General features: G+C 41.5%; 5 protein-coding genes and 3 non-coding genes across 11 annotated transcripts; 7 read left to right on the top strand and 1 right to left on the bottom strand.

Annotated features, from left to right (window-relative positions):
• Positions 1 to 54,419: 54,419 nt before the first annotated feature.
• Positions 54,420 to 168,247, top strand: ppp1cb (protein phosphatase 1, catalytic subunit, beta isozyme). The gene is made up of 8 exons (XM_072247203.1): positions 54,420 to 54,849; positions 92,046 to 92,177; positions 146,440 to 146,670; positions 151,166 to 151,270; positions 152,464 to 152,535; positions 158,127 to 158,278; positions 158,757 to 158,891; positions 163,021 to 168,247. Exons 1-8 carry the CDS (start codon positions 54,798 to 54,800, stop codon positions 163,123 to 163,125), a joined length of 984 nt encoding a protein of 327 aa, XP_072103304.1. The 5' UTR covers positions 54,420 to 54,797; the 3' UTR covers positions 163,126 to 168,247.
• Positions 168,248 to 197,227: 28,980 nt separating this feature from the next.
• spdya (speedy/RINGO cell cycle regulator family member A) lies at positions 197,228 to 231,964 on the top strand. Of its 3 annotated transcripts, none has more exons than XM_072247191.1 (7): positions 197,228 to 197,363; positions 208,053 to 208,293; positions 215,029 to 215,087; positions 215,473 to 215,558; positions 220,275 to 220,446; positions 224,991 to 225,276; positions 230,189 to 231,964. In XM_072247191.1, exons 2-7 carry the CDS (start codon positions 208,110 to 208,112, stop codon positions 230,275 to 230,277), a joined length of 876 nt encoding a protein of 291 aa, XP_072103292.1. In that variant the 5' UTR covers positions 197,228 to 197,363; positions 208,053 to 208,109; the 3' UTR covers positions 230,278 to 231,964. The 3 variants fall into 3 exon arrangements, with proteins under 3 accessions (XP_072103292.1, XP_072103283.1, XP_072103278.1); XM_072247182.1 differs by having other exon boundaries at positions 197,228 to 197,441; XM_072247177.1 differs by having other exon boundaries at positions 197,228 to 197,477.
• Positions 215,628 to 256,324, bottom strand: trmt61b (tRNA methyltransferase 61B). 2 transcript variants are annotated; one of them, XM_072247154.1, is made up of 10 exons: positions 255,411 to 256,324; positions 251,891 to 251,993; positions 249,428 to 249,618; positions 246,761 to 246,852; positions 243,124 to 243,335; positions 242,205 to 242,282; positions 230,905 to 231,018; positions 225,091 to 225,188; positions 217,715 to 217,833; positions 215,628 to 216,512 (listed from the first exon to the last, which is right to left on the bottom strand). In XM_072247154.1, the coding sequence occupies exons 1-7, from the start codon at positions 256,137 to 256,139 to the stop codon at positions 230,975 to 230,977; spliced, it is 1,449 nt and encodes a 482-aa protein (XP_072103255.1). In that variant the 5' UTR covers positions 256,140 to 256,324; the 3' UTR covers positions 215,628 to 216,512; positions 217,715 to 217,833; positions 225,091 to 225,188; positions 230,905 to 230,974. The 2 variants fall into 2 exon arrangements, with proteins under 2 accessions (XP_072103255.1, XP_072103264.1); XM_072247163.1 differs by having other exon boundaries at positions 255,566 to 255,844.
• A 4,771-nt stretch (positions 256,325 to 261,095) lies between these two features.
• Positions 261,096 to 318,927, top strand: wdr43 (WD repeat domain 43). The gene is made up of 18 exons (XM_072247145.1): positions 261,096 to 261,335; positions 272,126 to 272,260; positions 274,779 to 274,900; positions 286,190 to 286,310; positions 287,569 to 287,708; positions 289,254 to 289,356; positions 292,649 to 292,713; positions 294,165 to 294,330; positions 295,709 to 295,795; positions 298,472 to 298,603; positions 300,000 to 300,131; positions 306,432 to 306,518; positions 307,964 to 307,995; positions 308,958 to 309,021; positions 311,381 to 311,494; positions 313,956 to 314,025; positions 315,525 to 315,592; positions 318,227 to 318,927. Exons 1-18 carry the CDS (start codon positions 261,120 to 261,122, stop codon positions 318,359 to 318,361), a joined length of 1,989 nt encoding a protein of 662 aa, XP_072103246.1. The 5' UTR covers positions 261,096 to 261,119; the 3' UTR covers positions 318,362 to 318,927.
• On the top strand, positions 281,996 to 282,069 carry LOC140194336 (small nucleolar RNA SNORD53/SNORD92). Its single transcript, XR_011885184.1, has one exon. It is a non-coding gene; the product is annotated as a small nucleolar RNA SNORD53/SNORD92 (small nucleolar RNA).
• Positions 286,666 to 286,739, top strand: LOC140194335 (small nucleolar RNA SNORD53/SNORD92). Its single transcript, XR_011885183.1, has one exon. It is a non-coding gene; the product is annotated as a small nucleolar RNA SNORD53/SNORD92 (small nucleolar RNA).
• On the top strand, positions 314,910 to 315,040 carry LOC140194334 (small nucleolar RNA SNORA31). The gene has a single exon (XR_011885182.1). It is a non-coding gene; the product is annotated as a small nucleolar RNA SNORA31 (small nucleolar RNA).
• A 32,543-nt stretch (positions 318,928 to 351,470) lies between the features above and the next one.
• On the top strand, positions 351,471 to 441,275 carry LOC140190498 (TOG array regulator of axonemal microtubules protein 2-like). Its single transcript, XM_072247132.1, has 18 exons — positions 351,471 to 351,589; positions 371,223 to 371,498; positions 380,572 to 380,810; positions 387,918 to 388,081; positions 392,879 to 392,952; positions 397,882 to 398,048; positions 400,881 to 401,061; positions 404,608 to 404,763; positions 406,081 to 406,222; positions 408,460 to 408,565; positions 418,435 to 418,670; positions 425,056 to 425,214; positions 428,123 to 428,240; positions 430,479 to 430,579; positions 433,720 to 433,918; positions 437,391 to 437,607; positions 438,843 to 438,929; positions 440,508 to 441,275. The coding sequence occupies exons 2-18, from the start codon at positions 371,387 to 371,389 to the stop codon at positions 440,759 to 440,761; spliced, it is 2,712 nt and encodes a 903-aa protein (XP_072103233.1). The 5' UTR covers positions 351,471 to 351,589; positions 371,223 to 371,386; the 3' UTR covers positions 440,762 to 441,275.
• Positions 441,276 to 508,329: the final 67,054 nt, after the last annotated feature.

Raw genomic sequence — 508,329 nt, 5'->3', positions numbered from 1 at the left:
TATATGGTTTTGTGATCTATCCAGAAGATGCTGACTGAAGGAGCGTTGTACTCAGGCGCCATCTTGAAAAGAAGTACACATTAGTACAACAAAAACTTGAGGTCTCCAATTTCTCTCTGTTGCAGTGTACTCCAGGAATCTGCTTTTGTTTACTGTCACTATTAAAACCCTTGTGTGTATACCCACCTGAGCAATTGTTTTTTCCATCTCAATTGGCCATGTTGGGAAAATGGCCTGGGCACTTCCTTAGCAGGCCAGGCAATATTTCAGGCCAAGACCCTTCATCAGCACTGGGGAAATAAAGATGAGGTTAGAGTTACTTTCTTTGTAACTTCCACCATCTCCTCAACTGCCACAATGAAGCCACACTCAGGTAAGAGGAACAACACCTTATCTTTTGTGTGGGTAGACTCCAACCTGACGGCATGAACATCAATTTCTCAAACTTCCAGTAATTGCCCACCCCCTCCCATTCCCATTCCCCTCTCTCACCTCATCTCCTTACCTGCCCATCACCTCCCTCTGGTGCTCCTCCCCTTTCCCTTTCTCCCATGGTCGTCTACTTTCTCCTTTCATATTCCTTTTCTTCAGCCCTTTATCTCTTTCACCTATCAGCTTCTCAGCCCTTTACTTCACCCCTCCCCCTCTCCCGGATTCAGTGATCACCTACTGCCTTGTACTTCTTCCTCACCTCCCCCCAGCTTTTTGCTCTAGCTTCTCATCTTTTTTTCAAGTCCTGATAAAGGGTCTTGGCCGATTCACTCTTTACCTGGCCTGCTGAGTTCCACCAGCATTTTATGTGTGCTATCTGAATTTCCAGCATCGGCAGATTTTCTTATCTTTGGGCATTTGCTTAGCAGTTTAGTATTTGCCTGGTGTCAGACACACATCTAACAATGTCACCCAATGCACACTGACCATTCTTGTCTTTACCAACAGAGGTGGATTGTTGAAGGTGCAACTTATAACAGTAAAACAAGGAACAAACTTGCATCAAGAGACAGGCTCTTCATTAGGGGGAATCAAGACATTGCCAACAACCTCTTACAATTAATTTCTCTGTTCTCCAGCTTTGTCTGCAGTCAACACAGACAATAATCACAGTATCACCATATTATGCTGTGATCCCTGGTCCCCCTCACTAACAAAAGCAGAAATTCTGGAAAAACACAGCCAGCCAAGCATTACATGCAGAAAGGGAAAGCAGTCAATGTTTCAATTCAGGGACCCTCCATCAGAACCTAAAATCATTAAAACGGGTTCCTCTATGCACAGATGATTCCTGACTGGCTAAGTTCTTCCAGAAATCATGTTTGTGCTTCCGGTTCCAGCATCTGCAGTTGTGTTTGTCGCTCATACCTTGCAGTACCTTAGGTTGCCAGCACAGCACATGGATTGATTGGGCTCATCCACCAACTTGGGGCACCCACATAGACAGTGGAGTCCACTTCCCATGCATATTCCGTTGCCTCCACGGTGACCTTTCCTTCCGCTGAGCTGTACCTCACCTCTTCGCTCCCTGGTGGTCAATGACAAGTAATTATCACACATGCATGCATCTCATAAGAGATATATTAGTAATAGTAATATTATATATTACTGTTTAACTATTTATGGTTTTGTTACTATTTATTATTTATGGTGCAACTGTAACGAAAACCAGTTTCCCCCGGGATCAATAAAGTATGACTATGACTAAGACTATGACTAGGAATGGCATAGATAGAAGTCTGTGCATGATTCACACTGAAAACCATCCAAATTAATTTTTAACTGGATTTTTTTTGCCAAGTTCCATTTTTTTCCTATTTTGTGGGTCACCCAATTCAATGTTAGCATTACACACACAATCCATTTAGTGACGCAAACAAGACTGAACAATTTCTAGGCAATTACTTTTCTGTATTCTATTACTAAGTTTGTCCTCTTTGAATTCCTAATGTACTGTCAGAAGGTTTGGATATGGCCTAAGTGTGCAGAAAGAGACACTGATGCAGGTTGACAGCTCACCAACTTTAGTAAGAACTGTTGCAGAATTTAAAGGAAAAGAAAAACAATAAACACTATATAATGTATGGATTTATTACTTTTAGTGCAAAGACTCCCCTTAGCACTAAATATTGATGGATAATTTACGCTTGACCATTGACTTGTTGTTCTCTCTGCAAAATGACTATACACGTTAACTTCTTGGAGTGCACGCCTATATTTATTTGATATGTAGTGGTACAGGCACAACAAATTGGCGACGAGTACAGACCTGGAAGTCAGCGAATATCACCAACTGCTCTGACAGTTACGAGATGGCGAATGCACTGGAAGGGAGGGAGACAGAGAGAGGAAAGAGTGAACTGAACCAGTACTGAGAAAGCAGTCACCGATGCTAGAAAAGGGCGCGTGAGTTAACGTGCACAGTATGTGGCAAGAGAACTAGCAAAGCTAGAGTAAAAATAACGTGATGATGGCCTTAGTCGGGTAAACTGACGAATTTGACAATGCTAACGAGAAGGGGATTGGTAAACACAAAGGCATGAAGGCCAGAATGGAACTGGATGGAACAGTGCCTTACACACTACAGCGGATGCTGAACTTCAGAGCTGGGGGGCATCTGGCATTCTCTGCACGGCTGAGTGGAGCAATTGGTTATGCCCATTTTCCCGGTGATCAAGAAAAGGAAGGCAGGAGCAGTTTGCATATGTGAGGATTTCAAAGTGAGCATCAAGCCTGTGCTGTGTACTGTGCAATATCCCCTGCCACAGATACAAGACATTTTTGCTCCTTCAGCAGGTGGGAAGAGGTTTTCAGAGACTGACTTGTCACAAGTCTCTCTGTAAATGGAGATTGAGGAGTCAAGCAGGAAGTTCCTCACAATCAACACTCAAGAACTGTTCCAGAATAATGGTCTCGCCATTGGCGTCACATCAGCTGCAGCCATTTGGCAAAGAGCAACAGAACAAGTGCTCCAGGTACACAAAGTTACCGTGATGACATCATCGTGACTGGCAAGAATGATGAAGAACAACTCCAGAACCTTGGTAAAGTGATTACCAGGCTGAGTAAGTCTGTGATTCGCAGCTTTTAGGAACCTATTGTTCTTTTAAATTAAATCTTCAATTTACAATCTGATTTGAGGATTGGTGGTTGAGAAGTCATTTGCTAAATGTAAATGTGCTAAACCCAAAAATCACTCTAACAGTTCCTCCTCTTGGCCCTCCTGGACAAAAATCAATTTGTACCAGGAAAGGCCAACTTTAAGGAGAATCTATTCAAACAGGACAGCAAAACTGCACTGCCTCGGAATCTACCCCCCCGCCCCAATTATTGTACGTGCATCTACATCTACCCTATCATCCCTAATCGCTACCTAGAAAATGCTAAGCAGAGAGATTGTTTAAGAAATTTGATCAACACTCTTTAGAAATGCAGCTTTGTTCGTATGCCTGTTTGGCTCTTCTCCTGCTGGCCAATTGCAGCTTAATCACCTTTCTGGTCTTCACTCCTTTATCCTCTGGTAGCGAAAACTCGCTCTTTCCGGGGGCACCAGCAAGGTAAGTGCATTAGGCTCACAGGCCCTCTCATCCATGTACAGGAAGGGGTTGAGTGGTCTCTATTTGAATGACTGCAAGGACCTCTCCCCAGTGGCACCCCCTTCTGAACTGTCCAGTCGATCGCTGGCCCGACTGCTGAAAGTGCCCAGCTCATTTACGTGTACTCTCCATTCCAGCTGGGAGAGACTGCCTTCAGATGCCGTGTACAATCTTTCTCCGGCTGCCATGCCATTGAAGTTGTGGAACCTGTTGTCTCTGCTTTAAATTAAATCCCTCCTCATCTATTTTCTCCAATATCTTTTCTATTCTGTTCAACTAATCATCTACCTTCAGCAACCAGCCTTCGTTACAGAGTATCGTCACCATCATTCTTTAACATGCTATTCGTGGGTTTCTCTCATGCTCTCGGTGTCTCTGCCTTCGCATATCCTGTGGGTGTGTTTCCATCAACTGTGGTCAGCTCTGGTGGTTGGCTGGTGCTCATCTCTTGGGTTCTCTGTAATTACATGGTTATTTGGTGCACTTGATCGCCCGCTCTGTCTATGGGAGCAACAAGGAGAGTTGTACAGTTTCAGTGTTTCCGCTGGCTGCCTCACTGAGACTGCACACAGACTTGAGTGTCACTTGTTAAAAGTACCATCTGTGGCCCTATCCATCTGGGAGCAAACCTTGCCCCTTCAGGCAGCATCCTCACCATGACTTGGTCGCCCGGCTGTGGGAGGACTATCTCCTTTTCCTCTGGGAGGACTATCTCCTTTCCCTCCGGCTCTTTCTCTCTCTCTGATTAGCAATGTGTTGCTGTTGTTTTGCTCGGTCCTTCAACACTTTAAGTTGGTTGCAATAGTCTTTCACATACTGTGTCATTCTTTCTCTGGAAGCCCCAGGCTCACCACAACCGGTAATTACCTCATCAGGGAGTTGCATTTCTCGACCCACCAATAAATCGTAGGGGCTGAGACCCAGTGTGCGGTTTGGGGTCACTTGCAATCTCATCAGGATTCCTGGTAATACATCAACCCATCTCTTTCCATCTCAGCTAGAGCTTTGGCTAAAGCATTCTTGATTGTTCTGTTTCTTCCTTTCAACCATTCCTGAACTCTGAGGGTGGTTGGGTACGTGGAACCATTGTCGAATCCCAAACAGTTGTCACATTTCCTTCATCACTTTCCCTGCGAAGTGTGCTCCCTGATCCGAGTCCACCTCGACTGAGGGTCCTCACCTTGGGAGGCTTACCTGAACTAGAATCCATGCAGCGGTGCAGTCCCTTGTTGGGAAAGCCTCTACCCACCCAGTGAAGTGATCCATAATTACTTGACGGTAGCTCTCCCCCCTGATTTTGGGTAGCGGCCCCGAGAAGTCCATCTGGATGTTTTCCCAGGGTCCCCTCGGCCGCGGCTGGTTTGCCTGCTGTAGCTTTATGGCCTTACTGGTGTTATGCTGTGTGCAAATGATACAAAGGCAGGCAGAATTTCTCAACATCCCTGCCCATCCCCCTGACCACCACCAATCCTGCTGGAGGGTTGTGATCATGCTGTGCCTTCCCTGATACATCACCCCATGATATAACTTCAGTAGTATCTGCCTAATACATGGTGGTACCAATACAACTCCTCCTTCCCCATGGGTCCAGCTCCCACCTAGCCCCCCCTTTACTCCCTTTCTCCGCCATTCCTCCTTCTCTGCTGCCTCCACCTCTTCATATAATTTTATCAAACTGGCGTCAGTAGTTTCTTCCTGCACACTTGCAATTTCAATTGCCTCTTGTTCCTCTGCTGCCCCCTTTGCCCTGATGTCTGCCCACTCATTTCCTTTCTGCTCCCTCCTCTCCCCTTTCTGGTGAGCTTTTACTTTAGTTACTGCCACCTCTGCTGGCGGACTCATTACTTCCAGCAGTTCTTGTATGAGGTGCCCGTGGTGAATACCTGCACGTGCTGAGGTTACAAATCCTCGCCGTGCCCATGTTATCAGATAATCATGCACCAACCTGAAGGCATACCTGCTGTCTATATATATATATATTTGCTCGTCTGCCTTTACTGTAATGCAGTGCCCCTATCAGGGCCACCAGTTCCATCACCTGGGTTGATCAACCCCCAGGCAGTGCTCCTGAACCTAATTCTTCACCTGTTTTTTAGTTTATGAAGACACGTAGTCCTCTTTTATTGTCATTTAGTAATGCATGCGTTAAGAAATGATACAATATTTCCTCCAATGTGATATCACAAAACACAGGACAGACCAAGACTGAAAAAACAGACAAAACCACATAATTATAACATATAGTTACAACAGTGCAACAGTACCATAACTTGATGAAGAAGTCCATAAAGTTCAAAGTCTCTCAAATGTCCCACATCTCACGCAGACGGGAGAAGGAAGAAAACCTCTCCCTGCCATGCCAACTACAATCCGACTCTGAGTCATCCGAAAACTTCGAGCTCTGATCAGCTCTCCGACACCGAGTACTGAGCGCCATCTCTGTCCGAACGATTCGACCTCCTTCTCGGTCGCCAAAAGCAGTCAAAGCCAGGGATTTTGAGGCCTACCCTCCGAAAGATTCCCGACCACGCAGTAATGACAGCGCAGCAAACAAGCGTTTCAGAAATTTCTCCAGATGTTCCTCTGTGCTTTTACATCCATTCTCCATCAAATCAGAATTGTCCACGACCCCTATTTAACAGCTACGATATCGTTTTTCACCGGAGGGCTGCGCACGTGCAAGCGCGTCGCCATCTTCTCCTCCTGCCTCATGTGGTTTCCTTCACCACAACCCACCCAGTCCGTGGCTTCTTGTCTATGTACCTCCGAAACTCATTTATAAAAATTTCCCCTGCTTCCCCTTCCAGAGGCATTTCCATCACACTGACATCTTCTTCCCGTTCTATTTCCATTTGGCACTCGCGTGCCTCCCCCTCTGTTGGGATGGATGTTGCGGGGTTCATTCTTATGTCCCTAACTATCATTACTGACATGTCTTTGGGGATGAGAACTGCCTCCCAAGCTGTCTGTCTGCGGTCGGTGACTGCTGTCAGCCTCCTCGTATTCAGGAGCTCTACAGTGTATGGGGTGTGTATAGTATGAGTTGTCCCATCATTCCAACTGGCTGGCTTACTCGCGTTGCCCACGCGGCGCAGTCTAAAGCTGCTACACAGCGGGGAAGTCCTTCTGTTTTGTTGAATGATATGCCACTGGCCTTCCTGTGTCTTCATGGTCCTGTGCCACCACTGCATCGTAATACTCTCCTTTACTCAAAGCCTGTATCGGGGCCATTAGTGAGCTCTGGCAGTAATCGAATGGGCCCGTTACCTTCCTCACTCCTCTTACATTTACTGGGCGGGGCATGAAGCTGATTGCCGTGTGTCTGCCATCTGATATGTCCTTCCTCCCCTGTGTAGCCCAGCCTCTGCATTGTTTTCTTTCCCATCTGAGCCTTGAGTGGACTGATTTTAAACCCCTCGCCTCGCAGTATCTCTAAAACACTGGTTATCACCCCTAAAATGACCTGCTTAATCCTCCAAAGCAATTGGTAGATCATCTCACATGGTAAGATGGTCGAACGGTAGGGTGTTAGATTGAGTTTTTCCGAAGTCTGTGTCGTGACTTTATGAAATATAGCTTGGTTATTGTGGAATCCCTGATGGAGTCTGGCCCACACATACTGCTGCCCACCCAGGGTGAAAGCAAATCGGTCTTGAGACTGAGGCAATAACGGTAGCCCCCCAAAATCCATTAATGATATACAGGACAGAAAAAAAACTTTAGGTTCTGTAGACAGGCCATTCAGGGTTATTGCAGGGCTCTCCACAATGGGATGAAATCAAGCTTCTTTACTGGCCATGTAGGCAAGTTAGTACTTGACGCAGACTCTCTGAGTATCCTCTGGTGTTTTAGTTCCTTCACTTTACCCTGAATAGCTGTCAATGCAATTATACTGGCTGTGTTGTTTTCTCTGTTGGTTGTACATATTATCTCCCCCTTTCCTGAATGTATAATGGCTTCTGCTTCCCCGAGGATGTCTACTCCAAGGACAGTGCTGTCATTATTTGGACATACCCAGAAATGCACTGGGAACTGCACTCCACCGATTTCGAGTATCTGCCACTCGCTTCTTTCTGCTTTCATCATTTTTCCTCCTACACCCGTAATATAAATAGCATGTCTGGTTGTTGGCAAGGAAATGTCAGTTATCAATATCGATGCCGGTGTGTCAACTAATATAACTGCATTACTGGCCCCCAACAATGCTGTTGTGTACATCCGCGGGTCACCAGCGCTGGCAGTGGGGGCCATCGCCACATCTTTTTCTGACCTAGAAGCTGCCTTCGCCAGTTCAATTATCTGATCGGCAGTCAGATTGATCAGAAGGGGCGCTGATGGGGAGAGAGATTGAACGTTTGCTGTGACTTTCACTTGTTTTTCTTTCTTCTTTCTTGGATGCTGTCTGCAACCATGACCCGATAGGCCACAGCTGCTTTATCCTCCCACATCTATTCCAGCAGTTCCTTGCTACGTGTCCCAAATGCCGGCACACAAAACAAATCCTCTGTGACGTCACATCAGCTGCATCCACTATGTCCACTTCATGATTTATTTTGCACTTTTTTTGGTCTGTCTCACAGGCCCATGAAACTAGCACAGAGTAGATCTACCCCACCACTCCTCCTAAATCTAAACTTCCTGGTGGGCTAAGCTCAGGCCTTCCTTTATTATTTTCAGGAAGACTGTGTCGTTTCTCGCTAGATTATCAAACCCTCAATACTCCTCATACACTCTGCATAATCTATGGCAGTCTCATCAGCTCTTTGAATTATTGCCATTATCATTCCCCAATTACTCTCACCTTCCCCCAGTCACTGCCTCACTTCCCCTTTCAAGAAGCGATATATCTTTTCATTGCTGCCATTCCCAGAAGTCGCCCACGTACCATCCCATATCCCCTGGGCCGTACTGTCCCACATATTGCTCAGGCGCTTCGCTTTTACCAAAGCATGTATATCTTTAGAGTGTGTCTGGTGAGCTTGCTCCAGAACTTCATATACCCACGTATGACTTTAAGTGAGGGCAACTCTGACAAAGTGCTCTGTTTCTTCTCGGGGGTGAAGGGCTTATCAATGGTTGTAATCAGAGTCAAGGGCTGGCTCGCATCATCAGTGTTCTCAACCCGACGTTGCCTGACCTCAATCGGTGCCATTCTGACAGATATAGATGGGTAAAACCTCTCCCCGGAATATCTCCACACCAATTCCCATACTACGCAAGATATAAATAACAGGTACCAGTTAAACAGCACATCCTTAAAACCTCAGAGACTGTACTCCGCAATCTGCCACTTTTGAGCACCTGACCTCATGATGCCTGGAATATCCCCTTGAGTCTAACTGTTACAACGTGGCACATAAACTCACTCGCAGAAATGCTCATGGTAAAATACAGCCCCCAGAACGAGTCGACATTCCCTCACTGGAGTCCTGAACCTTTATTAACAACCCTTTGCAACTGGTGGCTCCGTCTCACCAAATTAACACACGGTTTTGTCTTTTACATAAACACACTACTTTTATATCTACCATTTCAGCCGTTCGTGTTCGTGTTTACCGTGTACCACCGACCCGAACAGATCCAAGCGTGAGTGCTAATTTTAAAATTGCTCACCCACTTAGGCTGCTACGTTCACTGGCCACACGGTGTAACGTACGAAGGTATCCCATGCCTGAAACCAAATGTTGCGTGAGCAACGTCACGGGACTAAAGTACTGGTGGATAAGGAGCAGCTTCTTTCTTCAACAAAACAAGGTACAGAAGGCATCATATGGAGACGCTATTGGTCAGAAGGTCTGCTGGCCCAACGTGGGGCTCCATATTTTATGTGCCAGGCGTCAAAGGACAAATCCATATTTACAACGCTTTCTTTGAAACCACGCACAAGCTTTACACCTCCTGATTCGCACCCACACCACAGACATCTAAATCAATTTTAATCATCATTGTCTGGTCTATGATTCATGGTTTTTAGGAACTCGTTGTTCTTTTAAATTAAATATATAATTTATATTCAAATTTGAAGATTTTTGGTTGACAAGTCATTTGCTACAGGTGAGTGTGCTAAACCCAAAAATCACTCTGACAATAGCTGAAATGGTAGTCTTCTTTCCCCAACAAAGATGATGGTAGGCAGAGAATGTAACGTTGATAGCTTTAGGTTAAGTCTGGACGAGCCTAGAACGAACAGACAGGGATTAAATGCCACCATAATGAGACAGTAGTTATCTGGGACGTGCATTCTCACGAGCACAACTGCAGACCTTGATACGCATATCGCCTGCGGGTGTGCATAGACCTGGCTGCAGAGTCTGTGGTTGTGACATATACAACACTTACTTTTCTCTTTAATTCTTACCTTACATCAGTTTCTCCTCTGCCATTGATTCTAAGTAGCTTTGCACCTACTGAGGCTGTGAAAGGTTCTTTGAAATTTAAACTATTTCTTAGAATGTAAATGTGACTCCTAATTAAAGTCAGTGAGCAACAATAAAATTACTTGGGTCCAACTTAGCCAAATCTTTGCCAATTTCAAATACTATCACCTTATCACTTTCACATCACCGAGGACCTCACGTGGTCTGTACACACCAGCTGTGTGGTGAAAAAGGCGCAACAGCACCTCTTTCATCTCAGACCTTGAGGAAGTTTGGTATAGGCCCCCAGATCCTAAGAACTTTCTACAGGGCCACAATTGGGAGCATCCTGACGGCTGCAACACTGTCTGGTATGGGAACTGTACCTCCCTTAATCGCAGGACTCTGCAGAGAGTGGTGCGGACAGCCCAGCGCATCTGTAGTTGTGAACTTCCCATAATTCAAGACATTTACAAGGACAGGTGTGTAAAAAGGGCCCATAGGATCACTGGGGACCCAAGTCACCCCAACCACAAACTGTTCCAGTTGCTACCATCTGGGAAGCGGTACCGCAGCGTGAAAGCCAGGATCAACAGGCTCCAGGACAGCTTCTTCCACCAGGCCACCAGACTGATGAACTCATGTTGACTTGAGTGTACTCTATATTACATTGACTGTTCTATTTATTATAAATTATTATAAATCACTATCATTGCACATTGCACATTTAGATAGAGACGCAACATAACGGTTTTTACTCCTCATGTATGTGGAGGATGTAAGAAATAAAGTTAATTCAATTCAATTCAATGCCTGCAATGGCCTAAAAAGCAGGTAATTGCTCAAACCTTGTCCTATTTTTTCATTAACCAATGGACATTAGCCATACCATTTCCAGGAACTACTAAACGTAACTAGGCCCATAGTGCTCCAAGTATTGCCCCTAAAAGGGTTTACTCAAGATTGAGGAAGATTTACTTCCCCTTTGGTTTCATGGGTCTGAGGTGACTGGTGAACCACAGACTCGCACACTGATGGGGCAGATTTCTGCTGCCTGAAATGACCCAGCAGAAAGAGAACACGCCTTGATTCCTGGTGAGTTAGTCCTGATCAAGAAACCACATGAAGAGCTATTGGATGCTTGGTGGGAAGGAAGCTACCAGGTGCTGTTGATTATTAAGGCTGAAGGAGAAAGTAAGTGGTTACACATTACAGTAGTAAACAGGGCGAAGGTGAAGAGAGAGACAGCCAGCATTGAGGTTAAATGTTCTAGTAACCTCTGACTTATATGACCATAAGAACCTAAGACATAGGAACAGAATTAGGTCATTTGGCCCATCGAGTCTGCTCCATCATTCTATCACAGCTGATTTACCATCCCTCTCAACCCCATTCTCTTGCCTTCTTCCCTGCAGTTTTTGACACCATTACTAATCACGAATCTACAAAACCTCCACTTTAAACGTACCCAGTGACTTGGCCTCACACCCATCAGTAGCAGCGAATTCCACAGATTCATCACCTCTGTCACCTCCTCATCTTTGTTTTAAAGGGTCGTACCTCTATTCTGAGGTTGTGCCCTCTGATCCCAGACTCTCCCACTATAGGAAAAATTCTCTCCACATCCACTCTATCTAGGCCTTTCAATATTCAATACATTTCAACGGGAACACCCTTCATTCTTCTAAACTCCAGTGTGTACAGACCCAGAGCCATCAAATGCTCCTCATACGTTAACCCTTTCATTCTTGGAATCATTCTTGTGAACCTCCTTTGTATCTTCTCCAATGCTAGAACATCCTTTCTTAGGTAAGGGTCACAGAACTGCTCACAATACTCCAGGTATCATCTGACTGATGCCTTATGAGCCTCAACATTATGTCTTTGCTTTTATATTCTATTCCTCTCATAATGAATGCGTACATTGCATTTGCCTTCCTTAACACCAACTCAAATTGCTAGTTAACCTTTCGAGAATCCTGCATGAGGACTCCCAGGTCCCTTTGCCCCACTGATTTCTGAATTTTATCCCCATTTAGAAAATAGTCTATACCTTTATTCCTTCTACCAAAGTGCATGACCATACACCTCCCAACACTATATTCCATCTGCCACTTCTTTACCCATTCCCCTAATCTGTCTAAGTCCTTATGCAGGCACTCTGCTTCCTCAACATTACCTGCCCCTCCACCTACCTTCATGTCATCCACAACCTGGCTAAAAAACATAAATTCCATCTTCCAACTTGCTGACACATAATGTGAAAATAAGCGGTGCCAACATCAATCCCTCTGGTACATCACTAGTCCCGAGCAGCCAATCAAAAAAGGCTCCCTTTATTCCCACTCCTTGTGTCCTGCCGGTCAGTTAATCTTCTATCCATGCTAGTGTCTTTCCTGTGATAGAATATAGTATTAATGGTAAGACTCTTGGCAATACGGAGGATTAGAGGGATCTTGAGGTCCAAGTCCATAGGACACTCAAAGCTGCTGCACAGATTGACTCTGTGGTTAAGAAAGCATATGGTGCATTGGCCTTCATCAATCGTGGGATTGAGTTTAGGAGCAGAGAGGTAATATTGCAGCTATATAGGACCCTGGTCAGACCCCACTTGGAGTCCTGTGCTCAGTTCTGGTTGCCTCACTGTAGGAAGAATGTGGAAACCATAGAAAGGGTGCAGAGGAGATTTACAAGTATGTTGCCTGGATTAGAGAGCATACCTTATGAGAATAGGTTGAGCGAACTCGGCTTTTTCTCCTTGGAGCGATAGAGGATGAGAGATGACCTGATAGAGGTGTATAAGATGATGAGAGGCATTGATTGTGTGGATAGTCAGAGGCTTTTTCCCAGGGCTGAAATGGCTAGCATGAGAGGGCACAGTTTTAAGGTGCTTGGAAGTAGGTACAGAGATGTCAGGGGTAAGTTTTTTACATAGAGATTGGTGAGTGCGTGGAATGGGCTGCCAGCAATGGTGGTGGAGGCAGATATGAATAGTGTCTTTTAAGAGACTCCTAGACAGGTACATGGAGCTCAGAAAAATAGAGGGCTATGGGTAACCCTAGGCAATTTCTAAGGTAAGGACGTGTTCGACACAGCTTTGTGGGCCAAAGGGACTGTATTGTGCTGTAGGTTTTCTATGTTTCTATTACCATGGGACCTTATTTTGTTTAGCACCCTCATTTGTGGCACCTTGTCAAAGGCCTTCTGAAAATCCAAGTAAACAACATCCACAGACTTTCCTTCGTCTATCATGGCTGTTATTTCCTCAAAGAGTTCCAACAGATTTGCCAGGTAAGGTTTCCCCTTAAAGAAAACATGCTGAGTTTGGCCTATTTTTTGCATGCTTCCAAGTACCTCAAAACCTCATCCTTAATAATGGAGTCCAACATCTTCCCAATCAGTCCAACAGGCCTATAATTTCCTTTCTTTTCCCTCCCTCCCTTCTCAAAGAGTGGAGTGATATTTGCAATTTTCCAGGCCTTTGGAACCATTCCATAATCTAGTGATTCTTGAAAGATCAGTATTAATGCCTCCACAATCTCTTCAGCCACCCCTTTCAGAATGCTGGGGTGTAGACCTTTCAGCTTCCCAAAGGCTTTCTCCTTAATTTTAGCAACTACACTGACTTCTGCCCCTGACACACTCAAAATTCTGACATACTGCTGATGTCAGTGAACAGTGAACACTGATGTAAAATACTTATTAAGTTCCTTCATCATTTCTTTGTCCCCTATTACTACGTCTCTAGTGTCATTTTCCAGCAGTCCAATATCCACTCTCGCCTTTCTTTCACTCTATATAACTGAAAATCTTTTGGTATACTCCTTTATATTACTGGCTAACTTACCTTCATATTTCGTCTTTTCTCTTCTTATGGTTTTTTTAGTTATCTTCTGTTGGTTTTTAACAGCAACCCAATCTTCTAACTTCCCACTAATTTTTGTTATATTTTATGCCCTCTCTTTTGTGCTGTCTTTGAATTCCCTAGTCAGCCACAGTTGTCTCATTGTCCCATTAGAATACGATTTCTTTGGAATGTATGTGTCTGTGCCTTTTGAATTGCTCCCAGAAACCCATGCTAGTGTTCCCTTTCAATCGACTTTGGTCAGCTCCTCCTTCGTGCCTCTAATTTTAGCTTCTCCCTCTCAAACTGCAGGATGAATTCTATCATATTATGATCACTGTATCCTCAAATTCCCTGTTCATTACACAACACCCAATGCAGAATAGCTGATCCCCTGATGGGCTCAACCACAGGCTGTTCTAAAAATCCATCTGGTAGGCATTCTACAAATTTACTCTCTTGGGATCCAGCAGCAACCTGATTTTCCCAATCAAATTGCATATTGAAATCTTGACTATCATAAAATTGCTCTTTTGACAAGCCTTTTCTATCTCCCATTGTATTTTGTACCTCACATTCTGGCTACTGTTCAGCAGACTGCTTATAACCCCCATCAAGGTCTTTTAACTCTTGCAATTTCATAAATCTGCCCACAAGAATTCTACATCTATGTTACCTCTTGCTAAGGATTTGATTTACTTTTTTCCCAACAGAGCCTCCCCACTCCTCTACCTGCCTGTGCTTTCAATAAAATGTACTCAGTGTCTACACCACTGGACTACAATAATTAAATCACTAACCTGCCAGCAGATATCTAACAAAGTTGCTGACTAATGGACAGGATGTAGCTTATTCTGACTTCGTTGTTGCATTCTTAGCAGTCTTGTCCACTGACAATGTGCCAAATGAAATGACCCATAATGTGTTCTTACAAGTATCACATGAGTTTGCAGATGCTGCCAATGCCTCTGGCTGCCTCACAGTACTCGCTAATGATAGCTTTCCTGTAGACATTGTACAAACGTGTACTGTTTTCTTTGAACAAAGTTCAACATTAAAATCCTGCCACAACAACTTTATGTCCCTGGATCATGATTTTCAAAGTTCTAAGTTCAAAGTACATTTATTATCAAAAATATATACACAGTATACAGTTTATTTTCTGGTAGACAACTCCAAAACAAAGAAACACCATAGAACAATCTTAAAGAAAGCTCCCAAGCATGACCATAAGACATGCAAAAAAGAACAAATAACACACTAAGCATTAAATATCAAACCATAGAGTCCCCAAAGAGCCACACCCATGAGCTGCCGAGGTGAGAAAAGCTAGTCCAGGAGCTGATGGCCACTTCCACAAGAAAAACATAGATAGACAATAACCATATTCCTGACTCAACATCTTGGTCTAGATCAGGGGTTCCCAACCTTGGGTCCACGGATCCGTCTATTAATCTTGGGGGTCCATGACATAAAAGTTTGGGAATGTCTGGTCTAGATCATTTGTGCTGACAAGATCATTCTAATCTATTGAGTTATATTCATTACAGTTTATGTTTTAACCTCAGATAGCTCTATAGCCAATCCTTATGTCGACAACAAAGCTATCGTGAGATATTCATTGTAAAGGCTTCCTTTTGCATGAATTCAGAAGATACCCATGCAGTCAAGTATAATGTGCTCAACTATGTGTTACACTGTCCTAAGTGTAATAATGGTTCTTGAATTTTTATTGACAATAAGAATGTCACAATCCAACAAAGTTCCTGTCATCAATTAGAAACCATCAATCAATAATAATTGATAATAATAGTCCATCATGGGTAAAGCCCTCCCCACCAATGAGCATATCTATATGGAACATAGTCGCAAGAAAGCAGCATTCATCATCAGGAACCTCCACCACCCAGGTTATGCTTCTTCTTGCTGCTGCTATTGGGAAGAAGGTACAGGAGCCTCAGGGCTCTCACCACCAGATGCAGCAACTTTTATTACCCCTCAACCATCAAGCTCTGGAACCAAAGGGTGTAACCTCATTCAACTCCACTTGCACCATCATTGAAATACTCCCATAGCCAATGGACTCACTTTCAGGGATTCTTCATCTCATGTTCTTGATACGTATTGCTTGCTTGCTTGCTTGCTTGGTTATTTATTTATTTATGTATTTATTATTTCCTCTTTTTGTATTTACATGGTTTGTTATCTTTTGTACATTGGTTGAACACCCTAGTTGGTCAGTCTTCCATAAATTTTTTTATGGTTATTATTCTATAGATTTATGAGTACGCTCACAAGACAATAAATTTCAGGTTGTATAAGGTGGCAGATATATACTTAGGAAATAAAATTTCTTTGAACTGTGAAATTTTACTTTAAGATGGTTCTCTAAAATCATATGAAATTAGATCTTCTCAGATGTTAAAGGGGGAACGTAACATACCTGATGAATCTGAAGTCAAATCAGATCTGCCTGATCATATTCCTATTTAAGCAGCCAAAATACATCAATCAGTTGGGCAGAGTTTCTCTGACTGGATCAAATCAGCCTTCAGGATCTAAGGTTTCTTGATGTTATGAGTTACAATGTTTGCACTGGTAGATAAAATTCATTACTTGTATAAGAGATGTCATCAACAAAGCTGTTCAAACTTGCTTGAATTTCCCTACCCAATAAAGACAATCCAGCTGATTATGGTACTGCTGTATAAATACCCTTTTATATTTTATAATTTGGCATTGATTAAACCTCATATTCATCGCTGATACTGCAAGTTTTTCTATCTCTAAATTTTCAGATGTAATGATTAAAAATATTGTTTTTAGAATCAAAGTGTTTAAGTTGCCATTTAAATTCTTACTTTTTCTTGTAGTTTAAGTTTGTACAATCACCTATTTGTCTGTAAACCTTTAGTGGATTTTCAAGTTTCTTTGTCTATAATTCTGAGATTTCATGGTAGAATGAATCAAGAATGTCCCTGTTTTGCACTGATTGTTCCTACCAGAAAAGACTTCCTTGCCTAACTAGTTTAAACTGGTCTGCATTATAAAGGGAGATCACAGCCTTTGTTATTAGCCTTTCTTGTTTGCTTTTACTTTGTGTTACTTGCTGTTTCAAGTTCACATTGCTTTGATGAACATCTAGCTGTAATTATAAGATCTGAGGCTCAATTTTGACTTCTGAAGAACTTTCTAGACTATTATCTCCAGATCCAATAATCCCTACATTTGATTTATCACTGAAGGAAAGTCATTGGTGAGGCAACTGAAAATTACTAATTTGTTCAGTAAAACTAAATCAACAACATGGATCTTCCTCAAGTGATCACCTACCCTCAATATTCTTGCTGTGCCCCCATCAGCAACATCTAGGGGTCTACTGTTGATGAGAAACATAAATACTGTGGCCATAAGAGCAGATCAGGGGAAGTTCAGTCAGTCCATTCAGTCTAAAACCAGAGGGCACAGCCTCAAAATACAAGGACAACCCTTTAGAACAGAGATGAAATGAGACTTCTTTAGCCAGACGGTGGTAATTTTATAAAATTCATTACCACAGGTAGCCCTGGAAGCCAAATTGTTGAGTATATTTAAAGCACAGGTTGATAGATTCTTGATTTAAGGATATCAAAGGCAATGGGGAGAAGGCAGATGACTGGGTTGAGAGCAAGTAACAAACCAAGCATGTTTGAATGGCACAGCAGACTAGATGGGCCGAATGTACTAATGCTGCTCCAGTATTATGGTCTTATGATGTTATGATTTTCCTCACCTCCTCACTCCCTAAAGGCTTTCCATCATTTACAGAACAAATGTAATGGAATGCCCTCTGTTTCAAGAAGGTTAACATCATCCAGGACAAAGCAGCCTGCTTGAATAGCACTCCTACCACTAACATAATCATTCATTCCTTCCACCAGCCACACACCATGACAGCATTCTGTGCCACCTATAAAATGCACTGCAGTTACTTACCCAGGCTATTCTGGCAGCACCTCCAAAGCCAATGCCTCAACCACCAAGAAAGGCAAGAGCAACATTCGAAGGAATACTACCATCTGCAAAGTCCCCTCGAAGTTGCACGGAGTCCTAAAACGGAAATGTATCACTGTTCCTTTATCCATGTCCCGTCACCAGTGGGTATACATTTGTTCAAGAGAGCTCAGCACCTCCTCAATAAAATGAAAAGAATAATTGAAACTGAACCTTTATTCTGTAGCAGAAGGAGTTAAATGTTTTTGGCCATCATGTTTTTTAAATGTATCTATCTCTTTTTTTTAATTGATTGATCAATTGAGATACAGCACGGATTTGGGTCTTCTGGCTCTTTGAGCCATGCCGTCCAGCAACCCCGGATATAGCCCTAGCCTAATCTAATCACAGGACAACTTACAATGACCAATTAACCTACCAACCAGTATGTCTTTGGACTGTGGGAGGAAAGCAGAGCACCAGAAGAAAACCCACATGGCAACGATGAGAATGTACGAACTCCTTACAGACTGTGGTGGGAAATGAGCTATAAATCTCTATGCTACCGAAGCATAACAGCAGGTTGTGCTGTTTGCCAAGGCAATTACCCTCAGCCTGAAGAAACTGAGACTAGTCCAACTGACTGAAAAGAGCGAATGATCGCACAATACAGAAGAGTGCAGAATGTGCTCAGTTAACAAAAACCAACAGTTTATTAACCAGAAACATCGGGCCCAGTGTTTACCTAAAAAGAAGCTTGAACCATTGGAAAGAAGTTGTAGTTAGTTACGTCTAGAATTTTAATCTTAAAATTTCAACTGAACTTAAATCTCAGAATTCCCTCCTGCTGACCCGATTGATTATTGGACAGGATACAAGGTGCTACCGTGTAATTTGTTGAGCTTGGCAGGAACATCCATGCTCCTGCTTACCCAGTGGTTGTGATTAAAAGCATTCGGCAGGTCGGGCAGCACCTGTGGAGGAAAATGAACATTAAACGATTCAGGTCAAGACCTTTCAGCTGAACTGATCCAGACTGTATCAATTTGTATACAGCTGAATAGTTTCATACTAAAACATCAATTGTCCTTTCCCTCCATAGCCACTGCCTGATCCACAGAGTTCTTCCAGTGGTTTGTGTTTGCTCCAGATTCCAGCACCTGCGGTCGCTTTCGTCCCCTTTAAATGCATTGATGGATCCTACTTTCCGTGTTTCTTTTACCAACCCACTTCCTCAGTTACAACATAGGTTCCTTATAAAGTTATACCAGCTAACGTTATTATAGCACAGAAATGGTCCAAGCAGAAGGTTATACATCAAATAAGAGCAGAAAATGTAGGAACCACTCAGCAGGTCAAGCAGCAACTGTGGGAACCGAAATGGAGCCAATGTTTCAGATTTAAGCCCTTCTGTTATAACTGGAAAGAAGAGAAACCATGTTGGTATCAGGTTGCTGAGGAGGTGGGGGATGAATGGATAGGACATGAATGCTATCTGTCAGTTGCAGGAAGAGAGAGAGAGATTGCAAGAGATTGAGAGAGAAAGAGAGACAGTCAGTTGTGAACTGCAGGGTCATCGGGGGGAGACAGAAGGTGATTACATTTTGTCTGTATAATGTGTGAGCAGTAGCAGTGCCAATATCTCCATTGCATGACCTGCAGCAGAACAGGTCAGCTCCGATGCAGGCAGAGTAATAACGTTACTGTAGTTGTAGAATTCTATATTGAGCGTAGAAGGCTACAAATTGCTCAGATATAAGATGAGGTGGTGTAGCTCACTGAAACAAGCCGGTCAGTGATAGGTTCTGGTATGCATGTTCCAGATGTGACCTCACTCTATGCCCATACCTTTCTGGTACTTGTTAAACATAGAAACTACTAGAGCTACACAGAAGGTCAGGGAGGATTTGTAAAAAGGGAGAAACAATTCTAATAGTCATAGGCATAGTCATAGTCATAGTCATACTTTATTGATCCTGGGGGAAATTGGTTTTTGTTACATTTGCACCATAAATAATAAATAGTAATAGAACCATTAAATAGTTAAATAGTAATATGTAAATTATACCAGTAAAATATGAAATAAGTCCAGGACCAGCCTATTAGCTCAGGGTGTCTGACCCTCCAAGGGAGTTGTAAAGTTTGATGGCCACAGGCAGGAATGATTTCCTATGACGCTCTGTGCTGCATCTCGGTGGAATGAGTCTCTGGCTGAATGTACGCCTGTGCCCAACCAGTACATTATGTAGTGGATGGGAAACATTGACCAAGATGGCATGCAACTTGGACAGCATCCTCTTTTCAGACACCACCGTCAGAGAGTCCAGTTCCATCCCCACAACATCACTGGCCTTACCAACGAGTTTGTTGATTCTGTTGGTATCTGCTACCCTTAGCCTGCTGCCCCAGCACACAACAGCAAACATGATAGCACTGGCCACCACAGACTCATAGAGCATCCTCAGCATCGTCTGGCAGATGTTAAAGGACCTCAGTCTCCTCAGGAAATAGAGATGGCTCTGACCCTTCTTGTAGACAGCCTCAGTGTTCTTTGACCAGTCCAGTTTATTGTCAATTCGTATCCCCAGGTATTTGTAATCCTCCACCATGTCCACACTGACCCCCTGGATGGAAACAGGGGTCACCGGTACCTTAGCTCTCCTCAGGTCTACCACCAGCTCCTTAGTCTTTTCCACATTAAGCTGCAGATAATTCTGCTCACACCATGTGACAAAGTTTCCTACCGTAGCCCTGTACTCAGTCTCATCTCCCTTGCTGATGCATCCAACTATGGCAGAGTCATCAGAAAACTTCTGAAGATGACAAGACTCTGTGCAGTAGTTGAAGTCCGAGGTGTAAATGGTGAAGAGAAAGGGAGACAAGACAGTCCCCTGTGGAGCCCCAGTGCTGCTGATCACTCTGTCGGACACACAGTGTTGCAAGCACACATACTGTGGTCTGCCAGTCAGGTAATCAAGAATCCATGACACCAGGAAAGCATCCACCTGCATCGCTGTCAGTTTCTCCCCCAGCAAAGCAGGACGGATGGTGTTGAACGCACTGGAGAAGTCAAAAAACATGACCCTCACAGTGCTCGCTGGCTTGTCCAGGTGGGCGTAGACACGGTTCAGCAGATAGATGATGGCATCCTCAACTCCTAGTCGGGGCTTGTAGGCGAACTGGAGGGGATCTAAGTGTGACCTGACCGTAGGCTGGAGCAGCTCCAGAACAAGTATCTCCAGGTCTTCATGATGTGGGAGGTCAATGCCACCGGTCTGTAGTTATTGAGGCTGCAGGGGCGCGGCGTCTTCGGCACAGGGATGAGGCACGAAATCTTCCACAGCACAGGAACCCTCCGGAGCCTCAGGGTCAGGCTGAATACATTGGCAAAGTACTCCACATAGCTGAGGGGCACAGGCTTTGAGCACCCTGGTACTGGCACCATCTGGTCCTGCAGCCTTGCTTGGGTTGAGACGTTTCAGCTGTCTTCTCACCTGTTCAGCTGTGAAGCCCACCGTGGTGGTTTCGTGTGGGGAAGGGGTATAGTCATGAGAGCAGGGTGGGGGACTGTGAGGAGGGGTAGGAGGAGAGAGTGGAATATGTGTTGGTTGGGGGCCGACAGCAGATGGCTCATGTGGGGGATGGGCAGGGGCCACAATGTCAGATCTGTTAAAGAACAGGTTAAGTTCATTGGCCCTGTCCACACTGCCCTCAGCTCCTCTGTTGCAAGTTTGCCGGAACCCAGTGATGGTCCTCATCCCCCTCCAGACCTCTCTCATGTTGTTCTGCTGGAGTTTCCACTCAAGCTTCCTCCTGTACTTGACTTTAGCCTCCCTGATCCTGGCTTTCAGGTCCCTCTGTATTGCCCTCAGCTCCTCCCTATTTCCATCTCTAAACGCCCTCTTTTTAGCATTCAGGATGTCCTTAATGTCCTTTGTCACCCATGGCTTGTTATTTGAATAACAAAGGACAGTTCTTGTCGTAACATTGCAGTCCACACAGAAGTTGATGTAATCAGTGATGCACTCTGTGAGCCCATCAATATCCTCTCCATGTGGCTCACAGAGTGCCTGCCAGTCTGTCACCTCAAAACAACCCTGGAGTGCCTCATAAGCCTCCGCCGACCATTTCCTCACAGTCCTCGAGGTTGCAGGTTTACTCTCACCAGAGGCACGTAGCAGGGTTTTAGATGCACCAGGTTGTGATCTGACCTTCCCAGTGGGGGGAGAGGAGAGGAGCTGTATGCATGAAGGATGATTGACTTGAAATATTAACCCTTTTGCTCTCTCTGTTGATACCGCACAGTTTTTCTTCCCAGCACTTTTTGTTTTTATTTTAGGTCTGCATGTTTTAGCTTTGCTCCTTCACATATTGATTGATCTGCTCTTTGATTACAAGAGCAAACGTGTTGTGGCGGTGACGATTTGAATTCAATGTTGACAGAATACAAGCTGATCGTAGGAATATAAGCCACACTATACACAGCTGATTGGTGATGTGGAACCTGGGATACTGACAGAATTTAGATGTTACCAGGATATGTTTGACATTAAATTACCGGAAGGAAAAGGCCAAAAGCTGATCCACATTGTGCTCACTCCAAAACAAATTAATATTTCCTTTCAGTTTTTTCACCATGTCATTGTTTGATGTTGCTGCTATAACATCAAGCCTCCTCCATTCACGGCGTCACAAACACCAGGAAATCTGCAGATGCTGGAGATCCAAAGCAACACACACAAAATCCTGGAGGGACTCAGCAGGTCAGGCAGCATCTAGGGAAATGAATAGATAGTCGATGGTTCAGGCCGAAATCCTTCTTCAGGATAAGAAGGAAGGGGGAGGATGTCAGTATGAAAGGGTGGGGGGACGGGAAGAGGGCTACCTGGAAGGTGTCACCAAAGATTCTTATGAATTTCCACAGATGTACAGTGGAGAGCATTCTGACTGGTTGCATCACCGCCTGAGATGGAGCCTCGGATGTACAATATCACAAGAGACCAGAGACAGTTATGGACTCAGCCAGCAACATCATAGCAAACCTTTATTGAGGACATCTTCAAGAATCTGTGCCTATCATAAGTACCCTCACCATCTGGGACATGCCATCTTTGCATTGTTACCAATGTAGGGCAAAAATAAAAATAAAGAGGTGAGGTATTGTTCATAGGCTCAATGTCCATCTGGAAATCAGATGGCAGATGGGAAGAAGCTGTTCCTGAGTCATTGAATGTGTGTCTTCAGGCTTCTCTACCCCCTTCCTGATGGTAACAATGAGAAGAGGGCATGTCCTGGGTCTTGCGAGACCATGGATCTGCGCCTGGAAAGTCTTCACTCTCCAGGGCGCAGGCCTGGGCAAGGTTGTATGGAAGATCAGCAGCTGCCCATGCTGCAAGTCTCCCCTCTCCATGACACCAATGTTGTCCAAGGGAAGGGCATTAGGACCCATACAGCTTGGCACCAGTGTCATCGCAGAGCAACGTGTGATTAAGTGCCTTGCTCAAGGACACAACATGCTGCCTCGGCTGGGGCTCGAGCTCACAACCTTCAGGTTGCTAGTCCAATGCCTTAACCACTTGGCCACATACCCACGAAGAGGGCCTGTCCTGGGTGGTGGTGTCCTTAATGGTGGAAGACTGGTATCAATAATATTTTGGACAGCGAGGTGTTTTGGGAGTTTGAGTGTCAGATGAAAAAATTCAGGATTTAATTCAATGCCGGAGCGTGCCTGAGGAACCAGGTGGTTTCCTCCTTCTGCCATTTTCCATCTTTCCAACAAATGCACCTCAGGCCACAAAGTGACAAGCACCACTCAACATTCCGCTCCCAAGGAAGAGGAAGCAAAACCTGCCAGTACTGTAGGAGTACAAATGTGCTGCATCTCCTCCACTTACAAAGTGAAATCAAGTGACATAGATAACAGCAGGGCTTTGCTTCCAAATAACCTCAATACCATCTATGCTTACTGTGACCATCAAAACATGGAGGAACCATCACCAGCTCCCAGAACCTCGATGGCTCTATGATTTCAGTTTGAGTATCCTTCAGGATGGTGAACCCATAAGAAGCATCCAGCCCAGTTGGTGTCGTTCGCCAAGTGCTGATCAACTGGCTGGAGTGTTCACTGAGATCTTTAGCCTCTTGCTTCAGCATTCTGAGGTACCTACCTACATCAACCTACCTACTGGTGCGTAAGAAGGTCATGGTAACCTGCCTCAATGCCTATTGTCTGGCAGCACTTACATTAACAGTGATGAAATATTTTGAGAGATTGTTGATGAAACATATCAACTTCTGCATGAGCAGCAACTTGGATCCACTCCATTTTGCCTACTGGCGTAACAGGTCCACAGCAGATGCCACTTCTTTAGCTCTTCACTCAACCCTGAAACATCTGGACAGCAAAGGTGCATACATCAGGATGCTTTTTGTTGACACAGCTCAACATTCAATTCTATGATCCCTTCAAAACTAATCAATAAACTTCAAGACCTTGGCCTCAATACTTCCTGGTACAACTGGACCCTCGATTTCCTCACTTGCAGACCCCAGTCAGTTTGGATTGGCAGCACACCTCCTCCACAATCTCCATCAGCACAGGTGCACCACAAGGCTGTGTGCTTAGCCCCCTGCTCTACTCGCTTTGCCCTTATGACTGCGCAGCTAAGTACAGTTTCAATGCCATATTTAAGTTTGCCAATGACACCACTGTCGTAGCCGAATCAAAGGTGGTGACAAATCAGCCTGTAGGAGGGAGACTGAAAATCTGGCTGAGCAGTGCCACAGCAACAACCTCCTACTTAATGTCAGCAAAACCAAGGAGGTGATTATTGACTTCAGGTGGAGGAAACCAGAGTCCTCATCAGGAGATCAGAGGCAGAGAAGGCCATCGACTTTAAATTCCTTAGTGCCCTCATTTCAGAGGACCTGTTCTAGGCCCAGCATGCAAGTGCAATTACACAGAAAGCACGACAGTGTCTCTACTTCCTTAGAAGTTGGTGAAGATTCGGCATGACATCTAACACTTTGACAAACACCTGTAGGTGTGTGGTGGAGACTGGGCTGCATCACAGCCTGGTATGGAAACACAAATACCCGTGAACAGAAAATCTTACACAAAGTAGTGGATATGGCCCAGAGAATCATGGGTGGAGCCCGCCCGACCATTAGGCATCAGGGACCCCCACCGCCCAGGTTATGTTCTGTTCTTGCTGCTGCCATCAGGAAGACGGTACAGGAGTCTCAGAACTCTCACCATCAGATTCAGGAACAGTTATTACTGTTATTACCCCTCAACCATCAGGCTCTTGAACCAAAGGGGATAATTTCACTCTACTTTCCCCATCACTGAATTGTTCCCACAACCTATAGACTCACTTTCAAGTTCTCAATATTTTTGCTTATTTATTTATTATTATTTACTTATTTTTATTTCTTTGGTATTTGCACAGTTTGTTGTCTTTTGCACACTAGTTGTCCCTCTGTTGGGTGGGGTCTTTCGTTGATCCTATTATGGTTATTAGATTTATTGAATATTCCTGCAAGAAAACAAATCTCAGGAATGTTTATATGACCTATATGTACTTTGATAATAAATTTATTTTGAACTTTGAACTTTGATCGTCTTCCTGGTCAGTCTCAAGCTGCTAGAGCCCTAAACTGACAGAGGGTCTGAAATTCACTCCAACCCTATTGCTCCATATCACAACACTGGAGAGGGAAAATGAGACACTGATCAGCCATAGTTTTCTTTAAGCGAAGACTAAGCTTGATAGGCTGAATAGCTTTCTCTTCTCCATCCATTCCATCTTCCTGAATGACCACACATCACAACAGGGGTTTCAAAAGTTTCAAAGGTACATTTAACGTAGGAGAAATGTATAAACTATACACCCTGAAATACTTTTTCTATGCAAACATCCATGAAAACAGAGGAGTGCCCCCAAAGAATGAACAACAGTTAAATGTTACAACCCCAAAGCCCCCCAGCTCCCCTCCCGCCCGTGCATAAGTGGCAGCACCACTCCTCTCACTGGCAAAAAATAGCATCAGCGCCCACCACCGAGCACTCAAGCGTCAGGAACAGCAAGGACGCAGACTTGCAGTTACCCCAAAGACTTCGCTTTTCACCCGATATTTGACATACCACAGGCTCTCTCCCCCCACCCCTCTCTCTCTCTCTCTCTCTCTCTCTCTCCCCCTAATAAGGGAGAAAGAGGTATCTTAGTTTCACAGCGAGAGGGGAGACATAACAAACAACTCACTGGTTTACGATGTTAGAAGTCAGTTGCGTCGCTTTTTCCGAGCTCTGTGCCCAAAGATCTCAGGTCTCTGGGCCCATAGCCAACGATCTTCCAGCTCCCACGACACACCGGTCTGTCAGGACACTGACCTTCGATCGCCTGTCTCCAGAGCCCCGAGATCCTCGGCCTCCAAAGGCCAGTCGAATTCTCAAGCCAAGCCCTTGGCATGTCGGATAATGGCCCATCGTGAAACCCCGAGAGCGGGTCCCATTTTCGCAAAGAACCAAAGTCAGCATGTAACTCCACATCAGGGTCTTCAAAAGAACCCGAAAGGGAAAAATATAGATATTAAAGATAGAAGCGGCGCTGTTTCTGAAGATGTAAGCAAAGGAGTCGCCGATGGGGTTCATCATATGGTGCATCTTCTCCACACACTCTCATCAATACCTGACCGTGAGGAGTAGCGAGGTCTAAAGGAGCAGAAATGACTAGAGGACAAGTGAATATTAATTACAGTCTCGAAAGTTAAGGGGATTTTTCTGTTAGGCACAAAGTTAACAATATGCTTTTCCTATGAATAACTGAGCAGATGAAAGTTCTATTATATCCTTTTGCTTGAAGGGCATTGCATGTTGTTCCTTTCAAGAAAGATAAATGGGAATTGCATTATGAAAAATGTTTGAGTTCATTTTTTTTAAATTGCTGCATTGTATGTCACAAATACGCATAACATGACAGGCCATTTAATTCCCCAGTTTATGTAATATCATGGCAATACATAACATGACATGACATTCCATTTTGACATTTGCTGTGTTGGATACACACAGAAAATTACATTATTGTGCTGTTTATTTTCTGTAGTATTACATATAAGATGATGATCTTACATTCTGTGTCATAGAGTCACGGAGAGATAAGCGCAGAAGCAGGTAATTGTACCCAACATAGAAACATAGAAACATAGAAAATAGGTGCAGGAGTAGGCCATTCGGCCCTTCGAGCCTGCACCACCATTTATTATGATCATGGCTGATCATCCAACTCAGAACCCCGCCCCAGCCTTCCCTCCATACCCCCTGACCCCTGTAGCCACAAGGGCCATATCTAACTCCCTCTTAAATATAGCCAATGAACTGGCCTCAACTGTTTCCTGTGGCAGAGAATTCCACAGATCCACCACTCTCTGTGTGAAGAAGTTTTTCCTAATCTCGGTCCTAAAAGGCTTCCCCTCTATCCTCAAACTGTGGCCCCTCGTTCTGGACTTCCCCAACATCGGGAACAATCTTCCTGCATCTAGCCTGTCCAATCCCTTTAGGATCTTATACGTTTCAATCAGATCCCCCCTCAATCTTCTAAATTCCAACGAGTACAAGCCCAGTTCATCCAGTCTTTCTTCATATGAAAGTCCTGCCATCCCAGGAATCAATCTGGTGAACCTTCTTTGTACTCCCTCTATGGCAAGGATGTCTTTCCTCAGATTAGGGGACCAAAACTGCACACAATACTCCAGGTGTGGTCTCACCAAGGCCTTGTACAACTGCAGTAGTACCTCCCTGCTCCTGTACTCGAATCCTCTCGCTATAAATGCCAGCATACCATTCGCCTTTTTCACCGCCTGCTGTACCTGCATGTCCACTTTCAATGACTGGTGTATAATGACACCCAAGTCTCGTTGCACCTCCCCTTTTCCTAATCGGCCACCATTCAGATAATAATCTGTTTTCCTATTTTTGCCACCAAGGTGGACAACTTCACATTTATCAACAGTAAATTGCATCTGCCATGAATTTGCCCACTCACCCAACCTATCCAAGTCACCCTGCATCCTCTTAGCATCCTCCTCACAGCTAACACTGCCACCCAGCTTCGTGTCATCCGCAAACTTGGAGATGCTGCATTTAATTCCCTCATCCAAGTCATTAATATATATTGTAAACAACTGGGGTCCCAGCACTGAGCCTTGCGGTACCCCACTAGTCACCGCCTGCCATTCTGAAAAGGTCCCGTTTATTCCCACTCTTTGCTTCCTGTCTGCTAACCAATTCTCCACCCACACCAATACCTTACCCCCAATACTGTGTGCTTTAAGTTTGCACACTAATCTCCTGTGTGGGACCTTGTCAAAAGCCTTTTGAAAATCCAAATATACCACATCCACTGGTTCTCCCCTATCCACTCTACTAGTTACATCCTCAAAAAATTCTATGAGATTCGTCAGACATGATTTTCCTTTCACAAATCCATGCTGACTTTGTCCGATCACTTCACCGCTTTCCAAATGTGCTGTTATCACATCCTTGATAATTGACTCCAGCAGTTTCCCCACCACCGACGTTAGGCTAACTGGTCTATAATTCCCCAGTTTCTCTCTCCCTCCTTTTTTAAAAAGTGGAGTTACATTAGCCACCCTCCAATCCTCAGGAACTAGTCCAGAATCTAACGAGTTTTGAAAAATTATCACTAATGCATCCACTATTTCTTGGGCTACTTCCTTAAGCACTTTAGGATGCAGACCATCTGGCCCTGGGGATTTATCTGCCTTCAATCCCTTCAATTTACCTAACACCACTTCCCTACTAACATGTATTTCGCTCAGTTCCTCCATCTCACTGGACCCTCTGTCCCCTACTATTTCTGGAAGATTATTTATGTCCTCCTTAGTGAAGACAGAACCAAAGTAATTATTCAATTGGCCTGCCATGTCCTTGCTCCCCATAATCAATTCACCTGTTTCTGTCTGCAGGGGACCTACATTTGTCTTTACCAGTCTTTTCCTTTTTACATATCTATAAAAGCTTTTACAGTCCGTTTTTATGTTCCCTGCCAGTTTTCTCTCATAATCTTTTTTCCCCTTCCTAATTAAGCCCTTTGTCCTCCTCTGCTGAACTCTGAATTTCTCCCAGTCCTCAGGTGAGCCACTTTCTCTGGCTAATTTGTATGCTTCTTCTTTGGAATTGATACTATCCCTAATTTCTCTTGTCAGCCATGGGTGCACTACCTTCCTTGATTTATTCTTTTGCCAAACTGGGATGAACAATTGTTGTAGTTCATCCATGCAACCTTTAAATGCTTGCCATTGCATATCCACCGTCAATCCTTTAAGTGTCATTTGCCAGTCTATCTTAGCTAATTCACGTCTCATACCTTCAAAGTTACCCCTCTTTAAGTTCAGAACCTTTGTTTCTGAATTAACTATGTCACTCTCCATCTTAATGAAGAATTCCACCATATTATGGTCACTCTTACCCAAGGGGCCTCTCACGACAAGATTGCTAATTAACCCTTCCTCATTGCTCAAAACCCAGTCCAGAATAGCCTGCTCTCTAGTTGGTTCCTCGACATGTTGGTTCAAAAAACCATCCCGCATACATTCCAAGAAATCCTCTTCCTCAGCACCTTTACCAATTTGGTTCACCCAATCTACATGTAGATTGAAGTCACCCATTATAACTGCTGTTCCTTTATTGCACACATTTCTAATTTCCTGTTTAATACCATCTCCGACCTCACTACTACTGTTAGGTGGCCTGTACACAACTCCCACCAGCGTCTTCTGCCCCTTAGTGTTACGCAGCTCTACCCATATCGATTCCACATCTTCCCGGCTTATGTCCTTCCTTTCTATTGCGTTAATCTCTTCTTTAACCAGCAACGCCACCCACCTCTCCTTCCTTCATGTCTATCCCTCCTGAATATTGAATATCCCTGAACGCTGAGCTCCCATCCCTGGTCACCCTGGAGCCATGTCTCTGTGATCCCAACTATATCATAATCATTAATAACAATCTGCACTTTCAATTCATCCACCTTATTACGAATGCTCCTTGCATTGACACACAAAGCCTTCAGGCGCTCTTTTACAACTCTCTTATACAATTATGCTGAAAAGTGGCCCTTTTTAATGCTTGCCCTGGATTTGTCGGCCTGCCACTTTTATTTTTCTCCTTAGTACTTCTTGCTTCTACCCTCACTTTACACCCCTCTGTGTCTCTGCACTGGTTCCCATCCCCCTGTTGTGAACTAACCTCCTCACGCCTAGCCTCTTTAATTTGATTCCCACCCCCCAACCATTCTAGTTTAAAGTCACCTCAGTAGCCCCCCGCTAATCTCCCTGCCAGGATATTGGTCCCCCTAGGATTCAAGTGTAACCCGTCCTTTTTGTACAGGTCACGCCTGCGCCAAAAGAGGTCCCAATGATCCAAAAACTTGAATCCCTGCCCCCTGCTCCAATCCCTCAGCCACGCATTTACCCTCCACCTCATCGCATTCCTACTCTCACTGTCGCGTGGCACAGGCAGTAATCCCGAGATTACTACCTTTGCAGTCCTTTTTCTCAACTCCCTTCCTAGCTCCCTATATTCTCCTTTCAGGACCTCATCCCTTTTCCTACCTATGTCATTGGTACCTATATGTACCACGACCTCTGGCTCCTCACCCTCCCACTTCAGGATATCTTGGACACGATCAGAAATATCAACATGTCTCAGTAGCACAACATGGAAACAGGCCATTTGAATCACTATGTCTCTGCAAACCCTATTACCCATCTCTGCTGATCTTATTTGCCCTCATTATGAACATCTTTCCATTCCTAATTAAGTACCTGTCTAAATGTCTCCTCAGCGTATTGACTATTTCTGATCTAGCACCTAATCGGGTGGGAAGACTCGGATATCACCCACTCTCTGTGTAATTTTTTTCCACTCAAATCCTGTTTAAAACATTTTCCACTCGCCTTAACCCTATGCTCGCTTGTCTTTGGCACTACCATGGGAAAAAGGATTCTGATTATCTACTATGTCTATGTCTCTTATGATTTTATATGCTAGTTTCAAGATAATTGTTCTATTAGTTTCAAGAGAATTACAGAGAAGGATAAATCTGGTCCTTGGGTTGAGATTTTAAATTGTAGAAAGGCCAGCTTTGATGGTATCAGAAAGAATCTGGCAAGTGTAGATTGGGACAGGTTGTTTTCCGGCAAGGTGTACTTGGTATGTGGTATGCCTTCAAAAGTGAAATTTTGAGAGTACAGAGTTTGTAAATTCCTGTCAGAATAAAAGGCAAGGCTAACAGGTTTAGGGAATCTTGGTTTTCAACAGATACTGAGGACCTGGTTAAAAAGAAGAAGAAGGGGGTGCACAGCAGATACAGGCAGCAAGGAACAAATGAGGCATTCAAACAGTATAAGAAACACAAGAGAACACAAGAAGAAAACAGGGCTAAAAGAAGGCATGAGTTTGGTCTATCAGTTCAAGAGAAGGAGAATCCCAAGGGCTTCTACTGATAAATTAAGAGGGAAAAAAAGATATCAAGGGACAAAATTGGTCCTCTTGAAGATCAGTATGGTCACCTATGCATAAGGATGGAAGAGTTGGGGAAGATCTTAAATGGATCATTTGCATCTGTATCTACTTGGGACATGGACACAGAGTCTATAGAACTGAGGTAAAATTGTAGTGAGGTCATGGACTGTATAGAATCACAGAAGATAAGGTACTTAAGGCATATTAGAGTGGATAAATCCCCAGAGCCTGACAAGGTGTATCTCAGACCTTGAGGGAGGCTAGTGCAACAATTGCAGAAATTGCATGTGCTCTACCAAAGGCATTTAAAACATCCTCAGCCATGATGAGATGCCAGAAGGTTGGAGGCTAGTTAATATTGTCTTGTTGTTTAAGAAAGGCTCTAAAAATAAATCAAAGAATTATAGGCTAGTAAGCTTGACATCAGTAGCGGGTAAATTATTGGAATGTATTCTAAGAGATCAGATATACAGTACATATTTGGATAGACAGGGACTGAATAAGGATAATCAACATGGCTTTATGTGTGGTAATTTGTACCTAACCAACATTATAGTTTGTTAAGGATGTTATTAGGAAAGTTGTTGAAGCTAAGGGAGTGGATGTCTTCTACATGGACCTTACCAAGGCCTTTGATTAGGTCCCACATGGGAGGTTGTTTGGTCAAGAAGGTTCAGTTGCCTGGTGTTCAGAATGAGGTAGTAAATTGGATTTAGCATTGGTTTTGCAGGAGAATCAAGAGAGTGATAGTAGATGGTTTCTTCTCTGGCCGGAAGCCTGTAACTAGGAGTGTGCCGCAGGGATCGATGTTGGGTCCGTTGTTGTTTGTAATCTATATCAACAATCTGGATGATAATGTGGTTAACTGGATCAGCAAAGATGTGATTAACACCAAGATTGGAGATATAATTGACAGTGAGGAAGGCTATCAAAGCTTGCAGTGGGATCTGGACCAGCTGGAAAAATTGGCTGAAAAATGGCAGATGGAATTTAATATGGACAAGTGTGAGGTGTTGCACTTCCGGAGGACAAACCAGGGTAGGTCTTACACAATGAAGAGTAGGGCACTGAGGAATGTGGCAGAACAAAGGGATCTGGGAATATAGGTCCAAAATTCATTGAAAGTGGCACCACAGGTAGATAGGATTGTAAAGAAAGCTCTTGGCACAGAGGCCTTTAAAAATCAGAGCATTAAAGCTGCATAAGATGTTGGTAAGACCTAATTTGGAGTATTATACACAGTTCTGGTCATCTACCTGCAGGAGAGTGATCAGTATGATTGAAAGAGTGCACAGAAAATTTATAAGGATGTTGTCAGGACTTGAAGACCCAAGTTATTGGGAAAAATTGAACAGATTAGCACTTTATTCCCTGGAGTGCAGGAGAATGAGGGGAAATTTGACAGAGGTATACAAAATTATGAGGGCTATAGATACCAGGGTAAATACAAGCAGGCTTTTTCCACTGAGACTAGAACTAGGGGTCACAGGTTAAGGGTAAAAGGTGAAATGTTCAAAGGGAATGTGAACAGCAACTTTTTCACTCAGAGTGATGGGAGTGTGGAACAAGCTGCCAGCGGAAGTGGTGGATGTGGTTTCATTTTCAACATATGAGAAATTTTGGAAATTACATGGATGGGAGGGGTATGAAGGGCTGTGTTTTCAAATTTCTTTATTGTGAAGCAACATCAGCTTAACCACAACCGACAATGTCCTAAAGTACAATGCCTCTTTTTTCTTTTCTTTCTTATAACAACATAATGAAAGTCAAATGAATGTATGTATAGTAAACAAGCAAAAAGCAAAGGAAACCCTACCACCCCGTCTCCTTTCCCCTTCCCAGCCCTACCCTCCCCTCACCCCTCCTATATGTGCTGTTTAGGTCCTACGGCCCCTCCCCTCCCCACTTAGTTCAGCTGTCGGTCTCTTCTAAATACAACAGTAATGGTTGCCAGATTTTTTCAAATTCCTTGAGTGGTATGAAGGGCTATGGTCCAAGTGTAAGTTGATGGGACAAGGCAGAATAATAGTTTGCATGAACTAGATTGGCCAAATGGCCTGTTTCAGGGCTGTAGTGTTCTATGACTTGATGACTGTTAGGTCACTTCTCAACCCCTTAAATGCTGAACTGCCAGGAATTTTTGTGTCATAGAGTCAAAGTCATATAAAGTACAGCATGGAAACAGGCCCTTCAGCCCATCCAGTCTGTGCTGAACAATTTAAACTGCCTATCCTATCGACCTGCACTGGGACTATAACCCAAAATACCCCTACCACTAATCTACCTATCCAAACTTCTTTCAAACATTGAAATCGAGTTCGCATGTACCACTTGTGCTGGCAGCAGAGTCCACACTCTCACCACTCTCCGAGTGAAGAGGTTTCCCCTCGTATTTCCCTTAAACTTTTTACCTTTCACCCTTCACCCATGACCTTTGGTTATAGTCTCACCCAACCTCAGTGGAAAAAGCCTGCTTGCATTTACCCTATCTATATCCCTCATTATTTTGTATACCTCTGTCAAATCTCCTTTCAATCTTCTATGTTCCAAGAAGTCCTGATTTATTCAAACTTTCCATATACAGTAATTCAGGTCCTCTAGACCTGGTAATATCCTTGTAAATTTTCTCTGCACCCTTTCAACCTTATTTATACCCTTCCTCTAGGTAGGTGACCAAAACTGCACACAATACTCCAAATTAGCCCTCACCAACTATTTCAACATAACACCTCATCTTCTGTACTCAATACTTTGATTTGTGAAGGCCAATGTGTCAAAACCTTTCTTTACAGCCCTATCAACCTGTGCCACCATTTTCAATGATATATTCACCTATATTCCCTATATATTCTCCTATATTCCCAGATCCCTTTGTTCTACCACACTTCTCAGTGCCCTACCGTTCACCTACCCTGTTGGTCCTACTGAAGTGCAAGACCTTGCACTTGTCTGCATTAATTTCAATCTGCCATTTTGCAGCACATTTTCCCAGCTAGTCCACATCCCACTGAAAGCCATGGTAGTCTTCATCTTCCTCATCCACTGCAATCCACTCTTGGTGTAATTTGCAAATTTGCTCAGCCAGTCATCCACATTATCATCCACATCATTGATATTGATGACAAACAACAATGGACCCAGCACCAATCCTTGAGGCACTCCACTAGTCACAGGCCTCCAGTCAGAGAGGCAACCATCTACTACCACTCTCTAGTATCTCCCACAAAGCCAATATCTAATCCAATTTACTATCTATAAGACCATAAGATATAGGAGCAGAACTAGGCCATTTTGGCCCATCGATTCTGCTTTGCCATTTCAGCATGGCTGTTCCAATTTTCCTCTCCTGCCTTTTCCCTGTATCCCTTCATGCTCTGCCCAATCAAGAATCTACCAACCTCTGCCTTAAATATGCATAAAGCTCCCTGTAGCAAAGAATTCCACAGATTCATCACTCTCTAGCTAATTAAATTCCTCCGCACCTCCATTCTAAAAGGATGCCCCTCTGTTCTGAGGGTGTGTCCTCTGATCCTGGATTCTCCCACCATAGGAAACAACTTCTCCACATCCACTCTATCAAGGCCTTTCCCATTCGATATGTTTCAATGAGGTCACCCCTCATTCTTCTGAATTCTAGTCAAACCTTTAATTTCACAAACAAGAGTAAAACTGCAGATACTGGAAATCCAAGCAGCACACACTCACGCAGGGTCTCAGCCTGAAATGTTAAGTACTTTTTTCTATAGATGATGTCTGGCCTACTGAGTCAGTCCTACCTCTTGTGTGTGTTGCAACCCTTTTATTTCTTCTTCCAAAGTGCATGATCATACACTTCCCAACACTGCATTCCATTTGCCATTTCTCCTAATCCGTCTAAGTCCTTCTGTACCCTCTCTACTTCCTCAAAACTACCTGCCCCGCCACCTATTTTCACATCATCTGCAAACTTTGCAACAAAGCCACCAATTCCATCATCCAAATCGTTGACATAGAGCTTAAAATGAATCGGTCCCAATGCAGACGCCTGTGGAACACCACTAGTCACTGGCAACCAACCAGGAAAGCCTCCCTTTATTCCCACTCTTTACCTCCTGCCAATCAGCTACTACTTTATCCATGCTAGAGTCTTTCCTTTAATACCACGGGCTCGTAGCCTGTTAAGCAGCCTCATTTTTGGCACCTTGTCAAAGGCTTTCTGAAAATCCAAGTACACAACATCGATCGATTCTCCTTTGTCTATTCTGCTTGTTATTTCTTCAAAGAATTCCAACAGATTTGTTGGGCAAGATTTTCCCTTGAGGAAATCATGCTTACTATGTCCCGTTTTATCATGTGCATCCAAATACCCTGAAACCTCATCCTTAATAATCGACTCCAACATCTTTCCAACCACTGAGGTCAGACTACCTTGCCTATAGTTTCCTTTCTTCTGCCTCTCTCCCTTCTTGAAGAGTGGAGTGACATTTGCAGCTTTTCAGTCTTCTGGAACCATTCCAGAATCTAGTGATTCTTGAAAGATTATTACTAATGCCCCCACAATCTCTTCAGCCATATCTTTCAGAACCCTGGGGTGTACACCATCTGGTTCAGGTGACTTATCCACCTTCAGACCTTTCAGTTTGCTCATTTTGAATGATGAGCAGCTGAACCTTAATGACCTGCCTCCCATGTGGACCCTTGTCAAGTGCCTGGCGAACGTCCATGTAGACAATATCCACTACCTTGCCTTCATCAACTTTCCTGGTAACTTCCTTGAAAACTCTATAACATTGGTTAAACATGACTTACCTCATACAAAGCCATACTGACTATCCTTAATCAGTCCATATCTATCCAAATACTCATATATCCAGTCCTTCAGAATACCTTCCAATTACTTTCCCACTATTAATGTCAGGTTTACTGGCCTATAATTTCCTGGTTTATTTTTAGAGCCTTTCTTAAACAGTGAAACAACATTGGTTATCCTCCAATCCTCTGGTTCTTCATTGGTCACTAAGGATGATTTAAATAACTACTAGGACCCAACGATTTCTGTACACCTCCCATAAGTGACCTTATCAGGCCCTCGGGATTTATCTAGCCCTAATTTGCCTCAAACACGCCCTTCTCTGTAATCGGTATTGAGTCCATGAAGTTGATGTTGTTTTGCCTCACTTCAATAGATTCTGTGCCTGTCACCTCAGTAAATAATGATGCAAAAAAAATCATTTAGATTTCCCCCAACTCTTTTGGCTCCACTCATGGATTACCATTCTGATCTTCCAGATGACCTCTGCCAGGTCATCCCCTCCAACAGTATTCAAAGTGTTATACCTGTTACCGAGGGGAATGGCCACAGGGGTACTCTACTCTGGTTGTTTATTCCCTTTCCCCTTCCTGCCTATCACCCTGATTCCTGCGTCCTATAAACAAACCAGTAAGTATAATCTTGGCCAACCTTAGACACTTGGACAACAATTGATTCTGATCTGATCTTTTGTTTAACTATCCTTTATGGGATCTTTCTCGGCCAGAATTATATTACAGCAGTGACCATCCCCTGAACGCACTATTCAGCTGTAAAGCTTTTTGTCAGTGTTAATTCAAGCTCATTATGACAATGTATATTCAATTTTTTTTTTGCCAGCCGAACTGATTCAGCTGAGAGGCAGGCTCTTGTTTATCCAATGAAGATGCTGCTGAACAACACAAGTTAGTGAAGCAATCCGCATCCACCCAAATGAGAAGGCATTAATAATACACCGCAAATGCTTTCATGTAATGTGTGACACAAGGCAACTTAATAATATCTTCCATGAAGCTGCTGGTCACAGTCCACTCCTTTTAATAAGATAGCTGAAGCCACAAGGGGTACTGACATCAATGGTAATACATTTTATATTGGGAAGCCACTCTTCTATTTGCATTCTCTGAATGATGACGGATGCCATCTGGTAATGTTAATACTGTTATCGCTTAGGAGATTATGGCATTATTTTGATTTTGCATCCATTGTGAGGATCAAATAAAATATATCTACTGTGTTGTAAAGTTGGCTCTGTTTTTAATGTTAGTGAATGAATCACTAGTTTTGACCTTCTGAGAGATGCCCCTTCAGCCATGAAGCCCAATTGCACGTCTTATTGTTCCAAGTATTTTTTAGTGGCAAAGACGTTCCAAGCCTTTGGCTGTGATCCCATTGTGATGCAGCTTCTTCTTGCATTATTCAGTAGAGCTTGTGAAAATATAAATATGTGGGTGTGTAAATATATGAACATGCCAGTGTGTGAGGGTAGCATCCAAACAAAACTGCATAACCTATCAACAAAATATGCACGAGTTACAGAAACAAAGAACAAAGTTCAGCTTAATCATCTATTAGCAAATATCAGAGGTGCACACAAGCAAATTACAGTGCTTGGCTCACTTTATCATAGCGTGACATTATTAAGATGTGGGACTTCCATTAATCATTGTACAATACAGTAGGATGGTGTCAATAGCAACCATGTCACAAACATTGTCTTCCGTGGGTGCTGAGAGAAATCAGTTAGGGTTAACAATCAGTCCAGGGTAACAAACAGTCTGCTGGAAGGACTCAGTATGTCTGGGGAATGCTTCCACCCGCAGATGCTGTTCAACCCACAGAGCTCTTCCAGCCGATTGTTTGTCACTCCAGGTTCCAGCACCTGGTGGCCCTTGTGTCCCCAGACTATCTGGAGTTTCTGTTATTTCGTGATTTTCTCCTGGAATCCCGTATGGATATCACAGTTGGTTGCCCTACCTATCCTCCCACATTCTTATCAACACCTACGCTCCAACAATTCTTTTTATTTAGTTATATATTTATTGAGATACAGAGTGGAATAAGTTTTTCCAGCCCTTCGAGCTGCTCTGCCCTCAAACCTGAACATAACCCCAGCCTAATTACAATAACCAATTAACCTACCAACCAATACACCTTTGGACTGTGGGAGAAAACTGAAGCACGCGGAGGAAACCCACTCAGTGATGAAAGGACACACAAACTCCTTACAGGCAGAAGTGGGAATTGAAACCAGGCTGTTGGTATTGTACCTGTTGCTAACTACTACACCACCCATTACCTAGACATTAGGCACAATTTTCAGTGCTCAGTTAACCTACCAACCCCATATCTTTGGGACGTGGGAAGAAATTGAGGCTTCCAGAGAAAATGAACACAATGAGAAGGACACAAAGACAGCACCAGAAGTCAGGATTAAACCAAGTTACTGCCCTGCTGTACCACTCAGTTATGGAACAGTTTACGTTGAAGCAACAGTTACGGACAGGATCTAAAATAAGACATATATGAGTCCTACATGGTGGATTGAGCTAGTGAAGTTACCAGTGTCTGGATTAAGTTCCTCAGAAAAGTTAAGTTCAGCTTGCAGTGAAGAGTTTAGTTTAAAAAAAAAGACCATGATATTAAGCAAATTTAAAGGTGGTTGAATTTGCAAGTACACTCTGGTGTAAGCAATTAACTGATTGTTCAATACCATCATGAAAAAAAGCAGCCTGCTTGTTCAGTGCTTCATTCCCTACCATAAACATTCACTCCCTCTATCATTAGTTCACAGTGACTGAAGTGTGCTCTATCTTTAGACTGTAGTTACTCACCCTGGGTACTCTGACACTCCAATGCCACTGAGAAGGACAAGGACAGGAGGTGTGTGAGAACACGACCAGCAGTAGGTTTGCTTCCAACTGACTTGGAAATATATATCACCACGACTTCATCTGTCTGGGTCTAAATCCTGTAACTCCTTACCCAGCATTAGTAAGGGAGTACTTGTAACCAGGCGGATGGCAATGGTTCAAGAAGGCTGCTGACGATCTGCTTCTGAAAAGCAATTAAGGGCGAGTAATAAATGCTGGTCTTACCAGCGATGTCCACATCCTGAAAAATGAATTGAAGAAAGGTTCACACATTCATGTTGCCTACTTGATGGAGAGAATCAGAATTAGGTTTAATATCATCAGCATATGTCATGAGATATTTTGGCTTTGCAGCAGCGGTACAATGCAATAAATAAGAATAGAAAAAACTGAATTACATAAGTAGATACAATAAATAGTTTTATTAAATAAGTAGTGCAAAAATAGAAATAAAAATGTAATGAGGTAGTGTTCATGGGTTCAATGTCCATTCAGAAATTGGATGGCAGAGGGAAAGAAGGTATTCCTGAATTGTTGAGTGTGTGCCTTCAGGCTTCTGTACCTCCTCCCTGTTGGTAGCAATGAGAAACAGGCATAAGCTGGATGATGTCAGGGTTCCTTAATGATGGATGACACCTTATTGAGGCATTGCTCCTTGAAGGTGTCCTGGATACTATGGAGCCTATTGCCCACAATGGAGCTGACTGAGTTTGCAATCTCTGCATCCTATTTCAATCCTGTGCAGTAAACACCCCCTCCCACTCCCACCCCCTGTACCAAATGGTAATGCAGCCGGTTAGAATGCTCTCCACAGTGCACCTGTAGTAATTCATGAGTGTCTTTAGTCTCCTCAAACTCCTAATGAAATATAGCTGCTGTCATGCCTTCTATCACTATTGAGCCAGCAGGGTAATGTAAAATACAGCTGCCATTACATTGTGTTGCTAGGCAATGTCATTGGATGGTAGGATAAATAATCTGTATGTAGACCTGATACTGTTTATTATGCCATCATTTCGTTTGTTTATTTAAGCTGGTGCTGCTTATAGGGTGACACAAGAGAACGCAGATTCTGAAATACTGCAGCAACTTGACAGATCAGGCAGCATTTACGAAAGGAAATGGACAGTCAACCCTTTGGGTTGAGACCCTTCATCTGGACTTTAATGAAACAGAGACAGACTATATTATCTGTGGTACAAGCTGCAGCCATGGAAGGAATTCATCAAATCAGCTTCAACTTCAAGTTCAAAGTACATTTATTACCAAAGTATATATACATTATACGATCTTGAGATTTGTCTAACAGCAGCCACAAAGTTAAAAACCCATAAAAAAAACAAAAAACACGCAATGTGATTTAGTAATATGATGATTTTTCAAAAATATACAAACATCAAAGAAAATGTATGCAAAGTATTAATGAGGGAATCAACTAAGAAGGTCTGATTGACAAAAAACAGATTAACCAAGGTCCTTTCAGTCATGCTGCTCAGTTCTAATGCATTATTCAAGAAGAAAAGAGCTCCCTGTAACCTGGCCATTGTTCCTCCCTGAGGTAAACATTCATGACTGTGAATTACACATTTGTATAATCACAGGATGGTTACAGCACAAAAGGCCATTTAGCCCATCAAAATGTGTCAGAGCTATTCCAAAGCTATCCAGTTACTTGCACTCTCCCACTGTCTGTCCATTGTCCTGAAAGTAATTAAGGTACTTAGTCAATTCCTTCTTGAAGACCATAATTGAATCCACCCCTGTTACCCTCCCAAATGGGTGTGCTTCTTACATCCTAACCACTTGCTATGTAGAAAAGTTCCCTCCATTCATTTTTGGTTCTATCAATATCATTCCAAGAAACCTGGTTATTAAACATTTTCTCTCTAACAACTTGCACCGTATGATTTTAGTAACTTGATCAGATTCCTCCTCATCCTCCTCTGTTTTAGGAATAACTAGCTACTCTCGTCTACCCACTTCCTTAAAATCATTCTTGTTAATCTTCAAATAGCCCACAATTTTATCGTAAACTGTGGAACCCTAAGTGGAAATACTACTCTATTTTAGCTGAATTGATCTTTTATAAAGGTTTGGAGCTACAAGAGATGACATTTGCTGGAATTTAGAGCAAAATCTGCTGAACAAACTCAACAGTTAGAGTAGTATCTGTGAGGGAAATGAATTGAAGTCATTTTGGGTGGAAACATCAACAATTCCTCCTCCACCTCTCCACCCCCCCCCCCCACCCGCCCACAGATGTTGCTTGACCTGCTGAGTTTCTCCAGCAGGTTTTTTCACAAAGTTTGTCATGTCTCCCTTGTTCCTATACTCCATGCCTCAATTTAAAATGCCCAACATCCTCTATCTACTTCCAATGATTTACACACAGAGAAACCCCCAGATCCTTCTGTCTCTACACACTTCTCGGAATTATTTCTTCAGTTTTATGGAGTAGGTGTATATTTTAGTGCAAAATAGCTGTAACATTGATCTACAATATCCATTGAATCTTGATGGGATGCTAATTGATGCACAGTATAAAATTATGAGGGCATTGATAGGGTGGATAGTAAGGAACTTCTCAGTAACAGTGGTGTCTAAAACTAGAAAGTGTAAATTTAGAGCAAGGGGTAGGAAATTTAGAGAGAGGCAGATTTCTTTTTGGATTCTGGAACACATTCCCTGAGTGGACAGTGGAAGCAGAGGCTCTCATCACACTTAAGAAGCTTTTGGATGAGGACTTAAGCTGCCAAGGCCTAGAAAGCTATGGACCAAGTCCTGTTAAATGGGGTTAGTAAAATGGTCAGCATGATAGGCCATAAGGTCTGCTCAGTATTGTGCGACTCTGTGATTCTTTATGAAAAGCAAGACTTTTTCATGAAATTCTCAACTAGGAGACAAAGACCATCCTTAAGTGACTTTAAATCGAGAGTCACTTCAATGCAGGACCCTATAGTTCCAGAGTCAGGATGCTGTACACTTCTACTCAGGTCTATGAGTATGGATGACATTGGCTGCAAATGTGTTCTACAATTCACTCTCATTGATGATCAATGCTGGGAACATTCACCAAACACACTTATGTGAAACCATTTTGGGGCACTGAGTATAAATCTGGCAAGTCATGTTGCAGATGTGTAAAACTTTGATTAGGCCATATTTGGAGTTGTAAGACAATGGCATGGCCTGGATAGTGGGGATGTTTGATGATAGAAGTTGCCTTCTTAAGGCAGAGCCTCCTATAGAGAATACCAATGGTGAACCTATACCCTGTGATTAAGCATTCTTTACAAATTTGGCTCCAGTTCCGCAATTTTTTTAATCTTAAAAAATATAAACTTTGTAGTTTAATTTATTGAAATTACTTTTTTAAGCCTTCTTTGAGTGATCCAATTTTTTTACTTTGGAAAAATAAAGGTATTAATTCTTTTTTGGATTTATTTAAAGAAGATAGATTGATGTCTTTTGAACAATTAGTTGATAAATATTCTCTTTCATACTCACACTTTTTACAACACCTGCAAGTTAGACATTTCTTACAAAAATATTTAAGTAATTTTCCTTACATATTGGAGGCTGACCTGTTAGATACTATTGTGAGTATGAACCCTTTGACGAAGGGTTCTATTGGAAGAATTTATATTTTTTTATTACAATGGGATAAGCGTCCTTTATTTAAGATTAAACAAGATTGGGAAAAGGAACTCAATTTGACTTTTATGACGGAGGACTGGATGCGGATTCTGAAGCTGGTTAACTGTTCTTCGATCTGTGCTAGTCATTCACTGATTCAATTTTAAATTGTACATCATTAACATTTGACGAAGGAGAGGCTCTCTAAAATATTTCCTAATATTGATAGTTATTGTGATAGATGTAAAACTGAAATAGCTACACTGGCACATATGTTTTTTTCTTGTTCTATACTGGAACAGTTTTGGAAGTCAGTTTTTTTGACAATTTCTAAAGTACTTAAAATTCATCTACAATCTAACAAATTAACCGTGCTTTTTGGAATAGTTCCTCAAAATATCCATGGTATTTCTGTGTCTGACCAACATGTTATTGCATTTATTACATTGATAGCTAGGAGGGCCATTTTGTTGAAGTGTAAGGATATATCAGCTCCCACTTTGTCACAATGGTTCTCTCAAGTGATGCTATGTCTTAGTTTGGAGAAAATTAGAAGTTGAACCTTTGAACTTCTATTTGATTTTGAGAAAAGATGGGGCTCATTTGTTCGTTATTATCACTTGAGCTAATTGATAGATTTTCTCCATGATCTAATTGTAAATTTTTTGGTTTATTTTTCTTTCTTGCTGGTGGTTTGATGATTATTTTTAGAAGCTTTTTATATGACGCAGGGCTCCGGGGTTGTACACCTAATGGGTTTTCCCCCCCGTTTTTCTGCTTAGTAGGGTCTTTTTAATTATCACAAATTTTTTCAATCTTTAAGATAATGATTTTTTTCCTTGAGACATTGTAAGTGTTGTTACTTTGATGTACTCGTGTTTTTTTTTGAATAACATAATAATAAAAAGATTTGAATACCAGTGGTAGGGAAGAATGTATCCATGATATACTGGGCAGAGTCCACTAAACTCTGTAGCTTCTTACATTCCTGGCACATTTGAATTGCCACACCAGACAGGACACTTTCAACAGTATATCTGTGGAAGTTTGTTTGAATGTTCAGTGATAAACCAAACCTCCTAAGACGCTGGCATGCTTTCCGTATGATTCCATCTATGTGCTGGGCCCAGAATAAATTATCCAGTATTTTAACACCCAGGAATTTAAAGCTGGAGAGAACAGAGATAAATGTAGAGAGAATATAAAAAATATAAGATTAGTGAAGGATTATTGGAAATGGGTGCTTGATAGTCAGCACAGATTCAATGGGCCAAAGACCATGTTTCCATGCTGTATGATTCTTTGATTTTATGAATCCCTTCATATGAAAGTATTTTCATTATAAACCTTTGAACCTTCTGCCCATCACTTTGAAACAGTGTTTCCCTCCTTCAGTGAGCCATCTGCAAATGGAATCAGCTTCTCCTATCCAGCCCCTCTGAGCTGGTTGATATCTCTTCTCAAATCACCTATCAATCTTCGTTGCTCCAATGAAACAGGGGCTTGTGAGCCCAGGGAAACGAGGGAAATACTTGCTCAGCCAATTAAAGCATGACAACACTTCATCTAGTAAGACTGCAGCTTGCGAGCAAGTCTACTTTCAGGGAATTGAAGAGTTAATTTTCAAGAGAGCAGAGCACTAATTATAAATACAATATAACGTGCCTGAAACAACATCACAGTTTTTCCATAAATATAATTAGAATTTTTGAGCAGAAATCTGAGATAGTATCACTGACAAATGGAAACTGCTTGCAGAAATGGTGTTCAATACACTACAGAGTTCTGTGAATAGGCTGCTGTGTTCGATTAATGCATTATTAAGTGAAGGTCTGGAATAGAAAGCTAATACCCAGCAATTTAAGCCATTCAGGCTTTCAGCAGATATGTAAACACGTTAGACCACTTGTAGTGGTGAAATATAAAATACCAGCATTTTACAAAATATTATTGGCTATGACACAGTTAACATCATTGTTGGTTTAAGTTTTGTTTCGGAAACCTGAGCAAAAAATCCCAGGGTCATTCTTGGTGTCATCCTGACGGTCGTTGCGCTGTTAACATGGGATGAAACCTCTCAGGTGGACCACTTGAAGCATTGGTTCAGAGTACGGGAATAATGATGGGTGTCCTGGCCAATATTTATCCCTCATGATATCACCAGTGTTATGCTCTGTAGCTGCAAAACATGAAACTAATTGAAAGGAAAGCACGGAGCCGGGAATACATGTACAATAATTTTTGCCATTTACTTTTAAGTAAGGCGCGTGCATACAATGTAGTAGCATCATGACGTATGCATTTCACATATAACCCATAATGAATGACTTAAACAAAGAAGCTTAATCAAACAATATATTTATAATATTACTCAAATATTACAGAAATATTAAATACACAACATTCCTCCCTGCTTAGCTATAAATTCCAACTCAATATAGAATGCACCTCAACTATATACACAATATACCATATAACACAGCTACTATATACAGAAATCCACAGCATAGTAAATTTTAAATTGTCCCATTCAGGCCTAATGGTTTAACTACTGTGGAGACTTTCTTTCTTTTGTGGGATAACATCTTTCCTGACAAGAGGAATGACTCTGCTTGGCTGGTGAGACTTGCGACTGTGAAGCAATCTTGGTTTCTGGGGCCTGCAAAATAATTTCAGGTCCTGGGACCTCCTCTGCCATGGTTGTAGAAGTTGACTCTGGGACTGCAGCTTTTTCCTCCTGTCTCCAGGATGCTAAATCGGGATTCCCATGATTAGTTGTCCTCTTGAAATTGATCTTGTAATTGTGTACCACAAGGAACAGAACCCATCTTTGCACTCATGCTGTAGCTGTTAGTGGAACACCCTTCTGTCGATTGAAAATGGACGCTAGTGGTTGATGATCAGTAATGAGGGTAAACTCTCTCCAATGCAAGTACTGGTTGAAACCCCAAAACAGACTCAGGGCCTCTCTGTCAATCTGTGCTTAATTTTTCTCTGCAGTGGTAAGGAGCCATAACACAAAGGCTATGGGGTTTTCCCTTCCATAACTGAAAACATATGACGTGACTGCACCTATACCATAAGATGAGACCTCACGGGCAAGCTTCACTGGATGATGTGGATCATAATGTGTGAGTACAATGTCTGACATCACCATATCATTTACCTTTCTGAAAGCCACCTCACACTGCTATCTCCATTGCCATTCCTTCCCAATCTGTAGAAATGAGTTCAAGGAATGGAGTACGGTAGCCAGGTTTGGCAAGGACCTGTTATAGTAATTGACAAATTCTAAAAAGGACCTCAACTGTGACACGTCCTTTAGCCTTGGGCATCCACCACTGTTTGAATTTTCTCAGCATACTTGTGTAATTCTTGTGTGTCAATGGTGTGACCACAGTAAGTGATGCTTGTTTTAAGGAATTCACACTTGTTGCATTGTGCTTGAAGCTCATAATCTTCTAATTTTTTTTAACACTGACTTGAGATTTTAGTGATGTTCCTTGTCATCCTTACCAGTAACAATGATGTCATCCAGGTAACACTGAGTGCCCGGCTAGCCTCGCAGCACCTGGTCCATAACTTTCTACCAGAGTGTAGCTGCAGATTTGACTCCAAAAATCAGTCTATTATAGCGGGAAAGCCTTTTGTGAGTATTTCTGGCGAGAAAAGCTTCAGACACTTCATCCATCTCCATCTGTAGGTAGGCCTCAGCTAAGTCTACTTTGCTGAAGTGTTTTCTTCCAGATTGTCTTTCTAAGATATTCTCTATCCTGGGCAGAGGGTATTGATTGATTTTCAGGCTGGATTGATGGTGATCTTAAAATCACCACAGATCCTGACAAATCCATTGTTCTTTGCTACTGGGACCACTGATGTTGTCCATAGGCTCCACACAACTTTAGAAAGAATTCCTTCAGTCTCCATGTGATCCTGCTCATTGGCTGTTTTATCATGGATGGTATGAGGACCAGGTTGGCATTGTAAAACTTGAACATGGAATTTTCATTTAATAATATTTTACCCTTGATATGTTTGAGTTTTCCAATGTCATTTTTAAACACTGTGACATAATTCATTACCTTTCTTAATTCGCTTTCAGTTGGCTTTACTGCAGGGGAAGTGGCATGCAAATGGTGGATGGATCTCCAATTGTTGTTGTTGTTTCAGCCAATCATGGCCTCACAATGCTTGCCCTCCTGTTTTTACTACATGGAAGCTCAATGTAGCATGTTGATTGTTATATTTCACTGTTAGGAATGTCATTGCCATAGCAGTTACCTATTCTCCAGTATAACTTCCTGGCTGGATATCTGCAGGCTTCAATTCAGTCTTTGCAATGCCGTTCAAATGCATTTTGTGGAATGAATGAAACAGCCAAACCAGTGTCCAATTCCATTTTAATTAATTTTCTGTTCATTTCTGGTGTAAGCCATATTGCTTGGCTATTGTTTGTTTTTACACTGTAAGTCTCAAGACTACTCAGTCCCATTCATTCTTATCATTAGCAGATTTTTCATCAACAGCATGCAGATTAGTTCTCTTTTTGAAGCTGCAACTTGACTTTTTATTTCTTTCTCTAACCTCTGCAGTCCATTTACCTTTGTCTGCCTGACATGTTCTTTGTATATGTCCTATGTTGTTATATTTTCTGTAAGGTTCACCTTTAAACCTACATTGGTCTGGTGTATGTGAGACCCTGCCATAACAGTAAAACAATTTGTTCAGCCAGGTTGGTTTCTCTTTAGACATTGCAATTTTGTTCATACTCATTTTCATTTCTTACTGCAACTCAATCGTGTCTTAGTCTACTGTTTTCATCGATACAGCTATTTCAACTGCTTTTTAACATGTAAATTGCGCTTCGGTTAGGAGGCAGTTTTGAATGTTTTCTTGTAAGATTCCACAAACTAAGTGATCTCTCAGTGCATCATTAAGCCCATCACTGAACTGACAATGCTCAGACAAATTCTTCAATTCAGCCACAGGTGCTGAAATGAACTTCACTTCCTTTTAATTGTGCTTGTGAAACATAAAGCATTCTGAAATGAACAATAGTTTTGGTTCTAAATATTCCTCTATTACTTTCATGATATTAGCAAAGCACATTTCAGATAGTTTCATTGGAGCAGTCAAACTTCTAAGCATCTTCATGCCTTTCAACCGAATGCACTCAGCAAAACTGGCACTCACTTCTCATTGGCTATTCCATTTGCTTTAAAATATTGCTCAATTTGCTCGGTATACAAAATCCAGTTATCTCTTGTGCTGTTGAGCATGTTTATCTTTCCAATGTAGCCAGCCATTTTTGCTTTATTAGAATTTATGATTATTATCACCCGGCACTCACTCACTATGAACTCACGAATTTGTCTATTTACTGCCATTTTAAAACTCGACCATGTCTTCCCTCCCAAAGAACTAGAGCTTCATTTTTTTTAAACTCAACCGTATCTCACTTTGCTTCTTTTAACTTAAATGTCTCGCTGTGCTTCAACAGGTTGGAAGTCACTTTCGGTTCACTTAAAACTTCCTCACCACCACTGTTATGTTTCGTAACTCCAAAACATGAAACCAATTGAAATGAAAACATGGAGCCAGAAAATATGTGCATTAGTTTTATTTTCACTTCTAACTAAGACATGCACATACGACATGGTAGTGTCATGACGTGTGTAATTTATTTATTTTTACATATAACCCATAATGAATTATTTAAACAAATAAATGATGCTTAATCATATTATATATTTATATTACTCAAATATTATTGGAATCTTAAATGCACAATAAGCAGGTCACTGTATCTGTTCACTATCATACTCTAGTTTGTGGAAAATGGTAGTCTCCTTAATACTAGTGGTGATTGATAAGTTTGTGGCCCAAGGTAGAAGAAGTCAATTTTAGAAAACTTAGCACATTTATTTTTCCTACATTTACACACTTAGTCCAGCGGTCGTAGAACATACGGATCCCTTCTTTGTAGAAGTTGGCATCTTGACCTCCAGAAAGTGGTCCACAGCAGAGGTGATTGATAAGGCCGTGGCCTAAGGTAGACGGAGATGAGTTATTAACTTCAAACTTCCTGCATTTTCACTCAAAGAGTTGAACTGCAGGTGCATGTAACAAGGGGTGTATCCCTCTCCTTCTATCTAAGGCCACAAACTTATCAATCACCCCTGCTGTGGACCACTTCTACAAAGAAGGGATCTGTATGCCCCACGACCGCTGGACTAAGTGTGTCCATGTAGGAGAGGACTGTGTTGAAAAACAAATGTGCTAGGTTTTCTAAAATTGACTCCTTCTACCTTAGGCCATGAACTTATCAATCACCCCTCGTATTAAGCGTGGCCACTATTTAAAAAAAAGACAAATTTTCTGAGCAACTTTGGGAACTCCTGTACCTCTAGAACGTAAAAGGTTCTAGAGATGCTGGAAATCCAGAGCAACGCACACAGAAGGCTGGAGGAACTCAGCCGCTTTGGCAGCATCTATGGAAAGGGTTAAACAGATGGCATTTTGGGTTGAGACACTTCACCAGGACTGGAAAGGAAGGGGAAAGAAGCCAGAATAAGAAGGTAGGAGGAGGGGAAGGAGTACAAGCTGGAGCATAATTGGGGAAGTCAGGTGAAAAGGAAAGTAGGTTGGTGGGGGTTGGGTGAAATGAGAAGCTGAGAGGTGATAGGTGAAAAGGTAAAAAGCTGAAGAAGAAGAAGAAGGATACTGGTAGGAGAGAAGAGTAGACCATGGGAGAAAAGGAAGGAGGAGGGGCACAAGAGGGAAGTAATACACTGGTAAGGAGAAGAGAAGGGGTAAGGGGGAGCAGATTAGGGACTGGAAAAAGAGAGAAGGGGTTCATACTGTCAGGTTGGAGGCTACTCAGACAGAAAATGAGGTGTTACTTCTCCAACTTATGAGAGGCCTAACCATGGCAGTGGAGGAGGCCATGGACCAACATGTTGGAATGAGAATGGGAAGTAGAATTAGAATGGGTGGCAACTGGGTAGCTTCGGTCACTTGTGAAAATGTTATTCACTTTTCTCAGTTCCTCCGTCCTGCCGCATCTCTTCTCAGGATTAGGCTTTTCTTTCTAGAAATTCTGAGATGTCCTTTTTTTTTCAAAGGTCAAGATATCCTTCCCACCACTATTGATGCTGTCCTCACCTGCATCTCCTCCATTTCCCATACATCTTCCTCATTCCATCCTCCTGCTGTCATACCAGTGACAGGGCTCCCCCTTGCCCTTACCTGCTGCCCCATGAGCGTCTGTGTCCAGACATCATTCTCCCTATCTTCTGCCATCTACAATGGGATTCTACCACTAAACACACTTCCCTCCACAATGCCATTCCATATTCCATAAGGATCTCTCTCTTCGTGTCTCCCTTGTTCGTTGCTCCACAATAATCTTCCTCCTGGCATTTGTCCCTGCAAGTGTGACAAGTGCTACATCTACCCCTATAAATTCTCCCCCACCACCATTCAGGGCCCCAAACAGTCCTCCCAGGTGAGATGACACTTCGCCTGCAAGTCTGGTGAGGTCATTTATTGTATCAGGTACTCCTGGTAAAACCTTCTCTACATCAGTGAAGGCAGCATTAATTGCCCCCACTGATTGGTTCCCATTCTGACATGTCAGTCCATGGCCTCCTCTACTGCCATGATGAGAATGCACTCAGGTTGGAGAAGTAACACCTCATGTTCTGTCTTGATAGCATTCAACTTGATGGTATGAACATCAATTTCCCTACTTATAGCAATTTCTTCCTCCTTCCCCCTTCTCTCTTTCTCCATTCCCTATTCTGATTACCCTTCACCCCTTTTCTTCCCCTCATCTCTCCATCACCTCTCTCTGGTGACCCTCCTCCTTCCCTTTCTTCTGTGGTCTACTGTTCTCTCCTATCAGATTCCTTCTTTTCACCTATCATCTACCAGCTTCCTATTTCATTCCCCTTCCCCACCCCACCCACCTTCCCTCACCTATCACCCGCCAGTCTGTACTCAGTCCCCTCCCCCCCCACCACCTTTATTATTCTGGTTTCTGCCCCTTTCTTTTCCAGTTCCGATGAAAGGTCTCAGCCCAAAATTTCAACTGTCCATTGATTTCCACAGATGCTGCCTGGCTGCCTGACTTGTGGAGTTCCTCCAGCATTGTGTGTGCCGTCCAAAATTATCACCTGTGGTTTTGCAAGGCAGCAGAATGTCAGAAACAGAAACAAGTTTAGGACATTCTAACACTTCCTTACTCTGCCGTTCAGCACATTATCGAGCAAAATCAGAATCAGAATTATTATCATCGATGTACGATGTGTAATTTGTTGTTTTGTGCTAGAACTTCAGTGCAACCAGATAAAAGTTTATAAATTACAAAAATTAATAAATAGTATGACAAAGAGACTAATAAGATAGTGTTCATGGGTTCAGGGACCAGAATCAGAATCAGGTTTATTAGTATTGACTTAAGTTGTGAAAGTTGTTGTTTTGTGGCGGGAGTACAGTGTAAGACATAAAAATTTAATATAAGTTACAATAAAACCGGCCACCTCGGCCTGAGTCGATGTTGTAGTAGTAGTAGTAGTACAATAAAACAAATAAATTAACAGTGAAGAAGCATTCATGGGTTTCTAGGCTGTTCAGAAATCTGATGGTAAAGGAGAAGGAGCTGCTCCTGACTCCTTGAGAGTGGGTTTTCGTACAAATCTTCTCCCTAATGGTAGTAACGAGAAGAGGGCATATCCTGGATGGTGAACTTCCTTAATGATAGCCCACATCTTGAAAATGTCCTTTGATGGTGGGAAAGCATTTTGACTGAAATGGAATTGGCTAAGTCTACAACTCTCCTGGGCACTAGAGGCTCCATACACCAGGCTGTGATACAACCAATCAGAACGCTCTCCTCTACACCTCTACAGAAAGCTTTTTGAGTCTTTGCTGATGCACCAAATCTCCTCAGATTCTTTGTGATGGCATCAACGTATTGGGACAAGGATAGATCCTTAGAGATATTGACACCAAGGAACTTCTAGCTGCTCACTCTTTCTACCAGAGACCACTCAACGAGGACTGGTGGATATCTCAGAACTTCCCCTTTCCTGAATTTCATAGTTAGTTACTTGGTCTTGTTGAGTGTGAGGTTGTTGTTGCAACACCACTCAACTAGCCAATCTATGTCTCCCTTGTAATTATAATTTTCAGTAAAACCCCCGCTGAAAACTAACACTTTTTAACTTTTCATCATTTAAAAGTTTTCTCCCTTTACATTTTATCTATCAGTTGACAATTTCATGTTTTTCCATGATATATTGCATCTAAACAATTTTGATGCTTTTCAAACAATTAAAATTTATTAACATTAAAAAGAGGCAAAGAAAAAACTCAAAGTATGGAAGATTAAAAACTTCAAAAAAAAACCAACACAGAACACTTCCCAGCATTTACCTTTCTCTACAGGGTCACCAACTCTTTCAAATGGGGTCCATATCAATACATGCAGAAAGCTGGAGGATCAGACACAGACAGCACTTGGTCCCCTCCTCAGCTTGGTAATGGTGATGCCTGCAAGAGGATGGAGCTACTAGCCTATTCCAGAGTGGCTGGCATTTTGCCCAATAGATTGTAACAATTACACTCATTTCAGAACTTTATTTACAGAGAATACCTACTGCTATGGTGGAAGTGTAAATCTTCTGAAGCCTGTGCAAATTCTTGTAAACTGAAGCTGCTATTACCTACTGTATTATTCAGGACTATGTTAGAAATCTGGTTACTTAAAACTGAATTGATTTATTTGTTTACACAACAGACCAGGGTAGATTTTGACTTGTAATAGAACCAACTTGTAGCAAAAATTTAACATCTTATCTTTGACCTTTTCCTTGGGTATGGCAGAAAGAAATTACAGAAGAGAGACAACGTGATAGAGAAAATGAAAAATGTTTGACGCATTATCAGTGGATCTCCTGACCCTGAATAATTAACAAACAATATTGAATGGAAAATCAAGAAGTAACAGAAGGTGGAAATATGAAATCGAAACATTCAGCAGGTCAGGCAGCATCCGTGGAAAGAGAAACTCTCATTGCTTTAGGTCTGGGACACTTTGTCAGACCTGGAGTTCTGGAGCTGAAATATTAATTGTTTCTCTTTACATAAATGAAATTTTATTTTTGATTTCTGGCTTTGACCTTGGGTCAAGTGATCTAATGCAATGTATTGGCTCGAGCTACTTCATTGTTCTTCACACTCTGCCACTTCCAGACTCATCCTCCTTTTTAGAATTGTGAAGGCACTGCCTCTTCCAGAATCCTTTCGTTCACTTATCCATCCAATGCACTTCCATCTCCCATTTTACTGCTGGAGACAACTGTCCCAATGAAGGGTTATGACCTGGAATGCTGAAAGTCCATTTCCCTCCATAAGTGCTGCCTAACCCACTGAGTTCCTCTAGCATTTTGTGTGTTGTTCCAGATTTCAGCTTCTCTCTCTACAGATGCTGTCTGACCTGTTGAATATCTATTTCACTCACTTTATGTTTAAGCTCAGTAGACAGAATGTTAGTGTCTCCATGGAACAAAGCTAAATAGAATTCTTCAACCTAACTCATCCATGCCAGTCAAGATGTCATCTAAGCCAGTTCCATTTCCCTGCATTTGAACTATACCTCTCTAAACCTTTCCTATCCATCTACTTTTCCAAGTGTCTTTTAATTGTTGTTATTGTACCTGCCTCAACCACTTCCATATTCAAAAGATTAAGGTTCAATCCTGGGCCCAACATGTCAATGCAGTTACAAAGAAGGCATGACAGCAGCTATATACCATCAAGAGTTTGAGGGGGTTTGGTATTTCACCAAAGGCACTTGCAAGTTTCTACAGGTATATCATGGGGAACAGCCTGAAGGCACACACTTAATGATTCAGGGGCAGCTTCTTCACTTCTGCCATCAGATTCCTGAATGGACAGTGAACCCACGAACACTACCTCACTATGTTTTTTTCCTCTTTTTGTACTCCTTACTTAATTTAGCTTTTAAAAATGTATATATTCTTACAGTAATTTATAATTTTAATATTATGTATTTCAATGTACTACTGCCACACAACAACAAATTTCACAACATATGCCAGTGATATTAGATCTCATTCTGATTCCTTGAAACTATGCTGAAGAAAAGGATGGGTGTATCCTTAATGCCTTGCCACAACCAAAAGCATGAAAGCACAAAATTGCTTTGCCCAGACATAGTCACATAGTAATTTGTGGGAGCTTACTGTGTTAAATCGGCTGTTGTTTTGACTTCATTACAAGAGCGATTATTCTTCAAAAGTACTGATTTGGCAAGAGTTGGGGGTTAGATGTCTGACCTCTTCCTCAAAATAACTAATCAGAATACCCTCTCTCCTAGACTGGCAAAGTGCTATTCCTCCCCCTCCACCCCACCCCCCCACATCCCACATTCCTTTCTCATTCTCCAGAACGCACCTGGTTACCTAAACCCCAGCATAGGCAGAGTTAACTAACTCCTCAGCACACAGAGGATAACTTTCCCTCTCCAAATCATATACAGGATTACCTCACTTCCCCTGGCACACACAGGTTTAGTCATCACTTCCTCACTGGTATACACAGGATTACCCATCTCTCCCTACATCACACACAGGATTACCGTCCCTCTCTTCCGCACAGTTACCCCGCTATTTCCCCCTCCCCCCACCACCATCACAAAGGACTATCCCCCATTCCTTCAGGCACACCGCGTTTCTCCACTCCCTGCACACTCAAGGTTATTCTTCTCTCCCTCTGGTACACACGGGGTTACTGTACCCCCAACCCCTGCACACACGCAATTATTCCACCCTCCCTCTGGCACACACAGGGTTACTTCACCTCCCTCTGGCACATACAGCGTTAACCCTCGCTCCTCCCGGCACACACGGGGTTAACCCCTGCTCTTCCCGGCACACACGGGGTTAACCCCGGCTCCTCCCGGCGCACACGAGGTTAATCCTCGCTCCTCCCGGCACACACGGGGTCAACCCCCCGCTCCTCCCGGCACACACGGGGTCAACCCGCGCTCCTCCCGGCACACACGGGGTTAACCCCAGCTCCTCCCGGCACACACGGGGTTAACCCCGGCTCCTCCCGGCACACACGGGGTTAAGTCGCTCTCACTGTCTCGGGCTGGCGGTAAGATGGCGGACGGTGAGCTGAATGTGGACAGTCTGATCGCCCGACTGTTGGAGGGTGAGTGCGGCCCGGCTTGGGGCATTTGTCCCTTGGCACCGGCATTAAAATAACGCGAGCAAAATGTCTACTTTCCATATCGGCTTCCCCTCTCCAAAGCCGGAGAGGCGGTAATGGGGCCTTACGCCGGCCTCCTGTCTTGCTGCGCCTCCCCTCCCGTTCAGCCTTTGGAGGGACCGTGTCCGGGAAGGTGTTGAGATCCTGGGTGGGGGGTCTCTACCTTCCCGCCCCATGAGGCGGCCTGACTTCTACCCGCTCCCCCCACCCCCGTCCATGTGTCCCTCAGTCACCCCCACGGTGGCGGCTCCCAGGTACTGTCTCTGGACTGAGGGCTCGATTCGCCGGTGTTTCGGGTGAGGCGAGGAGTTCATGTGGGTCCCAGTGGTGGATGGCTGAGTGGGTGGGAGGGAGGTGGCTATCTCCCCCTTTTGTGAACTGGGAAGGAGGGAGATTTAGCTAGGTGGGCAGCTTCGTTTCTGAGGACAATTTTGAGGCATAAAAATGGTGACCGAGCTCAGAGCGGAAGCGAAGTTAATGACTTTATTGTTTATTTCAGGGACAAAATTGTCCCTTTCCCGCTTTTCTAGGAGCGATTGCCTTAATATGCTGTTTAAAAATGCTGAGTGTCGTTATCCCCTCCATGCGCACCCACTGTACAAAATCTTACTAAATTTGGTATTAAGTCTGTGTTTGTGTTCAAGAGTCTGGACTCAACTCCAAATTTACCGATTATATTTTTGTCCGAGTTTTTACCTGACTCTAAGTTTTGGTGGGTGAAAGTCTTCAATGTAAACCATTGAAATGTTTTTTTTGTTGCGTGTGGAGGGAGTAGGGAATTGTCTCTTCAGTTGAGGAAACATGCAGAGCTTCACTGTCCAATCCTTAGGAGACTGTCTAGGTCTGCATGATATTAACTTTTTCGGAATGTTTAGCATGCAATGGGGTTTTTTTAATCCTGCTTCCGCCAATTTCCAACTCTTTCACCCCCCCCCCCCACCCTTTGTTATAAGTAGATTTAATTTGCAACTGTTCTGATGTAGTTTATGTTTCAAAGGAAAAAGTCTTGGAGTTGTTTAATGGTGAAATTTTAAAAAGCCTTTTTTTTTGCTAAACTATTGCAGTGGGAAAGGTTGATAAATTGGGTGTTGGGGGAAAAATGAGCTGATATCTCCAGCACAAACACGAGGGATTCTTCAGATACTGGAAATACAAGCAACACACATCAAAGTTGCTGGTGAACGCAGCAGGCCAGGCAGCATCTCTGGGAAGAGGTACAGTTGACGTTTCGGGCTGAGACCCTTCTTCATCAGGACTAACTGAAGGAAGAGCTAGTAAGAGATTTGGGAGGGGGAGATCTCTCCCCCCCCCCCACTTTCAAATTTCTCACTAGCTCTTCCTTCAGTTAGTCCTGACAAAGGGTCTCGGCCTGACACGTTGACTGTACCTCTTCCTAGAGATGCTTCCTGGCCTGCTGCGTTCACCAGCAACTTTGATGTGTGTTGCTTGATATCTCCAGCAACCCAATTATCAGTGTGAATGAAGCTATATAACTCTTGAAGGTGTGTTGGTAGATTGGTTAAGAACTTCACAATGTATTTAGTCATTGTATCTAAGGTATTTTGTTTGATAATTATAGTTTGGCTACATAGTTTTGGAAGTACTTTAGTAGAAAGTAGATTCTGTTTGGAAATTATGTGAAGAAACTATTCTTCCTTTTGTAAAAGAAAAGGGTAATTGTTAGCTAGTGGGACATAGAATCTTGCAAAGTTGCAGAACAGGAGGTCATTTAGCCATTGCGTGCATGTCAATTTAATAAAAGCTATTCATACTGATGTCACTACACAGTGCTTGGGCTTTAACCTTAAAATAATTTAATATTCTGTAGATTATATGAATATTTTTATGAATGTGTGGGTTGTGCAACGTCTTTTCAGGCATTGGATTCCAGGCCCCATCACCTAGCGGGCAAAAAAATTTCTTCATAATTCTCCTCTAATCCTCTCTCAATTAGCATGCCACTCAGTTTTTTAGTGGAATGCCAATTGGTGAATACAAAGTTGAGAGCAGACCAAGGTGGCCTTGTAACTGTGAACTCTGGATAATTGCATTTTCTGCATACCTGGGCAATTTTCTGATTTGGGGCCGAGGTCGCAATTGTTGCCCTTGGCCTCACTGGTCCTGCCCTGGGATACTGATTTTGAAAGATGTATTTTCTCAACTTAGACCTTACTATTAAAGCACACTTAGTGCCTGTGTATATGTCATTTTGTTCCACTGACATCTTCTCTCTGAAGGCTGTTGCTACATTCGGGTATGGTCCCTTGGTCGCAGGTTTCCTCCTTACGATTTCCCATCGGCTTCATGCCTGCTTGTGCACAATACATTTCCAGCAGACCTTAATGGTTGACTCAACTGTAACATTTCAAGGATACTAAAATGACTTTTTTTTCCCCTTTACCTGGTAATGTAGACATCATGATACAATGAACACAAGGTATTCCAAGTTTCTTGGAGTTTATCTTGTCTTTCTTAACCAAATTTCTTAGATACTAGTTTTAGAAATTATGACCAAAGTGTATTTGCTCTTGTGGGCATATTCTCAAGGAAGTAGTTTAATTGTCAAAATCAGAAACTATTGTAAAATACCATCTGACACTCAAAAACATTACACTACAGTGGTACTTTTGTACAAATAGTGCTGTTTTGTAATTGTGTGGATGGAAATGTAATGCCTGCAGAGCCGAAATGATTGCAGCTGCTGCTTGGGACAGATGTATCACTGTTTATTTAGCACTGTTCAAAACACAGTTCTAAACAACAGGTTCAATAGAAAGATGTTGATTGTAGCTTTCTTAGCCTAAACCTTGGCACAATTAAGGTTTTGAAACAAAAACCTACTGTGTATAGTATAGGCATGCATGGCCATTCTATCCTGTTTACGAAACAGTGTATGTTGAAAGATACTTCATCAGAGCTTTAATTAGAATATAGTTTTATTTTAAAGTAGATATAATTATATGCTCACTCAGTTCTGCCTCTGTTCATTTTTCCCGTAAGTTAAACTGCTGGTGATCTTACAGAATCAGCTATTGTACCTCATACTTGTTTAGTGTCCATGAGCAGTTTTATGCGTCTAGTCTATCCATGTATAAAATGGCAGTTCGCGTGAGAATAGGGGAGTTGGTCTGCTTATTGTTTAAATTTTGTCTTTTTTTTTCCTGTGGATAGTTGAAGGTTTTTGAGAGTTAAAACTGAAACAGATTTTTGAAGCTTTTCCAAGTTAAATAAAAAAAGTCAGGGAGAAGAACTGAATCTGGCAAAGGAGAAATCTATCCTAACTTCACTGAAATGTCAGCCAAGTTTATATGATTGTGCCCATTGTAGGGTTTAAAATAGCAGCCTTCCAGTGCAGAAGTTAGTGCCACCAATTCAGTTTAGTTAGCTGTTTAAACCTGAGACGGTTTAAGAATGAGCTTTCTTAATCATGTACGCATAAGGATGTGCTATTTTCCCCCATTTCAATGTGAATCTCTGTATTTATCAAGTTTTGATTTGCCTGTTAGCTTCATTAAGTTGGAACGATAGCAGTCTATTGGGTCTCTGCTGGTTTTTGCCTGTACGTGTCTGAAAGGCAGTGGGGAAAAAAAACACCACCACCAGGGTGTGATTGGCTGGCATGGTGGCACAAGTGTTGGGTTAACTGGCTACTTAAAATTGCCCTTTAGTGCAGGTAAGTGGCAGATAACTACATGGCATTTGAAGGGCAGGTGGAAGAGAATGGGTTGTATAAAGGGCAAAGAAGTCGAAGAGGACCGAGGGGGCTGCTCTACTGGAAGTTGGCATGGACCCAGTGGGCCTTAAGAACTATAGGATTTTTCTACATGTTAAACATACCACATACCATTTTTAGTTGAAGTAGTCCCAATGAATTACCATTGGCTGGTTTACTGGCATTCTTCATCATCATCATCATCATCATCATCATCATTATGTGACTTGTCGTACGAAGTGGTCACAGAGACAATGATTGTTCTTGGCAAATTTTTCTACAGAAGTGATTTGCCATTGCCTCCTACACAGTGTCATTACAAGATGGATGACCCCAGCTTTAGACAATCTCTGAAAAATATTGATAGTCAGGCGTCAGTGGTTGCATAATCAGAACTTGTGATATGTACCAGCTGTTCATATGACCATCCGCCACCTGCCCCCATGGCTTCACATGACCCTGATCTGGGAGCTAAGTAAGTGTACACCTTGTCCACGGGTGACCTGCATGCTAGCAGAGGGAAAGAGCACCTTGCATCTCCTTTGATAGCAACGTATTTCCACTATACCACACAATGCTGGCATTTGTGATTTTTTTTCATAGTGAACATTAATTGACAAGACGTTGTCAGCTAGTTCTGCAGAATTGTGAGAATAACCATCAACGCTGCGGTACTGGAGTGAAATGAGGAATTGCTGCATTCTGTTTCTCATGGAGACGCAGCTTGTTCCAGATGCGCTTGATACATCATTAAGACACAGAAGGCTTCTCGATACACAGGATGGACCGGAGTGCTGATTCAGAGAAGGCAAAAGGTGGAGGACTGTGTTTCATGATAAACTCTGTGATGCTTGGACACGGCAGTCTTGTTCCATTCTTGTTTCCTCAACCTGGAAAATCTAATGATTTTGTGCTGACCGTTCTACTTACCAGGAGAGTTCTCTGTGATTCTTACTGAGGTGTACATACTGCCAAAGACTGACGTTGGGCAGACACTTGTGGTACAGAGTGTCACCATCAGCAAACAAGAAACATACTACCCAGACACTATTCAAATCTTTGTCAGGGACTTCAATCAGGCTTGTTTGAAGAAATCTCTGCCCAATTAACATCAACATGTCACCTGCAGAGCTATGGGTCCCTACACACTCGACCACTGCTATACTATGATTAGGAATGCCTAGACCAGGGGTCGGCAACCTTTTTGCATCTGTGGGCTGGATTCCGTATTGAGCGGACGGTGGGCCAGATAAATGCCATAAAAAAAAAAACTTGAAATATGGGAATTATCCATTTAAGTACATCTAGTTATGTTCTGCCTCAAATTAATGAATAACGCATGCTAGAAAATCATTTGTGCTTAAGGTTGCCTTCCCCTGGCCTAGACCACATTTTGGAAAATCTGGTCACTTGGCTGTCTTCCTCATGCCTGCATACAAGCAGGGGCTAAATAGCAAGGTTCCAGAGATGAGGACAACAAAGGTGGCCATGGGAGGCAGAGGAGCAGCTGCTACAGATTGCTTCTGGTTGGCCCAGTAGGCCATATTCAAGGACTCATCAGAGGATCTGAACGAATGCACCACAGTTGTCACTGACTTCTTTAAAACAGTGGTAGATGAGTGTGTCCTCACAAAACCACTGTCATCTTAAAAGGGTCTGTCCTTGGAACAGATATGATACCTAATTTGCTATGTAAAAAAAGAGTTTGGCCTCAGGAAAAGGCACTTTAATAATTAGTAACATATTTGTGAATATGATAATCATTTGTCATTAGTTCTAAAACTGCAATAAGTTTCTTTATTAATCAGAGGACCATGGGACTGTTGAAAGTAAGTCATGTTTCCAGCTCCAGTTTTGAGGTTGGTCTAGAGGTAGATTTCCCAAATGACACTCTTCTCTGTGACTTCCAGTACATGGATATCACTTAATACATTCCGGGTCTGGGAGGGAAAAAAAATCAAACCTTGCTGGATGTTTGTTCTGGTTTGAAGTTAATTGAGTGTTATTTCGAGTCACTCTTGTAGCACGGAAGATTGAAGTTGTCAAGTACAGTTCAAATTGCAAAAAGGTGTGATGAGGAGAAATCACTTTTGGTCATGTATCTATTATGGAGTAGAAAATGGGGATAGTGCTATATGATCCAGCCATTTCAACAACCCAGCACTGTCAGATAGTCTGAACTCAAGAAATTCTGCAGTTGCTTGATATCCAGCGTAACACACAAAATGCTGGAGGAACTCAACAACATATGTGAAGCTTCTGTTAGTTGTGATCAGCCATAGATATTGTGTCCTAGCTGTCATATGCAAGCCAGTGCAGTGTGATATGGAGAGCAAGCTGCTGCCCATGCAGCAGGCTCCCACTTTCCACACAGGTGACGAATCCAAAGGAACGGTGGAGGCCGAGGCAGCATGATGAAAAGGAATAAAGAGTCAACATTTTGGGCCAACCCTTCATCAAGACTCAGTATTCAGATGGTCTGAATACTCTTCCCTGTGCAAGGTTTTGCTGTTTAATCAGGCAAGTTTACAGCTCTCCTTTTCTTCCACCGTTACCCGTCTACATCACAGGATTTGTTTTACCTTGCTATTAAACTCTGAACAGAATCTTGTTAAATATTTTATTGCTAGTCTGTATCGACAGCATTCCCTTTCTATCATGACCTTGAGCAGTTCAACTAGTTAACTACATTGTTCCACTAATCTTGATGAGACTCTGTGATCATCTAATTGCTCATTCACTGATGGATTTAACTTGCTCCCCAAAACTAGTGTTAAGCCAATAGCTCTGTGAATACCTGATTTCTCCTTTCACTCTTTCCTTGGAGTAATCTTTTTGATCTGAAGGCACAATTTTTAATTCTATGGAATTTTGAGAATTACTAACATTCTAACCTTCCCATTTTCCAAGATTCATTTACTTAATGTACTAAATACCCTCTCCACCATTGAGTACATCTACATGTAGTGTTGTCACAGGAAAGCAGCATCCATCATCAGGGAACCCCACCACCCAGGCCATGCTGTCCTCTCACTGCTGCTATCAGGAAGATACTACAGGAGCTTCGGGATACACACCACCAGCCAGGTTCAGGAACAGTTATTATCCCTCAACCATCAGGCTCTTAAACCAAAGGGGATAAGTTCACTCAACTTCACTTGCCCCATCATTCAAATGTTCCAACAGCACTTTCAGGAACTCTTCATCTCTTGTTTTCTATATTTATTGCTTATTTATTTATTATCCTTTCTTTCTTTTTTGTAATTGCAGTTTGTTGTCTTTTGCACACTGGTTGAAAGTCCAAGTTGGTGATTCTGTTATGGTTGTTAATCTATTATGGATTTGTTGAGTATGCCCGCAAGAATGAATCTCGGGGTTGTATGTGTTTAAATATGTACGCGTGTAGTAGGGGGTGCAACTAAGATCAGAGTTTGGTCTTTGGCTGTTTACAGCCTAGTGACCAGTTTGAAGGAATCTCTATTCTCAATCATAAAATCGGATTCATGATAAAACTGTGTGGGAAAGTGCGGAGGACATGATTGTGATGGCATGTCGATGGTGGGCAGATGGAGTGTCATATGTGAAAACGAATTTATCCACTGTGGTCAGAAATACATATTTAAAATGAAGAGAAATTATAAAATGTTCAGAGCGATTTGGGTATGCTTGTATGAATCAGAAAACTGGTATGTGGATTTGCCAACAGTTAACCTTCATCGTCAGGCTAAATTTGAGTCAGGAAGTCTTGATGTAGTGCTAGGGCCTTCAAGGAGACAACACAAGAAATTCATACTTGGTATTCAAAATGTACTGACACCATTCTTGGAATGGAGTGCTCATCCTCCCAAGGAAGAATTAGATAGAAAGGGCCTATATCCTCTGTTTTGAAGCATGAGAAATTATCTTACTGAAACACAAAATTCTGAAAGGTTTTGAAATGGTGTATGTGGAAAAGTAGTTTCCATTGGCAGCAGAGTCTAGAACTGGGTCCATAGTTTCAGGATAGTAGGTTGACTACTCAGCGTTGAAGTTCTCAAGAGCTTTATGCAAATTGAATGTTTAAAGTTACCTTTGTGGTTATTGAGCAATATTTAAGGCTGATGTTGATGATATTTTTGGAATCTAGGGGAAAGATGCGTTGGGTGGCAAAACAGTAGACAGTAGAGCTGATGCACCACAGAGTCACAGATCTGGATTCAGTTCTGACTACAAGTGCTGTCTGTGCAGTTTGACATTTTCCCTGTGACAATTTGCATTAGTCTGGGTGCTCTGCTTTCTTCTCGTATCTTAAAGCTGAGGGTTGCTAGATTAATTGGTCACTGTAAATTACTCGTGTGTAAGTAGTGCAGGTCATTGAATCTCAGGGAGTTGGTGAGAAATTAGAGAATTTTAAAAAGAGAATTAATGTAAATGGATGGTTGACGGTCAGCACAGGGTGAATGTACCTAAGGTCCATTTCTGTGCTCTCTGTGATTTCGTGGGACTTGTCATGAAAGTGGATGAGACTGAAGATATCGGTATTGATCTGATGAATGGAGTAGGCAGCTCGTCAGCTACTTTCTTTCCAATCTGTTGTATTTCCACATCTTACACTTGTATGTGCTTTCTCGTTTGGCCGAATGCTGCTTCATCTCATTAATTGTGTTTGCTTAATATTAATTGGAACTTTTACTTCAAGTAAAGAAAAAATACTGAATTTATCCAGTTTTCATACTCAATGCATCAAGTGCTTTACAGCCAATTCAATAGCTGTGAAGCATAGAACTTCTCAGTGTCGTACTGGAATATTCTGTGTTTCAGTTTTCGGTCCTCAACCTTCAGTGGGAGTATCCCATTAACCCAAAGCTGAAATGAGAAGTATGTACTTATTTTGTACTAACCAGGTACTTTCCACATTTTGTAGATTTAGTCATGAGAAGCTTTGTGTAATTTCCATGTAATACATGTTTTGTCCCTTTGCTGCTCTTGCACAAAGTGAAATCCAAGACTTGACTCTTTCATTTTGAACCTAATAATTGGATTATTTTACATTGAACTAACCTTACTGGTGGGGTCAATTGTAAGTAAAAATGGAAAAGCATTCTACAGGAGATAACTGTTCATTTATTGCTGCTGCTTTCTATTTATAGCAAACAACAGATGGCGTTGTTTAATTCATGGTGTATGTTTGTGGTAATTTTCTTTTGCTTTCCAGCATTGTAGTTTAAGGTGCTGACTGGATGAAATGAAGTGATGGGGTTATTTGAAAGAAAAGTTGAAAAAATTGTGCTTTGTTATGTAACGCCTGTGAACGTGACAGACTACCTGACTTTCAGTTGATGGCTGAATTTCCTTGATCATTGGATGTGGATAATGTTAACAATACTGACCATCCTCAGTTACTTTATGAAGGTGGTTCAGTCCAGGGCTATTGTGTGACATTCCCCACAGGGTGTTATGCAATTTCGGACACTTATTTGATCATGTTCAAAGCATGTTGATCAATCAAAATGGTATATTATTTGGGATGTTGCTGTCCCTATGATATGCTAATACCACACAAGATGTGTGTCTGTAGCAAGGATGCAATTTCATCCTGACCTGGGTAAAGTTAATGATCAAATACTGTTTTTCTTAGGTTTTAATTGCACTTATTCTGTAATCATTTTCCATATATGAAAACTTTAGATAACTGAGGACTCCACCTGCTCCTGGGAAATTTTGTTTGCTTCTTTAGCCACTCTTAATTTTTCCAAGGATTCATTACTCTAAAGTTGTTAAGACTTTACTTTTTCATATATTCAAACTCTAGGTTAGTACCTTCTTGCCTTGTTTGCTTTGTTTGACTTGTGATTGGAAGTTTGGAGTACTTTTCCCTTCAGAGTCGGGAAGAATAAATGTACACAGTATTTTGAAAAAATACACTAAACCCTTTGTGATTGACTTCATTTAATGGGGCTCATTTGGGCTACACAAGTCCCTAAGCAACACACACAATCTTGGAGGAACTCAGCAGGCCAGGCAGCATCTGTAGAAATGAATAGACAGTCGACATTTCAGGCCAAGATCCTTCAAGTCCCCAAGGTTTATTCTATTTTCAAATGTTGTCTTCCAGTTTTCTTTTTGTGGTCATTATTGTTACATCCTGATAGGGAAGTGTCATCATACTGTCCTTTACTTCAAACTGTTTGATTTCTTTCCATCTTTTTATTGGTGTCTTTCCTGTTATACGAGCGATGCCTCTTTGGTTAATTTTATCTTTCTTTGTAAGCTAATCATTATCCTTATCTGCTTCTATATATTTAGATTTTTATTACCTCTTAATATAACAGACTTTCACAGTAAACATTAATCTCAAGTATATGTTTAACAAATACTTTATGAACAAAACTCCTAGAGTTGTGTATTTAGCTGGAAAATGTAAATTTTACTCTTCACATACCTGATGTCTATAAAAATATAGGTATTGTAAATGAATAATTGATTTGAGGGTTTATGTGTTCATTTGAACTTTCAAGAAGGTGCCAAGGTCATATATTTTGTGGTTATTACAATGATGCTCATTCACATTTTTAAAAATTCTTTATTTTGTAGCTAATTTGACATTTTTTGTAATGTGTGCACAATCACGTTGAAGCTAAAATGAGCACATGTTAAGGTTCTTAAAAAAGCTCAATACAGAAGGAGTTGTGCTAAATGATCTTTTTTTCTGGACTTGAGAATGCTAGATGCAGCATAGTGAAAACAGAAATTTCAATTTTCTTATCATCCTGAACCTCAGTGTGGTGAACAGTGAAACTAATACCAAGCAATTGCGATGGGATATAGGCTAGTTAAAAGGGCAGTCAATGGCAGATGGTATTTAACAGTGTGAGGTGAAATATTTTAGCAGCGAATGGGTGGCTGCCTTATGGTTGCAGCAACCCAAGTTAAATTTTCACCTTCAATGCTGTCTCTATACTTCACACTTTTCTCCGTATGACCATGTAGCTTTGTTCTGGGTGCACTGTTTTCCTCGCATAGCACAAAGATTATTAGTCTCTGTAAATTGTCACTAACATACAAGAAAGTAGTAAAACTTGGGAATGTTGATAAGAATAAGGGGAGAATAAAAAAAATAAGATTACTATAAATGGATACTTATGGTCATTATGAATGTGAGATGTAGAACCAGTTTCTGTACTGTATGCAACTCTAGGTCTAAGAAGGGATGAAGAAAGGTAATATTGACATGGTATATTTTTAAGTTGTGAATTAATAGATGGTCTAGGTGTTCATGTGCTTGATACTCAACGTTGCAGGGAATTTTCACTAGTTAGTCAAATAATATGGGGTCTTGGGGTCTATTAATGAAAGTGCTGTATTCAAAAATAGAAATAAAAGGAAATACTTACTGGATCACCAGTTAGGCCATAACCAGAGAATTGTAGCCAGCTCTGGTTGGTCACGACCAGAGTTGTCAACTACCTGAGCAAGGAACTGGACCTGCTGCAATTTGCTGTCAGCACAGCAGATCTACAGTAGATGTAACCGTACTTTCCACTCATCCTTGGATCACCTGGAACATAAAAATACAGGTTGAGTACCCCTTATCCATACCAATGAATTGATCCACTTGACCCGAAACAGGAGTGTGTGGGCCATGGCAGTCAAAAGCTCAAAACTGGGCATGGCACCAGATGATGATGACGACCCCTTATCCAAAATTCCAAAATCCAGGATCCTCTGAAATCTGCATTTTATTTTTTAAGCACTGACAAACTGTCACAAATGGAAAATTCCACAAGGAATTCCTAGGTGATGCATAGGTCTCTGTACACCAGTCAATTCTGAGAAGAGACCTTGCGTATGTAATGAAAAATGGAAATACACTGCATAAAGCGAAAAATGAAGTTCTCGATTGTATATTGAAAGAGTGGATTCATTAGTGTTAGTGAACATGGTTGCTTTACAGTATGCTTATGAAACAAGCAAAGATCTAATATAACGAACAAAAAATGAAGGTAATTGTGAATATCAACAGGCTGGTTGCATAAATTTAAGAAAAGGCATTTCTCATTTTAAAAAAGTTAGTTTTTTTTTCTCTTTATGAATTGATAATTGGAGAATTAGCTGTCTTATGTACTACATATTAGCTTAATACTATGTATGATTTTGATAATGTCTACTTCACTTTCTGTTTGTATTGTTATTGATATGTATTTGAGGTAATTCTCTTGTATATATGTTCTTTTTAAGTCAATAAAAAGATTAATAAAGAAGGAAAGGTATGGCATAAAATTAAGATTTATAGTGCTGAGTAGGCCCTTCCAGCCTTCTAGCAACCCCATAGCCCAATTAATCCTAGTCTCATCATGAGAAATTTACAATGACTGGTTAATCTACCTGGTACATCTTTGGAATGTGGGAGGAAACTGGAGCACCTGCATTCCATGGGAGGGATGTACAGAACGACATGAATTGAACTGTGGAATGGCCCAAGCTGTAGTAGTGTCATCATATTGTTTAAAGTTTATTTAGGATATCTAGATATGTTTTGGACCAAATACCGTAATGTTGAGAGTAAATTTGACAGAGGTTGTAAGATTATTAAATTTTTAGGTAATGCAGACAAAGAAAAATGGTACAAGAATTAGGGTTTATTTATGTAAGGCTTTGCGGTGCAACAGCTCTTATGCAGAAAATGATAGAGACCTGAAACTCACTGGTAATGGAAGCAGAAATGATTAATGGTTTCAAAAGAATTAGATACAGACAAATGAAGTAAATGTGCAGATTTACATGGGTGGATAGAAAACAGAACTGACTGCTTGCTCTACAGAGATATAGAGAAGCTAAATTAGCAAGCTCCTTTTCTGTAATGACTTGCTTCTTGTACACAGTTATTGTATCTTGCTAAGTTGCCTACAGTTTGAACAGTCATGTCAACCAGTGATGGGGTGGGGGACAGTGGTGGAGTGGGAGAGCAAAGGAGCAAGATAATTTGCATGCTGTTTCTTTCAGCAGGAGATGTTCATTCATGTTTTCAGTCGGGACTGTCAAGCATCAAATGATGAAGCGTAGTAACATAGTGGTAATGGTAATATAGAACCCTCAGCTGAAACCAGAAATGTGAAACGATAATTTCCTTTGGGATCAATAAAGTATCGTTTCACAGTAGCATTACAAATGGACAGATATACAAATATTAGAAGAGAAGTAAGAAAGGATAAAAGTTACCTCTAACAGGAGGGGTCATCGCTTCCTTGGCTATAGATTGACTCATTATAGAGCCTAATGGCTGAGGGTAAGAATGTGCTCTCTTTGGAACAGCACAGTTGTTTTAGTCTGTTACTAAAAGTGCTTCTCTGTTCAGTTAAGGTGGCATGCAGAGGGTGCAAAACATTGAAAATCCTGGCAATTCTGGACATGGGGTCCTTTATTCTACCATAACCTTCACTGTGTCCAGTTTGACTCCTATAACAGAGTCAACCTTCCTATTCAGTTTGAGCCTGTTGGCATCACCCGTGTTGGTGCCATTGCCCCAGCACACCACTACGTAGAAGATTGTACTGGCAACCACAGACTGATAGAACATGTGAAGGAGAGCCCTGCATACTCCAAAGGACCTCAGTCTCCTCAGGAAGTAGAGGAGACTCTGGCCCTTGTCCACAGCCTCTTTGTCGGTGCTCCACTCAAGTCTGTCATCCAGGTGCACCCCCAGGTACTTGTAGGTCTTCACCACATCCACGTCCTCACCATCAATAGTAACATGGAGTAGTGCAGGCTTAAGGCCAATTTATACTTGTGCGTCAAATGGATGCCGTAAGTGCGGTGTAGCTGCATACCCTACACCGTACCCTATACCGTAGCCTGACATGCACCTCCCCAAAAATGTAACTACGTGTCGCAGCAACGCAGACAGCAACAACTGTGATTGGTCCGCTTGGTAGCATCGCATTTCCTCCTACGCTGCAATAGCTTCCCGTTGGGTGACTGAAGGGCAGAGAAGGAACTCTGGCTGCAATGCTTTACAGACCTCCAAAATTATGGAGGACCCTGTGCTTGACGCCAGTTTGTAGCTAGCTGCTACAGTTGGTTGACTTCCACCTGAATCTAGAGCTCGAATGGTGATTGACACCCTCTGAGTATACTGCGCGTACACTGATGCGAAATAAATGGTTGGAGACAATGAACCAAATCGTCAAATCTACCTGTTGACATCCGAAAATATTTGAAATGCATTTTCTCGTCCATGTCTCTCAGTGGCCGGACAAGCACAGAAAATTCACCCTCCTTCAGTTTCAGTTGCCATTGTTTGAAGTTTGAGTTTCTTCATGTTGAGTTTCAACACGAAGAAACTCAACACAGTGGCATAGAAACCCCACCGCCAACTAGTGTTTTGGTGGTGAATTGCAGAGCGATGCAGACACACCAACGCGCAAGTATGAATGCTCACAATGGCATAGCCCACTTGCGTAGGCTACGGTGTAAGCTGGTACGCGCAAGTATAAATCAGCTTTTAGTCTTACTAAAGTCCATCACTATCTCCTTTGTCAAATGGTGCAAGCTGAATCATCTGCAGCTGGACATCAGAAAGACAAAGTCCTGCTCATTCTCTTGTCCTCCATTTATACACCCAACTATTGCTGTGTCATCAGAGAATTTCTGCAGATGACGTGACTCAGTGTTGTATCTAACGTCCGAGGCATACAGGGTTAATAGGAAGGGAGCCAATACAGTCCCCTGTAGGGCTCCAGTGCTGCTTATAGCCATGTCTGACACACAGCTCTGAAGCCACATGAATTGTGGTCTGCTAGTCAAGTAGTCCATTATCCAGCATACAATGAAAATCCATTGTGTGCCATGCAGGTAAATGATCTACAAGTTCAAATCTTTGCCTGTGTGATTTTTTAAAAAATTATTTATGAGATGGGGACTTAAATTCCCACAACTAATGACCCTAAAAGGGAGTTAATAAGCCAATGCATGCACCACTTGCAGCTTTCTGGTATTGATACCCTCACTACAGTTAAAGTAGGAAGACCTAGAAATTGTGTCAGTGATGACTAAGGAGTTGTTATATACTTCAGTTGGATTAGCCTGTGCCTTGGAAAAGAAGGCTCTGTTAATTCAGTTTGAATGGTAACAAGTAAACAACCAATTTTAATTCTTTAATTCTCTACCCAGTCCTATTATCTGCCTTTTGTCTCCTAGCCTGTTCCAAAGATGCCCAATGTAAGTTTGTGGGACAGCATTTCATTTTTTGCACCCCTCAAAACTCTGTTAAATTCAACTGTTTCAGGTAACTTACAGCTTGTAATAGAACTGGCTAGTTGTGAAGTAAAATCATCCACCTTTGGGTTAACTTTTCCTTTCTGTCTGTCCATAGTTACTGCATGGTCTAGGTATTCTAACATTCTCTTTTCTTTTATCTTTCTGACAATTCATCTTTGTTCCCATTTCCAATTTACTTGTTTTCTCAATGCCTTGTTAGATGGCATCAAGGGTTACCCAGACAACCCTGGCCTCCACCTGACTGCAGACATTACCCTTGTTTTCTTCACGCTTTCCTTCAACTTAAAGTATGCTTGTTTTGTTTTTCGTTTCTGACCAAGGCTAGTTGACTATAAACATTAATTCTACTTCTATTTCTAGTGATGTTGCATGAGTTAGTGAGCGTTTCTTGTCTTTTTTTTTGGTTTGATCTTGGTTATTGGGGAACAAAATTTGTCATCTTATCTTGACCTGGCCTATGCGCAACTCCAAACACGTTAATTTATCTGTCTAGTAATTGTCCTCTGAAATGGCATTCAGTTCAAGGGTTATTGGATTGTCACAAACGCTGGTGCTCCTAACAACTCCCACACCTTATGAGCAAATAAAATTGAGTTATCCCATGAGTGTTGCATAAATACTTTCTTAAGGAGAAACTATTATGTAGGTGTTTTGTGTTGTATCACAGGAGCATAAAATAGGATTAAATAATAGGGATTGGAGTAGCAAATTTGGCCTTTCTCACCTGCTCCACCTTGCAATAGGCTCATCACTGATCATCCTCGGTAGCCTGATCCTGCTTTCTTTCCTTACCCCGTGATCTCTTAGTATTTAAGAAAGAATAAAATAAGGTATCTTCCCCTTTATTGGATATATTTAATGATCTGGCCTCTAGGGACAAAATGCTGACATGGGAATAAAATCATCATAAAACTCGGAGCTTGCTAAGTTTTGCTGGCTGTGAATGAATCTGTGGATCAATCTTCATTACGTTCCTGAGAGGTGTCCTTTGAGGCTGTGTTTTGCCAACATTTTCTGATTTAATTTCAGATCTTATCTCAGGATTTCTGTCTGCCAACCTCCAAAATATTTTAGTCTACTTTTGCTTGGGAGAACCCATTTTACCTTAGTTTTCTAAAAGTCTTCATTGTCCTTAATACTGTTGTCTAAAACTTTCTTTTTAAATCATAGTGATCATCTTTTAAGTGGGCTAATTTTGCTCAGAATATCTTGTTTGCTCATCACTTTTCATGATTGTTTCTTGGCCTGATTCTTCTATGCACAGACATTGTCTATTAATCAAGAAATAACTCATTACTTTTTAAAGTTTTTAATGGCTTCATCAGGTGATTTCAATCTGCTGCGATTTTTCTCATACAGAAACAAAGCCCTTTGGCCCAACACAATGCTGACCATTTGTTCATCCATGTTAATGCCATTTGCCTGCATTAAGTCTATATCCTTCTGAATCTTGGCTTTTTAAAGTGCTCACCTAGATGCCTCTTAAATGTAATGGCAATATCTGATTCTACCTCCTCTGGCAGTGTTTTGCAAATATCAACATTGCTCTCTTGGTCATAGCTTTTGGGAACATTCTCACTGCTGAGTAAGATTATGGGTTCAACTCTAACTCTAGATTCCCAGAGGTCACACAGCACAGGATTAGATGATTTGGCTTAATATGTCCTCACTGAGCAGTGCACTCCCACTCATTAATCCTATCTTCTAACACTTAGCCCACAGCCTTCAGTGCCCAGGTGTTTTAACTGACCATCCAGACACTCCTGAATGATATTACTCTGCTTCTACCATGCTTTCAGTGTATCCTTGGAATGTATTCAGGTAATTGCCACTTTGCGTAAAATCAAAGGTACCCCAAAGATTACTTCAAAATCTTTTTGCTCCTAGCCTTAATCTACTTTAATTTTGTTTACCACTAAAGGGAAAGGATTCCTGCAGACTACCCTCATAATTTTAGATGCTTCAATCATGTCCCCTCTTAAATTTCTCTGCTTCAGAGAAAACAGACCTAGCCTCTCCATTCTCTTCTCTGAACTAAAACACTTCATCCCAGACAGTATTTTGATAGATCTCTTCCACACAATCTTTAGTGCTAAGCCACCTTTCTGGTGGTAATCAAGCCTACATGTTGCATTCTAGTTGAAGTCTGACCAATGTTTTATAAAGTCAGTGCGTGCCCTCCCTGTTCTTGTATCCAGTGCACTGAAGCATCCCATGTGCTGCCTTAGTCATGTTATCCACCCTTGCTGCCACTTTGAGAGATGTCGTGGCTTGCGCAGCAATGCCCTGTTGTTCTCAGTACATCTGTAGGACATGATCATTCATGTTGTCATAAATGCATCACCTCACATTTAAAAATAAAACTTTGGTGTGTTGCATCAATGCAGCTCTGAACGTGCCATTGTTCAGCTGAGAAGTCCCCATCTGTCACCTCAGATGTAAAGATCTGAAGCCATGGTTTTAAAAATTGGAAAGATAGGGAAAAAACTTGTCTTGCCTACTGTTCATATGGGTCAGGTTTTGCACAAGTACATTGTGATAGTACAATGTAAAACAATAATGCAGAAAAAAGTATAAGTTGAGAAAAGGTGCATTGGAGGAAGACATGAAGATTTAACATCATAATGAGGTAGACTGAGGTCAAGAGTCCACCTTATCGTACTAAGGAACCATTCAGTATTATAAGAGTGGGATAGAAGCTATCCTTGAGCCTGGTAGGTATGTGTGTTCAGGCTTTTGTATCTTCCGCACAATGATAAAGGGAGAAGAGTAAATGTCTGAGGTAGGTGGTACCTTTAGTAATGTTTGCTGCTTTACCAAGGCACTGAGAAGTGTAGGCTGGTTTGTGAAATGCTGAGCTATGTCCACTATTGTCTGCAGTTTCTTGCTGTTATGGGTAGAGCAATTGCCATCCCAACCCATGATCATCTGATAGGATGCCTTTAATGGTGAATTGATTAAAAATTGGTAAGGATCAAAGCAGACCTACCAAATTCATTTTGCCTCTTAAGGAAGTAGAGGTGCTGGTGAGCTGCCTTTGCCATGATGTCAGCATGGTTAGACAGTGGTCCCCAACCTCCGGGCCGTGGACCGATACATTGCCGCGAAGAGTGCAGTGGTGCAGCAGTAGCTGGAACGTACCCAGCACATCTTTAGGTTTAAAAAAAAAGCCGAAATAAACAAGCTAATTAATTAGGTGCCGGGTGGCACCTAATTAATTAGCTTGTTTATTTTGGCTTTTTTTACTTAAAGATGTGCTGGGTGCGTTCTGCCTACTGCTGCACCACTGCATTCTTCGCGGCAGTGTATCGGTCCGCGGCCCAGAGGTTGGGGACCATTGTGGTCAGACCACGACAGGTAATTGGTGATGTTAACTCTTAGGAACTTGAAACTCTGATTCCTCTTGACCTCAGCACCATTGATAGTAACAGGAACACGTGCACTGTCCCCTTCTTAAAGAGCACCTGTTTTTTTTGCTGACATTGAGGTAAAGATAGATGTCATGTCACTATTTCCTTCTATACACCGAATCATCCTGGCTTGAGGTACAGCCCCCATTGAGGTGGTATCACCTGTAAAGGTAGTTAGAGCAAAATCTGGCTGTGCGCGGTTGTGAGTCATAAGGCACAAAGTAGGGACTGAGGATGTAGCCTTGTGGAGCACTAGTGTTTAGAATAATTGTGGCAGAGGTGATGCTGCCTGTTCTTACTAATTGTGGTCTGTTGATCAGAGCATCAAGCAACCAGTTGCAAAAGGAGATGTTGAGTCCCTGGTCTAGGAGTTTGGAGATTAATTTTCTTGAAATTACGACATTGAAGGCAGAGCTGCAGTCAATAAATTGTAGTCAGTATAGGTGCCTTCACTGTCCAGATGCCCCAGAGATCAGGGTAGGGCCAGGGAAGTGACATCTGTCATAGGGCTGTGTTGGCGGTAGGCAAATTGCAGTGGGTTGAGATAATCTTGAGTTCAGGCATGCCACGACCAGCCTCTTGAAAACCTTCATGATGGTGGATGCAGGAGCCACCGGGTGGTAGTCATTAGGGCACATAACTTCGCTTTTGTTAGGTAGTGGGAACCTCAGATTGAAGCAGAGGTTAAAAATGGCAGCAAGTACCCTCACCAGTTGATCTAAACAGGATTTAAGGACATGGCCAGGGGCACCATTGGGGCCAGATACTTTCTGTGTGTTCACTCTCTGGAAGACTGATCTTGTGTTGCAGTAGTGACTCTTGAGTTCAGGTGTACTGAAAGTTGTTGGAGTGGGTGGTAACATTCCATTCCCTTCCGTTCAAAGCATGTCTAGAATGGATTAAACTCATCAAGAAGGGATGTGCAGTTGTCAGCAGTGCTGCCTGATTTTGTTTTAGAGTCACTACTAATCCCTCAAATCATGTTGTTAAATCTATGAATATTGTATTACTGTTTGTGGGAATTGCATAAATTGGCTGCCATTTCCTACAGTTCAATACTTGGACAGTAAATCCTTTGGCATATTATGAGGTTGGAAACGGTGCTATAATAAGACAGATCTTCACATATGTATTTCACAGATATACTTGAGAGGTCATTTATAGTCTGCAGTGATTACCCAGTGTGTTTTTGTCCCATGTGACCTAAAGGTCAAGTATTCATTATTCACTTCTCTCTGAAACTCCCCTTGTTTCTCAAGACCCCTACTCCTATCTGCAAAAGGTGCAACAGAGTAGCCAATTAACACCTGTAGAATATGGGGGAAAAGTGTGGTTGCAGGGAGGGCATATACAGCTGGAGAGGTCAGGATCGAACTTGGGTGTCTGGAGCTGTGCAGTAGCAGCTCTGACTGGCGTGCTACTGTGTGCAAATGTAGTGTTTGCATGTATGTGAGCCAAAGTATTCCTACCATTTACTTGATGGCATTGAATTAAGATGTATATAACTCTACTTGAGTCTGGTCAAATTACAAGCCACTGAGTCAGAAGGAGGTTATGATTGCCTCAAGTTTTTACATTTGCGTCACTAGTACAACTGCTTAATAAAATACCAACGTATTTTCAGGAGGACTGGTATTTTACTATTTGAAGTGGCAGAAGAATCTCTTTGCATCTGATTGGGAGTGTATTTTTGACTTGATCTAGTGCCAGTGGTCTCCTCTTCTTCCATTCATTTGCCAGTAGCTTCATATTTTTCCAGCACTGTTTGCTGCTGTTAGATTTGTTGCCATGGAGCACATAGATACTTGAGCCAAAAACACAGTGCTACAAGAACTCAACACCTGTGGAGGCGAAAGGTGCAAGTTGCTGTTTGGCTTTGAGACTCTGCATCGTGACTAAGAGGGAAGAGGAAAAATTGCCAGTGTATAGCAAACACGAGGAAATCTGCAGATGCTGGAGTTTCAAGCAACACACATAAAAGTTGCTGGTGAACGCAGCAGGCCAGGCAGCATCTCTAGGAAGAGGTACAGTCGACGTTTTGGGCTGAGACCCTTCATCAGGACTAACTGAAAGAAGAGCTAGTAAGAGATTTGAGAGGGGGAGATCCAAAATGATAGGAGAAGACAGGAGGGGGAGGGATGGAGCCAAGAGCTGGACAGGTGATTGGCAAAAGGGATATGAGAGGATCATGGGACAGGAGGCCTAGGGAGAAAGAAAAGGGGGAGGGGAAAACCCAGAGGATGGGCAGTGTATAGCAATATGGGTTTGGGATAAAGGCTCTGGTAGGTGATGGAACAATTTGAGGAGGCAGAGGTATTTGAGTGTATTGCTGAGCTTATGTGGGAGGCGAACCCTAGGGTTATGGATTGCCAGATATTGGGAAAATGACTTTTTTTAGTGCAGTGTTTTTGGTCCAGTAATTCCTTTGAATTGCCAGTGGCCATGGGTTATTAATTGCTGTTGGGATACCTTATCTCATGCCAAGCTTTTAAAATTTGAGTTTGAAATCAAAGAAATGTAGGAATGTATGGGCTAATCAGCCGCTGGAAAGATGGTTGAATTTCCTAGTTGAAATCCTTGGGTAAAATCTAATTTTGTTGAAGGAAATGGAATCAGTGTTTATTTTAAATAATTGCACTCAGGGATTTGCCTCACCTTTATAAATAGTTTTCACCTGATTTGAGATGTTTCTTTAATATAAGGTATATAATTGAACTGGACCATGTGGGTTTAATATTCTCATTTTGTAATCTGTTTTTTAAAAAAAATCCAAAATTAAGCTACCTTGATTGAATTAAATTCTCTTGAGAGAATAATTTTTATTTGTATTCCATCATTTAATATAGTTTTAAATTTGAATTGAAAGCATTTCCTCTTGAAAGGAATCCCATGCTTAAGCATTTTCAAGAGGAAGCTTGTTGAATGGGTTTGGAAAAAATTGAAAAACTTGGTGTGTCAAACTAATCACAAACAAGAGAAAATCTGCAGATGCTGGTAATCTGAGCAACACACACAAAATGCTGGAGAAACTCAGCAGGCCAGGCAGCATCTAATGGGGAAAAAAGTACAGTTCTGCTAAAGGGTTGTGGCCCAAAATGTTGACTGTATTTTTTTCCGTAGATGCTGCTTGGCCTGCTGAGTTCCTCCGGCATTTTGTGTGTGTTGTATCAAACTAATCTTGCTTTTGGTAAAAATATTATGGTTTCTAAATCATGGGAAGCTATGTACTGACTGTCCTCAGTTGCAACTGGAAGAGCCTTTGCTAGTTAAATTGCAAGCTGAGTCTTGTGTGATCCTACAAGGGACTCATTGTGCACAAATTGGTACTGATTAGTACAAGTACTGATAACAATCCTCATCACACAATGAAGATATTGGAAATGACCAGCGGGTATAAAGGTGGGCAAATTGCCTAGGTCCAGTAAGGGTTTTTAAGAAATGCCTGAGATGGTCATTTGCTGAAGTTTTTCAAAACTTGCTGAGCTTAAGGAGGATGCTAGTGGATTGGAAAAGCACAAATATGACTTCTCTTGTCAAGAACGGAAAAAGACAGAAAGATAGAAATGTAAGATTAGTTAGCTTAGCATCTGTAATTAGCAAGAAGTTTGAAAGTACAGTCAAAGAAGAAATTGCTCATTCAGAGAAGCTTAATATAATCAAGCAAATCAATGTAGTTTTATGAAAGGGAGATCATGTTTGACAAATGCATTTAAGTTCTCTGAAATGGTAACAAGTAGAGTCCCTAAACCTGTAGGTATATTTGATTTCCAGAAGGCATTTGATAAGAGACCATTGCACATGATAAGAATTCACAGTGGGTAAGATTACTTCAACATGGATTAAATGGTGATTATCACATACAGAGTGTATACGTCTATCTTTGTCAGGTGGGAAGGAGGTAACAACTAGAGTACTACAAGGATGAGTTCTTGTCCTTCTATTTACCATCTATATTAATGAGGGGGCAGGATATAGGTATTAAAATTGGATGATAACATAAGTAGGTACAAGGGCACGTTGAGAATGGTATTTGAAACTATAGAAGAATATACAGGTAGATGGGCTTAGTGAATGGGTGAAAACTTGGCAAATTAAATTTAATGTTGGAGGTTACACACTTTGAAAGGAATCATACCTGGGGTAATGTGTACAGATTTGGTCTCATTATTTAATATGTACAAGCATTGGAGGAAGTCTAGAGCAGCGGTCCCCAACCACTGGGCTGCGGACCAGTACCGAGCTGCAAAGCATGTGCTACCAGGCCGCGAGGAAACAGAGGGAGAAAAAGGAGAGAGAAAAAGAATGTTTGTATATAAATAAATAACGGATGGGGTACGAGGGGGAGGTGGGACATTAACGGAAGTTTGAGAAGTCAATTTAACCTCTGTCCCTCTCACTATACCCCTTGCCCATCCTCTGGGTTTCCCCCCTCCCCCTTTTTCTCCCTAGGCCTCACGTCCCATGATCCTCTCATATCCCTTTTGCCAATCAACCGTCTAGCTCCTAGCTCCATCCCTCCCTCTCCTGTCTTCTCCTACCATTTTGGATCTCCCCTTCCCCCTCCCACTTTCAAATCTCTTACTAGCTTTTCTTTCGGTTAGTCCTGACAAAGGGTCTCAGCCCAATACATCGACTGTACCTCTTCCTAGAGATGCTGCCTGGCCTGCTGCGTTCACCAGCAACTTTTATGTGTGTTGCTTGAATTTCCAGCGTCTGCAGATTTCCTCGTGTTTGAGTCTTGATTTGCTTTGTTTTGACTGGAACCAAGATATCTTGAAGATGGGTTGCAATGGATAGTTAGTATGTAACTATCAGAGAGTAGAAGGCATGCTAGTAGATTCCATCAGTTGCTTTTTCAAAATGACATAGCTGAAATATTGATAATAAATAATGTATTGCATTCTAATGAAAACCAAGCAGGTCTTATGGACATGTTGAAGAGCAGAGAGCATCAGTAATGATGATAGCTGTTCAAGCTGCAGTGTACCAAGATCTTCAGTGGAAAGCATACTGAAGCTTCACTGTTAGATTTCACAATGGCAGTTGTTTGGTGAACATAATCATTTAGCATGTACAATGGCAAAATACAGCTGTATAACCACAATTGATGAGCAGTTAATTGCAAATAACTGGCAGACAAGCAAACAGCTGCATTTAATCGTGGACTTGTAATTGTTTCTCTGAGGTTTGTTCGTTATGTGCCATCTTGTATCATGTAGGTGATCATGGTCTTTTCATTACAATGATTGTTCTAGGCAAATTTTTTTTAAAGAAGTGATTTGCCATTGCCTCCTTCTGAGGAGTGTCTTTACAGGACTGGTATTATAGGCATTCGTTAGTCTCATGAGACCATGGATTTGCGCCTTGGAAAGTTTCTAGGGCGCAGGCCTGGGCAAGGTTGTATGGAAGACCAGCAGTTGCCCATGCTGCAAGTCTCCCCTCTCCACGCCACGAATGTTGTCCAAGGGAAGGGCATTAGGACCCACGCAGCTTGACACCGGTGTCGTCGCAGAGCAGTGTATGGTTAAGTGCCTTGCTCAAGGACACAACATGCTGCCTCAGAGGGAACATAGCCATTGTCACTACTCTTCAGAGATTGTCTGCCTAGTGTCAGTGGTCACAAAGCCAGTAGTTGCTGCTCATGCAACATATTAAGGTACAGAGGCCATTAAGTCCATCAGTCCATGCTAGCTTCCAGCAGAGCAACCCATTCAGTTCCATTTCCTACTCCCTTACAGCGATCCTCATATCGCTGGCTGCCCTGCAGTTTATTCTCTCGCATGTTCATTGTCTTCGGTTCTTTTACCCTTATGTTAAGAAGTAATTTACACTCACCGGTTAAGCCTATCAGCGCAACCCCACAATATGGAAGGAATATCCAACAGTTTTCAAAATATGCTCTTGAATTTAGTAATGTTCATATTAATCACAAGATCAGCCAGGCATTGTGCACTTGGGTTAAGGCTTGGCCATGTGATGCTTAAGCATTCTGCTTTGTTTTGTTAGATACTGATTTGATTGTCATAAGTTGTAAAAGTAAGATTTCCAAATGCATTTTAAGCAGAATATCATTTGACTAGTTAATTTTACTATTTTGAATATCACCCTGTAGATTTAAACATAGAACATAGAATAGTACAGCACATTACAGGCCCTTTGTCCCACAATGTTGTGCCGACCCTCAAACGCTGCCTCCCATATACCCCCCTCACCTTAAATTCCTCCATAAACATGTTTATTGTACAAACAAAGTACATTACATTCATGCAAGAGATTCTGTAGTTGTTGGAAATCTAGAGCAGCACACCCAAAATGTTGGAGGAACTTAGCAGGCCAGGCAGCATCTATGGAAAAGAGTAACCAGTTGACATTTTGGGCCAAGACCCTTCTTCCTTCCAATTCCCCACTCTGCTCCCCCCCACCCTACTTTTCTCTTCTCATCACCTGTCTATCACCTACTGGTTCCCCTGCTCCTTCTTTCTCCCATGGTCCACTGTCTTCTGCCAGCTTCCTTCCTCTCCAGCCCATTATCTTTTCCACTTGTCACCTCCCACCTTCCTACTTCATTCCCCTCTACCCATCTGGCTTCATCTATCACCTTCTAGTAGGTTCTCGGCCAAAAATGTTAACTGTTTATTCATTTCTGAGATGCTGGCTTCCTCCAGTATTTTGTGTTGCTCTACATTACATTCACTCTGCTTTTTAATAATATTCAGTTATTTCTGAACCCAGAGTCAGAAAGGCTTGTTTTGTGAATCTTTGTTTTAGCTATTTAATTGAACAACTTAAGTGCAAATTAAATTACAAGCGAGTTTGCTGGGTAAGGTGGTAAAGAGATGCTTAATGTCTTTGCAAAGAGCAAAATCAGAAAATAATGGAAATACATGTTGGGGTGGGGGCAGGAGATAGTGAAACTGAATCAATAATCTTCGAACAGATTTCCAATAGTTTGATTTTGACACGATTGTCAGTCAATATTCAAAATTACTCTGAAACTAATTGCACACTGCACTTAAGATATATTGACCATGATTGAACTTATAAGTCAGATAATGTTGAAAAACTGTCCAGAGCTGCTGTTCTTTGGGATATATAGGGTTTATTTTTAGGTGATTGTCGTGCATGTTGTGTAGCAAAATGCTTTTGGCAGCATTTTGCCTTGTAACTTAAATTATTTTCCTGTATTTTGTACTTATTTACATTTAAGGAAAGGAATAAATTATTGAAGTGTTTTGGAGCAGTTTCAAATGTATATGGTAGGATATGTTGATGAAACTTTAATTTCTGCATATTTGTAGAGTGTGGACTTCTAAAAGTAAGCTGTTTCATTCCCATTTAACCATACTGCTGGAATTGTTCGTGATACCAGTAATGGAACTGATTGTGAACTTGGGGAAACTTCTAGTAAATTGTGACACTTCAATTCTAGTTGCACTCTCTTTGTTGGAAGCATATCCAGCTTGCTATATCAATTGAACTTGGATTTACAGATGTTTTAAAAATGCTTAAAGTTGGGAAACATGTTTGCTTTGGGACTTGTATTCCTGCACCACAGCCCCAATGTCAATCTATATGTGTTTACTTTTCCTGGAAAAAAATGGTTGCTGGTAAATGCATTGAGTTTGAATAAATAGATGTCTGACAGTGACTGGGCTGAATTTTTTCTGAGATCTTAATGAAGGCTAACAAGTGAAGATCTGAAGTGCAAGTGCATTTGTTCTGCTGCTGCAGAATCAAGTATATGTCCAGCATTAACAGGCTGTTGACATAACCTCAGTCAAATGATGTTTCAACATCAACATCGCAAAATTAATAGTGAAATTGACACTTGAAAATCTATACTGTTCTTTGCCCTGCAATCTAAATAAAATATTAGTTAATTGAGCAGCAACATTACTTTGTGGTGTTATGGTACAGAATTCAGAAAAGAAAAATAGGTTTGAAATCAGCCAACACACATCAAAGTTGCTGGTGAACGCAGCAGGCCAGGCAGCATCTCTAGGAAGAGGTACAGTTGATGTTTCAGGCCGAGACCCTTCGTCAGGACTAACTGAAGGAAGAGTTAATCCTGATGAAGGGTCTCGACCTGAAACGTCGACTGTACCTCTTCCTAGAGATGCTGCCTGGCCTGCTGCGTTCACCAGCAATTTTGATGTGTGTTGCTTGAATTTCCAACATCTGCAGAATTGCTGTTGTTTGCATTTGAAATCAGCCATCCTGTACCCATACTGGCAAATGTAAACGAACATTATAAAAATCTTACCGTTGGTCGGTATTAAATATCCTAACCTGAAGGGCATTTTCTCTAGCAGTTATGCTTGGGGAAGTTGAAAACAAACTGTTCTGCTAAATTAAAGGTTTCAATAACTATTAAAGAATCAAAGAATTTTAAAAACTTTTCTTGCTCTTAATCCTATTGACATGGGTCTTTTTGATCATGAGTCTAGCTCAGTATTTACTGCAGTGTACATAATTTCTAAAATTGAATTTTAAAATGGAAACCTGTCCTTTTATGGTGTCTTTGTATACTAGTTAGTGATTAATGTCTGTAGCTAGTGCAGAATAGAGTTCATTTTCTCTCTCTGTTATCCTTCAGTTTACACCCTAATTTATATACTATTAAAACTTTCATGCTCTGTTTGTCTGTCTGTGACCTCCAATTAGCGCAAACGGTGCATTACAGCGGCACTTTTTTTTGGCTAAATTGAATTAAAATGTGCTAACTTGCAGAATGCAGGCAAAGTTTAGGGTTAGGTATTTGTATAAAATTGCTCATTCGCCAGAAATCGACAGGCTGGCTTTCACCCAAGACCCGATCGGCCATCATGGAAATCGGGACGTGACAGCCTGATGCATGCGCACAGCCAGCTGTATTTCGAGGGATCACATTCTGCTAATCACCATCAGCATGTGCAGGATTGGGACAGATCTAACTGCCACCCATCAATAAGAGTTAATTAAATCTTATTGTAATGATGTACTTCGAGACACCCATAAAACCCTTTGCTGCAGTCAAAAGACAGCGGTGACTATATCACATCCATTTAGGAGAGCGCCAACCACATCAACAAGAATAATCAGCATCCTTTGGTGTTACTGCCTCGTATTTTCTATCCAGCATTAGGGTTAAAAAAAAATGGTCAGCCTAATTATGCCACGTGGAAAGGGAAGGGGGACATTATGGTCAAGTGATGACGCCAAACGTCGTCGGGAAGCGGCAAGGAGAGGGAGAGAACAAGAATCAGATGAGGCAAGGGCCGCACGACTCCAGGATCAAAGAGTCAGGACAAAAAAAATGAGAGAAGAGACAGAGGAGGAGAGGCATGCACGTCTCCAGGATCAGAGATAAACAACAAACAGCAGAAGAGATGAAGAGACAGGGGATGAAAGGGCTGCGCATCTCCAGAATGACGAGAGGCACGAGGGTGGCAGATAAACCAGAAATGATGCCATCAGAAGTGTCCTTCATTAAATGAGGAGGAGCTATATTTGCTTTACTATGTGTCATTCTTCTTTAATAAACTGAGGTTTTCTACTTCGGTTTCCAAAGCAAAGTGATACCAGTAGCATTCAGGAAAATTTAATGTTCGTTCTGGTCACATCAGACTGCACTATCCTTCTCTCAAACATTTTTCTCTCACCCCGTTGTCTCGTGCCTCATAATTTCCAGATTAACCTTCCCTAATCATTGAGTTCTGTAGTGAGAGCTTCCCTTTCAGGCAGGATTCAGTGGGAGCCCTTGTCTCAAGCACTTTTGATGTCATCAGACTAGTAAAGCAACTATCATTTGAAGGATTCTATGAGAAGTTAAAGCAGAAAAATGTTTATTTTCTTTCAAACTATACAAAACACAGATGGAACTTCACACATTAAAGTCAAGTTGAAGTATAAGAGTAAGGCCTTCAAGTATTCACATAAGGAAATTAGAATACACTTTCATAAAATTAGCTAGAAATCTGGGGGTAGGGTGGGAAGAGTGCTGCTGGAAGAACCTCAATGCTTCATATATTCAACAGTTTGAGCAGCTTCTGTGGAAAAAGAAGCAGATAGCATTTCAAGTTGAGCACCCATTGTCAGAATAGTTCAGATGTTTTGAACCTTTTCTGTTTTTTTAAATAAAATTAGTACTTTAAGTCCAAAGTTTACTAATCATGTGTTATCATTTAATTAAAAATTCACTTGGGTCTTATGTAACTGAAGTTCTCAGAATTTTACGTCTTACAATTTATAAACTGCTTAGATTTTGGTTAATTCTATTGAATCCTGCTTGATTTCATTGGAGAGAATAGCAAAGAACACATGGTGAATCATTGGCCCAAACATCTCGATTTCCACATGGGAGTTTAGATTTTCATTTGTCATTTGCATGGAGTAGTGAACATTGCTAGTTTTGTGATATTTGTTCATATCCTCAAAATCCAGGCCAATTTTTAAGTAATAATTTTAATAGGGATCAATAGGAGTGGAAATACTGCGGTGAAAAATTGATGTTTCTTTTGTTGGCAATAAGACATCCCTAGCTTTTGTCAGCAAGCCAATGGAGTATCCACCACCAGTAAAAAGAAGTAATGTGGTCTTTTAATAAAAAGTAAATGGGCAACAGAGAGCAAAAAAGAATCAATACCACATCATTGATATATTGCAACAATGTGATGAGTGTTTTATTGAATACCCTAAGTATTTTGGAAATTAGTTATATAGCAGATTTACCTAAATATGGGTATACAACAGATTTGTCACCTGTCCATGGAAGCACAAAAAGTATTAATTTTTTATAAAGTCTTACTGACTTCTGACCTGAACCTGTACATTTACATGTACTGGGTTTTGAGAATGACAGCTCTAGCATTCTGCTGGCATTTGCTGTTCATGACACTCTTTTTGTTGGTCAGTGTTTGATAATGGGTGAAAATATTCTGCGTCTCTGAAAAAAACTTATGTTTCTGATTTTACCAGTCATGTTTAATGTGGGCAGGTGATAAAGGCGTTTTCTGTTTACTGCAGAAAAATAGCTAGCTATTTTGTGACAAACAAGGGAAAATCTGCAGATTCTGGAAATCCAAGCACAATGCTGGAGGAACTCAGTAGGCCAGGTAGCATCTATTGGGGGGTTGGTGGGGGAGTATAGTTGACATTTTGGACTGGAGGGGAAAAAATGAGTAGATTTTTGTGGGTTGTGTTTTTAGTTTGATGGTGTCGTGGGTGACATCCCAATTGGAATGTGTTTGTGGATTTTCTGGGATTCTTTCTCTCTCAATATAGGCTGCCCCTGGGGTAACAAAAAGATTCTGTTTTTAGGTGTCCATAAATTGGAAAATACACACAAATCTCCATAATATCCATATTTCAATTGTATTATAACTAAGGACATCAAAAGTACGTAGGACTGATTTGAAAGAACAAGTATTAAAAGTGGGGGGAGAGAGAGAGAGAGAGAGAGTTCTGCTCTTAAGAATAAATATGTACAAACACTGAACTGTTGTATTTAATAACATATCTTGGTCGTATGTATGGGAATCCAGAAGTCTGGTGCTCATAACTGAGTGGCATCCTGTGATCACATCTCTTCCAGCTCCTACCGTGGAGGGTCAGACACCCTGAGCCAGTAGACTGGTCCTGGATTTTTTTCCATCTGGCATAGTTTGAATTTTGTTGTTTGATTGTTTGTGGTCTTGGTATTGCTATATTTATGCTCTATTCTTGGTTGGTGTGGCTGTAACGAAACCCAATTTTCCTCGGGATCAATAAAGTATATCTGTCTATCTATATGGAACAGTGGTGATCATAATTTGTATTGAATAGTTAGTTGCATTATCAGCCATAGTCCTACAACTATCAGGCATCGTGGCAAATTGAGGGGCAAACTGTGTGTGAAAAAATTATATTTACCATAGATGATTTATAAGTCACAACTGGATGGCTTTCCTGAGAAATATTAGCAAAAAGCACCAGGGTGAGTGCAAATCTGTAGATGTTTGAAAATAGCATAACATCTATTCAAAGACACACCACATCTTGATAGCTACAATTAAGATTAGTATTTAAAAACGTAATTTATTTCATTTGTGAAATGAAGTCTGGATATAATCTTGCATTTTGCTGAGACTTTTTCTGGTCCCTGTAAGGGAAAGGATTTTCAGGACTTGGAAAGAGAATGCTGATTAATTGCACTCTCTCGAATTGTTGCTACCCCACTCCTCCAACATAAACTCACCACCTGCCAAATTTTCACTCTGAGAAAATAACTTCGGCTTAATTGCTTTTTTTAAAAAAAAGTTTCGCACTTGTTGCCCTGTTGCCGCCTTGATCCTGCATAGACACACTTAATTTAGATCAGATAGATGACCTTTAATCTTCAGTTTCTTATAGTTTGAAAGGGCACCTGCTGTCAATTGGGACAGCCATGCAGTTGGCTTGAAATGTTCTGTTTCAAAGGTCAGAGGCTGCATTAATAGTACATGCTTTCTTCTCTGTCCTTTGGTATTGTGACCAAAATTAGTCATTGCTAGTGGAGAATTTGTGTTTTGATTTGATTGGCTGGTCGGGTGAAATTTCTTTTTGCAACAATCAATTGAGTTTTTAATAGTAAACATGAATTTGTATAGCAGCTTTTATATTCCTAGTTCATGCCATAAAGCTTCCCACCATTTATTTGAGGTACAGTCACTTTTGGTAAAATTTGTTTTGTGCGGTGTGTTGCTATGTTTGTACATAATAAGGAACTGCTGTTGGTGGACTGAAGGTCCCAGCTAAAACGTGGTCGAGCTGAAGCCTTTTTGTAAATAAAATACTTCTAGCGTTTTTACCCTTGCAAAATTTGTCTCTGTTATAGAACAAACATAAGAGAGCAAACAGCTAATGCCGTTGCAGTTCAACTAACCTGTTGAGTGTCCGCTACAATTTGCTATTTTTATTTTGGTTTCAGCAGTAGCACTTGAAGGATTAGTTTATGTTACATGGAGAGAGTTCACTAAGACAGGGTCTTAAAAGAGGAGAGGAGTGGACAATGTCAACAGGATTTATCTTCACACCCTAGAGAACAGCTTGACCAAGTGGACATTGAACCCATATAATTCAGAGCAAAAGATGCATTAAATTTATGTAGCGTATCATACAACCCAGATTTAAATGGAAATTACTATTGAAATAGTTTAATTCAACGGGAAAATAATTCCAGGATTGAATGGCTTGCCATATGAAGATCATTTAATGGCTCTGGATCTGTATTCACTAGAATTCAGAAGAATGAGGGGTGACTTATTGAAACCTATCGAATGGTGAAAGCCCTTGATAGTGGATGTAGAGAGGATGTTTCCTATGGTGGGAAAGTCTAAGACCAGAGGGGACAGCCTCAGAGTAGAGAGCTGTCCTTTTAGAACAGAAATGAGGCATTTATTTAGCCTGAGAGCGGTATTTCTGTAGAATTCTTGCCACAGACAGCTGTGGAGGCCAAGTCTTAATGCATATTTAATTCAGAGGTTGATAGATTCTTGATTGGTCAGGGCATGAAGGGATACGAGGAGAAGGCAAGAGCTTGGGGGCTGAGAGGAAAATTGGATCAGCCATGATGAAATAACAGAGCAGACTTGATGGGACAAATGGCCTAATTCTGCTCCTTTATCTTACGGTCAAAAATAAGACAAAGTGCTTTGAAGCAGTAATTTACCTTGAAATGCAGTCACTGGTAAAATCAGGGTACTGATTCTGATACTGGAAACACGTAGTGAGTCCAGCGGCATCACAAGTGCTCAGTATTTTCTGGAAATATTTTAGATTTACAAATGTAGTTTTTTGATTTCAAGCATTGTGATGTTTTTAGAGAGAAATTGAGGGATGACTGTTGGTTGGGAAATCAAGGAGGAGTGTTAAGCTCTTTGAGCCTTTTATCTGTGATATGACAGTGTATAATATGCTTTTTATTTCCCATATAACGTCAGGGGAGTGCCTCTTCAGTAATTCAAAACCTCTTATGTACTTGTCTGGTAGCCTAAATTAACAACCTAGTGATTTGGAGACAGGGTATCACTAAGGGGAAGCATTATTAAAGCTAATCTACATCACAATTAGTCATACTTAGAAATGGCTATGACTATTTAAATAGTTTGTTTCAAAACAAGGTAATGCCATCAGATTATTTCATGATTTTTGACCTCTGAAGAGAAATACAACTATACAGTCACAAACAAGAGAAAATCTGCAGATGCTGGAGGAACTCAGCAGGCCAGGCAGCATCTATTGGAAAAGATTACAGTTGATGTTTCAGGCCAAGACCCTTCAGCAGTGCTGGAGGAAAAGAAAAGATGATTCAGAGTTAGAAAGTGGGGGAAGAGGAAGGAGAAACACAAGGTGATAGGTGAAACCAGGAAAGGGGGGGAGGGTACAACTGTATAGTCTGGTTAGCTTGGACATTGAATTCCTGAAATGCTTTGAACAGTGGCACTGATGTTGCATTGAAAGCTATTATTTTCATCAAAATGAATTTAATGGGCATGTAATGTTGCAAACTTTGTATTGAAGCTTGATGTGAAACCCATAGATCTATAATTATTTTAATCTATAATTTTAAGTATCAGCAGGAATGGACTCACAATTTACACCAGCAGCAAATGAAACTTGTTACGAGAAAATCACCATTAAATGCTCTTAAAACAAATTTATTTTAGGGGTTTCTTTCATGAGGCGCAACTTGTAGTAGTCTGACTCGCAATCCGTAGTACTACGTTGAGGAGAAAATGTGCATTAATCTTCTTTCATTGTGCAAAGCCATGGTGTCTTGCTTCAGTTACAGATCACTCTGCCACCCCCCCTCCACCTCTGTTCACAACCCAGAGTGCTGTCCATTACCTGAATGCTACTCTGTACTTGCCTGAGTAGATTCATTGCTGCTGTTAGTGGTGATTCTGAAACCTGTGCGACATGTGCTGACGTTCTTGCTATATAAGAATTATAGAAGATTTTTGCCCTTACTTTTTTACGAATCAGATTTATTATCACTGACTTTAATGACATGAAATTTATTATTTTGGGGCCGCAGTAAAGTGCAAAAAAAACCCCACAAAATTACTAAAAATTACAAAAGAAAGGAATAACAAAGTGTTCATGGGTTCATGGACCAATGAGAAATTTGGTAGAGGGAAAGATGTTTCTGAATTGAGTGTGGGTCATCAGGGTCCTGTACCACCACTTTGATAGCAGTAATAGGAAGATGACATGTCATGATGATGAGGGTATGCAGATTTGGAGGCCGCTAGGTAGAGGCACTGCCTCTTCAAGATGTCTGATGGTGGGGGAGAGTTGTCCCTATAAACCATCTGCAGTCTTTTGTGATCCTGTGCATTGGAGCGCCATACCAGGATGTGATGCAACCAATTAGAATATTCTCAAGTGTGTACCTATAGAAATTTACAAGAGTCTTTGACATGCCAAATCTCCTTTTTGTTGTAAATCTACTCTTGTCATTGCTGTACTCTTGGAAGGAGGGGTATCAAACTTACCTGGTCTCTAAGAAAGCTTTTCAATAAAAAGGCAAGTAAAAATGCTAAACTTGGAAGGAGACACTTAACTGTCAAAATGTGCTTTGATGTAATTTATTATGGTACTATGGCAGTATCAAGCGATTTTTGGTGTATTTTTCAACTAACTTCCAGGCAAAATCAACTTGCAGCATCTGTAAAAGTGAAGCCAGTTTGTTACCAGAGACAATAGTTGTTAATATGACTTACTGTATTGCATGGTTAACAAATGTTATATACCAAATTATAAGACAGCGTATGCAATGTAGTGTTCGTGGGCCAATGGAAAATTTGATAGTGGAGGGAAGAAGTTGTTTCGGAAAAGAAGCAAACTATTATCTTATTTAGAGAAACAAGACCATAAGACAGGAGCAGAATTAGGCCATCCAGCCCATCGAGTCTGCTCTGCCATTCCATCATGGCTGATCCCCAGACCCCTTTCAGCTCCATACACCTGCCTTCTTGCCATATCCTTTGATGTGCTGACCAATCAGGAAACTATCAACTTCCGCCTTAAATATATCCATGGACTTGGCCTCCACCACAGGCTGTGGCAGCATATTCCACCGATTCACCACTCACTTGCCTCTGTTTTGAAAGGTCGTCCCTCAATTTTGAGGCTGTGCCCTCTAGTTCTGGATACCCTCACTACAGGAAACATCCTCTCCACATCCACCCTATCTAGTCGTTTCAATGAAATCCACCTCCACTCTTCTCCCCCCCCCCCCCCCGGACATTCTTCTAAATTTCAGTGAGTACAGGCTCAAAACCTCCAAATGTTCCTCAAATGCTAATTCCTTCGTTTCTGGAATCATCCTCGTGAACCACCTCTGGACTCTCCAATGACAACACATCCTTTCTAAGTTATGGGGCCCAAAACTGTTGACAATACTCCAAGTGAGGTCTCCTTTTATATTCTATTCCCCATGAAATAAATGCCAACATTGCATTTACTGCCTTTACCATAGACTCAACCTGTAAATTAACCTTCTAGGAGGCTTGCACGAGGACTTCAAAGTCCCTCTGCACCTCTGATGTTTGAACCTACTCCCCATTAAGATAATAGTCCGCACTATTGTTCCTTGTACCAAAATGCATTATCATATATTTCCCAACACTATTACATCTGCCACTTTTTTGCCCATTCTTCCAGTTTGCCAAAGTCCTGCTGCCATTGCATTGCTTCCTACCCCTCCAGTTGTCTTTATATCATCCGCAAAATTTGCCACAAAGCCATCAATTCCAATATCCAAATCATTGACAAACAATGTGAAAGTAGCAGTCCCAATACCAACCCCTGAGGAACACTAGCCACCAACAGCCAACCAGAAAAGGCTCGTTTTATTCTCAGTCGCTGCCTCCTGCCTGTCAGCCATTCCTCTATCCATGCCAGTATCTTTCCTTTAGCACCATAGGATTTTATCTAGTTAGGCAGCCTTATGTGTGGCACTTTTAAAATGCCTTCTGAAAATCCAAGTGAACGATATCCACAGCCTCTCCTTTGTCCACCCTGCTTGTTATTTGCTTGAACTCCAGTAGGTTTGGCAGGCAAGATTTCTCATTACAGAAACTTTATTTTATCACGAGTCTCCAAGTACCCTGACACCTCATCCTTAATAATAGACTCCAACACTCTCCCAACCACTGAGGTTAGGCTAACTGGCCTATAATTTCCTTCCTTTTGCCTTCCTCCCTTAAAGACTGGAGTGACATTTGCAATCTTCCAGTCCTCTGGGACCATGCCACAATAATGACGAATACATGCATTATCTTTTCAGCAACCCTTCTCGGGACTTTGGGATGTAGTCCATTTGGTCCAGGTGACTTATCCACCTTAAGACCTTTGTTTACCTAGCACTTTTCCCTTTGTAATAGCAATGGCATTCACTCCTGATCCCTGGCACACTGCTGGTGTCTTCCACAGCGAAGACTGATGCAAAGTATGCATTAAGTTTGTATGTCATTTCTTTGTCCCCCATTACTTCCTCATCAGTGTCATTTTCCAGTGGTCCAATATCAACTTTTAGCTCCCCTTTACTCTTTATGTAACTGAAAAAAACTTATACTATCCTGCTTTATATTATTAGCGAGTTTGCGCTCGTATTTCATCTTTTTCCTTGTAGCTTTTTTAGTTGCCCTTTGGATTTTAAAAGCTTCCCAATCATCCAACTTCCCACTCCTTGTATGCTCTTTCCTTGGCTTTTATGCAGTCCTTGATTTCCCTTGTCAGCCATGGTTACCTGCCCTGCCATTTGAGAACTACTGGGAAACATATCTATACTGCACCTTGTGAAAGGTTCCTAGAAACTTCAGCCACCTCTGCTGTGCTGTCACCTCCACCAGTATCCCACTCCAATCCATCTAAGCAAGCCCCTCTCTCATGTAATTCCCTTTATTCCATTGTGACACTGATACATGTGACTTGTGCTTCTCCCCCTAGAGGGCCTTTCCCTGAATGGGCTTAAGCACAAGCTGTTCTAAAACGCCATCTCATAGGCATTCAACAAATTCCCTCTCTTACGATCTGACACCAACCTGGTTTTCCCAATCCCCTTGCATATTGAAATACCTCATTACTATTGCCATTACCTTTTATTACATGCCTTTTCCAGGTCCCTTTGTAAACTTGGCTACTATCTGGAGGCCTATATATGATTCCTCTAATAGTTCTTTTACCTTTGCAGTTTCTTAACTCCACCCACAAAGATTCAACATTTTCTGACCCTATGTCACCTCTTTCTCAAGATCGAATTCCTTCTCTTACCAACAGAGCCACACCACTGCCTATGCCTTCTTGACTGTCCTTTTCAATAAAAACTATATCCTTTGATAACCTCCCAACTATGGCCGCCTTTCAGCCACAACTCAGTGATGTCCACAGCATCATACTGATTTGCTAGGTGGTACCTCTCTTTAATAGACACTGGGTTTTTAAAGTTCCTTGCCAAACCTGCACGGGAACACCTCTATCGCAGTATTCCAATCGACTGAGAAGTTCTCAGAAATTATCTTATTTTAAGTTGCAATGACTTTGTTAGTAGGTAAAGTGTTTTAAAATTTGTCTTGTGCCTTATGAAGCACTGGGTGTTACATACCAATGTCAAAACATACATGTAAACAGTTTCCAAGCTGTCAAATGCTTTTTGGAAGAGGGCAGAGGAATTGGTGTTAATAAACTTTTGTTCTTTGATCTAGTAATTAGCAGAATAGTCTACTGCTGGTTATAATTCTGATTACTTTCTTTTATAGTGCGAGGATGCCGCCCTGGAAAAATTGTACAGATGACAGAGGCTGAAGTGCGGGGCCTGTGTATAAAGTCACGGGAGATCTTTCTCAGTCAACCTATCCTTTTGGAGTTGGAAGCACCCTTGAAGATCTGTGGTGAGGCAATAAGATTATTTTGACTTTTTAAATTCACTGCAGTGTTACTGATAATGTTCATTCCTGGCCATCGCATTGTACTTGAATAGTTCTAGAAATTTCATTCATTGCCCTTTTACCCTTAAAGTACTAGTTGCTTTCATCTTGTTAGAACACGGAATGTGTTAGATGTTAGCCAATCTGCCTTTCTGTTGAGCATTACATGGCATGAGGACTTTAATTGATCGCAGCCCCTGTGTCCGCCATTGAAATAAACATGTCAGACAAGAGTCTGTGTAGTGCATAGATTTTGCAGAAGAGCTGTTGAAGCTGAATTCTGATTTTAAAATTCTATGAAAATAGTTGAGGAACATTGTGAAGACATCTTTGAAAATATCACTGGAATTGTGTGGGTAGTTGTAGGAACTGAAACAAGATACATCTTGTTGAGTTTCCCTCTGCATTTTAATACGGTTACTTACAGCTTCAAATGGTGCCAGTTACAAGATTACAGTCGGCCCTCCTTATCCACGGGGGATTGGTTCCGCGACCCCGCCCCCACAGATACCAAAAAACGCGGATGCTCAAGTCCCTTATTTCAGGGGTCCCCAACCTTTTTTGCACCATGGACAGGTTTACTATTGACAATGTTCTTGCGGACTGACCGAGGTGGGGGGCGGGGTGTTAATCATGACCGGAATATAGGTGATAAGTCAACTGTAGGTCACTTATAAGTGGCTAATACACTCAATTTCATTTCTAAAAGGGTTTATCTAACGAGTTTATTATTAAACACAGTGCATATTTTCCTCGCATGAATATTGATAAGTCAATTATAAGGAATAGCATTTTAAGTAATGTTTGGATATTAAACCCACAGCGCATATTTTCCTCCTATGAACATATAAAATCATTGCAATACACCAATATCACTGAAGCAGTGGGAGCCCTGGGCTTGTTTTCCTGCAACAACACGGTCCCATCGTGGGGTGATGGGAGACAGCGATACTCGAAGGATATCTTATGTCCATTCTATTCTGCAATTTAGTTTTTGTTGCATTCATTGCAGAAAACTCCACTTCGCAGCAATATGATGTTGGAAATGGAAGCAACGTTTTCTGTGCTTTTGTGGCTGTCTCAAGATAATCAGCCTTGACTTTGATCCAAGATGCCGGCAGAGATGTTATGTGAAACATACTTTTCAGCCCGCCGTCATTTGCAAGCTCGAGGAGTTGATCTTTTTCCCGCGCTGACATGGATGATTCACTGGGGACATTCACAAATGGGTCTTTGACCTATTCCTTTGCACGTCCTGGGCCACTGATGACCTCGCGTGCGTAATGACCTCACATGCGTTCAAGTTCAACAGTGCGTGACAGGGAATGAGGAAAGGTGCAGCTGACTCATATCGTTTCATATCGCCAAATCATATCATTTCCTCGCGGCCCGGAAGCATATGCTTTGCGGCCCGGTGGTTGGGGACCACTGCCTTATTTAACCTAGCTCTGTGTGGGTGGACTTTAGGACCCAGGGGAGCTGCTGCTGAATCCATAGTCTTTCAGTTCCATTGATGGAAAATGATCCCAGTTGAAAATTGGAAATGATCAAGTGATTGGAAAGAGGTGAAACGCCATCGGTCATTGGAAAAGCGTTAGGCTACAGTCGGTCAATGATCGGAAAAATTTTAAAGGATAAAGTGAGAATAATGGAGCATGTGAAAGGCCCTGCCTCGATGAAAGCTACAATTATTACTAAACAACGCAGTGGTTTAATGAAATACATACATTTCTTAAGTGTTTTATATGCATAGAAAGGTAAAATATATACTATATACTAAAAAAGGGGTCCCCAACCTTTCCTTTGCATTGCGGACCTGCTTAATATTGCCAATATTCTTGCGGACTGGCCAGCCCAGGGTTTGGGGGTGGGGGGGGCTGTGGGTAGGGTTGCCAACGGACAAGAGTGGCAGTCAAATACGTTGAGCTTACCCCGAGAAAGACTACAGTAACCATGAAGCCTTGCACGGGCACCAGTGCGTACGCATGACTTGTACACGTACATGCCGATTTTGGTTTTCTACATATCATTTTCTGTTCGGGGGGTGGGGGAGGGGTTAATCATGACCAGAATATAGGTGATAAGTGGCTAATACACTCAATTTCGTTTCTAAAATGGTTTATCTAACGAATTTAGTATTAAACACACAGCGCATATTTTCCTGGCATGAATATAGTGATAAGTCAATTATCAGGGGAGGACAGGGGAGCTTGGAGTAAGTGTTGAACGAACTTCCAGTAGAAGTGGTAGAGACAGGTTTGATGTTATCATTTAAAGAAAAATTGGATAGGTATATGGACAGGAAAGGAATGGAGGGTTATGGGCTGAGTGCAGGTCGGTGGGACTGGCTGAGAGTAGCGTTCGCCACGGGCTAGAAGGGCACCCTGTTTCCATGCTGTAATTGTTATATGGTTATATAAGTCACTTGTAAGTCAATAGCATCATAACATTTTAAGTAACGTTTGGATATTAAACACACAGCACATATTTTCCCTGTATGAACATATAAAATCATTGCAACACACCAATATTGCTGAATCAGTAGGAGCCCTGGGCTTGTTTCCCTGCAACAACAGGGTCCTATCGAGAGGTGATGGCAGACATTGATACTCGAAGGGGGTTCTTTATGTCCAGTCTATTCCGCAATTTAGTTTTCACTGCATTCATTGCAGAGATATGTTGGAAATGGAAGCAATGTCTTCAGTGCTTTCGTGGCTTTCTCAGGATATTTAGCCTTGACTTTGATCTGAAATGCCAGCAGAGATGTTATGTCAAACATACTTTTCAGCCTGCCGTCATTTGCAAGCTCAAGGAGTTGATCTCCTTCCCGTACTGACATGGACGACGCGCGGGTAACGACCTGCGTGCGTTCAAACTCAACAGTGGGCTCGACAGGGAATTAGGAAAGGTGCAGCTGACTCACATCGCCAAATCATATCGTTTCCTCGCGGCCCGGTAGCTCATGCTTTGCAGCCCAGTACTGTTCCGCAGCCCAGTGGTTGGGGACCGCTGTACTAAGACAAACGTTCGACTAACTGACGCTAAATAATACTGGATGTGCCTGTTCCGATTTACGTACAAATCGGACTTAAAGACTGCCTGTACTTTAAATCATCTCTTGATTACTTAATACCTAATACAATGTAAATGCTATGTAAATAGTTGTTATACTGTTTTTTTAGGGAATAATGACAAGGAAAAAAAAGTCTGCACATGCTCAAACATCGGGTGCTGGAGAGAGAACTTCTGGGTTTTCCCGATCCACGGTTCATATCCTTGAAGTAATGCACTGACAAAATATTAGAATTGAATTGCAGCCTTAAAAGGAAGATTCTCAAATATATTTTATTTTCCTGTTGGGTTGATGCATAACTACAGATAAGTCCATATAGCCTAAATTTAATTCAAAATTGACTGGGCTGAGAAGTCACTGTTCGATACAGAAGACAGCTCCAATACTCTTGCCACTCTGAAGCATTTTTCATCTGAATCCTGTATGGCAACTATCTCCCCCACTACCACCCCCTTCCCCTCCGCAAAAGGAGCTGTACTTTGCGTATGCACACAATAGCTATTTCTTGATGTGTGAAATATGGGCATTGCTGATAAAGCCAATAAAGGTATTTGCCTTCAAATTGCCTGTCCCTTTCTGTTGTTTGTCTAATGTTTCCAGTATACATGACCCTTTTCATATCAACTTTAAATAGCTTACCACCGTTCAAAAAGAATCACTTTTTTTTCCAAAAGCAGTGAATTGCCTTGCACTTCCTATTTTATATTCCACCAGCTGGCATCTTGTTTGGTCAATTATCCTGTTGGAATTAATTGTGTCCCTCACATCAGAAACCTTGGATATGCTATGTTTGATCTCTATCTCATTTAAGCTATACGAATGTAATGCATTTCTATATATATATTTTTTTTGTCCTTTTCACTTGGATGCAGTTGTCATTAAACATTCCAATATTCCAATCGGGGATGTTGTTACATTCGTGTATCTCAGAAGTACATTTACTTGGAGGTGTGCCAATAGCACATAGGAAGCCTGTTATGCTCAGCATGAATACTAATCTATAGTCACTGAATTTCTATTTATAGTTAACTGTCAGCACTAATTATATTGGTGTTTGTGCCTTTGCCAATATGAACTCTCTCTACCTGATGTTGTCAAACATGTTTTTCTGTTTTAATATTTTCTTAATGGAGTCTATACTGACTTGGAGCAGTGCTGTCAATTGCATGACTGTGTAACCCTTTCTTTCTGGCATGCCGTGGCTCTGATACTACAACCAAATCACCAATCATAAGCACTTCATCCAATTGATTTGATCTTTTCTCGTGTGTATAATGGTGATAATTCAGGTGGAGTGTCAAGACCTGTGAACCATCATTTCAGTTGGCACTACATTATGTTCTATCATAGCAGACAGAATGCAGGAACAGGCCCTTTGGCTCATAATTTTGTGCTAGACTAATTAAATTAATAATCGAATGTCCAGCTAAACTATTCCATTCGACCTGCACGAATTTCATGCACTTGTGTGGAATTTTCCCACTGTTGATAATGGTAAAGACCATTAAAGCATAATTGATCGATCAACCAATAACCAATTTATGGGTAGACTTACTTTGGTAGGTGGCGCTCCCGAGGTCCCGGTGGTTTTTTTTGATCTTGGCCTCACTTCAGTACCTGCTCTACCGAAGAGGTTTGTGAATATGTCTTTATTGTATTTGCCTCCACCACTGCCCTTTACAGTGCATTTGAGGCACCCACTATTCTAAAAAAGCTAACTTGCCACACACATCTCCTTTAACTATATATTAAATGTGTCCTCCCCTCCCGATATTAGACATTCAACCCTAGGGAAAAAAAATACTTGCTGTCCACCTTATCTGTGCTTCTCATAATCTTGTCTGTCAGATCTATCCTCAGCCTCCATCACACCAAAGAAATAGGTTTGTCCAGCCTTTCAGAGCTTATGCCCTGTAATTCAGGCAGCATCCTGGTAAACCTCTTCTGCAATATCTAAAGCCTCCAAATCCTTCCTCTAGTCAGGGAACTAAAACTGAATACAATACTCCAGATGCTGACTAACTAAAGTTTTATGAAGGTGCAATCTCACTTCCTAACTCTTGAAATCATTTCCTCGACACACACAAAAGTAAGCATGCCGTATGCCACCTTTACTACCCTATCAACCTAAGTAGCCACTTTCAGGGAGCTATGGACTTGGACTCCAAGATCTCTTTGCATATCAACACTGTTAAGGTTCTAGCCATTAACCATATAATTTCCCTTTACATTTGTTCTCCAAAAATGCAACACTTTTTACATTAGGCAAAGTTAAATTCAATCTGCCTTTTTACTGCCCATACCTGCAAATTATTGGAAGAGAAATGGCAGATAGTTTACTGCTAAATTAAGAGCATAGGAAATAGGAGCAGGATTAGGCCATCTGGCCCATCGAGCCTGCCCCACCATTCAATAAGATCATGGCTGATCTGTCCATAAACTCAGCTCCATCTACCTGCCTTTTCCCCATAACCCTTAATTTCCCTACTATGTAAAATCTATCTAACTCTATCTTAAGTACATTTAGTGAAGAAGCTTCAACTGCTTCCCTGGGCAGAGAATTCCACAGATTCACCACTCTCTGGGAAAAACAGTTTCACCTCATCTCCATCCTAAATCTTCTCCCCTGAATCTTGAGGCAATGTCCCCTAGTTCTAGTCTCACCTACCAATGGAAACAACTTTTCTATTTCTATCTTATCTATCCCTTTCAAAATTTTTTATGTTTCTATAAGATCCTCTCTCATTCTTCTGAACTCCAGAGAGTATAGTTTCAGGCGACTTAATCTCTCCTCATAGGTTAACGCCTTCATCTCTGAATCAATAAACTCAAATTCAGTTATGAATTTGTAGTTGGCAAGCTTCCATAAACTTAATATGACGTACATTAATTCTCACAAGTATAAATGCTGTCACTGATCAAATTCAGCTAGATTGCCATAGTATCTGGAAGCCTGATCTGATATTGACTTCGTGACATCGTATGTTCTACTTTTTGTAACATTCTAAGAGGTTGCAATTCTTAGCACATTTGAAAATATCTCCCTGACTACCAAGTTGAGTAAAATTCTTGCCCCTTCTGCTAGGTCAGAATAAGCAGGGAAATAGCAAAGGTTGTAAACAAGTAGGAAGGCAGTAGAGGGATCTACAGAAAAATGCAAAGAAGCTGCCTAAAGACCAGCAAAATAGAGGTGGAGGGGGGTAAGCAGAAGAAAGTGGAAGAAGATGTTGATGCCAACAAAGCAAGTGGAGTCAATAGGTTAACTATAGTGAGAGGCAATCCTGTTAAAGATGAATTAAACTGTTCCATGCCGCAATGCAACAGTAGCAAAGTAAATGGTATTTGCGCTTTGTATTGTGGGCTGATAACATTTAGAAACAGTAAGAAAGTAGGGAGTTAAAAAAAAGTCAAAGTTCCAAGTAAATTTATTATCAAAGTACATATATCATCATATACAACCCTGAGGTTCATCCTCTTGAGGACAATCTTAGTAAATACAAGAAACACAATAGCATTAACACAATGAAAGACCGTACCCAACAGGATGGACAGCAACCAATGTTCAAAAAAATTAACAGTGCGAATACAAAAATAAAAGGAAAAAAGGAATAATAATAAATAAGAAATGAATATCAAGAGCATGAGATGAAGTGCTCTTGAAAGTGAATCCAGTTCAGTGAGAACAATTATGTAATGGGAGAGTGAAATTATACCCTCTGGTTCAAGAGCCTGATGGTTGAGGGCAATAACTGTTCCTGAACCTAGTGGTGCAGGTCCTGCGGCTCCTGTACAACTTTCCTGATGGCAGCAGGAAGAGGAGAGTATAGCCTGGATGGTAGGAATACTTGATGGATGTCACTTTCCTAAGATAACACTTGTAGATGTGTTCAATGGTGGTGAGGACTTTACCCATGATGGACTGGGCTGTATCCACTACTACTTGTAGGCTTTTCCGTACAAGGGTATTTGTGCTTCCATACCAGGCCATGATGCATCCAGTCCGTATACTCTCCATCATACATCTACAGAGGTTTGTCAAAGTTTTAGATGTCATACTGAATCTATGCACAAACTTCTAAGAAAGCAGAGGCACTGCTGTGCTTTCTTCCTAATGCTGGACCCAGGACAGATCCACTGAAATGATAACACCAAGGAAGTTAAAGTTGCTGACCCTTTCCAACTCTGATCCCTGATGAGGACTGGTTCATATACCTCTGTTTCCTCCTCCTGAAGTCAAGAATCATCTCCTTTGTCCAGGAATGGCAATCTGAAATTAATACAGGCAATCTAGAAAATAGACAGCAGGTCAGCATTTCTAGAGAGGAAAAACCTATGAAGTTCACCCCCAAAATATCAGGTTGAAAATCTTTCCCTGGGAAGAAAGGTTTTTGGAGGGGGGAGTGCGGGGTATGGATAGTAGAAAGGTAATATAATTTGAGACCAGCATGGCATGGAGGTAAGTGTAATTGATAAGTTGAGGGCAGGGGAGAATGATAATAACAGATAAAGAAATTTAAAATATTGCAAAATGCAGGGGGTCTTTGACATGCTTTGTCAAAGATAAAAGTGCGAGAGAAACTGAGCCAAAATCATGTCTGACGCTGCAGAAATGGCCATTTCTGAAAAAGACAGAGCAGCAGGTCACTGGAAGGTGTAGAAAAACTTTGAAGTCTGGAAGACTCCAACTTGGGTAGCACATGAGGTGTTCTTCATCAAGCTTGCATTGGGCCTGTAGTGTAGGAAACTTCAGAATCAGGTTTATTATCACTGGCGTGTGACGTGAAATTTGTTAATTTAGCAGCAGTTCAATGCAATATATAGTCTAGTAGAGAGAGAAAAAAATTAGAATAAATAAAAGAACATAAACAAGTAAATCAATTGTGTATATTGAATAGAATTATAAGAATGTGCAAAAACAAATACTGTATTTTTAAGAAGTGAGGAAGTGTCCAAAGCTTCAGTGGCCAGAGTGGGTGTCATTTAGGCACTTGATGGCAGACAATTGGGAAATTAAGGATTAACCCTGCTGCCTAAACAAAGGCAGTGAAATGTTTTGGTTTCTTCAATGTTGAGGATATTGCATTGTGAATACAGTACACATATTAGAAAAGGTATAGATGAATCACTGCTTTACTTGGAAGGACTGTTTGGATCTCTGGTTGGCTGGAATGAAAAAGGTGTATCCCCTACAATTGCATAGGAAAGTTGAAGTCTTACAGGCTCAAATTTTTTTATACCTTCAGGTGACTTGGTTTTCCGTCTTTATCAGCATATGGCATCTGGTTGGTGGGGATGGAAGAAAAGATGAGGGAGTCACAAAAGAATTAGATGCTTTTGAAATGATGAAAGAGGAGAGGGGAGAATGTGTTTGGTGGTAATAGTTGGTTGAAATTGACAGATATTGAAAAGTCTTTATTGAATAGGGTCTGATGGAGTGGAAGAGGATGATCAGTGATCTTTGTTTTGCTTACTGGAGGGGAGGGAGTGAGAAGTGATGCAGGAAATAGGTGAGATAATGCCAAAGGCTCTGTCAATTATAGAAAAGAGAAAACTATGTTTCTGAAAGAAGTAAAACATTGCAAAGGCACCTGTATGGAAAATCTAATTTCTATGAAAAGCTGTATGTTATGTCTTGCTGTGGCCAGGAGGTAAGAAGCCTTGGGTCCCACACCACCAGGTTCAGCAGCAGTTTTTGCCCTACAGCCATTCATGCTTCTGTGCCAGCCATGGTAACTTCACTCACCAGTACTCTGAACTGATTTTACAACCTACAGACAACACATACAATATGCTGGAGGAACTCTCAAGCCAGGCTGCATCTATGGAAAAGAGTATAGTCGATGTTTTGGGCCAAGACCATTCGGCAGGACTGGAGAAAAAAAGATGAGTCAGAGTTTGAAGGTGAGGGGAGGCAGAGAAGAAACACAAGGTGATGGGTGAAACCGGGAGAGGTGAGGGAAAGAGCTGGGAAGATAGGTGATAGTGATTCAGGGATGGAGTAGGGGGAAATCTGATAGAAGACAAAAGGCTGTGGTAGAAAGAAAAGAGGGGAGGAGCACCAGAGGGAGGTGATGGGCATGTAAAGAGATAAGGTGAGAGGGAATGAGGAATGGTTAAGGAAAGGGGGCAGGGCATTACCAGAAGCTCGAGAAATCGATGTTCATGCCGTCAGGTTGGAGGCTACCCAGATGGAATATAAGGTATTCCTCCAACCTGAGGGCGGCCCCATTGTGTCTGTAGAGGCCATCGACTGGCATGTCGGAATAGGAAATGGAATTAAAATCCCCCTTTTTTCTAGCAGACAGAACGTAGGGCTTGGCAAAGTGGTTAATAGAGAAACTGCTTTGCTGAACACCAATGCTCCTTCTGCCCGCACCCCCACCCCCCCAACTTCTGACTCTGTCTCCTCATCTTTTTTTTTTCTTCAGTCCTGATGAAGGGTCTTGGCCCAAACATTGACTATACTCTTTTCCCGTAGATGCTGCCTAGCCTGAAGTCTTCCAGCATTTTGTGCGTGTTGCTTGGGTTTCCAGCACCTGCAGATTTTCTCTTGTTCGTGATTGGTTTATAACCTACAGACTCACTTTCAAGGACTCCTTAACTCATGGTCTCAGTATAGTTTTTAATTACACAATTTGTCTTTTGCACATTGGAAATTTGTCTTTTTATGTATCATAAATTCTATTGTATTTATTTATCTGTAAGTGCCTGCAAGAAAATGAATCTCAGGGCAGTATCTGGTAACATACATTCTTTGATAGTAAATGTTTCTATGACTTTATTTATCTGAGGAAATGCAATGAAGATAGTGGCACTGGGATAATAAAATGGAATCCTTCGAGAAGCAAGGTGGATTAAGGTAGCTGTTGGAGTCTGAAGGTATGAAACGGCAGTAGAAGCAATGAAATTGAGTCCTACGAGTGCAGGTGGCATTAATGTGATCATTGACATACCAAGGAAAGCGTTGCCACCCTTGTTGGCAGATTTGATAAAGATATCTATCCAATGGGTTATTATTGAGCATAATACTGCACGTAAATAGAAATGGCCCAGCAGATACTTGTATTTGGGTTACCACACTGGCAGAAGAAAAAATGTAGCAAGGAGAAAATTGTAATCCAGATATACTGAAATAATCAAGATCAAATTTGTTCATAGTCTACAGACCACTTGAAAGAGATGGAGTGATACAGGAGAACATTAGTGAATTTGCAGAAAAGTATAATTGTAAATGAAGCTAAATGCAGATGTGGAGCTGTCAATTTAGGTATGTATAACAGGGATCTTACTACATGTAAAGTGATAATTTAAATGATTTAGAGGAACATGGGGATATTAGAAGTACAAATGCAACAATGACTAAATGGTTAACAAGATCAATGAAAAAAAAGTGCTTAGATTTATTTCTAGAGGAATGAATTGAAAAGCAGAGAAGTCATACTAAACATGAATCAAACCATGGTTAGATTTGTTTTCTCTCAAGACCTAAAAGGGATTTCTAAAAATAAGGATTTTAATATTGGACAAAGTATTTTCATTTGTGAGGAAAAGCATAAGTAGAAGCCATCAATGTAGGGGAGGTTAAAAAATAATTAGAAGTGAGTCCTTTACCCAAAGTGTGGTAGGAATATGGAATTCACGACCATAGGGGATGCTTGAGGTAAGTAATATAGGCGTATTTAAGAGGAGATTGGGCAAGAACATAAGGTTATGTATCTATTGCGGAAAGATGGCAGAGCTCAAGTGGAACAGAAACATAGAATCAGGATCAGGTTTATAATCACCGGCATGTGACATGAAATTTGTTAACTTAGCAGCAGCAGTTCAATGCAGTACATAATCTAGCAGAGAAAAAATAATAATCTTTTTAAAAAAATAGTAAATCAATTATGGTATATGTTTATTGAATAGATTTTTTTAAAAATGTGCAAAAACAGAAATATTGTGTTTTTTTAAATGTGAGGTAGCATCCAAAGGTTTGATGTCCATTTAGGAAACAGATGACAGAGGGGCAGAAGCTGTTCCTGAATGGCTGAGTGTGTGCCTTCAGGCTTCTGTACCTCCTACCTGATGGTAACAGTGAGAAGCGGGCATGCCCTGGGTGCCGGAGGCCCTTAATAATGGAAGCTGCCTTTCTGAGACACTGCTCCCTGAAGATGTCCTGGGTACTTTGTAGGCTAGTACCCAAGATGGAGCTGACTAGATTTAACACCATCTGCGGTCTCTTTTGGTCTCTGCAGTAGCCCCTCCATATCAGACAGTGATGCAGCCTGTCAGAATGCTCTCCACAGTACAACTATAGAAGTTTTTGTTGACATTCCAAATCTCTTCAAACTCCTAAGAAAGTATAGCCACTGTCTTGCCTTCTTTATAACTGCATTGATATGTTGGGACCAGGTTAGATCCTCAGAGATCTTGAACTTTAAACTGCTCACTCTCTCCACTTCTAATCCCTCTGAGGATTGGGGACACTTTCATCTTACTGACTTTGAGTGCCAGGTTGTTGTGGCACCAGTCTACTAGTTGGCATATCTCACTTCTCTATGCTCTGTCATCACCACCTGAGATTCTACCAACAATGGTTGTATCGTCAGCAAATTTATAGATGGTATTTGAGCTATGCCTAACCACACAGTCACGTGTATATAGAGAATAGAGCAGTGGGCTAAGCACACACCCCTGAGGTACACCAGTGTTGGTTGTCAGCGAGGAGGAGATATATCGCCAATCCGCACAGACTGTGGTCTTCCGTTTAGGTGTGGGTTAGTTAGGCTTCATGATATTCTATATAATCTATATTTCTGAGCCTCTGATTATCCAAGTGTAAGAGATTGTTGTCACTACAGACTTGAGAAGATCTCTTCATTTACTGTTGCTGAGTGGTATTGTTCCTTATATCCAATTCAGTATGCAGTCTGTTATGTAAATAACATCTTTGTTGTGACTTGCTGCAAGTTAAAACCTTGCAGACAAAGCAATTAAATGTCCTAAATTTCATAATTAAACTTAACCAGATCATCTACAGTAGATTCACCAAGTGGATGTTATATGTTCAACTTCCCTACTGTATTTCAGCCAAACTAAATTGAGACCGACTTGTGTTGAACTTTACATATTTTTTAATCCGTGCTGAAAGCATACATTAAATTTACAAACATTTGACTGATACTTGGCTAATAAAACCTTCTATGGCTACCATAATCAGCTGGAGATTAATCAGCACTGTATCCATTTAAAGTAGTGGAGAAGTAAGATAGATTTTCCAACTTAAAAATGCCCCTCAAAATTGCTTTTGTAATTGCCTGCATTGTAGTCATTTAGTCAAGTTGTGTTCGTTTTATGAAAACCTTTCTTTGTGTTTTATGTACGCGAGGACATGTGATCCTTGAGTAAATGCTGTTGTACTGTGTGGTTTGAATAAACTGGTGTTGGGGCATCTATTTTTGTAATCTGCTATGTTCTTGTAACAGAAAATGGCAAGCTTGACGTTTGCTACAGTATATAATATTCCCATCAAATCATAAAATGGTCTGGTTGCCCTTGAGGAAAATGAAATCTAAATAGAACATTTCTTTTTGATAGGAGCTGGTACGACTCAATTTATGGCAGCAGGTATACTGGTTACTGCTGGTATTCGAGCATGAAGTACATGCATCTACTGATCTTGATGTATTGAGAAAGAATTGGGGAAATTTTGAACTCAGAAGTGGGTAGACTTTTGAATACTTGAAAATCAAAAATTCAGAAGTTTATTAAGAATAGATTTTGCTCCAGATTTTTCATTCCAAGTGTTCCTCAATGGACAGCAAGCTTGTGACTTGCATTTGCTGTAACAACTTTATGACTGTTCACTGTTTGCTTCAGTTTATGTTTTAAAACTCTATCCTTCAATGTAATTTTGAGCAAGTTTTTTTCCCCCCATTATCAATGGTAATTTGCTTTTTATGGCAGGAAATTCTTGGCACCCTTCCTCCATTTGTTGTACATTTTGTGTAGGACACATAAATCACCTACACTCTGTCCGCAATGACCGTTCTAACCCTAATGCATGTCATTCTAGCTCCCCTTCCTACACCAACTTGTCTGAGCTTGTCTTCTCCACCATCAATGATGACATCAAATGTAAACTAGATCAACAACGTCACAATATTCACCTTGAGTAGCCTACATTCCAATGGTATAAATGTCAAATCTTCCATTGTCAGGTAACCCACTCTCAGTAATTTACCGAGGTTCCCTCTCCGATTGGTTTTTTCCTTTTCCCCCACCATCCAATCACCTTTATTCACCACTCCTTCCCACCTGATTCAATATGCACTTCACTCACATACCTATCTACCTGGGTTCCTTCTCTCTTAGGTTCGCCTTCCATGCCTGGGTTCCATTTGCTCATCATCCCTTACCCTCAGTCTGATTCTACCTACTGCCTTCAAGCCTCTATCCCATTCTCTCTCACTTCTGTATTACATTTCTCACATCTTCTTACACTCTCACCTTTTGAAATCCCTTTTGCTTCATTAATGCTGCTCAGCTCTTCCAGTATTTTTGTTTTGCTTTTGATAGAACAGGAACTATGCCAAGAACCTACCAGTAGGCACATAAGAACCACTTTGAGGAGGATATATACACATTCTAAAATAAGTAGAGAATCCACTTTATCCTTGTAATCAGTAGCTAAATTTTGGTTCCTTAAATAATCAGGCTGGTCACAATGTGGTGTGTTTAAATCAACAGATTCATTTGGCATTTAATGTTTCTCACACTCTTTTGTGCTCTGCAACTCCATGTTAAAAAAAAGTTCTGTAAATAACCAGCAGCCAGTCAATGGAGATCACAAAACGGGCACCACTTCCCTATTAAAACTTTTCTCGGTGGAAATACCCTCAAGGAAAATTTGTTGGTTATTGTGCTTTATTTCAGAATATTGTCAATGTACGTTTGTATTTGGAAGCATAATGGGAAAGGAGGACAAAATACGATTTGCACTGCTTGCTGCTTGTTACGCTGATCTTTGTCCTGGCAAAACAAAACATTTGCATTTCTGGAAAAAAAAGTCGATGGTTGGAAAAAAAGACATCAAGTTTTTAATAAAGCTGAACAGTCAAACAAGGCATCACCATGAGAATAACCTCAAGCGTCCAATTTAATCTTGCAGCACAGAAGCAGACTTTTTGGCTCAACATATCCATACTACTCGCAAATGTCAGTCTGTACTTATCCCATTGACTAGCACTTAGTCTGTAGCCTTGAATACAATGAAGATATAAATGTCCATCTAGGTGTTTAAATGTTGTATCTGCCTCTACCATCCTCTCAGGCAGTTCTTCTGAGTGAGGAGGGAAACATTCTCTGGTGATCCTTTACGCTAAACTAATGCTCTCTGGTGTCAATTCACTTACTGTGTGGAATGTTTCCTACTGCTTTAAAAACTGAAAATCGTGGTGTATTTGCAAGTGTACTGTGCACCTGGTTCATTAACATATCTACCTTTGCTGCCATATTTGGATGTCCCCAGTACTCCCTCGGGCCCAACATTGTATGTTGGTCTATTGTTATTGATGGGCTTCCCAAAGTGCATCACCTTGCACTGATCAGGTTTAATTTTCATCTGCCTTTGCTTTGCCAATTTCATTTACTGGTCAGTATTCTATAAGCAAAAATTATCCTTACTGTCAATAGTACCATCGAGATTTGTGGCATCTGTGAACTCAATTATACTCCTAAATTGCCAAAGCATTTCTATACACTAGTATTTGAATGTGCTTAAGTTCTATGATTCACAGGATGATTCACTCTTGTAATAGAGACAGGATAAAGCCATAAATTGCAAATCATTCTGTGGACTTGAGGATAAGCTTGTAGTTATATCTCCCATATTACAGGCAGGCATGAACCTCATTTTCTGGGTAATTTTCTTTTGTTTGAATATAGATGTGTCATACTTACAGGTTTCTAAAATCTAAGTTTATTGGCTGCACTTAACGTTGCTGAATCAATTGTCCAGCAAGAGATTAATAGCAAGCACAGTTGCTCATTCTGCTGTCAAGGGCTCTGCTTGGAGTACCATTTCAAGTTGGTGGACATGTATGAATGGGCAATGAGGTCATAAAAGAACAATTGACTCAATCTGCTGCCAAGGGGCAAAGGTAAAGATAAATTGATAACAGGGCACAAAGCAGTGCCAGTGGTGAGGATTGTGAAGGTATGGACAAGCGAGCGTTTAGAGCTCTGATTTGAATTGGTGAACTGTACCATATTCAGGAAATAACGTTTGGATCCAAATGAACCATCACTGGTTTCATCGAGACCTATGGATCTGACGAGTCTGCCATTGTCTTTTAGATAAAGGACATTGAGAAGTGTAATTGTTAACAAGTGTGGACAGTTCAGCAGAAAAGACTTAATTGTCTTGACAGAGAAATTGATAACTAGAAACACAATGTTAAGTTAATTAGTAAAGGGATTAGAGATCCCTTTACTTGAAAAGATAATGGAAGCAGAAATTGTCTAACGTAACAAGTATCTGGATGATGGAGTGAAAACTTGGAATAGCTTTGAATAAAGCTGCACTATTTTTGACTGTTGAGTGAGTGAATTTATGTGTTTACCATACCATTTCTTTCCATGAATAGTTTTTCATTGACACTCTTAATATAATGACCAATGCCTCTCTCCTCCCCTTTCTTAGTGTTTGGAATGGTTTATTTGGGTAACAGCTCTGACATAGTAGGGCCACTTTTGCTTCCACACTACACCAAATTCTAGTAGTTCCCAGAATGGCTAATATCGCCTCCCTGAGGACAGTGGAAGTCTCTAAGGGGGCAGTAAAGATAAGTGGCAGGGAGGCGCTCAGTAACAAGGGGACGGCTGAGAGATTGCGGGCTTAATTTAAGAAATTACTTATTAGCATTTGATCCTCAGTGCCTCGTGATTGATTGCGATGATCACATAACCACCTCATCTCTTGCTTAACCCACTGTTCTCTTAGACTTTGCTCAAGCCCATCATAGTTGTTGAAAAGTAATATGACACTTCTGTATTTAGTACATCATAAGATATCTAGACTGAAGAAATTGTGTTATTTCTGGGCATAATTGGCATTCACTACTGCAGTACAGTGTTACTAGTACAATTCCCATACTCTAATCATGCAGTGACACAGATCCTGTGAATTAGGGTATGGTAAACAATGGGGTGAAGTTCAGACTCTGCCCTTTTGAACAGTTTTGACTGCATTTCTGTAGCCTATGACCTAACCAGGATATCACTTCCCCAATAAATATATATACGTTCATGTGGGGAGTCAGGTTTTGCCTGAACAATGATGATGTCATAACTTTCCTCTCTATTGATTGCAGCATTTGAACTTAGGTGAATGACCATGATTGTTAATCCATAATGAAATGTCAGAAGTAGACCAAATGAAAAACGTATAGACAGCACAGTGTGCAATATTTGAAATATGGATTTATACCAGCTCTGGGTATGACTCTAAACTGCAACTGGCGATAAGGCTCTGATCAGGGACTTTCAGAGCTTTGGGGAAAGTGGAGTTACCCCTTAGTCATATATTGCTCCCAGGGCCACTCTGGCCCGGAATGGTAGCACCTGCAAGGGTTCCTGCTCAGGTTACGAGCGAAGGCCAACGGCAGATCCGGCAGGTTCAGTAACTGAACTTATGACGGAGAAGGCAGATGAGCTAGGACCTCAAATGTCAACGGCTATAGCACAGGCGGATGAACATTTGGGAAGAGAAATGGCGATTTCTTTAGTTCGCTCAACGGTAGGCAATAGCAAACCACCGTTGCTAGATACTAGGTTTTCTAGAATCTTATTTGCTAAGAAAACCATGGTCAAACTCACAAAATGTATCACTCAACAACAGGGTCAAGAGGATCTTCAAGACAATTCTGAAGATGCTTCGCTTGGTAGGGTTGATTCTGGGCAGCAGGGGATCCCCAACCGTCATCAAGCTACTGCTCATAAAGTTCAAGTAACACGAAAGAAAATTATTGCCACTTGGAATGTAAGAACCCTATATCAAGCAGGAAGATTGGACAATGTGATAAATGAAATGCAAAGACTAAAGATTAACATCATGGGAATTAGCAAAGTTCGTTGGATAGGTGCTGGAGCATGTCAGAATAGAAATAAAACACTAATTTATTCTTGTGGAGCACCTCATACTAATGGAGTAGGAATTCTTATGGATGAAAACATAGCAAAAAGTGTCTTAGAACATTGGGCAATATCAGAAAGAGTGCTCCTTGTTAGATTCAGAGGACAACCGTTTGATGTAGCAATTACACAGGTATATACACAAACAACAGATGGAACAAATGAAGATATAGATACATTCTATGAAGAGCTTAAACAAACAAAGAATGGATGCAAATCTCAAGATATTGTTATTGTCATGGGAGATCTAGATGCTAAAGTAGGACAAGGTGCTTATGGAAATACCAGAGAAAAATTTGGCCTAGGGGAAAGAAATGAAAGAGGTGAGAAATGGATAGAATGGTGCAAAATGAATAATCAGGTCATTATGAATACCTATTTTAAAAACCATCCAAGATACTTGTGGACCTGGAAAAGTCTAGGTGATAACACTAGAAATCAAATTGACTTATTACTATAAACCAAAGATTTAAAAACTCAGTGACTCAATGCAAAACATATTCAGGTGCATACTGTAATAGTGACCATGTAAAAGTAAAACTTAAAAAACTAAAGAAGCAAAAACCTGAACAATCCCTTCACTACTTGCAATTAATTAAAGAAGAAAACTTAAGATAAAAGTTTACAATTGAAGTAAGGAATAGATTTCAATGTCTAGAAATAGAATCTGTTGAAGATGGTAGCAATCATGTAGAAATGAAATTTAACTCTCTAAAGAGTGCCTTGGTAGAATCAGCAAAGTCAGTGATTCCTAAAAAAGAAAAAAGCACAAAGGATAAATGGATGACAGATGAAATCAAAAATCTAATGGAAGAAAGGAGACGGAAGAAAGCAAATCCTATAGAGTGTAAGTCCTTAGATAAAAAAGTTAAAAGCTTATGTCAAAAAGCCAAAGAAGAATGGTTAAACCAGGAAAAGGTTACATCAACAAATCAAGAATATCACTGGTAAAAAGCTCCTCTGTTCTTCAGGTGGATGTTTGAAAGCAAAGGACGGTACCATTAACGTGGAAAAAGATGAGATTATGAACAGATGGACTGAGTATATTCAGGAATTGTTTGAAGACGATTGAGGCGAAAAAGCTGAAATTAAGAAAAACATTGAAGGTCCAAGTATTTTCAAATCTGAAGTTCGTAATGCAATAAATAAGATGAAGAAAGGAAAGGCAGCAGGTCCTGATGAATTCGTAATAGAACAAATTATTGCCCTTGAAGATTATGGAATTGAAAAACTTACTGATTTAATCAATGACATTTACGAGACTGGAATAATACCAGAAGAGATGAAAAAATCAGTATTTATCACTCTTCCTAAGAAAGCTGGAGCAATAGAATGTGAATTACATAGGATCATAAGTTTAATGAGTCATATCACCAAGGTACTTCTAAGAATTTTGACGAGCTAAAAGTAAGATACAAGTTGAAATAGGTAAAGAACAATGTGGTTTTGTGAAAGACAAAAGTGTAAGAAACGCAATGTTGATGTTAAGGATACTATCAGAACGAGCTATTGAAATGCAAAAAGATTTGTTCGTTTTATCGACTACACAAAAGCATTTGATAAAGTGAAGCACAATAAGTTATTTGAAATATTACAGAAAACTCTAGATCTAGATTCGATAGACCTCCGCCTAATCAGAAATCTGTACTGGAAACAAACTGCCGATGTAAGAATAGATGGAGAAGTGAGTCAGTTTACAAAAATCAAGAGGCATTAGACAAGGGTGTGTTTTCTCCCCTGATTTATTTAATGTGCACAGTGAAACAATATTACAAAAAATCTTGGGAATCAAAGTTGGCGGTGAAAACATCAGTAATTTCAGATATGCAGATGACTGTGTTAATTGCAAGTACGGAGGAAGAACTACAAAACTTAATTGATATAATTGTTGAAGAAAGTGCAAAAATGAGTCTGTCTATCAATTACAAAAAGACAATGTATGATGATATCCAAAAAGAAGGAGAATCCTATCTGCAGGCTGAGAATAAACGAGAAAGACATAAAACAAGTCCAGAACTTTTTCTACTTGGGAAGCTGGGTGACATCAGATGGCAGGTGTGACATGGACATCAAAAGAAGAATAGGGATGGCAAAAGACACCTTTATGAGAATGAAGAGTATACTGACCAATACTAAACTAGGCATGAAAACCCGCCTCAGAGTACTGAAATGTTACGTTTATCCAGTTATGTTATTTGGCTCAGAATGTTGGACAATATCTAGTAACATGAGGAAACGAATTGTAGCAGCAGAGATGTGGTTTTTGAGGAGGATGCAAAGAATATCATAGATGAAACGAATATCTAACGAGGATGTCATGAACAGAGCAAACACAAAAAGAAAAATAATGTATGAGATCCTGAAAAGGCAATGTAACTTCATTGGACATGTGATTAGGAAAGAGGAGTTAGAATGCACGGTAGTTATGAGAAAGATTGAAGGGAAGAAAGTAAGAGGAAGGCAAAGACAAATGATGGAGACAACAGCCAGAGAACTGGAAATGAATACCAATGAATTGATCCACTTGATCCGAAACAGGAGTGTGTGGCCCATGGCAGTCAAAGCTCAAACTGGGCATGGTACCTGATGATGACGATGATACAGGCACCAAGCACCGTCCAGCAGTCAATCTGTCTGTTGTGTGGAGAAAAAAAGTGTTTTCAAATGAGGCAATGAAGCAATCCAGGCTGCTTGAACAATTCAGGAGAGTACACTCTGATAAAGCAAATAAGAACTTCGCTTATTTTCAGTCATTTCATGAAAACTTTCAAAAAACAGTAAACACTTAAAAACATGTTTGCCAGCACTTCACAAGAAAACAGTGATGTTTTATGTGCTTCATATATTTCATTGCTCATTGGAAAGGCACAATTTTTAAAATTTTATTTTAGGGATACAGTGCAGAATAGCCCCAACTGACCTCTGAGCCATGCCGTGAAGCAACCCCCAACAATTTTCATTTAACCCTAATCTTATCCAGTTAATCTACCTGATATGTCTTTGGACTGTGGGAGGAAACCGGAGCACCTGGAGAATCCCCAAGCATTCCACAGGGAGAACATACAGAGGACGCCAGGACTGAAAATCCGAATTTTGTGAGTTGTGTGAGCATTGTGTTAACTGCTACACTGCCGTGGTGGGGAACTAATTCACAGTAGAGGAGATTCTGAGTATAGTTTTGTATAAGTCATCAGATCAAATAAAGTGATTCCACTCAGCGACACCTCTGTTCCAAGATGAATAGATGAAATGTTTGCGAATGTGGAAGACTCATTGTGTACCATACTTAAGACAACAGAATTTGCTTTGCAGTTGGATGAGTCAACTTTGTCAGGTAACAAATCTTTGCTTCTTGCTTATGGTTGCATCATAAAAGATGAAAGCATGCTTCAAGAGTTTTTATTTGCAAGGGGACAGACAACAGATACGAAGAGGGTGGCAATATTTCAGATTGTTGAGCAGTTTTTCCAAAGAGATGGATATTCCGTGTAACAGTAGGCACCATCAATGACAGGGCGTCACTGAGGGGTTATTGCTTTTTTGAAAAAACTGTAGCTACCATTTACTGTGTAATCCAGACAATATCTTGTTGCAAGAAACCTAAGTGATCAGCTACACAAAATGATTAAATACTGTTATCACAGTGGTAAATAAAATCAAGTCCCATGCTCTCAATTCTCAACTGTTTCAAAAGCTTTGTATTGAAAATGATAAACAGTTTCAATACCTGCTGGTGCACGCAGAAGTCGGATAGCTCTCAAAAGGGAACTGCCTGAGATGCTTCTATGCGCTTTTTGAAACTGCAATAAAATTCTTTGAAGACTTGAAAGGTTCATTCAGTAATCAACTCAAGAATATTAGGCGTGACATTGCTTATTTGTCAGAATTTTTGCAAAGTTCAATGAAATCAGTCTTCAATTGCAAGGAAATTATGTGAATCTGATCAAATCAGTTGTCTCCATAGTTCTGTCCCAGTTAACATCATTTGGGTGCAACAGTAGCTGTCACAACCTTTTTCCAAACCTCTGAGATGGAAGAGAAAGAAAGAACACCCGATGATGATCTTCAAGTATTCTGTGACCACGTTGTTGAGCGACATTAAGACATGTCAGAGATCTCAAGATCTTCTCTCAACCCAAATTCCAGATTAGGTAATAAATCCATTCCTGAACATTTGTAATGAGGAGTTAATAGGAAGGATGGAAGAGGAACTGATCTCGCTACAAAATGACCGAGCTCAAGTCAAGGTTCAAAAAATCATGCCAAGACTTTTGGTTGCAGAAATAAATCTCTGAATGCTATCCTACACTGGAAAAAGATCAAGGTGTTCTTTATTGCCTTTCTAACATTATATTTAATGGAGCACAGTTTTAGTGCAGTTGCCCAACTTCATTCAAAGCAACGAAACAGATTACAAATTACTGAACATGGGTATCTGAGACTCCTGAGTGGCACTCAGCCTGATGTGGAGAAGTAGGTTTCACTGCACCAAGCCCATCTATCTCATAGAAAGGTGAAAAGGCAATGAAGTAGTGAATAGATGGGCTACGAAAGCTTTGGATGTGATCTTGGAGCCAAGGTGACAATTGGCAACCACTGTTCTAGGCCAACTTTGCAATATAGTAGTGATGCCAGGCCACACCAGCTAATGTGTTATCTTTTGGAAAAAATAGTCAACATCCATCTGCATTCTCAAGTGTGAAAGATTCCAAGGCACAATTTTGACAAAGAGCAGAGAAGTTCTGAGTGATCTCCCAGTACTCTGGTTGATCTTTATTCATCAACCAGCATTTTATTGTCTTAGAATATAATATTAGATCATTAACATATTGTTATATATGAGTCACTATATATAAATTAACAACCATATTTCCTACTTCAGAAGTATTTTGTTGGTTATAAGTTGCTTTGGGATGTTGGAAAGTTGTGAAAGAAGCTCCTTTTATCCATGTCTGTTAAGAAGCCTGCTGTTCTATTTGCTGAATCAGAGTTTTAGTTTTGGTTTTATTATTGCAATAAGACATGATAAAAGCTGAGTGGATCTTGAAATAAACCTTCTGTACCATCAGTGTATGCTCCTTTTTTGTACAAGTATGATGCGCTATTTTTCTGATTGGGCATGAGGAGCACGCTTGAATTAGTGGACTTTGGGGTAATTGGAAGCTTAACCTCAATATTTTGATTTATTTTTTAAAAAAATTTCCATACCTGCATTCACCTGTCTTAACAAGTATGAAATGGAACAGACTAACAACTTAACAACTTAAAACAACTTTCTAACAACTTAAAAAAAAACTTAATGAGGGCTCCAAAGAAATTGAACCGATTCTAAAACGTTCCACGTGAAACAGGGCCAAGCTGTGCTAACAACAGCAATTGTGATCCTCATAGACAAGTTCTCAATCTGTCAATTGAGCATTGCAACAGGAAGAAATTGTGTACCAGTTTCTTGAATGCATCAGGCAAGTTGTAACAGACATTATGACAAATGTGGCAGGCACAATGACTCATACAACTTTACATAGATCCTTGACTGCTTATAAATTTCAATGATGGATCAAAAAATTAAAATAATTTTAAAAATTTTATTTCATACGCTCTAAGCTAGCACGGCTTTAACGCCATTGTAAAATAAAGTGTAATGCCATTAATATAACTACCAACTGGGATACACCTATAATTTCTCTTTGTTATTAAATCTAAAATAGTTGAATCTTGAATATCCAGAATAGTGAGAGCTGGGATCTTGTGTCCCAAGATCAATGGGATCACTTGAACCTTAGACCAATGGGACCTGAGTGTGTCTGAATTAAATGTGTATTTCACAAAAGCATTGGGGTTCATATTGATGGCCTTGCCAGCCTAGGTCAGTATATTAGATGTTTATTAATACTGGGGTACTGGTTACATATGGAAAATATTTGGGTTAGTTTTGAATTGAACAAGATTAGACCAGGCTTTCATTTTATACCTGAGCAGGCTTTTCTTTTCAGAACTGCTAAATCAAAATTATAACCGATCTTCTGAACTGAAATTACTTTTTAATAATGTCAGAAAAAAACAGTCTGAAAGAACAAAATGTTATATTAGTGAGCATTAAAAATGCATGAAAGCTGATTATAGTTAATGATTGAGCTGGACATGGGCATCGTGAACAAAACCAGCATTTATTGTCCCCAGGTTGCTGGTGAAACCATCTTGCTGAGCCAATACATTTCATGTTGTAAAGGTACACCCATAATTCTTGGGTTTTGACCAGTGATGATGATGAAATAGAGAATATTTTACAAATTGGATAGCTTGTGACTGAATGTAATATTTCCAGAAGCCTGTTGCTCTTAGCCTTCTAGTTAGCCAAATTAGAACAGTACATTTTGTTTACAGTACACAGATTATTGTACTGGATGTTGTTTTCCTTGGGATGTTGTCAGGTTCCTTCACTGTTGCTAGGATTCTACTTACCCTGGTAAGTGGTGAGATTTTTTTTCACTATAAGGTCCAGAGATTTGGATTATTGATCTATAAGACATATCTTTTATGGAGGAGGATGAGTAATAGACTAACAATCAAGTTGTCTTAAACTAGAGGAAAATGGTGCAGATGTGGAAAGCTTCCCGAGACATGGATGTATCATAGAAATTGGACAGTGCCTGTTTTTAGGAAATTTGTACAGGCATATTGGGGAAAATAAACACTTGTGGATTATGGCTTGCTCCAAAAAGCTTAGCCAGGATAGTTTTACATTAACAAGATCCAAAGAGCTGAAAAGTAGGCTCTACAGTATGTTTCAAAGATAGCTACAAATATTAGAGCGCACAAATGTGCAGTTAGAGATAGTTTGTAATATGGCCAAATATGATTACAGGAGCCTGCAGATATTAAATCACCCCATCAGGTGGGGTTTAAAAATACATGCATTTTAGATTTGGAGATGAGGATATTGAGTAAAGAGTGAAAGGCTTTTTAAACAGAATTTTGCCCAAATTATTTAGGAAAAATGGTTTCTGGGAGCCTGCAAGGATAGAGTTATGTTCAAAGGTTTCAAAGGTACATTTAATGTCAGAGAAATGTATATAATATACATCCTGAAATGCTTTCTCTTTGCAACCATCCATGAAAACAGGCATACGCCAAAGAATGAATGACAGTTAAAAGTTAGAACCTCAAAATCCCCCCAGCTCCCCTCTCCCGCATATAAGCAGCAGCAAACAGCGATTTATTTTTTTTTTGTTCCCCCTCCCCCACCTCCACTGGCAAAAAAAAAAGCATCAGCACCCACCACCAAGTACTCTAGCGTGCAGCAAAAGCAACAACAAAGACGCAGACTTGTGGTACTCCAAAGACTACGCATTCACCCGGTATTCGACGTACCACAGGTTCTCCCTCTCCCTAATAAGGGAGAAAGAGATGTCACCATTTCACAGTGAGAGGGAAGACATAACAAACAACTCGCTGGTTTATGATGTTAAAAGTTTGTTGCGTCGCTTTTTCCAAGCTCTGTGCCCTAAGATCTCAGGTCTCTGGGCACACAGCCACACATCTTCTGACTCCTCCGACACACCGGTCTTTCGGGACACTGACTTTTGATCCACACATCTTCAGAGCCCGGAGATCCTGGGCCTCCAAAGGCGAGCTGAGCTCTTAGGCCGCCCTCAGATAATGGCCAATTGTGAAACCCCGAGAGCAGGTCCCATGCCCGCAAAGAACCGAAGTCAGCATGTAACTCCTGGTCAGGCTCTTTAAAGGAACCCTGAAAGGGAAAAATAGAGATATTAAAGATGGAAATAGTCGTTTAAAGGCAATTACAGTGATGAGGCCAAGTTTGAGTGGAGATGGACAAAGATGAAGTGAAAGTAATCAGTTTTTAATGATGTGTAGAACTATGGGTCAAAGCAATTAAAGGCATGACCAATCTATTTCAGCTTGTAGTGAATAGGTTGCAAAAGTCTGTGCTGAGATCCGCATTGCACAAAGAGTGGTTTTGTTCTCTGAATCAATGCATTCTCTGAGGCTGGGTATCACAGTCTTATATAAATGAGACCTATGTGGTGCTGAACCAGATTTTCTGAACCTTCAGATCTTATTTAAACACAATTATTTTGCGTTAGTTATACTACAGTGCAATATGTGCATTTTCCAGTTTGATGGGAGCAAAAAGTACATCCCAATGAGTTTCAGCTTGCTTATTTCAGATTGATCCCAACTTCGTCTTACCCCTGGCTCTGGTTGCACACCTCATTAGCAGTCAGGATCACTGGCTTGTAATCTGGACCAAAGAGGGAGTCAGATGAGGAACTATCCAGATTTCTGAATGTCAGAATATCAGAGATGGTATGTTTTTAAGTACAAACGTTTGTAATAAAATAGCATTTTAAAGCTTCATTGGTAAAATGTAGCTTAGTCCAAATGCCATAGATTGAAGCAGAAGAATCTGTATTTAATTTAGTGAGTATAATAAAGCTCTACACTGTTGGTCCAGTCGATAATCTTGAGGCCTGCATTATTGATCAATAGTCTTGAGCCCTAATCTTAAAATGTGGCGTTTGTGGTATTTTGTATGGATAATATTCTAACGTAAAAAAAGAAATCTGTAGCATTAATGTTATCAATGATTGTTGTAATTTTTATCTGATTCATTAATATTCAAGGAAGGAAATTGGGCTCAGAGGCAGGGGGTGCTATGAGAGGAGGTTCATTTCCAGGCTCAAATTTAAAACTAATTTAAGCACCAATCAGTCAAAATATGAATATAATCCCATCAACACATGTGAACCTTGATTATCCATGACAACATCAGCCTGTTTAATTGCGCAGTAAATGTGATACTTGGTATTCAGATTACTGCAGGGATGCACCTTATAACATCAAATAGAGAGTTTAACATAGGTAGTGAAAGTTATCAGCGATGCGATTAATCAAGGATAGTAAGATTTTTCTGGTGATCTTGTATAACTACTGTAGATCTTTTTTTTGAAAGGGGCAACTAAGTGCTTCAGCGAGGGTACAGTTGTAGCATCTGCATGTGTTTTTAAGAAGGTCCCATATGTTCCAAAGGGCACAAGCCCATGGATGCAGAGCAGATTCACAAATTGGATCCAAAATTGGCTTGTTGACTGACAGCAGATGAGGGTTGTTTCTGACTTATGATGTGCTACAGGAATCAGACTGAACATTTGTTTTACATATTAATGGTCTGGATGTGAATGTAGGAAGCATGATTAGGGCTGTGGAATAATAGAGTTTATAAGATGGGTAGGGCAATAACAAATGGGACTTAACTCTTTTTTATATATATATATATATATATATATATATATAAAAATGCAACATGATGCATTTCAGGAGATCTAGGGACTAGGATGTATACGGTGAATGCTTTAGAGCCTGGGATGTTTTGAGGAACAAAGGATGTATACATCTAAGGTGGTTAGATGGTATACAGGACATTTTTATTAACTGTGGCATAGAACTTGTGATGGTGTGTGCTGTTCTGATGGCTACACTTTAGGAAGAATATGATTGCTCTTGAGAAGGTGCATAGAAGATTTACCAGGACATTGCTTGGGATGGAGTAGATTGGTGTTTTTTTTTTAAATAGATGGGTTGATCTGATTGAAGTATATAAAATTATTGATGACATGAGGTGAGAAACTTCCCCTTGTATAGATGTCAATGGCTAGAGGATAAAAGTTTTAAGATTAGGGATTGGAGGAAGTATTTTCACACAGTGGTTGAAACCTGGAATGTACTCCCTCAAGGAGTAGTTAGGGTGTGTTTCCTCATCCTGACTCGTATCCTTCACCCTAAAGATGCACTTTTTGCACCACTGGTCTGTAATTGCAGTGTCTGCCATCAACAAAGTACAGTGCAGCAATCCGTCAGACTTTATCAACGACCCTTTCAAACTTGCTGTTCTTTGCAATCTAAAAGGGTAGGTTCTCCTCCAAGTCATATTTTCCTGATTTGAAAGGTAACATTGATAGCTTGTTGGTACATCAGTTTGTCCTGACTTCAGGTCCATACACCGCAATGCAGAAATATACATTCTGATGGTGGGCAGAGTCCACTAGTGTTCTGTGATGTCCTGTGCTGAAGTGGCAAATATACTTTGTATTTGGTCCCTCTTACCCCAGTTTTAGCTGGCATATCTAGTACAGTTCTTGCATTGGTGACATGCTTTTTTAAAATATTAATATTATGTTTTAATGGATATTTAATAAAGTAATCTTGAATGTTTTTGTAAACACCTTTCTGCCGTTTTGGGTGTCTCTGATTGTATAAATTCTGTAAGGGTAGAGAGGGTACAGTGTGATTTGCTACTAAATAGTTGATCTTAGGTTTTACTACCTGCCGATTGGATATCATTCACAGACCTGTCCACCATCCTGGGCGGATATAAAGGGCAAGACAATGTGCAGTGGGTAGTGTTGGTGCCTCAACTCCAGTGCTTTGGAATTCAATCCTGACCTCTGTATGGTAGTTGCATTCTTTCATGTGACTGTGGGTTCTCTTGGGCACTCTAGTTTCTTCCTACAAAGTCATAGAGCACTAGCATCCAGAAACAGACCCTTTCACCCATGTAGTCCTTGCTAGCTTGGTTTTCTGCCTAATCCCATCTATCTGCACCAGACCTTCCGCATCCACGTCTATCCAAATTTCTCTTAACTGTGACATTTGAACCTGCCTCTACCCCTGACAGCTCGTTCCACGCTACACCACCCTCCAAAAAACGTCCCTTAAACATTTATCCTTTCACCCTAAACCTATGACCTGTACTTCTAGCCTCAACCAGCCTGAAGGGGGAGAAAGCTTGCATGCGTTCACCTCTCATAATTTAGTATCCCTCTATAAGATCTATCTCATTCTCCTGCACTCCAGGGAATAAGGCCTTAATTTATTCAACCTACCCTGTAAGTAACATCAAATGTAAATTTTCTTGGCATCCTTTCAATCATTTTGATCTCCTTTCATAAGACATGCGAGCAGAATTGGACTTTTGGGCTCATCGAGCCTGCTGTCCCTTTCTATCATGACTGATTTATTAACCCTCTCAACCCCTTTCTTCTGCCTTCACCCCGTAACCTTCGCCTTGATTAACCAAGAACCTATCAACCTTTGCTTTAAATATACTCAAATGATGTGGCCTCTGCCACTGTCCGTGGCAATTAATTCCACAGATTCACCACCCACTGGCTAAAGAAATTCCTACTCATCTCTGTTCTAATGGTCACCCCTCTATTCTGATGCTGTGTCCTCTGATCTTAGACTCACCGACTGTAGGAAACATCCTGTACACATCCACTCTATTTAGGCTTTTCCAATATTCAATAGGTTTTATCAAAATCCCTCATTCTTCTAAACTCCAGCGATAACAGACCCAGAACCGTCAAACATGCATTGTACATTAACCCTTTCATTCCCAGACCACTTCTGGACCCCCTCCAATGCCAGCACATGGTACTTGGGTAAGCAGGCCAGAACTACTCAACACTCTGAGTGCTGTCTGACCAAAGCCTTACTTGCCACCTTCATACTGAGTCAACCTGCAAGTTAACCTTTAATGAATCCTGCATAAGGACTCCCAAGTCCCTTTGTATCTGTGATTTTTGAATTTTCTTCTCACTGAGAAAATATTCTAAGACTTTTTTTCCTTCTACCAAAGTGCATTACTGCACATTTCCCTCTGCCCATTATCCCAATCTGTCAAAGTCTTTATACAGAAACCTGCCCCTCACTGATCTTTGTGTTGTATGCAAACCTGGCCACAAAGCCATCAATTCTGTCATCTATATTGTTGACATATAATGTGAAAAGAAGTGGTCCCAAATACCAACCCCTGCAGAACACTAGTTACAGGCAGCCAACAAGAATAAGTCCCCTTTATTTTGACTCTTTCTCCTGCCGGTCAGGCAATCTCTATCCATGCTAGTACATTTTCTGTAATACCATCGGCTCTTGCCTTGTTAAGCAGCCTCATGTGCAGCACCTTATCAAAGGCCTTCTGAAAATCCAGGTAAACAGCTACTAACTTTCCTTTGTCTATTCTGCATTTGTCAGGCAAGATTGCCCCTTAAGCAAGGGTCCATGGGCCCCAGCTTGGGAGCTCCTGCCTTAAGCAAACCATGCTGACTTTGGCCAACTTCATTATGTGCCTCCAAGTACCCCCAAAAACCTCTCCCTTAATGGACTCCAACATCTTCCCAACCACTGAAGGCCAGCTAACTGACCTATAATTTCCTTTCTTCTGCCTCCCTCTCCTTAGAGTGGCGTGACATTTGCAATTTCTCGGCCCTATGGAATCATTCCAGAATCTAGAGATTCTTGAAAAATCACTTCTAATGCCTCCACAATCTCTTCGGCTACCTCCTTCAGAACTCTGGGGTGTTGCGGTGACTTATTTACCTTCAAACCTTTCAACTTTCCAAGCACCTTCTTAGTAATAACAACTACACGCACTTCTGCCCCTGATGCACTCAAATTTCTGGCATACTGCTGATATCTGCTACAAAGAAGATTGACGCAAAATACTTAATTTTATTGCAATTTCTTTGTCTCCCATTATTGCCTCTTCAGCATCATTTTTCAGTGGTCCAGTATCCACTCTCACTACTTTTACACTTTGAAATATAGAAACATAGAAAATCTACAGCACAATACAGTCCCTTCAGCAAAAAATGCTGTGACGAACATGTACTTACTTTAGAAGTTACCTCGGGTTATCCATAGCCCTCTATTTTTCTAGGCTTCATGTACCTATCCAGGAGTCTCTTAAAAGACCCTGTTGTATCCCCCTCCACCACCATTGCCGGCAACCCATTCCACGCACTCACCACTTGCTGCGTTTTTTAAAGAAAAACAACAACACAACAACAACGTACCCCTGACATCTGCTTTGCACCTACTTCCAAGCACCTTACAACTGTGCCTTCTCGTGATAGCCATTTCAGCCCTGGGAAAAAGCCTCTGACGATCCACATTCAAGTTTTTTAAACATAGATATAGAATAGTACAGCACAGTGTTGTTATTACAATGAGTGTATTTGTTGGCATGCCAAATCTCTTCAAACTCCTAATAAACTATAGCCGCTGTCTTGCCTTCTTTATAACTACATCAATATATTGGGACCAGGTTAGATCCTTGGAGATCTTGACACCCGGGAACTTGAAACTGCTCATTCTCTCCACTTCTGATCTCTCTGAGGATTGGTATGTGTTCCTTCGATTTACCCTTCCTGAAGTCCACAATCAGCTCTTTCATCTTATTGAAGTTGAGTGCCAGGTTGTTGCTGCGGCAGCACTCCACTAATTGGCATATCTCGCTCCTGTATTCCCTCTCATCACCACCTGAGATTCTACCAACAATGGTTGTATCATCAGCAAATTTATAGATGGTATTTGAGCTATGCTTAGCCACACAGTCATGCATATTTATAGAGTAAAGCAGTGGGCTAAGCACACACCCCTCTGAAAAAAATTTGGTATCCTCTTCTATATTATTGACTAGTTATCTTCATTTTTCATTTTTTCTCTCCTGTTAGCTTTATTGCCTTCTGTTGGTTTTGAAGAGCTTCCAATCTTCTAACTTCCCACAGATTATTACTATATGATATTATCTTTTGCTTTTAGGCTGCCTTTGGCTTCCGTTGTCAGCTACAGTTGTCTCGTCCTCCCTTCACCATACTTCATCTTTTGAAATGTATCTATCTTGTGCCTTCTGAATTGCCCCCAGAAGCTCCAGCTGTTGCTGTTCCGTCGTCATCTCTGCTTGTGTCCCCTTCAATTTAACTTAGGCCAGCTCCTCTTTTGTGCCTCAGTAATTTTCTAAAAAGCCATCTCGTAAGCATTCTACAATTCCCTGACTTGAGATCCAGCACCACCTGCTTTTTCCTAATCTACCTACATATTAAAGTCCCCCATGGCATTGCTGTTGCGTTGTCCTTGTTACATGCCTTTTCTATCTCCTGTTAAAATTTATATCCCACATTCTGGCTACTGTTTAGAGATCTGCATTTAATTTCCATCAGGGTCTTTTTTACTCTTGTAATTTCTTCACTCTACCCCCAACAATCCTACATCTTCTGATCCTATGTCACCTCTTTCTAAGGATTAGATTTCACTTTGTACTGACAGAGCCACCCCACCCCTTCTGCTTACCTGCCTGCCGTTTGATACGAGGTGTATCCTTGGGAGTTAAGCTCCCTACTGCGTCATACCTACCAAACACCAACTGCACTACAAGATCTACCTTATTCCGTATACTGTGTGCATTCAAATGTAACACCTTCATTCATCACCCATTTCGATTTTGCTCCCGTGTTACACTTCAGTTCATTTCACTGACTATAATTTTGCCCTGTCATCTGCCTGTTCTTCCTCAGTCTTATACACTCAGTCAGCTACATTGACTTGTATGCCAACCACCCATCTTAACACTCTGGTTCCCTTTCCCCTACTAACTTTAAACCCTCTTCAACAGCTCTCGTAAAACTGTTTGCAAGGATATTGGTCCCTCTCGAGTTCAGGCTGGAGGTAGGTGACCAGAACTGCACACAATATTCTAAATTTGCCTACTAAAGTTTTATACAACTTCAACATAACATCCCAACTCCTGTACCCAGTACTGATTTTTTTGAAGACAGTGTGCCAGAAGCTCTCTTAATGGCCATAATCTACTGGGAAGCCACTCTCATGGAATTATGGACTGCGTTCCTTGGCCTCTCTGTTCTTCAGCACAATTCAGTGTTCTACCATTTGCTATTCTTTTTTGCAGATGGAGCAGAGGTGCTAGGCAGAGTGTCCCCACTCCAATCTATATTGGGTCTCACCAGTTTAGAGGAGATTGCATCAAGACCACCAGATACAGTAGAAGGCCCCAACAGATTTGCAGGTGAAGTGTTGCCTTACCTGGAAGGACTAATTAGGGCCCTGAATGGAGCTGAGGGGGAAGGTGAATGGGCAGATGTAGCACTTCTGCTTGCAGGGATAAGTGCCAGGAGGGAGGAATGGATAGGGGAATCGAGGATAGAGCCATGCCTGCAGAAAGCAGAGAGTGCTGGTGGTGGGGGGTGATGGTAGAGGGAAAGATGTGTTTGGTACTAGCGGCCTATTGAAGATGGCAGAAGTTGCAGTAAATGATATGTTAGCTGCCAAGGCTCATGGAATGGTAGTTGAGGACAATAGGATCCTCGTTTTTGATGAAGGAAATGTTTTTGAACACTTGACAAACTTTATCCATTTAGTCATTTTATAGTATTGGAGGCCCACTCAATTTGTGGAAAATTAAAATCACCTATCACAACTTTATATTTCCTTCATCTGTTTGCCATCTCTCTAAAATATTGCTTCCATAAATTTCATTGTCTGTTGGAAGGTCTATGCCATGGTGCTATTAATGTAATTGTTCCTTATTCCTCAGTTCCACCCAACTTGTCTCAGTAGATGAGCCCTCCATTACATTCTCTCTAAACACTGCCATGGCATTTTGCCTAATGAGTAAAACCACATCTTCCCCTTTAATAAACCGCCCATTACAGCTAGGAATGTTCTGGTTGCTGGTGTAAGTAGTTACTGAAAATTATCCCGTGTATATGTGGATGTTGTTTAATCAGATTAGAGTTGATGGGCATGTGGCACAGAATAGGTTACAGGGTGCTGTAGTGAGACTGGTGGATTGCTCTAGAACCTGCGTAGATTTGGGTCAAAGTGGCCGCCTGTCGCATGAGAAGATATGAAAGGCATATAGATAGTAGAACATAGAACCTTACCCACAGTACAAGCCACTATATCACTATATTAAATATAAATAGCCCCTTAGCTGCAGAAGTGAGCGAGGCCAGTATACGGAATTGATAGGAATGCATACAATACGGATCTAACACAATCTGGATTATGGATGTTCTGTCATAAGTGAACTTAGAAGCAGTACAGTATCATGTGCTTTGCATTTTACTGTAGGTTGGCAGTATAGGAGCACCACTTCAATGGTAGGTAGTTGGGTAATAAATACTAGTTGCCTGCAGCTCCTAACTCAATAAGTAGAGAAATTAACTTGTTCAGGTGGATAAACTCAATGCTAAAACACAATTTAAAGAACATCAGGAAATTATCTCCATGAAGAATATTATGCCTTTAATGCATTGTTCTCTGCCTTGTGCTGTATACATCTACAGTTGCAAGAAAAGTTTGTGAACTCTTTGCAATTACCTGGTTTTCTACATTAATTACTGAAAATGTGGTCTGACCTTCATCTAAGTCACAATAATAGACAAACACAATCTGTCTAAACTAATAACACACTAAACAGTTGTACTTTTCATGTCTTTATTGAACATATTGTTTAATCATTCACAGTCCAGGCTGCAAAATCCTATGTACAAGGGTATGTGAACCTTTGTGTTTAGTCACTGATAGCACCTCCTATAGTGGCAATAACCTCTTCCAAACATTTCCTGGGGCTGATGATCAGACTTGCACAATGGTGAGCGGGAATTTTAGATCATTCCTCCATATTAAACTGTTTCAGTTTATCAATATTTCTGGGATACCTTGCATGAACAGCCCTCTACAGGTCATGCCACAGCATCTCAATTGGGTTAAGCTCTGAACTCTAACTTGGCCAAATCAAAACACAAATATTCTTCTTTTTAAACCATTCGGTTGTTACTTTACTCTTGTGTTTTGGATCATCGTCTTGTTGCACCATCCAACTACTATTAAGCTTCAGGTGACAAACTGCTACCCTGACATTTTTCTGTAAAATGTCTTGATACTATTTTGTATCCATTGATCCCTCAACAGTTGCAAATTGTCCAGGCCCTGAGGCAGTAAAGCAGCCCCACACCATGATGCTCCTTCCACCATGCTTCACAGTTGGGATGAGGTTTTACTCTTGATGTGCAGTGCCCTTTTTCTGCCAAACATAGCAATGTGCATTTCTACCAAAAAGTTCAAATTTTTTTTTGTCTCATCTCTCCACAGAACATTGTCCCAGAAGCCTTGTGCAACATCCAGGTGGTCTTTTGCAAACTTGAGACGTGCGGCAATGTTTTTTTGGGGGGAGCAGTAGTTTCCTCTGTGATGTCTTTCCGTGGACACCATTCTTGTTCAGTGTTTTTCTTATAGTGGATGCATGAACAGAGACTTTAGCAAATTCTAGAGATCTCTGCAGGTCTCTTGCTTCTACCCTTGGGTTCATTTTCACCTCTGTCAGCATTGCACATTGTGCTCTTGGTGCAATCTTTGCAGGTCTTTAAAAATTCTTTTGTAGCCATTTCTAGCATCATGCATCTCTACAATTCTTCTACGGTCCTCTGAAAGTTGTTTTGATCGAGGCATGGTGCACGTAAGCAGATTTTTCTTGAGAAGGGCAGGCTCTGTCAGTAACTTGACTTTGTCTTTATTTTATAGGGCAGAGCACCTCTGCACTGCACACCTCTCATCTCATCTCATTGATTGGATCGCCTGACTCCAAATAGCTTTTGTAGAAGGCATCACCCCAGAGGTTCATACTTTTTTGCACCTAGATTGTGATTGTTTAAATGGTGTACTCAGTATTGACACGAAGAAGTACAATTGTTTGTGTGTTATTAGTTTAGGCAGATTGTGTTTGTCTTTTATTGTGACTTAGATGAAGATCAGTCCACATTTTGTGAGTAATTAATGTAGAAAACCAAGTAATTGCAAAGGGTTCACAAATGTTTTCTTGCAACTATATCTAATGATGCATTTACCTATAAATGGAGAAGTAATTTATTGAATGCAAGTGATTTGCAGAATGTAATAAGATAGCAGAAAAATAGCTCTTGCCATCCTGCAATCAAAAACACCAATTTAAAAAAAGTACAGCACTAATCTGACCAGGAGACATTTTAAATGATTGCAGAACTAGTTGCTGAGGCATGTAAGAGACATTTATTCCTTGGCAGTGATGCACAGTGGGAGCTGAGTCTGATTCCAGGTTTGGAATTAACAATTCTATTTTTAAATCAGATCAGTCTTTTTTTTAAAAAAAGCAAATGTCTAATCTTTATGAAGTGCATAATGATTGGGATAGTAAGGGCTGATGCACAACACTAAGTTAAACCCCAGATACAAAAATTTGTATGATAACTAATCGCAAATGTGGAGGGGAGTGAATACTATGTGACAAATCTTATGTTAATATTGATCTTATGATGGAGAAAATATTGGAGATACTTGATAAGGAAGGCAAATTCTCTTCCTCGACAAAATGCTGGTAGAGTTCAGCACATTGAGCAGAATATATGAAGAGGAAATATTTGATGTTTTCAGGCTGAGACCTTTCATCAGGTCTGGAAGGGAATGCAGTAGAAACTGAAATAAGAAGGTGGAGAGGAAGAGATACAAGTTGGCAGGTGACAGGTGAGACCAGGTAAGGGGGTGAAAGGTGGGTGGATGGGGGAGTGGAGTTGAGGTAAGAAACTAGGAGGGGATAAGTGGAAAAGGTAAAGGGCTAAAGAAATCTGATTGGTGAGGACAGTGGACTATGGAAGAAAGGGAAAGGGGAAGCCAGAGAATCTTATCTTCACCTATCACCTGTCAGCTTGTACTCCTTCCCTTCCCCTACCCCCACTTTATTCTGGCGGCTTTCCCCTTTCTTTTCAGTCCTGTTGAATGGTCTCACTGAAAAATGTCAACTATTTACTCCCCTCCATAGATGCTGCCTGACTTGCTGAGTGCATAGAACATAGAATAGTACAGCACAGTACAGGCCCTTTGGCCCACATTGTTGTGCCGACCCTCAAAGCCCTGCCTCCCATATAACCCTCCACTTTAAATTCCTCCATATAACTGTCTAGTAGTCTCTTAAATTTCACTAGTGTATCTGCCTCCACCACTAACTCGGGCAGTGTATTCCACGCACCAACCACTCTGAGTAAAACAACCTTCCTCGAATATCCCCCTTGAACTTCCCACCCCTTACCTTAAAACCATGTCCTCTTGTATTGAGCAGTGGTGCCCTGGGGAAGAGGTGCTGGTTATCCACTCTATCTATTCCTCTTAATATCTTGTATACCTCTATCATGTCTCCTCTCAACCTTCACCTATGGTTCCTTCACCCTACCTCTATTATGTCTCCTCTCATCCTTTATCCCATGGTTCCTTCACCCTACCATTCTTTATCTTCCTCACTGGGACAAATTTATCCCTAACATCCTGCAAGAGATCTCTAAACATCAACCACATGTCCATAGTACGTTTCCCTGCAAAAACATCATCCCAATTCACACCCACAAGTTCTAGCCTAATAGCCTCATAATTTGCCCTTCCCTAATTAAAAAATGTTCCTGTCCTCTCTGATTCTATCCTTTTCCATGATAATGCTAAAGGCCAGGGAGCAGTGGTCACTGTCCCCCAGATGCTCACCCACTGAGAGATCTGTGACCTGACCCAGTTCGTTACCCAATACCTAGTATGGCATTCCCCTAGTCGGCCTGTCAAGGTACAGTGACAGGAATCCGTCCTGGACACACTTAACAAGCTTTTCCCCGTCCAAACCCTTGGAACTAATCAGGTGCCAATCAGTATTAGGGAAGTTAAAGTCACCCATGATAATAACCCTGTTATTTTTGCACCTTTCCAAAATCTGCCTCCCAATCTGCTCGGTATCTCTGCTACTCCAGGGGGCCTATAGAATACTGCCAATAGAGGAACTGCTCCCTTCTTCCAGCATTTTGTGTGTTGCTTGAGGATTTCAACATCTGCAGAATCTCTTAATTAAAATTTTCTTCCATAAGTACATGGTTGAACTGGATAAGTTTTTTTTTGTACAACAACTAGAAATAACAGGCAGTTATCAATAATGGTGTCCACTAAATTGCCAAAGTACACATCCAATATAGTCTTCACAACTTCCACTACCTACAACAGGACCCTGCTCAGGCATTTGCCTTTAAACTTTGCAAAGTGTTAAACCTGCCCATGTACTTCCTCCCTCATTACTATCCAGAGTACTAAACAGCCCTTCCAGAAGAGGTAGTTTGTCACATATGAATCCATCAGTACTATTTATTGCATCCGGTGTGTATCCTGTATTGCATCCTACCATTATGGCCTCTTCTACAGAAGTGAGCCCTGCTGGAGGTTTGGTCTGCTTTCAAGAGCACTTTCATCCGTCCGCCATACCAGCTGGGATCTCCTGATGGCCAACCATTCCAATTCCACTTTCCATTCCCGCACTTGAATCCCTTTCTAATATCTCCTCTCCTCTCAATTCACAGCCAAAGAAAATTAGAGGAGCAATACCTTGTATTCTGCCAGGATAGTTTCCAACTGGTGGTATGAACATAAAATTTTGAAACTTCTGATACCCATTCTCCCCCCCACCCTGTCCCATTTTTGCTATTTTTATTTTTTCTCTTGTCCATTCTCCCCCCTCCCCCCATCTGTTTATCATCCACACACTCCTCTCACTGGTTCCCCTCCCTTTCATAGTCATAGTCATACTTTATTGATCCCGGGGGAAATTGATTTTCGTTACAGTTGCACCATAAACAATTAAATAGTAATAAAACCATAAATAATTAAATAGTAATATGTAAATTATGCCAGGAAATAGGTCCAGGACCAGCCTATTGGCTCAGGGTATCTGACCCTCCAAGGGAGGAGTTGTAAAGTTTGATGGCCACAGTCAGGAATGACTTCCCATGACGCTCTGTGCTGCATCTCGGTGGAATGAGTCACTGGCTGAATGTACTCCTGTGCCCAACCAGTACATTATGTAGTGGATGGGTGACATTGACCAAGATGGCATGCAACTTGCGCAGCATCCTCTTTTCAGACACCACCGTGAGAGAGTCCAGTTCCATCCCCACAACATCACTGGCCTTACGAATGAGTTTGTTGATTCTGTTGGTGTCTGCTACCCTCAGCCTGCTGCCCCAGCACACAACAGCAAACATGATAGCACTGGCCACCATAGACTCGTAGAACATCCTCAGCATCGTCCGGCAGATGTTAAAGGACCTCAGTCTCCTCAGGAAATAGAGATGGCTCTGACCCTTCTTGTAGACAGCCTCAGTGTTCTCAGACCAGTCAAGTTTATTGTCAATTCATATCCCCAGGTATTTGTAATCCTCCACCATGTCCACACTGACCCCCTGGATGGAAATGGGTCACCGGTACCTTAGCTCTCCTCAGGTCTACCACCAGCTCCTTAGTCTTTTTAACATTAAGCTGCAGATAATTCTGCTCACACCATGTGACAAAGTTTCCTACCGTAGCCCTGTACTCAGCCTAAACTTCTAAAGATGACAAGACTCTGTGCAGTAGTTGAAGTCTGAGATGTAAATTGTGAAGAGAAAGGGAGGCAAGACAGTCCCCTGTGGAGCCCCAGAGCTGCTGATCACTCTGTCGGACACACAGTGTTGCAAGCACACGTACTGTGGTCTGCCAGTCAGGTAATCAAGAATCCATGACACCAGGAAAGCATCCACCTTTATTCCACACCACACATTGTCTCCTGTCAGATTCCATATTTTCAGGTGTTTGTCACTCCAATTTCTGACATCATTCCCACCCTCATCTGTCTATCTTCATCTCCCTTACTGGATCCACCTATCACTTGCCAGTCCTTGATCCAGCCCTTCCATCAACTTTGTGATGTCTTATCACTCCTCTTACTTTCCAGTCCAGATGAAGGGTCTTGACACAAGATATCAACTGTCCATTACTCTCCATAGATGCTGCCTGACTTGCTGAGTTCCTCCTGATATTTTAGTGTTGCTTTTATTCCATAGTTAACTGATAGTGGCTGTGGTGCGATTGACGATTGAACTTGCTTTCAGTGCCTTCAGCTGCACTTTAAGGTCTCTGTGATACATTGTGAACTAGCGAGTAATGTGCTGATCAGTAAAGGTAAAAACGTCACCATTTATGATCTGAAATCTAAGCCGCATTATATGGAAAAATTGGTCAAGCATCCAACCATCTGGGTTTCTACTTGCAGTGTAAACATTGCACTAGACTGACTCTCAGTTGTTCACTGTGCCTTAGGTGTGGCTATTTGTTTAACAAGCAGACAATCACACACTCTCTGAATTGCATCTGCAGTTGTTGGGCCTGGTTGCAAGCAACCCCTCTGATTCTACATATAGAGGTTGAAGCAGTCTCTTTTGAGTCTGGCCTTGACATCAAGTAGTTAATGTTAACCCATACACCTTTCCTGTCAGTGGTTTTCCTAGCCATGTAGTGACTGGTGCCAGTGATAACTTGGAATGCACTGCTGGAAACAATCAAAGGATAATTTTCAGTAGGGAATTAGAAGTGAGAAACAGAATACAAGTCTGTGGGGGAGAAAACAAATGTGAGATTAGAGATTTATCTCAGAGCACAATTGGTCAAGTCTTTTCTGTGCTACAAGGTTCCACATGTTTTCTCTTTTTCGGGGTGCGAAGAAATATTTTGCTGTCATTGCAGAGCTTTCACTTCTGGTTCAAAGCAGACAGGAATATCTTGAACATACAAATTAGCAGTAGAACATTGATTGTAAGCAGCACTTCATTAAACTCAATGTAATCTTTAACATTGTGCATCTAGCTGCATCTGCTTTACAATTGAAGTTTTCTGGTTCTACAGCCTTAGAAGAGATTTATACGGAACTGTTATTCAGAGGAAAGACTTTTACCTGATCTCTGCCTGAAATTTTAAAAAGTGACCAAGTAATTCTAGATTCAACAACAAGAGGAAGCATCCTCTTTACAGCTATCCTTCTGAGACCCCTCAGGATCTTATTTCAATTACATCCTCTCACCAGACTAGCCCATCTGATATATTCTCATAAAGCAACCCACCCTTTTTCTTAATTAATTTAGTATGCCTTCTCTGAACAGCTTTTAAAGTATTAACATTTTATGTAAGAATTGTTAATTATCACTTATGTGTGTACTGAAATCATATGTCATATGTGTCTTATTCCATGCTATATCTCAATAAATAATCTTCTAAAGTGACAGTTGAATCTGAAGTGATGGTTCCTGGGGAGAGTGCAAATTAGTTTTTACACAAAAAAATGGATGGCAAGCCAAATGTACCATCTTGTTTTCCTGTCAGACAGCTAATTAATGATTTTGCATTATTAATCTTTCTAAATGTTATTTGTTTCTTTTGAGCAAGCAAGGCTTAACATTTCAGTGCATTTAAAAATGATCTCTAATCTGAACCAAAGTAGTTGTTCTCGGCCAGTGCAAGTCCGAATTTTTTTCTTGCACCTGACAAAGGAATAAATCTTGATCTAGTGAATTTGAAGCATATTAAAGGTGTAGGTAGAAACTGTGCAATGGTTAGAAGATTCTGTATTTCTTCCCACTTTGCCAATGCTGGGAGGTAAAGAGACTGGAGCAGGTGTAGCTCTGAAGGTTTTTCTTTGCGTAATGTGAAGAGTGATGCTCCTATTAACTATTTTGAGTTGAGACTTTGCATAAAGTGGCAGGTTGTCTGTGTTTAGGATGAAGGCTTAGGGACTACCAAAAAGTAAAGCTTGTAATATCACATCTTCATGCGTCATTAGACTCTGCAGAAGGAAAGTGTAACAAAGCAGCCAAGCCTTGATCTGTTCTGCAGCTGAGCTCTTTCAGGATGTGTGAATGTCATTATAGGTTAAAGCAGGATTATTTCTGACGATGTTGATTAAACGGATTACATCTTTGAAATAGTAAGACAAAGTCTTGGTTCATTGGAACTAAGATGTATTCATTGTTCTCGCTTGCACTATACAGTGCCTATAAAAAGTATTCTTCCCCTGCTCCCCCTCAGAAGTTTTCATATTGTTTTACAACATTGAATAACAGTGGATTTAATTTGACGTTTTTGCGGCAGGTGAGTAGAAAGACTTTCATGTTAAAGTGAGAACAGTCTTCAAAGTGATCTAAATTAATTACAAATATAAAGCACAAGATAATTGTGACCTGTATGCATAAGTATTCACCCCTTTCAAGTCAGTATTTTAGTAGATGCACCTTTGGCAGCAATTCCAGCCCTGAGTCTGCTTGGATAGGTCTCTATCAGCTTTGCACATCAGAACACTGCAACTTTTTCCCCATTCTTCTCTACCGAGCTGCTCAAGCGCTGTCAGATTGCACGGGGTTGTGAGTGAACAGCCCCTTTTAAGTCCAGCCACAAATTCTCTTTCTTTTTAAATCTTTTTATTGAATAAGTATACAAAAAGGTAAGCCATATAGGCACTAATACACTGTTAGAATATAATAAAATTACAGGAGATATTAATACAAAAAAAAATACAAACAATGTAATTTAAACATAACGTACCAAGGTAACATAATAGTATACTTATTTTTATATATATATCAATAGAGAAAAGGAAAAAAAAAACCACCGTGCAACTAACTAAGAGCAAAGCAAAGCAGTGGGCTAACTTGAAACCAAACAGAGTTAAAAAACTTAAAATCACGTCCTCAATCCTGACCTCCATTAAAAACAGTAAAAAAAAAACAAGAAGGATATATATTACATTAAATAAAAATATTGAATAAAAGATCTCCAGGTCTGTTCAAATTTAAATGAAGAGTCATAAAGATTGCTTCTAATTTTCTCCAAATTCAAGCATAATATCGTCTGAGAAAACCAAAAAAAGGTAGTTGGAGCATTAAGCTCTTTCCAATGTTGTAAAATACATCTTTTCGCCATTAAAGTAAGAAATGCAATCATTCTACGGGCTGAAGGAGAAAGATTACTGGAAATTTTAGGTAGTCCAAAGATAGCAGTAATAGGGTGAGGAGAGATATCTATATTCAATACCTTGGAAATAATATTAAAAATGTCTCTCCAAAAAGTTTCCAGAGTAGGACAAGACCAAAACATATGAGTTAAAGAAGCTATCTGCCCCGGACATCTATCACAAAAAGGATTAATATGAGAATAAAAGCGAGCTAATTTATCTTTGGACATATGTGCTCTATGAACAACTTTAAATTGAATTAGGGAATGTTTAGCACAGATAGAGGAAGTATTGACTAATTGTAAAATCTGCCCCCAGTCATCCACGGAAATGATAGACCCCAACTCTTGTTCCCAATCTGACCTAATCTTATCAAATGGAGCTTTCCTAAGTTTCATAATAATATTATAAATAATAGCCGATGCACCTTTCTGACATGGATTAAGGTTAATTATAGTATCTAAAATGTATGTAGGAGGAAGCATTGGAAAGGAAGAAAGTATGGTACTTAGGAAATTTCTAACTTGTAGATATCTAAAAAAATGTATTCTTGATAAATTATATTTATTAGATAATTGTTCAAGAGACATAAGGGAACCATCTAAAAATAAATCCAAAAACCGTGAAATACCCTTAGTCTTCCAAATTTGAAAAGCACGATCCGTAAAAGAGGGAGGAAAAAATATGTTCCCTAAAATAGGAATCGCTAGCCCAAATTGGTTAAGATCAAAAAATTTTCTGAATTGAAACCAAATACGTAAGGTATATTTAACTATCGGGTTAGACACCTGTTTAAGGCGTTTCAAATCAAAAGGAAGAGAGGAACCTAAAACAGAGCCAAGTGTATAGCCCTGAACAGATTGTAATTCCAATGCTACCCATTTAGGAATGGATAGTATATCCTGGTCAAGTAACCAAAATTTCATACGTCGAATATTAATTGCCCAATAATAAAATCTAAAGTTAGGTAATGCTAAGCCTCCATCTCTCTTAGCTTTCTGTAAATGTATTTTACCCAGTCTCGGGTTTTTATTTTGCCAAATAAATGAAGAAATTTTGGAGTCAACTTTATCAAAAAAAGATTTTGGAACAAAAATTGGTAATGCCTGAAATATATATAAAAATTTTGGCAAAACTGCATTAATACGACCAAAGTTAAATATAAAGGAAACCATTTAGATGAAAGTTGAATAATATGGTCAATTAAGGGTAAAAAGTTAATCTTAAATAAATCTTTGTATTTACAAGTAATTTTAATCCCAAGATATGAAAAATAATTATTAATCAATTTAAAAGCAAGGTTATGATATAAGGGAAGTTGTTTATTAATCGGGAAAAGTTCACTCTTACTAAGATTTAATTTATAACCTGAAAAAAGATCAAATTGTGCTAATAGCTCTAAAACAGCAGGGATGGATTTTTGGGGATTAGAAATATATAAAAGTAAGTCATCAGCATAGAGTGATATTTTATGGGACTTTAAGCCCCAAGTTATCCCAGTAATATTTGGAGATTCTCGAATGGCAATTGCAAGAGGTTCTAATGCAATATCAAATAATAAAGGACTAAGAGGGCACCCTTGTCGAATACCTCGAAAAAGAGGGAAAAAAGGTGAGCTTAAAGAGTTAGTACGGACCGAGGCCACAGGAGAATGATATAACAATTTAATCTAGGATATAAATTTCGAGCTAAAATTAAACATTTCAAGCACCTTAAATAAATAAGGCCATTATCAAAAGCTTTCTCAGCATCTAAAGAGATAACCCACTCAGGAACATTTTGTGAGGGGGTATAAACAATATTTAACAGTGTGCGAATGTCATAAAAAGAGTAACGACCTTTAATAAAACCCGTTTGGTCTTCCGAAATAATAAAAGGAAGTACTTTTTCTAATCTATTTGCTAATAACTTAGAAAAAACTTTAGAATCAACATTTAATAAAGATATTGGTCTATAAGATGCACATTGAGCAGGATCTTTATCCTTCTTTAATATTAGAGAGCTTGCCGCTCTATTGAAAGATTCAGGAAGTTTACCAAGTTTTAATGAAGCCTCAAAAACCCTACAGAGCCAAGGGATTAATGAAGGCGCTAAAACTACCCCCATGACTTCTGGTATACGCTCCCTAAAAAAAGTGTAAATATAAAAAAAGATCAGCTAATTATAAAACAGTAAGAGAATAAAAAAAAGTAACTCAATTAAAACAAACACATAGTATAACAGAGTAAAAGCCAGAAAATATAAAAAAAACTGCATCAAACCCCAGACCCTATAAGTAAACAAAACAAAACAAAAAAAAATTGAGATTATTAACATAAACTAGTTACGAAAACCTACAAAACAAAGTTGATTTAAAAAAAACTACAAAATTTAAGGCCACAAAGGAAATATCTAAAATGACGGTGAGGGAATAACCACCCAGAATCCCCTGGGAAAAAGAAAGGAATGACGCAGTTAAAAGGAAAGTTTAGCAACCATATTAAATAATCAAAAATAAACTTTTCTGCCCATATAGGACAAAAAAAAATTAAGACTGACAAATTCACAACCTCCGCTCAACGGAGATAGTTAAAAATTACGATTAAGATGTTGAAGGTGAAAATTGATCCAGATAACTCTGGGCATCCGAAGGAGATTCAAAAAAGCGGAGGGCTCCATCCGACGTACGAATCCTTAGACGTGCAGGGTAAAGCAGCGCTGGTTTTAAATCCATCTTGTAGAGTTCTGACATCACAGATCTGTAACGAACCCGTTGATCCCGGATTGGTTTACTGAAATCCTCCACGAATTGGAACTTAAGATCCAGAAAATCAATATAACCTTTAGATCGAACGAAACGAAACAGTTTCTCCTTGTCTTGAAAGTAATGAAAACGTAAAATGACATGTCGAGGTTTATCTGACCTAAGCGAGTATGATGGAACTCTGTGAACACGATCCAATAATGGTGGTTGGTCAGGAAATACAGTAGGAAATGCATCGTTTAAAAGTTGAGAAAAATACTTCATAGGGTTATCAGATTCAACAGCTTCACGCACCCCAATCATTCGAAGATTCTGCCGTCGCATTCTGGATTCTAAGTCAGAGTTTTTAAAGGTCAGAAAGTCGAGTTTCTTCTTCATTACATTAATTGTTTCTTCGATTTTCTCCATCTTGAGCTCACTTTGTTGCGTGGATTTTTGAAGATCAGATATAGCCGACTGATGTTCCGTAATAGATATTTGTATCTTCTTGATTGAATCGGCAATTTTCTGGAAACTAATTGAAATTTCCTCACGAATCAGCTCCGTAATAGAGGTTGAAATTTCCCTTTGAATTAGCTCCGATATAGCTTTCAAAGTCACCGGTGGTTCAGTCGGAGGGAAATTGGTACCTTTCAGTCTACCCGGAGGTTTGCCGTCCTTCCCGTTTTTTCCATTCTTAGACATAGCAGACCTTAAACGCATCCGATTATCAAAGAGCCCAATTTGTTTCAAATTATTATAAAAGTCGATGCCTTAATGGTTAATTAAAATATAGCTGATCATAAGAAGAAAAACTCAGAGGTAATGGAGCGAGTGAAGAACGCGACTTCACTCCATGAGCGCTACCGGAAGTCCCCCAGCCACAAACTCTCAATTGGATTGAGGTCTGGATTCTGACTTGGCCACTCGGGGACAAACTTTGTTTTTAAGCCATTCCTGTATATCTTTGGCTTTGTGCTTGGGGTCATTGAATGGAAAACACATCTTCTCCCAAGTCTCAGTTCTTTTGCAGACTGCATTGGATTTTCCAACAGGATTTCTCTATATCTGGTGCATTCATTTTACCCTTTGCCTTCACAAGCCTTCCAGAGCTTGCTGCAGAGAAGCATCCCCACAACATGATGCAGCCAGTGGAGATGGTGTGTTTCTGATGCGTGGTGTTTGGATTATGCCAAACATAGTGTTTATTCTCATGGCCCAAAACTCATTTTTGGTTTCATCAGACCACAAGAGCCTTCCAGCTGAATTCAAAGTCTCCCGCATGCCTCTGGCAAACTCTAGCCGAGATTTCTTGTGAGTTTTTTCCCCAAGAGTGGCTTTCTTTTTGCCACTCTCCCAAAAATCTGCAACTGGTGAAGTACTCTGAACGGTTGTATGCGCAGTCTCTCCCATCTCAGCCACTGAAGCTTGTAACTCCTCCAGAGTTGTCATAGGTCTCTTGCTGGCCTCCCTCACTCGTCCCTTTCTTGCAGGGTCACTCAGATTTTGCGGACTGCCTGTTTTAGGTAGATTTACAGCTGTGCCATATTCTTTCCATTTCTTGATGATTGACTTAGCTGTACTCCAAGGGATATTCAGTGACTCAGAAATTTTCTTGTATTCATCTTCTGACTTGTGCTTTTCAATAACTTTTTAGTTGAGCTGCTTGGAGTGTTCTTTTGTCTTTATGGTGTAGTTTTGCCAGGATACTTACTCAGCAGCAGCTGGACCTTCCACATACAGATGTATTTTTACTACAATCAATTGAAACACCTTGACTGCACACAGGTCTCCAAAAACAGATCTCCATTTAACTAATTATGACTTCTAAAACCAGTTGGCTACACAAGTGATGATTTGGTGTGTCATATTAAAGGGGGGGGGGTTGAAAACTTGTGTAACCAACAATTTTGTGTATTGTGTTTGTAATTTAGATCACTTTGTAGAGATTTGTTTTTGCTTTGGCAGAGAAGTCACTTTTCCGTTGATCACTGTCAAAAAAAGCCAAATTAAATCCCCTGATATTCAGTGATGTAAAACAATAAAACATGAAAACTTCCAAGGGGGTGAATACTTATAGGCACTATATTTATTACTAAACTCATGCTTTAAAAAGTGCAACAAAAATAAAACTGCAACATAAATTTGTCAGAATCAAGATGGTTGTTATTTGCTTTCTGAGGAGATGTACCCCTGAGTAAGCTGCTCACAAAGGGAGATTTTTTTTTAAAAAGGTTGACACATAAAACAGTACAGTATCACAGGTCCTTGGTCTTACCATGTCTATACTGAGCATGATGCAAAATTAAATTGAACTAATCCCTTCTGTCTGCGTATCCATGGGCCTGTCTCTTGAATGCCACCATCAAATCTGCTTCTAATATATTCCAGGCACCTACCACTCTTTGGAATTTACATCAAATCTGCCTCTGCACATCGCCCTTTTGCCTCTTGTGTTTGACATTTCTACCTTATCCATGTCTCATAATTTTAGACAATTTTATCAGGTCTTCCTTCTGATCCTGCTCAAGAGAAAACAATCCAACATTGAGAGCATTCTTCCCAGATGCGCAAGGAGTAAGTTTTTAAAAGGTTACATGTGCTTCCTTGGCAGTATTTCTCTGCCACTCTTTTTCTTAGTCCACCAGGGCTGTTTGTTGGCTCATGTGGATGGGGTGCTGGTTGTTATTGCCTGTGGCCTGTACAATAGAGCTTTAGCAATACATAAAACAATTTAAGTGAGTGAATATAAAAATCAGAGTTGATCTTGTTTCTGGGTTGATTATAGTATCATTAGAAGGAGATGGTAGTATGTGAGACCCTGAAAGAAAGTGCCGCATGCCTGTCCAGTGCTTTTCACCTAATATGTGTTAATAAAAAGGTCCAATGTAATCTCTCAGGGGGTCACTTTGTCCAGCAGGAAGTGGCCCTGAAGGGGACAGGCTAAAATAGAGCACTACTCCTGGGTGCACCATCACATAACTTATCCCAACCATGTAGTAGTCCATGTGGGAAGATGGCTGTCATCACCTGGTGATTGCCATATGCTATTTCTTGTGTGGTTCATGTGGACAGGTTCAGTGATGGAGTCTGCTGGACCTGGTTGAGGTCTATTCGGCTACACGTCCCTATACAGAGAACTATAAGCAAGCAGCAGCAAAGAATGTACAAACTATTAGCTGTTCTCTTTGCAGAAAAGTTGGGGAAGTTGGTTTGAGCATGACTGGCTTGATGGTGCAGTTTTGCAGTAATGTCTTTGTCCAAGAATAAAGAGGCCATGCGCATGGTACATCAAACGTAGCAATCAGGACCTACCCAGTGCAGGTGTCACCTTAATTAAGATGTTTGATTTCTAAGCACCTTACTCATCAGCAGCAAAGTGTTCTCCAGCTCAAATACCTACATGGGAATCATGGAAAAGAAACTTGGCCCAAAAACTTTCATTTCTCAGCACCATGTCAGCAACCAAGCAATAATAGCAAAACAATCCTTTCCTCCCTCCCTCCCTCCCTCCCTCCCACTCATGTACAGGCAGTCCTCCAATCCCAGGACAGGCTTCCTTTGGGCCTCCAGCCCCCATTGAACTCGAGGACTTGCAGACATTTGACCTCCAACTGCTCCAGTAGACTAGCAGACCCAGGGCTTTGGCCATCAGGCCTCGACTTCTGGACCTCTGACTCCAGGCTCGCTAACTCTCATACCGGTGGGGGGGGAGGGGAGCGGGGGGTGGAGGTCTCTAGGCACCTAGTGGTTTCTTTCTTTATCGGTGCATTTGTGTATTAGGTTTTCATTTCCTCAAAGCAGGTGCACAGGAGCACTGATAACCATACCTTTGCAATCAGTGTACATCTTCATTGCCTCCTTTTTCTAAATCCAGAAAAATGCAAACCAAAATCGCAATTTTATTGTAATTCTATAGATTCATTTGCAAGCTCTCTGGTGTAGGCCCTGTCAGGTGGTCAGGTGTTCTTGAGAATTCCTGCATATCACAAATGATTTTAGAAACTGAGGGTGCTTGGGGCTGTGTTGTGGTTGTGGTGCTTGCTAATGGTGTCTACACCCTGAAAAAGACTTTTTAAAGAAATGAATTTAATGCTTAATCAGGTATTGAACAGAGGAGGCAGATGCAGTGAGATAGATGATCAGACCATGCCAGATGTTCCTGAGAGGAATTAATGCAACTCCCATGTTTAAAAAGGAAGAGCCAAACAAGTGCCAATGACCAGGTACCAGTTAGCTTTAACTTCATTGGTGAGAGAGATAATGGAATCTGTACTGTTGCAGTCTGAGAAAGAAAATTCTTTGCTTCAAATAGATCTGCTGTTCCATAGCCAAGTCCAAGACACACAGTAATCACAGAAAGACACTTGGATATGCATGCTCCATTACACATGTAATGGAGTGGTTAGCTTGTGAGCACAACTTAGTGAACTAGTGACCTGTTCCAGCTGGCACACTGCAACAAATCATGAAATGTGCTTTGCCACAGTGCATCCTAAGATGCTCAAGCAGCACATTCACTAATATGTGCAGATGGGTACCGATGACTCATCAATTACTCAGCCTTATTTATAGCGATGCTAGTATCTGCTTACGTCGCGAATTTGATCTAGTTTTCTGACCCAGATTCTAAGGGAAAGCCAAATGTTTTAAAGTGGGTTTTGGATCATTTTGCTACATAGGGAGCACCTGGATGAATTTGCTTTTTGTTTGCATATCAGCAATTTGCATAATAGACCAAATTGGGCAACTTGTTTGTCTCCTTCTAGCAGCATGCTTGGCTTCAACTTCTGTCTCCCAGTGGTTTCTGGCATTTGTGGAGTTGGAGTTGGCTTCATCATGTGCAGAGGTCGCAATGTTTTTAACAGCCTTAAACTTTTATCCACCTCATAAATTACCCCACGTAATGAGGGCTTCCACCTTATGAATGCTTCAGTGTTGCATTTACAAATCTAAGCCCTTTGCACTCATTGAAATCAGAAACTGCAACAAACTACAGGCAACACATAGCAAGCATATTTCTAACTTTACAGCTGTCTATGGTGTCACTAAAAAGTGTCACCAAAATGACTCTGAATTTAATGGAATGAATATTTTGCTTGCTAATTATGCTGCTCATCTAACACCAAATATAAATGTTAATGTAAAATACAGGTAATAGTACTGATGCTTTGCACTTGATTTTTCTTAAAATAAATTATGCAGGCTTTTGTAAATTTTGTATGTAGCTTAGTATACATGAAGATGTAAAACTGCATCTAAGTATTGGTGAGGCATGAAATCAAATAAGATTGCACTGCGATGAATTTGCTTATTTTTGGTGACCATTGCCCTTTGGCGTGTTATTGGCAATCAACCACAGATTACAGTTTGAAGAATCTCCCATAAATAGTCATTGCAGAGCAAATTACTATCTGGTGTCACTCTATAGTATAGCAGCTGGATGGACTAGTTTAGTTCACTTGGTACTACCATCATGTTGGTTGTGATTACTGTTCATCTAACTTACTGGCCCTGTGAAAGACTGTTCTCTAAAGAACTGAAACAAATGACATGTTTAAATTAGTCATCCAGCACTTGAATTAGAATATATTGCAACCATTTTAAAGTTCAGCTAAAATTAAAAAATCACTATAAATAAACCCAAGATCTAGTTTTGAATTGCAACTCACATAATGTGCACCTGCAAGATCCCAAGATGGCATTTTTCAAAATATATGGCAGGATAGGACAACATACACAACAGAGGAATTTCCCCAGCCTGTGGTATGGGTGCAAGGTTGGAGCAGAAGCAGCCTAACAAGGATGATAAACTTTAAACAATGGTTAACGTATGGGAGGGACTATGTCACAGAGATTGACAGGAGCTGACTGCTCAATGTTCTATGGTACAGACTCTTCAAGAGGAAACTTTGTGGGGCAAGGAGGGAGGAGTGTAAAATGAGGTTTTGCAGTATTAATGAAGGAATACATTGTTTCATTAAGGAAGAAGAATGTCTTGGAAATTCCTTCAAATGAATCAATCAGATTAATATCACTAGCATAAGTCAGGAAATGTGTTAACTTTGTGGCAGCAGTGCAATGAAATACATGATAAATATAGAGGAAAAAACTAAGTTACATTGTATATATATGTCCATTAACTAGTTAAGTTAAAATAAGTAGTATGAAGTAACAGAAATAAAAAAAAGTAGTGAGCTAGTGTTCATTGTTTCAATGTCCATTTAGAAATCAGATAGCAAAGTGGAAGAAGCTGGTTGCCACCAGGCTTATGTTCCTGATGGCCATATGGATAGAACTTGGGAACAAGAAAAAGGATGATCATTTCGGGGGCATTGTGAAGCAGAATTTCTTGGTGCACACATCACTGAAAACTGCAGCATGGATTGATGAGGCCTTTAAAAGTATATGTCTTGCCTGCCTTCATTAGCTGGCATAAAACATAAGAGCAGGGAGGTTAAAGTTCACAGTAAATTTATGGTGCAACATTGGTCAGACCACAACTGGAGTATTGTGTGCTATACGTGTTGTCAGATTAAACAAAGGGTACAATTACAATGGAGCAAGTGCAGACGGAATTCACTTGATTGTTGCCTGGTATGCAGTGTTTCAGCAATTTGAAGAAACTGATGGGATGAATTGTTTTCCTTAGGAGTCTGAAAAGAGACCTAATTAAAGTGTACACAAGGAAAAGGAGCATTAAATAGTGAGCAACACACACAAAATGCTGGTGGAACACAGCAGGCCAGGCCACATCTATAGGAAGAAGCACAGTCGACGTTTTGGGCCAAGACCCTTCGTGAGGACTGACTGAAAGATGAGATAGTCAGAGATTTGAAAGTGGGAGGGGGAGATCCGAAATGATAGGAGAAGACAGGAGGGGGAGGGATGGAGCCAAGAGCTGAAAAGTTGATTGGCAAAAGGGATAGAAGGCTGGAGAAGGGAGAGGATCTTGGGACGGGAGGCCTAGGGAGAAAGAAAGGGGGAGGGGAGCACCAGAGGAAGATATAGTGAGAGGGACAGAGGGAGAAAAAAGAAAGGGGGGGAATAATAAATAAGGGATGGGTTAAGAAGGGGAGGAGAGGCATTAATGGAAGTTAGAGAAGTCGATGTTCATGCCATCAGGTTGGAGGCTACCCAGACGGAATATAAGGTGTCCCTCCAACCTGAGTGTGGCTTCATCTTGACAGTAGAGGAGGCCATGGATGGACATAGCAGAATGGGACGTGGAATTAAAATGTGTGGCCACTGGGGGATCCTGCTTTCTCTGACGGACAGAGCGTAGACGTTCAGTGAAATGATCTCCCAGTCTGCGGCGGGTCTCGCCAATATGTAGAAGGCCGCATCTGGAGCACCAGATGCAGTATATAGTGAGAAACTTTTTCTAATAGTTATTTATGAATAACAGTCATGTGTTTAAAGTAAGGAGTAGAAGATTTATTGAGTTTCCAGGAAGAATGTTTATCATAGTAGCATTAAGGGGCTATTAGAAAGCATGTGAAAATGCAGGGAATAGAGGGCTTTGGATCATGTGCAAGCAGAAGAGGTTTTGTTTTAATTTGGCATAGTGTTCAGTGCAAAAATCATAGGCTGAAGAGCCAGCTTCTTTTTTGTACTGTTTGATGTCATTATTTAAGACTGAAAATATGCCAAATAGAGATGTTATTCAATACAATAGGTGAGGATCTTAATACAATCACTGTCATTAAGGAGGCCGTGATGAGCAAACTCGTGCACTAAAGGTAGACAAGTTCCCTAATCCTGATGGGATGTATCCCAGGTACTGAAAGAAATGACAAAAGTTATAGTGTGATAATTTACCAAAATTATTTGGACTTTGGGCAGGTCCTGGCAAATTGGAAGACGATGTCACACATTTGTTTAAAAATGGATGTGGACAAAAAGTGGCTAACTATAGGCGAGTTACCTTAATGTCTGTAGTTGGGAAATGCTTTAAGAAAGAATTAGTGAGACATCTAGATAGAAGTGGTTCAATCTAAGAGCAGGTCCTGTTTGCCAAGCTGACTGGAGCATATAATGAGTGGAAGAGAATCTGTGGATCTTGGATTACCAAAAGGCACTCAATAAGATCCTGCATGACCATTAGTTAAGGATGCATGGAGTGGGGGTAAAGTATTAGCAAAGATAGAGGATTGGTTAACCAGTAGGAATTGGGATAAATGGATGTTTCTTTGAACAGTGGTGAGTGGAGTGCTGCAAGGGTTGGTGGAGGGCTTCACCTGTTTACTATATACCTTAACGGTTTGGAAGAGATAACTGAGTGTAGTGAATCTTAAGTTTGATGACACTAAGTGGAAAAGCAGATTGTGCAGAGGATGCAGTAAGTCTGCAGAGGGTTAGATATAGGTTAAGTGCATGGGCAAGGGTCTGGCAGATGGAATGCAATGTCAGTAAATGCGAGGTCATCCACTTTGGAAAGGAAAATAAAACATCAGTGAAAGATTGAAGCATGCTGTTGTGCTGAGTCTTTATGCACTGCAAAAGGTTGGTTTGCAGATGCAATAGGTTATCAAGAAAGAAAATGGAATGTTGACCTTTATTACTTGAGAGCAGAGAGGTCATGCTGTAACTGTACAGGGTACTGGTGAGGCAACACCTGGAGAGCTATATGCGGTTGGAGAAACAACGTAAATGTTTGTAACATTGGAACAGTGAGTTGCTGGTCTCCACTCTTGTTGCAGGAGTGACCCCTCTGTCCTTCACGGGAAAGAGAGAACTTGTCTGAGATACTGAAGTGCTGGTTGGCGAACTGTAGTTTGAACTCTGGATCAATGGACTCTCATGCTGCTGCGTGCAATTTGGGGTTTTGGGGAGGGGTCGGTGCTTTTGCTGGTGCGGGGAAGAGGTCTTCAGGGCTTTGCTTTATGGGGTTTCTTTGTTTCATGGACTTCTGCGAAGAGGATGAATTTCAGATTGTAAACTGTATACATACACTGTTAAATACACTTTGAAATGTACTTTGAAACATTGAGGAATGACATACTGGCTTAGGAGGTAGTGCAGAAGAGGTTCATCAGGTTGATTTGGAGATGAGGGGTTTAACCTAATAGGAGAGATTGAGTTGCTTGGGACCATACTCACTGGAATTCAGAAGACTGAGAAGGGTTCTTATTGAAGCATAAATTTATGAGGGGAATTGTTCAGATAGGTTGTTTCCACTCATTAGTGAGACTAGAAATAGGGTACATAATCTCAGAATTCAGAGGAATGGATTTAAGATGGAGATGAGGAGAAACTGCTTTTCGGAGAGTAGTGAATCTGTGGAATTTCCTACCAAGGGAAATTTTAAAGGCTACCTCATTAAATATATTTAAGACACAGGTTTTTGCATATCAGGGAATTTAGGGTCACGGTGAAATGTCCTAGAAGTGGAGCTGCACCCATGGCCATATCAGCTATGATCTTATTCAATGCTTAACAGGCTAGATGGCTACTCCTTCTATTTATGGTTCTAATATTAATTCTATAAAGATAAAAATGACACAGTATATTAAATGGGAATTAAGAGAAAGTAAATTTTTAACTTTTTATCCCTTAGGTGACATTCATGGACAGTACACAGACCTTCTGAGGTTGTTTGAATATGGAGGGTTTCCACCTGAAGCAAACTACTTGTTCTTGGGAGATTACGTAGATCGGGGGAAGCAATCTCTAGAGACCATTTGCCTTCTCCTAGCATACAAGATCAAATACCCAGAAAATTTCTTCCTTTTGCGAGGAAATCATGAGTGCGCCAGCATCAATCGTATCTATGGGTTCTACGATGAGTGTGAGTATTTGGCTAAATATAATACCTGCACATTTTATAAGGTCTGGGGAGAAGAGTTCAAATAAAACAATGTAAATATTTTGGAGGGAAAAGTTATTTCTTAAAGATACTGTATATTTTGTAACTGTATAATGTGACTGATTCCATTTTGCAGTAAAAAGGCTTAATTTTATTTAAATTGGTTTTAGCAGATTTATTAAGTAATCCAAAAAAAGTTTATATAAAACGGAAAGTTCACTTGTATACTTGGCAAACAAAATTAGCAAAATTTGATGCTGTAAAAGTTCATAATGCAGCCCAAATCCCAAAAGGCAGAAAACATGGAAATGAAAGTGGGCCAGATCATACTGGATCACCCACCGCCTGGAATCTGTCCTTGTGTCCTTGTATCAGGACAGGCTGAAAGCCAGGAGTTCACTGGCTTTGTCCATGTGACAAGGAGACCTCAGTTGGCAATGTGAAACTCATATGTGAAGTGGCAATTCAGGAGCAAACTTGAATCACTGAAGGATGCTGGACAGTTATGGCAGACCTTGAGTACTACTACTACTACCACCACCTACAAACCAGACGACATAGGTGACAACAAGGTTTCACTCCTATATGAGCTCAATGCCTTTTATGCTCATCAAATGCCTTTTAACCATCAAAACATGGAAGCACCTTCATGAGCTCCCACAGCCACTGATTACAGTCTCTGAGGCTGATGTGAGAGCATCCTTCAGGAGGGTGAATCCACAGAAAGCTTCTGACCCAGGTGAGGTATCTGGCTGGATACTAAAGACCGTGCTGATCAACTGGCTAGAGTGTTCACTGTTACCTTTAACCTCTCGCTTTGGCAGTCTGAGGTACCCACCTGCTTCAAACAGGCTTCAATTATACTGGCACCCAAGAAGAACGTGGTAACCTGCCTCAATGACCATCATCTAGCAGCACTTACATCCAGTGTGATGAAGTGCTTTGAGAAGTTGGTGATGAAATGTATCAACTCCTGCCTAAGAAGTGACATGGATCTGCTCCCATTTGCCTGTCACTGCAACATATCAACACCAGCTGCCATTTCATTGGCTCTTTACTCAACCTTGGAACATCTGAGCAACAAGGGTGCATACATCAGGATACTCTCCATTGACTACAGCTGAATACTACTATCCCCTCAAAAGTAATCCAAAAGCTTCAAGACCTGGGCCTTAATATCTCCTTGTGTAATTGGATCCTCAGTTTCTCCAGCTGCAGACCCCAGTCAGTTTGGGTTGGCAACAACATTTCCTGCACATTTTCCATCAGCACAGGTACACCATAAGGATGTGTGCTTAGCCTCCTGCTCTACTCACTTTACCCTCATGACTGTGAGGCTAAGCACACCTCCAACACCATATCTAAGTTTGCTGATGACACCACTGTTGGCTGAATCAAAGGTGGTGATAAATCAACATAAAGGAAGGGAGATTGAAAACCTGGCTGAGTGATGTCACAGCAACAACCTCTCACTCAATGTCAGCAAGACCAAGAAGATGATTGACTTCAGCAGGATGAAACCAGAGTTCCGCGAGCCAGTCCTCATCAGGGGATCAGAAGTGGGGAGGGTCGGCAACTTCAAATTCCTCATTGCTGTTTCAGAGGATAGTCCTGATAAGTGCCCTTACAAAGAAAGCCAAGCAAGGCTTCCTCTTGGAAGTTTGTGGAGATTTGATATGTCATCTAAAACTTTGACAGGCTTCTACAGATGTGTAGTGGACAGTATATTGACTGGTTGCATCATGGTCTGGTATGGAATCTCCAATGCCCTTGAACAGAAATGCCTATAAAAAATAGTGGATACAGCCCAGTCCGTCACAGGTAAAGCCCTCCCCACCATTAAGCAGTAACGTTATTGCAGGAAAGCAGCATCCGTCATCAGGGACACCCACCATCCCGGACATACTCTCTTCTCACTGCTGCCATTAGGAAGAAGGTACAGGAACCTCAGGACTCGCACCACCAGGTCCAGGTACAATTATTACCTCTCAACCATCAGGTTCTTGATCCAGAGGGGACAACTTCACTCACCCCATCACTGAACTGTTCCCATTATCTGTGGACTCAGTTTCAAGGAGTCTTCATCTCATGTTCTTGATGTTTATTGCTTATTATCATATTTCCACATTTTGTCGTCTTTTTTACACATTGATTGTTCGTTCTGTTGGGTGCAGCCATTCATTGATTCTATTGTGTTCCTTGTATTACTTTGAATGCCCATGAGAAAATGAATCTCACTGTATTTACTGACGTACGTATTTGATAATAAATTTACTTTGAACCACACCCCCCCCCCCCCCCCATCCTTTTCACTTCTGTCAGCTTGCAGGGATGCTGATAGACATTTGACAGAGTGTAACTGCAGATCATTGTTGTAATTTTTAAATTGGCTCTGGGAAAAACTATTCTTCCTGTCATTCCTCAGTGCCCAGTTCCTCATCTACAACTGTGTCCCACTGTGTGATTATATATTGTCTGTCACCTTGCACCTCCCATTTAGTAATGGTATCTCTGCCACACTCCACCTCCACACTGATTATAGTCTCCATGTACTCGGCATTTCCCATTAGGAGGTGATCCTTTTATTCTTCAATGAAATGATATTTTTCTTACATAGTGCTGCTAGAAAGTTTGTGAGCCCTATAGAGTTGTGCATTTCCCTCCTCCTTTCTCTCCCCCTCTCTCTCTCTCCCCCTCTCTCTCTCTCCCCCTCTCTCTCTCTCCCCCTCTCTCTCTCTCCCCCTCTCTCTCTCTCCCCCTCTCTCTCTCTCCCCCCCTCTCTCTCTCCCCCCCTCTCTCTCTCCCCCCCTCTCTCTCTCCCCCCCTCTCTCTCTCTCCCCCTCCCTCCCTCCTCTTCCTCCCCCCCCCCCTAGTTTGCTATCCTTTGCTCCTGTTTGGGCAAGTACAGGTGTGTGAAGAGTTAATCCTGTCAACGAACGCATCCATCAGCGCCCATCCCTTCCTTCACTGAAGTATTAACTCTTAATTGGAGTACTTTTGAAGTCAGAAAGTTGGCATACTCTTTTAATTTGTCATTTATTTTCTGTTTTAGGACAGTTTGTATCAATACATTTTTTTTTGTTGGCTAATGTGCAATGGTTTGTTGGCTGTGCGCATTTCACGCTCCCTGTAAACCACATGCATCAGAATATAACCTTTACATATCAAGCTCTTGATCTATCTGTAGACACTCCTTTTCAGCCCTCTTGGATGCATAACCCTATCAGCAGAGATTTGGAAGCTAGCCATTCGGTTCCTCTTTCTTCCCATGACATTTAATGTAACTAAATGTCATGGGAAGAAAGAGGAACCGGATGGCTAGCTTCCAAATCTCTGCTGATAGGGCTATGCATCCAGTTGCTTGGAGGTATATCAGTGTGTTAAGTTGTCTGCTCCCTTCCACATTAATTACCCTGTGCCTTCCTACGGAAGTGAACAATGAACTTCACCATTGGGTAACTTGGGAAGATTGATTCAAAAAGAACTGCCTGGTTTCAATCTGTATGTCATTTTTTTCTCACAACTTTGCTAGTTGTCCCTTTACAAGCCTGCATCTATAGTTTTTTTAAAGTTCTTGAGTACTGTCATTCCACCATTCTTTCAGGTAGTTCATTCCAGAGCTTAACACACCTTTTATGAAGAAAATCTTGTTTCTTGTATAATTCATTAGTTTGTTGAAAATCTGATTGTTGACCTTTTCATTATTTTTCCCCCATTTCCATTTTTTAAAAAACTCACGTCTTGAAATAACTTGTCTGTGTTTAAACTTCTCTGCTCTGTGGGAACAAAATTCAAGGTTTTCCTAACTCTCCAGATCACCAGCATCTCAACTGCAGTAGCTATCACCCAGTTAAACCACCTGTGCTTTCTGCAGAGCTTAATATCATCCTCATAGTTTAGTGGGGACAGTACCCTGGCTCGTGTATAATTAGTAATTTGTAGATGTTTGGCATGACTTCCTTGCCTTGTGTTTAACTCCTTATTTTCAAAGTCCAATATTCCAACCACTGACTAATCGTCTGCAATAATTTGAGACTATACTCATTATAGTGTCTTTAATTTGTGCTATTATTCCATATTGTTTTTCCAAAAATTTTGTTACTTCTCACTAATAAACGCTAAATTACACTTGTGTGTTTGCCATATCATATGGCTACCTGAAACTTGTTCATTCTTTATAAACTTTACCGAGTTTTCTATACCAACTTACAAATTGTTCTCCCAACACATTCTCTCTTACTACTGACACCAAGAGACTCTTTTGCTTTCATTTCTTCTGTCAGGAAAGTATCTGTTAACTCTTGTCAAAAACTGAACTAAAATCTCTCTATAGGTCACCACTCGGCCTTCTCTTAAGACTATGGAATAAGAGTAATGAATGGGGTTGCTTTCTTCATGGCTGGTAGGGATGTGGGCTGTGGAAAGTTGTCCTAATATTAATGATTTAATATCCCAAACTGTCTTATTATTTGCATAGGCAAGAGACGTTTTAATATCAAACTCTGGAAGACATTTACAGACTGCTTCAACTGTCTTCCAATTGCAGCCATTGTGGATGAAAAAATTTTCTGTTGTCATGGGGGTGAGTTTCCAGCTTTGCCTTTGAATTCAAATTTCAGATATGCCTTGTATTAACTGTGAAATCAAACCATTTTAATTTGTCTTGGAAATGTATTTGCAGTAGCGAAATTAAGCATGCATAGCTATTGGTGAGGATTAGGAGTTTATCCCCTAAGGGACAAGAAGGCCATTTAGTTGCAGCTTCTACTATCTTGGTTCCTAATTCAGCTTTTGTATTGACAAACGTGGAATATTAGTGCTATGCAATTAATTTTGTTTAGACTTTCTCTAATTAAAATGCAGTTGGATAGAAGTTCAGGTTTATCACATTTAAATACTTGAGTCATTGAAAAAAAATCTAATTAATGAGGGGAAACTTGGTTGAGGAAATTGCAACAGCAAAACTAACTGGAAATATTGAACTTAGTGAAATATAGGTACTTAGTTACAGCCAAATTGTAACTTAAGCAGCCTTGTTAAATTATTGCTGAGGGATTTTGCTTGCATGACTGCAGCATATTCATGTGTGTTTTGCTTTGTCCAACTGTTTAGATCCAGGTTAAGGTATTACAGAAAGAAAATGGTCAGAGAACTGAAACAAGAGTTACTCAAATTTGCACTGAATCCAGATATTGGGCATGTTTTTCTCAGAAAATACTCGAGCAATTTTAGGCAATCTCAATCAACAGATGATCTATATAACAGTGATAACTAATAATTGGGTTTTATGGATACATTTTATCTTGTCTGCTTTAGAAATAAATCCTAGCAATGGGCAAAGATTATTTGAATATAAAGTTATTGGTTATAGATATGCTATTTATGATCGTCAGTAATTCTGGAGAACAGTTTAGATTTTGTTTTGAAGTGTTTTTGACGGATGATAACGGACAGTACTGTATGCCAGTGAATTAAATGTCTGAGTTTTTGAACCATATTATTGTATAATTTCTAGACATTGTAATTATAATATCTTTGAATATTAATTATTAACTGTATATTAAAGCAATTGACAACAGTTAGATTGTTGAAAACAAAGTAGGAGCAGTAGTAGTCCATGGTTAGGATGGGGAGGTCTCTAGATTTGTAGTACTAGATAAAAAATCTTGGTTCAGAGACTTCACTGAATTGGTATTTTGTACGGCAAAATGTCATGTCTTTGCTCAAGGGACCTCCTTTGACTGTGTAATAGATCTGTGATTTTCCTTTCTATAGGGCTGTCACCAGATTTGCAATCAATGGAGCAGATTCGCAGAATCATGAGACCAACAGATGTTCCTGACACAGGTAGAGAACATCACTTGAACCAATTCCATTAATATTGTGTGGTTTTGATGGTTGAAAACGAAAAATACAGCTCAGCTATAAGTTGTAGGCTAGTTCTAGTCAGAATTAAAGTAGCAAATATGTTTGTGTAATGTTCACAGAAATGGGCTTAATAAATCAGCAAATTAGTTACATCTGTAATGTGACTATCAGATTATAAATGTGTCTTTGTCAGCATTATTTTTTTGCTTGCTTATATAATTTAGATTAGACTCTATTTTCAGCATATGAAAAGTCTACCATTTAATAACCACTTCCCACTCTATTTATAATCACTCCCCCTCTCCGTTCAGTGCTAATGCTGGGTTTTGATCTGAATGTTAATTTCTTTCCTTCCCACGAATGCTGAATTCCTCCAGCAGATTGTTGCTCAAAATTTCAGCCTCTGCACTCTTGTTTCCATTCAATACAATGGACGACTTTCACTTTCATTAAAATGTTCAAATTAAAACTTCTCTCTAATAAAACTTCCAAGTAATTTGCCAAGATTTAAAAAAATACTTTGGCACGTTTTTGTCGTATTTAGCCTCTGAGTCTTTTTTTCTAGTTATTATTAAGTAACCTCACACCATCATCTGTAGTTTTGCATTTTAAAGCTGGTGTTCACATAATGATTATAATGTAACTCCCTGGCTAAGATTAAGGTTGGGCTTAACACTTTCCTAACTTACCAAAATCAACCCAAACTAAAATTTCATTGTCTTCAGACATGGCGAGAACTAGTTGTAATCTAAGTCATGTATTTGGAAGCCGGTGCCACCTTGTAAAATTATTATGGGGTTTCGGGTGATATAGGAACAGTTACGTTACAGAGAAACAACCTTTTTTGACTCCTAGATATATCAAGGTTAGAAATTTAAGTAGACCAAAAGTAAAATATTACAGAAGCTGGAAATGTGAAGTAAAATCAGATAAAGATAGAAATACTCAGGAAATCAGTCAGTATCTGGGCAAGGAGAAACAAAGCTAACATTCAAGATCTGAGAAGTTATTAACCTGAAACTGCCTCATTTCCTATTTATGCAAATGCTGCCTGATCTCAAAGCATCTTTTTTAATATGATCACTAGTAACCTGCATGAAATGCATCAGTTAGTTTGCATAGAGCAAAGTACTCCAAATGCTGTGCAGTAATGACCTATTAACTGAAGACTGTATATTGCAAATCTCTCGCTTCAGAGTGCTTCTTGAATCTACTGTGATATTGATATACGATGGGTGATTGATAAGTTCGTGGCCTAGGGTAGAGGAGTCAATTTTAAAAAACCTAGCGCATTTATTTTTCCAACATTTACACATTTAGTCCAGCAGTTGTGGAGCATACGGATCCCTTCTTTGTAGAAATCAGCAGCTTTGACCTCCAGAAAGTAGTCCACTGCAGGGGTGATTGATAAGTTCGTGGCCTAAGGTAGAAGGAGGTGAGTTATTAACTTCAAACTTTCTGCATTTTCACTCAGAATTGAACTGCACGCGCATGTAACAAGAGTTGTATAACTCATCTCCTTCTACCTAAGGCCATGAACTTATCTATCACTCCTGCTGTGGACTACCTGGAGGTCCAACTCGCTCTCATTACATGCATGTGCAGTTCAACTCTTTGAGTGATAATGCAGAAAGCTTGAGGTTAATAACTCATCTCCTTCTACCTTAGTCCACGAACTTATCAATCACCCCTGCTGTGGGCCACTTCTACAAAGAAGGGATCCGTATGCTCCACGATCGCTGGACTAAGTGTGTACATGTAGGTGGGGACTATGTTAAAAAATAAATTTGCTAGGTTTTCTTGACTTTTCCTACCTTAGGCCATGAACTTATCAATCACCCCTCGTATTTGCGACAGTCTGAAGTGACTACGTTATGACAGTGTTTGCAGTTTTGACATCAGTAGGACCTGGTTTCACTGTAAAATCATTGCATGTTTGATGGCCTTTACATGAACTACTTATTTAAAAGTACAATTGAAATCTTACACATATAGGTGAGAGTAAGCGTTCGGCACGGACTGGAAGGTCCGAGATGGCCTGTTTCCGTGCTGTAATTGTTATATGGTTATATATGATTCTCTTGCCATTGAGAGCACTCCTAATTGGCAGGAAAACAGAAGCATAATAAGTATCCATAACTAGGTGACTTGTATCACTTCAGGGCCTCTACCAGTTATAACTAGCAGCCAACCTCATTTCTGTCAATATTTTTGATCAATAAGGATGTGTAGTTGTGGCTTCTATGAAATCAAACTAATCTGTTCTGTGTTAATATAAGGTATTTTACAATCTACTCTAAGGAAAGTGCTCTGTTTTAAATTAATCTTAGGTTGATTTGACTTTGGGTTTTAAAGCAAGCATTAGCTCTGAACAGAAAATGGAGAAATGATACACAGAGACTTCTCTGAAAATAAAAAAAGATTATTTGATGTAAAGGTATCGACGTGTTTTCACTGAATCTGAACAAAAAAAAATTCTGCTTTGGGAACAGATCACTCGATGACTAAAAAAGGTCTTAAAAGGCAGCCTCCCTCTCCTGCGTTACTTGCATTCTGGTATGCAATGGTCATTAAGTCATGTTACTGTTGGAGCCTGCTTTTTTGAAATTGCTGTTTAAAAATGTTTATGGGTAACATCATTTACCAGTAGCCTGCTAGTAGTTCCAACTGTCTGTACTGTACAGAGTACATGGGTTTCCCATTTAGGGTGGGGAAAAAAGGTCAGATTACACTGCAGGAATTCATCCAAGGAATGAGGTCATTGAGAAACATATGCAGCCCAAACAATCTCATTTGCGCCATGGAAACGTGCATTACTGTCCTTCGTCAGTTTTTTAATAAAACATTGTACAGCGACAGCAGAGCACCAGCATGTTGGGCAGTATTTTCTGCAGCTGACAGAATTTCACCACATTAATTGACAGTGAACAAAATTGATACAAAACTAAATTGTTTAGTACAGTTATCAAATCTCAATGCAAATTGAAAAATTGCCTTCAGGCCAACTAATGTAAAATAAACTTCGGACATTCAGGAAACTTGAGGCCAGGAATTAGTTTTTAAAATATTAATCTGCTAGAGGTCTTGACAGCTTGTGCTTTGCTCCCTCCCTCCTTGCATCCAAATAGATCTGACTTTGCAGTGCTTAAGATGATCTTTGGGACAAGAAAAGGTGTAAAGAAAGTCGGTCAGTATAGTAGCTTCCTGTTGTGACAGGATGTGAGGTTAACCTGTTGCCTTTCACCCATCTGACGTTCCAACAAATTCTTTAGTATTAAAATTTGACATTCTGACTAGAAGCCAGTGATACCTTTTTTGTTTTCATTTGTTGTCCAGGATTAAAGTGATGCTAGTAAGACTATACTTGTTTTTGAGAAGGTGGGCAGTGAACTACCTCCTTGAACTATTGCAGTCTTCTGTCACGCTGCATTTGGCTTGGATTTAAAGCCACAAGTGATGAGGACCAACAATATATAAAAGGTCAAAACTTCAAATTAAATTCGTTATCAAAGTACATACAGTACTGTGCAAAAGTCAGGCACATATATACCTATCTCACATACTCACACTAGTTAGGGTGCGTAAGATCTTTGCACGGTACTGTATTTGTTAATGTGGAGTGAAGAGCGAGTTTGTAAATCTGGTGGGAGCAAAAGATGTTAGGAATGGTGAAGGTGGAATTCCACAGAAGGGTGTGGAACAGGTAGCAGAGAAGGAGTGCCAAGGTTGGGGGTGGCGCAGGTGTAGGTACACCCACCCCTGAGACACCAGGCAAGATCACTTGATTCTGAGCAATTGGTTTATTGATCATTGCAGAATGTCTGTGTGGTTCTTCCTGCTCCCTCCCCTCTCCTTTCCTCTTTTCCCAACTATGATTCTCCTCTCCCTGCCCCTTTCCCATTCTCAGTCCACTATAGAGACCCATATCAGATTCAGGTTTATCATCACTCACATATGTCATGAAATCCTTTTTTCTGCCAGCAGTAGTGTTCAATACATAAAATTACTACAGTACTGTGCAAACATGTTAGGCACCCTAGTTATATATATGTGCCTAAGCTGTTAGCACAGTACTGTATACATTATCATATACTACCTTGAGATTCATTTTCTTGCAGGCATTTACAGGAAAAAATAAAAATACAATAGAATGTATGAAAGCAATTTGCATGAAGACTGACAAACAACCAGTGTGCAAAAGACAAATTGTGCACATAAAAACTGAGTTGTAGAGTCCTTGAAAGTGAGATTTTTAAATCATGGAATCAGTTCACAGTTGTGGTGAATGAAGTTATCCACCCTGGTTCAGGAGCTTGATGGTTGTAGGGTAATAACTGTTCATGAACCTAGTGGTGTGAGACCTAATGCCTTTGTACCTCCTGGCCAATAGTAGTAGTGAGAAGACAGCATAGCCTGGATGGTGGGAGTGTTTGGTGATTGATGCTGCTTACCTGTGGTAGTATTCCATGCAAATGTGCTCTGTGGTGGCAAGGGCTTTGCCTCTGTTGGACCATTTTCGATGAATTTTTCCATTCCTTGGCATTGCGGTTACTAGACCAGGCTGTGATGCAACCAGTTAAAATACACTCCACTGTGAATTTACAGAGGTCTGTTGAAGTTTTTACTGACGTTTCAAAACTATGCAAGCTTCTAAGGAAGTAGAGGCATTATTGTTCCTTCTTTGTGATGGCACTTACATGCTGGTTCTCTAATTGATATGTTAATGTCAAGGAATTTAAAGCTATTGACCCTCTCCACCTCCGATTCCTTAATGAGGGTTGGCTATTGGACCTGCAGATTTTTCCACCTGGAGTTGATAATTAGCTCTTTGGTTTTGCTGATGTTGATTGAGAGGTGGTTGTTGTGGCAGCACTCAACCAGATTTTCAGTCACCTGCCTTTATACTAATTTGTCACCACATTTGATTTGACTAACAGCAGTGATGTCGTCAGCAAGCTTAAGTGTGGCATTGAAGCTGTACTTAGCCACATGATCATAGGTATAAAATGAATAATGCCAAGGGTTAAGTACACAACCTTGTGGTGCACCTGTGCTCATGGTGTATGTGGAGGAGAGTGCTATATACACAGGATAGCATGCAGCTTGGAGTGTGACCAATAGATGGCAATCGTCCTGTGTCTACTCCCTTAGTCCTTGGTGGTAAAGGTTTGGTGAAGCTGTCAGAGTAATCAAATCTGGTCCATAGTAGAGGGAAATCATTCAAAACACTCTAATCTTGTTAAGTAAGGGAGCATCAATTTCCCCTTCTGCCTTCTCTCTTTTGAAATGTCAAGAAGCAAAGAGCTTGGTGACAGAGCTGAAATTAAGTGATCTAGATATTTTACACACACATGTTTTCAATATCCTAATCTATGACAAGTTTTTCATTCTTTTTAAACTTGTCTATAATACAACTAATGCTGTTCTGGCTCTACAATCCTTTGTGCTTGGAATTAATATTAAGATGCTGAATTTCTCCAGTTTAGCTGAAATAGATTAGGTGCAGCAGTGAGTTGCCCTACAAAAGATGAAAATCATTTACCCTTATTCTTGACATGTTAACTCTCTAGGCTTGCTTTGTGACTTGCTGTGGTCAGATCCTGACAAGGACGTTCAAGGTTGGGGTGAGAATGATCGTGGCGTGTCTTTCACCTTTGGAGCTGATGTAGTCAGCAAATTCCTGAACCGGCATGATTTGGATTTAATCTGTCGTGCCCATCAGGTAAAAAGAAAAACTCACTTTTAAAAAGATATATTCTGTGTGAAGCATTTGTGTACCAGCAGCTGTGAAGCAATCTTGCTGATCATTAGAGAATTATTTTCCTGAGTTGGATAAAATTATTCTGAATCTTCAAACCCTCAGATTTTTATCAGGTTTCACAAGCCAAGCGTGTTAAATAGCTGCACTATATATTTTTTTTTTAACTTTTTGGGACCTTTCCTGTATTTTGATACAGCAGAATAGTGAAGAGGTGGGAGGGAGATATGCATGTGTGTACATGGGTTCCCAGCTTTGAAGATTTTGTGACTTCACTGATTACATGTAGGTCAAAAGATGTGGTAGACTTTCTATTCCTTGTGCAATGTTTTCATAAAACCGCTGCTGGTTTAGGGGCTTGCTTTGTGGTGTGGATTGAACATAATGTTTTTCCGACTTTGAAGATTAAAATTTTGCTCATAGTAAGGTTTCTGTTTTTCAGGTTGTTGAAGATGGTTACGAATTCTTTGCTAAACGCCAGCTGGTTACTTTGTTTTCTGCTCCAAACTACTGTGGAGAATTTGATAATGCTGGAGGAATGATGAGTGTTGACGAAACATTAATGTGTTCCTTTCAGGTACATGTTGGTCAAGTATTAACTGGACTTTGTTTTGGTAGTATGAAGCGTGTAATATTTGATTTGAATAGCACAATATATGCAGCAATAGCTGTGTTATCTCCATTCAGTTAACTATTACCTTTGTGTTGTTTAACAATGGCCCCAATAATAAAGTTCAAAGTAAATTTGGAACAATTTTCTGCAGTCCACAGAATTTCATTGATCACCGGTGCCATCTTGCAATTTTAGTATCTAATTGGTTGCCTCCCAGACCCATCTTAAGGAGTCTTAGATTCTTTATAACACTGAGACTCGTTGAACATTATGGGAGCCACTGTTACACAACAAACAGGTAATGGTGAAATCCATGTAGGTAGTTCTGCTGATAGTAAAGTGAATCAGCAGTATCCCTCAGCAAATGGACTTCAGTGGTCTCTGATGTTCACACTTGCTGTCCAGTAGTATTAGGAGCTATTCTCCCCTGTAATGTATAGTGATGATTAAACAGAACTGACATAACGATTAGATAGAAATTTAAGGTTCCTATTCTGTCCTTGTGTCCACTTCTCTTTTTTTCTTTCTGCTACTTAGCTAAGCAAATGTGTATTTTTAGCACATAAGCAGGCATCCCTACTCATCTGGTACATTAGTTCCAAGGGCAAGACTGACACAGTTAGGGAACCTTGACTGATGAGGCAAATTGAGGTAATTAAGAAAATGGAGATGTACGTCAGGTGTAAGAAGGTGAATTCAAGCAAAACCTTTAAGTATGAAAGATGTATGAGTATACTAGAGAAAGGAAGGGTGGAGAATGGGACATGGGAGGTGGGTGAGAAACAGTGGTTTATTTGGCACTTAAGGTAAAGGAGAATCCTAAGGTATATTAAGAGCATAGGGATACCTAGGGTGAAAATAGGTGCCCTTATATGTCAATATGGTAGTCTGCGGAGCCACAGGAAAAGGTAAAGTATGAAATGGTGCTTGTCTACACTTACTACGAACATCATGGAAGCTTGTGAATTCAAAGAAGAAAACATTAATGTCCTGAAAGATATCAAGATTACAGAAGAGGTAGTGTTGGTAGTCTTGAAGTGTATAAAGGTAGATAAATCACAGGGGCCTGAGTATGAGTATACTTGGGCATTATGGGAAGCGAAGAAAGTTGCTGGGGCCCTAGCAGGGATTTAGGTGTCTTCGTTAGCCATGGGTGAAGTACCATAACTGGAGGGTAGTTAATGGTGTGGCTTTAGTCAAAAAGGAAAAGAACAAGCCAAAGAAACTACAGGGAGCCTAACATCTGTGACAGAACAATTGGTGGAGGGTATTCTAAGATATGGGATCTTCCTTTCTTTAAAAAGATGAGGATTAGGGGTGGGTCAGCATGGCTTTGTGTGTGGGAAATTGAGTCTTACAAATTTTTTTTTTGAAGAGGTGACATGAGGATTAATGAAGGCAGAGTAGTAGAATTGTCTACATGGTCTTTAGCAAGGCTTTTGATAAGGTTCTATATGGTAGATGATCTGGAGGTTTAGATCACATGGGATCCAGGTTGAGGTAACTCATTGCATACAAAATTGGCTTGGTGGTATGAATCAGTATGTGATTGTGGAGGGTTGCTTTTCAAATTGGAAACCTGTGAACAGTATTGTGCTGCGGGGATCTTTGCCAGGTCCCCTGCTGCTTGCCATAGACAAAATTGGTGGCATAGTGGGCAGTGAAGAAAATTATCTAAGGCTACAATAGGATGTAAGTTAACTGGGAAACTAGGCAAAGGATTAGCAGCTGGAATTTAACTTCAAGTGCAAAGTGTATTTTGGGAAGCTAGACTAGGGTGGGATAAGCACAGTGAATGTCAGGGCCATGGGGAGTCTTGTAGAATAGACACCAAAGGGTACAACAATATTTTCCTGAAAGTGGTGTCACAAAGAAGTATTATGACAAGGGTCAGTTGGAGTTTTAGGTACAGGATTAGAGATGTTGGGTTGTAGCTATACAAGACATTGGTGAGACTGCACTTGGAGTATGTTTGCAGTTCTGATCAGAATGGAATAGAAAGGATGTGACTTAGCTAGAGGTGGTGTATAAATGCCAGGGCTGAAGGACCTTGAGTTATAAGATGATTAGCTGGGACTGTTCCCAAGCAGCAAAAGTGCTAGTTGGTGACATTAGAGGTTTATATAATCATTGAAGAGTATAAATAAGGTGGATGGTCAGATTTTTCCCCCCAGGAAAGGGAACTAAAACTAGAGAAAATAGGTCGACGTCTACAGGTCGGTGGGACTAGGTGAGAGTAAGAGTTCGGCACGGACTAGAAGGGCCGAGTTGGCCTGTTTCCGTGCTGTAATTGTTATATGGTTAAGATGAGAGGGGCAAGGTTTAAAGGATATCTGAGGGACAAGTTTTCTAGGTGACAGCGGGTACATGGAATGAGCTGTAAGTGGTAGAGACAGGTATATGGACAGCAGTAAGATATAGTCCCATTTGCCTTGATTTTGCCTATCACAGGTAAGGTATCTTGGTTGCATGGTTAAAGGACCTCTTTCAGTTGTATGTAACTCTGTGATGTTTTATCTTGTCTTACCAATACTTTCTTCTATTTGGCCTCAGTACTTGACTAGCTTCCCTGTAAATGCATCTCTGCTATTTGCGAATTATCTAGTTAGCTATAGTTTTGTGCCCTGTAGCCATAGATATTGTGCCATTTTACAGCTCACTCCACTCTTAACCTTGCTACAAGTTATAATTTTTTACCTACCCTCCATTTCTTTCTAATTTTAAATGCATTTACCAAATCACTGTATATAGCATGGAAGGAGATCAGTTGGCCCATATCCACATTTCTAATGTGATGATGACTTATAGTCTTATAAAGAAACACTTGAATTTACATTTCCCACATTCTGGAAAACATCCAAAGAAATTTGTGTTTCCTCTTGCCATTGCCACAGCATCCTATGGTTTGCTCTCTAACACTGAACTCAAACTTTAAATTGATTCAACTGTCTTACACCGTTATACTTTTTAAACTTTTGTTCTACATCTCTTGGCACCCGATGTGTATTTGGCAATGTGGAGAGTGAATTTGTTAATCTGGCAAGAGCAAAAGATGTTGGGAATAGCAAGGTGGAGTGCCATGGGAGAGGTGTGGGACAGGTGGCAGAAAAGGAGTGCAGGGGCAGGAGGAGTGGCATGGGTGCAGACACACCCAGCCCTGAGACACCAGGCAAGTTCACTTGATTCCCAACAATTGCTTTATTGATCATTATAGAATGTCTCTCTGGTGTTCCTGCTCCATTCCCTCTCCCTACCCCTTTCCCACTCCCAGTCCACAATAGAGACCCATATCAGAATCAGGTTTATCATTATTCACGTGGTATGAATTTTTTTTGCAGCAGCAATGCATAATATTACTACACTACTGTGCAAAGGTCTTGGGTACCCTAATTGATAGATGCCTAGATAGATGGATGGAAGGACAGACATATAGAAGACTTTAGCACCATACTGTATAAGCATTATTTGGATAGCATAAGAATGTAGCACTGAGGTAGAAAATCATCATGATCTTGAATCATTCTGCAGGCTTCTGTTTCTCCATTCTTATGATTGTTTGATAGTCGTTTGTTTTGTCCTTTTTCATGTCTTGCGAACTGACTGCTGCAAATCCTTTCACCCTTCATCAGCTAGGTTTCTGTAGTTTACTGTTTTTAAAAACGGCAAAATGTATAACATCATGCTTACTGGTACTGAAATTATTGGCTGTAGCTTCCTGTGTGTTATTTACTTCAAATTCAAACCACCTCCATTAAGCTCTGGAGGAATATCAGCAATTGAAGCAGTCCCAACACAGAAGCCTCAGAAATCTGGAGGCAAACTTGTCTCTTAATAGAGAAAAGGTGTACCTTGGAAGGGTTGTGTGATCATCTGCATCACTTGTCAATGTACTGCTTCTCACTACTGGATTTTTAGAATTTAATTTAGGTTTTTGATGATGATCCTTTTAGGTCACCTGAAGCCTGGCACACTTTTGTAGAATTTATTTTTTGATCTGAAGCTGCAGTACTTGGGGTTGATATTGAATATGCCATTTGCTCTGAAGTGTCACATTTTAGTTTTTCATTTACTTAATGTACACTTTATATTTCAGATTCTAAAACCTTCTGAAAAGAAAGCGAAATACCAGTATGGTGGTCTGAACTCTGGTCGCCCTGTTACACCCCCTCGCACGGCAAACCCTCCCAAGAAGAGGTGAATAGCAAGGACAGCACCAAACACCTTATCATTTGTACACAGAGAAAGCTACGAGTATACCAGTTCATATACTAATGTGTGTAACCTGTAGGCACTGTTCAACCATCTGCTACTGTCTGTCTTTGTGAGCCTCAATGCTTGTAAAAAGAAATAAGTCTTTTTGAAAAAATGTTTTCCAGTAAATGCGCAGGTGTGGCATATTGTAATGTAAATCAATGTAGTACCGGTAACCAGTGCATATTGTTAATACTTTGGGCTGGGATGAAGGTTAACAAATCTAAGACTGGGATAAAAGCTTCCTTTCAACCTTAAAGCTGTCTCTAGCTTAATCCTTGAAATTTACAGCAAAATTAATTTTGCTATTTGGGATTTGGTTATTTATTTCTGAAGTGTGTATCTGCAGATACAGATCTGGTAGAAGCACCATCAATACTTGTTAAAGGAGCTACAATCTGTGAGGCTCCATTACAGTACTACAGTCGTCAATACAGATTACTGGTACTTGGGGTGCCTCCTGTTGACAATACCCAGTGTTATCACATACAACAATGCCAGCCTGAAATGCATACTAATTGAATGCCCTTGTTGTAATCCACTTGTTTTGATTGTACTTGCATTGTTTGCTAGCTTTTTATAGAGGCATTTATTTCTCTTGTGATTCTCCAAACAGACCTACATCTAGTCTATATGGTACTTATTTATGAAGACAAAGTGGGACTGGGACAGAAATTGAGTGAGAAACTTAGTAATTTAATATTACTTCCTACGAAACTATTTTTCAAGTGTTTATTTTTGCAGAGATTAAAACCAGAGGAAGCTTCAAGGTAGTAATCAATTTTTCCTCAGCTTTAGGCATTGATTTATTATAGTTTTGTGTAGGGCTGCATGGGGCTTGTGTGCTCCCATCTTGTTGACATCAGGCACATGATACTGGTTAGTATCTGAACAGCGGCATCTAACATTGTGTCACTAGTAATGGCCCTTGACCAAAAATTAACTAAGGATTCTAATTCTCGATTGTGTTTTCCCTTTTCAAAATTCTAAAGTTTCATCCCAGTCTTGTTAATTTACATTGCTTGAAAGTATTGGGTGGACAGGGGAGGGCGGGATCAATGATCTTTATCATAATTGGAACGACAGAAAATTTGAATGTGCACACTACATAGTCTAAAGATCTGTTTTTTTTTTAAAGACCACAGTAGCATGATTCCTTCATAGATATAGAAGCCCTTGTTTTCATGACTTTGTGTTTGAATATTCTGAAGACTGAATCTGTAGCTTTCCAAAGGCAAAATCTGGAGTGCGCCGTCTTTGAGGGCTAGTCCCTTGGTTCTGTAAATCAGTTATAATGAAGTCTAAGGGCATTATTCTGTTAAGATCATTTTGTTAAGGATGCCCTATTTCTGTTGTTTTCAATACAATCTTATACCTGATACAATGATTTTGTTTCATTTCTCTTCTGAAGTATTGTAGTTTCATCCTTTGGCACTGTCATTTGTCACAGTTTCCCAACTATATATCTGAAAAAATATAATTTTTATTTTTGAATCTGTTTGCAACTGATAAAGGTGAGTTATTCTCCCAACAGCTCTACATTCTCACATCATGCCATCCTTTAGGGGTTCACAGTGGCACTGTTTGTCAAGCCACTGCCTGTGGATCTGATACTTGGCTTCCATTCCTGACCTTGAGTGTTGTCCGTGCAGTTTGCACATTCTCCTAAAGACTTGCGAATTGACGGGATAACTGGCCATTGTCAGTTGTCCCTAATATGGAGGTGACTGGTTGAATCTGGGGGAAGTTGATGGGAATGTGCGGAAAATAAAATGTGGAGTTAATGTAGGGTTAGTGTAACTGGGTGATCCAGTGCCAAAGGAACCATTTCTGTGCTGTAGTTCTCCATGGTTCACTAAAAGTCTGTTGAACTGCAGTGTGCATTTTCTTTTGCCCAATTCATTCTCCCCAATGCCAGACAATTAATAGCACCACATTCTTACAGTGCAGGAGGTCCGAGTGCTCTTGCTGCTTGTCCTTTTCACCCAACCAGATGATGTCACGTGTTTATGGATTATTCTGTAAAATTTCCTTATCCTTCATGGTGTGGTGAGGGAGCTATTGAGATATATAACAGGAATACATTAATGTCACCACATACTTCTGCATTGTTTTATGTCCCTACATTTCGAATTCGCCTCTTCAGATTCATTGGTTAGGTTGTGTACTTTTATCTACTGCTTTATTGATATGCATTATTTACATTTTTGCCTTGTTCATCAAATATTGAATTTACTAAAGCTTTTGAGATTTACTGTAGCAAAATTCTAACTGGTTTGACAATTCTCATTCAAAATTGAATTATCTTTTTTATGGAAAAGCTGGTATGGTTCCACATAAGCAAAGCAGAAGGACAATTGTAATGGGCTGAAACAGATTTGAAGATTTCTGTCAATTTCCAACTATATCTTGGTGATCAAGTGTGTGATATAATTGGTTCATCTCCACCTGAGGCAGTTAGGGATGGGTAATAAATGTTGGCCTTTCCAGTGACTTCTACTACAAGAAACTCAATTGGACTGCAAAGATGCCGACCTGAATGAATATTTGACTTCCCAGCTAGTTAGCAGGATTTTAAGTATGCCAGACATGTGAATACCTCAGCAATGCAGTCAGGTCAGCTTCTGTTTCTTCCTGAGCTACTGACTTCTTCCTTCAATTCCCAACGTTCTCCATTTGTCTGTACAAGGGCATATCTAACAATACTTAAAACAAAATCTTGCTGCTTTTGTTTATTTCCTCTTGCAGTAAGCAATAGTATTGTTATCTTTCCAAGTTACTTTCATAATAACATTATTTAAATCACGCACTAGGACACCCAGATGCCTCCACATTATGGAGTGCTGCAGCCAATAGCATTTAGATAATATGCTTTAATTTTTTTCTTCCAAATTGGACAATTTCATGTTTTCCCACAAATCTTTGCCCATTCACTCATGTTTTTTATAATCTCTTGTGCAACCTTTCAGTAACTTCTGCACAACTTGCATTTCGATTTATCTGATGTCAGCAAATATAGCAGCTGTCAGGCTTTTTAATTTTTAAAGTATTAATTACTTGAGAAATCTGCCTCAAGGTAAAATCATGCCATAAAAATTGAGTACTGGTGAAAGGGTGTTATTCTGACTGGAGGTCTGGGTGAAGTGGTATTCCGCAGCGATCAGAACAGGGACCTTCGTCGTTTGTAATATATGTAAATGATTTGGACAAAGATGTAGTTAGGATGATCAGTAAATTTGTAGATGACACATTGTTGGAGAAGTGGACAGTGAAGGTTTTCAAAGGATAGAGTAGGGTGTAAAATAGTTGTAGGTGTGGGCAGAGCACTGGCAGATGTAATTTAATCCTGGAAAGTGTGAGGTGTTGGGAGGTCATATCTACAGAAGTATAGAGGAAATAGCAGGAGCTTTAGGAGCATTGATGTGCGGAAGGATTTTGGTGTCCTAAGTCAATAGCTCCCTGAAAGTAGCAACACAAGTGGATAGGGTAGTAAAGAAGATTTTGCTTGTCTTCATCAGTCAGGGCATTGAGTATAAGAGTCAGAAAGTCATGTTGCAGTTATATGAAACTTTATTTAGGCCACATTTGTTGCCCTATAACAGGAAGGAAGTTGGTGCTTTGGATTGAGTACAGAGATGTTCATCTGTATAATATCTAGGGAGAATTAGCTATAAGGAGGGCTTGGACAAACTTAGGCTAGTTTTCTGAAGTGGCAGAGGGAACACCTTATAGAAGTTTATAAATTTATTAAAGGTCAAGTCATTTTCCCAGGACAGTAATGTTTAATACATGAGGGCAGAGATGTCAGGTGTAAGAGGGTAAGTTTAAAGCCATTGTGAAGGGCTTAAAGTGATAAGTATCTGGAACATGCTGCCAGAGATTGTGGAAGAAATGGACATGGTGGTGTTTAGAGAGCTTCTGGACAGATGTGAGCATGGAGGGATATAGATGAGAATTGTTTAATTTTGCATCATGTTTGGCTGGCACAGACGCTGTAGGCCAAAGGGCTTGTTCCTGTGTTATACTGTTCCTATCTATGCAGTAGGATAAAGTGCAGCTTTGTGTATAAAACCTGGTTTGGTTCTTTGCTGGATGCAGGATAACCAAATTATCAAAGCTTTATGGTCTTGAGTTGAAGCAGTTTTCTCCATTCTGGCCTTCTCCAAAGTAGAGTAAAAGCTATCAGCCTTAACAACCCCCATCTGATCATTCCATTTTAACCTGTCATGAAGCAATTTGATACCAATAGTGTGACTTGATTTTTGCACCATAACTAAAATGTGCTTACATTTGTCAAAATGTAAGTATTTTTGTTAATTATAGTGGTGTAGTGATGCACTTGGTTCAGTCCTGAACACCCTTGCTTTCCAGTTTTTTCCCCATGTCCCGAAGGTATGTGGGCTTGTAGATTGATTGGCCACTTTAAATTGCCCAAGTGTAGAGGTGAGTAGTAGCAACTGAGTTTTGATGAGAATGAGGGGAGAATAAAATGGCATTGGCATTGGGTTAGTGTGAGTGGGTGCTCTGATGTGAACGTGGTGAACCCAAGGGCCTATTTCCGTACTCCCTAACAGTACAGATTTTTCACTCTAACTGCTCTCTATACTTTAACTTCCCCCACTCCAAAACTGTCAGAATATATTTCTATTCCTTCTCCCTTATGCTTATCTAACTTCCTGCATAATGCACCTAGTCTGTTTGCCTTAACCACTCTCCAAAATCCCCTATTGATTTGTTGTTGACTGTTTTGAATTTATGACCCCTTGTTTTGGCCTCCCACAAATGGAAACACATTTGTCCCATCAAATCCTTTCATAACCTTAAAAGGCTCACTCAGCCTTTCCATGGTAACATCTGGTGGAAAATTTTGTGTATGGTTACAAAGAAATTAATTACACACTTGATAATACATATTTAATGTTATACAGTAGTTTGCATAGTATTTCTGTGATGTTGGTAAACTATCCTAATCTTTTAGTTACATGGTTAATAGGACAAAGTGACAGTGCCAGTGTGAGACCTTACATGCCTGTAGGCTATTTTAATAAAACCAGGCAGTTTGATCAACATTTTATTTAACCAGGCCTTTCATTTTCTAACCCAGTAAGTTTGAAGGTGTGTCCACTTCCTGCCAGTATTGAGTAGAAAGAATTGTACTTAGACTTCTGGAAGTATTTAAGAACATTGTAATATTGGCAGAATAAATTGGGGTACTGGGTTTGTTGTAAAAGGAGAGATTAAGCAGACTGGGCCTAAACACTCATGATGGAAATATAAGGAGCGATTTAATTTTTAAAACTTGTAAAATACTTACAATTCTTGTAAAAGTTTGACAGTTTAGGTGCTGAAAAGGCATATTTCCTGTCTAGGGAACTGAAAACCACGGGAGAGTTGGAAGGTTGGAGAGAGGACCAAATCAGTAGGGAATTGGAAGTTTGTTTTAGCCAGAAAATAAACAATTGAGCTTTCAATGTGGTGGGGAAAGGGTGGCTTAGTGCAAGGCAGATGTAATGAATCAATAGATATTTAGGCATTAACGGAATTGAGAGGTGATGGGGTTAGCAGAAGAAAACTATGCCAAGATAAAAGATTAGCCATGACCATTGACTAACAAGGGTCAAAAGGTCTTCTGTTTAACTTGTAAAATCACGATGATTTATCATATCTCTGGCTTTATCTGGGACAGGTTGGTGAGATTTTTATGCCAAGGGGGATCATTCATATTCCACTGCAACATTGTATACATGTCAACTTGTGATATATTCATACACACATTCTCAAATAGAATTTTTGTGCAAAACCCTGCAAATGAAGTAATTCTACTTGGTTCATTTTCCTGCTAGAGCTATTCAACTGCTGTGCTTTCAGGCAAAGGCTGGAAGGATTTAGTGAAAAGGTGTATCAGTAGTAGTTAGCAAAGTTGTAAATCCCTCTATTTTCTCAAATTAATTTCATTGAAGGAGCTGTGTTGAACTATTGGTCACTTCAACGGTACACTTAGAAAGGAAGCACATGCTCAAAGCTGGTAAAATGTCAGGGACAAATGAGAGGACAACAGTGCTTTAGTTAAAGCAATCAAGGATGGAAAAAACATGAAAGGAATCTTTCAAAAAGCAATGGATCAGGCACCAAGGGCACTCTTTATATGGAATGATGTGATTAAGTGCAAACAATGGAAATGACAAAGCACATTGCAGTAGTCACAGTGCTTTCAGTAAAATCATGATCATTCTGAACTGGATGGAATTCTGACATGTGATACATGCGCTCAGAACTGCTCTTTCTCAGAGTCAAATGATTTTATCCCCACAATAAACTATATGCAGTTGGGAAGATTTGTTTTGTGCTGATTGTTAACACTCATTAGTGCTGGAATAGCATAAGCAAATGAAAAGATGACATTTTAAAATTATGATGTAGCAGATTTGGGCATCTGATGGTAGTCATCATGATAGTATCTATTGCTGATTTTAAAAAATAACCTGGACAGGTTAATATGGATTCAGAAATGTTCCTGTCAAACCAACCTGTTCCATATCAAATAACTGCATAAAGGGCCATGTTAGAGTGTACCTAGACCTGCATGGGCATAGAAATTTATGATCAGGATGAGACCATTCAATTCAAGTTTGTCATCCAACCATACATGAGTACTAATGAAACGAAGTAGTGTTTCCCTGGGGTCAAGTTGCAAAACACAGTATCAACAGTCTCGCAAAACTCACTCAAGATAGCAACCACAAATGGTATCACGATCACACAATAAGAGACCAAAACTTGCGCTATCGATACACAGAGAACCACAATGGAGTCCATCTCCTGCCGAGTGAACACGGAGGGGAGGGCAGGATCGAACTAACTCTAGTCCCTCACCCCACCCTAGCAACACCGAGGCTTGAGGGCCAGCCCTTGCATTTACAAGACAATGAGCCCATGTACTGTATCAAAATACAACTAACAAATATGTATGTATATAGTTCAGACCCCACAGTCCATTGAAATCTTCAGTTGACCACAAAAGAGTTTGTCTTCTGTGGGGGGGAGGGGGGGAGAGTGGTCAGAACCAACTTCAGCCTGGACACCGTGCTACACCCCACCCCCACCTCTGGAATGGATTTCTGTCATCAATAGTCCTTCCTATTGATGACAGAGATAACTCTTGGTACCTACTGTATTGTTTCCTCCATCCTTGGTTTTTCTGCATCCACTGTCCTTTCAGGCAACAAGACCCCACTCCTTGTTAGGTGGGGCTTTAAAATAAAATCAATTCTATTTTCATTTTTTTTTATCAATCATTTTTTTAAATCTGATTCATTGTCATCTATGGAAGAGCAAACAGGAATGACTTCATTCCCCTATCTGGAATTCTCTCAACTTTGTAGCCCCGATTAAAAGTTGATCCTTAGCCATCTCTTCTTAAGAAAACAATCCCATCCTGGCCACGTATTGTAGTTAAACTACTCTTTTAACACCTTCATAAATCCAATATATTCTTTAATGTTCTCGTGATGCAATGACAAGAACTGTTTTGAAGCTTTTGATAAAGTTGAGCAGAAAGCGTTTTGATTAAGCTCATGCTGAATCACACAGCTTCAATCCCCTAAATGGAAGAAAAACTGGTTGGTCAAGGAAGCAGAGTCAGAGACACAAATGTACTGCAATAAGGAACAAGTGCTGAATAAAACTACTTAAAAATCTTTTGCCCTCTATGGCACATCAGGGTTCCTCAAATACTCAGGGATGGATATGGGACAAATGAAGAGTAGCTCAGATGGCCATTTTGGTTGGCATGGATATATGAACTGAAGACCCTGTTTCTGTGCCGCAAAACATTGATTCTAAGAAAGCTGATTTTGGAATTCATTGAAATGTTATAAGGTAGACGATACTAAATTGTGCTGAACTGGAAAAAAAACAAATACGTAGAGTAGGCCCTCCTAGTTCAGAATATGTCAGTGAAATTGTATATAGTTGATTCAATGGATGGTGAAATTTAGTTCAGGAAAGTTTAAATTGCTAAAAATTAATGACAAATACAGTTGTGTGAAAGAATTTGTGAACCCTTTGCAATTACCTGGCTTTATTAATTACTCATTAAAAAATGGTCTGATGTTCATCTAAGTCACAATAATAGACAAACACAATCTGCCTAAACTAATAACACACACACAATTGTAATTTTCATGTCTTTATTAATCATATTGTTTAATCATTCATAGTCCAGGTTGGAAAAATTATGTGAACCCTTGTATTTAATAACTAATAGAACCTCCTATAGCAGCAATAACCTCCACCAAGTATTTCATGTATTTCTTGAACAACGGCGAGGAGGAATTTTAGATCATTCCTCCATACAATACTGTTCCAGTTCATCAATATTTCTGGGATACCTTGCATAAACAGCCATCTTCAGGTCATGCCACAACATCTCAATTGGGTTAAGGTCTGGATTCTGACTTGACCATTCCAAAACACAAATTTTCTTTTTGAACTATTCTGTTGTTGGTTTACTCTTGTGTTTTGGATCATTGTCTTGTTGCATCATCCAGCTTCAGGACCGCCACCCTAACGTTCTCCTGTGAAATGCCTTAATACAATTGTGAATTCATTGTTCCCTCAATGATTGCAAGCTGTCCAGGCCCTGGAGGAGCAAAGCAGTCCCAAACCATAATGGATCTTTCATCGTGCTTCACCGTTCACAGTTGGGATGAGGATTTTGGTGTTGATGTGCAGTGCCCTTTTTCCTCTAAAAATAGAGGTGTGCATTTCTGCCAAAAAGTTCAACTTTTGTCTCAACTGCCTACAGAGCATTGTCCCAGAAACCTTGTGGAACATCCAGGTGTACTTTAACAAGCTTGAGACTTGCAGCAATTTTTATTTTTTGGTGAGCAGTGGTTTCCTCCATGGTGTCCTTCCACGAGCACCATTCTTGTTCAGGGTTTTCTTGTAGTGGACACATGAACACAGGCTTTAGCAAGTTCTGAGATTTCTGCAGGTCTTTTGCTGTTACCCTTGGGTTCTTTTTCACCTCCTTCAGCATTGCACATTGTACTCTTGGTGTGATCTTTGCAGGACGCCCACTTCTAGGGAGAGTAGCAACAGTACTGAATTTCTTCCATTTGTAGACAATTTCTCTAACTGGACTGATGAACACTCAAGTCTTTAGAAATGCTTTTGTAGCCTTTTCCAGCTTCCTGCATCCCTACAATTCTTCTTCTAAGGTCCTCTGAAACTTGTTTTAATCAAGGGATGGTGCACATAAACAGATCTTTCTTGAGAAGAGCGGGCTCTGTCAGTAACCTGACTTGGTGTGTCTTTTTTTATAGGGCAGGGCACCTCTACATCTCACACCTCCAATCTGATCTCATTGATTGGCACACTTGACTCCAAATAGCTTTTGTAGAAGGCTCCCAGAGGTTCACATACACTTTGAACCTAGACTGTGATTGTTTAAATGGTGTACTCAGTATTGACAAGAAGTACAGTTGTTTGTGTGTTATTAGTTTAGGCAGATTGCATTTGTCTATTATAGTGATTTAGATGAAGATCAGACAACTTCTGAGCAATTAATGCAGAAAAACAGGTAAATGCAAAGGGTTCACAAACTTTTTCTGCAACTGTATTTTGCAGTCTCCAAAGGCCTGAAAGAACTTGGATTTAAAAGTTAAAGGTCAAAACAATGCAGGGCAGAGATGAACCAAGTCCAGTAAGATTCTGTACCCCAGGGGTCAATGTAATAAAATACAGCAGATTCTGGTCACTTGGAGCGGCCACTTACTTGGGTCAAGTCAAAGGCCAAAAGCTAATCAAGAAAATAGCTGAGATTCCCTTTGTTTATTTGGGACTCTATGCCACTTAATTGGGGCAGGAGACTGTTGCTGAACAGCTTCTAACTAGCGTCACTTGCGTGCACTTATTTGGCTACTAGGCTCTACACAGTGCTTAGAGCAAACAGTTTTTAAACAGTGTAAGTTCATGTGCAAAAAGTACTTCAAGATTAATTGTCATTCAACCATACATGAATACAGCCAAATGAAACAGCATTACTCCAGGGCCAAGGTGCAAAACACAGTACTAACAGTTATACACAGCACAAGGCACATATAAGGTCACAGTAAAATGCAGTCACAGAAAATGTGTAGTCCATGTCCCTGAGCTCATCAATGTTTCAGCAGTCTGCATTCAAACAGAATACAGCTTAACTTCTGCAGAGCAAATGCTGGGGGCCAGTACAGTCTCTAGCATAGACACTGTCTCTGGCACTTCAGTAGAGCACCCAATTCCAATGCCTTCCCTGGGTGGCTGCGGACAGGTGACACCACAGCTTGAGGCCTAGTCCTCACTACAACCAAGGCCATGCAGCTCCTCTGCTATTCGCCAATGACCCAATGAAGTGGACTTGCAACATTCCACATTAACGATGTCCAACAGGGTCTTGAGATCACAAGCAACACACCCACAAAATGCTAGAGGAACTCAGCAGGCCAGGCAGCATCTATGGAAAAGAGTAAATAGTGTTGCCTGGCCTCCTGAGTTCCTCTAGCATTTTATGTGCATTGTTTGGATTTCCAGTATCTGCAGATTTTCTTGTCCTTGTGATCACATGATCACTCGCTGTTAGACTGCACGCCTCTTTTGTGCAGGAAGCATCATGATCCACACCAAGTCCAGCTCTTTCAGTTTCTGTGCCAATGAGCAACTTGCTGATGGGGTAGACCTGTAGTATTTTAAGTTCTTAATGTCCAGCAGGGTCTTGCGATTGTAAAAAAAAGTGCGTTTGAAACAGGCAATGACACCATTTGGTTGGCCCTGTAGAGGACGCTGCGTTTGAGAGTGCTGCCATGTTATTAGAAGTAATGATTTATGTCACTGATGGTTGGCAAGAAATAAGCAGTAAGGCAATTCAGAACTGCTTTTCTCACTGCAGTTTCTAGTATTCAGCTTTGGAGATCCCAGAAACAGCTGGGAATGAAAATAAAGCAATTTTTCACTACTCCCAACAAGTTAGGAGCAATAAAGAATATGAAGGTATTGACAATCATCTTAAATGTTAGAATGAAAATGAAGACTTGGAGGCTGTAATAAATGGAAGTGTAATGCCCTGGTTAATATTTTTACTCTTATGCAGTACGTATTTCATTTAACAGTTTTGTAAGAGCAGTCTGTTCTGTTTCCAGCTTGTTTGGGTTATTGTTGAAGATAAGCGATGAGGAGAAATGTGTGCCATCCATTTAGGATGGTTGAATTAAGCAGAGGTTTCTCTGGTAAAATTGGTCTTGGGGCTTTTGTTTGAGGATTTGAAGAGGTTGTAGGACTTGACCCAGAGCGGGACTGTGACTCAACAAAGCCAGGGGCGAGATCAATTGAGGATTGGTGAATGTGAAGAAACTTCCAGCTCCAACTTGTGCACATTTGACTGTTTCATTAAAATGGGCCCTTTTTCCTATTCTTTTCTTTACTAACCCTTTAGTCAAATTAAGATTCATAAATATAATCTTTTAATCATATACAGTGTACTGTTATTTCGTGGCACTAATTTTTAACAGAGTAGCAAATGACACAGCATCCACACAAACCAGGGTTTGGAGTGGGGTCAAGCACGCTTCAATCTCACGAGTTTGGTGGGGCCGGAGGTTGTTTTCCCTAGACTTACGCAGCCAAGGAAACCAGGGGGGTTGCAAAAACATTGTATGAAAGCAGTCCATTATCCACACCAGGTGTTTGCACTAATTTTGTTCATGTACGTTCAATCAAAAGAACACGACAGCATACAAGTACACTGGATGAATTCCTCCATTAATAACTTTTAGGAACTAATACACAGTTTTATAGTACTGTAGTAGTATTGATAATGTTTTAATTTGTTCTGTATGTCATTTAAATATGTAATTTGTTACTCCGTTAAATAGTACTTTGCCTTTTTTTTTATAGCTTTAACTATTTCCATTAAGCTTAATTGGAGAAGCTGCTGAATTGGGCCGAAATGTACTGATCCCAATTAACCAGAATCCACTGTATAAGGAGATTAGTTCAAAATTTATAATGATCTGGCTAGAACGCACCTTGAGTACTTCGCGGGGCGTTAAAGAGTTCTAATACTGGGAGTTCCTCACCTGGTGCTGAATGCATTCTTCCAGGTAGATGCAAAGCACTGCGAGTATATTAAACAGTTGAATGCAACAGTGCCAGAATGATGAGTACATGCTGATAAATGAACTAGATAGAGACAAAAATAGTTGTGTACTTCTTGAAATATTCAGTCATTTAATGTTTGAGATCAAATATGGTCTCCTGTGTAATGGGTACTTGCTGCAAATTGAGAGACATAAGGGGAGAAAAGCACCTTTGGAAAAAGAATTAACATTTCTGAATTTGCCAGCATATTTGGCACAGACATCATGGGCTGATCGGCCTGCCCCAGTGCTGAATGTTCTACTTTCTACCCTTCTCAATGGTATTTCTCAGTTGGTGTCAGCTCCTCAAATGAATGCCCATCTCCATCAAGAACCTCAATGGTCTTTAGTGTAGTGTGTGTCAAGTCACCCCTGCAATCTTCAGCATCTGATGTGGGCTTCACCCTTACTCTCTTCTGACCTTATTGCCCATTTAGAGTGTGGGAGAGGACAATTTATAGTTCAATCACAGAGGGATGACAATATTATCAACAGGCCATCGGGGCTCTATACTTCTTTTGCTGTCCAAGAAGGAGGAATGCAATATTGACCATTTAAAAACTTTGAAAAATATTGCATTTCACAATGTTTAAAAGATCAGTGTTAGACAACATGACATCATAGACAACTGTAACGCTCTGTAAGGTTTCACTCCTAATGTAATAGTTTCTCTGTAGCAGCAGTGTTTGGGTTATGACTAGAGATAACGGGGGCTTTGGAATTTGTGCCATCCAATGACAGGCATGTTGCTTTTTTCTTGTGTGTCTGAGAGAAGGGATTCGTGGGCTTTTGTTCAGCGGAAGATGGAGACAGAAGATGCCAGAATGGAGAGGTTGTAGACTGCAGGACTGCGTGGACGTGGAATGGGGTCGGGAGTTGACAACACCCAGGGAAAATCGATGGAGAACGAATGGACGGGAAAGTCGTGAGCTCCAATGTGCACATTAGACTATTTCATTAAAATAGGCCCTTTTCTTTTTGTTTTCTTTACTAACCTTCTAGTCAAATTAAGAATTATAAAGCTAAATTGTTTAATTGCATATGGTGTACGGTTTGTTATTTCATGGTACTGATTTGTAACAGGGGAAAACATCACGCAGCATCTGCACAAATGAGATTTCACAAGTTTGGCGGGCCAGTGAGTGTCTTTCCCTAGACTAAAGCAGCTCACTGAACCTGGAGGTTACACAAACAAGACAACTGCTGTTCTGTTATATCTTGTCGCTCTTAATAAAGCAAAATTCCCGTGGCACTTTCAAAACTTGTGAATGACTTCGTTCACCCCCTTCCCTTCCTCTATTCCTTAATCTTTCATATTTCAAAAGTTCATACCTTTTAAAGTTGTAATAGTCTCAACTATAAGTGGAGTGGAGGACCATGAAAAGTAATAGTGAATTCCTTTCTTCAGGTGCAAGGATAGTAGGAATAATGGCAAGTTTTCCAATGTCTGCTTGCCAAACATTTGATGATTGAGACTGGATAATATGTGAAATAAAACCCTTGCTGGGAAATAAAATTTGGCCATTACAGAGTTCAAAGTACATTAATCTTAAAGGTAGCTGACTACCTGCTGCAAACAGTTAATAATTTTATCTTTCAAGAAAGGTATTTTGTAACAGAAGAGTTTACAGTGCCTGGTGGCAGTCTTATTGTGGCTTAGCTTTTATTCCTAGACGGGCTGCGTCTGGAGCTTTGCACACTGAACATGAGCCACTAGAGAGGATGTGTCTTAAAGTGATGACAACATGAAAGGAAATATGTAACACTGATCCACAAACAATGTATGTTTCTTCCCTGGGTGCTAAACGGCAGAAGTGTAAGTAAGCAGTGCTTTCGTTTGCAGAGATACTTGGGCTGATAGTCTGTCTCCCATGGACTGGACAGAATTAATCATTATGTCATGGTTTCTTCGCTCTTCCGGCTCACTGGTGGTAACTATATCTGCTTCAAACAGCCCTCATCACTCAATGAAAATCAAACTGCAGATGTAGGAAACCTGAAATAAACTATCACAGGAAAGGTTTAGGTCAGGAAGCATCTGTGGAAAGAGAAACAGTAAATATTTTTGAATTGGGCACAGACATTATGGGCTGATCCAGTGCAGTACTGTTCTACATTCTGCTTTCTAACTCTTCTCAGTGGTCTTTCTCAGTTGATGCCAGCTCCTCAAATGAATGCATATCTCCAACAAAACCTCAATGGTCTCCAGTGTGGTGTGTGTTGTCACCTCTGCAATCTTCCACATCTGATGTGGGCTTCATCCTTACCCTTTTGTTTGCTTTGATGATAGTTCTATGAAGCCTTTGTAGTGGAGAGCCCTTTCTTCCTCAGTTGTCATCCTCAACTTCTTTGTATTCCTGGTTATGGAAGCCTTTAATAAATACCTGTACAGGACTAATCTGCATACCAAGTGTTGGGATATTGCTGAATGCTGAAATGATCAAATAGGATTCTCAACACCCATGGATGTCAGTCTTGAAAACTGTCTTTCAAGCTTATGAATATTTTAAGTGGTGGGCAAAGTAATGGAGAGGATTCTTAGGGGCACGATTTTATGAGCATTTGGAAAACCTTAGCCTTATTTGCAATAGTCAATGTGGTTTTATGAAGGACAGGTTGTGCCAAATGAGCCTGATTAAGTTTGAGACAAAACAAAATGATGAAGGCAGAGCGGTGGATGTGATGTGGTAGGTTCATGTAGAAAGTCATGAGGCATGGGATCCATGGAATCTTGGATGCATGGATACAGAATTGGCTTGCCCACAGAAGGCAGAGAGTGGTAGTAGATGGAATAGAGAAGTGGCAGATAGAGTTCATCCTGGAAAAGAATGAAGTGATACACTTTGTAAAAGGCAACTTGAAGACAGAATACAGAGTTAATGGCAAGATTCTTAGCAGTGTGGAGGAATGGAGTGATGTTGGGATCCAAGTCCTTAGATCCCTCAAAGTTGCAATGCAAGTTGACAGGTTAGTGAAGAAAGCATATGGTGTGCTGACCTTCATTAGATGGGGGAGTGAGTTCAAGGCTGTTGCAGCTCTATAAAACTGTGGTAATACCACAGTTCTGGTGGCCTCATTATACAAATATTGTGCAAGTTTCAGACAGGGTGCAAAGGGGATTTACCAAGATGCTGCCTGGATTAGAAGACATGTTTATTGAGCATCTAGGGCTTTTCTGCTTGCATTGAAGGAGGGTAAGAGGCAACTTGATAAAGGTGTATAAGATTATGAGAGGCATAAATATAGTGGACAGCCAGCGTTTTTTTTTTCGCAGGGTGACAGTGGCTAATACTGAGAACGTCCTTTTAAGATGAATGAAGGAAATTTTAGGGGAGATGTCAGGTAGGTTTTCTTTACACAGAGTGGTAGGTGTCTGGAATACACTGCCCGGGGCAGCAGTAGAACTGATACAATAGGGACATTTAAGAGAATCTTAGCTAAGCACAAGCTAAGGTGGAGGATTATGGTCTGTGAAGGAGGGAAGGGTTAGATTGATCATGGAATAGATCATGTTTATAAGCGACAAAAGTGTAAGGGTGGTTTAGTAAGTTTGCAGATGACACAAAGGTTGACGGTGTAAAAGGCTGTCGCGGGTTACAGTGGGATATCGACAGGATGCAGATCTGGGTAGATGAAGGTCAGCATAACATAGTAGGCTGTTTTATAATTGCAAATGAATAGATGTTTACTAAAAGATCTATAGCGCCCCCCCCCCAAGACAGGAAAATAGTGAAATGTCATCATAAACATTCCCTCATCTAGAAGATGGAAATATCACATAGAACACAGTCATAGTAAATATATTTTTAAAGATTGTTAACACATACCAATTCACAGCCCTCAGTTATGCACTGTTTGTATTAATGAGCTGGAAGAGAGGGCAGCGTAAGACACAGGAGCAGAATTAGGCTGTTCAGGCGATCAAGTCTGCCATTCAATCATGGCTGATTTATTTCCCCTCTCAACAGTATTCTCCTGCCTTCTCCCTGTAACCTTTGATGCCTTTACTAATCAAGAACCTATCTACCTCCGTTTTAAATATACCTAATGACTTGGCTTCCAGAACTGTCTGTGGCAATGAGTTCTGCACATTCATCACCCTCTGGCTAAAGAAATAACTTGTTATGAATGGTAAGTATCCAAATTTGACGATTACACGTAAACATGTAGAAGAGCCTCACACTCAAAATGCTGGAGGTACTCAGCAGGCCAGGCAGCATCTATGGAAAAGAATATAGTGGACGTTTCAGGATCTCGGCAGGTTCGGTTTCAGCGGACCTGGCTGCAGACCATGTTGCTGCCTGCTACTCGGAAGCTTTGGAGTTGGTGCAGTATAACCCTGGGAGATTGTCTTGGCTATTTCACTTGTGATCACAAGACTCTGTTGGACAGTGATAATGCAAGTTGCTGCATCCTGTTACCCTTGTCTGGTGGAGGGATAGTCAAAATGGGAGGTCAAATGTAGCAAGGACTAAGCCACAGGTCTCGGGCTTGCCTGCTGCTGTAGACTAGGTGAGCGATACGGAAGTGCTACAGCGTGGCAGACCTCGGCTGCAGCCTGGTCTCGGCCGTGAGTGCTGTACTCCCATTTTTTGAGCAGTGGAATGACAGGCTGGATTGTGTGCATCTGTACACTGCCAGAAGACTATACCATCGATTGCTGGAGATTGTCACTCAGGGTCTTGGACTATAATGATTCTTTGCTTGATATTTTGAATTTTGTTACTCTCTATTTTTGAATGTTTGCTTGCTATATTGAATGTTTTGCATCTTGGCCCCAGAGGAATGCTGCCTTGTTCAGCTGTACCTATGTAGGGCTTGAATAATAATTAAACATGATTTGATTTGATTTGAAGTGGCCATGCATCTTACTGTCTTCCTGCACTGCACTTTCTCTGACTGTAACAATTTATTGTGCATTCTGTTATTTCTTTCCTTCACTGCACTATTGTAGTGAAATTATCAATATGGATGGGACGTAAAACTCTGTGCGTCGGTACATGATTTATCTATACCTGCTGTGTGATGATATCATTAACTCCAGTCATGATGTTCTCGTCAACTTCAGTCACAATGATACCAATCTACAGGTCTGACAAGGTCATACTCAGACTTAATTGTTCTTTTAAGTTCATAGGGATGGTTTTGGGGACAGAGAAGGGAATTAGGGATCAGGTTGCAGGTTCGAGACAAGGATGCAGGTCGTATTTGGGTTTAGGGACAGGGGAGTGCAGGAGTTATAGTTCAGGCTGAACTCTAAGCCTCCGCTGCACACTTCACATTTGAAGGATATCTGGAATCCAGCCCTCTGCTCTGTGCTCAAAGGGCCAGCGGTGAGGACAATGGATGAACAACTGGAGTCCAGGCCTCTGCATTGCACTCAAAGGCCAGTAGTGTGGTTGGATGATGAATGGGGTTCGAGATCGAACAGGTCAACCTGCCGAGTTTCTCCAACAGGTTGTTTGTTGCTTGAGGTTCCAGCATAAGATACAGGAGCAGAATTAGACAATTTGTCCCATTGAGTCTGCTCCGCCATTTCTTCATGGCTGATCCAATTTTCCTCTCAGTCCCAATATCCTGCCTTCTCCCCATATCCCTTCATGCCCTGATCATTCAAGAATCTATCAACCTCTGCCTTAAGTATACTGTACATAAAGGCATGGCCCGCACAGTTGCCTGTGACAAAGAATTCCACAGATTCACCACTCTCCAGCTAAAGAAATTCCTCCTCATCTCTGTTCTAAAAGGATACCCCTCTACTCTGAGGCTGTGTCTTCTGGTCTTAGACCATAGGAAATATCCTCTCCACATCCACTCTATCAAGGCCTTTCACAAATCGGTAGGTTTCAATTAGGTCACCACTCATTCATCTGAATTCTAGTGAATACAGGCCCAGAGCCATCAAACATTCTTCATATGACAAACCATTCAATCTTGGAATCATGTTTGTGAAATCCTTCGAACTCTCTCCAGTTTCAGCACATCCTTTCAAAGATAAGAGGCCAAAAATGCTCACAATAGTTCAGTGCTTTATAAAGTCTCAACATTACATCCTTGCTTTTATACTTTAGTCCTCTTGAAATGAATGCTAACATTGCATTTGCCTTCCTCACCACAGACTCCACCTGCAATTAACCTTTAGGGAATCCTGCACAAGGACTCACAAGTCTTTGCACCTCATCATTTTGTCTTTTCTCTCCATTTACAAAATAGTCTACCATTTCATTTCTTCTACCAAAGTGCATGACCGTACACTTCCTGACAGTGCATTCCATCTGCCACTTTGCCCATTCTCTTAATCTGTTTAATCCCTCTGTAGCCTCTCTACTTCCTCAGAACTACCTGCCCCGTCACCTACCTTCATATCGTCTGCAAATTTTGCAACAAAGCCATCAATTCCATCATCCAAATCATCGACATATAATGTAAAAAGAATTGGTCCCAACACAGACGCCTGTGGAACACCACTACTCACCAGCAGTCAAACGGAAAAGGCTTCCTTTATTCTCACTCCTTGCCTCCTGCCAATCAGCCACCGCTTTATCCATGCCAGAATCTTTCCTGTAATACCATGGGCTCGTAGCTTGTTAAGCAGCCTCACGTGCGGCATCTTGTCAAAGGCCTTCTGAAAATCCAAGTATAGAACATCAACCAATTCTCCTTTGTCTATCCTGCCCGTTGTTTCTTCAAAGAATTCCAACACATTTGTCATGCTATATTTTCCCTTGAGGAACCATGCTGACTATTGTTACGTACCCCGTAACTGGGTTGCCAAGCCAGCAGAAATGGACCACTCAGTTGAAGTCTGGATTACTGGAACTAAGAAAGTTTTATTAAAGAAATAAGCAACACAGTACTCTAATAGTAAGGATATAAATGCAACAGGTTAGCAATGAATAAACACACATGTACACAGAACTAGGTCAATCAAGCTGTATCGCAGTCTAGGGGTAAAATGATCAATCACAAGTGACAGAGTTCAGTTTAGTTCAGTTCGCTGTTGTGCCATTGGAGAGAGAGAGAGAAAACGAAGAATATTCAAATCGGATTCCAAACAGACCTTCGATATTCCTCGCAGTCAGCTTTCGGGCGAGCCCTTCGTAATGTCTTCTGAGGTCACCGACTGTGACCCCTCCGTTCCAGATACGATCGCTCCTCGGCGGTGAACCCAGCACCCAGGCAAGGGCGGACACATACACCAGGTTCCCGCCAACCGTATCTTTCCACCCTGTGCGTCTATGGCTGGTCCTGCAACCAGCCCTCCAAAACTCCCACCGCATTGTGGGGGCTCACCGCTTCCAGGGTCTCGTTACCTTGTGGTGTCGTGAGTGGTGTCTGTTGTCTTAGCGAACCTGTCCCTTTTTATCCCCCCTGTTGGGGTATCGCCTGTCCATCAGACTTCAAACAGTTCAGGGTTCAAAGCAGCCGGTCCTGACAATATTCAGACCGGTGTCTCCTTCCGTTAAACTCTCTCGTCTCCTCATTAACATTTCCAAATGCTGCTCCATTGTCTTATTTATCTCTCTCTCCTGAAGACAGGTGGCAGATCAACTGTTGATCCCACTGGTGCTAACACAGGGAAGTTAACATCTTAGTCTATGTGTACTTTTGTAACCCTCTTTCGTCACACCCTCTCCTTTAAGGATTTTTACCGGGGTAAAAATTACAAGCATGAATACATTATTAGATACACACAAATATACATCTTCATCAGCTATTTGGCTAATACAGAGAATTTTAAGTTGTCAACACCTGACAGACAGTCAGCAATCACATTTTCTGTTCCTTTTATATGTGTTATTTTAATAATCCTCTCAAACCAGGCTCCAATTTAGCAGACTTCATAGTGGCCGAAGACACTAATGAATTGTGATCAGTGTAACTTCTCAGTGGTTTTCGCCCCGGACACAGATAACAAGGGTCGTCCCATACCAACTTAGCATTCTTTGGCAAGGGCTTTGTAAGAGGGTGGGTACTATCCGCAAAGTTGTTTTTTTCTGCAAAACTTCCGATAGTACCCCACCATCTCCAAGAAACTTCTCAGGGCTGTCTTGTCTGTCGGGGTGGGGACTTCAGCGATAGTCCGCACCTTAGCTTGCATCGGAGCCAGCTGCCCCTGTCCTACCACAAATCCCAGATAAGTGACCTTCGCGTGGCCGAATTCACTTTTTGCGAGGTTCACTGTCAGGCTGGCTTCAGACAGCCATTTAAACAGTGCCACAATGTGCTTTCCCCACGTGTCACTCCAGACCACTACATCGCCAATATACATTTCTGTGTTCTTTAGCCCGTTTGTCACTGAATTAATCATTCTATAGGGGTGTTGCTCACTAGGCTGATCTGATGTGACAACAGCCCCATGTCCCAGCTCTTTGCATCGCCTCGGGACATCTAGACCTACGTGCGCGTGCCGGTTAATTAGCTTTATCAATGGCCCGCTTTGTTCAGGGGTTAGGTGAGAGACCTTATCAGCAAAACGGGTCAAAACAATAGACATCTCCCATCTGGTCGGCACCACACTTATCTTTTCAAAATGGGTCCTCCCCTTCTCAGGTGGCACCCTAGCCTCATTAATTTTCATGATATCACCAGCTAGATCTGTTCTCTGATCGTGGTGGGCTTTTAACATGTTAGTAGCCTCTAACTGTGTTAACTCACATCTGCAATAGTCAATAACATCCTTCCTCCTGTGCAGCCAGTAAAACTTTTTCATGATTCCGCCAACTGTTTCCCTCCCCCCAAAATGTCCACCGAGGGGTATCTTGTGGGCCAGGTTAAGAATCTCATCCCCATAAATTTTTGGCACCATCCCCCATTCCTCATCTGCGGGTACGGTGCTTGGTCTCCCTTTCTTCCTTAGTACTCCCTCCTCCACACAATAGCCTACTGGCTCACTTTTTAATTCTGCTTCAGAGAGAGCTGTCTCCGCCGAAACCATCAGCTCTTCGTCTCGCTCCTGCACCTGTACAAATTTCTTCCTGGCTAATGCTAAGTCTGCCTCAGCTCCCTCACTTCCTCCTGTTTCACTACACTCCTTCTTTTCACTTTCTACCTCCTCCTGGTACAAGGCTGGTAGAAACGTCTCAGCTAAATTTACTTCAGCAGTCTTTCTGGACACACGCCGAGTCACTGCGCAAACGGGATGAACCTGTGAGTCCATGGGTGGGGCCTTAATGCTGGCAGGCTGACCTGTCAGTCTCACTGCCAAGAACACAATTCCCCCGGTGAGGTCATTACCGAGCATGACTTCCACGCCTTTCATCGGTAATTCTGGCCTCACCCCGATCGTGACTAGTCCAGAGACCAAGTTGCTTTGTAGGTGTATCTGGTGCAAAGGTACTGCCTCAGTCCCTTTTCCAATGCCTTTTATGACCCTGACTTTCCCAGTCTCGGTCTCTGAACTAAAGTCTAACACACCCTTTAATATCAATGACTGACACGCTCCCGTGTCTCTCCGGATCCGTACTGGAACTGGGTTTAACCCCTCCTTCACCGACACCAATCCGGCCGAGTTAAACCTCTCGCGCCCTTCCTGAACTTTGGCAGACCTTTCCTCTCCTAGCGGTTTGTTTACCAGCTCAATACAGCCAGTCAAAATCGCCGTTTTTCCTTTCCCCGTCTCCTCCTTTGGGGCAAAGCACCTGGACGCAAAGTGTCCGACTTTCCAACAATTATAACAGACGACCCCAGGAGACTTCCTACCAGACTGCTCCTGGTCTACCTTATCCTTCTCACTAGTCCCCGGCTTACTTACTGACTTTTCCGCAGGACTCTCCCCGCCGTCCTGACTACCCTTCTGGTAGCTTTTACTCGGAGAAAACTTCATTTTATGCGTCAACGCATACTCATCCGCTAACTTAGCAGTTGCGGCTAACGTGGCTGCCTCTTTCTCATCTAGGTAGGGTCTCATACCTTCAGGGACACAACCTTTAAACTGCTCAATCAGGAGCAGCTGTAGCAGTCTGTCATAATCCCCACTTACCCCCTTTGAGGCGCACCAACGCTCACAATATGTCTGCATCTCACGGGCAAACTCTAAATACGCGCGGTCCCACTGTTTCCTCGCATTCCGGAACCTCTGCCGGTATGCCTCCGGGACCAACTCATAAATCCTGAGGATGGCCTCTTTCACCACCTCATACCTCTGGGCATCTTCCGCAGACAAAGCCAAGTAAGCTTGTTGGGCTTTCCCTTTAAGTACACTCTGAAGCAAAACAGCCCACTTATCCCTCGGCCAGTCCTGACTTGCAGCAACTTTTTCGAAATGGAGAAAGTACCGATCCACATCGGTATCGTCAAATGGGGGAAACAGCCTAACCTCTTGGGTTGCCCTGAACCCTTCACCTTGGTTCGACATGGGCGCCTGCTCTGCCCTTATCTTTAACCTCTCCAGCTCGAATTCCCTTTCCCTCTGTTTCTCTTCTCGCTCCAACTGCCTCTCTTCTCGTTGTCATTCTAACTGTTTCTCTTCGTGTTCTAGCTGCTGTACCCAGAACTCGTGCTCGAGTCTCAGTTTTTCAAGCTGCACCTGTACTGCGTCTCCACCAGGTTTTCCAATAGGTATCACCTCCAGCTCCCCTTGGGGAAACACACCTTTAGATACATAGTGCTTTACGATAGCTCTGTGTATCTCCTCTCTCCTCATTGTCGACTTCCCCTTAACGAGATTCAACTGTTTGGCCACAGCTACCAATTCCGCTTTCCTGGCATCCTCTAGTGCCTCCAAGGTCAGCGCCTTTAGAAATTCCTCAATCTCCATTTCTGCTGTTTGTCTTTTCTTTCTTTCGGGAATTTTAACCCAATCAATTTACCCCGTCCCAAATTTAGCATTCGAAATCTTGGACGAGCCCCCACTTATGTTACGTACCCCGTAACTGGGTTGCCAAACCAGCAGAAATGGACCACTCAGTTGGAGTCTGGATTACTGGAACTAAGTAAGTTTTATTAAAGAAATAAGCAACACAGTACTCTAATAGTAAGGATATAAATGCAACAGGTTGGCACTGAATAAACACACATGTACACAGAACTAGGATAATAGGGTCAATCAAGCTCTATCGCAGTCTAGGGGTAAAATGATCAATCACAAATGACAGAGTTCAGTTTAGTTCAGTTCGCAGTAATCGCTGTTGTGCCGTTGGAGAGAGAGAGAGAGAACGAAGAATATTCAAATCGGATTCCAAACAGACCTTCGATATTCCTCGCAGTCAGCTTTCGGGCGAGCCCTTTGTAATTTCTTCTGAGGTCACCGACTGTGACCCCTCCGTTCCAGATACGATCGCTCCTCGGCGATTAACCCGGCACCCAGGCCAGGGTGGACACACACACCAGGTTCCCGCCGACCGGATCTTTCCACCCTGTGCATCTATGGCTGGTCCCGCAACCGGCCCTCCAAAACTCCCACCGACTTGTGGGGGCTCACCGCTTCCAGGGTCTTGTTACCTCGTGGTGTCGTGAGTGGTGTCTGTTGCCTTAGCGAACCTGTCCCTTTTTATCCCCCCTGTTGGGGTATCGCCTGTCCATCAGACTTCAAACAGTTCAGGGTTCAAAGCAGCCGGTCCTGACAATACTCCGACTGGTGTCTCCTTCCATTAAACTCTCTCGTCTCCTCATTAACATTTTCAAATGCTGCTCCATTGTCTTACTTATCTCTCTCTCCTGAAGACAGGTGGCAGATCAACTGATGATCCCACTTGTGATAGCACAGGACAGTTAACATCTTAGTCTATGTGTACTTTTGTAACCCTCGTTTGTCACACTATGGCCAATTTTATCATGTTCCTCACCCTGAGACCTCATCCTTAATAATCGACTCCAATATCTTTCCAAACACTAAGGTCAGACTAATTGGCCTATAGTTTCCTTTCTTCTGCCTCTCTCCCTTCTTGAAGAGTGGAGAGACATTTGCAATTTTCCGGTCTTCCAGAACAATTGCAGAATCTGGTGGTTCTTGAAAGATTATTACTAATGCCTGCACAATCTCTTCAGCCACCTCTTTCAGAACCCTAGGGTGTAAACCATCTGGTCCAGGTGACTTATCTACTTTCAGACCTTTCAGTTTCCCAAGAACCTTCTCTTCGTAATGGTAATTTCACCCACTTCATAACCCCTGACACCTGGAACTTCCACCACACTGCTAGTGTCTTCCACAGATATTCAGATACTTATTCAGATGGTCTGCCATTTCCTTTTCCCCCTTTCACTGCCTCTCCGGCATCATTTTCCAGCAATCCGATATCCACTCTTGCCTCTCTTTTACACTTTATGTATCTTAAGAAACTTTTGATATCCTTTTTAATATTTTTGGCTAGCTTACTTTTATATTCCATCTTTATCTTCTTAATGATTTTTTTAGTTCCCTCCTGTTGTCTTCTCGATTCCTTAACTTCCCACTAATACTTGTTCTGTTATATGCCCTCTCTTTGGCTTTTATGGTTGGCTTTGACTTTCCTCGTTGGCAATGATTGTGTCATCTTGCCTTTAGAATACTTTTTCCTCTTTGGGATGTATATATCCTGTGCCTTACGAATTGCTTCCAGAAATTCCAGCCATTGCTGCTCTGCCATCATCCCTGCCAGTGTTCTTTTACAATCAATGCTTGCCTACTCCACTTTCATGCCTCTGTAATTCCCTTTACTCCACTGATACCCTCTGACTTTTAACTTCTCCTTCTCAAATTTCAGGATGAATTCAATCATATTATGATCACTTTCCCCTAGGGGTTATTTATGTTCTGCTCCCTAACCAATTTGGATTCATCGCACAACACCCAATCGAGAATAGTTGATCCCCTAGAAGGCACAAACACGAGCTGCGCTAAAAAGACATCTCGTAGGCATTCTAGAAAATCTTGGGCAGCTATAGACTCTTGTGTCTCTACTTTGGCAGTGGTTAGTATCTAAACTGTTGTGGAGGAAGTAAAAGAGTAAATGGCAGAAATGGGAGGAGAGACCAAAAGTGTTTCAATTATGTGAAAGAAAATTAAGACTTTTGCCCAGATTGTTTTGTGGGAAGGATTTCACTCTAAGCACACAGAACATCCTCCAGTGTACAACCAGCAGGTGCAGCCTCAGGAAAGAACACTGAGCAAGGGCATCGCTTACAGGAATCTGGTTCCTGGAAGATGGAACGGTGGTTTGATTCAGCACCAGCAAGAAGAACAGAATATACTGCCTCCTTAAAAGGAGTTACAGCTAGCTGTGAATACTGTGTCTAATGCTGGCAAGCACCCTGCGTTCTTCTGAGAGCAGGGGAAGTTGATACAAGTCAAAGAACAGCTTCACCGTGCAAATGGCATAATCAATGCATAGTAATATCATATCAGCCCACAAATTTATTAGTTACACTTGCAGAGACAGTGACAGACCAAATCTTGTATCTTATTACATGGAGCATTTCAAGCACAGTACAGGCCCTTCAGCCCACAATGTTGACTGCTCCTTTTTTAATAGCTAAAATTAACCCAGTGACAAACTCTTAAAAGATCATGGAACCAAACCAAAATGTGAAAAAAACAACTAACTTAAGTATTTTTATACTAGAACTGATAAATTAGGAGGAAGGCCCTCAAGCCTTCTCCAACATTAATAAGATGGTGCTGTGGCACAGCTAGAAAAGTAACTGTCTCATAGTGCCAGAGACGTGGCTTCAGTACTGACTTCTGGTGTGGAGACGTGCACATTCTCCCTATGATATGTGTGTTTTCCTCTGGGTCCTCCAGTTCCCAAAGATGTTAGGTTGGAAGGTTAATTTGCCACTGCAAATTACTCTTAGTGTGTAGGATGAGTATAGCTGCATGGACATGTTCTATCACTATGTCTTTAATATCAGAGCTGATCTGATTGCAATGTTGCCTGCAATCCCATATATCCCTAGCGCCCTTTCACCTCCTAGCTTGTTCAGAAATCTGTCTAAAAATACTCAAACATCTGCTTCCACTGATGTTAGAGACGGTGAATTCCAAAGATTTTTGACCTTATGTGAAAAGAAATCCACCTTATTTCTGTCTCAATCCTTTAAACAGTGACCCTTAGTTCATCATAAGAACAAACATCCACATCCACCATGTTAATTTCCCTCTCACTCTTTTGAACTCTAGCATTCACAAACCTGTCAGGTCTGAACTTTCCTTAAGTGACAATGTTGCCTATTTCAAATATTGCCCTTGTAAACTATTTCTGAATTGCTTATAATGCATCAATTCTATCCTTAAATAGAGATCAAAGCAAGATGCAAGACTCAAGAAATGGTCTCACCAACACCCTCTGCAAGTGAAGCACAACCTATTTCTGTATTCCATTACTCTCATAATAAACAATATTCTGTTAGTTTTCAAAACGACTTGCATGAGGACATTCACGTACCTCTGTATCTCAATCTCTCACCATTCAGATAATAATTATTTTGTCTTTTCTGTCAAAGTGTACAATTACACATTTTCCACATTATTTGCTTTATCTTTCATCCACTCACTTAACCCACTTTATCCTCCTTCTATCCTCTTCATAACATACTTTTCTACCCATCTTTGTGTCATCAGCAAAGGCAGCAACCTTGCTAAATTCAGTTCCTCCACCCTAGTGATAATAAGTGAGGCCCCAGCACTAATTGCCATGGCAGGCCACTCATTATGTCTCACCAGCCAGAAAAAGACCCATTTCTACCTGCTCTGTTTCCTCTAGCAAGCAAACCTATCCACATGTTACTTCCTACATCGTGAGATTTTATTTTTCATATTAATCTTTGATCTGGCATCAAATGTCTTATGAAAATCCAAGAATGGTTTATCCCTAGGTTCTCTTTTATCCACAGCATGTTGCTGCTTCTAAAGAGCCAGTGAATAAGCCTCTGGTATGTATGGCATGAGCTGTTTCTTTAGTTAAAATAAAATAGGGTTAGTAATCCACCTACAAACTAAGGGCAGAGGTTATTACATAAAAGGATCCTAAGCTGCTTTAAAATAAATCTAACACTGTTGCCAATCTCATTCTAAGAGGCAGATATTGCTTATTAAAATGGGGAAATGAATCTCGTTGAATCACAGATTGTGCCCTGGAGAATCCAGTATCTGACCCAAAGTGGTCAACGTTAGATACAATAAAGTATTATTACCACTATTAACCTTCTTCACTTTGAGCCTTGTATTTATTTTATAAATGGCTGTTGCCACTAGGATTCTAACTCCCTTTACGCCTCAAAATCATCTTATTTCCTCTCAGGTATTGTCTGACCTGCTCAGTTGTTGCAGGAGTTTTCTTGTTTATTTCAGACTCCCAATACCTACATTGTTAGTCTGTGATATACAGCCGTGGCTGCTTTTAAACACGATTTTTCCACTACGTACTTGGAGGCGTGGATCATGTTAATATATAAATCACGGCCTGAGACATCAACAAAGTTGGCCAACTATGCAGGCCGGCGACAGAGTGATCATCGGCCAAGGATTCTTCTCGTAAGAGAGGAACATGACAAAGTTGTGGGGAGTGAGGGAGGTAAGATACAGAGTGACACAGCTCAGAAACAAGCCCTTTAGCCCACCACATCCACGCCAACCACCACGTACTTATCCCTACCATCTACCACTTACTGAAAATGCTTCTTGTGCTTTGTCCATTTATGTCCAGATACTTGTTAAATGTTGCAAGAGTATGTGCTTCCATCAGCTTCTCAGACAGTGCATTACAGATTTCAGCCACCCTTTGGATAATAATCCTCAGGATTGAACACAGAGTTATAGCCAAGATTGTATGAACAGAGGATGTGAATCTGGCCACAAGTGCAATGAAGCTAAGTCTGTAAATAACAGAGGTCTCCAGAGAAGTATGATATTCCAAGTTCAAGTTTATTATCATAGATTTGCTTACCCAGGGTATACACTTCATGAAAATTAGCTTTTTATAGCAGCAGTACAGTACATTACAAACATAATTTAACATAAATATCAAATTAACATAAATTGTACATAACTTACACAACAAAATAAATATGATATTAGAGAGGGAAAAAACACAGTCAGGATAGTGTTAGGGGTTTTTAGGTCAGATTAAAAACATGATGCCTGTGGGGAAGAAGCTGTTGCTAAAACCTGAGAGGTGCATCTTCTGCCTGTACCTCCTGCTTGATGGCAGCATCGAGAAGTGGGCATAACCCAGATGGTGGGGGTGGCCTTCCGAGGATATAACTTATTGTAAAATTAAAATCACCTATTGTGGATGTCCTGATGGTGGGGAGGGCTGTGCCTGTGGTGGAACTAGCAGAGTCACTTTGCTATAAAGCCTCCTGCACTCTTGTGCATTGGAGTTTCAGAGGTAGATGTGGACGATCTTATTAAACACTGACAGCACTTATCTCCAATGAAGATGAGTAAGTGTGGTTCCGTTTTCATAAGTTAGCAGCATGTGAACTTCATGTCACACCCGTTAAACATATTACAATTATATTTAATTCATCATTTTTCTTAGCACACAAGCACCATCTGGTGGCAGACATGTGGTACAGACTCACCTGAAAGATCATGTCAGATCTGGTAACTTATGCCTTAGCCAACAATTCTCCTTCAACAAAAACACCAAAATTATATTGTTGTCAATGACAACAGCCAGAGAAGGTTTAGGGCAAATGCGCTCTGGTGTGAATGTGTCTTGTCCAAAGAGTGGCAAGGGTCATTCAAGCACAAACAAGAGAAAATCTGCAGATGCTGGAAATCCAAGCAACACACACAGAATACTGGAGGAACCCAGCAAGCCAGGCAGCACCTATCGAGAAGAGTACAGTCAACATTTCAGACCAAAATCCTTCATCAGGACCGAGGAAGGGTCTCGGTCCAAAATGTCAACTGTACACTTTTGTGTGTGTTCCCCTGATTCAAACCAGAACAGCAGGGGGAGCTTTGTAAACTACTGTACTATGTTAGTCAAGGTAACTTGTTGGTCACTATATTAAAACTATTCCAATAAAGCTTTTCAGAAATCTTTTATATATCTAATGGCTAGCTGACTTAGAATCTTTTCAAGATGTCGAAAGTGTTTTCGTCTTTGAAATATTTTGTTTATTGATTGTAATTTTTAAAATTTATATAAGGTTTCGAAGGTTTCTGAATACCTCAGAAACATTCAGTGTTTATGTTTTATGCCTCCATCTGGCGGTTTGCTGTCAGTATTGTTCCTCAGATTGTAGCTGAGGCTTGTTTCAGTCACAGACGTTCAAACTTCAAAGTAAATTTATTATCAAAGTACATGTATATCACCATGTACAACCCTAAGATCTATTTTATTGTGGGCATATTAGAGATTCAGGATCCATTTATTATCAAAGAATATATAAATTATACAATCTTGAGATTTGCTTGCTGTTGGGTAGCCACAAAGCAAGAAAGCTAAAAGAACCCAATTAAAGAAAAAAAGGAATAAAAATAAAAATAAAGCACTTGTTGCGCAAGAGAAATTAAAAAATACAAGTAATAATAAATCAATAATAGAATAATAATCATAATAGAATCAATGAAAGTCTGCACCAACGTGGGTGTTCAATCAGTGTGCAAAAAACAACAAATTCTGCAAATACAAAAAGGAAGAAGTAATAATAATAATAAATAAATAAACAATAGATATCGAGAACATGAGATGAAAAGTCCTTGAAGGTAATCCATAGGTTGAGGGAACATTTCAATGATGGGACAAGTGAAGATGAGTGAAGTTATCCCCTTTGGTTCAAGAGCCTGATGGTTGAGGGGGTAATACTTGTTCCTGAACCAAGTGTGTATCCCCGAAGTTCAGGACAGGTCCTCCAAAATAATAACACCAAGGAATTTAAAATTGCTGACTGTCATGTTTTGTAACTTCAAAACATTAAACTAATTCAAGGGAAGACATGTGAATCTGAAATGTGAGTCTAACTAAAATGTGCTTACTTTAAGGGAGGCGTTCACTAATCATGAGATAACGTCATGACATATGAAATTCATGTATTTTTGCATATAACTTGTAGTTAGTTGTTTAAACAAACAAGAATGCTTAATCAATCAACACATTTGCAAAATTACTCAAATATTACTGAAATATTAAATACACAACTCTTTCCTGCTTAACCATAAACTACAACTCAATATAGAATACATCTCCACTATATAATACTACTATTATATACAGACATCCACAGTCTAGTAAATTTTACATTATCCCATTCAGGCCTGAAGATTAATCACTGTGGAGGATTTTTTTACTGTTGTGGGATGATGTCATTCCTGGCAAGGGAGGTCATTCTGCTTAGCAGGTGAGACTTGTGGTTGAACAATCTCATGTTCTGGGACCTCCTCCATGGTGTTTGTAGGAGTTGATTCTAAGACTGCAGGAAATGATTCAGAAAGCTTTGGCAGGCACCTTTCTTCTTCTAGTTTGTGCATCTTGATCTTACGAAGCTGTATTTAGTTCACTGGATTGTTCTTTTATTAATCCTTCTATTGCTCCCTTTATGATCTGATATCTCCTCTTGGTTACCTCATCCATAACATCATCTGATAAATCCTCTGTTTTCATATCTCTATTGACTCCTTTCTTTTTTACCTTCCATTCATCCAGCTAGGCTTTAATCTTGGCATCTACTTTTACAAGATGCTTTTTCTCTTCCACTTGAAGTTCCTGCAGTAACCTTAATGCATGCAAAGTAGATTCTGGTTCTTTATACTCATAAAAACCAAATACTTGCAACTTTCCTGAAGCTCCTTGAACTCCCTTCCGACTTAAAACCAAGCTACATTTCACAAGTAACTTATGACTAGCGTGTCAGAGGCTCTTTCAGATATATTGCCTACAGAAACTGGCGTAGTTAGACCATTGCTTTTGTCACTTCCACGATTCCTCTGAGCAGCATAATCTTTCCTTGGTCCAGTATGCTTTCCAGCCAGTGGCACAGAATTTGGCACCAACACTTGTTTGTCCTCTGTTAGACAACAATTCATGGTGTTTGGCATGAGGACAGTTGTGGCATCATCCAGTATCTTTCTTAATTCACTTTCAGTTGGCTTCATTGCAGGCAATGTGACATGCAAATAAATGGTGGACGGATCTCCAATCAATTTGTAGTTGTCTCAGCCAATCAGGACCCCACAATGTTGGTCTTCCTGTTTTTAGCACATACAAGCTCAATTTGGATTGTTGGTTGTTGTATTTCACTATCATTCCCACAGGAGTTATATTTTCTCTAGTATAAGTTATTAGTTGGGTATCTGCAGGCTTCGATTTAGTAGATTAAAATGCTGATCAAACTCATTTTTTGGAATGACTGAAACAGCTGAGCCAGTGTCTAATTCCACTTTAATCAATTTGCTGTTCATTTCTGGTGTGAGCCATATTGCTTGTCTATTGTTAGTTTTCAATGTTAAATCTCAAGTCTAGTCAGTCCTGTGTCTCCCTCATCATTATCAGATTTTTCATCAACAGCACATAAATTAGTTCTCTCTTTGAAACAGAAACTTGACTTTGTATCTTTTTTCTCTTCCCTGTGCAATCCATTTATCTTTGTCTGCCCAACATGCTCTTTGTATGTGTCCTACTTTGTTGCATTTTCTACAAGTTTTGCCTTTAAATCTGCATTGGTCTGGTGTATGTGAGCCCCTGCCACAAGGGTAACACAATTTGTTTGGTTTCTGTTTAGACATTGCAATATTGTTCACACTTACTTTCATTCATGACTCTTAACTCAATTGTGTCTCTGTCTGCTGTTTCCATTGATACAGCTATTTCAACTGCTCTATTAAATGTTAGCTGTTCTTCTGTTAGGAACCGTTTTTAAAGATTTCTTCTACTATTCCACAAACTAAGTGATCTCTCGGTGCATCACTAAGCCCATTACTGAACTGACAATGCTCAGACAACTTCTTCAATTCAACCACATACACTGACTCCCCTTCCTTTTGATTCTGTCTATGAAACCTAAAGCATTCTGTAATCCATAATGGCTTTGGCTCTAAGTGTTCCTGCATTACTTTCACATTGTCAGCAAAGCTCATTTCTGCTGGTTTGGTTGGAGCAGTCAAACTGTGAAGCAACCTTTAAATGCAATGTACTCAACAAAATTGGTACTCGTTTCTCATTGGCTATTTCATTGGCTTCAAAATACAGTTCAATTAGCTCAGTATACATGAGCCAGTTGTCTCTTGTGGATGCAAAAGTGCCAATCTTTGCCATGTAGGCAGCCATTTCTGCTCTTTTTTTTTAATGATTATGATCACCTGGTTGTCACTGTTTATGAACCTGTGAATTCTAACATTTTCTGTCCTTATTTTGACTCGACTGTCTCTGCCCATGTTAGGCTGTGATTTTTACTTGCCGTTCCTAACTGCGGTTTATTTTAGTTCTAATGTGTTGCTGTGCTTTAGCAGGTTGATAGCCAACTTGGGTTCATTTTAAAATGAAGTTGTTGCCAGTGTTATGTTTCGTAACTTCAAACATTAAACCAATTCAAAGGAAAACACGGGAGTCTGAAATGTGAGTCTTACTTCATGTTTAGTTTAAGCAAGACACGCAATTGTCACATGGTGGCAATATGACGTATGCAATTCATGTTTTTACATATAACCTGCAGTAAATTATTTAAACAAACAAGAATGCTTAATCAACCAATATATTTACAAGATACCAGATTGCTCAAGTATTACTGAAATATTAAATACACAACCCTGACCCTCTCCACTTCTGATCCTCTGGTTTCCCTCTCCCGAAGTCAATAATCAGCTCCTTAGTCTTGCTGACATTGAGAGAGAGGTTGTTGTTGTGGCACCACTCAGCCAGATTTTTCAGTCTCCTTCCTATATGTTAATTCATCACCACTTTTGATTCAGCCTACATCAGCAAATTTGAATATGGCATTGGTGCTGTGCTTATCCACACAGTCATAAGTGTAAGTAGAGCAGGGAAATAAGCACACAGCCTTGTGGTGCACCTGTGCTGATGGAGATTGTGGAGGAGATTTTGTTGGCAATCCAAACTGACTGGGGTTTGCAAGAGAGGAAAATGAGGATTCCATTGTTTGAATTTGCACAATTTAATGTTTTTTGCACATTGGTTGTTCATCTTTGTGTGCAAGTTTTCAATGATTCTATTGTGTTTCTTTGTACCCACTGTGAATGCTTGCAAGAAAATTAATCTCAATGCGGTATAGGGTAACATACGTCAGAATCAGAATCAGGTTTATTATCACCGGCACGTGACGTGAAATTTAACTTAACAGCAGCAGTTCAATGCAATACATAAGCCAGCAGAGAGAAAAAAATAAAAATGATAATATTAAACAAACAAGTAAAATCAATTACGTATGTTGAATGGTTTTTTTAAAAACGTGCAAAAACAGAAATACTGTATATTAAAAAAGTGAGGTGGTGTCCAAAGATTCAATGTCCTTTTAGGAATTGGAGGGTAGAGGGGAAGAAGCTGTTCCTGAATCGCTGAGTGTGTGCCTTCAGGCTCCTGTACCTCCTGTCTGATGACAGTGAGAAAAGGGCATGCCCTGGGTGCATGTACTACAATAATACATTTGTTTTGAACTTTGAACTTGCGATGCTGCTACAATTACATTTTTTATTGCACCTCTGCATACATGTACTTATCATTTTTTTAAATGTGCGGAGTTGCCCGTGCATACAAGAACTACCGAAGTGTCTCTGTACCTCCCCCCACAGATGCTCTCCGACCTAGCAGCTGTTTCTCCCTCGTCATCGAAATGGACGCGCCTGACTCCGTCGGCAAGCGAACGCCCAATCAGCAGCGAGTGGAAGGGGATGCGTGCGTAGCGTGTGTTCCCCCCCTCCCCGGCGGGCTACCGCGCGCCCGGCTGACATGTCAATGAGATTGCGCAGTTTTCATTTTCCGCGAGCTCGCCCGTTTCCGGCCGGCGGCCGTGATTGGGCATGCGTGTTGCTTGCGAGCCGGCGCGCTGCTCCTCCCCGCTCCCGCTCGAGCGAGCAGGCATTGGTGGTGACTGAGCGAGGCGGGATCGCGGCGAAGTCCATTTGGCTTCCGTGAGTCCACTCTCCCTTATTGCAGCGCCTGTCACCATGACGGCACTGTGCAGGGCCGCTGGTGTGAGGTGTCAACGGGTAGGCAGCGGTGGTGACCGGACGGCACAGTTGGTGGTAGCCGCTTGTTGATGGCACGGTGTTTGTTGGAGGTTGGGATGGGGAGGGGAGAAGTAATCCTCCGTTGATACCGTTGTTTCTCCGCCCCCATCCCGTCTAACGTATGGCGTTTTTATATGTAACTGTATCGCATTATTCATTCCCAACGTCTTGGGAACGGGGACAGTTTGCCCCGTCAAGTCAATGCCTGCTCTTAGAGTAAAAACAGATCACTGCAGCCTATTCTCTTCCATGTGCCCATCAGCTCCATGCCTACTTGCACTGAGGATAATTGACCGTAGCCTATTAACCTACCCAGCGGGCCCATGTTGGGATGAGAGAAAATGTGTGTGGTCAGTGTGAGAACGTGCATACTCCACACAGAGGGCACCTGAGGTTGACATTGAACATTGGCTGCTAGAACTGTGATAACAGCTGCCTTGCTAGCTGAATAACATTTTTTTTTAATTTATGAGCTGTGGGACCTTTAACACCAAATTTGTATACAGTAAGTTTCATACACCAATAAGAAAAATAATCTGCTTTCACAAAATCTTCTGCTTTTGTTCCCAAAAAGCTTTGGTTGTTAGCAGTACAGTACTACCAATGATTGTACATTTTTAATTGCCCTAAATTGAGGAATCAGTTAAGAGTTAGCTACAAGTTGATTCTATATTCTGGACTTGGTCAGGATGACAGATTTCTTTCTTGGAACCAGATGAGTTTTTAAGATGATCTGACAGTTTTATGGTGACTTGTGAAACTCTAGCAATGCTCCAGCTATTCTTAAAAATTCCAGTTTATCCAAAATTTTGAAATCCCCTTGCTAGAATTTCAATGGCTCAATTTAATGTTGAAGAATATATACAGTATACAGCCTGAAATCTTGCTTTTTGCAGTGATCCATGAAACAGAAAGGAAAAAATCTGAAGAATGAATGACAAAAACATTAGAACTACAAATACCCCCCTCCCTCCACTTGTTCCAGCAGAGACCATCAACCCCCTCCACCACCCACAAAGCAATAGCGAGCCCCCAGAGGCTATGATCTATGTACCATCAAAAACTACTTTCCATCCTAATACATTGACATCTCAACAGGCCCTCTATCTCACTAATGAGGGGGAGAGAGAGATATTGTTCCTGCCATAGTGAGAGGAGAGGCCAACAGCTTGCTGTTTTGATTTATTTATACTTATTTTGAGTTCCCTTCACTTGAGAATCAGCAAACTCACTCTCACCGTCAAGAGAGAGAACAATCACTTGAGTGCAAAGGCCTCTGACTGCCGCACTCACTGTCTCAATGTTCTGATCCCCCACGAAGATTCAAGCTGTTTCGTGGATGAACCCAAAGTCACCAGGTCCACAAAAGCCTCTGGCGCCAGATTTAATCTTCTTATGCCACTGGATCAATGACCCAGAATGTCAGTCCAGTAATTTAACTACTTGGGCAGTCTCTCAGAATTGAGGATGACCTATTTCCACTCCAGTTTTGTGAATTGTGATGTGACCAGTATGGGAGTCACAGACTATTTCACACATATGTTGCCATAGAGAACAGACAGGTGGATAGTTGGATTCGTCGAGTAATACAGGATGGAAATAGGTCCTTTGTCCTCTTCTTGTTACTAATATCGGGGAGGACGTGCAGGAGTCTGAAGACCCACACTCATCAATTCAGAAACAGCATCACCCTGTCTGCTATCATATCAGACTATTCAACAGTCTGTGAATGCTACCTCATTATTCCCTTTTTTGCACTATTGATTATTATCATTTATAGTAAATTTGTCTTTCCGCTGTTCTGCTGCAAGACAACACATTTCACAACATATAAATCAGTGTTAATAAATCTGATTCTGAACTTACCAATGCTGACCAAATTTCATATGTGAGCTACCTCCATTTGCCTGTGTTTGCTTTAAGATCCCTCTGAAGCTTTACTATCCATGTTAGAAGCCCAGCCGTTGGTCGGGTTGACCATAGATGTTGCATTCCAGCTGTCAATGTGATATGCAAGCCAGGGTAGTACGATATGGAAAGCAATCTGTTGTCTACATAGCAAGTTCCCCCTCTCCACTCAAGTTAATGAATCCAAAGGAGTGGCAGAGACCGATACAGTTTGGCACCAGTGACATCGTAGGAATTGCCAGTCAGTGTTGAACTCAATGTAAAAATGCCTTAGAGACTCCAGCTCTGGGTTTTCCCTCAGGGTTTATTCCTGAAGCCTTCCCCGTGAGTGGGCATATCACAAGGCAGTGAAGGTTTGAGATCAGAGTTTTCCTTCTGGATGAGCTGCCAACTATGACTGATAAGCCCCATCTGCTGAAGTGACTGGTTTAAGGCACCAGTAACCTGCCTTTGTCCTGTCAGTAGAAACAATTTCACTGGGATTAGTAACTAAGCCACACATGAAGGCCAGGAGCTGGACTTGATCCTCATTTGAGCATTGGGAGCATTTAATAGGTTGCAGGAGCTTATCCCCACTACCACCCTTGGCTATAACACACTCAACAATCCAGGAACAGCTTCTTCCCCTGTGCCACCTGCTTTCTAAATGGGCATTAAACCCATGAAAATTAACTTATTTTTTTTATTTTTATTTCTGCACTACTTATTTAATTTAACTATATATACACAGACATGCATGTATACTTACTGTAATTCAGTTGTTTTTCTCTGTATTATCATGTATTGCTGCGGCAAAGACAACAAATTTCACGACATATGCTAGTGACATTAAACCTGATTCTGATTCTTAAGGAACCTCTATCCATGTACCTGTCCAATTTATATGACATCTGCAAAATTACTAATCAGATCCCTGTAACTTCTCCTCTATGGTAGTAACAAAAAGAGGGCCTGTCAGTGATGGATACTGCCTTATTAAGACATTCCCTCTTCAAGACATTCTCAATGGTGGGAAGACATCCCCTCTTCAAGACATTCTCAATGTGATGGAGCTGCTGAGTCTACAACCCTGTGCAGCCTTTTGCGATCTTGTGCATTGCAACCTTCATACCAGGCTATGATATAACCAGGCAGAATGGTCTCCACTGTCCACCTCTAGAAATTTGCAGGAGTCTTTGCTGACATGCCAATTCTCAAACACCTAATGAAGTAGAGCCACTGATGAGAACATTGATATAGGTTTAAGCCTGCACTGTTCATGGGGCTGTTGGACCTGTTAGGGAACCTGTGAAGGTTCCCTAATCTGGGTATTTGAAAGGAGCTGCTATTATTTGTTTATACCTTGCTGGGCTAGCAAATTTTTGGAAACTAGATTAAATTCACTACAAGGACATTTAGCTTGATATACAGTGGGTGCTTTCTGCTGTTGCTTTTTATGGTTTCAGTTATATTCCATAACAATATTTTGATGGTTTTCCAGAGATCAGTATAGTTGCTTAATTCATTTCATATTTAAATTTTATAGCACATTCTATTATCCATCTTTCAGAGCACCCATGTGATCCCATATGTGTGATTAATCTAGGATTTCAAGACAAAATGTGCGTGTTCATTTGTTTTCATATTTAGCCAAAAGCATTATGTTATATTTTAGGGTGCCCATAGAAAAGACTTAATGAAATATTGAAAAAACTGCAGATGTTGGAAAGAAATGCAAAAGATGCTGGAAATATTCAGCAGGCAGCATCTGTAGAAAAAGGAGATTTAATGTTTTACCAAAAAGAACCTTTGTCAGAATGAGGCAAAATAAGTTTTCACTTCTAAGGTGGGTGAGAGAGGAAAAAATAGAAAAGACAAAAGTAAGACCTCTGACTGGATGAAATCAGTGGATGTTATAAATGTATGAGACGAACTGAGCAACTCTAAGATGGTCTAGATCGCTCTCTGGAAAACTTGGATGATACTATATTGGAATTTGATGGCATCACTGGTTGATAGAGAATGAAGACTGTTAGAGAGGAAATGCAAGCAAACATAAAAGCTGTGAAATGCAGAGTAAACTTTGCTACCGGAAAGAAAAAAGCCCAACATTATAGATGGATTGGTGAAGAGTAGGCCATCCCTGATGAACCCAGTTGAATTTTGTATGAGATGGGTTTGTAAAGTAGTAATAAGTAAAATGGTTCCACCCCACGTGATATTCTTTATAGGGGCTCCAGAAGATGAGCTGTGTGCAGTTCTGGATGCTGAAGTACAGGAAAAATATGACTAATCTAGAACAGGTACAGAAAAGATTCACAAGGATGTTGCCTGAATTGGTTAGAAAGGGAAAATAGATAGGCTGGCCCAGTTTTTGCAAGATCGGAGAAACTGAGAGGCAACATGATACAGGTAATGCTACAGTTGTTATTGTTATGGGGGATTTCAACATGCAGGTAGACTGGAGGAATCAGGTTGGTACTGGACCCCAAGAAAGGGAGTTTGTGGAGTCCCTCCAAGTTGGATTCTTAGAACAGCTTGTACTGGAGCCTACCAGAGAGAACACAATTCTAGATTTTGTGTTGTGCAATGAATCGGATTTGATCAGGGACCTCGAGGTAAGGGAGCCATTAGGAGGTAGTGACTATAATATGATAAGTTTTAATCTACAATTTGAGAGGGAGAAGGGAAACTTGGAAGTTTCAGTATTACAGTTGAACAAAGGGAACTATGGTGCTATGAGGGAGGAGCTGGCCAAAGTTCAATGGAACAATACCCTAGTAGGGATGACCATGGAACAGCAATGGCAAGTGTTTCAGGGAATAATGCGGAAGGTGCAGGATCAGCTCGTTCCAAAGAGGAAGAAAGATCCTAATGGGAGTAAGGGGAGGCCGTGGCTGACAAGGGAAGTAATGGGCAGTATAAAAGTAAAAGAGAAGAAGTATAACATAGCAAAGACAAGTGGGAAGCAGAGGATTGGGAAACTTTTAAAGAGCAACAGAAGGTAACTAAAAAGGCAATACACGGAAAAAAATGAGGTACAAAGGTAAACTAGCCAAGAATATAAAGGAGGATAGAAAAAGCTTCTTTAGGTATGTGAAAAGGAAAAAAATAGTTAAGACCAAAATTGGGCCCTTGAAGACAGAAACGGGTGAATTTATTATGGGGAACAAGGAAATGGCAGACGAGTTGAACAGGTACTTTGGATCTGTCTTCACTAGGGAAGACACAAACAATCTCCCAGATATAATAGTGGCCAAAGGACCTAGGGTAATGGATGAACTGAAGGAAATTTATATTAGGCAGGAAATGGTGTTGGATAGACTGTTGGGTCTGAAGGCTGATAAGTCCCCGGGACCTGATGGTCTGCATCCCAGGGTACTTAAGGAGGTGGCTTTAGAAATCGTGGATGCATTGGTAATCATTTTCCGATGTTCTATAGATTCAGGATCAGTACCTGTGGATTGAAGGGTGGCTAATGTTTTCCCTCTCTTCAAGAAGGGAGGAAGAGAGAAAACAGGGAATTATAGACCGGTTAGCCTGACGTCGGTGGTGGGAAAGATGCTGGAGTCAATTATGAAAGATGAAATTATGGCACATTTGAATAGCAGTAACAGGATCGGTCTGAGTCAGCATGGATTTACGAAGGGGAAATCGTGCTTGACTAATCTTCTGGAATTTTTTGAGGATGTAACTATGAAAATGGACATGGGAAAGCCAGTGGATGTAGTGTAACTGGACTTTCAGAAAGCCTTTGATAAAGTCCCACATAGGAGATTAGTGGGCAAAATTAGGGCACATGGTATTGGGGGCAGAGTACTGACATGGATTGAAAACTGGCTGGCTGACAGAAAACAAAGAGAAGCGATTAACAGGTCCCTTTCGGAATGGCAGGCGGTGACCAGTGGGGTACCACAGGATTCAGAGCTGGGACCGCAACTGTTTACAATATATATTAATGATTTAGATGAGGGAATTAAAAGTAACATTAGCAAATTTGCCAATGACACAAAGCTGGGTGGCGGTGTGAAATGTGAGGAGGATGTTATGAGAATGCAGGGTGACTTGGACAGGCTGCGTGAGTGGGCAGATGCATGACAGATGCAGTTTAATGTGGATAAATGTGAGGTTATCCACTTTGGTGGTAAGAACAGGAAGGAAGATTATTATCTAAATGGAGTCAAGTTAGGAAAAGGGGAAGTACAACAAGATCTAGGTGTTCTTGTACATCAGTCACTGAAAGCAAGCATGCAAATACAGCAGGCAGTGAAGAAAGCTAATGGCATGCTGGCCTTCATAACAAGAGCAAAGAGGTCCTTCTGCAGCTGTACAGGGCCCTGGTGAGACCACACATGGAGTACTGTGTGCAGTTTTGGTCTCCAAATTTGAGGAAGGACATTCTAGCTATTGAGGGAGTGCAGCGTAGGTTCACAAGGTTAATTCCCGGGATGGCGGGACTGTCATATGTTGAAAGATTGGAGTGACTGGGCTTGTACACTCTGGAATTTAGAAGGCTGAGAGGGGATCTTATTGAAACATGTAAGATTATTAAGGGATTGGACACGCTGGAGGCAGGAAGCATGTTCCCGCTGATGGGTGGGTCCAGAACCAGAGGCCACAGTTTAAGAATATGGGGTAAGCCATTTAGAACGGAGTTGAGGAAAAACTTTTTCACCCAGAGAGTGGTGGATATATGGAATGCTCTGCCCCAGAAGGCTGTGGAGGCCAAGTCTCTGGATGCTTTCAAGAAAGAGATGGATAGAGCTCTTAAAGATAGCAGAATCAAAGGTTATGGGGATAAGGCAGGAACTGGATACTGATTGTGGATGATCAGCCATGATCACAGTGAATGGCGGTGCTGGCTCGAAGGGCCAAATGGCTTACTCCTGCACCTATTGTCTATTGTCTATAAGGTCTATTAAATTGTAAGGAGCATATGTGGGTTAGACAACCAGAGGTTGTTTTCCATGGTAAGGGTATCTAAAATGATAGAGATCAGCACACACAAAATGCTGGAGCAACTCAGCGTGTCAGACAGCATTTATATAAGGAAATGAACAACCAACATTGCAGGCCAAAACCGTTCATTAGGACAAACTGGAAAGAAGGAGAGGATTATCCCTTTAAATGGTAGGAGGTAGGGAGGAGAAGGAAGTTCAAGGTGATAGGTGAAACCAGCTGAGAGGGGAGAAGGTGGGGTGGGGAAGGGGAATAATCTGAGAACTGGGAAGCCGAAGGGCTGATGATGTTAGGAGAGGAACGTAGATCATGGAATAAAAAGGAGGTAGAGAACCAGAGGGGTGAAGGTGATGGGCAGGTCATGAGGGTGGGGAAAGGTGTACTAGGGTTACAGAGGGATAAGGGAAATGGGGGTGGTTACAAAAAGTTAGGGAAATCAATGTTGATGCTGTCAGGTTGGTGAATACCAATAAGGAATGTGACTTGTTGCTTAACCACTTGTCCACATACATCCTCCGTCACCACTGTTCAGGGCCCTAAGCAGTACTTCTAGGTGAGGCAGCATTTGGCATACAAGTCCATCAGTTTCATTTATTGTATCCTTTGCTCCTGTTGTGGCCTCCTGTACATCAGTGAGACCAATGCAGATTGGGCATCACATCACTGAACACCCCCTTCACTCTGTGTGCTACATCAGCCAGCATTTCCTCGTGACTAGCTTTTTTAATTCTACTTCCCATTCTGACATGTCTGCCCATGGCCTCCTCCATTGGCACATTGAAGCCAGACACAGATTGGAGAAGCAATAACAAGCAAGAGAAATCCAAGCAACACAAAATGCTGAAGGAACTCAGCAGGCTAGGCAGCATCTATGGAGAAGAGTGCAGATGACATTTCGGGTCATGACTCTTCAGAAGGACTGGAGAATAACAAAGATGTTCGCCAGTCCTCCCGAAACATCAACTGTACTTTTTTTCCATAGGTGCTGCCTGCCCTGCTGAGTTCCTCTAGCATTTTGTGTGTGTTGCTTGGAGGAGCAATAGCACATATTCCACCTTGGTAGTCTCCAACCTGTCGACATGAACATTGATTTCTCTAACTTGCTATAACTGTTCCTCCTGTTCCCTACCCCCATTGTTTTCCTTTATCCCTTCCGCTGCCCTCTTGACCTGCACATCGCCTTCACTTTCACCACTCAGGTTCCCCACCTCCCTTGCTTTATTCCACAGTCTACTGTCCTCTCTTATCAGATTTTTATTTCTTCAGCCCTTTGCCTTCCATACCTATCACCTCCCAGCTTCTCACATTATTCTCTACTCCCACTCCCACCACCACCCCCACCCCCACCCTCCTGCCTTCTGCCTCACTTGGATCCACCTATTGGTTGTCAGTTTCTGCTCCTCACCCTCACTCTACTCCTTCGTTCTGGCTTCTTTTCCCCTCTGGTTTAAGATGGCACTGGAGAGACACAGTAATGTATTGCTGGCAGCAAACAAAACAATTAACTACTCTATAAAATCACACTTTTTCTGGAAAAAGATCACTGCTATCAATAGCTTGTAACTTCCCTTTTGGAGTTGAACTTCTGAACTGCCTGTACAACCTGGCATTTTTGCAGTGTGAACTGAAGTCTCGAAGGAGCAGGATGGTTGCGGCATGGTGTGTACGGGCCCAAGAGCAAGGAGCGGCCAATGATTGGCCATTGCTGGAGCGGACTTGGAACCAATTTGAGGCAAGGTGAGGTAAGGCAGAGAAGAATTGGCATGGCCCGGGGCCGAGGCCAAGGAACAAGCCGATGTTTGACCAATTTAAGTGAAAGGCCAGATTGGAAAGGTTGGTTCCGGCCCAATCGAGGAGATGGAGCCTGGGCCCAAGAGCATATTGAAGTGGTAGGGCCTGGGTCAAAGAACGAGGGACAAGCTGAGGTGTGGGTGATTTAAGTGCCGGGCCAGATTGAAAAGGTCGGGTGTCAAGGCCGGAGCTGAGGGACAGGCCAGTGTTCAGCTCACTTCTCAGTGAGGTTTACTCATCTCTGCGTTGAACTGAGGCTGTGACCTGCAATTCATGGGCTCCTGGACTGGCTGTGAACTCACTTTTGTGAACTTTAGTTCAGAATGATATTTGCTTATTTGTTATTATTTGCACAATTTGTTCTGTTTTTTGCACATTGGGTGTTTGAAAGTCTTTTTTAATGGGTTCTATTGGGTTTCTTTGTTTTGTGGCTGACTGCAAGGAGACAAAATCTCAAGGTTCTATATAGTATTCAGACTCTGATAACAAATGTACTTTGAACTTTCCAGTCCTGATGAAGGGCCTCAGTCCAAAAAATTAGCTGTTTTCCTCGCTGCCTGGCTGACTGAGTACCTCCAGTGCTTTGTGTGTGTTGATCTAGATTTTCAGCATCCAAAGTTTTTCTTATCTCTAAAGTGATAGGACATAGATTTAAGTTGAGTGGGAATTAGTTTAAAAGGGATCTGAGAGGTAAGCTTTTCACACAGAGTAGTTGGTATATGGAATAGCTGCCAGAAAGATGGTGGAGGGAGGAACAGTAACAACATCAAGAGGCATCTGAAGGGGTACTTGAATGAACAAGGCATAGAGGGACATGGAATTATTGCAAGCCAGTGATACTAGTATAGATAGGCATTATGGTTAGTGTAGACATGTTATGCCAAAGGGCCTCTTTCTATGCTGTACAACTTCATGGATCTATAAAGGATTTTGATAAAGCTGCTGATAAATTCCTGGTAGCCACATATGGAGCTCAAGGAATTGTAGGGAAATTACTGAGCACAGAAGATGGAGGAACAATGGGCAAATAGACAATATATCTGGATGTGTCTAAAGGTCTATGTTGGGGGTTCAACCATTGACTATTTAAACCTTTAAGATGAAAAATGGTGGTTAGTGAGGAGCATAGTATCAAGCTAGAGAAATACTGATCAGCGGATAAGTTGGGCAAAGCATTGTCAGCGAAATTTCAGCTTGAGGTCTGTGAAATTTTGGAACATCAAGTAAGAATAAGACATTCACAATAAATGGTAGAGTCCTGGGGAGTATTGAGGAACATGAGAACCTTGTATAGGAGTCCTAAGGTCATAGAAAGTGACAAAACAGATAGGATGGTAAAGAAATCATATGGGATGCTGGTGTTCATTAGGACATACAGTGTAAGAGTAGGAAGTTAGGATTCAGCTTTGTGAAACATTAGTGAGACTACGATATAGAAAAAAAAAGTACATATCAGAAATTAGGGGTTCCTGTACTTCAGTTAGCAAAGTATCATGGAGAAATACTGAAAATAAATGCAATAGCTGCTGATAAATGAACTGTAAATATATATATTGTATACAATTTTAGTCACTACAGTTAGAAAGGATGTGACAGCTCTGAAATTCACCAGGATATTGCCTGAGTTGTGTCTCAATTCTGATGAGAAACTTTTGGCTGACAGGAAACCTGATGGAGGTGTACAAATCTATGAATGGCATAGATAGGACAGACAGTAGTAAACTTTTCCCCATAGCAGAAATATCTATATCACCACTCATTGATGTTACCTGCTTATTCTGAATTTAAATATAATCCCCAGTTTTTGTAGCAGAATTTTATGTCGTATCTCTGAATCATTAATTTACGTCTCTGAATTAATAGTCCAGTGATATTAGTAATTGCTGTCATACACCATGGGTAATCCTTAGAAGATTATTGATTCCTAACATTACTTTATGCTGTCACTTTTAGAAAATTATAAGGAACAGCCAACTCTGCTGCCAGACTCCACCTTCAATTACCATCCACATGAAATCTGTAGGAACAAGGTTAAACCAACAAAGGAAAGGCACAAAGCTGAAGCAAGCATGTGCGCTGAAAGCTCAGAAGATACATGGAAAGAATATTCATTTAATTTCAAAGCCCAAACATACTAGAGGACCTTGTCTGATTATTCAGCGCCAAGAAATGGCAACTTTCTTCAAATTATTTGGTATGTATTGCGGGACAAGAGAAAGCACATATGAGTAAAGATTACATATGCAGGTTGATACAGCAGCTTGATGCCTAAAACATTACCAGAAATTAAGCAATAATTCTGTTTTGTGTGTAATTGGTAAATGGTACAAATGTACTCCAATTTTAACCTTATGTTTTGTTTGTTTAATTTGGGAACCTAATCTTTTAGGTTCCACTGCCGGTAAGTCCTAACCCACTGCTTGTGAAAAATATAACTTTAAATCATTGGGGAATAAAAAATGCCTCATCTGTGGCATTCTGGATAATATTTGTCTCTCTGCTTTAGAGAGAGAGAAAGTGCAACATATTCCAGCTATTAAGTAAGTATGAGAAGGTTGGCCTTTGAGAAGGCAGTTGAGCAGAATAGGCCTGGTTACTCAGGAAGGATGAGATATAAACTTGAGGTATGACATACTTGGGACCTTGACAGGGTAGATTCTAAGAAACTATTTCTTTTGGCTTGGGAAGCTTGAATTATGGATACGTCTCAAGATTGAGATAAGAAAACATTTCTTCACGCAGATGATCGTAAATGGTTAGAGCAGGAGTTCCCAACCCTTTTTTTATGCCATGGACCAATATCATTAAGCATGGGGTCCATGTACCCCAGGTTAGGAGTTCCTGCTTTAGAGCATAGAAATCTTTGGACTTCTTTGCGTTAGAGTACTTTTGAATGTGGCTGGAGAACCAGCTTAATACAGGAAAACACTGAATGGCCAATCAGCACAAAAAGTGGAAAGAAAATTCCGAAGCTGTGGTCAGATATGAGAGAGACAGTCCAGAGCAGTGTTTCCCAACCTTGTTTAGCCCAACGCTCCCCTAAAGCACATTCATACTTGCCAATACCCCCCAAGACACAATGTACTTTCTGGCGCCCTCATAGTGTAAAAACATGTCGACCATATGCTAACATGAGATAAGTTATTCTGCTTTAAATTTTTATTTGTCTTTTAATCTGACTTACACAATACCTGTGCGCTGTTCAGCAGCTTTGATATCAATATGATCCTTGAGCCTGTTGGTTTTTAGCAATAGTTGTCTGGTTTAAGTTGTGACAGCAACTTAAGTCCCCAAGTGTAACAATGTCCAAGCGGTTTTTGTTTTTTGTGAGTATGTGGTTCACTGCACTGAAGCCTCTTTCAACCAGGTAGGAAGATGGAAATGGAATGAAGGGCAGCTTGGCTCTTCTCCAAAGACCTGAAAGCTTCATATGACAGTGTAACCACATAACACAAAGCAGATATTTTTGAAAAGCATTTTTGCTTCTTCATTCTGAATTTTAATAATTTCTTCTTGCAAGTTCTCTTTCTGTTCTTCCACCTTGCAAAGAAATGGGTTAATTACCCAGTCTGAAATTTATGTATTTATCCATCATTAACGGGGCTAAATTAACAGAAACTGTGGAATGCTTATTAGATGTTGATGACAGCAGCGAGCATGCAAAGGAATGGCGAGGCGAAGATGAAGACAATCACGACAGTGAAAATTACAGTGACAAGGATTCAGATTGGAATCTGAATGTTAGTCGGGATAGAGCTGGTGTTCGGCAAGCTATCTTTATACAACTCTAATTAGCACAATTGACTAAAGAGGAATCCTTGGAGTCGGCAGGTTCACTGATTGGCTCTTTTTCACCGTTTGGTTCCGGCCAGTACTGTATCGTTGCACAACTGTTTTCCGTAGATTTGCAGAGAAAGATGAGAAGGTGTACTTGACTTATCAACTGTTAAATTGCATGCATTTGTTCCACGCTGCGAGTCAAGGGGAACTACTGGGCAGCCTGATTGCTAATTTATTCATCCCCAATGCTGTCTGTTTGGTTGGTAAGGTTTGATGAGTTTGCCGAGTTTCAGTCACGTTGTGACGATGAGTGCTCACTGCCTGCAAATCTATAGTTCTTCCTGTGTTCCAGTGTCTCATCCTTTTTATTAGAAGTGCCTGCTCTACTAATGGTCAGTCAGGTCTTGTGCCTCATGTTAAGGTGCCACTTACCTCCAACCCCCCCCACCAAGAATCTTGAACAACCCCCGCCCCCTCGACTTCTGTTATCCCTAGGACATGAAACTGCCCTGTTGGGAATCACTGGACTAGAGTGGTTTGTCTTTCTTCCCTTAGCAAGGGGAGATAGCATTGAAATATATAAAATTATGGAAAGCCAACAATAGGTGAACAAAAAGGATTTTATTTTCCTTAGCAGAGAGGACAAAAACAGATGGCAGATTGGTAGAAGAATTACAGGGAAGTTGAGGATTTTCTACATCATTAAATGAGTAGAGGGGCTCAGGAACTCACTGTCTGGCCAGTTGACAAAAACACTGGATTGGATTAGATTAAGAGCTGTAATCTAGAAGGCCAGTGAGCATGACCTGAGAAGAAGGATTAACCTAAATAATCATTTTTAGATGGCACAGACGCAATGGGATAAATATTATGAACCATGAATTTCTATTATTTCAGTGAATAATAGATACGTAAGGTCTGCATCTTTAATGTTCTAATGTTATAAATTAATGCATTAAAAAATTCTCAGAATGTTTTAAAACTAATTTTATTGCTATATAACATTTAAATTATTTCACTTCTAAAAAGTGCCTTAAACTAAACTTTCAAACTTCTTAAAGAGCCGGCAAACAGATACAATTAGTGGAATATGGTGAATGTTGCCATATGATTATGATGAAATGCAGTGTTTTTTTGTTAAAGAAGAAAATCTTATGCAAAGAATTACAGAAACCTTACTTTATTTGCATATATGTGTTTGAAATTAGACCATAAGATAGGAATAGTAGATATAGGAGCAGAATTAGGCCATTTAGTCCATGGAGTCTACTCCACCATTTCATCATGGCTGATCCATTTCCCTCTCAGCCCCAGTCTCCTGCCTTCTCCCCATAACCTTCATGCCCTGACTAATCAAGAATCTATCAACCTCTGCCTTAAATATACCCACTAACTTGGGTTCCACATCGGTCTGTAGTAACAAATTCCACAGATTCACCAGTCTGGCTAAAGAAATTCCTCTTCATCTCTGTTCTAAGTGTATGCCCCTCTAATCTGAGGCTGTGCCCTCCATTCCTAGACTCTCACTACAGAAAACATCCTATCCATGCCCACTCGATCTAGATCTTTCAATGTTCGATAGGTTTCAATGAGATCCACCTTGAGTTTCTGAATTCCACTTGAGTACAGGTCCAGAGCCATCAAACACTCCTTACAAGTTAACCCTTTCATTCCCTGGATCATTCTCTTGAACCTCCTCTGGACCCTCTCCAATGTCAGCTTATCCTTTCTTAGATAAGGGGCCCAAAACTGCTCACAATACTCTGTGAAGCCTCACCAGTACCTTATAAAGCCTCAACATTACATCCTTGCTTTTGTATTCTAGTCCTCTCAGAATGAATGCTAACATTGCATTTGCCTTCCTCACCACTGACTCAACCTGCGAATTAACTTATAACCTTTAGGGAATCTTGCACAAGGACTCCCAAGTCCCTTTGCACCTCAGAATTTTCTCTCCATTTAGAAAATAGTCTACACTTTTCTTCCTTCTACAAAAGTGTATAACCATATACTTCCCAATATTGTATTCCATCTACCACTTCTTTGCCCATTCTCCTAATCTGTCCAAGTCCTTCTGAAACCTCTCTGCTTCCTCAAGACTACCTGCCCCTCCACCTATCTTTGCATCATCCACAAATTTAGTCATAAAGCCATCAATGTCATCATCCAAATTATTGACGTATAATGTAAAAAGAAGTGGTCTCAACACAGAACCCTGTGGAACACCATTAGTCACCAGTGGCCAACCAGAAAAGGCTCCCTTAATTCCCACTCTTTGTCTCCTGTAAATCAGTCAGTGCTCTATCCATGTTAGTATCTTTCCTATAATACCATGGGCTCTTGTTAAGTAGCCTCATGTGTGCCACCTTGTCAAAAGCCTTCTGAAAATCCAAGTACACAACATCCACCAATTCTTCTTTGTTGACCTGCTTGTTATTTCCTCAAAGAATCTGTCAGGCAAAATTTTCCTTTAAGGAAACCATGTTGACATAAAAAGAAGCGGTCTCAACATAGACCCCTGTGGAACACCACTAGACGCTGGCAGCCAACCTGAAAAGACTCCCTTTATTCCCACTCTTTGCCTCTTGCTAGTTAGCCAAAGCCTGCTTCCAAGTACTTGTTAAACCGCATGCTTAACAATGGACTGCAACATCTTCCCAACCACTGAGGTCAGACTAATTGGCCCTTGTTCTGCCTCCCTCCCTTCTTTAAGAGTGGAGTGACATTTGCAATTTTCCAGCCCTCCAGAACTATGCCAGAATCTATTGATTCTTGAAAGATCATTACTAATGCTTCCACAATCTCATCAGCCACCTCTTTCAGAACCCTGGGGTGTAGACCATCTGGTCCAGGTGATTTATCTAACTTGAGACCTTTCAGTTTCCCAAACACCTTCTCCCTTGTAATGGCAACCTCACTCACTTCTGCCTCCTGACACTCTCGAACCTTCAGCATACTGCTAGTGGATTCCAGTATGAAGACCAATGCAAAATACTAATTCAGTTTGTCCACCATTTCCTTGTCCCCCATTCCTACCTCTCCAGCATCATGTTCCAGGGTCTGATATCTACTCTTGCCTCTCTTTTACTCGATGTATCTGAAAAAAATATTTGGTATCCTCTTTAATATTATTGGCTATTTCATCTTTGTATTCAGTCTTTCCCCTCTTTATGACTTTTGTAGTTGCCTTCTGTTAGCTTTTAAAATCTTCCCAATCCTCTAACTTCCCAGCACTTTTTGCTCTATTATATGCTCTCCCTTTGGTTTTTAAGTTGGCTTTGACTACCCTTGCCAGCCATGGTTGTGTTATGCTGCCTTTAGAATACTTCTTCTTTGGGATGTATCTATCCTGTGCCTTCTGAATTGGTCTTAGAAACTCCAGTCATTGCTGCTCTGCTGTCATCCCTACTAGTGTCCCCTTCCAGTCAATTTTGGCCAACTCCTCTCTCATGCCTCTGTAATTCCCTTTACTCCACTGTAATATTGATACATCTGACTTTAGCTTCTCCCTCTCAAATTGTAGGGTGAATTATGTCATATTATGATCACTATTCATTATTGATACATCTGATTTTAGCTTCTCCCTCTCAAATTGTAGGGTGAATTATGTCATATTATGATCACTATCCATTAAGGGTTCCTTTACCTTAAGCTCTCTAATTAATTTCTAGTTCATTGCATAACACCCAATCCAGAATTGCCTTTCTTGTGGGCCCAACCACAAGCTGCTCTAAAAAGCCGTTTGTAGCTTTTCTACAAACTCCCCTTCTTGGGATCTAGCACCAACCTGATTTTCCCCATTCTACCTGCATATTGAAATCCCCCATGACTATTGGAACATTGCCCTTTTGACATGCATTTTCTATCTCCTGTTGTACTTTGCCACCCACATCTTTTCTACTGTTCAGAGCCCTGTATATAACTCCCATCAGGGTCGTTTTACCCTTGCAGGTTTTTAGCTCTATCCACAATGATTGATTCCCTTTCTTAGGATTTGATTTCGCTTTTTACTGACACAGCCACCCCACCCCCTCTGCCTACCTACCTGTCCTTTCGATGCAGTGCATTTCCTTGGATATTAAGCTCCCAGCTATAATCTTTATTCAGCCACGACTCAGTGATGTGCATAATATCATACCTGCCTATCTCTAACCGTGCTACAAGTTCATCTGCCTTATTCCGTATACTGTGCACATTCAAATATAATATCTTCAGTCTATATTCGGCATGCTTTTTGATTTTGAACCCTCTTACATTGCAACTCATCCCGTTGACTACAATTTTGCCCATTCATCAGCCTGTCCTTGCTAGCAGTCTCATTACATGCTGCCTGTGTTTGTAAACCAACTATCCCATCCTCAGCCCTATCACTCTGGTTCCCTCTTGCCTTTTGAAATGTTTTGGCTGACTTTCAGCAAATTGTATTAATCAAGCATAGGGGAAAATCTATCCTTTTTTATTTTGTATCCTGACCTGTTTGTGATACATGTGCATAATACTTATCACATGTTGAATGTTGCATTTGTGTAGCACATTTTCTAACCCCTCTATTTTCCAAGCAACATTTTAATTGATGGAGTATTGTAATTTAGGAAAGTCAGCAGCTAATTTTACACACTGAACAATCATAAACAGCAAAATCATGTTCATTAAGGCATAAATATTGGCCAGGTGACTTAAAACTTGCAGAAGGGTCCATGATTTAATCTTTCAACATAACAATAGTCATCCCACTGTGCATTTAGAATCTTGTGCTCAGATATCTATAATTGGACTTGGTCTTCAAATAGATCCATTATTACACTAATATTTGTCCAAGTAACTTAACGACTAGTTTAATATAAACATCAGAATGTCATTTTGCTGCTCTGTAAGTAGAATTACCACGTCAGTATAAGTAAGCAAAAAAAAAAACACTTATCTACCTAACAGAATTCTTCAACCACCAAGTGTTAACATTCAGATTTGCCATATTATGTATTGTAATTGTCTCTGGCCCTGTTAAGCAGATAGTTGATGGGAATGGAGACTAACTGGCTTGACCAAATTTTATCCAAAATATTTTAAAATCTCTATCCTTTAATGTGTTCATTACAATCAAATTCTGCCCTTAACATTAAATTTCAATTTTATTCCTGCTGCTTCACAGATGATGACCTAATCCAAGACTTTCTGTGGATGGATTGCTGCTGTAAGGTCTCTGACAAGGTATGCAATTTACAAAACTGGCTCAAACTTTAACAATAGAAACAGTTTTTAGATCAAGCAATGAAAGATAAACTTAGGGCTGATTACAGAAGATATCCATTGAAAAGTTTCTCAACATGTGGAATGGCTTTCCAGGGAGAACAGCCATAGGTGTAAATATTAGTTTCATTTTGTAAGGAATTAGCTACTGAAATGGATGAATATAATGGTTACTTTCGATGAATAAAATACCCTCATCTGCATGTATTTTGTGAAATTGTGTATCTGTACAGAATTGTAATCATTTGCTATTGGTCACAGTAAAAAGCAAGTTGCTTCTAGGAAGATAATTTGCTTCTGCTTCAGTGCAAATTAATTCTACTAATCCTTTCACTTATTTTTTCAGTACCTTTTAGCTATGACCTTTGTATATTTCAAGAGAGCTGGTTTTGAAATAAGTGAACAAACCAGAATGAATTTCTTTGTTGCTTTGTAAGTATTGCTGCTCTAGACATTTTTGGTATTTAAGTAGCTGTTTATTGCAATGAAAGTTTAAAGATTAATATTGAGGTTGAATTTAACATATAATAAGATGCACATCACTTCAAAATGCCTATATGCTATCCCACAAATGAAAAGAGATGAATGGTTAATTTGCCTACTTTTGCATGGTTCTTTGGCAAACAATGTTAGTTACACATTGGAACTCTGATTAACAGAACTACTACTATGAATAACAAAATTTTGAACAAAGGAAGAAAATTAAAATGTTAGAGGAGAAAATATTTGGATATCTTGTATCATCTTACATTTCAGATGCATATTTCTTCATGTTCAGTAAATTAGATTTTCATCAAGGCAAGTTTGTCAGGCATACTGTGCACAGTTGGCAAGGCTTCCTGAAGCACAGGTCTTCCCCCAACGCTGTTAGGTAGAGGGTTCTAAGATCTTGCACCAGTAATGAAGTTTTGAAAATCAAAAAAAAAGCAACTGCAGATGCTGGAAAACAGAAAATGCTCAGAGAATCAGACAATATCTGAGGAGGAGAACCAGAGTTGATGTCACAGGGTCTTCAATCTGAAAAGTTAACCCCTTTTCTCTTTCAACAGATGATGAAATTTTGAAATTAGGATGGCATGTGACTTAGAAGAAAACATATAATTATTCCCATGTGATTGATGACCTTGCATTTCTAGTGGTAAAGTTTGAACATTTTAAAGATTTTATTCAAGAACCCTTGCCTGGTTGTTGCAGTGCATCTTGTAGATGGTCAATACTGCAACTACAGTGTGCCAGTGATGGTGGGAGTAAGTATTTTGGGAAGTTGCAAGCTGCTTCGTCTTTAGTGTCAAGTTTCTTGATGGCTGGACTCCGTCAGCAAGTTTCTGAATATTCCATTCAATCGTGGAAATGCCAAGCCTCTGGCTTTCATGGAATCCAAAATCTCTATGGAGTAGAGAATTCCAAAGATCAACAATGGTCTGACTAAAGAAGATCTCTACTCTTAAATGAGATACTGCTTCTTCTCCTTAAGAAAAATGAACCTTTTGTTATCTATATTGTCCATTCCTCTCAGAATCTTTTCATTCATTAACATCAGATTTTCCAGTTTCTCCTCTTGGGGAAAAGAAAAAAAATCTTGTAAAAATGCCTTGCAGATATTTTCATCATTCTTAAATTCCTCAGTGTGCTAATTTCTAACCACCTCTGTAATATTCTTCAGCCCTCCAAGATATTTGTGTTTTTCCAGTTCAGATCTCTTGTCTGATATTCTTTGCATTTCTAAATTCACTGGTCTCATTTTCATTTTCAACCGCTTTCTGTCCTTTTTCATGTAACTCATTGTCAGGATATTATTTTGAATCTCCAGTGAAATAAACAAAAATATCTTACTAAGTTAAAGAAACAGTCTAAATGCAATATTTTGGGGTTTCTTTTTTGAATTACTGCTTCATGTTCTATGGAAAGTAAATAATATGTCATTCTCCAATGTTTAATCACATTTTGAATTCATATTTTCTTCTTATGAGCAGTATATAATTAGGTTAAGTTTTATAATTTTTTTTAACACTAAAGCTCTGTCGCTTTCCCAGAATCAATTAAATGAAAGTAAATTTAACATTTACATAGTACTATTGATGGGTTGAAAACATTTTTAACTTCTTTTTAGTGTTGCTTTGAATTTACTCAGAGGGATAAGTAATATGGTGAATGCCCCACAAGCTTCCTCTTGTTTTCAGCGTTTATCAATATGTTCTTAGACTCTTTTCTCCCATGTACCTCTTTGTCTGATCCTTAAGTGGATCAATTCTATTGGTGTCATCAATTTGGATATGGTTTAAACATTTTCCCGTGCACTTTTTAAATGAGGAATCATTTTGTGTCTACTTGTGTCATGCATCATTGGTAGCCCTGAAGAGAGATAAACCCAAAAATCTGCAGATAATGATCCGAAGCTGTTAGTTTAGGATCCTGGCTAACACATCATCTCACTTACATTTATTTATTTATTCATTCATTTGTTCCTTTATTTACTAGTGATACAGCGCAGGGTAGGCCCATCAAGCCACAGCACTCCAGCAGCCTCCGACAAACCGGATTAACCTTAACCGAATCATGGGACAATTTACAATGGCTAATTAACCTACCCAGTATGTCTTTGGACTGCGGGAGGAAACTGGAGGACCCAAAGAAAACCCACACATTCCATGGGGAGGACGTACAGAATGGTGCTTGAACTGAACTCCGGATTCTGGAACACCCTGAGCTGTAATATCATTGACAAAAGACATAAATAACAATTGCAAACAACAGCATAAAATCACAATAAAATCATGAAAGATAAATAATATCGGATGAATGCAACTGAGATAAGAGTTACTGTTTATAGACAGAGAGAACTAGAGGTTACAGATGCATAGTTCTCTGAAGGTGATGACACGGATAAACGGAAGTGAAGGAGACATTTGGCCCACTTGCTTTCATCAGACAGGGCATTGAGCACAAGAGTGGGGATATCATTTTATAACTGTACAAGTCATTGGTGAGACTACATTTGGAGTATTGTATACTGTGTGCACTTCTGGTTACCCAGCTATAGGAAGGATGTCATTAAGCTGCAAAGCATGCAGAAAAGTTTCATGAAATTATGACCAGGACTGGAGGACTTGAAGTATAAGGAGAGGTTGGATAGACTAGGACTTCTTTTTTTCCCAAAAAAGAGTGATCTTTTATAAAATGATGAGGGGCATGGATAAGATGAATGGTTAGTCTTTTTCTCAGGGTAGGGCAGTCTAAAACTGAAAAGCATCAGTGTGACAGACAGCACTCAGTAAACACACTCCTTATACACACACTTATATATACATACATACACACACACACACACACACAAATATTGCCTTGTCATTCTGCTGCTGTTGTGCTGAGTGGACACACTTCATTGTCTTCCTCAGTATATTTTCATAATGGGTCATAAACCAAGCTGGTGTGCTTGGGTTGCTTTATGGTGCCTTTTCCACCATGCACAGTGGAATATTCTGTTTCTTTAGTAATGAGGATGTGAAAATATGTATCTGTTGTTCATATTGTGTATTTAAGGTAGCTACTTCTGTTTATTTTGTAACATGATTGTAACTACATTGTGGAGTGCATCATATTCTAATTAATTTGTAGTCTTAAGTTAACTTTGTTAGTAATTAAAGATGGTATGTCCTAGTGCCGAATAAAAAGGAGCTCATCGCCCTCAGTGAGGGAGAGATAGGGGCTGCCAGGAGTTCACACTGAACAAAAATTAAGTACGGAGCTATTGTTTTCTGGTAGATATCTTTTTGTAAATGTAAACAATTTTCTTTTCATTAATTTTGCTAATCGTTTTTTTGACTTTTAATTAGTTTGATTTTTAGTGCACCTAATTAACAGCCTTGCCCTAAATGCTATGCAACTCCAGCCATTTTTCCTTTGGTCATAACAGAAGTATCTAACAATAGGTTTAAGGTGAAAAGGAGAAGATTTGAAGGAGATCTGACAGGCAATTTTTTCACACAGATGATGGTGGCATATTGAACGAGCTGAATGAAAGCTGTGGAGGCGGGTACAATTATAACAGTTGAAAACATTTAGCGAGCTACATAGATAGGGAGGGTTCAGGGGCAGGTAAATAGGACAAGCTCAGGTAGATAACTTAGTCAGCATAGACAATTTTGACCAAAAGGCCTGTTTCTATCCTGTACAATTCTGACAGCTGAAGGCAAAGGTCGAGCAGAGAAGAACCAAAAGAACAAATGGTAGATGGAGGAAGTGCGGGAGGCCCAGTAAATCAGCCACAGCAATGTCATGCATGGGTTTTTTAATGCTGCAAAAGCAAGGTAGTACATACTCTAAAACCCAAGGCCATAACCCATTACTAGCCAGGAATTGGAATGAGTTCATCAGAGATAAAAAGCAGTTAACACCCACTAGAAGGAACACATCTGTCCTTTAAAATTAAAGAATTAGGTGCAAAATGGACAAAATGTAGGAGAAATGCAAAGAACCTTGTTTCTACAAAGCTATGTGAAGTGACACCAGAACAATTGAAATAAAATTCTTGAATAAATGTAAATTAAAACAGAATGAGAAGAATTCATCATCAAAGGTGAAGAAAAGTCTCCAACTCTTATTTTGGAAATTTCATTTTGTATGTAATATAATTGAGGAAGGTATCTAGCAAGGTACATGGGAAATGACAGCATTGATTCATACAATTTCCATTATTTATGGAATCTTTTTAAGATACTCATGTATTTTCTTATTTTAAACACAGAACTTATTTCCCCAAATTCTCTGCTGAGTGTGCTATAGGAATTGACTAACCAAAATATAGTCTCACTCAAATTAGTTTTGATTATTAGATTTCCTTAATGGCGAACGTATCTGCTTTATATTTTACTTGCAGAAACTCTTTTATTTCATTATCCATTCCTTAACATACAATGGTTTAAAAATGTCTTTAAGGTGAAAATTATTTGAAAATAATATTTTAATGACCATTATATCTATACCATGTTGTGATAATAGTTTTGACTATGGTAAAGATTACACACAATCTGTTCTGTGCTTCCACTGATGGGGAGAGCGTAGAAGGAGACTGAAACACAACCAATAGCAGGAGGGAGTAAATATATACACATGAAAAATATTTGAAAATGTTTCTACCCTGTTTATTAGATATTTAGCCAATACTATGGAAGAGGATGAAGAAGAATACAAGTATGAAATCTTTCCGTGGGCTCTTGGAAAGAAGTGGAAGAAATTATTCCCAGATTTTTTAAAGCAGAGAGATCAACTTTGGGCAAAAATCAATTATAGGGCAGCTGTAAGCAAACGGTGCTGTGAGGAGGTAAGGGAAACTACATATAACAGCAGTATCACTTAAGTATAAATATTGCCCTTCAGAATAGACACATAATCAGACCTAATTTGCTATTCTTTCTGCTGATGGTTTCCCCACACAATGCCTTTTATCTCAAAGGATGGCCCAGAAACACTTAGAATATTCAGCCTCCTCTGTCATTTTGTTGGTACAAGGTTAATCTCCAAACTTCATTTGTCCAGCCTGATTACTTATTATATAAAGCACCTGTTGATCAAAAACCTATCAGTGTTGAATTTTCATTCATCAACTGACAACTCTGAAAGAGTTACAACTTCATCTGATGCATTAATATCACCTCTGAATTCCCTAACTCTGACTTTCAGGAAATGTCCCCTTACTTTAGACTCCAATCAGAAAAAAATTCTCCCTACTCTATAAAATCTATTAATTACCCAGAGCAATTTTAATTTTATTCCTCCAAAACCTTCAGAATTCTTAAGGAATTACAAGCGAAGTCAATGAGAACTTCATAATTTAATAGTTACCACAGCTATATTGTTTAATCAAGAAACTGGATATACCTTCTTTTCTCAAATTAGTTAGACATTATATACATTCACTTGCTATATTGGAAAAGTATAGCTTGAATATTCAGTAGTGAGATACCACTTGTCTCTTAAGTTACCTGATGTTCAGAGTGTGATGCTCTAAAGTCAAAAGTCCAGAGGAAAAATTGGTAGACAGGCAAAAAAGAACTCAACTTACAAATTGTACATTGCGTAAGTGGTGCTAAAACAACTCTGTGTGGGCTATGCCCATGCATTTCATCCAGAGTGGTTAGGAAGTGATAGATTTTCTCTGTGTTGGTTTGCAGTTAAGTACAAAGCAACTTCTAGGATTGCATATCAATATCAAACTAACCTTCATTATATCCCAAGCAGTGTATCTCAACTGCAACTGCTCCCAAAAGCAGTGGAACAACTTGTGCTGGATACAGGAGTGGGAACTCCACTTCCCTAACATTGGATTAAACATTATGGTATCAAAAACAGACATTGCCAACAGTATGAAATTGTCTCACCTAAATAATGTTTAGAAATCTAGCTCATTGTTACCTCTGATTTGAATACACTGATGTCTGTTCTAACAGACTCCCATATTGTAGGTGTAGACAAGCATCTCTACTGCAATCCATTAGTTTGTGTTTTCCTAACTGAAGCCCATGCTATTCCTTTGTCATGTATCTGACATGAGTCCCCCACATGAGTCATCTGTTGTCGGCCCCCAACCAACACATATTCCACTCCCCCCTCCTACCCCTCCTCACAGTCCCCCACCATGCTCTCATGACTATACCCCTTCCCCACACGAAAAACAACGGTGGGTTTCACAGCTGAACAGGTGAGAAGACAGCTGAAACGTCTCAACCCAAGCAAGGCTGCAGGACCGGATGGTGTCAGTACCAGGGTGCTCAAAGCCTGTGCCCCTCAGCTGTGTGGAGTACTTTGCCATGTATTCAACCTGAGCCTGAGGCTCCGGAGGGTTCCTGTGCTGTGGAAGACGTCCTGCCTCGTCCCTGTGCCGAAGACGCTGCGCCCCAGTGGCCTCAATGACTACAGACCGGTGGCATTGACCTCCCACATCATGAAGACCCTGGAGAGACTTGTTCTGGAGCTGCTCCGGCCTATGGTCAGGCCACACTTAGATCCCCTCCAGTTCTCCTACCAGCCCCAACTAGGAGTTGAGGATGCCATCGTTTATCTGCTGAACCGTGTCTACGCCCACCTGGACAAGCCAGCGAGCACTGTGAGGGTCATGTTTTTTGACTTCTCCTGTGCGTTCAACACCATCCGCCCTGCTCTGCTGGGGGAGAAGCTGACAGCGATGCAGGTGGATGCTTTCCTGGTGTCATGGATTCTTGATTACCTGACTGGCAGACCACAGTACGTGTGCTTACAACACTGTGTGTCTGACAGAGTGATCAGCAGCACTGGGGCTCCACAGGGGACTGTCTTGTCTCCCTTTCTCTTCACCATTTACACCTCGGACTTCAACTACTGCACAAAGTCTTGTCATCTTCAGAAGTTTTCTGATGACTCTGCCATAGTTGGATGCATCAGCAAGGGAGATGAGGCTGAGTACAGGGCTACGGTAGGAAACTTTGTCACATGGTGTGAGCAGAATTATCTGCAGCTTAATGTGGAAAAGACTAAGGAGCTGGTGGTAGACCCGAGGAGAGCTAAGGTACCGGTGACCCCTGTTTCCATCCAGGGGGTCAGGGTGGACATGGTGGAGGATTACAGATACCTGGGGATACGAATTGACAATAAACTGGACTGGTCAAAGAACACTGAGGCTGTCTACAAGAAGGGTCAGAGCCGTCTCTATTTCCTGAGGAGACTGAGGTCCTTTAACATCTGTCGGACGATGCCTAGGATGTTCTACGAGTCTGTGGTGGCCAGTGCTATCATATTTGCTGTTGTGTGCTGGGGCAGCAGGCTGAGGGTAGCAGACACCAACAGAATCAACAAACTCATTTGTAAGGCCAGTGATGTTGTGGGGATGGAACTGGACTCTCTGATGGTGGTGTCTGAAAAGAGGATGCTGTCCAAGTTGCATGCCATCTTGGACAATGTCTCCCATCCACTACATAATGTACTGGTTGGGCACAGGCGTACATTCAGCCAGTGACTCACTCCACCGAGATGCAGCCTGAGCGCCATAGGAAGTCATTCCTGCCTGTGGCCATCAAACTTTACAACTCCTCCCTTGGAGGGTCAGACACCCTGAGCCAATAGGCTGGTCCTGGACTTATTTCCTGGCATAATTTACATATTACTATTTAACTATTTATGGTTTTATTACTATTTATTATTTATGGAGCAACTGTAACGAAAACCAATTTCCCCCGGGATCAATAAAGTATGACTACTATCAGCGTTCCACTGCAATATTAAATAAATGCTTGCTCCTTCGCTGGGAAGTTACAGTAAAACTTTCATTAGCTACTATTGAGCTATTTGGTAATTTGATGGTGTAGCATCTGGTTGACCAAGTGATATTTGTTGTGCTCCTTTTAACACACTGGGGGTTAATTCCCATGCCAGATTGAAAAGTACCATGTTCACCAGAAAGTTTTATTATCCTACTGCATAACAACTAATAAAAAGGAATTCAAAGTGTTTTGGAGCATCAGTGGAGTAATATTTCAATAGTTTGGAAATTAACCAGCCTGGTATCATTAAAGTCTGAGTGTCAGGATTAATAGAGTTTTACTACTTGTGTCTTCGTACAATTGCACATAGAACATGGATAGATTATGTTCTATCACAATAGACCAATGGAACAGTACAACACATAGAACAGCCTCTTTGATCCATGATGCCTCTGCTGACCATGATTAAGTTGTACATCTGCCTGCAGATGGTCTTTTTCAAATCTATACCCTGCCTCTTCATTTATCTGTTTAAATGCCTCTTAAACGTTGCTACCATATTGGCTTCCATTGCTTCCTCTAGCAGTGTTTTACAGGCACCTACCACTTACTGTGTAAAAAAAAAAGTCTCATAAATCTCCTTTAAACGTTCCTTTCTCACTTTAAAACTTGTACCCTCTAGTATTTGGCATTTCCACATGGGAGGGCGGGGAAGGAACCCAAGCAATCATCCGCTATTTTCCTCTCATAATTTTATATACCTTTATCAGCTCACTCTTCAGCCTTCAGCACTCCAGAGAAAACAATCAAAGTTTGTCCAACCTCTCTGTATAGCTATTACTTTCTAATATATGCAGTATCCTGATAAACATCTGTATCATCTCCAAAGCTTTCAGTATTACTCCTGTGATGTACTGGCCAGAGCTGCAGATAATACTCCAAATGTGATCTATGCAAAGTCTTATACACCCAAGAAAAAAGCTACACGTGAATAAAAGATATTACATTTCTGTGATAGCTCAATTAAATATTTTTTAATTAGTTTGACACCAGTTATTTCATCTCAGATATCAGTGAGATTTAATCTGTTGGTATGGCTGTGGTCAACACTGGCTAGAAATGGATAAGTTGTTCAAACAGTGTTCAAATATTTCTCGGTTCATCTGAATTGCCTCTGTTTCTTCTTACAAAGACATGAAATTACTAAAATGGATTATGTTTGGGATTTGAATCCATAACATTTCATTTGGAGATGAATTGGTACTTATTGACCCAGTTGACACATGAAAAGAAAGAAAACAAGAAAATTAAGAAAATGTTTGTCCATTCCTTTGATCCTTTCCCTTTATTTATTGCTGGATTAAGCAATAATAATGAGAACCAAATGTACCAAAGATTACTGGAAGTATATTTTTATGTGATTTAGAGATTACTATTTATATGCAGTGATTTTATCAGATGGCTAGAAGTTTGCAGCAATAGTTGCCCCCTATTGCCAGGTGCATTTTTCAGAATCTTACAGTTATCAGAACCAATAATAAATCTAATATACATTATACAAAAATGGAAGTAATTCTAGATTTGTGTATTTCTGGGCCACCATCACATCTGTGACACAATTTTATTATTACAGGTAATGGCAATTGCTCCGTCTCATTACATCTGGCGACGAATAAGGCCACTACATCATAGTGGTGCCATCAGAAGGTACACACAAAATGAAGTCAAAATACCTCGGGGTCCATGTTGTACACCTGTTCATTGTTCACTCTGCACCCAGAAAGAGGATTATCTTAGCATGCATATATCATCATCTTCTTCTTGTGAAAGTCTAATTATAAGGAAGAAAGATTTTCATCAGAGTAATTCTGAGCAACAACTAGATAACCTGGAGTCTGCTGTTTGCTGTACATCAATAGGTAAGAATCCTATAATCTGTCAAACTTACAGTACATATGGTGGTGGAATCATGAGAACCACACAGTACAAAATGAAATATGGAGCCTTTAACACTTGGCATTTAGCGGCATAAAAACAATTGTATAATGCTGGTAATTTACTCAGATATACCAAGGCCCTTCAGAGGGGTATCAGATTCAGATATGTAGAACAGAGTACCAAAAGCTTGACCAAAAACAGAATTTCATGGATGCCAAAGATACTTGGCAATTACGAAGGTAGTCTTGATAGCCAAATTTACACTCCAAATGTGTAATTAAAATCATTAATTCATAAGAAACCAGAATTGGAGGGCTGGTACAATTTGCAGAGATGGACAGGTACAAGGCCATAGAGTAGTGATTAAAATTTAAGTTAAGCCACCAGCTATATTATTTTAGTGTACGAAGGTACAGGATAGTAGGTGGATGGAACTTAGAAAGTTAGGATACAGACAGCAAAGCTTTGAGACTCTAGAAAATGGAAGATGGGAATCTATCCATGAGAAAGCTGGAGTGCTTGAATGTAGAGTAATAAATGCACAGTGAAGATTTCACTGCTGAAAAGCTGAGTTAGCTACTTTATAGCACTGTCCTGCAAAGGTCATTTCAATCGCAATGTATAATTCCGTTTTGAACGACTTCTAAAAAATTTATTCTACTTTTGTCAGTATGTTTGGGGACCGAAGTTTATGCTGATGTATTATCAGGGAAAATAAAATATTGTAAGTGAATGCTCTTTGGTTCTAGGAATTTGGGAGGGGTTGTAAATGGCCTGTTTCTGTCTAATATTGCACTATAACTCTTTGACATGGGAATATGCCTTCTTTTATTTGAAATATACAGAGTGCAAGGGGAATTCTACATTCATCAGCAACCCACAAAATGATAGCATAATATAATTAGGGTGCCCCGGCACCATTGGTATACGTTTGTGAAAATTTTCATCAGGTTTTCAGCAAATGCATTTGTCAATGTTAAAAGTGATTTTATATTATTAATCACATGGATGTTATATGTAAATGTATAACTAAAACATGTAATTGTAAGAAAAAAATCATAACTAGCAGAAACGGATGCTGCTGTGCAGCATTCACACGTGCTCAAAAGTTGTGTGAGGAATGCTAATTGTAGAATTCTGACTGACAGCAAAAGCAGAAATTACAAAACATAATAAGTCATCCAGTTTTGATGAAAGGTCACTGATCTGAAATGTTAACTTTATCTCTTCACAAACGCTGCCTGACCTGTCAAGTGTTTTCAGCATTTTTAATTTTTATTTCAGACTTCCATTATCTTGAAGTATTTGATTTTATTTTACTATTTCCTGACAAGTTTAATACTTTATCCTTATGATTTGGTTCAAAGCTGATGTCACTTAAGATTTCCTTTAATGCAATTGAAATCCTTTTGTCATTCTGTAATGAGGGAGACTCAGAATCAGATTTATTATCACTGATTTTAATGGCGAGAAATTTGTCGTTTCTTGGTAGCAGTAGAATGCAGACAGAAAATTACTCTAAGTTATAAGCCTTTATGCTGTTCACCCATCAAGGGGGATGGGGAGAACATGGAAGTGGTGTTAATGAGAAGGATTGAATGGCAGAGTGGGCCTGTGGTCCCTTTTCTACTCCTGTTTCTTGTGCTGTTAAATGAGCAATCACATTAGACGACAAAGATTTTGCTTGCTGAATACATTTGGGTGTACATTATGGATTTTGGGCTGCTGATCATGAAAATCACCATGAAGTTTTCCTATGACACACCATTTTTGCGATTGCCTTTGTTATTTCAATTCATAATTCAAGTTAATTAAAATGTTGCCCATAATGTAATAAGCTGAAAAGTTTTTTTAGCTTGTCCATAATAGAGAAGTGGCAGGTGGAGCTTAATACAGCCAAAGAAGCAGTGTTGCATTTTAAATAGTTAATGGCAGAGTGATCTTTTGGTCCAAGTCCATACCTCGCTGAAAATGGCAATATAGGCAGTGGAAAACAAGTCATGCCTTCATGGTCAAGGAACTAAGTGTGAGGGGCAGGAAATCATGTTGCAGTTGTACAAAACTTTAGTTAAGCTTGTATTTCAGCAAGGATATGGAAGCTTTGGGGAGGGTGTAGAAGAGGTTTATTAGAATGCTGCCCGGATCGGAGCGTCTTAGCTCTAAGGACAGGTTGGACAAACTCTGGATTGTTTTCTCTAGAGCGGGGGCTCCTAACCTGCGATCCATGGCATAATAAAAGTTGGGAACCCCTGCTCTAGAGCATTAGTGGCTGAGGGGAGTCCATAGAATCTGATGCATAGATAGGGTAGACAGCCAGAATCTTTTTTCTCCAGAAATGTCAAACAGTAGGGGCCAGGGCTTTATGATAAAAGGGGAAACATTTGTTTTTACACTGAGTGGTCAGTGCTTGGAATAATAATGGTAGGTAATAATGGAATATGATAGCATTCAGGAAGCTTTTGGATATCATGCTCAGCACTGACATTGTGGGCCAAAGGGCCTGTACAGATACAGTATTGTTCTATTATTGCTTAGCATATCAGTTAGTTAGACTTGATAAAGCAGAAAAATAATCTTTAATCCTGTAACAGTTAGCGTACTCTGTTGTCCTACCAGTACAAATATTATTACCAAGACTTTTCATTTACATCAAATATTGAAATATACAGTTGAAAATATGTATGTGGGCAATAAAGGTGACTGGAGGCAAAAAGAATGATATTTATTGTCACAAATAGGTAATCACAATGAATTTCTCATCTGAAGGCTGCTTGTTTAGTGAAGGGTTAAATCATTGTCAAAGCTAGACCCTTTTCTCTTCGCAATATATAACAAGCAAGTGAATTATTACATTACATGGACCATAACAAGCACAACCTTTAATTATATTGTGTAACACCATTTTGCCAACTATTCCCATCTACAGCCCACATAATGGTGAAACTGGTGAAAATAAATCCCAAGGATTTCTACAGTTATATTAATAGCAAAAGGATAGTGAGGGATAAAAGAGTGGACAGCTATGTGTGGAGCCAAAAGAGATGGGGGAGATTCTGAACACTTTCTTTTCTTCGGTATTCACTAGGGAGAAGGATATTGAATTGTGTAAGATAAGGGAAACAGGTAGGGAAGTTATGGAAACCATGATGATTAAAGAAGAGGAAGTACTGGCACTTTTAAGGAATATAAAAGTGGATAAGTCTGCGGATCCTGACAGGATATTCCCAGGACCTTGTGGGAAGTTAGTGTGGAAATAGCAGGGGCTCTGACAGAAATATTTCAAATGTCATTAGAAACGGGGATGGTGACAGAGGATTGGCATATTGCTCATGTTGTTCCATTGTTTAAAAAGGGTTCTAAGAGTAAACCTAGCAATTATCGGCCTGTGAGTTTGACATAAGTGGTGGGTAAGTTGATGGAAAGTTTTCTTAGAGATGGTATATATAATTATCTGGATAGACAGGGTCTGATTAGGAACAATCAACATGGATTTGTGCGCGGAAGGTCATGTTTGACAAATCTTATTGAATTTTTTGAAGAGGTTACTAGGAAAGTTGACGAGGGTAAAGCGGTGGATGTTGTCTATATGGACTTCAGTAAGGCCTTTGACAAGGTTCCACATGGAAGATTAGTTAGTAAGGTTCAATCATTAGGTATTAATATTGAAGTAGTAAAATGCATTCAGCAGTGGCTGGATGGGAGACGCCAGAGAGTAGTGGTGGATAACTGTTTGTCAGATTGGAGGCCGGTGACTAGTGGTGCACCTCAGGGATTTGTACTGGGTCCAGTGTTGTTTATCATGTACATTAATGATCTGGATGATGGGATGGTAAATTGGATTAATAAGTATGCAGATGATACTAAGATAGGTGGAGTTGTGGATAATGAAGTAGGTTTTCAAAGCTTGCGGAGAGATTTAGGCCAGTTAGAAGAGTGGGCTGAAAGACGGCAGATGGAATTTAATGCTGATAAATGTGAGGTGCTACATTTTGGTAGGACTAATCAAAATAGGACATGCATGGTAAATGGTAGGGCAGTGAAGAATGCAGTAAGACAGAGGGATCTAGGAATAATGGTGCATAGTTCCCTGAAGGTGGAATCTCATGTGGATAGGGTGGTGAAGAAAGCTTTTGGTATGCTGGCCTTTATAAATCAGAGCATTGAGTATAGAAGTTGGGATGTAATGTTGAAATTGTACAAGGCATTGGTAAGGCCAAATTTGGAGTATTGTGTACAGTTCTGGTCACCGAATTATAGGAAAGATATCAACAAAATAGAGAGAGTACAGAGAAGATTTACTAGAATGTTACCTGGGTTTCATCACCTAAGTTACAGAGAAAGGTTGAACAAGTTGGGTCTTTATTCTTTGGAGCGTAGAAGGTTGAGGGGGTCTTGATATATTTAAAATTATGAGGGGGATAGATAGAATTGATGTGGATAGGCTTTTTCCATTGAGAGCGGGGGAGATTCAAACAAGAGGACATGAGTTGAGAGTTAAAGGGCAAAAGTTTAGGGGTAACATGAGGGGGAATTTCTTTACTCAAGAGAGTGGTAACTGTGTGGAACGAGCTTCCAGCAGAAGTGGTTGAGGCAGGTTCGATGTTGTCACTTAAGGTTAAATTGGATAGCTATATGGACAGGAAAGGAATGGAGGGTTATGGGCTGAGTGCAGGTTGGTGGGACTAGGTGAGGGTAAGAGTTCGGCACGGACTAGAAGGGCCGAGATGGCCTGTTTCCGTGCTGTAATTGTTATATGGTTATATAATGTTGTGTTTATGATATGCCAATTATCTGTTTGGTTCAGCCCCCATGCGTATAGTCAGTTCACTCTTTTGTGATTTGTTTTGTATAATATATGCACAACTGTATTTCAACATTTTTTTCCCCTCTTAGACAATCAAACCATACAAAATGGGGGAAGAATGTATAACCCTGGTGTAAAAGACCCAGCCATGGACTGGTTTAATGGAAATGAGGAGTAAGGATGCGTTGCAAATAATGTTGGATTCATGTCACAGTAATATGCAGAACTGAGGACGGATATCCTACTTTTAACAACATCAGATTCCTTCTATTGTAAATATAATGGAAATGAAAAAGTGAAGAACTGACAGTTCCCTCTTAATAACCAGCATCAAAGGGATCATTTCTTTACGAGCTCACACTGAATTGCATCACTGATGTTATTTTACAGTGTGAATATGATATTAACATACTCTGCTGATATAAATTAAGATACAACCCTGTATGAAATTCTTAAAGAAATGAAATGTGCTTTACAAACAATTTTCATGAGGTATTTCCATGACCATCACTGCAGATGTGGTTAAAATATTCTAGTGCTACACAGTGATTATTAGATTGAAACAGGTAGGTTTGATTTGGTCTCATACTATCAAATTTACATTTTTCCTTTTTATTCAATGGTTACTATTTAAAGTAATTTACTACCTGTCCACTAGCAAACATATTTCTTTTTGTGGGCATGAATTTATTCTAGGCATCCTATGTTTAAATAATTTTCTATCTTGTCCTTCCTACCTGTAAAATGTTTGTAAAAACACAATATAAGCAAGAGAAAATACCAAAAAAAGTATAATTTTATGTACAGAGTAGAACTTTACAATATATCCAGCAAATTCAGATGTTTTTAAACTCTTCATTTCATGGGTCCTGGTTTCACTGAAGGGCCGGTTTAAGTTTCCTCAGCTTGACAAGGAAAGCTATTTTAGGAGAAAACATAGAACACTGAGAATTGCTTATTACAAATATAACAACTTTATGCATAATGATATAAGAATATAGAACTGGGTGTTATCCAACAAGTCAGGGTACAGATACTTATTCTCAGGCAGTAGTTCAGTCCTTGTGTCACTTTTTGCTGTTGGACTGTGTTCTGATTTTTAATGCCTTTAATACCTCCCTCTTTTAAGCCCTCAAAATTTATCATTCCCTAGATTAAAAATATCACTTTACCTTACTCTGAATGCCTGCAAGAAAATGAATCTCAAGAGAGTATGTGGTGATATTTATGTACAAACGTACTTTGATTTAAAAAAAACAAGGTCCAGCTGCAGTAAACCTGAAACAAAAATAACTGCTGGAAACAAAGCATATGTGGAAGAAAAACAGTGAACATTGTCTGAATAGGGTAACCCTACCTGATTAATGAATCACTTGCTCACTGTTCCAGTCTGTGAACTACTGTTCTTCTATTATACTAATGCGTACTCAACAAGGGGCACATTGCTGGAAGCTGACAACCCCACTCACCCTCCAACAGTGCTGAGTTTTCCCTGCTTTTCCCCATTCATCACTAGCTCTTAATAGGACTGTAGCCGATTCAATTACTAGCTAAATGCACTAGTAGGCAAGGGTTCTTGCCACCATCTTATGACCAATCAAGAACAGGCAATCAAGCTTGGCTTTGTGATGCTCATATCCTGTAATTTAATTTAAAAATGCTGAACTGTGCAATAAAGTTGAAAGAGCCATGTAAATATTAGAACTTGTTTCCCATAGTTTGTAGATTGATTAAGAAGAAAGACACAACTTGTAACTTAGTTAGCACCTTGCTCATTTTGTGTTTGTTCCAATGTTTCTTTCCAACCAACGGGCAGAAGTGCTATCACTGTTCCTGTAGTAAACTTGTAAACTGCAAATTTCCATCAATACCAACTGAACAAATGACCAGAGAGCCTGCTTTAATGCTGGAGGAGGCTTGGCCACATGCATCCAATATGTGATATCAGGTTGAGAACAAAATATATTTGGGAAATAAAACAATGAATTGTTGCTCTCTGTGAGGTTGAGAGTGGGGGCCGCAAGAAGGATGAGCTACTGAACTGGTTCAGGGAGTCATTCGGGGGGTGGGTGTGGTAAGAAGAAAAAATTGTTATACACACTACTCTTTCACAAGCATTGAGAGTCCCAAAGGCTGTGCTGTCTGTCTGGTGCCCGGGCTTGGGACAGCTCATCTGACATGCAGAGGAATTTGGAGTGGAAGGAGAAAGATCCAGTTGTCATAGTCCTTGTGGACATAGTTAAAACAAGGAAAGAGCTTCTGCTGACAGAATTTGAGCAGCTAAGGACTAAATTAAAATGCAGAACAAAAAGGTAACAATCTCTGGATTGTTACCTGAGCCACATGCAAATTGGCACAGGATTAATAAAATTAGAGAACTAAATGTATGACTCAAAAACTGGTGTGGGAGAAGTGGCTTTGAAATCATGGGACAATGGCGTTGGTATTGTGGAAGAATGGAGCTGTTCCAATGGGACAGGTTCCACCTAAACCATCTTGGAACCAGGGTCCTGGAAAACCATATAACTAGGGCTGTGGATAGAGATTTAAACTAAATAGAAGGGGATTGAGTTCAACAGTTTAGAAAAGTAAGGATAAAGTAAAGGGGAAGGAAAGTGCAGGAGATGTTACAGAAGTCTCCACAATAAAAAAGGACAAAGGTTAGAAAAGGATAAAAAATTAACTTCCAGTAATATGGAGACAAAATTGAAAAGGGTAATGAATACAGGACTAAAGGTGTTAAAACGCAAACACGAGGAATTCTGCAGATGCTGGAAGTTCAAGCAACACACATCAAAGTTGCCGGTGAATGCAGCAGGCCAGGCAGCATCTCTAGGAAGAGGTACAGTCGACATTTCGGGCCGAGACCCTTCGTCAGAACTAACTGAAGGAAGAGCTAGTAAGAGATTTGAGAGGGGGAGGGGGAGATCCAAAATGATAGGAGAAGACAGGAGGGGGAGGGATGGAGCCAAGAGCTGGACAGTTGATTAACAAAAGGGATATGAGAGGATCATGGGACAGGAGGCCCAAGGGAGAAAGAAGAGGGGGAGGGGGGGAAACCCAGAGGATGGGCAAGGGGTATAGTAAAAGGAACAGAGGGAGAAAAAGGAGAGAGAGGGAAAGAATGTGTGCATATAAATAAATAAATAAATAACGGATGGGGTACGAGGGGGAGGTGGGGCATTAGCAGAGGTTTGAGAAGTCAATGTTCATGCCATCAGGTTGGAGGCTACCGAGACGGAATATAAGGTGTTGTTCCTCCAACCCGAGTGCGGCTTCACCTTTACAGTAGAGGAGGCTCTCATCCGTGCAGGGTCTTTACCATCCCCTCTGACCTTCAACTGTCTGATGCAGAACGATCTGTCTTCAGTAAGGGCCTGACCTTTGTCCCCCTTCGCCCACACCTCAGCGAGTTCCGCATTCGCCACGACGCGGAACTATTCTTCTGCCGTCTCCGAGCCTACTTCTTCGGCAAGGACTCTTCCACCCCCACAGATGACCCCTTCTTCCATCTTCAACCCTCCTCCTCTTCATGGACACCCCGCTCTGGTGTTCTGCCTGCTCTGGATCTCTTTATTGCTAACTGCCAACGGGACATCAACCGTCTCGACTTCACCGCACCTTGTTCCCATTCTAACCCTACTCCTTCCGAACGCTCTGCTCTCCACTCCCTCTGCACTAATCCTAACCTTACTATTAAACCCGCCGATAAGGGGGGTGCTGTTGTAGTCTGGCGAACTGACCTCTACCTTGCCGAGGCACAGCGACAACTCACGGATACCTCCTCTTATTTACCCCTCGATCGTGACCCCACTAAGGAGCACCAGGCCATTGTCTCCCACACCATCGCCAACTTTATCCACTCAGGGGATCTCCCATCCACTGCTACCAACCTTATAGTTCCCACACCCCGCACTTCCCGTTTCTACCTCCTACCCAAGATCCACAAACCTGCCTGTCCTGGCAGACCTATTGTCTCAGCTTGCTCCTCCCCACCGAACTCATTTCTGTATACCTTGACACGGTTTTACCCCCTTGTTCAATCCCTTCCTACCTATGTTCGTGACACAACTCACACTCTTAAACTTTTCGATCTTTTAAGTTCCTTGGCCCCCACCGCTTTATTTTCACCATGGATGTCCAGTCCCTATATACTTCCATCCCCCATCAGGAAGATCTCAAAGCTCTCCGCTTCTTTTTGGATTCCAGACCTAACCAGTTCCCCTCTACCACCACTCTGCTCCGCCTAGCGGAATTAGTCCTTACTCTTACTAATTATTTGGCTCTTCCCACTTCCTCCAAACTAAAGGTGTAGCTATGGGCACCTGTATGGATCCCAGCTATGCCTGCCTTTTTGTTGGCTTTGTGGAACAATCTATGTTCCGAACCTATTCTGGTATCCGTCCCCCACTTTTCCTTCGCTACATTGACGCAGCTTCCTGCACGCATGCTGAGCTCGTTGACTTCATTAACTTTGCCTCCAACTTTCACCCTGCCCTCAAATTTACCTGGTTCATTTCCAACACCTCCCTCCCCTTTCTAGATTTTTCTGTCTCTGTCTCTGGAGACAGCTTATCTACTGATGTCTACTATAAGCCTACTGACTCTCACAGCTATCTGGACTATTCCTCTTCTCACCCTGTCTCTTGCAAAAATGCCATCCCCTTCTCGCAATTCCTCCGTCTCCGCCGCATCTGCTCTCAGGATGAGGCTTTTCATTCCAAGACGAGGGAGATGTCCTTTTTTAAAGAAAGGGGCTTTCCTTCCTCCACCATCAACTCTGCTCTCAAACGCATCTCCCCTATTTCAGGCACATCTGCTCTCACTCCATCCTCCCGCCACCCCACTAGGAATAGGGTTCCCCTTGTCCCCACCTACCACCCCACCAGCCTCCTGGTCCAACATATTCTCCGTAACTTCTGCCACCTCCAACAGGATCCCACCACTAAGCACACCTTTCCCTCCCCTCCCTCTGCTTTCCGCAGGGATCGCTCCCTACGCGACTCCCTTGTCCATTCGACCCCTCCCATCCCTCCCCACTGATCTCCCTCCTGACACTTATCCTTGTAAGAGGAACAAGTGCTACACATGCCCTTACACTTCCTCCCTTACCACCATTCAGGGTCCCAGACAGTCCTTCCAGGTGAGGCGACACTTCACCTGTGAGTCGCCTGGGGTGATATACTGCGTCTGGTGCTCCCGATGTGGCCTTCTATATATTGGCAAGACCCGACGCAGACTGGGAGATCGTTTCACTTAATACCTAGGCTCTGTCCGCCAGAGAAAGCAGGATCTCCCAGTGGCCACACATTTTAATTCCACATCCCATTCCCATTCTGATATGTCTATCCACAGCCTCCTCTACTGTAAAGATGAAGCCACACTCAGGTTGGAGGAACAACACCTTATATTCTGTCTGGGTAGCCTCCAACCTGATGGCATGAACATTGACTTCTCAAACTTCCGCTAATGCCCCACCTCCCCCTTGTACCCCATCCGTTATTTATTTATTTATATACACACATTCTTCCTCTCTCTCTCCTTTTTCTCCCTCTGTTCCTTTTACTATACCCCTTGCCCATCCTCTGGATTTCCCCCCCTTCCCCTTTTCTTTCTCCCTGGGCTTCCTGTCCCATGATCCTCTCATATCCCTTTTGCCAATCAACTGTCCAGCTCTTGGCTCCATTCCTCCCCCTCCTGTCTTCTCCTATCATTTTGGATCTCCCCCTCTCCTCCCACTTTCAAATCTCTTACTAGCTCTTCTTTCAGTTAGTCCTGACGAAGGGTCTCCACCTGAAACGTCGACTGTACCTCTTCCTAGAGATGCTGCCTGGCCTGCTGCGTTCACCAGCAACTTTGATGTGTGTTAGTAAAGGTGTTAAATTTGAATATATACAGTGTATGGAATAAGGTAGATGATCTTATAGTGTAGTTATAAATTGGCAGATATGATGTGCGCATCACCGAGTCGTGACTGAAAGAAGATCACAGCTGGGAGCTTAACATTCAAGGACACACATCATATCAAATGGACAGGCAGGTAGGCAGGAGGGGCAGTGGTGGCTCTGTCAGCAAAAAATGAAATCAAATCCTTAGAAATAAGTGACATAGGTTCAGAAATTGTTGAATCCTTCTGGGAAGAGTTAAGAAACTGCAAGGATAAAAAGATCCTGATGGGAGTTACACTCAGGGGCCACTTTATTAAGTACACCCGTACACCCGCTCATTAATGCAAAAATCTAATCAGCCAATCATGTGGCAGCAATTCAATGCATAAGAGCATGCAGACATGATCAAGAGGGTCAGTTGTTGTTAAGTCCAAATATCAGAATGGGGAAGAAGTGACTAACTTTGAATGATTTTTAGAAATTGCTGTTCTGGGGTTTTCACGCAAAACAGTCTCTAGATTTTAGAGAATGGTGTGGAAAAACAAAAAGTGAGCAGCTGTTCTGTACACATAAATGCCTTGTTAATGAGAGAAGTCAGAGGAGAATGGCCAGACTGGTTCAAGCTGACAGGAAGGCAACACTAACTCAAATAACCACGTGTTACAACAGTAGAATGCAAAAGAGCATCTCGTGAGCCTTTAAGTGGATGGACTACAGCAGCAGAAGACCACACCGAGTTCCACTACAGTACCTAATAAAGTGGCCACTGTGTGTAGTACATACAGGCATCTGAACAGTCGTCAGGATGTGAGGTACAAATTACAACAGAAGGTAGAAAATGCATGTAAAAATGTATGTTACAACAGTCATGGAAGATTCCACTATACAGATAGATTGGGGGAAATCAGCTGGATCCCAACAGAAGGACTATGTAGAATAAACCAGATTTGATTAGGGACCTCAAGGTAAAGGAACCTTTAGGAGACAATGATCATAATATGACAAAATTCACCCTGCAGTCTGAGAGAGAGAAGCTAAAATCAAATATATCAGTATTACAGTGCAGTAAAGGGAACTACAGAGGCATGAGAGAGGAGCTAACCAAATTTAATTGGAAAGAGACGTTAGTAGGGATGACGACAAAGCAGCAATGACCGGAGTTTCTGGGAGTAAATCAGAAAGTACAGGGTCGGTTCATCCCAAAGAAGAAGCATCCTGAAGGGAGGATGAGGCAACCATGGCTGACAAGGGAAGTGAAAATAAGCATAAAAGCAAAAGAGGGCATACAATGTAGCAAAAATTTGTGGGAAGATAAACGATTAGGAAGTTTTTAAGAACCAACAGAAGCCAACTATAAAAGCAATAAGGAGAAAAAAGATAAAATATGAAGGTAATCCAGCCATTAATTTCAAAGAGGATACTGTAAGACTTTTTCCAGATATATAAAAAGAGATGAGAGTGGATATTGGACTGCTGGAATATGAAGCTAGAGAGGTAGCAATGGGGGACAAAGAAATAATGGATGAACTCATTTTGCATCAGTCTTCACTGGAAGACACCAGCAGTAGGCCAGAAATTTGACTATCAGGTAAGAAGTGAGCACAGTCACTATTATTAAGGTTCTTGGGAAGCTGAAAGGTCTGAAATCACCTGGACCAGATGGAGTATACCTCAGTGTTCTGAAAGAGGTGGCTGAAGAGAATATGGAAATATTATTAGTGAAAGACTGGAAAATTGCAAGTGTCAGTCCACTCTTTATGAAGGGAGGGAAGCAAAAGACAGGAATTTAAAGGCCAGTTAGGCTGACTTCAGTGGTCACAAGATGTTGGAGTCTATTATTAAGTATGAGGTTTCCAGGTATTTGTAGGCAAAATACACCAAAGTCAACATGAGGAAATGGGAAATCTTACCCGACAAATCTATTTTAATTCTTTGAGGAAATAACAGACAGGATAGACAAAGGAGAGTCAGTGGATGTTGTTAACTTGGATTTTCAGAAGGCTTTTGACAAGGTCCCACACAAGGCTGCTAAACAAGATTACCAGCCCATGGTATCATGGGAAAGATACTCGCATGAACAGAAGACTGGCCCATCGGCGGGAGGCAAAGAGTGGAAAGAAAGGGGGCCTTTTTCAGTTAGCTATTCATGATGAGTGGTGTTCTGCAGGGGTCAGTGTTGGGACCACTTTTTTCACATTATATGTGTCAATAATCTGAACAATATAATTGATGGCTTTGTGGTGAGGTTTGTAGACAACACAAAGATAGGTGGAGAGGCAGGTAGAATTGATGAAGCAAAGAATCTGCAGAAGAATTTGGACAGATTGGGAGTATGAGAAAAAAAGTGGCATATGGAATATAGCATAGGGAAGTGTATGGTCATGCATTTTGGTAGAAAGAATAAAGGCGTAGACTATTTTGTAAACAGGGAGCAGATTCAGAAATCAGAAGTGCAAAGCAACTTGTGCATGATTTCCTAAAGGTTAACTTGCAGGTTCAGTTGGTAGTAAGGAAAGCAAATGCAATGTTGGCATTCTTTTCAAGAGGGCTAGAATATAAAAGCAAGGACGTAACACTGAAGCTTTACCAGGCATTAGTCAGTCTACATTTGGAGTATTGCAAGTAGTTTTGGGCTCCATATCTAAGAAAAGATGCACTAGCATTGGAGAACATCCAGAGAAGGTTCACAAGAGTGACCCCTGGATTGAAAGGATTAACTTATGAAGAGCATTTGATGGCTTTGGGCCTGTACTCGCAGAAGTTTAGTAGGATGGTGGGGAGCAGGGTAATAGAGTATCACTGAAATCTATCAAATATTGAAAGGCTTAGATAGAGTGAATATGGAAAGGATGTTTCCTATAGTGGGGGAATCTAGGACCAAAGGGCACAGCCTCAGATTACAAGGACATCCCTTTAGAACAGAGATGAGGAAGAATTTCTTTAGTTAGAGGGTGGTGAGATTCAGTACCACAAACTGCTGTGGAGGCCAAGTCATTGGGTACATTTAAAGTGGAGGTTGATAAGTTCTTGATTAGTAAGGGCATCAAACATTAAGAGTAGAAGGCAGGAAGATTGAGTTGAGAGAGATAATAAAACAGCTATGATGGAGCAGGCTCGATGGGACAGTTGGCTTAATTCTGCTCCTATGTCCAATGACCTATGGTCTTATTTACTTCCGGGTCGCCTAGGAGCAACTCGAGTAGCAGCTGTACTCTCAATGGATACGATTAAATATTCTCATTTCAGCCTGATACAGCTAAAAAGCACAACTGCTTTCAAGGTCAGTACAATCAACAAAGATGTCTTAATGAACTATCACTGCTTAAAACTAACAGAAACAACTCTGACTGTGGATGGAAGCGTCCACGTAGGAAGTGTGGCTGAGGATCAGGGATACAAGTGTGTTTAAGGAAACGGGGTTTTAAACTCCCAGTACCAACTACCTTGCTGGCAAACGTGCAGTCTCTGGTGAAATCGATGATCTCAGAGCTAGGGTGCTGAATCAGAGGAACATCAGGACTGCATGTGTCCTTTGTTTCACAAAATCCTGGTTAACCCCTTCCATAGCAGATGCAGCAATTCAGATCGACAGGTTTACTATACACTGTCAGGATAGATCTATAGAGTCTCTTAGAAGCACAGGTGGAGGAGTATGCCTCATGGTCAACTCTTCTTGGTACACAAATATATCAGTACTGTCCTAATTCTGCTCACCAACCTGGAATATCTAGCAGTCAAGTGCCGTCCTTCTAACCTACCACAGGAGTTCTCCGGGGTCATTTTTGTAGCAGTATACATTCCACCTCAGGCCAATGTCAATCAGGCTTTAGATGATCTGAGCAAAGGCATCAACATGCATGAAACAGTACATCCTAATGCCTTCACCATCGCTTTGGGAGATTTTAACCAGGCCAGTCTGAAAAAAATCACTAAGCAATTACCATCAACAGGTCGCTTGCAATACTAGAGGAAACACACTGGACCATTGCTACACCACCATTAAGAATGCCTACTGTGCTATTCCACACCCTCACTTCAGGAAGTCTGATCACCTGGCTGTACTTCTACTCCCTGAGTAAAGGCAGAGACTGAAGACTGCACCACCAGTAGTGAGGACCAAGAAGGTATGGATAAGGGAAGCACAGGAGCGCCTACAGGACTGCTTTGAATCGGTGGACTGGACTGTATTCAGGGATTCATCTTTGAACCTGGATGAGTATGCTGCAGTTGTTACCGACTTCATTAAAACCTGTGTGGATGAGTGTGTGCCTACAAAGACTTACTGTACATTCCCAAACCAAAAACTGTGGATAAACCAGGAGGTAAGTCGTCTGCTGAAGGCTAGATCTGTGGCACTCAAGCCTAGCAATCCAGGCCTGTACCAGAAAACCAGATATGATTTGCAGAGGGCTATTTCAACGGCGAAGAGACAATTTCAAACGAGATTGTAGGCGACATTGGATGTACGGCAACTCTGGCAGGATCTACAAGACATTACTTCTTACAAAGCGAAACCCAATAGCATGAATGGCAGCGATGCTTCACTACCAGATGAACTCAATGCCTTCTATGCCCGCTTTGAAAGGGAGAACACAACTACAGCTGTGAAGATCCCTGCTGCACCTGATGACCCTGTGATCTCTGTCTCAGAGGCTGATGTTAGGCTGTCTTTAAAGAGAGTGAACCTTCACAAGGCAGAAGGCCCCGATAGAATACCTGGTAAGGCTCTGAAAACCTGTGCCAACGAACTGGCAGGATTATTTAAGGACCTCTCATTGCTACAGGTGGAAGTTCCCAGTTGCTTCAAAAAGGCAACAATTACACCAGTGCCTAAGAATTTGAGCTGCCTTAATGACTATCGCCCGGTAGCACCCACTTCTACAGTGATGAACTACTTTGAGAGGTTGGTCATGACTAGACCAAACTCCTGCCTCAGCAAGAACCTGGACCCATTGCAATTTGCCTATTGCCACAATGGGTCAACGGCAGGTGCAATCTCAATGACTCTTCACACAGTTTTAGACCACCTGGACAACACAAACACCTATGTCAGGGTGCTGTTCATCAACTATAGCTCAGCATTTAACACCATCATTCCCACAATCCTGATTGAGAAGTTGCAGAACCTGGACCTCCCTCTACAACTGGATCCTTGACTTCTTGACCAGACTACAATCTCTGCGGATTGGTGATAACATCTCCTCTTCGTTGACAATCAACACTGATGCACCTCAGGGACGTATACTTAACCCACTGCTCTACTTTCTCTATACCCATGACTGTGTGGCTAGGCATAGCTCAAATACCATCTATAAATTTGCTGATGATGCAACCATTGTTGGTAGAATCTCAGGTGGTGACGAGACGGCGTACAGGAGCAAGATATGCCAACTAGTGGAGTGGTGCCGCAGCAACAACCTGGCACTCAACTTCAATAAGATGAAAGAGCTGATTGTGGACTTCTGGAAGAGCAAGACGAAGGAACGTACAGAGGGATCAGAAGTGGAGAGAGTGAGCAGTTTCAAGTTTCTGGGTGTTAAGATCTCTGAGGATCTAACCCAGTCCCAACATATCGATGCAGTCATAAAGAAGGCAAGACAGTGGCTATACTTCATCAGGAGTTTGAAGAGATTTGATATGTCAATCAAACACTCAAAAGCTTCTACAGATGGAACGTGGAGAGCATTCTGACAGGCCGCATCACTGTCTGGTATTGTGGTGGGGGGGGGGGAGAGCTACTGCACAGGACTGAAAGAAGCTGCAGAGGGTTGTAAAGTTAGTCGGCTGCATCTTGGGTACTAGTCTACAAAGTATCCAGGACATCCTCAAAGCAGCGTCCATAATTAAGGACCCCCAGCACCCAGGGCATGCCTTTTTCTCATTGTTACCATCCGGTAGGAGGTATAGAAGCCTGAAGGTACACACTCAGCGATTCAGGAACAGCTTCTTCTCCTCTGCCATCCGATTCCTACATGTACATTGAACCTGTGAACACTACCTCACTTTTTTAAAATTAAAATTGTTTTTTACACAATTTTTAATTTATTCAATATACGTACACTGTAATTGACTTATTTATTTATTATTATTATTTTATTTAGTTCTTTTTTTCTATATTATGTATTGCATTGAACTGCTGCTGCTAAGTTAACTAATTTCATGACACATGCCGGTGATAATAAACCTGATTCTGATTCTGATGATAAATTGGACTCACCTGTGTGAGGAACTTGTCTGTGATGAGGTCTGGCAACATAAGGCACTGTGCAAAAAGATTTAGTATCATCTTCTTCATCTACATTTAAAGCAAAACAAGGTTATCTCTTCACTGCCTTTATTGAAACGATCCTAAAAATCATTTTGACCTCTTTGATATATTTCAATCCATTGTTTTCCTTTCTTGAAAACACAAACTCATACTGCACAGAAGACGTCATTCAATCCATTTACCATGTGCTGGTTCTTTAAAAGAGCTATATAATACTCATTTTACTCATACCCATTCTGTCTTACTGATGTCTACACCTCGTGGTTACTCCCTCACACCTCCAAGAAATAAATACACAAATTGCACTGCAGTTCATTCTTAAAACGTGAATGTGTAATTCATGAACAGGGTACAAGTATAAACGTCTGTGCATAAATTTCAGAGCAGAACAATCAGAATAAAAAAGTGACTTTACAGTATTTTTAAAACTCATCCTTCAAGCATGAAAACACTGAACCAGTTGAGCATACATTTAGTTATTACTCCAGCCTTAGCTATGAGTGGCAATTAAAATTGGGATTCTCCCCTCTGAATAGCTTTTTGTTCATCAGATTGACATCTCTTGATTTTTTAAATATATATATGTATATAAAGTCAAATTCCACATGTTCAGGGAGATGTTTAAAGTATTTAATTTCCATGAATAAAACAGTTCTTGGTGCATCAACCATGCCATGCCACCTACAGTAATTGCTTGTATCTTGTGTGTAAAAGCAACTCGTAAATTTAACAATTCTCACAGACGTAGTGAGGAAAGAATATTTAATCTGAATACACTAAACAACAAGCTATACTTTCCAATCCTTACAATAATGGATTAATCAACAGCAAGTTTAAAATACATTTACAACGTAAGTAAATACTTTACCGTCATCCTTCATCTTGCCTGAATCTTCTCCTTCCTCATGCTCAAGAGCATTTATATTCCATTGTGGTTCTACCCGTGGAGCTCTGCTGCCATCCTTCCGCAAAGCAGGAGCAACAAACCAGTCCCTGTGAATGACTTCCAGGATCTTCTCACATGAGAGGGACATGCGGTAAGTGCGGATCCCTTCTAGCAGATCAATCACTTGGGTAATACTAAAAGTAGGAAGTCAGAGAACTCCAGTACTTTGGAACCTCAATAAATGTCAAACATAACTGCAATAGTAACGTTCACTTGCATGGTACCTTTGTAGAAAAATACAGTTCGAATCATAAAACTTAGAAGCAGGCTCATAAGCTCCCTGTATCTATAATGCCACTCAAGTACCCATCCAAACCATACCCATTCACCAGCACTTGGTTTGTAGCTTTCTATGCCTTACCAATTTAAGTGTATGGGGCAACATATTGCTTGGGGTAAACCAAAAGAGGAAACGTAGGACAGAGTATGAATCACGGTGTGACATGAGCAAGGAAGATCAGCCAAGAAATGAGCAACGCCCAAAGGCACTGGAGGAACTCAAATGCAACATCTTTGGATAACTCATTATTACTGATCGGTGTAACTGGAGATCAGGGTCCTTAATGCCAATCGCAGAAAAATATTTTGCTTGAGTGTATGTACATCGGTCTATAGCTGTGATTTCTAAATAAGAAGAGCTTCTGACAGGAAACCAGAAAATTTCCCATAAAATGGAACAACGCACTAATAAAGACATTGTTCTGTATGAACAGGTCTTCCATTAACTCCGATAGCCACTCCTGGTACAACTCATTTGCCCTTTTATTACAGAATAAGTATATGAACCCTGGTCTCAGTCAGTATTCCACAGCCTGACCAGTTGTGAATTAAGACATGAGGCATATAGGGCACCAAGCCAACCTAATGGTCATGGGTCAAAGTAGAAGTTCCACCCTACTGTGAGTGATTATTTTATAATCCAGGTGGTTTCAAGGAATGACAATCTGGAAGTCTGTTAGCTCTGTGAAAGAGAACAAGGGCAGTCCAACATGTTTCAGAGTCAATGAAGTGATGATGATGTCCTACCACCCAGGGCATGCCCTCTTCACGCTGTTACTGCAGGGAAGGAAGTACAGAAGCCTGAAGGCACACACTCAGCGATTCAGGAACAGATTCTTCCCCTCTGCCGTTTCATTTCTAAATGGACATTGAACCCATGAACACTACCTCGCTACTTTTATATTTCTGTTACTTTTCACTACTTATTTAAGTTATTTTTCCCTCAGTATTTATTTATCATGTATTTTTTGTACAGCTACCATAAAGTTAGCAAATTTTTATGACATATGCCGGTGATATTAAATCTGATTCTGATTCAGCTGTTAGCCAATAATGGCAATTGGTTCATGTTTACCAACTATGTAACATAATTAATCTTACTATACTTGTTATCTTTCCTTCTGAGCAATACAGATGTGGTCGGCTGACAACTTATGGGGGCAAACTGAAGTTAAATATAACTGCACTTGTCTTCTCCAAAGAAGCAGTAGAGAGCGTTCATGATCATGAAACTTTGGATTTTTTTTCCCCACTTATTTTAGCAGAATTAAGACCATAAGACAAGAGAGCAGAAGTCAGCCATTCGGCCCATCAAGTCTACTCTGCCATTTTATCATGAGCTGATCCATTCTCCCATTTAGTTCTACTCCCTCGCCTTCTCACCATAACCTTTGATGCCCTGGCTACTCAGATACCTATTAATCGCTGCCTTAAATACACCCAATGGCTTGGTCCCCACTGCCGCCCATGGCAACAAATTCCATAGATTCACCACGCTCTGGCTAAAAAACATTTCTTCGCATCTCTGTTCTGAATGGGCGCCCTTCAATCCTCTCGTACTAGACTCCCCCATCATGGGAAACAACTTTGCCACATCCACTCTATCCATGCCTTTCAACATTCAAAATGTTTCTATGAGGTTCCCCCCTCATTCTTCTAAACTCCAAGGAATACAGTCCAAGAGCAGACAAACGTTCCTCATATGTTAACCCTCTCATTCCCGGAATCATTCTAGTGAATCTTCTCTGTACCTTCTCCAATGTCAGCACATCCTTTCTTAAATAAGGAGACCAAAACTGCCCACAGTACTCCAAGTGAGGTCTCACCAGTGCCTTATAGAGCCTCAACATCACATCCCCCACAATTATCATAACACTGCCCTTCTGACAAGCCTTTTCTATTTCCTGTTGTAATTTGTAGTCCACATCACTGCAGCTGTTTGGAGGCCTATAAATAACTGCCATCAGGGTCCTTTTACCCCTGCAATTTCTTAGCTCAACCCATAAAGATTCTGCACCTTCCCATCCTATGTCACCTCTTTCTAATGATTTGATATCATTTCTTACCAATAAAGCCACGCCTCCCCCTCTGCCTACCTGCCTATCCTTCCGATACACCGTGTATCCTTGGACGTTCAGCTCCCAGAGACATGCATCCTTTAGCCAGGTCTCAGTGATGGCCACAATATCATACCTGCCAATCTGTAGCTGTACGACAAGATCATCCGCCTTATTCCTTATGCTGCGTGCATTTAAGTATAACACCTTAAGACCAGTATTTGGTACTTTTTGCTTTGATTGCACTGCAACTCATCCCAATGGCTGCAAATTTGCCCCATCACCTGCCTGTCCTTCCTAACATCTTTACTGCTCACTATCTTAGATTTATTTCTGTTTTCCCTTTCCTCTGCTCTATCATTCCGGTTCCCATCCCCCTGCCAAATTAGTTTAAACCCTCCCGAACAGCTCTATTAAACCTTCCCGCCAGGATATTGGTCCCCTTCGGGTTCAGGTGTAACCGGTCCATAATTAGAGGTTATACCCAAGATCAACACAGCATCTGAGCTGACACATACTGGTGCTCTGCCAGAGGTACCATCTTTGAAATGGGACTGTAAAACAAGGGTTCTATATTGGTGCAGAACCAGTGACACAGGGTTAATCCTGATCTCAGTGCCGTTGGTGTGGAGTTTCTCCCAAGACCACTTGGGCTTTCCCTGGGTGCTGTGGTTTCCTCACAAATACACATTTGTTGATAATTTAATTGGCCACTAAAACTACCCCTAGTGTACATGTACAGTAGAATCATCAGGAGAGATTGATGAACATGTGAGAGAGGTTACAGGAACATAAGCAGGGGAAATGAAATTGATACTTTGAAAGCCTGAATGGAAGCAACAGACAGAGTAGTTTCATCAGAAAAAATATGAAAAAGATGAATACCTCACTCCATTCAGACATGTCAAAAGAGTCCATGAAACTCTTTCAAAGTAAGACACGAGTCCTCATCAGGTTTCCTGGCTAATTATTATCACTCAACCTAAACTATAAAAATTAGGTTACAGTATCTGGCCATTAGCATGTCACTAGTTGTGTGCCCCATGTCATATACTAATTGCCTGTCTACATTTTAACAATGGCTACATTTTGAAAATGCTTCACAGTCTGCAGAATACTGTGGGCATTCTGAGATTACAAAAGACATGACAGTAATGTGAATTATTTATTTCTCATCGGAACAATGGCAATAAAATGGACAGACATACAGTATATGAACTTACTTTGTGAGATACACTGCACAGACTCCACCTTGCTTGAGGTGAGTGGAGATGACAGGTAAAGCTACTTGAGGGTTTATCATATCCAAACCAACCTGCAAAAGACAGGAAAGTGTAATTCAGCTAGAAAGCAGAATGGGAAGATGAGGATTCAATTCAATGAGCAAAGCTATGAAATAATATGGATGCAAAGAGAATACAGAATTCCCCAAAATAGATCTGTAAGTTGCCTGGCCAAGGTATATAAAATGTCATTAACCACACATGAGATATCGGAGGACTACAGAATAACTAATGTTATTCCACTGTTCAAGAAAGGCTTTAAGAGTAAAGAGGGAAATTATAGACTAGTGATCCTAATGTCATTAGTGGGTACATTACTGGAAAGTATTATAACGGTCAGGATATATAGTCCTGACAAAGGGTCTCGGCCTGAAACGTCGACTGTACCTCTTCCTAGAGATGCTGCCTGGCCTGCTGTGTTCACCAGCAACTTTGATGTGTGTTGCTTGAATTTCCAGCATCCACAGAATTCCTCGTATATAGGATAAGTATTTGGATAGACAAAGCCTGATTAGGACAAGTCAATATGGCTTTTTGTGTGTGGTATGTTATGTCTAACCAACCTTATAGATTGTTGAGGAGGTTACCAGGAAAGTTGATGAAGGAAGGCAGTGGACATTGTCTACCAGGACTTTAGCAAGGCTTATGACAAAGTCCCCCATGGGAGGCTAGTGCAGAAGGGGCAGTAGTTTGGTGTTTAAGAAAAAGTGGCAAACTGGATTCAACAACAGCTTAGTGGGACAGGCCAGAGAATGGTAGAAGATGGTTGCCTCTCTGACTGAAGGCCTTGGACTAATGGTATGTCGCAGGGTTCAGTGCTGGGCCCACTGTTGTTTGTCATCTGTATCAATGATTTGGATAATAATGTGGAAAACTGGATCAGCAAATTTGCAGATGACCACCAAGGTTGGGGGACAGCAAGGAAGGCTATCAAAGCTTGCAGTGGGATCTGGGCAAGCAGGAAAAATGGCAGATGGAATTGAATGCAGACAAGTGTGAGGTATTGTACTTTGGGAAGACAAACCAGGGTAGCACTTACACAATGAATGGTAGGGCACTGAGGAGTGTGGTAGAACAAAGGGAATACAGATCCATAATTCCTTGAAAATTATATCATAGATAGATTGGATCATAAATAGGTGGGCTGAAAGGCCTGTTTCTGTGCTGTAGTGCTCTGTGACTCTAAGTAATAGCATAAGAGAAGCAAATAGTATTTTCACTCTGATAGAATACAGGTATAACAAAATCATTCAAGACATTCATAATGTACAGTTTAGGTGTCACGTTAAAGAAAGCCAGACCTTGACGAGATTAATAGAAGGGTAATGGAACCAGAAGCACAAGTAGAGATAAGCAGATATTTAAAAAATTATTAAATAATTTTATAACAGATTAGTAATGACTTGCCTCAGATTTAATGAGGGAGCACTAATTTAAATATGTTAATAACTGACTATAAATAAGGGTAAACAACAGGAATTCTGCAGATGCATAAATAAGGTCAATAAGATAAATAAAGGTCACATTCTGCAAACACAGTTGGACTGGTTTAGATCAGAAATCTGTTTAGCAGGTACTGAATGAATCACACCTCAACTTCTTAGACAAAGAAATATAGAACCAAATAAAACTACAATAAAAGTCCACAAACAGGTGATTATACAAACATAAATAAGCATAAAGAATGCTAGAATTACGAGGAAAAACACAATAAAAAACAATGAACTGAACCCTAATCCAACATGTGATAAACATTTAGAGGTGCTCCCAGAGCAAACATTCAAGTTAAAGGGTCGGAGACTTGAAGGGAACTTGATTTTCTTTTCCATACAGACAGTGGTTGAAAATGTAACATGCTGGAGGTGGGTATAATCACAACATTTACTATCTAGATGAGCACTGTAGCATAGAAGGCTATAGACCAAGTGCCAGAAAATTAGTCTTAGGGCTTCCCAACCTGAGGTCCACAGACCCCTTGCTTAATGGCATAAAAAACGTTGGGAACCCCAGATAGTTCATAATGGCAGCTTGGATTATAGGACTCTATAACTCTAAACCCACCATGTCTTAAACCTCCTGTGCATTTTTCCAAACTAAGATAGCAACCAAATCCATTTTGTTTCCTTTTCCAGTTTCTCCTTATTAAAGCCATAATATTAATCCTCAGTGTACTATTCATAAGCCTCTGCCAATATTCAGCCACACACACAACAGCACACTAAGTCAGCTCACCTGTAGGAGATGCATCAGCATCTTATGATTTATAGGTCATCTTTAACATAGTAGTACAGCCCAAGTGTGCTGAGGAATTGATACTGAATCACATATTAAGATATATTGAATACAGGGAAGCTGCAAGGGGCACAGAGACTTACAGGGGGAATTCCAGCAATTAAGGTTTAGGTGGCAGACCAGCAAGGGCGCAGCAATATCTGTCCTCCATTGCAACATGTAGAGCTGAGGTTGGATGCTTGAGAATTCTTAGATATCACTACATTCCAAAGCTTGCAAACCACTGATGTTGGAATGAGGACAGACCGAACAGATGCATGCATTTGAATCCATAACACCACAGGAAAGTATTAGTAATATTGATAAGTGACTCACAGCATCGAATATCTTTCCCTGGATATCATCAGTGGCAAAAACAATATCTTTATTAATGAAGTCAACATTATTTGGCCACTCTTTTTCCTGAGCCATTCCATAGGCATTCCGCCAGCACTGAAAATTTCCTTTAGCACGGTTATGGTGATCTTTTCTCACTTCAAAACTATATACATGTCCAGAAGACCACACTGTGAGAGACAGAAAAATATATGAATTATGCTTGAAAACATACTTTGTGCACATAATTTTCTTCTCACTTTTATCACAATGCAGTGAAGATGCAGAAACAAAACCTCCTGAAATTTTAAACTAAGTATACACCACCTTCATTAGATATCCCAAGATGCTCTTCAGGATTTTGGCACAACCAAGTATTGGAGAATTAAATATCAGCACGTTACTCAAAGAAAGGGCTGTGTGATTTCACTCTACATCCATGTGTAATTGAACGGTTCTATAGTCACTAGAGGATGGCTCTTTTTTTCCATCTGGTCTCACCCATGGCTTTTTTTTTTGACATTCTAACTGCACTGACACAACCAACCCAACATAGCAACACACACAAAATGCTGGAGGAAATCAGCAGGACAGATCTGATGAAAGGCCTTGGCCCAAAACTTTCACTGGTTACTCTTTATCATAGATGCTGCCTGACATACTGAGTTCCTCCAGCATTTTGTGTGTGCTGCTTTTGATTTCCAGCATCTGCAGATTTTCTTGTGTTTGTATCTCAATGTAGCCATCTATTAGTTTCACCATCTCATAGTCATAGTCATAATCATACTTTATTGATCCCGAGGGAAATTGGTTTTCGTCACAGTTGCACTATAAATAATAAATAGTAATAGAACCATAAATAGTTAAATAGTAATATGTAAATTATGCCAGTAAATTATGAAATGTCCAGGACCAGCTTATCGGCTCAGGGTGTCTGACCCTCCAAGGGAGGAGTTGTAAAGTTTGATGGCCACAGGCAGGAATGACTTCCTATGATGCTCTGTGCTGCATCTCGGAGGAATGAGTCTCTGGCTGAATGTACTCCTGTGCCCAACCAGTACATTATGTAGTGGATGGGAGATATTGACCAAGATGACATGCAACTTAGACAGCATCCTCTTTTCAGACACCACCGTGAGAGAGTCCAGTTCCATCCCCACAACATCACTGGCCTTACGAATGAGTTTGTTGATTCTGTTGGTGTCTGCTACCCTCAGCCTGCTGCCCCAGCACACAACAGCAAACATGATAGCACTGGCCAGCACAGACTCTTAGAACATCCTCAGCATCGTCCGGCAGATGTTAAAGGACCTCAGTCTCCTCAGGAAATAGAGACAGCTCTGACCCTTCTTGTAGACAGCCTCAGTGTTCTTAGACCAGTCCAGTTTATTGTCAATTCGTATCCCCAAGTATTTGTAATCCTCCACCATGTCCACACTGACCCCCTGGATGGAAACAGGGGTCATCGGTACCTTAGCTATCCTCAGGTCTACCACCAGCTCCTTAGTCTTTTCCACATTAAGCTGCAGATAATTCTGCTCACACCATGTGACAAAGTTTCCTACCACAGCCCGATCTACTTATACCATCTACTTACTGATTTGTCATAAATCACATTTTAACACAGAAATTCACAAAATAAGTCATATTAATTAAATAAATTGACTGCATGGATTCTGTTTGCCTTCACGGTAATTGTTACCATGCATCAACTAATTTATTGTATTTTGAAGGAAAAAAAGTTTCTTTCAATGAACAGATTCTAAGATCAGTTCTTTGTTTATACTGAAATTGATTTTCTTTTGAGTTTGTGCTTCCCAAAGAACAATATAGGGCTACAGAAATAATACTTCGTTCATACAAGGATTAGTATTTCATTTCAAAGATTTTCTGCATATAATTAGACAGTAAATCTTGTTTGCCACAGGGAAATGGAACCAATTACCAGTTGTCACCTAGGAGATAATGGAAAAAGACTATTTTTTTTTACCTTAGTGAATTAAGTTGAAAATACCTCATGCTATTTATGCTGCTGAATGCTAGAATCCTTGCTGATTATATACATTCAATAATGCAAATATATTTAGAGCATTCTAATGATGGCATGTGGCCAAGTGGTTAAGGTGATCATCTAGTGATTTGAAGGTTGCTAGTTCGAGCCTTGGCTGAGGCAGCGTGTGTGTCCTTGAGCAAGGCACTTAACTACACATTGCTCTGCCAAGACACCGGTGCCAAGCTGCATGGGTCCTAATGCCCTTCCCTTGGACCACATTGGTGGCGTGGAGAGGGGAGACTTGTAGCATTGGGAACTCCTGGTCTTGCTCAGGAAACCTTCCAAGGTGCAAATCTCATGGTCTCATGAGACTAACGGATGCCTATCTAAAATGTAAAGATCTTTACAGCAAAGATATGTAAATATATGTAAAAAATATCTTCTATCATAGATTCTACATCAGACCTTACCTGCTCGAGAGAGGAAGAGTGTCATTGCTCCAGACCCTGAACCAGACTCTAAAATACAGTCCCCATTACCAACATCCATCATCGTCAACATGGTTGTAGCATCCTTGAAGAGGAAGAGGGAAAATGTTATAGAAATACTTAGAAATAGTGAATTTTGTAACCTCATCTGGAGAAAGACATATATTTCCTAGAGAGTTAGATAAAGAACCATCAAAATAAATTAACATATTCTTTCCCATTGTAAATTGGTATCATTAACGTACAATTATTGCATTATGTCATTCACAATACAATCTGCTGCTGCAATGGAGTCTTAAACTGGATATGTTCACTGAATGCACTTGAAACTATTTTCTGTAAAATCGATTATGGACACAACTAAATTAATTAGCAATGGATCCACTGGTAAGAGGAGATCATTATTTCATATTAACCTTGGCGGTGACAACTAGATAAATGTAAACGTTTAGGCATGATGTATTGCTTGTGATCTTCCAATGTCCACTGGATTTTGTAATGGTCATTGCAGAGTGGAAAACAGCAAACACACTATAACCGAATGTCAACTGTAAGGTAAATGGTAAAATGAATCCCGACAGGAACACAGGCCTGTAGGTACAAGAAGAACGAGGGGTGACTTCATTAAAACTTGTCAAATGGTGAAAGGCCCCGAGTGGATGTGGAGAGGATGTTTCCTTTGGTGAGAGTGTCTAAGACCAGAGGACACAGCCTCAGAATAGAGGGGTGTCCTTTCAGAACAGAGATGAAGAGGAATTTCTTTAACTAGTGAGTGGTGAATCTGTGGAATTCTTTGCCACTGGCAGCTGTGTAATTAAAATTAGATTTAGAATTTATTTAAATCTTACATCCATCCCACAAGGGAGGGAGTAAAAATCTTTGCGTTATGACTCTGTTGCAATGTACAGACAATGTGAATTTGGAAGTCTAATGGCTTGTAGAAAGAAGCTGTCTCGTAGCCTGGTGGTTCTGGCTTTATTGCTGCGATACAGTTTATGGGGCGATTGGTGTCCCCTATAATCTTCCAGGCCTTTTCTGCACCTGCTGCTATAAGTGTCCTCAATGGAGGGAAGTTCACATCCACAGCTGTGCTGGGTTATCCATACCACTCTCTGCAGAACCCAGAAATCACGGCTGGTGCAGTTTCCATACCAGGCATTGACACAGCCAGTCAGTATGCTCTCAATGGTATATTTAAGGCAGAGGTTGATAGATTCTTGATTGGTCAGGGCATGAAGGGATACGGGGAGAAGGCAGGAGATAGGGGCTGAGAGGAAAATTGGATCAGCCATGATAAAATCCCTCAGCAGACTCGATGGGCCAAATTCTGCTCCTATATCTTATGGTCTTAGGGATAGGCTGGGTTTATTTTCACTGGATTGTAGGAAGGGTTAACCTTATGGAGGTTTTTAAAATTATGAGGTGCATAGATAGGTGGTCAGAATCTTTTATTTCCCCAAGACAAAAGAGTCCAGAACTACAGGGCATAGGTTAAAGTTGAGAAGGGAGAAACTTAAAGGATATCGGAAAGCTAATCTTATTATGGATATTTGGAACGAGTTGCCAGAAAAGGAGATGGTGGCAGATATGATAACAAAGTTTAAAAGGTTTATGGACATGTACTTGGATAGCAATGGCACAGATGTAGGCAATTGGGATTAGCATAGATGAGTGTCTCAGTCACCATGGATGAGGTGGTCTGAAAGGACCCGACTCCATCCTGTACAGTTCTATGATTCTTCTTTGATTCTATAAATTAATATTAAAAAAATGATTGAGGAAGAGTCAATATGGAAAAGGATACATGGGGAAATGGGGTAAAATGCTGTCTTGATTTTCTATTACAAGCAGGGTTCATGCATGTCTTTTTAAGTTAATTCCTCTGCCATTGTCCTATTCCCAATTACAAATGATCTGTCTACCAGGGGCCTACATTTGCTTCCAGAGTCCAGACTAAAATAGCCATTAAGTGACCGAATAGTGGTGCAGCCTCTAGGGCAGGGATTCCCAACCCTTTTAATGCCATGGACCACTACCATTACCCCAGGCTGGGAACCCCTGCTTAGAAACTGAATGGGCTTCTCCTGCTTATATTCTTCAGGCTTGCTCTCTTATGCCACAAAATTCTTTTCCACAAATATGATGTGGTTAGAGGTTAATAGCTATTTAGACAGATTTTGGGTTTGTCTCCTTTCTTGTATCCATCCCAGTTTTTATGACTCATATAAATCCTCTCTATTCAGATCTTATATCTATCTCCCATGTGTGGCTCACTTCATTTCCCAAGTTCAGTAAAAGCTAGCTAAATGTAAACTATCTCATCCTCCAGCAAAATGCTGTTAATCCTCCATTCAGAAATTACAATGACTATACCTCCTGGTTTTACAAAAGAAACTTTGTAAAGAATGTTAATATAATAACTGTTTAAGAACCTGTGCATATTTTAGAAATTAGAGGACTTTCTTCCCCCCCCCCATCCCTACCTCCATGAGGATATGGGTCAAAATGCAGGTAGATAGGACTAGTTCAGATAGACATCTTGAATTGCATGAAAGGGCTAATTTCCATGCTGAAAAACTAACTCTTTTGAAGTTAATTAATCACAACAGGTCTTCTGAACTTTCTATTCCCCCCCCCCAGTATGAATAATGGCCATTTATTACAATTCTATTGTTTTAACCTTTATTTATAACTGTCCAGACATTAAGGTCACCCTTAGTCTGGGCTAAGCCCCCTTATCTCTGCTGCTAACAGGCAGGGGGTACAGGTGTCTGAAGACCAGCAGCTCAAAGTTCAACAACAGCTTTTTCTCCACTGCCACCAGGATCTTAAACAGAGCTGAAAACAAACTAATTCTATCTCAGACTATATTTCCCTCAGCTTCAATAATTCAATTTATTTTGTTGTTAAATTGTGTATAATTTGTTGATTTAGGTTTATCAAATTTATGGTTACTATGTAATGTACTGTGCTACTACAGCAAAATGCTAATTTTCATGGCTTATACCTTGGCTATTTATGGCTGTAATAAAACATAAATGGCTATTTTTTAATGTTCTCTGGGGAGCACCCTATAAAAAATGATTAATGAACAAGAATTTATGGGCTGTTGGAGAATTGTGGGGAAAACAGCTACAATCAGCTTAGCTCTACTCATTGAGCGGCACAAGAAGCATGAAAATCCCGAAGTGCTGGAGGAACTCAGCAAATCAGGCAGCATCTATGGAAAGGAATAAAGAGTGTAACATTTCAGGACCTATGAAGAGTCTCAACCCAAAACTCTCTATTCCTTTCTATAGATGCTGCTTGATCTGCTGAGTTCCTTTAGAATTCTGCGTGATGTTACTCTGGGAATTTCCAGCAGAACCACTCGTGTTTATGAAAGCCTTTTCTTGATGTTCTAATCCCCTGTAGAGAGATATTCTGGTTTCATTAGTTTTGATTTTAAAAACCATGGAGTTTTATCATAAATTTTGAAATCACCGATCAAGGTTTACCATACTTTTGGATAGGCAATGGTTGGACCCCGCTTCACGAGCAGCACAAATTCCTCCAAGCTTGGCCTCCTGAGGACAAACTCAGAACCAGTTGATGTCCTGAAGACCTGGCCCGGGAGATGTCCCAGGATCTCCTGGTGGGCGAGCATCCCCCACTTACTGTGCAGTTCCCCAGCTGCCACCAGTCGGAACATCTTCTGCAATTCCAAGCGATGCCTCCTGCGAAACTCGGCCAGCACCAAGTCCCCAGTTTTAAACGGCACTTCCTTAGCGGTGGATCGCGCCAGCATTCCTGGCGCTGCAGTTGCCACCGATGACAATTTGCAATGTCTCGGAACATCATTCCCAGCCTGTTCCTGGCTCCTCGGCTGTTGCTCGCGCAATTCCAACTCCTCCCTGGACAACGTCTGCTCCGGGATCAGTTTGCTAACCCTTCCCAGAAGGGACAAGAATTGTCTTCGGACATTGAAACCACTTCCCCACGGCCGCCAGGACCACGGTGACTTTGCTAAAGGCCAAGTATGTCCTGTTCCCAATTCCCGGTCACGGTCGTCTCTCTCACGGTCATGTCCATCACCCGGGCCGGCACCGCTGGAGCCCAGTCTCACTAACCCTTTGCAAAAGCCCGGCAAAAGGGAACAGACGCTGTCCGGAGCCCCACACCAAAGCCTAAAGTGCTTAGCTGGTCTGCTCACTGTCCGATGAATGCAGAAAGGTCGCTGTAAAAGGCACATCTTTCTCCAGCTCAAAAAAAATCACTCCGACATCTGCTATTCCTCCTCCCGATTGAAACCCACTCGCCTGCAAATTAAATTGCAACCACGCGATCGCTACAAATGTGCCTGTTTTAAACCACGACTTGCCGTCTCATGCTAATTTCAGCAGCTACTAGCAAGGCTCCGACTCCGGCTCCGGCTCCGGCTCCGCCTCAGGTCAAAGAACATCATAAGAAGGCGACAGCGGCAGAGCCCTCAATACGCGGAGCTCGGTCAACGATGGCAGCGCGTTTGTGATGCAATAGGGCGGGTGCGCGTCCTTTATTTCTGCATCTCTGGCCGTGCTTCCGGGTCTCTCTGGATAGTCTCAAAAGTCGGGATTTTTAAAATGTCAATAAAATCAATCTTAGCGTTTGTGGGTGTGAGGAACGTGAGTCTTTCAACTACCGAGCATCCATCTACAGGAAACCCACTTTATTATCTGCACACTCCATGAACGACTACTCCCATAAACTCTCCCCTACCCCGTTCCACACATATTCTCATTAACCATACCATCTCCCCTCCACAAACATTACTACCCACCATCTCCACACACATATTCCATCCACCCTCGCTGTCTTCCCCACCCCCACATTGCCATCGGGCTGTCACACGGAGAACCTGCAAACTCCACAGGGACAGTACTTGAGATCAGGATTAAACCCGGGCCATTGGAACTGTCAGACTATAGCTCTATTAGCTTTGCCACTGTACTGCTCCTGAAAGGAAGTCCTCTGGGTTAAAGCTTCAGTGGGGACCAGGTGCTTGGAACAGAGAAAATAACTGTGTGTGTGTGTGTGTAGGATGTGCTTTATTTTTATGATCTGTGATTGTACTATGTGGTGTATCTGAGGAGTGTGTGTTCATCCCTGTGTAGGCTTACATGCATAGATGTTTGTGTGCTGAGTGTGTGTGTGAAGTCTATGCAGTAGAACCTGGTCGACAGCCATTTTGAACTTCTTTAATGTGAGACCAAGACCTCACTCTATCAAATCCATGAAGTAGCTGGCTCACTCCATCAAGACCACGAAGAAGCTGGTGCAGAACAACCAATTCTCTTTCACTGCTCAGAACTGAAATAGATCAACTCATCCTCAGCTGGATGAAAGAAACTGCAAAAATACCACAAACATTATTCTCCAAATTCTGGTAGGGTATGCCTGACCCAGACCAGCATCCATCATATTGAGACCCCAGGTACAATCATTGGACAGGCCATATCATTCATATGTCTGACACTAGACTTCTGAAACAAACAATTTCTTCTAAGCTCCTCCATGTGAGAAGCTTATCAGGTGGACACATTGGCACATTGGCAACTCATTCCAAAAATGCACCACCCTTTGTATGAAGAAGCTCACCCTAACACCCTTTTAAAATTCCTTGCCTCTGACCTTAAATCTGTGCCCCCTTGTTTCTAGCACCCGTTCACCAGCAACTTTGATGTGTGTTGCTTGAATTTCCAGCATCTGGAGAATTTCTGTTGTTTGCTTTCACCCTGTCTGTGTTCCCCGTGATCTTATACCAAGGGAACCCTCAATTTTCGATGTTCCCGGGGGGGGGGGGGAATCCTAGTGTACTCAACCTCTCCTTGTAACTCAGGCCCCCAAGTCTATGCAACATCCTGGTAAATATTTTCTGCACTCTTACTAGTTTAATAACATCTTTCTTAAAACCAAAACTCTCTGCACCCTCACCAGTATCTTACATAACTGTAACGTAACATCCCAACTCCTATACTCAGTGGCCTAACTGATGAAGGTCAGTATGCCAAATGCATTCTTCACTAGCTTATCTGACTGTGACACTGCCTTCAGTGAACTGTGCACTTGCACCTTTCAAGTCTCTGCTCCATAACACAAACCAGGTCCCTACCGTGGTTTGACCTCCCAAAATGCAATATCTCTCATTTATCTGGATTGAAAACCATTTGACAATTCTCAGCCCACATACCTAGCTGACCGAGATCCCCCTGTAATAGATAGATAGATATACTTTATTGATCTCGAGGGAAATTGGGTTTCGTTACAGCTCCACCAACCAAGAATAGAGCATAAATATAGCAATACAAAAACCACAAACAATCAAACAACAATATGCAAACTATGCCAGATGGAAATAAGTCCAGGACCAGCCTATTGGCTCAGGGTGTCTGACCCTCCATGGGAGAAGCTGCAAAGTTTGATAGCCACAGGCAGGAACAACCTCCCGTGCCGCCCAGTGTTGTATCTCGGTGGAATATGGCCAGAGTCCAACAGCAAAAAGTTCAATATCCGCGCTACAAACATATTTCCTCGATCGTAATATGACCAGGATTGCACTATCCGTTTTTAACCAGAACAGCAAGCCCCCAACTCCTTTACGCTTACCACTGTTTCATAACCTTCTACACTGTCTAGAACACTGCCTATTTTAGTATCACCCACACATTACTAACAATGACTGTACATTCACATATACTAAGACACAAGAAGCTTGTGTGTGTATACCACCTTGACAAATTATGGCATACATACTGTTAATACATCAAGGTGGTATAAAAACAAAACAAATGCAGAATACAGTGTTACAGTCACAGAGACTACAAAGGTGCACCTCAGGATGTGTGCTTAGCCAACTGCTCTACTCTGTCTACACTGATGGTGAGACACGTAAGAACATAAGAAATAGGAGCAGGAGTAGGCTATCTGGTCCATCGAGCCTTCTCCTGCATTCAATAAGATCATGGCTAATCCAACCATGGACTGATCTCCACCTACCTGCGTTTCCCCCTACCCCTTAATTCCTCAACTATGCAAAAATCTATTCCACCTTGTCTTAAATATATTTACTGAGGTAGCCTCCACTGTTCCATTGGGCAGAAATTCCACAGATTCACCACCCTCTGGGAAAAGCAGTTCCTCCTCATCTCCGTCCTAAACCTACTGCCCTCTATCTTGAGAGTATGAGAGTATGTCCCCATGACACAGCTAAAGTGCCATCTACAAATCTGTCAATGACACCACTGATGTCTGCTGAATCTCGGGTGACAATGAGGAGGTGTACAGGAGAAACATAGATCAGGCTGGTTGAGTGGCAACCTCACACTCAATGTCAGCAAGACGGGAGAACTGATTATGGACTTCAAACAGAGGAAGTCAGGAGATCATGTGCCAGTGGCAGAAAGGGTGAGCAGCTTTAAGTTCCTGGGTGTCTTGGGCCCAATACTTTGATGCAGAAATGAAGAAGGCATACTCCTAATAAAGTAGAGATTTGGGGAGTTTCGGTACATCAGCAAAGACTCTTTGCAAGTACATGGAGAGCATTCTGACTGGATGCATTACAGCTTGGTATGGAGCCTCCAGAGGGTTGTTGACTCAGTCAACTCCTTAACAGGCACAACCCTCTCCACCATCAAGGACATCTTCAAGAGCACTGCCGCCATCATTTAGAGCCCTCACCATCGGGGCATGCCCTCTTCTCGTCACTACTATCAGTGTGGAGATACAGAAATCTGAAGACCCACATGCAACAATTCAGAACAGTTTCCACTCCTCCCTCATCAGATTTCCGAAGGGTCTATGAGCCCTCATTTTTACTTTTTTTTTGCACTCTTTATTTATTTTGTAATTTATGGCAATTTTATGTTTCTGCACCGTACTGCTGCTGGAAAACAACAAATATCATGTCACATAAGTCGGTGATAATAAACCTGTCGAGGGCCGGATCAAAGGTGGTGATGAATCAGCATACAGGAGGGAGGATGAAAACCAGGCTGAGGGGTGCCACAAAAACAACCTCTCACTCAGCATCAGCAAGACCAAGGAGCTGGTTATTGACCTCAGGAGGAGGAAAATGGAGGTCGGTGAGCCAGTCCTCATGGGGGTATCAGGGGTGGAGAATGTTAGCATCTTTAAATTCCTTGGTGTTATTATTTCAGGGAATCTGTCCTGGGCCCAGCACCTAAGTGCAATTATGAATAAAGCATGGCAGCTCTTCTACTGCCATAGGAGTTTCTGAAGATCTGGCTTGACATCTAAAACTTTGACAGACTTCTATAAATGTATGGTGAACAGTATATTGACAAGTTGCATCACAGACTGGTATGGAAACACCAATGCCCTTGAATGGAGAGGATATGGCCCAGTCCATCACTGGTAGAGCCCTGCCAACCGTTAACCACATTTACACGCAGCATTGTCACAGAAAAGCTGCACACATCAAGGACCCCCACCACCCAGGCCATGCTCTGTTCTCGCTGTTGCCATCAGAAAGAAGGTACAGGAGCCTCAGGACTCACACCACCAGGTTCAGGAGCAGTTATTACCTCTCAACCACCAGGCTTTTGAACCAAAGGGGATTTACAGTACTTCACTCAACCTCACTTGCCCCATCACTGAGCCATTCCCACAAGCTATGGATTGACTTTCAAGGAGTCTTCACCTCATGTTCTCAATATTTATTGCTTATTTCTTTATTTATTATTATCGTTATTATTATTATTACCTGTTTTCTCTTTTGTGTTTGCACAGTTGGCTTTCTTTTGCACACCGTTGCTTTTCCATCCTATTGGGTGCAGTCTTTTCATTGATTCTATTGTATTACTCGGGGTTGTATATGGTGACACATTATGTACTTTGACAATAAATTTATTTTTAACTTGTACTTTTGTACTTGATTCTGGAAAAAAAAGTGCAGTACCACAGGTTGGTAAAGAGTAATTAATTTGGGTTTATTCCTTCAGTTGTTTCGCTCACTACTGCCAAGGTTCTAGTGTGGCAGGGATGTCATAGAATTATGTCCTTCATTTTAACAGAGCACTGATGTCCCGTTTTGCCCCGTCAGTGAAAGGCACAGAGCGGGCCAAAGTCAGTCACTCGGGCCCGGGAAGATTGTAGCTGTGATTGACAGGCGGGGCTCCGCCTCGCAACCCTGAGGCCGTGCGCCTGCGCGCTAGATAACACGTGTCGAGGCGGCATGGCGGCGGCTGATGGCGAAGTGGAGAGTGTCGGAGGCTGGTGCTGCGTCTTTTCACCTGGTTCAGCGCAGTGCCTTGCTTCAGTGGCGGGTGATGGCCGTATACGGGTGTGGGACACGCAGGGCGGCGGTCTGAAGCACGAATATGTGCCTTCGTCGCACCTTAGCGCCACTTGCAGTTGCCTGTCATGGGCTGTCCCGCGGCGCCTCCGCCAGGTGAGTGTCGGGCTTCGGCGCGGCCTAGTGGTGGTGGGCGAGGGGTCTGGGCATTCGGCACGGGATGGAACGGAACGGTGGCCACAGCGCCTTTCCCTGGGCAGCGAGTGAAAAAAGTAGGCCGCGGCCCTCCCCGTCCCGGCCGTACATGTGGCTCTGGCTCAGGGTCTGCAAATCTGTCTCCTCCCCCCCCCCCCCACCGTGGTCCCTGGTTGGAGGGGGCTTCCGGATTCGGGCCCTGTTATATTTTTTTTGTAAAATAAACTGAAATTTTACAGCCCCAAATTCTTTTTTTCCCCATCGGCGAGAAATTCACCCGAGTTTCTAAAATCTCAATTGCAGTGAGCCGCCGCCGTTATAAAGCATGCTCTCGTTGTTAAAGCCGAGTTTTCAAAACCGCACTGAACTTGTGGAAACTGACTTAATGGAGGCGATCGCGTAGCGGGCCTTCAGACACAATCAGCTGTCGGATTCTTATCCTTTTCAGCTACTACAAAGTGTTCAATTATCTAAACCTGTTGAATAGAGCTCATGCGTGGCTTATATTTATATTGAGCAGAATGTGAGCGGTCTGTACTGGGATGTTAAGGAAGGGGATGAATTGTAGTTTATTCAAGTAGCATCTAGACCATTTAATTCATCTTGGCCATCAGAGGTGCTCGCTGGGCGACACGAGGCAGTTAAGTATTAAAAGTTTGTTCACGCCATTCATGTTGGAGGTGAGAATTTTCTGGATCTTCAGTCAGAAGAATGTGTTCACGTTGAGGTGCATTACTTCTATTTTCACACTATGTAAAATAAAGTTTCAATCCATTGATAGTTAATCTTTTAGAAATACCTGAACTTTTCATTTCCGTTATCTATAACTTTAATATGTTGAATAGCATCAAAGAAATGATGAATAAAAATGTTTCAGGATGGTCGTCAAAATTTGTAATCTCATTATGATTTGGTGACATCGAGAATGGTGACATCGAGAAGTAGCTATCTTAACTACTTGTCATCTGACACTTCATTATCAAAATTATTTCACAGACTGTTCACCTCTCAAAGTGCATGTGAATGATCTGTTGACTTTTTTCCCTGTAAATTTTTTTCATCATTGCATTCAAAGTCTGTTGCAGCATTTTCCATATTGTCCTAACTTGCAGTCATCTTCAAATTCAAGTTTGTAATTCAGCCATACACATGTCCACTGTTAAACGACATGTTTCTCTGGATAAAGATGCATAACTCTCACATGACACACAAAGTAATGTTTCCACAAATAACGTACAAAATATGATATAAGCTGTAAAGTAAACAGTTTAATGCTTCATACGTGATGAGACCTGGATGGCAGGGAGTTCAGTGGTAATCTTGAAGATTAGCTTAAATTCTAGCTCCTGCTTGACCCTGACAACTCCAATCCTACCATTTCTAGTGATGGGTTATTGAACTAAAAGCATTAATTCTGCTTCTGTCTCCACAGGTGGTAACTTGTCCTGCTGAGTACTTCTGGCAGTCTTTTTATTTCAGATTTCCAACAATTGCAGTTGTTTGGTTTTGTATTGCCCACCTTTAATTAGCTTCCATACTGGGGAGCCTTTAGACATCTCTGTATATTCTAGTCTTTTTAGACATTAGCAAAGCTACATTTGACTGAAATCTTGGTTGTTCTGGTATCTGCTTTCTTTGCATTTCAGTGTTTTGGACAGTTTGTGCATCTGAAAATACTTGGGCCATTTTGGCATAAAGAACTGCAAAACAAAGATTATATAATTATTTAGCATATTATTACATCAAAGATGTTAGATAAGCCTGAAGAATTGTACTGGAGGTCTGTGTATTGAAATTATCTTTTTTTTAAAACAACTTTTTCTGGATTTGGTATTCATACAGCATGGAAACAGGCCCTGCAGCCAAAAATATCTATGTTGACTACTGTACTTTCCTAAACGAATCCCACTTAACTGCAACCGGTCCATAACTACTTATGCCAGCAATTCAAGGAGTATCTACAAGCTTCTTAAATACTATGAGAGCCATCACTTCAGTGCATTCCAGAATTCAGCCATTTTAGAAAACTTTTCCCCTCAGAAACACATACCTGATAAGTTATTCCCTTTTGTTTTAGACGCCAACACCATGGGAAATAGATACCTGTTATGTACCTGTCTCCACTCTTAAATTATCACCTACCTCTATCGGTTGACTATTCATTTCCATGGAAAATGAACCCAACTGCTATGACCTGTTTTTATAACCTGAAATGCTGTAATCCAGGCAACCATTCTGATGTATCTTTTCTGTAGCACCAACACATCCTTGCCTTGGTGAGGAAGTCAGAACAGGACGCAATAATACTGGAGTAGCTTTGAAAAAGAGTTGGAGATTGCAACAATGACATACCTGCACTATAACTGATAGAAATTAAGCATCCTAAATGTCAGCTTCATCCCACCCTCCCATTTTCCTGAGTAGCTACATTTGGGGATCTATGAAGTTGTACCCATTTCTTATGCTCTGCTCTTATTTGACCTTGCAATGTATCGTTTTGTACAGATTTCCATTCCGTCTGCCTGGTCTCAAATTTGAGTGTTGGCGCTGCATTAATCCAAACTGTTACGCAATGCTGTAGCATTGGAAGTGGTGGAAAGTCTTTTTGTAGTCAACAGGTGTGTTACGTGGCACGGGAGTCCTACTGTCTAATCTGCATGGCTACTTTATTTATAAGGTAGTTTCATTTGAGTTTCTGAACCCTAATGTATTGATAGTTGAGGATTTGGCAATGGTAGTGCTATTACATAATGATAGGTAAGTGACTAAAGTCTCTCATTGGAGATTGTCACTGCCTGGCACTTAGGTAGAAGTAACTTTGGGATACTTCTGCCCATGCTAAGTAGTGTCTGCATGCAGACTTGGACTGCTTTGTCTCCTACAAAACAATTTGAGCATTGTACAGATATTCCCTCTTCTGATGGAAGGAACCATTGAAGGCTATTGATGAAGCACCTAAAAACTATTGGGTGTAGAACAACATCTTAAATCACTCCTAAAGCCTGGATGGTCTTCAGAAAACAACCATATTCATTTGTGTTAGGCATGGCTAACTCCCTCCCCCCCACCCCAACCCCATATTGTTCATTGGCTTCAGTTTTTTTTAAAAACAGAGCTCCCTGCTGCTGCACTTTTGAAATGTAGCCTTATGTCAAAGAAAGACATTGTCAAGTCTGTGTGCTTTCATTTAGGCTGTAATGAAATGAGCTATGTGGCTGAAGTGAAATCCAAATTGGGCACTTTTGAGCAAAGCTGTGGAAGTATCCAGCATTTCTGATCAGTTCATGGGCATATAGATAGCTACAGAGAGGGATAATATTTAGTGGAAAATGGAAGTTTTGCTAATGAAGGATGTGGGATTGCAGGCAGAAGTTAGCAATATGGTTTAATCTGATAGGCCCAGGCTGGGTATGAAAGTGCTGACTAGGGAAGGGAGCTTGTCTTTAGGACCAAAGACAGTGGAGGTCCAATGTTTTATTGGGAATTGCAGTCAATTATAGGTCTAGTCAGATGAGCAGGTTCACAATTTAGATAGAGTAGGAACTCAGAGATTTTCTAAATGTGGTGTTGATTCTGCATTAGGTAATATATAAATAAAAAAAATTAATTGTTTCCTGGGGACTGACTATTGTAAAGGCGGTTAGTTTGGGTGGTGGGAAGATTGGCGGGGGTGGAGGAAGTTGCTAGCACTTGCTTTGAAAGAGTGACTTAAGATGTTCTCAGCTAGTTTATCAAGGTTGTTCTTGCATTAGATATTTGCTTTGTGAGGTGAGGTATTAATGGAATTCCTGCATGATCACAGGAACTTTTCTAGCATAAAAAAACTTTGATTTGGGTTGGCTTTGAATGCATATATCTATATTAGTGCTACTTGAGTACAATGTATTAGAATTGGATTTATATCAGAATCAGGTTTATTATCACCATGTGACATGAAATTTGTTAACTTAGCAGATCAATGTAATAGCAGCAGAGAAAAAATAAATTTAAAAAAAAACAGGTAATCATTTGCGTATATTAAATAGACCTTTAAAAAGTACAAAAACAAATACGGTATACAGTATTAAAAAGTGAGGTAGTGTCCATTTAGGAATTGCATGGCAGAAGCTGTTCCTGAATCGCTGAGTGTGTGCCTTCAGGCTTCTGTACCTCCTACCTGATGGTAACAGTGAGAGAAGGGCATACCCTGCGTACTGGAGGTCCTTAATAATGGCCGCTGTCTTTCTGAGACACCGCTCCCTGAAGATGTCCTGGGTACTTTGTAGGCTAGTGCCCAAGATGGAGCTGACTAGATTTACAACCTTCTGCAGCTTCTTTGTACTTTATTGTCGCCAGATAATTGATAGTAGAGCATGCAATCATCACGGCGATATTCCGTTCTGCACCTCGTGCTCCCTGGAGTACACATCGATATTAAATATTAAAAATGTAAATTATAAATCATAAATAGAAAAGGGAAAGTAAGGTAGTGCAAAAAAACCCAGATGCAGGTCTGGATATTTGAAGGGTACAGCCCAGATCCGGGTCAGGATCTGTTCAGCAGCTTATCACAGTTGGAAAGAAGCTGTTCCCAAATCTGGCCGTACGAGTCTTCAAGCTCCTGAGCCTTCTCCCAGAGGGAAGAGGGATGAAAAGTGTGTTGGCTGGGTGGGTCGTGTCCTTGATTATCCTGGCAGCACTGCTGCGACAACATGCGGTGTAAAGTGAGTCCAAGGACAGAAGATTGGTTTGTGTAATGTGCTGGGCTGTGTTCATGATCTTCTGCAGCTTCTTCCGGTCTTGGACAGGACAATTTCCATACCAGGTTGTGATGCACCCCAGAAGAATGCTTTCTACAGTGCATCTATAAAAATTAGTGAGGATTTTAGGGGGCTGAGTACACAGCCTTGTGGGGCACCAGTGCTCAGAGTGATTGTAGAGGAGAGCTTGTCCCCTATTTTTACAGCCTGGGTCCTGTCTGAGGAAGTTGAAGATCCAGCTGCAGATCTGAGTGCTAAGGCCCATGTTCCGGAGGTTAGGAATCAGTTTATTTGGAACGATGGTATTAAAGGCAGAGCTGTAGTCAATGAAATCGAGCCTTACGTATGCGTCTTTATTCTCCAGGTGTTCTAAGGAGGAATGTAGGGCCAGAGAAATGGCATCTGCCGTTGACCTGTTGCTCCAGTAGGCGAATTCCAAAGCGTCGAGGTTGACCGGAAGGCTGTGGTTGATGTGTGCCATAACCAATCGCTCAAAGCACTTCATAGCAATTGATGTCAGAGCCACAGGTTGATAGTCATTCAGGCATGTCACCTTGCTCTTCTTCGGCACCGGGATTATCATTATCTTAAAACACTTCTGGTCCTGTGGAGTAACCCCTCCATACCAGACAGTGATACAGCCTGTCAGAATGCTCTCCACTGTAGAAGTTATTGAGTGTATTTGTTGACATGCCAAATCTCTTCAAACTGCTAATGAGGTATAGCCTTCTGTGTAACTACATCGATATGTTAGGACCAGGTTGAATCCTCAGAGATCTTGACACCCAGCATCTTGAAGCTACTCACTCCCACTTCTGATCCCTCTATGAGGTTCCTTTGTCTTACCCTTCCTGAAATCCACAATCAGCTCTTTTGTCGTACTGACGTTGAGTGCCAGGTTGTTGCTGCGGCACCACTCCACTAGTTGGCATATCTCACTCCTGTACGCCCTCTCATCACCACCTGAGATTTTACCAACGATGGTTATATTGTCAGCAAACTTATACAGGTTTCCCCCGCCATTCGAAGGTAGAGCGTTCCTATGAAACGGTTCGTAAGCCGGAATGTTGTAAAGCGAAGACGCAATTACCATTAATTTACATGGGAAAAATTTGTGAGCGTTCGCATACCCAAAAATAACCTACCAAATCATGCCAAATAACACATAAGACCTAAAGTAACAGTAACATATAGTAAAAGCAGGAATGATATGATAAATACACAGCCTATATAAAGTAGAAATACTTTTCCACAGTCATTGCTGCACTGTTCTCTGTAGTGAAAATCTCACGCAAGTGCCGTCGGCAGAAACACTCTCTCCAGTAACCTTTAAGCTATGAAGCTGTCAAATCATACCAAATAACACATAAAAATACACAGCCTATATAAAGTAGCAATAATGCGCGGAGCACACTGATGATGGTGTGTTAGACTGAGTGGTCGGAGGTTGGGGTGGTGCAGTGGCCCCCACCCTCCAGGCAGCGACCCGATACTGATCCGCGAAGCATGCAGGGGTACAGCGGTAGCCGGGGCGCACCCAGCACATCTTTAAGAAAAAAGCCGAAACAAACAAGCTAATTAATTAGGTGCTGCCCGGCACGTAAATGTCGGCCCAGATCTGAGGTGACGCAATCGGCAATCACCTCTGATCTAGGCTGACAATTACGTGCCGGGCGGCATCTAATTAATTAGCTTGTTTGTTTCAGCTTTTTTCTTAAAGATGTGCTGGGTGCATCCCGGCTACCGCTGCATTCTCCGCGAATCGATATCTGTCTGGGGCCCGAGGGTTGGGGTGGTGGGACACTGGGGTGTCATTTCATCGTCAATCAGGGCAGGCAGGTCATCTTCTCCTATGTCTGCTTGCCTTGATGTCGAAGGTCAAGGTTCGTTATCTGCTGTGGCTGATGTGGAAGGCTTGCTTGACTGCTTAGCCTCGCGCATTTTTAGATCATACAGTTCTTTGTAAGGACTCAAACCATCCTGCAAATATGCCCTAAACTGACGTACCCTTTCAAAATTAAACTACTTGATCATTGCAGCGAAAATCTCACGCAGTTGCTTCACGTTCAGTTCCTGTACGACTTCACTTTCGTTACTGCATTCGGTTTCAATTGTTATCCTTTCCTTCCAATTGCATCAGCTCTTCATCTATCGGTTCTTGGTCATGAGATGCCAAACCTCTTCAACATCTTCGTCAACTTCCACAAGCCAAACTCACTTTGTCCTTACTTTGTTCACCACGATCGAAATGCTTAATTATGTCTAGTTTTACGCTGAGTATAACACCCTTACAAGCTCTTTCAGGCTTTTCCAATACCTTAGAACTCATCTTGCAAACAGCTGCTCACAGGCACGTCTTTAAGCAATGCCGGCGAGAATGCCGTTCAGAATCTGGGGGAGAGCGGCTGCTTGGGGCATGCGCTACTTTTTTCGCGTGCTGCCTTTTTTTGTAACAGTGGAAACACCTTCTGTTAGTGAAAATAAGTAACTAATGTAGGTCTTTTGTAACTGAGGTTTTGTAAAGCGAACGTTCAAAAAGTGGGGGACACCTGTAGATGGTATTTGAGCTATGCTTAGCCACACAGTCATGTGTATATAGAGTGGAGCAGTGGGCTAAGCACGCACCTCTGAGGTGCACTAGTGTTGATCGTCAGCGAGGAGGATATGTTATCACCAATCCGCATAGATTGTAGTCCCTGGTTAGGAAGTCGAGGATCCAATTGCAGAGGGAGGTACAGAGGCCCAGATTCTGCAACTTCGCAATCAGGATTGTGGGAATGATCGTATTAAATGCTGAGCTATAGTCGATGAAAGGCATCATGTTGTCCAGGTGGTTTAAAGCCGTGTGTAGAGCCATTGAGGTTGCATCTGCCGTTGACCTATTGTGGCGATAGGTAAATTGCATTGGATTCAGGTCCTTGCTGATGCAGGAGTTCAGTCTAGTCATGACCAACTTCTCAAAGCATTACATCACTGTCGATGTGAGGATATGAGTGCTACTGGGTAATAGTCATTAAGGCAGCCCACATTTTTATTCTTAGGTACTGGTATAATTGTTGCCTTTTTGAAACAAGTGGGAACTTGTGCCCATAGCAGTGAGAGGTTGAAAATGTGAATACTCCTGCTAGTTGGTTGGCACAGGTTTTTAGAGCCTAACCAGGTACTCTATCGGGACCTTCCGCCTTGCGAGGGTTCACTGACAAATACCACAAAACTTGTTGATCGACAGTCGTACAGTGAGTGCAATGCACTGGGGCGCCATGGTAGTGTAGCAGTTAGTGCGATGCTACTGCAGCTCGGCATCTAGCACCGTCTGTATGGAGTTTGTACATTCTCATGGAAAAGTGGGTTTCCGCTGGGTGCTCTGGTTTCTTCCCACATTCCAAAGACATATCTATTAGTAGCTTAGTTGGTCATTGAAAATTGTTAAATAGGTGAGTTGCTGGATAGTGTGGCTTGTTGGTCTGGAAGAGCTTTCTCTGCATGTATCGTTTAATAAAATAAATGATACTATAAAGTAAATAAAAGATTAAATAACACAGAGTAAACATCATGAGGTAGTGTTCATGGGTTGGTTCACTGTCCATTCAGAATTCTGACAGCGGAGGGGGAAAAGCTGTTTCTAAAGTGTCGAGAGTGTCTCTTTAGGCTCTTGTACCACCTCTGGGAGTAATAAGAACAGATGATGCCCTAGGTGATGGAGTCAATCATGATGGATGCAGCCTTTTTGAGGCATTGCCTTTGGGAGATGTCCCTGATGCTGGGAAGGCTGGGGTCAGTGAATCTGCAGCTTTTTCTGATCCTGTGCATTGGTCCCATCATCCCAGGCAGTGATGCAACTAGTTAGAAATCTCTTCATGGTTCATCTGTTGCTGAATAGCAAAGTTTGTTGAGTGTGGATACCTTTAGCTACCTGGACTACAAACTCCACATTTAATTTCGCAGTCAATCCCTTTTCTCCTTTTCTCCTTTAAAATGGCCTTTGAAACTTTGGGTCAAGCTTTTGGTTGTTTTCCGTAGTATCAATTTGTGGTCTTGAAGTCATCATTAATTTCTGCAAAGGTTTGATATTTAATTGCAATATTGTCAAATCTAATTTATAGCATTACTTGACATTTTAAATATTAATATTATTTTTCCCGATTTCCCTTAGTGGGAGTCACCCAGTTTCTTTTGGACCTTTAGCTCCATCAAACTTTACAGCTCTTCCCTTGGAGGGTCAGACACCCTGAGCCAATAGGCAGGGTCCTGGACTTATTTCCTGGCATAATTTACATATTACTATTTAACTATTTATGGTTTTATTACTATTTAATTATTTATGGTGCAACTGTAACGAAAACCAATTTCCCCCCGGGATCAATAAAGTATGACTATGACTAGCTTAATTGAATAACCCATTCGCCTTCTACCCTGTGGACTCTTAAGAACGTATATTCCTCATGTATTGTTGAAGTATAGTGACATTTTTTTTAAAAAAAGCAGGACATTTTTCTTGACTTTATAAACTGCCAGTTAGCTCAATACTAACATCGGACAGTAGTCATAATGCCAAACCAACTGCAGGATTTTCATTGATTTTGTTTAATTCTTTGTGATCCTTCCATGGTTGGGCATGAATGTCACTGGCGGAAAGGTTATTCAAAAGATTGCACATTGGAGCTACTGTTTTACAGTGAACTTGTGTTGATAGCTTTACATGGTGTTTTAAAACTGGGTTCAAGGATTTAGATTTTTGTTTTGGTGCATTCATGAATACTGTATTTTTATCATTCCATGGGAGTTGTCATTTCTTAAATCCTGCCAAATCCTGATTCATTCAAAATAAATTTGAGTTAACAATCACAAAAATATCTGCACATGCTGGAAATCAAAGCAACACAAAATGCTGGAGGAGCTCAGCACACCAGGATGAGTAAACAATGGATGTTTTGGGCTGAGACCCTTCATCAAGACTCAAGTTAAATTTTCTTTTGATGCTTACCTTGTTTATATTAATGTGACAGGAAGTGCATCTTGCAATAATGGTAGCTTGTTTTGTTAAAGAATCATTTTCTAGCATTTACCTTGTGATTCCTGTTTACTTCCCACTCTGCATATCCCTTCTCCCACCCCTATCACTGTCTCCAAATGGTTACATTTTTTTTCATCAATCAACCATCAGGGATTTTTTTTAACCTTTTAATTATTTTATGTTCTGTAAAAGCATTGACTTTCCAAAATTTAAAATCTTTGTAGCATTTGAATTGATCTGTTTTAGTTAAAAGTAAATATCTTGGCTGATCTTCCATGTTTCTTCTAATTTCCTGCACTATCCCAATATTCCTGGTTACCATATCGATAAATCTAATGAACCCTATTTTGGATGCGCTTGGCGACCAATCCTCCACACCCTTATCTCATAGAGGATCCAAAAGTTTCATCACTGAAGAAATTTCTCCTTATCTCAGTAGACTTATTCTGAGATCATGTGCACTGATTTTAGACTTCTCTGCCAGGGAATTGTCCTCTGTTTATTTGGCCTGCCAAGCCAGTTAAGAATTTTGAAAATTTCAGTGAGACCTCTTTTCAGTCTTCTAAACTTTAGAAACTATAGGTCTGGTGTACACAGTTTGTACTTGTTATCCCTCAAACTAGTGAACCTCTGTTGCCTCTTTGGCAAGTGCATCCATGGGTAAGGAGACCAAGTTGTTCACTCTATCCCAGGTGCGGGTTCACCAAGTGCTGTGTAATTTTGACTTTTTCCTCGTGGAATGACTGGGGTGTTTCTGTTTCGTTAATGGAGATGCTGTCTCCCTATTTGAAGCTGCAGGGCCACAAATTAAGGGAATGTTATAAACTGCTATTTGCTATTAATCAACATAGGCCCATCAATCAGAAATACATGCTATTGTCCTTGACCCAGACTCAAGGTAATGCAGGATAATATTTCTATTAACTAATGATTTTTTTCCAATGGTGTTAATGAAGTAATTGAGTGAGGAAATGGGATTTTTTTTCTCCTCTTTCCAGGAGGTTCCTCAGAAGAAAAAAAGGAAATCAGAACAAGTGGAAGCCAGCAATGAAGTGGATCTATTGGCTATTGGCACAGCAGTCGGAAGCATCTTGATATACAGTTTAGTTAGAGGAGAACTACAGAGGAAGTTGGTAAGATTGCTTTTAATGTTGCATTTGTGAAAGCTGTTTACTGTTAGACAAAACTATGAATATCCTACAAAAAAGGCAAAAGAAATGAAGGATTATGGATATGCATTCAACACCATTAATGGCATCTTTATGTTCTATACTGCAGTTCAAGGTAGTTGTGAAAGTGCATGATCTCTTGCCCCCTGGAAGTGTTTCTAATGTTTTCAAAAACCTGAATAAATGTGTATAAAAGATTTGGCAACATTACAAGGAGAATTTGCATAAACTAGGATTCCATTCTCTGGAATGCAGGAGATTTGAGGGGAATGCTGTCAGAGTATAAGTGAAAGCACATAGTCTTTTTCCCAGGGAGGGATTGCTAAACTCTAGAGGGTGTATATTTAAGATCAAAGGTTGGAATTTTAGAAAAGGGACATCCGGGGCAACAGCCTCACACTATGAATGATGTATATTTGGAATGAGTTGCCAGAGATAGTGTTGAGGTTTAAAAGCCATCTGGACATGTTCATACGGGTTTCAGTTGATATGGGTTAAACTCGGCAGGTGGATCTAGCTTGCTTACAGCACAGTTGGCATGCTAGGTTGTTGAGTTTGTTCCCATGCTGTATCATTATGAAATCATGTGCTACTGTACAAATGTGCTCGCATTTTCTTCCAGTGCAGTTTTGCAAATGCCCCTGTGCAGTTTTTCATCCTTGTCCAGGAGTCTAATCTGAGTTTGAAAAATAGAAATTTGGTGTTCTGCAGATATTGTCAAAAATGCAATGGATTGGTGCCAGGGGTAATCTTGTAATATTTCTTTTATCCAGCCAAATGATTTGGAAATATTGCGGGAAATGTTACTTTATTTAGGGGATTCCAGCAGTTGATAGTGCTTTAGGGCACTTGGCTTCTCTTGTCCAGTTCAAAGTAAAGATATTTTTGGGTTACTCTCCCTTTTTCAACTTGCCTGCTGTCTTGCAAGTGTTAATTTAGATACACTTCAGTTGTGATGTGGTCTTCCTCTTTTATCCTTTCCAGATGTTATAGTAATGTTATCTGTTTTGTCTACATTTTTCTACTGCTGAAACAAGGGTCAAGAAGTATAGCATCATCTTTTGCCAATGAAAATGGATTACTCTTGACCTCAATTGAATCTCCCTTTGTTCTCACTACTTAATAAACCCAAACTTCTTAATCTGATAATTATAATCTTTCATCTTTCTACAGTATTGACTTGGAGATGTACAGCACACTAGATCACCACTGACCTTTGACCTCCCATTTACACCAAACTGCACAAAACATTTTTTTTGTTGTCCCCATATTTCTTCCCAGATTCAACCATTCACCTACACGCTAGGAGAAATTTAGTAACTGATTAACCTACCAGCCTGCACGTCTTATTCACGTAGGAGGAAATGATATCACAGGAGAAAATGCAAGCTGCCAGGGAGAGGAAACGATATCACAGGAGAAAATGCAAGCTGCCAGGGAGTGTGGAAACTCCACATTCACCTAGGGTCAGACTTAAATTTGCGTTTCTGGTGCTGCAGGGCAGTGTCTACCAGCTGTGTCACTCTGCTCGTGCAATGCTTCACTTGTGACTGGACTGTTGTTGCATACATTCCATGTGACCTTAAGTACCCTATCTACCCGCGCTGCCACCAAGAATCTATGGATTTATGCTCTAAAGTCAAGCTTTACTTTGTATAGTATGCTATTTATTGTGTATTCTCTGCTTTGTCCTTTCTTCACAAACTGCTTTTCTCTAGACTTTGCCCATCTAACTAGTCTGTTATTTTCTTGCAATTCTTTTGAACTCTCCACCCTGCTATTTGATCTTTCTTTGTTTACTCCTTTGAGTGGTCCCCGTCTTGGAATCTCTTTTACTCAAACCCTTCTCGTTCCTCTTTTAAATTTGTGCCTCTTCTGTAACCCCTGCCAAGGTAGCATTGAGCAAGCCAAATTGAGTTATTTTTGTTATTATTAAAATATTAATCAATACTGCCTTGTAATTATTGAGAACCACTGTTGTTAACCAGAGTTTTAGTCTTCTCAGCTAACTATTTGTACCGAATTGGAGAAAGGAATGGCATACAAAATCATTCACCCCATTATAATCTGTTAAGGCAAGATCAAGAGAGTTGTTCTTTTCCTCTTTTCTTGCCCTGTAACATTTGCTTTTTCTAGATGTATTTTCCATTGAAAGACTTGAATTTTTTTTGTATTGTGCTTTTAAACATTAAGAAACCGAACCACTCTGTTTAACCATTTTTTTTACATCTCTGCTTGCAACTGCAAATATTACCGCATACAATAAATCTGTCTGCACCTTCAGATTTGTGCTTTTTAATTTAGATTCTTCCTCCCGCCATGATGAACCACTTGGTAGTCTTGTATGTTAAATATGATCTACGTATTGTCTCCCATTTCTACCAGCCTATCTGTCTTTCACTGATTACTTGCAAGTTATTGGAGGGACATTCATGAAACTCGTATTTGAACTAACATCATAGTCTACTTTTTATGCTTTCAGAGTGATGGACACAACAGCAAAGTAAACTGTGTACGATGGCATCACGAAAATGATTGTCTCTACAGCTGCTCAGATGACAAGCATATAGTGGAATGGAGTGTGCCAACAGGAAAAGTGAAATGGTCAGTGCAGTGTTGCTTTTCTTTCCATACACTTTTTTACCCTCTTTTCCTTCACAATTGATTTTTGCATGTTTATTGAGGTCAGTAGGTCCTATGATGGTACAGTAATCAATCACTGCAGGTAGTGCCATCTATTGGTTGCCCTGTACTGTAGCATTCTCACAAAGCAGAGATTTTGCTGCCACCATGGTTGAGAGATAGTTGGAGGGTTGTTGTGCAACACCAGAATGCTCAGACTATTGAGCACCCTTTGCTAATGTAGTGTCATATGTGTGAAGTTGAACTACAAGCTTTAATTGCTTTGACAAATTCAAACTGGTGGAATCTATCACTTGGGAAAATGCAACTCTTCCCGTATTTTTAGTTTTTGCTATTCTGCAGTGAAATACACTAATAATACAATCATTCTAATGAAGAGGTGTAGACTTCTGTAACATTGCATTGTATTAGTTTTAAATGTGATGTAATAAGCGTACCAGAATGAAGAATTTTATGTATTTGACGTAAGTAGTAAGAGTGGAATAGCTGCTCTTTCTGTTGAAGACAAAGGGATGGAAATTTCTTACATCACTTTTGCTAAATATGGGTAAATTATGGTTGCCTGTTTTGATTTCATTTTCCAGTGACTAACATGGAACTACATATAAGAAATGGGATAAAATGCATATCTACTAAAATCAGTCTGTATTTCATTCTCCAGACTGGTTTCTACCACACAGACTTATTGGTCTGTTGTTCCAGAATGCCATCTGATTTTTGATGTTGAATTGGTTACTGGACAGTAACCCAGAATTTGTTTCCTGTCCCTTCATTGTAACCTAAGCTACTTTTGATATTGGGGTGTTGGAGTTGTAGATGGGTACAACAAGAAGGCAAGCCCATTGCTCCAGTGAGATCACGTGAATAATAAAACCCTCTATTTAACTAATCCATCATTAACCCCATTGTATTCTTGCTACATTACTATTTTATCCAAGATTCAACCACTCACCTAACAGTAGAGTAGGGGTTCCCAACCTTGGGTCCAAGGATCCCTTGCTAAATGGTATTGCTCCATGGCATAAAAAAAGGTTGGGAACCCCTGCACTAGAGGTAGTTGTACCTCTAGCAGGAAGTGGCCTGTTAACCTGACAGCCTGCAGTTTGGATATGGGTGGAAACTGGAGCACGGGAATCTCACTTGAACACAGATAGTGTGCAGACTCCACTTAACAGCACTGGAGACTGTCTGTGCTGTTTGCAGAGCAACTGACCTTGCTGTTTGAAGAATTGATTCAGGAATCACTTTGGCTCAGTTTCATTTATCCGCACACTACAAGCATACCAGGGCCAAATTGATGCCATGTAGTCATAACCTTCATATTCTTGTTTTGGCTAAAGTGGTAGAAATAACTGTGATAGAGTTTTGAACTGGCTGTATTTGAATATTGTGGTAGGTAGAAAGGTTAGTAGTCTGGGGGTATGAAGCATTCTCACTTTTGTGATGCAGCACGTGATTTGTGCTCGACAATGATGTGCTAGATGCAGGTTACCCACCACCGCATGGGCCTCCTTGTCCAGCATATTTCCATAACTTCTGCCACCTTCAGTGACATCCTACCATTAAGCACACTTTCTCTTCCTCCCCCCCCCCCCCCCCAACTGACTCTCACCACCACCGCACTCTCCGCTTTCCACAGGTGCTACTCTAGATGTAATTCCCTTGTCCACTCATCCCTCCCCATTTGTTTTCTCTCTTGTCCCACTTGCAGGGCTAAGTGTTACACCTGTCTCTGTACCACCTTCCTCAGTTCTTCCAGATGAGGTGACACTTTACCTGCAAGTCTGTCAGGGTCATCTGTATCCAGTGCTCCTGGTGTAGTCTTCTCTACAGTGATGAAACTGGACATGGATTGGGGGATCAATTCATTGAATGCCTTTGCTCCATCCACCACAAAAGGCAGGATTTCCTGGTGGTGAGCATTTCAATTTGATTTTCCATTCTGTCACAATGAGCCACACAGGGGTGGGAGAAGCAACACTACCTATTTCATCTGGACAGCCTCCAATCTGATGGGCATGAACATAAATTTCTCTAACTTGCAGTAATTTCTCCTTCATCTTTTTCTATTCCCCCATTCTGGCTTGCCTTTACTCTATCAAACCTGCCTACCATCTCCCTCTGGTGCCCCTCCACTTATGTTTTTCTCATGATCCACTGAGCTATCATTTCTTTTCCACTTTCCACTTTCACCTTTACATTTTCCACTTAACACCTCCCAATTTCTTCATCCCCCCCCCCCCGCCAAACATTTGGTTTCACCTGCCAGAATGTACTCCTTCCCCTCTTCCTTTCCAATCCTGATGAAGGTTATCAGGTCATAACAATTGTTTCTTCCCCTCCATAACTGCTGTCTAACTTGCCGAGTTCCGCCAGCATTTTGTGTGCTATATCAGTAGTAGTATCCATCACAACTATGAATTCCTCTATGAAGCAAAACTCAGGTTTACTATTGCCGTAAAGAGAGTTTGTCATCTGACCTGTGTGATCCAGCGATGGATCAGTGTTGTTTGTTAATTGCCCTCTTAAATGGCATTAAGTCGGCATCCCAAATAACCACTTGGTAAGAATCTTAAATGTACAATTAATCCTGTGTATCTTTGGTTAAAAGTTACAGAATGACAAGAGTGGTTGAACAAGTAAATTGCGTATTTATCTCGTATAGCAAATGCTTAGTTTCAGTAAAATGTTTATTCGGGTAGGCAAGGTATTAAACTTTCAATTTCCCTTTGACTTGTTTGAATTTGAGTAAAAGCTTTACAGAATTAGATTTATTACTATTTATTATTTATGGTGCAACTGTAACGAAAACCAATTTCCCCCGGGATCAATAAAGTATGACTATGACTACTATTTTGGGCATGAATCTTTGGCATACAGATCCTTCTTTGCCCGATATTCCATTTTGAAGACTTGCCAAAATATTTTTTTGAAAATGGAACATTCCATGGGCTGTTAAATCCTTAGCCATTTGTTGGAAATCAAAGAGCAGATATGAGCACAGAAGATTATAAACTAAATCTAATGCTATTTCAAGCTTTTGTCTTTGGTTGTGTTCCTATGTGTTACTATAATTTTCAATGCAGACAAGATGTAATTTCCCTTGCTTTATTGCAGCTCTTGCCATCAAAACTATCTTTCAGATGCAAAATGAATAACTTGTCAACTATATTAAATATATTTGGGCTGTTTTTCTTAGTAATTTTTATCTGTTACCTCTTCGTTTATATTCCAAGTTGGATGTGAAAGGTATTCCAATATCCAGGTGATAATAAATAGGTTAAAACTGACATTCCAGTAACATTCCTGGGTAAACACTAAACAGCATGAGGCACTGCCACAAAGTGTAGGTGGATAAACTTATTTCCACAGCTCTGAATTCAAGGCTTAAAACTGAAACAAAATGTGGCCATGGTTATTGGAATTCTGTGGTGCTCATTTTTATAAAGTCATGGGGCAAAAAAAATGCTGATGACTGTTTGAACCTTTTGATGTTATTTGGAGAAGCTTTAGGAGTGGGGTTCTTCAGAAATAACTATCTGAATCTATACTGAGGAACTAGAATGAAGCCCCAGTTTTGTTTTTTGATACTGCAACTGAATTCTGTTTAAAATTAGATGTTTTGTTACAGGCCAGCTAAGATTTTGGCTCCTTAATTAGTCATTAGTTGCTGACTGTTTTCTCTGGTTGTGCAGTACCGTGTGAGGTCAGTTGTTCAATCTGACTGTGTGGCTAGGCACAGCTCAAACCCATTTATAAGTTTGCCGATGACACACTATTGTTGGCAGAATTTCAGATGGTGACGAGGAGGCATACAGCAGTGAGATAGATCAGCTTGTTGAGTGGTGCCTCAACATCAACCTTGCACTCAACGTCAGTAAGACCAAGGAATTGATTGTGGATTACAGGAAGGGGAAGTCGAGTGAACACACAGCAGTCCTCATCGAGGGATCGGCAGTGGAAAGGGTGAGCAGTTTCAAGTTCCTGGGTGTCAACATATCTGAAGATATATCCTGGGCCCTTCATATTGATGCAATTACAAAGAAGGCACAACAGCAGCTATATTTCATTAGGAGTTTGAGGAGACTTGGTATGATACCAAAGACTCCTGCAAATTTCTACAGATGTACGGTGGAGAGCATTCTGAGTGGTTGCATCACTGTCTAGAATGGAGGGGCCACTGCACAGGATTGGAAAAAGCTGTAGAAAATTGTAAACTTAATCAACTCCGTGGGCATTAGCTTCCACAGCATCAAGGACATCTTTAAAAGGCAATGTCTCAAAAAAGCGGCATCAATCATTAAGGACTCCCATTACCCAGGACATGGCCTCTTCTAATTGCTATCATCAAGGAGGTGATACAGGAGCCTGAAGACGCACTCACCATTTCAGGAACAACTCCGTCCCCTCCACTATCAGGTTTCAGCATGGGCAATGAAGTCATACTTTTATTTTCTTCCTCATTCTTTTTTCACTAATTTAATTTTATATATATTATAGATGTAATTTATAGTTCTAGTTATGTATTCCAACTTACTGGTACCACAAACAACAAATTTTGATATATGCCAGTTGTTTTAAAACCAAATCAATTGCAGCTGCTTGCAGCCCTACAGGTTTGTTGTACGTACTTGATGTGCCTCCAGCTCCAAAAGTGGAATCCTTTATTCGATTCTTTATTTGCAATTTGCAAACATAGAACCTGAAGGGATGAAACTTAAGCATACCCAAGTATAAGCTAAGCGCAGTTGAACAGCCAGCAGAAGATACGACCTCCACAGCTGCTGCAAACTGCCGAGAACAAAGCATAAAGACAACTTATTCCCTTCACTTTTACCACTCATAACTAGGTTGCAATAATAAACATAATAAATGTGCAACAGAATACAGTACAGATAGAGAACAGATGCATGGCTCCTACATTCTATGCCCCCAAATTATTGTGCTAGAATAATTACAACTACAGGAGATGTGAAATCTCAACATTTATACAAATGTCCTCTTTTGGTAAGTAGTCTGTCCTGAATTGTGATCTCCTGACAAACTGGCTTGTTCCTCTTGGCTGCATGCAGGAAAATCTGCCTTGAGTTGCTGCTGCCAAAGCTCATCCAAGTGCAAAACTGGAGTTCCATTAACTGTATAGTAGTTAATGAGCCGAGTGTAGTAGTCTCTTCCACCACCGTGGTCTCCTTTCAGTGGTCCTCCCTTCAAAGCTGTTTTTGCTTGTTCTTCCTGGTTTCTTCAAATGTGTGTTCATCCCTCAACAACTGTTGTCTTGCGTATAACTCAGCTAAATCAACCTCCATTCCAATGCATGCAGATGAATTGTTGGAACGCATATGTCGCTCTGCTAGCAATAGAACGTGTTGCAGGCATGGTAAGGCGCACTGCCTTCAGCTTTATATGTAGTCACAATCTGTCCTGTGGCTTTATAAATTTCATTTCCTCCAGCAGTCTGTCCTTCAATATTGCATGTTTGTTTAATTTTTCCTAATCCCTATTTCAGGGTCACTCAATCCACTTTGACTCGTGTTGTTTTCCAAGTTCACAAATCAGACAGAACAATGACAAATTCAATACAACATTTCAATAGAACCAAGTGGCTGAACTCTCAGGCAAATACCAAGATACAGCTTACACTCCCTAAGTGGACAGGCAGTGCTGACCATTCAAAACTGATTCAAACCCAAATTCGCAGCATGAACCATGTTCATTTGGTATAACTACCAGACTTTTGCTGACAGAATGTAGCGGCAAACCAAAACAAGTGTTGCTGCCTGCGACCCTACGGATTTGTACACTTACATCACGTGCCCCCAGCTCCAGTGATTGCTCCCACAGTTAGATCCTATATTTTTGACCCATTATCAGCAATTAGCAAATATACAATCTGGAAGTGATTAAACTAAAGTATACCCAAGTGTACCGTTATTGAGTAATCAGCAAAAGATACAATGTCCACTGGTCCCCAGCTGCTACAAACTGCATAGAACAAAGCATGAAGACGTAACTTATTCTCTTTGTTCTCATCACGTTTCTCCCCCCCCCCCACCTATGTGACTAGTTACCATAGTAAACACAATGCAGATAGAGAACAGATGGCTGGCTCCTACAGCTGTGATATCATTGATTCTGCCTCCATTCAAGCTTTAAAATCTAATGGATGTTATGACAGATGTTGGGGAGAGGTGTGAACAGCTCCGAGAAGTAAACCAAATGAATGGATATGCAGTAAACCAGGCCACACCAACTAGCAAGAGTTCTCTCCTTCTCCAATATGTTCAGTAAAGTAATCTACTAGCCGAGGGGTAGAGGGGGAAATGTTGGAGTGGGAACTTTTACAATATTGGATGTGCATTGCAGAAGTAGTTGGAGTAAAATGCTCCACCAAGTGGATGTGTGCATATTTTGTGCCACAGATGTTTAAAGAATTAAAATCTGAGGACTAGATTTGATAAAATTGTTGCTGCAGGATCATGCTAGTTTATATTTTCCCTTTCTGAAGTCTAGTCTAAAATATTCCTGAGAATTTTGCCATTATTTTCACATGTTTTGAGTCTGTTTACATATACTTAAAAAGAGTTCTTGCGATGAGTAATATATTTGACTGTTAAGCTTTGCTGGGATCATTACCTCATGACAATTTTCATATTAGCATAAAAGAGCAAAATTGTTGTTCATATACCACTAGGCTTTCTCCATTGTGTTATCTGTGGGATTTAGTTTTGATATATTTTGGAGCTGGAAGATGGGCCAGAGTTGCTGGAAGGCAATATTCTCCTTTTGAGAATGTCTTAAATGTGCCTACCATTAGCTTGTTATACAGTATGGAGTAAGTCCTTGTGTGTACACTTCACATTGTCGATCCTTAATTGGACTTTGTTTTTTAATAAGTAGGCACTAACTTGGTATTCAGCTTGATGTAGCATTTGTCTTTGAAGTTATGCTGCTGGGTGAGCTAATGGTTTTTCTTTTTTGATCTTGTAATTGAATTTAGTACTTTTTTAAATTGGGCTACATTTGGCTCTTGATACCAGAGCATGTTTTCAGAAGGCTTTGCTGTGATGATGTCTTATGGTTTCGCTGTATTTCTGATGAATATGACGATACCTCCTTGGCTGTCTGAGCGAGCAAACTCATTCCTAGGGTTTGGTGTTCATTAATCATCCAGATTTAACTTGAAATGGAAAAATGCTAGGAACTTTGCATCTGAAGTGACATTTATTATGCTTGTTTGTGTATGGGTCCAAAATATACCCATCTTTTTATTGCCAGAGTACTTGCACCTGTCACATTCACCCTCGCTCTTCTGTGGAAATGGGGCGATGGGGGGGGCGGTATTATATATTGGATTATTTGGTGAGATAATAATACCATGAAAGGAATTTTTTCTTGTAGCCTATTAAGGACCTTCAACCAAGTGGGCCTTGGTTTACTGTGTAAAAAGTGATAAATTTAATTATCAGCTTTTGCTGAGTTTTAATTTAGGATGATAGGAATGTTGGTTTTAGGCCAATATTTGAATTCTTGATGTTTTCCATCTTGGGAGGTACCCTGTCTAAGGAAAGAACAAAAATGTTTATGGACAAATTCTCCAATTATAAATTTGTGTTGTCAGTGGAGAGGGTGTATGCACAATAAGTTCTTCCAACAGTGCATTAAACAGCATTATAAAATTTGGCATGTAGGATCTATCATGTAAACATAATGCTGAACTAAAACATGTTTTGGTAAAGGTTTTGTAACCCAAGTTGTATTCTGCAGTCTGAGGCACCTCTTCCAAAGCATTAGATATGAATGTAAGATTGGATGACTTTTGGCCAATATGTTTCAAATTAATGTAGATGACTATATTCAAACTTTTTCTTAAAATTATCATAGATTAGGAATACTTGCATCTAATCCTAAATTGTAGATGGCTTTGCAGAGAGATTATATGAGAAAGATGGCAATTCATAATTGCGTGGAGAGGTTTAAACCTAGAACATTGCCTGACTATAAGGGCAGGTTTACTGCTTTCCTATTCCTTCCCTTTAAGTTGTGTGAAATTGCCTTTTATCTGATCAACTGCCAGGTTTAGAGACAGTCTTTGCTGAGAGAGGCCATTTGGCTGATTGAGTCTTCTCCGCCGTTCAATCATGGCTGATCCTTTTTCTTCCTCCTCAGCCCTACACCTCAGTCTTCTCCCTGTAACCTTTGATCCATGTCCAATCAGAATTTAACGAGCTCTGCCTTAAGTACACAGCGACCTGGCCTGCACAGCTGCCTGTGGTAACAAATTCCACAAATTCACCACCCTTAGGCTAAAGAAATTTCTCTCCATATGTTTTACATAGACTCCCCTCTTCCCTGACGCTCTGCCCTCTTGTCCTAGACACCCTCTTCCCCCCCCCCCCATGGAAAACATCTTTGCACATCTACTGTCTAGGCCTTTCAACATTTGGAAGGTTTCACTGAGATTCTCCCCCGCCCCCCCAATCCCTCTAAATTCTGAGTACAGACCCAGAGCCATCAAACATCTCCTCATATGATAACCCTTTTGTTCCTGGAATCTGGAATCATCCTTGTGAACATCCCCTGAAACCCTCTCCAATGCCAGCACATCTTAGATGACGAGCCCAAAACTGTTCACAGTATTCAAGGTGAGGCCTCACCAGTGCCTTATAAAGCCTCAGCATCACATCCCTGCTCTTGTATTCTCGACCTCTTAAAATGAATGCTAACATTGCACTTATCTTTCTCACCACTGACTCAGCTGGCAAGTTAACCTTTGGGGTGTTCTGCACAAAGATTCCCAAGTCGCTTTGCATTTTAGGGTTTTGGATTTTTTTCCCTGTATAGGAAATAAATACTCTGCACATTTATTTCTACTACTAAAGTGCATGGCCATGCATTTTCCAACATTGTATTCTTGCCCATTCTCCTAACCTGTCTATAAGTCCTTCTGCAGCCTACCTGTTTCCTCAACAATATCTGCCCCTCCACTGATCTTTGCATCATCTGCAAACTTGGCAACAAAGTCATCTATTCCATCATTTGAAGAAGCTGTCCCACATCGACTCCTGCGGAACACCACTAGTCACTAGCAGCCAACCAGAAAAGGAACCTTTTATTCCCACTCGCTGCCTCCTACCAATCAGCCAGTGCTCTAACCATGCCAGTAATTTTCCTGTAATACCATGCACTCTTAACTTGGTAAGCAGCCTCTTGTGGTACCTTGTCAAAGGCCTTCTGAAAATCCATATATACACCATGCATTGCATCCCCTTTATCTATCCTACTTGTAATCTCCTCAAAGAATTCCAACAGGTTCATCAGGCAATGGTTTCGCTTAAGGAAGCCATATTGACTTTGTCCTATCTTGTCCTGTGTCACGAAGTACTCTATAACCTCATCCTTACCAATTGATTTCAACATCTTCCAAACCACTGAAGTCAGGCTAACTGGTTTGTAACTTCCTTTCTGTTGCTTTCCTCTTTTCTTAGTGGAGTGACATTTGCAATTTTCCAGTCCTCTGGCACCTTCCCAGAGTCCAATGATTTTTGAAAAATAATTTCTAATGCCACAATCTTTACCATTACCTCTTTCAGAACCTTGGGGTTCGTTCATCTGGTCCATGTGACTTATGTACCCTTAGGCCTTTCAGCTTTTAAGCACCTTCTCCCTTGTAATATTAACTGCACTCACTTGTCTTCCCTCACACTCTTCACCTCTTACGCTGCTAGTGCCTTCCACAGTGAAGGCCAATGCAAAATACTCATTTAGTTCATCTGCCATCTTCATGTCCCCCTTTATTGTTTCACCGGCCTCATTTTCTAGTGGTTCTGTATCTAGTCTTGTCTCTCTTATTTTTTTACATACTTGAAAAAACTTTCACTATCCACTTTGATATTGTTTGCTAGCTTGCTTTCATATTTCATCTTTTCCCTCTTAGTGATTCTTTTAGTTGCTTAATTTTTGCTTGTCTGCCCTCTTGCTTTTACATTAGCTTTGACTCCCCTTATCAGTCATGGTTGTACTATTTTTCCATTTGAGTACTTATTTGTTTTTGGAATGCACCTATCCTGAACTTCCTTATTTTTCCCAGAAACTCGCGCCACTGTTGCTCTGCTGTCCTCCCTGCCAGCATCTCTTTCCAAATTACTTTGGCCAACACTTCTCTCATACCACTGTAATTTCTTTAATGAAATACTGCTGCCTATCTCCCTATCAAATTTCAAGTTGAACTCAAATTATATTGTGATCATAGCTCATCCCCAGTAGACTCAACGACAAACTGCTCTAAAAAGCTATCTCGTAGGCATTCAACAAACTCTCTTGAGATGCATTTCCAACCCCAACCTGATTTTCCGAATTGGCCTGCATGTTGAAATCTCCCATGACTATCATAAGATTGCCCTTTTGACACACCTTTTCTATTTCCCATTGTAATCTGTGGTCCACAACCCAGTTACTGCCATCAGGGTCCTTTTAACAATGCAGTTTCTTAACCCACAAGGATTCAACATTTTTTGATCCTATGTCACATCTTCCTACTGATCTGATGCCATTCTTTAGCAGCAGCAGAGCCACACCACTCCCTCTGCCTACTGTCCTATCCCTCTGATACAACATGTAACCCTAGACATACAGCTTCAAACTACAACCATCATCAGCCATGATTCAGTGATGGCCACAGCACCGTATCTGATAATCTGTAATAATGCATCCACCTTATTTCTTACACTCTATGATACAACATTTTGAGTGCTGTATTTGCTGCCCTTTTTGATTCTGCTTCCTAATGCACTGGTACTTGTCCTTCTGGTTGCTATTTTGTCCTATCCAGAGTCCCTTCACTGCAGTTTCCACCCCCCTGCTGAATTTACACCCTCCCCAAAAGCTCCAACAAACCTGCCCACCTGGTTTTGGTGCAACCCGTCCCTTTTGTACGAGCCATACCTGCCCAGAAGAGATCCTAATGATCCTCAAACCTGAAGCCCTGCCCCTGCAGCCTCTGCCAAATCACCTTGTTTTTCCCTCATTGGTACGTGGCACAGGTAACAATTCAGAAATTATTACCCTGGAGGTCCTGCTTCTCAGCTTGCTCCCTAGCTCTCTCAATTCTCTTTTCAGGACCTTTTCGCTTTTCCTTCCTATGTCATTGGTATTAATATATATCAGGAATACTGAGCTGTGTGGATTTGTGCCATTTAGTACTGCTCTAGTAATTTGGATTTTTTTTTAAACCCACCACACCTCCCCAATCAGCAAATGGAAAGCCGAGAAAGGTAGTGTTACTCACCTTTGTTTGAGCCCTGATGGAAAGATGTTGCTATCAGCAGGCCGCGGCATCACGTTATGGAACCTGGAGACCAAAGAAGTATACAGGGTGAGTACTCAAGACTGCCCTTAAGAGGCAGATTATATTGAGTTGCAAATTCTGGATTTGGGGAAAAGTACTAAGTATGAAATTCAGTGGAATGGCTATGATCTGGTGTATTTAGAAAAAAAGCCTTTATTAAGAATGTTAAGAACATGCAATATATTTAAAGTGGAATGAATGCCAAGGCCAGACATTTTGCTTTTATTTACAAATCCATATTTTTGGCTGCAAATGTTATTTTTGTTTTCTTTAGCTTTGGAGTAAAGTATTTCAGCTCTAACAAACCAAATGGAAAGGCATAATGTAATGAATACTTTTTAAACCTGGATACATTTTCACCAAAACATAATTTCAGAAGGTCTTGCTGTGATGATTTATTATGGTTTCGCTATATTGCTGATAAATATGACGACACCACCTTGGCTGTCTGAGCAAGCTGACCAACTTCTAGATTTGTTTTGGTGTTTTGTCATCATCCATATTTAATTTGAACCAGATTCCGGAGCATTAAATCCTCTTGTGCTTTGTGTATATCTGTGCCTAAAGTAAGCTTGTTTTGATATTGCCACAGTATAGAATTCTCATTCTCTCTTGTGTCTCTTGTTAACTCTGCATAAGAGTAGCCTGAACTTAATAGACGAGGAAACTTGGTCAATGTTTATTTGAAAAGCAAGTTGAGAATTCTTCAGATAGCAAAATATTGGCTTTTGTGTTTTGTAGATTTGAGGAGAGAACATTGGGTGGAGGGAAGGAGAGAATGTGTTCCTCAAAAGCTCCAGGAATTTGTGATAAGACATAAAGCCCATGATGTAAGCATCGATGTGAGGCCTGGGGCCAAGTGTCCTTGTCATTGGACTTCCACTTATTCCTTCATGATCAGCCTTTCTCTTAAACGTCAATTAAATTTCTAACGGTTCATTATTTGTTGGAACTTTTGGGGTGAAGGAAAAGTCCCTGATTTAGGAATGCAAATGTCTAGTTGGAACATAAATATCTTGTTGGGTCATGACATTACAATTTAGTTTCAAACAGCGAGATTCTGAACTTCTGACCAGGCTTGAAGTGCTTGCTCAACAACTACTGCCTACAGGGTATTGGAGTTGGGGAAGATGAGGTAGAAAGTGGGTTTAGCAATGTAATTGAAAGGATGAGGAGTTGGTTGTAACAATTATGGTGGATAAGTTTCCATGAATTTATTATGATTACTCGTGGCTAATTTTTTTTAAACAAAGGTGTAGTTACTTTTCTTGTAATCTCCGTACAGAAATTTACAGGTCACGCAACAGCAATATCGTCACTTACGTTTGCAACAATACGACCATCTAATGATAGCCAGCTATCTGATGGAATAACTGGCCTATATTTCCTCTCTGGAGCTGTGCATGATCGACTGCTTAATGTTTGGTGAGACATTTATGTTAACTAGATAACTTTTTAAAAAATCAGTTAACTGCAGATTGATGTGGTTTCTTTGAACTTCTAGTTTTGTGTTACAGATATTGAAGTGCAATTTGTGGAGTCTACGTTGAAACCTAATTGTCGTTTATATGAGCAAAAAATAGCAAAAAGTCAAATCAGTAGATCTTAAACTGCTTAATTTTTAGCTAAGTTTATGTACTAATGTCTAGTTGCTAATAGTGGATAGTTCCTTTCTTTGCCTTGTGGCACATTGGGCACCAACCTTGTCGTTTCTTCGGCATTTGTCTGTTTTTGCTTTTGCGAGACTGAGTTGTTAACTCAACGCTCAACCCTGCACCGATAGGAAGCATGCAAGGAGCCGGCTGGATTTGAAACCAGGGCCACTTGCCTTGAAGTAGAGTGTGGATGCCACAACATCACCAGCCGACTTGCCTATTGGATATGCAGGGCAGGAAAAGACCTTAATTCCAAATTTAAGAAATCTTTTAGAAGCCTACCATAAGAATAATTCAATGCATGCTACTAACTGCACACAATACTCCCAAGTGTGACCTAATCGATGCTTTAAGTTGCAACAAAACCCCCCAATGATATGAAGTCGAACGATCCATGTGCCTTTTTCAGCACTATGTACTGTTGCCATTTTTAGGAATTAGGAACTTAAGCTTAAAGGCTCCTCTGGTGATCAACATTCTTAGTTTTCTACTATTTACTGTGTATGCCCCACCCCTACTTGATTTACTAAATGGCACCACCCTCCACTTGCTGGGAATAATTTCCATCTATTAGCGCTCCTTCCAATTTTTCATCTATCCTGTTGTATCCACCTTTGCTATCCACAAAACCAATCTCTGCATCTTTGGCAAACTAATTCCTGTGATTTGCCATGAGTTGTGCATCCAATCGTAAATACACTCTGCTTCCATCAACAAGCAAATCTTTGGATCCAACTGGTCAGCTTGCCTTGAATCCTGTATGCTTTAACCACAGTGCAGAACCTTGTTAAATACCTTAAAGTCCAGAAGGATAATGTCTACTATCCTGCTTTCATCAGTAGTTTTAGTTAACTCCTCCAAAAAGAACTTGCTCAAATTAGTGAAATTCGATCAAATCCATTCGGAAGCTGTGACATAGTTCCAGAACAAAATATTTCAATGGTGGCTGTTTGTTTAGAAGATCTTAAATTCTTTAATCTTGCATGGGTGGAGGCTCTGCTACCACACCAGGTCTGGCTGGACTGTCACGTTATGTATTTCAACCATTAACTTTGCTTCGGTGTTACAAAGATCTTAAACACTTATTTTAAAACCCTTCTCTAATCTGTTAATTTCTACTTCATCAATTTCTGAATTTCATTCAACTAGCAGACTATTCTAGTTATTCTGTAATAAAATATCTAGTTTAATGTGATGCTTGAAAGTTTTGCTCTAATATCATTGGAAAAGCTCATTCTATGCTAACCTCTCTCTCTGTCCTATAACAATGACTTCTTGAAGCTCAGCTCAATGCTTCTTTGCTATTTCTCAACAGGCAAGTGCGACAAGATGGGAAGGATAAGAATGCAGTGCTGTCCTTCATACTAACAGATGAGCCTGTGTATGTGGATCTGGCTACTTCAGGTGACAGAGAAGATGTACGTGGAGCACCTCAGATGAGCATTGGTTTTAATTTGTAATGTTAATGGAAAATCATCATCCTGTATTGGATATTCTTTAGATTTTACAATACAGGTTTCCCTCGCCATCCGAAGGTAGAGCGTTCCTAAGAAACGGTTCGTAAGCCGGAATGTCGTAAAGCAAAGGAGCAATTACCATTTATTTATATATGGAAAAAATTTGAGTGTTCGCAAACCCAAAAATAACCTACCAACTCATGCCAAATAACACACAAAGCCTAAAATAACAGTAACATATAGTAAAAGCAGGAATGATATGATAAGACCATAAGACAAAGGAGCAGAAGTCGGCCATTTGGCCCATTGAGTCTGCTCCACCATTTTATCATGAGCTGATCCATTCTCCCATTTAGTCCCACTCCCCCGCCTTCTCACCATAACCTTTGATGCCCTGGCTACTCAGATACCTATCAATCTCTGCCTTAAATACACAAATAAATACACAGCCTATATAAAGTAGAAATACTTTACAATCATTGCTGCACTGTCCTCCGTAGCGAAAATCTCACGCAAGCGCTCTCGGCAGAAGCACTCTCTCCAGTAACCTTTAAGCTATGAAGCTGCCAAATCATACCAAATAATGCATAAAAATACACAGCCTATATAAAGTAGAAATAATGTATGTACAGTGTAGTATCACTTATGTGAATCGGGAAGACAGCGCCAAGCACACCGATTATGGTGTGTTAGGCTGAGTTGTCGGAGGTTGGTGTGGTGCAGTGGCTCCACCCTCCAGGCCGCCGACCAATACCAATCCGCAAAGAATGCAGGGGTACAACGGTAGCTGGGACGCACCCAGCACATCTTTAAGAAAAAAACCGAAATAAACAAGCTAATTAATTAGGTGCCGCCTGGCATGTAAATGTCGGCCCAGATCAGAGGGGATGCTGATTGCATTGCCTCTGATCTGTGCCGACATTTACATGCCAGGCGGCACCTAATTAATTAGCTTGTTTATTTCAGCTTTTTCTTAAAGATGTGCTGGGTGCATCCTGGCTACCGCTGCATTCTCTGCGGCAGTGTATTGGTCCACGGCCCGAGAGTTGGGGTGGTGGGACATTGGGGTGTCTTCTCATCGATCGGGGCAGGCAGGTCATCTTCTTTGTCTCGATGTCAAAGGTCGAAGTTGGTCGTCTGATGTGGAAGGCTTTCTTGACTGTTTAGCCTCGCGTATTTTTCTATCATACAGTTCTTTGTAAGCACTCAAACCATTTTGGAAATTTACCCTAAACCTACGTACCCTTTCAAAATTAAAGTCATACTTTATCATTGCAGCGAAAATTTCACGCAGTTGTTTCATGTTCAGGTCCTGGATGACTTCACTTTTGGTCTGTTTGCTACTGCATTCGGTTTTGATTGTTATCCTTTCCTCTTTCAATTGCATCAGCTCTTCATCTATCAGTTCTTGGTCATGGGATGCCAAAATCTCTTCAACATCATCTTCGTCAATTTCCACAAGCCAAACTCACTTTGTCCTTACTTCGTTCACCACGATCGAACCGCTTGATTATGTCTAGCTTTCCGCTAAGTGTAACACCCTTACGAGCTCTTTTAGGCTTTTCCGATACTGTACCTTAGAATTCATTTTGCTAACGGATGCTCACAGGCACATGTTTAAGTAATGCTGGCTAGAATGCAGTTCCAGGGGAGGAGCGGCTGCTTGGGGCGCGCGCTGCCTTTTCTCGTAACAGTGAAAACGCCTTCTGTTAGGGAAAACAGGTAACTAATGTAGGTCTTTCGTAACAGTGAGGTTTCGTAAAGCGAACGTTGGAATAGCGGGGGACACCTGTACATACTCTAAATTTCAGCATAAATATTTTAGAGGGCACCTTGTTCATTTGTATATCTCATTTTATTACAAGATTATTCCTTTTCTTAAGGAATTAATAACTAGTGAAGATAATACTTGTTGGATAACGTGCTCTCAGCCTTTAAATTGCTGCTTCCAAATTTTTAGCAATTTCATGGCAGTTAGCATAAAAAAAAACAAGATAGCTGGTTGAATTTTTCCACAAGCCTTTATTTTCCCTCTTTCCATATTGGAATCACTAAAACCATTCTTTGGACCGCAGTGCAATTTGCTGTTTATTAGAATGCTTTCCATTTGCATAGCTGATTGCAGAACAAACAATGAATGGGCATCCAAAGAGTAAACCCTTGAATTAACACCCTGTTTACTTCCTCCACTACATGTACATTGGTTGCATAAAACAAATATTAAGGCATCCATTAGTTTTGCACTTCACTCTCCAGGGCGCAGGCCTGGGCAAGGTTGTATGGGAGACCGGCAGTTGCCCATGCTGCAAGTGTCCCCTCTCCATGACACTGATGTTGTCCAAGGGAAGGGGAAGGGCCGATACAGCTTGGCACCAGTGTTGTCGCAGAGCTCTGTGTGGTTAAGTGCCTTGTTGAAGGACACAATACACTGCCTCAGTTGGGGATTGAACTCACGACCTTCAGATCACTAGTCCAATGCCTTAACCACTTGGCCACGTGCCCACATATAAAACAAATATGCTGAAGGAGTATTTGTAGAGGAAATGGACAGCTGGTGTTTGGGTTGAAACCCTGTCAACAGTTGTTCTCCTTCCACAAGACAAATTCCAGTAAACTACTAGGGCTTTTTCTCTGAAACATGAGATCCTTCTAGTTAGGAAATGGGCTGTTATTGCCTGCATATTTTCCTTACAAGCAAAACATGTGTATTGATCTTTGACTCAGGTTTTTTTTTAATCTCTTTGGTGTAGTGTTGTGGGAGTGTCTTTGTCATTGTAAGATGTTTCAAGACAACAGCTCTCACCAATTCCATTGTAATTCAGAATGGCTCCATAAGTACTATATCAAAATGGGTATGAAATAATTGGATCTTTGTGGTTAGAGCTCACTACCATAACCATCTCAGTGATTCATTGCTGCGTAGAAATATACTTCTGAAAAGTTAGTGAAGTATATTGGGGTGGGATGGTAAGATTGTTTTCTAACAAAAGCTACTAAAGAAGTATTTCGGCGTGAATTGTGAAAATTGTGGCTATAAACATCAATGTAATTTTTTCTAAGTGACCTTGAGAGGTTGGGCATATTTGGTTTCTACCAATAAAATTCAGAAGATTTCTAGCTCAGTCAAAGGAGATGCTGTATAAACTTTAAAGTCCACCGGTAACTTCAAAATAGACTTTTTTTTTCTCCCAACCCTTTGTACATTGTCATTGAATTACACAAATCTGAGAGTAATTGTATTCTTGTTCTTCAGCCAGTGAAGTTAGCAGTTGTTTGCCGGGATGGACAGATGCACCTGTTTGAACACATCTTAAATGGGTAAGAATGGATTTGCTCTTAGAACATATGAAATAGCAGCAGGAGTAGGCCATCTGGTCCGTCAAGCCTGCTTTGCAATTCATGGCTGATCTGACCATGGACTTATCTCCACCTACCTGCCCTTTCCCCAGAACCCTTAATTCCCCTACTATGCAAAAATCTATCCAACCTTGTCTTAAGTATATTTACTGAGGTAGCCTCCTGCTTCATTGGGCAGAGAATTCCACAGATTCTCCACTCTCTGGGAAAAGCAGTTCCTCTTCATCTCAGTTCTAAATCCACTCCCCCAAATCTTGAGGCTATGTCCCCTAGTTCTAGTCTCACCTGCCAGTGGAAACAACTTTCCTGCCTCTATCTTATCTATCCCTTTCAGAATTTTGTTTCTCTTGTTGATCAAAATGCTATCCTTAACACTAAAACTGAGTTTGTCTCTATACACCGTAATTGACTGAGAGAAAGGGAAGGCCATTGCTAACTTCAGCAGAGAGTGGGGCTCCCTATCTGACACAAGCATTCTTTGAGACCATATTTAGCATTCTTGTCGGTGTGGGGAAGGGGAAACTAGCAAAAGGTCATCCTGCACACTGCAATTAGAAATGAGCTGTCAGGTGAAATCAATATGGTTACCAAAAGAACTGCTCTATGGCTGATACCATAGCGTCTGTCATGCACATGACCCTGACACCTTGAGAACAAGGAAACTAGTGTCAGAATGCTGTTTCTGAATTTCAGTTCCGCATTCAACAGTATAGTCCAGCAGAGCATGATGAACAACTGCTCCTCCCTCCCCATCATCCTCAACATAGGTGGTTAGAAAGGCTCTACAGCAGGTAGTCAGAACTGCCCAACAAATCACTGGCATTAGCCTACCTGCCATCAAGGATGTGTATACAGAAAGGTGCTGGAAAAAGGCCAGCAATATGAGCAATCCCACCCACCCTGCTGCTGGACAGTTTGTTGTATCCCATCAGGGAGGAAGCTGTGTAGCATCAATGCAAGGACCAGCAGACCCAAAAACAGTTAATTTCCTTGAGCAATAAGGCTGATCAACACACGCACCCACTAACCCGCCCCAGAGAAAATCTGCAGCTGCTGGAAATCAAAGTAATATACAGAAAATGCTGGAGGAACTCTGCAGGGCAGACAGCCTGGTCTGCTGAGTTCCTCCAATATTTTGTGTACTACCACCTGTAATTTATCATTTCCTTTTACTCACCTTGAGTGTAGACGCTCGTATACCTAGCTCACTTTATGTTCATGTAATCAGTTATGTATACAAATTATCTTGGGTATATTTATATATTTATTGTTTTCTTTATTCTAGTGTTTTTATATGTTGGGTTCTGAGTGACAAATACTTTGTTCTCCATTACACTTGTGTACAGAAAATTGCATAAAGCAATCTTGAGATTAATCTTTTTATATTGATCTGATGGTTGTTTATTTTGCAGCCACTGTAAAAAGCCCCTTTTGCCAACGTGCACTTTTCAGATTGCGACGTCGGGGAAAGGAAATGAAGTGAAACCTATTCCAATCCTGGCAGCAACTTTCTGTTCAGACAGTCAGTCAGTGTTGATAGCATATAACAATCTGCTGCATCCTATCATAGAAAGATTGGTAAGTGCAATCGGGGAAACTTCTTGATGATCATTTTAGCAGTCTGCTGTTTTGAGGGCAACTAAATTAGAGAGGGTACGAGTATCCGATTACGTGTATATTCTCTTTACTCTAAATCTTAATTGACTTGTTGCTCCCATATTTTTTCCTGTTGAGTAAACAATCAAATTGGCAATTGCGTGACATGAAAAGTGTTGCTTTGCAGAAGCAGTACAGTGCAAAGACATAAAATTACTATAAATTATAAAATTAGTGCAAAGAGAAAGGAATAAGTTAGTGTTCGTAAGTTCATGGACTATTCAGAAATCTGGAGGGGAAGAAGCTGTTTCTGAATTGTTGAGTATGGGAATTCAGTCTCCTGTACTTCCTCCCTGAAGGCATGCCCAGGTTGGTGAAAGGTCCTTAGTGATGAATGCTGCTGCTTGTTGGAGGCTTTGGGTGGTTTGTGCCTGTGGAGCTGCCTGAGTGCAGTCCCAGCTGAGCTCTCACCGAGGACTGGTGTGTATTCTCCCAACTTCCCCTTCCCAAAGTCCGCAATTAATTACTCAGGTCTTGCTGTCATCAAGTGTGAGATTGTTGCGACACCAATCAATCAGCTGATCTACTTCATCACCATCTGAGATTCTGTGGTCAAGTCGTACTCAATGCCCAAATAGTAGATGCTACTATGTATTGAGTCTGTGAATGAAGACTCAAGCTACCCAGAAATACATATAAATATATTTGTTTTTACCTGTTTCTGGCATGATTTTAGACCACCTTTACTGTTATATATTCCAGGTATGAAATTTTTGGGTCACAGTCACAGCATGGCAGTAAGCCCTTTGGTTCAGCTGATCCACGCTGATCAAGATGTCCATCTAACTTTGGCCCATTTGCCTGTATTTGGCCCTTAACCTTCTAAACCTTTCCAATCCATGTATCTGTCCAGCTGCCTTTTAAAAGCTGTTATACCTGCCTGAAACTCTCCCTCTGGCACCTTATTCCAGATGCGTACTGTACTGTGTATAATAAAGTCATCACCTAAGTACCCATTAAATCTTTCCCTTATTGCCTTAATCCTGTTCTTTCTATCTTTTGATTTTCCCAATCCTGGGAAAAAGACTAAATGCATTTACCCTCTCTGATTTGATATACCCCAAATCAGATAAGTTATTGAAAAGTACAACGCAGGTACAGGCCCTTTGGCCCATCTCAACTGTGCCGAACCATTTAAACCACCTACTCCCATCGACCTGCACCCTGGCCATAGCCACCTTATCCTTAATGATATATTTCCTGACTAAGCAGCTGAACTTGCTGTTAATTGTTTGTACTGGTAATCCCTTGTCTAACAGCCTTTACAAAGTCAGCTATTGTTTGCCATTTTTAATTTCAGACATTGAATACCAAGGAATCTCATATTTGTCTGGTGAGAGATACTCAGATGACCGTGTCACTTTCAGTGGAGGATGCTGTGAGCAAAGTAAGTTAAGATACTTTCAGACTTAGTTCAGTTGTCTTTGTAAAAATTTCATTAATTTCTTGAGCAATTACAAATGAGGATGAAACATCATTTAATTTTGAAGATTACTGGGTGCAAAGTACAAAGATGCTCTGTTTGAAAGCCATCCCCCGCCCCACAGAAGATAAGATTTTTTTCTCACCTTGCTTTTTGGTGTTGTGCTTTCTGCGCAGTAATGTATTTTCATTGTACTTTGCCCTTTAAAAATGTGGAAAATTCTTTCCTGGTTTATCTGATCTTTAAAAAGCATATATGTGGTATGCTATTAATCACTTAATTCTTCTGACTTGAACTAAAAAATCATCACAAGTTTTGTCTGTATAGCTCAGCAGAGGTTTGTGGCACCCAAGTGATGGTGAGAGTACAAAATTACTGTTTTGTTACACAAGTAAAAGCCAAGGAGAGCTGCCAAAGCTCAAGCTGGGAAAGCTGCACACTGTTCCTTTTGGTATAGGTCCAGGAGGTCTATTGATTTCAATTGAGGTAAATGTTAGAAAAAGAAAACAAGCTTTGAGTTGGTTACTTGTATTAAATTGTATTTTTCCACTTAACATTTTTAATAATCTAACTAGATTCTTAATACCTGGGTGCACATGTGAGTATGTTAGGTCTCTGATTCCAGCTGGAAATCTTGAAGTTAGGATTAATCTCCAAATATTTTGAGGAAATGAGTGAGAACTTTTCCAATACAAGTTGAGCACCCCTTATCTGAAAACCTCCCAAATCTAAAAATGCCACGAATGGGATATTCCACAAGGCACTGGGAAGGTTCCCAGGCAATGCACACATTCCTGCGCACTACACAGTTATGAGAAGTAAAACCCTATGTCTTGAGCAGGTGCCATTTTGTTTTCAGCAGTCATCATGGCCAGACTTTTATGCATTACTGTAATTACCATGTGCTTTGCACTTTCTCTTTTCTGTGCTGAGAATATATTGTTGAAAATGTCAAAACAGCCTGCAGTAATGTCCATGGGGATTAGTGAAAAGAAAGAGGAGGCATTTGTTTATCTAAGCACAATATCCAGTCGGAAAAACTTGAGAGCGATGCAAGTGTGAAGCATATGACAGGAGTATCATATCGGAGTGACCATCATATCAATCTGAAGAAAAAAAGGACAAGCTGTTTTAAATCTGTGCTGAAAGTAATGAACAGATGTTAATGAAAAATAGAAAAACACTGTATAAGGTGAAAAATGAAGATCTTGATTGTATATTGGAAAAGTGGATTTGTCAGCATCAGTGTACATATGCCACTTAACTGTATGCTCGTCATGGAACAAGTGAAGATTGAAAATTAAAGATAATTGTGAATATTCTGCAGGCTGGTTGCAGAAATTTAAGAAAAGGCACCTCATTAAATTTTTAAAGATCAGTGGTGACAGTGTCTTCTGATCATGAAGCAGCAGAGAAATTGAAGGGCTAGAGCAGCATGCATTCAAAACAACAAGAAATCATGTCAGGTTTTAAAATCAAAAAGATAGCTATGATAAAAACCCTAACACTGACCTAGGTGATATTGGAAGAAAGTTAAAAGTCATCCAGCGTAGTGCCTCCAGCATCTGCTTCCAGATCCCTCAACCACTTCTGATGTTCTTCCTCACAATGATGACACCAGTGATGTAACCTCTACTTGATGTAGTTCTAGTGTTCAGTGAAGTGAATATCATGTTTCAGTGATTACAAAACATAATATTTTTCATAATCTGAATCACATCCATTAAAATCCTTGAGTGTAACATGTCTAGCACCATAAATGTTGATCTCCCCCCCCCCCCCCCCGCCCCCAGCCAGTTTTCATTACATTTGTCTGGAAATAAATCCAATCTTGCACATTTTTTAAAAAATGGTAAAGTATAGATAGTGAAGTACATATGTGTGATGAACAAGTGTAAGACAAAAATTGCTTATCAGTAGCACACAAATTCCGTGTCTGGAATGATGGCGATGCCAAGTTCCCACTCACTGTCTACTCGGGCATAAGAAGTAATGAATAACTTTCTGATGATACAATTGACACAAATGTTTCAAGCTTCAAATGATTAAAAAACTACATTCAGGGTATATGTAATGTAAATGGCCAAACTTTCTTATTATATAGATGCAAATATTACAAAATTTAAAAAAAAACATTTCTGATAAGGGGTGATCAACCTTGTAATATAGGAATGTATAGACCTAAACATCTGGGAGAGTTCTCTTGGTTTCGTTCCTCAGCAGTATGATGCCTTTGAGGCAGGTGCTGGTGAGACTGGTCTTCTCATACACCATGCAAGATTTAGATCAGTGGTTTACTTATTTATTTTCTGGTCTCTTCTGCTTAGTTGTGGTTAACCCTTTGTGTCCTGATTCCTGAAAGTGAGTTTAGATAAAACACAAAGTATCCCACTAGGCAGTAAACCTGGCATCAGTAGTGTGGGCTACTAGATATTAAACAATTTATTGATTGTTGACAAACTATTGGAATGCTATATATTAAAGTTTACTTTTCATGTTTTGGGAGCCAGCATCATGTGTTTATGGAAAATTTGAATGTCTCACATTTTACCTTGAAAGAGGTTAAGCCCAAGTAACTCATACCTACATGTGTAAAATATTTTGACAAGTTTGTACTGAACTATTCTTTACGTCTTGCAGATCAAAACTCCAATTGTAACATCTAAATCTAAAGTGTTAGTGCCTGGTATTCCAGGCCATGATGCAAGTATAAAGTCCACATTGATGGAATCAAGGAAGACTGAAGCTAAAAGGAAAAACCTGGAAAATGAGGTAATGAATAAATATTTCATTCCTGAGGTTAAAATGGTTGTACTTCCAGTTCGTTGTTACTTTGGAATTTTAATCTTGGAAGAATGGGCAAAAAAAGTGGCAGATGAAATACAATGTTCTGGTGGTCCAAATAAGTTTATTCATTCTTGGGTTCCAAGTAGCTTTAGCATTCATTGCCCATCCACCACTGCTCTTGTACTGGTAAACTCTTCATAAACTCCTGCCGTCCTGCCATTGAAAGTACTGGATGCTATAGGTAGCGAAAAGGCTTCCAGGATTTGGACTTGGATAATATATTTCCAAGTCAGTATTTAGGGGAGAATAGCAGGTGATGGTATTTGCTGTGTTTGTCATTCTTGACAATAGAGGTCACTTGGGTAATTAAGGTTACACTGTAGTGCAGTTGCAAATAAGTTTTAATCCAAATCCTTTTTAAAACCCTTTCCCCAGCTTGTATGTCCAAGTCAGTATGTGATATTTAGAGGAGTCTATCTGACATAGTATTTGTGAGTCTGTGATATATCAGGTCTGAAAAAAGATTAAGCCCTAAGATGGCTTGCTATAAATTTAAAAATGATTTCCTGAAAATGTAAGAATGACTTCTATTTGATTTTACTGAGTTGCCGTGTGCATTCTATATCTGGGCTAAGGGGCTTCCAAGCATCCAACTGAGAAAGATTGGGGCAGAGGCTCGGTGATGGGGCAAGAGTTCTGATGAAAACGGAATTAGAGCTATGTCAACTTTCCGCTATATCGTTCTGGTTAAGTGTCAGAAGATTGGATTTGGTTTGTTCATTGTCATTAGGATTAAATTTAATTCTGGAACAGATCTTGAATTTTGAACTGCAGCTGAAATGTAATTTATAATTCAGATATTGACTTTTTTTTTGGTCACCATAAATATTGCCAATTTTCAGTTAGAACATAACAGTAGAGGAACTAGCCCTTAGTGCAATTATGTTGTATCAAAATAATTTAACAAATAATTAAATGCCTAACTAAACTAATTCTTTCTATCTACATAATGTCCATATTTCTCCATTCTCTGCATATTCACGTGCCTGTCTAAGACCCTCTTAACTATCTATTGTTTTGTCTGCATCACCACCCAGGCAGTGAATTCAAGGCACCCAACACACAAAAACACAGAACCTTACAATCTCCTTTGATCTTTCTCTGTTCGTAAATGTTTGCCAGCTGTGGTTTAACTCAAAATTCATTGATCTACAAATCCTGTGAAGAATAACTGGAGCAGGTATAGATTTAGTGACCCGGACTTTATAGTGTCCACAAGTATGTAGTGTCAACCATGGACAGGCCTGAAAATTATTGTGATCCTGCCTGTAAATTCATTTGAAATGACTACTCAACTGTTGCTTATACTTTTCTTTTCCAGTGCAGTATTGAGGAGCGACTGTCTGTTATGGATATCCAGGCAAAGAAGAGTAAAGGACATTTTCCACAGTCCGACAACTATGCAGTGTTGCTTGTACAGGGACTAGAAAGCAATGATGCATCAATTATAAATGTAAGATTTCACTGCTCTACCATCAGTTTCTTCGATTATTTTTTATTTATTTCCAGTGTATCAATTGCAGCTAGTTTCACCTACTATCATCCACCCTGCCTGTAGATTCACTTGGATGTTTCTCTACCTTTTCTGGATCTCTCTATCTCTATCTTGGAAGACCAGCTATGGACTGATATGAACTATAAACCCATTGATTCTCATAGACTACAGTTTATCCCACACTGTCTCTTGTCTCCACCACATCTGCTTAGAACAATTACCTCCATTCTAGAGCATCTGCCATAGCTGCTGCTTTTTTTTCAGGAAATGTTTCCCTTCTAATATGATTTGAGCATTTCACACACTTGCTCAGTTTCATGAATGCCTTCTCTTCCTCCCTGCGCCGCCCTCCCCCCCCCCCCACACGGAAGTTGCTCTAGCCCACACCTTTCAATCCGGTAAATCATCTAGCATCATTCCTGCTGTGCCATTCCACTGTCAATTACATCTTCCCCATTCCACTTTCTACGGGACCATGTTAGGGCAGGGTGGAAGTTAGTCCATTCACACCTTCCCACCATCTCTTTGGACGCTGGTACATTCATCTCTAGCACAGAACCTGTAGTAATTCTAATACAACCTCTCTCATCACCATCCAGGATTCCAAATAACCCTTCCAAGTGAAGTAACGAGTCATGTACACCTCTCCCAGCTTTGGCTGCTGGTTCCAATGTGGCCTCCCCTGCATCAGTGGAATCGGGTGCTGACTAGGTGATCAATGTGCAAAGCACAAAATAGCATACTTTATCCCCAGTTGAATGCTGTTTCAACTCCCTTTCCCTTCCCCACATTGGCAAGTCTCTCCACTGCCATGGTGAGACCCAACACAAATTAGAAGAATGCCTCATATATCATTGATATGCATGCTGAATTTTCCAATTTCAGGTAAACATCACTTCCTCTGTTTTCCATCCTTCCCCATAAGACATAGCAGAATTAGACCATTCAGCCTGTTGAGTCTGCTCCGCCATTCCATCATGGCTGGTCCTGGATCCAGTTCAACCCCATATGCCGTCTCACCATTTCGTTTGATGATGCCCTGACTGATAAGGAAATGATCAACTTCCGATATACCCATGGACTTGACCTCCACTATAGTCTGTGGCAGAGCATTCCATAGATTTGTTATTCTATGGCCAAAGAAATTCCTCTCTACCTCTGTTCTAAAAGGTCACACCTCAATTTTGAGGCTGTGTCCTGTAGTTCTGGATACCCCCACCATATCCTCTCCACATCCACCCCATCTAGTCCTTACAACATTCAGTAGGTTTCAGTGAGATCCCCCACAATTTTCTAAATTCTAGTGAGTGCAGGCCCAAAGTTGTCTAAAGCTTCTCATGTTAACCCCTTCATTCCTGGAATCATCCTCTGAACCTCCTGTTGGCTGTTTCCAGTGACAACGCATACTTTCTGAAATATGGGATCCAAAACTTGACGAGTGCTGCCTGACTAGTGTTTTATAAAGGCTCAGCACTATCTCCTTGCTTTTATATTCTATTCCCCTTGAAATAAATGCCAACATTGCATTTGCCGCATTTAGCACAGACTCGACCTGTAAATTAACCTTCTGGGGAGTCTTGCACGAGTACTCCTAAGTCACTCTGGACCTCTGATGTTTGAAACTTCTTCCCATTTAGATAATAGTGCACTCTATGTCTCCTTTTACCAAAATGCATAATCGTACATTTCCCAATATTGTATTCCATCTTCCACTTTGCTTCCAATTTGTCATAAGTACTGCTGCAATCACATTGATTCCTCAGCAGTACCTGCCCCTCCACCTATCTTCATATCATCCATAAACTTTGTCACAAAGCCATCAATTCCATTGTCTAAATCATTGACAAACACTGTGAAAAGTAGCAGTCCCAATACTGACCCCTGAGGAACACCACTAGTCACCGGCAACCAACCAGCAAAGGTCCCATTTGCTTCCTCCTACCTGTCAACCATTCCACTATCCATGCCAGTTTCTTTTCTGTAACACCGTAGGATTTTATCTTAAGTATCCTTGTGTGGCACCTTACCAAATGCCTTCTGAAAATCCAAGTAACTGACATCCACTGTCTCTCCTTTGTCCACCCTGCTTGTTACTTCCTCAAAGAGCTCTTAACAGATTTGTCAGACAAGATGTCGCTTCACAGGAACCATGCTGCTTTGACTTTTTTTAATCATTGGACTCCAAGTACCTTGAAACCTCATCCTTAATTATAGACTCAAACACTTTACTGACCACTGGCTTAGGCTAACTGGCCTATAATTTGGCCCATAATTTCCTTTCTTTTGCCTTCCTCTCTTCTTATAGAGTGGAGTGACATTTGCAATCTTCCAGTCCTCTGGGACCGTGCCACAATCAAGTGATTATTGAAAGATCTTGACCAATGCATCTGTTAGCTCTTAACCAACTTCTCTCAGGACTAAGGAATGTAATCCATCTAGTCCAAGTGACTTACCCACCTTAAGACCTGTTGAGTTTGCCTAGCACTTTTACTTTTGTAATAGCAATGGCACTCACTCCTACTCCCTGACCCTCACGGACCTCTGCCACACTGCTAATGTCTTCCACAGTGAAGACAGATACAAAGTACCCATTAAGTTCATCTGCCATTTCTTTGTCCCCATTACTAACTCACCAGCATTATTTTCCAGTGGTCCAATATCAACCCTCACCGCTCTTTTACTCTTTATATAACTGAAAAAAACATTTTGGTATCCTGCTTTATATTATTGACTAGTCTACCCTCATATTTCATCTTCACCCTTATAGGTTTTTAGTTCCTTTTTGTTGGATTTTAAAAGTTTCCTAATGATCTAACTTCCCACTCATTTACCTTATATATCCTTTCCTTGGCTTTTATGCAATCCTTAACTTTCTTTGGTTGCCTACCCCTGTCTTTTGAGAACTTCTTTCTCCATGGAACATGTCTATCCTGCGCCTTGTGAACTATTCCCAGAACCTGCAGCCATCTCTGCTCTGTCGTCATCCCTACCAGTATTCTCTATTCCACCTGGATTGGAGCTCCTCTCTCATGCTTCCAATTCCCTTTATTTCATTGCGATACTGATACATAGGAGTTGTGTTTCTCCCTCTCAAATTGCGGTATGAATTCAATTAGATTATGATCACTTCCTCCTCGGTTCCTTTACGTTAAGCTCTCCAATAAGATCTGGGTTATTTCACAATACTCAATCTAAGATGACCTTTCCTCAAGTAGGCTCAAGCGCAGGCTGCTCTAAAAGGCCATCTCGTAGGCATTCAACAAGTTACCTCTTGCAATCTGACACCAAATGACTTTCCCAATCCCCTTGCATGTTGAAGTCCCCCATCACAATTGTGTCACTACCCTTATTACATGCCTTTTCCAGATCTCTTCGCAATCTTAACCCCACGTCTTGGCTACTATTTGGAGGTCTGTGTATGATTGCTATAATGTCTTTTTTTACCTTTGCAAAGTAAAAACCACACAAAGATTCAACATTCTCTGACCCTATGTCACCTTTTTCTAATGATGTAATTCTATTTCTGGCCAACAGAACTATACCACCGCCTATACCTGCCTGTTCTTTCGATACAAAGTACATCTTTTAATGTTAAGCTCCCAACACTGGCTGCCTTTCAGCCACGACTCGGTGATGTCCACAATGTCATACCAACCAATCTCTAATTGCACCACAAGTTTGTCCACCTTATTCTGAATGCTACACTTATTTAAATAAAGCACCTTCAGTCTTGTATTCTTCGCCCTTTTGAATTTTGCTTCTGTGGTACAATTTAACTCTGCTCTGTCTGCATCATTAGCTTGTCCTTCTTTATATTCGTGTTACACCCATCATCTACTTGTAAACCTGCTGGCTCATCCTCAGCTCTATCATACTGGTTTCCATCCCCCTGCCGTACTGGTTTAAACCACTCCCAACAGCTCTAGTAAATCTGCCCGTAAGAATATTGGTTCCCCTCAGATTCAAGTGCAACTCATGAGGAAATCTGCAGATGCTGAAATTTAAAGCAACACACATAAAAGTTGCTGGTGAATGCAGCAGGCCAGGCAGCATCTCTAGGAAGAGGTACAGTCGACGTTTCGGGCCAAGACCCTTCGTCAGAACACAACTTCGTCAGTGCAACTCATCCCTTTTGTACTGGTCCCACCTGCCCCAGAAGTTTCCAAATATTCAGAAATCTGAGTCCCTGCCCTCTGCTCCAGTTCTTCAGCTGCACATTTATCTGCCACCTTACTCTATTCCTATCCTCACTGTCATGTAGCACAGACAGCAAACCTGAGATTACTACCTTTTGAGGTCCTTCTCTCTCAGCTTCCTTCCTAACTCCCTGTATTTTTTTTTTCAGGACCTCCTCCCTTTTACTTCCTATGTCGTTGGTACTAATATGCACTAAAACTTCTGGCTGCTTGCCCCTTTTAGGATATCGTGGACACGTCCAGAAACATCTCGGACCCTGGCACCTGGGAGGCAAACCACTATCCATGTTTCCTTTTCGTGTCCATGGAACTGCTTATCTACCACCCTATATTGTTGCTTATGACCCTCAGCAGTGGTCTCCACTTTGTGCATCTTTGACCCCATGCCTGTCTGGCTCAATGGCCCCCACCCCACATTATCCTATCACCTGACGACTGTTTCTCTCTCTCTCCACTCAATCCTGGTACAGGGTCACAACCTGAAACGTCATTTCTTCCCCCACCCTGCCGCCAGACCTACTTTATTTCTCCAGAAGTTGGGTTTTAATACAAAATACAGCATCCAGTGGCACGTTTATTGAAAATTTAAGGAGAGGTGGCCCCTGGTGTCTCATCAATGTGGCTATCACTTGGATGTTTTAAACTCCAGAACATTCTTGAGTCTTCTCTTGAGGCCCTTGCTGCTGGTATAGCAACAGGACTGCACCTTCCTTGTTGATCTGTTATTTCTTTCACTTTGTGGTGGTTCACCAGGCATTTAACTTTAAAGCCCTAAAAAGAACAATTCGATAGTCTGAAATATGTGATTCCCCTTTATCAATTGTTTCAAATTGATGCAGTGCTCCTTATTCAACTGTTTCTGTTTATAAATCCGTGAAACCTTCTGTACAATGAATGTTCAAGTTCTGTTCAATAACACTAGCAGTCTTCCTTAAGTATCCAAATTTTAAAAGCAGTGACATTGTTCCACTAGGTGGCACCAATACCAATACCATTTTAGTCAAATGGGAATAAATTGGGATATGGGATGCAGAAATCAGCCAAGTAATTTCCAAATGTGTGTGAATACGCATAATATGAAAATGTTGCTGGAATCAATATTTAAATTGAAAAAATTACGACACAGGTATATGCAGCTGAGATGGATCATCCAGAGTCTGTAGTTGAATATTTTCAGGTGGGGATTTGAAATGATGCAGCGTTATTAAGACCACATTCTTCATCCAGCACACAAGAACTTAAATATGTTGATTCTAAGAGGAATACTTCTCTGGATGAACTGATTCATTGTGCCAGGAGGGAATTAGTATTCCTAGCATTACTGTCATCTCTAAAACTGCAGGAAAATGCTTGACAGGTCAGGCAGTTTCCATGGAGAAACAGCTAAAGTTTTGGGTTGCAAACTTTGATTACCATTGGAGGCGACTATTAAATGGAAAGCAAGTTAGAAAAAAAACAGTGAGTGCATTCTCACTATCCATTAACAATACAGTAACAATGAGGAATGCAAGCATAGTGAGGAATAGATGCACTTTACATTCATCTCCCACCTTCTTCATTTGTCACTTTTACAACCGCTTCTCTTCCCCCACACCATTTTTACCCATGTGATCAGGGTCCTGGGTAAAATTTGGATTTGCTTGTCTCTTCCACACAGGAGCCATATGGTACAGAGAAACTTGAAGTGTCAGGGTCCTCAGTTACAAAGGGATGAAAGTAGCTGGAGGCAGTAGTGTTCAATGCAAAAATGTTAATTTGTGAATCTGTGATCCGCTCCAACTATATGTGGATTTGAGGACTTGAGCGTTTTATGGACATTTAGGCTCCTTTGCAGAGAGTATTGTTTTGCATTGCACTTGAATTCCCACATTAAAGGCCTTGCCTGTCTATTTTGGCACTTCAGGATTTTTAATGGTAGGGGCTAACACACTTGCAGTCACCTTGGTGTTTTCAGTTGATTCCATTTCAAAGTAATTTCTTGCACTTGTTTTGAGAAATTTAGATGATGGCATAATGGCAAATCTAAGGTCATTTTAATTTTATTTTCTTTACCTTTGTCTAGAAAGTGCTCCAGATTAATAAGGATTCCTTGATAAAGCCCACTATTGCCAGGTTACCAGTTACTGCAATAGTTCCACTGCTTCAGGAGGTAAGATGTGCTTAGAATTGTATGACATTGTGTTGGATTTAAGGCCAACATTATTGTGGAAATCGCATTTTAAGGAACTTGACAGCATAATTGTACAAAATTCAACACAACTAATCGTGAGACACAAAGCAAGTTTGCAAGTGCAGTATTAAGCCCATGGTGACAGACTTTCCATTAATATTGATGCTTTAAAGATTTCATGTTTTGGATAGCTTTGCTTCAGAAGAATAGTTATGAGTCATAACATTTGGGTGTGGGGGATGTCTCAACTGGGATAATTCAATAATTAAAATATTGGTTCTTTGGTTAAGATAACACTTCATTTGCTTGGGGAGTTATGTATGATTCAGTTTGAAGTTCTTGACTTAAATTGGTGTTTCCACCTTCAGTAAAAACGATTTGACCATGCTAGCATTAAATATTGTTAATGCTGTGTTTGTTATTCTGTTGGTTGATATATTGAATTGTTGTGGGAAATCAGACACCAGGTATGTGCGACTTTATTGCAATAGTTAGAAATCCACTGAGCATTTCAATTCTGATTATGCTCGTTCATTAAATGGGTATTCTTCCTCTCTAGCTCCTGCGCTGGTAAAGCACCCTGTATTCAGTATTCCTTTCTATACATTTTGAGATCGTATTGAGCTCAATGAAAGTTAGTGAAGTGTAGGGGATGGTGGCACTAACTGCTCCTTGGATCAGGGCTAATGTTTCTTTGTTCTTTCCTCTCTGTTTTGAGAGGTGGCACACAATAGTTCTGCTGCACAAGGCAACACAGTGGAGCCACTGTCCGGTAGTGTCAGAGATCAAGTTAAATCATGACCTTGGATGTTTCCTGCACAGTTTGCATGTTCTTCCCATGATTACGTTAGCATTCCCTTGAATACTGTGGTTTCCTCCCACATCCAAAAGCTATTTGGCCACTAAATTACCCTAGTGTGTAGGTAGGTAGTAGAATATTGGTGGTGTGGGTTATGAGAATGTGAGGTAATGTATGATATTTATAAATAGGTTGTAGAAGCTTGCTACAGGCATAATTGCCTGGTTCTGTGTGACATCATTTTGCCTGACCACCTTCAGTGATCAAGGTTGGGCACTGTGTTTGGAATTTGGTGTTGCCTCATGTCCCAAAGGTGTATGGGTTGGTAGATTTGGCCACTGTAAATTGACCCAAGCATGTAGGTAAATGTTAAAATCTGGGGTAATTGAGTGAATACTGGGTTCATTTAGTGAGGGGAAAGGGAATACTGAGCTAACATGGTCGCCAGTGACTGAATGTCAAAAGGAGATGCACTGAGTTTCCTTTTTGTACTACCCATGTTAGTCTGCGCCATTGCAAGTAGGTGGTCATAACTATGACTAGATTCAAAGATCATCTCCCTTCTCTAGAGTTGTAATTGATTATGTCCTATCAGCTTATAATATTTTCTTTTCTTCCCCTCCAGATCACCAAACGATTGCAAGCTCATCCTCACTGGTGAGGTTTTAATTTTGCACTGATTTTTTTTTTTGATACATTTGGCTGCTTCTGTGTTTTCTCAGAAATGTATGCATGCTTACTAATTGGAGGTACAGCCCTTGAGCACTGGCATTTTGCTAGCAAGGAGCATGCAGCTCAGTTCTGAAGTGGCTGTACCCTTAGTTCCTTGTGTTGAGGAATGGGAGTGTTCTTGGTGCCATTAACTTTATAGCACGGCATCAAGAGTGCCATCTTCTATCAGTGGTGTTAGATGCAAGCAGATTTTAAAAAATACTCCAGTTTTAAGTAGTCTGTTCTAAGATTGTCGTTATCAAGTCACTACCATATGTTCAAGCTGTAGCGAATATGAAGATCCACTATTAGTCATAGTCATACTTTATTGATCCCAGGGGGAAATTGGTTTTCGTTACAGTTGCACCATAAATAATAGTAATAGAACCATAAATAGTTAAATAGTACTATGTAAATTATGCCAGTAAGTTATGAAATAAATCCAGGACCAGCCTATCAGCACAGGGTGTCTGACCCTCCAAGGGAGTTGTAAAGTTTGATGGCCACAGGCAAGAATGACTTCCTGTGACGCTCTGCTGCATCTTGGAGGAATGAGTCCGTGGAATGGAGGAATTACTAGTAAATGTAGATTTTGCCAGGGCTATAATCTGTAACAATCATGACAGAATGCTGTTTCTGGTTATCTGACTGCCAGCCTAGTGCCAACATCTGCAGACATGGGTTGTAATCTAATCTGGTGCCTTGAGAGAAGAATTGCCTTAATTTTAAGACTGGATTGTTAGAATTGTATTCCTTTTGTGTGGCCAAGCTGCATATTCTGTGACCTCTCCTGTATTTTGTGACAAATTGGAGGCCAGCGCATCTCATTTCAATGCAAATGGATCTTGATCATTACTTGTGATTGTGGATTTTGCTAAAATTTAATGACTTCTCCCTTTTACTCATAGTGCTGTTTTAATGGTCCAGTGGCTAAAGGCGGTCTTCATCCAACATGCCTCCTTTTTGTCTTCGGTAAGTCTGTCCCTTAGGTACCTTCACTGTATTATATTATTACTCAGTATCATGAATCTCCTCATCGATCACTGCTTGCTTCCTGCATTTTTCTCACTTTGATCAGCTTGATACTCATTCCATTATGATTTTCTTTATTTAAATTGACCAAAGTTTCTCATGCTATATTCCCTACTTGTCAGAAATCACACTCAGTTCCAAGATGGCCTGTTCCCTGCTATGTTCCATGATGTATTCAGAGTCCACAAATGCACTCAGAATTTGTTCTCATATAGCAGTCCAACTTGTTTGATCCAATCTAATTAGAAATTAAAATCTTCCATAATAATTGCGCTCCTTAGTTTGCACTGCCTACTTTTTTTTTTTATCCCCACAATGTGCACAACATCTTGCATCTTACTTGCTAACTTTTAATCTCATTTCAAATGTTCTGAACTTGGGTTGACCCTTGTAACTTTTCCATCTCTTGTAAGTAGTGTTAATTGCAATGGGTTCAAGGCTAGAGACCTGTCTCTGTAATGACTATGATATCATAACTGTTCACCTTTATTTGTACTATTTGTTCATTTGTCCTATTCTGAATATTTCATGCAAAATCTGAAGTTTAGACTTGTCAACTTAAGATTGTACAGTTACCTTATTGCCTCTCATCCTGGATGTCTGTGCCATTCTATTTCTTACATTTCCACCTCTCTCCTTTGTCATCCTCTTTAGCTTTCTATCCGCTGCCATACAGGTTTAAACCTTCCTAACGTTTGCTTTCCTGACAGCTGGGTCATTAGTCTGGTGTTGCTTGTGTATAAGTCATCATACCTTCCCTAGAACTAATTCCAGTGTTCCAGGAATTCCTCTTTGTAATTTCTTTCCAGCTATGGATAATTTGAGACATTAATTAAGTGCTTTAATTACGCAGTTGAAGAATATTAATTACATCAAGGACTTTGTTTCACTCCAGCTTCATGGAAGAACTTTGCATTATAGAGGTAACACCTTCCTAAAGTAACAAATATATTAGAAATATCCACTGATTGTACTTTCCAAACAGCACCTTCCCCATGAGTTGCCACTTGAATCCTAAAGCCGACTGCAGACTTCCACTCTCTGACTCTGCAAAGGGATGTCACACAATTCTTAAACTTTTCTTGCTGTTTGACACACCTCGCTTGTTCTACCAAATTTGTCAAGTTCCCACAATTCATGTGGAGGTACATTCTGCAGCTCGATCCTGGTGCACAGTTTGGTTTATTGTCTTAGTTGTCTACTAAAAGTGAATATAGATTTGGTGGGCAATTTGGAATGTATAAGCTCACTTTAGTAGATATAAGAAATCATTTGCATATAGCTCGGGAGCAAATGGGTGGCAAACCAGTGATGCACCTCTTGACTGTCATGGAGCATTGATGTGGCTTTCTGATTTCTGAAAGGTGCAAGATCAATTTCCTCGCGCTTTCTGCTTGCTCTTCCAATGGCAGGTTGGATTGAATAGAAGAAAACAGTTAAAATCTTGTTATCATCATGTATGCTCATGCATGACCATCTTGAGTTTTGCAGGAAGTGTGTGGTAGCCACAAGGGTGTTTATAAATTTGAGATCTAAATGCGGAAGACTGCAGGTGCAGGAAACCAACAATAAAATAAAAACAAAGAACTGCAAATGATCTACAGATCAGGCAACACTTGAGGTGGAGAAGCAAAGTTAATGACCATTTTCAAAGCCCATTTTCAAACCTCTTACTAACTCTTCCTTCAGTTAGTCCTGACGAAGGGTCTGGGCCTGAAACGTCAACTGTAGCTCTTCCTAGAGATGCTGCCTGGCCTGCTGCGTTCACCAGCAACTTTGATGTGTGTTGCTTTAATGACCATTTGTCAGATCTGGAGAGTTCGTTCAATGTTCAATTTATGGATTGACCTTCAAGACAATATATTTCACATTTTTAGCACCCCCTGGCTGCAGAAATTGCTTCTCTTCTCATATCTAAATGAATGTCCGTTTGTTCAGAAGCTGTGCCCTTGAATCCTAGCTCTCCTACTAATGCAAACATCCTCTTCGTGTCCACAGGCCTTCCAGTAAGTTCCTCTCTCACCCTTCTGAACCATCAAGTAAAGGCCCAGAGACCTCAAACACTCATATGTTAAACCTTACATTCCTGGGATCAGTTGGTTCCTTTGAATCAATTTTGAAGGAATCTTTGGAAGATAAGGCTGAAATTGTGACATTACTTAATTGGTTTGGTTAAATGATCTTCAGAATTTACTTGTACTTTTAATTTTGAATTGCATTAATTAATGTGCTTTAACTTCAGTGTACCCCAGAGTTATGGTTACTGCTTAGCTTGATTTTGTTTGATTTCCCTCTGCAGTTACCTGATCTTGTGCCACAACTTGGAGCATTATACCAACTGATGGAGAATAGAGTGAAAAACCTGCCTAAGCTCTCTCGTCTACATGGCAAACTTTTCCTTCTCAGCGCACAGGTAAGATTTGAGATTCTAATTACATTCAATAGATTTTTGAAACGAAAGAAGTTTAGATTCATAAAGCATTTAAGGAGATGAGATTTGGTCACACCTCTGGTTAATTGTGTTCAGCCTAATCTCAATTTGCCGCTCATTATTTTGCGGTTTGTTTTAGGGTAGGGTTTCCCAATCTTTTTTTCATGGAGCCTTACCATTAACCGAGGGGTCTGTGGAACCCGAGTTGGGAACCCCTTCTCTAGGTGCCCAGTCAGGTACTTTTTTTTAATATATGTGTTGAGAATTTTCTGTCAGATGCCCACTGATTCCTCAGCACCCCTCTAATCATGTCAGTCATTTAAAATCTCTTGAGACCCCAGATGATTATTCCAAAGAAAGAAAATTAAATCCTTAACCGTTCTACTTACATTCTTGAAAAATTTTAATACTTTTTATTAAATCTTAAATCTTGTTACCTGGAGAAAACAATTTCAGTCCAGCCGATCTTTCTTCATGAGGAAAATAACCCGAATCCTGATAACATTTTGTAACATTCTGTTGTCCTGTAGTAGCTTGACTGTATATTTTTAAGTTCTGGTGTAACTTATTCTTGTCTCTTGGGTGATGAGTTATTGAGCTGCTCCACCTACGGTCTTTTATTGGCTCTCCTCCATTATGTCCTGTTTAAGTTTAGAGAAAATAAGAAGTCAGACATTTGACACATCCTTTAAATTTGAGCAAATATGGTGACCTTTTATCCAATATTTTCATTTAATTTGATTTATTACTCTTTCAATCTTTTTTTGAAGTTTTAAATTTGATCAGAAAGTCTTTCCTCAAAATGGACTGCCCAGTCCATTTTTTTTTGTTTTATTATAGTGTAGCGGGTTTTTCCCCCTTTCTTTTCATTCAAAACCCAATGCTTTTTCCCTTTCTCTTCATAAACTGGTAAGAGGAGAGTTGTTGTTTTCATTTTTTTATTATTATGTATTTTATATTAGTTAAACAATATCTATGATTTTGACAACATTTGTCTTAATCTTGGTTTATATTGTTACTGATATATATACACACACACACACACGCCAATTCTCCTCTTGACTGTATGCTTTTTTTAAATCAAAAAGATTAATAAAGAAAGAGTTATTGAGCTGTTTTCTTGGATGTCATGTCTCCCTGTCCCAGGATTTCATAGTACTTTAAGATCCCATCCTACCATTTATGCACTCCTATTCCTTGTTGCCTTTCCTAGATGCATTCCTACATACTTTATCTAATGAGCCTCTTTTGTCACTTAATTGCCAGTCTTGAGTAGCAGATTTCCTGTAGCTCCAACAATCAAATCTAATCATTGTCTCTCACAGGAGGTAAGGTAGTGCTATGGTCAAGATGTCTGCCATCTTTAAGCATGGTTTGGTGTAGTTTATTGTTCATGCGTACACTTAGCAATAACCTATGGTTGGGAATAGTAAGCTGGTCTAGGTCTAGTAACCCAGGCTTCCAGTGCTATCTGTAGTACTTGCATGTTCTCCCTGTGACTTGAGTTTTCCCTAGTTATCCCAATTATCACCTCATCACAGATGTGCTGGTTGGTAAGTTACTTGGCTATTATAAATTGCTTTAGTGTGAGGGAATTGATCAAAATAGATGTGAGACAGTATTTCAGGGAAATAAGAGGGTGTATTGTATTGGTGGGATTACACTGAGATCCAGCAAAGATTTAAAGCCATTTGAAATTCTATCTTACAAGAAAGTGAAATGTACTAAAGTGTCCTTCTTTCAAACTAACTTTTTTTCAACCACCCTCTATAATTGCACTTGAAGAGCTTTGAAGTATTGTTCTTGATTCTTCCAGTTATTGTAGTGCTTACTTCTGGCGAGGATGGCATGATAGGAGGATGTGCTGCCAGAATTCCATTGAGGAGCTAAAATTACTTTGAATGCAATTATCAAATATCAATACTCACTAGTGGTTTGGCCATTCTTGATTGGCTGATTCAGAACATTTTGCCTCCTGCGCCATAGATTCATCTATTCAAATCCCATTGCAGAGACTTGGAAGCAGTCTAGGTTAGTGCCAAAATGCAATTGTTGGCAGGCAGGTTCCTTTAGATGTGATACTGGTCTGTTCTCAGAGACGAATGTAATGATCCTGTGGCATTATTCTGAAGAACATCAAGGGTGGCCCCCTCTTTTCATGCTCAATATCTTTAATAGTACAAAAGCAAAGGCAGATTATCTGGGATTTTCATAGGCCTGTTTGTGGTACCCCACTGTACAAGGTGGCATCTGCAATTCCTGCTTTAGAATAATGACATTTCAGAAGTACTTGAATGACACCAAAGTGTTTTCTGAAAGGGCTGTGGAAGATGACATAAATCTTGCTATTTTTTGCATTTCTTGTTTAATTTATACTTAAATGTAAATTCTTGTAATTGTCAAATTGTAAATTTCCAAACTTAGATGTTTTGATATCACTTAGATTGCAGCAGCCCAGCGTATGCAGGATGTAAGCTCTGTGAACCAAACTGCGAAAGTTGTTTATGCAGAAGGTAAGCATGAACAGTGGACATTTACTGTGTGCTTGTGTGTGTGTGTGTGTTCGTTCTGTCCATGTATCTTGTAGATCATTCTAAGTAACAGTTCGGCCCCATGCAGGTAATGAGAATTTTTATGGAATTTGTCAAACAAAGTGTAATTGTGGATAAAAAGTTTCACTAAAAATGAGCTTGGAATAATGCATACATGCAGAAGCTTGTGTTTTGTCGAAGTTCTGCAGAATTGATATGATAGTTGGGGTAGTTTAAGGAAAGAATTCAAATATGGGATTTAAAGGGCTCGGGGCCTGGCTTCCAAAGGTAGTTTGAGCAGGAGCGCATATCCTACAGGGTGGGGCTGTTTGTTTCAAGGAGGATACTGAGTTGAAAAGCCATAAAGGATGTTGAAAATTTTAAAATGGAAATTGGGAGGTCAGTCTAACAAAGCGGATAAGGGACTTGATGTGGGCATAGGCAGCTTTGTGCTGGATGTGCTGAAAGAAAAGATGGCTCGGATTCTGGTTATGGCCTGACATTGTTTAGTTTAACCGTGGATGGCCTGAGAGATAGACAAGGTGATGATAATCTAGATATAAGGTAGATACTTGTATACAAAGCGAAAGTTGCTGACTGCCTGAATCCAAGCAAGTCTATCCAAATTGGAGGGTGTAGTGGTGGCAGAATGGAGTTTGTGGACAGGGCTCTGTCCCCATAGATGAAGGATCTGACTATAAATCCTCAAATACAGAGGACCATAGTAGTGGAAGAAAAGCCACTGCTGGAAGCCCAGTGGTTGCGAATGAGTAGGTAGATGGTTTGCTGTAGAATAATGGAGTTCTGTCATTTATACTTGAGGATTAGTCTGAAGTAATTTTACTGGAAGGAATGAGAGGCTGAAAATGCATCAATTGACGGGCCTAAAGTTGGATGGTAACTTTACAGGTCATTTACTGAGATGCAAGATCAAGTTTCTTTGCGCTTTCTACCTGCTTCCCTTGTAGCAGGTCAGATTGAATAAAAGAACACAAAAGCATTATATTGCTATGTACTTCTCAGAAATAAATGGATATGTTTGCTCAAACTCATTAATGCCTTGCTGTTTTTTAAATAACTAAACTTGGTCTTGGTGAATGTGTTTCTCCAAATAAGGAAAAAGTTGAAATGTGGGTACAGAAGGTCAACCCAAGGGCCTGAACTGTGCTTTACTGATCTATGTAGTCACTGTTCGCTGGTGTTTCCCCAGTAGCATTCCTTTTCCTGTTGCTGAAGTTGACTTCTATGTCTTCATGTTTAGAAATTTCATTCAGACACCTAAGAATAGTAATTGTTCTTTAAAATATTCTCCAAAAACTCTTCTCCCAGTTGTCTTTACCCTCAAAAGTTTTTAGTGTTTTTCGCAAAACTCCTCTAGCGAATACATCGTGCTAATGTGATGTTTCCCTTGCACTACATGGAGATGTGATAATACAAGTTCTCTTGTAGTCTACTTCCATTGATATCTTTCGTTCTGACAGAATCATCGGAAGATGAAAATTCAGAAGAAAACTCAGAAGTTGAGTTGATGGAAGACCAAGAATCTGATGTAAGTTTAACTGGGTCATTAAAACTTCAAGGAAGTTCATTGTGGATCTGATGGGGTTGCTCTTGCTGCAACCAAGATGTGAGACTACTTTCAGGCTCTTAGTTCACTGTTGTTCTCAAAACTATATATGTGATTTGCTTTAATTATTTAACGCTCTTCTTTTCACACTGAAATATACCTACTGTTCTAATGGGTAATGTTTCACAGTGCACTTGTATATTACTCAACTGTTGTATCGGTATGCATAGTTTACATTGGGTACATGCATAAAATCAAAATTGGGATTGCATTTGGGTTACTTCCTTTTCCCATGTCCACCTCCCATCAAGTTAAGTTCATTATTATAGACAACAGTTGCTGGATTAAGACTGGATTTTTGTTCTTAGGCAGCTGTTGTTGGCCTTTAGCTTGCATTAAGGTCCCACAAGTCAAGTATTACACTTGTAACTCTTGCTTCGGCCAGCGACTTAATATAGGGGGTGATAATCCTGGGCCCGGCCAAACTTAAGAAATTTCATTTGGGTGGATGCTGCGCGATGTGTCCCGTTACAAATCATTACCCCAGAATAACAAACAGTACACAATATGCGATTAAAAGATTAAGCTTTATAATTCTTACTTTGACTATATGGTTAGTAGGGAAATGAAATAAAAGGGAAAAAAGGGCCCAATCTTATTAAACTGTCTGTTGCGCAAAGTTGGAGCTCACAGATAAGCTGATCGTTCACCATCGACCTCCTCCGATTGTCACTGCCCTTCGGACCCTCGCTCGGAGTCCACCCGGCAGTCTACCAAATCGCTTCCATTGGCGTCTTCTCTCCTTACCTCTCCCTGGTAAAAGCCCGCAAAAAAACCTTCTCGCAGATTCACAAGACAGGGTAACAAAATCCTGATCGGCTAACATGCATATGCAAGTCTTGTTATCTCCAGCCATAACCCAAACATTGCTGCTGCAGAGAAACAGTTACCTCAGCAGTGAACATTACAGAGAAGCCATTTCATTAGCCTTAGTAGTGAAACGTTACAGAGAAGCCATTACAGTGCGTTACACACTGAAATCCTCAGATGGAAAACCAGAAATGCCGCTAAGTGTTGGTGCCCATTCAGAATATCTAGATACTGAGGACCCGTCGATGCATTCTCTGTAGCTGCTGTTTGTCCTGTGTATTACCAGCAGTACCTGTTCTTGGTTCAAATTCGTTTGCTGATTTAGCTTTAATAAAAATCATGCAGACCATCCATAGTAGATGAAAATTTTGGGGGGCATAGTGGGCAGCCAGGAAGACTATCAAAGCTTATGATGGGATCTGGACCAACTGGGCTGAAAACTGGCAGATGGAATTCAATGCAGACAAGTGACGTGTTACATTGGGAGGGCAAACCAGGATAGGACTTGCATGGTGATAGATAGGGCACTGAAGAGTGTGGTAGAACCAAAGGATCAAGGAATGTAGATTCGTAATTCCTTGAAAATGTTACTACAAGTAGGTAGGGTCATTAAAGAAAGCTTTTAGCATAAATCGAAGTGTTGAGTACAGGAGTTGGGTGTTATGTTAAAGTTGTGTAAGGCATTGGTGAGAGCTAATTTAGAGTTTTGTGTGCAGTTCTGATCACCTACTTAAAGGAAAAGAATGAAAGAGTACAGAGAAGATTTGCAAGGATTTTGCCAGGACCTGATTTGTAGGGAAAGCTTGAACAAGTCAGCAATTTATTCCCTAGAACGTAGGAGAATGAGGGGAAATTTAATAGAGGTATACAAAATTGGGAATAGAAAGGGTAAATGCAAGCAGGCCTTTTCCACTGGTTTTCATGAGACTAGATCTAGATGTCAAGAGTTAAGTGTGAAAGGTCAACTGTTTAAAGGGAACATGAGGGGGACACCACTCAGGGTGGTGAGTGGAATGAGTTGGCAGCTGAAGTGATGGATCTGGGTTTGATTTCAGTATTTAAGAGAAAGTTGGATAGGTACATGGGTGGGAGGGCTGTGGAGAGCTGTGGTCCGGGTGCAGGGTAATAGGTAGGACTAGACAGATTAATAGTATGGCACAACCAAATGGGCTGTAGTGTTCTATCATTTCCACTGCTATGTGAAGCATGTTGATGAGATGTAGCATTGTGAGGTAGTGATGCTTCCTTGTTTTATACCACTCTTCAGTTTGATAGTTACACTTGCATCACGATGGCTTGCAAATTGTAATCATGGTTCAAAGGGCCACAATTATATTGCACTCTAGAATAAAGTAATTTATAACTGAGCTGTAGTTCAGTAGCAAGCATGGTATGTATATGAAACTGTTTGTAAGATCACTGTCATTTTATTCTTGGGTGCAGTGTAACTTTTTGAGGAGGAGGTTGGGATACCAATGAAGTGAATCTGTAGATTGCCCTGAGACTATTTAGTACTCTTAAGCATTCAGAAGCTTCACAGTTTGAGCTTGAGGGGAACAGATAAGAGAAGCTGACTCAATAGAGGATTTCAATTTTGCTGTACCTTTTTCCAATGTGTGTCCAAGCTGTTACTTTATCAAGATGAAAAAGTGCAAAAGTATCGGTCATTCGTGGAATAAAAATGTTGCATTTACAGATGGTGTTTCTTGAAATTTTGTAACTTCTATCCAATATTTTTAAAACTAGGTAAATTGGGATGAGGAGGAGGAGGAAGATGAGGAAGAAGAGAGTGCGGCCAACTCAAAAATGCAAATTGATAAAGAAGTTAGTGAAGATTCTGGAGAGGACTTGCACACAGATAATGAAAGTGGAGAGGAATAAAACCATTTTTAAAGGAAAATTGACTATATCGGCACACTTGGGTCAGTGAATTTGCCCCAGGCACCTGAATATATTTTTATTCCACCCGGAAGCTCTTTAGTTTGGCAATTAGATGACAGACGGCTATCAAGAATACATCCAGAACTGTCTGTGCACAATGGACTCCAAGGAATCTGTGACTGTATTGGTGGTGCACAGCTCACAATTGTATATTTCTGCAACCATGTTTCTATTGCAGGTCATTTTTTTCCTGACATTTCTATTTGGAGTGGTTACCACAGCCAGTAACTCGTAACTCGTGGCCATTTCGAAAGGGGTGGGTGGTTGGACAGACATCCAGTTCATCAAATCCATGACTACTGCTGTTGCATTTTAACCTGGTGTGGGGAACATAGTTCAGGTTTCTTCTGAATAGTTTGGTTCAGATCATCTGCTCTCAGGTTGGTATGTTACAGGTATGTAGTCATTGGTTGACAGAATTAGCATATTTGACTATAAATCAGTACTTACAGCTATAATGCTGTTTTCTCCTTTGTATAGTGAATAAACACAATTCTCCTTTATAAGATTGTGTTCTGTACTTTGTCTTTGTCAGCAGCTAATAATCCAATTCCCTGGGAAAGAATGTAATTTTAAAGATTGCTGGTCCCCCTCAATCCGTAAAACAATGTTGCAGTGGTTGATGACAAGGTAAGGTTCATAAAGCACCACGACTGTAGATGTATGTCTAGTCCCAATGCTGATTAAATGAGGCCAATAAGTGTTGAAGAGATAAAGTTAGGTCATGGTAGAGTACTGAACTGAACAGGCAGATTGGTCTATGATGTGCCATTCTTGATGCGAATTTAATGCTAAATGTCCTTTTCCTGTGTATCATCCATATCCATGTTTACCTAAGTTTTAGGCTCCACCAAACTGCTTGTTTCCATTACCACCGCTGATAACTCATTCATATTACTCTCTGCATGTGAATATTTTCAAGTGACCTTGTGTCTCCTTTTCACTCCTCCGCCACACCCCCTCAAGCCTTAGGCTATGCCCACACTAGACCAGATAAATCCCTAACCGAAGCTTTTTCACTTAATTTTGACCCTCCGTCCACACTGAAACGGTGTTTTCCTCCCCCGAGAACAGAGCATTTCTAAAACACTCTGCAGAGTGTTTAAATCTGAAAACGCCAGTTGGCTGTTGTAGTGTGTACGGGGTAACCGGCAAATTTTAAAAACACTGTTGTGACGTGCCAGAACAAATGGTGGCAGCAGCACAGCATTTCATTGTTTTCTTGAACACAACCTCCAACACCACAATAACATCTGACAATAGATGTGTAACGTCTAATGTAACATTGTATGGAAATACAAGATAACACTGATGCAGACATGTTTTATACATTTAATAAGATGCTTTATTAATGTATTGTTTGTGCAAACATTCAATAGATGCAATTGTCACTTTTGCCCAGTAACTCGTTTTATTGCACATGTTAAATACAGCAAAATAATACACAAAGACATGGCAAAAGACAAACAAATGAGGTACAGGTTTCCCCCGCCATCCAAAGGTAGAGTGTTCCTACGAAACCATTCGTAACCCAGAATGTCATAAAGTGAAGAAGCAATTACCATTTATTTACATGGGAAAAATTTGTGAGCGTTCGCAGACCCAAAAATTAACCTACCAAATCATGCCAAGTAACACACAAAACCTAAAATAACAGTAACATATAGTAAAAGCAGGAATGATATGATAAATACACAGCCTATATGAAGTAGAAATACTTTTCTGCAATCATTGCTGCACCGTTCTCTGTAGCGAAAATCTCATGCAAGCACTTGCGGCAGAAACACTCTCTGCAGTAACCTTTAAGCTATGAAGCTGCCAAATCATACCAAGTAACACTTAAAAATACACAGCCTATATAAAGTAGAAATAATGTATGTACAGTGTAGTATCACTTACTGGAATCGGGAAGACAGCACTGAGCACAGTGATGGTGTGTTAGGCTGAGTCATCGGAGGTTGAGGTGGTGCAGTTGTCCCCAACCTCCAGGCCACGGACCGATACTGATCTGCAAAGCATGCAGTGGTGCAGCGATAGCCGGGATGCACCCAGCACATCTTTAAGAAAAAAGCCCAAATAAACAAGCTAATTAATTAGGTGCTGCCCGGCAAGTAAATGTCGGCACAGATCAGGATATCTATCACGAGTGATTGCCGATTGCAACACCTCTGATCTGGGCCGACGTTTTCTTGCCGGGCGGCACCTAATTAATTAGCATGTTTATTTGGGCCGTTTACTTAAAGATGTGCTGGGTGTGTCCTGGCTACTGCTGCACCACTGCACTCTTCGCGGCAATGTATCAGTCCGTGGTCTGGAGGTTGGGGTGGTGGGGCACTGGGGTATCATCTCATTGTCGTCTGTTTTCATCAGGACAGGCAGGTCATCTTCTATGTCTGCCTGCCTCGATGTCAAAGGTCGAGGTTTGTTGTCTGCTGTGGCTGATGTGGAAGGCTTGAAAAATGACAGTATGCTTGACTGCTTAGCCTCACCTATTTTTCTATCATACAGTTCTTTGAAAGCACTCAAACCATCCTGCAAATGTGTCCTAAACCTATGTACCCTTTCAAAATTAAAGTAGTACTTTTCTGCAATCATTGCAGCGAAAACCTCATGCAGTTGCTTCACGTTCAGTTCCTGGACGACTTCACTTTTGGTCCGTTCACTACTGCATTCAGTTTCAATTGCTATCCTTTCCTCTTCCAATTGCATCAGCTCTTCATCTATCAGTTCTTGGTCATGGGATGCCAAAAACTTCGTCCTTACTTTGTTCACCACGATCGAAACGCTTAATTATGTCTAATTTTATGCTAAGTGTAACACCCTTACGAGCTCTTTTAGGCTTTTCTAATACCTTAGAACTCATTTTGCTAACGGATGCTCAAAATAAATCGACATAAAGCACAGATGCTCACAGGCACATGCTTAAGCAATGGTGGCTACAATGCAGTTCCGGGGGAGGAGCGGCTGCTCGGGGCGCATGCTGCCTTTTTTCGTAACAGTGAAAACACCTCCTGTTAGTGAAAACAGGTAACCAATGTAGGTCTTTCGTAACAGTGAGGTGTCGTAAAGCGAACGTTCGAAAAGCGGGGGACACCTGTAACAGCAAATTTCACTTTTGCCCAGAAACTAGCCTTATTGCATGTAGTTGTAGCTTTAGTCCCTTTCATCGGTGAAGAGACTATGGCTGTAGGAAATGTTTCTGGACAAATGCGCACCAAGTCTTTCGTTTGGTAATTTCCTTTTATGTTTTTCTACTCTGTAACTGGACAAACACGCACAAAGTATACGGTTTCCTCTTTGCTAGTTTTCTGTGTGTCCTGCGCACGCCCAGTAGGAGGAGATTTGCCCAAATATCCATTTTAATGTGGACGGAGGTATTTTCAAAAACGCCTGGTGTGGGCGCCTATCATTTTTATGTGAAACTGGCATTTTCAAAGTTAACCGGTCTAGTGTGGACATAGCCTTAAAAACATGTTCTCTGGTGTTTGAAACTTGGAACACCATTGGGTTTTTTTTTAACATTCTATGGAATATGGAACTTTAGAACTGCAGTTCTGGGTTCAGTTTTAAAGGATTTGAAAGTTTTTCAGGAGATGCAAGAATGAAATGTAAGTACTTTCTAAAGATGTTACCAGAGCTGAGTGTATAATTGAAAATAATTGAATATGCTGAATCCTTAAATAAGGTAACCACAGCAAGAGAGCAGGAACAAAGTGTCAAAAAGCATTCACTTGATGTGGTTGATTGCAACCACAGAGAGGCACCAAGTAACCTCAGTTAATAACTGTTCCTGTGGCACAGCAAAGTTACAACAGTAGTTGAAAATGTTTGATGGAGTTACTGCCATTCAGCTACCTGCTCCGCAAGGTTTACTTGTCTCTGTGGTGAACTGAGGCTGTGGCCTGCAACTAACAGGCTCCTGGATCGGCTGCAGTGATTACTGCCTGTGGACTCACTTTCCTGAACTTCAATTCTAAACGTAGTTTGCATGATTTGCTATTTTCCCCCCTGCACGTTGCATGTTCAACAGTCTTTTTAATGATTCCATTGGGTTTCTTTTGTTTTGTGACTGCCTTTAAGGAGACAAATCTCAAGATTGTGTGTGTGTGTGTATATATATATATTAATTATTATATATAATATTATATATTGCTTTGAACTTTACTGTGGTTGAACATGTAACCTTGCAAGAACTAGCAAGATGAATCTTGACTGAGAAGGGATGGCATATAGGAAATAGGAATTATTCGGAAGCAGTCCTTTTCCATGTTGAGTGGAGCAATGTTCAAAGCTGATCAACTTGGAAGGACACCTCTGTATTCAATTACTGCATCATGCTTATTCTTTAACTGGGTAAAGGTAATATTGAATATAAAACTCAAGTAGCTGAACGTTAACTTTAGCCTCCTTTTCCTTTGTTCCTCTTACTATCAAAAAGTGTACTGAACTAGAATAGACTGAGGTAGTGGAGAGATGCAGACCATGTGCAGGCAGATGGGATGAATTTAAATTGGTGTCATGGTTGGTAAGGACAATGGGCTGAAGGGACTGTTCCTATGCTGTAGTGATCCGATACTATCAAATCAGTCTTTGAATCTTAAATTCATACTGATACTGCAGGCTGCTGCTGAGTTGCTACCAGCCTTGTAACTGGGACAATGAATGGGATGAGTGCATCTGGAGCTTCCAATCTCCTCTATCGCTCATGCTGGAAGGCCTGTTGTACGTTGAACTGTTGACAAGCTATTTAGAATATTATGAGAACTGGCGGACAGACAGTATACCAGGTAGTAAAAGTCAGCAGAGTGAATAGGGTTGTGCCATTTGAAATGCACAAGAGTGGAATTCAATAAGTTTAATGAGGGTCAGGTCACAATGTCTACTGAATGCTGAACGTAGAATGCCATTGGTTGGCAGTAAAAGATGCACTTGAACAATGCCATAAATGTCAATACTTGTAGACTTTTGGGAAGGCAGTCAATACTCTGGACACAAGATAGCTTACTCTACCAGGTGGTGAGATTTTTGGTTGAGTGACTCCACTGGCTTCTCTAGAGCAGCAGAGTCTGAGGGGAGACATATTAGAAGCTTTAAGATTGAGAGGCATAGAGTTATCAACCAGTACCTTCTCTCCCCCCACCAACGTAGAATGTTGTAAAGGGGGATAGTGGTTCCTGGAATGTGATGTCAGGGTGATGGTGGAGGCAGATGTGATAGAGACAACTAAGAGGCTCTTGGACACATGAATGTGCAGGGGTTGAGGTGAGGTCCTCTGAATATTTCTCTTATTTTTACTGTGGAGAAGGATGTGAAGACTTGGGACCTTGACTTAGTTAACGGGGATGTCTTGAAGATAACATTACAGCAGTGAAGGTACTGGATGTATCAGTAGGTAAATATCCAGGGCTTGATCTGGTATATCCAAGTACACTGTAGGAAGTTAGAGAAACTGTGGGAGCCTGGCTTGAGATGTAGCATTGTCGACGACAGGTGAAGTGCCAGAAGACTGGAAGGTGGCTAATGTGCTTTTATTAAAGAAGGCCTACAAAGAAAAGCCTGGGAGCTCTAGACTAGTAAGTTGCTAGAGTGGATTTTGAGGGATAAGATGCACAGCATTTGGAGGGAAAATGGGTTGATTGGAGATAGCATGATGTGTGTAGAATATAATGTCTCAGGTATTTGAGTATTTTCAAAGCAATAACCAAGAAAATTAGAGGAGGCCAGGGCAATAGACAATCTATATGGACTAGAGTAAAGGGCTGCTGTGAAAAGTTAAATTGCACATGATCTGGGGAGAGCTGACTAATTGGGTACCCATTGGCTTGAACATAGGAAGCAGAGAGTGATGATAGAGGCCTGTGCCCATTGTGTTCCCCATGGTTTGGTGCAGGACCCACCCATTGCTATTTGTTATCAATCATTTGGATGCCAATGTACAAGGCATGGACGAGGAAATCTGCAGATACTGGAATTTCAAGCAACACACATAAAAGTTGCTGGTGAATGCAACAGGCCAGATAGCGTCTCTAGGAACTTCTGCCACCTCCAACAGGATCCCTCCACTAAGCATATCTTTCCCATCCCCTCCCTGCTTTCCACAGGGATCACTCCCTACGCGACTCACTTGTCCATTCATCCCCCCCCACCCCTCCCCACCGATCTCTGTCCGGTGCTCCTGATGTGGCCTTCTATATATTGATGAGACCCGACACAGACTGGGAGATCGTTTCGCTGAACACCTACACTCTGTCCACCAGAGAAAGCAGGATCTCCCAGTAGCCACACATTTTAATTCCACGTCCCATTCCCGTTCTGATCTGTCTATCCATGGCCTCCTCTACTGTAAAGATGAAGCCACACTCAGGTTGGAAGAACAACACCTTATATTCCATCTGGGTAGCCTCCAACCTGATGGCATGAACATTGACTTCTCAAACTTCTGCTAATGTCCCACCTCCCCCTCGTACCCCATCCATTATTTATTTATATACACTCATTCTTTTTCTCCCTCTGTCCCTCTCACTATACCCCTTGCCCATCCTCTGGGCTTCCCTTCTCCCCCTTTTCTTTCTCTCTAGGCCTCCTGTCCCATGACCCTCTCATATCCCTTTTCCCAATCAACTGTCCAGCTCTTGGCTCCATCCCTCCCCCTCCTGTCTTCTACTATCATTTTGGATCTCCCCCTTCCCCTTCCACTTTCAAATCTCTTACTAACTCTTCCTTCAGTTAGTCCTGAGGAAAGGTCTCGGCCTGAAACGTCGATTGTACCTCTTCCTAGAGATGCTGCCTGGCCTGCTGCATTCACCGGCAACTTTTATGTGTGGTACAAGGCATGGTTAGTTTGCTGATGACGCCTTAAAACAGTTGATGTAATTGACAGGAGTCGGCTATGGAATGGCAAATAAGGTTGAAATTGGATGGGTGTGAGGTGTGGTATTTTGGGAAGACAGATCAGGGTAGGGTATAGACAATAGGCTGAAGGGCTTGTTTCCATGCTGTATAACTGACTAATCCCAAGTTTAATTAGTTTGGAAAAACATCATGGCTGAAATGCCTGTTCCTGTGCTGCACTGGTCTATGTTCCATGTCTCCAACAGCACTCTAGTGGGGACAAGTGAATGTTCTTTCTGGTTTGTAACCTTGTGGGGAAAAATCAAGACTATCTCAGACTGATACAAGACATAAGTGAAGTTGGATTTGTTGCTGATCGTGGCTCTAAATTATTGTGAATTTTTCAGCAGTAGAATTGCATGTTTATAATTCCTTACTGGAGAATGATAGGTAATTACAGTGCTGTGCCCAAGTCTTAGGCAAAAAACTTTTATATATAAAAAAAATTCTGTACAGCGAAGATGCTGTCAGGAATAATGAAATGAAAACTACAATTTACTAACAGAGCAGTGAACAGTGGGAGGGGGGGACTAAATCAAATCAATATTTGGTGTGACTGCCTTTTGCCTTTAAAACTGAATCAGTTCTGTTAGTTGTGCAGTTGGTTGGTTGTTCCAAGCAACTTGGAGAACTCATCACAGTTCTTCTGCAGACTTAGGCTGTCTCACTTGCTTCTGTCTCCAGGTAATCCCAGACAGTCTTTGATGTTGAGGGCTCTGTGGAGGCCATACCATCTGTTGCAGGCAGAACTCCTTGTTCTTTTCGCTGAAGATAGTTCTTTATGGCCATGTGTTTGGGGTAATTGTCCTGCTTCAGAATGAAGTTGAGACTGATCAGATGCCTCCTTGATGGCATTGTGTGATGAATAAGAATCTTTGAGGATTCCATTAATTCCTGACCAGATCAGCAACTCCATTTGCAGAAATAAATGCAACCTCAAACCTGCAGGGAACTTCTGCCGTACTTCACTGTTTGGCTGCAGGCACTCATACGTATAGTGTTCTGTAACCCAGGTTAATTAAACCCAAAGATGTAATGTTACAAAGTTCTTCCTGTGGAGGGGTGAAAACGAGGTTTATCCATTTGTTTTTAAAAAGGATAATTTGAAAAATACACTATGTGAGGCCAGGGCAGACTGGACACAGGGTGGACGAGGACAGAAACGCAGCAACAATTGCTGAAGACATGAACTGTTACGAGTGGAATTAGTAGTGAGTGTCTACCCTACTAATTTGAAAACCTCTGGGTGAAACCCCTGGATGAGAGACAATAGCGATAAAAGATTCATTGAGGCTACAGCTATAACGAGAAAATATCGGCAGAGACAAGTGTCCAAAATCCCTACCACGTAGTCGGGAATCAGTTCTGCAAAACCATACCAAGGCGTTTGGTCAAGTTTTTGTACAAGTTTGTGAATTAACTTTCTGTGGATGATAAATTATTTCATTCCAATGAACCAAGAAACAAGATGGTGATCTACCCAAGATGAACAGCCAGTGCAGGAACGAAATGTGTAATAACGCAGAGAATTTAATACAGTCGGATGTAGATGTTTATTTTCATTCGAAGAATCCGAATTTGGTTTTCTGTGAGAACTGATTATTTTTGCAAAGACTTTAATAAGTTACTAAATGAGATTTCCTTGTAAGAGTTGTGACGTTCGAGAATTGTTGTGAAAGAAGGTAAACTGTAAATATTTGTTAATTTAAACTTGTAGATATACTGCCAGGAACTGAAACTGAAGTTAACTATAATACTTTAGGAATTATATTTGGTTTTCTAACTAACTAGGATAAGTAAAAAGGGAAGTTTAGTCTGTAAAATAAATAATAACACTAGATCTAACTAGAGTAACAAAAATTATTCTAGTGAATATCACTGATTCTAACTCAACAGGAATTTGGCTTTTGTTGATAAACAAAATCTTATTTCCAGAAGTGTGTGGTTTCTATTCACTGCCTCCTTTTGTTATCTAGAACCTCCTGATGGTCTATTAGCCCCTAGTGTAATTTGATTTTCTCAAGAGTGTGGCGACTAGTCACAGGTGATAAGACTGGTGCTGCACGGGAGTTACAGTTCTCCAACTCTTCTATGGGCAAACTGCCTCCTGGTTGAGCTAAAAATTTCAAGTTTTGAGTCAACAGTCCAGAGCACTTGCTACCATTGTTCAGCACGCCATCGTTGTGTTTTTTTTATGCCTAGGTGAGTCTCTTGGCTTTGCTTCCACTTCAGAGAAATTACTTTGGCAGCAGCTTTTCCATGAAAACCACTTCTGGCCAGACTGTGGAGGAGGGTAGGGGTGTGTTAGTGGTTTCTGTGGGTTCAGAGCTGATAGCCATGCTGGACAACTTCCGATGTAGAAGGGATGTCAGTTTGATATATCGCTCATCTGCTGCACTCAGTTTCTGTGGCTGACCATCGTGCTTCTGGTCCTCAACCGTACCTGTTTCTTTGTACTGCTTCAAACGAGCTTGGGATATTTTATACTCTACACTTTATTGTCACCAAACAATTGATACTAGAACATACAATCATTACAATGATATTTGATTCTGCGCTTCCCACTCCCTGGATTACAAATACTAAATATTAAAAATATTAATAGTAAAAATTAAAAATTTAAATTATAAATCATAAATAGAAAATAGAAAAATGGAAAGTAAGGTGGTGCAAAAAAAAAACCGAGAGGCCGGTCCGGATATTTGGAGGGTATGGCCCAGATCTGGGTCAGGATCCATTCAGCGGTCTTATCACAGTTGGAAAGAAGCTGTTCCCAAATCTGGCCATGCGAGTCTTCAAGCTCCTGAGCCTTCTCCCGGAGGGAAGAGGAAAGAAAAGTGTGTTGGCTGGGTGTGACGTGTCCTTGATTATCCTGGCAGCACTGCTCCGACAGCGTGCGGTGTGAACTGAGTCCAAGGATGGAAGATTGGTTTGTGTGATGTGCTGCATCGTGTTCACGATCTTCTGCAGCTTCTTCCGGTCTTGGACAGGACAACTTCCATACCAGGTTGTGATGCACCCTAGAAGAATGCTTTCTGCGGTGCACCTATAAAAATTAGTGAGGGTTTTAGGGGACAGGCTGAATCTCCTGTTTGCCACGAGATTTCTGCCTGAGAGACCTTGATGCTGGATGACACCTTGTGCCTTGCTATGCTTGCTCTTGCCATGGTGTAAGAATTGATGATTTGAGGATTAAACTGTCACACCTTCGCCTTTTCATTTGGTTGTTCTTCACCCAATTTGGTTCCTTCTGCACCTGTTTCAGTTAATCAAGTTTCAGCCAGCTTGGCCCTGTCATTGATCATTAGCACCTGTTTGTTATCTTTCCTGGTATATAGCCCAGTCCATAATTGAACAAAGTAATCAAGCTTTTATTTGAAAAGTGGTCCATTATTAAAGTTATTTTCTATAAAGAAATACAAAAATTTCTCTAACATTTTAATTTTTGGATATCTAAAATTTGCTGTTTTCTACTGACACGTTAGTACAGAAGATAAAAAAAACATCTAAAACAAAATTGATATTAGAATATCGAGGTGCCTAAGACTTCTGCACAGTAGTGTGTATTGTCATAATCTGTTCAATAGCTGCATGCTAGAAGTCCAAAGGAAAATGTCTTGTCTAATTTCAGCTGCATGGAATTAGTATAGATAATGATTGGCATAGGTGTGTGTGCTGTGTGACTGCATGTCTCTGACCCTAAATGAGGACTTGCGTTGCCCAAAACTACTGTGGACAGCCTTTTCAGGACCGGGAAATTAACAAGCATTCTGTGAAGATGGTTCCCATACCTGGTTAAAATCCCTGTGACTGCCAGGATTTTTAAATCTGGTGGTGATGTGAATGTGATGAAGTGTTTCTGTCAAGCATGTAATCTTCAAAGCCAGAGCAGTGTTGCCCTCAGTAGTCTAGATAATGGGAGTTTAGCTCTCGAAAATCTCCGTTGATTATGATTTGTTTTCTCATTAGCAAGAAATGATTTATTACCATGACTACTGTTGTCACAGAAGCCTGGGCGAATTAGGACATAATCAGCATTGGTCCAAATACACTGGATGTAAAGGAGTCTGTACAACATTATTTGGGTAGGCAAATTTTAACTATGTTTGACATTCAAGGGGATGACTCAATTTGTTATTGCTAATTAAATAGGAGATTAAATGTTTGAGCTGCCAAATGTTTCCACATTGATCTCCCTTTTCAGTTTTCCCATGATTAAAATAACTGGTATGTGTAACAATGGGAATAGAAGCTGGCAGTGAATTGCAGTGGAGTTTGTGAGCTGTTGCTGTGCAATGTGAAGTCTGAGGCTTTACGTGGAGTATTGTGAGGGACATTTATTTGTTAGCACTGAAGCAAAGGGAGTTTGAGGCTCTGCTCTGCCAGTGTTGGTTTCCATTCAACCTGCTGACCCTCTGTCTCAGGATTTCCAGAGCTTGACCAGCTTTGAGTGAACATGACCTCTCTTTCCAACACCTTGGCCCTTCCACATTCATTCTTCTGATTTTTTTTTCTAGTGATGTATTGCTCATGGTGCTGTGAGTGCCAATCTGCAAGCTGAGTCAAAGCTTCAGTGAAAGAAACTCAGCTTAGTGACTCTTAGTCACTTGTTGCTATTCTGATTAGTGGAAGGGGTTAATGTTATTGGGTATCATTATCTTAATAGTTCAGCCCCGCATGATGATCTAAGGAGTCCGCTTCCTCTGCTGTAACTGCTTCAGGAACTGAATTGACTTTATTTCTTACATCCTTCACATACATGAGTAAAAATGTTTACATTTCGTCTCTGTCTAAATGTGCAATCTTTATATAATCATTTATAATAAATAGAACAGTCAATGTAACATAGAAATACACTCAAATCAGCTTGAGTTAGTCAGTCTGATGGCCTGGTGGAAGAAGCTGTCCTGGAGCCTGTTGGTCCTGGCTTTTGTGCTGCGGTACCATTTCCCAGATTGTAGCAGTTGAAAAAGACTGTAGTTGGGGTGACTCAGGTCCCCAATGATCCTTTGGGCCCCTTTTTTCACACCTGTCTTTGTAACTTGAGGCTGGTCAACACTAGTATCAAGGTAAGGCTTGTCAACTTCATTTATAAAACTCCTTTCATGGGTCAAATTTTCTTTTTTCTAAAATAGTAAATGGGATGAGTGTAGCTAAGTACCTAACGGTGGTGAGTATGGACAGAGTGGACGAAAGACCTTGCTATGCTGTATGATCCAGTGATTAACTCGACCTGCCGCAAGTCTACAGTATGAGGTGTGAGCAGTTGATTCCCCTGTGCCCTCAACGTAGAACTGGATTGAACTTTATCAAAATTGCAGTGCTGCTTTTGACCTAGCTTCTTGTGAGTTTCTTACAATGTAGTCTCCTTGCTGTGTCTCTGATCTGTTTTCTAGCTCTGGAGATTGTCGCTTGTCAACCTCCCTACGTCGTAATCTACCGGCTTTGAAACCCTGATCCCTGCTTTCTGAATTAGTCTATTTTTATCCTTTATAACCTTGCACTGCTGCATTATAGATTATTTAGTTCCTCATTGTGAGCACAAAACCTAGACTCTGGAGCTAGTTCAGCGTAGAAATGTAGAACTCAATCCAGAGCACAGTATTAAATAACCAGGCACCTTCCTTGCAATGCTGATGCCAACAGGAGTGACGCTCGTGTCTTCTAATGTTGCCTAGTTGATGCCGGTCCAATGAAATCATGTGCCATTTTTGTTTACGCAACACGTAAATCTTTTTGGAGCCTCCTTGAAGGTCTGCTAAGCAGAGAATGTCGACTGAGGTGAAGGGGCTTGCAATTCATGCTGTGCACAGGGTGAACTATCTGCTTGACTGATACTCTGGGCCTGTGGCTGTACTTGTGTTCATTCAGCTGATCTCCATCCGTGACTCAGGTAACACTTTTCCCTCAGTTACCGCTGGCTCCTTCATTTCCTTTTTATTCTGACTACGCAACCCCATGTTCCTGCTAGGAGTATTTTTCTGAGAGATTTTCTGAGAATTCATGCTTTTTCTGCTTCAGCATATTTGGAAGATTTCGTTTTGACTTGTAAAGCCCTGTTGAGTCCAATGTTGCACAGCTCGTCTTAATCTAGTCAAAGAAAGTGGAAGTCCACTTGTGGGGTGATGTATTAATGTTATGTTGTTCACAAGTTTAAGACTGATGAATAGGGAGAGTTCAGTTTATCCAAGTTTGCTGGCTCAGTAAGAAAACCTAGCTGGAAAAGAGCATTGAGGATCCAGGGAGTTTGCAAATAAGCTTGGGCAAGTCAGCAGAGAGCAGCTTAAACCAGAGCAGTCATTTGCTCAGTTGTTCCTCGAGCCTCCTCGTACTGCAGCATGAAGACTGATCTAATGTTGGTCTTGGCAGCACTTTCTGTCTGCGGCCCATATGTGCATTCCTTATTGACTGACGGGAGGTGGTTAGAGGCTGTTCTGGCGATACGACCTTGAACTAATATAGAAAGGGCTGTCTATTGAAGTTGCAGTTGAAGGGGGGAAATCATTGGGATGGTTACAAGCCTTTGCAGTTCTTCACCCCAGAAGGCAGTGGATGGATGCTCAGTCATGAGTATATTGGAACTAAAGGAAGCTGATAATGGCTCTGGAGAGGGCACAGGAGATGTGTCAAGATGTGCCTTCGACAAAGTGTTTTAGTTGAGATACTGGATAAGCTGGGTTGGTTTTCCATGGATCGAGGTATGCAACATTGAGGCATAGATAGGGTGGATGGTGAGAAACTTTGGCCCAATATTGAGAAAGTCTGCAGATGCAGGAAATCTAAAGCAACACACACAAAATGCTGGGAGGCACTCAGGTCAGACAGTAGACAGATGTTTCGACTGTCGACTGTTTACTCTTTTCCATTGATTTCTCCTGACCTCCTGAGTTCCAGCATTTTGTGTGTGTTGCTTTTCCCCAATGTGATGTCTAGAACCCAAAGGCTTAGGCCAAGGGAAGAGATTGGAGGAGATGCTAGAACTTGGCTTTTACCCAAGAAGACGAGAAATAGTCTGCCTGAGAAAGGTGGTGGAACCAGATTTACTTAAATATGCAATATTGAAGTATCTGGATGAGCACTTGAATCACTGAGGCATAGAAGGCCATCGTCCAACTGCTGGTGAATGGAATTAGTACAGATGGTCAGCATGGATATGCCTGGTTTGGTGCTGTTGGGCTCTACGACTCTATAGTCAAGGTCAACATCCAAAGACATCTGGGAATTGTGGGATGGGATAGCTGATTGGAGGAGGGTATGAGGCCAGCCATGGAATTGAATGAAAATCAAACTGTAGGAATAAAAACACAATGCTGGAAACACTCAGTTCAAGCAGCATCGGTGGAGAGAGAAAAATTGTTAACGTTTTTCAGGTTTCAGATGCCTAGTCAAAACTAGAATAAAGTTTTTCAGTTGCAGAGAAGGTGGAGGAGGGATAAGTAGAACAAAATCTTTAGGTGTGAGCAAGTTAGTTGTTTCAACATTTAGAAGGAAATTAAGCTTCTGTTATCTCTAAGAGCAGTACTATTGAATGTTTAATTGGGAATTGGCAATATCACCAAGGAGAAAGGTAATCCTTTTCATAAGATTGATGTGGGGATCTCTGATCTGGGATGGTTCCAAGAGCTTGAGTTCCTCGTAATTGGACTAAAAGCATTTCCCACCATGTGTCCAATACAGTTTCAAGCTATTTGACACTGCAGAACTAGATCCATCTTGGTGTACTCCGCAGAACTATAAATTCCAAAATGAAACTAAGAACTTGGATGACTCCTAGAGAAGGTCCAGCTCTGGAAATGGATCCAGTCCTGATGAAAGTTCTTGGCCCAAAAAGCTGACTGTTTGCTCTTTTCCATAGATGCTGCCTGACCTGCTGAGTTCCTCCAGCAGTTTGTGTGTGTTGCTTCAGATTTCCAGCATCTGCAGACTTTCTCATGTTTGTACTGGATTTTGCCAGCAGTTGATGAGGTTCAGTGATCCACAAGGATCACTGTGGAGCACAGATCACCATTTCTGCTTGGTGTTTATTGTGGGGAAAGTCATGTTTGCTCAAGACTTGAGAGAAACAATCAGTGATGTTGTGGAGGGCATTCATATTAACAGGGAGGAGATATTTACAATCTTACAGTGCATCAAGGTGGATAATCTGACCAAATGCATTTCAAACTTTGTGGAAAGCTAGAGAGAGGGAATTGTGGAGGCCCTTTTTCAAATATTTGCTTCATCGTTAGCCACTGCCACTCACGAAATTCCTGAAGACAGGAAGGTTGCTGGTGTTCTGTTTTTTTTTAAAAAAGAAGGTAGCAAGGACAAGCCAGGAAACTAATCTGGTCTGCCTGAGATCAGAAGTGGGGAGGTTACTAGAGGGAATTCTAAGGGACAGGATCTGGACTCTAGAAATCATGCTTGGCGAAGTGGATACTGTCTATTTCATGCTTAGCAAGGCCTTCGAGATCCTTGTCAAGACAAGTCTGGAACGTTTGGTCCCATGGAATCCAAGCAGAGCAAGTTAGGTGGATTCAAAATTGGCTCAAAGGAAGGAGCAGAGGGTAGTGTTTGAAGGTTGTTTCTTGGAAACATAAGTCAGTGACTAATGGTGTCCCGCAGGGTTGGTGTTGGGACCCTTGGTATTCAATAGTTATATAAATGATTTGATTGCAGAAAATGGGTGTCTAGATAGTAGGGTTATTGCAGATTACAAGGGACTTAGATCAGCTAGGGAAATAGATTGAGGAGTGGCAAATGGATTTCAATACAGATAAATGTGAAGTGATGCATTTTTAAAAGTTAAATCAGTGTAGGGCTTGTGCTATAATGATAGGCCACTGGAGAGTATAATGCAACAGGGAGAATAAAGGAGTACAAGTGCATAGTTAATTTAAAATGGCATTGGAGAGAGGCCTTCAGTTAAGGCATTGAGTATAGGAGCTGGGGCATTATATTGCAGTTGTACGAGTCATTGGTGAGGCTGCACTTGAAGCATTGTGTACAGTTTTGGCCTTCCCCTTATAGAAAACATGGGATTAAACTGGAAAGTGCAGAAAAAAATCACAAGGAAATGGCCGGGGACTAGAGGGCCTGGTTGAGGCAGGTATAATACTAAGAGGCACTTTGGGTTCATGGAAAGTGGTGTGCCTTAGCAGGATATGGACTGAACTCAAGAAATTGGGACCAGCTGCATGGGTGCCATGTTTGGTATGCACTTTTTGGGCTGAAGGACCTGAATCTGTGATTTGTTCTGACTCTGGTGTGAGTGAAGTAAGATTAGCTTTGATTTGTTAGCACGGAATATGTCAGTGGAGGAGATAAAATGTGTTCATTTGGGTAAGAACTGTCAGCTAAGTTCTTTTAATAATAATGGTTCTCACAAATTGACTCCTAATCATTGGCCTTGGCAGAAGTCAGTTGTCTGGACAGTGCTATCCTCATGTACTGTGGTCCACAGATATGGTCCAATACCTTTTAGCAGCTGGCACCTTTTGGCTTCTCTGGCATTGTCCTTGAAGGACATTTACGAGCTCGTTAGCAACAGGTCCTCCAGGATGACTAACGAGCAAATATCCCAGCCATTAACTTTAACGCTGTCTTTCTATCAATCATAACTTGAAATAACAGCTCCAAGCTGGTTGAGGGGTATAGAATTTACTCTCTTTAAGAGTTTTTGATTATCAGTTTAAAATGCTATTTTTAAAATGCTCTGAATTGTAATCTCACCCAGCCCAGACACTCCGATATGGGTTTGCCTCCATTCTCTCCTGATCATTCCTGTATTTAACTGCTTCCTTTCCCTCCCTGAATCTTTCTGCCATTCCATCTTTAATTCATTCCTCAAACCTGTCTCTTTGGTCTTTAGTTTCTCTGTCCCAGTATCTCCTTGCTCAGTCTCGTGGTCTGCTGACACTCCTGTAAAGCGTCGAGGGACAGCTTACCGCTGGGCAGGACGCAATCAAGATTCTTCCCCTGCTTCTGATTATTGCTGAATTCCATTGGCTGGTATTCAGTATTGGCACCTTCAGCCAGGAACAGGCTTATAACAACCTCTGCAGGGCAGGGCATCAAAGTTTTAACTCTAATGTCTCTGGGTAACAAACCCTGTGCTCTTTCTATTTTGGGCAACTATTATATCAGTACTGTTATAACACAATAGTTATATTTATAAGAAATCTTGAATTGCAGTGAGTCATATTGTTAGCAGGACAGAATAATGTAGCCTGTGTAATGCAGTGTACCCTATCCATCAAATGTATTATAACCAATTTGACTTATGGCAACATAATACAGGTAGGTCTGATATAAAACAAGCATTCAAAAAGGGTTGAGTGCCAAGTGCTATTGTTTTAATTATTTTTACTGTGAAATAAATATTTCAGTAAAATCCACTACTGTTTGTGTCATCACTCCTGAGAAATGGTATCTAAAGGCCTTGCTGTGCCATTAGGGTATAAATTCAGAATAAGGCAAGCTATTAAGATTAGGCATCTCAGTCTTGGTCCAGATTGTCCTCGTCATTTTGGGATTGGAAGTCGTTGGGTTTAAGTCTGGCTGTAGATAGCCGAGAGAAAGATGAAGGCAGGCTCTCCGGAGCACGGATTCAGAGACACAGTACTCCGAAAATGGCGACACAGATCAGAATCAGGTTTAATATTACCGCCATGTGTCCAGAAATTTGTTACCTTAACCAGAGCAGTACAATGATAAATATAGGGAAAAATAAATCAATTACAGTAAGTGTATATGTATATTGTATAGTTAAATTAAAAATAGTGCAAAAAATGAGGTAGTATCCATAGGTTCAATGTCCATTTAGAAATTGGATGGCAGAGGGGAAGAAACTGTTCTTGAATTGCTGAGTGTGTGCCTTCAGGCTTCTGAAACACCCATGTCGGGGTGCTGTTCATTGACTATAGCTCAGCATTTAATGCCATCATACCCACAGTACTGATTGTTAAGTTACAGAACCTGGGCCTCTGTACTTCCCTCTGCAGTTGGATCTTCAACTTCCTAACTGGAAAAGCATAATCTGTGCAGATTGGTGATAATATCTCCTTGCTGACAATCAACACTGGTGCACCTCGGGTGTGTGCCTAGCCCAGTGCTCTGCTCTACTCTATTCCCATCACTGTATAGCTAGGCATAGCTCAAATACCATCTATAAATTTGCTGATAATACAGTTACTATTGGTAGAATCTCAGGTGGTGACAAGAGGACATACAGGTGTGAGATATGTCTACTAGTGGAATGGTGACACAGCAACAAGCTGGCACTCAATGTCAGTAGGATGAAAGAGCTGATTGTGAACTTCAGGAAGGGTAAGATGAAGGAACTCATACCAATCCTCATAGAGGGATCAGAAGTGGAGAGAGTGAGCAGTTTCAAGTTCCTGGGTCTCAAGATCTCCGACTACCTAACCCAGTCCCAACATATCGATGCAGCTATAAAGAAGTCAAGATGGCGACTATACTTTATTAGGAGTTTGAAGAGATTTGGCATGTCAACAAAAACACTCAAATACTTCTGAAGATGTACTGTGGAGAGCATTCTGACAGGCTGCATCATCATCTGGTATGGGGGGGGAGGTGGGGCTACTGCACAGGACTGAAAGAAACTGGAAGGGTTGCAAATTTAGTCGCCTCCATCTTGGGTACTAGCCTACAAAGTACCCAAGACACCTTCAAGGCAGCGTCCATTATTAAGGACCCCCAGCACCCAGGGCATGCCCTTTTCATCAAGCAGGAGCTACAGAAGCCTGAAGACACACACTCAGTGATTCAGGAACAGCTTCTTCCCCTCTGCCATCCGATTCCTAAATGGGCATTGAACCCATGAACACTACCTCACTTTTTTAATATATATCATTTCTGTTTTTGCATGATTTTTAATTATTCAATATATATATACTAATTGATTTACTTATTATTAATATTTCTTTCTTCTATATTATGTTGCATTTAACTGCTGCTGCTATGTTAACAAATTTCACGACACATGCTGGTGATAATAAATCTGATTCAGTGCCTCCTTCCTGGTGGTTCTGGGTGGTGGGGGTCCTTAATGATGGACGCTGCCTTTCTGAGGCACCGCTCCTTGAAGAATTTTTGAATACTACAGAAGCTAGTACCCATGCTGTAGCTGACTAACTTTACAACTTTCTGTAGCTTCTTGCGATCCTGCGCAGTAGCATACGCACCACTCCCTCCCCCATATCAGACAGTAATGCAGCCTTCCAGAATGCCCTCCACAGTATATCTGCACAAGTTTTTGAGTGTTTTAAGTGACAAACCAGATCTCCTCAAACTCCTAATAAAATATAACTGCTGTCTTGGCTTTCTTATAACTGCATTGATATGTTGGGACCAGGTTAGATCCTCAGAGATAGAAAGGGAGGCGAACGAGTCTTTTGACACCCTGGCCCTCATTAATCAGAACCCTGAGTACAGGATATTTTGTTGTAAGTGGAAAGTTGTTGATGGGATCACACTTGGGATATTGTGTCCAATTCTGGTCGCTATATTAGTAAGGGTAACATTAAGCTGGAAAGAATTCAGAAAAGATTCAGATATTACCTGGGCTGGAGGGCTTGAGTTATGTGGAAAGGTGAGATTGGTTGGGCTTTGTTTCCCTGGAGCATTATAGGCTGAGGGGTAATCCCGCCCCTGAAGTGTATAAAATCATGAAAGGTATGGATAAGGTAAATGGATACAATCTTTTTCCCAGGGTAGAAGATTCCAAAACTAGAGGCTATAGTTTTAAAAGGTGAGAGGGGAAAGGTCTATTAGGAACCTGAGGGAGCATCTCTTTCACCTGGAGGGTGATGGATATGTGAAATGAGGTGCCAGAGGAAGCTGTAGAGGTGGCTACAATTATGACATTTGGCAGGTACATGGGTAGGGAAGGTAAGGACTTTAGAAGCATATGGGCCAGATGCAGGAAATTGGGACGAGCTCAGATAGATATCTTAGGATGTAAGAGTTGTGTCATTGTTTCTGTGCTGTACAAATCTGATAGTGTGTGGTTGTCCATTGTACCTGATAAGAAACCCGTGCGGGAGAGGATTTAAAGTGGAAGAGCTGTTGCACTAGGACAGTTCTGCTCTCTGGACCTCGGAAGTCTGGATCCAGTGGCATGATTGTCATCACATTTGGGCTCCTCTTTGGTTGCAGTGGGTGACCATGATGACTACTGTGCCTTGTCACACCCTTTGCTCTCCATAAAGTGTTGCAGAGCGGCCTTCCTGGCCGTTGGATCTCTGTAGATCTCATCCGCCCAGTATGCTGAAGCTGACTTTGCTTGCTAGGACAAGTATATAGTACCTCTTTGAGTGTGAGGCTCACCTGGTTTAGCAGGTCTGTCAAAGTGAATTGTGCCCTCAGAAGATTCTATTGTATCCACTTCCACCACCGCTGCTGGCAGTGCATTCCACGCACCCACCACTCTCTGTGTGGAAAAACTTACCCCTGACATCCCCTCGGTACCTATTCCCAAGCACCTTAAAACTATGCCCCCTCATGTTAGCCATTTCAGCCCTGGGAAAAAGCCCCTGGCTTTCCACACGATCAATGACCCCCATCATCTTATACACCCCTATCAGGTCACCTCTCATCCTCCATCACTCCAAAGAGAAAAGGCCAAGTACTCGCAACCTATTCTCATAAGGTACGCTCTCCAATCCAGGCAACATCCTTGTAAATCTCCTGTAAATTCTCTCTATAGTATCTACATCCTTCCTGTAGTGAGGTGACCAGAACTGGACATAGTACTTCAAGTGGGGTCTGACCAAGGTCTTGTATAACTGTAACATTACCTCACGGCTCTTGACCTCAATCCCATGATTGAAGTCCAACACACCAGATGCCTTCTTAACAACACTGTCAACCTGTGCAGCAGCTTTGAGTGTCCTATCGACATGGACCCCAAGATCTCTCAGATCCTCCACACTGCCAAAAGTCTTACCATTTATATTATATTCTGTCTTCAAATTGGACCTACCAAAATGAACCACTTCACACTTATATGGATCCACCTGCCACTTCTCAGCCCAGTTCCGCATCCTATTGATGTCCTGCTGTAACTTCTGACAACCCTTCAGACGATCCACAACACCTCCCCCACCCCCCCAACCTTTGTGTCATCAGCAAACTTACTAACCCACTCCTCTACTTCTTCATCCAGGTCATTTATAAAAATCACAGACAGGATCCCTGCAGAACACCACTGGTCACCGACCTCCATGCAGAATACGAACCATCTACAACCACCCTTTGCCTTCTGTGGGCAGGCCAATTCTGCATCCACAAAGCAGGGTCTCCTTGGTCCCATGCCTCCTTACTTTCTGAAGGAGCCTTGCATGGGGAAATGCCTTACTGAAATCCATATACACTACATACACTGCTCTACCTTCATCAACGTGTTTGATCAAACATCCCTTTGCTTTCAAAATTTTGGGCAATTCAAGTAATGTTCCACCTACTAATTTGATTTCTGAATAGCTACACTGTTTGAACCAAAGTTAATTTATTCGAAGCTAGCACTCCTATCCTGTTGCTACCCATCTACCTGAGTGAACCAAAGTCTCAGTCCTGAGACAAGCAATGCAAAAGAAAAGCGTTAAAATGGTATTGAAGGGGTGTTGCTTCTCTCTGTGAACTAGTGTAAATAGGTATTGGGAGCTGTAGATACTGTTAATGTTTTATGGGGCATTGATCCAGAAGAGGGAGTTAAACAGACAGGAGCTGGTTCTTCAATTCAATTAAATAACTTTGGCGTTTAAAGTTAGTCTAAGCTATACATAGCAAGACACTACCAGGTGGTTCAATAATATTAGAAACATAGAACATAGAAAACCTGCAGCACAATACAGGCCCTTTGGCCCACAAAGCTGTGCCGAACATGTCCTTGCCTTAGAAATTACCTAGGGTTACCCATAGCCCTCTATTTTTCTAAGCTCCATGTACCTATCCAGGAGTCCATTAAAAGACCCTATCGTATTCGCCTCTACCACCATTGCTGGCAGCCCATTCCATGCACTCACCACTCTCGACGCTAAAAAAAATTTACCCCTGATATCTCCTCCGTACCAACTTCCAAGCACCTTAAAACTCTGCCCTCTCATGCTAGCCATTTCAGCCCTGGGAAAAAGTCTCTGACTATCCACACAATCAATGCCTCTCATTGTCTTATACACCTCTATCAGGTCACCTCTCATCCTCTGTTGCTCCAAGGAAAAAAGGCAGAGTTCACTCAACTGATTCTCATAAGGCATGCTCCCCAATCCAGACAACATCCTTGTAAATCTCTGCATCCTTTCTGTGGTTTCCGCATCCTTCCTGTAGTGAGGCAACCAAAACTGAGCACAGTACTCCAAGTGGGGTCTGGCCAGGGTCCTCTGTAGCTGCAACATTACCTCTCAGCTCCTAAACTCAATCCCACGATTGCTGAAGGCCAATACACCGTGTGCCGCCTTAACCACAGAGTCAACCTGCACAGCAGCTTTGAGCGTCCTATGGACTTGGACCCCAAGATCCCTCTGATCTTCCACACTGCCAAGAGTCTTACCATTAATACTATATTCTACCATCATATTTGACCTACCAAAATGAACCACTTCACACTTATCTGGTTTGAACTCCATCTACCACTTCTCAGCCCAGTTTTGCATCCTATCAATGTCCTGCTGTAACCTCTGACAGCCCTCCACACTATCCACAACACCCCCAACCTTTGTGTTGTCAGCAAATTTACGAACCCTTCCCTCCACTTCCTCATTCAGGTCATTTATAAAAATCACAAAGAGTAGGGGTTCCAGAACAGATCCCTGAGGCACACCACTGGTCACCGACCTCCATACAGAATATGACCTGTCTACAACCACTCTTTGCCTTCTGTGGGCAAGCCAGTTCTGGATCCACAAAGCAATGTCCCCTTGGATCCCATGCCTCCTTACTTTCTCAATAAGCCTTGCATAGGGTACCTTCTCAAATGTCTTGCTGAAATCCATATACACTACATCTGTGGCTTTACCTTCATTAATGTGTTTAATCACATCCTCAAGAAATTCAACCAGGCTCGTAAGGCACGACCTGCCTTTGACAAAGCCATGCTGACTATTTCTAATCATATTATGCCTCTCCAAATGTTCATAAATCCTGCTTCTCAGGATCTTCTCCATCAACTTACCAATCACTGAAGTAAGACACACTGGTCTATAATTTCCTGGGCTATCTCTACTCCCTTTCTTGAATAAGGGAACAACATCTGCAACCCTCCAATCCTCTGGAACCTCTCCTGTCCCCATTGATGATGCAAAGATCATTGCCAGAGGCTCAGCAATCTCCTCCCTCGCCTCCCGCAGTAGCCTGGGGTACATCTCATCCGGTCCCAGTGACTTATCCAACTTGATGCTTTCCGAAAGCTCCAGCACATCCTCTTTCTTAATATCTACATGCTCAAGCTTTTCAGTCTGCTGTAAGTCATCCCTACAATTGCCAAGATGCTTTTCCGTAGTGAATACTGAAACAAAGTATTCATTAAGTACCTTTGCTATCTCCTCTGGTTCCATACACACTTTTCCACTGTCACACTTGATTGGTCCTATTCTCTCATGTCTTATCCTCTTGCTCTTCACATTCTTGTAGAATGCCTTGGGGCTTTCCTTAATCCTGTCCGCCAAGGTCTTCTCATGGCTCCTTCTGACTCTCCTAATTTCATTCTTAAACTCCTTCCTGTTAGCCTTATAATCTTCTAGATCTCAATCATTATAATCCTAGTTGTTTTTTTGAACTTTCAGTAAGCTTTTCTTCTTCACTAGATTTACAACAGCCTTTGTATACCATGGTTCCTGTACCCTACCATCCTTTTCCTGTCTCATTGGAATGTATCTATGCAGAACTCTACGCAAATATCCCCTGAACATTTGCCATATTTCTTCCATACGTTTCCCTGAGAACATCTCTTCCCAATTTATGCTTCCAAGTTCCTGCCTGATAGGCTTATATTTCCCCTTACTCCAATTAAACGCTTTCCTAACTTTTCTGTTCCTATCCCTCTCCAATGCTATGGTAAAGGAGATAGAATTGTGATCACTATCTCCAAAATGCTCTCTCACTGAGAGAGCTGACACCTGACCAGGTTCATTTCCCAATACCAGATCAAGTACAGCCTCTCCTCTTGTAGGTTTATCTATGTATTGTGTCAAGAAACCTTCCCGAACACACCTAACAAACTCCACCCCATCTAAACCCCTCACTCTAGGGAGATGCCAATCGATATTTGGGAAATTAAAATCTCCCACCACGACAACCCTGTTATTATTACACCTTTCCAGAATCTGTCTCCCTATCTGCTCCTCAATGTCCCTGTTACTATTGGGTGGTCTATATATAAAAAAAAACACCCAGTAAGGTTATTGACCCCTTCCTGTTTCTAACTTCCACCCACAGAGACTCTGTAGACAATCCCTCCATGACTTCCTCCTTTTCTGCAGCCGTGACACCATCTCTGATCAGCAGTGCTGCGCCCCCACCTCTTTTTGCCTCCCTCCCTGTCCATTCTGAAACTCAAAGTAATCATTCCTGTCCCTGAGTCATCCAAGTCTCTGTAATGGCCACAACATCATAGCTCCAAGTACTGATCCACGCTCTAAGCTCATTCAGTTTGTTCATAATATTCCTTGCATTAAAATAGACGCATCTCAAACCATTGGTCTGAGCGCGTCCCTTCTCTATCACCTACCTATCCTCCCTCTCGCACGGTCTCCAAGCTTTCTCTACTTGTGAGCCAGCTGCCTCTTCCTCCATCTCTTCAGTGCAGTTCCCATCCCTCCAGAAATTCTAGTTTAAACTTTCCCCAATAGCCTTAGCAAACCTCCCCGCCAGGGTATTGGTCCCCCGGGATTCAAGTGCAACCTGTCCTTTTTGTACAGGGAACTGAGCAACTGAGTTACTGCCATCTTAAAACATCTTCGAGGCAGTGCCCCAAGAAGGTGACAGCCGGGCTGTGTGCTTGTCTAGTCACTGCCATCAGGGAGCAGGTACAGGAGCCTGAAGACCCACACTCAGTGATGCTGGAACAGCTTCTTACCCTCAGCCAACAGCTTTCTGCGCGGTCCATGAACACTACCTCAGTTTCATTTTTTGGACTATTTGCAGTATTTTGTAATTTATAACAATTGCATGTCTTTGCACTGTACTGCTGTCACAAAATAACATATTTCGTGTCTTATAAGGCAGTGATAAATAAACCAAATTCTCATTTTGATGATCCTGAGTTATAGGGAGAGATTAGACAGGCTTGGTCTTTATTTCCTGGAGCACAGGAGACTTAAAGGTGTATACAACCATGAGGGACACAGATTGGGTGAATGTACTCAGTTGTTTTTCCCCATAGTTGAAAGGTTTAATAGTTACTTAACAGGCAACATTTTTATCATAGAAGGTGAAATATACTTTATGTAAGTTTATGGAATATACTGAGTTAAAGCTAAATTAACAGTATATTCTACATAAAGTGTGGGCATGTGGCCAAGTGGTTAAGGCATTGGACTAGTGACCTGAAGGTTGTGAGTTTGAGCCCCCAGCCGAGGGAATGTGTTGTGTCCTTGAACAAGGCACTTAATCACACATTGCTCTGTGATGACACTGGTGCCAAGCTGTATGGGTCCTAATGCCCTTCCCTTGGACGACATTGGTGTTGTGGAGAGGGGAGACTTGCAGCATGGGCAACTGCTGGTCTTCCATACAACCTTGCCCAGGCCTGCGCCCTGGAGAGTGAAGACTTTCCAGGCGCAGATCCATGGTCTCGCAAGACTAACAGATGCCTTTATTATTTATTTTTATTCTACATACAATACATTGATACAGCTATATGGACAGGAAAGGAATGGAGGGTTATGGGCTGAGTGCAGGTTGGTGGGAGTAGAGTTCAGCACGGACTAGAAGGGCTGAGATGGCCTGTTTCCGTGCTGTAATGTTATATGGTTATACATATGGAATAAGCTGCTAGAGAAAGTGGTTGAGGCAGATGCAATAACTTTTAAATTCTTCCATCCCTATGCAACTTCCTCCGTACATGACTGCAGAACCATCATCCATGTTGACGTACCTCTTCACATTACAAATCACTGGATGTGGCCAACAAATTCTGGCCTCAGTAAATGTCCTGAGAATGACTGGATTAAAACAAAATACAGTAGAGTATTGTTTGATATTCTGTAAAGGACCGGGTCTCCCTCAGTATGAACACACTCGGTGGTTGGATCTTGTTTTGATTTTCTAATATTGGACCCAAACTGCCAAGACTGGACGTGACCCAGTCAGCAGACCGTGTTAACCGGTGAACAAACAGTGGCAGTTTATATCTCCAGGCAATGTCTGTGTAAATAGCTCACTGTTTGGCTCTTGCACGGAGTAGCTACAGAGGACAGGAGCCACTGCACACAGCTCACCTCACCTTCATATATCTACAGCTGGAGCAAAGTATTTGTGATTTATAAGAGTTCACCTTGTCCGTGCGCTCAGGAATGCTTTGGGCAGGTGCACAAAATACCTGCAGGACTTTGCAGTTGGCGGTATGCACCACTGACCTCAAAGGCAGCTGCCTGCAAAGATCTCCCCATCTGTGTCACAACCAAGGGAGGAGGAGATGGTGGAACGACGGCAGTGTGCGCGGCCTCTCCGGTGAATGATATCTGTAATCTGTCGAGTAGGGTACCATGCACAATTCTGATTTGATGGAGACGGACGTGAGAGTACGGAGGAACATCTGGCAAACTTCTGAAATGCCCGCTTCGCTGCTGCCGCTACTGTGTGGTAACCGGAATCTCCGGAACAGAAGGCCCCGAATCCTCGGCTTTGCTTGTTTCAGCGGCCAGGGCTCGGTCAAAGGTGCTCGGCAGAGAATGGCGCTCGGGGGCCTGTATCGGAGAGGCTGGTTGGAGGCTCGAAGTTTTCGGACAGATGGACTCAGTGTCGGCTGTGGTCGGCTGCTTCCAAAGCATCGGCAAGTTGACGGTGCCTGGAGGTTTATGGCAGGAAGTTTCTCCCTTTTGCCGCCTGCTATCAGGGACTCGGGAGTCGATCGACTTGGGGACTTTTGAGACTTTATTTACTGTGCCCATGGTTTGTTCTTCATCAAATTATGGTATTGATTTGCACTGCCGTAACTATATGTTATAATTATGTGGTTCTGTCAGTGCTAGTCTTTGGTTTGTCCTGTTTTCTGTGATATCACTCCGGAGAAACATTGTATCATTTCTTAATGCATGTAGGCATTTCTAAACGACAATAAAGGAGGACTGAGTGTTCTCATAATCTAATCTAAAAACCTACCTTTTACTGATACTGGTTGGAGTTGGGGACCAGTTCAAAGGGAACACTGGTGCCCAGTGAACACAATGTCATCAAGTGGTCTGATCAGTCCAATTAAATTTATTATCAAAGTACATATACAGTATGTCATCGTGTACAACGTTGAGATTCTTTTTCTTGCAGGACTGCCTAAGATATTCATAATAGAATAATAACCATAATGGAATCAGTGAAAGACTGCACCAAGTTGGATGTTCATCCAGTGTGCAAAAGACTACAAACTGTGCAAATAGAAAAAGAAAGAGTAAATATATAAATAAGCAATAAGTATTGAGAATATGAGATGAAGAGTCCTTGAAAGTGAGTCTAAAGGTCATGGGAACATTTCAGTGATGGGGCAAGTGGTTCAAAGTCCTAATAGTTGGAGGAGGTGAAATCTGTTCCTGAACTTGATGGTGTGAGTCCTGAGGCTCCTGTACCACCTTCCTGATAGCCAGAACCATTCACACTAAAGGATGCTCACAGATCACAAACCTTGCAGGAAAATATTCATCTGTAATGGCCTACTCCTGCACCTATTTTCTATGTTTCTATGTAAAACATTTTACAATATAGTGCATTAAGGTTGGAATGTGCACTTGATACTAAAGTTGCTAAAAATCTTAACTCATGGATTTTAAAATAAATATTTATTTGGATTAAATTGGAGATGGTCCACTGTATTGTGCTGTAGGTCTTCTATGTTTCCAACTCCTTCAGCCTACAATGTTTGCACAGAACACAATGCTGATTTAGGTTAATTTTCCTTTGCCTGTATGTGGTCCATTTCCCTTCATTCTTTGCATATTAATGTGTTTATGTAACAGCCACTTAAGCACCACTATGGTATTTGCATTCACCACTATCCATGGCAGCAGATAATTAGACAATCTAACACTGTAGAAAAAATGAAAGCACTGCCCCAGCCATCTTCCTTAAACAACAACAACCACCCCCCCCAACCTAAATGCTTATCCTTTTTTTACTCGACCTTTCTAGCCTAGGAAAAAAATTCTGACTGTCTACCTGATCTGTGCTGCTTAATCTTATAAACTTCAGGTCTCCCCTCAACCTCTGACACTCCAGAAAACAACAACCTCTCCTTATAGTCCAGTCCTCTTCTGCACCCTCTCCAAAGTCTCCACAAACTTCCAATAAGGGGACAAGCAGAACTGCACACAACACTCCAAGATCCCTCTGTACATCAAAGTCTGGTGGAGGAAAAGGGAATTATTGACAGAAATTTTGGGATTTCTATGTTAAATGGGCATTTTTTAGGAGTCATTATGTTTCCTTGTGCAATGGTAATTGTGTAATTATCTGTACGACCACTAAATTCAACCCATTTGTCCCTCTACAATGTCCACGATTTTTAGCTTCCCCTGCTGGGGAGACCAAACACACAGCTCCTTATCCTAAAGTCCTCCGTTGCCAAGAATTAATTGATATTGTTTAAAAATGAAATCTGTAGCTATAATTACCAGCTCTAATTCACAAACCCAGCCCCTGAGATGATGCCGAGACCCTTCGTCAGGACTAACTGAAGGAAGAGTGAGTAAGAGATTTGAAAGTTGGAGGGGGAGGGGGAGATCCAAAATGATAGGAGAAGACAGGAGGGGGAGGGATGGAGCCAAGACTGGACAGGTGATAGGCAAAAGGGATACGAGAGGATCATGGGACAGGAGGTCCGGGAAGAAAGACAAGGGGGGGGGGGAACCCAGAGGATGGGCAAGGGTTATTTTCAGAAGGACAGAGGGAGAAAAAGGAGAGTGAGAGAAAGAATGTGTGTATAAAAATAAGTAACAGATGGGGTACGAGGGGGAGGTGGGGCATTAGCGGAAGTTAGAGAAGTCGACTATTTCTAATCATATTATGCCGCAGGGATCACTCCCTACGCGACTCCCTTGTCCATTCGTCCCTCCCATCCCTCCCCACTGATCTCCCTCCTGGCACTTATCTGTGTAAGCAGAACAAGTGCTACACATGCCCTTACACTTCCTCCCTTACCACCATTCAGGGCCCCAAACAGTCCTTCCAGGTGAGGCAACACTTCACCTGTGAGTCGGCTGGGGTGATATACTGTGTCCGGTGCTCCCGATGTGGCCTTTTATATATTGGCAAGACCCGACGCAGACTGGGAGACCGCTTTGCTGAACATCTACGCTCTGTCCGCCAGAGAAAGCAGGATCTCCCAGTGGCCACACATTTTAATTCCACATCCCGTTCCCATTCTGACATGTCTATCCACGGCCTCCTCTACTGTAAAGATGAAGCCACACTCAGGTTGGAGGAACAACACCTTATGTGCCGTCTGGGTAGCCTCCAACCTGATGGCATGAACATCGACTTCTCTAACTTCTGCTAATGCCCCACCTCCCCCTCCTGTCCCATGATCCTCTCGTATCCTTTTTGCCTATCACCTGTCCAGCTCTTGGCTCCATCCCTCCCCCTCCTGTCTTCTCCTATCATTTTGGATCTCCCCCTCCCACTTTCAAATCTCTTAGTAGCTCTTCTTTCAGTTAGTCCTGACGAAGGGTCTCGGCCTGAAATGTCGACTGCACCTCTTCCTAGAGATGCTGCCTGGCCTGCTGCGTTCACCAGCAACTTTTATGTGTGTTGCTTGAATTTCCAGCATCTGCAGAATTCCTGTTGTTCTCTGAGATGATATTCAGGTTGTCAATAAAATATCTCTTGCTGAACTGCCTTTGTTCCTGATGTTATCTCTCTGGGACAATCAATGTCATTAAGGACCTGAAAAGATAGCTACTTCTCTTTCTGACCTGCTGAGCACTTCCACTTTTTTAATGTTCCATTAAATAGTGCACAAGTTTAGTAATCAGTCCAGTAGTTGGAGTAGGCTACAAGCTGTTTAACCAAAGAAGACCCAGGTTCCTTTTCAAGTATGGCTCACATCACTCCTCTACCCCCAATCTTCCTCTTCCTCCCCTACAGATTATCCAATAACTTTCCGCACCCTTTATTGTGGAGAGAAATGTTAAATTAACTCAGTAGAATTTCTGGGAGCTCTGATGCTCTTGATGACACTGAGCACTCAAACTTATTATCAGTAGGATATGTGGCCCTGCTCGGACCTGGCAGGACAGGAGATCAACAGAAAGGCTGTAAGTAAGGTTATCATTTGTTACATGCAAATGTACCAAATGCACAAAGGCAAAGTCTGAATTCACACACAGTATAAACTTATGCAAAAAAAACTGAAAATGCATCAGGCAGCATCTATATAACGGAAAACAGAATTAACATTGCGAGTTGAAGACAGTTTCTCAGAACTAAAAGAGAAAAAAACGTTGGTTTTAAGTTGAAAAGGGGATAGAGCCAAAAGAGATTGCAGATACTGGAAACTAGAGCAATGAGAACAATCTGCTGCAGGAACTCGGCAGGTTAGAGAGCATCAGCAGGGGTTTCCACCTTTTTTAATGTCATGGACCATTATCATCAAGCTAGGGGTCTGTGGACCCCAGGTTAGGAACCCCTGAAAGGAGCACTGTTCCCTCTAAGCTGCACAGTAACTAAAATGCTCCCACGTCATAGCCTTTGTTGCCATGCAGCTGGAATTTTGTTTCCTATAATGTTAATATAGTTTTGATATGTATGCTAATATAATTGTGAAATATCCCATAATTACGCATTAATGAATATAATCTATACATTTCCTAAATAATAAATGTACCACAACTTTTATTTTGAAACATTTTAGAGCTTTGATGTATTTACATTGTTAGTTTTTCAAGTTACAACAGTGTTACAAGTTGTAACAATAAATACAGAATGGAAGTCATTGTTAATAAACCGCCAGCTGACTACAATGTGAAAGATTTTCTTTGTACTGTATTTCATTATACCCTTCAATTAATAAATAAAATCAAAAGTATGTGATTTTCCAATTTTCATTCTAAATATTTATAGTATGCACAGTACAAAAAAGCATTTAAAGTGCTGTGCAGTTTTCAGGTCATGCAAATTTCCTGCACAGAGCAATGGTAGGTCCATGCAGCTGCGTTTCAAAAAAAAAATTAGAGGGAACATTGACAGGGAGAAAGGAATTGTTGATGTTTTAGGTCAAAATTGTGCATCACAGAGGGGGATCAGTGAGAGAGGGACTTGGAGAACTCCCATTGATGATGGGAGGAAAACTTCAAGAAGGGCATAGCCCAATAATACTTCACAGTAGTGTAGTTAAAGGAGACAAAGCCAACAGCAGATGATGGAATTTGGAGCGAAAAATAAACTACTGGGGGATCGAGGGGGAAAGTAATAACTGGTGTTTCAGGTCACAACCCAGTGTCAGGGTTGGAATTGATTGGTTAGGTAGTGCCATGGCAACATAACAGTTAAAGTGACACCGTTACCACTCGAAGCGTTGGAACTCAGAGTTCGGAGTTCAATTCTGGTGCCGTTTTGAAAGGAGTCTGTGCATCCTCCCCATGGGACGTGTATGTTACCTTCGGGTGCCCCCGTTTCCTCCCATACTCCACAGATGAACTGGGTGGGTTAATCAGTCATTGTTAATTGTCCCGTGATTAGACTAGGGATAATTTGGGGCATTGCTTGGTGGTGCGGCATGAAAAACCAGAGGAGCCTATTCCGCACTGTATCTCTAAATAAATAAAAGGATAAAGGAAATATCTGTTTAGTGAGAGGTGAGCGTTGTTACAAGAATAAATTGAGGGTTGTTGGGAGAAGTTAGAGGGTGAAAATGCAAAGATGAGAGAATATACATTGCAGGTCAGGCTGTGCTCATGGGGAGAGAAGAGACTAAACTAATATCACAATGGATGTCTTGCACTTGAAATAGACTGTTCTAATACAGACAGGAGAAAGCAGTTACCTGAAGTTGGAGAGGGGTTGAGGAGGAGAAAAAAAAAGGATCAGCCATGAGTGAATGGTGGAGCAGACTCGATGGGCCAGATGGCCTAATTCTGCTCCCATGTCTTATGGTCTTGTGGTTTTATAGGTCAGTGCTAATTCTGGAAGACTGCAATATGCCCAGACAAGATGAGGTGCTGTTCCTCAAACTCAGTCTTATTACAATAGTGCAGGAGGCCATATTACACAAGAGTCTGATGGAGAATCAATGTGGCAGGCAACAGGAAACTCAGGATCTTGAACACAAGTGCTCTACAGATTGATGACTCGATTTGTGTTAGGGTTTCTCCAGTGTAGAGGAGACTACATGGTGAACATCAAATGCAGTACATCACAGTGGAAGAACTACAACTGGAAGCTGCTTCATCCTGAAAGATCATTTTGATTTTCTCCCAGGACAGTTCAAAAACATAAAAAGGTGAAGAGACTTAAGATTCATGAGAAAGTGCTATAAGAAAGGGAATTAGAAAGTAAAGAGAGAACCTACAGAGTGGGTACCCTCTGAAATGTTGAGGGTAAGGTAATGTGTCTGGTCATAAAAATCTTGTTGGGTCTGGTTTTCTCTCACTCATTCCATATGCTCCACTGGGGTTTCTCCTGAATCCCAGTGGGAATCTCCGGATTTATTTGGAATATTATGCTGGTGAATGATAATCTGTTTAGACAGTAATGTTAAAGCCCCGGCGAGGGACGAACAAAGATTGCTGTATTAGTTGTCAGGTACACACACTGTCACCTACCATTGTACGATAATTATGTGAAGTTAGTCCTTTCAGACCTAATCCTTGAAACATTCCGACCGCCTACTTGGATTCATGGTTGCTATGCAACGCTGTTTGTTCTCTACCTGTTCCTGTTTACTTTAACCTCACTGAACGTCTGGCTGCATTTCGTATACGCTCTTGCTTGAAACGCTGGTGGCATGTGGCAGGAGACGAGGCTGTTGGATTTAACTGCTTCTGGCTTGCATGAAATGAGATGAAAGAGAACCTCCAAGGGAGCAAAGTTGGCAAGCAGCAAGAACAAATGCTTGTGGAGTGTGAAGCTGCAGAGGTCAGTGTGCCTGGTATTTAAAGCATTTGAGTGAGAGAGCGACTGGTTCAAACACCCTGTGAATTACCACCCACTGTAAAGCTTCAGGTTTTTAATCACCTGTCGCAGTGGCCATTCAACCAGCACCTCTTCCTTATCTCTCTCTTCCTTGCTATGTCTGTTCGCACTTGTGGCAGCGAGAGATCGCATCTCCAGGCAGCGTTGGAAAGTTACCGCAGACTTGCCCAAATTTCTGCCCCCGCCCCTCCCCCCGGCAATATTAGAAAACTGGTCCGTTGGATCTTGTTTGTAGGAGTTTGCTTTGCATAAATTAACTTTTGCAGTTTCTACATGACAAAAATGACCACGCTTAAGAAGTACTTTATTCTCTGCAGCATCTTGTGATGTCCCAAGAGGTTGTGAAAGTACGTGTTTTGCTCTCCGCTTTCGCTTTCTCTCATTCTCACCCTCTTCCTCCTCGCTCTCTTATTCTTTCTTTCTCGCTCTTCTTTCTTTCACTCTCTTTCCTCTCTGCCTTGCTCTCTCTCCTGCAATGGAGATGGAGAGATTCAGCGGAGTCAGGTATGGAGCGAGGCTGGGTGGAAGCTGACATTTAATTTTCTGGTTGTGTCAACCAGCAAGCTTGTCTCTGAGTGAGCCGATTGTGGTTAAACCTGACGGACAGCTCACTGAGGGCGAGTGTCAGCGGTGCTGCTCTCACCTGGCCTTTGTCACATTGCTACTTGCTGTGCGCAGTTCGGCTGCCCTGTTTGCAGAGTGCCACTATAAAATTACAGGCTCCTCTTCCCGATACATCTGTACCCTGTGGAAGGTGTCACCGAGTCGCAGAGTCGAACAGCCTGGGAAAAAGGCCTTCGGCCTGACGCCTCCATGCCGACCAGGATGCCTTCCTGAGCATTTTGCCCATATCCCTTTAACCATTTCCTGTCCACGATCCGGTCCAAATGTCTTTTAAACATTGCAATTGTATCTATCACTACCACCTCCTCTGGCAGCTTATTCCATGTACCTGCCACCTTCTGTGCGGACAAACTTGGTCCTCAGGCCTCCTTTAAATCATTGGCCTCTCATCTTACACCTATGTTCTCTGGTTTAAGACTCGCTTACTCAGGGAAATTCTTTATTAGGAGTTTGAAGGATTTGGTATGTCAGCAAAAACCACTCAAAAACTTCTATAGATGTACCATGGGGAGCATTCTGACAGGCTGCATCACTGTCTGGTACAGGGGAGGGGGCTACTGCACAGGACTGAAAGAAGTCAGTGATTCAGGAACAGCTTCTTCCCTTCTGCCACCTGATTCCTAAATGGACATTAAACCTGTGAACGCTGCCTCACTTTTTAAAATATATATTATTTCTGTTTTTGCACGATTTTTAATCTATTCAATTACACATACTGTAAGTGAATTTTTTTCTTCTGTATTATGTATTGCATTAAACTGCCGCTGCTACGTTAACAACTTTCATGACACATGCCAGTGATAATAGACCTGATTCTGAAATGACTGTCACCAACCACCTTATCTGTACCCCTCATAATTATATAAACCTCTGCTCTCATTGATCCTCTTGGTCACCTCCTCAAAAAAAATTCACTCAAATTCATTTGACGTGATTTCAACCCTTCCCCACTCCCAACACATACATACAGCCTATATTGACTACCCCTAATCTGTCCTTGCCTTTCCAAATGCAGATCTTTGTCAGAGGTTACTCTCCTTAAGATAAGAATGGCGACTAACATTGGACTAGAAAGATCCAATCCTGTGACTTCATTGAGCATCCAATGGCCTGGACCACGTTTTTCATTCTGTCTGTACTATTGCAAGTAGGTTAGCTAGCCATTCGGCCTTCTTGCTGCTTCTGGTCCAGGACGATGCCCCCAGCACCACACCTAGCATGTGCTTCTTTCATTGATTCAACCACTGGATGTCAGTACTGCAGCATTTATTGTCCACCCTTACTTGCTGCTGAACCAAGAAGCCAATCTGTCTTGGTGAGTCTGGAGTTAGACAATGCAAGTACAACAGGCTTCCTCTCCTGAACACCACTACAAGCTTTTATGACAGTGGTAGCTCCATGGTCGTCGAGTCATACAGAACAGAAACCGCTCCTTTGGCCCATGAATCCCTGCTGCTCATCTGCCACACATCTTATATTAATCCCTTTTCAAAAAAAATTCACCCAAATTCCCAGCAACTCTCCAGATTCTACCACTTACTTACACACCCGGAGTAACTTTCAATTAACTTGCCCAGTTTTGGGATGTGTGGAGGAACTTCCTTGTGACCGAACCCTACATGGACAGCACTGAAGGTCAAGATCAAACACGGGTCACTGGAGCAGTGAGACAACAGCTCTACCAGCTATGCTGCTGCATTGCAGATAGCCTTACTGAGAGCATGGTCTTGATCTCCAGCTCTATTTAGAACCTGAGAACATAAGAGTAAATAGGACAGGAGTAGGCCATTTGGCCCAGCACTTCTATCCCACCATTCAACATGGCTGATATACCTCAGGCCTCATCTCTTCTTCTTTGCCAGTTTCCTATGACCTTCATTTCTCCCAATCTTTCAGAAAATAAACATCTTTTAAATATTCCAAAACCCTGCTCCCAGACTAAAACATTCCAGAGATTTACCACCCTCGGTGAGAAGAAATTCCTAACTTGTTACAAGGCAAGTGGCCAGTCATTTAAATATAAATTACTTTCAATTCCCCAGCTGCCATGGTGGGAGCCAAACCTATGTCCATACAATAGATCCATTGTTGAGACTGAAGTTGTGTTTCCAATTCAGTCTGTTGGAATGGGCAAACGCTCTGGTCATCAAACATATAACATGGAACAATACAATACAGGATCAGGCCTTTCGGCCCATAATGTCTGTGTTGAACATGATATGAAATTAAAAGGAATCTCTTCTGCATGTACATGATCCATATCCCTCCTTTCCATGAATATTCGCATCTTTTTATAACAACTGATTGTATCTCTTTCCGTCACCTCTCCCAGTTTCTGCTGCTCACTGTATAAAACAACTTGCCCATGCATCTCCTTTATCCTTCACCCCTCTCACCTCAAATGCATGTCTGTTAGTATTTCTCCCATGGGAAAAAAGATTCTGGCTGTCTACCCTATCTATGCATTTCATAGTTATATAAACTATCAGATCTCCTCAGAGCCTCTGATGCTCCAGAGAAAACAACCCGAGTTTGTTCAACCTCTCCTTATAATGTGTACCTTCTAATCCAGACGGCATCCTGGAACCCCTTTCCGAAGCCTCCATATCCTTGTGGTAATGGGGTAATCAGAACTGTGCAACCTTTATACCACTGCAAAATGACTTCCTGACTCTTGTACTCAGTGCTCTGGCCAATGACGTCAAGCTTCTCCATCTACTTGTGTGGCCACTTCCAGTGAAGTATTGACCTTGCTCCCCAAGACCCCCAGGAAATATTGCTCTTCAATTATACACTCCAGTGGTAATCTGCACACCCAAACTTCTCATACTGTCTACAGCCGACACCTCCTGCTTCACTCCTTTCTCATCTGCCAGCTGATTCCTGTGAGGAGTGGTTCTCTACTGATGACTGAGTGAGTGAGCTCGGCTGTGCTCACTGGGATTAGAAAACTGAAAGTGCTTTCCAGCTTGGAGAATCTGGAACTGGGGAACTATGTCCAGATAAGGAATTTATTTAGGACTATGATGAAGAGGATTGTTAATCTGTGGAATTCTGTAGCAGATAGGGCTGGGAATGCTGAATATATTCATGGCTGAGATTGCCAAATATTGGACACTGACGGAAATGGGTGATGTGGAGGTCAGGCAGGGGAGTAGGGGAATGACAGGACAGGCTCAAGGGGATCTACAGCACACTTGTATCGTTACTTCTTTATCTCTGCACTGATCACTAGACAATCTGTGTACCCTCTCCCTCACCATCCCACATCTCAGCAGACCGGAAGGCGCCTATGGGAAAAGATTGGTGTTGCTCGGATTTCCGGCATCTGCAGATTTTCTCTTGTTTGCGGCACGTCTGTCAGTAGTGCAGTGATTAAATTTGGAGCTGAATGGGTAGGGGAGGGGGTGGATTCAGAAGTAAGCAGGTGCAGGTACTGGAGAGGGTTATGGATGGCAAGTGGCACACCTGGTAGAGCCATCTTCTCACAGCGACAGAGACCCAGGTTCAGTACTGACCTCAGATGCTGTCCGAGTGACATTTGCACGTTCTCTCTGTGGCCATGGTGGTTTTTCCGGTGGGTGATATTCTACATTCAAAGATATGTACTGTGGATTGATAGGTTAATTTGGCCCTGTAAATTGTCCCTAATGAGTACCTGGGCGGGAGAATCTGACGGGTTTTGCGAGGACGCGTGGAAAATAAAAATGGGACCAATTTAGGGTTGGTTTTAATGAGTGTTTGATGGTTAGCATGGACTCAGTGGGTTGCAGGACCAGTTTCTGTGTTCTGTCTCTCTATGTCCCTGCCAGAAAGGAGGAGGTGCTGTAGAGAGGAAGGGGAGAGTCAAAGAAGATACGAGCACATGAATGTGTGAATCAGGAATCAGTTTATGTCACTAGTTCAGTGGCTTGACAATGGGTTGTTATTTGGGGAGAGCCAAAACAGATTGGGCCTGGAATCTCTCAAGCTTAGAGAAATGAAAGATGATTGAAAATTCTTATGAAGCTTGACAGGATGGAAATGTTTCCCATGGATGGGATGTCCAGCTCCAGGAGAATTGTCTCAACATAAGGGGTCCAACTTTCAGGACTGAGGTTTGAAGAAATTTCTTCACCCAGAGGGCAATGAATGGTGGGATATGTCCACTCAAGTTTGCTGTGGATGCTCTGTACCTGAATATATTCACAGGGGTGATGGATAGGTTGAGATGTCATGGGGATCAATGGATATGGAGTTCATACAGGAGATAATGTTGAGGTAAGAGGATCTGACATGATCTCACGGAATGGTGGAGCAGGCCTGAGGCCTTGTGTGCTTCCATTTGCTATGTATGAGGTGATGGGGAATTAGATTGATGAAAGTTAGGACTGGGTCAGCCAAAGCCTTGATGACCTTGAGTGAAAAGAGGGAGGCCATCCAGAGGTGAATTATAAGACCGGAGAGACACATCTGCGGATACTGGAATCTGGAGCAAGAAGCAAACTGTTTGTTCTGCGGCAGGTCTTGATCCAACTCTCTGCCTCACAGATACTGCCTGACCCATTGAGTTCATCCAGTAGTTTGATTTTTGTTGTGAACTAGAAGAGTTGGGTCTAGATGTAACAATTAAATTGGAGGTTTCAGTCACACAGCAGCCAAACAATAGAAGTAAAGTGCAGACATGGTACTATTGAATCCACAGATAGGAATTTGCAGAGTCAACTGGGAGTTAAAATGGCACCAAAGTTTAAACTGGTTCAATCCCAGAAGAGTATGGTGGTGGTGCAGTGGTCAAGTTACAGGACTAGGAATGCAAAGGGTTGTTCCAATGGCTGTGGTTCAAATCCCACTGTGGGATTTAACTTCAATGAGCACTCTGGAATTTAGCACTGATGAGAATGGAAGTGCCAGAGTATTGTAAAACTTCATCTGGCTTACTGAGGTCTATCCCTGAGGAGATTTGGCCCTATATGTGACACAGGGACTTTAGTAATCTGACCGGCTCTGAAATGATAAGCCACAGGGATAATTAGGGATGGGTGATAAATACTCACCCTGCCTGTGTTGTCCACGTCTTGGGGACTGAATAGATCGCTGGAAAAGTTGAGTTTTTGTTGGGATACAGTGACAATTATAAAGGAATGTCATTGGGAAACCACACAATGCCAAGTGCAAGAGTGCTGGCACCACCCAACCCTGGCATTCTGTGTAGTATCATTAAGCCCCACGTATCTACTTATCAAAGGCAATTTTGGGCCCCATATCTAAGGAAATTGTCCAGGAAAGGTTCACAAAAATGAGCACACGAATAAAAGGTTGAACGTGCAAGGAGTGTTTGCTAGCTCTGGGCCATATTCAATAGCGTGCAGAAAGACCAGGGGGCATCTTACTGAAATCTACCAGATATTGAAAGGCCTGAATAGGGTGGAGGTGGAGAGGATATTTCCAATTGTAGAAAACTCTGAGATCTGAGGGTCTGAGAATGAATGGAATGCTGTGGAGGCCAAGTCATCAGGTCTAAAGACAGGTTCTTGATTGGTAAAGAGTTTAAAGGTTACAAGGAGCAGACTCAATTTGTAGAATGGGCCAATTCTTCTCCTAAATCTTATGGTCTTTTGGATATTCTGGATGTTCATCCTGTCCTGTTGGCACCGGCTGTTCAGTGGATGATGAATAGTTTTTAATCGATTGCTGGAAATCCAGAAAGAACATGACACATTCCAGATTCTAATCCATTCAGTGGGAGGTCCACATTCCAGCACCAAAAACAGATCTGGTTTCCTACAAATTACAAAGTAAATGAAAACACTCTAAGTGCTTAAAGTGACAACACCTTCCTTTGACAGGCTCCAGCTAAACAATTTATTTATTTATTGAGATACACTGCAGAACAGGCCCTTCCAGCCCTTCAAGCACACCTCCCAGCCACCCTAGCCTCATCACAGGGCAATTTATGATCGATTAACCTATGAACTGGTACATCTTTGGACTGTGGGGGGATACAAGAGCACTCAGAGGAAACCCATGCAGGCACAGGGATGAACTACAAACTTCTTACAGACTGTGGTTGCCAGTACTGTAAAGTGTTGTGCTAACCACTACACTACCACGCTGCCCCAGTGATTACAAAGTATTACCCATTCGCATCTCCTGAAAATAACCTCCTGAGGAAAAAAAATTGCAGGGTTCCCTGTGAACTTGGAGCAGTGTATATCAGTGGAAACCCCCATCATGGAGCATGGAGGTGTAACCGTTTGGGTTGCCCGGAGAAATCGATGGTAGCAGAACATTGCATATGCGATGACCACAGGATTGACTTCGAGGGCTTGAAACCACTGTTCCCCACCAATGGCTTTTAGGACCATGTAGTGAAGGAAGACTAGAGAATAAGAATTTTAACAAAGATGAAGGTCTTGCTGTGAGTAAGAACTGGAATTCAAGTTTAAACAAGGTGGGACAGCAGAAACCTGATTGGTTGAGGACTAACCAATCGGGGGGATGGATGACGGGAGTTGAGCATATATACCACCAGACTAGATGTGCCTAGGCATCATCCCTGATGAAGATGGCAGAGAGTGAAATCAAAATGTTGGTTAAAATTGACACCTGTACCCAGATGGAAAGCCTAGACGTGTTTATGTGGAAAATAATTACGTTTGCAAGCCAACATTTATATATATATAGTTTGATTAAGCATTCTTGTTTGTTTAGGTAATTAATTATGGATAATACATAAAAATACATTAATTGCAGACGTTGTGATGTTATCACGTGATACATATGCACCTCGCTAAAAGTAAAGATGAAGTTACACCCATATTCCTGGATTCCCATGTCTTCCTTTGAATTAATTTAATGTTTTGAAGTTTCAAAACACTACACTGGCATTGAGGTATTTTTAAAAAAATGAGATGGCTACTGACCTGTTAGAGTGCAATGTTTTTCAGAATTGAAGACTCAGGCGAGTTTTTTTTAAAGAAAGCTCGGGAAATGGAAGCATTCAAGGTTCATAAAGATTGAGTACCTGGTGATAATAATCATTAAAAAAAAAGCAGAAATGGTTAGCTACATCAGAAAGATTGTTGAGTTTGATTACACAACAGGTAACTGGCTCATGCATACTGAACTACTGGAACAGTATTTTGAATCAAACGAAAGAGCCAATGAAAAGCGAGTACCATTTTTGCTAAGTACATTGAGTTTAAAAGCATACACTTTGCATCAAAGTGCGACTGCTTCAACCAAACCATCAGAAATGAGCTTTGCTGCTATTGTAAAAATGATGCAGGAACCTTTACAACCGAAGCCTTTGTTGATTACAGATGTTTTAGGTTTCATAAGCGGAATAAAAAGGAAGGGGAGTCCATTTCAGCATAAGTGACTGCTTTGAAGCAATTGTCAGAGCATTGTTAGTTTGGTAATGTGCTTAATCATAGACCAAGAGATGGTTTAGTGAGTGGAATCTTAAAAGAAAACATTCAAAAATGGCTCCTAAGTGAAGTACAGACTACAGTTAAAAGAGCAGTGGAAATCGCTGTTTCAATGGAAACAGAAGACACAGGCGTAATTGAGTTGCAGTCAGGAATGAAAGTGAGTGTGAACAAAATTACAGCATCTAAACAGAAACCAGTCTGATCAAACAAATTGTGTTACTATTGTGGCAGGGGCTCTCAATCAGCAGACCAATGTAGGTTTAAGGGCGAAACTTGCAGAAAGTGCAACAAAGTTAGAGCATGTAGGCCAGACAGAAATAAATGGACTATGCAGGGAAGAGAAAAAGATAAAAGTTCATGTTACAGTTTTAAAAAGAGCATTAATCTGCATGCTGTTGATGAAAATTCTGATAATGATGAGAATGACACAGGATTGTGTAGCCTTAAGATTTACAGTGTGAAAATTAACAACAGACAAGCGATATAGCTTCTGCCGTGAGTGAATGGCAAATTAATTAAAATTGAATTAGACACTGATCCAGCTGTTCAGTCATTCCACAAAATGAGTTGGAACAGCATTTCAAATATAACAAGCTGAAACCTGTAGATACCCGGCTAAGAACTTATACTGGAGAAAAGGGTCACTTCTGTGGGAATGACTTTTATAACTGAGAGATGCAACAACCAACAACCAAAGAGCTTGTATGTGGTAATAACAGAAGGACCAGCTTTTAAAAGTAGATGCAAAGATCAAAGCCCAGGTGGATGAATGGAAAGCTAGTAGGAAAGGAGTCAATGGAGATACAAAGACAGAGGATTCATCAGATGTCGTGGATGCAGAAACCAAGAGGTGCAATTAATAAGAGAGTACTCCAGTGATCTAAATGCACCTTCCCCAGATCAAGATGCACAAACTAGAAGAAAAAGGAGGGAAGAGATGGAGAGAAAGAATGAGAACGAGAAAGAGAATGGTATAAAAGAGAGAAGGAAAGCAAAAGAAAGGGATTGAAGTAGATCCAGAGAGAGTAAAGGAGAAGAAAGGTGTCCAGAGCTGTCAGAATTGCTTTCTGCAGTCTCAGAGTCAACTCCCACAACTACCATGGAGCAGCCCCAAAACCTGAGATTGTTTCACAGCCACAAGTCTCACCTGCCCAGCAGAGTGACCACCCCCCTTGTCAGGAAAGACATTATCCCACAAGAGTAAAAATCCTGCACAGCGATTAAATCTTTAAGTCTGAATGAGACAATTTAAAATTTGCTATGCTATGGATGTCTGTATATAGCATTTGTATTATTTAGAATACTGTATATATAGTTGAGATGCATTCTTTATTCAGTTGGAGTTTATAGCTAAGCAGGAAGGAGTGTTGTATATTTAAAATTTCAATAACTTTTGAGTAATTTGATATGTATATTGTTTGATTATACTTCTTGTTTGTTTAAATAATTAATTATGTGTTATATGTAAAAATACATTAATTGCATACATCATCACAATATCACGTGATACCTGTGCACCTCGCTTAAAGACAAAGTTACCCCTGCATTCCCAGACTCCTGGTCTTTCTTTGAGTTAATTTAATGTTTTGAAGTTACAAAACTTAACACCAATTACCCTACTAGCCCAGATGGGAGGAAATCGGAGCACCCAGAGGAAGCCCATGAGGTCACGGAGAGAATGTACAAACTTCTTACGGAGAGCAGCAGATTTGAACCTGATCACTGGTGCTGCAATAGAACTATGCTACCGTGTCGCCCTATTTTAGATGCATACCAGTTTGATTTTGACAATGTTTAAGGTTCACTTTGTGCAAATGATATAAATAAAATACAAGTGTAAGTGTAACTTGTCACTTGGTACATTCACCAAATACCATTTTGAAAGAGGACCACGTGCATGCGTGAGGAGCCACTGTACCTGTTTGAGTGTGAGCATTCTGGTTATGTGAGAGTCCTGGAATTGAAACAGAACTTCGATTAAAAGCAGAATATGCAGAAAACACTCAGCAGGTCAGGCAAGCCTTGCGGAGAGAAACAGTTAACTTTTAAGGTCAGTGAAACTTCATCAGAATCGGTTTCAAGTAGAAAAGTTACCATTGCCTGGTTATGATCACCCAGTTCTTCTGTCCACACACATTACCTAGCCAGCTGTGTATCAATGTGGTCAGTTCAACTGACCATGCAAACTGGGGATGCGTTCTCCATAGTTTGGGTAGTGTGAAAGGGGTTGGTAAGGTAGTTGGTGAGAAAGTATACCAGTTGGTTGAGGAACCTCTGAAAATTGGAGTCAGTCCCTTCACAAGTGAATTAAGACCAAACCTCCACAAGATAATAATGATCTGCCAAATGACAAAAAAAACTCATTGTCAATTTTAAACCCTGGGAATGAGAGAATTTTGTCAGCAAAAGGCATTATGGGGTACGCAACAGGCACAAAATGCTGGGGGAGCTTAGCATCTATGGAAATGAATAAACAGTTGACGTTTTGAACCGAGACCCTTCTTCTGGACTGGAAAGAAAGGTGGAAGATGCCAGAAGAAGAAGGAGAATAGCGAGAAGGTGAGAGGTGAAGCCAGGTGGGCAGGAAAGGTAAAGAGCTAGGGAGGAAGGGATCTGATAGGTGAGGAGAATGGACCATAGGGAAAAGGGAAGGAGGAGGGGACCCAGGAGGAGGTGATTGGCAGGTAAGAAGAGGTAAGAGGCAAAAGGCTAAAGTGGTGAGTAGAAGAAGAGGGGAGGGGAAGGGAAAACTTATTCATTACTGGAAGGAAAAATTGATATTCATGCTGTCAAGTTGGAGGCTACCCAAATGGAATATAAGGTGTTATGGGATATGCAGAAAAGATGGACGTGGTGTTACATCACAGGTCAGCTACAATCTCCTGAAAAGCAAACAGGCTCTCTGAATAGCCTGCCTCTTCCTTCTGTCTTGGCTCTATTGTTGTCTTGTTTCAGAGCCAAAAAACAAAATGCTAGAAATCTAAACTTATATCAGAGAATGCTACATCTACTCAGCAGGCCATGCTCAATGAATTTGCTTGGAATTATAGCAGTGAAAGCAGAGCTGCAGCCAATAAACAATACTCAACAATAATGAAGGTGTGTTTGCTGTCCAGATGCTCCAGACAACTCATAATTTTATAAACTTCAATAAGATTTCGCCAAAAACTATTGCTTTGGACATCCTCTTCCATGAGCAAAATGAAATGGAACTCTCTGTATTAGTTTTTAACATTTCTGGCCAGGCTTTAGAGCCTGGATCTAACCCAATGTTATTTCCATTCCATTCTCCCTCTGCTGGCTGTGGGTGGCTTTACAACTAGAGGCACCTCCCCAGCGAACGCTAGCGACTGGCGTAGAGTGAAGTGGTGTGTTGTAATATAGCAGCAAATTGCCCGTAGCAACCTGAGGAAATAATTTGCTAAAAATATTGGCTATGGGATAAATATTGTCCAAATATTGATTGCTAGGTAAATATCACTAATTGTGACAAAGATATTTTTACCCTCAGAGGATAGACCTGCATCAGTGCAATATTCTTGCAAATGCTGCTTTGATTGGCGCCCTATCCATTGCCCTAAACATGCACTCATTCCACAATTGACACACCAGACTGTAGTGTGTACCACAACAAATTGCAGAGCATGTGTAAGCTCAGGCTGCTCCAGCAATATCTCCTGAAACCCATGCATTCTGCCACCATAAAGGACAAGGGCAGCAGGTCCATGGGAACCTCTGGCTAAAGATATTCCTCCTCATTTCTGTTCTAAAAGGACACCCTTGCCAGCTTGCCTTAATCTCATGTGACTTAACCTTCTGAATCAACCTACAATGCAGGACCTTGTCAAATACTTTCCTATAGGCTGTATAGACAATGTCTACTGCCCTGCCTTCATCAGTCTTTTGAGTTAGGTCTTAAAAATAAATCAATCAGATTAGTGAGGTGGGATTTCTCCCATGCAAAACCATGACAACTATCCCAATTCAGCCGCTGATTGGATCCAAAGTTGGCTTGGTGATAGGAGGTAGAGGGTGATAGAGGAAGGATTATTCTTCTGATGGGAAGCCCATGACCAGTGGTGGACTTCAGGTGTTGGTAATGAGACCCTTGTTATTTGTGAATGCTGGAGCTATCATTAGGAAATTAGCAGTTGACATACAAGCTGATGGTAGGGAAGGAAATTGTATAAGGTTACAGCAAGGTATGGATCATATAGAAAGATGGGCAGAGCATTAGCAGATGAAAATTAATTGTAGACAAGTTCTAAATGATGCAATTTGTGAAGTCAAGTAGGAGTAGGACAAATACAAGAAATAGTATGGCATCAAGGAACACTGATGAACAAAGATGCCTCATGGTTCAAATCCATAGTCCCCTGCTAGTGGCAACATGATTAGATAGAGAGGTGAAGAAAGTACATTACAAACTTGCCTTCAAAGGTCAGAGCATAGAATATAAAAGTTGGTATGTCATATTGCAAATTTACAAAACATTGATAAGATCGCACTTGAGGTATTGTGTTCAGTTTGGCCTCACAAGTTCTTGGAAGGATGTGTCTATGCTGGAGAGAATGCAGAGAAGATTCACCAGGATGTTACCTGGATTGGAGGACTTTAGTTATGAGGAGAAGTGGAATTTTCTAATAAAATTATAAGTGACATATGCTAGATAAGACACACAAAATGCTGGAGGAACTCAGCAGGTCAGGCAGAATCCATGGAAATAAACAAACAGTCGACATTTTTGTCTGAGACCTTTCTTCAAGACTGAATAAAATATGCCAGATAAAATCTTGTTCCCGTGGTAGGGTATTAAGAATAAATGACCCTAAGTTTAAGGTGAAAGGAAGGAGTTGTAAAAGGGGCGAACGAGCTAATTTTTTACACAAAGAGGGTTGATGTCTCTAATGCACTGCCATAGGACATGGTGGAATTTGAACAGGTGGCTCAGACTATACGTGTGTAGATGGATTAGTTTGGATTTGCATCATGGTCAGTGCATATGTGGTGGGCTAAAAGGCCTATTCCTGTGCTGTAAAGAAATTAGATCAGCATTAAGTCTCTGAGACATTTAGAAAGGCATTTAAATAAGCATGGACCTAATGCAGACAAATGAGCTTAGCACAGCTAGGCTAGAAGGTCAGAATGGACATGATGGACTCAATGGCCTCTTTCAATGCTCTATGACTCTACAGTGCTCTGGGCAAGAGAGGAAACTGGTACTTGGTGAGGCAAGAATCACCTCATGCTGGGAACAAATATCTTGTGCTGTAAACCTGGATCAACATAACCTCCAGTGAGTTGTTTGTGGTGAAAGGAAATGGAAACAATTATTCCAGTACCCCTCCCCCCCACCCATATCTAATCTCCTTTGTTTGCTTAGTTCAGGCGAATGGGCAGTGGATGTTGCAGTGAATACAACCTCGCCAAACTCTGGTCCGTTTGGTCCTTTCCATGCACTATTGAAGGAATTTCTGGTTGCACACCCCTCTCCTTTACCCTTCAGCCCACTGGAATGTTTGAAATCAGCTTGAGCTTGTGGTAATGAGAGAACAACCCAGACCCTCACCTGTCTCCTGAGGGTAGTGTTATTATGCACTTCACAGGCGTGACTGGCAATGTTACATATGGCAAGAGCCACCAGGCAGCAAGTAAATTCTCCATGAACCAGTCCACACTGTCTTTCTGGATATTGAATTATCCTTCCACTTAGCCCATAACCACAATCTACCTGGATCTTTTTCTTGTGAATTCTGCTTATATAATGTGGCAAGTAAGTTTTTCATTCCACCTGTGCATATGACAATAAATTGATTTTGAAGTTTATTTGTTTATTTATTCAGTGACTTTGACTTTGAAATCTGTTTGAATTCTTACCATTAGCACTCCAAGAGTAGAGATATAGTGTGATCAGTTCAGAACAGCGCATGATGAAATGCACCAATATCTTTGCTATACATCTTTATTAGTCACGATGGATTTAAACAACTCAGAGATTCAAACAATCACTTAACTCTAGGTTTGCAACCTTTTTTGTTACATAACTCTTAATTTATTTTCACAACTTCCAAAACCAACTTCCTGTATTCAAAATTCAAAGTAAATATATTATCAATGTACATATTTATCACCATATACAACATTGAAATTCATTTTCTTAAGGGCATTGTCAAGAAATCCATAATAGAATTAAGGAAAGGCTGCCTTGAACTTGGGCATTCAACCAGTATGCAAAAGACAACAAAATGTGCAAATGCAAAAAGAAAGAAATAATAGTAATAATAAATAAATTAGCAATAAATACGGAGAATATGAGATGAAGAGTCATTGAAGGGAGTCCATTGGCTGTGGGAACATTTCAATGATGGGGAGAGTGAAGTTGAGTGAAGTTATCCCCTTTGGTTCAAGAGCCTGATGGTTGAGGGGTAATAACTGTTCCTGAACCTGGTGGTGTGGGTCCTGAGTTTCCTGTACCTTCTTCCTGATGGCAGCAGTGAGAAGCGTTCATGTCCTGAGTGGTGGGATCCCTGATATGGATGCTGCTTTCCTGTGACAACGCTCTGTGTAGGTGTGGTCACTGGTGGGGAGGGCTTTACCTGTAATGGACTGGGCCATATCCACTACTTTTGGTAGGATTTTCCATTTAAGGGCATTAGTGCTTCCATAGCAGGCTGTGATGCAACCAGTCAATATACTTTCCACTACATGTCTATGGACGTTTGTCAAAGTTGTCATGCTGTATTCAAGTATCACTCTCTCTCTGTGAACCTAGCTGGGGGTTTGATCTTGATGCGTTCCTCTCTGAGTTCCTGACTCGGGATCATCTTCTTCAGTGCCAGTGTTTGTCTACACTCCTTGCTCCCTCAGTAAAACAGCCAACATGTGTGTAACTGTATAGGTTGTCGGTGGGCATAATTTGAAGTATTGTATGGAGTTTTGGTCACCTATCTGCATGAAGAATGCAATTAGGATTGGAAGAATGCAGGGATGTTGCAGGCACTTGAGGAACTGATTTGTTGGGAGAGGTTAAATAGGATAGGACTTTATTCTGTGGAACGTGGAAGATTGAGGGGATATAGATGCAAACAATGTTGTGAGGGGTATAGGTAGGGTAAATCAAGCAGGCTTTTTCCGCTGAGGTTGGCTGAAACAGCAACTGGAGTTCTTGGGTTAGGATGGGGGGGGGGAATGTTTAAGAGGAAATTCTTCACTCAGAGGATGGTGAGAGTGTGCAATGGGCTGCCAGCACAAGTGGTGGATGCAGGTTTGATTTCAATATTTAAGAGGTAGTTGAGTCATTACATGAATGGGAGAGTTATGGAAGGCTATGGTGTAGGTGGAATGCTCTGCCATAAACAGCTGTGGAGGCCTAGACTGTGGGTATATTTAAAGTGAAAATTGATAGCTCCCTGATAGGTCAGGGCATCAAAGGTTATGGCGAGAAGGCAGGTGTATGGAGTTGAGTGGAATCTGGGATCAGCCATGATGGAATAGTGGAACAGACTCGATGGGCTGAATGGCCTAATTCTGCTCCTATATCTTACGATCTTATAATCAAAGACCCCATACACCACAGTGATTCTTCTCCCACACCCCTTCAGGGAGAAGACACAAAAGCATGTATCACCCGACTCAAGGACAGCTTCTATCCTGCTGTTGTAAGATTATTAAATGGTCTCTTCGTGCAATAAGACGGATTATTGACTTCATAAGCTTCTTGTTTGTGAATTTGCACCTTATTGTCTACCTGCATTGCACTTTCTCTGAAACTGCAACACTGATTCTGTATTCTGTTATTATTTTTCCCTGTACTACCTCAGTGAACTGCCGTAATGAAATGATCTGTATGGAGGGAATGTTAAACTGAGATTTTCACTGAACCTCAGTACATGCGACACAGTAATAAACTAATTTACCAATGGTTGGTCTCCTGAGTCGCTGCTGCTAAACATTCCTTAAGGCGCCTTTCATTCATTTCTTCCCAGCCCTCCCAATCATTATTTAATTTCTTTATTGCTTTTATACATCCTCAATTCCAAATCTTATCCGTACAAATATGTGTTTCCTTAACTTCTTCAAATTGATGCTGATGCCCCCCTAACAATTCTTTTAACCATTTGGTTTCTAAATTGCTAGAGTGTTTATTTGAATGGGTGGTGGTGTGGAGATACATCTCTACCAAAGAGGGTAAAAGGTGCTGGCCTGGGCAAGGTGTAGCACCTGCTTAGCCCCCCCTATCAGGGTCATGTGAAGCCATGGAAGCAGGTCATATAAGCAGCCAGTGCACATCACAAGTTTTGATTCTGCGATTACTGACACCAGGCAGACAATCTCTGAAGAGTATTGATAATAGCTGGTGTCAACTATTATCACCCAGTAGAAGGCAATGGCAAAACCACTTCTGTAGAACTATGGTTGCCTACGTCATATGATAAGGCACATAATGATGATGATTATGATGTTTATTGGAGAATTTGCTATCTATCAAATGTCCTTTTCCATGCAATGTCAAGTCCCAAACACCCCTGCTCTGCCATTCCTATCTTCCAGATAGCTTACAGTGAATGTTTATAGTGGGATACAGCTCTCTCAGTGAAATTTTCACTTTAGACCAATAAAGTGTCAAATACATGACTTTCCTTCAATGTGCTTCTTTGTTCTGTGGTTTCCTACAACTAGGTTGCAAAGAATCTTCCCAAAGCCAGGTGGGACACTTGACATATTCTGGCTGCTACAGCAGAAAATTAACATGTAGGTACAACTACTCCTCATTGTTTATCAATATATCTGGTGTTCCATGGGGCCAAGTGACATAGGAGCATAATCAGGCCATTTAGCCCAACAATCTGCTCTGTCACTTGATCACAGCTGATTTATTTTCCCTCTCAACTCTATTCTCCTGTCTTCCTCTTGTAACTTTTGACACCTTTGCTAATCAAGAAACTATCAACCTCTACTTCAATTATACCCAAAGATGGCCTCCACAGGCAATGAGTTTCACAGATGGATCACTCTCTGGCTAAAGAAATTCCTTCTCATCTCTGTTCGAAAAGGAAGCCCTTCTATTCTGAGGCTATGCGCTCTGGTCCTAGACTCCCCCACTTTTGGAAGTATCCCTTCCATGTCCACTCTATCTAGGACTTTCAATAATAGGTACCTTTCAATGAGAATATTTTTCTTTTCTCATTTCCAACAAGTACACACTCAGAACCATCAAATGCTCATCATAGTTAGCTCTTTCATTCCTGGAATCTTTCTGGTGAACCTCCTCTCCCCTCTCCAATGCCAGCACATCCTTTCCTAGATCTGGGGCCCAAATCTGCTCACAGGACTCCAAATGTGGTCTGACCAATGCCTTATATAGTCTCAGCATTACATCCTTGCTTTTATATTCTAGTCCTCTTGAAACGAATGCTAACATTGTATTTGCCTTCCCTACCACCGACTCAGCCTGCAAGTTAATCTTCAGTGAATCCTAACTTTCACTCAGGCACCCAAGTCTCTTTGTACCTCTGATTTCTGAATTCACTCTCCATTTAGAAAGTAACCTATGCCATTAGAGAGATATCAGAGAGTTTACACAAAACAGATACCACAGATTGTTTTATTATATTGATATTCCTCCTGGATTGTCATCATAATAGCAGCTCAGTCAGAACGTTGGATAAGATTCCCAATCCAGAATAAACTGCATTATATTACAATACTGTTGAGGTATGGTTACTGTATCTAGTGACTCTCTTGTGTATTTTGGACAAGTTCGATTTACAATGTCTATAAAAACGGAACCTGAGAATACCCAGTAAAATTGTGGAAATGCATAACAGGTCAGACAGCATCCGTGGAGAGAGAGAAAATGTAATGTTCCAGGTCAATGGCTTTTCATCAGAACTCCTCGAACTGTTTGTTTTGCCATTCCCAGGAAATTCCACATATCATGCTCATTTCCCTCTCTCGCCCTGTTTCTTTAAAATGCTTTTGTTTATGGTCATTGCTCAAGCTCCTTATCATTTGACCCGTCTTAAACTATCTCAATATCATTTCGGTCTTATCATGTTCAAGTTTAATGTCATCTGACTGTACATTTATACAACCAAATGAAACAATATTCCTCCAGACCACGGTGCACCTATGCAATATTTATCACCCACAGTGCATAAACCAAAATATTACACTATAAGTGTTAATAAAATATAATTCAAAATGCATGTAGTAAAGCACATCACAGGTAAACAGTCATCATCATGGCTTGGCTTTGCGAATGAAGATTTAGGAAGAGGGCTGCCCACATCTGCTGCAGGCTCGCTAGTGGCTGACGAGGCCAATACGGGACAGGCAGACCCAGCCACAGTGGCTGGGTTTGGTGCTGCTGTGTCACGGTTCTTCCTCCTTCTCCTTTTGTCCTCAATGCCAGCGGGGAGGATGGTCGTAGACATGTGCATGTCCTTCGGCCTGCTCAATTGTATTTTAGGTGGAGTGCAGTGTGTGCGGTACTGGCCCTACCCTTTACACCCGGAGTTCATCTGCCATAGCCTAGCAAGCTGGGATGGTGACAACAAAGTTCTCGGGTCAGAGTGTCCTCCTCCGAGGTGGATGGCCTGACAAGGCTAACGAGCCCCACCTGCCCGGGTTTGGATTCAGAGTTGTCCTCCTCTTAGGCTGGCTGCCAACCAAGGCTAACGAGCCCAGCCTACCCATCCAGTTATACTGCCGGACAGGTAAGCAGTAAACAATAAACAGTGGTGTCGGTAGGGTACTCATTAGTCTTACAGCCTGAGGGTAGAAGTTGTTAGCGACTCTGGCAGTCCTAGTTCTGATGTTTCTGTACCTCCTTCCTGATGGTAGTGGGTCAAAGAGATTGTGGGATGGGTGATAGGGATCTTCAACAATGCTTCAGGCCTTTTGTATACAACGCTCTCGGTAAATGTCACAAATTGGCAGAAGGGAGAACCAGCGATCCTCTCAGTGGTTTTTACTATCCTCTATAGGGTTCTGTGGTCCGATGCCTTGCAGTTTCCGCACCACACAATGATGCAGGCAGACAGGACACTCCTGATGGTGCTCCTGTAGGAATCTGCTAGAATGGGGGCAGAGAGCCTTGCACGCCTCAATCTCCTCAGAACATGTAGACTTCTTGACTGTTAAGGAGGTGTTGTGGGTCCAGGTTAGATCGTCCATTATGTGCACAACAAGGAACGTTGTGCGCTTCACTCTCCCCATGATAGAGCTAATGATGTGCAATAGAAAGTGGTTGACCTGCACCTTCCTGAAGTCCACACATTTCTGACATCCAGGATCTGCGTTATTTTATATTTTCAGAAATGAAAGAAACTTGGAGGTCAGAAACATTTATGGAGAGAGAAAGCGAGCTGCCCATTTTAGGTGAATGCCATTTTTCGCTCTGACCTGCCAGATGTTTGCAATATTTTTCTGAGATTAAAATTGTTGGAAATTGTTTCAAGTATTATTTGACAAAGCGTTTGCCCTTGAAGACCAGGATGTGCTGAGGATTGTACTAACCCTTCTGTTCTCTGTAGCCTTTTTTCAGTCCAGTCTGAACTTGTCCCTGGAGAAAGCCTGCTTTGTAAAGAGCACGAGGGAAGGTGCTCAGTCCGCAGGTGGCTGGGTCCTGGGCAGTAATCCCTTCTACCACTTGTTCGATGGCAGCACACTGGAGGCTGTTCATCTTCATGGGTGCAGCATGAAGCTGGATTGGACAGAATCGGAGACGGAGGACGGTCACCCTTTGTTCCACACTCTACAGCTCAAGAACAAACTCATATGCAGGATGTCGGAAATCCTGCCACAGAAAAGTAGGTACTGAATTGTCTGGGAAATCTGTCAAATTTCCAGCATTCTTGGACGTAGTGTCCTCATCCTTTCTGGCTTTCTGGTTTCTGACTCTCTCTGCCAACTGCCCCTCTTTATTTTATCCTCCCTCTCTTCCTCTCCTGTTCTTCACCATCTCTACACTCTCTCCATCTCCACCCTCTTTATATTTCTTTTCTTTGTTATCTGTTACTTTTTGTTTTTCAGTCTTGTTACTCTTTGTGTGTCCTAGAGATGTGCAAGTCTCCAGGTTTGTCCAGCCTTGAAGTGCACATTAAGATGCGCTTCCCAGTGTAATCTTTCTGAGATTAGAGATGATTAGGAGCAGGGGTACATTCCTGCTGGAACTTCCAACATCCATTGTGACCACTTCTATCCTACTCTCTGCCACACTCTGCCCTCTCTTTTTCCTTGCTGCTCCCTATCCCAGGCATTCCCAGCCTGTTTTATGCCATTAACTGAAGAGTTTGTGGAACCACTGCTCTACCCTCATATTTTAACTTTTTTCTCTGATTCTCTCTCTTCCACATCATCTCTTTCTCCATTGTCTTTATCTCTCTCTGTCTCATTGTTCTTTCTTTATTTGTGCTCTCTCTCTCTCTCACACACACACTCATACATACAGTTTTGTTTCTTTCTCTCTCTCTCTCAATTCACCCTTTCTTTTCCTCACTTTTTTTCAGTGGTCAATTAATTCACCAATCTACCGATTTTTGGGAGGAGACTGGAGCACCTGGAGGAAACCCCCATGGCCACAGTGAGAATGTACAAACTCCACACAGACAGTATGGGAGGTCAGGACTGAACCTGGGACTCTGAAGCTGTGAGGCTGTGGCTCCACTAAACACTGTCCCATTACAGAACTGTAGTGTGGGGAGTAATATGGATGAGAATACTTGATGCTTCCCACTTGCCCCCGTCACAGGTTGTGAGCACAGCCCTCGACATCTTAGAACCCTCCCGGGGGTGATGTGAAGGGGCTGGGATGAGATCGTCCTGCTAGAAACAGACCCTGGCAATGGGGCCTAACAAGTACAGTTGGTCGACCTCAGTATCAGCTGCCAATGCTACAACCCAGGCCCTGGCTGAGGAGGTTCAGGAGTGACTGGTTCAGTAATGGTGGACTCTGCATGGGAGATGATTGGAATTTGCACTGAAGTGTGGGGGCATCTTTAGGAACAGTTTACCACATAGTATGATGTGTTGTGAGGCCACTCAGCTGCAGTTTGTTGAGAGTAACTGCCTCCAGTAAAGAATGTTCTGGTTCAGACTGAGTTTTAGATCCAGATTCAAACGATTGTCTAGACACCAGGGTGCGATGAAGTGTACTTAAAGCTCATGGAGCAAACAGTGTCATAGTAATGACAAGTATAGTACGGTAGTAAATACAGTGAAATGTGCAGAAAAACCTGAATTGTGCAAGGACTGTAGTGCAGCAAAGGTTATAGTGGTAACTCTGCCTGTGCTATTCACTCAGCAGTACGAAAGAGTCCACTGACTGCAACACACAGAGGAACTCAGCAGGTTTGGCAGCATTTGTGGAAATGAATAAGCAATCGATGTTTCAGGCTGAGACCCCTCAACAGGACTAGAAAGAAAGTGTGAAGAAGCCAGAATAAGAATTTGGGCGGGGTGCTGTTGAAGGGGAAGTAAGAAGCTGGGAGATGATAGCTCACAAAGGTGAAGGGCTGGAGAAGAAGGAATCTGATAGGAGAGGAGAGTAGACCATGGGACCATGGAAGAAAGGGAAGCGAGAGGGGTGCCGGGGGAGGCGATAGGCAGGTGAGAAGAAGAGGTAAGAGGGGACTGGAGTGGGGAATTGAAGAAGAGGGAAAGGGGAGGGGAGTGTCTCCTCCCACTTTCTCCAAAGTCAAGGTGTAGCCGTGGGCAGCTACATAGGCCCCAGCTATGCCTGTCCTTTTATTGGCTATGTAGAACAGTCCAAGTTCCAAGCCTTTCCTGGTAATGTTCCCCAACTCTTTCTCCGCTACATTGGTGCTACTTCATACACCCATGCTGAGCTTGCCAATTTTATCAGCTTTGCCTCCAACTTCCACCCTAGCCTAAAAACCACTTGGTCCATTTCTGTCAGCTCTCTCCCCTTCCTCGATCTCTCTGTCCACCTCCACCTCTGCAAATGAACTGTCTACCGATAGCTTTGATAAACCTACTAACTCCCACTGGTACAGCATCTTCACTATACCTTTTCCCACCTTGTCTTCTGTAAAAATGCCATTCCCTTTTCTCAGTTCCTTCAGTTCCACCATATCTGTTCCCATGTTGAGGCTTCCATTCCAGGACATCCTCCTTCTTTAAAGAATGGGGTTTGCCTTTCTCCACCATTAATGCTGCCCTCACCCGCATCTCCTCCATTTCACGGACATACCCCCCACCCCATTTTTCTACTGTCTTAAAAGGGATAGTGTTCCTCTAGTCCTCACCTACCACCCTATGAGTCTCCACATCCAGCACATCATTGTCTACAGCTTCTGCCATCTTCAGTGGGATCCTTCCACCTTGCACATCTTTACCTCCCCTGGATATTTCCTGTAGTGGGAGAGTCTAGGATCAGAGGGCACGGTCTCAGGCTAGAGGGAAACCCATTTAGAATAGAGATGAGGAGGAATTTCTTTAGCCAGATGGTGGTGAATCTGTGGTACTTATTGCCACAGGCGATTGTGGAGGTCAAGGCATTGAGTATATTTAAAGTGGAAGTTTATATGTTCTTGAATAGTCAGGGCATCAAAGGTCATGGGGTAAAGGTAGGAAAATGGTATTGAGAGGGATAATAAATCAGCCATGATGGAATGGTGGAGCAGACTCAATGGGCTGAATGGCCTAATTCTGTATGTCTTATGGTCTAAGTGGTACACCATCCCTCACCTTCATTCAGGGGCTCAAACAGTCCTTCCAGGTGAGGTAACACTTCACCTGTGAATCTGTGGGATCATCTACTGTATCTGGTGCTCCTGATGCAGCCTCCTCTACATTGGTGAGACCTGATGTAGATAGGGTGACTGCTTTGTTGAGCAATTTTGCCCCATCTGCAAAAAGCAGAATTTTCCTGTGGACAACCACTTTAATTCCAATCCACATTCCCAAGGCCTCCCCTGCCCCCATGATCAGGCCACCCTCAAGTTGGAGGAGCAACACCTCACATTTCATTTAAACAGCCTCCAACTGGATGGCATTCGATTTCTCCAACACAGTCATTTTTACCCCTCCCCTTCTCTCTTCTTCAATTGTCCACCTCCCCCTGGTGCCATTCCTCCTTCCCTTTCTTCCATGGTTCACTCTCCTCTCCTGTTAAATTCCTTCTTCTCCAGCCCTTTACTTTTTCCAGCTATCACCTCCCGGCTTCTTACTTCATCCCTCCTCCCTCACCCCGCTTGGCTTCACCTGTCATCTTCTTTTGGTTTACTGACTCTGCAGTCGCTCCACAGAGCTTCCCGTGCTCAGGGTCCCTTCTACCTACCTGTGTCCCTGCTCTGTCCCCCCATCATCCTGTACAACACCAGATCACTTCTACACACCCCTGTCTTCCTCTGGCATTATTCCCACTGCTTGACAGTTCTGTTTTATTTCTCTTCTGTTCAACAGACTTATGAGGGGTGATTGATAAATTTGTGGCCCAGGGTAGAAGGAGTCAATTTTAGAAAACTAGCACATTTATTTTTCAACATAGTCTCCTCCCACATTTACACACTTAATCCAGTGGTCGTGGAGCATACGGATCCCTTCTTTGTAGAAGTCGGCGTCTTGGACCAGAAGTGGGCCACAGCAGGGGTGATTGATAAATTCGTGGCCTAAGGTAGAAGGAGATGAGTTATTAACTTCAAACTTTCTGCATTTTCACTCAAAGAGTTGAACTGCACGTGCATGTAACAAAAGCTGTATAACTCATCTCCTTCTACCCTAGGCCACAAACTTATCAATCAACCCTCGTAGGATGTTGAAGACTTTTGCACAGTACTGTAGTAATTTTATGGATTACACTGAACTGCTGTTGCTGCAAAAGAAAATGCTTTGCTTTTTCCCATTAATTTAATGACTGGCAAACTCTGAACTTTCAGCTGCTAGGCATATTAACCAGCAGTGACTCCTGAACATAGCTGGACCATAAAACCAAGGTTCACTCAGCGTCTATTCTCACTGTTCATGTCAGAATAACTTTTATGGAAAAGCAGCACAATTGCCTTCTTCTCCAGACTGGGACACTCCAACAACCACCAGGCCTGGCCCTGAGCCACCTTGGTAACTGTGTACAGCAAAAGAGCTTTAGAATACTTTACATGGAAAAATGTTTCTTGCCATTGGAAAATAGAAAATTGAACAGAGCAGTTTAAGAATAGGCTCTTCGGCCTACCTTGTTTTGCTGAACTATTTACTCTAGTAATTAAATACCTAACTAAACAAAATTAACAGTAATATTGTACAAGGGACACGTTTCTCAATCAGTATGTTAAAGAAACAATGAGGGAATGGAATATTCAATAAAGAAAGAATTAATTGAAGAGGCATAGATGAAGAACAGTAATCATAAACAATAGAGTTTTATTTAAAAATCAGGAGTGATTTAGTTTGATATGACCAAAATCAGTCTATGACATCATGAGGAATTCTGCAGATGCTGGAATTTCAAGCAACACACATAAAAGTTGCTGGTGAACGCAGCAGGCCAGGCAGCATCTCTAGGAAGAGGTACAGCTGACGTTTCGGGCCGAGACCCTTTGTCAGGACTCAACCCAAAACGTCGACTTTACCTCTTCCTAGAGATGCTGCGTTCACCAGCAACTTTGATGTGTGTTGCTGTGATGTCATGAAGCATGTTGGCTATGGTTGATTAGGAAACTATTGTACATTTAAAGGAATGACAGTAAGTAAACAAACAGTGGTTAACCTTTGAACAATGAATACATAGTTTACAATAGGATACTGTCTGGGGTAGAATAGCTCTCAAGATAAAGCCACCGCAGCAGTCAGGTCAGAGGCACCACCACTGGCTCTGTTACATAGCAGGGATGGTCAAAGTCTAGGCAAACAGCAGTGATAGAGACACACACACGATTTCCGTGGCTGCAAACGAAACTCCAAGCTGACGTACTCGCTCTCTGGTGCTAGGGTCAAGATGTCTTTAGCCAGGCATATGATATCCTGAAAGCGGAGAGCGAGCAGCGAGGGGTTGTGCTCTACATTCGTTAAGGATAAACAGCAACATCGCCACCACGGTTATTCTAAACACTGCTCCATAAGGTTGTCTCCTCAGCCCGCTACTCACCTCTATACACATGCATGGTTGAGTGGACAAATTCTGCACTAATTCCATCTGCAAGTTTTCAAATGTTACCACCACAGTGGGCTGTATTTTAAATAACATTGAGACGAGTGCAGGAGGAAGATAGAGAGTCTAGTAACACGGTGTCATGACAACAACCTTCTCTCAATATCATCAAGTTAAAAGTGCTCGTCATTGACTTCAAGAAGGGAGGGACAGTGCGTATGCTCCTGTCTGCATCAAAGATGTTGAAGTTTGAGAGGGTTGAGAGCTTCAAGTTCTTAGGAGTAACATCACGAACAATCTGTCCTGGTCCAACTGTCAGAATCAGAATTAGGATCAGGTTTAATATCATTGGCATACGTCGTAAAATTTTGTTATTATGTGGCAGCAGTACATTGCAATACATTCTAATAAAAATAGTCAATTATGTTAAATATATATACATATATTTAAAAAGTTGAATTAAATAAGTAGTTTAAAAAGATTAAAAAGAGAAAATTTGTGAGGCACTGTTCATGGGTTTGTTGTCCATTCAGAAATTAGATGGCAGAAGAGAATCACTAGGTGTGTGTCTTCAGGCTTCCGTACCTCCTTCCTGATGGTAGCAATGAGAAAGAGGCGTGACCTGGGCAATGGGGGTCTTTAATGATGGATACCTCCTTAGTGAGGCATCATTCCTTGAAGATATCCTAGATGCTGGGGAGGCCAGTGCCCATGATGGAGCTGACTGAGTTTAGAACCTTCAGCAGCTTCCTTTGATCCCGTGTAGTGACCCCCTCCCCCCAGACAAGACGGTGATGCAGCCTGTCAGAATGCTGTCCACTTGTGATTGTGTTTGGTGAATTAACAAATCTCCTCAGACTCCCAATGAAATATAGCTGCTGTCTTTAACTGTGTTGATATGTTGGGCCCAGGATAGATCATCAGAGATTTTAGCATCCAGAAACTTGAAACTGCTCACCCTTTCCACTTCTGATCTCTCAATGTGTGTTTCCTCATCTTATCCTTTCTGAACCATGTAAACAGCATTGCCAAGAAAGCTCACCAATGCCTCTACTTCCTCAGGAGGATAAAGAAACTGGCATGTCTCTGGTCATCCTTACCAATTTTTATTGATGCACCATGGAAAGCACCTTACCTGGATGCATAATGGCTTGGTACGGCAACTGCTCTGCACATGTTGGCAATAAACCGCAGAGAGTTGCGGGTATAGCTTATGCATCATGGAAAGCAGCCTCCCCTTTGTAGACTCTGTCTGTACTTCTCACTTCCCCAATAAAGCAGCCAGCACGGTCAACGATCCCACCCAACCCGGACATTAGCAGCACACACCACCGGTCTTCTACTCTACCAAATTTCTCCATAATATAATAAGATAGGTTCTTGACCTCACAATTTATCTCTTGCACCGTATTGTCTACCCAGCACTTTCTCTGTGGCTGTTACATTTTATTCTGCATTGTGTTATTGTTTTCCCTTGTTCTATCTCAATGCACTGTGTAATGACACGATCTGTTTAAACAGTATGCAAGACCAGCTTTTCACTGCATCTTGGTACATGTGATGATAATAAACCACTTCCAATATTCATACCAATGACTTGACTTCAGGGTTGTAATAGCTGATCTTTTTCCCTCATGGTAGGGTAAACCAACACTAGAGGTCATAGGTGTAAGTTATGAGGGAGAAGGGTTAAAGGAGATCTGAGGACTAATTTTTTTTCACACAGACCGTAGTTAGTATCTGGAATGAGGAGATGGGAACAGATACAATAGGAGCATTTAAAAGGCACCTGGACAGGTACTTCAGTTTTTATTTAGAGGTGCATCACAGTAACGGGCCCCTTCAGTCCAATGTGTCTGGGCTGTCCAATTACACCCATGTGACCAATTGCCCTACTAACCCGTACGTCTTTGGAGTGTGGGAGGAAACTGGAGTACTGCAGGAGATCCACATGGTCATGGGGAGGATGTACAAAGTCCTTACAGACAGCAGCGGGATTGAGCCTGGGTCATTGGCGCTGTAATCGTGGAGAACTAACCGTTACACTACCCTGCCATTCTTTGCATGATCAGGCCATAAGTGGAATTAATGCAAGGAAGTGAGATTATCATAGATGGTTGGCACCAGAAGGCCTGTCTCTATGCTGCACGGCTCTATAGCTGTCCCAGGTGTAACGACTGCAGGATGTTGAGAGGCGCAGTGATGCTTATGGTGGAACTCCAGTGAAACCAGGTTCAGTGCTGAATTTGGATGCTGTCGTTGGCTGTTTGGGTTTCCTGCAGGCACTTTAGTTTTCTCCCATTTGTCAAACTTGTGTGGAATGGTAGATCTATTGGCCCCTAGTGTGGAGATGAAGGATGGGATCTGGGGTGCTGGTAGGGGGAGTCGATGGCAATGTAGGAAGAACAAATTGGAATTAGTGTAGGATTTGTGGGAAATGACCTCAATAGTTGATATGGATGCCATAGGCTGAAGGGCCTGGTCCAGTTCTGTCCCACCATATGACTCTGCATGTTGCTTACTGAATGCTCATGCAGATGGCAGACTGGTCCTGTGGGTCTGTGGGGTGTGCTGGCCAGGGATGTGGTGTCGATGAAAGTGGCCTGTTTCACCTCTCTGTGACTTGAATCAGTGTAACTGTGGCTTAGGCCGTCCGACTCTTGGCTTGTTTTCCACTCCAGAGAGGTGAGCACAAAACAGCATCTAGTCCATTGCCGGTTAAAAGGCATGGACTTTTGAATTGAACTAACACCACTCTCAGACCCTCACATTTTCCCAAAGTCATAATCATAGAGCAAAGAAAAAGGTTTTTCAGCCCACTGAGCCTACTGGCCATCAAACACCCACACACCATGAACTTAGTAATTACTAATTGGTTTGTTATTGTCACACATACTGAAGTACAATGAAAAACTTTTTGTTTTGCATGGCATCTATACAGGTAATTTCACAATATCAGTACATGGAGGTGGTACAAGGGAACAGTGCTAATAGAATGCAGAATAAAGTGTTAGAGTTACAGAGAAAGTGCCGTGAAGGGCTTTTTAATGTGAACAAAGTCACAGGAGGGACACAGAAACTAGTGGATACTGAAGAGTTTTATTCAACAAAATGAGACACTCTCGGAGGAAGAGGCCTCCCAATCCAATATTAGATGATATTTTTATATGATAAAGATCAAAGGTAACAGGAGGCTAATTCTATATTTACAATGTATCAACAATGCTTTCTTTGAATTACATACAGTTTTCACACACTGTCCTCTTTGCACCCACACATCAGACACTCAAAATGAATGTTAATTAGCATTTTCTGGTAAGCAATCAACTCCAGTCCACAGCTCCTGGAAAACCATTGTTCAGAGCTGCATTTTAAATTCAATCTACAATCTACATTCAGGTTTGAAGAATGGCTGCTCCTGAACTTAATATTTGTTGTATACCCTAATTCCAGAATGCGTCCTAACCCAGGCAGTCAGCAATTGGGAATTAGTAATTGGTTTATTATTGTCACATGTACTGAGATACAGAGAAAAGTGTTTTGCATGATGTTAATATAGTTCAATCCAAACATAACTTCACCAGGTCTTTTTAACTAATGTTTTCAGAGTATTTTCTTTCTTGTTCAGTTTGCATTTTTAGAATACTACAGATTAAATGTACATTGACCATAAATGTATGGAAGGCTTGCTCTGGAATTGTGCATGTGTGAATCTTATAATCGCTGCTACTGGAGATTGCAAAATGGAACAAAGCGTGCCTGATGTTCTCTTCTAGGCCCACTTAAGACCATACTTCCACTGAAGCCGGCTCTGGCTCGCTCTGCCTCACAGAAACTGTTGAATGCCACCAGACCTGTTCCTCCCATCGAGAGGAGCTCCATTTCACAAACTCAGGACACTCACAGCGAGGACCCGTCGGACAAGAGTCCAGAGGCTGCTGCCGCTGAATCACCTGGAAGACCATGTTCGCAAGCCAGAGAGGGACTTGCAGTACCTACTGTGGTCCCAGAGGAGGTAATTGAATAATATAACTATACTAAACAAAATATACAGTTTTGTACAACGGCTATCCCAAGAAAATCCTTTAAGTGGAACCAATTATACTGAGCAAAGATTGTTGGGGTTCGGCACTGAACTGTTTTATCATCCTCCTAGGACTGATAGGTTCCCCACCTATGCACGGCTTTCTGTGATGTGATTTGAGAATCACTGTTCATCTGGGGCTAAGCTAGTGACCCTTTACCTCATCTCCCTCCTTCCTTCCTCCTCCTCCCTCCTCCTCCCATGAATGTGAGAGCCTCTCCTGTACATTTCAGATGGTTTGCAAATTATTTCAGTTTTCTTCACAGAGCCACTAATTACTTGGGACTGATTTTTTTTTTATGTCTTATCCAATAAAAAACAAGAAAAAAAACCACAAAGAGCCTACTGAAAGATTGGGTTTTGTTCACGAAGGAGGCTGCACAGCTAGTGTGGCTGTGGCAACCCAGGCTCAATAGTAATCTCCGGCATGTTCTCCTTGAAACCATGTATATTTCTTTCTACATCCCAACTATATGTGGGCTGGTAGGTAGTTGGCCTCTAGTGTGTGGGTGAGTGGGAGGGTCGAAGGCGTGGACAGAATAAAACAGGAACAATGTAGGATTAGTGTACTGGTCATCACAGATTCATGAGGTGAAGGAATGTTTCCTCACTCTATACCTCTCCATCACTATGAAACTTTGCACTGCCAGAAAATGATAACTGCACAGACTTACATTTTAATTTGCTTAGGTCTGAGAATGCTATTTGTTGCTTACTGAATGCTTGTGTAAGGAACTCACAGGTAGGGGCATGGGGCAAAAGGAAGAGGTCAGGGACTGGAAGAACTACTAGTGGGAAAGAGGCAGTAAACAGAATGTTTTCTGTAGTTACATGAAACACATTGAAAATATTATTGAAGAATTAATTAGGGTGCAGCCTGAATTAGTCTGTCATTATTGTTATCAATTTTTATTTATCGAAGAATAGGCCTTTCTGGCCCTTTTGAACCACGCCACCCAGCAATCCCCTGATTTAATCTTAGCTTAATTATGGGGCAATTTAAAATGAACAATGAACTTACCAACTGGTACGTCTTTGGACAGTGGGAAGAAACCGGAGCACCCGGATGAATCCCTTGTGGTTATGGGGAGCACATCCTTACAGTCAGCAGTGGGTGTTGAACCCGCTTGCTGATACTGTAAACTGTTTAGTTCCAACTATGGAGCTAGGTTGTCCAAGTTAAAGCAAGACCATAAGACATAGGAGCAGAATTAGGCCATTTGGCCCATTGAGTCTGCTCCACCATTCTTCACGGCTGATCCATTTCCCTCTCAACCCCATTGTCCTGCATTCTCCCCATAACCTTTGACACCCTGAATAACCAAGAGCCTATCAACCTTTGTTTAAGTATACTCAATGACTTAGCCTTCACAGGGTCCGTGGCAATGAATTCCACAGATTCACCACCTTCCTCATCTCTGTTCTCAATGGGCGTCCTCCTATTCTGAGGTTGTGCCCTCTGGTCCTAGGCCTACAGGAAACAGACACTGTAGGAAACAGTTTTTCCACAGTTTTTCTATGGTGCATGAGGTTGCACTTTTGCCATTTCTGTAACATTTTTATGTCTCCTTGGATGTTAATCTCCCAGCTATGATTTTCTTTCTTTTCTTTTCAAATCTTTTTATTACTATTATCCAAAATTAACAAGAGTACATCAAAGTAAGCAACACTTACAATGTCTCAAGAAAAAAAACATTATTTTAAAGATTGAAAAAATTTTGGTGATAAAAAAAAGAGAAAAAAAAAAACCCTACTAAGCAAGAAAAAGTGAGAAAAAAAACCCCATTAGGTGTACAACCCCGGAGCCATGCGTCATACAAAAAACTTCTAAAGATAAACATCAAACCGCCAGCAAGAAAAAACATGTACCAAAAATTTACAATTAATCGTGGAGGAAATCTATCAATTAACTCAAATGATAATAACGAGCAAATAAACCCCATCTTTATTCAAAATCAAAAATAGGTTCAAAGGTTCGACTTCTAATTTTCTCCAAACTAAGACATAGCATCACTTGAGAGAACCATTGTGACAAAGTGGGAGCCGAATTATCCTTCCACTTCAACAAAATGGCCCTCCTAGCTATCAATGGAACAAATGCAATAACATGTTGGTCAGACAAAGAGATACCACGGATATTTTGAGGAATTATTCCAAAAAGCACAGTTAATTTGTTAGGTTGTAAATTAATTTTAAGTGCTTTAGAAATTGTCGAAAAAACTGACTTCCAGAACTGTTCCAGTATAGAACAAGACCAAAACATACATGTCAGTGTAGCTGTCTCAGTTTTACATCTATCACAATAACTATCAACGTTAGGGAATATTTTAGACAATCTCTCCTTCATCAAATGTTAATGATGTACAATTTTAAATTGAATCAGTGAATGACTAGCACAGATCGAAGAAGAGTTAACCAGCTTCAGAATCCATGTCCAACCCTCCGTCATGAAAGTCAAATTGAATTCCTTTTCCCAATCTTGTTTAATCTTAAATAAAGGACGCTTATCCCATTGTAATAGCAAATTATAAGTTCTTCCAATTGAACCCTTCATCAAAGGGTTCATACTCATAATAGTATCTAACAGGTCTGCCTCCAATATGTAAGGAAAATTACTTAAATATTTTTGTAAGAAATGTCTAACTTGAAGGTATTGTAAAAAGTGTGAGTAAGAAAAAAAAATTATCAACTAATTGTTCAAAAGACGTCAGTCTATCTTGTTTAAATAAATCCAAAAAACAATTAATACCTTTTATTTTTCCATATCACTCAAAGAAGGCTTAAAAAGTAATTTTGATAAATTAAACTACAAAGGTTAAATTTTTTAAGATTAAAAAACATTGTGGAACTGGAGCCAAGTTTGTAAAGAATGCTTAATCACAGGGTATAAATTTAAATTAGCAACTTTAGCTAAGTGTATAGGTAAAGCAGCTCCCAATAACGAGGTTAAATAAAACTGTTTCCCCAGCTATGATTTTCTCCCAACTATGACTCAGTGATGCCCACGACTCTAGCTGCACTATGAGATTAACTGCCTTATTCCATATACAGTGTGCATTCAAATATAATACCTTCAGTCCTATATTCATCCCCCTTGTAGATTTTTCCCCAATATTACACTTCAACACATCCAACTGACTGCAATTTTGCCCTGTCATCTGCTGGTCCTTCCTCACAGTCTCACTACACACTGCATTTACTTGTATACTCACTGTCCCATCCTCAGCCCTATCATTCCCATTCCCATTCCCCTGCCAAATTAGTTTAAATCCTCCCCAACAGCCCGCAAGGGTATTGAGCCCCTTGGGTTCAGCGGTGGCTCATCTTTTTTGTACAGGCCACATCTTCCCCAGAAGGGATCTCAATGATCCAGAAATCTGAAACCTTGCCCCTGCATCAGATCCTCAGCCACCCATGCATCTGCACTATTATCCTATTCCTGCCCTGACTAGCATGTGGCACTGGGACTAATGCGGAGATGGCTCTTCAGCCTTTTCCCAAACTCCCTATACTCACAGCACAGCTGGTCTTCCCCTTTTCTACCTATGTCATTGGTGTCAATGTGCACGCAACCTCTTGAGAATATTCTGCAGCCATTCTGAGACTTCCTTGACCCTAGTACCTGAGAGCCAACACACCATGCTAGGGTCTCTTTTGCAGCCATAGAAACTCCTGTCCATCCCCCTAACTATCAAGTCTCTTATCACTATCTCTCTGCCTAACTTTACTCTTCTCCACTGAGCCTCAGAGCCGGCCATGGTGCCACTGGCCAGCCTGCTGCTGCTGTGCTCTGATAGGTCATCACCCCCTCCCTCCGCACAGCATCCAAGGGGGTATATATGTTGCTGAAGGGGATGACCACAGGGAACCCTGTGCTGACTGCTTACTCCCCTTGCTTCCCCTGGTCGTCACCCATCTACTATCGAAAGCCTGCACTCAGGGTGTGACCACCTCAGCTAAAGTCCCATCTGCGAGGTTTTCAGCCTCCCAGATGGTCCGGAGTATCTGGAGTACATCCAGTTCCAGTTCCAGCTCCATTTCCTTGACCTTGTCAGTCAGGAGTTGAGGTTGTCTGTACTTCCTGCAGATTTAATCACCGGGTGACTATTATGTACCCTGCAATCCCATGTAGCACAGGAGGAGCATTCCACTGTCTTAACTACCATCCTGGCTACACTTACAGTCATAAAGTCATAGCAGACTACAGCACAGAAACAGGCCTTTTGGCCTATCTAATCCATACCAAAACATTTAAATTGCGTACTTCCATTGACCATGACCCTCCATGTGCTTCTAAACTTCTCTTAAACCTTGAAATTGAAATTGCGTCCACCACTTGTGCTGGCAGAACATTCCACACTCACACTATCCTCTGAGTGAAGAAATTCCCCTCATATTCCCCTTAAATATTTCACTTTTCACCCTTAACCCATGACCTCTGATTTTAGTCTCACCCAATCTCAGTGGAAGAAGCTTGCTTGTAATTACCCTATCTACACCCCTCATAATTTTGTATACCCCTATCAAATCTCCCCTCAATCTTCTTTCTATGGAATATAGTTCTAGCCTATTTAATCTGCCCCTATAGCTCAGGTTCTCCAGTCCTCGCAAATTTCTTCTGTACACCTACAATCTAATTTATATCTTCCCTGTAGTTGGGTGACCAGAACTGCACACAATACTCCAGATTAGGCCACACTAACTCTTAAACAACTTCAACATAACATCCCAGCTCCAGGGAAGACAAAGTATTGGAGAAATTAATAGAACCAAAGAGCAATAAAACCCCAGATCTGATGATGCATATTTCAAAGGTTTTGAAGATGGGGCTTTGGAGGTAGCAAGTGCACTGGCTGCAATCTTCCCAATTTCTGCAGATTCTAGAATAATTCCCTCAACACAAACTAAAAGGTGACAAATGTAACCTTACTGTTTAAAAAAAGTAAAGCAAAAATGATAGGTTTTTGATGTAAATTGTGGTATAAATATTAGTCTCCAGAGGTGGGATGACTCCCTGGATCTTACTTAATGGCTCATGCATCCACGTCAGTCTTCAGCAAAAACTTCCATTTCCTTAGCTCCTCTGAAATGCCAGAAATTTCCCACGCTCCTGCACAGCAACATCCGAACAGAGCATTGGCCCCAGAGCCATACATGACAGTTCCTGGCTGATGATGAAAGGCTTGATTAGAGGTAGTTTTAAAGGAAGAAAATGAAGTGGAGAGCATTAGGGAAGGGAGCCCCAATTCTTAGAGCCCAGCCAGTAGTGGAGAGGTTAACTCAGAGATGATCAAGAGGCCAGAAATAGCGTACGGGTCACGGAGGGTTACAGGACTTGCAGAGTTAACGAGCTCCAAGACCATTTAAATCTGAGTTAAACCTTGCATCTAAGACAAGAGACCTCCCCATGTGCTTTAATAATGATTTCCACATGTCCTTACGGTGTGGAAAGAAGCCCTCAGCCTATCGGATCTTTGCTGGCTTACTGAGAAAAAACACAGCCCTCCCTGATTTTCCCAAAAACCTGCCCTCCCCACCTTACCATCACTATCCCACATATATTTTGGGCAACTTACACCAGACAACTAGCCTTCCAACACATACTGTAAGTTGTAAGACCTGCCCTGGTTGGTCCTCCTAAAGTGCAACACTCAACCTTGCCTACATTAAATTCCACCTGCCATTTCTCCAGCTTCTCCAGATCTTGCTGCAAACTCTGATAGTCTTCCTCACTGTCCACTTCACCCGCAATCTTGATATCATCCACAAATTTGCTGATCCAGTTTACCACATTATCTTCCAGACCAATGATAATGATGTCAATCTGCTCTTGTATTGTAATGTTTCTTGACAAAGGAGCAGGCCATTTGTCCCTTCATGTCTGCACTGGTTCTCTGGTTCTCCCATATGCCCTATGAAAAACTATATGTACCATATATGTGCACTATCATTTACCTACACCAAAGATAATCTACAGTGACGATTAACTTCACAACTAGCACATCTTTGGGACGTGGGAGGAGACTAGAGCACCTGGAAAAAATGCGGATTTACAGAGAGAACTCAACGCACACAGCACCCAAGGTCGGGATCGAACCTGAGTCAAGGGAGCCGGGAGGCAGCTGGAGTCTCTGCAATGGCACTCCGCATAAGGGCCATAGTGAGTGCAGCAGTTTAGTGATTGTGCTGCCAACAAACCCATGATGTTGGACCAAACACAGAGCGCTTGAGTTTAAATCCAGACCCAAACTCCAGTCCATAGTCAGTCATGGTTAATCACAATTCTAAATGTCACCCTCTTTATCAGATCCCAGTTTGCGATTATTTGGCCTATCCATTCTATATATAAACCCCCTGAGACCACCAGATAGACTCTGCTCCATAATCACTCCCAAGCATCCATTATTCTACAGCACTATGCAAACTTTAGCTTGTGCGCCGAAGACTTTGGCACAGTACTGCATTTGTCAATGTGGAACAGAGACCATGTTCGTAAATCCAGCGGGAGCAATGGAACGGTGAGGGTGGAGCATCACGGGAGGGGCGTGAGACAGGTGGCAGAGAAAGAGTGCCAGGGGTGGGGGGGGGGTGGTGTAGGTGCAGAAACACCCAGCTCTGGGACACCAGGCCAGGTCACTTGATTCTGAACAATTGATTTATTGATCACCACTAAATGTCTCCCTGGTGTTTCCCTCTCCCTTCCCCTTTTCCCAACCATGATTCCCCTCTCCCTGCCCCCTTCCCACTCTCAGTCCACAATAGAGACCCAAATCAGAATCACGTTTATCATCACTCACATATGTCATGAACTTTGCTTTTGTTTTTGCAGCAGCACAGTACAACACGTAAAGTTACTACAGTTCAGTACAAATTCTAAAGGACCCAATATATGTGCCTAAGACTGTGACACAGTACTGTCTGTATAAACAGTGAACCCCTGAAGTAGATTCTGGTCTGTATTCACTCTTAGGTATTCAGTTTCCTATTATAAACTATCTGAGCTTCCTGATTCCAGCCAGCTTCCTGCTTCTTGTTTAGGTGAAGATCTCCCTTCAACACCTGAGGAGCAGTGCTGAGAAGAAGCGGAAGTTACTTGGTGCCAGCTTATTTCAGTCTTCAGTTCAGATGCCAAGTTCACTGGAGAGCAGCTTCCAGCCACTGCTTTCCAGACCTATGCAGTCAGGAGCCCCCTCTCAGACAACGTAAGGCACCGAGGAGCACTCGTTCACACGGTCATTGTATTCAGTGTTCCCAAGCCATTATACACCATGTGATGTGTGAGGTAATCATTGCCCATCACTGAAAGGGAAGCTCTAATTATGGTTCATTCACTAGAAACATTTGACAGCGGCCAGAGACACAAGGGATCCTGCAGGTGCTAGAAATCCTCAGCAAAATGCTGGAGAAACTTAGCAGGTAAGGAGGCATCTCTGGAGGGAAATAAACAGTTGATGTTTCTGGCCGAGACCCTTCATCAGGACTGTGCTATGTTCTCCTACTCTCGGGTACTAGTTCTTCCAACAAACTTCTGGGGTCAGTGGGTGCTTTTAAAAGCACCCATTATTCTGCTTAAAGTTCATCTCAGAAAGCACCAGCCCGGCATCTTCAGAGGTCCATCTTGTAGCCCAGTGGACAAAATATTGGGCCAGCAGCCAGAGTTTTGGACCATTGCTTCAAAGTTGAAAGTTCAAATCCCACCATGGAATTTTAATTTTGAGGAATTAAATAAATCTGGAATCATAGGCAAAATTACCATCAGAGTCAAGTTAAAAATAAAGAGTCCATTCAATGTTGTCCTTTGGGAGAGAAAGCTGCCACCCTTACCCAGTCTGTACTCTAGACCTAGAACTGTGGTTGACTCTAAACAACTTAGGCATCAAGAAGGCAAAGACTGCCTACACACAGAAATTCCAGCAATACCTGTCTGATAATGATCCCCAGCATATGTGGCTGGGCATCAAGGGCATTACTGACCAATTAAGGAAAAACAGCCTCAACTGTATCAGTCACACCTCTCTCCCTGACGCTCTAAGCAACTTTTAGGTACACTTCGGGGCTTGCAACATAATGCCGGCCACGAAAGTGACTCCCCTGCCAGGTGAGTAGCCACTGTCTGTAACATCAGTAGATGTGAGAAGGACTTGGCAAAGAACGTCAGAATGTCAGGCGTTTGTCCTATACAACATCCCAGGCTGAGTGCTCAGGGAGTGTACACACCAGTTCACTGAAGTCTTCATGGACATCTTCAACATTTCACTCACATAGCCAGCTGTGCTCACAAGCTTCAAATCAGCCACCATCATCCCTGGACCAAAGAGCTCAACACCTTCAGAGCTAAACAACTACCACCCGATGGCACTAATGCCTGTCGTCATCGAGTTCTTTGAATGGCTGGTAATGGCAGATACCAAAATCTCCATTCCTGCCACACTGACACTAAGCAATCTGTCATGCACCTCACCCTAGCACACCTAGAAAACAAGGATATTTATGTCAGAATGATGTTTCTAGATTTCCGTTTGGCATTCAACACAATTGTCCCACAGAGCTTGGTGAACAAACTCCTGCTGTTCAGTCTAAGTACACCCCTACACAACTGGATGTTGGATAGTCAGGATGCACTACCGCACCTCCCTCCTCATCATCCTCAACACAGGTGCCCTCCGGGGCTGCATACCGAGCCCACTGCTGTACACTCTGCTCACATGTGAGCGCGCGGCCAAAAACCTGAGCAATCACATCTTCAAGTTCACTGAGGACATGACAGAGGTGGGGCACATCATCAACAATGATGAGAAGACCTACAGAGAGGAGGCGGAGGAGCTCGAGGCCTGGCATCAGACAAGTAGCCTCATCCTCAATGTCAAAAAGACAAGGTCAGGAAAGCTCACCAACACCTCTACTTTCTGAGGAGGCTGAAGAGAGCTGAACTTCACACAGATGTGCAGTAGAGAGCATCGTTACTGCTTGGTATGGAAACTTTGTGTCTGGGGCACAGGAAGGCTCTACACCTGGTAGTCAAAACTGCCCAACGCATCACTGGCACCAGCCTACCGGATCCCATCCACTCTGCTCATGGACTGTTTCACCCACTCCCATCAGGGTGGAGGCTATGTAGCATCCATGCCAGGACCACCAGACTCGCACAGTTACCTTCCCCAAGCGACAAGGCTGATCGACACCTCTACTCACTAACCCACCCCTCCACACCCCCACCACCACTACTTTATTATCTCCTGTTATTTACCTTATGTATAGACACTCCTGTGCCCAGCATAACTTTATGGACAAAGAATCAATCTATGCATATAAGCTTTAATATCCTACCACCAAACATATCTTTACTTCCCCCCCCACCTACCACTCTCTGTTTTCCAGAGGAATCCACAATTCACTTGTCCATTTGTCCCCACCCACTAATCTCCCTCTTGGCACTTATATCTGCAAGCGACAGAAATGCTACATATCCTCCCTCACCTCCATTCAGGGCCCCAAACAGTCCTTCCAGGCGAGACAACACTTGGGTGAATACGTTGATGAGACCCAATGTAAATTGGCTACTGCTTTGTAGAGCACATCCACTCCATCTACCAAAAATAGAAGTTCCCAGTGGCCAAACATTCCCATTCCCATTCCAACATGTCAGTTCATGGCCTCCTCTTCTACCACGATTAGGCCCCTCTCAGGGTGGAGGAGCAACACCTCATATTCTGTCTAGGTAGCCTCCAAATTAATGGCAAGAACATTGATTTCTCCTTCTGGTCATTTTCCTCCCTCTTCCTTCTTTTATTCCCCACTTTTTCCTCTTACTTCTTCTCCTCACCTGCATATCACCTTTCCTTGGTGTCCCTCCTTCTTCCCCTTCTTCCATGATCTACTCTCCTCTCCTATCAGATTCCTTCTTCTATAGCTCTTTACTTTTCCCACCCGCCTGGCTTCTCCTATCACCTTCCAGCTAATCCTCCCTCCCCTCCCCCAACCTTTTTATTCTGGTGTCTTCTCCCTTCATTTTCAATCATGATGAAGGATCTCAGCCCAAAATGTCGACTGCTTATTCATATCCATAGATGCTGCCTGACCAGCTGAGTTCTTCCAGCATTTTGCATATGTAACTCTGGATTTCAAGCATCTGCAGAAACTGTTGATGATTAACTGTTAAAGCCCATCATATCAATGCAAAACATTCTCAAATCACATGTGGAATTGTGGTTTAAATGAAATCTTATTTACTGTGCTCTAAGAAGCAAAAATCCTCCCATATTAATAATACAGGTCAAAAAAGATATTGCTTCCTGAATACTTTTGGGTGCATCTTATTGATTTTGGGCTGCTGATCATGAAAATCATCACGAAATTTCCCTATCAGGCACCACTTTTTGAAATCAACTCTATTTATTGTTTCAATTAATAATTCCAGTCAGAATAACTGATGCTAGATTAAGGAAGGCATTTTTGTTGATCCACAAATCAAACAGGTCATCAATGACGGGCAATTCAAAGAACTTCTAGTGGGACTGGAGAAAATCTCATGGAAGGCATGCAAGGGTGTTGTTGAAAATTTTCTTGGCTGCTACAGAGTGCCATACTAAGTAAAATTGGTTGACAGCATGCTTCAAAGATACAAAACCATGAAGTGCAACACTTCACTAAAGATTCATTTTCTGCATTCCCATTTGGACTTCTTCCCTGCAAATCTTGGCACGGGCAGTGGCGAGCACGGTGAAAGATTTCACCAGGGCATTATGGTCATGGAGAAATGGTTTCAGAGCAACTGGAATCCATCAATGCTGGTGAATTATTGTTGGACACTTAAGCGAGAAGCCTCAAACCTCATCTGAGTTCAAACGAAAATTTGAAAAACGCTTTTACCTTTGTTGAACCATTGCAAAGCATCAGCACTGTTATGCAATTAAATGCAGTATACTCAATAAAAGTTAATTTCTTGTTTCTCCAAATTTCTATATGAGCCAAGTAGTCTGAAATTATATTTGTGTTCAGCTTTAAGAGTACTAACATAACCACAGAAAAATTCTGATGAAGCAGCACATTAAAAAAACTTGTTGTCCAGTGTAATAATTTGAACTTGGTAAATCCTTTAGCATCATACTCTACAATACCACTGGAAAAATTAGCAGCAATGAACCAAAACCACACGTGGAGTTTATGAAGTGAATTAGGAAATGACATTAAGAAGCAACAAAAGTCTTTCTTATCCATTTTCAAAGCTTGCTTATTTTTCATAGCAAGTGACTACAGAGAAAGAATCTCCTCTCTCCAACCCCCCCCCCCACCTTTTTATTCTGGCTTCTTCCCCCTTCCTTTCCAGTCCTGATGAAGGGTCTCTGCCCGAAATGTTGGCTGTTCAGTCATTTACATACATGTTGCCTGACCTGCTGAGTTTCTCCGGCATTTTGTGTGTGTTACTCTAGATTTCCAGCATTTGTAGAATCTCTTGTGTTTAAGCAATCTTATGTACAGTATTTATATTTATTGTGCTTTTAAAATTATTGTTTCTGAGCTGCATTGGATCCAGAGTAACAAATATTTTGTTCTCCTTCACACTTGTGTACCTGAAATAACATTAAACTTGAATGTTAGTTATTTATTTTTGTGTAATTTATTGTAAATTTTAGGTCCTGCAGTGTTCCACTGCCACAAAACAATAAACTGCATGATATATGTCAGTGATATGAAACCTAATTCCAAGTCCTGATTCTGATCAGTTTTAAATTTTCACTTGTGGAATGGAGCAGAAATGAGCTTGCTCTTTCTTGTCTCACTGCAGCACTGCAGGGGTGCTGCACAGTTGCCATCTTTCAAAGGACGCATTAGCCGCAGCTTCTGTCCGCTTGCTCAGGTGGATGTTGGTGCTTGTGGGAGCTTGCTATATTATAACACTGACTGCACCTCAAGAGTTATTAATTGGCTGCCGAATGCTTTGAGATGTCCAGAACTGATGGAAGGCACAACATAAATGGACATCTTTCTTTGCTTATTAGAGCCCTCTCTGAGAGAGAGACAGTCATACAGGGGCCAAGCTCAGACTCTGAAGAACGGAAGTCTCTAGGTCCAGGTAAGATTCTACTTGGTGGTTTGTTGTGAGGCTGGTTGGCTGGGTGTAGCTGAGGAAGGCTCATTATGGAAAATATCCTATAACAAAGGGGACATGGTTTCCCAAGTTTCTTTCTGACATAGCAGGAGACCATTCAGCTGATCGAGCCTATGCTGGCTCTCAAAGCAATCCCATTAAGCCAATTCCTCTGTAACCTATTCTTTCATACATGCTCATTGCCCAGTCTTCCTGTTACCCAACTACAGTAAGTTACAGTAGGCAACTTGTCTTCTCAACCTTTCGGTGTGTGGAGTACCCAGAACAAACATACACTGACATAGGGAGAATGTGCAAACTCCCACACAGACGGCATCTGAAGTCAATATCAACCCAGGACTGCAACACAGCTGCACTAACTGCTGCTCCGCTGTTGCACCCCATTGGGATAAAGAGTATACAATCAATGTAGCTCAAACACTTGTGTTTTGTGCACAGTCATTCCGCCAATTTTGAAGATAAACATTCAGTCAGCTGCTTAAAACTTCTTTCCTGGATGGTAACTGTAACACATTGTACAGTCGAAACATCACATGCTTGTGGTATAACATGATCAATACTGGGGACGATATGCTGTCCATCTATTTCCTGCTAGCTATACGCTCAGTAGGCAGGCTATTGATGAATGCCATTGTAGCAAGTGAACAACACACGACCTGCTGGAACAACTCAGTGGATCAAGCAGCATCTGTGGGGGGGGAAACAATTGTCCATGTTTCGGGTCAATCCCCTGCATCAGGAGTTCCTCCAGCAGATTGTTGCTGCAGATTCCAACATCTGCAGTCTCTTGTGCCTCCTTAGCAGTTGAGTATCTCAACCAGACCTCGGTCACTGTGAGCAGCTCCACAGGAGATCAATTACTCTCTCCTGAGGTCTGAGCAGCTCCTCTGCTACTGAAACCTCCAAACGTGCCTTTGTTAGCTTCATCTCGATGAGTGCAATATGTTCCTGGTTGCCTTCCAATGCCAGTCAGAGGGCATCAGAAACTTCCTTCACCTAGAACAAAGCACCAACTCTCATCAAGCTGTCACCCCCTGCTCACTGATATATTCCATATTCTTGAAGTACTCAACTTTATTTTCAAATCCCTTTACCCTTCCCTGTCTCTGTGCTCTCCTCCAACCCAACAGTCCACCTAGATGTCTCCTCTAATTCTGGCCTCATGATTATTGTGAATTTGATCCCACTAACTCAGCTGCACACTCCTCCATCTACTGCAGTACTAAGCCTCAGAAATCCCTCCTTAATCTTGTTGTACCTGTTCCTTCTTAAAGCCAATTTTTTTGTCTAAGGTTTAGGTCACTTGCACCAATGTTTCCATCAGTGGCTTAGTATCTATTCAGACATTGTGGGCTGTAGTTTGATGTGGTCTGGATCAAGGGCTCTTTGGGGGCTTCTACTGAGATTTATAGGAAGATGCTGTTTCCTGCTTGGCGACACCTCCAACAGTGTCCTTAGGTCAGCTAGGGGTCATCAGCCAGGGACCACCCCTCATCACCGCTCACTCACTTAACCCTGATACATCTCCTGGGGGAAGGGCAGTAGCAGGGACATCTCCCTGCCATCTCCTGCACCTTCCAATGGGGTTAGTCAGTTCCCCAATTTCTGTCCCTTCTCCTCAGCCACAGCCAAAGGCTGCCCTTTTCTGCCTCTTCAGCCAAATGTCTGGTGGCCTTCCTAAGCCTGGCTCCATATCATGGAGTAACCTTATCATTGATGTGCTGATGAAGCCCTGGCATCCGACTTCCACAGGGTAGATGATGGTCCTCCAGCCAATTTCCTTACACTCCGTTGCAAGGTCTGAGTATGTATTCTGATATTAAATGAACCTTTGAATGTTCTGCTGCTTTAAAACTGTCATATGGATTCAGGCTGTTGGAGTCACAGGCCTGAGGCAGAAGACTTGCTATGTGACCCCATTTATAGATGCACAGTTGGCAATGTTTGAGGGCATCCCATGACTGTCCCATCCCATGGTTGCCATGCACAATGTGCAGATGTTTTAACCTCACAGACTTGAGAACAGGCCCTGAGGCTGAGGAGAGGGTACAGAAAGGATTCACAAGGTGGTTGCTAGGACGTGAGGGCTTGAGTTACGTGGAGAAGCTGGATAGGCCGGGATTGTTTCTCTTGGAGTGAAGGATGCTGAGGGGTGAACTTATATCGGTTTATAAAATCATGAGGGGCTTAGGTGGATGGCCACCGTCTTTTTTCAGGGTAAAGAAGTCTAAAACTAGCAGGCATATGTTTAAGGTGAGAGGCAAAAGATTTAAAGCAAACCTGATGTTCAGGTTTATCACACAGAGAGTGGTGGGTACGTGGAACGAGCTGCCAGTGGAAGCTGGTAGAAGCAGGTGTGATAACAACATTTCAAAGACATTTGGACAGAAACATTCTGGAAGGATATGGGCCACATACAGGCAAACGGAACCAGATTAGCTAGCACCTCGGTCTGTATGGATGAGTTGAGTTGAGGGGGCTGTTTCCATGTTGTAGAACTCAATGAGTCTATAACTGAAGTACCTAATTTACAGCTGATGTTGAGGATGTCTCTGCCATTGGACTGAAAGGGAAGGGAAGGAGCAGGAGCTGTGTGAGTCCAGCCCTGATGACTGAAGCAGAGCAAAACCCCTCTCCAATGACAACCTGTCAGAGCACAGGTGAGCTGCACATTTGGCCAGCCAGGTAGTTGGAATGATCAGTGCAGGTACCATTGGGGTATTGCGTGCTGTACCTCTGAGCAGAACGCAGGATGGATTTCTGGTGAGCAATGTGGACTGCTGGGGGAGAGGTGTGGCCATGTCCTCCTTCCACTGAGAATGGCTTGTCGATTCCACCAGCTTCTTCATCAGGGTGAGGAAAATCTCCCAAAGCGAGAGAATGCTTTGCAACACTCAGGACTTTAGTGCCATCTTCCTTGTGAGGCAATCCTCGACCTGACCAAATGGCTCATGGTGGGCAGAACATTGGGTGAGGACAGCAATAGAAAGGCCAATTACATCAGAAAGCAGTTGTCATGGTGTTCCCCTATTTCATGACAACCACCGAGGCTAGGATTTCTTTTTTCAACACTCAAGCCTAATAACTGCTTGAAATTATTTTATTGAGAGAAACAGCACAGAATGGGCCCTTCGGGCCCTTCGAGTCACACTGCCCAGCAACTGCCAATGAGCCTGATTTACCCTAATCTCGGGACAATTTACCCCACCTTGTACACCTTTAGATGGTGAAGGAAACTGGAGCAAGCTGAGAAAACCCACACATTCCATGAGGAGGACGCACAGAGTCTCCTTACAGTACGGAGCCGGAATTGAACTTCAGACTCCAATACGCTGAGCTGTAATAGCGTCATGCTAACTGTGGCACTACTGTGTCATTCCACTATACCCCAATATACCCAGAAATAATAGCTAGCTAATGTAATCATTGAGTTAGAAGATAGAACAGTACAGAACAAGGAACGTTTCTGCCCAAAGTGCCTGTGCTGACCATGATGCTGGATTAAGCAAAATCTTTCCAGCCTGCACATGATATCTGTCCTTCCATTCTCTGAACCTGTATGCATCTGTCTAAATGTCTCTCTTAAACACCACTATCATGTCCACTTCCACCACCATACCTGGCGGTGCACACTCACGTTAAAAAAGACTCTTGTCCCACACATCTCTCTTTTATCTGAGTTGAGTTCGAGCAAGATATCCAGAATGAAAAGGAGGGCAAAACTAGCAGGAAATGTCTGTGTGTGTAATTACAGAACTGGAATGTTTGCAGATGATCCTAAGTAAATATATCGAGTTCAGTATGTAATTTAAGGATGTTTCTCAATGATTAGTGCTGAGTATTTAGTATTTCTGTAACATTTGTGTAATCTTGTGTATATATATTGGTTGCTTAAGCATTCTTGTTCATTTAAGTAATTAATTATGTGTTCTATGTAAAATAAGTTAATTGGATACTTCATCACACCATGATTAAAGACGAAATTACATCCACATTTCAGACACTCACATCTTCCTTTGAATTAGTTTAATGTTTCTAAGTTACAGAACGTAACAATTAGTACCTGACACTGCACCAATGGCAGACTGTCCCAGCCAAAAAAGAGAGCGTGCACAGTGTGGATACAAGCCCTTCAAATGCATGCTGACCACAAGGCATCCGTTTACACTGATCCTCACTAATCCCATTGAATGTTGCCCACATTACCATCGATTCTCTTCAGATTCTATCACTCACCTACACACTAAGGGCAATTTACACTGGCTAACCAACTCACATGCCTTTGGGACATGGAAGGAAGCTGGTTCACCCAGAGTAATCCACTTGTTTCCAGGGAATACATGCAAACTCCCCACAGTTAGTACATGAGGTCAGGACTGAATTGTGTCACCAGCTCTGCTAGTGCACCGCAGTGCTGTCCTTAGAAGGAGGGTTGCCAGAAAAATCTTGCTGTGGATAATGAATGGTTATTCTAAAAAAACTTTCAATAAGGTTATCTTTCTTCATTAACAAATTTTATTCAAGAGCTTTACTCCTAAGATGCCTACAGTTAAAGAATCCTCTTCATCTATTATCAGTTCTTTTCCACTATAGGCTTAGGTGTGATTGGTGATGTCAGACGTGGTTCAGTAACGCTGCTAACAGGTCTTTAAGGACCAGTTGGCACAGGTTCTTGGAGAATCAGATGCTAGGAGCTCCAAAGTGTCCAATTTGTTAATAGCATCAAATGCAAATTCAAATCTCAATTTAACATAGGGGTTCCCAATGTTTTTATGCCATGGACCAATGCCATTAAGCAAAGTGTCCATGGACCCCAAGTTGGGGAACCCTGATTGAACAAGGTTAATGACAACTCTTTCCTACCGCTCATCATCTCTGCTATTACATCATCAGGGCACAGTTTGATTCAGAGTTCACCGCCATTGGCTGAGAAGGTCAGAGGGAAAAGGTCACCGACAAGCCAGACAACGGTCATCTCATTCAGGCTGAGCACGGAGCTGGGTCCAGATGTAAGCAGACAGGTGTTTGTGGAAGGAGAGGAGGCAGAGGCTGAAGAGAGGGTGAGTAATTCATAACCTGTAGCACAGAAGGAGGTCAGTTAGCCGATCATGCCACGTGTTTGAAATTGGTAACAATCTGCTGCCTCTTTGATATTGCCCTGCCAATGTTTCTTCTTAAGTGTTGATTAAAATTGCACTTGAAAGCTTTGACTGAATTTTCCTGCTGCTCTCCTGTAGGCGGTTCATTCTAGGACAGAGCAACACACTTTCACCAGCACTTTAGAACGTAAAAAGCAGAGTGGGTTAGAGCAAATGGATCCAAGGACAGATGTGAACAAATAGTCAAAAACAACCTTACAGTTTAGTGATGCTGTTAAAAATGCAAACAAATGTGATCTGTAGGTTTATTTCCAGGGATGTCAGGTACTCTGGTCACAGCTTTCTGTCCACAATATATTGTAATGTGGACTTTGAAGTGTTGGTGAGACTACAGCCAGAATCCCGAATCTTTTTCCAAGGGTAGAAATGTCAAATACTAGATGGTGTAGTTTCAAAGTGAGAGGGGGAGAGTTTAAATGGGATGTGTGGGGCAAGGTTTTTTACACATAGAGTGGTGGGTGCCTGGTGTGTGCTATCAAGGCAGGTAATCGAAGCAGATATGATAGTGCCATTCAAGAGGCTTTTAGATAGGCATGTGAACCTGTAGGGAATGGAGAGATATGGATCATGTGCTTCATTCCTTTCATTGCATGAATATTCATGTGCCTCCCTAGAAGCCTCTCAAAAACCCACAGGAATCGGACCAAATAGACTGTACCTGTGCTGTATTGTTTAATATTCTGTACTCCACGATTTACAACAGGGGTTCACAACTTTTTTTTACGCCATGGACCAATACCATTGAGCAAAGGGTCTGTGGACCCCGGGTTGGGAAGCCCTGATTTGCAAAGACAGCACTGCAGTCAGGCTCTAAAGGATGGTGAGGCTGAAAACAGAGGATGATGGAGAGCTAACAGAGCTGTTTAAAACCATGAATGCATTGGAGGTATATTATATGTGAAGAGAATGTTACCAACATCAGTGTTTCTGAGGAAGTAAGGGAAGTCTTTCCTCGTAAAGTGGTTAGAATATGGAATACAAAATGCTGAAGGAACTCAACAGGTCAGGCAGCATCTATGGGAAAGAGTGAACAGTCAACGTTTCGGGCCGAAATCCTTCATCAAGTGTCTCAGCCCAAAACTCTGAATGTTTACTCTTTTCCATTGATGCTACCTGACCTGTTGAGTCCCTCCAGCATTTAGCTTGTGTTGCTTGGATTTCCAGCACCTGCGGATTTTCTCGTCTTTAGATATCGATACACTACCCAAGGAACTGATGGAGGCAAATAGCTGAGAACCTCACAAAATGAAATTAGCTGATTCATGAGGAAAGCAGAACAGAAACCTATGGTCACAAGCTGAGGTGGGCTAGGGCACGGTATATAGTGTGGGATGGGATCATGGTGAGTAAACGTAACTGCACAGGCACATGGCCTTTGACAAAATAAACTGCTGAAGGAACTCTGCATGGTGGACAGCTTCTGTGGAGGGCCATTTCGAATCAAGACTTTGCGTCAGGCCATTGATGCAGGGTTTCGACCTATAATATGACAGCATCTCTCCGTAGATGCTGCCTAACCCCTTGACTCCCTCCAGCAATTTGTTATTTCTCCAGCTTCCAGCATCTGCAGTCTCCTGAGTTGCCTTTGTATTCTATGTCATCTTAATGAGAGGCTTCATTTGATAATGAAGCTCATAAGTAAAAGCAAAACTGGTTTACCTACTGAGTCTCCTCTGTTAAACTGGGGTTCTTAAACTGTAGTTGGTTGTTAGATTTGCTGCCAGATTATTCCATAATACAGTAGTTCTCACTCCTGAATGAAGATATTGCGCGCAATTATGAGGCCTCCACTGGTCAGGGTTGACATGGATGCTGCGTCCTATCTGTCTAGATATGCAAGCCTGGGCAGTACGATACGGAGAGCGAGCTGTTCCCCTGTAGCAAGCTCCCCCTCTTCACGCATCTGATGAACCCAAACGAACGGCAGAGACCGATACAGTTTGGCACCTGCAGCGTTGCAGAAGTTGCCAGTCAGCAACGAACTCAACACAGGACTGGCTTAGAGACTTCAGCCCTGGCTTTTGCCTTGGCATTTACTCCTGAAGCCTTCCCCATGTGTGGGTATAGCCACAAGGCAGCGAAGGTTCAAGATCAGGGTTTTCCTCCCTCTAGATGAGTTGCCAACCTCGCTGATGAGCCGCATCTGCCTAAAGTGATTGGTTTTAAGGCAGCAGTAACCCTCCTTTGCCCCTTCTCCTGTCAGTAGAAATGGTTCTGCCGGGCTTAGTAGCTAAGCCACACATGAGTTCCAGGAGCTGGACTTGGTTGTCAGACACTATTTGAGATACACACCACTGGGAACATTTAATAGGTAGTGGGAGCTTATCCCCATTACCACCTCCCACTATAGCAACCTTAAGGAGCCCTTGCTCCTAGTACTGCTGTGTTTTTACCTTGGATTCTGTGGTGGCCTAAAATGTGACTAGACATTGGTTGTTCCTTCATTAAGCCAGTGCCACGGAGAGCTCATTTTGTACCTTTGTTTGATATATGGTGAAACCGTTGTGGCAGAGATTCTCACAGCATTTAAGAAGTGCCTAGATGAGCACTCGAATCACTTGGACATAGAAAGCTATAGACCAAGTGCTGGTTAATTGGTTCATGTAGATGGGCACTTGATGGTGAGTACAGGCATGGTGGGACAAGGTCCTATGAATGTGCAGTGTGACTCTGTGACTCTGCTCTTGCTACCTGAGATTCTGGATTAATTTGCTTTGACTTTGAGCCCTGCAGCCAGCTGACTTTCCGCAGCCCTGCCACGTGGCGATCTCGAAGTCAGCACAGGAGAAGATGCGGCAGAAACGGAGGGAAAAGGTGGAGCATCAGCAGCTGCAGAAAGAGAGGGAGCTGACGCAACAGCTGCGGGACCGACTGCTGGACATTGACCCCAACAGTGCCAGTGCCTCACTCCCGGGTAACCTGCCGAAATTCAGGGGCAGAACGAGGGAGGGGCAAAAATCTGAAGTGAGGGAATGAGGGAGGGAGGTAGGGAGAGAATGTGGGGAAAGAGAATGAAGGATGGATTGAGAAACTGAGGGATAAAAGGTTAAGGGAGAGGATTGGGAAGTTTGAGGGGAAAGAGATTCAGGGAGACAGAGAGAGAGAGAGGGATATTGAAGGAAAGAGATGAAGATAGGGACACAAAACCTCCATACTTACTTAAGTCCATCACCCCTACTGGGGAATAAGCTGTTGTCAGTAGCTTGCCAGAATCCTCTGTTCTGGACCAGGCTTTCAACTGTCATGAGGTACAGCCCATCTTCAAAGATCTGTCTTTTCCCAGGGATGAGGTCTTTGGAACTTCCTTTTCACAGCAGGGCCTGGAGTTTGGTGGAGTTTGGTAGAGTTAGGGACAGTAAATTTAAGGGGAAAATTTGGAGACGTGGAAGGGGGGGGTGCTGCAGGTTTTGAGGGTGAGTTTGTGGCGGCAAGTGAGATTTCGTGGAAGGAGAGCCTTACACTTATGCATGTTGCATGCAGTTTTGGTCAACCCATTACAGGAAGAAAGTGGAGGCTTTAGAAAGTGTGCAGAATACGTTTACAGTAATACTTTCTAAGTGATGGTATAGACTATGCGGAGAGCTTGTTTCCTTGAGAACATTTCTACCTTAGGATAAAAGGTTTTGACTGTCAGAATGTTTATTTCAGGGTAGAAAGGGCAAATACTAGAGGACATGTATTTAAGGCGAGAGTGAAAAATGCTCAAAGGAGATGTGGAGGGCAAGTTATTTACACAGTGCCTGGAATGAGCTGCCAGGGGGTAGTGGTGAAAGCAGATATGATAGTGGTGTTTCAGAGGCTGTTAGGTAGGGAATGGAGGCGATATGAATCACGCACAGGCAGAAGGGATATAGCTTAAGTTGGCATTGTATTTCTGTTCCTTTGCTCTTCAATGCTCCGTACAATGCTCATCCAAGGCATCTTATTTCTTCCAACTCTGAAATTGCCTTTAACGTTGCAAACTTCTTGAGAGGAGAGTGGAGAAAGCTGGACCTGAAAAATAAAATCGGTTGCTCTCTCCACACATTCTGCCTCACCTGCCGAGTGTTTGCAGCATGCTCATTCTTTATTTCAGACTTCCAACACTTGCATCGCGTTTTTCTCATTTTCCTCTTCATCAGTTTAGGCAGATTTACGTTTAATGAAGTAATGAGAGAAGATGAATTTTGAAGGTAAACTTGGCAACAATATTAAAGAGGACACCAGAAGTGTTTTCATATATATAAGGAGTAAAAGAGAGGCGAGAGTAGATACCAGACCAGTGGAAAGTGGAGGACAAAGAAATGGCAGACCAATGTAACAAGAATTTTGAGTCAGTCTTCACTGTGGATGACACTAGCGGTATGCCAGAAATTTGAATGTCAGTGGGCAGAAATGAGTGTAGTTGCTATTACTAAGGAGAAAGTGCTTGGGAAGCTGAAAGGTCTGAAGGAAGATATGTCACCTGGGCCAAGTGGACTACACCTCAGGGTTCTGAAAGAGATAGCTGAAGCGATTGTGAAAGTAATTGTAATGATCTTTCAAGAATCACTATATTCTGGAATGGTTCCAGAAGACAGAAAAATTGCAAATATTACTCCACTCTTTAAGAAGGGAGGGAGGCAGAAGGAAGGAAATTATAGGCCAGTTAGCCTGACTTCAGTGGGTAGGAAGATGTTGGAGTCTATTATTAAGGATGAGGTTTGGGGTACTTGGAGACGCATGATAAAGAAAGCCAAAGTGGTTTCCTTAAGGGGGGAGTCTCGCCAGACAAATTTGTTGGGATTCTTTGAGGAAGTAACAGGCAGGGCAGACAAAGGAGAGTCAGTAAGTTCTGTTTGCTTGGATTTTCAGAAGGCCTTTGATAAGGTGCCTCACATGTTTAACACAATAAGAACTCATGGTATTACAGGAAAGATACTAGCATGGGAAGAAGATTGGCTGACTGGCAGGAGGAAAAGAACCAGAATAAAGGGGGCCTATTCTGATTGGCTGCCAGAGACTAGTGGTGTTCGGCAGGGGCAGTACTGGGACCGCTTCCTTTCACATCATATGTCAATGATTTGGATGATGGAATTGTTAGCTTTGTGGAAAAGTTTGCAGATGATTCAAAGTTAAGTGGAGGGGCAAATAGAGTTGAGGAAGCAGGGAGTCTGCAGAAGGACTCGGACAGATTGGGGGAATGGGCAAAGAAGTGGCAGATGGACTATAGTGTAGGGAAGTGTATTGTCATGCGCTTTGGTAGGAGGAATAAAGGCATTGCTTATTTTCTAAATGGGGAGAAAATTCAAAAATCAGAGATGCAAAAAGATTTGGAGGACCTTTTGCAGGATTCCCCAAGGATTGACTTGCAGGTTGAGTCAATGGTAAGGAGTGCAAACACAGTGTTAGCATTAATTTTGAGAGGACTAGAATATATGAGCAAGGATGAGATGATGAGGTCTATGTATTTTGGGATGTCAAAGTAAAAGTCAAGATTATTTTGTGTACAGGTGCAAAGAAAAACTTACATCAGCATCACAGGCACATTGCATCAAAGCAACATTTATAAGAACAACATAAATTAAAAGACAAATTGTACACAATTTGTACAAGAAAGAACACAATTAGAGTAAAATAAAAGTCCATTGTATTGGAAAGTAGCTGCACTGAGGTAGTGGTTAGGGTTGTGCAGGTTGGTTCAAGAACCGAATGACTGAAGGGAAGTAACTGTTCTTGAACCTGGTGGAATGAGACTTTAGGCTTCTGTACCTCCTGCCCAATGGTAGTTGTGAGAAGATGGCATGGAGTGGATGGTGGGGTTCTTCGATGGTAGATGTTGCCTTTTTGAAGCAGCATTTCACGTAGATATTACCGATGGTGGGAGGGATATTGTCTTGTGTTGAATCGGTTATTTTCTGCAGCTTCTTACATTCCTGTGCAATTTGAATTGCAATGTTTTATTGCATTGAATGCTCTGGTGCAGGGGTTATCAACCTGGGGTCTGCGGACCCCTTGCTTAATGGTATTGGTCCATGGCATAAAAAAGGTTGGGAACCCCTGCTCTGTGGCTATGCATGTTGTTCTGAGGGTCGGTTTGAAAACACATTCTTCAAGCAGAGGCTGGTGCATATTTGGAGTGAGCTGCCAGAAATAGTGTTTGAGGCAGGCACATTAGCAATGTTTAAAAACCATCTATATAAGTATATGCTACAAACACAAAATGCTGGAGGAACTCAGCAGGCCGAGCAGCATCTATGGAAAGGAGCACAGTCAACGTTTCGGGCCGAGACCCTTCAGCAGGACATATATAAGCATATAGACAAGTATATGTTCAGGAGAGGTTTTAATGGGCTATGGGCTAAACATGAGCAGATGGGATGAGTTCACTGGAGCACACAGTCATTGTGGACAAGTTGAGCTGAAGGATCTGTTTCCATGCTCTATATGACTATGAGTCTATGCTAAAATGACGGCCAGTGTCCTTCTGTTTTGTGTGCAGTTCAGGAGTTACTGAACACCAGGGAGTTCAACAAGATCAACCTCAGTTCCCGGAGCCACAGTCACGGAACTTCACTCCGCAGACGGATCAACCGTCCCTCGCTGCCAAGTATTCCAAATATGTCCCAGATGTATAACGTGCCTCGGCATTCCTCTGGTAAGGAAAGAGTGGAAAGTGACGGGTGATGTCCAGCCTCAGCTTGAGTCTTTCTTTTCATTGTTTTTTTAGTTGATCTGGGAGGTGGGGAAGTTGAGGGAAAGGATTGTTGGGGATTTAATGGGAAAAAGAAGCAAGTTTTGCTGGATTAATGAAAGATGTGACACTGCCTTTCACTCCTACCTAGTCTGTTAAGTCAGTGGAAGGTCTATTACCTTTACTTCAACCAGATTCTGCCCATCTTTGCCTCATTTATTATACCTGGCTATACATTCCTGGCTAAACATACATCTTTTACTCTTCAATAACATATAAAGCACGAAGAGGAATGTACGTATCAGTTTTATATCTTCCTTTAGGAAGTCCCAGACAATAATGCACCTTTGCAAAGTGTACTCATGTGAAGATGCATAGATCAGACAGGATCAGGAGTAGACCACTTGGTCTCTCAATTCTGCTCTGCCATATAATCGAATATTGGTTCATCTGACTGTAGACTTAACCCTGTATTCCCATCTGCCTGCAATTACCTCAGCCACAGTTCCAAAGACTTGTGACCATCGGAGAGAAAAGAAAGTTTCATCTCATCTTCCTGTTCTAGATTCTCCCGTCAGGGTTATGGCCATCAGGGGGGTGGTGTGTGAAGTGAAGGAGGAATATCTTTTCCTCATCCACTCTGTCAATGTCCTCAAAATTTTATATTTTTATATCAGTCAAGTTCTCTCTCACTCTTCTAAACTTCAGCATTTATGATCCTAGCCTGTGCAATCTTACCTTCTAAGACAACCCATCCATTCTAGGGATTAGTTTAGTAATTTTCTCCACACTGCTTGCAATGCATTAAAAGCCTTCCATAAACCATGGTAAAATGTTGCTTCAACAATGTACTATGTGATTAAGGTATAACTTTTCTACTTTTATACTTGGTTCCTGCTCAGAATCTTCTATGTCAATGAAGTGCCTCCCATTCTTCCAAACTTTACTGAAAGCGAGTCAGTCTTGATCTCTCCTCGGGGACAACAATCTCCTCTCGTTGCACTGCCTCACAAGTATATACTTGTTGGGGTCTTATTACAAGTGCATTGTTGTCTAACTGATGGGGACTGATAGCCATAACTTGTATCCAGTATCACACAAATATTAAGGTGAACTAATTGATATTGGTATTAGAATTGGTTTATTGTTGTCACAGGTTCCAATATACAGTGAATAGGCTGGTTCTTTTTTTAAAAAAAAAATCTGTTAGTTCCTTTAGAAAATGTAATGTATTTGAATTTGTAAGATGTCACTCTCCCTAACCTGTCTGCTGTTCCCCAGCTCACTCGTTACCTGACATTCCCCTGGATTCCCCAGAAGGGGAGAAGGAATCAGATGAGGAGAAGCCGTTGGAGATGAGCTTGTTCTCCCGTCAGGAGCAAGGACTGACTGAGGCACTGAAGCTCCTATCTAACAGCGACTGGTCAGAAACTTGATTGGATTTAAACATACCGGTAGCTTTGTGGCAGTAGCTCTGGGTGAGGGGGCTGTCGGGAAGGGCAAGGACAGAGGCATTGGAAAATCCTCAGTATACCTTGAGGATATGGGGCAGCATATGAGTTGGGAGCCTGTTCACCAGTTCCTTGACATTTCCACATTTTCCATTTGAAAGTGATAAAAGACGCCTGCCCAAATAGGGTCGGCATATGCAAATGAAATGTAAATGATGGGGTTACATAAGGAACAGGACTCCTTGAACCTGCTCTGCCATTCAGTGGCATTATAGCTGCTCTGACCTTGGCCTCTGCTCCACTATCCTGCCCGTTTTCCATAATTAAACACTCCAAAAACCTAGATCCAAGATTTGGACGCTGCAGTCTGGCTCAACACCCAACGTGCTGGAGGAGCTCAGGAGGTCGAGCAGCATCTGTAGAGGGAACTGGGCAGTTGATATCTTGGGCCAAGACCTTCATCCAGACCTGGAAATCTATCCTTTCCCATCTTGGATACATCCAATGGTTTCACCTACGCACATCCCAGAGAATTCCAAAGAAACTCCTCACACAACTCTCTTAAACATATGACTTCTCCTTCTGAGATTCGGGTTCTGGATTCCTCCCTATGAGGTGAGGCAACCTCACAGCAGCTACTCCGTCAATCTTCAAGATGTCTGCCGTTTGGTCCGCCATCTGCCAATCATTCCTCCTCACCTGGATCCTCTTATCACGAGCCAGCTCTTGCCCCACCCCTTCCCCTCACCTCTTTATGCTGACTGTCTTCCATCTGTTCTTTCAGTCTAGATGACGGATCTTGACCCACCCATTCCCCTCATCTCTTTATACTGACTGTCTTCCATCTACTCTTTCAGTCTAGATGATGGATCTTGACCCAAAATGTCAAATAACCATTTCCCTCTATAGAGACTGCCTGACCTGCTGAGTTCCTCCAGCAGTTTGCTTTTTGCCTCAATGACTAGGGTGCTCAAAAATTACTGACCTCAGATGCTTGGAATGAATAAATAAAATGCCTGTTCCTCATCGCTACTTCAGAAGCATTGCTCAGGATGGGTTTTCATTTCAATCCCTATGACTTCTTTTTGTATAGTCAGTCAGAGGAAGATCAACTGTGCCAATAGCAGTAACATTTAGAACAAAGTATTAACGTCAGTGTTGTAGTAGTGGTTTTCCACATCTCAGGAGACTAAAAAGGCCTTGTATGGACCTACCCACCATCTATTCTGACAGAGGTGACTAACGTAGACCCAGATCTCATAAAGATCCCAGATCTTTTCATCGGCCTGATCCCTGAAAATTGGCCAGGCCTTTTGGACAGACAGAAAATGCAGACTACAGTGGTGCGAGACTTTACAGTAGCAAGTGAGTTTGTGTGACGGAGTGCCTGGCTATAAGTGTGCCAAGCACACAAAATGCTGTGATATGATTTCCTATAGCCTGCTGTGTGGACATAGGTTTGCCAATCCCAATCAATCACACAATGTTAAAACGTTCAGCTGCAGCTCCTTAAGGCTGTCATAGTCGGGGGGAGGTAGTCGGGACAGCTCCCACTACCTATTAAAATGATCCCAGTGATGTCCTTCTCAAATAGCTCCTGGCAACCAAATCCATCTCCAGACCATCATATACGGCTTAGCTACTAAACCCAGTGGAACCGTTTCTACTGACAGGAGAAGGTGTAAAGGCAGGTTACTGGCACCTTAACACCAGCTGCTTCGGGTAGATGGGCCTCATCAGCCGTGGTTGGAAGCTCATCTAGGAGAAGGAAATCTCTGATCTCAAACCTTCTCCACCTTATGGCTATATCCCCTCATGGGGAAAGCTTCTGGAATAAACTTCAAGGAAAATTCCAGAGCTGGAGTCTCTAAGGCAGCTCTACGTTGAATTCATTGCTGACTGGCAACTCCTGCAATGCTGCTGGTGGCAAACGCTGTCGTTCCTTTAGATTCATGAGCTGCACGGAGAGATGGAGCTTGCTGCTCTTCAATGGGCAGCAGCTTGCTCTCCATATCATACTGCCCTAGCTTGCGTATCACACGGACAGCTAGGACACAATATCCATGGTCAAACCTGACCAATGAAGACCCTCATTGTTCCCTTGCAATTACAACTTCTGACCTCAGGTCTTAAATTAGTTGAGATTTGGACCTGTTCCAAGTGACAACGTAAGTCTGGAAGACTGCTCAGTGATCTGATTTCCTTATAGGGAGATGAAGAGGCAAGGGTTGTCTAGTGTTTGTCGCCTGGCCCAATTCCATCAGGAGATTCTCCTAACAAGGCTTCATGCTGTCTGCTTGGCAGTGATGAAGGAGGTGAGTAATTTACTAAAAGACCAGTTCTAACAGTTCATAGTATGTAGCTTTTCCTGGTAAGGATGGCATCTGTTGACAAACCTGAACTGCTCCCAGAGGTGAAAAACTTGCTAAGCCTTTCCCAGGAGTGGATAAGCACACTTAGCAATACCAACATGGTGGATAACCTTCCCTGCTAAAGAACATTAGTGCAGTATTTTCCTCTTGACAACCTGGCTGTTGCTTTCAGTAGTCTTTCATTGTGTAAATGCCCTGGATTTCCCAGCTGTTGTGGTGGGATCTGAACATGTATCTGCATCAACGTTCTAATCTTCTGGATATCAGTCCAAGTAGCTTAATCACAAAGCTACTGCATTTACAGACTGGGTCTCAAGTTTCTGAGCGAAAAGGAAAAAATTATTTTTTGATCTATCACTCTTTCAGAGTGACGGGTAGCAGATCTGAGAGCGCTTGAGAAAAGACATGTTAATGCTTTAGTCTGGCCCCTGTCACAGTCCTATTCATGTCTTTCTAATCACACTCATGCATGAATAATCCCACAACTCAGTGCAAGTTTCAATGGCAAGAATCTCCTATTCCTCATGAGCAGTCATCATGCCATTCTATTAAAAGGCCATTCAACCCATCAGTTCAGCAGTTCCTAATAGTCCTATTTATCCTTTCTGTATTTCCTTGTACTCTCCAGAACTTATTCTCTCTCACAAGCTCATCCAACTTATTAGGTGCCATGTTCCGCTTTCCTTTCCTATCACATTCCTTCACCTGCAGCCCTTTGTTGCCTTCACCTATCACTCCCAGCCTCTGTCGCTATCTTCACCCTTGCCTCCTCCATCTGCCAACCACCTGTCCTCACATGGATCCACCTATTTCTTGGCAGCTCTTGACGCACCCTCTTCCCCGCACTTGTCTATATTGTCCTCTATTCATGCATTCCTTCATTCCAGATTAAGGTTCTTGATTGTCCGTTTCCCTCCTCCAATGCTACCTGACTCATTGAGATTTTTGCTCCAGATTCCAGCAACTGCAGGCTCTTGAGCTCCCATCTTCTGATTGTTTCACCACATAGCTATGCTGAGAGATAACATTCAATGTCCAATTAGCCTGACAGGACTTCTTTGAGATGCAGGAGAATTCTGGAGCACTGAGTGGAAAGCCATGCGGTTACAGGAAGTACATGCAAACTCCGTCCAGACAGCACCTGAGATCAGGATCAGGCCCAGGTCTCTGGACTCCTGAGGCAGCAGCACCAACCATTCCGTCACCCAGCCAGTCCAATCTGATCCCTTTTTTTTAAAAATCAAATTCCTTTGTGACATTCTGCCAGATCTATCCAGGAGCATACAGATCTGAGATCTGGGCTACCTAATGTGGTCACCTACTGTACTGTGCAAAAGACTCTGGCACATATATATAGCTAGGTACCCTAAGACTTTTGTACAGGATTGTAGTAATTGTATGTATTGCACTGTACTGCTGCCACAAAAAATAATTCATGACGTATGTGAGTGATGAGATACCTGATTCGGATTTGGGTCTCTATTGTGGACTGAGAGTGGGAAAGGGGTCAGGGAGAGGGGAATCATGATTGGGAAAAGGGGAAGGGAGAGAGGAGGGAACGAGAAGCACCCTGGCACTACTTCTCTGCCACCTGTCCCACACCCTCCCCATAGTGATCCATCCTTGCCATTCCCAACATCCTTTGCTCCCGCCAGATTTACAAACTAGCTCTCCACTGCACAGTGACAATATATGAACCCTAGCTGTGTATATGTACCCAAGACTTTTGCACAGTACGGTAGCCACTCAACCAGTGAAATTTGTAGCAAGCCACCAAAAGGGACATCAGTTGACTTTTCGAATCACTAACTCTAAGGATTGCCCATGCTGGAATCTGGAGCATGAAACAAACTACTGGAGGAATTCAGCAGGTAGAGCAGCATTTGTGGAGGCAAAGGGATGGTCAACTGTTTGGTTTGAGACCTCACATCAGGGCTGAGAGTGTAGAGAGGAGATAGCCAGTCATAAGGAGGTGGAAGGCAGGAGCTGGCAGGTGACAGGTAGAAACCAGGGGAGGAGATGGGTGACAGGCAGACAGAGCCAGACTGGGGAGTTGTGAAACAGCAGCTGCTGGGTGACAGGCAGAGATGACAGGGAGAGAGAAACCAGAGGCACGTGATATTGGTGGAGGGGGTGGTGTGTGGTGGTGGGGTGGCGGAATAGAGACAGATAATGGTGTTGGAAGGTGATGAGAGAGAAGACACAAGAGGCTTCAGATGCTGGAATCTGATAAGAAGGTGATGAATGGAGGGCAGGATGGTGGACAAATGGAACTAGCTGGAGAGGGAACAGGAGACCCAGAAGATCAAATGCGTGGGTGAAGGCAGATGGAATGAGGTGAAGGAGGAGGGGAAAGAATCCAGGAAGGGCGGGGGGCCATGTGAGGAGAAAAACTGAGAGAAAGGGGCGCAGGGCGTGTGGATTACCTGAAATTGTAAAATTCACTTATTGTATTCAACGGCTTGTGGATTTTGACAATCTGGTGAACATCATCATCACTATGTGCCATATTGCCATGGGCAATTATGGTCTTTCTATGATCATTTCTATGACCCAGGGTGAGATTTTTGATTGGAGAAAGGCTAACTCTAAGGAGATGCGAGAGGATTTAGAAGGAGTGGATTGGGACAATTTGTTTTATGGGAAGGATGTAATAGAGAAATGGAGGTCATTTAAAGGTGAAATTTTGAAAGTACAGAATCTTTATGTTCCTCTTAGGTTGAAAGGAAAGTTTAAAAGTTTGAGAGAGCCATGAGTTTTCAAGGGATATTGGAAACTTGGTTCGGAAAAAGAGAGACATCTACAGTAAATATAGGCAGCATGGAGTAAATGAGGTGCTCGAGGAATATAAAGAATGTAAAAAGAATCTTAAGAAAGAAATTAGAAAAGCTAAAAGAAGATACAAGGTTGCTTTGGCAAGTAAGGTGAAAATAAATCCAAAGGGTTTCTACAGTTGTATTAATAGCAAAAGGATAGTGAGAGATAAAATTGGTCCCTTAGAGAATCAGAGTGGACAGCTATGGGTGGAGCCAAAAGAGATGGGGAAGATTTTGAACAATTTCTTTTCTTCGGTATTCACTAAGGAGAAGGATATTGAATTGTGTAAGGTAAGGGAAACAAGTAGGGAAGTTATGGGAACTATGATTAAAGAAGCGGAAGTACTGGTACTTTTAAGAAATATAAAAGTGAATAAGTCTCCGGGTCCTGACAGGATATTCCCTAGGACCTTGAGGGAGGTTAGTGTGGAAATAGCAGGGTCTCTGACAGAAATATTTCAAATATCATTAGAAACGGGGATGGTGCTGGAGGATTGGCGTATTGCTCATGTCGTTCCATTGTTTAAAAAGGGTTCTAAGAATAAACCTAGCAATTATCGTCCTGTGAGTTTGACGTCAGTCGTGAGTAAATTGATGGAAAGTATTCTTAGAGATGGTATATATAATTATCTGGATAGACAGGGTCTGATTAGGAACAGTCAACATGGATTCGTATGTGGAAGGTCATGTCTGACAAATCTTATTGAATTTTTTGAAGAGGTTACTAGGAAAGTTGTCAAGGGTAAAGTGGTGGATGTTGTCTATATGAACTTCAGTAAGGCCTTTGACAAGGTCCCACATGGAAGGTTAGTTAGTAAGGTTCAATCGTTAGGTATTAATATTGAAGTAGTAAAATGGATTCAGCAGTGGCTGGATGGGAGACGCCAGACAGTGGTGGTGGATAACTGTTTGTCAGATTGGAGGCCAGTGACTAGTGGTGCGCCTCAGGGATTTGTACTGGGTCCAATGTTGTTTGTCATATACATTAATGATCTGGATGATGGGGTGGTAAATTGGATTAGTAAGTATGCAGATGATACTAAGATAGGTGGAGTTGTGGATAATGAAGTAGGTTTTCAAAGCTTGCAGAGAGATTTAGGCCAGTTAGAAGAGTGGGCTGAAAGATGGCAGATGGAGTTTAATGCTGATAAATGTGAGGTGCTACATTTTGGTAGGACTAATCAAAATAGGACATACATGGTAAGTGGTAGGGCATTGAAGAATGCAGTAGAACAGAGGGATCTAGGAATCATGGTGCATAGTTCCCTTAAGGTGAAATATTATGTGGATAGGGTGATGAAGAAAGCTTTTGGTATGCTGGCCTTTATAAATCAGAGCATTGAGTATAGGGCACGTGGCCAAGTGGTTAAGGCATTGGATTAGTGACCTGAAGGTCGTGAGTTCGAGCCCCAGCCAAGGGAACTTGTTGTGTCCTTGAACAAGGCACTTAATCACACATCGCTCTGCGACGACTCTGGTGCCAAGCTGTATGGGTCCTAATGCCCTTCTCTTGGACAACATTCGTGTTGTGGAGAGGGGAGACTTGCAGCATGGGCAACTGCTGGTCTTCCATACAACCTTGCCCAGGCCTGCACCCTGGAGAGTGAAGACTTTCCAGGCGCAGATCCATGGTCTCACAAGACTAAAGGATGCCTTTTTGAGTATAGGAGTTGGGATGTAATGTTGAAATTGTACAAGGCATTGGTAAGGCCAAATTTGGAGTATTGTGTACAGTTCTGGTCACCGAATTATAGGAAAGATATCAACAAAATAGAGACAGGACAGAGAAGATTTACTAGAATGTTACCTGGGTTTTGCCACTTAAGTTACAGAGGAAGGTTGAACAAGTTGGGTCTTTATTAGAACATAGAACATAGAATAGTACAGCACATTACAGGCCCTTCAGCTCACAATGTTGTGCCGACCCTCAAACCCTGCCTCCCATATAAGCCCCCACCTTAAATTCCTCCATATACCTGTCTAGTAGTCTTTTAAACTTCACGAGTGTATCTGCTTCCACCACTGACTCAGGCAGTGCATTCCACGCACCAACCACTCTCTGAGTAACAAACCTTCCTCTAATATCCCCCTTGAACTTCCCACCCCTTACCTTAAAGCCATGTCCTCTTGTATTGATCAGTGGTGCCCTGGAGAAGAGGCGCTGGCTATCCACTCTATCTATTCCTCTTATTATCTTGTACACCTCTATCATGTCTCCTCTCATCCTCCTTCTCTCCAAAGAGTAAAGCCCTAGCTCCCTTAATCTCTGATCATAATGCATACTTTCTAAATCAGGCAGCATCCTGGTAAATCTCCTCTGTACCCTTTCTAATGCTTCCACATCCTTCCTATAGTGAGGTGAACAGAACTGGACACAGTACTCCAATTGTGGCCTAACCAGAGTTTTATAGAGCTGCATCATTACATCGTGACTCTTAAACTCTATCCCTCGACTTATGAAAGCTAACACCCCATAAGCTTCTTAACTACCCTATCCACCTGTGAGGCAACTTTCAGGGATCTGTGGACATGTACCCTGAGATCCCTCTGCTCCTCCACACTACAGGTATCCTGTCATTTACCTTGTACTCTGCCTTGGAGTTTGTCCTTCCAAAGTGTACCACCTCACACTTCTCCGGGTTGAACTCCATCTGCCACTTCTCAGCCCACTCCTGCATCCTATCAATGTCTCTCCACAATCTTTGACAATCCTCTACACTATCTACAACACTACCAACCTTTGTGTCGTCTGCAAACTTGCCAACCCACCCTTCTACCCCCACATCCAGGTCGTTAATAAAAATGACGAAAAGTAGAGGTCCCAGAACAGATCCTTGTGGGACACCACTAGTCACAATCCTCCAATCTGAATGTACTCCCTCCACCACCACCCTCTGCCTTCTGCAGGCAAGCCAATTCTGAATCCACCTGGCCAAACTTCCCTGCATCCCATGCCTTCTAACTTTCTGAATAAGCCTACCGTGTGGAACCTTGTCAAATGCCTTACTAAAATCCATACAGATCACATCCACTGCACTACCCTCATCTATATGCCTGGTCACCTCCTCAAAGAACTCTATCAGGCTTGTTAGACACGATCTGCCCTTCACAAAGCCATGCTGACTGTCCCTGATCAGACCATGATTCTCTAAATGCCTATAGATCATATTTCTAAGAATCTTTTCCAACAGCTTTCCCACGACAGACGTAAGGCTCACTGGTCTATAATTACCCGGACTATCCCTACTACCTTTTTTGAACAAGGGGACAATATTCGCCTCCCTCCAATCCTCCGGTACCATTCCCGTGGACAACAAGGACATATAGATCCTAGCCAGAAGCTCAGCAATCTCTTCTCTCGCCTCGTGGAGCAGCCTGGGGAATATTCCGTCAGGCCCCGGGGACTTATCTGTCCTAATGTATTTTAACAACTCCAACACCTCCTCTCTCTTAATATCAACATGCTCCAGAACATCAACCTCACTCATAATGTCCTCACCATCATCAAGTTCCCTCTCATTGGTGAATACCGATCAGAAGTATTCATTGAGGACCTCACTCACTTCCACAGCCTCCAGGCACATCTCCCCACTTTTATCTCTAATCGGTCCTACCTTCACTCCTGTCATCCTTTTTTTTCTTCACAGAATTGAAGAATGCCTTGGGGTTTTCCTTTACCCTACTCGCCAAGGCCTTCTCATGCCCCCTTCTTGCTCTTCTCAGCCCCTTCTTAAGCTCCTTTCTTGCTTCCCTATATTCCTCAATAGACCCATCTGATCCTTGCTTCCTAAACCTCATGTATGCTGCCTTCTTCCACCTGATTAGATTTTCCACTTCACTTGTCACCCATGGTTCCTTCACCCTACCATTCTTTATCTTCCTCACCGGGACAAATTTATCCCTAACATCCCGCAAGAGATCTCTAAACATCGACCACATCTCCAGAGTACATTTCCCTGCAAAAACATCATCCCAATTCACACCCGCAAGTTCTAGCCTCATAGCCTCATAATTTGCCTTTCCCCAATTAAAAATTTTCCTGTTCTCTCTGACTCTATCCTTTTCCATGATAATGCTAAAGGCCAGGGAGCAGTGGTCACTGTCCCCCAGATGCTCACCCACTGAGAGATCTGTGACCTGACCCGGTTCATTACCTAGTACTAGATCTAGTATGGTATTCCCCCTGGTCGGCCTGTCCACATACTGTGACAGGAATCCGTCCTGGACACACTTAACAAACCCTGCCCCATCTAAACCCTTGGAACTAATCAGGTGCCAATCAATATTAGGGAAGTTAAAGTCACCCATGATAACAACCCTGTTATTTTTGCACCTTTCAAAAATCTGCCTCCCAATCTGCTCCTCTGAATCTCTGCTGCTACCAGGGGGCCAATAGAATACCCTCAATAGAGTAACTGCTCCCTTCCTGTTCCTGACTTCCACCCATATTGACTCAAAAGAGGATCCTGCTACATTACCCACCCTTTCTGTAGCTGTAATAGTATCCCTGACCAGTAATGCCACTCCTCTTCCCCTTTTTCTGCCCTCTCTATCCCTTTTAAAGCACTGAAATCCAGGAATATTGAGAATCCATTCCTGCCCCGGTACCAGCTAAGTCTCTGTAATGGCCACTACATCATAATTCCATGTATGTATCCAAGATCTCAGTTCATCACCTTTGTCCCTGATGCTTCTTGCATTGAGGTTCACACATTTCAGCCCTTCTACCTTACTGTCCTTACACCGTTTATTCTGCTTCTCTTTCCTCAAAGCCTCTCTGTATGTTAGATCTGGCTTTACTCCATGCACTTCTTTCACTGCTCTATCGCTCTGGGTCCCAACCCCCTCGCCAGTTAGTTTAAGCCCTCCCCAAACATACTAGCAAACCTACTTGCAAGGTTATTGCTCCCCCTCGAGTTCAGGTGCAACCCATCCTATCTGTACAGGTCCTACCTTCCCCAGAAGAGATCTTTGGAGCGTAGAAGGTTGAGGTGGTACTTGATGGAGGTATTTAAAATGATGAGGGGGATAGATAGAGTTGACATGGATAGGCTTTTTCCATTGACAGTAGGGGAGATTCAAACAAGAGGACATGAGTTGAGAGTTAAAGGACAAAAGTTTAGGGGTAACATGAGGGGGAACTTCTTTACTTGAGAGTGGTAGCTGTGTGGAACGAGCTTCCAGCAGAAGTGGTTGAGGCAGGTTCGATGTTGTCATTTAAGGTTAAATTGGATAGATATAGGGACAGGAAAGGAATGGAGGGTTATGGGCTGAGTGCTGGTCAGTGGGACTAGGTAAGAGTAAGAGTTCGGCACGGACTAGAAGGGCTGAGATGGCCTGTTTCTGTGCTGTAATTGTTATATGGTTATATTTCTCATTGCCTTCTTCTGGGCAGTGTCCTTACAAGGTAGGTTCCCCCAGCTGTTATCAATACTTTTCAGAGATTGTCTGCCTGGCATCAGTGGTCGCATAACCAGGACTTATGTATATGCACCAGCTGCACATACAAACATCCGCTACCTGCGATCGCAACAACAAAAGCCTGCATTTACTTGACGGCAGAAACATAGTGAGATATCTCCAAGGATAATAACTGGAATTTGACATCAAGTTAACAGGTAGTGAATTAGGGTATGGGGGTTAGTTTCTGAGAGTCATTTTAAAGGAAGGAAAGAGAGGTAGAGGGTAGCTGATTTCCAAGGCTCTGGCTCTGGAGAACATGCCAAAGATTTTGAAAGATCTACAGTTATTAAATATTAACTTTGCCATAGTGGAAGTAGAGATATCTCTAAGGGATGAGATCAAGGAGGCATGTGAAGCCAAGGATGAGAATTTTTAAAGTGAGTCTTGGGCTGACCAGGAAGTGTTGAGGGATGGAAAAGCTTGAGTTCGAATGTAGTTACATTGAATTACACACAACGTAAAACAGAACATACCAAACTATATAGAACAGTACAGCACAGGAACAGGCCCTTTGGCCCATATGTCCGTGCTGACCATGATTCTAATTTAAACTAATGCCATTGAATAATCCTATTCAGTTTGCACGACCCATCTGCCAATTTTCAAACAAGGTTAAATCTAGACTTCTGCTCTGGTATTCCGAATGTCTGTCAGCAGTTCAATATACAACCAAGAGGCCTTTCAGCATTCATTAGTAACAGGCCAGTTACAAATGGGGTTGGAAATCATAGCTGTGGCTACCGGCCCCAGAGAATGTAAGATCTCCGTGAAGCTTAAATATTATGATAATAATTTAGAAAATTGACAAGTATAAGCTATTCTCAGCCCACACACTGGTAGCTGCTCAGGATACCTCAGAAGCAGCTTTGTCCATCTTACGGAGACTTCCAAGACTCAAAGATTGGGAGCCTCAGAGCTACACAATCTTAGAATATAGATCATTACAACACAGGTACAGGCCTTCCAGCCCACCATGTCTGTGCTGACCAATTTAAATTATTCCCATCTGTCTGTGCATGGTCCACGCCCCTCCAGTTTCTACCCTTTTCATGTGCCTGTCTTGATGTCTCTTAAATATTGCTTTCGAATTGGTGTGAGTTAAGGTGCAGGGAGCAGGGTTTACAGAGAGGAGAGTGAGTCTGTAACTGGTTGGCATTGACCAATTGGACCGAAAGGCCAGCCCCTGTGCTGTGTGCCTCCTTGACTCTAAAGGTTGTTGGAGTAGTCAAGCGTGCAGGTAGCAGAAACCAGGATGATGGTTTCAGCAGGAATTAAGTTCACTGGCTCATGAGATCAATAACACAAAAGGTTCTGCAGACACTGGAAATCTTGAGCAAAATGCAAAATGACAGCATCTGTGGAGGGAAATAAACAATTAATGTTTCAGGCCGAGACCCTTCTTGTAGTCCGTATGAAGGATCTTGCTCCAAAACGTCACTCCACAGAAGCTGCCTAACTTGCTGAGTTCCTCCAGTATTTTGTGTGTTTTCCTATGAGATCGATGACACTTAAGGTGATTTTTGTTTCTCTCAGGTTAATAATCTGCGATCCAAGGTTTCCCGCTCAGCATTGCTGACTCTTGGGGAGCTCTTCTCCCAGTTAAAGAGAAACATGGACCAGGAAGTGGAAGAGGTGGCCAGAATCCTGCTCCACAAAACCGGCGACTCCAACCAGTTCATCCGCGAAGAGGCCGTCAAGGCACTGGGCACCATGATGCACAGTGTGAGCCCATCCCGGGCACTGACTGCCCTCATCGCAGGCGGATTAAAGTAAGGAAGTATGTGAGCTGGGCTGGGTAAGGTGTTACCAGCTGCAGAGAGTGTCTCAGATACATGAACTGGTCTCATCATCAATGGTCAGTGTGATTTAATAAATGCTTTGCCCCTCACATTGGCTACCCATGTCCGCACTCATTTGTCAAGTGGAGTCAAGCATATTGTCATGTGCATAAGGACACAGGGATACAGTACTGTGCAAAAATCTTAGCCACATATATATAGCTAGGGTGCCTAAGACTTTTGCACAATACTCTACTTGTCAACGTGGAGTGGACAGCAAGTTCGTAAACCTGGCGGGGGCAAAGGATGTTGGGAATGGTGAGGCTGGAGCGCTGCGTGAGGGGTGTGGGACAGGTGGCAGAGGAGGAGTGCCAGGGACGAGGGTTGGCGCGGGTGCAGACACACCCATCCCTGAGACTCCAGGCAAGGTCATCTGATTCCAAACAATTGGTTTATTGATCAGTACAGAATGTCTCTCTAGTGCTTCCCGCTCCCTCCTCTCACCCTTCTCCTTTTCCCAGCCATGATTCCCCTCTCCCTGCCCTCTTCTCATTCTCAGTCCACAATAGAGACCCATATCAGAGTCAGGTTTATCATCACTCACATGAAATTTGTTTTTTTTGCAACAGCAGCAGTATGGTGCAATACATAAAATTACTACACGAATTTGCAAAAGTGATAAGCAGCCTAGTTATATACTGTATGTGTGCCTAAGTGTTTTGCACAGTACTGTAGATACAATGAAAAACTTGTCTGCTGCATTATCACAGGCTTATAAGTGCAGAGAACACAATGTAAATTATACAAGACAGTGAAGAAAAGACTGTGCAGAACAAGATATTAGTGCAAAAACCAAACACACTCAGAGGCAAGTCCATGGTAGCACAGAGGTGGTCTGCAGTGTTACGTTGTTGAGGTAGGATTAGAGTTCTGCAGGTTGGCTGAAGAACCCATTGGTTGTACAAATGTGGTGTGGGACTTCAGGATTGTGTATCTCTTGCCTGATGGTAGCAGTAAGATGGCATGGTCTGGATGGTGGAGATCCTAGGCAGGGCCTCCTGTAGATGTTGTCAATCGTGGGGAGGACCATGCCCGCGAAGTGTTCACTATTCTGTGCAGCCTCTTCTGTTACCGTGCATTGGAATGGCTGTACTAGGATTTAGACAAACAGTCAGGGTTCTTACAACAGTGCATCTGTTGGTTTGTTAGAGTATTTGGTGATGCCAAATGTCCAGCGAGCTTGGGAACAGTGGTGATACTGATTTCTCATTTTTCTCAGAGGCAAAATTCCCTCTAAATTTGCTGACTCGTGTGCTATACCAATATTAAAGGTCACATACAGATTTTAACAGAGTCGTAAAATTATAAAGCACTAACAGACCCTCTTGTCCTACCATGGAGTTTAATCTGAGCAAATGTAATGTGTTACTCTTTGTGAGGTCAAATGTGATTAACATTGTTGATAGGTAGGGGGATCTGGGTTCCAAGTCCATAGCTCACAGAAAGTGGCTGTACAAGTGGAAGGAATGACATTTGGCATGCTGGACCTCATTGGTAAGGTCTCTGAGCATAAGAGTCGGGAAGAGTTGCAGCTATACAAAACATTGTGCATTTCTGATCACCCCGTTACGGGAAGGATGGGGAGGCTTTGTGAGGGTGCAGGAAAGGTTTACCAGGCTGCTGCTGGGATTGAAGGCTCCTAAATATAAAGAAAGATTGGACAAATTGAATTGTTTCCTCTGGAGCGTTGGAGGCTGAGGGGACAACTGATAGAAATTTATTAGATTATGAGAGGCATAAATAGACAGTAAAAATCTTTTTCCCAGATTAGAAATATCATATACTAGAGGACACGAATTTAAGGTGAGAGGGGGAATGTTCAAAGAGACATGTGGGGGGGGGGGAAGTTTTAACACAGAATGCAGTGCTTGGAATAAAGTGTTGGAAGCAGAAATGACAGTGCAATTAAGAGGTTGTTAACTAGAAACATGAATGTATAGCAAATGGAGGAAAATGGATCACGTACAGGCAGAAGAGAATTATTTGAAATCAGTGTTGTGTTCGGCACAGATATTGTGGTCCTGTTCCTGTATCAGATTGTTCCATGTTCTATGATGGTGCTGACCATTAAGTAATTGCAATTATATGAATCCCAGTCATGAACTTAACAAGCCTATTTATGAAACCATGTTCCTCAATCTTTCCCCTATGCAAATCTATCTGAAAAGAAAGAATCTCCAGGTCTTGGGGAGAGGACAGAGGGTTGGGCTGGTTTGCTCTTAAGTAGTGCTGATACAAAATAGACTGGCCCTTTACGTGCTGCTTCCTTTCTGTGATTCTCATTTCTTCTTCCACCTCTCCCCACTCTTTTAACTGGACAGCAACCTCAGCCTTCCTAATGTCTGCACATAACTGAGCTCTCTCAGCCATTGTGTCTTCTTGCAAAACCGTCCCGAAAGAAGAGATCCTTCCAGCAAGGTGTTGCCTGCTGCCCAACATTTGTGAAGGAAATTAGTGATGTTTTAAAAGTTCATTACACAATTTCCTTGACTTTTTTTATTTCTGCTCACATATATACAAGTACCGGATGACAAGCTGACATTGCAAAAGTAACTACAAACAAGTCATGTGTTCGTGGACTCTTAACTTTATAGACATAGAAACATAGAAAATAGGTGCAGGAGTAGGCCATTCGGCCCTTCGAGACTGCACCACCATTTATTATGATCACGGCTGATCATCCAACTCAGAACCCTGCACCAGCCTTCCCTCCATACCTTCTGATCCCCGTAGCCACAAGGGCCATATCTAACTCCCTCTTAAATATAGCCAATGAACTGGCCTCAACTGTTTCCTGTGGCAGAGAATTCCACAGATTCACCACTCTCTGTGTGAAGAAGTTTTTCCTAATCTCAGTCCTAAAAGGCTTCCCCTTTATCCTCAAACTGTGACCCCTCGTTCTGGACTTCCCCAACATCGGGAACAATCTTCCTGCATCTAGCCTGTCCAATCCCTTTAGGATTTTATATGTTTCAATCAGATCCCCCCTCAATCTTCTAAATTCCAACGAGTACAAGCCTAGTTCATCCAGTCTTTCTTCATATGAAAGTCCTGCCATCCCAGGAATCAATCTGGTGAACCTTCTTTGTACTCCCTCTATGGCAAGGATGTCTTTCCTCAGATTAGGCGACCAAAACTGCACACAATACTCCAGGTGTGGTCTCACCAAGGCCTTGTACAACTGCAGTAGTACCTCCCTGCTCCTGTACTCGAATCCTCTTGCTATAAATGCCAGCATACCATTCGCCTTTTTCACCGCCTGCTGTACCTGCATGCCCACTTTCAATGACTGGTGTATAATGACACCCAGGTCTCGTTGCATCTCCCCTTTTCCTAATTGGCCACCATTCAGATAATAATCTGTTTTCCTATTTTTGCCACCAAAGTGGATAACTTCACATTTATCCACATTAAATTGCACCTGCCATGAATTTGCCCACTCACTTAACCTATCCAAGTCACCCTGCATCCTCTTAGCATCCTCCTCACAGCTAACACTGCCGCCCAGCTTCGTGTCATCTGCAAACTTGGAGATGCTGCATTTAATTCCCTCATCCAAGTCATTAATATATATTGTAAACAACTGGGGTCCCAGCACTGAGCCTTGCGGTACCCCACTAGTCACTGCCTGTCATTCTGAAAAGGTCCCGTTTATTCCCTCTCTTTGCTTCCTGTCTGCTAACCAATTCTCTATCTACATCAATACCTTACCCCCAATACCGTGCGCTTTAAGTTTGCACACTAATCTCCTGTGTGGGACCTTGTCAAAAGCCTTTTGAAAATCTAAATATACCACATCCACTGGTTCTCCCCTATCCACTCTACTAGTTACATCCTCAGAAAATTCTATGAGATTTGTCAGACATGTTTTTCCTTTCACAAATCCATGCTGACTTTGTCCGATGATTTCACCGCTTTCCAAATGTGCTGTTATCACATCTTTGATAACTGACTCCAGCAGTTTCCCCACCACCAACGTTAGGCTAACCGGTCTAGATGGAGTCCATTCACCCATCTGAGTCTGTGCTAGCCCCTGGAATGACAATGTGATCAGTCCAATTCCTTGCCTGTTTCCCTGGAGCTCTATAAATGATTTCCCTTTAATTGCCTATCTGCTTGAAGGCACTGACTGGTTCTGTTTGTTTATGTCACAGGCAAGGAATTGCACATCATTGGTACTTTTGACACGAAAACGATTTTCCTCATATCCTCTTGCCTAAAGGTTTGAATCTGTCCCCCAAAGGCCATGGAAAAAAAGCACTGATGGCCCTGATTCTCTATATTTACCTCACATAAGCTGAATCACCTCTACCAGGTCTCTTCTGACCCTCTTTACTCTAGTGAGGACAACACCAGCTTTTCTAGTTCTGATGAAGGGTCACCAACCTAAAAGTCTCTCTCCTCAGACACTTCCTGGCCAGCCAATATTTCTAACAATTTCTGTTTTTATTTCTGTAATCTAACCTTTCACTTTAATCCTTCATCCATGGAACCATTCCAGTAAATCTTTCCTGCAGCTTCTCCAGGACCTTTACATCCTTCCTAGCAGTATAGGGCCAGGATTGGGCACAACCGATCAGATGTTACCTCACTAGTATTACATACAGCTTCAATGTCATCTCCTGTTTGTGCTCCATTCTGCCATTTATGACCCCAAGAAGATTTTCTGCTTTACTAACTACTTGCTCCTTCTACCCTGACCCCATATCCATTGTATATTTGCAGTCCCCTTTAGAACAATGCCATGTAATGTATATCATTTTGGCTTGTTCTCTCTGCCAAAATGTATCTTTTCCCTCTTCCCAATTCCTCGTCAATGAGCAAGTTGCCCAGGTCAACAGTTCTAATTTCATAGTCTGAAGCGGTTCATTCAGGTCATCTCAATATCCACTGACAATTAAAGCCAAGCAACCCACCTTCTCATTACCTTGGAAATACAAAACATAATCAAAATAAAACCAAAATAAAAATGATAATCATAAACTCTTCTGCCCCGGAAATTCTCTCTTCCTCCCTTTCCGATCAAGCAGAGGATGCAAAGCACATGCCTTCAGGCTCAAGGACAGCTGTTGTCATAAGGATACTGAATGGACCTCTTGTATGATAAGAAGGAATCTTGACCTCACAATCTACCTCATTATGGCCTTGCAGCTTATTATCTGCATGCACACACTTTCTCTGTAACTGTAACGCTTTATTCTGCATTCTCTTATTATTTTTTCCTTGTACTACCTTGATGTACCGATGTAGTGTAACAATCTGTGTGGATGGCATGCAAAATTAAGTTTCTCACTGTACCTCAGTATATGTGACAATAATAAACCAATTACTAATTAAAAATGCTCTGCCTCAGTATCATTAATTAACTCAGCGAACTGCTCAGTGACACATTAAAATCACATAAGAAACCAAACTGGCCGCGGACAATCCCATTTTTTACTGTTCAACCTGACCCTCATTATGAATCTAATCGTATCCTATCCCCCTGGGAGGGCAGCTCACATTGCTATACATGGAACGCCTATGTGCCCGTGTGTCCAACTTTTAAAACTGAAACCCCAACTCTTAAGCAAGCACGAGTATGTTTATAAAGAACCAGTAGCCAGCAGCCAAATTAGAGGACCTGTAAGTTGTTTCAAAACTGACCCGGCCCATGCAGTTGTGTAATTGGCTAATCAGGCTCCAGTGTCACATGTCACCTTTCTTTCTTATCACACCCCAAAATCTGCAGCCCTTGTTTCCACCAATCACCTCACAGCCTCTGTCACTCTCTCTGCCCTTCCCTTTCCCACCAGCTCCTGTCTGTCCATCAACCCCTTCCTCAGCTGATTCACCCTTGCTGGCAGCTTCACTCGACTTCACTTGCCCCAGTACTGAAACAATCCCACAACCAGTAGGCTCACTTCCAAGGACTCTTCATCTCCTGTTCTTGATATCCATTGCTTATCCATTTATAACTATTATTATTTCATTCTTTTCGTACTTGCACAGTTTGTTGTCTTTTGTACACTGGTTGAATGCCTCAGTTGGTGCGGTCTTTCATTGATTCTATTATTCTATTATGGATTTGTTGTGTATGACCAGAAGAAAATGAATCTCTGGGTTGTATGTGGTGACATATATATACTTCAACAATAAATTTACTTTGAACATTGATTTTTGAACTTTTCTCCTTTCCCTTCACCTCTGTACACTGGCTATCTTTATTCTGCACTCCCCTGACTTCCTCCAGCAGGTTGATTTTGCTCCAGTGTGCTTCGTGTTTATCACTGCTCTTCCCCACTGCTAACCATCTCACTCGTCTCCCATTGCCCAGTCATCGCAATGCCGCGGTTCGGAAGTGCACCGCCGAGAACCTCCTGCGTGTGGTGGAGCACCTTGGAGTTGGGAGGCTGCTGCTGGGAAACAAGGACAACGTGGACCAGATTGTGCAGTCTGCGGTGAAGTTCTCACAGGATGGGAGTCAGGAAACAAGGTGCGACCAGTGAGGTGGACAGGAGCTGGCGTGGGGACTGGCAGGGAGACAGTGGTGATGTTGGCAGCAGCAGGAACCAACACACAGTAAACGACAGATCAGTCCTCTAGCCAGTATTTGGAATCTCAGAAAGGTTACAGAGTTGAAGTAGGTCATAAGGTCCATGGGATCTATTCTGGCTCTCTGCTAGAGCAATCCAGCTGGCCCCGCTCTCCAGTCCTCTCATCATAGCAAATTATTTTCATGTGACCAGAGAATATACAAACAAAATTAGGCCATTTGGCCCATTGAATCTGCTGTATCATTCAATCATGGCTGATTTCTTTTCAATCTCTTTTTACTGATTAAGAACTAGTAATCTCTGCCAGTGACTTGGCCTCCACTGCTCTCTGTGGCAATGAATTCCAGATTCACCATCATCTGGCTGAAGTAATTCTCCTCATAGCAGTTTTAAAGGGATCCTAGACTCTCCCACTAATGGTGACACCCTCTCCATATAAACCCTATCCAGGCCTTTCAGTATTCAGTATCTTTCAGTGAGATCCCCATTCATCCTTTTGAATTCTATCCAGTATGGGCCCAGAGTCATCAAATGCTGCTGATATGAGAAGTATCTTTCCTTTCAGATACTTATACTTCTGATCTCATGCGTTAGAAGTAAGATCAACCTAGGCTACTTTGAGCCTGGTCTGTCATTCCAATAAATTCCTGGTCGATCCAAATGGAATCTCATCTCTAGATCCCATCTACCTGTGGGAACCTTTCACCTCCTTGCTAATCAAGAACCTGCCTTCCTCTGCTTGAGGAAGAGCATTCTCAGTGCTCATAACCCTCAGAAGAAAAATATTCTGCCTCATCTCTGTCTTAAGTGGGTGATCTCTTATTTTAAATAGCTCCCTGGCTCCAGCACTTTATTTGGTTATCCACATTGCACTTTCTATAGCTGTTACACTATATATGCATTCTTCATTCTGTTCTCTTTTTACTGAAGAAGTAGAGAGAGAGAAAGAAAGAGTTCAGACTGTGGAGTTGAGAGTAATAGTTCAGACAATAAAACCTGTGAACTGGGAGATGGCCCTGATCTCTCAGTGGGAATAAATGTCAGACTGTAAAGCCGTATACTGGAGATGGCCCTGATCTCTCAGTGGGAATAAATGTCAGACTGTAAAGCCGTATACTGGAGATGGCCCTGATCTCTCAGTGGGAATAAATGTCAGACTGTAAAGCCGTATACTGGAGATGGCCCTGATCTCTCAGTGGGAATAAATGTCAGACTGTAAAGCCGTATACTGGAGATGGCCCTGATCTCTCAGTGGGAATAAATGTCAGACTGTAAAGCCGTATACTGGAGATGGCCCTGATCTCTCAGTGGGAATAAATGTCAGACTGTAAAGCCGTATACTGGAGATGGCCCTGATCTCTCAGTGGGAATAAATGTCAGACTGTAAAGCCGTATACTGGAGATGGCCCTGATCTCTCAGTGGGAATAAATGTCAGACTGTAAAGCCGTATACTGGAGATGGCCCTGATCTCTCAGTGGGAATAAATGTCAGACTGTAAAGCCGTATACTGGAGATGGCCCTGATCTCTCAGTGGGAATAAATGTCAGACTGTAAAGCCGTATACTGGAGATGGCCCTGATCTCTCAGTGGGAATAAATGTCAGACTGTAAAGCCGTATACTGGAGATGGCCCTGATCTCTCAGTGGGAATAAATGTCAGACTGTAAAGCCGTATACTGGAGATGGCCCTGATCTCTCAGTGGGAATAAATGTCAGACTGTAAAGCCGTATACTGGAGATGGCCCTGATCTCTCAGTGGGAATAAATGTCAGACTGTAAAGCCGTATACTGGAGATGGCCCTGATCTCTCAGTGGGAATAAATGTCAGACTGTAAAGCCGTATACTGGAGATGGCCCTGATCTCTCAGTGGGAGTAAATGTCAGACTGTAAAGCCGTATACTGGAGATGGCCCTGATCTCTCAGTGGGAGTAAATGTCAGACTGTAAAGCCGTATACTGGAGATGGCCCTGATCTCTCAGTGGGAATAAATGTCAGACTGTAAAGCCGTATACTGGAGATGGCCCTGATCTCTCAGTGGGAATAAATGTCAGACTGTAAAGCCGTATACTGGAGATGGCCCTGATCTCTCAGTGGGAATAAATGTCAGACTGTAAAGCCGTATACTGGAGATGGCCCTGATCTCTCAGTGCAGTAACAGTTCAGACTGTAGACTGTATATTAAACAAAGGACTGCGCCTCTCAGTGTACTGATGACAGTGACAATTGGCGGTGAAGTTGTGGATTGTGGATATCTTTCCCTGAAAGGGACTATTCAGATTGTAGTACAGATACTGGGGACTATTATGAAATCTTCATGAGAGGGACATTTCAGATTGTAGACCACATAAAAGGTAACATCCCGATCTCTCTGTGAGAGGGACAGTTCAGACTGTTGTCAGTGTTTTGGTCTACATGCTGATATCCCTGTGAGAACAATGTTTCAGACTGTGGAGTCTGTCTTTTGGGGAAGAGTTTAATAACTGACTGGGAGGGCCCGTTTGGCTTGCAGAACCAGTGTATTGAGAGGCAGGTTAGGTTGCTCAATGATCAAGACACTTTGGACAGGAGAGCTCGTTTACTGGGGATGGATGGCTGTCAGTAGAGCCTGTATGTCACTGCAAGATATTTTTATCTTGCAGTGATAGTGTTAAAATACTTGCGTCTCAGATCTTCAGTTAGTGTTCCTGTAGGATTAGTGCCTGATAGGAACTCTGAAACATCTGTTGAAGTAACTGTCTATTGACAATACTCCCTCTGGCCTTGCTGACAATGTTTCCTTTGATCATCTACCCTCCACACTCTCTCAAACTTGTTGAGGTAACATCGCCTTTCTGTTGCCTTGTTAGGTTCTATGGGCGGAAGGTGCTGAATATTTTGCTGTCCCATCCAGAGTTTGGGAGATACCTGGAAAGCTCCCGTATGTCCCAGGATCTGTACCATATTATCGCAATGATAAAAAAGAGGGTGAGTGTTATCTACAGTATTTAACCACTATATCTGCTTCCGTACTTGGCTGGCACAATTGGCACAATAGTAGACAATAAGTCCTTCGACACAAGAGGGTACATTCATGGGGTTCTACTACCTGAGATGAAGCAGCTGGCAAAGTAGCAACAGTTGCACGTGAAATATTAATTCTCAGTAGCTCATAGTTCTAGGTTGTAGAGACCAGCCTTTAACATACTGTGCACCAAGGTCTTAACTCTATCCTGTTTTGATCACTGACTTAATGTGTCATAGTAATGATTGGATACCTTGAGTAGGATTGTGTCATAATCTATTAAGATTTTAAAATCAGCTAATGAATAATCATTAAAAGTAACCATAAGAACTTGGATGGTCTTTACAAACGCAAATGGTTCATATTTTTTTTAAAAAGGGATTAGCCTTTTTTACCTTGTCAGGTTTATATGTGATCCAAAAAACCACAGAGACTTCATATACACACTGGCTTTCATGTCTCAAGGTGTTGACAAGTACTTTATCAAAATCTGAGACCCAGCATCATAAAGTGATTGAAAAGGAGAAAAAAAAATCTGCAGATGCTGGAAATCTGAACTAAAAACAGAGAAAGCTGGAAGTACTTGGCAGATTGGCCAGCATCTGTGGAAGGAGAAATGTTTTGGGCCTGAGCGTCTTTGTTAGAACTCTGATGAAGGATTTACAAATCTAAAATGTTATTTCTGTTGTCCATCGCCGGACCTGCTAAGCTTTTCCAGTATTCTCTGTCTGTATTTGAGACACTGTAAGGGGATATTGATTTATTTATTAATTTAGTGTCCTTGAGAAGGTGGTGAAGAATCACTTTATTATACTGCCATTGTCCTCTGATGTATTATACAGTGTTGTTGGGGACTTGGACTCAGAAATGATGAAGGAATGGCAAGGTGTTTCTAAGTCTGGATGGTGTGGGTCTTGGAGGGGATACATAGGTGGCAATGTTCCCCATGAATCTGCTGCCTTTCCTCCGTAATACAGTGGAGGTTGTGGACTTCTTCTGTCCTGGATGGAAGAGGGATCAAATTTGAGACATACAGCTGGGCTTAAAGGAGTGCCTTACAGGCTCTGGAGCCGATATAGTTAACTCTTTGCATACCAAGTGGCCCAGTGGAACCCGTGATGCCCAATTTCCAAGAAGTGATCAAAACACTGATCAGTGCACAGGTCGGGCTAAAGGATGCTGCCTTAATAAATGGTTTTGCCTTGGATCCATACAACACAGAAACAGGTCCTGTAGCCCACTCTGTCCACACTGACCGTCCATCACCTACTTATACATTAACCCCAGTTTTTTATGCTCCCTACATTTCTACCAACAATCCCTTATTCTACCACACAATACTGCTACCAACCCATGCATTATTGGTTTGTGGAAGGAACCTGGAGCATCCAGAGGAAACCTATGGAGTCACAGGGAGAACCCGTAAAATCCACACGGACTGCACTGGAGGTCAAGAATGATCCCAGGTCTCCGGAGTTGTGTGGCAGTAGTTCTTCCCCCTGTACCAATGTACTGTCCCACTGAGTCGGGATTATTAGTAGTTATTGTTTTATGGATATCACCATTTGCAACCATGGCCAGGCAGCTGAGTTTTTCCCTCCTTCCAGCTACTGGGCAAGAGACTGCAGGAGCTGGAATCTTCAACAACACACAAAATGCTGCAACATACAAGGCTTTAGGAGGAATCTGAAAGAAGTTTCTGACATTTTCCCTTCTTCAACATGACTTCTGACCTCTTCCCTGCCTATTCCTACGGTCAAGATGATTGCTAAATTGACTGTGTGGATTCTTCTGAGTAAGGCATCTCCTCCCTAGCTCTGACCTTGGCATTTGCAGATTCCACGTTGGACCAGCTTCTTCTGTTATTTTTCTTCCTTATCCCAAGGAAAGCCTGACTTCCTAATTTCCAGTGACAGTGGTCAGGCATATGAAAAGGAAATGTTGGTGGTGGCCGACATTGTTGCATGGAAGATGGTGCCATTCCTGCTGATCAAAGAATTCTGATCATACTTCTGCCATGTCTTACTTCTTGAACCTTGTTAGTGTCTCTTGGGTGTGAGCTTCAAACCAACCCAACCATCTCAGTTTGGTCAATTCTATCATCAGTAAGGGGTTCTTCCACTCTTGTGCCAACTTTATTAAAATTGGAGAGCACAAAATAATGAAATATTTTATGTTAATCTGGCTTGATTGTTATTCAGGGACTTCGAGATGCTTCTTCAGATCATCATTCGCTGAAGGGTCATAGGTCAAGGGTCAACAGTTCTTCAAATTCTCAGGAAGATGTGCTTACCACTGGAAGGTGACTTATAACTTTAGTCTGCATTGGTGAAACGTGATTTCCTAAATTGTCTTCTTATAGAGGCTCTATTGTGCAGTACTTGGTCACTGTCAAACCAACCTTAATTCATTGTCTTCACACAAATTCAGTATCTAGGAGCAGAAGTAGAGCACCAGGCCCCTCAAGCTTGTCCCACCATTTGCTTAGATCATGGATGATCTATGCTGACTTCAACTACTCTTTTGCATCAGTTTCCCATAACCATCACTTCCTCAATCTTTGAAAAATTTACCATTAATATATCTAACGATCTGACCTCCATCATTCTTGAGGACAGAGAATTCCAGAGACTGATTGCCCTCTGAGAGGTGAAATTTTCACACACCTCAATTTTAAATGACCTCTGCAACGATGTCCCCATGTTCATGACTCTCCCAACAGCGGGAGCATCTCAACATCTCCCCTATCAAACTCCCATAGGATCTTAAATGTTTGAATAAGATCACCTCACAGCCTTCAAAACTCCAAGGAATACAGATACAAACTGCCTTACCTCTCTTGCTAGGACAATTCTCCCATGCCTGATGAATCTCTATTGGATCGCGTCCAATGTTACGAGACCAAAACTGTGTTCTGTACTTGTGGTGTGGCCTCACCAACATCCTGTACAACTGTACAAAATTTCCCCTGTCCTTAAACACCAACCCCTTCACCAGCTCCACCATCCTGCCATGAGGGTGTAAAGCTAATGTTGTAGACCAGCTTTTCTTCTACTAGGCTTGCCCAGATTCCTCTCATAAGGAAAAAAGAATCTTTCCCTTATGTAAAGTGGTGACAACCAACCGATGTACAACATTCCATTTCTCCTGATTTTTACTCATTTCAACTTAATGTAAATAAGGTTTAAAAAAAAGGTGAAACCTAGTGGACAGTAATTCCTCCCCACCCTTTTCTTTGGTCTTTAACTGAAATTTTCAAGTGTTCCGTTTGGTCAGCAAGAATAACTATCAGCTTGTAAGCTCAATGTAAGTGAAAAACAAATCACTTTAACAATTTCTTTCCATTTTTTATTCCATCTTCCCATTCAGGTCTAATACTTTCCAAAAGTTCTGCAGCCCTCCAGTTCTGACATGTTACACATCCTTGAGCATTGGCAGGTTTGCCTTTAGTTATCCATGCTCTAAGAAGTAAAATCCCACCGAATCTGGAATGCAATGTCTGAAATAGTAGTGGAAGCAGAGTGGCTGAGAGCATTTAGGAAACGTCTGTGCAAGCACTTATACCTAGGCATAGAAAGTTATGGGCCAGGTGGTGGAGGAAAGGGTTAATACAGATGGGCACCCACTGGTTGGTGTGCACGTGGGGAGCTGAGTGACCTGTTTCTATACTACACGTTCCCACCGCTGTCTGAAAGGGGTTTGTGTATTCTCCCAGTGACCGTGTGGGCTTTGCCCTGGAGCTCTGGTATCAATAGACAATAGACAATTGGTGCAGGAGTAAGCCATTCAACCCTTCGAGCCAGCACCACCATTCACTGTGATCATGGCTGATCATCCACAATCAGTACCCTTTTCCTGCCTTCTCCCCATATCCCTTCACTCCGCTGTCTTTAAGAGCTCTATCTAACTCTTTTTTGAAAGAATCCAGAGAATTGGCCTCCACTGCTTTCTGAGGCAGAGCATTCCACAGATCCACAACCCTCTATATCCTCCAACATTTCAAAGATGTATGGGTTAGGAGGGCAATTGGTCACATGGGTGCAATAGGGCAGCATGGGCTGGCTGGGCTGGAAGGGCCTGTTACTGTGGTCTATCTCAAAATAAATACTCGACACCATACCTCTCTGACTCCGAACATCTCTGATTCCCCACTTCTGTCTCCTTCTCTGTCTGCCTCTCTCTCTCTCATTATCCCTCTATCTCTCTCTCTGCCTCTATCACCAAGTCAAAATGGTGGACACCTTCAAAAGGCCGTACCTGAAGAAGACAACGTCAATCACTAACGACCCTGACCAGAGATACAGTACGTCCTCTTCTCATTGTCCCCATCAGCGAGGAGGTGCAGGTTCCTGAAGACCCATATCCAATGATTCAGCTTCTTCTCCTCTATCATCAGGTTTCTGAATGATCCATGAGTCCACGAAGACTATCTCGTTATTCCTTTTTTCTTGCACTGTTGACTTGTTTTTGCGATTTATTATGGTTTTTCTGTCTCTGCACTGTGCTGCTGCCATTAAAGAGAGCAAGTTTTACATCATATAGGTCAATGATATTAAATCTGATTCTGGTTCTGTCTTGAGGATGAATCTGCAGGTTGTCATGTTATTAGGAGCCTACTACCCTTGCCACTACTCTTGTCATTCATAGACGTAGAAGTCACAAGTTTCTGAGACGTCACCATAGACTCGCTGGCAGTGCAGAACAGTCTATCCTCCACTGACTGTTTATACTATGAAAAGCAGCCAAAATAGTCAAGGACTCCTTGCACCCCAATCATTCTCTCTTCTCCTCTTCCCCGCCAGGCAAAAGATATAGTAGCTTGAGAACACATACCTGCAAAGTTCAACGTAAGTTCATTATCAAAGTACATTTATGTTAGCATAAACAACCTTGAGATTCATTTTCTTGCCGACATTCACAGTAGAACAGAGAACGCCAGGCTCAAGGACAGCTTCTATCCCACCGTTGGCAGATGCTTGAGCAGGCCTCTCGTACACTAAAGATTTTGATTTCCCGTTCTAGCTTGTCATCCTCCTTGCACTTTATTTGTCTACCTGCATTGCACGTTCTCTGTTACACTATGCTCTGCAATGTGTTTCCCTTCTGTACTTCCTCAATGTGCTTACGTATAGAATGATCTATCTGGGTGGTATGCAAACAAAAGCCGCTTCCAGCACTCTTTTGGAGATTGCGTTTCCGATGTAGGAAGGGATTTTTACTTCTTAGGGCCAGGATAACCGAAGGGATATTCTTGTCAATTCTTAAAGGTGCATACCAGGGTAGAATTGGAAGACTGCACAACTCTTGGAAAGTTTTAGAGCTGAAAATGAATTTAAAAAATGGAAAGTCATTTAAAAACTATCAAAATTTCACAGCAACTTTACCTCAGTACAGATGACCAGTCACCAACACCGGAGCAGTTAATTGATCTTTTCTCCGCAGGACAGAACGGAACACACCACAGCACCCGGGGTTGGTGCCCCACCATTCAAGCCTGCACAGCGTAGAAATGGTAGAGAAGGTGAAGCAGCTGAACAGGATGTTGACTGCCAAGGAGTTCCAGGAGAGGATGCAAGGCATTTCACTGCTGCGGCAGCACTGTGAGGCCGACCCGAGGTTCGTCACCTCCAATATAGTGGATGTAAGTCTGGGCACTGTGCGTGGGTGAAGGAACTCTGAAGAGCATGAAACAGGGCAGTATAGTTACACAGCTCCAGCAGCCTGTATCTGAACCTGTTTCCAGATGCTTTCCTGGTGGAGCTTCCACATTTTCTCCATGTGGGTTTGCTCTGGTGCTGTGGATTCAAAGATACAACATAAAACATAGAACAGTACAGCACAGGATAGGTCCTTTGTAATTAAACCCTTAACAAAATGAATCCACTCAACCTACACAATATCTCCATCCCTCCATTCTCTGAACATTCAAAGTCAAAGTGCATTTATTATTATCAAAGTATGCATGCAGTATTCAACCCTGATATTCATCTTCTCCACAGACAGCCTCAAAACAAAGAAAGCCATGGAATCTGTTCAAAGAAAAGCATCAAAACAGCAACAAAAAATGAGCAAAAAATTCAGAATATAAAACACAAAATCGAAAGAGTCCAGGTGTATTCAGATCAGCTCAGTTTATTTTCTGCAGGCTGTCCCAAACAAAATCGCTCAAAATAGCAACAAAAAAAGGAGAGACCAGAAAACAGAAACACAGCACAGTGTGAACTTCAGAGTCCAATCCACTAAGCACATTGATTAAACCTTGCCCAAGACCTGGAAATTGAGAGCGAGAGAGACCATTCAAATGCAGGGATCTTTCTTCAAGAGCAGTGAGTGAGAGGGAGAGACCATCACACTCAGCCACCTTTCTGCAGCAGCAGCAAACAAGAGACTGGAAGACAGCGCTGAGTACCCATTTTCCTTCTGCACTTGCCTTGATTTCAATCTTCCCTCAATTTAATTTGTGAGATCGGCAAGAAACGGAGCCAATAATGGGCTCATGTGCTGTCTCCAGTCTTCCCGTGCTTACCTAAGATCTTCTCGAACATCTCTATCATATTTGCTTCCACCGCAACTCCTGACAGTGCATTGCAGGCAACTGCCACTCTGTATAAAAAAACTTGCTCCACACATCTCCTTTGAACTTACCCCCACAGCTTAAATGCATGCCCTCTCATATTAGGCATTTTGACTCGGGGGAGGAAAAAGATACTAGCTGCCTACTCAATTTGTGCCTTTCATTGTCTTACAAACCTCTATCAGTCTCAATACAGCCTGGTATGGAAACACCAATGCCCTTGAATGGAAAAGTAATGGATATAGCCCTGCCCATCATGAGTAAAGCCCTTCCCGCCATTGAGCACATCTAGACAAAACATTGTCACAGGAAAGCAACACCCATCGTCCCACCATCCAGGCCATGCTCTCTTCTCATTGCTACCATCAGGAAGAAAGTACAGAAGCCTCAGGACTCACACCACCAGGTTCAGGAACAATTATTAATCCTCAACCATCAGGCTCATGAACCAAAGGGGATAACATCACTCAATTTCACTTGCCCAATCATTGAAATATTCCTACAACTGATGTACTCACTTTCAAGGACTCTTCATCTCAGGTTCTTGATATTTATTATTGATTATTATTTCTTTCTTTTGTATTTGCACACTCTGTTGTCCTTTGCACACAGGTTGAGTGATTGTTGCCCAAGTTCATGCAGTCTTTCATCAATTCTATTATGGTTATTATTCCATTATGGACTTATTGAGTATGCCTGAAAGAAAATGAATCTCAGGGTTTTATATGGTGCGTATTTGTACTTTGGTAATAAATTTACTTTGAGCTTTGTACAGTCTTCCCTCTGTCTCTGCTGCTGCCATGATAACAACCCAGGTTTGCCCCATCCTCTCTTTATGGCACATGCCCTGTAATCCAGGCAGCAACCTGGTAAACCTCTTCTGCAGCTTCACAAGATCACAAGACAAAGGGGCAGAAGTAGGCCATTCAGCCCATCGAGTCTGCTCCGCCACTCCACCATGAGCTAAACTGTTCTCCCATCTAGTTCCAGTTTCCGGCTTTTTCCCCATATCCCTCGATACCCTGACTAATTAGATACCTATCAATCTCCTCCTTAAACACCATCAATGATCGGGCCTCCACAGCTGTATGAGCTTTTCCGTAACCTCCTATAAGAGGTGACGGGGGAGACACGGCTCAGAAAAACAGTTAAGCCCTTCATTCATGCCAAACCATTTACACAAATTCTACATGAATGCTTTTTTCATATACATATATACTTCCCACTTTCTCAGGCCCTACCACTCACTAACACTATGCTCTGACTAATTCACCTGCCAACCAGCATGTCTTTGGGATCTGGCAGGAGCAGAGCGCTCTGAGGAAGTCATGCCATCATGGTGAGAAATTGCAAACTCCAGACAGCGCCCGAGATCAGGATCACACGCAGGTCACCGGGGCTGTGAGGCAGCAGCTCTAGGACCTGTACAATTGTATCATCCCCAACATGTCATTGATCATCTCCAGGGTGCTGTTGGGCAGCAGCAGAACATGGTACTGGAGCACGGCATCTCATTGCACGTTGTTGTGTGCAGACCTACTCCTTACTTCCATTTTAGTCATTCTACCCTTTTAAATCTAAACTCTACGGCTTTCACCTTACTGCACGCTTGCAAAATACTCACTCTGTTACTGTGAAGCTACGTTCTGCATTCTGTGACTGTTTTCCCCTTGTACCGCCTCATTGCACTGGTGCGATGAGATGATTTGTGTTTTTGGCATTTAAAGCAACTTCTTTTTCCGCTGCTGCTCAGTACATGTGACAATTACAAACAGATTTACTGGTTTAATTTAATTTGTAGTTGCCAGGAATGTTTACAGTCAGGCAGCAGTAACTGCTGGTAGAATCTTTGAGGAACAGCACAACACAGGAGTAATATCCTGTCCAGGAGAGACCTTTGAGTGGAGATGGCCTGGGGTTTCTTTAAGGAGTTTAGCCTCCTTCTATCCCCAGCTATTGGTTGCCTGTATCACTGGACACTCAGGGGCTGGGGCCTGTGTAACAGCTCCTCAACATTTTGTTCATGTGCTACAGTATTTGACAATGAAAAATTGATGCTGTTGGTATATAAGGGAATATGCTAAATTGCTTGGTACAATGAATGAAGATAATGTCATGACCTAATTGTATTTGGCTCTTATGTTATAAATAAATTCTATTTTGGGGCCTCACAAAATAGTCTCAAGTGTCCTGCATTGTTTCTAGTCAGTGGAAAAGGGATCAATTAAAATGGAGCTTTGAATTTCTGAATCATTTGTCCTATCCAGCTATTCCTTCCACGGAAAATACACAACAAGTGTTCTGGGATGTTGGAATGATGTGACTACAGTACTAGAAGAGCAATCATAGATTTTGGTTTCCAAACTTTCTGTGAGAAGTTGATTGGGTTGCAAATAACCATGCAGACATGTTGACGTATGTCCTGCTGGGAAAGTGAAGATAAGAGAGGACAAGTACTTCATATGTGTTGGTATGTGGAGTGGCTGAGCTATGAGGAGCATGCCCTGTGTCCTCTAATTCCAGTCATTTCATGTTTCAGATTTTTGATGCCTTCACCCCGCGGCTGCAGGATTCCAACAAGAAGGTGAACCAGTTTGCCCTGCAGTCCTTGGTGACCATGATCCCAGTTCTGAAGGATGACCTTCACAGAGTCCTACATTCCACAGTCACCATTGTCACTGACAACTTAAACTCGAAGAATGTGGGCATTTACACGGCGGCTCTGCACGTACTTGATACACTGATCGATCACATAGGTAGGCCTCAGGCTCTTTGTCGTTGATGTGTGGGGTCTGAGTGTATGATCCTGGAGTAAATGTAACTATTGCCTCCGCCATTAAAAAGAGATCCAGACATAAATTATCATCAGAGTATTTCCAGCGCTCTTGGGATCTTCCTATAAATGATTTTTATTTTATAACTAATAATCCATGAAATGGATAGGGCCTTGTTGTCTATTTATTGAATATTTGCCCCCCCCCTTTGCGTGAAACAGATAAAATTTAGTCCATACTAACCACACAGTACTCCAGACATGGTATCAACAAATGTCTTATGTAACTGAATCATGACTTTTCAATGTTTGTTTTCAATCCACGCGCAATTAACTTTAACAGTATTTTAGCTTTCTTCATTGCTTTCTCTACCTGTATACTTGCGCTAGGACACTGACATCCCTCCTGAGCCACACAGATCTCGAGATCTCACCATTTAGATAAAATGTCAATTTTTATTTTTCCTGCCATAATAGACAATTTCACACTTGCCAGTCACTTAACATATTTATACCCCTTTGTAACCTCCGCATGTCTGGAGCTCACAGTGTGGTGCAGGTGGAAAGCCTCACCCCACTGAAACAGTACCTTGCCGAGCACTCGTACTGTGACCAGCAGACCAGAGCTGGAGAGTGAGATTGGTCTCAATGGCTCTTGTTGGTCAGCCTGGACAAACTGGACCGAATGCTCTCCTCCTGTGCTGTAAGTTTCTTTGATTCCAAGGATCATGGTCAACTTGTTTCATTGCCCGAGAAGATTTTAAAAGAAGAATCAGCTGGGGGAAAATGTCAGCAGGGGATTGAAACTCTGAATTACCCTCCTGGCTATATTGTTTGAGAAAGAGTGAAAGGAGTCTGGCCAAACAATGTTGCACTTAAACAGAGCAAGGAGCACAGAACACGTCTCTGCCATGATGGTGTCAAATTAAACTAATCCCACTGTCCTGCAAATGATCCATGTCCCTCCATTCTCTTTGCTCCAAATGCCTCTTAAAAGCCACTATCATGTGTGCTGAGTCCCTGCAAAGGTTCACAAGGTTTGAGAATTTATTTCTTCTGCACCCATATTATGCTGGGCGACTGGCATGGCACCACTGTACTAGTGATGCCATGAAATTGGCTGGGTCTCGCCCTGTCTCTCTTTCTCTATTTGTTGACCAGCAATCTCACCCATGCATATGTAACGCTGATTACCTCTGGTTTGCTGTCCCCGTAAAGACAACTTGCTGCTGCTTCAGCCCTTTGCCAGCCGGGTGCAGCTCAACAACAGCCGGGCAAGGCACGACGTCACGGAGCGACTCGCAGGTGAGGCAAAAGCCAATCATGTCCGAGCTTGAAGTGTGACAGGGAGCCAAGAATCAGTCGGGGTCTTCAAGAGGCAGGAGAAGAAGACTAAATTATGTGCAGAGCATTGACGAAAGGGTGGGAGAATGGGATTGACAGAATCGTCCTGCATAGATAGTATAAATTTGATTGTCCAAGTGACCTCCATCTGTGCTGTCAGTAGTTTTACAACTCCACTGGCGAGGTAGAAATGAGGAGGTGTTTACTTTTCTTCATCCACAGAACGGGAGCTTTGCTTCAATCTAAATGACTTGCTGGGCATCTTAGGGGGCAGTAAGAGTGAATTGTTACTATGAATCTGAGACACCCATATATCAGATCATAATGTTTCACTAAAAGTTACTAGTAAAGCAGCTAGGTTTAAGCAGTGGTTCCATGGTCATAACTTGTGACCATGAAACAATTATATTTGAAAGTATTATTTAATTTTCAAATTTAATTAGTCTGAACTGAGAAACTAGTAATTTGACTTTTACGTGCCCCAGTTACTGTGGAGGGATTTGAACTCGTGATCCACCTGACGATTGGACTTTCAGTGCAATAACTTATGCTGCTGAATCTTTCGGAGAGAGCAAAAAGGATGTGCAAATCTTGGGGCTTTGGCTGGGTAAAGCTTCTTTATCCCCTTCAAAGTCATCAGTGGGAAAATTAAGGCCAGATTGATGTTTTAGGGCAGCGGTCCCCAACCACCGGTCCGCGGACCAGTACCGGGCCGCGAGGAAATGATAGAGTCAGCTGCACCTTTCCTCATTCCCTGTCACGTACTATTGAAATTGAACATAAGGTTGCCAACTGTCCCGTACTTGCCAGGACATCCTGTATATTGGGCTAAATTGGTTTGTCCCATGTGGGACTGCCCTTGTCCCGTATTTCCCCCGCTAAGGTAGAGCGTTCCTATGAAACCTTTTGCGCCGAAATGGTGTAAAGCGAAGAAGCAGTTACCATTAATTTATATGGGAAACATTTTTGAGCATTCCCAGACCCAAAAAATAAGCTAACAAATCATACCAAATAACACATAAAACCGAAAATAAATAACACTAACATACAGTAAAAGCAGGAATGATATGATAAATACACAGCCTATATAAAGTAGAAATAATGTATGTATGGTATAGTCGGGAAGATGAAGGCAAAACCAATTTGTAGGAAAAAAGTCACACATGCACACACAGGTGTCCCTTCATGGTCATGGTAGTCTTTCCTGGGGTAAGGTGTCTCGGGATTTGACTGCTACTTTTGTCCCTTATTTGGGAGTGAGAAAGTTGGCAACCCTCAATGTAAAAGACATGTTGAGGTGAATTTAACCCTACTTGAACACGTCCGCTCCACCCCCCCCCCCCCCCCCCCCGGTTGGCCAGTCCGCAAGAATATTGTCCATATTAAACCGGTCCACGGTGCAAAAAAGGTTGGGGACCCCTGCTTTTGGGCATTTGGACCTGAGCTGGTCTGATCCCTGTCGGCATGTTATCACGCTAGATTGTTGCTGGAAATGGTGCGTCCCTGAGTACTGGACTCTTGCTTCTTTCTTGTCTGCAGTCCTGGTGCCGCCAGTCTATCAGCGGAAGCCTCAAGCGGTGGAGAGGTATGTTCTACCCGTGCTCTGGTACCTGCTGGGCAACATGACTGGGAACGGCGTGATAAAAGGTGGAAGTGTTAACATGCGGGCAGTGACCGCCAAGCTGGCTGCCAACCTGCACCAACAGATGGGCGGCGGACTTCAGGAATATGCACAAAGTCAGTCAGCGCACGTCATCAAGGCTCTCCAGGACCTTACAGAGAAAGAACTTTAATCATGGCAAGACCCTTGTACTGGAGTTCGCTGTTTTAGATTCATCTGTGAGAAGCTATCAGGAAAAGTGATGTGCTCATTTATAATGAACCTTCCTTCCACTTAACCATTGATTTTTGTTTATTATTAATGCCAGAGATTGGTTGGATTAAAAAGAAGTTAGTTGACTGACATCGGAGTCAGCCAATGGTAATGAGAGCCTGATCATTCTTCAGTAGCATGTGAGGGGATCCAGTCCTGGATGAGCTGAGTGACAATGGAGGCAGACAGTCGGAAGACGGATCCCTTACAAACCTGTCCCGCCAGAGGTAACAGACATAGGCATACTAAAGCCTGTTCCACTCTGTCCAGACATACCTTCACTACCCACTTCATACATCACCAGCCACCTGTCAACACCCCTAATGTCAAACAAACATGCACCTCACAAATACTACAATACTTTCGATTCTCGCATTCAAAGGAGGATGTGTACGCACACACACACACACACACACACACACACACACACACACCTTATATAACCCAAATAACCACAACTTGATTATCAATGCACTGTATTAATTCTGTCTAATTTTCTAACAAGCTCTTGCATTCAAATGGTATCTGAATTTAGTCAGAAAACTTAATGACAAAAAAAACCTCTCATAATAGTCACTTAGTTTGCTAGTTTGCCTAAAGTTACATTGTGATCGCCGAAATGCATCCGCAATATTCTATTACAACTCTGCCTGCCTACAAATGAAGTGTAGACCCACAGATTACAATGCAAGGTTGGTAGAATGTCTTCAAAATTTCAGGGTGATCGGAAAGAAAATATGGCAAAATAGTATTAGCTAGCATAGAGGTTAAAGGGTAAAGAATTAACTCTGTACTCAGATCTATGTTAAGTCTATGTACTGAAGTCTCTGCAGTGTTCTCTCTGACTCAGCAATGACATTAGAGTGATGTGCAACCAACCAAAGGGCCTCCTACGCTGAAGCCCTTCTTCAGAACTCTACGTACAGGAACAAAAACAGGAACAGTAGCCTAATTTCTCCACTGAAACAGACTGGTTAAAAAAATCTTCCTTTGTAACTCATGAGGCCTTAAGTCTCTCATTTTGGAAGATTTCATTATAGAGTGGAAATGAAATCATCTCCTATAATGGGTTTCCTTTCGGTTGCTTCACTGTCAATCCAGGACTTCCTGTTACTTTAAAGAAAAATGTATAATTGATGTTAGGTAATTTTTTGTTGGAGAGACTTTAAAGAATAATATATAATTTATTGGAATCATCTTGATTGTATGTTGCTGACATTTCATTATTAACATTTATATTGGTGGTGTAACCTTTTCAATAAGATTTAATCATTTTGTTATTAGTATAGCTGGATCCAAGTCCGACCAAGTCACCAGAGTTAAAGTCCTACAACAGATATTGTAAACTGTATTAGGTTAGTTCAAAGTCAATTTATTATCAAAATACATATATGTCACCACATACAACCCTGAAATTCATTTTCTTGCAGTAACATCACAGAATCAATGAAAGATCAACCATCCAACAGGACAAACAACCAAAAAACACCAAACTGTGCAAATACAAAAGTTAAAAAAATTAAATAAACAATAAATATCAAGAACACCAGATGAAGAGTCCTTGAAAGTGAGTCCGTAGGTTGTGGAAACGGTTCAATGAAAGGGTGAGTGAAGCTGAGTGAAGTTGTACCCACTGGCTCAGGAGCCTGATGGTCGAGGGGTATAACTGTTCTTGAATCTGGTGGTGTAGCTCCTGAGGCTCCTGCACCATCTTTCTAATGGCAGCCGTGAGAAGGGAGCATGGCCTGGGAAGTGGGGGTCCTTGAAGATGGATGTTGCTTTCCTGCGACAGCATTTCATGTAGATGTGCTCAATGGTGGGGAGGGCTTTACCCATGATGGATTAGACTGTATCCACTACTTTTTGCGGATTTTCTGTTGAAGAGCATTGGTGTTTCCATGTCAGGCTGTGATACAACCACTGCACACCTGTGGAAGTTTGTGAAAGTTTTAGATGTCATACCAAATCTTCGCAAACTTCTAAGGAAGTAGAGACACTACTGTGCTTTCTTTGTAATTGTAGTTATGCGTTGGACCTAGGACATGTCCTCTGAAATGATAGCACTGAGGAATTTAAAGTTGTTAACCCTCTCTACCTCTGATCCCTGATGAGGACTCTTCACATCCCTCCGTCTGAAGTCAATACATCAGCTCCTTGGTCTTGCTGACATTGAGTGATTAGATTAGATTAGATTATGAGGACACGTAGTCCTCTTTTATTGTCATTTATTAATGCATGCATTAGGGAATGATACAATATTCCTCCGGTGTGATATCACAAGACAGGACAGACTAAGACTGAAAAATTAACAAAACCACATAATTATAACATACAGTTACAACAGTGCAACAATACCATAACTTGATGAAGAACAGCCCATGGGCACAGTAAAAAAGTTCAAAGTCTCTCGAAAGTCCCACATCTCACACAGATGTGAGAAGGAAGAAAACTACCCCTGCCATGCCCGACCACAGTCCGACTCTGAGTCATCCGAAAACTTTGAGCCTCCGACCACCCCTCCGACACTGAGTACCCAGCACCATCTCTGCCGAATGCTTCGACCCCAGCCTTGGTCACCAGCAGCAGGCAAAACCGGGGATTTTGGGGCCTTCCCTCCGGAGATTCTCGATCGCACAGTAGCAGCGGCAGCGAAGCGGGCATTTCAGAAGTTTCTCCAGATGTTCCTCTGTGCTTCTCACGTCTGTCTCCATCAAATCAGAATTGTGCACGGCATCCTACTTACAAATACGATATCATTTCACCGGAGAGCTGCGCGCGCTGTGTCGCACCGCCGTCTTCTCCTCTGGCCTCGAGTGAGAGGTTACTGTTGTGGCACCACTCAGCCGGGTTTTCGGTCTCCCTCCTGTATGCTGATTTGTCACCACCCTTGATTCAGCTAACAACAGTGGGGTCATCAGCCAACTTAAATATGGCATTGGAACAGTCATAAGCTTAGACTGAGTAGAGCAAGGGGCTAAGCACACAGCCTTGGGAGTAGCTGTGCTGCTGGAGATCGTGGAGGAGATGTTACCAATCTGAACTGACTGGGGTCTGCAAGTGAGAAAATCAAGGATCCAATTGCACAAGTAGGTATTGAGGCCAAGGTCTTGAAGCTTATTGATTAGTTTTCAGGAGATAATAGTATTGAGTGCCAAGCTGTAGTCAATAAAGAACATCCTGATGTATGCACTTTTGCTGTCCAGATGATCCATGGTTGAGTGATGAGCCATTGAAATGGATTTTGTTGTGATCCTGTAGTGCTGGTAGGCAAATTGGAGTGGATCCAAGTCACTTCTCAGGCAGGAGTTGATGTGTTTCATCACCAATGTCTCAAAGCACTTCATCACAGTAAATGTAAATGTTACTGGATGATAGTCATTGCGGCAGGTTACCAGGTTCTTCTTAGACACCGGAATAACCAAAGTCTGCTTGAAGCAGGCAGGTACCTTAGACTGCCAAAGTGAGAGGTTATGTATATCGATGAAACGCCAGCCAGAGGTCAGGGACAAATGGTCTGGGTTCGTATCTCATACAGTACATACACAAAATTTGACTGCCCAAAGCAGTTCAACACAGACAGTAACAGAAAGGTGGCTGCCCCACGCTTTAAGATGAATCTCTTCCTCCTTCCGCCTTTGAGATTGAGGATAGTTTGCATTTGTTTGTGGGCTCTGAAGTGAGAAACAAGGGCAATGTGGGTTCTGCAGACTCCTCCACAGGAAGTGCTTTGCAGTGGGTACTTGGCGAGGTGACACACACTTGCCTTTTATGAAATGGAATGGAAGTTGTGTGGGGAGCACTTGCATTTGGTTCTAGATAGGTTCATCCCTTTGAGGCAGGGGAAGGATGGTAGGGTGAAAGAACCATGGTTGACACGAAAGGTGGAATATTTAGTTAAGAGGAAGAAAGAAACATACTTGAGGCTTTGGAAGGGATTTAGGAGAGCTCGAAGGGAACAGTGGGAGGCCCTGGGTGAATAGAATTAAGGAAAACACCAAGGCGTTCTGCACATACCCGAAGAACAGGAGCATGACTGGACTAAGCCTAAGACCGATAAGGGATAAAAGAGGAAATGTACCTGGAGATGGAGGAAGTAGGGGAAATCCTTAATGAATCCTTTGCTTCAGTATTCACCAGTGAGAGGAAACTTGGCAAATGTCAAGTCAGCATAAAACAAGCTCTGGAATGCCTGCTTTGCTGCCGCTGCTACTGTGTGATCGAGAATCTCCGGAGACGAAGGCCCCAAATCCTTAGCTTTGTGTGTCGCCTGTTGCCGGGGCTGGGGTCAAAATGCTTGGCAGAGATGGTGCTCGGTGTTGAATAGGTGGTCAGAGGCTCGGAGTTTTTCGGACGGATTCGGAGTTGGACTGTGGTCGAATGCTTCTGGGATGCTGCATCGGTAAGTTGGCGGTGCTGGAGGTTTACTGTCTGCGTGAGATGATGGGACTTTCGAGAGACTCTGAGACTTTTACTGTGCCATGGTCTGTTCTTATCATTACGGTATTGTTTTGCACTGTTGTAACTATATGTTATAATTATGTGGTTTTTGTTAGTTTTTCAGTCAGTTTGTCATGTGTTTTCGTGGTATCATTCTGGAAAAACATTTTTATCATTTCTTAATGCATGCATTACTAAATGACAATAAAAGGGGGCTGCGTCTCCTCATAATCATAATGTGTTGGAACATATCAAGAATAGGAAAAAGGCAGTGTTGGAACTTGGGAAAAAAAAGGATAGCTTCCATGGGAAGCAAGAAAAGAGATTGTTGCATCATTGGTGATGATCTTTGTGTCCTCACTAACACAAGAATAGTACCAGAAGGTTGCAGGGTGGCAAATGTTATTCCTTTTTTCAAGAAAGGTAATAAGGATAATCCTGGGAATTATAGACCAGTGAGTCTTACATCAATGGTGGGCAAACTATTGGAGAGGATTCTTAGAGACAGGATTTAGGAGCATTTGAAGAAGCATAGCCTGATTAGGAATAGTCAAGGCGGCTTGAGGAAGGGCAGGGCATGCTATACAAGCCTGATTGACTCCTTTGTGGATGTGGTGTGTGCATTTTATAAAGTATTTGATAAGGCCTCCATGGTGGGCTCATTCAATATGTCATGAGGCATGGGATCCAGGGAAACTCGCTCCATGGGTCAGAAATTATCCTGCTCACAGAAGTCAGAGAGGTAGCAAATGAAGCATTTTCACCTGGAGGTTTGCGATCAGTGGCGTTCCACAGGAATTTGTTCTAGAATCCCTGCTTGCTGTCATTTTTATAAATGACTTAGATGAGGAAGTAAAAGGCAGGTGGGTAAGTTTGCAGATGATAAGAAGGTTGGTGATGTTGTGGATAGTGTAGACAGTTGTCGTAGGTTACAGCAGGACATTGACAGGATGCAAAGTCTAAGAAGTGGCAGATGGAGTTCAATCCGGAGAAGTATGAAGTGATATACTTTGGAAGGTTGAATTTCAAGGCAGAGTAAAAAGTTAATGGCAGGATTCTTAGCGGTGTGGAGGAATAGAGAGATCCTGGAATCCACATCCATAGATCCCTCAAAGTTGCCATGGAAGTGGATAATGTCATTAAGAAGGTGAATGGTCTGTTGGCCTTAATTAGTTGGTGGATTGAGTTCAAAAGCTGCAAGGTATTGTTGCAGCTCTGTAAGAGTCTGGTTACACCACACTTGGAATGTGTACAGTTCTGGTCACCTCATTATAGAAAATATGTGGAGGCTTTGGAGTGGGTGCAGAGGAGATTTACCAGCTTGTTGTCGGGATTAGGAAACATGTCTTATGAGGAAAGGGTGAGTGAAGTAGGGTTTGTCCCTTTGGAGCAGCAGATGTTGAGAGCAGACTTGATAAGGTGGTAAGATGTATAGTGAGGGTGGACAGCTAACGCCTTTTTCCCAGGGTGGTGAGGACTAATATGAGAGGACATACTTTTAAGGTGATTGGATGGAAATATGGGGCGCGGGGGTGGGTGGCGGGGATGTTAGAAGCAGTGAGTTTCTTTTTTTTTTACACAGATACTGGTGGGTGTGAGGAACATGTTGCCCTGGGTTGTGGTACAGGCAGATATATTAGAGGCATTCAAGAAACGTTTAGATAGGACATGGATGGAAGAAAAATGGAGGGCATTAGATTGATCTTGGAATAGGTTAAAAGTACAAAACAACATAGTGGGCCAAAGAGCCTGTACTGTGCTGTACTGTTCTGTGTTAAGGTTTAAGCTCAGATGCTCCTGATGAATGTTCTTGAGGTTCACAATACTTTCCCTATGACTCATTTCCAATTTTAAAGGTCAGGGGAGGAAAGCTGCCTCCTTACTGGTCTGACCCATATGAGAGTTGGGACCATCCGATGCAGTTGACAGTTAAACGTCTTTGAAATTAAACAGCCAATGAGAGGAGCAGGTTCCAAGAGCATTGCTATCTTCAGTGATGGTGGGGCCCAGTACGCAACTGCTGTGAATGAGGCCGAGTCACTTGTCAGAAGTGCTGAATAGATACACCTTGGCTTTCCGCTGCAGTCTCCACCATCGTGGAAGCCAGTCTGCAGCCAATTCACTTCACTCCTGATGGTACCAAGAAAACAGCAGAGAGCACTGGATACAGCCAAAAACCTGCAGAAACAGGTTCTGTAATACCCCAGCAATGGCATGGAGGACCTGCACCTCTAATGAAGCTATTTCAGTACAATTACATCACTGTTATCCATCTAATGTGGAAAATAACCCAGGTACTTCTTGTTCTCAGAAAGCAGGACAAACCCAATCAGGCTAATTACTGCCCATGGCTTATATTTCTCTAGCAACTAAAGGCATAGGGAGCTGATTTAGTGTCACATGTAATTTCATAATAACATTTAACTGATTGAACAAATCAAACAAAGATGGAAATAGATTTTATTTTTTTTATTTGTGTAACTATTTATATTTACTTGTAATTTCATCTATTCATTTCAGTTCCTAAACTGTTAGCTTTGAAAACTGAATTTTCTTTACAAATATACACCTTTTTAACATTAAAATGTAGTTTCATGTTTCATTTTTAATACTCTACCCCACACACATCAGAGTAATTTATTTACAGTTAAGAGCAACTTCAATATGATGTGATACTTAGCACTTCCAATTGTTTCATTTGCCTAGAAACTGGTCTTTTGGGTGTGTGAAATGTGCTGCGTTTAATGATATTTCTCACTTAGATCTTAAGGAAACAAATGATGAAGTGGGGCAGGACGCCACTGGAATTGGTGTTTAACTGTCGTCCCTATTGGGAGATGCTTGCAAAGCCAGCAGCTGCCATGTTAGTAATCAGAGCTTCAGAAACTCTTGCCATTGCAGTCACAGTACCGCAGCAGAAAAAGCTGAAATGGAAGTCAGGAGGTGAAACATAGCATTCTCCTGTGTGTTTGGTGCATTATTATGTTTTAGCCTAATCAACTCCCATGCCACAAGTAGACCCATGCCACTACAAGGGATAAACTGATGAAAGGATCCCAGCAGGCAGCTCATAACTTGTTTGCTTCATTAAAGTTACAAAGGCTGATCAACTCGGAAGGCAGATGCTGTAAGACTTCTCTGTCTTCACTGCTGGTCCTTGTGTGATCTGCTCCTAGTTTTCTGCTAGTGCAGGTTGCCTCCAAAGCACCAGTTGTGCCAGAAGTGGAGGAACCTGGCACTGCACCAACCTATGTGACTGAAACAGGGCAAGTGTCAACTCTGCTGACATTAGTCGTGCATGGCAGAGTACGGGCTAGGTTCCTGATAGTCCCACTCCACTTTCACCAGGAAGTGCTCACTGAGATGAATGTTTTATGTGTTTTTTGCTTGTGAAAATATGCACAATGGGTTCAAATTCCAGGCTGTTCCTTTCCTTAGCTGTCTTTGAAATGTTATAGGCAACTCATGAAATTCAAACAAAAACTCTTCACTTGAATAAAACAGAGTGTCCAATTAAAAAATTACTTTAAAAATCTATTTTATATAAAATGTTAGCATCTGTGAATAATTTCCAAATAGGTAAGTGGAAAAAAAGGCTATGTATATTTAGTCTATCCAGATTTGAGTTTCTAACCCTGTCAGGGCTTCTTAATACCACTTAAGGAATAACCACCTTGTTGACCTTTCCAAAATTCTCATCTATTTTCAGACCTCCAAAAGCTGCTTTCGCTGAAGCAAATCAAATCCCAGTTCCTCACAAAGCCAAATCTAAATTCCGCTTGTTTTCATGGTTCTGTATCAATGTAGCTAGCATTTCTTTGCAAGCCAAATTGGACTGAGGCACCATTGGACTATGTCGTATTTAACTAATTCTGAAAAGATTGGGTTTTGCTTTACACCTTTACGGAAAATGACAAATCATTCAGCTCCAAAGAATTCAGCCTTGTGGCAGTTCATTGAATGTGCTATTCAGGGATTTCAGTCTCCATACCACCTTGATGTTTCTCACAATACTTCTGACATCCTTCCTTATTGTTAAACATTTATCTGATTTAATTACTGATCATCTTATTCATAGCCCCTTCCAACCTGGTGCTATTCTGCAGGGTAGTTCCTGGGGTTCACGAACAGTTCTGTCACATGAACAGGAGGTGATAGTAAGTACATTGAGTGTAGTTTTTTCTCTACCCTGTTGCCTCTGTTGAATTGTGGTAGAAGTATCCCAAATAATTAAATGTGTCCATTAGATATCTCTATCTGACCTACGTGACGCTGTAAAACTCAATTAAAAAAAAATTTACCCATTGAAGATGAATTTCTATACAGCATGTCCCTATCAATATTTCATCACCTGCAATGGATTGTTTCCTAGGCTGACTTGTATCCAATGAATAAATATACTGTATATACAGTACTGTGTGAAAGTCCTGTCACATATATATAGCTAGGGTGCCTAAGACTTTTGCACAGTACGGTGTATTACATCTTTCCGTTTACCAAAAAAAACCTAATACAACTGAGCTAATATAAAGCTAAATACTCTTATTTCTGTTTGCCAACCACATTCCTATTTTAATCAATATACAGTACTATGCAAAAGTCTTAGGCAAACACATATATGGGTAGGATGCCTAAGACTCTTGTACAGTTCTGTATATGTACAAATCCCCTTGATCTTTAACTGAAATTAAATGGTACTGAAAGGTCTTCTCATGTTCTACTACACACCAGACAGACTTGTAGACACCAGTTATCAATCTGGCTCTCCAAATGAACTGATTATTATTCATTTTGGTTTTCTTGCTTTTCCCATTCGGATGAAGGGTAATGTTAATTTTGTTCTTATCACCTGTTTGCTGATTGTCTCTGTCATTTGCTGTTTTTATTAGTGGTTACTCTCCGTCATCATGTAATTAATAAGGATACCGAATGATGTAAAAGTCGTAGCTGGTTGTGAATACCCAACTTATTAACATCCCTCATGGGAGCTCCCAATAATATTATTAGTACATTGGTGGAGTAGGCAGTTTAAATGGTTCAGCACAGACTAGATGGGCCAAAGGGCCTGCTTTTGTGCTGTACTTTTCTATGGCTATGAAATTTGTTCTTACAAACAACAGAACTAGTTTCCTCTCTCACCACTTTTTTTTTCTCAGTCTTATGTGTTTTGATGCCTTTCATTACAATACTGTGGGTGCACAGTTATCATATTACGAGTAAGTCAGTTCTGTACATTTTCTGAATTACAGACAAAATTGACTTTCAGGCATCTGTAAAAGCAGAACTGATCTATTACCTGGGATGGCCTGTAGTGAAAATCAGTTGGATGTACTGAAAATAATTTGTTTTTCTGACCTCATCATCAGAAATCCCCCTCTTTTCTTTCTGTCAGTGTTCTATCCTTTACAGCAGGTTTCATTTAATCCTCCACAAATGGTATGTTCACAATTTGCTCAGAAGAGTCTCGCTGATTCTATGACCAATGTTTAGTTTTCCTTTAAATATTGCAGTTTCTTATTTATTATTCAGTGATAAAGCTGAAACAGTACAAATGTTAATGACCTTTCTGAATTGGTTTGGTTAAAATAAATGTTGCTTTAAGAGGTCTTAATCCCTTGAGATGGGGATTGATTCTATCCCAAAACAATATCCTGAAACCAAAGTCATTCAGTACCAATGTAGAAAAATCAGCAAGTGTAATAACCATTTTCCCAAAATGCTCAACACATAATTTTAAGTAGGTCAATCTCATTATGTGAAGAACAGGTAGGATCAGTTTATCGTGCCACTGTACAGCCAGATAATCCACGTTTGGTCTGGACTAGGAGTATTAGACACCACACATGGTTTTACGAAATCTTTATCCATCACTTTATAAGTCTCACTGGAGCCTCTGGCCAACGATGCACAGTTCTGGGTGTGAGACAGATCGACTGGGGCTTCTCAGATCGGAAACGTAGTAACCCATCCATGGGTCCCCTTCATTCTCAGATTTTCCTTCTAAACTGTTACAGGAAGAAAAATAGTTCACAGAGATTAGAATAAGAAGCTAATGACAACGCTAATCCTATTAGACTGAATCTAACAGTTCACCACTGGCTTCGGTTCTTTTGTAAGAGGGAACACTATAACATAATGTGCTTAAGATTACACAGCTGTCCTGGACTTCCCATATATTGCAGATAGTATTCCTTACTTCCCATAAAACCACCCCTCCTCCCTCACAGCTCCATTTCACCTCTTCCTCTACCTGAATAAGACTGATCCTGAGCTTCACTAACACTGTTACTTTACCCATCTTCCAATTCCCTTAGTGTCCAAAAATTTACTAATATCAGTACAAAGTACACTTAACGATGGGACTACCACCACCACCCTTGGAGATGCAGCGTTCCAAAAATTTACAACTCTCTACATAGGGATCAAAGGGCGTGATGAATCAGGATACAGGAGGGACACTGAAAATTTGGCTGAGTGATGTAATAACAACGACCTCTCACTCAATGTCAGCAAAACCAAGGAACTGAGTGTAGACTTCAGGAGGGGGAGACCAGAGGTCTATGAGCCAGTCCTCATCAGTAGGTCAAAGGTGGAGAGGGTCAGTGACTTTAAATTCCAGGGTGCTACTATCTCAGAGGACCTCTCCTGGCCACATCATATAAATGTAACAAGCTCTCTTCTTCCTTAGAAGTCAGTGGAGATTTGGCATGTCATCAAAAACTTTAACAAACTTCTGTAGATGTGTAGTGGAATATGATTTGACTGGCTGCTTTATGGACTGGTATGGGATCTCCAATGCCTTTGAGTGGAAAATCTGACGAAACCCCTCCCATTGAGCAATTCTATATGAAACACTGTCACAGGAAAGCAGCATCCATGATCAGAGATCCTCACCACCCAGGCCATGCTCTTTTCTTACTTCTGCCTTCAGGAAGAAGATACAAGAGCCTCAGGACTCATACTACCAAGTTCAAGAACAGTGACTAACTCTCGACCATCAGGCTCTTGAAGAAAAGAGGACAACTACACTCATCTATTGAGATGCTCTCACAAACAATGATTTCATTTTAAGGACTCTTTATCTTGTTATTTCATGTTCTCATTATTTATCACTATTTATTTATATTTGCATTTGCACTGTTTATTGTCTTCCATGCTCTAACTGATCGCTCATTGATCCTGTTTACAGTTACTATTCTATAGATTTGATGAATATGGCCACAAGAAAAAGAATTTTGGGGTTGTATGTGATAACATATACTGTATGTACTCTGAGAATAAAATTGACTTGGATCTTCACTCCTTCATCTCATTCCAAATCACTCAATTTCTGATGCTGGGACTGTGTCCCCAGTTCATTGAATATAATCTGAATGTCAAAGTGCTCAGGAAAAAAAGATAAAATTGTGGAGATTGAAATTCTATTATGTGGTATCAACAAATGCCCATTATTAAATGCTGGCTTTACTTCTATATTTTATATGATATTTATGCCTTTGTTGACTAAGCAAACAAAAAAATTCACAAATGAATCACATATCATTATCAAAATTTCAAAGATGTGTAGAGATATAGAGCCTTACATCACAGAAATAGACCTTCGGCCCATCATATTCATGCTGGCCTTTTTGCCCATCCACATTATCTTTTTCTCCTTCCCATTAAAGTTCAAAGCAAATTTATTATCGAAGTGCATATATGACACCACATACAACCAACCCTAAGAATCATTTTCCTGTGGGCATACTCAGCAAATCTATAATATAGTAACTATAACAGGATCAATGAAAGATCAGCCCAAGTGCAGAAGACAAAAAGACTGTGCAAATGCATATATAAATAAATAGTAATAAATAATGAGATAATGAGATAAAGAGTCTTAAAGTGAGATCGTTGGTTGTCGGAACACCTCAACAGATGAGCAAGAGAGTGTAATTAGCTTCTTTGTTCAGGAGCCTGATGGTTGCGGGGTAGTAACTCTTCTTGAACCTGGTGCAGTGAATCTGGAGGCTCTTGTACCTTCTACCTGTTAGCAGCAATGAGTAAAGAGCATGTCCTGGGTGGTGAGGATCCCTAATGATGGATGCTACTTTCCTACGGCAGCGTTTCATATGGGTGTACTCAATGGTTGGCAGAGTTTACGCGTGATGTATTGGGCTGAATCTACCTCCTTTTGAAGGATTTTTTTTAAGGAATTATTATTCAAGAATTGCAGGATTATATTTCTTTCAGCAGTAAACTGATTGGGCTTTTAAAAATTCATTTTGACCCTTCTGAACATTGTTGGATAGGTTTTCATTTGTTACCTACTCATAATTGGCCTTGAAGAGAGGCCTGTGAGCTGCTGTGCTGAATCACGGTGGTTGTTCAGAGGAAGAAGCTCCCACAATGCTGTTGTGTTACAGGATTTAGACCTGGGATTGATGAGGGAATGGTGATATATTTATATCCAACTCACAATGGAGTGTGACTTGGAAAGGAACCTGCTGTTGTTGGAAGATGAGTTTTAGAGGTGCCGGTGGAATAACTGAGTCAGGGGTGGAGATATGTCTCCACCAAAGGAGGTGTAAGGTGCTCCTTCCCTCTGCTAGCCTGTAGGTCACCCTTGGCAAGGTGTAGTACCTACTTAGTGCCTCCCAATCAGGGTCACTTGAAGTAATGGAAGCAGGTGGTGAATTGTCATATGAACATCTAGTGCATATCATAAATCCTGGTTGTGCGACCACTGATGCCAGGCAGACAATCTCTGAAGAGTATTGATAATAGCTGGGGTTACCTGGCTTTTAAAGACACTGCCCAGAAGAAGGCAATGGCAAACCACCTCTGTAGAGAAATTTGCCAAGAACAATCATTATCATGATCGCCATGTAATATGACACAGCACTTAATGATGAAGGTGATGATGATGATGTTGGTATAGCCTAGTCAAACTACTGCAGTGGAAGAGTGAGTATGTCTGGTGGAGGATGGGATAACATTTAATTTGGTTGTATTGTCCTGACGTTTTGGAATGCTGTTGGATCTGTGCTTATATTATAATCTATGCCACAGTTCCGGCACAATGTGAACTGTAACTGTGTTTTTGGAGCATACTCTGGGCTAAGGAAAAGTTCTGGCATTTGGTCACAAGGCCCACTATCAACCCTCCGGTTTTTCTACTATTGCAGGAGTTAGAAGAGCTAAGTGTCCCTGAGTTATTGTCCACCGTCCAAATCAATTAAAGCTATTTTATTGCATCCCGTGTAAAGAATGTGAACTGTTTGACCATAAGACCATAAGACAAAGGAGCAGAGTCGGCCATTTGGCCCATCGAGTCTGCTCCGCCATTTTATCATGAGCTGATCCATTCTTCCATTCAGTCCCACTCCCCAACCTTCTCACCATAACCTTTGATGCCCTGGCTACTCAGGTATCTATCAATCTCTGCCTTAAATACCCCAATGACTTGGCTTCCACTGCCGCCTATGGCAACAAATTCCATAGATTCACCATCCTCTGGCTAAAAAAATTTCTTCGCATCTCTGTTCTGAATGGGCTCCCTTCAATCCTTAAGTCATGCCCTCTCGTACTAGACTCCCCCACCATGGGAAAACATTTTGCCACATCCACTCTGTCCATGACTTTCAACATTCGAAATGTTTCTATGAGGTCCCCCCTCATTCTTCTAAACTCCAAAGAATACAGTTCAAGAGTGGACAAACGTTCCTCATATGTTAACCCCCTCATTCCCGGAATCATTCTAGTGAATCTTCTCTTCTCCAATGTCAGTACATCCTTTCTTAAATAAGGAGCTCAGAACTGCCCACAGTACTCCACAGGAGGTCCTACCAGTGCCTTATAGAGCCTCAACATCACATCCCTGCTCCTACACTCTATTCCTCTAGAAATGAATGCCAACATTACATTCGCCTTCTTCACCACCGACTCAACCCGGAGGTTAACCTTAAGGGTATCCTGCATGAGGACTCCCAAGTCCCATTGCATCTCAGATCTTTGAATTCTCTCCCTATTTAAATAATAGTCTGCTCATTTATTTCTTCTGCCAAAGTGCATAACCATACACTTTCCAACATTGTATTTCATTTGCCACTTTTTTGCCCATTCTCCCAATCTATCCAAGTCTCTCTGCAGACTCTCTGTATCCTCAGCACTACCGGCCCCTCCACCTATCTTTGTATCATCAGCAAACTTAGCCACAAAGCCATCTATTCCATAATCCAAATCGTTGATGTACAATGTAAAAAGAAGTGGCCCCAACACAGACCCCTGTGGAACACCACTGGTAACCGGCAGCCAACCAGAATAGGATCCCTTTATTCCCACTCTCTGTTTCCTGCCAATCAGCCAACGCTCTATCCACGTATGTAACTTTCCTGTAATTCCATGGGCTCTTATCTTGATAAGCAGCCCCGTGTGGCACCTTGTCAAAGGGCTTCTGAAAATGAATGCTGGCTCCATTGCTCTGGTTTGAAGCAGCTAGCACAATTCAGGACCTGGATTGGATAAGTAACTATTAGATGAATAGCAGGCAGACTGTGCCTACAATTTAATCTTTCAAGCACAGGCCTCATTCTGCTGAACCTGTGTATCCTCCACGAGAGCTATTGTCAAAAATTAAACTCCACATGGTCTGACGAAAGAAACCACCATTTTATTGTATAAAATGACAAAAAAGTTTGTTACCCTTTCCCTGCCTGGTGACACCAGTGCCAGAGCAGCATGGTGATCCCTAAGACAGAGAACCAATGACAAAATATTTTAATATTAAACCAGAAAGCCACCTGGCAACAGCCACGGCTTAGGAGCTGAATGCCCAAGGCCCAGTCAACCTTATAAAATCCTCCTCCACAGAAACTTACCTTTCTGATTACAGAGGGTTGCCTAAGGTTACAACATGATATGATCCACTAGGAAAGTGGGCAAAGGAATGGCAGATGGAATTTAAGTCAGTTAAGTGTGAGGTGGTGCATTTTGGGACTGCATACTCAGTGGGAGTATTGAACAGAGAGACATTGGGGTCTAAGTGCATAATTCCCTGATAATGGCAACATGGTAGTCAGCTGGTAAAAAAGTCATGTGGTGCACTTGCCTTTTTCAACCATGACATTGAATATAATTGTTGGTCCATCATGTTACAGTTGTACAAAAAGCTGTTTAGAACTACTTGGGAGTATTGTGTGCTCTGTTGACCACCAGGCTGTAAGATGGATGTGCTTAAACTACAGAGAATGTAAAAAAAGGTCACAAGGAGGTTATCTGTACTGGAGGGCAATAAGAAGGGACTGGTTAGGTCAGAGGTTCCCAACATTTTTTATGGCATGGCCCAATACAATTAAGCAAGGGGTTTGTGGACTGCAGGTTGGGAATCCCTGGGTTAGGTTGAGACTGATCTCCCTGCAGCAAAGTGAGGAGTGGCATGACAGTGGTTTATGAGGGAATAGATAGAGTGGACAGTCTTCATCCCAGGGTAAGGGAGTGTAGAACTACAGTATAGGCTATAGGTTTAAGATGAGAGGGAAAGGACTTAAAGGAGAACTGAGGGTTGAGTTTTTCACACTGAGGGTGGTGGGTATGTGGATGAAGCTGCCATCTGAGGTGGTGGAGGTATACATAATTACAGCATTTGTAAAACATCTGGATATATACATGGATAGGATTGATTTTGAGGGATGTGGTTCAAATGCAAACAAATGGGATGAGCAAATCATAGACACAAGAGGTAGTGGAAATGCTGTAAACCCAGCACAATACACGTAATGTGCTGGAGAGAACAACGGGATGGGCATAGTGATGAATCTGAGTTGACTTGGTCAAATCGGGCCAAAGGCCCTGTTTCCATGTTGTATATGAATCCATGATTATGATCTATCGTGCTGTCGGAGTCTACTACCTTTGGTGGCAGCACAGTGCTATTCAGTTGATCGAGTTTTCCCCTAAGTCCTCAATATCAACCCAGTACCCTATGATGCCCCAGAGTTTAGTCATAACCAAGCAAGGTAAAATACAGCTGACTTCCTTCTGCCTTCCCACAAAACTTGTCCATCAGAACACCTCTGAAAGAAACCCAGAGAGCAATAAGGCTATAGAGCCCCTTTATAAACTGTCCCAAGATAGTCTTATCTCTAGTTTTACTGCAGGCTTTCTGATGTCCACTCTCTTTCCAAAGCCATTCAGCTTCTGGCCTTTTCCCAGCCTCTTGATCCACAGTTTCTACATGGACCTCCTGACATTCAGTTTCTCCCCAGCCCAGTTAATCTGTAGCCTTCGTGCAACTTTTAGAACTTGTGAAACTACAGAGAAATCCAGGGGTGGGGAAGCCACATGGTCATAAACAGACTACGCTGTTCGTGACCTTTCTATTTCAGTTAAAAAATAAATTAAGATTTTCTGCTTGTCCTATGATGGATATTTACTTCCAGGGCCGGGGGCATTTTGTTTTTGCCAAGTTTAGCTTTCTAAGCACATCAGCTGCCTCTTGGAAAGATCAAACAGTTGTAAGGCAAACTTCTGACCAATATTCTTTGTTTAGCTTCTTTGTCATAAATGGGAGCTAGATTTCTGTTCATAAAATGTAAATGGAAAGCAGTAATCAGCTTGAAGTTAAGAAAAATATAGCTTTGCAATAGAAAGCAAGATGCTGGTCATAACATCTGTTTTATTGTTGAAGATAATGGGTTATTTAATCTGGATTGTTTCAAAAGAGACTATGCTGGCTAGGTTGTTTAATTCAAGGAAACTCATAGATCAAATTGATAACGTCACTTAGCATATCAATAACTGATCTATTAATAAGTTAAGTTTATGTACTCATGCAGTTAGCTTCACAGCTAATTACGTGTACCTGGGATCTGTGTTTCTGAGAAGCTTTTAGACCATTTGTGTTAAGAGGGTATCTGAGGATATGTCATATGTGTGTGAAGTCACCCAAGTTGTAAAGAAACTGTATAAATGTAAACAGCAGTTCAGGCTTTCAGGAATGGGGTTAAGAACATCAAGAAGGTTGAAAGAAACATGTGTTAAACTGGAGTCCATCCCTTTGCCCTCAATTTTGATCATGGCTGACTGGTTCACCTACATCGTTGGTTTTCGTTGTTAGTTTAAAGAATTTGTATCTATGTTTTGGAAATCCTTTGTGTTTTAGAAATTGTTATAAATTGGAAGTCTTTTATAAGATGGACATCCTCTGTGAGTTTTAAATGTATTTTAAGAAAGTTGTTTGAATTTAAACATGTATCAGTAAAAATAAATGAAGTGCTTAAACTACTTAGTTAACTGGAAGTATTTTCTCCTTGGTAGGGAGGGGGAACACACTGCACACACAGTCTTTGAATATTGGATGATTACAGTATAACTTCCGTTAGTGAGAGTACTCGTGACTATTCATATTGGTTAGGGCTTAATGTCTTTGAAAGAGTTTAGAACTTTGCAGTCAGCAGCCCAATTCTTGTGACAACCCACTCATCACAGTTTGACAATTGTGTTTTTTTTCTGGTAAAAGTTGTGTATAAGTTATGTTTTTCTTGTCATTGCTGTTTATGAAGCTATGTGCCTGTGATGCTGCTGTCCATTTTCCATTGCAGCTGTACGTACATGTACTTGTGCATGCGACAATAAACTTGACTTTGACTTCCCTTTGATAATATCACACAGAACCTGCTTGATTGAATAATAATTTTTTGAACATCTTGCTATGTCCTTAATGACATGCTGTATATTCACCAAAGTCAGATACAAATCTAAATTCTGCTTTCCTGAAAAATGACAACATCTCTACTTATAGTAATCCTCGGCCCAAGGCTGCTCACACTGGAAAAGAGCATTCAGATAACACTAAGAACCTTGAATCTTTTTGATGAGGACACTAAAACACAAAGTGTAAGTGATGGAAAATACTCTTCCTGCCCTGGCTGGGGAAGAGTCTTCAGGCCCCACATTCACCTCTCCAGCCACCTCAGAACACACAGCCATCCTTGACCTGATGGGAAGCCGAATAAGATATCCCTATCTGTCAGTCTTTGGTTTTTATTATTCATATGGGCCCATTACCTTATTTCCTTGTTTCCCTATCTTACACTGTTTAGTTTATCTACTTTCACAAAGATAATGCAGAAATAAATGCAATCAATTCTGGTTAATTGGGATACATAAGGGTTAGTACATTTTGGCCAATTAAGCAGCTCCCCCAGTTAGCTGAAGTTTCATGGAAATTGTTAAAGAGCTATAAAAAAAATAAACTACCATTTAACTAAGTACTAAATTATTTATTTAAATGAAATTTAGACAAATTAGAGCACTACCAACACTACACAGTGCTATAATATTATGTATTAGTTCCTAATAGTTATTGATAGAGGAATTCATCCAGTGCACGCTGTCATGTATTTTTTGATTGATTATAAGTGAACAAAGGTGTGCATGGAGTGTCCAGGGAGGGGTAACACCTCTGTTGAAGAGGTTTGCCAAGCCCAGTCTCACTCTCTTTTGGTCCCATCGGGCACTCAGCTCTCACCTGTCACTCCAAGTAGCTGTTTGCATGTGACAGCAGCCCAACTCTGGTGTACTACTTTGACGGGTGAGGGTAGCCGGCGGGAGATAGGGACTTGCCTGTCCTAGCACGCAAAGTCAGCTCTGGCAAACTGGGCAGATGAAATCAACAGTGAGGTCCAACTGTCAAGTAGGCGGTTCTGCAATGCTCTATTGAGAGTGAAGAGCATGACGAGGCACAGAAATAGTGTTGGTCATCCACTGCAACCAAGATAGACCTCAGGTGTGACGACTATTCATACCACTGGACCTGGATTCCCAAGGTTGAGAGAGTGAAACTACATGAGTGCAATGGCTTTTCCACTTTAAAAACTCTCCCACACAAATTCTGTCATGGTCCGGTTTTGCAATCTGCATTCCGGTTCACGGTCCGGTCCATCGACCCTTGCTCCAGGTTTTCCTGTCTACCCTGTTTCTGTTCCTGTTGAGCACAAATTGAGGCAGCCGGTGCTTGTTGGGGTTGGCTGCATAAATACCTCCAGAGACCAGGGTGTGGCTGCTGGATTGTTCTTGTCCTTACTCCTTGTATCCCTTCTCCTGCCTTCTGTTTCCTCGCCTGAAGCCTTGCCTTGTCTTGCTGGTAACTCTCGTCTCACCTGAAGTCTTGTCTTGGAACCACCCTGTACCTAGCTCCCTTCCTGTCCCTTGCCTCTGCCAGGTAAGTCAGGCCATCTTGCTGTTACCTATGGTTGGTTCTGTCCCTGGCCTCCGTTGGGTAAGCCAGGCTGTCTTGCTGTTACCCTACGGTTGGTTCTGTCCCTTGCCTCTGTCGGGTGGAGATCCGTGCCCTGCCCAGGTGACCTGTGCCCTGCCCAGCAGGAGCTTCAAAACTCCAAGCCTCAAGCCTCTAGTCTCAAGCCTCGCCTCAAGTCTCCGGTCCCCAGCCTTGCCTCAAGTCTCAAGTCTCCGGTTCCCAGCCTCGTCTCAAGTCTCTGGTCTCCAGCCTGAAGACTCCAGCCTCGTCCTGCCTGCCAGCCAAGTTACGTCCTTGCTTAGTTCTGGGGGTCCGAGCCAGAGGCAAGACCCATGTTCTGGGTCCTTGTCCAGTCTCTGGCTTGGAGTCCAAGCCCTGGCTCCTAGCTCTCTTGTCCAGTCCTGTTCCAGGTTCCCGGTTTTCGTGTCCATGTCCTTGCCCTCACGCTGTATCCTAGTCCTGTCCCTAGTACTTCAGTATCTGTGTCTTGCACGTAGGTCCGTTCCCAGCCACCCCCTTATGACAGATTCCCATCATCATTGGATGTGACGGACAACCATCAAATGAACAAAATCAGTGTAGACCCCTAGTGCAGTTAATTGACTGTCTTATACAGTGCCTTCGACAATTGCATCCTAAAAACCTTCATTTTCATTGTCATGTTCAAGACAATTGTTAATACCTTAAATTTTTCATAGTTCCAAACTTGTTCAAGTAGTGAATTCATTTAATTTTCACTCCTGACCGTTTCTAGCATCTCCAAGCCTGAATGCTTAAAACAGCAAGGAGCAAAACCATTCTGAATCAAGTTACTGCTTATTACTCGCTAACTATCAGCGACAAAAATCGCTGCTTTCTGAATGCAAGCTCACGCAACTGACACTATTTAAAAAGTGTTCGACCTAATCATGGTGTAATATCTAATGGCTACGCAAGTGCACGCACCTGACGATTGTTAGAAACTGTTTGGTAACAGTCTCCTGCGCCAATGAAGTGGCACAGTGTCATAAGTAAACAAATGGAATTAGTTTTTGTTTTTTAAGAGCTATTTTAAATAAGCAGCTGCCCCGATTAACCAATAGCCCTATTAACCAGACTAAATTGTTTTTGCCAAGTCACCCAGATGTTTCACATGAGATGGAAGGAGCTTCAGTTTATCATACCATCTGGAAGATGACTCACCTTATAGATATGATTCCCTTCTTTCCGCCTTGTCTGCTCAACATTTTGAAATAAAGCTCTGGAATTGACCTGAACCTGCTACCTAAGAGATGAGTACCAGCAAGAAAGCCATACGGAATGAATATTTCCATTAGTAGGAAAGTTTAGGATCAGAGGACAAAGCCTTATAAGAAAGGAACATCCTTTTAGAACCATGATGAGTAAGTTCTTCAGCAAGGAGTGGTGAACCTGTGAAAACCATTGCCACAATGAGCTGCGACAATGAGGTCTCTGGGTGTATTTAAGACAGAGTTTAATATATTCTTGATTGGTAAGGGTTACGGGGTGAGGGGAGGGTGTGAGAATGGGACTGAGTGGCAGAGAAGATCCGATGGGCTGAATGGCCTAATTCTGTTCCTATATCTGATGGCCTTATTGCTATAGCTGACAAAATAAGGAATAGAGCAGTAAAAGTGGAACCAAGATGATTGCAGCCTCACTAAGATCATAAGGTATAGGAGCAGAATTAGGCCATTTGGCCCATCGACTCTGTTCTGGTAGTTCCATTTTCCCTCACACCTCCATTCTCCTGCCATCTCCCCATATCCTTTCATGCCCTGACTAATCAAGAATCTATCAACCTCTGCCTTAAATGTACTCAATGGCTTGGCCTATACAGCTGCCTGTGGCAACAAATTCCACAGATTCACCACTCTCTTCACCTCCGCTCTAAAAGGATGCCCCTCTATTTTCAGGCTGTGTCATCTAGACTCCCTCACCATTGGAAACATCCACTCTACTCAGGCCTTTCACCATTCAATAGGCCTCATTCTTCTAAATTCCTGTAAGAATTCACTGTTCACTATTAAGGATAAGGGGTGGGAACTGGGATAGAAGGTGTGGGTCAAGAGGCTTTCTCCACCCTACTCTTCTATTATACTCAAATGTTTAGGGATGTGAACATATCATGGAAGAAGCTGTTAAACTAAATCTGTTCTGTCAATCTCTCCATCTGATGACTAGATAACCTGCAAGCATTTACTACTTGGATTCACGTTAAAACTTTCCCTCTGCAATAGGGACCGAAGCCAGTGCAACACTTACCCAATGCAGTGGAGTGTAGGTTCACTTGTAGCTGAAGTGGATGCAGAGACTCTACCCTGGGTTCCAGTTCTACAATCCAGCAGATAATTCCTCTTAACAAAAGGCTGGGGATGGACTCCACTCAGGGTCAGCCTCCTGTGCCGATCTCCTGGCTTCCTGAGCATAAAACTGTTCCTCCACACTGCTCTCGACATCATCGGGCTACCATCTCCCACAATGTTGCTTTGTAATTGGTCATTTGCATCTGGTGCGCCAAAGCAGTTGACAGAAAGCGGCTTAGCCTCAAATATGGAGTTGTACAATGGACAAAATATGGATGAAGCATTGGATCCAGTTTTCGCAGACCTCTGAGACTCCCAGTCGTCCTCAAGCTGGTTGGTAGACCCTTTCCGCAAGACGCCTGGTGAGACGGGTGGAGAATAGTTTCTGGTACACGATGTAGAGCTTGGTTGTCGGCAGCTAGCAGGGGGTGTTGGCAGCTTACGGTGCAGGAATGGGCTGGGCTGCTTCTGTTGTGTAGGTGGGTTTGGAAGCCTTCGATGGGTGGGAGGACTCGGCAGCTTCCTAGCCATAATTGAACAAGATCTTGTTGGACTGGCTGGAGGAGTCTGCTGTTTACTAATTGTTGGTGGGCTTGGATGTCTGTTGGTGAGAGCTTGAGGGGAAGGTCTATCTGGATCTGGGCATCTCCTCAATGCAGGAGGGGAGGGTGCTGTGTAACCAATAGGTCGGAATAGAGTTTTAGGCTGTAAAGGTGGACTTGTAAATCTCTTCTCTACGGTACTGGGTGAAGGAGTTGGGAATCTAGTTGCCTGAAAAGGGGGCCTTGGTTGAGATGATAGACTGACAAACTTCTTATCCGGCAGATGTGTTTGGCATAAAAGTTTCATGGGAGACATTTTCTTGATTATGGTAGGGCTGGTGAGTGTTGTGGTGTCTGATTGTTGGATTGGGTTGACAGACTGGTGGGTCTGATTGTCACATCCTTGGATTGGGTTGACGGGTGGATGGGTTGAGTTCATAGATGCAAGTGCTGAGTCAACAGTTTGACTAGTTGAGCTGTTCGATGGCTGGGTTGAACTGACAGAGGGATGAGTTGAGTTGATAAGCTGTTGCGCTGAACTGAAAGTAGATTGGATCCCATTGACAGATGGTTGTGCTGAGTTGGTGGATGGCTGTGTTGCACTGACATTGGGTTGTGTTGAGTTGGTAGATTCTTGTGTTGAGATGATAGCCAATTTTGTTGAATTGACCAATGATTGTAGTAAGTTTTCAGATGGATGGGATGAGTTGATGTCTGATTGCTTCAAGTTAACTGAAGTGACAGAGGGTTGGGTTGGCTTGTGGGATGGCTGGGTGGAGCATTCTGATTGCTGGCATGGCTTCTTTAAGAGAGGTGCGGATGCTCTCAGTGCACTAGGGGAGAAGGATGCCCGATTTTCGCCAGTGTCCTCTCCCCTTTGCGGTGGATTGCTTGGTTCTTCCTCTCGCCTGTCCAAACGAGGCGAAGCTGCCACTTTGCGCGGACAGGGGGGTGGAAACAGCGGTTGTGCCGGCCCGCTCTCTGCCGGGCGACCGGAATCGCCCGAGTAGCGCAGGTTGATGATTTTGTAGAGCTGCCAGTCCTGGAGCGGCCCTGACGTCTTCGAGAGGCGGTGTATCTCGGCACTAGGAGTGTGCCCTTGGCTCCTGTCAGCACTGCCACAGTATGAGCGCACTCCGCGCTCCACCGCCCCCTGAAGCCTCCTTGCTCCTCCCGAGCTGGCACAGCCTCCCATGTGTTTACTGGGTAACAAGGCCATCGAATCCAGTGATGCCATCAGTCGCTGAGTCACTGCCGCCTTAGGTACGGAGACCGGGATGCCAGTGGCTTCCCCAGTAGCGCATGTGTCCGTGGTTGAGAGGGATCTAGCATCAGTTGTCTCAGATGCTCCCGAGGTCGAGGGAGAGACGATGCTGGTTGGCATGAGGGCAATGGGGATGGTGCCTGCACTGGAGCTCGCGTCTCCCGCCACCGACATGGCATGATTTTGCCTGACATTGAGCGTTGAGGTGTTGGGAGTGAGCTCGAGTGCTGTGGGAGGCGGTGGGAAGTAATCAGCATCCGTCTCGGTTAACGCTGTCACCGGGGAGAGGTCAGTGGCGGGGTCGGCCTCGGGGCAATCCGGCGCGCTGTTGGCACGTTGCTTCCTGCAAGGTTGCTGGGGGACCGAGGGCAGGGTGGGAGTACTGGGCCGGCGGGTCGCCAGGGACGCAACCGACGGTTTGGCATCTCCTGGGTGGGAGCTGTCGCTCAGCAGCTGTAACGACTTGCTGGCCTTGGCCTGGCTGGGCGATCTCTCTTTGCTGGGTAATACATTGAACTTTCGTTGAAGGGAGGCCCTGAGTTTGGTGCCGGGGTCAGGGGTCTTGTCGCGAGTCAGGCTGCTCGCCTGCCGGAGTTCGGCGCGGACTGGGCTATTCGCGTCCTGGGGCCTGGCTCGGGCCGGACTCCCCGCTCCCTTCCGACGGCTGGTTTCAGCTTCGGTCCGGTGCATCATGTCCAGCCGCCGGCTCAGGTCCTTCTGCGTCCTCTGCAGCTCCAGAAGGGTGGGGTCCTCAGCCTTGCTGCGCAAAGACTCGGCCGACCTCGAGCGGCGCTTCTTCGGCCCGCGTCTCCTCAGTCCGCCTGCGCTGTGCGGCCTGGCCGGCTGCGGTTTACTCTCATCGTCCGACCAAACCTGCGACGCAGTGGGTGTGGGGACAAACTGGATTTTGTGGCTGATGGCGTCTCTGATCTTTATGGTCATCTCCTCATTCTCCAGCTTTTCTATCCTTTTCAGCGCAGACCGTATCGCCGCAGTTTCTGGCGGCGACGACTTTGGCCTCCGAGGGCCTTCAGGGGAGGTGGAATCCGACTCACTCCCTTCCTCATCACCCTCACCTAGAGAACAAAAGTCTATGGACTCGCTGTGAGCCAGTGCCTCACCTTCTGCGCTGGTAAACGACCCCAGAGACCCCATGGATCTGTTCTGCCTCAACAAAGCATTGGTTGCGGACTCACCGGGTGGGGAGCACAGTGCTCTCTCCTCAGGGGAGGAACAAACTGTGCCTCTGCTTTGAGCACAGTAGCACGGATTTGAGGAACAAGATTGCATTCGTGCTAGGTTTGTGGGAGTGGAATTTAGAAGGCAGTTCCTGCACAAAATGTAAGCATTGGGATTGCAACATGCTGCTTTGGGTGCTTTCTCGGGATTGCTATGTTCTTTCAATGTGCAATATTCCTTTGTGGTATCTGTGTCTGCACCGATGCCACTGTCCTCTGAATAAAGGGTGGCGTCCCTTGGCCTGGTGTGAACAGGCTGCATTGTGCAGGCTCCGAGTCGATCAATCAGCGCTTGCAGCCTCTCGTCCACTTGTTGCTTCATCAGGAATCTTCTCTGGAAGCTGCTTGTAGCACTTCGCAGATAGTCGCAGGTTTCCCGCAGGACAGTGGCGGTCAGGGAGGTCACTGTTCCATTGGTTGCCTGCATCTTGTTCACTGTGTAAAGCAGCAGCTGTTGCAGGAGATCAGGTTGTTCCTTCAGGTCTGCTTTCTCAGTCGGCCACGTGAGATGAGGGCCAACATGCCTGACCAGCCACTCACCATCGGCAGCTATTTCCTCCAGCATCTTGTTGATTTCCTCAAAGCGAAGTGTCAGGAAGCTTACCATCTGTTGAAGCATCAGCTGAGTTTGCGTGGTCTGATCAGCTAGACTCAGGATGGTGTCATATTTAGAGAGGCTAGTGTTGAGATAAGCATATGCTGCCTGATGGGCTTCAACCAGTGATGTAGGAAAGTTTACTTTCTCTTCATCTTCACCTCTGGATTGGCTTCTAGACCTCAGCTTCACACTCTTTGTCTGCTTGGCAGCATGACGACCCTTTTTCCTGCTGCTCTTGCTTTGCTGAATTGTGTTGCCATTGCTGGAACAGCCGCAGTCTTTCCGAACACTCGGGTCCTGGGGAACTCGTGTTTCTGAACTAGTGGCCTTGGTTATTACCGTCTTGGTGCTGCCTGGTAGTTTCTTCCCACTGGTCTCTTTGGACAGTTCTGTGGGCACCACCGTTGCAGGCATATTTTGCCATCGGCCTCTTCCCCGTTGCTGTGAAACCTCATTCCCGGGACCTCTGGTATCCTCTTGCACTTCCTCAGACAGGTTCGATTCATTGTCAGAGTTTTCCGAACCTCCACCAACAGAGGAGGGTTGGCTTTCGGCAGGCATTCTGTCCACAGGTGACAGGGCCTTGGCTTTCTTTAGAGGTTTAAAAGTACTTTTTGCAATGTGCTGTATTATTTCGCTTTGTGAGGGTGCGCAGCCCATTGTTATTTTTCTTTAAGCAGTGAAAAATACTAATCAATTCTCACAAAGAAGGATTAACACTACCCTGTAGCAGTGCTGTCAGCTGCAGAGGCTCTTGTTCAGTACAGCTTCAGCTGGCTCCTCGCTCTTCAAACCTTGTATGTTGACAGCTTTCAAAGCTCAGACCGTTCCTTAGAATACAATTCAATCATTCTGCGAGCAGAGCCTTGAATATCTTTCTTGTTCAACTGCTGGCCTTCCGTTTAACTTTCTCACCATCTTCATGTTCAGATGTTGTGGATTATGTGCATTACCAGGCGTGCTTCTAAGAATAACCTTCTAAGATTATCAGATTAGTCATGTTTCATCAATCAGTTCGTCTTTACCTGCCATGAAATACTGACAAAGAATGCTAAACAAAGAATAATTGTTCATGTCTTTTTAACATTAAGCAGATATTAGGATCAATTGAAGGGCTATTGAGAATGAAATATTCACAGGTGCCTTAATTTAACCATATTTAACACAAAAGCATTATTGTTTTTCCAGAATCCAAACCTGAAATTCTGAAATACTGCAGAGAAGACAACAGACTCAGCAATAATCTTTACAGGCTGAATTTCTTAACCCTATGATTACATTCATCTGTACTGGACAATCCCTTTCAGCAGTTAGAAAGAATATTTAAATATGAATTGCCTTTTCCATTCAAGATATCTCTAAGTTCTTTGCAGACAATGGAACACTTTTGAAATATTGTTTCTTTTTGCAAGCCAATGCAGCAGTCAATTTGCATATGGTAAAGCTCCACTTCAACAATAAGGTTTATTTTTATGATTCTTAGGGTGTATTGGGGGGTTAGCACATATAGCAAATAACTTCTGCCAACACACTTCAGATCTGCATATGGACTGTAGATTAAATTTAAAATGCAGCTCCGGACAATGGGTTCCTACAAGTTTTGAACCGTAGTTAATTGGAAGACTAGATAATGCTGATTTCAAATTCATTTGGGCGCGAAGAGGGAAGTGAGAAGGTTGTGTTAGTTGAAAGGAAGCATTGTGGATGCAATGTAAATATGGAATTGTCCTGTGATCTTTAGCATATAAAAGACTGTGTAGTGTTGGGTCAAATAGGCCTCTTCCTCAAAAGAGGTCTCAGTATGATGCTCGCTGTGTCTCATTTTGTCAAATAAATAGACTACTTCATATCTACCAGTACTTCTCCCCATTGACTTTGTTCATGCAACAACAATGATGGTTGAGGAATGAAGATTAGCCAGTATGGAAAGAATATATGCAATTTAAATTGGATTTTTTTATAGGTACAGTAGGGACACTCAGTTTATTGCTGTTTAAAAGTAATTATTCATTTGACCTTATGGCAACACTCTTATCAGTACTGTATGAAAATGTCAAAGAAGGTGTGCTTAACTCTTTAATATAACATTTGTCCTGTTGACTTGGTGAAATCCAACTAATTCAAAGGTTTCAAAGGTACATTTAATGTCAGAGAGATATATACAATATACATCCTGAAATTCTTTTTCTTCGCAACCATCCCTGAAAACAGAGGAGTGCCATGACAGTTAAATGTTAGAACCCCAAAGCACCCCCTCCTGAAATTCTTTTTCTTCGCAACCATCCCTGAAAACAGAGGAGTGCCATGACAGTTAAATGTTAGAACCCCAAAGCACACCCCCCCAGCTCCCCCTCCCACACGTAAGCAGCAAAGCAACAATTCCCCTCCCCCACCGGCAAAAAAGCATCGGCGCCCTCCACTGAGCACTCAAGCGTGCAGTAAAGCATCAATAAAGACACAGACTTGCAGTACCCCCAAAGACTACTCATTCACCCGATATTCGACATACCACAGGCTCTCTCTCTCCCTAATAAGGGAAAAAGAGGTGTCTCTGTAACTAGATGATAGCTAGAGCAAGCTGCAACCTAATTAAAGCAATAGTAAGCATTAACACAAGAGATTCTACAAGTGTTGTAAATCTTGAGCAACACACACAAAATGCTGAAGGAACTCAACAAGTGAACCAGCACCTACAGAGGGGAATAAGCAGTTGATATTTTGGGCTGAGACCCTTCACCTGGACTGGAAAGGAAACGGGAAGGAGACAGAAAAAGAAGGGGGAGGTGTGGAAGGTGGAGCAGTACAAGTTGCTAGAAGAGACTGTGAGGGAGGGGAGGAAGGGGGTTGGTGGGGGAAGGAGTATAAGGTAAGAAGCTGGGAGGTGACTGGTGGAAAAGATACAGAGCTGAAGAAGATAGAGGACAGTAGCCCTTGGAAGAAATAGGAAAAGGGGAGAAACTTGAGGGAGGCGAGAAGAAGGAAAGGGGCAAGAGGGCAACTAGAATGGGGAATAGAAAAGTAACGAAGGAGAATAGGGGAAGAGATTACTGAAAGTTGGAGAAATCAGTGTTCATGCCATCAGGTTGGATGTTACTCAGATGGAATATTTAGATTAGATTAGATTATGAGGACACGCAGTCCTCTTTTATTGTCATTTAGTAATGCATGCATTAAGAAATGATACAATGTTTCTCCAGAATGATATCACAGAAACACAAGACAAACCAAGACTGAAAAACTGACAAAAACCACATAATTATAACATATAGTTACAACAGTGCAAAACAATACCGTAATTTGATAAAGAACAGACCATGGGCCCAGTAAAAAAAAAGTCTCAAAGTCCCGTCATCTCACACAGATGGTAGAAGGAAGATAAACTCTCCCTGCCATGAGCTTCCAGTGTCACAAACTTGCCGATGCAGCATCCTGGAAGCACCCGACCACAGCTGACTCTTGAGTCTGTCCGAAAACTTCGAGCCTCCAACCAGCCCTCCGACACTAAGCACCGAGCACCATCTCTGCCGAGCGCTTCAACCCCAGCCCCGGCAACAGGCAACAGGCAATAGGCAAAGCCGAGGATTTGGGGCCTTCTCCTCCGGAGATTCTTGATCGCACAGTAGCAGCGGCAGCGAAGCAGGCATTTCTGAAGTTACTCCAGATGTTCCTCCGTGCTTCTCAAGTCTGTCTCCATCAAATTAGGGTTGTGCACAGTACCTACTTACAAATACGATATCATTTTGGAGCAGCTGCATGCACTGCATCGCGCCGCCATCTTCTCCTCCCCTCCTGTGAATATGAAGTCACAAACATAATGAAGTCTCCAGATGCTGGAAATCTAAAGCAACACAAGCAAAATTCTGGAGGAAATTAGCAGGCCAGGCAGCATGGAAAAGGGTAAGCAGTTGACATTTTGGGCTGAGATCCTTCATCAGGAATATGAGGTGTTGCTTCTTCATCCTAAGTTTGGCCTAGTGGCCCACAGTAGAGGAGGCCATGGACAGACGTGTCAGAATGGGATGGGAAGTCAAAGTGAAATGGATAGCCACTGGGGGATCCTGCCTTTGCAGTGGACAAAGTGAAACAGTAGGAAAACAAGTTGGATGAGTCGGGGAAGGTCCCTGGTCTGATCCACTGGATGGTTTGAGTTATTTCACTTCAGCTATCAATAGATTGCTCCAGTGACCATGAAAGAATGGGCTAGGTTAGGGTTATTTGTAGATGAATAGTCCAAACTCATTCCAAATCACAAGCAAATACCGGATTACACTCCCTTTATCTGACTGAATGTAACACCAACACCCAGGAATTTCAATGTTACCCAAGATAAAGTAGCTTCCTAGAGTCATATCATCAATTGCTGGTACACAATACTTGGTGTGTTTCACCAACAAAATGCCCTGTGGTTACTTGCCCAGGGTACTCTGCTGGCATCTCAGAAACCCAATACCTCTGCGGCTAAGTGGAAGGGGCTGCAGGTGCATGGGAGCTTGCAGGTTCCCTATAAGTTGCACACTGCTGTGACATGGAACAATGTTGCCAGTTCTTCATTGTCATTGGATTTAAATCCTGGGATTCTCTCTTGAAAAGCACTGCACATCTTCACGAGAGGACTCTAGCCCTTTAAGAAGATGTCTTGCTCATCATTTTCTCAAGGACAATTAGGAGTAGACAGTGAATGCCAGTGACACCCAGATCATGCAACAGAATAGTTCGTTTCTCAGAAAACCTGCGCTTGAATATGGTTTTGGAAGTTGGCAGAGCAGGAGGTGTAAAAGTGACAGGAAGGTAGTGATTTTGGCTCCGAGTATGGGGAGCCAGGATACTGAGTGAGCATTGGAAAGAGGAACAGCAAGGTGGAAGGCAGAAACTGGTGAATTGGGAAAGGGTCCAGATGAAGTGGTAAGATGGAACAGTTGGGATGATCTGGGAGAGGCACCTGGAGTCATACCAGTGTCAGTGGACATTAGTCACATCCACCTACTACCAGGTATAATGTGAGCAAATGGGTTTAGCATAGATAGCCATCAAGATCAACACTGATGAAGTGGGCTGAAGGTCTTGTTTCAATCCTGTTCAATGCAATGATTATCTAATGTAGATTTTTAAAATAGTATTTCTCCATCTCTTTAAAGAAAGCCATCTTAAATTAACTGGTACATTTTTATTATTTTTATTATGATAAAATTGTAACTTCTTACAAAAATTGCCACATCAATCATACCAGTGTCTAGGTATGATTAAGCTTACTTTCAGTTTTCAACATTTTAGTCAATTAATTTGGACTTGCATCCTATAGGGCCAGGAATCCACTTTGGAACAATAAGTTTTTTTCAATAGATGAGAGACTATGAAGTATATTTCTCAGCCTTATATTTTCATTCTTTTATCAGCTGCAGTTGTTAATATTGAAGTTAACCACAGACACAATATCTTTAATGGATAGATTTACAAGCAATGAAGAAGGAAAATTCTTCCCTTAGGTTGTAATGTTTGCATGCAGCGCTACCAATTCCTAAGACTCCCCCCTTACTTTGGGACAGATTTTTCAGCTAGTGAGCTGATTATACGTGACACCGTTGCGCACACATTCGAGAAGCTCTTAAGCTTCTTACTGCAGGATTGGTGTACTTCTGAAATCAGAATCACTAGAGAAGTTTTTTTGTCATACTAATGATGTTCGAGGAATTGCAGGTAGTTAATTCGGATTTCTGAATCAAATGCCAACTGCAAGTTCACAGGAAAATTTACAGGGTTTATTAAGTTGTCAGGTCAAAGTGAGTTCTAATTCACTCTACTAGTCCGTACTCCTGTAATGTTTGCCTAAAGCATTTGGGATGAAATTGAGATTAATTTTGGATACTGTAGAATCTGATGGAGTAAAACTTATACGCACAAACATGTTAGAGATGTCAGTATAGAAGGCAAAAATCAGCATTTATTGCTTATCTCTAATTGTCCTTAAGATTATCCCCCAATATTTTCCTCGAGTCAGCTGAATATGTCCTCTCGTATTAATCATTGTTGTCCTGGGAGAAAGGCACTGACTGTCCACTCTATGCTTCTTATTATCTGTACCACCTCTACCAAGTTGCGTCTCATCCATCTTTACTTCAAAGAGAAAAGCCCTAGCTTGCTCAGCCTTTCTGTATAAGATATGCTCTCTAATGCCACGTTCTGAACCATTTCCCTGGATGATTCCTATTACTTTTCTTGAACAAAGAAATAACCTTTGCCATCCTCCAATCTCCTACTACTCCTCTGGCCAATGAAGGTGCAAAGGTCATTGCCAAAAGCGCAGCAACCTCTTCCCTCGCCACCAGTAGAGACCAGCGGTATACCCCGCCTGGCCCCGGTGCCATTATATCATAAAGTTCCACCAAATCCTCTTTCTTATTCTCATATTCCAACATACTAGCTTGTTCATTAGGATAGTAAATTCTGTGCAGATAGATTGATTTTGGATTTTGTTGAATTTTTACATTTAATTTTACATAACTTTAAGATGTCTCCAGAAAGTGACACAATAGCTGCTGAAGGAGTTTTGTATGACTACACATTTCCTTTAAAAATAAATTGTATTATGGTTGCAATATGGCCTAGTATGGAAATACCAACGCCCTTGAATGGAAAATCCTTAAATTAAAAAATAGTGGCTACTGCTCCGTCTATCATGGGTAAAGCCCTCCCCCCCATTGAGCACATCTATACAGAGTGCTGTCACAGGAAAACAGCATCCATCATCAAGGACCCCCCCACTCAGGCCATGCTCTGTTCTCACTGCTGCCATCAGGAAGAAGGTATAGGAGCCTCAGGACTCACACTACCTGTTTCAGGAACAGTTATTACTCTTCAACCATCAGGCTCCTGAACCAGTGGGATAAATTCACTCAACTTCACTTGCCCCATCACTGAAATGTTCCCACAACCTATGGACTCACTTTCAAGCACTCTTCGTCTCATGTTCTCAATATTTGCTGCTTATTTGTTTATTTTTCCTTTGTGTTTGCGCAGTTTGTTGTCTTTTGCACATTGGTTATTTATCTGTACTGTTGGGTACAGTCTTCTATTAATTCCATATTGTTTCTTGGACTTACTGCGTATGCCCACAGGGAAACAAATCTAAATTTTGTACATGGTGACATATATGTACTTTGACAATAAACTTACTTTGAACTTTGAATGACAAGGAGAATGTGCAGAAGGAACCTTACAGAAAAAAATGCTCCAGGATTGAAGGGAGATTTAAGATCTTAACTGAAGTCCACATTTGCCATTGTCTTTTGGATATAAATTTTTCCTGAACCTCAGTAAAATGGAATTTGTAGGTGTAAATTTACAAAACTATTGCATTTTTTTATCTAATAAATGTTCAATTCCATCAATCAGAAGGATCTGTGCAACATCCTCCTCGAATTTATTTGCCCTTCAAAATGTGATTCTATCCTCAGTTTGCTGATTAAGAGTATGCAAACAGTGATTGTAACCATTGGGTCCACTATCAGTATCACCCAGTATCAGTGAAGACCCATGTCAACCAAAGTTGCTTTGTTGACCCATCACATTTTCCAGTTTTTCCTGTCGCAATTCTACATCGCAAATCCATCCAGCCTCTGGGGTGACGTTAATCAACAGGAACAGAAAGAATTGATTCAAGAAAACCAAACAAAAAAAATGCAGGTACTGAAAATCTGAAATTTAGATGTAGAAATATGAAACACCAGTACTAAATGATTGTTCACTGCAGAACTGGATGTAGTACTCCATTTGTGGTGTGAGTAATATTTTACGCAGGTCTAAGATAAATGCTATTCTTTCTATCTCAAAACCAACCACTCATAGCACGCACTCCCTTTCAAAGCTCAAAGTTCAAAACAAATTTCATTATCAAAGTACATATATGACATCATATATAACCCAGAGATTCATTTTCCTGCGAGCATACTCAGCAAATCTATAGCAGAGTAACTATAACAGGATCAATGAAAGATCAACCAGGGTGCAGAAGACCAACAAATTGTGCAAATGCAAATATAAATAAATAGCAATAAGTAACGGGAACATAAGCGAACAAGATAAAAAAAAAGGTCCTTAATGTAAGGTCATTGGTTGTGGGAACATCTCAATGGATGGGCAAGTGGGTGTAGTTCATGATCCTGATGGCTGAGGTGTAGTTACTGTTTTTGAACCTGGTGGTGTGAGTCCTGAAGTGCTTGTACCTTCTACCTGATGGCAGCAGCGAGAAGAGAGCATGGCCTGGCTTGTTGATTAGTTTTGAAGAGGTGATGGCATTGAATGCTGAGCTGCAGTTGATAAAGAACATCCTGATGTGTGCATTGAAGATTTTGGTATAAACAAACTCTAGTTTCTTTGTTCCTGTGTATCCTTATGAATAGCAATATTTAGCCCACATTGTTTCTCATGCGTTTTATTGCAAAGAGCAATCACTTAATCTTTCTCCGTTTTATGTTTCATCTACCAATTGCTCACTCTTTCAGCCAGCATACTTTGTTCTCTTGTACAATATTACCATACTGATAACATAGAACATAGAATAGTACAGCACATTACAGGCCCTTCAGCCCACAATGTTGTGCCAACCCTAAAACCCTGCCTCCCATATACCCCCCACCTTAAATTCCTCCACATACTTGTCTAGTAGTCTCTTAAACTATTTGCACACTTATAACTATTTGCACATTTCTGGAGTTTGTGTCAAATGTGAATTAGGACATTTTTAGATTGCATAGCCATGTCAAGTTCATTAACACACATTAGATAAAGCATTCAATCCAGGGGAACACTATCTTTCAGTATGAGAAACAACGCTTCAGGACCACATTCTTTCATTAGGTGTATTCCAATGAAATACTGAACTTGATATGAAACAGCAGATGGCAGTAGAATACCATAAATCTACATGCAGGTTGTCCCAGGTGTCCACCATCTGTGCCACCGCAGTTTCTGTTGTTGATTGGATCAAAGTTGGGTGGGTTCTTTAACAAGTGAATAATTTCCATGAGGATTAAAAATTAACAATTAAAGACCTTTAACTTCCATGAGGTTGAGGCTACCATTGACAGTGTGGGGGGAGAGGGCTGCAGTGGAGAAGAAGGTGAAAGATAAGTTTCATTCTATTGATTCACAGGGAAGAATGAGCAACCAATGAAATAGTGACAAAGTTTGAAAAAGGGCCTGAATTTTTGCAGAGAAACTGGATTTTGAATTGTTCCTGAATTTAATTTTTATTGTAGTAGAAATCTCTGCCATCCAATTCCTAAATGGACATTGAAGCTTTGGACACTACTTCACTTTTTAAAAAATATACAGCATTTCTGTTTTGCATATTTTAAAAAATCTATAATTGATTTACATAATTGATTTACATATACATAATTGATTTACTTGTTTATTATTATTATGCTTTATTTTATTAATTATTATTTTCTCTGCTAGATTATGTATTGCATTGAACTGCTGCTGCTAAGTTAACAAAGTTCACATCATATGCTGGTGATAATAAACCTGATTCTGATTCTGAATAATAAGGGAAATAAAATAAGCTACCAATTGCCTCAGTTTAGAAAATTATACAAAAACAACACTTTCTGTCAGTGTCCTTTATCTTTTCTGATATTTAAGCAAGTTTTTTAAACAAAGAAAACATCCTTGAAGAGAGCTGAGCATTGATGCTTTTAGAAATGTGGGTTATAACTAAAGAAAAAATAGCTGGAGTTGCTTAGCAGTTTAGTGCAAGGGTGTTTATTAGGTGCGTCAAAAATAAAACTGAAAAATTAGTGAAAATAGAAATTTACAAAACAATATTTGCAAGAAATCACAATAATAGCGTTGTACTTATTCTTGTCCAGTGTGAACTCCTGATAGCCTCTCACACCGAGGGCAGTGAGCTCCCTGTTTTAGGCACCAGGACTTACTATCTCTAATTACCAACAAAGTTAATTTACGGCGACACAGGAAATAGAATATGATGCACCCCACAATATAGTTACAATCATATTACGAAATAAACAGAAGTATCTGCCTTAAATACAGTATACAAACAATATATACACATTTACAAATCCCCATTACTAAGGAAGTGGAATATTCTGCCATGTATGTTGGGAAAGGCCAGGTCCTTGTATCCTTTTAGGATTTATTCCTTCATTCTATTTTGTCTTTCCTCATTATTCCTACTAAAACATACTATTTCAGCTTTGCATTCATTTGCTCGTTTCTCCAGTCCACGTGCCCTGTTGAAATCTGATATTACACTTGTGCCTCTACGTGTTGTATCAGTTGGAAATTGAACTCTGTGCATCACGTTCAATTTGTTAATTTTTATTAAGAAAAGCAGTGATCCCAGCACCAAGCTGCTGGGAGCCTCACTATACACTTCCATCCAGTGCAGTTTAATAACCTTTGTACTGCTCCCTGATTATTGTCAGTTTGTCTTCTGTTGCACATAAATGCCATAGCATAGTCCTGAGGAAGGAGCTTGGCCTGAAACGTTGAGTGTTTCTCCATTTCCATAGATGCTGCCTAACCTAACCCGCTCTGAGTTCCTCCAGCATTTTCTGTGTGCTCCCTTTCTTGCTAACCTTATTTAAAAAAAATAAGGTTAGTGCAATACAATTTGCTTTAAAGAAGTCTGTACTAGCTTTCTGTAATCAATTCACGCTTGTCTATGTGAAAAGTCTCCGATTATTGTTTCTGGAAATTTTTTCTACGGATTTCAAATGAACTGGCCTTAGTTAATGGTTCTGAGCTATCCGTAGTGTGGGTAGCTGGTGTGGTCCCTTTACCGATTTGACCTGCTCTGCTAATTGGCAGCCATGGTTTGGCACCAAGGTTTGGATATTTAAGGGGCACCTGAACTCAGATTTGGCGCTCAATCGTCAGCTCAATTCGGTTCAGTCTGTGGCTGTGTTCAGGCTTTCTGTCTCATCAGGTTCTCGTCTAGCATCCAGTCAAGAACCCTGTGCTCATCTCAGTCTCAAATTCATGTCTCAATTCTACTCGTGAATACCTCAGCACTTGGGTCCCTAGCGCTGTCACCCAGGCCTCTCCTCACAGACACACCTTGCACCGAGGATTGGAGGGTAAAGGTGGTGCAGCCATTGAGAAAACTCACAGTGGTGGGTGAGACAGGATTTAGTGTTGTTACCTCATAGTTCCTGAAACCTGGATTTAATCTTTATTTATTTATTTTATTTCTAACATCCAAGTGAGTAGAAATCTTTATGATGCTTCTCCATTGCAATGTGCAAGCAATAAGGAAGGGAAATGTGGGAGGATATTAAAGTAAAGGCATCCGTTAGTCTTGCGAGACCATGGATCTGTGCCTGGAAAGTCTTCACTCTCCAGGGTGCAGGCCTGGGTAAGGTTGTATGGAAGACCAGCAGTTGCCCATGCTCCAAGTCTCCCCTCTCCACGACACCAATGTTGTCCAAGGGAAGGGCATTAGGACCCATACAGCTTGGCACCAGTGTCATCGCAGAGCAATGTGTGATTAAGTGCCTTGCTCAAGGACACAACACATTGCCTTGGCTGGGGCTCAAACTCACGACCTTCAGGTCGCTAGTCAAATGCCTTAACCACTTGGCCACGTGCCCACATGGGAGGATATTGCCCAGACACTAAGATTGTACACGTAATTGTTTTGTATAAATGTATGTACAGTCAGATACACAATCAGATCAGTGCCCAGTCAGATACACAATCAGATCAGTGTACAGATCAGATCAAGGTGTATTGATAAATCTGATGGCCTGGTGACAGAAGCTGTCCCGGAGCCTGTAGATCCTGGCCTTAATGCTGTGGTACCGTTTTCCAGCTTGTAATTGGATTGGCTGGAGCCCCTAATGATCCTCTGGGCCCTTTTTACGCACCTGCTGCTGTAAATGTCCTGAATAGAGGGAAGTTCACATTTGCAGATGTGCTGGGCTGTCCGTACCACTCTCTGCAGTGCCCTGTGATTGAGGGAAGTACAGTTCCCATACCAGACCATGGCACAGCCAGTCAGGATGCTCTCAATGGTGCCCCTGTAGAAAGTCCTGAAGATCTGGGGACTCATGCTGAACTTCTTTAGCCGCCTAAGGTGAAGGAGATGCTGTTGTGCTTTTTTTCAGCACATAGCTTATATGTACTGTCCAGGTGAGATCCTTGGTGATGAATATACCAAGGAACTTGAATCTACTCATCTTCTCAACTACAGTCCCATTGATGTCAACAGGGGCTAGCCTGTCTCCATTCCTCCTGTAATGCACGATCAACTCCTCATGACCTCAGTGCTGTCTGTGTGGGGTTTGTACCTTTGCCTGTCACTGCATGGGTTTTCCCCATGTTCCCTGGTTTCCTGCTGTGTTTAAAAGATGTGCTGGCAGGTTAATTTGCTACTGTAAGTTACCGAGTAATTGGCTACTGAGTAATTACAGGTAACTGAGTATGAACGTCAGCTGTACATAGCTTTAGTTAGGCCTTGTATAGAGTATTGTGTTCATTTCTGGTTGCCACATTGAAGGAAGGGCATGGAAGCTCCAGAGAAAGAGCAAAAGAAGTTCACCAGGATGTTGCCTGGATTAGAGGGTATTAGCTATAATAAGCAGTTGGACAGACTTGGTGTCGTGGGATCTTCGGAGGCCGTGAGAGGTGAGAGCATAGATAGGGTAGGTAGAGTCTTCATTGTTGTGTGGGAATGTCAGCATTAAGGTAAGAGGGGAAAAGTTTAAGGATTTGTGAGGTATGTATTTTATTTTACAGAGCAACAGGTTGCCTGGGGAGATATGGAAGCGGATCCAATGACAATGTTTAAGGGGTATTTAGGCAGGCACATGAACGGGTGGGGAACAGAAGCATATTGATCTGATGCAGGCAGATGGGGGTAGTTCGAATTAGCATCCTGGCTGGCACAAGTGTAAGTTGAAGGGCTTGCTCCTGCGCCGTGCTGTATACTGTGTTGAGTACAGGTGGTAAAAGTATCAAAGTGGAATTCTGGATAGATATGAGGAAGAATAAGTTGCAGGATTTTTTTTTAGATTATGAGAACACTCAGTCCTCTTTTATTGTCATTTAGAAATGCATACATGCATTAGGAAACAATACAAGGTTTCTCCAGAGTGATATCACAAAAAACAGGACAGACCAAAGACTAACACTGACAGAACCACATAATTATAACATATAGTTACAGCAGTGCAAAACAATACCATAATTTGATGAAGAACAGACCATGGACACGGTAAAAAAGTCTCAAAGTCCCGAGTCGGTCGACTCCCGAGTCCCTGATAGCAGGCCGCAAAAGGGAGAAACTCTCTACCATAAACCTCCAGCCACTGTCAACTTGCCGATACCTTGGAAGCAGCTGACCACAGCCGACACTGAGTCCATCCGTCTGAAAACTTCGAGCTTCCGACCAGCTCCTCCGATACAGCCTCCCGAGTGCCATCCTCTGCCGAGCGCCTTCGACCTCTCCCCGGCCGCTGAAACACACGAAGCCAAGGATTTTGAGGCCTTCAGCTCTGGAGATTCCGGTTACCATGCAGTAGCAGTGGCAGTGAAGCGGACATTTCAGAAATTTTCTAGATGTTCCTCCATGCTCTCACGTCTATCTCCATCAAATCAGAATTGTGCACGGTCCCCTACTTGACAGATAACAGTGAAATAAGAAAAAGTGGATTGGAACTAATGCAATTGATCTGCCGGGACCTGACAGGGACAGGATGGTCTTCATTTGTGTAATGAGAAAGTTGGTGATGCTTGTGAATGTTTATGGAACACTAAGAAATTAATTTGGAAGATCATAGGAGCAACTTATTGATAGCATACTTCTATTTGTGATTCCTTGCCAGGCACGTTGAAATTGGAGGACTTGGGTGTTAGGACCTCAAACTTTCAAAAGTTCAAGGGTTCATTTATTATGAAAGTATGTATGCGGTATACAACGCTGAGATTCTTCTTCCCCAGATAGCCATGAGACAAAGAAAACCATGGCATAAGTTCAAAGAGAAAGAGCAAACCCACACCACGGCACTAAAAGAAAAGAACAGTAACATGATCATCAACCCCCCCCCCCCCAACTTCCACTGCACAAAATGCAGTAAGAACATCAGCCCTCAGACCACCCTCCCTCCCCCGCACAGAACAAAACAAGAATATTGGACCACAGATTCCCCCTTCCCTCACACAAAGCAAAAGCAAAGAGCAAGAAAGGGCAACAACACAGAATATAAAAACCGTGAGAGTGAAAAAGTCCAAAATCTATAGCCAAAAGCATAAACACAGAACCTCGGTACCATCAGAAGAGAGAGACGCTGCTCCAAAGCAGAGGCCTACCCTCTAGACACAGCATAGGCCACACAGACCTCAACCAGAACACTAAGGTGAGGCCAGAGGACCAACATCAGATGGCAATCTGACCACTATCATCTGGCAAATGAAGGTGAGAACTTCCTCTGGTGACCTTAGTTCTGGAGACCCAGGTCTGGTAGATTTGAAACACTTAATTTACAGGCAGACAATTTACATGCTTAGTGTCTTATATTTCAGCTGCAGTTTATGGGTCACATGATCTTTCATGTGTATGACATTAAGTGCATGTTAAATTTAAAAGTACAGGACACAAATATTTAAATTGTTCTATTCCTTTCGTTGTTTTGTAATGGAGGGGAGAAGACATAACTTGTATGACACTGAAAGCTATGATAGTGAAGGAAATAAACGTATAAGATATAAGGTTTATGAAGGTACTTTCAATGGTTTAAAAGCATTTAGGCAAAGGTAGTTAATGCTCCAAGGTGACAAATTTTAATATGTATAAAATATTTAATATATTACATATGTGAAGATAAATGCAAATAAAATTTATGAAGTAATGATATAAATGCATATAAGGAAATAACATTTATTAAAAGTAAACTCGAGAAAGTTTGTAGATGCTGGAAATACAAAACTACACACACAAAATGCTGGAGGAACTCAGCAAGTTAGACAGCATCTATGGAAATGAATAAACAGCTGACATTTCGGGCTGAGACACTTCTTCAGGACTGGGGGGTTGGGGGGGTGGAGTTGGAGGTTGCAGAATAATAAGGTGGGGGGAGGGGAAAGGGAGGGGAAGGTGATAGGTGAAGCCAAGTGGGTGGGAAAGGTCTAGGGCTGGAGAAGGAAGAATCTGATAGGAGAGGAGAGTAGACCATAGAGAAAGGGAAGGAGGTGGGGACCCAGGGGGGAATGATAGGCAGGTGAGAAGAGGTAAAAGTTACAGTGGGGAATTTTTAAAGGTATTTAGTTGCAAATGGCATATTAAATGTACAGAGATACATGTGAATGTATTCTTAAAGTATTAAATGTTTCATATTAAAGAGTATGGTATATGATAATATATAATATGGCATTTAATATTACGGCATAATCTTATAATTTTCAATATCTTAAGGTATTGAAAATTATAAGATTAAATCATGATATTAACTTCAAAGACGAGATTGTTTGAAGCATGAGGTGATTAATACTGGAAAAGGAATAATGTCTCCACATGTCAAATGTATATCCAGTTGAATAGCGAAGTATGCTGGAAATATGACAGCATGTTTTGACATGTTTAATTGAGAAGTCAACAAACTGCAATGGTTTTTTTTTGAATGACTGCCATGTTCTTGATTAACAGGGGGAGCACCTATAGTGCTGTCATAAACCAGAGATAAGAGCTGTATAATTCCTGTCAAGAATGCAAGCAGTTTCACATTTTATTGGTTCTAGTAGAGTTTTGTTATATGATTCACCCAATCCCCATTAAGTAGCAAAGTACACAATGTATTTCCAGAAAAATAACCTGCAGGCTGTATCTAAAGCAACAAGCACCTTCAGTCCGTGTTACATGTAAATGTTTTGCAAGAGGCTAGCTCATGGAGTTCAAATATAAAGCAATCTAAGATCAATTCCCAACATCCCGTCATTTTGCCATTTTTTCCACATCGATGCAGTTGGAACAACTGGATCTGCAGAAGCTACTCTGTCCTCTATCGTAAGCTTTCCACTGAATTGTTGAACAATCACCTCCAGAAGAGTTAAACATTTTCAACTCAATGCTCATACCCCTAGGTCATTCTATCTTCACATGACTGATAGCTCTCCCACATGTCTTCGGCCCCTTTTTATGGGCCCTGGGAATTTCCAGGTCTATATTATTTCAGCAGAAACCAATGATTTCATCTCCCTTCTTCATGCAGGGTGGGAGATTTTGGACTCCCTCTCTGCATCACTTCAACACTCTGGCACTGATTACTCCTGTAAGACAAGGTCTTTGTTACCTGTTCCAATATCTCTTTCCAAAACTTGGGTTTCAACCTCTTAAAAATACTCCTGTGAAGCATCTTGGAATTTTGTCAAAGTTATATGCAATAAATCTATAGAATAATACTCATAACAGGATCAATGTAACTTGGACGTTCAACTGTTGTGCAGAAGACAACAAAATATGCAAATACAAAAAGAATAAACAATGATAATGAATAAATAAGCAATAAATTTCAAGAACTTGAGAAAAAGATTCCTTTAAAGTGAGTTCGTTGGTTGTGGGAACATTTCAATGATGAGGCAAATGAAGTTGAGTGAAGTTAACCCCTTTGGTTCAAGATCCTGATGATTGAGAAGTAATAACAGTTGCTGAAGCTGGTGGTGTGAGTCCTGAGGCTCCTGTACCCTCTCTTCATCACAGCAGTGAGAAGAGAGCCTGGGTGGTGGGGGGTCCATGATGATGGATACTGTTTTCCTGCAATATCGTTTCATGTAGATGTGCTCAATGGTAAGGAGGGCTTTACCCATGATGGACTGGGCCGTATTCATTACTTTTTTGTAGGATTTCCCATTTAAGGGCCTTGGTGTATCCATATCAGGTTGTGTTGCAACCAGTCAATATACTCTCCACTGCACACCTATGGAAATTTGTCAAAGTTTTAGATGTCATGCTGAATCTCTTAAGGAAGTAAAGGCACTGCTGTGTTTTCTTTGTAGTTGTCCTGTGTAATAGTACATAAATGCATATTATTGCTTCGGTTATTGTTATTGTCACTTGGGATAATAATCATGATGCAAAGCACTGACATGAAAGTGATATTGTTACTCTAGAGCAGTTCTTGATCTGACGTCATGTAGCTTCACTCTGCATCTGTTAGGGACCTCATTGAATATACTGGCTGTTTCCAGGTATAAATGGGTTCTTTTTTTTTTTACAGATATCTATAGTCGATTTTGTCCATAAAATTCATTTAATATGGTAAATGCATCTATAAGGTATTGTAATGAATCATGTTTATGATGCCCAGTTACCGGGAACATTTAATTATTGCCTTCCCCTGCCTAATTAACAATTGGATGGACTCAGAATATCCCACAAATGGCCAGTTTTGATGGGCTTGATGTATCAGTGAACTGTTTAATAGAATGTCGTTGTGTAATTATCAGTAGAAGCAATTGTTTGTCAGTTTCTAATGCAAATTTCTCAAGTGGCTTTCCATAGTAAGCTTAACTGCCTGTGTTTTTAGGAGATGATGATGTCTGATTGGGAACTACTTAAATGTGGTCATTAAAATCTCAAAATTCTGCTTATCAACTCAAACTTGGTGTCTCTTCCTGCTCCCATTTCTTCCATTAGACATATCAGAAACTTTGAAGTCTAATGTAAGAAATGGATGCAGGACGAGGCCAAAGGCCTCCTAGATCTACCTCACCATTCATTAAGTTTGTAACTAATCTGACCTTGATCTCCGTTCTGTTACCTGCCTTTTCTAAATGCTGACTCCACAAACCTGTCCAAAGATGGTGACTTAGAAGCCAAAGTCACACAAAACAGAAATGGATCCTTTGGATTATGATCTACATTAATCCCATTTACCCACACTTGGTTCTAGTCTACTATGTCTAGGAAATGCAACCTTAATTAGCTCTTAGAATACCAAAATCTACTCCAGTCTTTAACATATTCCAATTTAACATTAGCTCCAATCTGCTAATTAATTTGCAGGTGATACTACATTGATTGGCCTTATCTCAAATACGTAATAATAAGGCAGCCTACCAAGAGGAAGTCATCACCCTGACATAGTGGTGACAGGAAAACAACCTCTCCCTCAATGTTGCAAAAACAAAGGAACTGGTTGTGGACTACAGGAGGAATGGAGACAGGCTCACACCTATTGACATCAATGGATCTGGGGTTAAGAGGGTGAACAGCTTCAAGTTCCTCTGTGTACATATCACTGAGGACCTCACTTGATCTGTACACACTGGCCGTGTGGTGAAAAAAAGCACAACAGCGCCTTTTTCACCTCAGATGGTTGAAGAAGTTCAGTGTGGGTCCCCAAATCCTAAGGACTTTCTACAGGGGCACAATCGAGAGCATCCTGACTGGCTGCATCACTGCTTGGTATGGGAACTGTACCTCCCTTAATCGCAGGACTCTACAGAGAGTGGTGCGGACAGCTCAGTGCATCTGTAGATGTGAACTTCCCACTATTCAGGACATTTACAAAGACAGGTGTGTAAAAAGGGCCCGAAGGATCATTGGGGACCCGAGTCACCCCAACCACAAACTGTTCCAGCTGCTACCATCCAGGAAACGGTACTGCAGCATAAAAACCAGGACCAACAGGCTCTGGGACAGCTTCTTCCACCAGGCCATCAGTCTGATTAATTCACACCGACACAATTGTATTTCTAAGCCATATTAACTGTTCTGTTGTATATCTTATTGTACATACTATTTATTACAAACTAGTATAATTTGAACATTGAACATTTAGATGGAGACGTAACGTAAAGATTTCTACTCCTCATGTGTGTGAAGGATGTAAAAAATAAAGTCAATTCAATTCATATTCAAATACAATCTCCACAGCTTTCTTGGGTAGAGAATTTTAAATATTCAACAAACATACATAGAAAGAAAATTTTCATCATCCCTGTCCTAAATGGAAGATCACATATTCTAAGGCAGTGCCTTTAATTTTACATTTCCCCAAAAGGAAAGGCATTCTCTCACCACCTATCCTATCAAGTCCCCTCAGTCGACAACATGACCCCTCATTCTTTTAAACCCAAACATGAATAGACCCCTATCATTTCAGCCTTCTCTTAACAGATAACCTCTTCAACCCAAAATTCTCTTCAGTGAATCTTCTTTGCACTGCCTTAGGTGGAAACTATACATAGTATTCAAGGTGCGGTTTCACTTGTGCAACGCAAAGTTATATAAAACTTCGTTACTTTATACTTTGTATCCTCAGCAATAATGAATGTATTAGGTCATGATTGTGAGACCAAGTAACATCCCAATTGTAATTTTGAAGGCTTTTGCTCCAGAATCATCTCACCCTTTTGTTAAGCTATTCCAGTACAGGAATTTCACAACATTGTAAAAAAAATTGGCCAGGTGTGTCCTGCTCAGAAAAAAGCCTGACAACACCTGTCAGCCCTTTTACTGCCTAATTAGGATCTTCTCAAACATCAGCAAATTGATGAAAGGTGTTACCAACAGAGTTGTCAAGCATACTTTCTTGGAAAAAGACAGAGAAAGCCTCTGGAAAATATTGGAACATAAGGAGTCTAGAGTGAATGACTTGAAAGAAGTTAGCATTATTTTAAACAAGCTATTGGAGAGATTAAGCTTAAATTAGCAAAGCATAGTAGGCTGGAGTCTAAGCTTTGGTAAATGAGGTTGGTGTAGATGGTAATTGATAAGCATTGACATGGTGGTCTGAAGAATTTCATTCTGTGTGACCCTGGACTTAATACCTGTATCTCAAGGTTTTGGAGGGAATGGGAATGGATTGTGTGAGTGTACTGCTTTTCACATTCCAAAGTTCTGTAGATTCTAGAATGGAATCTCCAAATTGGAAAGTAGCAAAAGTAATCCCAACATCTAAGCAACAAGAGAGAGGAAAAATAGTATCTATAGGACTCTTAGAAAATGCCAAAATAAGAAGATGGGAGGAGGGGAGGGAGTACGTGCTAGAAGGTGATAGGGTGCAGGAGTGGGGATGAAGTAGGAAGCTGGGAGGAGAAAGAGCGGAAAGGTAAAGGATCGGAGAAAAAGAAATCTGGTAGGAGAGCAGAGTAGACGGTGGGAGAAAGGGAATGGGGGCACCAGGGGGAGGTGAAAGGTAGGTGAGGAGAAGAGGGAAGAGGAGGCTGCATCAAGAGCATCGGATACAGTAGATATAGATGACCCCAACAGATTTGCAGGTAAAGGGTTGCCTCATCGGAAAGAACTGTTTGAGGTCCCGAGTGGAGGTGAGGGAGGAGGTGAATGGGTGGGTGTAGTATTTCTTTCACTTGCAGGGATAAGTGCCAGTTGGGAAATGAGAAGGGAGGGAGGAATGGACAGGGGAATCATCGAGGGAGAGATCCTTGTGGAATGTGGAGAGTGGAGGGCATGAATTAAAGATATGTTTGGTGCTTGGGTCTACTCTCATCAATCATCTTTGAAGCTGCAGAATGTTCTAACACCCCAAATGGCCCAGTGAAGGCCTTGCATGGTCTTCTTCATCTGCCTTTACATGACTCTATCCTTGCACCAATATGGGATATTCTTGACTGCTGTCTGAAGCTGCCAAGCTATGAGTACTCTTTCATCAGGTCACTACTGAAGGTTCAAGGAGATTACTTCTTACAATGCTGTATGAAGCTAGACAGTTGGGGTTTCCTTACTTTGGAGTTCGGAAGAATGAGAGATATTTTATTTGAAACACATATGATTCTAAAGGGGCTTGAAGGAGTAGAGGTTGAGATGTTTAAGGTGGCATAGAAAAGAAACGGAGGTCAGTACAATTCAGTCATTTTCTATGGTGGGGCAAGTTTGAGAGACTGGGTGGCCTAATCCAGCAATTTTCTTGTGTTCTTAAATGCAGCATTTGCTTCCTGCAATGAAGGTTTCTACACATCAGGGAGATAAAATGGAGGTTGCATGAGTGCCTTGCAGAACGTGTTGTTCAGCTTACAGATATATAATCCTACAGTACCTTTTAGCTGCCTTCCTCGCCTACTTGGTCACCTACACACAACCTACAAAGTCCAATGCAAATGCTAGGAACAGCACACCATTTTCTGACAACACTCAACATAGCCTTCAAGAGTCTCAGATAATGACAGTTTATATTTTCTCAGAATTCATTTTGTCTTGCTCCATGATCTGCTTTCCCATGTAGTGTCTCATGCTTTCTGCGCTATCTCTGCTGTACTCTACTTCCCTAAACCGCTCTGCCAGCCCTTCTTTCTCTATAGATGTTCCAGCATTTGCTCTTTTTGTTTAGAAACTGATCGCAACTATGCCAACAACATCAGAGATGATGATAGACATAGAACATTACAGCACAGTACGGTATTGCGCTGATTTTTTAAAACTTACTCTAAGATCAATCTAATCCATCCCTCCCATATAGCCCTCCATTTTTCTTTCATCCACCTGCCTATCCAAGAAATTCTTAAATATCCCTAAACCATCTGCTGCTACCATCACATCTGGAAGTGTTTCCACACTCCCACATCTCTGTGTTAAAAACCTGACATCCCCCCCTAGTGACCTTAGAGCAACTTAAAAATAATGCCCCCCTTGTATTCATGCTCTCAAGTAGATATTGGTAACATCACAACCCTGGTATGGAAGTTGTCCTGTCCGAGACCGAAAGAAGCTGCAGAAGATCGTGAACATGGCCCAGCACATCACACAAACCAATCTTCCGTCCTTGGACTCACTTTACACCGCACGCTGTCGGAGCAGTGCTGCCAGGATAATCAAGGACACGACCCACCCAGCCAACACACTTTTCGTCCCTCTTCCCTCCAGGAGAAGGCTCAGGAGCTTGAAGACTGGTATGGCCAGATTTGGGAACAGCTTCTTTCCAACTGTGATAAGACTGCTGAACGGATCCTGACCCGGATCTGGGCCGTACCCTCCAAATATCCGGACCTGCCTCTCGGTTTTTTCACACTACCTTACTTTCCATTTATCTATTTATGATTTATAATTTAAATTTTTAATATTTACTATCGATTTGTATTCCAGGGAGCAGGGAGCACAGAATCAAATATCGCTGTGATGATTGTACGTTCTAGTATCAATTGTTTGGTGACAATAAAGTATAAAGTCCCTGCCTCATTCATGCATCTTCTGGATCTTCCACATCTCACTCTAGCACATTGACAAAATGTAATGCTGCAGGAAGTTATTCCCACTATCACATAGATCCTGAGAAATTTCCTTTGCAAGGTACTTTCCCATCGTTAAGGACCCTCATCATCTAGGACATGCCCTCTTCTCATTGCTACTATGAAGGAAGAGGTACAGGATCCCGGAGGTACACACACACAATGATTCAGGAACAGCTTCTTCCCCTCTGCCACTGGATTTCTGAATGGACATTGAACCCATGAACATTACCTCAGTAGTTTTTTCCTCTTTTTCACTACTTAATTTAACCTGTTATATATTGTACATATAATGCCTGTTTCATATTTTTTACCATTATGCTGTATGTATTTCATCTTCTCAGTTGTGTAAGAAGCTTGTTTGGGTTACTGTTGAAGATAAGGGACGATGTGGAATGTGTGCCATCCAACTGGCGGGAGGTTTTCTTGGTGAGGGTCAATAAGGTTGGGCTTGTTTTTTTTTGTGTTCAGCAGGAGATGGAGAGAGAAAGTGCTGGGGAGAACTGTTTGTAGCATACGAGCTGGTGGGAGACCCATCTGTTTGAGGCAGATTGCGAGCAGCGGTCGGAAGGCGGTATGGGCGTTTACACTGATGGGGGCCCAGCTCGTGGGTGACAGGGAAGTCCAAGATGAGCTCCAGCTTGTGCACATTTGACTGTTCAATTAGAATGGGCCTTTCTTTTTGCTATTCTTTACTAACGCTTTAGTTAAGATTCATAAATATAATTCCGTTAATCGTATGCAGTGTGCCGTCTGTTATTTTGTGGCACCAATTTGTAACAGGGCAGCAAATGACACAGCATCCACACAAACCGGGAGTTTGGGGTGGGAGAGCACCTCAATCTCATTAGTTTGGCAGGGCCGAAGGTTGTCTTCCCTGGACTTACGCATCCAAGGAAACCAGGGTGTTTCATATATTCAGTACATTTCTTTGTAACTCACAGTTTTTATTATGTACTGCAATGTACAGCTGCCACAGAACAACAAGTTTCATGACTTATGCCAGTGATACTAAGCCTGATTCTGATTTCAAGAAGATTAAAGCTGCATCTACATTTATCTTCACAGCAGGCTGGTCTGACCAGTCCTCCTCAAATATTGACCAGGTAAGATTCACAGTACGAGCTGAAGAACATAAAAGGAGAGCAGATGAAGATATCTGTCAGAGTAAGAGATTTATTTTTTTGCAACTAAAGCTAAAAATTCAGTTCCTATCAAGTTTAGCAACAGTAGGTTGCATTTTGGTTGACGTAAATAGAATTGATTAAGTGTGCTATGGACAGATCCACTTGCTTCTTACTGGTTTTTGGATATACAGAAAGCAAACTCAGTCTTAACTGCCAGAAACCATTGAGCAATAACCTTGTTTTGAGCGTCTCTGAAGGACACTGGTGAATAAGTTTAATATTTCACAATCTGAAGTCTTTCGTGCTTTTCTTCCCCATAACCAAGCTTTAAATCATCAAATTCATGAAATTTAATTCTCACGATTAGATTAGAGATCTGATTACGCATGCATGTGCTGGTACACGGACACATTCAGACAGATTGTGCGTTATTTCATTGCAGTATTTTCTTATTGATTGCACATCAAAAACGACTTCATTGGCTATAAAAGCATAGTCACAGGAAACTATAGTACAGAAACAGGCCCTTCAGCCCATCTAGTCCTGCCAAAACATTTAAACTGCCCAGTCCCATTGACCTGTACCCGGACCATAGCCCTCTATACTTCTCCCATCCACATACCTACCCAAATTTCTCTTAAAATTGAAATCACATCTACCACCTGCACTGTCAGCTCATTCCATACTCTGACCACCTTCTGAGTGAAGAAGGTCCCCCCCTTGTTCCCCTTAAACATTTCATTTTTCACCCTTAACCCATGACCTCTGGTTGTAGTCTCACCCAACCTCAGTGGGAAAAAGCCTGCTTGTGTTTACCCTATCGATACCCCTCATAATTTTGTAAACCTCTAGCAAATAAAGATATGTACATGTGGACACAAAGACATGCATATACAGTTTCAGGCCGGGACAAATGTATGTATAAGCTGATACACCCAGACATGTGTATGATGCCATAGTCAGATGTACATGCACAGAAGTGTGTATACTGTACATGCATACACATTCACACGCACCTGCACACGTTACATCACATAAATACCAACAGATGCAAACACATGCATGTTCATGGACACAGATATAAATGAACACGCATGGATACAGTTTTGCTAAGAAATGCGAAGTATACTCAGCAATATACATGCATTCTCAACAGGATTTGGATGAAACATGGTGCTAACATTTATCTGATAATGCTGGGATGGTGAAGTAGAAGTTCAGATACCCAATCCCAGATCAACCATCTCGTTAGCTAGCACAAAGACAAACCAGGTATTGGAGCCCAAGATCTCCTGGTTACTGTGACCAGTCCGGACTGGCTACACTTGCAAAGAAATCTGGAATAGCTCCTCAGTATGTTATTGAGAGAGGAAAGAGTACAATAAGCTTTGCTGGTCTAAATGTGCAAGTTCTTGCCATTTTTTTCTCCAAAGCAAAGTATCACCGAAGAAGAATCTGTGATTTCTTTCTTTTTTGGTGAATCATCATTCTGCTCAACCCCACCTCCCCATTACTGTAGGTAAGTGATTTAAGTTCAAAGCTACTTATTTCAGTAAATTGTTGCTGAAGGAAGCATGCTGTCTGGATTCAGCAGGATGCTCCTCAGCCCACAATCACTTGACTCATTAGAACGGAAGGAGCAATTACAAATGACAGGTGATAAATTTAAATTCAACATTCCTTATCAATGATGTGTTCAGATTTAAAGAACAATTTTTGATCATAACTTCTATTTAGTGGTCCTCTTAAAGTAGTTTGTTTGTTCGTTATGTGCCGTGTCATATGACATGGGCGATCCTCGTCTTTCCATGACATTGATTGTTCTTGGCAAATTTTGCTACAGCAGCCTTTTTTTGGGCAGTGTCTTTTCAAGACAGGTGACCCCAGCCATTATTAATACTCTTCAGAGATTGTCAGATGAGCGTCAGTGGCTTGTGATATGCACCATTGGCTCCTACGACCATCAATCACTTTTTCCCATGGCTTCTTAGAACTCTGATCAAGGGACTAAGCAGGTGCTACCAACGGTGACCTGCAGGCTAGCGGAGGGAAGGTGAAAAACCTATCTCCACTTGCCATTCACCTCTTAAAAGAAATCATTTGAAGTAAGGAGAAATTCCGTCCAAGAGCCGGCTTCTCTGTCTCAATGGGTGCTAATCTCACTGAGCCACCAATCACACTGTGAGTGCCTATTCATGCAGAACAGGATGAGTACTTTTTGATTTCTCGTGTGAAAAAGAAAGGCCTGGGTTGTCAGCTTCCTTTGGCCCGTAGAGCGTCAGCTGTGAACAGTGAAGAAAGCTTGAAGGATGTTGAGAACTCTTAATCTTAATTGAGAGGGAAGGCTGAATGAAGGTTGAGTTTTGTGAAATTGAATGTGTTGGCAAATGTCTCAACTGACAAAATAAAGGGTGTTTCTTTTCCTGAAGGAACTAACTTAAAAAAATAATTGCTGGGTGTTAACAAGACTGGATGTGTGTGTGTGTTTTTAATATAAATTTCTTTCTGCAGTATGTGATTATTGCTGATCTGTACTGGTCCCTGGGGAGGTGGTGTACGAATATCCTTAAAGGCCAGGGCTTCCCAGCTTGGGGTCCATAAACCCCTTGGTTAATGATAGGAGTCCAGGCCATAACTGCTTAGGGACCTCTGTTATAGGACCATTAAAGTTGAAACGGACTGGACAGCAACTTCTGTAAAGGTCTTAAGCAAAGCACTTAGAATTTTACTGAGATTAGCTTCTGAATTCCGTACTGCACTTTTCATTTCCAAGCACAAACTGATGTTCAACTGGATTATTGGCCCAAACAGCTGAGTTACATAACGATTACACAATCATCCAGCAGGCAATGTGGGAAATGGCCTAGAGATGTCCTGTTCATAAAAAGCAGAACAAATCCAATCTGGCTAATTATTGCTCAATCAAATTCACTTCCAGTCATGAATACGATGGAAGGTATGTTTTCGAGCACCTCTTATCTCCAGTAATGTGAGTAATGGGCTTGACCAGGACCCATGCCAGATTTCATCACAGTCTTTGTCTAAGTATGAACTGAAGGCCTTAAGGTAGAAGTAACTTCTGCTTTTCATTTATTGTGGGCATCAGTGACAAAGCCAGTGTTTATTACCATCGTTCAGTTCATTAAGCAGAGTGACATTTCAGTGGGCGTTTCATTTTCAGCATTAACCATATTGTCTGAACTTACAGGCTGGACGCCCAAACATGGCAGATTTCCTCCCCTGAAAGACACATGAATCAGATAGGTCTTTACAACAACCTGACGTCAGATGGATACCTTTACTAAGACAGCTTTATCATTCTCAAACTAGACTATTAATTGAATATAAATTCAATGCTGCCTTGGATTGTTACATTTGGGTTAATAGTCTGTTAAAACCAACACTGCCTCTATATCTCTACCAGCATCAAAACAGTATTGAAGTTCATGGTTACTGAGGAGGGCCATTCCAACTTAAGGCCCACCACAGGAGTTCTCTAGGGCCATATCCTGGCCCCAGTTATTTTCATCTACTCTCTCAATGATCGCTCTTCCATCATAAGGTCAGAAATGGGGATGTTTGCTGACTGAATAATGGTCATTTATACTTGCAACTCAATTAATGAAGAAGTGCATGCCTGCAAAAGGCAAATAAGCTATGCAGCAGACATACCAGGCACTGAACAACTCTAGCAAGAGTTTAACCACATACACTTGACAGTCAATGACATTACCATTGCCAAGAATCCATTTCGATAGGAGATCACTGTTGACTAGAAAGTCAACTAGATTAGTAACTCAGGTATTGTGATAAGTGCTGATCAGAAGTTAGGTATCCTGTGGGAAGTGACTGATCCCAAGACCCTCCAGCATATACAAAAAGCAAGTCAGATGCGCTGTGACATACTCTCCACTTGTTTTGATGAATGCTTCTCTAGAGCACTTACAAAACCTGACAAGGAAGAATTCACTTATCTGATTGTTGTTATTATGTGTGCAGAATAAAGAACTTCAGTTCCCAGTGGGCAATGCGAGGCGTTCACCCAGAACTGAGATGGTGGCCTGGTTGCACGTGCATAGGGTTGACCAAATTTCAGTAATAAAAAGGTTCTCATGTAAACCCATAACAAGTCTGTCTTTATTAAGAACAAAATTAACAGTTGCCGCTTCTTCCATCAATCTACACACTCACCACTGCGGCAGTCACATATATTATCAAATGCATTGCATTCAGTCTAACACTCCAACATCTCCCAAGTTTGTACCGTCCGCCACCAAGAAGGAGAAATCACCAGGTACTTATAAACACCACCATACTCGGGTTACACACTACTCTGTCTTAAAAATATAAGATCATTGGGTCAAACTCCTGGTCAATCCTATATAACATCACTCTGGGAGCGTGCTCACAAGAAACATTGTATTTCACCACTTCTTAAGGACATTAATGGATGAATAATAAATGTTAGTAACACTGGATCTTAAGATTTGAATTGAAAACAGAACTACTTGTTAGAGTTTTTTTTGGGAAGTGGACTCTGCAGCCATGCCTTTCTTGATTTTCCATCCCCAATTGCTTTTACCCAACTTTGTTAGAAAGCAAATTTTCAGCTATGCAGTTTTAAAAATCTCTGCAATTGCTGTCAGATTTTCTTTTCTATAGGACATTAGTGAACCTAATAGAGTTTTGCAACGGTCTGATGGCTTCATGATCATCACCTTCCTGCCCTATTGCCACTAGAAGTAAATTTCTGACATTTTACCATATCCTGCCTTCAGCAATTCAATGTGGGGCTTATTTCTACTCTTCTTTGTTTTTATCAAAAAACCAAACTAACTTATAGCCCTTTTAAAAAAATTGAATGTGAGAGCCATTGAGTTTCTTTGGGTCTGTAGCATTTCATTTTGCAACATTTTATTCTTGGGTTTGAAAGTTTCAGTGCTTAACTCTTTCTGTTGCATTGGGCTCTGAACACATGTAGAACAGAAGTAGTACTTGTCCTATAACTGTGTAAAATACTTGTTGCAATAAGGTGGCTAAGCCCTCTGAGCCTTCTGGAATGTTTTGGATATTTGTCAATTGTCTAGATCCAACTGAATCATTTGGCAAGTATGCAGGAAAAAGTATTAGCTAACAGACAGGAAAATGGGATCTCAGGTAAACTGCATGTCTCTGAAAAGACCTACTTTAAACTCTACTGCCTAGGCAAACTCACTAGTTATTTTTATTTCCATGAATTTGTTTAATTGGAGCAGCCCATAATAGCTCTCTTTGTCAGTACATTGGAGAAAAGCGTCTGACTAAGTGTGGAACCATCATTTCCAGACGATGAAACAGTGTGACAAGCTTTCACAAATGAAGTGCCTACTTGGCAGAACTTGCAAGCACATATCAAAGATGGTGCTGAAATCTTCCACAGAAACATGGGTGAGAATGAGAATTCCTTACCTGAACAAGCCAGGTAAGAAATGGAAAGACAGCCCAATCAGAATCACGCAAAGAAATGAATTTTAACATGCAGTAGTAGTATGGCTAGCAATCTTACTGTTTTCTCATTGATAGCAAGTCTGGAGCCAAGCATGATCAGGTGCACTTTCTGAACCAAAACAGAGACTTTGCTTGATCATCTTAATGGAAACCATTCTAAGACAGACCCTAATCACCAAAATAGGTCTACAGTGGGTGCAATCTCATTGGCTGTCCACTCGGTCTTGGATCACCTGGCCATGAGCAATACCTATGTCAGGCTGCTGTTTACTATTACAGGCCAGTGTTCAACACAACTGTACCCTCAATTCTAATCAGCAACTGTACTTCCCTCTACAATGGGATACTTGACTTCCTCACTGGGAGACCAGTCAGTGCAGATCATGAATAACATCTCTTGCTCTCTGACAATCAGTGCTGGCACGCCTCAAGCAGAGTAGCCTATTGCTCTACTCTCTCTAAACCCACAACCACGTGGCTAGGCACAGCTCAAATACCATCTATAAATTTGCTGATGACACAGCTGCTGTTGGCAGAGTCTCAGAAGGTGACGAGGAGGCGTACTGAAGTGAGATAAATCAGCTGGTGGAGTGACGTTGCAACAACAACCTTGCACTCATTATCAGTAGGACCGAGGAATCCATAGTGGACTTCAGGGGAAGTCAAGGGAACACATACCAGTTCTCACTGAGGGATTAGCAGCAGAAATGATCAGTGACTCAATAGTTCCATTTAATATCAGAGTGTATACAGTACGAGGGGTGATTGATAAGTTCATGGCCTGAGGTAGAAGGAGTCAATTTTAGAAAACCTAGCACACTTATTTTTGAACATAGTCTCCTCCTACATTTACACACTTAGTCCAGCGGTCGTGGAGCATACGGATCTTGGACCTCCAGAAAGTGATCACAGAAGGGGCGATGACAAGTTCGTGGCCTAAGATAGAAGGATGAGCTATACAGCTGTCTTTACGTGCAGATGCAGTTCATCTCTGAGTGAGTATGCAGGAAGTTTGAAGTTAGTAACTCAGCAGTTAATAACTCATCAGGGGTGATTGATAAGTTCGTGATGACCTAAGGTAGAAGGAGATGAGTTATGAACTACAAACTTTCTGCATAATAACTCAAAGAGTTGACCTGCATGTGCATGTAAAGAGAGCTGTATAACTCATATCCTTCTACCATAGGCCACAAACTTATCAATCACCCATCTGTGGACACTTTCTGGAGGTCCAAGATCCGTATGCTCCACGGCCGCTGGACTAAGTGTGTAAATGTAGGAGGGGACTATGTTGAAAAATAAATGTGCGAGGTTTTCTAAAACTGACTCCTTCTACCTTAGGCCATGAACATTTCGATCACCCCTCATTTACAACCTGAAATACTTACTCTTCACAAACATCCACGAAAACAGAAGGGAACCCCAATGAATGAATAACAAAAAAACATTAGAACCCCAAAGCACCCCTCTCACCCTCCCACACACAAGCAGCAACAAAGCCTCAACATCCTCCCCCTCTATCCCTCACTTATTTCAGCAGGATGCACCAGCACCAACCATTTACTGAGCAAGCAATAGCAAAGTCCTCAAGGAGAAACAATGATTTACAGTACTACAAAAACTATTGTTCACCAGACAATTGTGCCTGCCACAGGCTCTCTCTCTGTCTCGCTAACAAGAGACAGAAAGGCGTCATCTTTTCACAGCGAGGGTAGATCAACAAAACAAAATGACTCGCAGATTATGATGCTACTGTCTGCCAGTTCACTCTTATTCTGAGTTCTTTGACTCGAGAATTGACAGCAAGCTGCAAGCTCTCCCCCACCATCGTGAGAAAGAGAGAGAGAGAACAGACGCACCCGATAGCCTCACCTGCTTTTGCAATGTGATGTTCCATTCTCCTGCAACACCTCCTTCGGCAACACCAGCATGGAGTTGGTTCACCCACAGGGCTTCATCCCGAAGACGTAAGACTTCCAGGCTGCATCCTGGGGATATCAACAATAGTTGGTTGGTGAGCTCTAGAGACAGGGACCAGTAGGGTGAGCAGTTTCAAGTTCTTGGGTGTCAACATCCCTGAAGATCTATCCTAGGTCCAACATAGTGATGCATTAACAAACAAGGCATGACAGTGGCTATATTTCATTAGGAGCCTGCAGAGACTTGGTATGTCATCAAAGAGTTTAGCAAATTTCTGCAGATGTACCATGGAGAGCCTTCTAACCTGTTGTATCATGGTCCGGTATGGAAGAACCACTGCATGGGATTGGAAGAAGTTGGAGAAAGTTACATGTCGTGGGAGACTCCAGTCGCCAAGGACAAGCCCTCTTCTCGTTGCTGCCATCAAAGGAGGAGGTACAGGAGCCTGAAGGTACACACTTAGCATTCCAGGAAGAGCCTCTTCCCCTCCACCATCAGATTTCTGAATGGACAATGAGCCTCACTTTTTCTTTGCTTCTTTTTTTGCACTACTTATTTAATTTAATTGTTACATTTATTTCTTATTGTAAATTATAGTTTGTTATTATATGTACTGTGCAACGTACTGTTGCTGCAAAGGAACAAATTTCATGACAAATGCCAGTGGTATTAAACCTGATTCTGAAGTGGTAGATTTCCTTCTCGGAAGGGCAACAGTGAAATGCTTCGGGCTTGATTAAAATCTAACAGTTTCATATTAAACAGTTCATGCTTTTTATGTTTTCCAGAATTCAAAACCTCAGACTGTTGTGACACTAGCTGTTTTAACAAAATTGGCAACTCTATCAGACACATGTCAGGAGTGCGATGGAATACTCTCCGCTTGTCTAGCTGATTTCAGCTTCAGACATGCTTTTGGACAAAGCTGCCTACTTGGTTGGCGCCCTGTCAATGACTCAGAAAATCTATTCCCGCCATCATAAGCACACAGTAACTGCAGTGTTTACCATCTACAACATGCACTGTATTTCCCAGAATACTCTGACAATCTCCCAAATTTGTGAACTACACCCCTAAGGCAGCAAGCACATGGGAACACCACACATTCCCATCAAGTTGCACTCCATCCTAACTTAGAAATTCTTTTTTTGATCCTCTTAGATTGAAGGGTCTAAATGCTGGAACTCCCTCCCCAAACAACACTGTGGAAGCACCTTCACCGGTGATTCAGAAGGAGAGTACACCATTAATAAGACAGCCATATCAAAAAATAACAATCTAAAGAAGGAGACAGAATTGATTTCCATTTCTCACTATCCAAGTAAAAATGCTGTTGGATCATCAGCTCATCATTACCTTTGGAATTCTAAAGATAAAGTTTCAGATGTTTTAATGCTGCTTTGACACCCTGAGCCAATAGGCTGGTCCTGGGCTTATTTCCATCTGGCATAGTTTGCATATTGTTGTCTGATTGTTTGTGTTTTTTGTATTGCTATATTTATGCTCTATTCTTGGTTGGTGCGGCTGTAATGAAACCCAATTTCCCTCGGGATCAATCTATCTATCTATCTATCTTTTGTTTGAGGAAAATGAAGCTAATGCAAACCCTCATCCACTTGCCTCTGTCTAATTGTCCACTTGCATTTACTCCTGATGCAGTACCTGTATAGGAGCGCACGCGCTCATAGACTTTAAAGTCGGTAAGGCTTGTATTTCTTTTTAATTCACAGTATCTGTCTACTGTGGGAGAAATACAAAGACACCAATATCTGCACTGACCTACCATGAATGTTCCTCTAGTGACAGTTGTTGTTTTCTGTGTTACCAGTAGATGTCACATTGGTACTGTTGTTCACTTTCCATTTCTGGAAAATGAAACACAATTTCATAAGGCTTCATATTGTTTTGTTCATGCGATATTGGTGCCTCAGGCAAGGGGCATTTTAATTTCCCCTTCACCAGTTGTCTCCAAGTAATTGTATATGAACTTTCAGGTCCTCAAGAAGTGGAAGAGCATCACTAAGGAACCTCACCATCTGTGTCCTGTTCTCTTCCCAATCTTAACATCAGGGAGGAGGTACATGAACCTGAAGACTGACACACAAGGATTTAAGAACAGCTTCCTCTCTACAGTGCATGAACACTACATTGTTATTCTTTTTTTGGGGGGACTATTTATTTATTTTGTAATTTATAGCAACGTTACAGCTATGCTCTGCACAGCTCCAGCAAAACAGCATATTTCACATAAATTCTGATTCCTTAAGTCCTGGCTGGCAGTGAGGATGGAGTCTTGCAGTGTCAGAGCTACTGCCTTCAGGGCACTAAAGGTTATGGAGAGAAGGCGGAAGAATGGCGTTGAGAAGGATAATAAGAGGACCACCCCTGTCTGCAAATGGAGTAGCAGTAATTTTGTGCTGCTCTTAGTTTTCTTTCTCTCTCCCTAGTTTAAACTTTGAATTTAAAATTTTTATTTGCTGATTCTTGAGGGGGAACAATACGTCTATGTCTATGAGAAGTGGGAAGAATTTACCTGAACCTAGTGATAAAGGTAATGGGAAAGGAAAGCTGCAAAAGGAAAGATCTGATGAAATGCCATCGTGGGCTGAAGATATCGTTCGGACACTGAATTCAATTAGGGATCAGAATGGATCAATTAAAGACCAACTGGAAAAAAATAGTAATGAAATGAAGTCATTTCTGGCAAAACTTAAAGACCTGGAAACTCAAGTTATTACACATGAAGAGGAATTGAAGACAACTAAGCAAAAGCTGTCTGAAGCTACAACTCGTTTGGAAAGATATCAAAATAAGATTATTGACCTGGAAACTAGGTCTTGCCGAAAGAATATACGAATTGTTGGGCTGCAAGAAGGAGCTGAAGATGGAGATTTAACTGCTTACTTTGGTAAGTTTTTCCACACTTTATTTCCTACCATTCTATCAAAGCCGCCTGCTATAGAAAGGGCACACAGGGCGCTTATCTCGAAATTGAAGGATTCTGGTAAACCAAGATTTGTTCTGGTTTGCTTTCATCACTTTAAAATTAAAGATCAAATAATGCGACAGGCAAGAAAACAGAGAGTTTTTAGACTTATGGAATCTGAGCTCTGCTTTTACGAAGATTATCCAAGTGAGATAATGGAACAAAGATCAAAATTTGCCCTGGTAATGAAACAAGCATATGACAAAAGACTCTTTCCTTCTTTGAAGTATCTGACAAGAATTAAAGTTTTTCCTGCTAATTCTCCTCCTCATAATTTTTTGATCCAAAAGTTGCACTGGACTTTGTTCAGGCTATACCCACCGCTGTTACTGACGCCGCTGCTGAATGAACTATCTGAAAGGCTGTTTGGCTATCTGTATATTGTTCTCATTTTGGAAAGAAGATTTATGAAGGTCATTTGTATATTTCATTGAGAGACTAATTAAAGAAGACAAGGAGAGTTGTTCATTATTGCATATTGTTGGTTTTCCTTTGGAAAGAAGATTTATGGCTCAAGTATGACTGACTAAATGATCATCTGAACATTCGACTGAGAAAAGAAGATAAGGGGATTTGTTCCTTTAATTTAATACTTGGTTTGAGTTTTTTTGGTTTCTTTTTCTAATCAGCTAACTGGTAGTTTTTTCCTACTAATGGGGCTTTATATATATATATATTTAATATATCATTATGATATTATTAATCAGTTTTTTTTGAAAATTCAGCAGGGTCAAATATACTATTAATTTTTTTTCTGTTTTATTATAACTTTTTATAATTGAATTTAAAGCTTTTTTATGGAATTAATATTAAACTTAAAGATGGCGCTGTTTTTTCTCTCTAAAAGATAACATTATTTTGGTTCTTTCTTGTTTATTAGTTGATGGAATGTAAATTCCTTTTCTTTGTTTTTTTTACAAGGTCACTCTACTTTTTTTACTAACTGGGGGGAGGGAAAGAAAACACAGACAGAGCGGTCAGTAGCTTTGAACTCTATCGTAGATCGCTTGCCTTTTTTGGGCTTCCAGGTGTGGGTGGGTGGGTTTAGAGTTAGGAGTTTTTTCCCATTGGGTGGTTCCGGAGCATGAGTGTTTCTTATGTGGTTGTATTCTTCATCACCGCCATTTTTGATCATCCTGTATTGGTAGGTGCTCTGCACATTTATAAAGTAGAATAAAATTATAGTATGGTATTTAAACGGATTAATATAAGTTGGAATGTATGTGGTTGGAATCATCCTATTAAATGAAAAAAGACTTTTAAAATTATTAACTGATTCCAACCTGATATAGTTTTTGCTCAAGAGACACATATCAGGGCGGGAGATCAAAATAGATTTTTTAGATAGTGGAATGGTTTGCAATTTCACTCTACTTCTCAGAGTAAAACAAAAGGCGTGTCTATTTTTATTAAACCTAATATATTTATTCAAGAGGATATTGAATCAGATTTTAATGGTAGATTTTTAATTGTTAAAGGAACGATCTATAACACAAAAGTTGTCTTGGTTAATTTGTATGGTCCTAACTTAGATGATCCTTCCTTTTTTAAAAAGGTATTTGCTTTACAGCCTGATTTAAATGAATATATGCTGATAATGGGTGGGGATTTTAACTGCTGCTTAAATCCTATGATTGATAAGAGCTCAACAAATCAGCGACTTCCAAATCGATCCGCATCATTTATTAATTCCTTTTTGATTGATTTTGGGTTGATTGATTGTGGAGGTATCTCCAATCCGATAATAAAGAATATTCTTTTTTCTCACGTTTATTAAAAATATTTGAGGATCGATTATATTATAATCGATCCCTGCTTCTTGCCTAGTGTTAAAACTTGCGAATATGACGCTATTGCTATATCTGATCATGCGCTTCTGAGTTTGTCTTTTGAATTTGATGATGTCATTCTTGTCCGCCCACCTTGGCGCATGTCTCAGACATTATTGCAAAACTCTGACTTTGTCAGTTTCATTGAAACCTAGATAAAATAATTTTTTCTTTTTAATTATATTGGGGGTATGTCTAAATTAATTATACGGGATACATTTAAAGCATTTTTACGTGGTCAGATTATTTCTTATTCAGCTAAACTTAAAAAACAGACTAAAGCAGAATTACATAGAATTTCAAAACAAATTAAAGATTTAGATAATACCTATGCAATTTCCCCCAATACTGATTTATTTAAACAAAGGGTGGAACTTCAATCACAATATAACCTGTTGTTAACTCATCCCATTGAAGGATACCTGCTTAAATTAAAGAGCCAATTTTATATGCTTGGAGATAAAAAATAATAAACTGTTCGCATCTCAATTAAAAATGGCTGCAGCAAAAAGGCAAATCAAGAAAATTCGTAGGAAAGACGGTACCTTGGCTCAGGAATATGAAGAAATTAATAAGATTTTTCAAGATTTTTATGCTGAACTTTATAAATCTCAATGTCCGTTAGATTCCTCTGAAATGAATGCTTTTTTATGAAAGATTGTTTTTCCTAAAATCTCGGCTGAGGATCAAAAACCTCTTGATGCTCAAATCACTGAAGCTGAAATTCATAAAACTATTTTCTCAATGCAATCTGGTAAGTCCCTGGGACTTGATGGCTATCCTGTAGAAATTTATAAAAAATTTGGAATGTTGCTTTCTCCGTCTATGTTGGAAATGTTTAAGGATTCTTTTGTGAAAGGTGACTTACCCTCTACTTTTTATGAGGCTTCTATTTCTTTAATTCTTAAAAAAGATGAAGATCCCACTGACTGTGCTCCATATAGACCTATTTCATTACTGAATGTCGATGCTAAGATTCTGTCAAAGATAATGGCCAATCAGTTGGAGAATATTTTGGGTAAAATTATTTTTAAAGATCAAACAGGCTTTATAAAGGGTTGCTATTCTTTTTCAAATGTCTGGAGACTATTTAACATTATATATTCATCCTCTTTTAAAACTCCACAATGTGTTGTGTCTTTGGATGATGAAAAAGCATTCGATCGAGTTGAATGGAAATATTTATTCAATATTTTAGAGAAATTTGGCTTTGGTGCTAATTTTAATAATTGAATTAAAATGATATATAAAGCCCCTACTGCTACTGTTGTCACTAACAATTGTAGGTCTCATTTTTTTCAGCTTTCACGGGGAACAAGGCAAGGCTGTCCATTAAGTCCTTTGTTATTTAATTTAATATTAGAACCCCTTGCTATTGCTCTTCGTGAGGCTAAAAATATCCATGGGATTTTTGTGAATGAGACCATGCATAAGATCTCTCTTTACGCTGATGATTTATTGGTTTATATATCTAACCCTGACGAATCTATTCCTGCCTTGCTGAAATTATTTAATGAATTTGGAGGTTTTTCAGGATATAAAATAAATTTTAGTAAATGTGAATTGTTTCCTTTAAATGATTCTGTCTCTATATATGATAATACTCCTTTTAAAGTCATGGATTCTTTTAGATATTTAGGTATTATAATTACTAAAAAATATAAGGATCTTTATAAAGCCAATTTTGTTCCTTTAGTAAACTCTATGAAGTATTTATTTAGTAGATGGAGTCCACATACATTTTCATTTGTTGGTCGAATTCATATAGTTAAAATGATGATTTTACCAAAATTTTTATATTTATTTCAGAATATTCCTGTTCTTTTGACTAGGAAATTTTTTTGATCGAATTGATCATATTATTTTATCTTTTATTTGGAATAATAAAAGACCAAGAATTAGTAAATGTCACTTACAAAAATTGAAAAAGGATAGAGGTCTTGCTTTGCCTAATCTGAGAATGTATTATTGGGCTGTTAATGTGGGGTACATGTCTTTTTGGTTATATTGGTTGATAAGAGAGATCGGCCAATTTGGGTAGACCTGGAACTGAAAGTTGTAAAACAGTTTTATTTAACTTCGTTATTGGGAGCTGCTTTACCTATGCAATTAGCTAAAGTTGTTCATTTAAACCTATATCGTGTGATTAAGCATTCTTTACAAATTTGGCTCCAGTTCCGCAAATTTTTATCTTAAAAAATTTAATCTTTGTAGTTTAATTTATCGAAATTACTTTTTTAAGCCTTCTTTGAGTGATCCAATTTCTTTACTTTGGAAAAATAAAGGTATTAATTCTTCTTTGGATTTATTTAAAGAAGATAGATTGATGACTTTTGAACAATTAATTGATAAATCTTCTCTTTCATACTTACACTTTCCGCAATACCTTCAAGTTAGACATTTTTACAAAAATATTTAAGCAATTTTCCTTACATATTGGAGGCTGACCTGTTAGATACTATTATGAGTATGAATCCTTCCATCAAGGGTTCTATTGGAAGAATTAATAATTTATTATGACAATGGGATAAGCATCCTTTACCTAAGATTAAACAGGATTGGGAAAAGGAACTTAATTTGACTTTTATGACTGAGGATTGGATGCAGATTTTGAAGTTGGTTAACTCTTCTTCAATTTGTGCTAGCCATTCATCAATTCAATTTAAAATTGTACATCGTTATCATTTGACGAATGAGAGACTTTCTAAAATATTTTCTAATGTTGATAGTCATTGTGATAGATGTAAAACTGAGATAGCTACACTGACACATATGTTTTGTCTTGTTCTATATTGGAACAATTCTGGAAGTCAGTTTTTTCAACAATTTCTAAAGCACTTAAACTTAATCTACAACCTAATAAATTAACTGTGCTTTTTGGAATAATTCCTCAAAATATTCATGGTATTTCTGTGTCTGACCAACATGTTATTGCATTTGTTACATTGATAGCTAGGAGGACCATTTTGTTGAAGTGGAAGGATACATCAGCTCCCACTTTGTCACAATGGTTCTCTCCAGTGATGCTATGTCTTAGTTTGGAGAAAATTAGAAGTTGAACCTTTGAAACTTTATTTGATTTTGAGAAAAGATGGGGCTCATTTGCTCATTATTATCATTTGAGCTAATTGATAGATTTTTTCCACGATCTAATTGTAAATTTTTTGGTATATTTTCTTTTCTTGTTGGTGGTTTAATGTTTATATTTAGAAGCTTTCTGTATGATGCATGACTCCGGGGTTGTACACCTAATGGGTTCTTTTTTTCTCACTTTTCTGCTTAGTAGGTTTTTTTTGCTAACAGAAATTTTTTTTCAATCTTTAAGATAATGTCTTTTTGAGACATTGTAAGTGTTGTTACTTCAATGTACTCATGTTTTTTTTGTATAATATAACAATAAAAAGATTTGAAAGGAAAAGAAAGAAAGAGAAGGATAATAAATCAACCATGATGGAATAGCGGAGTAGACTACGGGGGGGGGGGGAGGGAGGGGGGAGGGGAACCAGAGTGTAGGAATAGATGTAGGGAAGAACGAAGAAAAAGAAAATAGTAAAGTTGTTTGCGCTGTTAGTGATAAACAGAGAGAAAGAGGTGGAAAATTTCTTAAATGCATTTATTTTAATGCTAGGAGCATTATAAGAAAGGTGGATGAGCTTAAAGCATGGATTGATACCTGGAAGTATGATGTGGTAGCTATTAGTGAAACATGGTTACAGAAGGGGTGTGATTGGCAACTAAATATTCCTGGATTTAATTGCTTCACGTGTGGTAGAATGAGAGGGACAAAAGGGGGAGGTGTTGCATTGCTTGTCAGAGAAAATATTACAGCGGTCCTCTGGCAGGATAGATTAGAGGGCTCGTCTAGGGAGGCTATTTGGGTGGAAATGAGGAATAGGAAAGGTGTAGTAACTCTTATGGGGGTGTATTATAGACCACCAAATGGGGAGCGAGAATTGGAGGAGCAAATTTGTAACAAGATAGCAAATATTTGTAGTAAGCACAAGGTTGAGATTGTGGGAGATCTTAATTTTCCACACATAAACTGGGAAGCCCATACTGTAAAAGGGCTGAATGGTTTGGAGTTTGTAAAATGCGTGCAGGATAGTTTTTTGCAGCAATACATAGAGGTACCAACTAGAGAAGGGGCAGTGTTGGATCTCCTCTTAGGGAATGAGATGGGTCAGGTGACGGAGGTTTGTACTGGGGAGCACTTCAGGTCCAGTGATGACAATACTAGTACTTTCAATATAATTATGGAGAAGGATAGGTCTGGACTCAGGGTTGAGAGTTTTGATTGGAGAAGGGCTAACTTTGAGGAGATGTGAAAGGATTTAAGAAGAGTGTATTGGGACAATTTGTTTTATGGGAAGAATCTAATAGAGAAATGGAGGTCATTTAAAGGTGAAATTTTGAGAGTACAGAATCTTTATGTTCCTGTTAGGTTGAAAAGAAATGTTAAAAGTTTGAGAGAGCCATGGTTTTCAAGGGATATTGGAAACTTGGTTCGGAAAAAGAGAGATATCTGCAATAAATACAGGCAGCATGGAGTAAATTAGGTGCTCAAGGAATATAAAGAAAGTAAAAAGAATCTTAAGAAAGAAATTAGAAAAGCTAAAAGAAGATATGAGGTTGCTTTAGCAAGTAAGGTGAAAGTAAATCCCAAGGGTTTCTACTGTTATATTAATAGCAAAAGGATAGTGAGGGATAAAACTGGTCCCTTAGAGAATCAGAGTGGACAGCTATGTGTGGAGCCAAAAGAGATGGGGGAAATTCTGAACAATTTCTTTTCTTCGGTATTCACTAAGGAGAAGGATATTGAATTGTGTAATATATGGGAAACAGGTAGGGAAGTTATGGAAACTATGATGATTAAAGAAGAGGAAGTACTGGAGCTTTTAAGGAATATAAATGTGGATAAGTCTCTGGGTCTTGACAGGATATTCGCTAGGACCTTGAGGGAAGTTAGTGTGGAAATAGCAGGGGCTCTGACAGAGATTATTCAAATGTCGTTAGAAACAGGGATGGTGCCGGAGGATTGGCATATTGCTCATTTTGCTCCATTGTTTAAAAAGGGTTCTAAGAGTAAATCTAGCAATTATCAGCCTGTGAGTTTGACATCAGTGGTGGGTAAATTGATAGAAAGTATTCTTAGAGATGGTATATATAATTATCTGGATAGACAGGGTCTGATTAGGAACAGTCAACATGGATTTGTGCGTGGAAAGTCATGTTTGACAAATCTTATTGAATTTTTTGAAGAGGTTACGAGGAAAGTTGACGAGAGTAAAGCAGTGGATGTTGTCTAGTGACTAGTGGTGTGCCTCAGGGATCTGTACTGGGTCCAACATTGTTTGTCATATTCATTAATGATCTGGATGATGGGGTCGTAAATTGGATTAGTAAGTATGCAGATGATATTAAGATAGGTGGAGTTGTGGATAATGAAGTAGGTTTTCAAAGCTTGCGGAGAGATTTAGGTCAGATAGAAGAGTGGGCTGAAAGATGGCAGATGGAGTTTAATGCTGATAAATGTGAGGTGCTTCGTTTTGGTAGGACTAATCAAAATAGGACATACATGGTAAATGGTAGGGCATTGAAGAATGCAGTAGAGCAGAGGGATCTAGGAATAATGGTGCATAGTTCCCTGAAGGTAGATTCTTATGTGGATAGGGTGGTGAAGAAAGTTTTTGGTATGCTGGCCTTTATAAATTAGAGCATTGAGTATAGGAGTTGGGATGTAATGTTGAAATTGTACAAGGCATTGGTGAGGCCAAATTTGGAGTATTGTGTACAGTTTTGGTCACTGAATTATAGGAAAGATGTCAACAAAATAGAGAGAGTACAGAAAAGATTTACCAGAATGTTACCTGGGTTTCATCACTTAAGTTACAGAGAAAGGTTGAACAAGTTGGTCCTTTATTCTTTGGAATGTAGAAGGTTGAGGGGAGACTTGATAGAGGTATTTAAAATTATGAGGGGGATAGATAGAGTTGACATGGATAGGCTTTTTCCATTGAGAGTGGGGGAGATTCAAACAAGAGGACATGAGTTGAGAGTTAAAGGGCAAAAGTTTAGGGGTAACATGAGGGGGGTCTTCTTTACTCAAGAGAGTGGTAACTGTGTGGAACGAGCTTCCAGCAGAAGTGGTTGAGACAGGTTCGATCTTGTCGTTTAAATTTAATTTGGATAGATATATGGACAGGAAAGGAATGGAGGGTTATGGGCTGAGTGCAGGTCGGTGGGACTAGGTGAGAGTAAGAGTTCGGCACGGACTAGAAGGGCCGAGATGGCCTGTTTCCGTGCTGTAATTGTT

The sequence above is a fragment of the Mobula birostris genome, chromosome 2 (assembly GCF_030028105.1).
Source record: "Mobula birostris isolate sMobBir1 chromosome 2, sMobBir1.hap1, whole genome shotgun sequence".
In the NCBI taxonomy this organism is placed as follows: Eukaryota; Metazoa; Chordata; class Chondrichthyes; order Myliobatiformes; family Myliobatidae; genus Mobula; species Mobula birostris.
This window is presented reverse-complemented; position numbering and strand designations above follow the sequence as displayed.

Coding starts and splice junctions, on each gene's coding strand:
- ppp1cb (XM_072247203.1), top strand. CDS start 54,798: ATGGCGGACGGTGAGCTGAATGTGGACAGTCTGATCGCCCGACTGTTG. Junction 151,271..152,463: donor AATTTTCTGTTGTCATGGGG/GTGAGTTTCCAG, acceptor TCCTTTCTATAG/GGCTGTCACCAGATTTGCAA. Junction 158,892..163,020: donor CATTAATGTGTTCCTTTCAG/GTACATGTTGGT, acceptor TTTATATTTCAG/ATTCTAAAACCTTCTGAAAA.
- spdya (XM_072247177.1), top strand. CDS start 197,400: ATGACGGCACTGTGCAGGGCCGCTGGTGTGAGGTGTCAACGGGTAGGC. Junction 215,088..215,472: donor GCTGTAAGGTCTCTGACAAG/GTATGCAATTTA, acceptor TTATTTTTTCAG/TACCTTTTAGCTATGACCTT. Junction 225,277..230,188: donor TGTTTGCTGTACATCAATAG/GTAAGAATCCTA, acceptor TTCCCCTCTTAG/ACAATCAAACCATACAAAAT.
- trmt61b (XM_072247154.1), bottom strand. CDS start 256,139: ATGTGCCTTTTACAGCGACCTTTCTGCATTCATCGGACAGTGAGCAGA. Junction 246,853..249,427: donor AGGGAAAGATATTCGATGCT/GTGAGTCACTTA, acceptor TGTCTTTTGCAG/GTTGGTTTGGATATGATAAA. Junction 242,283..243,123: donor AGGCAAGATGAAGGATGACG/GTAAAGTATTTA, acceptor CTTTAAATGTAG/ATGAAGAAGATGATACTAAA.
- wdr43 (XM_072247145.1), top strand. CDS start 261,120: ATGGCGGCGGCTGATGGCGAAGTGGAGAGTGTCGGAGGCTGGTGCTGC. Junction 298,604..299,999: donor GGAAAAACCTGGAAAATGAG/GTAATGAATAAA, acceptor TTTCTTTTCCAG/TGCAGTATTGAGGAGCGACT. Junction 311,495..313,955: donor TTTTCCTTCTCAGCGCACAG/GTAAGATTTGAG, acceptor GATATCACTTAG/ATTGCAGCAGCCCAGCGTAT.
- LOC140190498 (XM_072247132.1), top strand. CDS start 371,387: ATGAAGCTGGATTGGACAGAATCGGAGACGGAGGACGGTCACCCTTTG. Junction 388,082..392,878: donor GGAGCCCCCTCTCAGACAAC/GTAAGGCACCGA, acceptor TTTGCTTATTAG/AGCCCTCTCTGAGAGAGAGA. Junction 408,566..418,434: donor GCTTGGCAGTGATGAAGGAG/GTGAGTAATTTA, acceptor TGTTTCTCTCAG/GTTAATAATCTGCGATCCAA.